The sequence below is a fragment of the Astatotilapia calliptera genome, chromosome 5 (genome assembly GCF_964374335.1).
Source record: "Astatotilapia calliptera chromosome 5, fAstCal68.1, whole genome shotgun sequence".
NCBI lineage: Eukaryota > Metazoa > Chordata > Actinopteri > Cichliformes > Cichlidae > Astatotilapia > Astatotilapia calliptera.
The window spans coordinates 12,135,301-12,712,016 of NC_137426.1; the positions used below are offsets into that span (position 1 = coordinate 12,135,301).

Here is a 576,716-nt window from a genome sequence, read left to right on the forward strand (position 1 = left end):
TGTAAATGCTCTTTTGCACAATATTATTACTAGATATATTATATATTATTATTTTTTTTGCACTAACTTGTCTTGTAGCACCTTGGTTCCTGGAGGAACGTTGTTTCGCCTCACTGTGTATTTTTAAACTGTATATGGTTGAAGTGACAATAAAGTTGAACTTGAACTTGAACTTGAACACTGCAACTGCTGGTGTTAAACCTCAAGGAACAAAGACCAGAAACCACAGTTTTCCCTTTCTTCCAATTGAATGTCATAGAGAAGGGAAGTGAGGAGTGAATGCTGTTTTGCTTTCATGGAAACCCTAACGATTCCAAACATAGGGCAGACGAAACCAAAATAAGGGTACAAAGCAAAGGCAGGTGCTGGAAAAAGATCTAATAGGCAAAAAAAGAAAATAATCTACAAAATGGCAAAGGGCAGAAAGCTTGTATCAGTATCAGGTGATAAGTACCCTCCATAGATTTCCAAGGATTAGTTCCAGATGAGTTGGACAGGTGAGAGGATGACAGCTCCGCCCAGGGGCAGAAACAGGGGGAAATGGAACTCTGTAGAAAATTACCAGCTGCTCACCTGGACCATGATACTGATAAATGGTAGTTTTTTCCAACAGTCTCACAAATTAAATTAAAACACAAGTAAACTGTATTTTTAAAGCTTTACACTAAATTGGCCAAGATACTGTGGATCTCCATTCTTTTCTTTCTTCCCAACAAATTATTCAATGAACTCTCACATATCTCAGTAATGAGGCTTACATTGGTGTTAGTTCTGTATTTTGATTTTTATGTAGGAATGGCACAAAACAAATGAAAAAGGCTTAATCTTAAGTGGCAGTACTTTTTCACCCTTTCAGTTCCTTAACCTACATAACAGACAATCGAGATGTGTTTTTGTCTTGGATTTGATTATTATTAAAGAGAACCTTCACAGACATTATTATTAAAGCAAACCCACCTGTGAGTTTGAACTTACGCTACAATTCAGAAAGAAATTTTAGTTTCCTCTTTTCCAGTGTTGACAGGTCAAAAATTACAATCCCTTTCATCATGTGTTTTAGAAGGGGCTTTATCAAGAATTTCATAAATTTTGTAGATTGAGCCTGCAGACTATGTTAGAACACTTGTAGAAATTTCTCTAGGTCTGTCAAAGGACAACCTGCCTTTTTCAGGCAAATGCTAGCTCGTGGGCTAATATGCTCATTGTGAAAAATGTCTTCACAAAACTAACAGAATTCCAGTCTCTTTTTCAAGCTCCTTAGACTATTAGGACTGGATGACTGAACCTGCACAGAACGTACGCGTAATTAAAAAGAAAAAAAAAAAACAAGATTCAGTGCATGATTATAAAACCCTTTTTTTTAATGTCCATTGCAGGCTGTTATAGAAATGTTGGCTTCTACAAATCTCATTTCTGGAAAAGTTGTTTGCTGAAAAAGGTAGATGGTTTAGTGAGATGCTGAAAAAGTAGCTCACACACACACAAGATCATACTCATTCCTGTGTGTGTGTGTGTGTGTGTGTGTTTGGGTGTATAACTAATATTCTTTTTAGTTATGACATCTTTAAGAAGGGGGACCGGAGGGTGTGTTCCAACTACAGGGGGATCACACTCCTCAGCCTCCCTGGGAAAGTCTATGCCAGGGTGCTGGAAAGGAGAGTTCGTCCGCTAGTCGAACCTCGGATACAGGAGGAACAATGCGGTTTTCGTCCTGGTCGCGGAACACTGGACCAGTTCTTTATCCTCTCGAGGATACTTGAGGGTGCATGGGAGTTTGCCCAACCAGTCTACATGTGTTTTGTGGACTTGGAGAAGGCATTCGACCGTGTCCCTCGGGGTGTCCTGTGGGAGGTGTTGCGGGAGTATGGGGTGTCTGGCCCATTGCTACGGGCCATTCGATCCCTATACAACCGTTGCAAGAGCTTGGTTCGCATTGCCGGCAATAAGTCGGACTCGTTCCCGGTGGGTGATGGGCTTCGCCAGGGCTGCCCTTTGTCTCCGGTTCTGTTCATAATTTTTATGGACAGGATTTCTAGGCACAGCCAAGTGGCGGAGGGCTTTCGCTTTGGTGGCCTCAGAATCTCATCTCTGATTTTTGCGGATGATGTGGTTCTGTTGGCTTCAGCACCTCCAAATCTGAGGCCATGGTTCTCAGCCGGAAAAGGGTGGAGTGCCCACTTCGGGTCGGGGATGAGTTCCTGCCCCAAGTGGAGGAGTTCAAGTATCTCGGGGTCTTGTTCGCGAGTGATGGGAGAAGGGAGCCGGAGATCGACAGACGGATTGGGGCTGCAGCTGCAGTAATGCAGACGCTGCACCGGTCCGTCGTGGTGAAGAGGGAGCTGAGTGTAAAAGCGAAGCTCTCAATTTACCGGTCGATCTATGTCCCTACCCTCACCTATGGCCATGAGCTGTGGGTAGTGACCGAAAGAACGAGATCGCGGATACAAGCGGCAGAAATGAGCTTCCTCCGAAGGGTGGCTGGCCTCTCCCTTAGAGATAGGGTGAGAAATTCGGCCATCCGGGAGGGGCTCAGAGTAGAGCAGCTGCTGCTCCACATCGAAAGGAGCCAGCTTAGGTGGTTCGGGCATCTGACAAGGATGCCCCCTGGGCGCCTCCTGGGTGAGGTGTTCCAGGCATGTCCCACCGGGAGGAGGCCCCGGGGCAGACCCAGGACACGCTGGAGAGATTATATCTCTCGGCTGGCCTGGGAACGCCTTGGTATTCCCCCGGATAAGCTGGAGGAGGTGGCTGGGGAGAGAGAGGTCTGGGCCTCTTTGCTTAGGCTGCTGCCCCCGCGACCCGGCCTCGGATAAAGCGGATGAAGATGGATGGATGGATGGATGGGTTATGACATCCATTAATTTGAAACTTCTATGCCTTTTTCAAAAATGACATTTATCTACATGAAATTTGTGTCCCAAGATTACTTATATTATGATTTGATGCTATATGAACATACTTGAACTGAATTATTAGTCACACTCTCCATTGCTTGTCAGTCCTTTATTAGCAAGTAATCTAATTCTACTGTATGCGTCCATCCATTTATTTTCTTATGCTTAACAAATTCTGGTTTGGGGAGGAGGTGGGGGTGGAGCCTTTCCCTGCAAGAAGCGGGGTACAACCTGGACAGGTCACCAGTCTGATGCATGGCTAATGCAGATACAATTATTCACACCTGCAGCCAATTTAGAATCACCATTTATTCCTACTTGAATGTCTTTGGATTGGGGGAGGAGTCTGGAATAGTTGGAGAAAACCTATGCCGACCCAGGAAGAACGCGCAAACTTGATTTGAACCCAGGACCTTCTTGATGTGAGGCACCAGCGCTAACCACTGGCTAACTATGCTGCACTGTGTGTTATGGGCTCTGAGGTTGGCTTACAAAAAGCTACTTATTGAAAATAAACAAACAAACAAACCAATCCCATCTCTGCCTGTGGAACATTTTGTCAGTGTGATGTGTGGAAAACCACTCAAGGTCATGTGTCTACTTTGTTAGTTCATGATGCTTTGCTAACTGAATTCACCAGTTAATGAAAGTACCCATGCTGTTTGTAATTGCACACAGTCCATTCTTCAAATTGAAGACAGAAGATGGAGCACATGTATTATTCTTGCTGATGTATGATGATTGCAGGTATTTAATCAACTGAATCAGAAAGACCTGCAGCTGCGAATGACATCACTAATATCAATCATGCTTTAATATATTCTGTCATCTGTCTTCTATTAAGTTTTGATGTGCATACAAATCTCTTATGTAAATCTGTAGTCAGTATCCATTAAATTACTCCCAAAGTTATAAGCATTGTTTCATAAAAACTGTGCAATTACGTATGTTTTTCAAACTGCTATATACATGTATGCTTTAAGTGCCTTTGCAAGATGACATAATTAAGTACCAGTAATTGGTATGCCATTTTTATTGCTGCTTTACACCATGGACAGTATTTCCACAGATAATTTTATAAAATATTCCTATTTATAAACTATTCCTAGAAGATCCCCAAGACTTCATGCAGAGGGAGAGTTTACAGATTTTTAGACACATCTTTAGTCCTTGATTTTTTTAAAATTTTATTTTAGTTTGCTGCAAGCAAGTTTACTAAAATATTATTCTGTAAACCTTAAACTAAGTACTGTTATATGATATTATATTATTTGGTCAACATCAAATTTGAATGTAGTCTAAGCCTGCACTTAAAGTCTTTTTAAATGTATTCTTTACTTGCTGTCACACCTGTGAACACCACTGGGGCTGCAGTTGAAATAATATAAACAAAAAATATCACATTCAAGAGTTAATTTAGAGGAATAACAATTAAAATCCATCAGACTCTCCAGTGTTTTAATGACAGAGCTATGACATTGATAAGTCTGTTAAATTACAGTTAAGACATTTACTAGCTTTCTCCTTTATTAATATATCTATTAATATGTTAGCTTTTTCCAATCTTACTGATTAATCTTAAAGCCCTTAAAGCACACATATATCCATGCACCACTTTTAATACTATACTAGTGTACGGCACTTTTCCTGTTACAGACATCCAAGCCACTGTGTGACTTTCAGCATTTATTATGTGTTTAGCCTCTTCATAGTTTTAATATTGTAATTTTCTCTCTTTGAAGTGAGTTAACCTCACCTACTCTTCATAATGCGTTGAATTTCTACTTAGAAAAATGTTCAAAGGGAAAGATGACTGAAAAAAGAATCAATTTTTCAGTGGGCAGGTAATAGAAACACCATCTTGGGAAATTGGATCCAGTGGCATTTTTCCTCTGTGGATTAAAAGTTTGAGGTAAAGTACAGGTGAGGAATTGCATCTCTGGATGGTTCCAGAAATCTTTCCCTTTACATGATAACGCCATGTAGAAGCTTTTTATTATTTCTACATTTGATGTACTGCATATAAACTGATGTTTTTGTGTGACAAACATGGTGATCAGTGATCCTGTAGACTTGATTGTGTGTTCTCGTTGACTGCCTCAAAGTCAATCTTTTGTCAGTGCTTTTTCTCTGTTTTGACATATTTTGTCAATAAATGTTAATAAATCTATTAAAAATATTTTTTGTGACAGCTGTAGCTTTTTGTAACAAAGTGAGGTTTCTTCATGTAGCTTTGCTAGTTGATATTTGCTAATTGCTATTCACCCTAATTTTAGGCTTGTGATCTTTCAGCAACTGAGAATCAGTTTGGTTTTCATTCATGTGCTCGAAAGTAGCATCACGAAAATTTCCTTTATTTACTGCAATGTTTTTCAATTACATCCACCCACTTTTTAAAAATCTCATAGGACAAACAAAGGATCTTTCTATTCAATATTTCAGTATTACTGAAAAAACTCTGCAAAACCTGCTTCACGGAAAACTGTGATGGCATTTCACACAGCAGTGTGCAAACTAACAACATTTCTTCTATGAACACTAAACAAAGTGCTTCTTCAAATTTATTATGTATTTAGTGGTGAACTTGCCATGTGAAACAAATGCAAATGGAGAAACTAACATATTCACTGCATGTTGATGAATATGAAAATCAAAAGAACAGGGAATTGTAATCATTTTAAAAACATATAGATCTTAATAATTGCTCTAAGTGTGATGACGTTTGTCCAAGGTTTTTAAGGAGAAAAAAGGTTACACACATATGCTTTCGTTATTATAGAAAGATACGATGTGATTACTACTTTTACTGACTGGCATCAGTCTGCTCCTCACTTGGAACCAATATTTAAGGTAAAACCAACAATTTTAATGGAAATGCAAAAAACCTTGTGGTCAGAAAGTCCTATAACTATGTATTTTCCTTAATAATTGTGATTAGATGATGACTTTTGCATGTCAGAAAAAATAACTAAATAAAACAACATGTGAAGTAGTACTAACTCAAATCTATCCAGACCTGTTATCAGTCCAATCTCCCCAACCTACTTGCTTAGAAGTCTTTCTGTATGAATTCTTTTGGGTTGCCCTGAAACTTACTCCATGTCTTTTGGAACCACATGATAAAGCAGGGAAATTGGAAAGAGAGGGAATCCAACTTTTTTTAATAAGTCCCTTTAATTCATCCTCTGTAAATTATTGAGAAAATTAATTGAAAACTAAAATAGAAGGTTGGTACTTTAAAAGTAAAATTAAATTGTGGGAATTAGACCCTGGGCTTTTATATCCTCTTGTGTTAAGAAAGATCTGTGGTATTACCAAAAATAATGGTAAGGTGGTGGGAAAGTTCACCCCTCGGATGCGCAGTGGGAAAAGAAAAGAATGATTAAATTGAAAAGTTTAAGTAGAATTTAAGCTGAATAAGCAATTCAATATCTGCTGCCCACTTATTTTTCCCCATGAAGTAAATTACCCCTTGTGCTAGGCAAGCAGTTCAGTCAATGAAAAGAGAGGCCGTCAGTGAAGACGATTGGTTTGCCTGTCTAGGAGTATTGTCTGTCAGCCTTCCCACCTGCCTCCTCACCTCTGTCCCAGTTCTACAAGACGCATTAATGCCAAGAAGGTTTTGAGTATGCGGTGTGTCCAGCGTTGCTCTTTTTTCACTTCATGACTCACTCAATCACTTGTTGGCCCAGCTACTACTACTGTGTTATTTCAATCTACCTTTCCGCCTTTACACACAAACCTGGTTGTGCACTGTGAGGACAGAGATTATCATTCTCCTGACAGCTGACCACTGTGTGTATGTGTGTGTGTGTGTGTGTGTGTGTGAGCGCGTGTGTGCACGTGTGTGCACGTGTGTGTGTGAGACAGAGAGTGCTTGTCTGTGTGCATGTGTTTATCTATATTTTCTACTTGCCTGACTGCAGGCCTATGTGTGCAGATTCTCATTGTGAGTTGCATGTGTCTATGTCACAAGGTTAATTGTGTATTTGTGTGTGTGTGTGTGTGTGTGTGAGGTTGGCAGTGTGAAAGTAAAGTCATCCAAGCAGCCTGACTCAAACAGGATCAACCACTAATCCTTTATCTGCTTAGCCATGGAGGTGTCAGTGTATGTGTGTGTGTGTGTTTGCGTTTACTTGAAAGATTCTGCCATCACACTATTTTTGTCTGTGAGTGTGTATGTATGTGCATTGAAGTGAAGCGCATGTGTGTGGGTGCGTATCATAATTAATGGCTATGGGGAGCTCAGAGAGAAGGAAAGAGTGAGAGGGAGGGAGTTGAAAAACATAAACACACTGCTGCCTCCCTTCTCTCTCTTCCAGAGTTACAGTCAGCAAGGCACTTAACTTCATAACAGTTTGAATAGAGCCTCTCTAAAAATCTGACATTTTACATTTGTCTTCACTGGTTTCATATATTTAGCCCAGAACATTTAGCTTTTTTATGTAATGTACAACTACTAAAACCATAATGGTAGCCCTTTCTATGATAGCTATTATTAGCTAATTATAGCTCATTATAGATATTATTGTGTTAATAGTGGAGAATTAAGGTGGAATAAAGAATGTTTTAATATCAAAACAACTAGTTATTACCTCTTAATTATCAAAATATTATTCAAGAAACAGCCATTAGGGTATTCTGTATAGACTGTGATAATAACTGAGTAATATTACATTGAAATGCATGTAGTTGGGTAATAATGGGCAAGAAACTGGGTAATCATTTAGAAAAAAACATATGAATGCAAAGCAAAACCAATTAGTAATAGTATGGCAATATAGTGGTCATGATATGATAACCTCTTAACAAAAAAATGTTAATATCTATGCATTAGACTTTTTATATTCTAAATTATTAATAACCTTATAATGATAAGTTAGTAATGATGGCTGCTTTAACATGTTATTATGTTGTGATTTAGAAACATGTGGCAGTTTATGTGTAATAACCAGGATTCACAGCTTCAATAAGCAGCTTATTCCTATAATATTCCTTAATAATAGACTGCTACAACAAACTTCACCACATTTCCAGGTAATAATTACACTTCATGAAGTATAACTTAGTAGGTTATCAATATGGACTCATATAGAATTGAAACACATAGTTTTGCATTTTGCAGCCTTGATTACATGCATCTATATCATGTTCACCATATATAATTTGCTAATAGTATCCTAATATGTTAACACACATCAACTAATATTACCTTATTATTTTGAGGTTTTTAACACAATTACTTGTATAAAAACTTTATTATGCAGATATTACCATTTTATTGCTAGCAAGCTGTCATATTGTAAGGCAAGGCAAGGCAAGTTTATTTGTATAGCACAATTCAACAACAAGGTGATTCAAAGTGCTTTACAGAGACATTAGAAACAAAAACAAATAAAAAGCATGATTTAAAATTGATTAAAACAAGCAAACAAACAAACTAACTAATTAACAAACAAACAAAACAGCATATAAAATCAAAATGGATGAAATCAGAACAATAGATAAAATCAGTAGTTAAAATGTTAGTTTTGAAATTTAAGCTTAAAAGTGTGGATTTGGTGCTTTATTCAAATGCAGCTGAGAATAGGTGAGTCTTCAACCTGGATTTAAATAAACTGAGTGTTTCAGCTGATCTGAGGCTTTCTGGGAGTTTGTTCCAGATATAAGGAGCATAAAAGCTGAATGCAGCTTCTCCGTGTTTGGTTCTGACTCTAGGAACTGATAAAAGACCAGATCCAGATGACCTGAGGGATCTGGAAGGTTCATACTGGGTCAGGAGGTCACTGATGTATTTTGGTCCTAAACCTTTCAGAGCTTTATAGGCCAGCATCAGAACTTTAAAGTCTATGCTCTGACGGACAGGCAGCCAGTGTAAAGACCTCAGAGCTGGACTGATGTGGTCCACTTTTTTGGTCTTAGTGAGGACTCGAGCAGCAGAGTTCTGAATGAGCTGTAGATGTGTGACTGATTTTTTAGGTAGACCTGTAAAGATGCTGTTACAGTAATCAAGCCTACTAAAGATGAATGCATGGACTAGTTTTTCCAGGTTCTGTTGAGACATCAGATCTTTTATCCTTGATATATTCTTGAGGTGATAGTAAGCTGATTTTGTTATTGTCTTAATGTGTTTTTCTAAGTTTAGGTCTGCATCCATCACTACACCAAAATTTCTCACCTGGTTTGTGGTTTTTAGGTGCATAGATTGAAGTTCTCTGGTGACCTGTAATTGTTTTTCTTTGCGCCAAAGACTATTACCTCAGTTTTGTTTTTGTTTAGCTGGAGAAAATTGTGGCACAACCAGTCATTGATTTCCTCAATGCACTTACCAAGAGCCTGTACAGGGCCTCGGTCTCCTGGTGACATTGTGATATATATTTGTGTGTCATCTGCATAGTTGTGGTAGTTTATTTTGTTGTTTGAAGTAGGACCTTCTTGCACTCCTCAGTTGTAAATTATAATTATGAAGTTTCTCTTTATAGATGTCATAATGAACCTGGAGGTTTGTTTTTCTCCATCTGCGCTCAGCTTTCCTACACTCTCTTTTTTCATTTTTCACTAGTGTGGAGTTTCTCCATGGAGACTTTTTCCTTCCAGAGATAACCTTCACCTTAATGGGAGCAATAGTGTCCATTACATTTAACATTTTTGCATTGAAGCTATTGACGAGCTTATTGACTGAACCTCTGGACAGGTCAGGTGTTAATGGGAAGACCTGGTTAAAGATCTCACTACTGTCTTCAGTTATACACCGTTTTGTGATCACTGCTGTTGATATATTTGTGTGGGCTGAGATTTTACTTTCAAAGAAAACACGGTAATGATCAGACAGGCCCACATCAGACACAGTAATGTGTGAAATGCTCAGGCCCTTGGAGGTCAGTAGGTCAAGAGTGTGTCTTCTATTATGTGTGGCCTCTATTACATGCTGAGTCAGTCCAAAGTTGCCCAGAGTGTTACTCAGGTCTTTAGTCCCTTTGTCCTGAGGGTTGTCCACATGGATGTTAAAATCCCCAACAATAATTACACAGTCGAAATCAACACAGATCACAGACAGCAGTTCACTGAGGTCATTAAAAAAGTCTGTGCAGTATTTGGGAGGCCTGTAAACATTAAGAAACACAACTTTGGATGGGCCCTTCAGCTGTAAAGCCACATATTCAAAAGACTGAAAACTTCCAGGAGATAGCTGCTTACATTGAAATGATTCATTAAATAAGACAGCAACCCCTCCTCCTCTCCTGCTCACCCTGGCCTCACTGATAAAACTGTAGTTAGGAGGGGTCGTCTCGATGACAACATCTCCACTGTTACTTTGGTCCAACCAAGTTTCAGTTAAAAACATAAAATCAAGGCTGTGCTCAGTGATTAAATCATTAATTAAAAATGTTTTCCCAGCTAAAGATCTAACGTTTAATGAAGCCAACTTAAGTGTTTTAGAGGTATTACTTGTCCCCTCGTGTTTGGGAGCAGTCTGTGGCACACAAGGTATGTTTACTATATTTAAAGATCTTTTAGAGTGCAGCTCTCTGTGTTTTGACCAGGCCATGTCTCCTTCTGTCACCTGAAAGTACAGAGATTTTAACCACTATGTATTACTGACATGCAACTTGTGGGGATAGGTTAATTGGATAATCCAAATTGCCACTAGGTGTGAATGTGCGAGTGAATGTGAGTGTGAATGGTTGTCTGTCCCTATGTGTTAGCCCTGCGACAGACTGGCAATCTGTCCAGGGTGTACCCCGCCTCTCGCCCTATGACAGCTGGGATAGGCTCCAGCGCCCCCCGCAACCCTGAAAAGGATAAGCGGAAGCAAATGGATGGATGGATGGATGTATTACTATGCTATTACTATTGATATGTGGTCTGTTATTATCCAGTTACATAAATTTCTAAGTTGTATTACACAACTATACCCATTGTTGACATGTCTCATGTATGATATAATTAAGTGGCATAATGTTCTGTTTTACAGCACATCTAGGCTCTCTTGTTATTTACACACACACACACACACACACACACACACACACACACACACACACACACACACACACACACACACACGTGCATGGTAAGGTGGCAAAACTATGAAGTGTGTGTGACCGTATGTGTGAGTGTGGAAGCAGGGATTAGTATTAGTGGAGAGGATTATCCAGTTGAAGGACTGCCTGCCTCAGTGCCTGCCTGTGTAGTAGCTTTACTCTCTCTCTGCATCTGTCTGTCTGTCTATCTGTCTGTCTCTTTCGCTTAGACACTCTGTGAACCTTGTTCTCCAATCTGTGTGTGTGTGTGTCCTCTCCTTGGCACTTCACTTTTGTGCAGCGTTCCCTCATTTTCCTCCTCGCTCCTGTTTACCTTCTTGTGTTTCTTTCCTTTTCCAATCTCCTCTGCTGTATTAATTTTGTCTCCTTCTCTTCTTCTTTGTAACACCTCTCTTCTATTTGTCCAACTTCACTTGGTTCTTTCTCACCCTTTTCTCTTCCCAAAACAACCACGGTTGCTCCTCCAGTTGCTCTCTCTTCTTCTATTTATCTTCCTTTCACAAAATCTTTGCTTCATCCTGTACTGCAGCTGCTTCTCAACATCAACTTTCTTCTACTTTCACCCACTCTTCTCTGTTCTATTTTTCAGCTTCATTGTTCTATTCTTTGCTTTTTGCACTTTCCTTCTAAATTTATTTTTCTATTTCTCTCTTCTCTTGTTTTTCTCTTCTGCTGTACTTTCTCTCTTTCTTTTAAACAGTTGTTTTTCTTGCATCCATCTCATCTCTTCTTTTTTGATTTCTAACACATTCTTTCCCACAGATCAGCAGGAAAACATGATTAAAAATACCATACATTATGTTATGCTAAAGCACCTACCAGCTTAGCTAATCACTTTTGAAAAATAGTGAGGATAATAAAATTTGCTGTATCCCATTCTTAATTCTCCCCCTCTGTACCGTGCTTTGCTGTCATAATAGCTTATGTAAAGTGCTGGCACAGGTCCCTCCGTGGTTAACAGGTTTAGACACCTTCTGATCCTCCTCTGGCTTAACTTCTGACATTGACACTTACTGTGTACTTCTCTACATAAGGGCTCTCAGTGGCAACTAAAAAGGATTCACCTCCCGTGACACACAAATACAGGAACAAATGCACGTTGAGTAGAGCTTCCGTTAAAACCACAGGAGAATATAATCCTGTCTGTTTCTATGTTGGTTTCACAGAGTTTTGGTTACCATTTGAAAGCATTTACTAGCTGAAGATAACAGAGTCCATTTCATCCTTGTGATCCGACCTCTACAACAGCCTGTGTGATTATGTGCGCTGTTAAAGACTCTGAGCAAAAAAGGAAAGCATTGCCAGTTTGCTCATTGTAAGTTTCTGGGACCTGTTTGCCAAAATGGAACAGCAAAATGAACAAACAAAATGGTAATGGACAAATCTGACCTAGCTGTCACAGACACTGTTTTAGAATGGAAAGCTGACAAGTACACTTTCTCCAGCAGCCAGAGATTTCTGGCAAAGGGCAGGTCACACCAAACACATCTGAAGTGGTTTCAGGCTCTGGATACCATTTGAATTGGTTACCTCCAAATATATACACATTGAAACCTTCAACAAAAAAAAAAATCTCAGCTAATGGAGCAAAGGAGTTGAATAGGCAGATTTTTAGTGATACTCACTGACTGTAGAGTCATTCATTCATTCATTCTCTGGCACGACAAGATTGCAGACAAGTTCATTAAGCCTTCTAAAGATAGAGAGTCTGGATTTAGTCTTGTTTTTCACTGCTCCCTGCCAAATCCCTTCTCTGGCAGGGTGACAATACTGTCCAATAATGAGCTTGCTGACATTCATTCCTTTGTCGGTTTTAAATAGGTAACATCAAGAAACCTTGTATCCTAGGTTTCATTATCATTTTTTAAAAGTTCCTTCCTCTTATAAGGTTTATAAAGTCCTACAGCATAACTTGTAAGGGACAGATTTAGCAAATTAATTAGCCGTACCTTCAGCCTAACTTTTTAACTTCAGGGTGGGAAAGGTGTTGTAGCAATAGAGATGACAGTAACCGACAGTAAATGTCTGCCAACTAAAGAGATCAACCTACAATGTGATGGCCTATGTTGGGCATCTTGATAATATGTTACAGATAGCTTTACAGATTAAGCAACTGTCTTAATAAGTGACATAATTGCAGCACATGTAAACACTTGTAATGTTGTGAAAGCATCACCTCATCCCCCATCACACTGAACACTGGTGCTCCACAGGGGTGTGTACTGAGCCCTCTCCTGTACTCACTCTACACCTACGACTGCACAGCCACTAACAGCTCCAACATCATTGTGAAGTTTGCGGACGACACTACAGTGGTGGGTCTTATCACCAACAGTGATGAGACAGCTTGCAGGGAGGAGGTCAGCGCCCTGACCCACTGGTGTCAAGACAACCATCTCACCCTCAACGTCGCAAAGACAAAGGAGTTGATAGTGGACTTCCGGAGGTGCAGAGAAGTACACACCCCCATCACCATCAACGGCGCTGCTGTGGAGAGAGTGAGCAGCTTCCGGTTCCTTGGAGTACATCTGGCTGAGGATCTTACATGGTCAGTACACACAAACAAAACAGTGAAGAAGGCGCAGCAGCGCCTCTTCTTTCTCAGGAGACTGAAAAGATTCGGCATGAGCCCCCGCATCCTCAGGACCTTCTATCACTGTGCCATTGAGAGCATCCTCACTGGATGCATCACCACCTGGTATGGCAACAGCACCGCCTACAACCGCAAAGCTCTCCAGCGAGTAGTGCGGTGCTCTGAACGGATAATTGGAGGTGAGCTTCCCTCCCTCCAAGACATCTACAGGAAGCGCTGCCTGAGGAAAGCGGGGAGGATCATCAAGGACTCCAGTCACCCCAGCCATAAACTGTTCAGACTACTTCTGCAGCATCCGGTCCCGTACCAGCAGACTGAGAGACAGCTTTTTCCATCAGGCCATCAGACTGCTGAACACGTCATAGACACCTCAGCTTCACTACTGGAACTTTAACATTATGCACTCCACACTGTATATAAATGCCACTTGTTTTGCACATATTCAACTCTGTATATTTTATATATTTTATTATTATTATTATTATTATTATTATTATTATTATTATTAATTTTTTTTTTAAATTTTTTTTTTAACTATTTAATTTGTAAAAATGTGCATACACACACACACCACACACACACACACACGTAGGAAAATATTTAGTATACACATCCAGAAATGCATACACTATTATATATTGTACATATATTTATTAGTTTCAGGTTGGCCATTCTTGTATTTTGCTCGTTTGTGTTGTTGTGTTTGCACATCTCTGTTGCTTGTGGGGCTCGCACACAAGAATTTCACTCGCATGTGCTGTGCCAGTGTGCCTGCACATGTGATGTGACAATAAAAGTGATTTGATTTGATTTGATTCGAAAGTGTGAACACAAACTTTTTATTAGGCTTTTTATTATAGTTGCCATTGTTTGAGTAGTTGGTTAATTCATTAACGCAGCTTGAATAAAATGATCTGAAACACCGTTTAAGCAGTTATTCAGTCTAATTTTTAATTTTAGGCTGCAGCACAGCAGAGTCCCTTGATGTCACTCGTACCAATTAAAAAGTGAAGATAATATTTATTCATGGTTTATTTCACAGTTAGAATTATAAATGTTATTCAAGACAAATCAAAAACAGAATACCTAAAGTTCCTCAGTGCATAACTAGAGACAGCTCAGGGTCATCTTTGCCAATTGTTTTCTGTTAGTTTCCTCGGAACATTACAGTCGAAGTCCAAGTTAACATGCTGATCTTGGGGGATGAATTTATAAATACACAACCCCAAAAATGCAGGAAAAACATGCTTTCGAGATTTGCTTACAGTACAATTCTGTGTACATAATTTCCTCAAGGACTATTTAAATATTCTGATTCTCACTCTTATAGTATATAGTGCTACCCACCAACAATAGCACTAATTCTGTGGCATGGATGGAAGAGCGCAGCTCTCATTACTACTTCTCAATACCCACTTCAAGGATGAAAAGAAAGTAACACAGTTCAAAACAATACAGCTGATTATTAATATGATTGGAAGCATTAATTATTTATAATTATATAATTATAGATTCAAGTGACACTAAGATTAGTGTCATCTATCGATCTATCGATCGATATATAGATAGCGATATATAGATATCTATATACTGTATAGATATCTATATATACGTATATACATGTATATGTATGTATATATATGTGTATATGTATGTATATATATGTGTGTGTGTGTGTGTGTGTGTGTGTGTGTGTGTGTGTGTGTATATATATATACATACATATATATATATATATATATACATATATATACAGTGGGGCAAAAAAGTATTTAGTCAGCCACCGATTGTGCAAGTTCCCCCACTTAAAATGATGACAGAGGTCAGTAATTTGCACCAGAGGTACACTTCAACTGTGAGAGACAGAATGTGAAAAAAAATCCATAAATTCACATGGTAGGATTTGTAAAGAATTTATTCGTAAATCAGGGTGGAAAATAAGTATTTGGTCACCTCAAACAAGGAAAATCTCTGGCTCTCACAGACCTGTAACGTCTTCTGTAAGAAGCTTTTCTGTCCCCCACTTGTTACCTGTATGAATGGCACCTGTTTGAACTCATCATCTGTATAAAAGACACCTGTCCACAGCCTCAAACAGTCAGACTCCAAACTCCGCCATGGCCAAGACCAAAGAGCTTTCGAAGGACACCAGGAAAAGTATTGTAGACCTGCACCAGACTGGGAAGAGTGAATCTACAATAGGCAAGCAGCTTGGTGTGAAAAAATCAACTGTGGGAGCAATCATCAGAAAATGGAAGACATACAAGATAATCTCCCTCGATCTGGGGCTCCACACAAGATCTCATCCCGTGGGGTCAAAATGATCATGAGAACGGTGAGCAAAGATCCCAGAACCACACGGGGGGACCTGGTGAATGACCTGCAGAGAGCTGGGACCAAAGTAACAAAGGTCACCATCAGTAACACACTACAACGGCAGGGAATCAAATCCCGCAGTGCCAGACGTGTTCCGCTGCTGAAGCCAGTGCATGTCCAGGCCCGTCTGAAGTTTGCCAGAGAGCACATGGATGATACAGCAGAGGATTGGGAGAATGTCATGTGGTCAGATGAAACCAAAGTAGAACTTTTTGGTATAAACTCAACTCGTCGTGTTTGGAGGAAGAAGAATACTGAGTTGCATCCCAAGAACACCATACCTACTGTGAAGCATGGGGGTGGAAACATCATGCTATGGGGCTGTTTTTCTGCCAAGGGGACAGGACGACTGATCCGTGTTAAGGACAGAATGAATGGGGCCATGTATCGTGAGATTTTGAGCCAAAACCTCCTTCCATCAGTGAGAACTTTGAAGATGAAACGAGGCTGGGTCTTCCAACATGACAATGATCCAAAACACACCGCCCGGGCAACAAAGGAGTGGCTCCGTAAGAAGCATTTGAAAGTCCTGGAGTGGCCTAGCCAGTCTCCAGACCTCAACCCCATAGAAAATCTGTGGCGGGAGTTGAAAGTCCGTGTTGCTCGGCGACAGCCCCAAAACATCACTGCTCTCGAGAAGATCTGCATGGAGGAATGGGCCAAAATACCAGCTACTGTGTGTGCAAACCTGGTAAAGACCTATAGTTAACGTTTGACCTCTGTTATTGCCAACAAAGGTTATGTTACAAAGTATTGAGTTGTATTTTTGTTATTGACCAAATACTTATTTTCCACCCTGATTTACGAATAAATTCTTTACAAATCCTACCATGTGGATTCATGGATTTTTTTTTCACATTCTGTCTCTCACAGTTGAAGTGTACCTCTGGTGCAAATTACTGACCTCTGTCATCGTTTTAAGTGGGGGAACTTGCACAATCGATGGCTGACTAAATACTTTTTTGCCCCACTGTATATATGTTAGAGATGGACCGATCCGATATTACGTATCGGTATCGGTCCGATACTGACCTAAATTACTGGATCGGATATCGGAGAAAAATAAAAAATGTAATCCGATCCATTAAATATCACGAAAGCACCTCACAAAACTTGCAACACGCCGTAACTCACCTCAGAACGTTAGCACGTCGGAGCAGTATGCATCACGTGATAGAGCGGCTGTGGCATGCGGGACCTGTCGGTGGTCTGGATAGCATTTGGAGCTTCGCTAGCAACCCGGCATTTCATCTCCGACAAAGTTATCCCCGAGAGAAGTAAAGCAAGTGTGTAAGTCCATCTCTGAATGTTTGTAAAGCATTCCTGCGTTAAGCTTAACAAACGACTGCCTCTTCTTGCTGCTACTTCAATCATGAAACTGCTTAACGATCAGCTGATCGGCTTTTCTGTCGGGAGTCCGTCTCTCTTGTTTGCTTTTGGCCCACTTTGCACCAGAAAGAGGAAACCAGCGGCTGAACAACAGCAGCACGTTTAAGCTCTATAAGCTGTTGTTAGAATTTATTTAATATTACTTTCTACTCGAGGATCTTTTTCTACGTAGCTGACGGCTGGTAACTGTGCAGGGGCGGATCTAGCAAAGTTTAGCCAGGGGGGCCGATAGGGCATTAACAGGGAAAAGGGGGCACAAAGACATACTTTTCTTTCTTATTCTCATTTAAAATGTCTAGCTTTTAATAAATAATTATCTGACAGCCAAAGTTTTAATTTGATGCAAAATGAATAGAAGTCCATTACTGTATATAGTAACTATTAAGTCTAATATATATATATATATATATATACCCTAGTAAGCTATAGTACTTTTTCCTTTGTGAAGGTACCATCTGTGCAGTCTGCAATTTTGTTGAAGAAAGATGTTGAATCTATTTAATATTTCTTGAAAAATAATTGATTTCTGTGCATTTTTTTTCCACACTGCATCAAATTAAGGTTGATTACGTCGATTAAGCATCATGAGGTGGAGCGTGAGGGGTGGTTCCCTATTTTTTATTTATTTATTTTTGTTGTTGCTGGGAGTTGGAACCCTATTAGTTAGGTTGCTTAATATTTATGCTAAGTACTCTTTAAAATACCAGAATAGGGAGGATGGTGTAGGTTTAAGTTTATTAGATTGATCAGTATTGCTGAACTATGAAATATTTTTTTTGGATACGGGTATAACAGAATAGCTTTAGTGTAGTTGTTGTTTTAAACTTGAGTATGAACTTATACAAAATGCAGCAAGATATTTAAAAAACAGTTTTGTTGATTAAAAAACACTATATCGGATTCATATCGGTATCGGCAGATATCCAAATTTATGATATCGGTATCGGACATAAAAAAGTGGTATCGTGCCATCTCTAATATATGTATATATACAGGAGGAGAATAGGAGAGAATAAACCAGCTGTTCTCCACAGAACCAGCAAAGGTGTACTCTCAGTGGCAAGGGAACAATAAGAGAACAGCACCACCAAGGCTGGAGACGGAGCAATACTGGAAGAGCATATGGGAGAAGGACGCAACCCATAACGACCTCAGCGACCTCCCTGAACAGGGTCCAGTAACCATCACAGTGGCAGATATCCAAGAAAGGGTCTCCAGTCTGAAGAGTTGGACAGCACCAGGGCCCGACATGGTTCACGCCTACTGGCTGAAGAAGCTGACTGCACTCCACGAGCGTCTGGCAGCACAAATGAACCAGCTGCTAGTTAACGAGAGACACCCGGAATGGCTAACCGAAGGTCGGACGGTTCTGATCCCCAAGGACCCCAAGAAGGGACCGGTCCCCTCCAACTACCGACCAATAACCTGCCTCAGTACTACATGGAAGCTCCTGTCAGGCATCATATCGGCTAAGATGAACAGGCACATGGGTCAATACATGAGCGGGACACAGAAAGGAGTTGGCAAGAATACCAGAGGCGCAAAACACCAGCTACTGGTAGACAGAACAATCAGCCGAGACTGCAAGACCAGACTGACCAACCTGTGCACTGCCTGGATTGATTACAAGAAGGCCTATGACTCAATGCCCCACACCTGGATCCTGGAATGCCTAGAATTGTACAAGATCAATGGGACCCTAAGAGCCTTCATCAGGAACTCAATGGGGATGTGGCGTACAACACTAGAGGCCAACTCCAAGCCCATAGCACAAGTCACCATCAAGTGCGGGATCTACCAAGGAGATGCTCTGTCCCCACTGCTGTTCTGCATAGGCCTGAACCCCCTCAGTGAGATCATTAACAAGACTGGCTATGGATATGGAACGGAGCAGTTGTCAGCCACCTCCTGTACATGGATGACATCAAGCTGCATGCCAAGAGTGAACGAGACATCGATTCACTGATCCACACTACCAGGCTATACAGCAATGACATTGGAATGTCGTTCGGACTGGAGAAGTGTAGTCGGATGGTAACAAAGAGAGGGAAGGTAGTCAGAACTGAGGGGATTGAACTACCAGAAGGCAACATTGCAGACATAGAGGACAGTTACAAGTACCTGGGGATCCCGCAGGCAAATGGGAACCATGAAGAGGCCGCTAGAAAAGCTGCAACCACCAAGTACCTGCAGAGGGTCAGGCAAGTCCTGAGGAGTCAGCTGAATGGTAAGAACAAGATCCGGGCCATCAACACGTACGCCCTGCCCGTGATCAGGTACCCTGCTGGGGTAATAGGCTGGCCAAAGGAGGAGATAGAAGCCACTGACATAAAGACAAGAAAGCTCCTTACCATGCATGGAGGGTTTCACCCCAAGTCCAGCACCCTGAGGCTGTAGGCTAAGCGGAAGGAAGGGGGCCGGGGACTGCACGGTATGTACCACCGGCAGATAGAGGAGGTGGCTGATATCCAGAAATCCTACCAGTGGCTGGACAAAGCAGGACTGAAAGACAGCACAGAGGCACTAATCATGGCAGCACAAGAACAAGCTCTGAGCACAAGATCCATAGAGGCTGGGGTCTATCACACCAGGCAAGACCCCAGGTGTAGGCTGTGTAAAGATGCCCCAGAGACAATCCAGCACATAACAGCAGGGTGCAAGATGCTAGCAGGCAAGGCATACATGGAACGCCATAACCAAGTGGCCGGCATAGTGTACAGGAACATCTGTGCCGAGTATAACCTGGAAGTCCCGAGGTCAAAATGGGAGATGCCCCCAAGGGTGGTGGAGAATGACCGAGCTAAGATCCTGTGGGACTTCCATATATAGACGGACAAAATGGTGGTGGCTAACCAACCGGACATAGTGGTGGTAGACAAACAGAAGAAGACGGCCGTAGTGATCGATGTAGCGGTTCCGAATGACAGCAATATCAGGAAGAAGGAACACGAGAAGCTGGAGAAATACCAAGGGCTCAGAGAAGAGCTCGAGAGGATGTGGAGGGTGAAGGTAACGGTGGTCCCCGTGGTAATCGGAGCACTAGGTGCGGTGACTCCCAAGCTAGGCGAGTGGCTCCAGCAGATCCCGGGAACAACATCGGAGATCTCTGTCCAGAAGAGCGCAGTCCTGGGAACAGCTAAGATACTGCGCAGGACCCTCAAGCTCCCAGGCCTCTGGTAGAGGACCCGAGCTTGAAGGATAAACCGCCCGCAGGGGCGTGCTGGGTGTTTTAAGTTATATATATATATACAGTGGGGCAAAAAAGTATTTAGTCAGCCACCGATTGTGCAAGTTCCCCCACCTAAAATGATGACAGAGGTCAGTAATTTGCACCAGAGGTACACTTCAACTGTGAGAGACAGAATGTGAAAAAAAAATCCATGAATCCACATGGTAGGATTTGTAAAGAATTTATTCGTAAATCAGGGTGGAAAATAAGTATTTGGTCAATAACAAAAATACAACTCAATACTTTGTAACATAACCTTTGTTGGCAATAACAGAGGTCAAACGTTTACTATAGGTCTTTACCAGGTTTGCACACACAGTAGCTGGTATTTTGGCCCATTCCTCCATGCAGATCTTCTCGAGAACAGTGATGTTTTGGGGCTGTCGCCGAGCAACACGGACTTTCAACTCCCGCCACAGATTTTCTATGGGGTTGAGGTCTGGAGACTGGCTAGGCCACTCCAGGACTTTCAAATGCTTCTTACGGAGCCACTCCTTTGTTGCCCGGGCGGTGTGTTTTGGATCATTGTCATGTTGGAAGACCCAGCCTCATTTCATCTTCAAAGTTCTCACTGATGGAAGGAGGTTTTGGCTCAAAATCTCACGATACATGGTCCCATTCATTCTGTCCTTAACACGGATCAGTCGTCCTGTCCCCTTGGCAGAAAAACAGCCCCATAGCATGATGTTTCCACCCCCATGCTTCACAGTAGGTATGGTGTTCTTGGGATGCAACTCAGTATTCTTCTTCCTCCAAACACGACGAGTTGAGTTTATACCAAAAAGTTCTACTTTGGTTTCATCTGACCACATGACATTCTCCCAATCCTCTGCTGTATCATCCATGTGCTCTCTGGCAAACTTCAGACGGGCCTGGACATGCACTGGCTTCAGCAGCGGAACACGTCTGGCACTGCGGGATTTGATTCCCTGCCGTTGTAGTGTGTTACTGATGGTGACCTTTGTTACTTTGGTCCCAGCTCTCTGCAGGTCATTCACCAGGTCCCCCCGTGTGGTTCTGGGATCTTTGCTCACCGTTCTCATGATCATTTTGACCCCACGGGATGAGATCTTGCGTGGAGCCCCAGATCGAGGGAGATTATCAGTGGTCTTGTATGTCTTCCATTTTCTGATGATTGCTCCCACAGTTGATTTTTTCACACCAAGCTGCTTGCCTATTGTAGATTCACTCTTCCCAGTCTGGTGCAGGTCTACAATACTTTTCCTGGTGTCCTTCGAAAGCTCTTTGGTCTTGGCCATGGCGGAGTTTGGAGTCTGACTGTTTGAGGCTGTGGACAGGTGTCTTTTATACAGATGATGAGTTCAAACAGGTGCCATTCATACAGGTAACGAGTGGGGGACAGAAAAGCTTCTTACAGAAGACGTTACAGGTCTGTGAGAGCCAGAGATTTTCCTTGTTTGAGGTGACCAAATACTTATTTTCCACCCTGATTTACGAATAAATTCTTTACAAATCCTACCATGTGGATTCATGGATTTTTTTTTCACATTCTGTCTCTCACAGTTGAAGTGTACCTCTGGTGCAAATTACTGACCTCTGTCATCATTTTAAGTGGGGGAACTTGCACAATCGGTGGCTGACTAAATACTTTTTTGCCCCACTGTATATATATATATATATATATATATATATACACACACACACATACACATATATACACATACACATATATGTATATATATATACACACATCAGCTTGTTAGTGTCGGTAATCGTGGTTGTAGGTATTGCCCGTAGTGCTGCATTAACATCATCTAGCAGACTTTCTGAGGGTACTTCACGTAATCTTGGTAACCGGCTACGGGGGATCCAGGTTTCAAGCTTGGCCATGATCCTATTTTTCAGGTCAGTTCCTCTCGCACTCAACGATCCTTCTCCTATCGCACTTGGGGCTATGTACCCAATCTCGGGTGGGGGTGATGATATCGCCCCCCTGACCTGGCGTCCTGACTCCTCCTTGCCGTAGCATTTGTGTTGTACCTCGTCAATCTCTAGCTGTGAGAGCAGTCCCTTCTTTCGAATGTTGGAACACTGAGCTACTAGTTGTTTCGCCGTCATTGTGGATGTTGGGTATCGAAGAATCCATAGGTCCCTCATCCTATTCATGTAGCCCCTTCCGCCGGGGTTACTTGCGTAGTAGCATTCCAACTACGCCCTGTTTTCGTCTCTTGCCCACCGATGCCTTCTTGTTCCAGTAGCCCACTTTTCGTCAGGGTGCCCTGGTTCCTCAACACCTGACGCGGACCTTGTTGATCCGGGCGATGTCCGAGCCGGCATGCCTTCATATCGTTGCACCCCTAATATATATATATATATATATATATTAGAGGTGCAACGATACACAAAATTCACGGTTCGGTTCGGTTCGATACTTTGGTGTCACGGTTCGATATTTTTTCGATACAAAAAAAAATGTTCATGCCTTTTTAATTTGTCATTTATTAAAATTATAAATATATATTTTAACACAAAAGTACAGTTTTTAAATTTAACCCTAACCCTTGTGCGTGTTGTTTTTTAGCTCGTCATATTGCAGCCACAGAAATTCTTTTGTCCATGAAACCATAAAGCTGCACTTTCTTTTTGCCTTATAGTCTGATTTGTCATAACTTCTCCGTTTTGTGGTAAGCTTTTCTTTGGCTGTCACTTCTTCACCCTGACCTGTCTTATTTGGCTCAGCAGAACTAAAATATATATCTGTCTGTGAAGGTTCTCAATCATCCAGGTCATCGTAGTGAAATATATATCCTGCCGCACTCACATAAGCTCAGCGATTCTCTGCGCGATCAACCTCTCACATGTTTAAGCTGCGGGAGATTTCACTTGTCATGTTTGCATAGTAAGCTAACAATTAATAAGACGATGTCAGAGGAATTGGTGCACAAATTATCATCACTCACAGATCAGTGCTGTCGCTCTCTATACACAGTTCGCGCGATTGCAAAGTGAAAGCAAAAAAACAAGCGCAAATTCAAACACGATTTCAATATGTCACATATTGACAGTGGCTCACCCAATGACATAATTACCCAGCTACATTTCTGAAAGAATGCAAAAGCATTGACATATATTTTTCCTTCCTACAATAGCCCGACAGGCAGGGGAGAGATAGCCCCGGGACGTCGGGCTAGCGATATTGCGAGCCCTGTATCTGATTGAGGAATCACTCATCTTTGGAAAAGAGAGTTTATTACAGAGAAATTTCTCTTTCCAAAATAAAAGCTATACTATCCGTTTCTTCTGGGCTATATTCTCAGCAGCATATTAAACATATCAGGTCTCCATAAGGAGAATCCTGTGCTAACAGCTGTCTAAATGACTCTGCTAAAGTTTGTAGCATGCATGCTTGTTTTTGTCTTTGCACTAGGATGATGTCGGTGTAAATGTGCAGTCATATTCGTTGTGTTCCCACTAGTGCTTTCAGGTTAATCTCGTTGAAATAACCTTAACGCCACAACACGGCAAATCTCCGTTAACGAGCTACCCTATACAGAGGGGCTAGACGGCCAACACGTTAACGAGCTAACTGCGCTAACATACTAGCTCCCACCCATGTAATTGAGCATTGCATGGCACATCCAACATACTGTTTTACTTTAGTCCATGACTCGCTTACCTTCAGGGTCATACGTCACATGAAAACCAAAATAATTCCAAACGCCAGATCTGAATGAGGGTGGGGAGGTCCACTTCTGTCTCGCTAGCTTGCCCTGCGCTCTTCCTTCTGACCATCCTGTCTGTGTTGAGTGCTCAGTGAATCTGCGTTCGACTACTCCGCCTAGGCTGCACTCTCGAGCCTAGGCGGAGTAGTCAAATGCAGATTCACTGAGAGCTCAACACAGACAGCATCGTCAGAAGGAAAGTTGATAAAATAAATTACAAATTTTGTATTGTTCTTTTTTTTTCTCCCCTTTGGTTTTCTTTCTTTCTCTCCCCCTCTTTCTTTCATTCTTTCCCCCTGTCCTATCCCACAGTCATGTCTGTCCCGTTTGCAACTGAAAATAAAATAAATTCATAATTATAATAAAGGTCAATCAAATGGACCAATATGATGATCCACTTAAAATAAATCCTCTTGGCATCTTTCTTGGCCTCAAGACAACAATTCTGATGGCTATAGATCCAAACGGGACACAAAAAAAAAAAAAAAAAAAAAATTGAAAAAAAAAAAATTTGAAAAAAATTGTATTGTTCGATACATATGCGTACCGAACCGAAAGCACTGTATCGAACGGTTCAATATCGATACGAATATCGTTGCACCCCTAATATATATGTATATATATATATATATATATATATATATATATACACATACATACATATACATATATACACATACATATACATATATACACATACATATATATATATATATATGTGTATGTGTATATATATATATATATATATATATATATATATATATATATATATATATATATATACATATACATATACACATATATATATATATATATATATATATATATATATATATATATATATATATATATATATATATATATATATGTGTGTGTGTGTGTGTGTGTGTGTGTGTGTGTGTGTGTGTGTGTGTGTGTGTGTGTGTGTATGTGTATGTATTAGGGGTGCAATGATACACAAAAAATGTTTAAGTTTTTTTTTATTTGTCATACATAATATATGTATGTGTGTATATATGTATATATACAAATTAGATGGAGGGAGCTGAGTTTCCTGAGTGTTCTGCTTTAATTACACTTCTGTGTAAGAGCTTCTTACTGACAGTAAGTCACAGATCACCAAAGGGATTGACTGGCCACATGAGGCTGTGGCATTGACTAAATAGGCTTAATGGGCTTGCTGCTATAGTGCTATAGGCTTCTGTATGGCTGAGTTGAGCTTATTTATTTACTCTCATACTGTCAAATGGAAGCAACACAAACACACTGTCTAGTAAACTAGTTCCAACTTTCCACTTTTAGTTTTCACTTTCACTTGCAATGGGCGGTCATTTACTTCTGGCTCTTACAGACACATTGTCAAACAGAGTGTGAGACACACACTCAACACCACAATATTCCAGGTTATTAGGGTAACAAGTGCAGCTATTTCTAAAGCTGATGACACCAGCACACATAATAAAAGTACTTATTCTTCACTCTACTGTAGGTCATCCCATGCACAAGCAATATGTGGGGTTGCATTTTGTGGGAAAGGATAGTCATCTCTGAGTTTTTTCTTTTCTGGACAGTGTTATTAGAAACTCTATACTGTGAACAAGCTAACGTAGTCATGTGCAATGTCACATCACATCAGGGTTCATAAGACAGTAAACACAAACTGGGTTCACTTACATCCCCATTATCAGCAGTTATTACTTATAGATGTAGTTGTAACTTGCAGTAAGTTAGTTTGTCCACCTGGTGAAGTAAACTCCAACATTAACTCTCACTGTAATATCTTTTGGTTTGCACAACTCCTGAAGATAATAATAATAGCTCATTCTTTAGCTTCTAAATGCTACCAGTTGCTAACTTTATCTGTGTGTAGTTTGGTACAGGGATTGTAATAATAACAGCCAGCCGTGATTAGCCAGTTTAAGTAAATTCATGAACAGATAATAGAAAAGAATCTATCCCATTTCTTGAATGAACATTTTTGAGATCACATCTTTTAAGGAAGCTGACTATACCCATTTTTATGCAGAATGCATTGACGTGTAACTTCTAAAAGAAGGCCTTCCTGCTCTGGCCATGTCACAGCAGGTCAATCTCATTAACCTCCAGCCACAGTGTTATGAGAGGTCAGTCCACATTCACCGGACATGAAACATGAATAAGATTCATCATATGGCCCTGATTCTTTCAGTATCTGCTACTGTTACTGTCTGTTTTGTACTTAGATTTCCTTTTAGACAGTTCTTAATTTAGCAATAAACTATTATAACTGTGTCCCAGCTTAGGGGTGATTTAGGAAAAATATAAAAGGACAGAGCTGAGTTAACAAAACCCTCTGACTATCTGACAAGAATTGAACGAATTAAATGTTAACTGTTGAGGTTTTTTAAATAATTACAGCATCCAATAATATAAAAATGAATAATCATTTTTCATATTATTGGATAGTGTAATTATTATGTAATTAATTCTATCTATCTATAGATAGATAGATAGCTATAACTTATGCTGGCTGTAGGACTTATAAGTAAGGCCTACAGGCCCCATGGGGTGTGTTCTGTGTTTCATGGCACTGTTTAAAATGATTTTTTTTTTTACATCACTTTAAATATACAAATATTAATACTTTGTAAGATTGCATCTTTGTAGGGTTTATTATGGCTTGTGTTTAAGAAAAAATGCATGTTAATAGAACAACCAGAAGAGGCAGGATTTAAGATTTGATTTGATAGTGGTTGGTGATGACGTAAAAAAAAGCAAAAACACAATGATTCAGCTAGCTACTAAGAAGCCAGTTTTTTTCTCTCTATTTTGGAGTCTTTACCAATTTTTTGTTTAAAGTAGGAATGCATGGGTACATTCAAATGTTTAGTGATGTACAATGTTATAGCTTCAAGATTGGATTGCATGTATGTTAGCACTCAGCAACAAAACAAATTTCCCACCTGTGGGACTAATAAAGGTCATCTTATCTTATCTTATTTGGAACAGTGTTTAAAAGGCAGTGCCTGCATTGAGCTATCAGCAAGTTTTGCTAGATTACTAGTTTACTGATTTAGGGCTGAATGCAGATACTACATATTAGAGGACAATAAGAGGGGTTTCAATGAAAAATCAGCACAGTGCTCCAGTGCTCATTTTGAAAATGATATTATGCCACGATTTTCATTTTCCTATTGTTGTTTGAGGACTTCTTTGCATCATTTTGGTGTTCTGCCTTCTTACTTTCCTATCCAATTTACAATACTGGTAGTGGTGAGATGCATGGCATTGACCTATGGTGGTAACAGGACAAAATATCCAGATAGTTACTGTTGAAAGTAAGTACTTACTGTTTTTTTTATTTTTATTTTATTTGCTTCTTTTAAGATAGTTAAAATGAACACTGAAATGACCATTTACACAATATGATATGAAACTGTGTTTATGGTATCTGATTATTTATTGAGTACAAATGAGCACAGATCCTTCTCAGAATACAAGTGGTTAGATGATTTGTATTCCAGTCCAAAAAATGTACTCATGAAGTGTTTCTCATGAAGTCTGTCTGACTGCAGAAATGCTCTTCTCTCCTGTTTTCACTTTGCTGGAATAAAATGATATTAAAAACAATCCTCGGAGGTTGTGTATATCATTGTTGACTTGTACTGAAACTGCATGTGAAACTAAAAATGAAATGGATCTGTGCAGTGCACTGAGCACTGATAGAGATGAAGAATAGCTCAATGACACAACAAGCAGCACCTGACCCCCATTAACCTCCGTCTATGTATATCATCCTCACTCTGAGTGAGTTGTTTGAAAGTCAAGCAAGAGCAGATCCATCTTCTTTTATATTTCAAATTAGATGGCTACTGCTTCTGAAAAGGAAATAAAAACATTGTTGTATTCATGTCCATGTAATGCTTATAAAACCTCATTGCTAATCTCTTATTATGACAAGCTAAGTCACATTTCACACAAGCCTTTTTATCTAAAGCAACTGTGTGGTGTTGTTACAGAAAAGTACAGCATAAGCACAAAGAATTATTTTCGTGATTTTAAATGGCATATTGTGTTTTTCATATGATTCAGGATCTCCATTTTCTAGTTTCGCTGACATTGTCAACTGTACTTCTGCGCTGAGTTGGAATATAAATGAAGATGTCTCTCCTTTTCTACAATTTCTTTTGTCTCATCTTTGTGTTCCAAAATGAATTAAATACATACACACACATGTAATGCTGTGAAGGTTTTCAGTCATCCAGGTCATCGTAGTCTAAGGAGCTTGGAAAGAAAAGTGTCTGGACTTCTTTGAGTTGCTTGAAGACGTTTCACCTCTCATCCAAGAAGCTTCTTCAGTTCTAAGGGTCAAATGGTGGAGAGTTTCCCCCCAAAGAGGGACAAAGGACCCCTGATGATCCTCTACCTAATCACATGAGCCAAGGTGTGAAAGTGGGTGTGGGTCACAATCAGCCAGGGTTTCGGGTGAGCTCATTGTGAAACCTGGCCCCACTCTATCATGTGATTTCCTGAGGTCAGATGGCCCAGGATGTGAGTTGGCGTTAAGGCCCACTTAACGCCCAAAGGACTCAATTTTGCCATTTCTCCGCAACAGTTGCCCATAGTGGACCTCATCTTAATCCATACGGATTAAGAAATTATCACAGACAGAAGCAGAGCAAATCAGGATGAAAGTCTCAGCCACCCTCTCCAGTGCCAAAGTCCCTCCGTCTAACCTCACTTTACAAGAAAAGAAGGCCGTCGCTTCCCTGAGCAAAGACCACAACATCACTATATTACCAGCTGATAAGGGAAGGTGCACCGTGGTCCTAAACACAACAGATTCGGACCATACCACTGAAAAGCTGCCTCTCCGTGAGCATGTGTCCTGACTTTAGGAACAATCAAAAGGCCAGTACCAAAGGACCTCAGGGGCCACGAGGGTTCATATAGTAAAAGCAAATGTGAGAGATAAGAAGGCCCAAGACCATTAAGACATTTAAAAACCAATAAAAGAACTTTAAAATCGATCCTGAAACACACGGGGAGCCAATGCAGCGATTCTAAAACCGGTGTAATGTAGTAAAGAAGTCCAGATGATTTTCTTTCCAAGCTCCTTAGACATGTAATGCTGTACAGTGTGTAATAAGGACATAGTTAATCCAGTTTCACACAAGTGAATCATGTTTTTCTTTGTGTCATAGTTTATTTAAATTTTTTATTTATTTATTTTATGCTGGTGTCCATTTCGCTATAACGTCCATATTCAGTTATTTCTTCCTTACTTTATTTAATTTTCCCTGTAATGATCTACTGTTGCTGCTGCTGAAAGCAGAATATAGTTTATATCAGTGTCAGTCATCTTGTCATTCTGTAATCTAGTTTATGTTGTGAATGTTCTATAAAAAAGTAGCTAAATAATCTGTAAAACTTTCTTTGTGGGAAGAGAATGACATTAAGAACTGAAAATTAAACCAGGGCAGTAGCAATTATGCAGGGTCAAGACAGGGTTTCCCTTTGAGTACGGTGAAACAGCTGATGCTCCAGATTAACACACTTTTAAATAGAGAAGGAGCCACCAATATGTTATTCATCTGGTGTAGTGATCCCCGCTTTCCACAGTAATCATGGCTAACTGGTCTCTGGACCGCAGGTGACACTAAGCTACCGGACTATTAATGGATTGGCTTCTCCAACTATGTCAACAGGGTCAAAGTACAAGCAAAAACACAAGCTGGACAGTTTTGTTTAAAGATTTCCACATTAAATGTTCACTATCACTGCTTTTTCTGCTGTTTTTTTAGATACCATGATTTGATTTAGTAGGTCGGCAGGTGTTAGGATCCCATTTAGAACAACATGCGTGCCACTTGGTTGATGGCCACTTAAAGGGATTGACCTTTCCAGCCATGTCAGACTGGTCAGCAAACAGATCCAATAGAGCTTGACCAAAGAGCCCAAGAGAGTTTTAGTGGCCAAACACTTGTTCTTAAATCACGTTGCTTCTGTTACTGACACAAAACCACCTGAATTTAATGATGAAACTTGATGAAAACATATGCATAATTACATATAAATGCATCATATTGCATGTAATCGCTTACTTCTATACATCATATGGTATGCACTTTTTTTCTAGATAGAAACACTGTGCTTAATGTGTTCCCACATACGTAATAAAGTCCAGTCATATTGTGTTTTTATGTTCAGTACAAGTTGTTGGTGTTTGTATTTATCTCTCTCTTTTTTTGCACAATATAATTGCAGCACTCCCTTTTTGTGGTATGACCTGAAAAAAATAAAAGCTAAAGACGAGTGAAAGGGGAAATTGAGGCACTAAGTAATCACTTTTGGCCCTACAACTGTTATTGAGTTGTTCTCTGTGTATGAGAGTGTGGGGATGTGTTTCTGACAGTAAGCATTTTTGCAGGTGTGTGTCTGTGTGTTCACTATTGAAAGAGGTTTTATAAAGGTGAGACATACAATATGTGTTTTCTTTTCCGCTTATAGAGGAGAAAAACTTAATAAAGTGAACTCACTTCATGGTTTAATAATTTATCTGCTGCGTAGACTGCTTCTTGCTGTACTGTGGGTTGTATTTACTGATATGTGGCCAGGTAATGCTAAAAGTGGTCAGCATTCATTTATCAAATGAGGATTATTTCCACAAACCTAATTCAGTTGTAAAATGATGATCCTCAGATGTCCCCTATAGATGGCTATAGGGGACATGAGGACTTCATTAATCAGCAGGACACAACATTTACTAGCAATCCAGTCTCATTTTGGAATTATTTACTTATGTGAGAGCAATAATGCCTTTAGCAAGCTATCTTGTCTTATGAGAAATACTACGACAAAAACCCTTTCTAAAAAGTGTGGTATACTTCAGCTTTATGCTAAGAAAAAACAAATGTGAAAACAATTTACATCACAGTGGTTGCTAAATGGCAGACAATTAAATGTAAATTCTTAAAGCCAGATCTATTGAAAGTACCACAGATTTAAAGTTCCTAAAAGTGAGCCCAATGAAATCCTTATAGTTTCTTGGAGTTAAATTTATCATGATGTTAAATGGGAATACTTATAGATACTTGGTAAAGGGCATAATTACTTTAGTGAAAATGAAACGCTCAAGAATGATTCCTCACTGTTGGCCACAGTCGCCTGTTTAGTGCAGTGTGTACAGTTAGGTCCATGTGTATTTGGACAATGACACATTTTTTTTAATTTTGACTCTGTTTACCAACACAGTAGGTTTTAAATCAAATAATCAAGATGTGATTGAAGTGCACACTTTCAATCTTTTTTAATTTATAGTGCCAATTTTTTCCAGTACTTAAACATAATTAGATCAAAGTTTTTTTTATGTGAATGAAAAACCAAATAAAAGTTATCAGAGTAAAGGCAAAAACTTGATAAGTGAACAAATCATCAAGCATTTTTGAAAACGGGAACCCATGAGCCAGCTTAGCAATAATAACTGTTACAATTTAAAAATATAATCTGAAAGCTTATCTGCTATTATATTGTTTTCTGGATAAGAGAGGCCCAACTCTTAGTACAGTTTGTGCCGACAGGACTGACAGGAAATTACATGCTTTTGCAGGCGAAAAGTGAAACTAAGCAGAGTGTTTGATCAAAACTTAAAGTGTATGTGATGTCTATATAAATGACTGGGCTTCCTGTTTTGTGCTTCAGACCTTGGGTTGTGTGTTGTGTGCTAAGGTCTCCATATCCAGGATATGTAAAATAAAGATAATTTTTAAAGTAAAAAGACCACTTTTGAGCCGTGTTTTCTTGGCCCTAAAGAATTCAAAAGAACCGTTTTTAACACTTGGTGCCGTGACCCGGATTCTTGTGCGGCTGAGGGGACATGTGGAAGACCAAAGAATTATAGTAGAATGCGGTTTTTGTGTTAAGATGCAACCTTTAGTAGAACCGGGTTCCTGGTATTCATTGATGTGACTGATAAAAGCAACAGGAGGAATTGTAAAGTGCGCAGGGCTATACTCTGTTCAGATTCTGCCAAATGCAGCAAAACTGATGGGACAGGGCTTCACAGTACAAATGGATAATGAGACAAAATCTCATGCAAAAGGTTTTGGCTCATTATTTAAAATAAAAAAATAAAAAATAAACAAAGGAAAAGAAATAGTATATGATACACTGACTTAGTCAGTTTTTGATAGAGCAATCTTTTCTGTTAATACATACAAAACTTAATCCAGAAAGACCCACAAACAAGCAACAGGAGGTGGCTGCAGTAAATGCATAGTAAAAAATCTCAAGTGATGTAAACTCCAGGCAGTCATTGATTGTGAAAAGTGTTCAATTACTTATTAAAAGACTCCTTTAAAATTATGTTACTTTGTTTGTACTTCGGAGTCTCTGAAATGTTTCTTTTTTTTATTTTTTTTAAAGGGCTGTATTTCAAAAACAGTTTTTGCTCTTCAATCGCATTTTGATGATTTTATCCACTGTGGTGTTGTTCAGAGGAAAAATTACAAAATATGTAATTGTCCGAAAACATATGGTGCTAACTGTGTTGCTCACTGCAGAGGCACTGGCCCGTTACAGCTTTGTTTCTAATTCAACTCAAAATTTCCCTGGCTCTAACGCAAACCCCAGACATGAGAGTGAGACTTGCTCTAAGGCAGCATAACTTGTAAATACACCTGGTAATTAAATTCTGGTCAAATGTTGACAGGCTCACAAAGTCCTCCTGAAAAACTGGGTCTTGGTCCCTTTCCAAGAACATTCTGGTGTGGTTAATTTGTGGTGTGAAAACAGAAAGTTTAAGGGAGTTGTCCTATTAAACCATGTTTTTTTTAAGATAAGTTTTACATTATTTATGTTCAATCATGCACACAAACATCCTAATCAATAAATTACTAGTCAGGTGAAATGACTTATGTAAGTGGTCTTGGTTCATTGATAAAATGCCAATGCAAACATCAGCTCACCAAAGGAGAGTACCATTACTCGAGGGTTTATCTTACATGTTAACAGTCCTAAATACTGTATGCCCCGTTCATTTACAGAATAAATTAGTCATTAAAATAAGTTAATCCACTCGTTAGCAGTGGGTTGCACTTTCGAAATTATGTAACAAAATAATTCATCAGCCCATAGTGTTTATCTTTAGCTGAGGTGATAAGTCGTCTTGGGCAAAACTAGCTACACATTTTCCAAGGCACTAAGTACTTGTTTGTTTACACCTTAAGAGTGCTCTCATCGGGATAGAGACCCTGATATAGTGCCTGAAATCCTCTGAAGTCTAGTCTTCCAGTTTGGGTGTTACAGCTCTTATTGATCCTGTTACCACTGGGACCACTTTGGACTTTCCTTCCAAATCTCCTTCAGTTGTACCTTCAGCTCCTGGTACTTCTCAGCTTTCTCTTGCTCCTTCTTCCAGAATTTCCTCTCTGCTGAGATTTCCAGGACTGGTTAAATATCATGTCACAGTGTCCAGTTTTTACTTGACACCAGCTTGTAAAGACCAACATTAAAAAAAAAATAAAAACAACCTACAAACTTACTTTCATTACACTACTTTTCGTACTGCCTCTAATAATACAATTTGTGCAGTGTGTCTGTCTGGAGCTTTTCATCGCAGGATGACAACTACTTACACAATTTTTTCAAAGAAATAATTTGGGTTGTTTTTCCGTCATGGTAGCAATTTTCTGATATTTACAGTGGCCTTTTACACACTCAATTATCATACAAAAGCCAGGATGCTGTTATGTTTCAGCACTCAGTACTTGTCTTCCTGGTACTTAATACTGGATGATGGCAAATCTATTTTCAGAAGTTAAGATTCTATATTTCAATAATTATACAGTACATTACAGTACTGTATAACATTAAAGTCCAAACATCATAATTTTATTTCTATATTACCCCTTTTTTGTCTTGAAGTTTCTGTGGTAGTAGAGTTTTATCGCCTTCCAGAAACGCTCATTCGTAGCTTTCAGCCTTTCTAAAATATGATGAGAAAACTCTATGAGATAGAAATGCTGGTCACACTATTTATAAACATTTAATTCAGACAAACCACAAATTCTATTGTTGTGCATTCGGTAGAGTGTTGTCAGAGGACACCTGTGACATCATCAGTCTTATTACCCTGTTTGCTGTGATGGAAACACAGACTTCATGACTCATCGTCATGATGTGTGTGTGTGTGTGTGTGTGTGTGTGTGTGTGTGTGCGCGCACTTGTCCACTTTTAATCTGAGGAGTAAGAAGCAAGTGTCCGTGTGTGTATACTGTGTCAGTGTCAGGACAGGACGTTTGTGTCATTAAGATTGTCCTCTATTAGGGGAACACGCTTTTAGTGAATGTGCCTGTGTGCATGTGTCATAAACTATGTCCTTAGCACAGTAGACTATGTGTGTGTGTGTGTGTGTGTGTGCTGCTTATTCTGTATCCATTCTCTGCCCAGTTAATTAATCAGATTCTTTGTTTTGTATCTGTTGTTGCATAAGTTGCATTTGGATACCTTCATGTTGGATAGGTATGTGTTTTTCTCTTGGTGTGTGTGTTTGCATGCATGATGCATGTAACTGCTTGTTCACCTTATTTGTTTCTGTATACATCTGTATGGATGTATGTATATGTGAATTCAGTATACATTTAGTTATATGAATAACTCCTGCAGGCAGCAGTAATAATGTCAGTTCAGCAATGGAAAAGAACTTCTGCTAATTTTGGATGTGGCATGTTTGTTAACAAACCAGTCTTATTACCTACATGTTTGTTCTACATGTGAATGGGAGACTTGTTGGAAAAACTATTTTTGGGGACACATCATGTATTCTATCTAATGAGTCTTACACCGAAGACTATCCCTGTCCTCATTAATTTGGGTGATTCTAACTACACAGTGTTAACGTTTCACTGAGGTTATGCAGTAAGAATAGCCTGTATAAAATGTGGTCGTAATGAGGTTTGTGGATTGTGACGGTGTAATGTTTGTCAAAAGCCTGTCAGTGAAGTCCTTTCACTGCAAAGACAATTATTTCCATCCCCGTTTCATTGTGGTAAGGGGAATAGGTAATATCAAAAATAACAATTACTATATTAGAGCTAAATGACAAGGGTAAATTTAAAAACTATAACAAACTATATAGTTTGTTTTAAGCCAAATAAAAAAAGTTGGCTTTTTGTGGGTTTGTATTTTTTTTTCCTTTCCTGTTTTCTTTTTCTTTTTTTTCAAATGTCAAATAATTTGTATCAACAAAGTAAAAATGGCTCTATTGCAAGGATTGTGGCTGGGCACAAAGTTATAAATACTATTTTGAAGAAAGATAGCCAACATGCAGAGTGGCAGATAAATGTGTATACCAACAGAGAGATACAGGCAGAGACATAAGTAAGAGACATGTCAGAGCCATTGGTATAGATGGATATAAAGTGCCAAAGCCAGCGATAGAGGGGATGATGGAGAGCAGTGGGTGTAGAGCCTCTTAGCCATCACCATGAAAGCAGCTTTTCCACTTGTTTGAGGTCCCAGGCACTGCTCTCTAAATAGCTAAACATCATCTGTGACATCAAGACACCGAGGGCAAGCATGTACTTAAATATCTAAAATTAGGGAATGGAAAAGGCATCTGTTTTTTGACTGTAGCACACAGATGCAGCCAATGTACAAGTACTTCTCAAAACCTGAACTCCTGCTGAACTTTACTGGATTTAATGAACGACTAAAAGGCATTTTTTTTCTTAGTTTTCTGACAATACCAGTTTATTATGTGTTTGTGTGTCTGTATTGGTAGGCTAAAGCAACTTAACGTTTGTCAAATGCTGCTGTTGAATGTAGCAGTTTTTTCCACTGGCAAAAATCATAGAAACTATGGGTAACACTAACCATTAAAAAAGGTTAAAAAAATTATTTATTTTAATTATTTCCATATTCTCACCTGTTCCATCCATTTCCAGTTTCTTATCAGCTTCTGCTTGCAATAAGCTGCTGGCTTCACAAGGTAGTCCAGACATACATCTATTCAGCTACATTCCAGCAGCTTCTATGAATCACAAGATTAACCTGAAATATAAGATGACATAAGAAATCTCTCCAGCATATCTATATTCCTGAAAGCCCTCCAAAGTCCAGGAAACATCATCATAACATTCCAGAAGCACCTCAGCTGGATCCTTTCAGCAGTACGCATCAATGCTTCTACTATGAGATTCTTTATCTTCTCTATTTATACGATCCACATACACCCCTAAAGAATTTTGGATCCTCGTTTCGGAATTGTTCGGCAACAAAACAAATCTCATTGTAAGTGCCTGTTCTAACAAAAATATACTGCTAAACTGAAAGCTTCACTCCAGCAAACATTGTTTTTTTTTACTAATACCAGAAACTGCAGCACTGATCCAACTGCTGACCTCATGTTGTAGCTGACACTCAGGTCTTGCTCACTTAGACCAGCAAGTTTCCAAGTAGGGAACACATGGGAGATGAACACACTGAACTGCAAACTGTTCCAGTGGGTACTGAATGGTATAAAATGAAGAGTTTCTCCAGAGGATCACATGACACAGAAAGAAGGGGATAATAATTTAAGACCTAATGAATGAAATGTTGATTATTTGCACCTTAAAAATCTACAAAATCTGGTTTCAGCCAGTAAAAGCTTGGAGTGCCTATAGCTTTGCATGCCCCAATATCTTTTTGTGCAAGATATTAAAACCCAAGTTACTCTCCAGTACATGCATTGGAGTGTGAATCTTAGATAGAAAGCACTTAAACATAGAAAACTACTCGTTTGAATGAATGTGAATGGGTGAATGAGGTATGTTTGAGTGCTCAAGTAGAAGAAAAGAACTACCGTAAATGTCGGGCTATAAGCCGCTACTTTTTGCACAAGCTTTGAACCCTGCGGCTTTTAGTCAGGTGCGGCTTTTCTATGGATTGTCTGTGATTTTTGTCATATCGTAAGACGATTTGTTTTGTGTGTTCCGCTGTTGTACGGCACTACGTTGCCTGGCGGAAGGATCGGGGTTCAAGAGTGGTATGTTAGTCACATGTCCGTCCGCCAGGCAACGTAGTGCCGTAAGAAGTAGCGCGAAAAACAAACTTCAAAGTAGCGCTACGCATTCAGCGGGAGGCGTGGATGATGAGCGGCGATAAACTTGCAAGTTATGCCCAAAAAGCAAGTTATGCCCAACTCCACCGGTGGATTCTGACAGCGTGGAAAAGTGTGAAAACATCCACGATCACCAACGGATTTTGAAGGGCTGGACTGCTGCATGATGGAGAGGAGGACACCGCCACGGCCCTTCTGAGGGTGTTCGACTCTGACACTGACAATGAGGATTTCTTTGGTTTTGAAAGTGACAACGAAGGAGAGAAGAAGAGTGGATGACGAAGCCATCCTGAGCCTGTTTGTATCCGACACTGGAGAAGAGGACTTTGGTGGTTTTAGTGCGCAGGAAGAAGAGAAAGATGGTGGTGAATGACTGACTTTTCTTCTTGTTAAAGCTGTGTCACTGCACCTGAGCCTAAAAGGTAGTCTGAATCTATTTTTCTGGTGTGCTGTAGGCTACTGTTATGTACTACATTTGCAAATATGTACCCATAACTTGTTTTTCAAAATATTAATAAAAGTGATGTCTCCAAACAGCCATCTCTTTCCTGACAATTCCCTTTGTGCATATTCTCTTACATATGATAAGTCAACATTGAAACACCTGCGGCTTTTGGTCAGGTGCGGCTAATGTATGTACAAAACAGGATTTTCCCCTGATTTTAGCTTGTGCGGCTAATATTTAGGTGCGCTTTGTAGTCCGGGAAATACGGTATATAAGAACCATTTAGCACTTAGCCAGAAGTTTAAACTAGACAAGAACTTTGAAACTATAAATTTCTACATCAAGCATACTTTGTGCTGTGCTGCAAACATAAACTGATGTTTCAAGGAGTCACCTGATGCGAAATACACTGTAGAGGCCATTTGTCCTCTCTGCTTCGATCTAATTTGCTCATGACAATCACACTAATGTATCTGCATTAATGTGCTGTTGATTTATTGCCATGCACCATTAACGCACAAAGGGGGACTTGTCCCAGTATGTCTACTGTACAGTGGCATCTAATGTTTCTAACCACATGTTGACCAGGAGAGAAAATTTTGCTCTTCTGCTGGTTATCACTTTGTTCCATGTTGTCCCATTATGCTTGTTTTAGGGCACAGTAATAAAAAGTTCAATGCAAAATGGGGAAGGAAATTCAGTGATTAATTAAGTGATTCCAGTTTCATTATCAATATCACGTATTAATTCCTTTCCCTATGAATTCGCTTATCAATTCTCATTGGCTCCTCTTTCATACTCATCATCATCGTTAAGCAGCATATCAAATACATTACATTCGTTCAAGTTAATTGGATAGTGTGTGGGCAAATCTTAGTGTTGGGTTTATTGCTCAAAAAAGGTAATGTGTTATACATTACTTGTTGCTGTTCTTAAAAATAATTCTATAATTCATTAAACAATTCATTACGTCACTTTTAGGTAATTTCTCCATAAAATAGCCTGAAATGTATTGTCTCACAATTACCATTTAACAATACAAACCTCAGGCTACAGCCCCCTACACACTGACACAAATATCTGCCCTAATGAGGACACACATATGATCTTTCCTTTAGTGTTTAGGTATGAGCACAAAGGCCACAGAAGAAAGCAAAGATGAAAGCCAGCATTAAGAAACTTCAAAAGGATTCTCACAGTGATTCTCCTGTAGATACATGAACAGGTGTGTCTCCAAGCATATGGGACGCTGTCTCAACCACTTCAATATTGGATATATTATTGTTATATATTTAATCCTTTGGATATAAATTTTCAAAGTATAGCCGACTAAAATATGTGTCTGTCCTGAGGCCTAGTGGAACTCAAATAGGTTTCAATTAGATTTAACTTACTGAAAGCTCTCATCACCTGCAACAGTCATAGCGAGCGTGCAAAATATATGCAGAGCAATGCATACTTCTCTTCACTCTAGTGTTTATTAACCAAGGTGCCTCCAGCAATTAGGCACATGTTTTGACATAACAGTACACAGCAAATTCAAAAGTGTTACATTTTTTGGTGTTAATAGTCTCCTTGCAAAAGTAGAGTTAATTTTACTCTAAGCAGAGTCACATTCTTTTAATGTAACTCTGAGGTGTAAAATGATAGTAGTTAAAATCGAGTGTTAAAAATGAGTGTTTCTCTGTCAAATCTGGAGGTGTTAAAATGGAAACATTAACTCTTGACCTCTTAACTCTGAACTCCTACAGGGGCTATGACACCAACAGAGTAAATTCACAGACTCCGCCCCCAGCACGGCTCCAATCGAAGCTGAAGTGAAGCCGTTTCAGAACATTTTGCTCTACATATTTGAGTTGTTTGCCATGCTTGGTAAGTCATTTTTTCAAAGATTGTTTCAATTGTTATTAGCTTTTACTTCTGTGGCTCTTTGGAGTTGAGACAAAGCTGTGTGAAAGGCATTAGCCATGTTGCTCGCTGATAGCATAATATTCTGTTTTAGCTAGCTGAAAGGTATTGTTTGCGGGCAAATACCACAGCCTTGAAAAAAAGCTTGCATGTGAATTTTCAGTCAAACTTTTGGTCAAATACACCTAAAACAATGTCTAGAATGTGAAATGTTGGTATAATGGTGCTACTTGAAGCCTGAAAACGATCGCCCATAAAAAAAACAAAACAAAAACGAGCAAACAGCAGTAGCAGACGTCCTGACTGGATTCTACGTTAGCATAGATCCCTCCAGAGTTTTGTGCACACGGTTTAGGTAAAAATGAAAAAGGTTGAGGTTTTACATTTAGTTCAGTATTACCTGTTGCCTGTGTCCTTGTCTTTTGGGAAAATACTTTACACAAGTAATGGCTCAAAGAGGATTCCTTTTTTTTTTTTACTGTGCTGCAATTGTTTACTGGATTATTTGTGCCATTAATTAGTGTCAACTAATTTTTATTCAATCTCTGCACAGGATATGCTTGTGAAGATGGAATATGGGGGAGAGCAGAAGTGCGTTGAAGTTCCACAAAGGGATGAATGAAGGACATGCATATTGTATTGAAGAAATAAGTGATGAGAATGCTGTTATTTGCATTTACCATGTCAGACCTTTTGATAAACAAAATTCTAATGAAAGTGAGAACATGTATACTGTTACATCTTTCAGAAAATGTTTTGAAATTGTGGTGCACAGTTCAGAATAAATGTTTTTCAAAAACCATTGCATCTTTTTAGTAAATGTTTATTTCCAAAAGAAATTTCTAGAAGTTCAGAACAGTAAAATTCCCGCTTTTTAGAATGAATTAGAAGATAACTCTTACGTAGTTAAACTAAAATACTCTTTGAGAGTTAATATATAAACTCTTAACACCAAGTGTTAAATTATCAACTCCAGACAGATTTGGTGTTTAACACTAAATCAGAGTTAACGTACCAACTCTCCAAAAAGAGTTAAATTAACACTCTCTGGTGTGGACCCATATAGACACTTTAATAGTGTTGAAATCAAATCCGACAGTGTTAATTTGGACATGCTGGATTTGCTGTGTACTCACCTGCTTCTTCAGATACATCTGAGGTTGGTGCAGTGTCAGGAGTGTGGAGATGGGAGTGGGGCAGCTACACCTGAGAGAGGTTCGATTTGTTTTGCCTGGCACCAGATTGTCAGATCAGTGATGTAGTATACATATAAAGGGTCTGCCTGCACCATTTACATGGCTAAAATAACACAAATGCATTATTTTCTGTTACAAATAAAGTAAGCTAACTAATACTTGGAAAGCAAGTAGTTTCTTTCATGTGGAATTTGCTATGAGTTTAATGTCTCTTTTCTTTTTTCAAGCCCAGATGTCCTTAAATAATCCTTACGCCTCTTGCACTCAGAGGAGCTAGCGCTGGCACCTGGACCAAACCAAATGATTAAATAAGGTGGGGGGAGATGGGTCAGAGGCTGACTGGATTTTATTCTTTGTTGCCAAAAACAAAACTAATGCTATAAAACAAACATGTTCATAAGCAAACAGTATTTTATGGTGATAGGTTAATAACTTAAAAATAAGAAAACAAGACAAACTGACTGTTCTCCTGTTCTGTAGGGCCCTTGGCAGTCATGGACTCACAGGCTTGTCATAATTTTTCTCCCTGCTATGGCATCCTTGAGCATGAACAGGTAGAAATGGAGGCTGCAGCTGCCTGTTGAAAGTCACGGTCTGGCAGCTAGGCTGGGGTCGGCATTCACTCAGCTTTAACATCACTCTGGGTTCTTGGCTAGCTTAGCGTTAGCATGCTGTCTGTGCAGGTGCTGGCAACGAGACGAAGGTCTGTTAGCAGCATAATGCAGCTGTTTCTGTCCTGGATTCAGTTTGCACTTTACCATCGTGCTCTCTTGCTTTTTGTGCAATAAAAATAAAAGTAATGTTGATACCCACACTGCAGACTGCACCGCTATTTTCCTCTTCCTGCACACAAGCTGAAATCAGCTTATTGTGGGGCAGGTGGAAGTGGAACCAACAGTGGAGTCTATAGGTAGGCAGGCGATCAATTCTAAGAAGCTACTGTGAACCGGTTCTCTACAAGAACAGGTTCTCGATTCTCAGATACTCAGATATCAGAAAGAGTGTAAATGATATTCAAAAGTGTAATTGGCCACATTTATTTTTGTCATCTTTATATTAAGAATTGCTAAAAATTGAATTTCTATATTTTAATATTATTACTTCTTGAAAATGACTGGTGCTGCATGCGCAAAAAGGGGAAAAAATGATGAACACAATCTTCTAAAAGATATTTTATAATTTCTGACTATTCATTTGAAGCTCCCACATAAACTCTAGTTCAAGGGGATGCATTTCGTTTGTGAATCTGTGCAGATTTTCGTTGCTATGTGTGAATGAGGTTTGTTTTATGTTGTTTGAGTGCTTGTTCATTTTGAAATGCACATGTAACTACATGCTCTCGCATTTGCATCAAACATCTGACTGTACACGTTTTGTAAGACTGAGTATGTATTTGTGTGTGTGCCACAGTGGGGAATTAAAATGATCCAACATTAGAGTGTTTCAGATCTATATCAAAGAGGGTCTGAAGGATTCAGATGTGCCCTTCAGCACTGAACACACACACAAACATGCACACTTTGTGAACTTGCTCATATCTCATGTTAATGTCTTTTTTCTTGTATCTCCCATGACATCAGATGTAAGAGACAACACTGTGCAGATAAGTATCACTTGAAAAAACACACACACACACACACACACACACACACACACACACACACACACACACACACACACACACACACACACACACACACAGCCCAGAAAAATGTTTTGGTGCTGCATGGCCCCATTAATGCTGTGTATGTGTGACTGTGTGTATGGATTTTGTGTATTTCTAAACATTTGTATGAAGATGAAGTCTTGAGTGTTCACCTCCATGAATGGGATTGGGTCATTTGTGTATTTCTTTGTGCATGTATGTATTCAAATCCTCATGTGTTTATCAAGTACCTGCCTGTGCTTGTGTGCGTGTGTGTGAGTGTGTGTGTCCTTTAACATTCTAGTGGCCCACATGAGCAATGCTGGGTGTGCGGCTACAGTCAGGTAGCTATAAATCACAGAGACAAACACTGGATTTTTGCGTTAGGAAAATGGCTTGTTCCTGCTGAAATGTCGGTGTGTTCACCTCCAGCCACATATCTCTGTCTGCAGCACAACCTACCAATGCCCTTGGGAGAAGACACACAAAAACACAGGCACATAGGCACAGACAACCTGGAACACCCAGGTACAAAATTCTCAGGGTGGATGATGATTTGCAAAGACGCTCTCCTAGATCAGGGAGAAGTTCATGAAGTGGGATGTTATATATTAATATGTGACTCTTTGTATAATTACTTTACATATATTCATTGTGATGTAGTTTAAAATACGTTGACAAGAAACACACTTGTGCTGTATAAAAGAAACTAACAGTAGGAATTAATGTTCTTAGACTGCCTCATGATGTGACCCATCAAGTCCTTACATCTATTTATCAAAAACACCACGTTCTTCTCAAGAGTCCCAGCTGGCATTAGCAGTCAAGGGATCTGATCAACAGATCCCTTGACTGCTAATTTACTCATGCTAATTTACTCATGCAACAATGGTATTAGACATGGAGCAGCAGATCAAAGGCGCAATACGAAAAAGCAACATGAAATTAAAAATTTTCCAGATCCGAATTTGCCGTGGAACGTGTTTACACATCAAACATGTTGCGTTTTTGCAACTGTGTCCTCAATAAAAGCACAGTGAAAACAATGAAGTTAACATCAAGTGATAATAAGGTGAAGTTTCTAAACAAGAAAGCATAAGTGCTGCAAATTCATATTCGTATGTTCACACGGATTTTACTCGTCTGGTGTGTTAAGACGTGTGTGTTAGTTTTGCACTTTATTTTAATGTGTTTCTTTCTTGGTTAGGTTCAGGGATAGATTGTGCTTTTTAAGCAATAATTTATGACATGCCCCTTCACAATATTAATCACAATATTAAATCTACATACCAAAAAATGAAGCTAGCCAGTGGGTTTAAATATGGTTTTAGAAGGCTTCCTTTACAGGTGTTCATTTATGAGAAGCTGGGAGAGACAAACCTGTATCAACAGCTTGTTGGGTCACTGCAAAGTAAGCTTTAGGTCAATCAATACTAAAATAAATCGAGGGAATAGCTAAAACTGGCATTTTGCATCTCTTCAAGATGTTTTGCTGCATTCTGGTGACTAGGGATGGGTATCGTTTAGGTTTTATCCGATACCGGTGCCAAACCGGTACTTTTGAAATGGTGCCGGTGCTTAAAAGGTGCTCAAACCGGTGCTTAAAGAATGGAGAACACAAACTTTGTCCAAAAACCTCTCATGTTCAGCTTTTTTTTTTTCTTTGTAAAAAGATAACAATGTTAGCCTTTTCTGCAGCTATGGGGCATATATGGTATCACTCTTGGCTGGAAGCAGTGCTTAAACAATGGAAAAAACACAAACTTTGTCCAAAAACCTCTCATGTTTAACTGTTTTCCACTTTTTCTTTGGTCATTTTAGCCTTTTTGGCCAGGGTGAAGGGAGTATCTGCCATCAAACAAGAAGACAGCTGCATGTAACTACGACGGTGTTTGCTAGTTCACCTTACCTGCATTAATTTAATAACGTGGTTAGCCTACTCAACGTAAATTATACACGAACAACATTAAGCTACTCACGCAGAGAAGAACGGCTGCTGCTGCATCATCATCCTCATCATTTCTGCTACACTGGCAGGGCTAGGGGCCAGGACTCTACTCTTCGGCTTTTTGGGGGATGTTGCTAACTCTGGATCCGATTACAGGCACCACACCCGCAGTAGATGCGCTCGGTGTGAGGTCTCGCAGCAAGCTATCAAATGCAGCGCATTTTTCGGCTTTTTTAAAAAAAAATACGCTATGCGTCGCCAGGTATTTCATCGGATTTGAGGTGTTACTTCCTTTGACAGTATCACAGTATCAGCTTAAAGCACTTGTTGCAGGCTGCTGAGTTTGCATATTTTTTGCACAATTTGAGTTTTTTGCATTTTTGAGTTTGAAAAAAAAGCACCGAAATAAAGCTCCGAAATGTGCGCTGCTTTTCGGTCTGGTTACTACCATTTATGTCAGAACTGGTGCCATCATGGCACCGGATACCGGTACCCATCCCTACTGGTGACATTTACTTCCAAACAAGTTGTTTTAACTGGAATAGACAGCAAATTAACAAAATACTATGGGAACCAACAGCACTGATAATAATATAGAGGTTATTCAACAAACACATATTTCACACAAAGTTGTTACTACACTATCTTTGGATTCAGGAATATCTCATACAAGCTGCAAAGCATGTCATAAATGTTGATCATAACATTAATATCACCTGCTGTTGTTTGATCATCTGAGACTCAAAGCCATCCATTACTTCTCACCCTCCTTTGCACCTTTTAAAGGTGTTTATTCCACCCTCGCTTCTACATTAAACGCTCACCAGCAAAGCCAAATTTAGAACAACCATTTACTCATGCAACAATGGTTAAAAAACAAAAACAAAACAGACGATCAAGTTGGTCTGGATTCATGATCAGATGGTGAAATCTAAAATTTTATTCATCACTTGTGTCATCATCAATTTTTGCATAAAACCAGGCCCACTGCTGCAGATGCATTCTGTATTGAAATGCAAAATATATATTATCATATAAATAAAAGTATATATATTAACATAATCACAAAAGACACTGATCTAATGGTGATACCATTAGATCTTCACATACAAGAAGTCTGTTATGTTAGTGGTTAACCATGCAGAGCAAAATATGTGATATGAGATGGGAAGTGAGTCCTCACTCAGCCTCCTTCTCTCTTCTCCTTCAGTGTCACACACACACACGCACACAGGACATAACAAAGTCAGCTGCAGACAGAGTACTGATGTAGACCTTCATGCTTTATAGCATACTGAACGGGTGTCTGGGAATTAGCAGGGCACTTGTTTGAGTGTGTATATTCACCGTGCAGGGATTGGCTCATTGATACTGTGATCTGTCACATCTTTACTTGGATTGCTTCTGACAAATGATCAATTTAGATAACGTACACTGAAATCATGTGTTGGTGCTTTATGGTTAGGATACTAAAGAGAAAGACTAGACTCCCTCAGGAACTATATGTTCTCATGTGTGTAAAAGCAGTATGGTAAGTTTATATTTGTGGGTCTGCCTGAATATATGAAAATGTCAGAAGTTGTCACAGCATTTTAAAGAGATGTGAGTTCCTGGCTAAGCCAACAAGTCATAAAATTGATTTTTCTGGGTGATCTAAGTACATACAAATGGATGATAATAGCCCAGTAAAAACACTGGTGTCTTGACTATTTGTGAGTGGGACACATTTTTTTCCATTATATGTACTTCTTCATCCTGCCAATTCCAGCAGCAAAGAAGTAGTATTATAACAGTATAAAACTACAGAAATGTGGGTGTACATAATTACATGCATACAGGGTTACAGGTGAATTGTTGTTTTCAGAAATAAGTGAATTAAATGAATTTGTTTACACGTACAGTTTTACATTACAATGGGAGCCAACTGGAGGTCATAGTCCGCATCCCTTTTCATTTAGTGCTGAGGCACTGAAAACGCCCTGCTAGTGCTGTGAGGATGTCCTTTCCACATCCTCCTCCCACATTACCAGTTATATCACTTGCACTCATCTAATACTACACAGGTGGTTTCATCATCTTCCTCTGATTCTTTAAAACGTTCACTCACACAGTCTAGTTGTTTTTTCATCACACCACTCAACTATCACACTGTGGTAAGGTCTTTGTTTTCTATAGTTTTGCTCTTTTCTTTCTACATGTCTTTCGTTTCCTTTTTTCTTTTGCTGTATTTTTCCTATGCTCGCTTCTTTTCTTCTTAACATATTTGTTCAGATGCCACTTTATTTTTGTTCACTTCTTCTTTCTCTCTATTTTAATTTATTAACGATCTTCCTTCAGTTTCTTTTTCCTGCTTTGTTTGACTTGCTCTGTATTTACTTTTTTGCCCTCTGCCTTGCTTTTTTCTTGCCTTCCTTAATGTCAGTCTACTTAACTTCCTTTTGTATCTTTTTTGTGCGCTGTCCTCTCTTTGTCTTGTTGACTACTTTCCGTTTTCTTCCTGTCTTTGCCTCTGCCTATTAGTCACTTTGTCTCTTTTTAACTTGATCTTTTTTCATTGCTTCATTGTCTGTCTTTGTATTCGTTTGGTCTCTTTTTTAACTTGTCTTCTTTCTCATTTGTCTCTTTCCAGCTTTTATTCTTTATTTTCTTTGCTTATTCTTTTTCTACCTGGCCGAGCATCTTCTCACTTTTCCTTTTCATGCCAGCACCCGACCCATGTATCTACCTGTCTGTCTGCCTTCTATCTGCCTGTTTTGCCTCCTACCTCCTCTCAGGCTGTGCTAGTTCATTTACTCTGCATGCTGCCTTGATGTGATTTCAATGCAAATAGCAAGTGAAACACAAATGGATCAGGTTCTTTGTGCAGAGAGACGCACGAAGAGAGAGATCTTAAGACTGAGTGAGCGCTAGGAAGCGAGTGACTTCCATTCTTCTGATTTCCCAAATGGAGAAGCATAACAATCTATCACTCCTGCAGAGAAAGTCTGTGTGTATAGATGGATGCCGTCTCTCCTGTAGTGAGCACAGCTGCAAATCACTGTCAATCACATAAAAATCCTGTCTCTGTTTTCTGTGAAACAACACTGGTGAATTTACATTTCTACATATTCTAACCCATTCATACATACGCACACATCATGCATGCACAAACACACACAGAGACCACCTGCATAGGAATTTCAGGCTATCTTCTTTGATGGTGGAAGTAATATCTGACTGGTAAATGGAGAGTCTCAGTTTTCATATCCTGAAAATGGGGCTCCCTGCTGTAATGACTTCACTCTAGCACACGTCACTATGTTCTCTTTTTATCTTTCTCTTTTTTCTTCTTCATGCGTCTCTTTGCTGTTTATTATTGTCTAGTAGGTGCATTCTGATTTGATGGCACTTCATTAGTTGTGACTGTCAAAAATGTATATTAATGATCAAAAATTGTTTATCATATAGGAAAAGTTAGATTGTCCAAATGTAAATCTGCAGATTCCCAGGCACTGGCACAGCTTCCAAGAGACCTGCCAGAGCGCCACATTTTCTGATCAGACACACAATGGTACTGAATTCTCACCTTTTTTCATTCAAATCCTCTTAAGTTAAAAATAAATCAGAGTGTAGTAGCTCTTAAAAACAGTCTTTACTGTCACATCTTCGACAACCTGTAGTCAAGAAAGACAATTTTGAAAGGAATAAATGGAACAGGAACAAAGACAACATATTTCAGATTAGCAGCATTTACAAACCTCATTTGGATATATTTAGGTGCAGAGAGTAGCTTGAGTTTTCTCTGTACACCTCTAAAAGCAGCACTTTTCTTCAATATTTAGATTTTTAAATCCATGCCAGTGAACTCAGTCAGAAATACTGCTTTGTATACAAGGTGATCTCAGAGGTTTTAAAAACCCTGAACTCAAACCTCAGTCAGTATAGGCTGTGGTTAAAGTGCCCTTAATTGGGACACCGAGTTTGTACTGGAGGTTCCCATCTATTGTGTATGAATTTAACAGATTCAAAGAATAAAATGTTCTTTCCACGTTTTGTCACTGAATATTGTCTGAACATTACTTTGTTGAAACATAAAAGCTATCATTTAATCCTGCCACAAGTAGTACCTGAAATAAAAGACATGGCAAATGAGATTTTTAAAGCAATTTACAAAGTATTATACTAGAATGCCATGCATGTCTCCAGGGAGAACTGGTGTTTTCAAGCACACCTGAAGTGCTGGCTTTGATTTTGAATTACCTACCATCTCCTCAGGCTCTGACTCTCACAGTGAATTGCATATTAGATGTCTTTAATTACAGGTATTTCTGTTGTTAATCTGTTTTCCCTCACTGTTTTTGCATTTCTTTGTAAAGTGTGTTTTTTCAGAATGAATGGTGTAAGGTTGAATGGGAAACAAGTGTGGAAATGAATTGACTGGACATTAGTGGATACCTAGGGAAAGTAATTTTGTGTGTTAAAGTCTGGAAAACGCACAAATGCCTTAAAACAAATTCCAACATGAAACAGTTGTCCTGCATTTAGCATTTACTAATCAGACTACCATTATGTGCAACAAAATCTTAAGTATCACAGCTGCTGAGCATATCAGAGAGTAAACATCTAGCTACGTACCAAAAGCAAAAGAGTTTAACAAGTGCTGCGGGCAGAGTGATGCACAGCCTGAAAGCACCAGCCTAAAGTGAACGCAAACAAAAGACCTCTAGACTTGCAAACAACTCCCCGCCACACTAATTTGCAGATCTGCCATAGCTTCTTTGCATTCCCTGGGCTTGGTACAAAATCTTCATCTTACCCTCTGTTCTTATTTTATTATTTCTACCCACATTTATTTTTCATGGTACCAAGGCAGGCATGATTAAAAAAATAATCATTTATTGTCAAGAAACTTGATTTCTGGTGAGTACATTGGATACACTCACCAGCCACACCTGCTCAACTGCTTGTTAATACAGATAACCAGGCATTCATGTGAAAGGAAATAACATGAAGACCTGCTGAAGTTAAAAGCAAACATCAGAGGGAGGAAAGGTGATTTAAGTGACCTTTAATCGGACATGTTTGTTGGAGTATTTCAGTTGATTCAGTAGGATTTTGCTACACAACCATCTCTGACGTTTACAGACAATAACTTGAAAAAGAGAAACTGCCCCATAAGTCACAGTTCTCTGGGTGTAAATGCCTTGTTGATGTCAGAGGTCAGAGGAGAATGGCAAATTGCATCACACTCAAAGGAAGGCAACAGCAACTCCAATGACCATTACACTATGTCCTTATATCCAAGATGTGCAGAAGAGCATCTCTGAACACACATGAGGAACCTTGAAGCAGATGGGCTACAAGTGCAGGAGTCTGTACCAGGATCCACTCTCTGTGAGCTAAGAGCAGGAAACGAAACCACATTTCACGTGAGTTCACTATTTGAAAAACATTGTCCAACCTGATGAGTCTCGATTTCTGTTAGGGTGTTAGGGTCAGACTTTGACATAAATAACATGAAAGCATGGATCCAGACCCATCCTGTCTTGTATCAGTGGTTTAGGATGTTGACGATGTGGGTGTATCTTCATTGCATTGTTTGGAACCTCAATTGAGCATTTAGTCACCACAGCTTACTTAAGTATAGGTGCTGACCATCTCCATCCCTTCGTGTCCATAGGGAACCCATCTTCTGATGGCTGCACACAGCAACATGACAGTGAGTTCACTATACTCTCCAAATACACCAGATCTCAAAACTATTAATAGAGCAGCTTTGGGATGTTGTGGAACAAGAGATTTCAATAAGGACTAATCATCTCTGGGGAAGGTTTCCACCACCATGTTGAATCTATGCCACAAAGAATAAAGGCAGTTCTGGGAATCCAGCTCAGCATAAGCAAGTGTAAATAATAATAGATAAATATGCCATGTATATTTAGTGTACCGTGTAAGTGTACATAGTGAGTGTATATATTTAGTTATAGCCACAAATGCTCAGCATGAGCTAACCTCTACAGTGTTTTTGTCTTACTACCTGCGCAGCTGTACTCAGTGTTACAGGGACTTACTTCAGATAGGTTAAACTCAGTCAAATCAAATCATAATGATACATAAAAATGAGGCTGGAGAGAACCAAGAGAAATATTTTCCTATTTTTAAGTATAAAAATCTGAACTTTGGTAAGTCAAACACCCGTGGATGAAATGAGCTCATACATTATGAATTAAAATCAAAATAGCAGTAGATACAGTTGCTGCACTCAGAACTGGCAGACATCATACCAATATATATTGTGAGTGCTATTACACTCACAATATGTGTGTGTGTGTGTGTGTGTGTGTGTGTGTGTGTGTGTGTGTGTACGCACGCACGCGCGAGCACACACACACACACACACACACACACACACACACACACACACACACACACACACACACACACACACACACACACTATTATTTCTTTTTGCTTCATAAATCCAGTTATGCTTTTCTTACAATTCTCTGTATAACTATCACTTACATTTTTGTCAGTTTGATTTATGCCATCCTTAGTGGGAGGCTATTGGTGCTCAGTAAAAACCACTATTAATAATTTAATCTTGGTATTGCTTGCTGCCTGCCGCTATTGCTCAGTGTGGTTTAGGTTGCATCTTTGTGCTATGGGGATGCTGAGCAGGCATAACAGGGCAGGCCTTTGTTATTAAATTTTTTAACCACAGACAAAAAGAAGAAACGATCAACAAATATCAGAATTGTATTAGTTTGTTTTGAAACCAGTGAATTTCAGCAAGCTCACAGATTTGCACAAAATCTTATTTTTGCTTTATAACATTATGACATTTATGTTTTTACTCTAAATATCTGTCCTTCCAAATAATTTTTGAAAATGTACTATTCAATATTTTTGCAAGGGACCCCTTACAGTGAGGAGGGGGCTATCATAGGGCCAGGGCGAGGTACACCGTGGACAAATCGCCAATCTAATGGAGGGCTTTGAGGTTTTTTTACTAGATGACAATGGCGCAACCTTTATAATGCGATTTTTGTTTTCTTTGTTTTAATTGGTATATGAAAGTAAAAATATGTACAAATATTTTATCCCATTTTATGCCAAATCTTGATCTTTCCCTTAATTTGTTTGCACTTTTTGTTTCAGTCACAACATTATCTGCATTCAACTTTTTCACTTTTGGTGACTAAATGCAAGTAGTTGCTGTGACCAATGCCAGTTGCACTGCAATTGAGCATGCACGGCAACTGCACATGTCACGTGGTGGGAGGCAACCTATCTTGGAATAACTGCAATCTGACTGACTGCAGTCACTTTTACACAGACTGGCCAAGGTTTACAAATAATCACTATTTAATTTATACATGCAGACACACACTGCAATCAATCATTTTGCAACGAGAGCAACTTGTCTGCAACATGTCTTCTTTTTACAGTAGGGGACTGGTCAGCTTGTTGCCAACTGGCTGTCGTTTGGTTATTTTTCTATATAAAATCAAAGTTGTCCAGCCCCTGGGTCATTTTACAGTTGAATCACCATCCTGCAGCAGCTCTGTAATTACTTGTGGAGGAATTTAATTCATTTATGTTTCAAAACTATGAGGTTCATTCAGGCATTGAGCCAACCATGATCTCTATACTTAAATATTCTATAAGGTTCAAGGTTCTCCATTCGCCACATGCATAGTTATAAAAGTATAACACACAGTGAAATGAAATGGGGGGGGGGGGGACAATATATATAACATATACATTAGGTGAATGTGCAGTGGTAGCATGTATGCAGCAAGCAGGTGAATTCTGTACATTAAGTGAATTAAATAAGAATAGACAATCTGAACATTTTACAAAATAAACAATATGAACATATTTATGTACATTGTGCTGGTGGGTTTGGAGTGTCTAGAAGAGAGTCCTGTCTCAGTCACTTATGGATGATGTGAGAGTCCCAGATCCCTCAGCTTTGTGAACCGTCTGCTGGGCACTATTGTGTTAAACACTGAACTGTAATCAACATTCTCCCATAGTTACCCTGTTTCTTGTCTGCGTGGGTGCAGGACGCGGGCGATGGCGTCCTCTGTGGATCTGTTGGGTCGGTAGGCGAACTGGAGCGGACCTGTGGTGTCTGGGAGACAGCTAATAAGGTTGGAGGGCGTTTATGATGAAAAGACAATTGGTACATATCTGGTATCAGTTTACCTAAATTTGTTTTCATTTTAAATGCAGTGATTATGAGCACTACATTCCAGCAAATGCAGAAACCATTGACAAGATTGAAAAATGAAAGGTAATCATGTAAGAAACTATTCCAGGAATAGCTTAAATAAGCAGAAAGAATACTGATGTTTGGTAGGATAAAGAATACTTGGACTGTTATCAGCTGGCTTGTTTCAAAGTGGTACCATACTGAAATGCCTTTTGATATTTGTGCTTCTCTTATCCAAAGCTGGTGATCATAGACAAGGATAGAAATGTATGTCAATTGGCAAATTGAGAATTTGAGGCCTAGCTTTCTTGTAAGTCCAGTACAGTGGCATATCACTCCTGACACCACATCAATCCCCGCACAGATTTTGTTTTATCTTGTGAACAAGCACCTGAGGAGCTCAACACACTATTTTCCTGCAGCACTGTTCTGGCTGTTGTGGAGTTTCTGCCAAAACAGTTTACTGAGTAGTCTAAAATAAACAGAACTGTTCAGTGATCAGCATTCCCAAGAATACCTTTCTAGGTGCTGATAAAAGTGGAAATTGTGCACTATGTCAGCACAATCAAAAGTGAACCATAGCACAAAATATTTCTACTTGTTTATTTTATGACAGGCATTTAAACACACACTTAATAAAACCTTTGGAAAAATACACAGTGTAAAGAGCTGAGTTTTTTTTAAATAGAACATTAGCTGTTGTGCATTGTGATTTATGTTATTTGTATAAAGTGTACACTTTCTAGCTACAATTTTATATTCTTACATTATGGCTTTATAATTTATTTATAGTTTTATCCAGTGATAAGAGATTAAATTAAGGATCCAAACCTCTGTACTGAGGAAAAATATTGGAGTTAACTCAAGCAAAACAACAAAAAACTAAATCCAGAAAGCAGAATCACCCAATATTCTGGTTCAGTAAGTGGGCAGGAATTAACACTCTTCCAAATACACACAATTACACACCCAGTCACTCCATCTTCACACTATGCATTCCAATTTCCATCCGTACTTAATAACGCTGTTATATATGCCGTGCTGTGGCTAACATCCTCTGATTTCTATCTCCTTCCTTCCATTTTCTTCCATTTATTCAGTGCAGGGTTACGGGGGGCTGGAGCGTATCCCAGCTGCCATACACCCTTGACAGACTGCCAGTCTGTCACAGGGATAACACAGAGAAACAGACAACCATTCAGAAACACCAGTTAACCTAACCCCACTAACTTCATGCCTTTTGACTGTGGGAGGACACGCGAGCACCTGGAAAAAACTCACATAGACATGGGGACAACATGCAGACTGGTAGATTTGAACCTGGGACCTTATTGTGAGGCAACAGTGCTAACCATCCCACCGCTATGCTGCCCTGATTTATATCTCACTAAATGAAAAATGGAACTCTGCACCTCAGTATTATGTGGCTTCATATACATGTAGATGGCTGCATGTGGGTGTGTATGGTGATCCATTTGCATGCATGCTGTTCTTCTCTGCTTATGTGTTGAGTACATCTCAGTGGTGGGTTTTTTTTTGAACCTGCAAATCTAAAACAAATCCTTTACTGCTCACACCCCCCGGCATGTCAGTACATACTCACTGAGCTAATTAATTTTATGTTTTTTCAATAGACACTTAACTATAAATGCTATGCTACTTCACAACAAGAAACCATTGTTAAAATTTGAGTGTCCAGATGATAGATTTCTCTCTAAAAATGAGTTGAATGCTAGTTTGGTTACCTTTTGGGGGGTGTCCAATTTCCAATTTTAAAATATGATATTTTAGTGTTATTAAAAAATAGTAATGACATGAGCAACCCTATTAATTTTGCATAATTGATTTTTTTTTTAAATTTTTTATTTTTTTTATTAGTTTTTCTGTTTTCACAAATAGTACATAATTACATAACATAATAAAGTGTACAATTCAAAACCGAAAATAAATAAATAAATAAAAAACAAACAAAAACAAAAAGACTGATAACTAAGCACAGAACACCAGCTCAGTTCCATCTAAAAATAAATAAATAAATAAAGAGAGAATACAATACAGTACAATACCTGTGGTCCCAGTATTACGTTGCAGTTTGAACACTCAAGAGAATCCTTGTAACATAATATTAGAAACATCAGGTTCCACATAGTTCATGTATGGTTCCCACACCTTAAAGAGTTGATCTGTTTTTGAGTGCAGTACACATGTAAGATATTCCAATGGTACTAGATCCAACACTCTTTGCCAACCTTTAATAGTTGGTGCTTTTTCATAAATCCATTGGAGTAGTATATTCTTCCTTGCCGCATAAGTGAGAACACAGTACAATCTCCTATTATTCTTGGATATTAATCGCTGGCTGGGGAGGCCCAGTATGAGAGACAGAGGGTCCATCTCCAATTCACAACCGAAAATCTTCTCCATTTCAGATAACACATTAGACCAATATTCTTGCAATTTCAAACATGACCAGAAGCTGTGAGTTAGGGTACCAATTTCTGTCTTACATTTGAGGCACATGGGTGAAAGGGTAGGATTATATTGAAGTCTGCGAAATATGGATATATCCATTCTGTGTATAATTTTTAACTGTATTGCTTTGGTACGATTACAAACTGATATTGATTTGGCATAACTCCAGACTTCATGACTCTCACTAAAGTTAGTACTATGTAAAATATAATGCCTTATCTGTAAGTAATGGAAAAGTCATGTTTGGGGAGAGAATATCTCTCAACCATTTGGTCTGAATAATTGATTTTTAATTAATAAATGATGATGCTGAGTGCTGAGGTGAGGAATATATGGCCTGGATAGACACAATATACTTGTTAATTAGACATTGATTTTTACTTCACCAAACAATGGAAACGATTCATTATTTATGGTCATTATCAGCACACAAATTCAAAATGGAAGAGGAAATTAAAAAGTGAATATATTAGTAAGGCCAAGGAGAATTTAAGACTAAAATGAGACAGAGAGAAAATGCATACCTGACAGATCTGGCATACCGAAACATGTAGCGAGGCTGCATTGGGAGCATCTGACAGAAGCCCCAGTCTACAAGATCCTCACTTTCTACCGCTGGCAGAACTTTGACAGCATTCTGAGGAAGCCAGAGGACATTGAGTCTTAGTGGACAGCAGCTCAGCAGTGGTCTGTTGAAAATGAAGGTTGGTGCCTCTTGTGGCCAGAACCAACAAACCAAATGGTGGGCACCAGAGATGGCTGTGGGTGGCTATAGCTCAGGAGGTAGAACAGGTCATGCACTGATTGGAAGGTTGGTTGGTTCTATCCTTCTCCCTTAAATATCCTTGGGCAAGATACTAACCCTATTGCTCTCCAATGCATCCATTGGAGTATGAATGTGGCATGTTGTATAAAGTGCATTCAATGCTATCTATCAGTCCATTCCAGTCACCAAACTGAAAAAGCTTTCAAGCTTTCAAGCTTGGCTGGCATGAGGCAGCTTAGAGATATCAAAAGGCTAAGCGGAACGTGGCCTTAGGAGTAACTAAACCAAAACTTGGGTATGGGAGGAGGTGGGTGAGGCCATCGAGCCTTTTGGTCAGCCTCAAGGCAATTCTGGCAAACCATCAAGTGACTCAAGGAGAAAAAGCAGTTCCTAATTCACACTGAATACAGTGGAGATGATGTGCTGCTTTTAGTGTTATAACTTGCTCTTTGCTTGACAAGAAAAACTGGAATGAGAGAGTATAAAGGGCATTCAAACTGCAGTTAATATGTATTTGTCAAATCACAAATTATATCATATATTTCAAATATTGATCAGCACTTTAAAAAGGCAAAACTGTAGTGCAACAGGCTGTTTTGTGGTAGCCTATATGTTGGCCTGAGGACCGTGCAAGGGCAAATAGTGTCTAGACCTTCCCAAATGACTGTGTGGAATTTACAAAATTTAATGCATCCTGTCACGCTCACCTGGAAATGGAGGGGAACAAATACCACACAGTCAGTGGGGACCTCTGAAGGGCAGTAGGCCGAAAAAGATTTGACATGGTCTTATAAATGGCAGTTCGGGTGCACCATTTGATATTGAGCAGACATTTCAAAGTTGCCTGAAAACAAGAAAACCTTTCCTTTTTCATTGCTTAATGGTTTACTTCATACATGTTTTGTGTTGTTGTCTTAAATGATCATTGTCATTGATACATAAACAAGCATACCACAGTAACTAATTTGCTACATGAAGAGGACTGCGACAATTTGGTAAGCTACTACATAAAACATCTTTAGAAAACAGACATGGACAGTGCAGTAGTAGATTAAACTTATATATCATGCTGCCTCGAGTTTATGGGAGAGACAGAATGCAATCAAGAGTAAAACATCCATATTCACCACAAAAACTGTCTTCTTTAATATCCACCCATCCATTCTCTTTCACTTATCAGGGTCATGGGGGGAGCTGGAGCCTATCCCAGCTACCATAGGGTGAAAGGTGGTATACACCTTGTGTGAGGCAACAGTGCTAACCACCTCACCACCATGCTTCCCATCTGACATATGAGATTTCTTCGACGATAATAATAATAATAATAATAATAATAATAATAATAATAATAATAATAATAATAATAATAATAATAATATTGTTAATTTAGAGTTTAACTAAAATGAAGATCATTTTCTAGCCTTCTTTTCCAACTAGCTACGGTCACTGATGACATCTAATTCAAAGTGTTAATCTATTGCTACAAGGCGCTGTCAGCACCTGCCCTGTAGCTCAAAAGTATTGACACAGCATAAAACAAATGTAAAGTCAAACTTAGTTACTTTGTAACATTTAAGTTAAAATTTTGAGTTAAAAGTTACACTGTGAAACTGCTTGGTTGTTCTCAACATTATGTTTTTGTGGTGAAACAAGTTTTCTGTTTCCATCTTTAACAGGAACTGTTACCTTTTTTGTCTGTGAAGGTTCTCAGTCATCCAGGTCATCGTAGTCAAAGGAGCTTGCAAAGAAAAGCGTCTGGACTTCTTTAAGTTGCTTGAAGACGTTTCACCTCTCATCCGAGAAGCTTCTTCAGTTCTAAGGTCAAATGGTGGAGAGTCCCAGATATAAACCTAGTGGGAGTATCCCCCCACAGAGGGACAAAAGGACCCCCTGATGATCCTCTAATCGCCTGAGCCAAGGTGTGAAACTGGGCGTGGGTCCCAATCAGCCAGAGTTTCGGGTGTGTTCATTGTGAAACCTGGCCCCACCTTATCATGCGAATTCCTGAGGTCAGATGGCCCAGGATGTGAGTGGGCGTTAAGGCGTCTGGGAAGGGATCTCAAAACTGGATTATAGATGGCAGAGAGTTGGTGTCGTAAACCCCCGCCTCTGTCCTTTCCTGGACTGCGCTGTGCACATTGAAGAGAACGGCAAACTCAACATCGAAGTTTACCGGAAGCCCACACACACGGACCAGTACCTCCTCTTTGACTCCCATCACCCTTTGGAACACAAACTTGGAGTAATCAGGACCCTACACCACCGGGCAGAACATGTTCCCTCTAAGCCTGAAGGGAAAAAGAAGGAACACACACATGTAAAGGAAGCACTCAAAACGTGCGGCTATCCTAAATGGGCGTTCTTAAAGTCAGCAAAGAGGCACAGAAAAGAAGACCAGACACCAGCGAGGGAGGATAAGAAGGACAGACGCAACAACATTGTCATCCCCTATGTAGCCGGTGTATCAGAAAAACACAGGAGAGTTTTCTCCAAGCATGACATCCCGGTGCATTTCAGACCCAGCAACACGCTCAGACAAAAACTGGTTCACCCGAAAGACAAAACGCCAAAACACAAACTTAACAATGTGGTGTATGCTGTACAGTGCAGCAAGGAATGCTCAGACCTCTACATTGGAGAGACCAAACAGCCACTTCACAAGCGCATGGCACAACACAGAAGAGCCACCTCCACAGGACAAGACTCAGCTGTCCATCTGCATCTTAAGGATAAAGGACACTCTTTCGAGGATGCCAATGTTCACATTTTGGACAGAGAGGACAGATGGTTTGAAAGAGGAGTGAAAGAAGCCATCTATGTCCACTTTGAGCGACCATCTTTGAACAGAGGCGGGGGTTTACGACACCAACTCTCTGCCATCTATAATCCAGTTTTGAGTTCCCTTCCCAGACGCCTTAACGCCCACTCAAATCCTGGGCCATCTGACCTCAGGAATTCGCATGATAAGGTGGGGCCAGGTTTCACAATGAACACACCCGAAACTCTGGCTGATTGAGACCCACACCCAGTTTCCCACCTTGGCTCAGGCGATTAGAGGATCATCAGGGGGTCCTTTTGTCCCTCTGTGGGGGGTCACTCCCACTAGGTTTATATCTGGGACTCTCCACCATTTGACCTTAGAACTGAAGAAGCTTCTCGGATGAGAGGTGAAACGTCTTCAAGCAACTTAAAGAAGTCCAGACGCTTTTCTTTGCAAGCTCCTTTGACTGTTACCTTTTTTCTTTTTCTTTTGCATATTTTGCAATAATGCTGTAGTGTGTTTTGTCGAAGGCTGTTAAAGTAGCTCCCTTTTTACTAAATCATCGTTTTAAGCTGGCGTTCAGCCTGGGCTTGTCACGTTGTTGAGCACTGGGGAAAATAAATGCATGTTACTGTATCACTGATATAATGATATGACTTTTTTATATCATATAAAAATGTATGCTTGTATTATCACAGATGATAGATTGCAGAGCCCTAGTTCAAACCCACACAAGAACTAGGTCAGTTTACCACTCAAGTACTCTCTGTGACAAATGTCCATTTAAAAATGTCCCACTATACGTGAGGGAACTATGACTTAGAAATCCACTATTGGAAGTGTAGTTATCCTTATATTTTTCTATTTCCCTACAGGCACTGACTGCTTTCCCGATTGGTGTTGTGGGTACTCTAAAAGCTACACCTGGCTCAAGGCCATATAGATACACACAACACGTGGCACACACTGTAAGGCGTATCCAGTGTTACTGAAAGGTCACTTAGTACCAGGGGTGAACTGGCAATCTCGCACTTGTGGGCTAATGGGTCAATGTTATTCTTTCTTTGTCAATATAATTAAAGAGGCTACAGGTGAGCTTGAAGAGTCACTGCGCACTGACCCTACAAGCACTGACAGCAACCCATTGGTTCAATCAAATCTCTCAACATAACACGCACACACACCACCACAACCACCCCCACCCACACACACACACACACACACACACACACTTTCCTCTGTACTCATGCACCTTGTAGAACAGAGTGTACTGTTGAAGTGGTTGATGAAAGGTGGAGCTGAAAAGCTAAGGGATAAAAAGAAAACGAAACTAGTCAACAGAAGTACCAGCAACAAGTAAAATAAAGCCTTTGCAGTCACAGGATCCTGCTGTTCCTTGCATTAGCCACGAAGAAAAGCGAGAGGAGGAACAGCAGTCCCAGCAAGAGAGTGTGAAAGAGATAAAAGAAGAAGCAATTAACATTGTAAAAAAATAGATGGAGGGATGAAATTAGGAAGGAAGAAATTCAAGGAAACCAAATGGCCCATAGTCTGCTAATAGCTAAGATTAGCTTTTAATTGTCACAAGCATCACCGCAATGCCACTAACATGTCCTAATCCAACAACAACTGTACCAAAATGATTAAAACTTGCTTCAATGTAAATCTATCTATACACACACACACACACACACACACACACACACACACACACACACACACACACACACACACACATATATGTGTATATATATATGTATATATGCCAGGGGTGATTTTTTTTGTCCCAGTCCAACCCTGCTTACTACCAAAAAGGCAATTCAGCCATGGGATGGGTAAACTCAGCGGACAAAGTGACAATACAGACTCCAAGAAATGAGGGCAGATTGATTGTGTGCTTGTCTGTATGTCTCTGCATCCACAAATGTATTTTTATTGTAAAAAGCTGCTACCTGAACAGTTTTTCTTAAAAAAACAAACACAAAAAGATGGCTAACAGAAGAATAGTCTGGTCTGTGCACAAATAGAAATGCTTATCTTCTTTATGGTGTCTGTCTGTCTCAGCCCAGGAAAGTACCAAAGCCATCAAAACGTGATTCTATAAATGGCTTGATAGTGACAGCTTCAGTGGTCAGACCACCATCAAAAACATCTTCTCAAACATTCTTACTCTTCACTCCTGATGTCAGTAATGTTCACAGTTTTTTTCCTCAGAAAATCTACAAAACTTCTGTGTGAATGTTTGACCGATTGATTTGAAATTTAGTTTAATTAGATAGCAGTTCTTTTTTGTTGTTGGTGTAGTCTCTTTAAGGATATCAGGGTGCTTTAAGGATCTTGTATGGTTAATCAGATGCAGTTGCACTTGAACATATCACAGAGATTGCTGTCACATATATTTTCTCTGCATGCGTTTCTCTCTCGCTGTCTCTCTGACACAGATGCATGTCTGCGCACATTGTAAATGCAAAAATAACGTCATACAAGCATAAGCATTAATATCAATGGTACCATCCCAGCTTTGGTCAGTATCATGGTCAACAACCAAAGCCAGAAGTGAGAACTGACATATTTATTTAAGCTTACTCTATAAACTCACACTGTTTTCTTCCAGCAGGCTACAAGAAAACAGAAAATAACCTTGATATAATATTATGTCTATTAGCGTGGAACAAAAACGAGAAGCTCGTTCCTCAGAAGGTCCTCAGAGACAGGATGAGGTCACCATATAAAAAAAACAAACAAAAAAACAAACAAACCCCACATTATTATAGCACCTAGATACAGTATAATCACACAGATATTACAGTACAAGTTCATATTTTCAACATACACTTGGTATCAGTGTTTCGCCCGTTAACAAAAACACATAGCAGCTCATCTGAACTTTATCGTTTCTACCAAAGTCCTTGGTGGCACTGCATCTCTTAAAAATCCTTTAAACAAAAATCTTACTCTTAAAAACACTCACTCGCGTGTTAAAGTCAGATTGTGTTTCAGTGTTTGTGGGCAGAGAGGTAAGACAGACAGCCCTTGAAACAGAAATCCTGTGACAGCAGAATGAGTGGACTGAACGGGATCTCATGACAGAAAAAGACACGCAAAGAAAGAGAATGCGAGGGAGGGAGAAATGAGACTGAATGCGAATCCTATCCTTTGCGGAGGATGCAGGCGATAGGACCCAGGGGGAACCTAGGAACTTAAAACTGCTTTATTGTAGTGAAGCTAGCGGGAATAAAACGAAGCCATTAAAGGAACTTTGACATCTAACCCTTAAAGTTAAAAGCATGTGTTTAATGACGGCGATAGAACAATAAGCAGTAGTGTGCGTGTATGCCTGCAACTTTTTTGCTTAGTGGTTATTTTATTCCAAAGTAAATACAAGCAAATTAACCACGCGGATACTTTAACGTTAAAGGACTCCATATTTAATCATTTTTCCAAACTAAAATAATCTATTGCCAAACGTCCCAAACTGTTCTCTATAGAATGACCACGGAGACGTATGTTGCCAGTGAGAGAGTGGACTAGATGTTTCCATTTAAGAAGTTCTTTAGGTTTAGAATGATCATAAATGCTTTTTTTTTTTTTTTTTTTTTTTTTAATATTTCCCCAATGCTGATACCCAAGATTACACCTGAGGAAAACCCAGTTTTATTGCACCTTTAGTGAACTCTGCTCCCCTTGTTCATGTTTTTCCCAGTTTGACCAGTTATTGGTTAATTTACAGCTCTTACTTCTTTCAAAACTCGGCCTTGATGGTAAATGGCAATGTCCTGTTTTAGTTTCCATTCAAACGCCACCCTGTTTTATTTTGAAACGTGTCACCGGACATTCAGCACGCGTTAATCCACTCCTCTTTACGCGGGTGCCTGGCACCCGGTGTAATGTGCACTCCTCTCCATTCCTCACCAACTCTAAGTCAGTCTGTCAGAGACCGTCTGAGCGCGCACACATACACAGAGCCCTTCATACAGTCTCTGGGGCACACGCGCGCACTGACGCGCACAGACACGTTGGCTCGCTCTGTCGGAACATAGAAGATAGGAGAGGAAAGGGAAGCGGAGAGCTCCCATTTATTTGCCCCCAACTTCCCTCTTTGCGTCTACTTGTGTCTTTCTGATTCTTCTTATCCACCAATGCAAGGATTTTATTACTCTTATTACTGCCACTGCTGTCCCGAACTAAGGGAAACAACTTTAAGGACCAGACGGGAGTATGTAAAATAATTCTTACTGCTGAACAAAACAAGAAGAAAAAGAAGGAAGAGATGGATAAACGGAGTAATTCTGGCGTTTGGCTGGCAGCTTTCTTCTACTTTGTACTTTGGGGACACACTGATGGACAATTCTTTCCAGGTAGTGAAGCAATTTATTCTTGTGTGTGTGTGTGTGTGTGTGTGTGTGTGTGTGTGTGTGTGTGTGTGTGTGTGTGTGTGTGTGTGTGTGTGTGTGTGTGTTTTAAATATTTTCAGATTCTTTGTGCATTGGTCGGCTTTGATTCAGTTTGAGTTGAATGTCACAGCGCTGAAGTTGCTCACATAGGGAGGACATGCAGGGTGATCTGAGCGCTTTGTGATTTCCAGGGCATTACAGATGCATATGTGGTACTGCTGGATAATGTGATAGTAAAGCAACTTTAAACTCAGCACGTTAGTCGCAGAATCTAAACCACTGTTCTGTATCCACACAGAAATCTTTGCATATGAGTAAGAATGTCCGAAAAAAGGAAACTGCAATAAATCCCTTGTTTAAGTAATTATTGAGATGTTTTTTTTTTTAATAATAGTGCCAGTTTGACTTATGATGGACACTCGTCTGAGTTTGCGTCAGCATATTCAGTTCAGCTTCACATGGCTCATCGGAGGTTTTGACAAAGTTTTGGAGCTTTAGGAGGTTTTGCTTTACGAAGCTTACTGTAAGGACGGGCTACATGTTGTTGACGGTAGAAATGTGTCTCATTTTCAGTTCAAATTATAGTCTACTTTGCTGAAATCACTTGGTTTTAGAAACGGGCAGAACAGTGCGCGCTTGACTCGGTCTGAGCGCAAAACAGTCAATTTACAGCGTCCCCACACTTCTTTACATAACCTAATGATCACAGATATTTTGACATGTACTCCGGCATGCATATAAACGCGCACCTGTACAGCGGTACCATATGAAAAAAAGTGCAAGTGTTATTTAGAAACAAAGTGAAGAATAACTGAAGTTTCCTTTTTAATCTTTGGGCAATGGACTAATTCTAACAGCAGTTCAGATAGCCGAGTAATACTCCGCTTCTCAAACGGCAAATATACCTGACAGTATATTACAGTAAACATACAGATACACAGTTTAATCTCTCGGAGTTTAAAGCTACGGAATCCTCTTGCTGTCCGCAACATCTCCCCTCCGCAGCCCACACTCAGCATCGCTCTGGCACTTGTTACGCACAGGCGAGGTATGGAGAGTTTTCGGAATCCTTTTGGTTTTAGGGATATAATCGAGTCAGTGGTGATTACGATTATCTTTTTTCAGAAGTGGAAGCTCCACAGTTAGATACAAAGACACGAGAGTCGAATTACAACAGCATCGTTATTACTCCCAAACATGGGATATATATCATTTCTTGATAAAACACATCCCGAATGAAAACCAAGAAGCCGTTTAGAAGAGATCAACATGCGATTCCGTAATGGAAACATTTAACGATTCTTCAAAAAAATATATAGTCAATATTTAAAATTATAATGCAAGCACTTTATGCCCTCTGCCTAGGGCTGTTTTGTATGCTCTTTGATCGTTGAATCTCACTTTTTAACGGTCATGATACAATATGAGACTTTCAAAAACGTCCGCTTGTGTCCTCTGCTCAAACTCAGGAAACTGAAGGTAGACGTGAGATGAAAAGAAAATCCGTTAAAGTCAGCGATGTTTCAGCGGACTGCAGCAGCAACCTGTCTACTCTGTGTTCTGCTCTCTCCAAGCATCTTCTGCTTGGTATTCATGACTTGTACGACTGCAAAAAGAGGCTACTTTGAAGGAAAGACTGGCTCTAAACACTGAGTCCTTCCTCGCTTTATCTTGCATTCTGTGTTGCAGAGGTGCAGAGCCGCGAGTAGCCTCTTTCCGTGCGTAATGGTGCAGCGGAGGTAACCTGTACTTTGTGCGTTACGATAAAGGAAGTACATAACTCGTCAAATGTGTGTTTATGTCTGAATTCAACTAAAAACTTAAAGCTTTGTGAGATATGAGTCTTCATTTCGACAGGCTAACATTAACAGACACGAGGAGAACAAAAGAAAACAGTTTTAAAGCCACATAAACAAAGGAAAGCCTATCCTTCATACAGATTTAAAGCAACTAATGAAACACAGGTGATCTCGTCATCAGGCTGTGATAAATGGACAAAAGGCTCAAAATGTTGCAGAGGCTGAAAATATTTTTAGATTTTTGTTTGTTTGTTCGTTTTTTCTAAAGAACGATTTGGAGTCTTTATAATATAAGAATGCATCATCATTCTGAATTGTTTCACTCACATTTTTCACTTTATTTGCAATTTATTTTATTAGTGCGTGTGTTCCTGTATATGTAACAGAAGAGAGCAAAGGGACAGTTTTTTTGCTTGTTGTTTGATACGTGCCGTTGGGGGGCGATATTGATACATCCTTGCTATCTGTCGGACAGATTCCCCTATCTCTCTCTCTCTCTCTCTCTCTCTCTCTCACACACACACACACACACACACACACACACACACACACACACACACACACACACACACACACACACACACGTTGGACCAGACTTTTTAAAATGATTGTTTTTTCTTTTTATTCCTCTTACAAAAAAATGTGAAACATATTCAGCTATAATGATAATAGACTGAAATCCAATGATGAAGAAATCAATTTCACCCCACGGCTGTCAGTCACTCTTAATGACATCTTGTAGAGGTTGTAATAACCCTCTAATCCATCCTCATATGGAAGCTGCATTTGTATTTGTCTGTTTGCGGACTTAGTTTTTCTGTGTTTATTTATTTCATACTTGTATTTTTTTTAAACATTCAGCTGTTCTAGTTGGCGTTTTGAAATTGGTTTAAGCTGAAGTTTAAGCTGAAGTCAGTGTATGACTTATTGATAAAGCATTAATAACTTACCTGCTTTCTCCTTACCTTTGCTTTTGTGATTTGGGTGAACTGATCCTTTAAAAAGAGGTTCATTTGTTCTTGTGTTTTGCAACAACATTATGTTCAAGAAAGCAGAGGCATGTGTTACTCAAGGCCGTCCTTTCATTTGGTGTGTGTGTGTGTGTGTGTGTTGGGTGCAGCTGTGCTCCTGATACATGTCTTTGAGCTCCAGTGCCCACTAATTGTTGAATATCCGGTTGAATCTGGAGGTGATGGGCACTGAGGTGTGTGTGTTTTCATGGAAACCAATTTACAATTTATATTCCACTTAATTAGATTTCTTTGGCAGCAAGGACAAAAGGGGGGAAAGTGAGAAAAAGAATGAAAGGAGAAAGGGAGCGACCGTGTACTTACTTACTCTTTCTCCTTGACTTGTTTGCCTGTTGTGTTGACATGATAAAGGGATATAGAGAAGTCTTTGGCTCTGATCAAATAAACATCTCTCAATTCCCCAATTAAAGAGCCATTTGTAAGATTAGTGTAGAGACTGCTATGTGCGTTTTGTAAATGAATGACACATGGAGACCTCTCATATAAGTGAAGTGGAGTAAAAATGTGCAGAGGTGAGGGGAAAAAGAGATTTACATGAGCAGAGGAAGGACGTGTAGAATGAACAATGATGAACTTAGGAGTAAAGAACACGAGAAGGTGCGGTGAAATGAGAAGGTCAAAGAACAATTTGGGAAGAGAATGGAGGAGATGTGTGGAAAGGGTGAACTTAGGAGGGGGAGGGGTAAGAGAGAGAAACTCAGGGTTAAGCGAGCAAAACAAAGGGGTGGGAGTGAGGAAAGAAGAAAGGGGGAGAAAGAGAGATGCAAGGGAAAATATGAGGAGGAGTAAGAAGGAGAGTACTCATCTAGATGGGGTGACGAATGAGGCAGCAGATGATATGACCATCCCTTCTTGCAATCTCATCCTTTTGCCTTTGCCTTCAAGCTGCTCTCTATGAATCTTCTCCATCTCCCCTTCTATTTTGAAAGGAAGTGGAGAAAGAAGAAAATGATGGAAATGAAAGAAAAGACAGAAAGAGTAAGAAGTAGATTAACATTCTGGACATGTAAAACAAAAGGTAGAGAAACTGAAGTTATAGAGGGGAGAGAAGAGCAGATGCCAAGAACAGGACTGGAGAAGGAAGAGACTGTGAGAGCAGAAGAGAGGACAAGAACAAAAAAAGAGAGGAGCTGTCTAGCTGAGATGTAGAGAGGCAAAGGAGTAAGGACGAGTGGTCGGAGGAAATGACAAAGTATCACAAGACTTCCAGAAAAAAAAAACTGCACTAAGTTGATTATGTCTCACTGTTATCGACTGTCTGAGTGGCTATAATTGTTTCCTTTGCTGTGTGTGTGTATGTGTCTTAAAGAACGACAGAGAGAGAGAGAGAGAGAGAGAGAGAGGGATTTATGACAGGATATCTGTCACCTCATGCCCCACTCTGTTTAGTATGCTGTCCATCCTCTGTGTGCGTGTGTGTCTCTGCCTAATCCACACCACTTATTCTATTGGCCCGACTAACTGACAGCCTAATAGCAGGGCATGTTGAGTGCTGGAGCATCGTGCATGTGTGTGTGTGTGTGTCGGAAATAGAAAGAGACGGACAGTTTGGTGTTGAATGAATGGTAGTGCATAGTGGAGCTGAAAGAGACCAAAGGTATAAAGAGTGAGAGCAGCCAGTCTCTCCATTCACTAATGTGCACTTAGAAAAAAGAAGGTGTTAATGCAAATGTGCATGTGGTGCAGTATTAGCGCGCAGTTACATCAGAAATTAATTTGTATACCCTTGGTGCTGAATGCCTGCTGATGCAGGGACCACTCACCACCCTTAGATGGCTTACCACCAATGCTGGCAATAGCCTGAATTGCCAGGCACCAATTAGCTGGAAGACCTATTCTAAGTGCTAACATAAGCTTTGGTTAATGCAAATACATTTTGTGAAATTTCAGCTGATTATAATCTCAGCTGCAGACAAGTTCAGAGGTGGAAAGACAAAATCATTTCCACAGTTTTCATTAACGTCGTGTAAAAGTCTCGTACATCTTCCATTTTTTAAAGTCTAGCGAGGAGTACATACAGTGTGATTGGGAAAAAAATAGTGGGAAAGTCATTTTTTCACCACAGATGTGGTCTGTCTTTTATGATTCTCCAATAAATTTCATTATTAGGATGTCTTTCAAGTTCACCATTTGTCTGAAAGCCCTTTCAACATTTGAGGCAATAATCACAAAGCACCTTCAGCACCATTATACCCCTAGTCACAAAAATGCAGATTATATTCCCTTCCTCTGCATGTTTTTACTGAAATGTAATTTTTCTGTAAGCTCATGGCCAATTATCAAAATTATTGCCTGAAAACATTAACAAAGTTACTCCCTTGTGGGAGGCAAACAACCATGAGTTCTCTGTTCTGGAAGATGGTAGCCAGGCTGACAGTTATCTGCGATGGGGATATTTGACAGTTCAAAGCTGAATGAGACACTATGAGCACTCAACGATGACATAGCTGTCAAATGCAACTCTAATGTAAGGACAAGAAAAATGTGTGTTTAATGGGCCTGAGGGCGAATTGCCTGGTGTGTCCACGGAGCCATCAGTGCACATAAAACTCATTCGTAACAAATGTACAGATTTAGCCATCAGAGATGCGGCCAGTTTTCCATTAGAACTACAGATAGCTTTATTAAATGGGCTGAAGATATTTGGTGTAGTGAAACCAAGAAGTCTTATAATATGCACAAACTGAGCATGAAACGGAGAAATTTTTTTTTTCCCACCTGCAGAGGATTTAGAGCATGACTCAGAGGGAGAAACATCTCTCACTTACTCTCAGAGAAAAGTAGAAAGCATGTATAAACATTTTAAAACAAAGAATTCCCTTTATAGTTGAGCATAAACATAAACAGTTAATGCCTTCCCTCATTAAAGTAAACTAAGAACATATGGTGTATATTTCAGTGTATTTTTGTGCACTACTTTTTGAGTACAAAAGTGAGATAGCAATACAAGCTGAAAAGTTAATATCATCCCAGGACATTGTGTTATTGTAAAGTACCGCATTGTTAAATCTGTAGTTTGAACATATGCCATTCAATTCAATTCAATTCAATTCAATTTAAATAGCGCCAAAACAACATCAACAAGAACAACAACAGTTGGCAAGATAACCCCAACAATCAAATGACCCCTTTTGAGCAAGTACTTGGTGACAGTGGGAAGGAAAAACTCCCTTTCAACAGGAAGAAGCCTTTGGCAAAACCAGGCTACACTTTTATCACAGCCAAAAGAATTCAGATTGATGATATTGTTGTATCTATAGAAAAAAAATATAATAAGGGACAGCAGTGTAATTTGTAAATGTAAAACAGGTTATAGCTATGTAATGATCGTATTATTGCAGCTCTAACTTAACACTTTTGCTGACTGACCAGTTGACCAGGCAACTTGTGCAAATTTATTTGTAGAAAAATAGTTTGAAGTTGCTTGCCTTGCTGTACATCTTTGTGTGCCACCCACAGGCCCTGTAGAATGTGGAAAGAGTATACAGTTTTTAGGCAAAAGAGTCATAATACATGGTATTTCTGCAGTATGTCAGCTCATTATTACTTGCTACAATAGTTCTGGTAAAGTTAAATGTGCTGTTAAGATTTCAAATCCAGAACTTAAAAGTTGGATAGCAAAAAGGTATTCTTATTAATATGGTGCCAACATTTTAAACCCACATTATAAACAATAAACAAATTTGGATACAGTGAAAAAAAAGAAGTTTACATTCATTTTATCTGTTTGGGACAAGTGTAGGTTGAGGTATGCAGTCATGTTGACTAAGTATATCATAAATCATGATTAAGAAATCTCACAACGATACTCTCATAATTATAATTACTTTTTGGGTACATGCCAGTTACACTGGAATGATTTTCTTTCCCTACCTGAGTACAGTAGAAAATATCATGACTGTGAGCTTTGAAAAGAGAAGAAAAGAGCATTCATTTCTGTGTTCATTAGTCACCTCAAAGCAGCAGAAGATACCACTAACACTTACCATACAGCCGTCTTTCAAGCAGTAATAGCCTAAATAAAATATATGCCTGGTGGACATTGAACTTTCATTATAACAAATTAAACCATTAATTACAGTTAATTCATGCATTACATAAATTATACAAGGTTACGTTTATAGCAGCCTATAAATTATACAGCCATCATAAGTGATACAACAGTGCATTCAGAAACCTTAACCTTAGAAGGGCATAATGGCATTCCTGATAGAATTCAGCAGCTGGATGGTAGCAGACATAAATGAGCTGGAAAATGTTTTTGTTTTTATCCTTTAGAGGCTGTTAACTTCGGCTTCAGGGCAGGATGGTGCAGATGTTCATCTTCCATGTCTTATTGCACTTTGACTTCACTTTCAGAAGGGAATGCATCAGTAAACATAGCTTTGTGGCACTTTTAAGCTTTCGGGAGTTAGGCGAAAAGAAAATGCAACTCTTAATAAAATTTTGAGTATGAGTGGTTCCTTAAATTTTCAGAAAGCTGGCCCCCTGCCAAAATCGCCTCCACTGTTCATTTGTGAAAGCAGTTTATGGCATGTTAATTAGTTTTAATAATTAAGCATTTTTTAGACACTGTGACACACATGTCATGAAAAAAAAACTTTGGTTTTGTCACCTTTTTGATGGGTCAGATTTAATTGACTGGTAATTTAAAGAATTATGCTTTAGAACACATGTTTCTTGCTGTAAAAGGTTACTTTTTCATCCAAACAATCATCTTTTCCTAATTTGAGGAGTTAGGAAAAGATGTTGGTTAGGCCTGCACCTGACCAACAGGTTTTGGTTGAAATTAATCCATGAATGAAGACAAAACTGAAGTGTTCTCTGACATGAGAACTGGACCTCAGTCTTCTGGTTGAAAGTCAGTAGCTTGCTGAAATATCTTTGACAGGGCTAATAATATAATAACCTCTTACTTTGAAATTATTGGTATGCACAGCACACAAAGTTTAATGAGCAACTACTAAATACACAGTTTTTATTTCTACTGAAACATCGTCTGTTGTACCAGAGCAGGAAATACCTCACAAAATAAGAAAAATTATGTATAAAATAGATTATTCAAACCTTGGATGAACATATCTCTATTTCAACAGTTTCATATAATTGCTGTCTTTATTGATAAAGATATAACAAATTAATCTGTATTTAAATATTCATTAGGTTTCAAAAGTTCTTGTATAGTAAGAATGTGATGTGAAAAATTTCAAAATAAAAGTTCTTTCCTGATTTTGCTCTCTTGGAGTTAAGATTGGTTTAATCTGACAAACCACAACTGTTTACAAGGAATAATTTTGGTCTTATTTAAAGCAACTGCCCAACTAAAATAAGAGCAATACTGAGCATTCAATTAAACTGGTTCTCTGAGGACTTCATAACTCTAGAACAGGGGTCTCGAACGCCAGTCCTTCAGGGGCAGTGTCCTGAAACTTTTCCATGTGTCCCTGTTGCAACACACCTGAATAAAATTAGTCTGTCATTAACAAGAGTATAGAACTTGACTGCATGCTGAAGTGGCAACCCCTAACCCTACTCAAGTAAATGTAAGTGTTTGGAAAAATGTACTTCTAACAGTACTTTTATTGCACCATGTTTATTCACTCATGAGCTGCTGTAACATGAATCAAATGGCTGATTTGCCACCTCAGCATGCAGTCAAGTTCTATACTCTTGCTAATGACCAATTCATTTTATGCAGGTGTGCTGCAACAGGGACACATGGAAAAGTTTGAGGTAACCAGCCCTCCAGGACTGGAGTTTGAGACCCCTGCTCTAGAATGACTTCCTTCTTTGCTTCCAATAGATAAAAGTTGTCCTTAACTACAACCAACCCAGGATTTTGTCTCTTTAATGTGAGGACACTGCTTTTGAGGTTTTGCCAAAATAACTGATGCTTGTGCGATATTCTCACCAATTTTTCTTAATTGGCGTGATGTTTCCTCCAGATTAGTTAAGCTTTTATGAAAAGGCTAGAGTGGCCATTTTCCTGCCATGGTACTCCAACTGGAGTAACTGCTGAAGATGAGGGCACATGTCTAAAATGGCAAAACAAACTTGGAGACAAATCAAGTCGTGATTGAGCTGATTAGAATGTTGGAGGTGTAAAACATACACGGTGCAGCGCATTAAAAACTTCCTTCCCTCTAATTAAAATAACTGCTGATTAATGCAAGAGGTCTTAACGATGCTTAACAAGGTTTTGCGGTAATTAATCCATATTTAATAGAAGATGTTAGGCGAGAGAGACTGCTTCGTCGGCTGAATCAACAAGCTTGGGGGTGTGGATGGCAAAAGGGAAATAAAGGAGGAAATGAGTCAAATAAGTGTGGGTAGCAGTTATAAAGACAGTTATTCAATTTAGCTGAAGGAGAGAGAAGAGAAAGAAAAGATATTAGATGACATCTGAGCATCTCACTGTATTCTCAGAGTGACTAAATTTAATTTATGTCAGACTGTGTGGGAGGTTTTACTCAGAAGATAGATACACAGATGTAGTCAGAGGCACTCTCAACTAGTCTATAAAACATTTCGTATAAAAATCTAAATAACCAAATCAAACTTTAAAGTTCAGGATAAAAGAGCCTTTGTAGAATAATTCCTGTTTATTACAACTCGGGTCTTGGTCTCTATTAGTAGTTATGGCCAGCTTTTCTATCATCATCCTTAACTGTATAAAAAAAAGAAGCAGGGCAGGAAACACAAGCGGTAGAAATAGAAAAAAACATATTAGGAAGAATAGATAACGGCATTCAATAAAAGTATTACCCGTATAGTGTATTCATGGTTTGAGTCACCTGATTCCTAGCCAATGACTGCGACAGGCTGTGGAGCTCTTTCAACTTTTGCTCTTGAGTCAGTGTCTTTATAGGAATGCATATAAATAACTGAATTCCACTTCTACCACTTTTTTATGCCATGCAAAAATGTTATTAGTTATTAGGTATAAAGTCAAGGTTAAAGCAATGTTCAAAATGTGGAATCATGATATGCCCTTACATGCTATTTATTCACGCTTTCATGATCTGTCTCTAACCTTGTTGTTGAATACTTTATTGAACACCAAAAAGAACTCTGGCAAATCAGCTTTAGCTGCAGTTTTGTGTTTGGTTTAGGGGTGAATGGCATGTCACTTAAACTAAAATGGTGAGCATGGCAAAACACATTTGCTAAAAATTTGCAGCTAATATTCTCTCTTTCATAACACTGATGTGGAGACTTCTGCTCAAAGGACCACTGTGCTTAAACACAGGCTCACAGGGGACACTACTAGATTCAGAAAACACCTTACTGTGCTTTAATAACAGCTTAGTAACAGGACAATGTGATTGTCCAACCTAGTCTATGGGTAACTTGTTATAGAGTCACAATGCTTAATCAATTGACACATATTTCTGGAAAATAATGCTACATTATTATATGTTCTTCAACATGAATTCCTAACATTATTTTATGCTCCTGAACACAACTCTTTATCAGTGCGCTCTCATTTGTATTGATTTGTGCCCATGTACACAAAATGAATGTTTTCCACTTTTGAGAGTGGTCGGAGGTGAAGCAAATCATTTACAAGTTCATACATATGAACGATTTTCCCATCTTATTGTTTCAGGTTAAGCAATAAAAAATGATTTGGTTAAGGTTATGTATTAAAAAAAACTACAGGGTCAGGAAAAGACCTTTATGGTAAATGGCCTGTATTTGTATAACACTTTACTCAGTCCCTAAGGACCCCAAAGCGCTTTACATTACATTCAGTCATTCACCCATTCACATTCACAAAATACTGCTCTGTCTTTTAAAGCTTAGTTTTCTTGGTTCTCATGGTGACATCTCGCTGCTTTCTCAAGAAAATATAGATGCTTCTGACATGACAGACACACAAATTCATGAGTCATTGTCATGAAAAATGTGAAAACTGGTGTCCTTGAGCAAGAAAGACTGCTTTTTTGTGATTATTTAAAATGTTGTTATGTGACTGGACTGGACTGTACATAGACTGAGGAAAGGCAGAAATAAAAAGAGATATTTCAGAAGAAGTGGTCAGAGATGATAAAAAACGAGATTCAAAGAAACTGAGACTGCAATTCAAAAGTCGAAAAGTATCTTTCTCATGGGGAGAAACTGCACAGAACTAACGGTAGAAAGACAGAAGAAAACTAATTATAAGGGAATATAAAGTTGGCAAAGAAGGAATAAATGAAGATTGACAAAGGTTTGGATAGAGAGGAATGGAGAGAGCGCTAGAGACAGATAAGAGCAAACATCATAATATTTGCCTGGCAGTTTGATTTCCCCTCTCATTATTTACACACGGAAACACACACACACACACACACACACACACACACACACACACACACACACACACACACACACACACACGCACACACAGACGAAGTACACAGGCTGCCCAATATACACACATGTTGTTTTTTTGACAGAACAGTCTGTAGGTGCCAACCATCTTCTAGTTGTTTACAGACTTTCATCTGTACACACTCTTTCACACAAACAGATACACATGTATAGTACACACAAATGCACACACTTGGCTAAAATACTGCCAAGTATACACAACTGTAATCCAGCATCTGCTCTCCTTTATTTATCACTTACTTTTAATCTTTCTCTTCATACTGCATTCTTTATGTGTGATTTTCTTTCTTTCTTTTTTAAACAATTCAGCCTCTTTCTTATTTTTCTCACTCCATATAAGCATCCTCCCATTCATTCATTCATTTTAGCCTCACTTCCACTGATTCGGCAGTCCATCTGCCTGTCAGTCTATCCACTTATGATTTCATCATTTCAGCAATCATCCATCTAACTGTCAGTCAAACCAAACCAAAGCGGTGCACGTGAAGCGAAAGGCAAAACACAGCGGTGTAAGTGTTCATGAGTTCAGTGTGAGCGTACGCGTCCAAAGGTGAGTGTGCGCTCAGATGAAATGCTGATTAATAGATAATTGCTTCTGTCATGGGTAGCTACAGAAAATGCTGCTTGGATAAGTGATACAGACGCACAGAGAGGAAGACAGACAGGAGAATGGACAGATAGACAGAAAACCATTTCCTCAGCCAAGAAGCATGGCAGCCACTGCTTTACCTGTCACTCACAGATAGAGGTTAGAGAAGTAGGGGCGATGGAAAGAAAGAGTAAAATACATAAGTGGGGGAGATCGAGAGGGTAAACGTGAAACCAATGAGGAGGAAGTGGAGGAAGCTGTGAGAGAAAGAGATTTGAGATGAGAGAAAACCGTTGAGGATAAAAAGCAGAAATGACAAATGGGAGAATGAGTGGGAGAAAAGAAGGAGAAATAAAGATTGTAGATTGCTGAGGAGGAGGTGCAGGAGGAGGGAAAAGGAAGAGATTAAAAAGTTTAACATGGACAGTGAGAAAACGCCTCATTGATAAACACTTTAATACATAAACGTGCTAGTGTTTTTACATGCCACCCTCATGCTTGAATAAGCTGAATAAGTGAACACCTCGCACTCAGACTGTTGGCTTACTTGTGGTAAAATGTTAAGAAGAGCCTTCAGCTTTCAGGCCCCTCTGCTGTGGAACCAGCTCCCAGTTTGGTTTCAGGAGACAGACACCTTCTCTACTTTTAAGATTAGGCTTAAATCTTTCCTTTTTGATAAAGCATATAGTTAAGGCTGGATCAGGTGACCCTACAATAGCCCTGGGCTGCAGGTAGTTTGATTTAATCATTAGTTATTAATCTCTGGCTCTCTTCCAGTGTGTTTTTTATCCTTTCTTGCTCCCCTCACCCACAACACAGCACAGCAGATGGCTGACCATTCCTGAGGTCTGGTTCTGCCAGAGGTTCTTTCCTGTTAAAAGGGAGCTTTTCTTTCCCACTGTTGCCAAAGAATTGCTCAAAGATCATTGTAGGGTATCTGCTTAACAATATAAAGCACTTTGAGGCAACTGCTGCTGTGATTTGGCACTATATACTGTGAATGAAACTGAATTGTTGCTTGTTGCGTAAATTGCAGTGACCTTTTCCATCAGGATAGAGTCTAAATCTAACCTTAGTGCATTTTTATACCATGTCAGCCTGTCTCTAAGCTGCCACTGCTGAACGCTGCCACATTTAAGTGCATATGTTTTCTGCTTTTTGTAAAGTCACGTAAGTATGAGCATTGTGGTCATTACTCAAAAAGTAATTTATTACAAACTGTTACTTTAAAAAAATGTATTCCATGAAGAAAATAATTTGCTACTCTTTAGATCACATTTCTATTAGGCTACATTTCTACACTGGAAATGTAGCCTAATGCCAATGTAACTGACAGCAAAGCTGGTTTTCCCAAAGAAAGCTTAATATAGAAATATACCGAGGTGCATCAATTAATGTTTGAAATCACTGATGATTAAGATGTCAAGTTAATCGGTCAATCATAATCTTGTTGTTTATTTAACTCTGAGGAGACAATTCAGGAAGTTGTAAGTTCTCTATAGGGTCATCTGTGCACCTTTAAATAGAACTGGAAAGAATTTTCTTCCAGGATGTTGTTCTTCCCATCTTCTCTTATCTAGAACACCCACAAATCCCAGTGGTCATATTTTGTATGAACGGAGCCATTATACAACAATTATGAAATAGAAGACTTTGTTTGAAACATAAATAACCTGTTTTTCTAACAGATGAAAATTTGATTGCTTGTGAAAAGCTATAGTGGCACAGAAAAACAAGCAGGAAAAAGGGGGCAGATATATAGGAAGACACATCAACACAAACAGAGTGATGATCTATATTTGATCTGCGCCTTTGTTCTTTGTACTATGTGAGGCAGTTCATGAAGTACGTCTTTGTTTCTAAACATGCTATAAATAAATTCACATCTACTCTGCCCGGTGGACAGTTAGAGAGCAAAAGGCATTTTAACTGTAAAGAACATAGAGCTTTTCTTGCATATTTTTAGATTAAAGCAGTAAAGTTTTTCCCAATAGATAGATGCAGAAAAAACTGAGAAAAAGAAGCAAACAGACAAACACACTAATAAATTCTTGACTTTATAAACGCTCTAGTTCTTCAGTGTTAAACTAGAACAACAAACTAGAGCTTCTTCCTTCCTTCCATGTAGTTTTTATTGTAGATTCTGAACAAAGACAAAAACCTTCAGCAATACAATATGTGTTTATTGCAAGAAAAGGAAATGACAGCTATTTGTCATGTTGTACTACAAGCTGGAAAGGAACTTTCATTACTGTGCAGCCCATTAAATGAATGGCAGAATTTTGAATTGTGATGAAGTGGTGAAAAGTAAGAATAGAGGTTTGTATTACAAACTGCTTTCTCTGCTTCCCACTACAAACTTTGAGACAGGAATAGGCTGCGGCGGGTTTTACTACTAGTTGAGGATAATTGCGGAGCAGATGTTGGATGAGATGAGACTTTGTTGATGACTACTGCTGAGTTATGAGTCATGACTAATTATGAATATACTTTAAGTCCTCCATGGTTGTATGCAATGAGATAATGGCCCATTAAAACACTCTTAACATGCATAGACCTGCATGAAACAGGTGCATGACCCATTTCAGCTTTACAAGTGTAGTTTAAAACAGTCTCATCATTTTAAAGCCCGCACTCAACTCCCCGTCTATAGCATCATCAACAGATTGTGACTCCTATTTGTAAAATATGTCATTCTCAGACTTAGAATTATCCCCTTAATTGTGCACAATACTCGGGGTATATTTAACAGCAGACGTTAAAATAAGTGTTAATGAGAAATTTTCCAGAAAAATAAGAGAAAGATCTGTATGTTAAAAAAGAAAACAAATCTAACCAGAGACTAATGTGCAAGCAAGAATAATTCAGTCCTGCCAGTTTGGGCATGAAATTTGAAAATATTTCAAATAGTAATTTTCTAGGATAATACCATGCATATTTTTATTGCTCAGCATGGCATAGCTGTCCATTTTGCAGCCTACCCACAACTAAGTGGTTTGTCAGTGAAGTAATAGTCAGTGGCATGGTATGATGAACCCAAGGTGATGGAGACATGTCATGCCCCCATTACTTGTGATTTTAGCACTTTGTCATTTTTAATTATGTTCATGTAACATTTTCTTTTGATGCAAATAGTAAATGCACATGTAATTATTTCCTATTCTGCCATTTCATAAACATTACTTTGTGTGAATTTGTGTGCAATGGTCAACTTACAGCGTACAATAATAAAACCACCACTGTATGAACATTATAAATGACTTCCATAACTTTTGTTACACTGCTGGAAAGCAGTAGAGGCTGTAGCTATCTGAGCAGCACAGTCTTATTCTATCAGGCTGTCAGTCTGTAGCCCAGAATAGCATGACTCACAAAGGAGCAACAAAACCCAAAGAAATGCAATACCAGCAGCAGCAGCAGCAGCCAACTGTGTCGACCGTGTCTGTACTTTAGAGCAGATATTAACTGTGCCATAAGAGCAGCCTTTTCCCCTTTCTACAGATTAGAGAGGGAAGAGATAACAAGAGAAAGAAGAAAAGAAGGTGATTAAAAAGAGAGCTTTATAGATACATTGAGTTGGGGTGGCAGGTAAAAAAAAAAATCAAATGACAGTGTAAGATGTAAAATGAGAGCGATGACAGGATTAAATGAAGATGACAGGGTAAGAGGCCAAAGAAGGGAAGTGATGGAGAGTATTTCGAGTGACAGATATGGGGTTTTTTTTAGTAAAAAAAAAAAAAGAAAAAAAAAAGAAACTATAACTAGTATTTGATTAATTAATGCAGTTTTCCCAAATCTGCCTTGTACCAGCGATGCATTCCTATTTATTTGCTCATTCAACTTGTTTCACTTTCACTACAGTCCAAAAGCATGATCTTAGCTCGCCTGTCAAAACTGTAATACCAAGCACACATGCCCATTTGTTTCTCAGAGGATCTCTTCATGTCTAGTGTTGACTGCTGTGAGGCAAAGAGAGCAAGAGCAGGGTAGGCTATGGGAGAAGATAAAAAGAGAGAAGAGGAAACTCAAAAGAACAGCAAAGAAAGGAGGGAACGATAGAGATAAAGAGAGTATATGATAAGAGGAAAGTGTTGGGTATTAAGAAATAGTAGTGAAAGTGTAAGCCATGGATGGTAATGAACTACCCTGTTGCTCAATAGACCACCAATCTTGGCACTGAGCCTGTGTGAGTGTGTGTGTGAGTGCGTGTGTGTGTGTGTCATTGGTAGGAGGAGGAGACAGCTCTGGGATAGTAACAACCCCCTTGTCTTATTCCTCTTGAGGTCCTATTAACCTTTACTCAACATTCGCAAGCACACACACACACACACACACACACACACACACACACACACACACACACACACACACACACACACACACACACACACTCTCTTCTTGACTATCCCACTCAGACACACACCCTCATGTTCTCTTTTGTTTCCCTGTGTCTCACACACACACGCATCATGTCCTTACTAAGGAGATTTAAGAGCTGGTTAATTGGTTGGCTGAGGCTAATTTTCTGCTGAAAGTTAATGCCACCGTCATGCATGGCTCCCTGTGGAGAGAGTCCGACTTGGCTGGCTTTGTGTGTATGTGTGTTTGTGCTTGTATATTATGTGACTGTATTTTTTTAGTTGTGTCCTCCACAAGGGTTGCTAACTGGCATATAAACTCTTATCAGCTCCTATCGAGTTCCCAAACAAAAAGTTGTTGTTGCACTAAGTGGTTGGACAAAAGTAATGTTTCCACTTACATTGCTCAGAGGAAGCAGTAGGGAGGCGTATATTTACTGGGGTGGATGTAATATTAGTCTGACGCAAAGGATCTAGTGCCAAAGACTTTATTTGGAAATGCATTAGGCTCAACCTGCTGGGTTTTTTTCCAAGTTTAAAATCCTCCATATCCACTGCAGCCTGTACAAAAATTATTGTGTATTGTGCCACCTGCCCCAACTTTCACCAGTTCACTGAAGATTTCTGTGACAGTGGGCTCCCATAATTCCACTTTCTCTTCCTTTCATGGTGTTTTAACATTTTTGTCAAATTGGAAACAAAAAACAAAAACAAAAAAAACATGTCTTTGCGGATCAGGTCAGTGTATCAGAGGTGGGATCAAACTCATCCATATCAACTGTCATTCTGTACCTCTTCATATAAAGAAAAAAATATCAAAGAAAGGAGATGATCCTATGAAATGACAGCGAGAGGAGAAATGTCCCTACTAAGTGTTATAATAATAATACATTGCATTTATATAGCGCTTTTCGAGGCCCTCAAAGCGCTTCACAATTCATTCACTCTCGCATTCACACACTGCCCTGGGGCAGACTGACAGAAGCGAGGCTGCCATATCACGCCATCGGCCCCTCTGACCACCACCAGTATACGGTAGGTGAAGTGTCTTGCCCAAGGACACAACAACCGAGACTGTCCGAGCCAGGGCTCGAACCGGAAACCTTCCGATTACAAGGCAAACTCCCAACTGTTGAGCCACGATTGCCACCAATGTCCAAGTGTTGTAGGAGAGTAACATGAAAATATCAAGAAGACTTCTACTTGGGTCAGAAAACGGCTTTGGTGATATTTTACAAATATAGATTCATCTTTTAAAAAAAAAAACATACACTCTCAGTTAACCACGAGGCACTGGCAAATACACAAGAGTACAGCGGAACAATGTACAAAAATAAGTTTGGAGGCAGATGAGAGAACCAAGATGCTTTTGTCAGATGACAGAAATGTAACAGCAGCGTCTTGGTTCTGTCACCAGAGTACTGAAAAGTCAGGCATTTTAAAAGGCACAGTGTTACAGATGAACCAACCACTACCAACCCATTAAACCCATGAATCCAGCCAAGAAGACCTATGGGTGGACACTCAGAGCTCCTCATTGGAACACTACATGCAAAAAAGTGAAATAAAACTAGGCTAAGTTCAATCAAAAGGCTGAGGCTGCAACATCTACATTTTCAGTAAACAGAATTAGATAAAACTGAACCATTACAACTACTTTCAACTGTAATTAAGGTCAAGCCTGTCCAATGTGCTGAGAATTTACATTTGATTTTTATTCTACCAACTCCTTTCAACTCTTACCAGGGAGATTATGTCCCAACACAAGGAGGAAACAAAAACATCAGAAAAGCTCTGGCCAGATAGCAGATTCAAACCCAGGACCTTCTCGCAGTGAGGCAACAACGTTAACTACAGTGATATTGTGCTTCCCTCAATCAGAACTACAGCTTTGGGATTCAGAGCTAAAGGTCAGCAGTCATGTGCAGCGCACACACACATACACACACAGAACAGAATATAATTAAAGACTGAACAGAAAGTCTTTCAATAAGTTCCCCATTGTTCCAGATATAACTCATCAGTTTAAGTTGAAGAATCCACACTTTTGAAGCCAAAATGCCATGAAACAGATAATTTTTTCCAACATTCATCAGGTTGTGTTTGTCCCAGTGGTAGTGCGCCTTCCTGTTGTAACATCCAGAAGAAATAGTCAGTGGGGACAAACTGAATTATGGCATATGCATCCATCCATTCCGCTGTCTTCCTACAAATAGGTTTTAAAAATGCTATTTTTTTTTTCAACAAATCACAATGCTGACCCATAAGCTATACCTACCACTGTTTCTTCAAAACAGGTAAACGTGGTAGAAGTATAAGGATGAAAGAATTACTAAGAGATATTCATTCCATACCATCTCTGGACTGGACTTTATTACTTGTAGTTTCACCTTGCAAAGACAGATGTCTTTGAAGTGCACATGCAGACCCTGATGTCCTTTTAGTACGGAATAAGTATCTTACGTAATGGCAAATGCAGAACGTTGTTAATCAGATGGAGGTAAACTATGCAAAAATGCAAATGCAATAAAAATGACATGCAAATGAGATATACCCTTAGTGAAAGACTGGACTGAATGTTTTGACTATTGTTTGTGTTAATGAAGTAATCAGACTGATGTGCTAAAGTGGAGACTAAAGTTAATTGAATTTTTTTGAAGATTTGATTGTGGCTATTATCAGGTGGCTTCTGACAGACAGAACTCACGAGAGTGCAAAGCACCGAGGTGACAAAGGCATAGTTACCGTGATAACATCTGCATACAATGAATATTTGTGAAGACATTTTTAATTTCCTGCTTTTTTGCTTTCTCTATCTTTGCTAAACCTTAGAACAATTAACTCGAAGAATTTCCCTCACTAACCCACTCTCTTTGTTTCTCGCAATGTTGAGTGTGGAAATATTGAATTCAACAGAATTCAAATAAACTACTATACTGCGGTCTTTGGCAAGGTTACAGGCAAGGACAGCAGTGGCTGTATGTTTGTAGATTCATGTGTCTACTTTAATGTGCCTTTGACATGTGAGTGTGTGTTTTTATATATAAAATCCTACAGGTGACTGTGTGTGTGTGTGTGTGTGTGTGTGTGTGTGTGTGTGTGTGTGTGTGTGTGTGTGTGTGTGTGTGTGTGTGTGCTTTCCCTCTGGAAAAAGAAAGAAGATCAGAGTGTGTAGTGATGAATAAAGCTGACACCAAGTCTAGAGGGTGTACCAGCGCCTGCCTGTGTGTGTTCATTCCATGACCTCCAGGCAGTGTGTAGGAACACAAGTTCAAAAACTATTTCCCCCTGAAGTCATGGATGTGTATTAAACATCCTCTACAAAATCAAATTTTAAAATTTGGTGTGTACTTGTCCTTTCCAGCAATTTGCTTTGAAACCCCAATGGTTTTTATTAAAACACATTTTTGATTTTCATTTTGTTTACTGACATGTGCTAAGGTTATATTTTGGGTTGTTAATAAATAAATAAATTGAATAAGGTTTGATCTCAGATTTTGGGTGAAAACAGAGAAGCAGGATGCCAGCATAACAGTGCTCATCTGTGAATGTTTATGTAAAGAGGGGGTCGGGTGGTGGTGGTGGGTGATAAATGGCTTTTGTTCACAGTTTCACACACTGGGAGTGATTGAGTGTATGTCTGTGTTTGTGCACGCTTTTCACTTAAAGCTGTAGGTCTGTGTGTGTGTGTGTGTGTGTGTGTGTGTGTGTGTGTGTGTGTGTGTGTGTGTGTGTGTGTGTGTGTGTGTGTGTGATTGGCAGCAGTAATTGGTGTCTGGTTGGGAGAGGAAAACAGTGAATGCATACAGTCATGGAATACTGATAGATGCTTTCTGGACTGAATATCAAAATGCACACACAAAAATATAAACACTGGACCCTTATACCAAAGAGTCAGCCAATAACATTGATGTATATATATGTTTTATGTGCTCTATATGTGCTTTTTCTTTGTTCTCCTTTCTCTGTGTTGCACTCAACATCATTAAGTGATTTTCTTTTCCTTTCTTTTTGATTCTCTAAAGTAAATGGGGGTTTGTCCGGGATATCCAAACGTGGTGGAAACGGTAAAGCTCTGGTCATTTTTAAGTCAAGCCAAGTTGAACTGCTTTTCAAAACAGTTTAACATACCTTTGTAGTTTAGATTGAACAGCGCTTGTACACACACAGGGTACACAGAGCTATATTAGAGATGCTTACCTTTCCTACTTATTATGCTTCACATCAACGTTTTAATCGATGTTAGATTTTAAAGAAGTATATTTTTACTACTTGATACTGTAATTGAGCTAAGGAAACACAAAGCAAAATTTAGGATACACAACATGCAGAACATTTAGAAACATTCACAATCCACATACAAATAAAAGCTACATTACATTGAAGTTATGTGAGGGACAGAATTACATTTCTAAATTCAGGTAGTGGAATTGCTTTGAGATGAAAATCTCAGCATTGTGCACGCTGAACATGTACAACTTTTATGTGGACCTCATGTTTAGCCTGTCTGAAAAGGGGAAAAAAAGCACAGTAGGACCATACTCATCCCTGCAAAGTCATTGTATCACACATTATCCCCTTTTTTGTTTGTTAAAGCTGATATTTTCTGAAGACTTATCATCAGTCATCTCTCTTGCCCTCTCTCTCTCTCTTAATTGCAATGTAGTTTGGCGGCAAAGAGCATGCAACAGCCAAAGCCAATTGTTAGCTTAGCTAGGCTGCATAAAGGTTAGATACTGCATTAGCATTTAGATGAGTGAGAGACTCTGAAAAAAGAGAGCAAGGGAGGAAAGGATAGATAGTAATTATACCTCGCTCTGTGGTTCATTTAAGTGATTGGTGGAAAGTGTGTGTGTGTGTGTGTGTGTGTGTAGAAATATGATAATTAATTTTCACACATACCTGCTTGTAATTTCTTTATGTGCTATGGCTCACCTGTGCGCACGTGTATGTGCTTGTGTGTTTGTGAGCATCCATTTCTCTCTGTATTAATTAGTAACATCAAGTAACTCTACCATTATAAATAAAGTATTGCTGATTACAGACATTTTTTTTTTTTTTTTTTTGTGGTTGAACTATGATTATCCACATAGGAAACTATAAAAAACATATGCATCAGCATATGCACTCTCACTGCAGGCTGTGAAATTCTGCAGTTTCTTTGAATTGCAGGAGTAGCAGAGATGTGAATACAATGGCCTTCATTTACTCAGAGTGTGTAAATTGTATGCACAAGCTTTTCATGCAGAAATCTTTACTTTATCAATATTTCTGAATGTGGATTTGGTCATACTTCTTCTTCATACGCCTCTTACCATGTGCATGAACAAATTGTTATAATGGGGCTGTAAATTACTACTACTACTTTTAATAAGGATAATAATAAAAATAATGGATACTTTATTGATCCCCATGGGGAAATTACTTGTTTTTCTCTGCATTTGACCCATTCACTCAGTGAAGCAGTGGGCAGCCCACTAAGCAGGCGCCCGGGGAGCAGTGTGTAGGGACGGTACCTTGCTCAGGGGTACCTCAGGGTAGCCGTTAAGTGGATTCGAACCGCCGACCTTCCGATCATGGGGCGACCACTTTACCTACTGAGCTATCCCTGAGCTATCCCTGCCCTGCCTAATATCACTAGTGCTACTACTACTGGTTATTGTTTACAGTTTTCAGCCTCAGTGTCGCTTTTTGGTTTTTGACCATCGTTCTGGTGAACCATATTTTACACTTCACTTGGAGATAAACATGTTATGTAATATCGAGGAATGGGAGCATTTAGATGTATGCAAATGACAAATTACACAATATTTTTGATCCCGAATCATCCTGATTTAGTAATGTACATGTGTGCAATAGTTACAACTAAATAGTTTTGTTAATCCAGTGAAAGCTTTGAAAACATGTTGTGTTTTTCCACAGAAAAAGAATTTTCACACACATACTAGTAAAGGAGAGCCGGTATTCTCTGGCTTTGGTGCCTTCAGTCACCAGATTCTCACACTGGTTTGGTTTAGGTGCCAAAACTACTTAGTTAGGTTTAAAAAAGGTTTGTGGTTTGTTGTGTCTCAGTGTTAACCCTGTGTAGACACTAAAGTATACTTAGATACAGACACTAATGGTGTGGCAGAAAAACAGTATTTGATACTCTGTGAATACTACCTGACTGTATCCACTTATGCCATACAGGTTGGACATTAAAAATAAAAAGAAATGGTACAACAAAAGTGTAACAAAATCTGACTATTGGAATGATTGCACAAATAGGAAACACACACACACACACACACAGATCCACAAATAGTTGATAATAAGGTGGTGTCAATAACACCTTGCAGCTACATGACATTTGCAATTAGGGGATTTGATGCACGTTTGTATTTGTGAGCGTGTCATTGAGAGTGCAGGTTAAAGGTTAATTCCCATTAATACAGACTGATAAACTAGACCTGACTTATTGATCGCTCTCTCTTTGCTTCTGGCTTCTACCTGTTCTGCTTCTCTCTTTCTGCGTTTCTCTCAACACCTCACAATACTCCTCCTCCTTTGTATCCTTTGTATCTTTCCTTTGTAGGAAAGAAACAAAAGAGTTATTAAGAGAAAAGGAAAATGAGAACAATGAAAATTTAAAGAGAAATAGCATGGATGTAACAGACTATCGGGTGATGGAAGTAGGGCTGGGAGAAAGAGATGATATAGGCCTGGATTTTAGATAGAGATAGGTGGCTGTCATCTCCCAGTAAGAAGGTTATTGTTTTAAGTTGACTGGATGGCTGAACATTTCAGTTACATAGGCTGTAAATTAAATGTGAGTGTGAATGGTTGTTTGTTTTTTATTTGTCCTTTACTAATGGACTAGTCTGGGTTGTACTCTGCCTAATGCCCTATGTTGGCCGGGACATACTCCACTCTCCCTGGAACCTGCAACCTCTTGAGGTGGATAAACAGTTAAGAAAATGAATGGATAGATTCAATGTGATTATAGTTAGTAAAAATGTATAGTGATACATTCATGTGCTTTCATGTTTTCAGCAAAAAATATTGCTGAAAACTCCCACTAGGTTTATATCTGGGACTCTCCACCATTTGACCTTAGAACTGAAGAAGCTTCTCGGATGAGAGGTGAAACGTCTTCAAGCAACTTAAAGAAGTCCAGACGCTTTTCTTTGCAAGCTCCTTTGACTACGATGACCTGGATGACTGAGAACCTTCACAGACAGCAAAAAATATTGTTTGTACATGCAGGCACTTTTTTGCATTCCTTTAGATACTTTAATGTGTATCTCTGTGTGACGGAAAGATAGATGTAATGCTGCCTACAGTATTTGCAGCTGGCAGTGTGTTGATGGATGACTGCTGTGCCCAGTTCACAGATGATAGATTTAACAGCCCTGATAGTTGAGCCCAATTATGTTGGTAGGGGGTTCTTAGGTTTGTGTGTGCCTGTGTGTGTGTTTGTCATATTGTATCAAATGAGCAAAGGTTAATGGAATGAATTATAAAAATGCGTGGTCAATTCTTTTCTGCTCTTGTTAAATACCTATTTAGTACAAGTGCATATCACAATTTGGCTGCTTAATCTTATTTATTTATGATTGTATTTTTTTCTACACTGTGTAAAATGTGACTTTTTGACATTGTGGGTTGTTTTTCTTCAAGAAGCCTGTGGTCAACGCAATGCTAGTTTACTTTAAATAAATGCGTAGTATTGTGTGTTTTAATGAAAATTAAACTAATTTGAATTTTGATATGATTTTTTTGTGACATAGAAATTTAGATACTTCTTTGATGTATTGTGGTACTATGTAATCAAGCTCTATTTCTGTCACACTCCACCTGATCTGCCAATATATTTACTGAACCCAAAAGCTAAAATAATAAACGTAGAGAATATTTGGCATTCCAGACAGAATATGTTGAGTGATTCAGTCAGCTGTGGTTTGTAAGTAGATAGTTCATTCCAAGTCACATACAGTTTTTTTTTCTCCTTGAAGGGCAAAGCAAGGTTTTTGTGAAATTTTTAATACCTAAATGTACAGTATATAGAAAAACATAAGAGCAGTTTGCTTTCCTGCCAAATACATTATAGAGGTTTATTGAATTTTTGTCAACACAACAGGGAAATGGAAGGACATAGAGAAAGATATGGAGGCAAGAAATGAGATACCTTTCTGATTTATTCCCGCATTATAGAAGCATAATTAATAGAACAGAGTAGATAATTGATGTATGAGGAACAAGATCAATTTAACAAGTTAAATATTAAAAGGATAACAAATCAACAAACCTTGGAGGCTTGGTTCAGAGATTAAAGTTTTTGTACTGCATTCTAAAATACCACTAACCTTACATGTCGTTAGAAACTTCCAAACACAAAAATAATCCATAAATTAAATAAAAGCCAAATAGACATTATGTAGTTTGTTCATTGTATTTGGATAAAGTAACACAATAAAAATGTATCTACATGTTCATGGGAAACAAAACACAAACGAGCAATTAAAAAAATCCAGGAAAATAAAAGTAATGATAAGGTGACTACTCTTCTTGCATGATTTTCTTTAAAGAAATTTATTAGGAAAACTATTTTTTGCTTAATTTTATTTTGAGTGCACAAAGATTTAACCAGTCCAATAGTAGTATAATATTACTCGTTCTAGCATAACACTAAAACAACAGTTAATAGTTAAGCTAATAAAAAAGGATGCTACTGAATCACAGCTGATAAAATTCTGAGGTTATAATGCTACACAGAGAACCACAAACCTCTTTTTAATACACTTGAATGACACAATACTGTAATAACTTTGAAATAATAAATTCATTTTGTCATTTTATAGTTAGAAACATGTTGTCTCCAAAAAAAAGATTTAAGATAAATGAGAAAAAAACACTGGAAGACACAATGCTATTCGTAACATCTTGTTAGCTTGTTAGCATAGTTGGATGCTAAACGTTAATGACTGTGAAGACATCTGCTAGAGGGAGGCCATGTTAGTCCATAGCCTTGAAAGGTGATAGTTTAATGGGGCTAAAGATCGGCTGTCAAGCACGTGCACACACACACAAACGTGCATTCACATCAACACACACATCTGTATAAATACACATGCATGCACTCGTCCCCTTTCTTATTCCAACTCAGTGACCATAAGGCTCTAAAATTGGAAGTCGAAATCTGTATGTGTCTGTTTGTTTGTGGATGTATGGTGGAAGGAGTTTGGGCTTTTTTCCCCTAAAATCTGCATCTTGTTTTCAAAGAAGTCAAAGGTTGATTGTTCGCATTCACATAATAAATCAAAATCATATTGATTAGTTTATTGCTTGAAGGAATTACACCTTCAAATTGTATTTGCGGTTCAACTTTTTTCCACACTTGCTTTGAAAAAATGTAATGCCTGTGTTTACTTGTGGGGGTGGTTTCAGTGAGTTGAAAGCCCGGTTCTTGTCCTCCTACCCCTTTTCAAACTCAAAGGAAGGGTTACTTTGCAAAAGCTTCTCAAGGCTTTGGTGCCTTTCTATCATTGATGGATAGTGGAAAATGCTGGCTTTGATTAGCAGCCCAATCATGTTACAGCTGCCCATTTATCCCCTTTTTGATCATTTGTTCTTAATTTATGCATTTCAAGCACCTCCCTTGAGAGACAAACATAGTTTTCTTTGATAAAGAAACTGGAACTTTAAAAATCACAGACTGACACAAGGTCGTTTTGTTTGCTCTCTCTTTCTTTTTTTCCCACAAGGCCTCATTTCTCATTTCTATTTCATGTTCTTTCACTAGATTGGAAATTATGGCACTTTTCTTTGTTCCAATAAGAGCATAACCTTATCTAAATCAGTCATGTGTAGATTATTTAAAGCCTCTTTTCAAAACCCACAAAACCTGGCAAGAGAATTGAATATACCGTGACCACGTTAGGCTCTGTGATGTAAATGTTTGTGGGGTGCAATGAGGAACTGGAACAGGAGATTCTTTAGGAGAACGAATGAAAATAGGCTAGATGGAGCTATCTATAACTTGAAATTTTCAGTTATGCATCTCAAAATTTTGAGTTTATAAGATACAATTTCAAGAAAATAACATGAAATTTTGGAGTAGGCATTTCAAGTTAATAATCTGAAATTTTGAGAAATTAACTAGAAAGTTCAAGTTAGTTCTGCCAGTCAGGAAGCTTTGTAAAGGTGTGTCATGTAACTGCTGAACTAACTCAAAATTTCAGATTATTAACTTGAAATTTTGACTTATTAGTTGGAAATTCTGAGTTAATGATGGCTTTCTTTTCAGTGCCAAAAACAAGCTTCTTCCACCTCCACCTCCTCTACTTCTTCTACCACCACCTCTTCCTCCTCCCCTGGACCCCCTTTTTTTCTTCCATATTTACTTTTTGTATATACTTAATCTACTGTACAGAAATCTTAAGCCATCCCTCTATTCTTCATATTTTCCTTCCAAGGACTTCCTGTTTTTAAAGTTTTTCTTCACACATTGGCAGCTTTGTACTGATTTTCAGTCCAACCCTTGTAGTTGACCATTTTTTTATTAAGCCACTTAACACTGACCTATTAGTCATTTAAGCACCAGGCACCTAACCTAAGGGATGGACCAGGGTAGGGTTGTGTCTACACATAGCAGATAACTTTGCTCACACACAGTTTGAACAAATGACAAAGCTTCTATAGGTTACACATTGCACATCCTCCATCTTGCGTGTTATGAAGTTCAAGCTTTTTTGTTACTATAAAAATGATAATGATGAATGAATTTTACAAATATTTGGAAAGAAAAAGGAGGTTAAGGCTCGTTTTTGTGCCGTAGAATGAGCAGCAGGAGAAAAAGAGAGATACTACAGCAGGAGACAAATGAACAGAGTGTGAAGAAAGACTGAAATTATCCTCTGGCTTTTACAAGTTGAGGTGTTTCTGTAGCACGAACCATTGACCTGACCAAGAGCCAAGCTGTCCTTCAGTATGTGTGTATGTGTACGTCCACGCATAGGTAGTGAGGCAGCCAGCACTGTGACAGGGAGGAGAGTGGGAGGATGTATCTGTCAAGAGTTCAGTGTGTTGTTTTTGTGTGTTCTGTATATGTGTGTATGTGTGAATGTGTTGACCACTGTTGAAAGCTGTCAAAGGGAGACAAGTTGAGGTGAGGAGAGGTCCCTGTGGTGTTTGTGTGTGTGTATTTGTACTGAAGGGAAAGTGATTCCATGCTCATGTGCTTAGGCCTGTTATGGGTGTTTTTGTGTGTGAATGTGTGTGTGTGAGGCCATGTCTACTGGGCTGTGCTGAAGCCCTGTTCCAGCCGACCACCCTGGTCCAGACCAACTGCCAATCATCTTGCCCCCCCACCCCTGCTTAACCCTCTACCACCTTGCCACACATGCACCAACATGAAGAACCCCCCCCCACCCCACACACACACACACACGCACACACACAAAACTAAAACTAGTTGCATCTCAGTATCATCCACGCATAGGAAGGTGTATACACACACTAGGTTTTCTTAAAATGTTTGCCTATAATTTACAACATTTGTTACCAGCTAGTTTCCTATTTACAGAAATTGCCTTTGTGACTGTATGTCTAGAAAGAAGAAAAGTGATAAGACATTTCTGAATGCTTTAACTATGAAGTCAGGTCACATACAGGTCTTGTTTGGAGTGTGTAGCTGCAAGTGATTAGCATCTCTGATGGAGAGACTCATTAATCACAGTCTTCATTCTGGCCACTGGCCTGCATTTTAGATAAAGGTGCGCACACAAGCTTGTCAATATAATGGCCCCATCTTGGCTTGTATTTCTTAGACCCAACTTTATACCTACACACAGGGGCATAATGAAAGGAATGAAGGAAGAGAGCAAAACTTCTTTTCTGACAAATTCAAGCACCAGCACTCTCAAGGCAAAAACAGCAGTTGGAAGGGATTGGCTCTTTGAAAAACTCTGGGGATGAGAGTTGCCCAGCAGGAGACTGACATGCTGGTTTTGTATTCAGCCACTGCTGAAATCCACACAGCAGAAAGCCTGCGAGGACCATCCCAGTTGAGGCAGTCATTGTTATTGAAATGCATCAGTTATTTCTTCAGAAGCCAATTGACGTATGTTTACATTTAAGTCAGAAAGCCCTTGGGATAATGATTGGCAGGGTCAGAGGAAAAGCAACTACAGTACCCTCAGAGAGACAAGGTCATTTTTCAGTCTATACCTAAAACCAAGAAAGTAGTCATTCTGATCCATCTTTAAGCATTTCCCAATCCCAGGTTTTGGTATTTGTTTTTAAATCCGTGTGACGCAAGATCAAACTGCTTTGTATCACATTGATAGACTGTCATTTACATGGAGCAATGTGACATTAATATTTTGTACTCATATAATATCTAAATCTGAATCTTAATTTTCCTGTGACAGGGAAACACATTTTCATTATTGTAGAAAAAGAGGCCCACTACATCCACATCAGTTCAATGTTAGTGCACCTGCTATGAAAAACTATTTTTGAGTGGTAGGTCCAGCTAGTTTTGTTGGACCAAGGTCATTTACAGGTTAGCTGGACTCTGATCGAGGTAAAAAAAAAACCATCACTATGTAACATTTCAGTCTGAAATAGGCCAATGGCAGGCTCTGGGGAGAATAAACACACAGGACAGTACACACTTTTAGAGACACAGCAATGCATCCACATATAAAATCAGGACAATGATGAAAAAGCAGAGGGGAGATGTCAGAGAGTTGTGCACCTGTGCATTACTATAAATACACACACACATAACAACACACATAGGAGCCCATGGGTATGCCTGTCCTTGCTCTCTTGTTGGGGTGAAAGGCTGACCTGGTTTCAAAAACATGACCCCAGGTAGTAAAAACTCACACAAAAACAAAAACACACAGTGACATTCAGACAACGAACACTGATTTATGCAGGTGCATGACCACAAATGATGACCTCACAGGCATTTGTATTTATATGTGCTTTCATGCACAATGTAGCTTTTCCCCCCTTTTTGTTGGAATACAGATTGTCGTTTTCATTTTATTCAAATTATAGGGTCTCCCCAGAGTGTGAGGCTATAAACAGATATCAGATATATGTCCCTATAAAATGAGTAAAACAAAATGGGTGTAAGTGTGTGTTTGTGTACTTGAAAGGAGCAAACTTGGCTAATTTTTCCAATAAATCCACTAACTGTAATCAATCTTTGTCATGGAGGGAGAAGGAATACATTCTGCATATAACTGTTTCACGTTAGTCTGCAGAGAGATTGAGTAAGCAAGATAGGTACTCAATATATGTGTGTCAATATTTTACCATGACCAGTCTTGCAGGTCAATGTGTGTGTGAGCATGTGTGTGTGGAGCTAATCTGCTTTTGATGAAAGAACAGGCCTCAGTTTAAACAGGTTAAACCCCAGGTTACCTGATGAAAAACTGGACAAGTGTGCGTATGTGTGTGTGTGTTTATCATTTCTACAATCAGTACTGCTATCACTATATTAACGGATTGATGTTTTGTAGGTTGACACAGATGAAAATAGGTGGAGATCCTGTAGTCAAAGATTCATATTCTGTATTTTTTTCTTACTTACTACAATAGTATACAGTTATGGTGAGATTTTTTTACAAACACATCATCATACACTCAAAAGTGTGCATACAGGGTCAAAAGGGTACATACACCCCCACTAATATTTGGTAAATGTCCCTTAGCAAGTTTGACCTCGACCAGATGCTTTTAGTAGTCATCAACATGCTTCTGGCATAGTTCTGGCTGGATATTGCTCTTCTTGGCAGAATTGGTAGACTTGGCATAAACTCAGCTTTTAAGCATAGTCCACAAATTTTGAACAGGCTTGATGACAGGGCATTTGGAACTCCATTATAAAAGTTTAACAGATCATTTTTAACCAACTGCAGATTCCAGGATCATCAGTTAAAACAACTCTAAGTACAAGTTATTAAATGTGTCCCCACTTTGCCAGGGTACCAAAGAAGACCCAAACTTTCACCGTCAGATAAAATAAAATGTAGGATGTTCAGAAAAAAAACCCAAGAACCAACAAGGCTCCAGCATGCTGTGAACTGGAAACTGCTGGAATACCAGCATTACTGTCCGCAATGAAATGAGTTTTACATCCTCATTGCCTGAGAGGATGCTGATCAAGAAAGCAGCTCCTGCTCCAAAATCAACACTTTCAAGCTCAACTGGAATTTGCAGCTGCCCACATGGATAAGCCAAATGTATTTTGGAGAAAAGTTTTATGGTCAGCCATGACAAGAACTTTTCTCCAGATATAAAAGTTCTCATCTTGTCCGGCCATAAGGCTTATCTCCAGAAGTCATTTTTAAGAGTTATGTATGATCTTTACATTTTAAGTAACTTACTACGTATGTGGCTGGTCTCTAGTCACACATAAAATGCAATTAGGTGGAACGGCATAGTCAGTCTCGGCCAGTGTATTCAGGATGGTGTGATGACTTTCACAAACCGGCGCCCACTCCAATTTCTTTTAATGGATTCATTCTGAATTTGAAATGCATTAATTTGTTGGAAGACACTAATCAATATATGTTTATGATTCTATCGTTTCTTTTCTGTTAAATTACCTCAAAAATGACTTAGTGTAACTTTAAAATGAATTCTGGATTTAATAGTGAGCCACTGAAGAGAAGCTAATATGAAATAAAGTGTCTGATTTTCCCCAACACTTTTCAAACTTAACTGTCCTGTTTTGCATAAAACAGATCTGTGGACATGCTTCATGGAAATCAGAAGGGGTCAGTGGGCACCAAAAACAAATGTATGCAGAATTTAATAGAAAGAAAAAATCGGGAACCGTAGGTAACGTTGTTGTGGAAATTGGTCTGAATCTACCATCGGTTACTCTAGATTTTGTCCAAGACAGGACAAAAGCTACTGACTGAGATAAAGAGGACCTACACAGCCTCTATCTGCCATTATGTGAGTTTCACAATTTGAAGTGGACTAAATGCTCAGTGATGGCTTAAAGCATTGCTAAGAGGAGCTTTCAGCATTCCAGCTAATTTAAATTAAGTATTAAGCCTGCCAGAGGTGTGAGTGAAGGGCCACTTCAACCTACACATTCCCCGTTATGAATATTTACAGGGATTAAACTGGCTTTTGCTCAAGGGTAAATCATGTGGAGTAGATGTGCTTTGTATTTGCCAGCCATGTGGTGTGTGTGTGTGGTGAGTGTTACTGTGAAGTGAAAACCTCGAACTCACGAGACATTAAAATTGTATCTTTTGTGTCTATGTGTAAGCATTAGAGCAGTTATTTTAATAATAAGTACAGGGCAGTTACGTTAATGGAAACCTTTAATACTTTTTCAAAGGGATGCGTTTGAGTTGGCATTGACATTCATGTATTTTTAATTATAGGCTCATAACAATTAAAATACAGTGGATATTTGTACCATACTGTTCTGTCTTCTGTTAAATTTCACCAACTGGCAGCGATGCATCAAAGGTCAAGCACAAAAGTGTTAACTAGAATGTATTTTTGTGTATACTAATCTTAATGGTGATCAGACATCCTTTGCCGAGCTCCAGTGTCTGCAAGCAGTTAAAACAACTGGCTTAAAAATAGATATGATCATGAATCACAAACTTAATTTTAGTTTGAAATGTCAAGGTCAGTCACACTATATATTTTTAATCATGCATAAGCAATATTTCCATAATAAATGTAGTTCTTAAATTATTGTGAATCTTAAGACCTGAGGGTCACGTGCTTTCTTTGAAAACCCTGAAATGGGTTTAGCAGTATTCACAAGTGACTTCCAGTTTGAACATAGAGTCATACACAGTAAGATGAATCTGACTGACTCAGTGTTATACGACTGGAAGTTGGAGGGATTATGTGCCAGGTGCTAGAAAGCAAGCTCATCGTGAGTAGTGGGCCAGAGAGGAATGGCAGGGTCTAAAAAAGACTGAAATCATTTGGTAAACACATCAAGAAATTGGAGGGAGACCACGACGGAGCAGATGTCCTTGTCTCAGTGATAATATGAATGTTGACGTTATTTTCAAATTCTTGGATGGGATGTTGATAAACTGACTGATTAGCTCAGCTCTTTCGTCTCCACCTTTCCTTCTGTCACAGCTTTTCTGCCTTATATGTTCGATAAATAATTACCACTTTGATGTTGTGGATTCTCTACTCTACAATATGAAGCGCCTTAAGGTTATTGTTATTGTTAATTGGTGCCAGTTAAAAAAAATGAATTGAACTGAATTCAAAATAGAAAGAGATGCTTCAAAATAAAATGAAAAAAAAAAGGCAGAAACGTAACACACAGCAACAATAAGAAAGTTCTGTTTACAGTTTAAAGTCAAAGGAGCTTGCAACGAAAAGCGTCTGTACTTCTTTAAGTTGCTTGAAGACGTTTCACCTCTCATCCGAGAAGCTTCTTCCTTTGACTACAATGACCTGGATGACTGAGAACCTTCACAGATATTTTACAGTTTAAAGCATCGAACCAAAGCTTGTTTTCAGACAGTCACAATCTATATTTCAAAAAAGAAAGAAAAGCTGGAAAAACAATGTCACCATCACTTCCCTTTTCTACTGTTTGATTTGACAAACAACAAAATGTTCTAATCATTTGCTAAGAAGTGGTGCAGACTCATCCTCTATGGCTCTTTACAATGTGTTTCTGAATACTGTAATTGCACCCACAATTTAGTTGTCATCAAGACATTTTTCCGTTTCTGTATTGGCGACTCTACATTAGATATTCTGAAAAAGTGACTTGATTGTGGCTCATAAATGTTACATGTTTCCCAAAGAAAATTGTAGCTTACAAACTTCAATGAGAATATGCTTGCAGTTAAACTCGTTCTTCGGCACAAACACGAGTTCAAATATGTGGCAGCATGAGCACCGTGTGACTGGCTGCATTTGCATTGAAAATGAGTGATCAGAGCAAGTTAGTTATACAAGTATTGCTTTTTTCATATTTATTTTGTTTACACGTCTTTCACTGTGTCAGAGACATGTGTCACAGTTTGTCAGATCCTTTCATGTTGGGTATAAAATGTCTGCTTCCTGTTTAGGAAGACATATATTTCCAAATCTCAGTCTGCTAATATTACTTGAACTGACGCATTCATAGCTTTGGTGTCCAACATCGACAAAAGTTCATAGCAAAATATGGCAAGTCTCCCTCTAACGCTTTACTAATATAAGCAGGAAATCCACTGAATTATGAATATTTACGGACTGCTTAGGCTCACAGTTCACTAATTAATCAAGATGTAACAAAACACATTGAGAAGTGTCAAAAATATTGAATGAACATAGTAAGACATTGCTTTGGTGAGATCTAAATTTCCAGAAACATATATGCAGGTGATCACCTGTCAACTAGTGGTCGCTAGAGAAAAATGTCTATTTCTCAACCAGTTAGTAAGTGGTTGTGAGGTAACCAGGAGCCGCTGTGAAATTGACTGCTAAACTAAAGTTTAGTAATAGCACCTTTCAAACACTATAGTCATTGTAAATGCTTTAAAGATAAAATTAAAACCAAAAATAAAAGAGTAAACAAGGAAAAAAAGACAGAAATAGTATTAATAACAGTAACAACAACAATAAAAAAAATGAAAACAACAGTAATAAAAATGATTGTACAGCTACTCCGTTAAATGAGCTTTTTTAAAAACAGCTAAGGTTGGAGACGATCTGTCCTCAATGGTTAGTTAGCGGTTAGTCCAACGATTGTCAGCATAGCAGCTAAATGCCTTTTACTCTTTTTAGATTCACATTTCTCTACTACAGTACTAACTGATCAGATTTCAGATTATACCTTAATTCATCAAGAATCCTATATATATTTTGGGTACAAGCCATTTAGCGAATTATAATGAGTAAATAATATTTTAAATTGAATCCTGTATTTTATTAGAAGCCACTGTAGGCAGCTGATAGGCTTTGTCTTCCTGGATTTTGTTAAAATTCTTGCAGCATCAAGATCTTTTTATGGAAGCAAATAAAAAGAGCATTGCAGTAGTCAACTCGAGAAATACAGCATGAATGAGCTTCTGTAGATTTTGCTGGGGCATGTATTCTCTCAGTTAAACTATATTTATGAGATGCCAAAAAAGCTGATTTAGTGATAGGCCTAATGTTGGCAGTGAAACTAAGGTCCAGGATAAAAGAATAATAAGACTACGAGATAAGAGAAACAACTTGCTCGAGGGAAGAAAGGAATGAGGTGAGTTGGCATTAAAAAAAGAGAGGTGTAGGACAGGGGTAAGTGGGGCAGTCGAGAAACCACGAGAATGATGAAACAGTAAGCGAGTGTAGTAGTAAGAAGAAAAATCAAAGAAAATGTGGGCAAAATATAATATAAAAGTAAAAAAAATGACAGGAGAGTAAAAAGAAGAGTAAAAAAAATACATGCAGAGAGAGAAAAGGGAAGTGACAGAGTAGTGAAAGAGTAGCAGAGGAACGCTGAAGTTGACAGGAGAAGAGGAGAGGAAGAAGAGAGGAGGACAGGGAGGGAGTTGGTCCACCCTGTAGTTTTGCCAGGAGGAGGGCTGGACCTGCTACCTCTCCTAATGAGCACCACAGAGAGTGTGTGAGAGAGTCTCCAGAGCTGGATTCAGGAGTGTGTGTTTGTGTGTGCACAGATATCAGTCTTTCTGTTGGCCTGCTTCTTTCTCTGTATGTGTTAGAGATGAGTGTGTGTGTATGAGGGCTTATCCTCATGGCCCTGTGTTTGTGTGTGCCCTTGAAAGGGCCAGTTGGAGCCGTACAGTCTCGTTAACTTTAAAGTTTGGGTAAAGGCAAGTGCAGACTTTTAAATGATCAAAACTGCATTAGTACCCATTCTGCATGACAGATTTTGCCCCCACGCTGTTGAACTATTGACATTACTAAAGGCACACAACTAATCGCAGTTGGAGGTGCACTGATGACAAGCAGTATGACCGCTGACCCTTGGTCAAATGACTTGTGAACCTCACTCTGAAACCTTGTTATTTAATAAAAAGAAACATCTGAAAGTTACTACTCTGATGCCCCATAAGGATTTCAGGGTATTCACAAACTGCCTACAGCACTCTCATATCTCCTGTCAAAGTGCTGCTTATTGTGATGACTCAGAATCTCTTCCTCTCTGTGGCTCTAAATTCCTCCAAAAACATGACAGAGTGTAAATGAGAGTATTAGGATTAAAATTCCTCTGTGCTGCGAGTGCATGTTTGCGACAAAGACATCGTGCACATGTGTGCACTTTTTTGCTTACAGTGAGTGTCAAAAAGCAGAGGAATATGCGTTTGTGCCTGTGCAACCATGAAAGTGAGTTTAAGAGTGAACAGGGTGGAGGTGGAAGTGGTTTATTAATGCAGCGCTCTGACAGCACTGTAATCCAGAGCAGGATTAGCATGCTAATAGCAACAGGACCACATCAGGAATTTCACAAACTCTACAGTACCCCTGTGGAGGTGTGTGTGACAGAGAGAGGCTTTGGGTTCCACTGAGAGTGAGTGTGACTATCACTGGGTACCATTGTCTCCTGTATGTGTGTCTTTTCTCCAAATGACTCAACTGTGACTCAGATTGTCTAACAATTTTAAAAGTTTAGAAATTTCTGACAATCTGTTATGTCAATGTCACATGCATGACATAAGTGGCTGAGTAACCCACATATGTCTGCTGACACAAAACCAACTGGATGTTTAACAATAATGATGCACTGCTTTGGTTATGGTGATTCAACCAATTGGAAAGTGGTGGAAAGCTCATCATTACATTTATGACTGTGACTCACAAGGTTGCTAATATCTGGCACAGTCAGATCCTCTTTACACCAAGGTTACTGAGAGGGTTATGAGTCAAGATCAGGTATGTTTCTCATTTATATGGATAAACATTGCTTTTTTTAAGCTCTTTTCTTTGATCTAAAAATACTGTAGGTATTACAGTACTTTATGTAATTCCACACAATTTTGTATCCTAGCAGCAACAAATACATTAAAGTCCCACTGAAGTCCTTTTCAAATCAGTAGTCTAAAGAGAACATTAGACCTGTCACTCCCTGACTAATACCAGATATCCAACTTGTTCTAGGCATGTACCAAAAGGGTTTCTTCCTGTCCCTTCCTTTCACAGTAAAAGTCCCTGACATATAGACTGGGACTGCTGTAACATAAAATGCTTTACAAAAGAAATTCACACATATATATGTAAATTCTAGGATTAAAATACAATTTAATCAATTTAAGATTCTTTTTTCTTATTAAAATAGTAAATATTTGTTGGTTCACAACGTCTGACATGTGCAACTAACTAAACAGAAAACTACATTTCTTTTAACAAATGAATTAGCTTGTTCTGTAAACAATTCCTGTGAAGCTGATTTTGTGGTACACAAGTGAGTGTCAATTTAAAAAAAATGGAAGGATTGTTGACATTTTTTAAAAAGAAATTTACATTTCATACTCTAACTTTAAGGGGAACCAGCGTTTCCCTTCAGAATAAATGTTGGTCAGATGTCAGAGGTGTGTTGAGGCTTGTGGTTGGTACTACTGCCCAGAATCCCTGTATCTGACAACATTCATGTAAGAAAGTGGATGCAGAGAGAGCTTTGGGTGAGTGTCCTGTACTTGGTTACCTTTAGGAAAAAGGGGTTAAAATAGGTTCTTTCATAATACTAACCCTGCATATTGAAAAAAAAAAATCATGCTTATGCTAGTACTTTTAAATTTGATGGCTAGGAGTCCTTTAAAAGTATCAATACATAACTGATTATTGCATCAAGCGGGTGCATCAAAAGAACCATTGAGCATGTCTGTGAAATCGCAGAGGCTTTGACAAAAATAGTCAAACCCTATTCCACACATTTGAGTATTCACAGCACCTATTTTAGCTTGATCTTAAATAGCCTAGACCATTTTTAAACCCAAAACAGAGATACCTTGGTTTTCATTCCATGCCAAAATAAGGTTACCTAGTTTCTACAAACCACCATGGCTCTGTCTCAAATGGGATTAAGAGAATTCAGCTCCTGGGTGACTCAGATGGCCTCCTTTCTAATAAACAGGCCTTGTTAATCTGTTGGGTCAAACCATGTTAAACTGAGAACAGACCTGGCTACTTTGGTTGCCAGTCAAGGGCCAAACAGGGTTAACTCAATTTCCAAGTGTGTATATCCATTTTGTTTGTGCTGTAAACATGTCTCTGTGTGTGTTGTGCTTACTTGACTTGGGTGAGGTTAAAGTGTGTTTTGGGAAGTGGAAGAAAATTACTGCAGCTTCATAAAGAACATAAATCAGACAATTTATGTCTATGTGTGAGACAAATAACTACTTATTTTGGTAACTTCTTGTTATCAGATTTAGATTGCTTGATTCAAACTGTCGTGAAGTGAATGGGTATGGGTGGACAATGCGGATATGGTTGTGGGTATATAAATGTAGTGAATAAAATCTCCTATATGCTCTGATGCTTCCACTTTGACTTTGGAGTTTCCCTTCTGTCCGGTCAAATTCAATACTGACACACAATACATGCAGACGCTGGCTTTTATGTGAGGGCCTTTTTTCATGTGTCATGTGTCGTGTGTGGTCATAAAGCTTGAAGTGTGTGTCTGTGGTTGTGTGTGATAGCCAGTGAAACAGATTGGTGGCGATGTTGCTTTCTGTGTTCTTTCATGCAGAACTTAAGGTTATGAGGCAGGTCTCTTATTGATTCATGTTGCAGACAATTAAAGTCACTATAGGCCCGTCAGGAAAACACTTCCTTTCTCTTAAGACTTTAACACACACGCACACACATGCACATAGACACTGCAAAGAAAGTATGATTGAAAGCAACAACCGTTGATAATCCTCTCACTTATCTGCTTTTCACTAGTTTGCTAAGTCATCTACTCCAGTGGTCCCCAACCCCCCGGCCTCGGACTGGTACCGGTCCGTGAGTCGTTTGGTACCAGGCCGCGAGAGTTGAGGCTCAGGTGTGAAATGTGTGGTTTTCAGGGTTTTTTATCGGTTTTCAGCATTATTTTGTTATCGTTTTTATCGTTAACTTGGTTTTCCTGGGTCTTTTCACGTGTGTTATGAATAAATCGTCTTTTTTTCGGTACCGGTACTAGTTTTATTTTGTTGTATTTATCCGTGACACCTTAAAGGCCGGTCCGTGAAAATATTGTCGGGCATAAACCGGTCCGTGGCGCAAAAAAGGTTGGGGACCGCTGATCTACTCGTTAACTTCTCTCAGTTACTAAATTTATCATTCATCCCTCGTTGCCTACTTCATCATTCACCATTGTTTTACTCACTCAAACATTTGCTTCCTCACTCATGTCCTCACCCTTTCACCAATTCAATTCCTCCCTCTCACATTTGTGTAATATGATACTTAGTTACTCTGTTGCCTGCTTGCTCATTGGCTCACTTGCCCAGCAGCCATTATGCAACTGATGTGCATGTGAGAACGCATATGTCTGAAAAGTTTGATTGGACAGTTAGCGGTGCTTAGTGTGATGTTTGATTGTCTCAGACTGATTCTCCCAATATCATCCAGAATTAATTTGTGAAAACAGCTTCACACACTCATATGTTTACTCCCTCATTTAATTATTTATGGTTACTCAGTTAACATGCTCATACACGTATTTACTTTCCCCTCAATTATTAACTTGCCTGTTTGTAAGTACCTCATTCATTTCCTGACTCTTTTATGCGTTGCTCATGATCTCGATCATTTGCTGTCATTCACTGAGTCTCCTGCTCCCTCAGAGTGGTTTGAGTATTCAATAATTGGCTTAAGCACCTGGCAAGGTACTGCATCTGTGCTATGCAGAGGTTTCCAGATCCATGTTTAAATGCTATTATTATCTGGCGCCAGTGTCAGGAATATGTAGAACAACCAGTCTGTTGGTTACACTTGTTTGTATTTCTGTTGTTGTCAGTCCTTCAGCTTAGCCGCTGCTCCAGAGGAGACAGAAGGTGGAAAATTCACCACAGCACTGCTTGTGCTCATGTTGTTAGCTCAGCTGTCTGTCTCTTTCCAGTTTAAGCCAATTTCCAACCAGTCAGTATTGTAGCTACAGACACTGACATTGCCGTCAGGTTACACGCTGTCGACTTTTTGGAGGACTGCATCCAAGCGCATCTCCGTAGCTCCTATGTTGGCATTAGTTCTACGTAATGCAGACACTAACAAAAATTTCACTGTTTACCTCTTATTTTTTTTGGTCTTTCACTGAACTCAAGAATGCAAAACATGAAAATACCAAAACAATTACATGAAATTCTTTGCATACACCAGTACCTGTTATCATTTGCATGTTACCAGATCATATCTTTAACACCTGCACTCCATCTGTTTTAGGGCTCTATGCTCGTTTCCTTTTCACTTACATTCTGCTCTCATACAAACACTGGAGATCCCTCCTAAAGACCTTTCAGAATCAACTACAACTTGTGACCTTTGGTCTACCAGTATTTTGGTACAAGTTTCAATTTTTTTCTTCTTTACAAATAAATTGGATTTAGCATAGGTTCACTAGGTTCACTGCTTCTTTCACTGGGCTGACTTTCGAACTCCAAGCTTTTCAATTCACAGAGCTACTGTATATAAACATACCAGTATCCTCCGTGTTTTAAATTACTTGACTCCTTTTTAATAAAGTACTTGTAAAAGTAGCACCCGTGTTTATAGTAAACATCCTTTCTCCCTTACCATTCCCTCGTCTCCAGACAAAACCGTTGATGTGACTCGGGCAAAATCCCAAAACGTTTCACTTTGCAACTTTGGCTTTTTTCTTTAAATCAAGTTTTGGTTGCATGAACAGAATTATTTCACCTCTGCCACCACCAAACACTTTGTCTCACACTCACACTTATAAATTGGAACACACACAGACTTCATATCCATCTGTTCCAGTTGTGTGTTACTCTAACAAATCTCTGCCTCCTTTCTCTTATTATCCAAGCGTATTCGGGTGGTAGTAATGGCATTTAGATATCCAGTGAGTTTGTTTGCCTTGGGGTGTGTGTGTGTCTTTGTGTGTGTGTGAAAGGAGACCATGGGAGCAAATAGCATATAATAGCATATGTTTTAAATGACTTAATGGGAATATTTAAAGCTCCTGGCATGTTAGCTGACAGTGGATTTAATTCAAGCTAACTAAGGGATGGGCGTGCGTGAGTAAAGTACACTCACTTTTATTCAGTGAAAGCCTACACATGCAGAGGCATACACACTCATATATTAAGCCATACCTGTGTTTTTCAGACTTTCCTGTTGGATACTTGTATGCCTGGAAATGTGAACTGAGCTCTAAACACACAAAGTACACCAAACTGGAAATATAGGAAAAATAAAAACCATATTAAATATATGTGTGTACAGTTTATACAGTACGTCCTTTGATTTCTTGTTCCTCGGTTATGTTTATGATTCATTTACAGTTTTTAGCTAGATCAAAACTACATTCAGTTTCTGTAGCCACCTCAGGTTACTGTTGAGATTTTAATTTGCATGCAACATCTCCCAGTGATATGGTGTAGAAGTACTGAGAAATGGAAATAATCAAGTTCAGCTTCACATAGTAGTTCATTACTATCCACTTTTGGTTTACTAAATGTTTTGCTCAGCACACAACAACTCACATATGAACACAGAGTAACATGACCTGGGTTTGCTCCAGCACACATACTTGAACATACAGTGATGCTCAGGATCAGTTGATGTTATCTAAGTGAGCAGTAAACAGACTCTTTAGAGTCTGACGCCTCTGGGTGCCCTCCTTTGGTTTGTGGCTTCATGGGTCCTGTCCAACTGCGTTAGCTTTTGCTGACATGAAAGGCTTTAATGGCTGCTATTGGTGCCTCTGGGGAATGAAAATTTCAACATAAGAAAGACAGGGAATTCTGTCTAAATAAGTGTTATCATTAGAAGATATGTTCCTGTGTCCGTAAGTGGATATTTTCAGGGCACCAACTTGCTCTTATGGGGATTTGCTTTGCTATATCCTCATGTTTACGAGCGTTTGTGGATGAAAGCTAGGTTGCTTGCGTAATGACCGTGTGTGTTTGTGTGTGTGTGTGTGTGCATCTATTATGTTGATATAGAGTTGATTTGATCTATGTAATCTAACCAAAAGGCTAAATGAGCTCAAGCAGAGAAATCACTTCTGCATGCATCTTTCCTCAATAACCTACTTCCTTATAAAACATAAATATTCATTAATATTGTTAAGTGACATTGTATCATTTTACAGCATACTTAGACGACACATATTACATTTGGGTAATTACATGCTATCGTGCACTTGTGTTGATAATACATTTTAAATGAATCAGGCCATATTCACTCTTTGATAAATTGTGGCCTAAAAATACAATCCCATTAGAAATAGACTGAAACCTTTGGGGAGGAAGTAATGCTGTAGTTCTGTTACCTGGATTCCATCTCTCAATAGGTTCTAAATTTATGAGTTTCCACAATTTGCTTTTACCTTTTGAAATGTGTTCACACTTGTCTCTTTAAACCTCATTTGTGCAAACCTTTAGCACTGTAATAAAGTAATTATCATTTTGATTATTAAGCTTTGGTGAGACTGTTTTGTTGACAGCCAAAAAAATTACATCTCAACTGCAGTGACAACAATAAGTCCTTGTAATTTCTCTGTTGCCTATTAATTTGTTGACAATAACTGCCGCTGATGAGTTGTAAAAAAAAAAAAAAAAATTAAAGCTTTCATTGGGATATTGGAGTTGTTAAATGCAAAACTGGAATTACTCAACTGAAAAACAAGTTTGCAAAACAGTTTCCAAATTCTGTTGCCAGAAAATCATAGGTTTGACTGCAAGGAGCTGGAGTTGATCTTCTTTTTTTTTTTTTATCTTGGTTAAATATTTTTCGCTGGCTGCCAGCAAGGTATAGCATGCAAATAAATGTGACACCATCCAAAAATGAGAGAACACTTACAAGGGAGGAATTAAGTGGCTAAAGTAAGACTGAGATCATTCTTTGTGGTTAAACCACAGCAGACTGAAAGACAAATGATGCTCTGGCACTGAAGACACCAAACCATCTGCTTAAAGACCAATCAGTCACATCAGCATTTAAAATCAGAAAACTTTGCAATAAAATAGTTTTCTCAGAGTCATTGGCATCGGTAAATTCTGTCACAAGAGGTAGCGATATGCAAAGTTGCAGTTATGAACTTTACGTTACAGTGCTCACCTTTGAGGGACGGTAGACAACATTTTTAAAAGTTGTAATGTTTGCTGGTTCTTTGTTTAGTTATTGTCCAGTTTGTTTGTCTTTATCTGTGCAAAATTTTTCACATCACTCTCCTCGCTGTTTACATTATGTTCAAAGCTGAACAAAGCTGAACTTTTTCTGCAAATTTACTGTCACATTGTGCTCTAGCTTAAAACATCCATCCAGCAGTTAGGAACAATCTCCGGTTTTCTCAGATTTGATGATGATGGGTCACTGTAACTGCTCCATACACAGCCATTGCATGCCCATTTCATAATAATGACATTAATTTAATCTATCAATGGGGAAATTACATTAAAAGTTGGCTATCGTCAGTCCCTGATATCATCATCCATCGGCACAACCCTAGCTACCTGGAAGACTTCGTTGTTTTTCCAAATGCATTTTTTAATTTTTTAATTTTTATTTTTAGGAACAAAATGTCAGTGAAGTAAACAGCACAGCATAGAGAAAGGGAACTATTATGACTCACTAACAAAAATGCATGAGATAAGATATTGAGTAGAGTCTGGGTACAATAAATGATACTGTAATAGCGCTATAATACTGAAAAACCTCTTTGATAGAACAATGACTTTATATCAGCCGCTTTTAAAAGCAGCATGCATCAATACACCAGCATTTACTGGAAACCCACAGGAGGAGTCTTGTGCTTTTACAGATACATTTAGAGAGCTGCAGATTGTTGGGTACATGTAGCTCAGTTTTCAATATGAGCCACCTTTCATGTATAGGCTACACTATTCACGAGAGTGTAAGTGAAACATGAATGCTTTTCCTGTTTCCTGCATTTTATTGTAATTCAGAAAAGTGGTTTATTTAATCGAGATGATGGAAACTAAGTTGTTTTCCATTATGCTATGACATAGAAGTTGACAATTTTAGGGAAACACGTTTGCTGACTAACAGAAAACTACAGAGTGCCAAAGAGCAGAGCAAACCAGTGCTGCCAAATTTAAACAATAAGGGAATCACAAACCCATTTTAAGGGAATTTTGATTAATAATCATATAACAGGCATCACATGGGGTGATTGTTCTCTGTGCATGTGTATCTTTATCTGTGCATGTATGCATAGGCTGCAGTATTATTAATTGATTATATATCCTTATATATCCTATACATTAATGCTAAACTTCATACACAAAGAGATTATGCTTGTTTTGGTGTCACACTAATTCACACGTTACCATATGCACAGACGCAAACAATAATGGCTGATGCATAAAAGCAATGACACATACATGAGCCCATACACGTACCATCCCGCCGCAACACATTCTCACCATCGCATCCACTTTCACACAAGAACACACACACGCCTATGCTTCAGATCACACTCGAGTAGCAGTGTTATGTTTTCATTATGGAAATGCATTTTATGACTGAGAACATGTGATTATGTTTGCGTGCAGAGAGGGGAGGAGTCGTGCTGAATTTCAAAACTAGATCAGGGGCATTGACACACACATACTGAATGTTTGGCTACTGCTGTGAGCCAATTCTCTCTCTCTTTCTCGTGCCCTGATTGTGGTCCTTAAAATTGCAGTTCTGATATTGAATATTGATAGATACCCCACAGCCCCCCTTTGCCTGTTTATCCCTCTGTTCTAATGAGTTCACTTTGATTTCTTTTCATTTCTAATGAGATCACTGAACAACGAGGGGGCGATAAAGGCTAATTATCTCTGTATTGATTAATTTATAACAGTTATTTTCATATCTGTGAGAAAAATAGTGTTTTCCTAGTTTTCACCCTTTGCTGGAGGTTATTTTTTTCAAACGGAATGCAGATGGATGAATTTTTTCCCCATGTTTTTCAAATTCATTTCCCAGTTGATGTAAGGCTTGCTTGAAGAAGCATAATCAAAACCATATCATATATTTTAGACCCTATTCAGAGGGTGTGTATTAAAGATATCAATATATGGATATATGGATATGCAATCTGCTGTGCATTTTAAACCTGTGCATGTTTTATGAGTAAACAATGCTCCAGCTCTCTGTATCCTATATCCTCAATAATAGGATTGTGGAAGTCTCACCTGCCTCATAGCTTGGAACTAGCCTTAATTCTCAACACCAAGTCTGTAGTGACGAGAAAAGGCAGAGCCACAGTCACAAGGTGTGACTCAGCCATTGTTTCTTAGTCTTTTTAAGAAAATGGACACTTGCTTGACACGTCAGCATTATCCACCGACTGTATGTAAAAGATGGATGTAAGATAAGACAAGATAAAACTTTATTAATCCCTCGGGTGGGTTCCTCTGGGAAATTCGGTTATGTAGCATCCAGGTCTGAAAAATGAAGCCAATGCAAAGCCCTTTAAACCTGAATTATTTGCAATTTATAACAGGTGATGATTTGCGGCAATTCCGTGATGATTTGTAACCAAATCATTAGGTTACAATAAAAAGGTAAGAATGCATAGACATCTAAAGGAGAACAGCCTAGCTCACTTGATCTGTAGCCTCAGTAAACACTGTGCAGATGAGTTTATATTGTAGTTTAAGGTCATTTTTTAAATTTAAAACAGTGCAAGCTTTAGGCCAGGTCTACCTACAACATAAACATGCAGTTTCCTAGTCAGATGTCCCCTTATTTGTCATGTCTGGACCAAAATGCTCACTTCAAAGCTAGCTTCAAGATAAGACTTCACAAGCCAGTGGGCGATGTACAGTTTAAGCTCTCATCACAACAGCTATGCTACAACACCACAGAAGGATTTTGCAGTTAAATGCTGCCAATATTCTACAAAGCATCAAAGCCATCTTGATTTGGCCTTGTTGGAATCTAAAAACATGTTTGATGAAGTTTAAACTGGCATTTATTTCCTCGGTGGATGACTGGGACAAAGAGGCAGACAAAAAAAGTAAGCATTAAATGATTTCGTGAATAAAGCAATGACGTTCTCCAATTTCAAATACTTCAAAACAAATTAAAACGGTTGTGTGTCAAAGCATATGTCTAATTAAGGGACTCTGTTGCAGATGTGTGTGTATGCAGTGCTTGAGGCTAAAAGAGAAGGCTAATGCAGTGGAAAATGTGTCTTAGCTGGGCCATGAAATAATGATGAGACACTGTGACTTAATCATGTTGACACACAGAGCTTTCTCTTCATGTGCCCCTCACTCACTCTCTCACTCTCTCTTGCAAAGGCATCCTCTCTCATAAAGTCTGTTTTCTTTCTTTCTCACTCCCCCTGTTCTCTTCACTTCCCTGATAAACTGTGACAGTGTCTGTCTGCACTGGCACTTTCAATTCACGCTGTTAACTTAATTGGTATTATATTGTTAACAGTACCAAGGGAGCTTATAAAGACCGTATTTGTCGTCGCATAAATAGGGAGAAGTTTCAATTATTAAGAATTTCATTAGATCAGACCCTACTGTTAATTCTGTTTATGGTCACCATTAGCTATTACATGATTGTTTTATAACCTCTTTCTACTCTTCAACTATCTCAGTACGAGTTCCCACAATATGGGATTCAAATTGCATTCATTTTAAAGCCTTCTTTGTTAAAGTAATGCAAAAATAATGATTCATCTCATGCCTTTTTTAGTAAACGGATGTAGTGCTGGATCTTACTTTTTTGCATTTGTGACAGTAATTGCTTAAGGCTTGCTGCTTCCTACAGTTGAAAGACTTTTAACTTTGGGCAAATTGACTTGCTACAACTATCAGCTGTTACCAACTCAAGGCTAAAACTGTAACAATTATAACAATTAAAGTTTTTTTGTTTAATTTTGGTCATTTTTTTTCTTACACATTACATTTCCATCTTTGACTATCATTTGCAGTTCTGAGGTTCAACCGCTGCTTCAGTGAATTCATCGTCATGTATAAATGCATGCATCTTTTTCTATTTCTTTGTAGGTGGCTGTACATTTGAGGAGTCATATAGCAGCTGTGGATACAGTGTTTCTCTGGGAACCAATGGTTTTACCTGGGAACAAGTCAACTCCTGGGAAAAGCCCACCATGGATCCTGCCCTACCTACTGGTAAGATTCTACATATGTCTCTCTGTATTGTAGTTCAAGTTTTTGTATGGTGTCTATAATGAGACCCATTATAATTATTGTCATGGTTATGGTTTTGATTTTTGTATCACAACCAAATTAAATTAAATCAAATCCTTTCTAGTCTTGGTCAGTTGTAGTTAACATTAGGTTGATAAAATCAAACATAAAAATCATGTACAATATTACGTGATTTTATAATAGATAAGGAATGATTACCATTTGCTACATTTTTATAACAGGACCGAAAGCATCATGTATGTAGCAGAAAAAATGTACTTTTTCTGGATTATAATTTATTTTCATATTTCTGCATTCATTAGAACAGGAAATGACTCTCTTTTATTTCTGTCTTATTTTGGTAAAGAAACAAAAAAAGTTAGTGTTCCTGTGACGTTTCAGAATTACACAAATGTAGCAATACTTATTTTTGTAAGGAGCCCACTATCAGTCATTTTAAAGGACAGTTTTTCATTTTAAGAATAAATCAATTTCACATATCTCTAACATTAAGTCATTGTTGTATATAGTTAAAAAAAAACAACAACAACAAACAAAAAGATCAATGGTAGATACTTCCAGAATTCTGTAGATGTTGTAGTGGTTTATTACCTGATTAAGTAATTGTTTTTACAGGGATTTGGAGGTCTTGGCTTACCCAGAACTACAGCGTTTAATTGTACAGACATTACTTTTAAAGTTGTAGGATAAACACTTTATTAGTCTCCTATTTGCATATGAATTTGTGGTAATTTTTTTCTCTATATATCTTCATCTCTCCTTCTGTCCTTCTGAGTTGGCAGAGTCAGTAGACATATCGTGACATGACCTCAGCTGGGTCACTTTCTACTTATCAAACGCCAAATGGCAATCAGACTGCATGTCTATCCATCTCGTTCTCTCACACAGTTCTGCCCTTATGCTCTCTTTATCTCGCCCACTGTCTCACTTTCTAACACGCCTGCTTTCCCACATGCTCTTTTTCACACACTCTCTCTTACATTTCTCTGTCTATAACTTGAGTCACCTTCTTCTTGTTGCCAAATTTACTTCTTTGACTGACAAGACTGTTTATCAAAAAATCTATTAGCAATGCAGCATTAAAATTCAAAGCTATTCAAATTATTTTAAATGCCAGTAAGGGCATTATTTTTCTCTTTCAAACCTTAATCCTTAATATGTTAATATCCAAATCAGACTGAAACACATTTTCTGTTCTGGGACTATGTTGTAGAGCTGGAAACTTATGAATCATGGTCTTTTATTGAGAAAATATACAACAGTGACAGAATTTTACTTATATTCACTTTATTCCATGTCACTTTGATGTAGATTCTAATGTTACTGTGGAGAAATAATGCTGTCAGATAGTGAGGATTTGAAATGGAAACCAGGTTTGACAAAGCAGAATATGTTTTTGTGTCCCTGCTAGCCAATAAAAAATAATGACTTACTGTAACAGCGATTAATATTATTACAGGAAAGTACATCCCTCTGTTTTGCTCCTTGCCATTTCCCCTCTGTAATTAATTACTATATAATTATCATATTGTAACCAATGGTCTTATTTCTCTCACCATCATTTATTATCTTATAGTCATGTCAATTATTGCCCCAATATATCATCATCATGTCTCCCTCCAATAATTCTCTGCCTCTGACATGTCAGTTTGGTGCAATAATAGGTCTTTCAGCCACTGCCTCTGCTCACCACAGTAAGATCTTGTACTGAAGACCTGATACGAGTGAATGGGCATGAAGGCTATGCCAGACATCTGGCTCTTAGTATGTATGTCTTATGTCAGTTATCTGTCTCATCTATCCTTGTGGGTGGTGGTTGTCACTGGTGATATCCATCATGGCCTATAAGCCATCCTCATCATAGACTTATCAGCTGCACACTTTGCCCTGATAGCTACAGATCTGATAAGCCAGGACAAGAACAAATTGTCTGTCAAGCTCTTTGTCTGTGTCTCATTTTTTTTCTCATTTTGTTAAGTCTTTTAATGCTTCTGCCCAGATGACTATACTACAATATCAGTATCTTGCTCTTTCAGGGCAAAGCTATCCCTGTTAAACTACTTTTATTAGTGGTAAATGAGACTTCTTAAACATTGGGTAAATATAAAATAGATGAGGTGTATAAATACATCATGTGTCAGGTCTAAAGATGTGGTTTTCGTCAGCTGCTCATCTGCTGTAGATAGTTTTTTTAGGCCTTACATTTTTGTCCTTTTATTGTCTTTCTATTTGGGTTTCCTAAATTTTCTATGGACACACTTCAAACCATTCCACAATACAAGAAGTTTCTTAGCTAATAGCTCTTAGGGTATTTTATATCTGTGAAGATGTGTTAACATTGGTATTTTTCATAGATTCAACTAAAGAGATGGGGACAGATTATGTGTTTGTGCACCAAGCTGCCACAAACAAAGTCTCAAAAGATACCATTTAAAATCTGTGCTCAGATTTTTGTTATTTTTAGACGTAATGCTGGCTCATCACTTGATTTAGGTGCTTTTTTTATGCTTAAACAATTGGTTTAACAAACAAACTACCAACAAAACATTCCTCTGATAAGGGTCAGGTATGATGACTCAACTAAAAATATGTGAACGAGCAGTCAATGTCCAAAGAAAAAAGCCCTCAGGAAGTCTGAAAACCTATTGCTCAAGACCAATTGACAAGATAGCAAAATGGAAACAAAATGTAAAAAAATGAGGGGTTGCTCAAAACCTTTGCACATTAATGTTCACACTTTAAAAATATCACTGTTTCCAAGCATTTGTCAAGTGTAGGTCTGTGAAGATCTTTTTTTCTTTACATTTGTTAATCACCTGTGGTTATACTTCAGTTAAACATGGATGGACGATTACTTTATGTTGAAATATCTGTATCATCTTTTAGGATTGTCCTAAAAAAATATCATCAAACTTGACATCATATTGAACTACATCTGTAAGAGTAATATCAGATCTAAAAGCGTGTGAAGGAGATGCTACTAAAACATCTTCACATGAATTTCATCAGTAGGTTATTAGATCAAAGCAGGCTATAGCTGGGATGTTAGTTGCAGGCCCTGATGCAACATAAAACTATTACAGCAACACACTTACATGTTCTGAAGTATTTTTGTAATCTCCATTGAGCAGTGGCAATAGATCTGACTGTGAAAAAAAACATGAAAGGAAAATGGACAATAAAAGTGAAAAAAAAGTCATAAGGATATTACCGCTGTGTTTTATTTAGCCCAGAAAAAAGCTGAAAACTCCACCAACTACAGGGCTGTGTCAAGGCAAGTGCATTCTGTGTGCCGGGTCTCTTTGCAATGAGTCAGTAGTGTCAATAATTTAGTCTGAAATGTTGAAAAAAAAGGTTGGTTTCACTGAGCTAAGATATGAAAAAAGACGTTCTTAAAACTATCAAATGTTTTTAAGAATATTTGAATTAACCTCGAACCGCATTTAACCATTTAAACCTCAAAAATAAGCTTAAATGTTTAAAATATTGTAAACCTACAAATGTGTATCTACTGTACATTCACAAAGGTGAGTGTCTAATGTGTTAGATGTTTTCTGCCAGTTTGGGGACAGCATGTAGCCTGCATGAATGCAGAAGCAAACAGCAAACCCTTGCTTTTGTCTCTTCTCCTCCATTATCAACGAAGTCATACATATAAGTCATATAATCCTCTTTCTCGCCTCACCTCCATAATATTGATGTGACTGATATGGTTGTCATAGAGCATAACCCACACTTGACAGTTTGTAGATATGACAAGATTGGATTGGCACCATCGCTCTCTCCATTTCTCTGTCTCCACCGCCATTTAGACATCTTTGTCATATAGTCCATAACCCTGACAGCTCATAGATCTCGTGGTAAGGCACGATTTGAATCAGCGCTTTAACGTCTTCTTTCATCATCTGTACTGACTTGGTGATGATATAATCCACACCTCTGACAACTTAGAGATGTGACGAGATTAGATGGCATGACTGTTTTTCCATCCCTGATAACATATACAAAGACCCAATGATCTAATCCTGAGAGTTCATGAAGTAAATGGTACAATGTATATGACATGTTTATGTATATCACTACAAAACAAAATCGATCCTACAAATATCAAAAACATACTCAGATTCCAGTCTTTGATTTTTTTCTGTACTTTGCACCTTTTATTTTTGATGACTCTTTAGAAGCATAAAACTCATTCATTTATTTACTATTATGCTATTTAATGTTTATTTGCTTGACTTATTGTTTTATTTAGATGGAAGTTTTGGCCAGTAGACTACACTTTGGAAGTATTAGTTGAGCTCTGGCTAGCATTTTTCATAATAATAATAATAATAATAATACATATAGGATAATAATTTTTTAAAAATGCCATTGCAGCAATTCTTTTTTCATTGTCCAAGTTTTGCAAACCTGCAAATCGCCGAAGGAAAACGTTTTTTTTCTGCTTTTTTTCTGTACCCGCTGCCTAGCTCCCCACTCACACTCATATCTCATACCTCTTATTACCTTCAAACCCTAGGCTCAGCGAGACAAACTTACACAAGCAGCAAACATCAAACATCAAAGCAAGTCAATGTTTTCAGCACCCGTCAACACGGCCACAATCTGAAATGTGAAAAATGATCAGAGGGAGAGCATGAAGGGGGGAGTTAAAGTAAGGAAGTGGAAGAGTAAAGATACGGAGACAGAAAAATACAACAAAAGGTGAGCGATTATAGATGGTGGGCAGCAATGTATTGATAAATAAAGACAGAGAAAAATTACCACCTTCATTATCAACATATACAAACCTAATAAAAAAAAATGTAAATTTATTCCTGCGTTATTGTATGTGTGAAGAAACAAAAATACATAAATCCAGATGGCAGCATTTCATTCATATAGATAGTAGGAAAAGTTAAATGTGGCAAAATGACTGAAATAATAAAACTAAAATGGAAATCAAGTGATTTTGGAGAGTGAGGATGGAGTGAATGTGAGGTAACGATTGACAGGAGGCTCAAAAGAACTCCACATAATGATGCAAAAACACACAAAAGAGAGTGATGAGGGCAGACAGGCATCTAGAAAAATATATGACAGTGACAGAAAGTAAAGGAAACCAAAAGAAAAATGACACAAAGAGTTGAGACTTCCTTAATGACTCTTACTCCACTGAGTCTTACTTTACTTACTGACTTATCTGCACGAAAAGGCAAATTGGGGAGCATGGAGAACTTTCAGTAGGTTACCATAAAACCACCTATTGTTTTAATTTGGACCTTTCTGTGCTGTAAAATAGTGTGAAGTAGACTTGACATATTTCTTACTGTCAGACACACAGAAACAAGAGATTTAAGGGGCCGAGGGGTTCAGGTGGAAATGGAAAGAGACTTAATTCTGTCACAGAGGAGGACCATTCAAAGAAGAATATATCCTTTGCTCTTGTTTTCTCTTTGAGTCTCTGTTCAGCACTTACAGAAACCCTCAGCCAGTGTGTGTGTGTTACACTTTTACAGTTGTCATGCATCTGGTATGTCTCATGTGTTTATGGCTGATATTGTCTCTGAAACCTTTATTTCTTAACTCTGGAAAGAGACAGTGTTCATAATAGCACCCAATTGGCTGTTGTTGTTGTGTTTGTGTGTGCTCTGTGTTTTTGAACCCAGATAACAACAGAAACATGTTCATTAATGATTTCAGCATTGACAGACAATGTCTTTCTAGCCTTTCTGTGAATGAGACAAAGTAGATGAAGATTTAATGAGCCCTGAAGGGAAATTGGGTTGTTGTTGCAGCTGAAATACAGATACGAATATTAAAGCAAGTGCAAGATAATACAGAGGGATTAAAAGAGAACAGAGCACGATTAGCATTATCAGAAAGATAAAAAATCTCTTCAAGACAGGTGTACAGTTAATAAGTATGAAACAGTATGTGGGCTTACTCTACACGGTGTTGAAGGTCCATAGAAAAAAAATAGTATGTCATAATAATATAATGAAGTTGCAACATGGAAAAAACAGGATAGTCACCTGTGAAAATCTGGATAGTTAACTCTAACAGTTACTATTATAGTTTCATATATGCTATATAAATATTGTTAGGGGTGTTGGATACTGGTTGCATGTACAGGAATGTTTGTTGTGCAATTGAACAAGGTTTACCAATGTTTATGGTTGTTTAGCATGGTCTTACAAGACCTATACCACCTGTGATGCGCACCTAACTAACCAGTCATAAACACTTGGAATACACTGGCTAATGGTTAGTTAATTAAATTTTCCTGCAAGTTCCTGTTATGTTATAACGCCATGATTTTTCAGTTCTAGTGCAATATGTGTACCTGCACCCAAGCAAATAAAAAACCTGTATTGGACAGACTCACACAGTTGCACAGTTCTGAAGGCTAAATAGATGCAGTCAATCATTCCAGCTAATTAAACCTCTGCTCTGGTTGAAGCACAGCTACCCCGTTAATTATATCACCAAAAATAGTCTGACCAGTTGCAGCAAACAAAGATGTACAGTATGTTGTCCAGACATCTGCAGCTCGAGGGAGATGTCAGTCAATATATACACGCCCCCACAGTCCTGAGAAGTGGTCTAATCAGGCACAAGTGAAAACACCTGTGTGGGGCAACCCATGCTGCACGACGACTATAAATGACAGCAAGCTGCAAGATTGAAATTGTATTTTCCAACTATATTATAGAGTCAAAAATGGCCAACATTGCCAAAAATCAACTTCATCCACATGCCAGCAAAGTGATCGTAGTCATTTGACGTGAGCTACCCGTTCTATTTTCTGCATGCAAGTGTTTGACTTTCACATAGCCCAGTCTTTACTAAGTCTTTTATGTTTTTGGTTTTACACACTGCTAATTTTCTATCCTTTGGCGCTTTACAGGGTTCCAAAAAGTTTGACAGCCAAATGAAATATGCTGCCTTTTTTATTCCTTCTTGAGGGTTTAGGTGATTTTAACAAAGGCTATCCAGAGTTTTGCTAACAGTGCCAGAGGTTTGTGCGAGTGTTTGAATGGGTGCCTTTTTGCTGGTGTACCCTGTCATTTGCAGCGTTGATGTTTGCAGTGACTGTCAATCCAGGGCCCAACCCGTGTTTCACAAAGCTTACAGCTCTGCCTGTCTTTGCTCTTTCTTTTCTTCTTTCTTTTTTCTTCCTCTATTCCTGGACCTTCTTTCTCTGCAATGCATTCATTCCTCCTGAGGCGTCTTTGTCCTAAATGTGGCTCTCGGTTTCTCTCAATCGTTTTTCTTTTTTTTTACAATTTGACAGCTTGACAGAAAAGTATGTTTGAACTGTCTCAAACTGTATTTTGACATGCGTGTGTATTTTAATCCTGCCGTGTCTGTCCTCTTGTCAGCGCTGCCTCTTATTTTGTTCTAAGAGCATCTGAAAACAAATGGGTGCTAATCAGAGAGTGCCTCACCACTCAGTAGTGACAAAAACTGAACACGCACACACACAAACACACACACATACACGTATTTAGTTAAAAACTAAAACAAGTACAGTCCACAAACAAAGACACTCACATGGTATAGTGTGCTTGAGTAAAGTAATGAGAGCATAAAACTGTGTGTGTGCGTGCACAGGCAGGCAAGGGAGTGTTTTTCAAGTGGCTGCTGATGGGTACAGAGGTTAAATATACCGTGAGCTTTTTTAGCCGCTAGTGGTGATTCGAGGGTCCTTGTTGGAGCCAGCTTGATTGCATTTCTGATTTGTGGGTGGGAAGGAAGAAGCAAAGTAGAGCTGAGAAAAGGACAGATGGCGCAAAAGCGACACAAGCAAACTGACAGACACTGCGCAAAGCCCCCAATTTTTTCTGTTACCTGAGAAAAAGCTGTTGCCACTGTTCATTTGCTTTGAACTTTAGTATAAAGAAGACAAACACCCAACTGGCACCTCTAGAATTACATGGACAGTTAGGTTTAAACAGTTGTTATATAGGTGAACCACTTTGTCCCATGTCATTTTAACTGCTACACAGAATTTTACATCAAACAGACTCTTGTTGTGGAAATAAAAGGGCTGCTAAAGGATTAATTTAAGAATTAATTCAATTCAATTGAATTTTATTTATATAGCGCCAAATCACAACAACAGTCGCCTCAAGGCGCTTTATGTTGTACAGTAGATCGTACAATGATAGATACAGAGAACAACCCAACAATCATATGACCCCCTATGAGCAAGCACTTTGGCGACAGTGGGAAGGAAAAACTCCCTTTTAACAGGAAGAAGCCTCCGGCAGAACCAGGCTCAGGGAGGGGCGGGGCCATCTGCTGCGACTGGTTGGGGTGAGAGAAGGAAGACAGGATAAAAGACATGCTGTGGAAGAGAGACAGAGATTAATAACAGATATGATTCAATGCAGAGAGGTCTATTAACACATAGTGAGTGAGAAAGGTGACTGGAAAGGAAAATCTCAATGGATCATGGGAATCCCTGGCAGCCTATGTCTATTGCAGCATAACTAAGGGAGGATTCAGGGTCGCCTGGTCCAGCCCTAACTATATGCTTTTGCAAAAAGGAAAGTTTTAAGCCTAATCTTGAAAGTAGAGATAGTGTCTGTCTCCCGAATCCAAACTGGAAGCTGGTTCCACAGAAGAGGGGCCTGAAAACTCAGTTGCCTCCCATTCTACTTTTAAAGACTCTAGGAACAACGAGTAAGCCTGCAGTGTGAGAGCGAAGTGCTCTAATAGGGTGATATGGTACTACAAGGCCATTAAGATAAGATGGGGCCTGATTATTTAAGACCTTGTATGTGAGGAATTATATACAATTATTACAGATGGCAGCAAGTGGGTAGTGTGATTGTGTTACATTATTTTCTAGTGTTATTGATTGTTATTGTTACTAAACAGCTGAATTCCCTTACAGTCATGATTGTTGTACTCGCAACAAGATCAGAAAAGTACTCGTGTGTTACATTCAGATAATGTTTTATTCACTACACAGTCATGGCAGGCCACACATAAATGTCCACACATAAATCTGGATGACAAATGTTCCAATTAGTGACTAACAACAAATTAAAATATTTTATTAAAAAGCAACTGCCCTAAGCAAAGAAAGCTTCAAATCGACATACATAATGTTGCCCACGTACAGCACTTGCTTCTGTGAGTGGAAAATAAATTAGATGAGAAAACAAATCAATATAAAGGAATTTTATTCACCGTTAATTTGATTGCAATGAAGTCTGACCTTGTAAATAATATTATATGTAATGATCTATGGGTTATGCACAGCTAACATATACATACACTTTCCCGGGTCAGAAACACACTCAAACACATCAGGGCAGCAAAACAAGAGGAGAGTGTAGCAGAAGTTTACACTCACAAGTCACTTTGTTAGGTACACCTTTTCCTCAGCTGGTTAGTTAACCAATCACAAGGTATCAACTCAATGCATTTAGCCATGAAGACATGGTCACGTCGACCTGCTGAAGTTCAAACTGAGCCTGAGAATGGGGATGAACGGTTTTTAAAGTAACTTTAAACGTAGCATGGTTGTTGGTGCCCTGTGGACTGGTCTGAGTAGTTCTGAATCTACTAACACTTTCATGCACAACCATCTTTATTTTTGACCATAGCAATGAGTTCACTGTACACCAAAGACTTCCAGAATTAAATTCAGTATGCACTTTGGGAACTGAAGATTTGTATCAAGGATGTTTAGCTTCCTAATGTGCAGCAACTGCTTGACGCTTTCATGTCAACATGGAAACAAATTTCTAGAAACTGGCTGAATTTTTGCCACAAAGAATGAAAGCAATAAGGAAGGCAAATTGGGGCGCAACTGAGTACTAGCAATGTACTTAATAAAGAGTTTATACATTCTCATATTTTTGGATAAGAAACAGGAATGTGACTGTCATTAAAAGTGATTATTTACATCTGATTCTGGCAGTCATTATATTCCTTAAGTCATCTAAAAAAAAAGAAAACTATGGAAGATAATTGCCCATTTTATAGCACAAGATTTGGTCTCCACCTTCAGATTTAGACCTTCAGCATAACCAGTGTGATCACATAACTAAAAGGAACACCTTTTTATAAAACTACGCTCTTCGGCAAGCTTTTTTCCTGGCTAAATACAGAGAAATAAAAAAAGTCTCCTTCACTTTAAAATGAGCAAGGGAATCGTGGCTTCCAGTGAAATGTCGCTCTGAGAGCTTTTTGGAGCTGTTGGTATCTTTCTGAGTAAAGCCATTAAAGCAGTGGTGTATATTCACAGAGAGCATGGAAGATGAAGATAGATGGATTATCTGACTGGTAAAATCCCTTTGTAACCCAGAGCAGATAGAGCAGTCGGTGACAGACATTGAACCATGAGATAAGAGAATAAGATGAAGGGAAGGAGAAGGATTGGATGATGAGTGAGCAATAGGGAGACCAACAGAGGGTACTAAATGAAAATCTGTCTGAACTGATATTACCTATACATAAGAAAAAACAGAACCAATAATAATCATAATAATATGTAAATTCATATGTAATTTATGTCATGATTCATAAGAATTGCACTTTGAAGCAAACTCAAACACAAACGCAGTTCACCGATTGACTTACAGGAAACAGCTGCCACAATTGCTCAGACTGTCAATAAACTTTGAAGCAGTCTCCAGCAATAATATTTATGAATCTCTCTGAATGGAAGACAGAGGGAAAGTGGGCAGGCAGGTGAGGGAGGTCAACAGCTCTCTAGAGCCCGAAGTGCTGAACGTGAAGATGACCAACTGTGCGAAATCTGAAAGTGGAGAAGAAAATGTGATGAGCACAAGAGGCGTTCACTCGGAAATAATCAAGAGAAAGTCTAACTAGTTGTCCATGAGACAGCCAAAGATTCGAACCCAACACGGTGGTTTTATGGGCTGGATGATGAGGTGAGAATAAATAGGTGCCGCTGCCAATCCCATGCCAGCTGTAGCAACACGCCCGAGGAAATCCCCCAAGGTGAGGGAATGCCAGCCATGAGAGAGGGCGCGAGGTAGAATGTGAAAGATGGTGAAGCCAGGCCAGGACCCCCAGGTGCCGTGCCAATTCTGTGTTTTATTACTCTTCACTTTCTGTGTTGAGAAAGTCTAATAGTTCTTTGCTCTTTCTTTCCAGTGGTTTACTATTGACCTCATTGGCACTTTCTTTGACCCTTTCCCAAACTTATACTTCCCACTAACCTTTCACTATGGAGAGTCAGTGCTCATGCAATCACACTACAGCAAAGGGCAAGTAAACAGTGACCCAGCCTTACAGCGAAATGAAAGTATCAAGATGTCCATAGAAACTTCTCAAACTACCTCTGCAGTTCAATCCACTCCTCAACTGTCCTTCTGTAGCCTTGGCATTTTACACACACAGATAAGCTGAGAGTGTATTCACCTACAGTGACTGAACCTCTGTCTTACTTTTCCTTTAGGCAAGTTTGAGTGTTTGTGATTACTTCTTTACACCCTTATTGCTCCTGAAAGAAAACACAATTGGCTTCTTCTCTTTTATTCAGACTTTATAAGCACTATGTTTGCCCTTTCTCTGGTTCTAGAATGAGATCCCTGGGAAGATAGAAATAATAATTTTTGTTTGCAGTCCATTCACGCTGGGGTGTCAGAGAATCTTGTCCATCATCTGTTCAAGTGATAGTCACTGCTTCAACAGTCACACATGACCTTTGCTGTTTTTCATTTCTTGCTTTGACTATCTGTCTTTTCAATACACACTTAAACACACTCATTCTGCAACACAATATGCATTTTCTGTATATATATTTTCCAAAGAAACCCAGTAAACAGCAGATTCAGTAACAAACACACTCACACACACATGCACTATTTATCAGGGGGAGCAATAAATGCCCATTTTTAAGACCAAGCCACCATATAAAAGCCTTGGATCACAGAAGTAATGAGTCCCTGTAGGCCAGTGATAACTCTGTGTTTATATGTGAGTGTGTGGGGGTGACTGTGTGTGGAAGGGGTAGCGAGAGAGAGTGGGGCAGACTGAATGGGACAAACACTAAAAGAAAGGCAATAATGTCTAAAAATGACAGACAAGGAAGGAAAAGAAGGTGATAACCAGAAGGAGAGAGAGAGAGGGGGGGAGAACACAAAGCACAAAGACATCATCGATGGCCTCTGTTTCATTTTCCATCTCTGCCAGCTCCATCTAATCTGAGCCCCTGATGTGTTTCTTCATTTGCAGTTAGTGGTTAAATTATATACCCTACACCCAGCTGTGGGCTCTATATTACTGTGCATGTGAGTCAAATGTGCCTTTCAGCACACTGATAGTGTGTGTTTGCGTGTGCCTACCTGTGTGTGTGTGTGTGTGTGTGTGTGTGTGTGTGTGTGTGTGTGTGTGTCTTTACAAGGCAGCACTCATGTGGGGTTATAAAAATATCCATAATATTCGCTGAGTGATTTTCTCCTTTAGGCGAATGAAGAGGAAATAAGCTCTTATAGGGAAATAGGTGTACATGTCCCATGCAGTGTACATAGAGAGAAAATTATTATCTCTCTTTGAACCTCATTTTTGTCCTCAGTAGTCGTGGAGTCTGAAAAAAACCCTGAACCAACTCCAGCCAACTGTAACTTCACGGCAGCAACCCCAATACACCTCCTGATGGTACAACAACTTCATCTGGAGCAGAAGTTGCCGGATGGCACTATTTCCCGCTTTGTTGCTAAAGTGTTAAAAGTAAAATATGCCCACTGTAATGCAAGTACTTTTTGTTCTGTCCATCATTTTTGCTTATATCCATCAATATATTTTCTTTGCTTTAATAAATTCTTTGCATGGTCTGATCATTGTATTGAAAGTCACTGTTTGCCAGATATTGCTACTATGAGAATAGAGTCTTTTTCTACCACGTCCTAGATCCTCAGAGGTGCTTACTGTTTAAAAAACAAATTAAAACAGACGCTTGACATAATAATTAATAAAACATATCACAAGTGTTTTCTAGAGTTATTCAGCTCAAAGTGAATTTGTGCCACCTGCACTCTGTATTTTGTAGAAAGAAGCAATTGATGATAGTACAAATTATGCTTACTGTATGCATAGGCCATGTTATGCTATGAGAGGAAGAGAGAGAGCATAACAGGAACACAACAAACTTGAGAAATACCAAGGGCTCAGTGGAGAGCTCGAGAAGATGTGGAGGGTGAAGGTAACGGTGGTCCCAGTGTAATCGGAGCACTAAGTGCGGAACAACATTGGAGATCTCTGTCCAGAAGAGCGCAGTCCTAGCAACAGTTAAGATACTGCACAGGACCCTCAAGCTCCCAGGCCTCTGGTAGAGGACCTGAGCTTGAAAGGGCTGCCCCTCTATGAGCTTGGTTTCTTCCTGTAGAGAGATTTTCCTTCCCACTGTCGCCAAGTGCTCACCCATAGGAGGTCGTTTGATTGTTAGGGTTTCATTTGTATTATTATTGGGTCTATACCTTAAAATATAAAGTACCTTGAGGCAACTGCTGTTGTGATTTGGTGCAAAATAAATAAAACCAAATTGAACTGAGTTTACTGTTCATTCAGACAACTGTTTTTTTCTACTCTGCCTTCTTCTCCAGTTCACCCGTCTTTCCAGTGTGTCATTTGTGCAATTGCTTTTGTAAAAGTCTTAGAAACAAATCAAAGATGAAACCAAGCCACATTTGTGATGGTTGTAGAAAAGATCTAAATGATTACAGGAGTTTTTACTTGAAGTATGCATTTGTTTTTGAAAAGCTGCTGTGGTAGATAAACAAGTATGGCTATTTTTCTTCTCATCAGTTTCAAAGAAATTGGATCTGGCCTAAACAACACTGTGCTATGTAACACTGCATTTCAATAATGAAATATGCAGTTCTGTTTATTCAGGTATTCCGGGCTGTATTTTGCAGACTGTGTTCATTCTCTGAACTTTAATGATGCATTTCAATAACACGGTCTTCAAACATGCAATAGATTTTTTTTAAACTCTTGTCAACAGCTGAATTGCAGAATGCATTGATTATGAGAGACAACTGGTGCATGAAATTCTTGTCAATAATTCAAATGTAACCACATCAATTACAGTACAAGTGTGTTCTCTGCAGTCAAATACTTTGAGACGGTTTAAGTTTCTTAAGGTCGTTTTCTTGTCAATTTCATGCACACTAAAAGCTTCAGAAATAATTATACATATGTGACAAACACAGACTGACTCATGTGCATTTGGACACATATGTGAGTACAAGCAAACATTTAAGCAGGAAAGTGTGAAAGTGACACTTATTCACATTGAATTGCAGGAACAATCTCACATATACGTGCAAATGCAATGTTGTTTTTTATTGACATATGTGGGGCAGTGGCAGTAAATATGGCATGAATAAATCATGTGACATTAATAATGTCACAACCTTGTTGTTGACATGATGGGTTTTAAATTCTACCTACCTACAGAAAATAACCTGACCATAATAACTACAGTCAGAACTACTACTTACCTGATCATTTTAGTGATCATTTGTCTAACCCTTTTTCCAGATTTTGCATATGTTGCTAATGTTTTTGTTAAAACCCAACACTGATTTCCTTCATCAGTGACCTTTATAACATTGTTTATCAAATGCTTACACTGGATATGACTTTAGCGGTTTATTTTAAAGATCTGTCAGATTAAATGCCATCTTGCTCCTGTTATAACGTGTTTTATTCATTCAATGTGAACAGCTTTGGCTAAAACGATCAAACCAACAAGTTAAGTCACTGAACTGCAAACACAAGCCGTTTCTATTTTGGAAATGGTTCCTATGATTAAATGGTGCTTAAATGGTGCTTCATTGGGACTACTTGCAATTAACTTGCAGGACTGAATAAAAGACCTTATTTTTAGTTTGAAAGCCTGACCCTTCTGTCTGTTGACTACTGACTGGCTGACACACCTGCAGCAAAGTTACTTCAAAGCCCTTTTCTGCTTCCTGTGAAGGGAATATCTCGTTTTCAATTCTTTTTTTTTTTTTTTGGTGCCCGTTTCTTCCCTCTTTATCCCTCTGAAACAGAATTTTCAGTCATACATCTTAGCTATGCTGCTCACAGTTGTACATATAAATCAAAATGCACTGCAGCTCAAAGAAAAACAAAGATCTACAGACTTACACTAAATAAATTCAAATATGTAATCACTTATGTATACATCACATACTGCATAGAGAGTCCAATGTATATGGATTAGATAAGTCCATATGAAGACAATAATGGTAATATATTAATGTGACATACCAAGCACGTCTTACACTGCACAAGCATAAGTAAAAAAAACAAACAAAAAACAACTAAATATTCAACAGAGACATAAATGGTCCATGTAGTTGTCGTAATGGAATCTTGTAGGGATAGAAATAGTAGTTGTGACATTTCTGAAGGTCATGGTGGGCAGACATTATCCGGACATTTCTTGGAATAGCTTTGCAATGAAATTGTCTCATTCTTCAGGATGATTACCCAGAACTGAAATCCTTGTTTATTTTATAAATGCACTTACTTTGCTACTCTCTGTGTCATTTCAAAAAATTTCCTACTCAATTTTGTGTTCCTTTGCCTTTGCAATTTTTCAGTATGCGTCATAATACATGGATGAAAATTCCACCTTGTCTTCTGCTCTTCTCTTGTGATGTCTACTCTCTTACCTGCCCCCACCCCACCCACACCATCACCCTCTCTGTGTGACTTCTCAGATTAGGCTTGAGAAGGCAAATAACCAATATGGGAAATGTGTGGAAATGCAGAGGTCATTAAAAAGCCAATTACCCACAGGTTCAGTGCTACAGAGAGGAAAGTGGGGAATAGCAGAGAGCAATCGTAAACCCAGTGATATATGGAAGCCAAATAGCTGTGTGTGTGTGTGTGTGTGTGTGTGTGTGTGTGTGTGTGTGTGTGTGTGTGTGTGTGTGTGTGTGTGTGTGTGTGTGTGTTGAAGGGTTCTCATTTGTGCACATGTAAGCTTGTTATAAAAGTCTGCTAATATGCAGAGGCACTTTATGTGTCTTTACATTTCACTGTTTCTTCTTGTTGATCAGTACTTAAGTATGCATGCCCCAAAAAGTAAATGTGTGTGCGTGCTTGTGTGTATTGCATGTATTTTTGTTTGCAAATCAATGTCCCTGTGTGATGCAGGTGTTTATTACACTGTCATACATCAGTATCGCAGGGAACAATATGAAACTTTATTATCATTTTTCACATTCACTTAACAGTCTGAGAGTCATGTATCACACACTCATATGCGCAGGGCTGTATTTTTGAAATAAAGCACACACACATACTTGTGCAATGAAAAGTACACACACACAGAGACACACACAGACACACACACACCTACTCACACGTACACACACACCTACTCACACGTACACACACACACACACACACACACACACACACACACACACACACACACACACACACTTTTGGGGGACTTGAGGTTGTAAGTTAGAGACCAGTATCTTTGTGCTCTCATCTTTTGTGATTGTACCATACCACACACACTAAATGCATTACATCTTAAAGACTTATGCTTCAGCAGGAAATCTACGTCATCACTTACAACATAGCGGGAAATGCATCGTAACCCTATCCTGTAACCTTCTACATAGCCAGACAATTACCACCCAAGAAACGTAACTACATGTCGGGTTAGCACAGCCCACAATCAGTGGGTCAGGGTAAAGAGGGGTTTCCAGTCATGTTTTAAAATACAATGTAGATTTCAGACAGGAGCATAAATTAGGTATTTTAGTGCAGCATGTGTTAGCACGACGAAATGGATATGCTGAGATGCAAACTCCTTCATCCTGTAGTCAAACTTAGACACAGAGAATAATCATATAATTATGCTTGTCATATATACACTGGATAACAGTAAAATAGCACTGAACTTCAATAATTTCATTAAACTTGAATAAAAAGGCCAGACTGAGTTTTGACTTGGAGATGAGTGAAATTACTTGAATGAATATAAATCTGCCGCTTATTCAGGTTTGAAAGGAAATTCATTTGGATTCAACAAATGATCTCAGATTTGCTTGATTTGGATTTTGGACCATTTATTGCTAAAATAGACACCTTTATCTATCAAACCACAGTGTGCCCAGGTAAAACCCCAATAAATACATTTGATAGCTGACAACCTATAATGTATAGAAAGACTAAACATGTAAAAGAACTGGACTTCATTAGTGGCACTACCTTTGATGAGTTAACAGTGTTAAAGTATCTTTGGGATTTTGCTGTTTTAAAACAGATGACAGGCTTATGTGACTTAATGTACACAAGAATTTAGTGCAGGTCTAATTTCAGTGAGTGAGAAAAATACTTTAACAGGAAGAGATTTAATTTCTTTCTACATTTTTTTAAGTGGTCAGCCTTTTTAAGCTATCATTTTCATCCATTGTGTCCTTCACGGAAAGCTTCAGTTTTCAGTATTTCTCATAAATTGCATCCTTTTTTTTCTTTTCTTCTTGATTTGTAAAAACACCTCAGGGTGGCACACATGATTTTTTGCTGTACTTTGCCTTGAGAGCTCACACGCATACATACAAACACATCTACACATGGATGGAAACATGGGATAAGAGCAAAACAGAAGCACATAAGCCAGCTTCCCTATCCATTGTCTGTGGTGTCAGTAGTCACATGTTCAATTTTCGATCTCCTATAGGTCAACACTCCCATCACCTGTTCAGCAAGGGCTTTTGGGATTTAGAGTTCCCTCAGGTCAACTCAAAATCCTTGCACAAGGTTTTACCATAGCTACTTTTGTGTGTGTGTGTGTGTGTGTGTGTGTGTGTGTGTGGGGGGGGGGGGGGGGGGGTGTTTGTGAGCAAGTATGAGAGAGAGCGAGAGACTGCATTGATTACGTAAATAGAGAGATTGCTCCAAAAGTCCTGATCAATAATGCCAATCTCCTGTCTTTACCACTTAATCAGGAAAGGATTAAATCACCTTCTCATTGGCCTGCAGGCACATGTATATGTATATGAGATGCCTTATTAATTTTCTACTTAATAGCTAAAAGCTCTGTGCCTCCACATTCTGAATATACATGTGTGGGTATGCATATTTCTACATTTGTCCAACTTTAATTTATAAGGGACAGCATTTTTGCATTAATTAAATAAATTAACTAAAATATGTTTTGTAACGCTCAGTTTCTTCTGAATCATTATTTCTATGATTAGCAGGTGCTTAATTAAGAAGTAAAGTCTTCCTGATTATTAAGGCAATAAAAAAAAAGGACTGAATAGATGCACACACCTCACCTGCCACACAGACATGGATTGATGTCAACACGTGAATATGTAGATGTGAGATTGTGTAAAAATTCAAAGATGCTTCAGAGACGCAGCTGCTAACAACACATTGTGATCCAGATAGTTTCACTTCATGCTTCTTTATCTCAATATACACCTGTGTAGTTACACCACCACAGTCCTCCTCACTGTTATCCAGCTGGCAAGCGTAAATAACAATAAAATATGCAGGGAAATTAACTTCAAATACAAATAAACTTCACTTTACCTAATACAAGAATAAAACAAGGGAACTTACACACAACACCTTATATAGAAAGCAAGCTGTATTTCAATCCAATCAAATTAAGTCATTAGCGTGGTATACCTCAAGCTATTCACATATTGTGGAATAAGGTACAAACCCAGTTCCAAAAAACGTTGGGATGCTATATTTGCGAATCTCATAAAGTCATCTTTTATTCACTATTGAAACATTACATTTGAACTGAGAATATGTCTGGATATTGCAAAAGTAAGTGATTCTGAAAAAAAAAAAAGAAACGGCTGGAGAAATACATTGGAACTGGAGCGTTTTGGCAGAACAACAGTAGCACAAATAGGTATTAAAAGAGCATCTTAGAACTACAGTGTTTCTCATGGATGGATAGAGGTTCACCAGTTTGCAAAAAACTACAAACTGTACAAACTGTGGAGCAATTTCAGAATAATGTTCCTCAACATAAAACTGTGAATATCTCAACATCTACAGTATATAATGTCATTAAAAGATTCAGAGAATCTGGCGAAATCTCTGTGTGCAAAGGACCGGGCTAAAAATCTGTATTGGATGTCTGTGTTCATAAGACCCTCAGGAGCCACTGCAGTAAAAACAGGTGAGATTCTGTCATGGACATCACTGAATTGGCTCTGGAGGAACTTCCAAAAATCATTATCTGTGAACAAAGTTCGCTGTCTCATTCACAAATGCAAGTTAAAGCTCTATCGTGCAAACAAGAAGCTATATATGAACACTATCTGAAAGGTAATTTCAAATGCAGCTAGACAAAATGGAAAACTGTTCTATGTTGAAATTTGAACTTCTTTTTGGAAAACATAGACGTCAGACTATAAAGAGAGGAAATTGCCTAAGGAACTGCAATATTGCACAACTGGAAAAAAACATCATCATTACTATAAGTTATATAAAGGTTGTAGAGCAATAAATGCTCCCATCCAGATATTGTCATTTTTAAGGAAGGCCTTGCACGTTTCAGCAAGACAATGCTAAAATACTGCATTTATTACAAAAGCATGGCTTTGTAATAAAAGAGTCCGAGTGCTAAACTGGCCTCAGAATCAGAATCAGAAAGGGTTTTATTGCCAAATGTTGAGCAGGTTTACAACATTAGGAAATTGCTGCGGTACTTGGTGCAAACATACTGTCATATGGCCTGCTTGCAGAGTTTGCACCAATGGCACATCATGAAATGAACATTATTTCAAAGACTGTTAAGCGCATACAATCCTTTATCATACAAGAGTGGGACAACAAATACACCATGTGGTATCTTCAGTTTCCAGATGTTTGTGGTAAACATGGCCCTGTCCTAACTCATCTAAGATGTATTGTGGCCATCAAAATCAACATGACATTTGTTTTTTTCTTTAAATGGTACATTTGAACAAAGTTTAAATTCTGGATGTGTTCTCTATGTTCTGTTTAGAATAAAATATATACTTTTCTTTATATTTTATGTAGCGCCCCAACTTTTGGGGGATTTGAGGTTGTAAGTTAGAGACCAGTATCTTTGTTCTCTCATCTTTTGTGATTGCACTATACCAGCTATATCCGCTGAATTTGATAGTTTTGTAGTGTTTTCTTAAACACACATAAAGGAAAGGACATAATTCTGCAGCTAAAATATACCATTGTTTAAGTTCTGATCACTATATTCAGTGACAATATAATAACAAGTCTTGTAAAGATACAGAAGAGCACAGTAGGTGTATAAAAAAAAGTTGGCAGAATGTTAAGATAAAGTACAAAAACAGCCACAGTAGCTTCCTGACAGACATTTCGAGGCCACATGTGGACATACGCTGTCTCACTACACCATCAAATCAAATCTCTATTGCTGGATTTCAAAAACTCAGTCAAAATTCCAAATGTATACCACACTCTTAGATATTAAAAGAACAGCAAGAGATATCTTGCTCAGAGCTCAGAGCTCGTCTTAATCCAAAAGATGACAGACACAAAACACCCGATAAGAAGAATGAAAGAGAGATTTAAGAGCTACACAGCATGCTTTGAGCAGAGACCCCAGGGAGCCATTTGAGCACATCGTACTGTGAACATCTTGCATCAACGTCATGTTTCAACAGGAAATCTGGGAATGTAACTGATCTATTAAAAAGCGATTTAGTCTGCGCCTCTCTCTGCTTTGTTGCGACTTTTATGTCTCAACCTCAAAACCCCATTGTTTTGTGAAAAAAAAAGTTTGTCATGGAGATTATGTAGATTGAAGTTCTTATCTTTCTTTATGGTACTGAGACTACTTTTTGCCCTTCTTGTTGAGGTGTAGACGACATGAAAATGACATGTTATTGCATCTAAAGGACATGCGTGACCCTATCTGTGCTATTTTACCAAGACTGATAGAACTGGCTGCCCTGGGAATCGTACAGTTACACTCCCAGGTTTTAGAAAGGCACACAATCTCAGCAAGCTCTTGTTTTCTTTTTGAGACAAAGTTGCCAGCATTTGCTTTGTCATCAGGATTTTTCCTGCTCCTTTTGCTTCTACGTATTGGTAAAGTGTCAACGTTGAGCTTTTGTGTTTTGTGCAAATGAAGAGAGCTAGCCAGCCGCAATGTAAACCAATGTAAAAGCATTATGGAAGCTATTTGTGAGGTCTGCGAAGAGTGACAAAATTCCCTAGGCACATACAAACAATTGTGCAAGTACACACACATTCAGACACACCACCTGCTCCATTTGCTATAATAGGTGTAAATGAATTAGATTTTGATGCTTTAAAAGCTTCTTTCGGCCTGGTGTTGAAAGTAAATGTCACTCTAATGGTGAGGCGTCTGTTTGTACAAGCCACTGATGATAGAGAGAGACAGAAAGACTGAAGCTGGGAGCTAGAAGAAAGGCGAATGGATTATAAGTGGATTTCAAAGAAGGTTACAGACAAGGATGGAGTGAAAAAGGTATAGAGGATAAAATGGTAGGAGCACATATTCACTTTTAGATGGATAAATGAGTTGTTTGCATTTATGGCTTAGCCCATTGCCCCAATAATGGCACTTCAATTATTGATTTGCCACTTACCAGATTACTGCAAGGATAAGAGACAGTGAGGAGAGATGTAAGGGTGGGGACAGAGCCATCGCTCATTCTCCAGCAAGGACACAAAGATTTCTAAAAAATTGCATAGAATCTACACTATGCAATCTAAAGTATGCTTCAACTTGCAGTGAATATCCACGTCAATATTTATGAACACAGACAACAGAACAACCCCTTGCAGCCTTTTAAAGACATGTGATTGAAAGATCAATAAATATTAAGACAGTGACAAATATGAGGATATATAAACAATGTTACAAAGACAAAAGGGAACAGTAACAAATGAGGAAAGCAGAGGCATAATTTTATAAGAAAATAACTGAATAAAAAAAAATACACTGAAGATTTGTATAAAGGTGAGGGGAAATAGCTGTAAAGTTATCCTGTTTGAAAGATCAATGAAGTCTGCATAAAGCTTATTTATGATGCTGCATCTGTGTACCATAGATGCACAGATGGTGCATATGCTAAAAAGTGAGTTGGACATGGAAAGGGACAACATCAGCAAACAGGAGCAAAGCTTAAAGTATCAAAAACAATATGAAAAGCATGGAGAGTGGCCACTTCTGCTCTTTAGCTGTGTCCCAAAACATAGGCTGCATCCTTCGGAGGACCCGGCCTTTGCGGCCTACGTGGGCCGGGTCCTTCGAAGACCAAGAAGGCCGGAAGTGCGAGGCTGTGAAATGGGACAGTCTAACCTTCAGATTTGCGTCACCGCTGTGTCGGTGGAGTTTAACAAACTCGGCCGTCTGCTCATTGCTATCTAAAATATAACAGGACACTGGCGTAAATTCTTGACCGTCAGTTTAATCAGTTTTCTGTTTGACATTTATTCAGCTGTGTGAAAATCCCGGAGGAACCCACCCGATGGATTAATAAAGTTTTATTGAATCTAATAATCTAATAACTTTGATCTCAGCCAAACCGATTTACTCCGGAAGCAATAAAACACCAAAAAAGGCCAAACAATTAAATTTTTAAGTTATCCGAGTGACTTATATATCGTGTTTAACCTGAATAGCGAAAGACGGCAGGGTCTGAAAACAATGAAGCCGGGAGTCCGCTGCTCTCGCAGAGTGACCATTGAACCCCCGGCTAGATATCGAGCGGGTGGGTAACAGACGTCTACGAAATCGTCGGAGCACTTTTGCAAATATGCGATGTCTTGATAAACCAAGCAGATATTTGAAGTTTACACAGCTACTTTCTTGCCTGAAAATATGTTTAAAAAAAGTTTATTTTGTGACCCAGAAAGAGTAATATTAAAACTTAGTAGCGGCCGCCAGTGTTGGAAACTGAAATTGGCTGGGCCGCGCTATGAATTCTGGGATATGGTGGGCCACCAAGGACACACCCGACCCACAAATGTGACAAATGTGTCCTTCAAATTCGGAGAAATGAAGGACACATTTGTCGGCCGCATTTGAAGGAGTCGACAAATTGGGACGGCCTTCGTCGCCTGGCTGTGACGCAATCGGCCTTCAAATGCGGCCTCCGAAGGATGCAGCCTACATTTTGGGACACAGCTTGAAATTGGCTTGGACAGCCTTCATCGTCTGGCTGTGACGTAATGCGGCCCCCGAACGATGCAGCCTACGTTTTGGGACACAGCTTTTGTATGTTGCCATGTCTCTATAGCTAGCAGAAGGACAAACGATAGCACAAGGAGGAGTCTGCCCACAGACAGTTTTTTGTGACACTGCCCCCAAGTGACAGTACACTACCACAACATATTGGTCCGCAAAATCTGTCCATTAGCCCTGCATTGAACCAATGCAAAAACATAGAAATACCTTAAGGAAATATTTGCAACCACTTTCAACTTAAAGATCAGTAAATCACAAAACCATCAAGAAGAAGACAAGATTCATGTCCTTTGTAGAACTTTATTTTTGCTCATAGTCTGGCTTGTTTTCATGAGGCGCTTACTTTTGTTTCCCTCGTTTATTCTTTTTGTTTTTACTTGCTGTTCAGTTAGGTTTGGACATAAAAACTTGGCTGGGTTTAGGAACAGAATATGGCTTGGCTTAGAATAATTTAAAAAGTTAACCTGGCATGTTGAAAGATAATGCTAAAATCTGTCCAGTGCATAGGATGCCAAGGTTTCCACCCGAGCGTAGGTGGGAGTGAGTTTGGACTCAGTTATTTCCATGCAGTATCATAATTCTGTGTTTGCAGTTGACAAGAAATTTAAACTTATATGCCTATTTTAAGTTGTTAAAATAATTAAATATATATCAGCCTTTTAAGAAGCAAATAAGCATGAAGAACTGGGGGATTTGAAGGGCAAATGAGGCTTAACCTAAAAGGTGATGCAAAGGCAAATGGCAGGGCCCGGTTGGGACATTGAAGCATTGAACATATGGGTTTGCCTCTTTGTATGTGTGTTCATAGTGTTTTCTTTAAGTGATAAACATAACAATAATGAAAATTATGCTATTTTATATTGTAGCATATTTTGTCATAACTATAAAGCCTGTCTACATCAAATATTATGTTTTTTTATTGTTTCTTTGCTCATTTCTTTTCTTCTTTCCAGTGTCTCTCACTCTCCATGCAGTCTTACTTAACTCTTAACTCACATATTAAAATACTGCTTTATCTCCCTCCTTACTTAGTTGAAAGGAGAAAGAGGAAACTACAATGATCGCAATGAATAAAGGGTTTCTCTCAGTTTAAAGCTGCTTTTAATGATATGCAGAATCTAACAAGTCTCTAGTAAATGATAACAAGTAAGAGTGTGGGAGGCTTGTGTTCTGAGTATTTTCCTTTGGGCCCCACAGACAACAGAGGTCGCAATTTGTCATTCTACATGTGAGATTGTTTCTTATTTTTAGCCAGCAGCCTACACGCTTCACAACCATTTTTATGCCCTTTTAAAGGAGTGACTCTCTTGTCACCCCTTGCAAACAGTGGAAAGTCAGTGACACATAGAAAGCATATTCTCTCACACATTTGATTTTTTTCTTTTACACATATGCAGTTTGGTGAACAGTGAAACATTGTCCTCTTTTTACACAAGCCAGTTTCTTGTTAAATAAGAGTTGCCCAATAATATCATCGAAGGAAAGTGCTCTACTTCTCTGAAACATGAACTATAATAAAACCTTTGACAATTACAAAACTGTAGCCATTTTATGCAGAAAAATACTGAAGTACTAAAAAAACCATTAAAGAATCTTCTACTGTACACTTGTCACTGTGGTGTATCTCTGTGAGAGTGCAGCAACCTGCATGTTAACTAGCCAGATTTTATTATTGCTGAGCTGTATGACTCACCTTTGATATTTATCTAAGAACCTCCTTGTGTCCCATGTTTTCTCCCTCACACTCATACACATATAGATCACCATATAGGAGCTGCCAAATTCTTAGACCCCACAATCTTAACATTTTGGCAGCTTTTGATTGTACATTGTACTGGAACTGTCGTTTCCCTACACAGGTAAATCATAATCTTTTATTTTATGCCATGACAGGCTGAACTACAAAAAAAGTAACATAAATAATTCAACAAATATGATGTTAAATATGTCAAATATAATTTGAGTCAATCAAATCTTAAGTTAAGCTCCTGTTAAATCAGAATATATCCTTAAAATGATCTTCTATGATATTTTCATACATTAGATACAAATTGTTTTGATTATTTTTTTATACCTGTCATTAATTCATAGACTTAAAATGGCTAACCAATCAGAGTTAATAATATCATTTTTTAGTGTAATTTAGTACAAATAACAATTTACCACTATATTAAAATAATATAATACTTCTCTTAGTGTTAAGTATCATTATTTACAATATTTTGAATGTGATCACATTACAGTGCAGATGCATAGCAGCACCAGGGGTTAAATACTTTGCTCAAAGGCACTTCAGCCGCTGACAGACACAGTCGCGGCGTCTGCTGCCCTTTGATGTAGACTGCTTTTGAAAAGTAAAAGTGAAATCTCAAACTCTCAGCAGTATTTGTGAAAACAGCTGGTCTCATGCGGCAATATGTGCTGGAACGTTTGTTGCACTGAGTTGACCCAGTTATTTTGATGTACGTGTAAGCGTTCGAGTGTGCTTATGTGTGCGTGTTGACACGGTAGACCGATTCATCAGTTTTTGTCACGTTAACAGATTGACCTCACACCTGGGAAACAATGTGTGAAATGATGGCTGTGTGCACTTGTTTTTGTGTGTCATAGTGTGTCTGTGTTTGCTATGACATTTGTGACCGAATGAAAACATCATTGTCGGTGTCTTAGCGATATTTCATTGTATCAAAATAGCTTTTTATAGGCGTCTGGGGCATCCATTTTGTTTGTGTTTTGTTTGGATGACATTGTTCCATATGTGTGAATATACAACGATAGGTGGATGCCGACCCAACTCTCTGGAGTGGGGCCTCAGGGGTTCTACTTCATTCCTCGGGTGCTCAATTAGATTGGGATAAAGTGTGTTTGGAAGCCAGGTCAACTCTTTGCGTCTAGTGCTTCGTGAGCAGTTTTTTCAGTGTTGTGGGACACACTGGTGCGTCACGTTTCTAACTAATATCCACAAGAAAGTCAGGACACAAGATTTCCCAGCAAAATGTAGTAAAATAATAAATTCGTTTAACCTGTGAAGGTCTTTAATATTGTGCCTTTTGTGTTTGTGGATACATTGTAACACTTCTGCTTCCTTCACACAGAGAGTTGTCATAGTGAGAGAAGTTTCTGGGTAACAGACATCACACGTATTGCTTGAGTGTCAGACTGACTCAAGTCTGCTTTAAAAAACAAACAAACAACAAAAAAAGCAGATAAACAAAAGTACCTGTGGAAGGAGCTTTACAGAGCATCAAAGGACAAAAAAAGGAGTATAGAGAGAGTGTGTTTATGTGTGAGTTTGTGTGAATAAGAAATGTAATCAGAGCCAGTTCGCTGTGGAAAGACCTGTTTAGAAACCCAGGCTAGATTAATTTTGCATGCACGCAGGCAGCGTACACACACAAACCGTCATTTAACTTCAGCAGTGAGACACACACCTCAGCTGTCAGGCAGGCCCACATCAAATTACCGTAACTTCAACAATATCAATACACACAGGCACACATAAACCATCACATTAACCATCATACTCTCAGACTTCCACAGTGCCGGAGTGGATTAGTTCCATTGAGTTGAAATGGATGAAATGTTTTGAGGCATCAGTCGTTTTCAGGCACCTCTGTATGTGTATTTGTGTTATTCAAGATCAGAATTCAGATAAGATTAAGGTTATGGTAATCTTCAAGGAATTAAAGTCAGTGACAGTAAACGTCAGTGTCCTTTGTGTATGGGTTTGCCCTGCCATTACAATCTATTGTCTTCACATCATTTCACTGCCTTTAAAATCAAGTATTTGAGTTATAAAGTATGAATTTCTCTCATGAAAATTATATTTGTGAATTGGAATCTTAGGAGGTGAAATCAAGCAAACAAATCTTTCTAATGGTTCTGTTAGGCTGCTAGAACTAGCTCTCACATTGTGACTGTACTTCAGTCAGCCAAGAGATAGCAAAGCCTTTCAATTTAGACTGTTAGGTCAAATTACACACCGAGCAGAAAGTGGGCAATCACTTTTAAAATAATTCTTTCTTTGCAGCTTCTTCAATCTGGGAAGCACTGCTGTGCCAGTACTGACTTTCAGTTTGTCCAGACACCATCACATTTGCCTCTTTCCTTCACATTACTGTTTCTTTTCTTCCTTTTTAGATAAAACATAGATATCATCTTCATATCTTGAGTCTGCATGAGTTTTCTTTTCCCCCACATTTGGGATGCGAATGTATGTGACCGGTCTTTAGCAGCATACATAAAAATGATTAGGTGAAGCGACAACGTCAACTCTGGCCACTATAGTAAAGATGGAGGGGCAACATATTAATTTCCTCAAACTACTTTAAATTCATTGAAGAGAAGGCATCAACTTGTTGGAATACGTAATTAAACACTAATTGATGCATATTTATGAGTACAATATTGTTTTTTTTCTTCTAAATAACCTAAAGAAATGACTCACTGTATTTTTAAGCTCCCATATTTCTTCGTACTTTGATTCAGAACATTTTCATACATGCACAAGAACTCACGTTAGAAATGCACAGTCACATCTGCTTGATTCAGTGTCTCTTCTTTCCCTTTTCTTGCCAGTATCCTAGTCACTTCAAACTCTCAGTCCACCTGATGGCAGTCAGCCAAATGGAGGAGGCCAACCCATAAAAGCTCCATCCTGCTCCATAAAGCACTGACTAAAACACACTTAAACAACGAGCCAACAGAGAAAATGTGTTTTACGTCTTAGTTCAGAACCCCAGGGTGTGGATACATTAAGACATTGATATACAGTTCTGGTGAATTAAAGACCCTGAGGTTTTTTTTTTTTTTTTTTGCTTTATCAAGCATCTGGCGAATGTCACACAAAGCTAGTCAACTGTGTCCCAGCGTTTTAGTATTTAGAAATTAATTGTGTGTTCAACAGAAATTAGCCTACAAAGTCATGTTGCAGCATGTTTCTGTCATTGCTACATTTACAGGATAAATCCATCAAGAAGATGTTTATTTGTGCAGCAAAAGTAATAGTGGTACGACAACTGGGTTGACCTTTTTTATGTGCTTAAACAAAAACAAAACAAGTCTAAATGAATAACCAAGTAATTCTCAGGGTTACAGCTGGTTTACTTTGTGGATATTTGTGCTGCAGCCTAAATGCAGTGGTACACATAACAAGATGTTAATGACACCTTGAAAATTATTTGAATGGTATGGAGCAAAGCAACCAAAAGAACCAGTTATCAGAAGTGGCAGATTAAGTCTGAATTCCGCATACCCTGGAAAATGTTTTTCACACAGTATTGACTTAGGGCTGTTTGATATAACGATATATATCGGATGACGATATAAAAATGTCTATCGTTTCTTTTTACGCTATCGTTTGTTTCGTGGTGTCGCAAAATAAACTGTTTATGGCAATATTTTTTCATCGTTTTGATGGTCACTGTAGTGGCTATATTAATTTCTTAACGTTCTCTCTTTCTCTTTCTCATATATTTTATATAACCACACTATGGAGGGACAAGCGCCTGTTTTTATGCGTTGTGGTTAGCAACAACGACGGTAACAGCATCGGGTGTCCGCTTGTTTATGTTCCACATAAACCTTTCACAATAAAGCTCAAGATCCTGTTGAGACTTTTCAAACTAAACTGAATCACGTGAAAGAGCAGATTATTTACGGATGAGAATTAAATGGCCTTTACAACTTATGTCTAAAAATGTATAGTTTCATGCATCGGTTAAAAAACTCGACTCCAGCTACAGTACATGACGCGCAGCTGGAAACACTTCCCGCAAGACGAGCTGCCCGAGATTCACAGAATTTACAGAAAATGTTACATTTTTGTGATTTATATCGTTATCGGGACGATAGAATTCTTATATCGGGATATGAGATTTTGGTCATATCGCACAGTCCTAATATTGACCAACTTTGTTAGGTTCAATGAAAGACTCATTATTGATAATGGAACAACAGCTATTTCATTAGTGTCATTTTTGTATTTTTGTTTCTGTAGGTTCGTTCATGGTGGTGAACGCTTCAGGCCGGGCATCAGGTCAGAAGGCTCACTTGTACATGCCCACCCTGAAGGAGAATGACACCCACTGCATCGACTTTCTTTACTCTCTATCCAGCCGGGATGGAGCCAGCCCAGGCACACTCAATGTCTATGTCAAGGTGTGTGTTCAGTGTGTGTGTGAATGACAGGGCGGGAGCGGGTAGATTGACATATGAAGGGCTTGATGAAACTTGAACATGTACACAAACAAACACACCTCTGTTCTCTGTTAGGAGGGATGAAGTTAGCCCTCCGGCACTAAATATCTATCTCTGTGTGTGTGTGTGTGTGTGTGTGTGTGTGTGTGTGTGTGTGTGTGTGTGTGTGTGTGTGTGTGTGTGTGTGTGTGGCTGTGTCTGTCTGTCTGTCTGTGTGTGTGTCTGAGAGAGAGAAAGTAAGAGAGAGAAAGGGAGAAAGAGAATAAGTGATAGGTAGGTAAACAGAAAGTCATCATCTATTCCCTTTTAGCAGGGATCAAGTTAGCTGTAGTATAGGCTGCTAGATAGCAGAGCTCTTGATTTTTATGTAGTTTGTGGACTTTTAGAAAGAAGGTATTATTTTCAGCTTGCTTCTATTAATGGACTCAAAAGCTGATTACGAATACCAACCATTAAAGTAAGCTAACAGTAAACATTAGGAGTAGCTGCCATGGGATAGAACAGTAGTAGGTATGGACTTGCAAGAATGAATTTTTTATGTTAAAGTACGAATGCACTCATGGGCACCTGAGTAGAATTAAGAAGAAGCTATGGATGGTGAATGGAGATATGAAAAGACAGAGTAAAGAGGGAAACTGGAGAAATATAAAGCTGTGTGGAAGGCATACAAAGAAAAGAAATGGCATGAAGACACTGATGAAGGTATGGAAACGAGTAAGGAAGGTGAAATGCTACAGCTTTATTATACAGAAGCATGGTGAAAAACCCATCAAAAAAATTTGAGGATTTGGCTTTGAAAACAGTTCATGAGTGAAACGACTTTATGAGTAATGTGTCTAAATGTGAAATAAAAATGGAACATCATTGTCAATAATGGTAGATACAGCTGATAAAGTTAGTAATCCTGGAAATTATGTGTTTTCCTTTATACAGCTCTACATATTCAGCTGTCTCCATACTATGACGTCTATAACTTCTATAGTTCTATGACTGCAGACGTTTGTGCAATTGATTCAGACACGGCTTAAAATGCAAAACTATTCACAGTAAAATGTAATATGTCAGGTTATAATGGGAAACAGCATGTTACTGTTGGATTCAGTAGTTTTCTTACTGCAGTTTGTTAGTTTTACCCTTTTCTTCGTTTTATCCACTAACTCTGCTTTAATTAAACCGTGCCTCTTTTTCTCTCCCTGCCTGCAGGTGAATGGAGGTGCTCAGGGTAACCCAGTGTGGAATGCCTCTGATACTGTCACTGAAGGTTGGGTGAAAGCTGAATTGGCTATTTCTACATTCTGGCCCAACTCCTATCAGGTACTACAAATGCACACAAGTCCTCTGGACATACTCTCACAGACATTGTTTAGGTACTGTACTGCTTAGATGCACATAAATAACAACAAATATGTCATCATCCAAAAACACGTGGATCTAACTGTAGGTTGAGCACAAAAGGTACATTTCATGACAGTCATTCTTTAATGACTTTCTCTGTTGTGTACGTGTGTGTGTGTGTGTATTGGTCGGTTTAAGGTACAGAGACATACCCTGCTGTGTTATTTTATGAGGCTCCACAAAAGCAACTCTGTTGTACCTAATGACTGAGCTGTGCTCAGTAAATGCAGGCACCCCTGTGTCTCACACAGATACAAGGCACAATGGTAATCAAAGTGAATTAAATGTCAGTGTGTCTCTGTGCATGTTTCCTTCCCTAATAAAGAGTCACCACCTGGGGGGGAAATAGCACTCAGTACAGTACAGAGTACTGGAGGCCACTGAGGGCAGAAACAAGTTTTAAAGACAATTTAGTTCCTCTTTTGAATTGTTTAACTGTTCTAGATCAATAATTTGTTTGTTATTGGAATATCATATCAACATAGAGTGCTAGATATTTGAATATTCAGATATTCCCCAGTGGGAATGCATCGAAAAATAAAATAAAAATTCTGACAAAATCTCACTAGAAAAATATTAGAGACACAAAACTGTAAATAGTGAACAACATGTATGCTTATCAGGGTCAAATCAGCACCAGCCTTTGTTTATATAGCGAAACAAATATGTGCAATCAATCAAAGTTGGGAATAGAAATCCCAATTTCACACAGTGACATGCTATTACACAAATCAAAATAATGTTGTAAATGCTTATAATTTCAAATTAAATTCAGTTTACCAACACTGTAAACAACATTGTCAAACTGTTGCTAATACAGCAAAGCTTTAGCAGTGACTGTGACTTTTAGAAACTTGATATGTATGCCAAAAGGGATTTATTTTTGAAGTAACAGAGGAGAGTAAAGACTTCCCAGAAGTCTTAAGTATTCAGAGTGAGTCGCAGCTGATACTGCTGAGAATCCTGACAAGTACAGCACAGAGGTGTGTGTGTGTGTGTAGCGTGCGTAGTGTGTATGAGTCTATATATGTGTGGGTCAGGAGTGCATGGCCCCTTGACAGCCCTGCTGACACCCTGTTCTCATCCTGAGAGTTTGCATAAACTCTGTTGGAAAATATAAGGGACTGTCCTGTTGGGAGAGTAAAATGAGAAAGACACAAAAGAGCAATTAAAAATAGGAAGGAAAAATAGAGGAAAATGCGAAAATATAGAGAAAATATGGGATGGTGGAAAAGTCTGAAAAGTACAACATAGATAAAGCGTGGAAGAAAACAGGAGGAAAAGTAGAGGAGGTTTAAATGAAGAAGAGAGGAAGAAGGCAGAGGAGAGGCAGCATATGTGCTTGGCATAAGGATGGAGACAGAAGGGATGAAGTGAAAAGAGGAATAGTTGCTGACTTTTAGTGGAAAACTCCCCTGGGGTTCCCATATGAGCTTCATAGGGATGTCAAGATGTTCCAGTTTGTGAAAGAAAGTTCTTATTTTTGAATTTCATTATAATGCTTGCATTTCTTTCATTCTTTCTTCCTTTCTTCTGTCTGGTCTAAGGTAATATTTGAAGCCGTTTCAGTCCAAGGCCACCCAGGTTTCATCGCCATTGATGACATACGAGTTCTGGCTCACCCATGCCGTAAGTGGGAGAGATTGTGAATGTGTTGTGATGGTTGACCCTGCACAACTGTAGCCCTGCTGAGCATCATCTGTTTTATAGATGTCGCACACTTACACACACAAAAACACAGCATAAAGGACAGATTGTGAGGGTCGCAGACAGATTGTAGAGAGCAAGGAAGAAGGTCCAGACCCAGGGTCTTCATCACTCAAATGTGACAAAAACACTTTGCTTCACAAAACTCTGGACTGCTTATTGCCACAGTCTGAGGTCTACTTACTGCGCCCTGCCTTCTCAGTATTCTGCAACTCCTGACATTCTCCTTCTGCTCCTATTAACTGTTTATGTTGTTTCAGGAATCAAAGTTTTACACTCAGTTTTACGTCTATTTTATAGATAGGAATCAAATCATACTTAGTCATCATATTAGAGCAGTATAGCTAAATTAATTGATAAATGATATTGCATTCATTTTGAAAGGATTATAAATGAAAATGAAAAGTATTTTATTTTTAATCACTCCACTAGTATTATCTTTGTATTTTATCTATGTTCGGTCTGTCCACCGTGGTTCTCTTGCTGATCCTCTCCTCAGCCCTTCTTTCTATCTGCCTTGTATCTTTCCTTTGAACAGCCGACGCAAAACAATCAGTTCACCTTTGCAAGCCACTAATCGTATTATTCAAAAAGAGAGCAAACATATTTACAGTGTAAGGAAAAACTAAAATCCAATTTAATTTTAAAAAGACTGAGGAAAAAGATGACTATAAAAATAATGAAAGATTTTCAAAAAAAGCAAATCTAAGTTTTTGCCCTTGTCATTTGCAACAAGCTGACCATTAATGTCAGGACAAATTATCATTGTTGAGTGATCGATGCATACTCTGTTAGTCTTATCTATGTCTGCAGACAGTCAAAATGAAATTAACCAGTCGCAGGCTGGTCTCAATGGCAGACCAAAGTCACCCAGCTGTCTGTCTCACTGACAGACCTTTGCATCTGTCTCATGGCCACAGAATTTCTCTGCCGTAGTCCAGACAATGTTAAGCTCTCCTAGAACTGAATTAGTATCGTTCATGGTTTCCCTGAAAGTGCTGTTTCTTGTTGCTAGCATGAATCTAGTGTGAACTCTTAAACTGTAACAGTAACACTTTGAGCAGCAAGCAATTTATTTTTTATTAGCATGTTAATTTTGGGTAATTGGGATATTGTTTATCATTTAAATAATTTATTTGTTTTTGCAGACTATATATGCATTTGATGACTTCAACAACATTGAATTCAACGTGTATAAAAAAAAGACCAAGAAGAATGGATTTATATTTATCCTGACTTTTACACATCTATATCATCAGCACATTGCTGTCTGTGTTGCAGGTAAAGCCCCACACTTTCTACGCCTGCAGAATGTGGAGGTAAATGTGGGTCAGAATGCTACTTTTCAGTGTACTGCTGGAGGGAAGTGGTCTCAGCATGATAAACTCTGGCTGCAGGTGAGTATGTTCACGTTAGTAAAACTGTGCATAAATGGATATATATACATATATGTTTGTTAAAAGGAGGGACAGAATACCACAAACCAAACCATATTTACCCAATTTACCCAACTTGGGGACACAAATATGAATATATAAAAAAAGTGTACTAACAGTATTACTAATCTCAACAACACTGCACATTTATAGACATCAGTACCTACAGTACGTACTGCTGTTTACACCTGGAACTTCTTCCTAGACTTTAATTTTAATGGACATATAGGATAAACGGGTATATATTTTTCAATAAACTAAAAGAAACTAAAAGAAAATTTAAACCATTGAAAGGCCAACATAACAGATAAAGTTATTATTCATATATTATTCTTAATTTTATTTTATAGTATTGTTTGGCGAACATCCCAAGTATTACCAGCTCTATTTCAGAATTGATTAAAACTCCTTGTTCTGCTTTGCACCAGTGATTCCATCCTTGCACGTGTGATTTGTTTATGCGCCTGAGTGTATATGCTGTGTGCAGCCATGCCTATGTACTCATTCTGCTTTACATCCATGTGCAGTGGCAAGCTTACATGTTTTCACTAAATGAGTATGTACTGCTGAGAATGCTCCAAAGGAGATCAGTGACCCTCCTCACCCAGGGGGTCTATATCTGAGAGTATGATACCACAATCATACGCAAAGCAAAAAAAATGACAGTAAACACTTGGAGTCTTTGTTGAAAACTCTCTGGTCTTTTCCACCATGCAGCAATGGAATGGTAAAGACACAGCCCTGATGGTGACCAGGGTGGTGAACCACAGACGTTTTTCTGCGACCGTTAGCGTTGGCGACACATCTCAGCGCAGCACAAGCCGCTACCGGTGTGTCATCCGATCAGACGGTGGATCTGGGGTGTCCAACTACGCTGACCTCATTGTTAAAGGTACGTTCATCTGTTTAACTTCTTTAAACTACAAAAACAAGATGATTTATCTTTCATTTAAAACCAGAGCATCGGAAAGGAATTTTGATGGATATAAGTAGAGCATTGTTCAACAAATCAGATCAGAAAGGATGCAGTAAAGTGGGACAGTTTCTTTAGAAAGTGAGAAACAAGCCTGGGTTGTGGTTGTGTAGTTGCGTGTGCATTTGGCTGTTGCTCATTAGGGATGTGAGAATGCTGAGGATAGAATACTGAATAGATTTGAGAATAGTGCCTAGAACTCACAATGAGCCCTCATTCACTCAGTTTCTGCCCGTCTTTGTCCATCTTTTAGTTCATTTTCTTCCCAGTATGTTGATTCTTATTCCCTCCCTTTCCCACAATCTTCAAAACTCATACTGCTAGTTTGTTTAGTTATTTTAAATATATATGAAAAAAAAGATTTTTTTATCCTCTGAATGTTCATAGTCACCTAATTAAAAGATGATTTTGTAATAGTTTATAATAGTTTCTTCTTGATTAGGTCAAAGGAAGAGTACAGCAGTACTTCAGCAGGACTGCAGATAAAAGTTGGATAGAAAACCTTTTGGGTCATCTGTTATCATATACAACTCACAGAACTACTCAAGATATCCACATCCCAAAAAGTTGATTCTGTTCACCTGAACGTAGCGTTTTCAGTGGGATGTGTACATCCACTGGGTGATGTGTCCACTGGCCTGTAGGTGTAAATAGACTGCGGAGTCGTGGCCTGACGAGTTAGCTCTTCTGTGTTGTGCCATCCACTTAAGCAGAGGTTGTTTGATGACAAAACGTTTCTCCCACTGAAAACACTATGTTCAGATGAACAGAATCAACTTTTGGGGATTTCCTTACCTGGATGATTAAGCAGGCATCAAGACAGAGATATCGAAATATTTCAAACCTATAAGAAATGTGTGATATGCACACAGGTGTGATGTAATGGGGTAGCTAAACATGCAATGTAAAATAGAGACAATTTAAACACTAGCATATCAACAATATAAAAGAAATGCAAGAACATGCAGAGAATACATCATGCTGCCAAACATAAAAAAACCTAATTGTCTCAGATAAGCTGAAACTATGCTTATAAAGCAAAAATAGAAGGTAATCATTAATCTGACTAATGCTAAAGAAAGTAGCAATGATTTGCTTACAAAACTGATTCTTTTTTCTGTCTCCTGCCTGCTTCTTCTTTTCTTCTTCAGTGTTTTGCTTTCATCTCTTCTCACCTCCTGTTTCCTCTGCCCCCGTAGTGTACTGTTCTGTGCTGTTCGACAAATCCTCTCACTGAGGACATTCAAATACTCTAATGCAATCTATCAACTCTGTGACAGGGTAAAAATATGAAGGAAAATCTGCCATTTAGCAAGTTATTCCCTCTCCCATGATTCTTGTGAACAACAGGAAATATGGTCCTGTCCTGCTGAGAAGGATATTGATGTACTGAGTAGGCTGGATAATATTGTTGTAAGGACTTTGATAGAATTATAGCATTGCAGCTATCTGTTGTTGTCAGACATAATTACATTCTTTTACCTCTCCCCATCTCCTTCTGTTGCACTGTGTTTTTAATTCTTTTTTTATAACGATCTTTGTCTCCACCTCCAACTTGTGGACTTCATGAAGTTCTGAATAAATAGGAAATAATCATTCATTTTTTTCAATGTTGACCTGATCGACGTAGCGCCTGCTAAAGGGCTTTCTGTCTCTCATGAAGTCTATAAAAGGGTTCAGTTAGTTATTGCTCAACATAGTGAATACTTGTATTTTAGCACTGATACTTAATTATATGTGAAGCAACACGGAAAAAGATGCGAACACCAAGCAATGTATGCTAATATGTTAGCCTATTGGCACTCTACGATTCTCTTAAGCTAGCTTTCTTGCAGCATGGCACACAACAAAAGTAACAGGTATTTTTTCCTGGCATTTATCCTTTAAGAAATAAAGTATAAGACCCCAAGCTCACAACTTTTATTCTCTTTTTAAGTGTCCTTGACCATGACACTGAAGCCCTATGTGTTCAGTCACTGTAGAGCTGAGTTTATGCTTGATCGCTTGACATTCTCCGGGGCTGCCTTTTGACAGCATCTTGTGTTGCATCCTGACCAAAGTTTATAACCAGGGAAAAGGGGTCCAAACACAAAGGAATGGTTTTCTGCAGTTATAGTGTAACATACCCTTCAGTCCATGGGTTCCACTATTTATCATATATAAATAGTATATATCTTGTGTTTATTTAAGAATAGAGTGCTCCCAGTGAAGCTTAAAGTAGATGTCTAGGATGCATTTCCCACAAACACACCTCTCTGCCCTAAAATATTTAGTGTGAAATATATATATATTTTTTATATGTATTAAATATATAATCGTGCGGCGCAAGGGGGATTGAACTGTGTTTGTTTTTAATGGAATTTGAATTGCATCACTGAAATCCGTTTCAGTGCAGAGGCGCTCCGGCCTAAATTATGTTCTCAATGCATATTTGGTTTGAATTATGCTGTTAACCTTATTTGGTGTGAAGGATGTTTTAATCTGAAGGGAGGCTGGAATGTGTAGCCTGTGTGTGTGTGTGAGTGTGCTGTTTTGATTAGATGATAGTCCAGGGACTGAAATTGTCATTACCATCTGTTAGCAGAACGCACAGACTGTACTCCTGAGAACATCCAAATGTGTGCGTATGCGTGCGTGTGTATTGCTTACCTTACTGAATGTGTCTGTGTGCATGCGTGTGTTTCTGTGTCTTACTCCTGTGTGTATGTGTTTGTGTTTGTAGCTCAGGTGCTGTCAGCCATGCATTGTGCCAGGGGAATAGCCCATGCCAACACAGTGAACGAGCGAGAACGGAAAAATTAAACACACGCACATGCATGAACACACCTCCCCGAAGCCCTGTGTGCACAGTGTGTGCTGCTAAATGTGTGTAAATGTGGCATTGTCCTTGATTCACACGTTAGTGTACTTGTGAGTTTTCTAATCTATTCATTCATGTGCTGTAGAAACATCCTGTGTGGCTTAATTTCTCTCTGGGCGTGTGTATCATCATGCCTTTTCATTTGTGTTTTCACATGTAAGGTATCGTAAGGTTTTCAAATTAATTTGTGCAGGTATGTGTGTGTTTGTGTCTTCTTCCAGGCTTTCTAAGTGAAATCAGGGTTAATTAGTGTGTTGTTCAGCCAGGTGTGACAACAGGAATCTGGAGAGACTCTTCTAATCTGACAGCACCCTGTGTGACTGTATGTCTGTCTCCCATACATGCTCATGCATGAATATTCATTTTGTGACACAATAATGCTGACCAGCTGAGCAGATGATTTCTTCCTTGTTGACTAAATTAGAAAAGACAGCTGAAATGAAATGTTCTGAATCAGCCGAGCTACTGCCTGGTGGAGGTAAATTTCTTTATTACTCAGTACAGTTAAACTCATTACAGCTAAACCTATTCCAGGATAAAATGACTGAACTGAGCAAAAATTGGCATGTGTAGCAACTTTCAAGTAACTCTTTTTGCGGTGTTTTGTTTGCAAAAAAATCGGACAATACTGGGGAAGATTTGGGTTCTATAATACTGCCAGAGCCAAAGAAAGACATTTTACCCACTGGTCTTCAGATTTTAACATTCATCTGAAGAACGTGGAGCAAAAGCAGACGGAAGTCAGGCTTTTTAAGTATAATGCACAGCTTTACACCTCTTCTGTCATCTTTCCATCATTCAGTGTCCATATTATTGTTTCACCTTACTTCTTTCTTATTCATGCCTCTGCCTGACGTCACACCTCTCTTGAAGTTAATATACGGCAAGGAAAACATGCAGTGACAGCCGTTAGTTGTCAACAGCACCTCCTCCTCCTCCACCTCCTCGCCTCTTTAAAAGCATTACATCTTTGCATTAAAGATAACCTAGTGTGGTTGTTCTTTTGTGTCATGTATATGTGGTTATAATGGTGCTTGCTCATATTAACACTAAAAATAAGTATATGTAAGTGGAAATGGTGATAAAGTCACTAACATATACTCCTCTAGAAGACAAAGGGGACTAGATGGGATTGGAAGAATAACTGGAAACTGTAAATGTAAAATGAATGCACTGTCTCCAATACACTAAGAAAAAATCCAGTTGCAGTTAAAAAAGCATGTCAACAAAATGACTGAAAGCATGCAACGCTTCCACACAAGCCAGGCACAAAGTTTCCCAAACAGACACTCACGGCTATAGAAAGTTTAGCAAAACACATACACACATCTACACCCACACACACACGCACACAGATGTTTTTCAATGCTCCTGTGCGTTTCTCATTTGTATTGCTCTTGTAGAACAGATGCAGTCAAAGCCCCAGGGCAACAAGGTCTCAACCATACCCCCGGCTGTACTTGTGTTTGGGTGTGTGTGTGTGTGTTAAAGAGTGAGCAAGCCTACATGCTGACATGTCTCAGGGAGTATGAATTTAGGCTGTATTTGAGTTGTGAATGTGGTGTATTGTGCATGGGCATGGGCATCAGTGTGTATGTGTGTACTGTTCTGTCTGTCATAGATAAGACTCAGTGGGGCGTAGCAGAGATCCAGGAGAGCCACTGACAGCCAGTGCCCTGTGGACACCATGCAGAGTGTGTGTAATGGTTATGTGTGCGAGTTCCCCAGGAATATGGCCACATTTTTCTAAGTCTCCCTCGGTGGTCATAAAGCTGATTGTAGTCCAAGAATTAGACCTAGCAGTGCCACTGCAATGTGTAAGGGTCTCTGAGTGTGTATGTGTGTGTCTGCATACTGTATATGTGTGTTTGTCCATAGAGCTTTCAGTCGCCCAAAGCACATTCCCAGCATCTTCTGTGTGTCTGTTCCTTGATAAGGAAATCAATAGGAGAGTGGACAGCTCAGCTGTATGTGTCAGATCTCTAGAAACTCACTGACGCTCTGAACCCCCACTGGGTGTGAACACAACACAACCTTCAATTTATAAAAATAACTGTTGGAAACTATGTTAGACTTCCAAGTGAGGAGTTTTATTCCAAAATGAGATGTCAAACATTTAAAAGGCAGACAAATGCGATGTCAAACATTCACACGAAAATCAATTTCCAAGTTTTCCAAGCAGTTGTTTGCAATAATATTTGCACAAATGATGCCATCTTCTTAAAGCCTTAACTTATCTACATGCACAGTTCATTCTGTAAACAAACCTGACATTCATTTTAGATGGTTTATGCCCTCAAGATATTAGGGAGGCTTTCATAGTTTGACATAGAACACAAGTGTCAGAACAACCAGCTGTAAATACTTATCAAAACAGCATTTCTGTGAAAAATACAACAAGGTAATGCGAATGTCATGACTGTGTTTTTCCACTGATAGTTTGTGAAAATGTGCATTAAATGTACATCAACATGAAATAAAAACACATCAAGAAAGTGAAAGATATTATTAGTTTTTTGCCCAGATAAATAAAATGAGGAAAAACTAAATAGAAATAAAACCCAATCACTGTGATTTATGAAGGTCTTATTATTTAGTCAAATTACCTTTAAGCAAGCATGGGAGGAAGTGTATCCAGTAATTCTGGAAAAGGGAAATCAAAATGTAATAGTTATCTCACCAGCTGTCATGGTAATGTGGCCAAATTTGTTTGTTTTTTTAAAGTCATTACCTGCAAAACCTTTACTCGTGTAATTTGATCTTTTTTTGGCATAAAAACTGATAGATTACTCGAACTTGGATTGCAGAAGAGCTGCACTGCACTGCTGCAGCTCAAGAAAATAAAAAATGGATAACAAATAAATAAAATGTTTATTAGTTTATCATAAGTTTTGTAAAGATGAGCTCCCCGAGGAGAGAGGAAGTGTAAAAAAAGTGTGCAAAGTTGTTTGTTTTGGCTACATCGGGGAGTATGTAGGTTTCTGTGTGTGTGTGCATGGAATAAGAAGGGAAGCTTAAGCCAGTGTACACTCCGCCTGCCTCTTTAACCAGGTTCTTAGGGCTTGCCTTAGGGTGTGTGTGTCTTTAAGTGTGCGTGTGTCTGTGTGTCTGTGCATGCGTTGTGTTGTGTTGTGTACACTGAGCAGTTTGTCATGTAATTGGTATTCCATGTCCATTTCTCTTTCATGTGCATCTCCTTCTCTCCTTGTGTGTGTGTGTGTGTGTGTGTGTGTGTGTGTGTGTGTGTGTGTGTGTGTGTGTGTGTGTGTGTGTGTGTGTGTGTGTGTGTGTGTGTGTGTGTGTGTTAGTACAAGAGAGTGGACACTTCACACAGAATTTCTGAAGAGAAATATAAGTAATGCATGAACAGGTACGGTGAATAACGGACGAGAAGGACTGCGGGTGAGAAAAGGAACGAATTGGACAGAGAGAGGAAGTAAGAAGAGGGTCAGCAAGGAGTGAGGGAAGCAGGCAGGAGAGGATGCAGTAAAGGTGAAAAGTTGAAATCAGAAACAGGACAGCACAGATGAATGAGTAAAAGAAAAATGTGTTTACAGCAGAGTTCAAAAGAACAAGGGAGAGGACCACAGAAAATGAGGTGAAAAGGGGGAAAAGTAAGAAGAAAGTTTGGGCGAATCAAAAGCAAGAAGATTTAATTTATCACTGCAATGATAACTGGAAAAAAAAACAGAAACGGTAAAAAAACAGAAGTGAGAAGCAAGGAGTAGGGAAGTCAAGCAGGTAGAAGTTGACTGTCATCTTTATGGACACTTTGACGGGACGTAATGTGGCGCAATCCCACAAATTCTAGTGAAAAAAGATTCAGGAGGCTGTGTCCGCACTCATGGTCATAATTACTATGAAAAAATAACACATACCACTGAATTGTTTCCCCGGTGACAGCATTATGTGAAACCTTGTCAGATACACTCCATACAACACGAAGACCCATCATAGTCTGTCAGACCAACCGCTGTGGTCTGAGAGGTACTGATAACACAATCTATCCTTATTTATTCCATTTCCATAGTTTAATATTTTTCTGCAAAAAGTTTCAACAGCATAAAGACAGCGTATGCAAATGTCGAAAATGCGCAATTATTACTTCTGTTGAAATTTAAGAAAGGCATAAAAACATTTGCATAGGGCATGTTCCTCTGTGTGTTTCATAATGCTCCAATGTTTGCAGTGGGTGAAAACAGACGTTTATACAGGTCTGCAAGACGGGGTTTGGCATTTTCTTGCTGAAATAGACTTCTGGATGGCACCGTGTCACTCCTAAACCCGTATATACCAGCAGCATCAATGTGGTTATCACCAGTATGTCATCCATGGCACTAACACTAACTTTTGCATCAGTCAGTCTCAAGTGAGCTTGAGCATATAAAGGCTGGCAACCTTTCTGGATCTTGTTTATAAATGTTTTATTGTTTGCACGATAGAGCTTTTAACCTCGCCATCTTATGTTCTAAGAGACTAATCCCTCTCTGGGACTTCTGCAGTTGGGAGCATCAATTTCAAAATTAGCTTATATTCTTAGAAAAACAGCCACATTTGATACATTTGTAAGACTGAGTGCAGGATTTTACATTGAAATGAATGTTCAAAACAACTAATCTAACATGTTTACATAGTATTGGTAATGGCAACATTAAACTACCTTAAAGATGGAAACACTGTTCTGTTCCCCGAACACCCCCAAGCTTTCCTCCTGGACCTGCTGCGCATTACATGACTACAACTTAATTTGATATGCATGTTATGATGTAAAATTGCTTTTCTCTATTTGATTTTATTACCATATTTGTACCAGGTAATGTCTTGGTATTTGGTTAAATAATTCCAAATAAGTTTGCCAATACTAAGTCCTGTTTACTATAATTTCACAGTAGTTTTACACTGCACTGCTATGACAATCATTGCTGACTACTTTAGCTACAGGAGCTGCTATCTGCAGAGGAAAAACAGCTTTTATCAAAAGTAAGTGAAAGCGAGTGGGGCTGTGCCAGGCAGTGGAAACAATGCTAAAACCAGGAGATACTGAGGACAATGGGAGGACAAGTCAGTGGACCGAGTTTACACCAAGTTGATGAGTGAGTCAGAAATTTTCCCTTCAGGTAGAATACATTCACAATAGTGAAAACCCATATTAAATTTGAAGCACACAGGCTGGGCCATCAGAATACAGACATGTATTCTAAATAAATAAAATCTTTGTCTCTTAAATGTTGTCCAACCTAAATGAGCAGAAAGGAAACATCATAGTTATGAATTAGATGCTTTTAGGTATGCCTCGGTCTAACAGGTTTGTTTATCTTGCTTGTTCAAAGATTTAAGACAGCACCATTTAAAAATGTGACATCCTTATGAACTTTCTTCTTTTTGGATTGCTGCCTTTTATAACAATGAATTATCTGATATCTTAGTTCACATGACAGGAGCAACAAACAGAGTCCCTTGATATTTCAGCTGCATAGTCTGATAACTGTCATCAGTAAACCCCTGCCTGTTGATCTTTAAATGATAAGGAAAATGAATTGGTGTCTTTGCAGTGTTCTTCAGCTCGCTTAAATTAGAGGTTAGAAGTGACACCAGCTCTTGTGAAATATCTCTGCAATTTGCATAATTACAGTGCTGTTTCAAAGAAAAAAAAGTGTTGGTTGACAAAATTACATCACTTTAAAGAGTGGTGCTCAGTGTTCTAGAAACACTGAACGATGAACCTGGAAATCAGAGATAGAGAAGTTTGAAATACTAAAAAACTATCCAATATAAATTTGTTCCACTCAAAAAGCTGCCATGTGGCAGTTATCATTAACACTTGGCAAATTCTGTTGATCTTATCATATCTGAATTATGCTATTCTGTGCGCATGTGAGTGTGTACGTGTGTCTTATCTTTGCCATGTGAGATGAACTGAGATGAAGTTCAAGGAGCTGCGAAATGGACCTGCAGTGTATTACTGATAAGACAACAATTTACAAGGAGATTAAGCAAAAAGTGAAAAAAAATCACTAATATGGGGAAAGAGAGAAAAGAAAATTGTCTTTTCAAACTTTCACATTGTTCAAAACATATCCTTTAACAACATATTCAGATTTTTGTAAATAAAAGACAACTCCAGCTTATTTAATAGCTACTTGATAAAGTTCATTTTTGGGGATTTTATTCTGCATGGATTATTAAAAGGAAAGAAAACCCATATAAACGGGCCAGATAGAGGGAGAGGAAGCAGTTCATGGACAAAAGAAAAGAAAAGTCTGTTATCATCTTGACTGTCATTACTCCTTCTTGCTCCACTGTTGAAATGGGAGAAAAACAGATTTTGGCAGAGTGACTGTCATTTTTGGTCATTTCAACAGATTTTTCCATCTTTTCCGCCACTGGGGTGATATATTTTCTCTCCTCTGGTGGGCTGAAGCCTAATATCACTCAGTCTTTCACCCACTGTACACACACACACGTTTGCAATCTTATAATCTTTCACTTTCCAAGAACGTGGCTGAGCAACATATATGTATATATATATATATATATATATATATATATATATATATATATATATATATATATATATATATATATATATATATACGTACGTGTTGAAATGGGAGGGCAGAAAGTGAGCACTTATGTCATTGTCATGCAGGTGCATATGCTGTTTCATGACTGTGGTGCATGCAAATGGAAACTTAATGTGTCTTTTTTTCCTACCTAGCTAAAAGGGTCAAGACCACTATAGACATGAAAAATGTCTACAGTTTTCTCCTTTTATGAAATGTTCACCTAAAGTTTCTCAAAGATTTTATTTTATTTTTTTGCTACCAGCGGGTGTGTCAAAAATTCATCTACTGAAAAATTCAATTTTGAGATTATTTTTCTGAATATCCATTAGTTAAAAGACTAGTAGGGCTAGTATATATGTGTAATCTTTTAATCTCTCTCTTAAAATTAGAAAATAGAAACTATGTAGGCTTTTGATTTTCTGAATACCAATTGGACATTTTGAGAAAGTCTAGTATAAATGACCTTGAGGTCTTAATAATGGAGAGAATCTATTATAGACAGAAAAATCTCTACAATGCAAACACACACACAGAAACAGCCAATGCTTTTTGGTGTGCACACTAATAAAAACTACAATAAGTAAAGCAGACTTAGCACACGCAAGGACATTTTTTTTTCCACTGTACAAAGAACATTACTTAAGGTCTTTTGTTTTTAGCTTATTTGTCTTGACACAGACACATCATGAGCCTTCTTTAAACACCATGCTGGGATTATAATACAGTGTAGTAAAAAGTAGATCCATATACTTTGTTCCCGCAGGGTGTAGTAACATGAGGCACGATGAGTCTTCAGACAACAAGACTCCAGAATACAAAAGATAAAACCTTTTGGGGCTGCGACTGCTGCAAAAACATAGACATAAATACTTACACAGTGGTCTTTATGGGCCCAGAGTTACGCGCTGTTTGCCCGCTGTATCCCAATTTCTGTTTGTTTTTACTACAGTAGGTATGTGGCTTCTGCAGAGGCATAACAGAGCTCTGCAGGAAGAGCTCAGTGGAAACGGCCTATTCTCTCCTCTTGTTTATATTCATATCTAACTTTCAGTAGATGAAAAGCATTTTTAACCATTTAGCATACAGTTTGTGGTGTTAGTGAAACATGTAGGAGAGAATCTGACTCATTATAACACCTGAAAAGCTGTTATTACAATTATTTGTTTACAGTTTCAGTGAGCTTTCTGCATTTTTCAAATATCAAGATTTGGTTATAAGATCAACTTTTTGGTAACTTAACCTGCAGGAAATAATAATAATAAAAAAAGATTCCGTCAGGTTAAATATACTGTTAGTTTCTCTATGTATTTTTGAGTCTTGTAGGCATTCAGAGTGCCTTAGACACGTTCTGTTTCCCGTATGAATGACAGAATTATTGTTGGCTGCTGCATTTTTTTTCTTTGTAATGCAATGTTTTATGTCTTGGGAGTTTTTTAAAAGGCTAAAACGATGAATGTGAAAAGCAAAGCAGATATGCAAATATAATTTGTGCAGGTTTAGAGAAGTCATTTAACTAACAAGAGCTACATTTGAAGTCTGTTGTAACACAATTTTAACAAGGGCCTGTCTGCCAATCATAAAAAAAACTCAATGTCAAATATTTCTTCAGAGTACTGATTGCACAAGAGTGATTTTCAGCTCGCTGGTGCAGCATTTGTCCTGCTACTTTTTTTAAGCATTGTTCACTCTCACCATTTTGGCAACATTCATTCATTGTGTTTCTTTCCTCACTTTCTCTCTTTTTTACTTTTCATTTAAATATATGATAAAATCTCTCACCAGTCGTGGTTTGCGGTTCTACCTATTTGCTCCCTGTCTCCCTTACTCTCAAAAAACCTTTCTGCTTTCTTCTGCCCTCCACTCGCCCTCCTATCACAGTTCATTAACATCACTGTTTGAATTCAAGTTTGAAGGCTGATTAGCGATCAGAATATGTTTGTAGTTTTTCTTATTCATTAGAGATCCCCGCATATGCTTGCAATACATAGTCTACATGTACTGAAATGCTTGTGTGTGCTTCTTACAAGTTATCGTGTTTGTATCTCCGGTTTATCATTCAGTTCCAGTTGCGGTATGTGTAAGTACAGTCATGTATTTGTTTGTATTTACATGCAGGCCCATGCTTTGATTTGTGTGGGTGCATTTGCATGCATATGTACAAGAGGTACTAGAGTCAATTTTTTATCAGCAAACGTCTGTGTCTGAGTTTCTGAAAATGTGTGTTCGCTCCATATCATCGTGGGTACCAGGTTGCATGTCACCGGGTGGCCTCTGTAACTCTCTGCTGCAAATGAGCTGGCAGAGGGAGAAATGGAGAGATGGTGGGTGAAAACAGAAGGAGCAGGGAGTGATTGATTGATTTTGCCTTTCTTCCAGTGGAGTAACATCAGGAGAAGTTGTTGAATATAAATGATGTTAATGAACAGTTAGGTCTGTGTTAAAGCACTTGTAGCAAAGGTCGACAAGCTTCTTTTAGAGGTAGTTGTCAGTGATTTGGCGTCTTTACCTTATTTAGTGCAATACTCCCAAAAATTTTCGCATTATTTGTCTAGCCTTTCAAGTAGATGTGACCATTTTCCTACTGTGAGTTACGCTTAAAAATGTTCTGGGAAAAGTAACATCCAGTTTTGTATGACTACTGCAACTGGACACAGCTGTAGTACCTTGAACGTTACCTATACTTCCTCAGTATATTTTCTAGCTAGAAAAAGCTTGTCCACATCATTGTTTTACATGACCTGTTGATAAAAAGGCAATATCCTAAAAACAGAACTGATAGATTAGTAAGAAAGCCAAGAGGAAATAAAACTAACTAGCCAGCAAGGGCAGCTTAAACTGACTGATGACTTCTCATTCTGGAGCCCATTTTTTTATCGTACTGAACTAACTAACCTAGAAACCAATTTTCACTGCACCATATGTTGTAATGCTGACATCAAGGGGCAGAGAGATAATGGTTGTGATCAGACAAAAATCAGACAGACTTTAGACACAGATAGTGTTTTTCTTGAAAAAATGTTGGGTGGCTGTTTCAGACCATTTGGTAACCAAAATTCAGGCAGTCAAATGACACTGGATGAGAAAAGGAAACATGCATTTGGTTACTTCATTACAATAATGTGATGACTGTTTCTTACTTTGCAAAAGATGGTTTGAATGGACCTCTATTGTTTGCAGAAACATCATCAATGGCACATTTTCCCCTTCATATTGAGACCAGTTTTGAGTGGGGGAAATGACATTTAAACTGTGTTCATTGGACAAAAGACTGTAACAAAACTCTTATGTATTTTTGGGGATTTATACAGTAGTGATGATTGGTTTTATTTCACTGTATCACTATTTTGTGAAGGAAAATATTATTATTTTTTTATCCCAAGAATCAAAGTTTCTGTTTGCCAAGAAGGGGAATATTTTGACAGAAGCACATGCATTCAAATACATGCAAAGCACACTAAACCTCTCTTAGGCATACACAGAGATGCTTATTGTCTGTCACTCTCTCCTACACTCACAAATGCACACACACACACAGACTCAGACACACACACTTAGCCTCCATATAGTTGAGATGGATGAGTATGCAGTAACTGACAGTTGATTCATCGGCCCCGCAGCCACCATACATATTCTAATGCAGCCTTGAGGAAAGTAAAAAACTTGGAGAGGGAAATCAGGACTTTTGCTTTTAGACTGCAGGAGTAAAGGGACCATTATTCTTACCCAGCATAACAGAGCTGTCAACTGACGAAGCACCTGCCATCGCAAAGAGATTCATTCTCAGAGACCACAAACTTCAATCTTTAAATGACTCTTTTAGTTGCAAGTGTTTTCAGAAGATCACTGTGTAGCGTAAGGAAGCTTCATTTTGAAAAGACCTTTAATTAGTTGGTCCTCTATTTGCACGTGTGTGTTTCTGAGCATCATTGCCTCCATCTTAATAATCATTGATCAACTTTCAAGCTGATCCATGTTTAGATGCCTCAACGATTCTGTATCACAACAAAGCTCCAGGAAACTGATTTTTATTTTTATTGTTTTACCTAAAAGAATATTACAGTGTGATTATGACTCACATTTTAAGGACACAAGAAGTTAATCCACACTTGGACAGCATTCTCTTGTTTCTAGTGCAGCTCAGGCACATCATATCCTTCCGTTAAAAAGTGGGTCATGACCGCTGTTCAAGGTGCTGATATAGAGGTCTTCTAAGAAGTGGGAGCTGCCCATACTAATTACCATAGTTCATAATGATGAACAGACTTCTCACCGGCACTGTCTGAGGGCCAGTAAAAAATACTCCATTTAATTCCCATGCCATTGTTTCCATCTGCTCCTGTTGCTCTTTAACTGAGCCAGTTGTTGAGTCACACTACTGTGCCTTCACATTTTGTTTTGAAAGTTAATATTACTATGTAATTTGTCTTTCTCAAATAATTAAATTTCCAGTAGATTGCATATACCTAATGTCTTCTTCCTGAAAACAGAAGATCATTTACGTGGTCTCATACTCACCATGTATTACACATTCATATGTGATAGTGGGGACTATGAAAAATCCCTTGTGGCATTGGTGTTTAGCAGCACTTTAGCACTTTATATGCTTTTAGTGAAAGTCGTTTTGTCAAATATTTAAATTTCCCCATTATATATAGTATTTTCCAAGTAAAGCAAATGGTCTGCTTTTAGTTAGACTTCTTTTCATAGGGTTAGAACTTTTCTTGCATGTGTCATTTCAGAGGTTACTTTCATTTTGAAAAGATATTGCCTATAAAATGTGAACTTGGTTTGGACAAGAAGAAAAAAAAAAGGAAAGAGCAATAAAACTTCATGCTTTTAGGCTTGACAGATGCCATTATTTCAAAGTAGCTGTCAGCAGTGTGTCAACAAAGTGATGGATTAATGCTACAAGTAAAGAATTTGACATCTCAAATGTCTCCTTTAGCTTTAATGGTATCTATTTTCACTGCAAAAGGTAAAGTGCACGTTAGCAGCAGAGTAATTCTTAAATATTACATTAAAAGTTGATGGATTTGTACACTTAAAGGTACAACATGTGTCTGTGAAAGGATGTGAGAAGTTGAGTCTCAGATAATGGATGGATGGATGGACCAAATAGTCTGTAGTTGCTACTGAAGTGTGAAAAAAGTACTTGCCTATATAATGAAAATATAAGTCTTAGATTGTTATTTCTGAAAATTACACCTCAAACCCAAAGAGAAGATTGGAGACATTCAGTTTTTTTTTGTACTAAATACTGGAACACAGCTGGAATTCTTGGCAGCAGTAAATCCTGTAATTCTGCATTACAAATGATAAGGCCACCCATATGGAAAAGAAATAGTAAAAACATATATGATTTACTCATGAAAGTGGCCATTTTCTCATTACTTTCATCTATTTTTTTAGTAAGTATACAGTACAAAACATACAAGTTTCATTATATAATTTTTCAAGGGATCTTATATGTGTTTTCACTCTTGTATGCTTTTCATACAAGTTTCATACAAGACAGATACAAACTTTATAAGATTTATATATATCTTTTCCATATGGGCAGCTGCAGATATAGTTAAAGTGAAAAGAAAGTGATGTATTTTTTTCCTGTTTGCTGTGTGACTTATCAGGGACTGTGTAATTTTTCAGGTTACAAAACCTTTTATTGATGTATTCAGAAGAATATTTATTGATTATTTTATTTTAAAAAAGAGAAAGATTTTACACTCAAATAAACATTTTTGTCTTTATTTCACAGCTCCACCCACTCCCATTGCACCTCCTGAGCTTCTTTCTGTTGGTGCTACTTACCTTTGGATCAAACCCAATGCCAACAGCATCATTGGTGATGGGCCAATAATCCTGAAGGAAGTGGAGTACCGGACCACTTCAGGGAACTGGGTAGAGACCCATGTGGTTGACTCCCCTACATATAAACTGTGGCATCTGGACCCAGATGTAGAATATGAGATCAAGGTCCTGCTTTCCAGACCTGGAGAGGGAGGAACAGGACCCCCAGGTCCACCACTGGTAACCAGGACCAAATGTGCGGGTAAGTAAGCACTTTTTTCTTTGTTATTGCTTTAATTATTTGTTTAATTATTTTCCCATTTATGTTGCCTTTTTACCTATTTCTCAATTATTTTTAAAAATTTAGATTTCATTTAGAAATCTCTCTTTGCAGTTGCTTGATCCTGTTTTGTCTTATTTCTGTTGGACAACTGTACTGTGATCCACTGATATACTCAGCTCATTAATCCATGGGTAGCACTAATATAATAAGAATGATTTACTATGGTCTGAATATGATGACAGCATGATTTGGAGCCAGAGAGGTAAAAAAGGCTGATGAGAAAGATAACAAAGAAGGAAAAAATGAGGAAAAAAGTGTTTCCTTTTACGTCTTCTTGGGAAGAGAACGCAAATCAAAGCTGATGATAATTGACATGTTAAGAAGAAGCCCCAGAGATGAAGAAATGTTGGAGTGCATAGTTTGCAGGGAAGAAGGTAGGAGAGGTTAGGTGGGGGCAATCATGGCCAATAATGAGTATCCCAGCGGGGGTGTAAGGACGCAATAAGTGGCAGTTCATTTGATAAAATGACAGCCCATCAGATCTCTGATGGCCTCTTATGTGTGTGTAGGTGTGTGTCAGTGTGTATGTGTTAAGTGTGTTCTTACTTAACAAGTAGGAAGCCATCATTCTCCATTCCAGCATTCCCTATGGACTTCTCTGTGTTTGCATTTTGCCATGCAACTAATTGTCTTTGTTCTATCTTGGCCTTTTGACCTTTTTTGTTGCTTTCACTGTACTACTTTAGTCTTCTGATTTTCTGACGCTATTCTTGCTTCCCACTCTCTTTCATTCTTAAATTCATTTTCCCACTTCTAACTTTTTTCTGTCCTTTTCATTTCCTTTTCTCTGCAATGTTTTCCACTCTTTTGTCCTGACTTCATTTCCTTCTTGTCTTCCTTTCTCCCATTTTAGAGTTTTTTCACCCTTTCTCCTTTTTCATCACTTGGGTTTTACTTTATGGTGTCATTTTTTTGAACTCTTCTTCCCTTCTGTCCTTTAATGTTTACTTCTTCTGTTTTTGACACTTTCCCCTTTTATTCACGCCTCCCCCTTTCTTCTCTGCCATGTCCTTCTTCCTTCTGCCATTCTGTCTCAGTTGTTTTTCTCAAGGGCTTCATTTTATGAGAATTAGAGAGAACAAGACAAAATGATGATGAAGAGTGAGAGGAGATCAAAAAGATGAAGGTGTTATTCTGTAAAGACAGTGGGCTCGATCTGGATCTAACCTTGCATTCAAAGAGGGGAGAGAGAGAGAAAGAGAAAATGCTTTAATAATGCTTCTACTTTTTTTTGATGGAATATACATAGCTAGTGTGTGTGCCTTGGGGCATTCGTTGTTTATGCTACAAGTTCTGTCAAAACTTTGGAGCATTAACTTGGCAGATGCTTAAATTTAATTGGAATGGGAATTTTGTGTATTTGCGGTTGCTGTGTTATGTGTGAGTGAGAACGTGTGAACTCTACTGTGTGCATATCTTTCTGTGTTTGTGTGTGTGAGTATGTCTGCATTGTGTACATGCTTGTGTGTCTACCACAATGTGTTTGTGTTTGTGCATTTGTGGTCTTCAGTCCACCCCATGTTTTTTCTTTTTTTCTTAACTCTGTGGTAATCAGCAGGTGAAAATTATGTGTTAACACTACAGTCTCTGTTTTGGTCTCTCTCCCTGCTTCCTTGCTTTATCTATCTCTCACTTTCAATCTCTCACTCTTACTTTCTGTCTCCCATATTGAAACACAAGTAGCTGGTGAGGCGCTGGGGTCTTATGGGCCCTACACATAAATGTTTTCTCATAAAGAACTCATTGTGCAAACCTGCTAGCTAAATAGCTTACTAGCTTGTAGAATATGAGCCTAACCAATTCTTTAAACGAGGCATAGACCTTACCTTCTATCCTTCTATCTACAGAGAAAATGCTTATTCAACGTATCATCCAGATTTTTTCAGGTTTGTGAATCCACAGCTACAATACTCAGTGATGATGCAGAGAGATGACTTTGCTAATATTAAATTACAGTTTGAAGAGTGCTTTTACAAATTGATATATACAGCAGATGCCAGTTTGCAGAATTACTAGTAAAAATGTTAACTCTTTCTTTTGCTTTTGGATGTTGTAATAAATAAAATTCTCTACCTATACCAGTTAGAAAATGCACAACAGACAATGTTTATGAACGTTTTTACACAGCCAGAGTGAAATTTACTCATCTATAGGGAGTGCAGAATTATTAGGCAAGTTGTATTTTTGAGGAATAATGTTATTATTGAACAACAACCATGTTCTAAATGAACCCAAAAAACTCATTAATATCAAAGCTGAATGTTTTTGGAAGTAGTTTTTAGTTTGTTTTTAGTTTTAGCTATTTTAGGGGGATATCTGTGTGTGCAGGTGACTATTACTGTGCATAATTATTAGGCAACTTAACAAAAAACAAATATATACCCATTTCAATTATTTATTTTTACCAGTGACACCAATATAACATCTCCACATTCACAAATATACATTTCTGACATTCAAAAACAAAACAAAAACAAATCAGCGACCAATATAGCCACCAATATAGCGACCAATATAGCCAAGGACACTCAAAAGCCTGCTATCCATGGATTCTGTCAGTGTTTTGATCTGTTCACCATCAACATTGCGTGCAGCAGCAACCACAGCCTCCCAGACACTGTTCAGAGAGGTGTACTGTTTTCCCTCCTTGTAAATCTCACATTTGATGATGGACCACTGCTTGAAGAAGGTGTCTTGGCAGTAGGACTGGGAGTTGAGCTTGACTCCATCCTCAACCCGAAAAGGCCCCACAAGCTCATCTTTGATGATACCAGCCCAAACCAGTACTCCACCTCCACCTTGCTGGCGTCTGAGTCGGACTGGAGCTGTCTGCCCTTTACCAATCCAGCCACGGGCCCATCCATCTGGCCCATCGAGACTCACTCTCATTTCATCAGTCCATAAAACCTTAGAAAAACCAGTCTTGAGATATTTCTTGGCCCGGTCTTGACGTTTCAGCTTGTGTGTCTTGTTCAGTGGTGGTCGTCTTTCAGCCTTTCTTACCTTGGCCATGTCTCTGAGTATTGCACACCTTGTGCTTTTGGGCACTCCAGTGATGTTGCAGCTCTGAAATATGGCCAAACTGGTGGCAAGTGGCATCTTGGCAGCTGCACGCTTGACTTTTCTCAGTTCATGGGCAGTTATTTTGCGCCTTGGTTTTTCCACACGCTTCTTGCGACCCTGTTGACTATTTTGAATGAAACGCTTGATTGTTCGATGATCACGCTTCAGAAGCTTTGCAATTTTGAGACTGCTGCATCCCTCTGCAAGATATCTCACTATTTTTGACTTTTCTGAGCCCGTCAAGTCCTTCTTTTGACCAATTTTGCCAAAGGAAAGGAAGTTGCCTAATAATTATGCACACCTGATATAGGGTGTTGATGTCATTAGACCACACCCCTTCTCATTACAGAGAAGCACATCACCTAATATGCTTAATTGGTAGTAGGCTTTCGAGCCTATACAGCTTGGAGTAAGACAACATGCATGAAGAAGATGATGTGGACAAAATACTCATTTGCCTAATAATTCTGCACTCCCTGTAGTGGAAGAACAATTAGAAACAGCATAAGTTGCAATGAAATACACCAAAATGAATCTTCTAATTTTAAAGTGAGTTTCACATGGTTGAAGTAGCGGCATAACAACAGCATTGCTGCAGCGGCTCCAGACATGCTCCCAATAGTATGGGACAAGTTTGACTATCGTATGGAGGAGGACACAAGTTTTGTGTAAAATTTTATTTTCAGAAGATATTTTAAAATTTACCACAAGCTTCTATGTCTATTACTTAAAAAAACAAAAAACTATGGCCTTTTGAATTCGGATGATTCTTTTTGATACACCCTGTTTTGTTCTCCTGTATTATCTTTTTTTCTAGCTGTTTATAGATTCTTATGTCACATGGCTATAAAATTAGTTCACATAGCTGCTCTAAATATGGGAGAAATAAATCTCCCTGAGGGACCAGGGGGCAAAGCAGTGAATGTTTACAATGTTTAAGTCCACCTATAATCTGGCTCTTTGAAATATCTTTGAAAAGAAAAAAATGAATGCATTAGTTTATGTTATAGTTCCTTATTTCATTCTAGGAACATATCACTCAGCAGTAAGAGTTGCTTGCGGATGTAATTATTTGGACAATAATGAGGTTCTGTGGCACAGAGGGATATAATATATGGACTTTGAAGTGAGTATTTGTTTTATTGACTTTTGTTGACAATAAGAACTGTAGAAAATGATTATTATTATTATTTTGCTTCTCTTTCCCTTTTAGCATCCTTTACAAATCCAGCTCTACACCTCTAATAGATCTGTATTCTTTCTTTGCCTTGGAGTAGAGCAGGGCAATATGGCCAAAAATATTTATCACGATATATATATTTGAAAATTTGCGATAACGATATAACCAACGATATAATTGATGCGAGACAAAATACAACTCCACAACATTACTAGCGCAAAAAGACAACCTTCCATTTATTTTCACTTAAACAAGAAGCTGGTTTTTATGTACATTAAAACCTTTATAAAAATGTAACAGTGCAAATGCAAATTCCTTGCTTAAAGTTTAACCAAAAGGCATTTCCAGTAGAAATGGGCTGACATATCCTGAGCATAACCATGTATAATATCCACTGAAGTTAAAAAGAGGTGCTTTGCAACATTAAACTGCAGTGTGCAGTACGTATTTTTCGGACCATAAGGTGCACGGGATTATAAGGCACATTAAGCGAAACAAAGCAGTCAGATAAATCAAACTTTATTAAACTCATTCTTCTTGCTTCCTCCACTTCTGTACCATTGATTCATTAATGTTGAATTCTCTGGCAGCTGCTCTATTCCCATGTTGTTGCAGTATATTAATGACTAACCTTGTATTGTGGATGGATTATCTCAGTTGTTCTCCTGACTGAAGTTTGGTCCGTTTACAGCATCCTGCCATGCGATTGCATTTGTCTCTAACTATCAGGAACTTTAACGTTAACTTTTATAAGTGGAAAAGTGTTAGTGTTCGTCCTCCAGCACTGTTTATGTTATGCTAACATAGCTGTGTCGCTAGCGATCAGGTAGCACATCATTATATACCAGCTAGCCCAACTTCAGTAACCCTACAAACGTCACTGCTGTTTAGTTTCCTGTCTTCATTTATGTTGGACGTGATAGCAGAGCTGTGCGTTTGAATTTTTCCAGAAATCTCTCAGTCAGAACATGCAATATCATGCTTAGGTAACTAGCGAAACTAGCGAGCTAACTTCCGCTAGCTTCCTGCTAACTTCTAACTCCGTTAAATGTAATAACTTTTGTTTTCATGGATGCTTGGAAGTTAAACTTCATAGTTTCACCTGGTTAAGCAGCAATGCTGATCGTTTTATTAAAGATGAAAGAATTGAGACAGTTTTTAACTCTCAGTGATGCTGCAGTGTTGTTTGACCTGAAGCATACGGAGTTTAGGACCCAGATTACTCCCAGATTTAAGAGCATCTTAGTCCCACAAATACGACAATAACGACCGCCGCTTGCATGTTCTGCAAAAAAATGTGCTTTGTCGTGTATCTGACGGACAAACACCAAACCAGTTCCACATCACGGAAGTTGCACCATTTTTACAAACCAATTCTGGTTCATCTGTTTCACTCAACAATCGGCCATGTGCGTATGAAAACAAAGGCACTGCGCATGCGCGTTTTACTCATTCTATCGCGATATTTCATTTTCCTATCGTTGCCTAACATTATACCGGTATTACCGTGAACGGTATAATATGGCCCAGCCCTACCTTGGAGTACATCATCACACAGGTTACCTGAATTTCCTGGTCTCTACTGTGTTTATTCTTGTGAACACAAAGAGACACCCTCAGCCCACCTATCGTCTACATACACACACATACACACCTGTCCTGTCTCAAACTTCCTGGTATGCACATCTAAAGCTCTCTGCCCTTTCGCAGACATGCCACATACACACTCTTCAAATTTTTATTTTGCTATTTTGCTCAAACAAAACTTCAGATTGAACAGAGGCTCAAATCTCAGAACAGTTTGTCTGTGTGTACTTGCAGTACATTTAGAAGTAGCCACTTGTTTTCAGCAGGTGTACAGCTGCGAGGTGAAAAGGGATAACTATTTCTCACGTAGGAATAAGATGAGGCACAAGAGGAATTGGAGACAGTGAGATAGGATTAGGTGGAAAAATGTTGCGTGTGAAATAAAAATAGCTGCAGTGAGACAGTGGCAAATCAACAAAGCAGGGGGGGGGACAACAGAAACTAGAAAATGTGCTAAAGGATGAGAAGAGAGGGTGAGAGTTAAAGAAAGAAAACAAGAAAAAAAGGATAATAAAAAAAAAAATGGAGCACAGAAGAAATGGAGAGGAGGAGAAGAAAGAGACAGAAGAAGGATGCAGTGTAAGGGAAAGAGAAGCCAGTGACGTGAAGTGAAATAGAACAGAGCCGGTGGTCACTCTTTTTGTGTTTGTGTGGAAAGCATAGTAGAAAGGAACATGTGTTTCTGGGCTAGTGGCGCAATGTTTAGCTGTCACAACCATTCATGGGGTGCTCCATGTGTGCTCATTTGTGTGTGTTGTGCGTGACAGGATTGAAACAGGCAGGCAGGACAGATGTTCAAGAACCTGCTGGCTGCTGGAATGCATGTGTGTGTTTGTCGCCACACCTCCTGTGTTCACCTTTCTCTTCTTGTTATCATCTACAGCCATTCAAATTAGGATTCACCAACAGACCTAATAATCACTTTCTTGGTAGAACCTGGGACCATTTCGTGGCCTTTGCGTTTTTTAATTCCACGTCATTTCCACTGTGTTTAATGGAGTATAGCCAAATTTTCAAACATGTATTTTTTTCCCATTTTATTTTAAAATTTCAGTCTGAGTTTTTTAAATGAGCTTAAATGGCTGAATAAAAGGCATACATCCACTATCGAACCTCGTGGCCGATTTCTGCCCCTTGAAACCCATTATAAACGCTATTTTTCACTGCAAATTAATTACGGTCAAAGGGATCGTCGATGTTTTTAAGTTTCATTTTCATTTTGGAGGAGGCCTTAGAGTTGTAATTTTTTTATTTGTCCACCGAGTGGCGCCCTTGCTTCACATTTGACCCCTGCTGGAAAACAGCGGGCTGCTTAGACAGACCTGCGGAAAATGAAGCCTGATTCCCGGCGTGCAGCAGCGGCTTCGCCCGCTGATCGGGCGGGACCATTTTCGGTCCCTAGGACCGTGAGAGGGTGCTTTTTTTTTTTTAGTCAACAGGAAATGACGTATTTGTTGTCACGTGGTATCGGACGTGTGTGCTGGAAAAAGCAGTCCCCGGTGATCGTGCCCCGGTCATCGTCGCGACTTACCCCGGGAAGATGCACTTTTTTCGGCCTAGAGGAGCAGCATTTGCCGCCTGGAGACCATTTTCTGGTCCTGAAAAAAAAAAAAAAGGCGATCGAAATGACTGTTGGTGCCAATCTTTAGTCCATCTAAAGGCCTAATTATAATAACAATTGAATATTACCTCAAATGGTTTTTTTGGAAAATATTCAAGTTTTATGTTTTTTGGGGCAAAAAAAGCAGTGCGCTCATGTGACGAAACTGGGATATAAAGGGTTAAAATCCGCGAAATGTAATTAAAACTTGACATGAATATTTCAAGGAGAAGTAGGTCTAAAAGATTGGCTAATTTAAAGTGGAATAAAATATTAATATATAAAATTTTTATAGCACTTTTTTGGGCGTGGTCGATTAGGACCGATAGTGTGTGCATTTTATGAAATGCGCTCCTGCAAAAAAAATAAAAGTGGATCGAAATGAATGTTGGTGCCAATCTTTGGTCCATCTAAAGGCCTAATTATAATAACAAACAAATATTACTTCAAATGTTTTTTTTGGAAAATATTTAGTTTTTTTGTTTTTTGGGGCTAAAAAAACAGGGCGCTCATGTAATAAAACTGGGATTTAAAGGGTTAAAACAATGAAAATATAATTAAAACTTGACATGGATATTTTAAGCAGAAGTAGTTTTAAAAGATTGACTAATTTAAAGTAGAAAAAAATATTGATATATAACATTTTTAGAGCACTTTTGGGGCGGGACAATTTTTGGTCCCGAGGTTCACGAAAGGATGGGATTTTGAGGTTCTACCAAGGTTAAAGTCATTCTCCTGGCATTTATTACACACCTTCAAGATCATGTCATTAAAATGATATATTTTAGATTTTCCCATCACCATTAAAATTCTTCCTTCATGGTTTCAAATGGCTTATGGGTGATTACACTTTTGTATTATTTGTGCAACCTCTCTACCTGCAGCCTGCCCCTCACTCTTCCTCTGCATCTCTAAATGGAGACACAGTGCTGGTCCACGCAACCCAGGTATTTAACTGGTAAATCAGAGGGCAATAGGAAAGGGTTTAGTTGAACTTTTAATTAAGAAGTAGATGTGGATTACAAAAAAGAGGTGCTATAGGAGATGAGTTGTTTAAGGATGTTTGGAGAGTATGTTGTGATTCTATGAACATTAAAGTCCTGGGATTGATTGGTGACCTGCTTGTTGTGTATCTTGCCTCTTCCCCTTTAAAAGCCGGGATAGTTAAAAACAAAGAGATTTGATCCCTGAAGCAACTGATCACTCCATAAATGCAGTAGATAATGTTATTCTGTTTCAGTTTTCAGTAAAATACCAAATGGGAATTATTAGAATGAAATAGGGTGAAGCTATTTATTCCACAGATGTTGCTACACAGATGGACTATTCCATAACAGTTATACCAGTGCAGATAAAGAAAACTGCTAACAATGAAAATACTAACTACCAATATTTCTCACATAAGCAAGTAGGAAAAGGAGCAGAATGGAGAAAAAACTGGAGGGCAACTTGAAAAACTGTCATAGACTCATAAAATTATGTCGAAGTTCCTGCAAAAACTACCCAAACATGACTCAGTAAAGTGACTCACTATTAACTGACAATCTGACAGGTTATGCCTGTTAAGTTAAGCCATATATAGGCGATGTCAGTGGAAAACAAAAGACTGTCAGACCAGAAACCTTAAATAATTCAGAAAAAAATGACAAGGCAAACACACACACGCGCACACAAATATATATACATACATATAATTTGGACCAACTGGCATCACATTTTAGCCCGATGGGTACCCTTTAGCTTCATTTCACCAGTCTTCATAGTTTCAGGGTCTAAACCCAATAAAACAGCAAGTGAAAATGAAAACAGAAAGCATGTGAAAGCATAACTAATTAAAAGTGAACAGCAAGTGAAAGTAAAAATAATGAGCGAGTTACAAAAAAGTAGACCAAATACAAAGACGAAGCTCCTTTTTATGCACACTTATGGCTCTTTCCAGTAAAAGCATTTCCTTTGTCCAACTAGTATTGCTTGAACTTGTGCATCATGGCACCAACAGCAAAGAGCACTGTCTGACATGCTAGCGACTTTGACAAAACTGCAGCGTTTGATACCCTGGGAAGGAGAACCGGCTGGGTTCAGTGAGGACATGGCCTTGATCATGATTGATTTCACTGTGCACTCTCCTCTACAACTTCTCCTCTCTTTCCTCTTTTTTTTCTTGGTCCTATTCCCCCATCTTCCTTATCATCATTCTTTATACATTTCAGGGCTTTCAAATGGTTCCTCAACTTTTTCCATTTGAATAATTTGTTTTTATGCCTATAAATATATACCTTTTTCAATAAACCAAACTCAGAAAAAGAGATGTTTCCTCACTCCTGCAATGCTCTCTATAAGTGTGTATGACCTTCATAGTTTTGTGCTCTTGATCTGATTTCAAAATGAGCCTCTATCATTTCATTTCATCCCTGTTGATCTTTCTTACTTAAGTCAGTGACACTGCTTAGCTGCAGAGAGCCTGTCAACACACACAAACACACTCCTGACATTTTCTCTTCCCCTTACTTGTCGTTCATCTTTGTATCTCTGTCCTTTTCCCTCTCCTTTATCCTTCCCTGATCCTCTGTCTTCTTGCCTCTACTCTTGCTTGAAATTCAAAGTTCCCAAGCATAAAATGTGAACATTGGCTGTGATCCTTGTCTCTATAAATATCAGCTTTTAACTTAAACATTACCTCTTCAAAGTGTAAGTGTATCCTCCTGTAGTCCCTTACTTATAAATTAATATTTTTTATGTGCGGCGATAATGTAAGTGTTGGCTAATTTGTTACCCAATAAAGACTTTTTATTCACCTACGGTCTTTAAATCTTCCCTTAGTATATTTTCTTTGCCTTTTACTCCCATACAATTTCCATTCCGCGTCTCTTCTTTATAGAAGGCAGGTGCTAATGTGAATGTTGGCTAATATGCAGCACTCTATAAAGACTCAATTCATCTGAGGTTATATACTGCATCTGAGCATCTTCTTTCCTTTCCCTCTCTTGGCCGTTTCTTATAAAGTAGATCTTTATGTGAAGGATGGTAATGTGAGTGTTGGCTAATGTGTTACTCCATAAAAATGGATTTTTAATTCACCTGCTGGGTATATACTGATTTGGCTGACACCACTGCTCTATCGTTTTGCCGAGCCAAGCAGTATAGATGCAGTTAAGGGAGTGCATCCGTTTTACATCAAACATTACCAGAATGAAACAGTTCAGGGCTCAGATTTTTGCAGGTGCACTGGTATTGAATCAAAGCCTGGATCCATATTTTTTGTGAAATAAGCACATTGTGCTGAAAAGGAAATGGAATGTCACAAATGTACGCTGCTCTTTTCAGCTACCGGTTGATGAGCTGTAGCCCTCAGTCAGAAGTGGATGTCATCAGAAGGTTCCTAGTGGCTGCCAAATCACTGGACATCTGCATGGAACTTTCAGCTAGTCTCCTCTCACCTACAAATTGAGCACTTTATGCTTCCACCCCCATTTGCTGAGCCCAGTCTTTCTTCTCTTATTACCCAAAGCGTTCAGATGTTGCCAAATCAGCCTCTGCAATACAGCTATAAAAGCTTATATTTTAAACTTTTTAGCAGTGTTCCTCTAATGACAGATAATACTCTTATGTATTATTATTCAGAAAAGCCACAGTGATGTTGAAGATGTGGCTTATAGTTTTTCTGTAGCGTTAACTCTCACCTCCAATGTTTAGTTCTGTGTGCTATCCCTGACTTGTTTTGCTTCTAATTAAGACAATTACCGTATTTTCCGGACTGAAAAGCGCACCTGAATATTAGCCGCACAAGCTAAAATCAGGGGAAAATCCTGTTTTGTACATACATTAGCCGCACCTGACTAAAAGCCGCAGGTGTTTCAATGTTGACTCATCATATGTAAGAGAATATGCACAAAGGGAACTGTCAGGAAAGAGATGGCTGTTTGGAGACACCCCCCTTTTATTAATATTTTGAAAAACAAGTTATGGGTACATATTTGCATAACTTTTTAGGTATATGTACAAGCACCGGTAATTACAAGTACGAAACATGTACTGTGCTTCATAAACGAGTAACAAATGTAGTACATAACAATAACCTACAGCACACCAGAAAAATAGATTCGGACTACCTTTTAGGCTCAGGTGCAGTGACACGGCTTTAACAAGAAGAAAAGTCAGTCATTCACCACCATCTTTCTCTTCTTCCGGCGCACTAAAACCACCAAAGTCCTCTTCTCCAGTGTCGGATACGAACAGGCTCAGGATGGCTACTTCATCCACTCTCAGCTTCTTTCCTTTGTTGTCACTTTCAAAACCAAACAAATCCTCGTTGTCAGTGTCAGAGTTGAACACCCTAAGAAGGGCCGTGGCGGTGTCCTCCTCTCCATCATGCAGCAGTCCAGCCCTTCGAAATCCGTTGGTGTTCGTGGATATTTTCACACTTTTCCACGCTGTCAGAATCCACTGGTGGAGTTGAGCATAACTTGCTTTTCGCAAGGTTATCGGCGCTCGTCATCCACGCCTCCCGCTGAACGCGTAGCGCTACTTTGAAGTTTGTTTTTCGCGCTACTTTGTACGGCACTACGTTGCCTGGCGGACGGACATGTGACCAACATACCACTCTTGAACCCCGATACTGTATGTCTGATCACATGCCCTTCCGCCAGGCAACGTAGTGCCGTACAACAGCGGAACAAACAAAACAAATCCTCATACAATATCACAAAAATCATGGACAATCCATAGAAAAGCCGCACCTGACAAAAAGCCGCAGGGTTCAAAGCTTGTGCAAAAAGTAGCGGCTTATAGCCTGACAATTATGGTACATCCTTTTTATTGGCAATTTATCCATGGCTTCCCCTTTAATTTTACTTCTAAAGCCATCAAAAACAACACGTATAGTATGCAGCCAGCCAGCCAGCCAGCCAATTCAGGTTCTTGGGGCGCTTGAGGTTTTTGCAGCTCTTACATGGTGAGAACCAGAATTTAGGGCTAACACAATGAGACAGACAACCATTCACATTCACACCTACGGGCAGAACATCCAAACTTCTGGTCAGATGGTGGAGGTTGGTTCGTAGGACCTTCCTTCTCTGAGACAATGGAGCTAACCATTTGAATTAATTTAACTAAGTCCTGATTTACTGGCAGACCGGGGTGGTGGTCCCCATCTTTAAGAAGGGGGACCGGAGGGTGTGTTCCAACTACAGGCGGATCACACTCCTCAGCCTCCCTGGGAAAGTCTATGCCAGGGTGCTGGAAAGGAGAGTTCGTCCGTTAGTCGAACCTCGGATACAGGAGGAACAATGCGGTTTTCGTCCTGGTCGCGGAACACTGGACCAGCTCTTTATCCTCTCCAGGATACTTGAGGGTGCATGGGAGTTTGCCCAACCAGTCTACATGTGTTTTGTGGACTTGGAGAAGGCATTCGACCGTGTCCCTCGGGGTGTCCTGTGGGAGGTGTTGCGGGAATATGGGGTGTCTGGCCCATTGCTACGGGCAATGGGCCAGACACCCCTATACAACCGTTGCAAGAGCTTGGTTCGCATTGCCGGCAATAAGTCGGACTCGTTCCCGGTGGGTGATGGGCTCCGCCAGGGCTGCCCTTTGTCTCCGGTTCTGTTCATAATTTTTATGGACAGAATTTCTAGGCGCAGCCAAGTGGCGGAGGGCTTTCGCTTTGGTGGCCTCAGAATCTCATCTCTGATTTTTGCAGATGATGTGGTTCTGTTGGCTTCATCGGGTGAGGGCCTCCAGCTCGCACTGGAACGGTTCGCAGCCGAGTGTGAAGCAGCGGGAATGAGGATCAGCACCTCCAAATCTGAGGCCATGGTTCTCAGCCGGAAAAGGGTGGAGTGCCCACTCCGGGTCGGGGATGAGTTCCTGCCCCAAGTGGAGGAGTTCAAGTATCTCGGGGTCTTGTTCGCGAGTGATGGGAGAAGGGAGCCGGAGATCGACAGACGGATTGGGGCTGCAGCTGCAGTAATGCGGACGCTGCACCGGTCCGTCGTGGTGAAGAGGGAGCTGAGTGTAAAAGCGAAGCTCTCAATTTACCGGTCGATCTACGTCCCTACCCTCACCTATGGCCACGAGCTGTGGGTAGTGACCGAAAGAACGAGATCGCGGATACAAGCGGCAGAAATGAGCTTCCTCCGAAGGGTGGCTGGCCTCTCCCTTAGAGATAGGGTGAGAAGTTCGGCCATCCGGGAGGGGCTCAGAGTAGAGCAGCTGCTGCTCCACATCGAAAGGAGCCAGCTGAGGTGGTTCGGGCATCTGACAAGGATGCCCCCTGGGCGCCTCCTGGGTGAGGTGTTCCAGGCATGTCCCACCGGGAGGAGGCCCCGGGGCAGACCCAGGACATGCTGGAGAGATTATATCTCTGCTGGCCTGGGAACGCCTTGGTGTTCCCCCGGATAAGCTGGAGGAGGTGGCTGGGGAGAGGGAGGTCTGGGCCTCTTTGCTTAGGCTGCTGTCCCCGCGACCCGGCCGGATAAAGCGGATGAAGATGGATGGATGGATGGATGGATGGAAGTCCTTGATTTATAATAATAATAATATTATTTCTCAACCACTCAACGTTCTAGCATTTCCCTTAGTTGTTAATATGATGGTATCACACAAATGTATTTTAATAAACAATAATATCTTTAGAAAAAGAGATGTTCTACGAGTATCACTATGTGTAAAGTGGTGTATTTGCCACTGTGTCAGTGTATAGCTGTATCATTAAAATTATATTGATGAATACAAGGCTGTTTATTGCTAAAAAATTATTTTTAACAAACACATCCATCCTGTGTGCTTTAAAACTTTGTAAGCCACAATGCCTCATTACCAAGTGTAAATGAGTTTGTAGGTGACATTTTTAAAATGTGCTTATGTAGAAAATTAGTATGACACTGGCATTTGAACTTTAATATTTGATTTCTGAAACTGCTGCAGTGAAACAAGTTAGTTTTGCTGTTTAGAAATCTGTGCTATTCTGATACCACATTGAAGACCAATTTATTAGACTGGTTTTCCAAGGCAAAATGCAAAGTCTGTTATCACAATAACACTGACATGTTGATTTTAGAGTTTGATGCAGTTGAATGTATTTACAGTGGACGGCAGGTGCTTTTGAAAGCAGACAGTCGACATATATTCCAAGTTTTAAAAATGTAACTGCCATTTTAATGAAACCGGTTTTCCCCTTGTCTTTATTCTCATTGCTCTGTCTTTATTTGGCCGATTCCAGACCTCGTAAATGCTCTCTGACAAAACGATAAAACAAGACTAACTTGAACCAGAACATGATTTTTTCATCACAGTGCTACTTGATATGAAGGGGCCTTTCATATGTCAAGGAACTTGTCTCCACCATGCTATGAGATATAGTAAACATGGTAGTACAAAGTGACTGTTCCACTGGCAGTGTCTGGTAGTCAAATGAAGGGTTTCCTGTGTTGTAGCACAGATGGAAGCCTCCTTTTTTATTAAGTATTGTAGAAATGAGCCAGTTCTTTCTTACAGTGCTTGCTCAGTAGGAAGCAAATCATAATTTGCCTCCTGCTACTTTTAGACATAATATAATATAATATAAAGATGAGGCTATTAAAAATAGAAGTGAACCCAGAAGCACATTTCTGTTTGTTATATTTCATGAAGATTGTCAATATTGTCATCGCTTGAGGCATGACTATGTTGTCACCTCAGGGAAGAAGTTAACCATTTAACCAACTCACACCAGGGCCTCGTTCTCTGGATCTCTTCGCTTTTGTAGTTTTTCCTTTTCTTATCATCCTACTTTATGTAAAATTCCCTGTTCATCTGTGTTTTTTTTCAGGCCCTTTAGGTTTCCATAATGGCTTATTTCTTTATTACTTAATCTTTGAATGCCTGTCATGTCCTTGTCAGTTCTCCCCTCCTGTCATTTAAGGTCAGCACACATTCATGCGCTGAAGCCGACAACCACCCACAGAGTGCCTTAGTGCCTTATACTTTCTTGTGAATTCCTCTTTTGAATTTCCTCTGATGTCTTGTCACCCTTTCAGCATAGTCTCTTTGTCACTGGTGTTACTGTTTTAATGCACTAAGTTGAAATCCTGCTTCCTTGAGTGCTCTTTTAAGCTAACTTAACCACGTCAGTTAGAATGACATGTACCACTTTTGTAGCATTCTCTCTCACTGAAACACATAGCATGGCTATTTCTTATGCTGGATTTAGCTTTCATAGCATTGGTTAAATCCAAATGGAAGCTTTTGACACCAACTCTCCATAAAATCATTTCCAGTATAAAATACCACGAAGAACACTTGCGGAAATGAGATTATCTCTAAACTTCTGCACAACGTTAAAAAAAAATCTATTATACCTTTAATATATCCAGTCCCACTGATATTACAGTAACTGGCTTAAACTGATGCATAAAAAACTCTACTAAATTAAAATCAAAATTACATTTTTTCTTAAAAATCATTAGACGTTAAATGACCTGACAAGCGCACTCTGCAGGGTAAATTGCTGCACATATCAGGAATGTCCCCTGAGCGGGGATGCTGCCTTTCATTTAGCCCACATTTCAATTAGGAAATAATAAGGCATAAGGATATTAAATTTAAATCAGTTGCTATATTAAATGTACTCCTTAAGTGCTTCACAGTTTACATCCAACCTGAAAACGTTTTAGAAAACTAACATTGTTTTTTTGGGGGGGGTTTGTATCCACGTGTGTTTTTAGCATGTGTGTCTCAGAGCACTCAAGGAAGAGATGATGCCTATCTATTGTATTTCCCACAAGCACATAGACTGTATTTCTTTATTCTTTGAAAGGATTTTTGTTTTTTATGTTCATGTACATGCATATCTTTGAGTCGTTCTTAACGCACATACACACAGTCACACAGGCAAATTATGTCCTGAGGTACATATAACATAATCCCATGAGGACATTATGAAGGCACAGCTGCATCTTCATAACTTGCAAGACTCTCTATTTAAGATAGAAAAGACTTCCATTGTTGGGTTTAGACTCCCTCGACAGTCTACTCCATCTGCCTCATCTGCCACATCTAATTTGATAATGGCTGAGAAATTTCAGAAATTATCCACTTACTGTGTTAATGCACTACATAGATAGATAGTCGTTTCCTAATTCCTTTAAATTTGCTGTTTCTCCTGGTTTCTGAAGGGGTTGTAATTGAGTCTTAAAGCAATCGAGGTTCAACATCTTGATCACTTGCTTTCAACTCACTGAGATGCCTCTGAGTATTGCATATACATCCTTTTTATACCAACGACATTTTTAAGGAAATGGGGAATACTAAGACACGTTGTGCAGTGTTTCGATATTTGTTTTAAAAACATATGTGCCCAAGACAATCTTTTCTCACTTGTAGCTGTTTGCAGTCACACAGGCTGATAAGGGAATAAAATCACACAGTAATATGTGTGCTGTGAAAATGTGTCATGATATAAAACATTTTATATCTTATTTTAAATATTATTAATCAGAAATGAATCTAAACCGAAATAGCTGAGCCTAAAAGGAGAAATGTATTTTATATTTAAAATGTTAATGTTGTGTTCATTGTACTCTTCCTACTGGAATATAAGAGTATCAGTTTGTGTGACTCTTTCTGTGCCTCAGTAATTTCTTCTTCTAATTAGTAAGAGTAATAGCACACGGGACAGACTATTAATCATCATCAAACTACGGACAATGCTCTTCTGCTCTTCTTGCACTTTCCCCAGCGGGTGTTTATTATTCTACAAACAGTCTATGGAAACAATGGACAATATTTGGTTTCATCGTATTGGAGCTGGAGTTGATTAACTATGACGTCAACTTTTAAAAACATTTAAAAACAGAGCACCTAACACTGATTTACAACAAACAAACACATAAGAAAACACTAAAAATCATACAGATGAGGTTCACCAGCTAGCTGTTATTATTCAATCAGGAACAGTGAAAGGGTCCATTATTCACTGATCTAAGTGGCATAATTGGTTCCAAAAATAACAGAAACGCAGAGAAATCTACCTAGATACTCTCACAACACTTTAAATCTTCCTAGTAACAGGCCTCTATTCTGAGGGTGTGTTACATGCTTGTCATGGTGGCGCAGAAGGGAGTAGAGGGGTGCGAAGTTTGTCTGTCTGACAGATGAAGCGAGAACTGCTTAAAAACCGGTGTCAGACGTGAGAACACGAAGGAAAAGTCATTATATTAAGTACAAGATACAGGCGTGCACGTGGCATTCGAATGAACACACAAAAACAAACCTGCAAACTTCATTTATACCTCCTAATGATGTGAACGTGTGGACACGTACACTCGCACACAGGTCTGCAGGTGATGCAGTGCACGAGACACACAAACGTTAATGTACAACACTTTTTTTTTCTTTTTTTTTTTGCTCTCACAGCAGTGTAGCGATTGTAATCAACACTTGAGAAAGCTGCAAGCAAGCAGGATGAGTAACACCAGGGGTGAGTGTGTGTGTGTGTGTGTGTTGGAGAGAAAGCTGTAAGTGAGAGAGTGTGCTGAATGCAGGGGAACAAAGAAGTTACCACAACACTTTCTTGAATGACAGAAAAATTACAAATACAAAATACAAAACAGACTTATGAATACCCACAATGCAGGTAGTCTCTTTTCCCATAATTCTGTTGGGTCCTTCAGTCGGGTCATGCATTCATGTTTACTGTGTTTCAGCTCTTTTCTATGATTACAAGATCTCTTAAAACAAAGCACCATGATTTCTGAGTAATAAGTAACCATCCAAGGCTGAGATGTACATAAAAACAAAAACAAAAAACTTATAATCATAGATGCAGTTCTACACAGGTGTGCGCACACACGAGCTTTCAGCACTAGTGTTAGACACACATACACACACACTAACATACAAGGCCAGTCCAGCAGAGTTTGAGGAGGAAGCCAGGCAAGCGCAAAAGAAATAGAGGCTCTTTATTAGAAGAAAATGTTTCCCATTTTGCCCGCAAATAAGTTGCTCACACACATAGATGCGCCCTTACACACACCCACACCCACACACACAATGCCGCAGGGCTGTCCTTTGTTGTGAAGCCATCAGGATCCAATTTCTCTTTCATTAAGTCTTGGTAGGAGGCAGTATACAGCCACTAGGTAGCTAGCCTTCTCCCTGCTACCACACACTAGCCTCCTCGCTCCACGTACACACAACACACATATAGAGAGTATAAATGCCCTTATCTTCCTCCAAACCAAAAATATTAATAAAGGCTTGTAACAACAAAGCAGGCACACATAAACACAACCACACGCTCGTGCAAGAATAATTTTCGTTAGAGCAAGATGAGAAGACGACTACAAGCACATACACGGTTGCAAAGTACACACATGAACAAGAGTTCAGTAATAAAATCTCTGGTTCGCTTGGAAGAGAAATAACAAGGTCTCAGCTGAGTGAAAGAGAGTCATCATTTGTAGCTTTAATTGTCCTGAGCAATTACCAAATGGGCACACCGGTACACACTCCTTCCTGCTGTAAGCACTTACTGCTGGTCCTTCTTTCTCCACGGGGTCAGATTGTACTAGATTTTGGTTGCAGGGAACATAACCAACCATTTTGGTGTGTTACAGTTCAGTGGGTGATGGATGATGAACTCTGGTTTAGTTGTAAGCATGATATAATAGACACGAGCACAACTCATGCAAAATAATAAAAGAACTCGAACACTGCATACATTTATGACACAAAGCAACTCTTACTTTTACTACGTTAACAATTGCTCGTTGGTGAGGAAGAGGTGGCTACGTGTGTGTGCGTGTGTGTCTGCGCCTGGTGTATCCAAAGGGCAGCCTAGATAAAATGCATTAAACGGAACAGGTCTGGCTTTAATTGGTGCTCTTTGGTAATTGGCCTGTTGGGGCTGATTTGCATTGTTTCCAGGGCAACAAGCTTGTTTCTCTATATCTAAGCACAGCAGGAGGGTCGGGGAAAGCGAGGGAAGAATAGAGATGTCGAGAGGTGGTGCAGAGAAAGAGAGGGGTCAGAGAGAAGGAGGGAGGAAAGAAGTTTTGTGGAAATTTCTTTTTCTCTGAGGAATTTCCACAGAATTAAAAGGACACAGCAGCAGTAGCTTTTTTTTTTCTAGAGAGGACGTTTTGAGCACATACCTTTACAATTGTTTGATGAGAATAGTGATACAGTTCTTTTGTACTTACTTCAAGTTAAAAATGTTATTCAGCACAGATATGTAGACAGAAAGTCTGCTACTGGATTCCTGTGCAAAAACGTCGAGTTTCTCAGTGTTTCTCTTTGTAACTAAACATTCAATCCTTCAAAGATACACAGCATTAACACACTATTACATTATTTATTAGATTCAATAAGGTAATTTTCCACAGCAGAAGAGTAAATGGGGTAAAGCAGATAAAGGGAAGGCTAGAGTGAGCATAAAGAGTGGAATAGAAGTGGAAAGGCATGCAACTGTGGAACAGATGACAGGGCAAAGAAGGCATGATAGTGCAGGACAGATAAAAGGACAGATAAATTGAGGACAATTTTACTCGTTTAGTGACCAGGGATGCTGGCAGCAGCTTCGATTTTCTGTGGCTCTCTTTATGGTTTCTTGTAGAAGCAGTGGAGGTGAACAGAGTGGATTAGAGCTGAAAGCTGCATTTTCTGACACAGGAAGTCAACAGCTCCACACTCTGAATTGGACAAGTGATGAAAAGTGGGCCAATTTTCATCACCTCACTCAGTGAGGCTGTTTAATTTTCTGTGTGTGTGACTGACTGTGTGTGGTCGAGTAACTAAAGTCAAATTTCTTTGAAAAACTTTCTCAGATAGATTGCCTCAAAATACATTACAAAGCAATCAGTGATGTTCTTCAGACGCTGATATAAACCAGCCCAGTGATTATAAAACAAAAAGAGACTTCAGAAAATCAGTTTTTCCAAGCCAAGATCATTAGCTAAAAATATCTTCATTCCATCGGCTATTTTTATTAGTTATGTATTTAGTTGCAACAGTCCAGATTTGGACTTCTTATGCAACCATATTTAAAATTAAAATACTAATTATTGAATGTTACCAGTCATTTCTTGAAATACCATTTGATTTATTCACTGTTGCTAATTTTCACTGGTTGGTTTCTCTTATTTACTCAAGCTAACGTTTGACAAACAACTAGATTATTTGTGTTAGGCTTCACTGGAGTACTAATTAGTTGAATTTTTCAAGTTTGGTGTTTTAAGGGCAGCTTGTTATAAAGCTCAGAGATGGGCTTATTTTACCTAAAAGTTTCCTGTAGTATAGTCAAATAAGAAAATGTGCTTGCATTCACCAATTTAACTTTATATTCAAATTGCAACAACGGCCCAGTCTTCTTTTCGTTATTGCACCGCAGCAGTTGTTATAATTTCTTCAGTCATTTCCTGGCCTCCTTGGGGAATTGAATCAAAGACTGTCCGATGGTCTGGAGCCTCTTCAGTGAAAGATCTTTGGCAGTTTTTAAAGCAGGGTTACGGGCTCTTTGCTGTTTGAGTGAATTGAACGTGAAAGAAACAATCTCCTTTCAAACTACAAAAGCAGAACTGTTGTGACAGAGAAGAGGGTCCACTTCAGAAGATTTTAAAGATCATCTGACAGGGGCGAAGCCTCACCAGGAGATCAAAGGGCAGTATGTGCTGTCTTTGACCCTTTACATCTTTGATCAGCTGTGCCAGGCTGTACTTTGATACTTTGATGACCATAGACGAAGTGGGTAAAGGTCTGTGTATATATGCATCTGCTGTTTATTCTTATTAGGTTTTTCTTTCTTGATGTCCGAGCATAAAGACACACTGAATGTAACAGCTTACAGCAAACATTTCTATTTTACTTAAATTTGAACACTATATTTAGTCTTTTCTCTCCGTTCTCAAGAGTAGCAACAGCTACAAAGATGACAAGTGAGCACACACCGACACCTATTTAACGGAAGTGGGAACAAAAAGCATCAGCATTGGTCATTCATAAAGCCCCCCCCCCCCCCCATGTTCCTGAGACATGACCTTTATCAAAAACAAGCTGATTGCAGCCATCTTGACATCGGCACATCACACTCATTAGCACCGCTACACAACAAATAACTGCTGAGAGGTTTCGAAAAAAAGAAGAAAAGATACAATCAAACAATGACGCTAACAATAATCAGATTGGCAGAGGCTTGAACATTTGTTTCTTGCAGCGGCAGGTCAAGGTGGTAATGAGTTGCTATGGTGATTGTGAGTTTGCCGGCTTGTTGATTGGTGCTTAATGATGCCCTACTTGATCATCTCATTGAGTGAGAGGAATCTGAGGAGGGTGTGCAGAGAGCGAAGAGAAGGGGAGCAATAAAAAGAGTGTGCAACAAAAAAACAAAAAACAGAAACAAGAGTGATTTAGATAGATAACAGAAAGGTGAGGCAAATAAAGAGACGATTAGATGAACAAATGAGGGTAGAGGAGGAACAGATGAAGAGAGAGGCCACTTGGTTTGTAGTGCCAAATTAAAAAAAAAAAACCAACTCATTAACTTTGCAGTGTTTCATTAACTTGTCAGTTAAACAATGGTTAAGGTTTATACTCATTTATCTCGCCAAGACTTGAGTATTTACAAAAACATAGCATACCTTGCCGTATGACTTAGCTATAGGGTGGTATGTACATATTGCACCTTCTACTCCAAACACTCCTTCTCACCTGATTTGATGCACGACATTCCCTCTGATCAGTGGTGGGAAATGATGCGCCCGGCAACATGATGTGATGTATTAGAGGTGTGACATCAGAAATCATCCAGTGGAACTGTTGGGATTAAATCATGCAGTTTATAGACGTGGCCTTCGAGCCATACTTCACATACACACAATTGTCCTTTATGACTTCTCATCTCCACAGTCAAGACCTTTGGTTCTGAGTTTGGAGACAGTTTGGGAACACATGCTGATGTTCATGTGTTGAAATGCAAAAAAAAAAGTGATATGAAAGAAACTTCCCTGCTTACTGCTCAATATTAGCAGTTTTTTCCCTACATTTTCCTATTGAAAACCCTTTGAGATAGGTTTGGACTGGATAAAGTTAGTTGTGTTCATTTTTCTCTTCTCTTCTCTTATCTTGTCTTGTCTAGAGGACAAACCCCTAATTGATCTATTCACAATCAAAGGTATACTATGTGGACAACGTACTCCAATAAGAACACTACTGTATACGTCCACCTACACATTGCACTTACAGGACCTGCTTGCCCATGGAGACCCATGCCATGAAGCTCTCAGCACACAGTTTTTGTGCCAATGAGGAACTCTGCAGTTATTGAGTCAGCAGAGTGTTGGAGACGTTCATACTCTATGCTCATCAGTTCTTGGTGACCCTGCTCTGTTACTGTGGTTCCTAAACACTTGCATTTTGCAATAATACTACTTATAGTAGATGGAATCTTGGTATCCAATCAGAGAACCACATTTAAATTTAGTGAGTTCTGAAGGAGGTCAGAATGACCAGTTTTATTCATTCATTGTTTTTTACATATATGGCAAGAGGACTGAAAACACCTCAATTAAAATATTAAGTGACGTGGCAAAATTCTTTTGTACATGTAGCGTGCCAGTAGGGCTGTTCGATATAACGATATATATCGGATGACGATATAAAAACGTCTATCGTTTCATTTTACGCTATCGTTTGTTTCGTGGTGTCGCAAAATAAACTGCTTACAGTAATATTTTTTCACCGTTTCGATGGTCACTGTAGTGGCTATATTAATTTCTTAAAGTTCTCTCTTTCTCTTATATTTAATATAACCACACTATGGACGTACAAGCGCCTGTTTTTATGCATTGTCGTTAGCAACAACGGTAAAACCATTGCGTGTCCGCTTGTTTATGTTCCACATAAACCTTTCACAATAAAGCTCAAGGTCCTGTTGAGACTTTTCAAAATAAACTGAATCACGTGAAATAGTATGCAGAGTGTTTACGGATGAGAAGAAATAAAGAGCTGTCAGGTGCTAAAAAATAAACCTTAGACTCAAACGTTAGAACAGGCTTTTCCTGGCAGCACGCCGTGTAATAAATACTCACAAAGAAAACGGCGGCCGTTACAACTTATGTCTAAAAATGTATAGTTTCATGCATCGGTTAAAACACTCGACTCCAGGTACACGACGCCCAGCTGGAAACACTTCACGCAAGTTGAGCTGCCCGAGATTCACAGAATTTACAGAAAATGTAAAATTTTTGTGATTTATATGGACGATAGATGTCTTATATCGGGATATGAGATTTTGGTCATATCGCACAGCCCTAGATGTCAGTATCAGTTTCTCTCTCGCTCGCTCTCATTTCCCATTATAAGTTCTCCCTTGGGCCACAACTTTAATGAAAAAGGAAAGAAAGGAATTTAGACTACATGAGCTCTGGTAAAGGGTTAAAGTATTACTGGAAAATTTCAAGTTCCTTTAATTTTGTGGTTCCCACATGCTAGGCAGTCTACATGATGCAGACAGCTATCTTTGAACCTCTATCTATCGCAGCAGCTGTGGCCAAGGTCACGCTGGGGAGTCCCAGCGGGGGTGCAGGTAGGTCGGTGAACAGAGCCAAAGAAGAGAGAAAAGTAATAGAAAAAGGAAAAGCAGACTGTGGGCTCTTTTTCTTTCCACAGTTGGAAATGCAGACAGAAACTCAAGCGATATGCAGAGTCAATACTCCCAGCTGAACACTCATTTATGATTAGTTATTTATATGTATTCAAGTATTCTGCGCACACAGGAGTTTTCTGAAGCTGTTTAGACAAGGGGATGATTTTATGGTAATTTTTAAGGCCGTCGTTTGTGATGCTATTGAACTGTTATACTGACAGGTGTTTCTAAGATTCATTTTGCTGTAATGAAAAGAATTAGGATGTCTAAACCTCTGAGTCTGAAATAATAAGCTCTAAGATGTCAGATTTTTATACATCTTCTTTTTTGCTTCATATTCTTTTTCTCTTTCTTACCCCTCCTGTGTCTCTCTGCCTCTCCCTCGCTTTGTCTCGTTCTTGCTTTCTCTCACTCCACCAAGTTTACTTTTTTTACAGTGTGATTTATCTCTATCAGTGTCAAACAAATTAACAATATTGCCAAAGTGGTTTGCAGTATATTACAATAAACTGAGAAGCACATCAAAATAATAGAGAAAAATGATTTGGCTGTGCATTCTTCCTTTCTCGAAAGCCCACTGCTTCAATATCTGGGCTAATAAATGTGCTCGCATGGGGTTTGCACACACACACCACCCACAACCACATTAAGGTGGAGGTGGCAGGCAGGAATTCATGCTGTCTGATCCCCTGTGAGAGCAGTCATTACTGCATGACAGTTTTCAGCAGAAGACACACAACCATTTGCTTTCTCGTTGAAGCTTGTAAACCAACAAAAATTCCAATTACACTCAAAACGCTAATATTTATACACACTTACGTAGTTGGTGCGTTCAGCAGCAGAATGCTGATTGCATTCTCAGCTTCCTTTTTCCCAAGAAAAGGACAAGTAATAATGGTCATAAAGTCGCCACTGAGGGCAGCTGTTCTTGTGCGGAGGTTAGAAGTTAGTGAATGTTGCAGCACTTACTTGTAGTAGTGCTGAGTGTCCTGGTTGAGAGACTGGATAGTGTGGAAGAACTTGAGTAGTCTGCATAGAACACTGACCTGTGGTTTGCAAACAAGCCAGTGTTTTTGTGTCAAGCTTTTAATGGACACACACAGACACACATAAACATATTGGCAGTTAGGCAAAGATGCATCTTTGCTAGGTGATACTGACCAGTTTCGCTAATGCACTTCATGCTTGACTGCCTCTGTCTATCTTTTTTAATTACTCTGAGCTTGTAGTTGAACACAAACGCACACACACATGCTCTCTCTCCCTTTCTCCAATCAAGTCAAAGTGAACGGAGCTCACTCACCAGAGCGAATAACAAGAGCCAATAGAGGACAGATTGTTTATGTGTGTGTGCGTGCCAGTGATCATCTTGTTGTGTAAAAATGTGTAGTATGTCATCCCACAAATGTCTATCTGTCTGTGTGCTTGTAGGTTTGGGTGTATATGTTGAGCTCATTAAGAGTACCCAGCAGACTTCACTGACCTCTCTGTTCTTTGTCCAGTTTCTAACTACTGATGAGAGCTGGAGGGGAAGGAGGAAGGCAGTAGAGGCGCATGCAAATTAGGGGGAAAAGAAACAAGAAGATGATTAGAGACTAAGATAAAGAATAGAGAGGAAGAGAGGATAGAAATTGATATAATAAGAAAACATAAAAGATAAAAATAGATGCGAGAAAACAGTGGCGGATGGTGGGATACAAAAGCATGATAATAATATTGCGGTATAAAGCATGAAAATGACACAGGAACTGAGGAAGGGTGAGGAAAAAAAGAGAGACTGAGGTGGAAAGAGCCAGAGAAACAATGAGGATAAAGCTGGATACACAGGGAAGGACTGACATTATTATTGCCTCATTGCTATTGCTGCTCTCTGTATCTGCTCATATTGTGTTTGCTTTGACTAGAAGTGCTTCTTTATTCCTCTTTGGTAAAGCACCTTTTCAAATGAACTGAAAGAAACCAGTGTGTTGTAGTATCTGCCCACAGAGTTCTTTGCCTGTCCCAAAGTCAATCTTGTGTTTCTGCTCCTATTTCTGATTTGTGAATGATAAATTGAGTCTGTCCTTTTCTTTCTGCGGCATGGCGATGGATGGGGGCCCGACATTTCGGCTGGGATAAAAGCCATGCTGATGAGAACTTTGTTGAGCCTTTATGAAAGCTGGCCTGCTGCTTCACGAAGGCGTTCAATCATATAAACACGCCATATTCATTTATCAGCCCTCACAACAGGGTTCAAAATTTGCATTTAGCATAGACCTCCTTCAAAATTGCCAGTCTTTCCGATTGAGATATAATCTCAAGAAAACCTTCATCAAGCCAACGTTTTCTGCATGTCAGAATGACAAGCATGTGTTTGTGCAAAGTTTCACGCATCATTATTTTCCCCCACCTTCTACCTCCTGCTTGTACATACCGTGACACATCAGCAGTAAATGTGATCGCACAGATACTACTGGGTATTTCTCCCAAAAGTATTAACATAATATTTGTTACATTCTGTCCCTTAACTTCTCCATGTCTTTCTTAAACACAAATTGGATTCAATAAATGTTACACTCCTGTCTGCGTTCCCAATAGAGGGTTCCATTTTAATGGGACACCGGTCAATACCCCCCCCATTACGCTCACAGACAAGACAAAAATCATTGACACTTAGCACTCATATGCACAAACAAAGACAAACACCCAGAAAGGGACAAAGAATTTAATGATTTGTGTAGCTTTGGTTTTAAAACCTACACACACACATATACACAGGTGTACATTGACAACTGCACTGCTGCAAGAGAGTCATTAACACAAAAACACAGTGGGTGCATGGCGAGATGCTCGCTCGATGTGCTTTCAGCGTCGTGGCATTTAGAAAGGGCCGTCTTGGCACATAGCCAAACAAATCACCCTCTTGTCTCGTCAATGTGAAGATGGACAAAGCGAAAACTGAATAACTCATTAACAGAAAAATGAAAACAACCCAGTAACTTTAACTTTGATGATACTTTTCAGTCTTTTTTTCTTCCAAACTATAGTCAGAGATTAAAAGATACGCATTACCGCTCTACCACAACAATTTGTCTGGTTTTGGTTTGTGTGTAAGTATCAAATGTCATCTTCAGGAAGGAAAGTCCAATCACATTAGCATTTTTTTGGTAGTTATCATTAAAATTGACTTCAATAATCAAAAGTTGCGATTTAAGAAGCGTTTTGCAGCCTTCATTACACTGACCAGCTGAGGAGTTCAGATAAGTTCTGTTATTTTTTCTGCTGTGTTTTGAGTCCTGCAAAGGGCCCTTTCCCTGACACTGTCCTGTCATGTGACAAGACATTATTAATTAACATGTGAGATAGACTTTGAGCTTGTATTAAAACATATTTAAGATCACAGTCTTAATTAAATTCCAATGTAAAGTAAATATTTTAGTGTTCACCTCCTTTCCCATTCCCAACTCTGAACCTTTTATTAAAATAATATGAGTTTTTTTTTTCATTTTCTTTAATAAAAAGGAAAAAATCTAAAACTTCACATCCAGATCTTTGCCTGTGACCTCTCTTTTTCCTGACATGACCTCACTGGTTCAATTTAAACTCATCACCTTTTCAGTTCTCGGTTTAAACCATTCTCCATATCAAATTTTCTACCTGCCTTTTACTGCGCTTACTTAAGTGGTTTGGTGTATTAACTATTTGCTTTCAAGTTCAAGTCTGTGCAGTCCTGTGACTACAATGATCTGAGCAAATAAGGACTCCATTCTGGCCTTATGCGTAATACCTGCTTTGTACACTCATTAGTGTTTGTTTGGGACTGAAATGGTCACTGCACGCAATGGTCTACAAAACTCTCACATAGCGTGTGCTGTATTGGTACTTGCCAATAATGTAAATCAGGTCAGACTAAAATGTGTTTGAAATAATGACAACAAATTACAGCTCAATCGCAGTGGCAGCCCCGGAGGCTGAAAAATGAAGTGCCAGTAAATGCAGTTCCTCTAATGACCACTTGTTCTGCCTTCAAAAGCAAATGACTTCCCCACAGGCCACTGGATTTTTGTCATTCTTCTTGGAATTGTTACCTGTAAGCTTTAACGTTTGGATAGGGGCTGCCTTGATTGACAGATGTGCTAAAACCGGCTGCTGAAGACTTCATTTCTGCAAATTTGAGTCATTGAATTGGATCTCTCTACCATATTGCTTAAAATTTGGAGCACTACTTTTAGTGAAATGATATTACAAATGGCGTTGTTGTGTAGCAAAGGTCATCCAGCAGATTTTGCTTCAGTTCGCTGAGTGAAATTGTGTTCTTTTATTAGTCTGTTAGCAGTAAATGTGTGTTTGTGGCATTTCAGTTTAGGAGAACGTCTTGCTACTGAACAAATGCGAGAATTAGCAAATATCTTAACACCCCATCCTCTGGGCTAATCACGGTCACTTCTGGATCCACTCGCCAAAATACTAAAAAAGAATCTTCAGAATGCCGAGTCCAAAACACGTGAGTGATGTCACTAGAGCTGTTCATATAATGATATATATATCGTTTCATTTTACGCTATCGTTTGTTTCGTGGTGTCGCAAGATAAACTGTTTACGGCAATATTTTTTCATCGTTTTGATGGTCACTGTAGTGGCTATATTAATTTCTTAAAGTTCTCTCTTTCTCTTATATTTTATATAACCACACTACAGACAGACAAGCGACTGTTTTCATGCATTGTTGTTAGCAACAACAAACCATCGCGTGTCCGCTTGTTTATTTTCCACATAAACCTTTCACAATAAAGCTCAAGGTCCTGTTGAGACTTTTCAAAATAAACGGAATCACGTGAAAGAGCAGATTATTTACGAATGAGAAGCAAAAAAGAGCCGCCAGGTGCTAAAAAAAAAAACAACCTTAGACTCAAACGTTAGAACAGGCTTTTCCCCGCAGCACGCCGTGTAATAAATACTCACAAAGAAAACGGCGGCCGTTACAACTTATGTCTAAAAATGTATAGTTTCATGCATCGGTTAAAACACTCGACTCCAGGTACACGACGCCCAGCTAGAAACACTTCACGCAAGTTGAGCTGCCCGAGATTCACAGAATTTACAGAAAATGTTAAATTTTTGTGATTTATATCGTTATCAGGACGATACATGTCTTATATCGGGATATGAGATTTTGGTCATATCGCACAGCCCTAGATGTCACAGTTTATATGATACAGGTGGTGATCAGGGATCAAGATCTGCAATACCAGATGTGGCTAGCATGGCATGGGACTGTTTGTAATGTAGTTCACTGTATATCCTGACATGTAATTGAATATTTTTCTCGGTATCTACCCCCAGCCACACACACCTTACAGGTTTCCAGGGCTGTCACAAGCTGTCCTGACTATATATTGGATAACTTGGAAAGGGGTTTGGCTTTTACTCCAGCAGTCTAGACATCTTCCTGAGAAAGGTCATTCAGATACTCCTATCATTAGCTGTGTGTATTTTTGTCATTGTAAAATAGCACATGATAAACTTTTTAAATTATATCCCCCCTCACTTTACACTCAAACGTCCCACCTCTCTAGTCCTCCTTTAAAACACAGCTCTAAAAGCCTGCAGGGGATCTTTCTTTAGTGATCAAGGGAAAGAATTTTTTAAAATAATAATAAAAAGAAGATCCATCTTCAAAGGGAAGTTACAACACACGACCCACTGGAGGTATCACCACAGTATCTCAAACTCTCCTGAGGAGTTGAAGTAAAAGACATTTTCTTTTATAATTTAATCTGATATAATTGGCTGAGTGACATTATTGTAACGAGTAGCTGTATTCATGCTTTTATTATAGGCCCCCGAGGATTTCCCAGCCTTTCCTCCTCTTTTTCCAGCCAAAATCAAATTAAAAAAAAAAATGATGGGAGGAGCTGTTGAACGTATTCATCTTACATTCAACAGCTACCCCCATCTCTCTGCTTCCATCTTTCTCTCTCCTTCCAGGTCACAGCCTATATCTCTCTGCTTGTCACTCTGTCATTCTCAGCCAATTACTTGCTGGCTTCAGGTGCTTAACCTCAGGCCTCACTATCAACTGGCTCATTATGTCGCTGCTTTAAATCTCTTTCTCGTCCCCTCTAGCTCATTCTGTCTTTTCCTCTGTATCACTTTCTTTGTTTTGGGTCTTTCCTTTTTCAGTCCCTTTATTTTTTGACTTCGCATTTCTCTCATTTAACTCGACTTATTTCATTTTGTTTATTTAGTGTCTTCCTATTAAATTTTCAGTTTTTTTCTTGCTCTTTCCATCTGTTCACAGTCTCTTTTTTTGGTCTCTTTCTCAGTCTCAGCACCCCTCCTTCTTATTCCTCTCTTTCTCCCTCCGCTCTCTGGCCCCCTCATTCTGCAAATTGCTACAACTCAATTGTCCCTTTCCTGGCTGTAGGCAGCAATGGTATTAATAAAGCGGGATTCGAAATAGATTTTCTTTCTGCTCCATTTTGAATTACATTACTGCGTAGTGTTGGCTCCGAGCATTCTTCTTCTTGTGGCTTTTGATATCATAATAATATACATTCATCCTGTATCTGTCCCGCTGAAGGATTACAATGCTTACAGTGAAAGATGCCGCAGTAGTGCTCATTCCACGGCTACCGTATCATATGATGCTTTTTGACTTCAAGAACATTTTGTTCTCATTTGTTCTCATCTTAAACCTCTTTATATTTGCTAAGAAAATGGGAGTGATTTATTGGAACATCTGTAAACATAAATGGAAATACAATATATAAGGCAAAAGCAGGTTTTGTCCAATTTGAGCACCTTTATTTTTCAACACAGCCTGAACTCTAGACATCCTTTATTGCAACTTGTTCTTCAGGAATAGTTCACCAGGCATCTTAAAACCCTTCTTTGAATGCTGGCTGCCTTTTGTTCCATTCTCTTTTAAGATGATTCCACACTGCTTCAATAATGTTGATGTCTGGACTCTGGGGAGACCAGTCCATGACTGGTTCCCCTTGCGTGTTCTTTTACTGTATTGGCTGTGTGTTCTGACAGTTCATGATTAGGATTCATTCATTCTATAAGACTTGGCGCCACTGATTTAAATGACTTTCGGGACACTTCTTCTTTTGTCCTCCACTTTTCCAGTTTCAGATTTTTTTAAGGACACACATCACACCAAGACCTCGAGTAAGTCTTGATCCGTAGCAGCAATATGTGTAGAAATGAGTGGTGGCTCAAGACTTTTTGAACAGTTGAGGTCACATTTGTTGTACATTTAAAGGTTAAAGACTTTAAAGACTTGAAAAAAGTCTTTCTTTGCTCAGCGGAGAATGGGATAAAATGGGGGATTGCACTGGTTCCTTGGTAGAAGTGTGCAACAATCCTGTATCAGTCATTTATGATTGTTTGCTAATTTTTCAGAAGTAGTAGGAAGCACAGAAAAGAGGACTTGGCAGCAACGAGGAGAACACAAACAGTTATTGATTTTCAGCATAAAACTGAAATGATGTTATCTTAAACTTAACTTTAACCTCTTATGTAACCATTTGCACCCGAATCCATCTTTAAAATTAATTGCGCTATTGAGTTATTTTTGACTTGTAATAGTTGCAGATGACTTTTGAGACATGAAAAGTTTCTTTATATCTTTTAAAAAGAAAATCTTTGTGAATTCGCTGTACTGCAAGTTTAATTCAGATATTATGAGTTATGGTTTAAATTTCAGTAGTTGGTTTCATGCAGGGAGGCGTAATTAAAATCCACTAAAAGGCATCTGCTACTAGTGAATTTAATCCAATTTATCAAAGACAAAGAGCTACAGGGTGTCATGTTGTCTGCTGCTGCTATTGTGTGTGCTCGGGTTGAGTTGGATCTGTCTTTATATATGTTTGAGTTTCCCCAGCATCTAAATTGTACATTAATTGTACCTGTGTAGAGTAATTTCCTTCACTGATTAGAGGGTCTGCTTAAGACAGTGCATGTGTCAGATGTCAGATGTTTTTTGAGCACCAGACTGAGTTTAAGATCATCAGATTACAGAAATTTTGGCAGGTCCATGTAAAAGAGCAGTTTATGGCTTAAGACATAATGGTTAAACTTAAAATTTAAGGGTTCAAAGGTATGTGGGATTAAATGCCCTCAGATGGTCATACAAATGTGTGTGTGTGTGTGTGTGTGTGTGTGTGTGTGTGTGTGTGTGTGTGTGTGTGTGTGTGTGTGTGTGTGTGTGTGTGTGTGTTGAGGCAATGAGCCAGTTTAATGTCATTCCTAAAGCTGGCATGATTAAGAGGTCGATAATTTTATGATGTGCTATTGAGGTACTTCACTGCTGAAATATTGCATACTTCATTTTTGCTTTTTATTAATGAGGTGAATCAAAGTATGTCCTTAAGTGCTTGGGTAAAGATGTTTCTGTGTGTGTGTGTGTGTGTGTGTGTGTGTGTGTGTGTGTGTCCGTATGAGTGGCCATATATGCTATTTATATGAATAGGTACTTTATTTTTGACAGCTCAGTAAACACTTCACACAAATGCACACAAAAAGAGGTGGGCTTTTGCTATATACTATAAAATGTACTATAATAAACAGCATTATTTTCATACACATGATTACACAGTACATACCGACACACACACGCACATGTTAGATTTGAGGAGGGTGAAAGCCTCCATGTTTTCTTCTGATCTTGTTTGTTTGCCTTAAGGGGTCATAGTAAAGCTTGGCTCTCTCACTGTGTGTGTGTGTGTGTGTGTGTGTGTGTGTGTGTGTGTGTGTGTGTGTGTGTGTGTGTGTGTGTGTGTGTACGTAGAGGTTAGGTTCTTATTTCATTGGTGTGAGGATGCAGATTAAAGGTGCAGCCTCTGCAACATATCCCTGGTCACAAATAATGCTGAAGCTATAAGAGCCTCAGGGGTGCTCCACTGTGTGCGTGTGCATGTGTGTGAGTGTGTGCATGCACATGTGAGTTTGTAGTGGTTTGAGGTGTTTAGAATCAGCTGTATTAATTGATTTTCTAGCCTTTGGCTAGTGTGCTCAACATGATATGTCATTTTGCTTCACCCACACTTTGACTGCACATAGAACACATGCATGTGAAGCATGGCACAGAAAAGTGTCCCTTCCATGCTTTTCTCAGTGGGAAGCTCTCTATGATTTTACTTTCACACTGACTCTTCTTTCACTCTCATTTGTCATTTTTTAACCTTTTAGGTGTGAATATAGAAGAGGATCAAAAACACAAAATGAAGTAAAAATTCAAACCGCATCGAAGGCATAAGAGGCCATAGAGAGAGTCAGAGACATACAGGTCCTTTCTAACAGCACATATACAAATACCAGCAGAAATCTTTAGGTCGTTCCAGCAAAGCCAATTAGTAAAAGCTTTTCTTTATGAAATATACAAAATTAATTGCAGTACCCATTTCAACTACAGTATAGCATCTTCTAGCATGACACAGTTGCTGTTTACTGGCTGTTTGTACTTTTAAGGAAATGTGTGTAGCCCATATGTGATGAAAATAAAAGATGTGTATGGTTTTCTTAGTCTGCACTGCCCCATCTTCATTTCTTCGGATGCCTGATTTTTGACTTTGGGGAACAAATTAATGTAGGAAGACTGATTAGAAGAAAGTACAGTAGAGCTGCAACAAGAACATGTTCCTTTAGAAGCTCAGAATTATACACTTTTTTGTAGTGAGCTGTGCTAAACTTCAAGCAGTCCTCCTCAACTCACTATCCAGAGACTTTGTACTGGAGGAATGTATACTTGCCAGTTTTTTCAATGCCAATATTGATATGTTAAATTACAATTGTTACACCTTATCACATAAAAGTTACTATAATCATAGAAGTTGGCATGGACAAGAACGTAAGTGTCTAACTAAATGTATTTAATAGAGGTACACAAACTTCAGATATAGAAGGAACTATATTTATTTGAATCAGGCATATGATTATACCTGAATGGTATGCCAAGTTTAAGTTTAAGATCAGCTGAAGTACCTGTTTAGCATTTCACTAGTCCTCACCCTACCTATAACTTGACTAAAGTTTGTTCTGCACCGTGATCTTTCCCTAACCTTTGTCATAGGGGATGCATAGTTTTGCATTTTTCATTACACATATTTCCCTTGGACCTTGAAGACAGCAGATTTCTGAATAAGAATTTTTATAACCAAGTGCAAAAGTGGTCGAACAAACAGGGAAGTGACTATAAAAAATATACAGAACGAAAAGCAGAAGTGGCAAATGGAAGAAAATCTTGGAGAAAAGATGAAAAAAGTTATTATTGATCGATTATAGATTCTATGCAGAAAAAAATAACTGGTCGAGGTACAACTAGGAGTAAACAGTTAATTAAAGGAAAATCCTCAAAAGGTGGAAAAGGAATGATACAAAAACAAAAGGAAAAGGAGAACAAGAGAGGAGGACAGGAAGCATGGGGGGCAGTAAGATTGATTTCCATTCCTTCTCTTCTTTTTCTCTCCTCTTCTCCCTGGAACGGCTCCCTAAAGTCTTTGGATTAATGGCTCTATTTCTGCTGCTCATTCATCAGATTCAGAAAGGCACTCCAAAACACAATGCCTCACTAGGCTCTTGCCTGAACTAGATATCTACCTGCCAAAACATCCAATGGGCCCTTAAGTACTTTCAAAGACAGGCAAAACAACTTTATCTCTACCTCCAGTTAAGTCAGCTGGGCATTAGCATTATCCATTGGCTTGCGTGCTTGTTAGTCCTTCTTGTGTAGATGATCACAGACAGTTCAGGCTGGGGTTGTAGAAAAGTCAAAGAAAAGTAAAAGTGCTAAACAGCTTGAGTTTGGTGATCCTGCATTTAACCTCTGGCATTATTGTAGGCTAGAACTGTCATGGGGACAAGCTTCTATTTGCATTTCACATATTCCAAGTTTCCACACTATCCAGTTTCCAGCACAGCTAAAAGAAATGAATTACAGCTGAATTGTCTCATTTTTGGACAGTCAACAACACCTTGAAATATAGTTTACTCAATATCAGCATCAGAGGACTTTTTGATAGTTGTTGTATTCAATGTATTTAAACTCTTCATTATGCAAGTCATATAGTAGATGTGTTATGATATGGGAGTCAAATTTTCTTTATAAAGTAGATGTATTTTTTTGTAGTGCTAAGCTACAAGAAAAATGCTAAAGGTAGCTTCTGTAGTCCTTTTAATATTAAGAACTACTTCTCTGGTCCACCATAGGGAAAGAGGCTCCATGTCTGGCTGCAACATGGCCCACTGTTTGGCCTTGTCACATTGTGTGCCAGCTGTGCCATCTACAATGCCCTTCCACAGTGTGTGATGGCTAACATGCCAACCCTTGACCAGCCCTGATTAATGAGGGTGGAAACATTGCCCAGTACAGGGTTTGTCTCCCTGTGGAGTGATACAATTGTTCTTCTTGCGTGTAACTGACCTCTATTTTTATCCCATATGTCAATTTGTGCTTTATTTTCCTCTTTCAGCGGTTACTGTACACATCTTTTTTTTTTGTCTTTATTTTTTTATTTATACTTTGGATTCTTAGTGATTCTTTTCATCCTGCATCACTATCATCCTTTGACACAGAGGTGATTTCAGAAACATCGACAAGAGATGCAAAGCCGATGTTAAAGAGAAGAATATATAAGTAGTGTGATTGTAAAGAAAGAGTGGAGAAGAGGGCAGAAGGAGAGAATAAATCAGATGGATGATGTGGCAAATCTGGCATTTGTCATGACCAAGGGCAGCCTGGGAGACACCATCATCAACTTAACGATGTAAACAAAGTAATAATTCAAATAAGCTCTCCTACTTGTTTCCTCCCAGTCTTCCCTGCATTCCTTCTCCACAACTTTACAGCACACGTCTTTACTTTGGTTTATAAAGAGAAGAAATAGAGCTGGATGATAATCTAAAGTAAAATTTGAGCATAATCACTGTATACAGCAGTAAAGAAAAACAAAATATATAATAAATATATAATACAATGTAAGATTTCATAAAGCAGTGAAGTGGTCACTGGTGGAATCTTTGATCTAATTTTCTGTTTCCATTCTATTACAATCTAATTCTCTCTCTTTTATAAATAGAAGTTAAGAATCTGTTTATCCGGGTCCAACTAGGAATGAGACGGATAATCTGAAAGATTAGTTCAGATCATACCAAACTGAAAGACTGCTGGATTAAGTGGTCAGGGCTGGTAGTTGGTGAGGGGGGATTTGTGGAGCTGTTTTTGGTTTGTTTTTTTAGCTGTTTCTGTGCTGTATTCTTGGTGCATTTAGAAACAATAGGCGTTGCAGTAAGGGAAGCTTTGATGTATTGCTTTTCTTGGGGAAACCTGATTACTTAATTCTCTCTGAATGAGTGAGTGATTATGCCTTTGAAATTGAGGAATTACATTGTGCGTTTCCTGTAGGTACGCTACTTGATCTGCTTAAGCACGCATATTTAAAGGTTAGTTCAAATGTGTTCTCTATAGAAAAGTTTAAATCTAAAACAGCATCTTTCTTTGTTTTGTCTCCAACTGGAGGCTACTTTTCAGAAAAGATTTTACTACCTAATCATTTCGAGGAAATTTTGTCTGTTGTTACTGTTTACATTGTTGCAGTCGTATATGGTTATATGGCATAGAGAACAATTCAGCAGTGGAAATGAATATTTAAATTACACTGCATGAGAAGAAAATTTTGAAAAAAATAAAAGTAAAGTAATGGGCACCTGTGATTTATAAACGGCACCCACAGCAGCATTTCAGTAACTAAAAACAGTGATGTCTTTGACAGAGCACCAGTTTGATATTGTGTAGTTACTTGATATTGAATGAAAAGTAGAAAGAGAGGAGAAAATTACAGACTGTTTTAGGCATTCTCGGTCTGAATGGATCATAAGACTGTTGTTTGAAAACAGCAAGTCATACAATTAAGTCCTTTGTTTCTTTCCATCATCTGAAACCACTCGTGTAATTCAGTAAGTTCTGGTTTCCCGGCACCCACATCTCCACTGATCTCACCTGAACCCCCAACACCAACGCCCTGGTAAAGCAGGCCCAACAGCGGCTGCACTTCCTCTGTGTCCTGGGGAAGAATATCCTGGACCTCTGATCGGGCCTCCGGTCAATCAGGTCCAACACCTCCAGGATCATAAACAGGTTCTTCCCCTGGGGCATTCACACTGTTAACAAACACTATCAACCCACACCCCTGCCCACCCCACCCCACCTATCTGAGCCATTGTCTGAGTTACCCCAATCACTCAGGCCACTCAGTCTTTCCCACTCAAGTCTTTGCACTGCTTCCAAGCAGTTTTCAGCTATTCTATAATGTGTGCCTTTCCCTTATTTTTGTATATATTTCTCCTGTTTTCCATTTATTCCTGCCGTCTACTATTTGTATTTTATTCTGACACAGTTGGTGAGGAGCACCTACAATTTAATTGTACATCTACAATGACAATAAAGGGCTATTATATTCTATGGCGCAAAAAACTGCTTGTTTGGGGCAATCTCATTAAAATGTGAGGGACAAGAAGACATTTAATTATCTAATATTGGCTAGCTGCGTGGAAACAGGGCAGTATTACCTTTGTTGGAAAAATATCTTAAGCATGAATCAGATCAAAACTTAATTTCAGGGCAAGTAAACATACCTTCATTTTAAAAGGCAGATCATTCGACCAGTGATGTGGTCACTGCACTGTGGAGCAGACTTAGGAAAAGTGTGTTTGCAGTCCTGTATGCTTCTAGCAGATGTCAGCAACCTGAGTGGCTGTTTGAATGAACAACTATCCAGGATTTTGATCAACCTGTTCCGCAAACAAAAGCTAATTATGTAGTATATTTGTCACTTAAATGTGTTCTATTTTAAATTTAGGCTTATTTGACCATAGAATGAGAAACTTCACGTAATGATAGAGATGAAGCCCAAGGATTAATTATACTTTTTGCATCTGCGACTCTGCCAGGTCCAAGTAAATATATGTAAATTCGTCATCACAGTCAGTATGGACATTTGTGTGTCTGACAATTTTTTGTGACTGTGCATACTTGTTTGTGGAGACTTTACATTATAAACCATGCACGCACCCCAGGTGATGGACATCAAAGAAGTAGAACAGGAAGGACTACTCGGCCATCACGCCTCCAGCTGTCCATGTCTGTAACAGACTATAATAAAAGCTTTAATCTTCCCACAGGGGTTGAGCGATTTACTCCATAGCTCATGATCATATTGGCGCCCTGTGGCATTGATGATAATGCACAATATCTGGCCGAAACACAAAAAAACAAAAACAAATATAGCACACAATAGCATGTGGGTGAGAGAGCAACACAGGTGGACAGATCAGCTGAACAATTAAAATACTTTTAAGTCATTACATTTACACAGCTCTGCACATAGCTTGGCTACTTCTGTTTTTATCTGTGTTCAAACTGGCTCACCTGTGTCTATTCTGCTCCCCACCATGCCCTCTCCATACATACAGAGTTCTTCACAGATCAGTTTGGGGGGAAAAAGGATGGAGATGGGATAAACATGTGTGTTTCTAAGTGGACAGTCATTGTGCTTTAGTTTAAAAATCATTCTCAGACAGCTTGTGACATGAAGCCATGAGGAGGCAGATTCAACTTATCATCAACCTCATAATAAAGATAATATTGATTTAATGCAGTGGAAAATAGGGAAATAAGGTGAGCATCACTGTTCACTTTTGATCTGACTTTGTCATCACACTACATTTCAAAACACATTTGAAGAAAATTCACATGAAATTTTGCCAAATGTCCTGCTGCTGACAAATAGACAAGTGATTATCACCTGTTGGGTAAAAAGCAAGTTATCTTTAAGTGGGCGGCCCTTGTATCCCAAATGCTGCACGTTGACCTGCAAATTTTTTTTTCTTCAATAAAATACAAATACAGCACGAGTAGCCCATCAGCCCATCTGCATTAGTCTCAGTCAGATGTAGCAAAGTCCCATTTTCTGCAGACAGTATGTGGGCTGTGTGAAAGCATATTGCCTGCTGTGCTGACCTGAAGATTGGGCTATAAGTTGGTTATATTACTTCCCCCTGCTGCTTTCTTGGCTGCCAAATGTCAGTCTGCCACAGTTTTATCCAGGAATAGTAGATTACTTCATAGGCTTTGGTCTTTTAAGTAGAAACAGAGACTCTTTAAACCATAAAGCATCCCAGGGAGCCTAAAGTCTCACCCAAAGTCACAAAAACAACAGTAATAAAACGTCATCAACAAGAAGTCCTGTAACATATGTTTCATGTCTAAGATGGTCTCTAAGATGGCTTATCCATGCTGCTGTGGTCTAATCTTGTCCCATTATACTAAGAAGCTTGTTTGAACAATCTTCTAATGCGCTCAGATGCATTCATGCAGTCGTTTGGTATCAGACCAAAGGTTATTACCTTAGCCTTCACTTTGATAGGCTTTTCTAAATTAAACAAGTAAGCAGAGTTTTAATAAGATGTTTTGTGGAAAAACCTGAAAAGTCAAAAAAAATATTTTTTTCTTCTTTTTTAAGTCTGACTCAATTACACTTAAGTATCCATTCTAATTTTCAAAAAGTAAAATGTTTTGACCTTACATCTTTAAAGTCTGAGGGTAAAATCCTTGGTTATAATAGTTAAGGATATTCAAATTCCAAAAATTCATTAGCTGTGTTTCTTTCTTCTGACAAGTATCTGAAATAATCAATTTGATTATTCATTATTTCTCCAATATGTGTATTTTTAGAGATAACCTCACCTAGAATAATGGTTTTCATTTTGATTGGAGAAATATGCTTAATAGCTTCACTAATTATACAGTGACCTGTTTTGGATGCCATCGTTAGCTGATAGAAACTAATTAGGCAGAAAGAAAGATTGGTTTGAACAAGCTTGTTAGTGTGCAGTCAGTTGTGAAAGACAAACCTGGGGATGAGAGCCCAACATATGGCTAGAACAAAACTGTGAGGGGATATGTTGTTGTGTGTAGCTGTTTTGCTGCATGGGTGTAGGTGGGCCAATTTGAGCTTGTTGCTTGTTGTTCGTGTAAGCTTGTGATTTTACACGTGTTTGTTTGAATATTTCTTTCACATTTTACAGGTTTGCCACGTTGTGCTTATGGAAGGTCTACAAGTAATTAATGCAAAAGTAATCAATTAAATGCCCTTTATAGTGACACTCTGGATGTGTGTGTGAGTGAGAGAGAGCGAGAGACTGAGTATCACATATGGCAAAGGAAGTAATGCAACTCCTAATGTCTGCAGATTAAGACTTGTGTCATTATACCCTGAATCTGAACTTTGTAATGTCGTAGCACTGCCTAGTGGTGAGGCAGAATGTCTGTTATTTAACAGATGAGAGGTGAGGACCTGTGAACCTTTTAAAAGCCTTTTATGGCCTGTCATAATTTCCTTGCCATTATTGTCAGTGAATAAATTGACTAACTGAATCTGGTAAATGCCAGAGCTTGCAAGCTTGATTTAAAAAAAAATACTTGGTTGAAATCAGCAGCATTGAGTTGACCTGCAAACTGTAGTTTAGAAGCCAACAAAATCTTCCAGGGAGTGTATTTTACCCCCTTTTTAAGTCAAATAGATGGAACTGTAGTACTATGGAATTAGTACCCATACACTCTTTCCTTGCTTGAGGCTGCTGTTCCTCCAGCTCACTCTAAGAACAAGCTATTGTTTCTGTCCATCTCTGTTTCATTCAGATCCAGTTCACGGTCCTCAAAATGTCAATGTGGTGGATGTCAGAGCCCGCCAGCTGACAGTACAATGGGAGACTTTTGGGTATGCTGTGACACGCTGCCACAGCTACAATCTGACGGTAAGCACAACCATTATTTATTCTCCACCTTTAGGGTATTATGTGGAATTAATAAGGACCGGGAGCAGAGTTTATGGAAAAAAAATCAACTGCCAGTTAACTTTATTATTTTTCATATCTTTCTGTTTTTTATGATAGTTTGATGATAGATGGGAAATGTGGGAACGAGAGCAGGGGAATGCATGTTGTAACTGGCCGAAAGCTGACCTGAGGACTTGTCACAGTTTTTGTCCATGCTTTGGATAGAACATTCTTTCAAGAGATATGACCTTATCTAATGTTTTGATGATTGCGGTGGAAAGTGGTGTCAAACACAGGACGTCCCAGAGGCGATTCGCACATTACTCACGGAATCACTCAGTAGCTCCTTTTCCCCTATGGATAGCCGTCCTGATAGAGACCACATAGAAATAAATGTTTTACCATTGAAACATTTACATTGACATTGATTTACATTGACCCTTCCCCTAGTAGACTCAAACTGTGAGTCTCCAGATCCTCTTATTGTATGCTACAAAGATCAGACCCCTGAGTCTAAGGAGCTTGGGAAGAAAAGCGTCTGGACTTCTTGAAGTTGCTTGAAGATGTTTCACCTCTCATCCGAGAAGCTTCCTCAGTTCTAGGGTCAAATGGTGGAGAGTCCCAGATTTAAGCCCTGTGAAGGTACCTCCTAATGGAGCCCCTAATGATCCTCTACCTAATCACATGAGCCAAGGTGTGAAAACGGGTGTAGGTCACAATCAGCCAAGGTTTCGGGTGAGCTTAACATTTGCTAATGTGAACACGATGACTACGATGACCTGGATGACCTGGATGACTGAGAACCTTCACAGACATCAGACTCCTGACTTTTTTTTACTATATTGTTATCATTTTATTAATATTTCCCAAGCATATTACATGAGGGCAGCTCTGGATTTGTCACTATTATTGTTAACCAAAAAGCAAAATCTCCCATGTTTCTTCTTGTGCTTTCCAGGTGCAGTACCAGTACGTGTTCAACCAGCAGGAGTTTGTAGCTGAAGAATTAATCCAAACATCATCACATTACACTTTGAGGGGACTGAGGCCATTTGTGACCGTTAGGCTGCGGCTTGTCCTGGCCAACCCTGAGGGCAGCAAGGAGAGTGAAGAGATAGTCAAACAGACGGAGGAGGATGGTGAGTGAAAGCCCCGATTGGAAAAATGTATAAGCATGTTTATTAGCATACTTTATAATGTAATATTGAGCCAACATATTACCAGACAGCAGGGCTGGACGGGGACAAGAAATGGGCACTGGCATTTAACCAGGTTGGTACAGTTGTTGTTGGGTTATTTCTTAGTTGCACTGCAGCATGTGACATTAATTAAAAGCAGCATGAATAAAAGTTAGAAATTAGCAACGGCTCATGGTCATAGCCATTCATTTTACCTGAATGGTGCTAGCAGCAGCAACCTCCTGTGTCTGTGAGGCCTGCTTACTACTTGTTGTTGGTACTACTGTTCATGGTGCAATTTGACACATTTTGCTGCATTCATTGTAGTTTCTTTTTATTGTTTTCTCTCAGCTTTCCAGCTCCACCTTCTCGCCCCTTCTTCCTGACAAAATGTTTTCTACATGGTGCATGAGTGCACAGCAAATGTAGGGGAGTGGCCTGTCGCATTAAGAGATGGGACAATCCAGTGTCAGTAATGAAAATGAACGAATGGGCTGCTGTCAGTTCTTGTACAGCCAGTACGAAGCCTATTGGTCCAAAAGTGCGTTAGCCTGCCGGGAAAGTGTTCGGTGTGCTAGATTACCAGTCCAGGCCTGAAGTCAGCTATTCCTGGGACAAATCCTCTGACTTTGTCCTGGGAGAAATAAGCATGATTTTATTTCAAGGAAAATTTGAACCTTAAGTTAGATAAATGGTTGACAATAGGTCTGTTAATAGGACAGCCTATTAACAGGAAGAGACCAGGTGCATTCTGTAAAGACAAATAAAACATGATCCCAGATTGTTTGTTTCCCAGGTTATAAATCGCAAATGTAAAACAGTTGTTTCAAACAAAAGTTATTAATGTGGCTGCTTATAATAAGACTCACAAACGTCACACAGAATTTTTATATCAGCAATAATCAGAAAGTAAAGTAATCCATGAGACTGCATTAAGGAAACAGAACAACAATTACAAATAAAGTAAAAATACACTCACACAGGTTTGATCTTTGCCATGTTCAAATTACACAATAAACATGGATGTCTTAGCAGTAGACTTTTGAACAGGATTTTTTTTTATAGTACATACTTTGGAGCCTAAAAGCATCCATTATTTGGTAGGAGTTATTTCTAAACAACCACATTTTAAACTTGTTCCTTCCTTTTCTTTCTAGAGGGCTCCATGTTCTACTAATTCAGAACATAGTGTATACCCTCGCCATAGCTAGTAATAATTCATTGATGCTTCACATTTCTCTCAACAACATGCCTGCGATAAAGTGGAATAGCATTAGAGCAGTGCCTGATAAGCAGGATAAAAACATTGTTCTAATGATCCCAAATCTCTTATCTCTTTCCCGCCCTCCTCAGGGCTCACTGTTCTTCTCCTGATCTCATAACTAATATTCTCTGAATTTAGCTTCTGGGGAACATCACATCTCAGTCTGAAATTCCTACCTTTGCTAGACGAGCACACGGATAATATAAGTTGCCTGAACCCTTAAAATAAAAAAAACTAACATGACTGGGGAGTACCAATGGCTTCGAGGGGGTAGGGGAAAAAGGCTTAATTGTTTTGTTCTTAATTGTTTTTTATTTAACCATCGTTAATCTCCTGGTTGTAATTCAGTAATTAGGGAACAGAACAGCAATTGTTCACATGGAGGCTAATTACTGTTTGTATGGTAATAGCTTTATAGAGCTGGGGCTCCTGTGAGTGAAGCTTTTGCTCTCTCACATGCACATGCATAAACATATATGGTTTTCCATTTTTTTATTGTGCTCATACTATAAAATGGAAATAAACTTGAGCCTGTGTTTGGGGATTTGCAATTAAGACATGAAATTACTTTTCGCTTACTCACAAGGACCATGCTCTCCTAGTTTGTGAAAGTAATCTCAGGATAAGAGCAATTTTAATAATGCCCTCTTTAATTGTTTTACCTTTCAGATTATAGCATATTAACATGCACATACACACAGTCTATCAAATCATATTAAGTCATGAATGTTTTAGCTTTAGCTCACTGTGAGGAGACCACCACTATTAGGCTGACACACCTATTAGTGTAGAAAAAGAAAAACAGTTTCTTACTGTCGTGCTGCTAAGAAGATAAAGGTTTTTCATGTTTACTCTCTTTGATTATATTTGGCTTGAATACTGATTTTCTCATAAACTGGCTGGACTACCATTTATAAGCACTTTGCAAAATGTGCCTTTCTAACCTAAAGTTGTCTACAAATTATAATAACAATTACAGAAGAAGCAACAACAAGACTGCTGAGGCAACTTGTGAAACTTTCTTTAAAAATAGCTAATATGACATTGCTACCTTTCAAAGAGAGTTACGATCCAGTATTGTATATGCTATTTGATAAGCATTGCTTATCAAAGCCATTGCTCCTTGATAAAAGGATCGGCAGAAAGAGGTTCTGTACAATGACCGGAGTAATGAAGTAATACTAATGTTTTCCATCATCTCACTTAACAAGAATGATGCCTATAACTACAGCCACTGTACACAAGATGTAAATCACTTCTTAAAATTCTCTATATAGATAAAACTATTAAAAGCTACATAAGACTAAAGCAGATAAAAATTAGGACCTTGCCTTTCACTGTCAAACAGAGGCAGGTTCCCACTACATCACATCATGCCAGGGCAGTAACTTAATCACTACTATGTTTGTGTTCCTCAAGCTCGGTTCCTAAAGTGCCTGTTGTTTTTGACCACCTCACATCGGGACTTCTAATCCATATTCAGTCCTGTTGGCTGTGGCCTCTATCAATCTGGTGTTTAGGGAGCGTTCACGTGTTTCCATGATCAGAGTTTCTGTGTCATTTTGCTTTTGCTTTTCTAGTTCCTGGTTAGTTTTCTTAATGTCCGTTACTTTCTTAGGTACTTGTAACTGTCCTGCATGTCCACTAACCTGCCCTCCGGAAACCTAATGACCTACAGATGAAGGACTCAACTGGCTGAGTTGTAGCTTGTCTTGTAGTCAATTCAGGTGGTCCTCAGATTGACTCCCTGGTCTTAAGAGAGGTATATTACTGTATCAACTAGTAGCTGGTACTTTGACCCTCTGGTGCTGTTTCCAGTTTCTTTCTTAGCTGTGCTTGCCTACTGGTTACTGTGATGCCCAGGAGAAAAAAAAACATGTTGTAAAGAGGGAAGAATTCTGTTGACCCTTGCCTTTCTGGTATATCTCTTTGGCCTGGTGGCCAGAGACGTGATCCTTTGTTTGGCACTCTCTATAGCATCACTTATGGAAATCTTGTTGTTCTTGTTAAGTGGATCTGTGAGTCTGCATGGGTCCCCCTTGGGTCCCAGTGACATAATGCTGTCATAATGCTCTTCGGCTCCTCTCTTAATGTTCTAATGTCTTTGCAGGATTCCTTGATTTCAGTGTCCAGATGTCTTCTATATGGGGAGCTGTTTGTGCACACATTCTTGATCTTTATACCCCGGTGTTTCTTGGATTACTGTGACAGTGGTAGTTATTACTCATTGATTTCTGTAATATTAGTAGAAGGGCTTGTGAGTAGAGCTCTGTTAATATCTCTAAGCATCTCTTATGGACTTTGTTTGTAAGTGTATTCGTGGGTGTGTGGCTGTCTTTAGTATAGCCATAATTTTCATCCTCAACTCAGTAATGCATAGGAGTCAAAGGCGATCATAGAAGGCATTTGGGCATCATATTATGGCGGCTCTGACATCCACCACATTTACAGTTTGAGGACTGTGAACTGGATCTGAATGAAAGAGAGATGGACAGAAACAATATGTTGTTTTTAGAGTGAGGAAGAGTGTATGGGTACTAATTCTATAGTACTACAGTTATAATGATAATAATAATGGATTGCATTTATATAGCGCTTTTCGGGACCCCTCAAAGCGCTTTACAATACCGCTATTCATTCACTCTCACATTCATACACTGGTGAAGGCAAGCTACAGTTGTAGCCACAGCTGCCCTGGGGCAGACTGACAGAGGCGAGGCTGCCATATCGCGCCATCGGCCCCTCTGGCCAACACCAGTAGGCAGTAGGTGAAGTGTCTTGCCCAAGGACACAACGACCGAGACTGTCTGAGCTGGGGCTCGAACCGGCAACCTTCCGATTACAAGAGGAACACCCAACTCTTGAGCCAGGATCACCCCTGACAGTTCCATCTATTCGGGTGTTGTGCCAATGACTACACGACAAACGGGTAATAAATATGGTAACCTTAAATCCCTTTGTTTATATGTGCACAAATATCCAAACCACTGTTAAAGAGAAAGATCTCCTCACACAGACTATAATGACAGCAATTGAGATGACATCATCCTGTTACCATCACAGTACGGTTCTTGTTTAAGATCAGAGTAGAAGGAAAAAAAGATAGCAGCTCTGTTTTTTGTTTGTTTTCTTCAGAGCTTCACTTTTCAGGAAGGCAGTTTATCGGAGCACGTTTAAAGTTGTAGAAGTGCATTTACATTAATGTGCTTTTAATCATTCTTATACTTTTATTTGATGTAAAAGTCAAATTTTCTAATCCTACAGGACAAAATCTTTACATGACAATAGAACGAGTATTTTGGCATAATCGTATTTACCATTATTGACAACTTTAGATCAGGTTAAAAAATTAACGAGACGCTACTGTGTATATAAAATGTTAACGGAATCATTTAACATTTAATATTCCATAGATTAGATGCATACAGTGGAGGAAATATTGATTTGATTCCCTGCTAAGTTTGTTTACCTCCAAAGGATTGAACTGATTTTAATTTTATGCCGGTTTGTTCTTAAAAGAAATGTATTAATTCAGTTCAGATTATCATGCATGAAATAAATCTCTGCATTTCATCCCTGGCTCTCATTTGTTTTGGCCTTTTTATTACATAACAGACCTGATTGTTTATATGGCAATAATGACTTTTAGTCATTGTTAGTGTCTGGGTTTGTAGCTGCTATTTTGAAGTAAGAGCAAATAAAAAAAAAAAAATTTCGGTCATTATTCTGCTTCTTTCCTCTAAAATGAAACTACCATAAAAACAGAGTTAAATAAAGAGTTAATTTCTTTGTAAGTGAGAAAACTTCAGGATGGAATCAAATAATTATTTTTCCCACTGTATACATAGGAATAGGAATTTTCACATGGATAAAACATTGGCTTTAATGAAGGGGATTATTTGTGGTCTGATTGCCAAAAAGAAGTTTTTCAAATGATTCAAATCTTGCCCTTGTACTTTCTGAGTGGTTTCTAATTATAACTGCAAATATGTATCTGTCCTAAATCCTTGTATCACAATGAAAACTGAATCCTGCACTACTGCTAGTAAACCTTGCTTGTTTGCCATTTGTCAAGATGAGTTTATTTGTTCCCCTGGAAGCTAAGCATCTGTGTTGAACAACATGTAAAAAAACACACTACATAACACTAAATAATTCCCCCCCCCCCCCTGCAAGAAAAAAAATGTAGTTGTTTATGTTAAAAACAAAAAGAAAGCACTGTTATGGAAAATATAGCTCAAAGTGAATAATGACTACAAGAGTATTTACTTCACTCTTACATAGTTATAGTTGAGATAATCACAAAATCACTTAGAGGGATTTTTAAAATTAGTTTTTTCTTGCAAACAGCTGCTACAAGATGAAACACTGACAAAGATTAAAAGTCAAAATTTTCATATAAACAATCAGGTCTGTTGCATAATAAAGGGCGCAAGACAAATGAAAGCCAGGGATAAAATGCAGAGATTTATTTCATGCCAATAAAGATAATTTGAGCCAAACTTAGAAAGCAAGAGAGGGTTAAGAGACAAAAAATGTGAATACAAAAGAAAGATTGAGAGAGATGGCAAGACAGGGGCACACACAGAAGAGAGGGCTGCTGGCGTAATAAAGCAGGCCATTCATCTTGCAGCATGATGGGACTTAATCAAGTTATGATTAATGTGTTACAGCTGCCATTATCTTTTCAATGAAGTCTGTATTCTTCTGTCCAAGCCCCCGAGGTACACAGGAACACACAAACACATGCAAACCACAGCAGATACGGGGGTTTGTCATGTGAGTCATGCACACACTGGAAAGCAGCATACACAGATGTCATGGTACACACTGTGAGTAACAGAAGGCTCCTCACGTGCATTCACACACACAGTTGTGTTTTCATATCTTTGTGGGGACATCTAATTGACATAACGCTTTCCATAGTCGCTTACCCCTAACAAAAACCATCAAAAATGAATGCCTGACCCTGACCCAAACCTAACTGTAACTTTGACACTAAAACTACATTTTGAGTTTCCAAAAATTCCTTCAAACCTGTGGGGATGGGGATTTTGTCTTCATAAAGGCTGTTGGTCCCCACAAGTATAGTGAACTTTCAATTGTGGTCCCCACACAGATATGCAAATCTGGTATACACACGTGCACATACACAGACCGCAGAGACAACACACAGAAGTACCACACAAACATCCAACGATTTTCAGGTAGACACTGTGCATCATAAAAGATGAGAGTGCACACACAGACACAGAAGTGAGTGATAAGGTGTTGAATAAAAATGGCAGCAATTAATTGCATTTCTTTGTTAGGGTAATTTGATATGCTCCACAGGCTGGGCCCTTAATCAACACCTCAGAATTACTAATCAAAATATTCCTGTCAGACTTGTCTGATAGTTTACTAGTCTGTGTGCTTTCTGTTGTGCATCTCAGTAGCTGTGAGTCAGAATACTTTGTGAATGAATTTTAGTGAAAAAATAGTTTCCAATAATCTTTGTTATTTTTCCATGTGCCATTGTTGTGCTCTGATCTTTGGGGGTTTTTAAGGTATAAAACATTAACTCTGAGGTTTGGAGTCATGAGCCATAATTTTTAATGTAACCGATAAATGGTCATACTTTTGTTACATTATCCTCTAACCTGTTATTTTCTCATATAAGAAATAATAACACAAATATCTGTATTTAATAACCTATAGGTGTGAGCAGCTGTGTTGCAATAAATTTCATTTATTGCAACACAGCCACCCTTTCATTTAAGTATATTTTTAGGAAATGTTTTGTAGGAAATGTAGGAAATTCTTTTAATCTTCTAACAGCCAAAAAGGGGCCAAAACAACAAAATAACTTTAATATTTTTAAATATTGGGCATTGAAATGTGGATAAGTGTGGAGTTTTTAAATATAACCCTTTCAACCTCAGAAGGACTGGTCTTTGTTGTGTTTGTCATGTCACTGTTTTATGGCTTTAAAAATAGCAGAAAAGGTTGGAAACTTCCCATACTGTGGGTTTTCCTTAAACTGTTGGATGTTATAGAGAGAGATGGATAATGGCAGCCAATTCTCAAGTGTAAAAGAACTAGCTGTGGCACATCCATCTTTGTTAGATTCAATTTGTGGCTGTAAATGGCGGAACTTTGCAGAATTTTTTTTCCAAAATGCTTTTTTTCAGTTGAGGGGCATCAGACTGAGGCAACTGTAAAAGAGTCCTGCAGTTGTCAGACTCATTTCTGCCTTACCGCACAGGCATTTACCCAACACTGCTATTCACAATGACTTACAGTGAGTCCAAAACCAACACAAGCTTAACTTTTATGTAAGCCAACATTATGTTCATCCAAGATCAATCAGAATTAAGGTCAACATACAATAAATGATCAGAATCAGATTCAGAATACTTTAATAATCCCTAAGAAAACGTTGTAGTGTCAGTTGCTCCAAGACCATAAGAACAGTAACAGACTGGACTAAAATAAATAATACAATATATTACAAAGTTACAAAATTTAAGAAATGACTCTAATATATACAAAAAGCTCAATTATAAATATCCAGAATATTACAAATATATATGACATTTTACTCTAAACTGTAAAACTCTACTCATATATGTACGTAAATAGTAAGTAGCCATGAAGTAAAAATGAAAGGTGGAAAGAAAAATCTGAAGTTAAAGGCCTTATCCTGTCCTTGACCTAAACAAAAGCAGGACTTGGCAGCAAAGCTTACTGATTTATGTTTTGGGAACTAGCTTCCTAAAATGAGACTAGAGAAAGAGATTAAAGTCTCCAAACCAAGAGTAACAAGTATGCACACAGACACAAATGCACACATAGAAGCACACATGAATTCTTGCACATTGCAGTTGGTTGTCCCTTCTGGCACACTGTCTCTTTCTTCTTATCATTTAGAGCAATTCACACCCCTCAGTGTATGTACGTGCAACTGTGTGTAAGTATTGTGTTCAAGGGTCTAGTGCATGTGTCTGTGTGTAACTGCGTGTTTCTGCTTTTATGTGAATTGGTGAGTTCGACTGTTTGACAGCTTCACTCCCAGATGAGATGTCTGACACCTCTTCTCTGTCTGTGTACCTCCATGAAGACATGTGAAAGCCTGCCTCATCCTGAAAACCCCACTGATACACTCACACTCTTGTTACTAGGTAGATTTTAATGAGTCAACTGTCTTTGTACACAAGTAGTCCTGTCTGCGCTTTCCTGTACAGACAGGATCCTCATTGCTCAGTATCTTTTGACCCCACAGTTTATAATTTGATTAACAACCTTTTACACCGATAACCATTCACTTCACTCCAACTCATTGGATTTGAAATGCAGTGTACTCAAGCTGTTCGGAAACACAGTTTTTATTTTTCAAAAAAAAAACTGCAGTCCATAATAAAATATTTGTGATCAGTGATCAGATTTAGTCCATCAGTTATTCAAATATTCCATTGGCAGAATTTCTTAATTCACAACACAATCATTAAACAGTTTTGATTAATTAAAAACTAAAGCATTGAGGACATTGCTTTATAATAGACTAACAGATAGTAAACTAATTCACCTTGAGATTAATAAATCCAGAAGAAATCACATCTTCTGAGCAAGTGTCAATACAGTCAACTGATCTTAGTTGAACTTAAGGGTTGAAAGTAAAGATGTGTTCATCACAATCAAAGAACAGGATGGATACCAAATGTCTGGAAGAAGAGATCATTTACTGTAAAATATCCTTAAATGATAAATACACAAAATGCGCGTCTTGCTGAACTTTGAATCAAATCATTAACACAGATAAAAGTTTCTCCCTTACTAGAGACAGTTGGTCCATTGACATTGAATTGGTAATTGACTTTGTAAGCTAATAAAATTTTATGTTTGAGGCTTTTCATTCCAGTGAGTTTGATTTGGATGTAGCGTTCCCAGCAGTGAGCCAGAAAATCTGCCCATAGCCCAAGAAAATCTCAGTGGCTGCTGTCTTTTTTTTAATCTCAGCAGTTGTTCCATTATTCACTGACTACAGGGTGCTTCAAGATGTATCTCTACATGACATTATTACAGCTTGTCTGTCTCCCATTCATCTTAGGATGACACTGGGTTCATTTTACAAATTACCGCTGAGCTGCACAATAATATGGCAATACCTAAAAGTCGTAGGTTGTCGTTAAACTTTCAATATGCGTAGTTGATGTTGAACTGCTAATTAAGACACATTTCTCAGGAAATCACATTACGTATGACGTTATGTCCTCATTTTCATGTGATAAAATATCAATATCCGCTGGACGAGACTATATCTATGTTAAAAGAATAATTCTTTTAAAATAAGAATTCTTTTAACATAGACTGGTATTGCTGCATGTCAGCAAAATATTTCATTCTTTCACACTATAAGAAGTATTGTGAAATATCCTATCATACCTAATAGTTGCAAATGTCCTCCATTTATCAAGTTTTCCAGATCAAACAGTGTTTCTCACACTGCCTCAAAGGGAGAAAAAAGCCTATAATTAAATTTCAGGTAATTGAATATTTTTACCTTCTGAGACATTTGAAACTTTTGGACTCAAGAAATTTAATTAAATCATGAGAAGCTGAACTGTAATTTAGTGTAATTTAATATACCTCTCTTTACTTCTGATTCTGATTCCATAGTTCTTTTTACTCCCTCCCTTTAATATTTAGAGTCACTGAACCCGAGATGTGCTATTTAGTCATTACATTGCACATCGGCCTTTTTGCTTATGTCTATCTCAATTTGTGTTTTTCAACTGGTACTCTGTATTCGAGTGCTAACTGCTCTTTTGGGGATTATTAGAAATGGACTCAATGATTGTGTGGATTCATTTTCTGGAAAGTTGACTTTCTTTACAACCTAAGACATTTTAGTGAGATTGACAATTAGATGGTAATGTCAGAAAACAATGAACATTTTTATTTTATTGTAATATTGTAATATAATTACTATAAATACATTTCATACTTCTAAAATAGTTTATAATCTCTGCTGTAATACCTATACTTTATTAATACTTTTGTCACATACATATGTTTGTGAACCAGTTATTTGAATATAATTTTATGTACATTCTTCAGATATGAGTACATATTTGTGTTGTAATGTATTATTATACTTTATGTACTTGGTGTCTTTTCAGTTCCTGGATCAGTGCCTATGGAATCTCTGCAGAATACGCCATATGAAGAAAAGATCTTCATGCAGTGGAAAGCTCCCAACGAGACCAATGGAATCATCAAATTGTATGAGGTCAGTGAAAGACTTCAAAGAACATCAATGGGAGTTATAAAAATGAGCAGATGCACGGGTAGATAGATTGAAGGAAGGACGAAAGCAAGGGAGGGAGGAAGGAAACATCCAGTTGCTTACAAAACATCAAACACAAAAAATAACAAATACAGATGTAATTGGGCACACCACAGTAATATTGTAACAGAATTATGGAAAGGTGAAAAACTTGTAGTGATGTAACAGTTTCAAATTATTCTAACCACTGTGCATAGTGTATACTGAAGTACAAGGTACTGCACAAAAGTACCCCAAAAGAAGAGTAAATGTGTAGGGATCGGTGGCTTAGTGCTGGTTTGCAGAGTCCTGCTGAAATACCACTATATGTCTTTCCCTGTCTCCTATATTAAGATGCTTTAATGATTAAACGTATGAAACACAGCAATTAGTAAAAAAGCAATTCTTTTTTTTAATGCATGACAACATTTTCTAGAGTATCGGATCTTTACAAAAATCATGCAGGCACGTTCTGAGTCTGTGGTTGTGCTTTTGTGTTTTATAGTGACAGAGGGGTGCATGATTGTGCATTAGGCAAACTTGTCAGTACGTATTTGTTCATTTGCCTTTAAACTTATATGAACTTCAGTGACACTCCAGTCTAAATACAAAGGGTTTAATGTCTTTGGACTGTGGGAGGAAGCTGGTGTACCTGGAACGTTCTAACTCCGCAAATGGATTCAAAACCAGGACTTTATTGCTACAAGGCAATGGTACTAACCATCACACCTGTGCCTTGTGCATTCTTCTGCTCCCAAGTGCCATATAGGAGAAAAAAATGCAATAATTAAAAAAAAACTTTTTAGCCGGATGTCTTGTTTGTTTTTCATTCATATGGTCTTATTTTTAAAACTAGGTGATACAGGGAAACACAAGAACAGTGTTTTCTCTCTAACCACTGACAGTTCATATTTATATCAAATATAGTTTCATCCACGAATAATTGACATATATGACCATAAATTCAGGATTAAATGTAAATCATAAAGGGAAAGTAGAAAGTCTAAGTCGCAAGACAAAGTGGGAGAAAGACTTATTCTTTGACAGTCTTTTATACAGTGGTTGGAACTGAGTGAGATAGGTGTGCGTGCGTGCGTGTGTGTGTGTGTGTGTGTGTGTGTGTGTGTGTGTGTGTGTGTGTGTGTGTGTGTGTACGTTTATTTGGGTTGAAGTTGAGTCCTCTATCTAATGAATTATTGACCCGTTCTTGGTCTGTTGTCTGCCTCTTATATCACTGCATCAAGGAGCTACCTCACATCAAGACCTGGAAGGGCGCTTGTGTGCGCGTCTGAAAGAGGGAGAGAATGAGCTACCAAGGAAAGAGATGTTGCTTTAAAAAAGACCAACTAGTCTCCACATGTGTGTATTAAGTGTATGAGGACTTTAAAGTGTATAATCCATAAACTGTGAATAAAGGATAGATGTAACGACTGTTACATAGCCCGCCAATTAGTGAAGGTCCACATTTAAATGACTGATCCACGTGTGTTCAGACCAGTGTCAGTCTTTTAAAAATATATATTTAGAAGAGATGTGGGATAATACTGACTGAGAAACTGAGAAAAGTATAGCCTGACTTATTGTCTCCTTAACTATAATTAATAAAGACTATAAATCCATCAGAAAAGGTAGTTATTTCATCCATAAATCTAGTAACCAGGAGCTTTGTTCTGCCACAGACAACAACACTGGCTTTTGTCTTTATAACCTATACAGAATTTATTTTCACAGATAGTTAAAAAAAATTTTCACTAAAAAAGGTAGAATATTTGCTGTGCAAATTAGAAAGTCATCTTTCAAGCTGCATCCAGAACAGCTTAATTTTTGTAGTTAGTTGTAAAATCTGTAAATATTAAGCACACACTAAACAGATGTTACAGTTATAAAGCTGGGTTGCTGTAGGTTAGATTAGTAACTAACGTATTGTATATTTTAGCTGTAGATTATTCCTCTTGTCTTGCAGATTTACACATCTTGTAACACAGAAGGCAAATCTTATTTTGAGAGCATCTTCCAAAGATATAATTATCCCTATTTTCTCTCAAACCCCTTATATTTACTACCATCAATCTCCAGTCTCTTCTCTCATTCTACACCTCTAAAAGACCCCTTAGTACCATGTCTGACACTTCCATTAGACCTCAACCCAGAGCCTGAAAAAACAAAACAAAACAAAAATGTCCTCAGTCTATGAACCTCCTTGGGACCATCATCAGTTTCACCTTGTTTGATATTAATGAAATCAACACCAATCTAAGCTCTCTGCCCTCTCTGCCTGGTAGAGGCGGCACGACTCAGCATCATCTGTTAAACATATCAGAGCCTCAACATAATGCGCTGCTATTAGAGATAATTACTATAATTGCAGCTATTGACAGGATTAAAGGCATCATCTGCAACATCTAAAGGGCCTCTTGTTGTGTCCTATTCTGTTCTGTTGTCTCTTGTGTGTTCCTTTTTTCCCCTCTGCGTCCTTTTCAGGATAGAAACCAGATGAATTACACCTAGGACAAAGAGGGGATTGAGGAGTATGGAGAAAAACTGGGGGGTGGGCTCAGGGTAGCTTTGTGGAGGTGGGAAATGGTGCAGAGAGATAAGGAGAATGGGAAGAAGGAAGGCAGAAGTGTGAGAGAGAGATAAAGCATTCAGTGAGCAAGTTGAAATCTGACCAGAAGACATAGTTCTTACCATACAGCAAGATTACAGAAATTAATCAGTGTGCAAATATGATCACTCCATCTCTTGTATCTATTACCGTAATTGCAGCTAATTACAGGATTAAAGGACACATCTGGGTAAGATCTAAAGGGATCCCCCACTCCTCCCCCACTCTCTCTGGTGCTCCATTCATTTGAGAAAATGAGAATAATGTCTGGAGAAAAAGGGATGCAAAAAGAAGTGTAATGTTTGGTTGCAGGTGAGGTAGGAAAGGCAAAAATGAAACAGCATATAATTTATTAATATATATTGCTCAAAAAAAGAGAAGATGACATACAATCAAGTGAAAAAAAAGTTTTTACAGGATTAATTCAAAAACCCTTAAAAAACTCTGTACACCCTGTGATTCAGTAGCTTATAGAACCATCTTCCTCTTTAGCAGCAATAACCAACTAAGAAGTAGTTGGTGTGAGGTACTTTTTAATAAAGGTTGTTGTTGTTGCTAATCATTTTATCAAATGCATTTGATTACCAGCAATTGGCTGCAATCATCATCAGTAAAGATGTACATAGTTTTTCACAGGACTACAAAAAGTCCTAATACAAGGTATTATCCTAATCTTCTTAGATTAGTATGGTGCATTTAATTAGCTCTTAATCTGACTATGGTGCTTGTATTAGCTGATATTTATCCCCAGTAAGAGTACAAATTTTCATCAGTCTTTCCAACCATCCCCATGCACTAAGCACAAGAAAAATCCAGTTAATTGCTTATATGTAACCTCCTTTTTTCTAAAATAAAAAAATCAATAAGCAATTTTTGAGCAAGTCGTTTATTTAAGGTCTTTTCTTCTCCTCCTTGGACGTTTACAGTGAGTTCAAAGCTGAAATATTTATTTTATTTTATTTTTTAACATTAATATTCTGGAATTTGCATGGTAAATTTTAATTGGTACTCAGTTTGGTCGGTAGATGTCAGGCAGTTAGATTTTTTTCTGCAATTAGGTTAAATGTTGGAGTCGTGAATATTGGCTTAAAACTGTTAATTTGAGAACTCTTGATGGATTTTTATTTTTAATGTTCTGCTGGGCATGGAAAAAGGCCAACTTAAATACCTTTGAAAAAGAAAGCCAGTGAACAACTAAAGGCTTCCACTGGTTTATATGAATCTATATTTTCCCTGCAACTTTACCAGGCCTCTGTGAGACCTCAGATAATACACAGTTATTGATGGTTACTGAACTGAGCAGAGGTGCACTCAAAAACACACTTGCACACACACAGATCATGGCCCTGTCAATCCCTTCTTTGATTGCCTCATCAGACCATTCAAGCATCACTGGTCCTCTCTGCTAGTCCTCACCTCCCTGCTGGTCTCTGCAGAGTTATTTCTGAACCCCTGCTTGTTAAACAGATGCTGGTGCTAACATTGATTAGAATCAAGCAGAGTAGCAAATCATGGTTTGACCAACTAGCAAGTGAGAGCATTTTATATTTAGGTCTAATATGAAATGGAATATATATATATTCCATCAGTAGTGAAGAAACAGTTTGTGTTTCAGAATTATAACCTCCTAGAAAATGCTTCAGGTATATGGATAATAAAAGTTAATATGGTTCCATTTCATTTTCTTAAAATTAATGTCAAGCATTAATTGAAAAGCTACTAATTAATAAATTTAATTAGTCCTTAACAGCAGAAACTGTAGATCAGAAATCAGTCATTATGCATTCTTTTAAAGGCAACAATAACTGTATCATGACTGCCCAACTCCATGCAATGATGCATTTCAGGTCTGACCCACATTCCCAAAATCCATCTGCAAGATTGGGGTAAGAATATGAGTGTTTCCTGACAAACCTCTGAGTTGTTTAATCCAACACACCGAAGAAATTGGTGACTAGTATGGTATGTAGTTATTCTTGTCTGGTCCTGTGTGCAAATAACTTTACCTTCCAACTCTCTGCGGATAGAGGTTTTAATCAATCACAGAAATAAATACTGGCAACCAGTCTGGCATTTAATTCAGTTAGTTACTCTGTTCCAAGCTGTGGATTTCTCTAGACACAGCTGACCATGTAGTACAGTAACATTCTCTCCCCATATTGCTGTTTTCTGAACAAAGAAATGATTCCTTCTCATTAGGAGAACATCAGTTGCATAGCATAATCTTGGTATTCGTTCTCTCTACTATTTACTGAGGAACAGAAGTGGCTCACCTCACCTACATAACCTCAAAATTCTAATGGTGCAAGCAAGGTTATTATCGCATGATTGAAATTGAAAACTAATACTTGAGCCATGCTATAGTCATGCTACAGGTTGGGAAAACTAGCTTCTAAAAGAGGCCTTTAATTCCTTTCAGATAATTAATAAACTGATTATTGACCAGTTGATGCCATATCAATAAGTGCATGTAAATTCTCCATTGGTGTTATCCTCCCCAGTATCGCACCAAAGCATGTGACAGATCTGCCACTCCCCTATGATGTCAGTGTTGTGTTTTTTCCTCAAACAAGTTTAAAAAAATGGACGTAATACAAACAATGGATGTAATATACTTAACAATTAAACACATGGCAAAGACCCAAGTCTCCTGTAAAAGTCCAACAAACCCCATGACCTTTAAGTACGGGTTTTATATTAATTCAGCAAACTTTCATGCGTATTGTTGAAGCCACCACCCTCAGTTATTGAAGCGAGAGTGGCCTCCCACTGACCCACCAAAGTCTTCATAGAGGGTATCTACCTGGAGTATCTAATGAGTTATAATAGCTATTTCTGCTTAACGTTAATAATATTCAAAGCAGCCTATAAATGAATTCAAGAAAGAAATGAGTGTTCTGACATAAATGACTAAATTCTGAAAAGCATATACAAAATTACAGATTTTGTATAAGAAATACAAAAGCAAAAATCTGTTCATTTTGCAGCAAAATTCATTGAAGTCATAGTTGCCTAGTAATTCTAGACTTTGAGTTATGACTTATGCCATAGAGCATTTAATATAGGAGATGAAAAGACAGGTTAAGGGAAACTGTTCACACACATAAATGCCCCAGGGCTGCCTTGCATTCTTCTTTTTTCCACACGATCTGAAGTATTTCAGAAGGCGAGAAGTATGGGAAGGAAGGGAGAAAGAAAAATGACAAATAAATTGAACAAGCATGCAGATCTTTAATTCCCCCCCCCCCCCCCCCACACACACACACACACTTTCACAGTGTAAACAGAGCCAGAATCAAGACATAAATGCTAAAGAAGCAATCTCATCTAAGCCATTAACTTCTATCCATCTTGTGTTTTACCCTTCTCTTTTCTCTCTCTCTCTGTGTATTGTTTTTCTTTTTTGTCAATAATGGGCTATATTTAGTGTAGCTTGAAAGTCCTTAAGCTGATGACCCCATTTACTCTGTCACACTGCCTGTCTGGCCTGTAGGGGTATGGCCTAGTATCACTTACACCTTTGTCAGTCTATGTGCCCTTCACTACACTGCATGCAGCCTCTTTTCTTTTGCATGTGTGTGTGTTTGAAATATTTATTATTTTTATGATTTTACTTTATCATGGTGATATCCACACCATAACACTATATTATAAAAACAATTCACTAACAATAGAATCTCTTTTTGATTTTTAACATTTTACAATATGCTACGAGAACATATATCCCAATTTGTCACAGTTTTTCAACTGCATATTCATGCCCTCAAACTTTAACTTTGTCGGTATCTGATTTATCCTGTAAGATAAAGTTATCTCACTAAAAGCTGCCATAAATGTTGCAATGATGGAATCAGACATATCGGTCTGCAACTGAATGGGGTCATCTTTGCAATTAAAAGCAATCTATTTATGATAATAGAGCAATTTACTGTATTATCAGATAAATGTGCTGTCTACATAGACAGAAATGCACATTTAACCATTGTTTTTCTGTCCAGCAACCTTCCTGCACTAACCAGAACACAACCAGCTTGTAGCCACTTGAGTCAAATGCCCTTGAGTTAAGACTCATTCTGACTGATGTCAACATATTGGCAGGTCTTTTTATTTATAGATTAGATAGCAATTATTCGCAAACCTCACTCTCTCTGGGAGTGATTGCAGTTTGCCCAAATCAGACTCTGACTGTTTGCATCAGTTTGAATTCTGTTGTGCAACCTATGCAATTACTTTGTGATCAAAAGTGATTGTGAGCATGCAACACCCTCAGGCTCTGAGCAAACTTTTAGTCACCACAATATACAAGAATATGAAACAGAACCCCCACAATCACTAAGCCACTGCTTTTATTTTATTTATTTATTTTTTGGTTCATACACGAAGGTTATTGTCCTATAATTACTCATGTGAGTATTTTTACACTAGGTGTGTGTTCGGTGTTGGATTGTTTTTTGGTTGAACTGAGTTAATATGTGTTTGTTTGGCTAATGTTATCTCAAGATGGTGTTACATGAAATGAGCCCTATAATTGATAGTATTCTCAAAGCATTTAAATTATTTTATTATTATGATATTTCATGTCCTTGTATCAATACAATATCCCCATGCAAAATATTGCAATATTATCCTGTACTATCCATGAAAATAAGCAACTTGAACTTTTGCACTGATAACTAATTCGTATATAACAGCAGTATAGGAGAGTTTTCTGGTTTAACTCTTTTTTTTTTTTAGTAACTAAAAATCCATGTTTTGTTTATTGAAAGACTTGAGTTTTCACTTTTAGAAAAGTGGGTTTTTTTTGTTTTGTTTTTTAAATTTAAATCTATCTATTCAGGATAGTCAGCATCAGTTTGAACTGCAGTGTTCTGAAGAAGTGCTACATTAAAAATGTAGGGGTCATTGAGCTCCAAAGCCAGTGGAATAATTTTATCATCATGTCAAAACAATATGTCTAGTAAAAAATGAACCAAGAAACTTTAGCATTAAAACTAACTGAGCAAAAAACACATTAACGTCAGGCAACACAGTAAGCCTATCTAAGCGTACCATGCAGGCCTTGTTGCTACACAACTACTCCTTTAATACTTGCACACTTCCAAGATAAATGAAAGTAAATGTCCCAAAACCAAAGTCTAAGTAATTATAAGTAAAACAGTAAACTTTGTTGGAAGTAGAGAAAAACTTTAGATAAAACCAAAAAAAATAAATCCTGTTAGGCTTTGAGTGAGGTTATTGGCAACGCAATGAAGCAATGTTGTGTGCTATTTTCAACTTTGGGGAATTTTTTTTCATGTTTATATGCCCCTAAATAATACAATTACAGGTGTTGGTGATAACGTGTAATTACAATAATTAAGGTTGTCGTGATATACCAGGACTTTTGATAACCAATAAATTTATATTACATTCAATGTTAAAATACTATAAACAATCCACCCACAGCACAGACTGTTTATCATGGCTCTCTTTTTTCCAGCAACTCCACTTGAGCCTCAGCTTATCAACACATTTTATGGCATCAATTATCTGTTGCTGCTGTAACTTCTGTCATACATTGGGAGATGGGTGGATTGGATAGGTTGGATGGGTTGTTGTCCCACAATAGCCTACCCAAGTTAGACAAGAGTCACTGACACGAATGAAGTTAAGCACTATAGACTGTTCATTTTATTACTCTTTTCTTTCTGTTATTTGCTGCCACTCCTCCCCTTTTTGTCTCCTTTCCAAGGATTTAACATGAAAACCCGTAATACTAAACTACTGTGTTCTGTGTTAAAAAATTTTCTTTGCATAATTAAGGATAATTTTAATTGAGCAAAAAACCATTTTAATTGTTTCAACTATATAACAAAAAGATTCAGAAAAAATGTGTTACAACAGAAATAGGTGTGATTCCAAAATTAATTCTGTATATATTTTAATTAATTCAGTTATGTCACACTAAGTTAATTAAAAAGTTGAAAAAAGTAAATTAAGTAAAGTATAATTGAACCTTTTATTTAAAAAAAATATAATATGTTATAGAGAGCACAGTTCTTTTTTTGCACTTTTAAGCTGTCTCAAATGATTTGTGTCAGACTCGCTCCACAATGTTGACCTCAGGGCATTTGCAACCATACCATCTGCTGCCAAACTCTTTGTTCTTCCAATTGATAACAGTGGTTCTTTGGGATCTTGTATTCTCTATGTTTGTATTTTGCATGTTATCACAATAAGATGCTACAGTTTAACATCTTACGATTATAAACAATAAAAAAAAATACATCACAAAAATAAATGTGAAATAAAGGAGTATCAGTAAATGTAGATCTATAAAAATGTACTGAAACTGTGAAGTAAGATCACTTTAATCTGTCTCCCTGTAGTCAAAAAGAAGAGGATTATATATTTAGTCGCAGTAATACAAACACACACAGGCATACTGTCTCATACACACACACAGGCCTTGCACAAGGGGGTAATAGTCAGAGAGGATTATCCATCCCCCATCGCTACGCAGGATTAGATGCAACCTTCTAATCTCTCAAGCATTACGACTTCCTGATGTACAGCCAATGAGGGCTACAGTCCCATTTCTCTAGCCAATCACATGCTCCTCAAGAACCCCACAAGTCAACTCAAACCAGCTCCTCAGTTGGCAATTACAAGTGTTTTGGCTCCCGTACTTATGAAAATTTTATTCTCACTTTTTAATATTTTACTTATTTTTTCTCACATATTAGCTCAGCTGTGCACACCTTTGCTATAAATGTAATGTTTTATGAATGTTACTGTAGGCAGTGTTTACTAAAAATTCACAGTGATCACATTTAATAATTTTAACAAAGATAGTCTGTATTTTTAAATTAAGTTCATATTTGGATGGACCTGAACTGCGAGGTGTAACAACCAATAGCTGTCCAAATCTAATGGGGAAATCTAATGGGGAAAATTGCCAGACTTTAGAAGCAGTTGCAAGATAAAGTGACTGATAAATGAATCCAGAATTGAAATTGGTATTTTTGCGTTATATTATACCAGACAGTGTTGTGTAAGACAGTGTACAAGAATTTGCCATGTTGTTGATGTAAATAAATTTGTTAATTTTATCAGACAGTTTGTACTTTTGTAGACCAAATATGGTGACATAGGCTACCACACAGCTATCAGGTGGGCAAAGGACTTACACCTTTGAGTATAGGGCTAAAAGCAGGACGTTTTTTGTGACGCTCTCAGATGCAGAATGGATGGAAGATCTTGCATTTGCTGTTGATGTGACTGCATTAATGAATGAACCACATCCCAAACTGCAACTGTCAAAGGTCTGTTTGCACATGAAATGTAAAGCCTGGTGAAAACATTCATGAGACAGTGGCAGTTTCTTTAAAGCCAAATGTGAGGTCACATTTTTACTGACCTGCCAACACTCAACATGTTAGTTCTCTTTGGATCTAAATTGATATATAAACAAACATTCTCAGTGATGTAATATGCCAAATCCAGACACAGATTCCCTCTCAGTGATGATCATGTCTATTGTACATTTCATTACCTAATTGTAATTACAAGTAGCATTTTATAAAGAGACAAAATTAAAACTGAACAGATTTGAGGTCAGCTTGGAACAACCCAATGTGTCAAAAACATGATTTTAGTTCAGTTTATCCACACACTTAGTTTCTCATGTGACCCCTTGGGGAAATTAATTGCCCTCCTTCGATCCAAAAGAAGAAAAACTAAACTTGAAAAAAAATGATGAGCTTATCACTAGTCTGTTTTTCACAGTTAAACTTCTGGTGTTTAAAAAAAAAAAATAGCACAGCACACAACACATTTCACACTTCAGTCATAAATCACTGTCAATCTGTGGTGAATATCGTGTCAGCAAATGATTTTTAATGTAGGAATGAGAGCAGAAAAAGCGTTTGTTGTCTACATTAACATCTAGAGGGAGAGTGCTCGCTCTGTCACTTATCTTATCTCGGCTGGCGGGAAGTTGCTGTGTGGCTGTCAAACAGGCATTAGTGGGATGCCGATTCAGGCCGTTTCCTGTCAAACTGTCACCACTGGCTGATTTTAATGCTCCATCTCTGATTGCTTCTTCTAGAGTGAACAGAATTCTGCTCTTTGATACTTTTGTGGAGCTGGTAGTATTGATTTTCATGTGAACTTTTGGTCGACAAATGAGAGGATAAAAGAACATTTCAAGGCTCTTGTATCCTGTCATGTGTTAAATTATATACTCCCAGAACTTTTCACTCTTGCCTTCTGCCTCTTGACTGATTGAGCAACCCGATTAAGCCATCCAGACCTTTTTAGTGATTAACAGTTCAGGTCATTTAATGTTTTATTTTTGTCTACTGTTTATCTCTCATATAGTTCTCGGTAAGACCTGCTAGATGGAAGATTTATCAAGCTATATTTTGCCCTCAGCTTGGTCTATTCCACTTATCTTTCTCTCTCTCACTTGTGTTATCAAGAGCCAGTGACAAAAATAGAGATAACACAGCTAGGAAATATTATCGGACTATTGTCTGTAGCTATTTCTATCTCCAGTTAGCTTATCTATTTGGGCACAATTGAAAAATAGGACAAGGAAAACAGCAAACATCTCATTCCCATTTGTGTTTTTTATTCATGCATACATATTAGGATGTGTTCATCCCTCTGTGTGCAGGCATTCATTTGTGGATTATATAAGTCTTTGAATTTGTACATCTTTGTGTGTGTGTGTGTGTGTGTGTGTGTGTGTGTGTGTGTGTGTGTGTGTGTGTGTGTGTGTGTGTGTGTGTGTGTGTGTGTGTGTGTGTATCTTTGTATTAGCATTTGTATTGCTTCTGTGTGTGTAGTGACCCAGAATGTCTTGACAATATAAAGTCATGAGCTGGAGATGAAGGTCCCAAATGAAAACTTCAAAAAGCAGAGATGCTGAATCTTAAAACAATAGGTGCTGCCTAACTCTCAGACTGACGCAGGGTGTGTCAAGTTACACACTAAGGAGACGACGTAAAGAATTTTTTAAAAAAGTGTTAATCAATTACAACCATAGGGAAATCTACTAATTGTTTTCTTGTTATAACTTCACATTGAGAAGGTGTATAGCTTGGAAGAGTTTTTGAAGGCTTTACTATTTCGGCAAACCTCTTTGAATTTTAGAGATCAAACGCCAAGTGTGGGATAGATTTGTTTTTAAACTAAAACATATTTTTTCCTTTCTTCATTCATTCTTAACAGATTTTAAAATTATACTGAATTTCCACACAAACCATTAGACACTGTTACTTAACGTTCAAGCATCAGCTAACGGAATGAGGCACCTGAATACGCTTTTTTTGTGACCTGCATGAACTGCAGGAGTAAGGTCACTGACTAAGGTTTTAGACAGTATCTTGGAAATTAATGTTTCAGATTATAATTAAGTGAATGGAAACTGTTTGTTGCATGTATGTTAAGTTATCTTAAAAGTCAAAATTATGGTTCAGTCATTGATCGGTAGGGCTTCATAGATTGGGTCCAAGCAAGGAAGAGTTGTGATTCACTTCAGTCATTGTCCTTTAAGGTCCAAGCCCACAGAAAGCTGTATTGCCTTTGTTCTCTTTGTTATCTGAGTTAACACTCTGCACTAACATGCTCTGCTGTGACTAACTTCAACCTTTTAACTTGGTTAGTGGTAGGTACCAGCTAACGGTGGATCTTCTGCGGGATGTCGCCTTGTTGCGAACAGAATTTATTTTGGTGTGTCTATTTGCAGAGCAAACGGCCTCTGCCAGTAAAGTCAGAGCAGTAAAGAGCAGTCTTCTCACCTCAGAAGTGAGAGCGGAAAAGAAACCCGGAACAATGGCCAGCTGTGATTTTGTCAAGCTGGTAAAAGGTGTCACTTTACAGATGCAGGAGGTGGCCTTTCACCTCCTAGGGCCACAAGGTAGTATTTATAGCAGACAAATAAATGGAGCCATTGCCTTCGTCATAGCTCCTACGAGCGACAGAAAAGAATCAGCAAATGGCAAGAACAGGTGCATTGCGTGCCATCAAAATGTTTGTTAATGTGTAAAGCTGCAGTGTAGATAAAACAGAGTTTTACTGCTGCAATCCATGGATCTGTATAAATAAGTCCTAACAAAGCAGTGGAGGGGGGGAGGTAGATCTAGGCTTACCAGTTTAGAAGAAACCAGAAATGTTCAAGTGAATTGTTCATGACTATATCAAAAAGGGAAAAAAAGAAATGAAATACTTAAAGGATACAAGGTTTATTTATGTATACAAAATGCTTGTAGCAGAGATGTGAAAATCCATTAAAGTAAATAAACCGGAGCAGAAAGAGCAAATACCTCACATAGTCTGTTCTTAATTCAACAGGACAGAGAACACTGACTCTAAGATGGTGAAGAATGAAGACACTGCATGTTCTCTAATAAAAAAAAAACAGGAGCACAGAGAACAAGAATGGAAAATAGCAAAACTCAATAGAAATAGCATTCTAGATTACACAAAGGCTCTTCAATAAACGTCCTTTATTTTCATAAACCTTGGCCGTGATTCCAAAAGCTGCAGCGAGGCATCATACACCCACAGTGTGTTTGTAATAGGCTTGACTTCTGGGTGGAAGTTATGACTTTTAGTATTCACAAGCATTTGTCTTCTGTGTTTGTTTGGACAAAATAAATACAGTATTATGTTACCATGCAGTGCACAGACACACAAACACCTGCACAAATCTAAAATTACAGGGAGTGATTTCAATATAAGATGCTCTTTTAAATGGTTTTAGACAAGTTGGTGACAAGTTGTAAAAAAAAAACTTTTTACTTTGTGATATAAACGTAATATCAAATGTTAAAAACTCATAAATAAATATTTAAAGCATACAATCTTTAGCTACAATTAATAAGCAGTTTAAAAAGAGTGTTTCCCACTTTAGAGTATTAAGATGGGTATTTATAAATAAAAAGCCATACTGCTCCTTATGACTACAGATTACAATGTTATTCTCAAATTATTAGCACCCAGAGGGACATTTGCTAATGCGCCGCTTGGGTAAAGAGCTGTGGTAATCTCTTACAAGTAGTAAACACGAGCACATAGATCTGGATGAATTCAAACTTTGGCTAACAATTGCCAGTTATTGCTATGTAAGTGATTAGCTAGCAACCTAAAACAGCTCAACTGACCAACTTTAAGCAGCGGGTATGAAGTGTATGAGCTTGATTGGGATGTCTAACCTGAGCGTATGACTTAGTGGAATAATGATAACAAGCGTTTCCTTGAACTGACTAAATTGAGGCAGTTATATTACCAGCCAATCCCATTTGCATCGGAGCCATTCAAGTTTACCAGAGCTTGCCGTGCTGCGATTAATTCACAATTCTCTTGCATACAATGCATTGCGTTTTGGTAAATGTAGCATAGTAAGCCCACAGCTTCGAACATTCTGCTCTGACTGTATAGCACAGAATGTAAATGCACAGTAATTTCAATGTTAATCTGTTTACACTGGTAGCTTCATCAGTATTTGGGGTTAGTTAGGAATTTGAAAAGGTCACAAAGAATAAATCTTTCAGAAATCCTGATAGCAGAACTATAGTTATCAATATTTCTATGTTGATCAGTCTGGAACTGATACCAATGTAAAACCCACCCCTATTTATATGTTCCTGTTCTATTTTCCTCACCTTTCACTTTTCCCTTCTCCTGTTCCTTTGATCATTTCCTTCCATTTCTACTTCATCATCTATTTACCATTCTCACTTTCTCCTTTCCTACCCACTAATTCAATCACGCACTAACTCACACATATGTCTGCCTTCCCTCTGGTAAGTTATCCCTCAAAGACACACACTCTATTACCCAAGATGCACTGCCCCGCTGCGCGCCTGCCTTTTCATTGGCCAATAAAACAACCTGAGCTTTATAGCTCTACCAATTCCAAGTACATCAACTATAAAGGGAGAAAGAGAGAGAGAGAGAGAGAGAGAAGAAAGATGAGGAAAAACAAGGAAATTGTGAAGAAAAGGGAGGAAGAGAAAAAGAAAAGAGTGGCTAAAAAGAGGAAATACCCTGTAAAGGGTAGAAGACGGAGAGAAAGCAAGAGTCTACTGCTCAATATGGAAAGAAATGTGAGTGGGTAAGATGAGAGAAAAAGAGAGACGGAGCATAAAGCCTATAAAAATATAGAGAGCCATTCATGACTTATAAAATAACAGCCATCGATGTGCAAACCAAAACTGCAGCGTAGATGAAAGAGATGATATTTTATTGTTCCAGCCCCCAAGTCCCAGCCTGTATAAATAGCTATTGATTCACCATGTTTTATTCAGCCAGCCAGGCGAACTTTCAGGCCTGGGAGACGTCAGCCGGTTGTTGAAGGCAAAGCTGCTGCTCTGTCTAGGCTTTTTCTGCTGCGTTTTAGACTGTTATCTTCTATTGGCTAAAGGTTTTGTCCCAGGTTCCTCAATCTGAGAGGCACTTTAGTCATCTGTCTGGTTTGTAGCAGGGGAGTAATGTGTCGGGAAAGTGGAGGAGAAAACTTCTTATCATTTTACCATCTCAGGTCACTGGCAATAAAACTGACGAAAAAACAAAAAAAGAAGGAAGACTGGTAGAAGCATTGTTTGTGGCTTTAGGCTCTTATTTCAACTTTGGTGGGTTTTGAGGTAGTTCGATTTTAGCCAGAAAAGAGCAGCGGCCTCCAAATATCTAGACAAGGTAGAGTTTCAGTCTCGCATTAAATTCACAATAGAAGCAAAGAGCTACTGAACATAATGGGAACATTCATTCATGTCAGACCTTCTGATCTCTTTTCTAACTATTGCTATCCATAGGAACAGCTTTTCACTAGGGGACAGTGGCAATCCCAATGCATCAAATAATGCAGACAAATGAGCTCAAACTAATTATGAATCTTTTTTTCTGCTTATTAATAACATGAATGTACTGTAGCTTCTGCACCATCATATATCCGAGTCTGGGGCAGCCATTCTATTTTCTCACATATTTACATGGGCTGTGTCCCAATTCAGGGTCTGCACGCTTGAAGTACGCAATTCAAGTGCGGTTACGTCAACGCCACGTGCCGACGGCTGTCCCAATTCGAAGTGTGCTTCAAATGCATACTCCAAATGTGCCGTCAATTTCCCCAAATATTAAGCGTGGTCCGGTGCACGCTTCGTGGCCCCATATATCCCACAATTCATAGCGCGGCGGTGGGTGTGGAGAATTTTGCCGCAAAATACGGCAGAAGGGAGCGGCCGAAGAGTTTTTTTTTTTCCAAACTTTATTGAACTTATAAAACAAACAGTCAGTCATTCCAGTTCAGTTTGTACAGTAGACATACAAGGCAAATAAGAGTAACAATATACAGTACAATGAAATAAGAAGGATAAATAAAGGATAAAAAAAGAAAAAAAGGGGGGGGGAATGTGACAGACTTCATAACAACTTTGTACTTGAAAGTTGTGACAGCTCATTCGTTAAACATTTCTGAATGAATTTCAATCAATGATAAACCTTTTTTATTGGAAGTTAATTTAAGAGAGTTTAAGTAATATTCAATTTCAGTCAAAAACAAATTAAATGATGGGGTTGAGTTTTGAAATTTACATTTATGTATGTGGAATTTCCCTAATAAGATGGAGCGGCCGAAGAGTGAACTGTCAAAAGTACTGAATATGACGTCACTTATCTATGTGCGAATGTTTAATAATTAAAGTCGGTCATATATCCACAAACAAGCTGAAAGTCAGTGATATATATATATATATATATATATATATATATATATATATATATATAGTTATTTACTAACTAATCTTAAATGACTGTTCAGCACAGAAATGAAGCCCAACAATCATATTTTACAGTCCCGTGGTCTCAGCCTCAGATACTCAACTAATCAAAGTGATGTCATGACAAAAATGAATGACCAACAAAACATTTTTCTCCTTCATTTCTGTCAAACAATGCTGTATATAACCTGTCTTGTGATTATTATCATGGTTGGCAGGCAACTTGAACAGCGCGACGAAGCATATACAGTCCCATTTCACAAGCCTCTCACTTCCGCACGTCTCGTACTTATAGTACGCACCGTACGTAGTACGCGTAGTGCGCGTACTTCAAGCGTGCAGACCCTGAATTGGGACACAGCCATGGTCTCCCTTACTTTCCTTTCTTCTGCTCTGTCCTGTCGTATGTCCTCACTCTTTGCATTTGTATTTGCTCCAGCACATCCATCCAAAGTCACGTATTCACACATCAGTACTACAGCCTGGGGCCTAGTTGAAGTGATGCACCCAGCTATCAATGCCTTTGATTTGACTGTTAATGGGCTGACGTGGACCACCCAACGTCCATGGTTTTGAATTCCTGAATTCGTCCTCCAACAAATGTGCTATTTCACTCTAACACACTCCCATGCACACTCGAAGCTACCCATTTTCCCTTTGTGTCTATCCACATCACTTGTTTCTTTTCATGTCCTTGCTTTCTTTTCCTTATTCATTCTTGTTCAGTCTTGTTTTTATCTTCCTCTTTATCACCGTTATTATTTTCCTCGTCTTCTTTTTTACTCACTCCCACTAATCTGCTTTGAGTGTATATCAATGCAGTATTCTCATTTTAAATTGAGAGTAATGGTGCTAAAGATTATCAATACATTAAATTAAAACCCTTCCTGGAATCCATAATCATCACTGTTTGATTGCGCAAATGTGTTTGTGTCTAAATTAGCCTATCATCTATTCATTGCATTTCTGTTCCAAAACTTTATGCTGTTTTCAGTTTGTTTGTCCACCTTTTTCTTTCTTTTCCACCTTACCTTATAACCCCTTTGTGTCATTCTGTGCTGTTCATTCTGAAATATGACATATTGTCTTTAGTCCTGAATGCAAACTGGAGAGGTCATAGTCATGTTGTTCCTCCAGAACAGTTCTGTTGTTTTTTCCCCCTGTCTCCCTCAAAATGTTTTTATTCTTACTCAGTTATTTCTGTGTATTATGCATCTCTTAAGGATCTTTCTCCTTGTTAGTTAATGTATTTGGTAACTTTTCAGTTGATGTGAGTCATTTAGACATTTAGTGATGTGATCTTTCTAGGTGAGGTAGCTCTGCAAGTTGGCAAAAGACTTATGGCTCACTCGTTTTGTTGTTTCTGTCTCTCTGGTTCAGTCTCCTGCTCTACCTGCCTCTTTGTTTTCACTTTCACACTTTATCCAGTACGTTTTTTCACACTTTGTGGCTAAAGGACAAACAGATATGTACTCGGACAAGCACTTACACACAACCACAAAGTGCTGAAATGTGTTTGGAGTTGATTTGCTTTTAATGTGTTTTTTCCCACCACTCAATAATCTTTTGTACTGACTGTCATTCACAATGACAGCTGTCCTCCTGTGTTTTATCGTGCGTGTTTGTGTGTGCCCATGTGTGCAGTCATTGATGGTTTCACAGTGTGGAAACTTGCCAGTAGCAACACCACGACAGACATTGACAGTTCTTTTAACAGAAGAACTATTTTAGTGTTTCTGCCAGTTTAATGGTTACGGGTCAATTTGCTCAATTTGTTCCAGTCTCAAAGTGGAGATCGTGGAGAGACACACAGACCTATTGTAAAGAGCCATCATCTCTTGAACTCCAAAAATTGATTTGTACTGCATTTAGCAGACAATTTAATAACTGATGATTGATTTACTGGATCTTTTAGATGTGTCAGTGGAGGTGTTTGGAAGACGGTGACTCCGAATTTAAAGCTTACTTTCTTTTGTTTTGTTTTTTGTTTTTTTCTGATTTGAAGATTAAAAAATAGAAGAAAGAAAATCAGTCTATTTTGATATTCTTTACAGGTTGAAATTACTGTTTATACCATAACATATTTTACCCTCTAAGACTGCACTTAAGCTGGCATTTTTGAAATTGAATCAAATCAAATGAAATGTCTAATGGGAAAATTGAACATTCATGTTGACAAAAGAAAGATCACTGATTGCAGTTCCCCTCAGGCCATGCAGCATTTATAGCATTTTTCATTTTATTGGTTGGTTGTACAGCCAACTGTACACCAGCTGTACATCAGTGAATCCAAAGGATGCTGTTGCATGCCTGCGTGTACAATTAGATGAACGCATAAATGTGTTCTTTTTAAATTTTGAAGCATTATTCAACCGAACCAAACTACTTATGGATAAAAAAACGAAAACAGATATTATTGATTGAAATCAAGCATTACAAAAATTGGTTTAAACAAATTGATATCTAAAACCTCAAGTGCAACGTTAAACCAAACCTGCTTGTTCCTTCCTTTAAAAAATAAATAAATAAAAGATATTTCAGTCATGTTAAAATTAAATGAGCTATCACTTGTTTATTTAAATTGCGTGAGTGAAACAAATGTAAACAGATGAATAAATAAAGCTGAATTATGTAAGTGCATTTAAATGTAAAATTTTCCCATCTACCTCTAGATTACCTATAAGGCACTGAGCTCCTTGGACCCCAGTGCTGATCTGACAACCCAGCGGGGACAAGTTTTCAAGCAGAGGAATGAGACCCACCATCTGTTTGTTGGGCTGTACCCAGGAACCACCTACTTCTTCACCCTTAAAGCATCTACCAACAAGGGCTTTGGTCCGCCTGTCACTACCCGCATAACCACCAAGATTGCAGGTAAACAATACTGTTAGGTGTTATTTGCTTCTTAAAACATTAATACCACATACAGACAGTAAAAGCATGTTTATTAGACAGCCTGTGTGCTGACATGTCAGTCAGTTGCACTATAAATAAGCGTTTTAATTTGTGTCTCTCTTTGTCTGAATGACCATTTGGTTGTTCTCCCATCTGGCTTTGTATCCCCCTGTTTGTGTCACCAGCCTTGGTCCACAGAAAATGTCAGTCGCTGCACAAAAAAAGGAAAAACAATCAACTTTTGTGGCAAGAATTGTGAAGTGCCCTCATATGTTAATACAGCTCTTTATTCTTGAATGAGAGAACATTATCATTTCAACTGTTTAGAGAAGGCTATGCTGTGATGCCCAAATGACAGAATGACTGATGCTAAATAAAACCCTTCAGCTCATTCTTTGTTATCTAAATCTCTCTGTGTGCCTTTCTGATTTCACATTTTGCCTTTTTTTTCCAACAATTCTCCTGTAAGCCCTTTACAAATCTTTTACTGGATTGTCTCTCCTTTGTGGTTTGTTTAGCTAGTTAGACCTCATTGAGGCAGTTGTGACCTTTGAAAAAACAAAAGAAAACAGAAAGGAGACACTCCCTGTAAGTTTGTGCTAAACCGATAAACTCTTATGGTTACAAGTCAACTTTATAGAGAAGGAACTCTGAATAAGTATCGCATTACTGAGAATAATTTTAATTTAGGAATGAATACAAAAGCTGCAGAGTAAAATATGAACATTTAGAAATATAAACCACTCGGTATTTCACTGAAAGCTTGTCACTTCCACATTTGTCAGTCTCATTACATAGTTGACTAGCATACATAGATCTTGTGCTTTCACTTTGTTTCAAAAGAGGCTCTGTATTCAAACCACTTCACTTATCTGTATTCAGTCCTGGAGTCTGTTAAGTGCCACAACAAGTGTCCACTCTTTTACTAAAAAAAGCAGTGTGGTTTATAAAAAATGTGGCCTGAAATTGTTTTCTGTTAACGACACTATTCAACTTAGTTCAATTCCATTCGGTTTTATTGATATAGCGCCAAATCACAACAGCAGTTGCTTTAAGCTCTTTATATTGTATAGTAAAAACCCTACAATAATACAACCCAACAATAATACAGTAAACTACAATATACGCTACCATGTGTTGACAGTATACACGTCACTTCTATTCCCTATAATATAAAAAACAAAACAAAATGTGGGTTTGTGGCTTAAAGTCAAATGCGAATATACCACTGAATCCTTGTCACAGTGCTGCTGTACACGATGAAGTCCTGACTGATCTAGAAGATGAATGCGTAATGTGTTAACAGTATGTTTTAAGTGTTGTCCTATCTGTCAACACCTACAGTGATTTTTAGTGTGACCTTTCCACCGAGCCTCTGTTCTTCCATCATCCTTTCAAAACTTAACAACACATTGCCAAGAGGAACAAAAAGGAAATGTGGTGCCTCCACACATAACAGATGTGTATTCTTTCAAATGTCACGCCATCACCAATCTTTATTATCTCGTTCAGGAGCTACATGATGTAGAGATTTAAATTAAATGCTGCAGACACATAGAGATGGATGGACAGAGTGGCGGGGGTAGGATTCATGCTAATAACCTGAATGCCATACCAATCAGGGAAAAAAGTGTTGATGTTCTACTCAGACATTTATATGCTGCACCTCCAGTATGAGGGCATGACAGATGTGAAATTAAAATTTGAGTGTAATAGAATAGCTGTGAAGCCCTCGGCGGTGAAGCTTACATCTACTTCTTCTTTACCTTTATACATCCTGATAATGTCATTCTGGTTGAGATATACTGTGATGTTAAAAAAACAGAACATTTCATAGCAATTTAGCATTTACATGTTTTAAATCAGGGATTCGACATACACATGGGAGGGTGCGTTTTTTCTTCCATTGTTGACTCAGAGGAAACATAGCTGGCTTTGCCATATGCCCGTCCGTCTTTGTCAGTGACGAAGAAGTAGACCTCAAAGGTTGGGTTTTTTTAGACTTCTTTTTTTATTCAAGTTACATTTAATAGTTACATTAACCCTTTAAAGGCGAGACCATAAAAAAAATGTATTTGTATACTACCACAAAGGTACTAGAATGCCTTTCTGGTAATATCTTGCAAAGCACTGTTGGTGTGCATGTAAGTCAAGAAACATATTGTATTTCTGTGATTTTATACCTTTACAAACCCTTTGTACAGAGTTACTTTTGGGATTGGTTTTGGGATGTATCGCTATTTCTAAAACATGTGTCATTAGAAGGAGGATGATTGTTGGTCAGCTAGCATGTTCACTTGTTTCAAATTGCAGTCAAACCCTTTTGAGATATTGGTTTCTTGTTCAATAGGGCACAGTCTCTCGTACAGACAATCCATCAGTCTGAGATGCATAGGTCAAAGATATATCCAAACAGGGATATATCTTCTTTGCTAGGGTCTTGTACATGTGTATGAGCATGCTACAAAGATCAGTGTCTCCAATATGTTCACTGCAGGCATGAATGAGTCAAGGGCAAAGGTCATCTGTCTTTGTGTGGGCATCATTATTCCAATGTTCGATAGTCGAAAGAGGATTGATCGCACAGGCATCAGATTGCATGGCCTTGCCCCATAAAGTTAGATGCTCCGTCTATTATTTATTAAACAGGAAGAAAAACCCAAAAATGACAAATCATGCACTGTCACAATGCTTGTAACATCTCGGTATACAAATATATGTCAGTATAGTAGAATTACACATCCTTGTACTTTTTTCTTGACATTTATCATATTTACAGTTTTTAAAAGATCTCATATTTTATTCATCATGTGTAAGAACTGTACCTCCTATGTGCTGGCTCTGGGCGTGAATCGTTGATGGGCAAAGCACATGTATCTTTATGTGGACCTCTTTGCTCCATTGTTTGACAGTCCAAAGAGACATGATCCCACAGGCATCAGATTGCATGATTGCTTTGGCCTTGTCACATAAAGTTTTACAGTCCAAAACAAAAACCATGTACTGTTACAATTCATGTAAAATGTCAGTATACTAATGTATAGTATGCTAAAGTTACCAGAATTCACGTACAATGCTAATAAATCTGCATATTTTGTTCTAGACATTTACTATATTTATACTTGTGAAATTGTTTTAGCCTTAATTTCATCTGATAGATAAATAAAAGTGTTATATAAACACCAATGATCAGAAAAGTTTTCATTTGTTTTGTAACGAGACATTTTGAGTTGCATTAGCTTCAGGTCACAACTTTTACCACGAAGGGACAAATCAGCCATGTTTTTAGAAAATTATTTAAACCTTATAAAACTGTCTTATTTTGAACTTGTCATGTTACTTAATTATTTTCATTAAAGGCTTCCTGGAGGGCAGCTAATTAAAAAGGTCTTTCATTTCAAGACAGATTAACATCCGGTGGGTTTTTTTCTGAGAATAACAAAACTATGACATGGCTCAAACAGGTTAACTTAATTTCAGTGTCTTTTTAAGAAAGGTATAAGGACTCAAAATGTGCTCTACCAAATGACTGACCACAACCCAGAGCTTTTTAAATTATGCTGGCCAATAAAATTGTCCATGTACGGTAACCTGTTTTAAAATTTAAATTTGTTAAACCTTTTCAGCCCCCATGATGCCAGAGTATGAGTCAGAGTCTCCACTTAATGAGACCGAGACAACCATCACTATCCTGCTGAAACCTGCCCAGTCCCGCGGAGCACCTATCAGGTAATTTCTTAACATTCCTTAACAAAATTTTAGTTTCTTTTTCATAGAGTTTCTTTTACTATCCTCTGCTGTCCTACTCACATTTTTCCTCCCAGCATCCCATCTACCTCCTTTTCATTACCCCCCCTACTTTTTTCCATCCATGTTCTTTTGGTCTTCCTTCAGGGCCCTTGTAGAGCCATTGCAGTTACTCACACATATAAGTCTAATTTGTATGCAAAGGAATTCAGAGAATGATTTTTTTTTTAAAAATTTGTCAGTGAAACATTTTGCCATTACTCATTTTGCTTTTTGTAACTTTTTGGCTATTCACTAGTGGAATTGCAACTTCTACTGGACATTGCAGGCCCAAGTGTCTGATACTTTAGCTGGTTACTTGAAACTTTGCTTTAATTTAAGGTTTCAGCCATCAAATTCTTAACATAAGGAAATGGAAATTTGGATTTTATTGAGCATATTGTACAGAAAACACCGTATTCATAGTCGTATACATAGATATTGATGGTGTTATTAATTTATACCATACATGTGAAAACAAGGACTAAACAGTATAAAAGAAAAAAGCCTCAGCATAAACTAACACTTGGAGTGGGTTTTTAGCTTGGCTCACAAAGTGTGTCTGTACTTTGCTGACACTACCAGTTTTGGTTAACTAAAAGACACATTTAACACAAAATGTAATTAATGCTAATTCTTAGTTTTATCAACATTCAACAAAAAGTCAAACAGGACAAACAGCACCCACATGTCTCTTAAGGCCCCGGATAAACAGGCCTTGTGACCAGTCAGTGGCAACCATGAGACACAAGGGAAAAAGTGTGTAATCTGGTGGCTGCAAGTTGCTAACTGTCAGTGAAATTGACTATATGAGCCTCATTCAGACAGGCCAGTGGCACCTGCTGATCACTAAGGAAGAGTGAATGCTGCAGTGGTTGCTGGAGGTTGCTGACAGTCACTGGTCATTGGTTGCAAAGAGGTATCCAATCAAAAATCTTTTGATTGCTTTGGTCTCTAGCAGGTTGCCATAGTCAGCAGCAGATTGTGCGGCTTGTCTAGCAACCGGAGAAATCACAACGTTTGTGGTGCAAGAACATCTTTGCAAATGACTTCTCCAATAAATAGATTGTATTTGCATGTTCTGTAAAATCCCTTAGAATGCTTTTATCAGGCACACACAGGTTTTATTTTCCCAGTCACCAGTCCACTGTATTCACTTCAAAACAAAGCAGCGAGTGAAGGCACCCAGCTAATTTATTTCTTTTCCTTTTCTCATTTTTTCAGCCAGCATGTTTTTAATTAAAAGTTCACTTTGAACATGTGATCTCATCCATTTAATTGGTGCAGGGGAGAACATTATTCTCGCTCGCCTTTAGGGAAATAGAGCTTCGACAATGCTGTGTGGAGAATATATATCACTTCAATTTAGACTTTGGGAAATGGATTTGTGAAATGTGAGTGTAGGTCAGTGGTTTAGCATTAATTTTTGTAAATCCCTTATCATATCTCATCATTAATCACCCGCAGATGGCAAATATATCTCATGTTGAATTAGGCCGCACCCTCATCGCTACCATCTTCATGTGTTTATCAACTAGAGAAAAGCCCATTAATGTGTTTGCTTATTATGTGTGTTTGGTGCAAGTATTACATATTTTAAGTGCCAACAGATGTACGTGTGGAAGCAGGAAAAAAAGGCATCTGTTTGTTAATGTGCACACAAACGTTTTTGCTGCAATTGTTTTCTTATTCATCCTGCAGATCAGAGCATCTGAAATTTAGGAGGTTAGATAAGATTTTTTTTTTCTCGAAAAGGCTCTGTAAAGCGAAGCAGCTGTTGAGACACACACTCATAAGACACACACATCAGGCTGCATGCTCAGGTGCCTACAAGTTCACTTTCACATAAATGCACACAAACGGAAACCATTGTAAATGTTTACAGTGACTGTCAGTGCAGATATGCACCAGTTGATTAAAATCCAGTGCTTAATATTGTGTAGGTCTCCTTCATGCTGCTAAAACAGCTGCTGGGCCTGTCATGGAATCTCTGAGGTTGTCCTGTGGTATATGACAGTAGCACATTACAGATTATTTGAGCCCAGCGGGTTAAGATTTAGACTTCTATGGATCTGGCTTGTTCTCGGGCATCCTGAGTCTCGAGGTTGGCTAAGCATCATGGATTCTGTTACATTCCTTCAACATGTCTTGATGAGATTTTGCAAAGTGAACAGTGCATTGTCCTGCTGTGCAAAACCACTGACATTGGTGGGTGGTGTTGCCATGATAGAGTGGCTTGGCTGGAAGGAATATTACTTCAGTGTGACACAAAATGACATCCACATAATATAGTTGCTCCAAAACAGGAACATGAAGAAAATAACTCTCAAAAATCTCTCAGTTTTACTTGCCAATATATTCATACATACATGCTCCATTCATCAGAGTGCATGACAAAAAACATGTCTGCAAGCCTCAGCAAAACACTTTCTAGAAGTATACAGTACCAGTGGAAGGTCTGAACAAACTTTTCATTGGTACTGATGAGATATATTTATTTCAAGCCTTAACTGTAAACTTCAACTTTAAAGCTTAAAACCAAGTTTTAACAGTGACAGTAACAGCTGTCTATTTGAGGAAAAAAAACAAACAAAAAACCCCCAAAGAACACACATACACACACAGTGATTTCTTCACTTTTCGAATTCACTCGCTTTATGTTGCCTAATAATCACACAGCCATCCACCAGTCTCAGAAAATCCCCTTACTCTAAATGTTCAAGCTGTAAAGGTGTAACATCTCACAAACAGAGTAAAGGTACAATAACACACGTACACACACCTATGGATATGTATTCAAAGACATGGATAGTTACAACAGAAGCACACACACATATAAGGGCTCCCAAGCGCTCGACACAGACCCACACATACACAATTCCCTATCCGCTCCTTGTGCTAGGCCCCTGCTTCATCCCTTGTGCAGTCTCTGAAAGCCATTAGTTTGAAATGGATATTTTACCAGAAAGGCAGAAACAGCAAAGAGAGTGACAGTAAGGGAGAGAGAGAGGGACTCATCTTTGGTCATCAGCAATTATCTTTTATGAAAGCTGCCAAACGGGAACAGGGGATAATTGGCCGCGGCCCCCTTCACAGAAACATACATTTCCCTAATTGCGTATAATTGTGAAGTGAGTTCTTGGCGTGGAGGACGGAGGTAATTGCGGAGGGCCGCTGCGTTTGTCCTGACCGCTAAAGGAGCCCTCAGCCATTCATGAAGCCTCTCAGAGTGTAATGGAAACACACATACACATGAAAGCAGCTCCACTGCACAAAGATAGATGTTCATTCAAGTATATAAACACCCCACTACACATGTGTTAAAATACACACAAGCACAAGCACACCTGCCAAAGCACATACAGGTAAATGCGCACCTGTTAGAGAGCATGCACACACACACGTGCTATTGATGTACACATAAAGAATATAAGGCAAGAGGAGACACGTTTGGACTTTGAAAAAGATCCATTCATTTCTACCCTCACCGTTCTCTTATACACACACACACACACACACACACACACACACACACACACACACACACACACACACACACACACACACACACACGTATTTTCTTCCTTTAAGCTGTACTGGGGTGCTGAATCAGCACAGGAAATGATTTGCCAGGAACTTTGTTTGAAGTTTAGCTTCTAAAGTATATCTGTCGTTCAGAAATAAGTGACCCTTATAACAAATTATACGCCTTTTTAATGGTTAGTTTGGGATTTTGTGAATTTTTTTCCCCCTCATAGCAGACCTCGGGCCTCTTCTGCTAATGCTTTCATTGTAATAATGAATTTAAAGCACTCTGTGAGCTACAGGGGATAGTAAAGTTGAAGTAGAGTTGTCAGTTTTATGTGTTATGTCCCTATTTCAAAACAAAGTCTGTCTCTACTGTACTAACTGGACAAATAACAGTTGAAATATTGTCAGTTTATTGTGATTAATTTTTTATTCTTTTCAAAAACTCTGGCTGTTGTCGTTGCCACGTAAACCATCTCCTCATAAGTATTGCTTTAGCTAGTGATAAGTAGATTTGTTCCTGTTTCAGTAAACAACATAAGACACTACTTTTAAAGACATCATTTATTTTTCCAGCTCCTACCAGCTTGTTGTGAAGGAGGTGCGCAAGTCCAAGACCCGCCGTGCCGCTTCTGAAGCCCCCGAGTGTTTTTCTGTCCCAGTGAGCTTCCGCAATGCCTCCATCTTGGACTCACCCTATTACATTGCTGCTGAATTACCACCGTCCAGCCTCACGGTGGTACAGCCCTTCACTGTGGGGGACAACAAGAGCTATGGTGGTTTCTGGAACCCTCCGCTGTCACCTGCCAAGAGCTACAGCATCTACTACCAGGCAATGAGCAGAGCCAATGGGGTGAGTCTCAACTCTCCAGAAGTACCCATTGTAACAGGAAGTGGCATGTTCATATTTCCCATTTGGCCATATTAGATTTTATTTAAAAGTAATTAGACAAATTAGATTAGTTTACATTGTGGGTTTATTGTCATGTCATTAATAACGGGAATAATAGTGACTTTTGAGGCGCACAACACATGGTGTAACACATTTGATATGAAGCTTTACCAGGATTATCTTATTTTTATTTGTCATAAAAAATAATTTTAAAAAAACAGCAACTTTAAAACCATTCTTTGGCAAGCAAAAGCAAAAGTAAAAACAAAAATATTATTTCTCCATCTCAGCAGATTATTTAAAAAAAGGGCCAACAATTCTGTTCCTAAGTCATTAATGTGACAGCAAGTGATTGAAGTTAGAATACATTATGTTATGGGCGTCTTGCGTGACTTCTCAAGCCTGTAGTTTAATATACTGAAGGTTATGTGTTTGCTTATCAGAATAAATAAATAATTAATATAAAAGAACACAATTACAACTCCCTCTGGGAATCCCCACTCCTAGCATTCAGCTGTTGATGTCTGTTTGCTGCCCTTTTTGTCTGGTAATTATACTGTCTGCGAATACAACAACACCTCGCCCACCTCCCACCACCCGTGTCCTTCTCATAACTCATTCACAACTTCAACTTGGCTTTTGAATTTCCATAATACTCTGAACTCCTGTGGGGGTTATTTTAATTTTCCAACGCCGTAACCACGGTAACTCAGTTTGGAGAGCGAAGCCGGGTGAGCTGGCTGACTGTTGTGATGTAATATCCTCCTCCAGAAAGCAGATTTCCCACAATGCAGTCATATGGAGAAAGGCTGTGTGCAAGCGGGTGTGTGTAGGGGGGGAATTCTTGCATGACTGAACAAGTGTGACTGTGAGCAGATGAGTATTCATTTAAAAGTGTAAATACTCGCTCGTGTGCCCCACTTTTGTGTATCGTGTGTGCTTTGCACACCTGTATGTACAGACCCCAAATCCAGTCAAATCAGAGTTCCTTATTTGATTGGATTTCAGTCAATCCAATCAGTTTCAGGTTTGTTTAGATGATGAATTGGGGCATTGTGTGGGTGCTTAGTGGTTAAAACGGAAATAAAAATGCAAGCGCACCTGTGTAGTCGCCTTAAACAAGATGATTTGATAAGGAAATCAGGCATAGAAATAGACACGTGTTCATAAAGCATGATTTTTTTGTTTTTTACCTGATTATACTTCTCTTTTAAATTTCAAGTGATTGCAACAACCAGGGTGGTCTATCGATTTTACTTTCCCAGACAGAAAAATGTCAGATAAATGTTAAATAAGTAAGATTTAAAATGATGGACTTTACTGCAGTCTGATCAAACCATTTGAATTACATGTCAAAAGGAAAAGTCAGTCGTTATTACTACATTACTACATACACTATATAATACATGAGTCGACTTTTGTTGTGATTTGGCATCATACAATTAAAAATTAATTGAATTAAAACATTTTAATTTCAGGCACAAATCTTTGATATTTTGTGACTGCATTGCTGTGCAACAGTCTCTTTTTAACTAACCAGGGTTACATACAGTATATTTCAGGGATCTGAGGTGAGTAAAATCAAGGAGTCAAAACCTCCAAAGATAATTATTAATGTGGATAATAGTGAAATCCTAAAGTGGCAAGAGTAATCATATTGTTCCACAACATACATTACATATAGGACACAGGACTCCTGAACACGGTGAATGAAAATAGGTTGAACACAACTGGACTTTTTGAAGGGCACATCACCTTTCTCACACACCCACGCACACAGGGTCATGTGCAGACAGACATCACACACACACACAAAAATCCAGGTCTTGAGTCAGTTGTTATTTTTTTTGGAGCCATGCTTGCTACTCAGATCTAGCCAGCAGATTCACTGTGGACATTTTCATCCGCTCTGAAATGACTGCAGAGCCACATTGGTGCAGAAAGAAGACAGTCAGTATTTATTTAATGTATTCTGTACATTAGTAATAATATGTGAAAGTGATAGTTTGTCAATCAAGGATTTAAGTTGTCTGTAGTCCTCACAAAGTCCTGTGATTTGTTTAATTTCTTTGCTGTCAGTCATTTCGTAGTGTAGGTGTCACTTTTTTTCTGCAGCAGTAGATGTCTCATATTGGAAAGAAACTCCTCATTTACATTTTAGAGGACTTGGCTCATTTGTCGTAGTTTGATCCCATGGATGAAAGTCTGTTTCTCATTCTCTGCCTGCCTTGGATAATCCTACTACTTTTTTCTCCCCCTCTGAGCTCCACCTGTCTATCAAGGAGAATGTCTATCCGCAATCGTTTTCCTTCTTTTTTTTCTACCATATCTCTTGAGGACATTTAGAAGAAATTGTTCTCTCAATCCACCCACTCTCCATCTCTTCATTGCTCACTGCTGTTTTTTTTCTCTTTCATCTAATAAAAACAATCAAATTCTTTTTTTAATCTTCTTCCTCCCTTTCCTAAATTCTCTCCATCTCCATCTGACTTCCTCTATGCTTATGACAAATGTTTTCTCTGATTTAACCCTTCATGCTCATCTGTTGCTCACCCCCTTATCCCCACTGCTTTTCCTCCTTCTCTTCAGCAACCACCTGTTTCCCTGCTTTCTTTTGGGCTTGATTCTCCCAGAGGTAACATCAGTCTGATGCCAGTCTCTCATCTCCTGTCACTGTGCCAGTTAGCTCTGCACACTAAAGCTACTAGGCAATCTCGACGTCTCCATGTTGTGCGTTGCCACACGAGCACACGCGTCGCCCACCCACCCATACACACACACAAGAATAAATGCCTAGGGCAATAAGTAAGAGAAGTAAGAGCAAGAGTGGTTTGGGAGTAGGGAAAGAGAGAGAATTGTGGGAGGGGTAATAGCAATCTAAAAAGAGTAAAAGAGACATTAAACAAGATATAATACTAGAGGCAAAGATGGAAGTCAATAAAGATAAAAACTGATATGAGCGGAACTGTCATGAGTTTGGTTACTGGAAAAAAATACTTTTGACCCAGTGTGTTCATTAGCATTTAACCAAAACCACAATCTATACTTAACCAAGTTTTCTTTTTAAAGATGTACACAAGCAGAAACGAGAATGTGAGCACGGTTATCCATTTTGATCACCTCCCTGTGACCCAAATGAAATCCTTAAGTGGGGTATTTTATTAATTGAGTATGCACGTTGCCTCTGAGCAAATAACAACCAACAATATATTAAAGTTTCTAGTTGCAAATGAAAAGTAACTAAAGAGATTAAGGAGAGGTTTAGAAAGGTTGAAAGATCACACCTAGTGTTGTTAATTTTTTAATATAGAAGCAGGACAAAAGTCTGAAAAAAGATTAAATGTGTCTGAAAGATAATATACACAGAGCTACCTGAAGTAATAGGTTTAAAGAAGGGCGACTGAGAAAGGTCTAACCAAGATTTACTTGTCAACATACATAAAATGATCCGTGGATAAAATGGATAAAAAACAGGATGGGAAATTTGGAAGAAATTCATGGGAGGACAAAAGGAGGTGAAGGATTTTGGAGATTCTGGAGTCAGGGAAGGTGGAAGTATTTGAAGAAAATGGTAAAGGAGGAGGAAGTAGAATGCAAGGAGAAATGGGGTGGGAAATGGCACAAAACAAAAGGAAAGTGTGACAAACATGGAAAAACATGCCCTTCTGCAGTGTGAGAAATGCAGCCAGACACCTTTCTTGACAAGTAAAAAGCCTCAGGGGTTGGCCAAGATGCTCTGACAATCAACGTCACACACGCACACGCACCAAGCAAGCCTCAGAGTGCAGTTTTTGGAGAGTGTAGGAGAGAGACAGAGGAAGATTTTACCAACTGACAGTCAGTGTCAATCAAGATGCACTCAGATGACTCAGAAATCCCTAAATGCATTTTTTCTGTGTGCTGGTGTATGACTAAGGCTCACACACTTTCGTACGTTTGGCTTGTGGGTAAGTGTGTAGGAATTTTTGCACGTACATATGTCTAAGTTTGCATTTGTGATAGACTTATTAAGATTCTATTCATTAAACAGCCATTTTTCAAATTAAACAATGGAAGCATATACTGTGCATGAGCAGTTCATGCCCATGCGTTTGCCTGCTCATCTGAGTATCAAGAGTTTTTGGTAAAAGAATGAGCTTCAGGAAAAAGAAAAAGAAACAAAGTGTCAAAGACAGGGTAACATTTTTTTTTTTTTTTAAAGTTGTTACCCTGGCTACATGGGGTTGCCTGGGAACTCCAACAGCTAATCACAGTATCCAGAAGTCACAGAAAAAACATACATGATTGAAAATCCTACCAGTCGGTTAGAACACTGAGCCAACCAACTGTGATTGAATTGGGGAAAAAAGGAGAGGAAAAGACTGGCAAAGATGGAACGATAGATGGATGGAGAGAGAGCTCACCCACACAGCAGCTGCATCTCTCTTGCACTTTTAGTATTCCTGTCAGGCTCTACAACGTTAACTACTACACACAGAAATGAATGCTGTGTTCCATTGTAAACACCTCAACCCCCTTCTGGTCTCCAAATGCTCTGTATAGAGTCAGGGCAATAAATCCTTATATTTATTAGCTTCGCTTCTTATAACCCCCTGAGGCTTAGTCCATTAGCATGAGCCAAGTGGAGGCCGTGTTTCTGTTCACAGTGACTGTGAATCCAAAACAACCACGCCTCTAAATGGACCATAAATGGGTACAATAGGGTCAGTTTATAAAGAAACACAATTCATTGGTCCTCATGAAACTGATCGTATTCCAACTGTGTCCATTCATATGATACATTTCACTCTTAGAGGAGTAGGCATATGAAAGAAAGTATTTTGAAACATTTGTTACTTTTTAGGCCTAATCAGACAGTTAAAAAAACGATGTTTGAAACCCCCAGGATGTCACCCATTGACTTTTGAAGCCTTAGAAGTAGCGTTTTTGGATGGTTATTTCTTATGCTTCGTCTAATGCTTTTACTGCCCCTTGTCTGCGGACCCAAGGTGCAAACTCTTGGGAACCAGTCTGGACTGTGCGTACCTCAGGTTATAGCAGAAGTGATTCCTATATCCTGTTAGTTCCCTTACATATAAATCCTTCTAAAGTGCAAGGCAATAGGTATGTGTAGGTTCTCACATATGTCCTTGTAAGTTGCAAACCTTCAAAAACATAATAACTCATATGCCAAGCAAATAAAGGGGTCACACAATACTAGAATCTTGGTAGTCAGTAGCAGTACTACTAATATATTTTTGTGGTGTAATTACAGTATCATAGAAATGAGCAGCATTGAGCTCTTTTTTTGAGGAGCCATGTTAATGTGTTACAAGTACAAAGTTATGTTACCTTTGTGAATATTTTATGTTGAGCATTGCTGCGACGCAGCTGTAAATTCAGTATTCATTATATTCTGTATAAATGAAATTATGTTTTGACAAGTTTAGTGTCCCATATCATGAATCAAAATATCTTCAAAAACAAGTCTCGTTTTGTTTTCCCCCACTGAGGAATTTGTTCAGTCTCTAGTAGATACAGCATCCATTTTTTTTAGAAATAGCAAGTGGCATGATTTTTGTCATTAGCACACATGTATTGGCCTGGTGAAATCCCTTTTTTAGTCTTACGAATCAGTTTTTCTTGCCCTCTATTTTACATATTAACTGAAGAGTACATTAATTGCTCTTGAAAGCCATGTGTGTACATATGACTCTTATCATACATTCACTCTCAGTTTTCTACAGGTTCCTTCAGTCAAATTATGCACAGAGACAAATGAGGGAAACGGATAAATAAGACAACAAAGCAGTTGAACAGCCAGGGATTGAGAGAGTCATTATTCAGACAGACAGATGGACAGATGGAAAGCAGACAGAGATTTAGTAGAAGCAGGTGTGTTTGAAGATGCTCATAGGATCTATCATTTGCTTGCATGTATACTTTCATAAATCTTTGTAAACATGACAATAAAATGAACAATATAAGTTAATGGTGTTAAATCCTCAAATACCAAACTGTAGTTTGAATAGAGCTGGACTTACTTTTGGCCCCTGACCACATAATTAAATCTAAAAAGCCAATCTAGTGGAATATATAAATGATGTTTTTGAGTAGGGGTCAGATGAGGTGCAGGCTGCTACCATTTGTTCTCTTATGTTTAACTTTGTTATGTTATGTTTTGGAGTGTTTATGAATTAAAACTTGTCACATTCAGTGCGGTGGGCTTTTTGTTTGCTTTTGAACTCCACTGCTAAGAGCAACCTTGAAGAAAGAGTTTTTCTTCTGTATTTAAGCACAGAAATTAGCTTAACTTTAGGCTTTGCAAAGCATCTCTTCTTCTTAAATTATTTTGTTTCTTCCTACAGGAAGACCGTTTACAGTAATCTAAGTAAGACCCAAAATGGCACAATTAAAATGAAAATGAGTGTACAGAAGCATGTACATTAGGACTGATTTTAATGCTGAGGTAACACATTTCCGTGTTGGTAGCTGCTGTAGTCTTTATATTTGATGAAGACAAATGGGCCAAAACATGAAAGAGGCCAAGTGGGTGAGATAGGTGCACGCACTGATGACAGCACATCATAAAAGAAAGAAAAGAGGAAAAGGCACGGGCAGCAAAGGAATTCTGTTGTCATCTGGCTCAAGAGCTATGACAAATAATGGGAGAGACATAATTTGGACAAAAGTTTACAAAAGGCAATTAATTAATTAATGTGGTGTTTTGTAGTGTAAAACCTAACAAACCAAAATGGCCAAGCCCAAGCCAAACAAACAAATATCAAGTTTCACATTACTATAGTTAGTTGGATTTTTCCCCATAATAAAAAGTGTCCCATTAAAACGACTGTGTACAACTGAAAGTCTGCTGATTATCACACGTTTCTCGTTAGTGCCCTAGCTCCTTATCTATCCTACCTTTCTTTGTATCATGCATGACTGACTCCCTTTACTTCCACCATCCCAGTTTTTTTGCCAGTTTATTTCCCCGCTCTGTTTTTCCCTGACTTGGATGGTTTGATTTGAATATCTACCTTGTTTGTCTTCCTTTTTATTGCTATTAATTCTTGTGTGTGCTGGTACCCAATGTTGTACTTTTGCCCTGTTCATTTAAGCAAGAATTAACTGATAGAATCTCACAGATCATATCCAAGTCCTTACTGGCTGTCACTGTATCAAACACTGAATATAAGCATCTTACTATCTCTCAAACCCTCTGCCCACTCCAGTGCAAGCACTACTGCACACAGTTCCGCTGCATATAGACTTAAATAATGGATGTTCTTCTACTTATGCCCATCTTATGGGAATGATGACTGCCCCTGATGACTCTGTGAGTCTGTTGACCCATTTATGAGATCAAAATATTAATCTGCAGCTTTATTCCAGTTCTTAATATTCAACAACAATAGGCTTCTGTAACCCGAGGACTGATGTAAGAAAGTCAAACCTGAGACAGACAACTCTTAAATGCTCAAGCAAGACTAGCCAGGTGCTCCCAGTTACACTAATTAACTCCACCTACTAGGAACCTAGAAGACAACACAGAGGGGCAAAGGGGAAAATACAGTAGGCCCTGGCCAAAGCTTAGGGCCATCACAATGCTGAGAAAAATGAGTGTTTAATACCAATGAAGGTACTTTTGTACTTTTTTCACTTATTTATATATGATGTGTGGAAAACCATTCGAATCAACACCAAGAATTGTACAGCATATTGATCCTGGTATGATTGATGTGTCAATCATGTGTGTTTGGACAAAATGAGAAGCCAGTGGCATGGTTTTGTGATCTTACTGATGATTAAGACCAATGATTACGTGGTGTATGCAATATATGCACTGTCAGGCAAGTGGTTACTGTATGCAGTCAACCCATATATTAAAGAGGGTACCTTGTTTTAGTCTGTTAACTATGATTTAAATACATTTTTTAAAACTGTTGTGGACAAATTTCCAAAGCATGATTCCTGATTGATTTTCTGGTTCCTGTTTCAGATTTAACACTTTTCTTTGTCAGTTGTTTCAACGTTTTCTAAAAGTTTTCTAAAACATGGTGCTGAGTTTGCAATTCAAGATATACTGCAGCCTCTGGACATCAGCTGATCTCAATGCCTGCCAATGTCATCGGATGGCTGATACATGCGGCATTTATGTTGTTTTAGCTTGACCACAATTGCTGTGTATCTGGAGGCCAGTTTACAGCCCAACTATAGCTCAGCTTTTCTTTTTCAAGCTTTGTCTGACTTAATGTCTCTGTCTCTGCAATCATTGTTGTCTGCTCTGTTTTTGGGGGTGGGTGTAGCTCAGGAGGTAGAGTAGGTTGTCTACTAATTGGAAGGTGGGTGGTTTGATCCTTGTATAAAGCACTTTGAGTGCTCAGTTGTATAGTATAAAAGTGCTAAATAAGAACCAGTCCATTGATCATTCTGTACAGAATAGAGCTAGTGCCAATGATTTTTCAATACTGCAACAAACGAAACTTGACTTATGCCTTGGAGAATACTCAGAAAAAAGTCAGATTTCAAAGGGTTTTCCACCATTTTCCTATGTGTTCAACAAAGCCTTACCCTCATGATTCAAAACACTAGTATCTGAAAAATTAACTGTATATTTTACCACAAGGTAATTAGTTAACCTGTCTGTCTCTCTCCACAGGAAACCAAAATCAACTGTGTCCGCTTGGCTAACAAAGGTATGAGCAGCCTTCCATTGATAGTCAACATGCACATTAATTATGATAAGATATTTGTAATTTTAATTTGAAATTTGTTAGTAGTTCATTTTAAAGAAAAAATGGTGCGAATACACAACCCCCTAGAATTGTGCTGTGCTACAAGTGTATCAGCCAAGATGAGAAGATTGCACACTATTCTGGAAAAGGTGAACTCACAACCATCAGCCCGGGCAAACCTATACCACATCCACGTTATCTTGCATGATTTTGTCGCATAGCATTCTCTCTCCATCTCTTCTATCCTTATAGCCCTTTTCACACTCACCTTTTCTGTGACTTTCCTCCATCATGCTATTCTTTTTGCATCTCACACCACATCCATGTTGGTCATCAATGTTCAATGTTCAAATTGTATTCGCAGTATAAAGGGTATAAAGTGGAACATTGGGGCCATTATAATACCAATTGACCACCTTCATTAAACCCAGTGAATGAAGGCTAAAGTGTTAGCTCCAAAACCCATTTCATCTTCTTCTGTTTTGCTTTCCCCATGTCTCCCATTTTTATTTGCTGCTCATCTCTGGCAAATACACCCATTTATGTGCCAGGCAATATGCTTTAAAAGCTTTTCAGCTTGCTATTGATTTTTTCTCTCACCTCGTCTCCTTTATCTGTTTTAGTTTTTCATCTGCATCAGGCATTGATTTGATTTTTCCACATCTCCTTTGTCTGTTTCTGTATCTCTAACTCTCTTATTATTTTTTTGTCTACATAAAACATTTATTGCTCTTTTATGAACATTCTTATCTTTTTTACCATTCTTTTTTTTTAATCCATTTTCATTTTTTTCTTTTCTTTTTTGAGTGAGATGTACTCTGGTAGGATGTCTACAGTGTCTAAACACTGCGCTCTGTCTGTCTGCATGTATGTGTGCTTGGAAAAAGACATGCTTTTAACTTTGTGGCCGTCTTTCATATATTTAAAAATAATACAAATCTATTTTGAGTATGTGAAATTATATGTAATCCAAAAAAAAAAAAGATTTTTATACATGAAGTATCATTAATATGCTGTTATTTGGTGTTCTGAGGCAATGCAGATGGCTGATTTTGCAAATAATTATGATTATGTTTGCTGCATTACCTAATATCCAATATATGTGCACTTATCATGCACTATTGCATATTTACAATAAGTACGTGACATCACTTGCTTTCTTTCTGTTGTTTCTGAACTGCAAAAAATAAAATTGTGAGGCCTTAATCTACCACATTGTGAGCTATTAAGCATTTAAAGGTAACAAAGCAATAATAGCTCAAGTGACTTTTGAGAACAAAAGGAGGGACAACTAGAGCCGCATACCTGCCTCAGTTTTACTCTTCCAAAACAAATATTCTACCATTAAACTTTTAGTAGTTTTACAGTATTTGTATTAGAATGCTGTATAAAGGAAAGTATTAACTAGAGTCAGATGCCAAAATTGGTCTCTCCACCAACTTTCCCATGCCACAAAGTTCATAATTTATTTTCTTTTAACCATCACTTTGTTTCTTCCGTCTTACATTTCCCACTCCCCTGTTTTTATTAACCCTTCAAACCAGGCTAACAGACATAACAAGCTCCAGTGATAACCGCCAACACCATATCTGCATTCACTGACAACTACTTTGTAATAAACATCCTCACCAGCATCACCTCTTTCTGGCCTTTTCCTGGTAATGGGCCAGTCAAGATGCTCATTGAGGGTTATTTCCTAGAAATAAGACCAGTCATATCCCAGCTGAGTGGTATTGATCTCATGGTTCTAGTGCTATCTCTCACCACTGCAGTTTCTCTCCTCCAAGACAGATTGTGCAATTGAAAACCAGGGAGATCTAAAACTTGATGAATTGAAGAAAGACAACTATACATCTTTTTTTCTTAGACTTTTTCTTCTTTCTTTTCCTTTTTTGTTGTTGTTTGTTTTCTCTCTTCCCTTTCTTTCTCATGCTTTCCGGCGGGGACGTGCGACCCTTGGCCTTAGTGGTAATAGGTAGGGGACAAATAACAACGCCGTACATTCTAGTCATCCCAAGCGAAGGTGATTATTGCTTTATAGGCAGAATATTTTCTTCCCAATGTTATGTCACAGTACAACCATAAACACGACGCAAACACTGTTTCATTTTGGTTGTCCCCTGCCCTACACCCTCCCTTTTTTCTTCCCTTTGTTAATTTTTTGGCGTTACCTTTCCTTCTCATCACCATCTTAATACATTTGTTTGCATGTCTGCTCTGCTTCAAGCGTTGCTGGCTGTGCTTGAACGTCCTCTCTGTCTTGCATGCACACATACACACACATTTTTCACACACACACTTAAGTGAAACCATGCTGCTTTTGTGCATGGTCAGTAGCGCAGCTGTTGCACCATTACGCTGATTGTAGGCTTTGTTTTTTTTTTAATCTTTTATTCTTTAATAAAGTATAGTTTAATATTAAAAAGAAAACTGACTAGACTATGAATAAATACATTTTTTCCCCTGTTCCCCCAACTTTATTAACAATGCATATACTATTCTGAAAGTATAGTTTCCATTTTTGCAAGTATGATTATCTGATTGAAAAAAGGGATGGTAACAATTTTCATTTGATAATCTTTGACCGTTGTCTCATCCACAATATCCACCTCTTTGCTTATTCTAAAGCCTTCGTATAAAGGTCCATGACATTTGTTGTATAATATCAAATCAGTGAAGATGCTTAATTCAGTTGTACTACATGCTCAAACACCTAGCAGAGTACTAAAAATGTTGAATAATAACAACTAAGTGGTCAAAACATCAATTAATATGCAAAAGCCACCAAACAGAGCATGGTGTGGTTTCAGCAGAACCATTATGTTAATTTATGTCTCATATGATTTGTATCCTTGTATTTGGAAAGAAAAGAAATTCATTTCTGAATTTGTCAACCATGTCAAGTTTTGGAGCTTTGCCACCAAGGCTGAATAAATTTGTGTAATTCTTTAGTGAGAGATCCAGCCTTTGAATGTGACACAATTACTGTATATTAACTTCTGAAAAAGAAGATATCTCCTATTAGTTAGTTATTATTAGACACTGGAAGAATTATAGTTCAGTAATGTGTTTTGTCAGCTGTTTACTGCTATTAGTGTGTTTAGTGCAGTGAACAACCTTAAATCGACAGAGCTGGTTACTGTGGAATATTTAAGTAAATTTTCAATGACAAACACAAAATAATAATAATAATAATAATACCAGCACAGTTCTTTGAAATCCAATCATCCATCTGTAATAAATACACAGCAGCTAAACATTGTTTATTAAATTGTGTCAAAACCATAGCAATTCTAATCCTCTTAGTATTTGTTTTTCCAATTCAGAGATGTGACAGTAGAATATGAATGTCATTGAGTGATACAACAGTCAAAATGTTGACTTTAACAATGTGGACACAACAGGGAAGCAGTCAGCAAAAAGCATTATTATAAACTGCTGTCACAGTTATTTGTCAAGACTATGAGTTTATTGCACAAGAATACCATAACACTTATTGTCCTGGGGGAAATTCAGTTTGCAAGCTCTCGCAGAAAGAATTATGCATATCATGCACAAGTCTGAAACTATAAACAAATAAAACTCTCAATTGAATAAAAACTGATTATATTTATATGAATGCAGAAGATCTCTGGGTACATTAAAAACCACATCGTTTTAAAACGGAACTTACTTTTGCAATGTAGCAATTCATGTATTATATTTAATATCATATTCAGAGGACCATTTAGGCAGACATCCTAAATTGAAAAAGTGGTGCATAAAATGCAGCTTTTTCTCTTTCTTTGTACTCCACTTAGTAGAAGTCACACTTTATTAATCTATCCTGCTTGAGAAATGCTAAACGACTCGACTTATTTATCTAAAGCTGAGTCTATATGGAACGTAAAATTTGTCCACTTATTATAATCCTTATACTCACAAACCTTTTTTTAAGTAGTAATAATATAACATACTTGAAATTACTTACTTGCGTCTTCCAGAAAGAATACTCTGCAGTCTCTCTTCATGTGTACAAATAAACTCTCACTTAAAGCTGTATTTGTTCAGTTGCTTTGGCAAATACATAAGAGACCACTGTGATAAACTGTCAATATGGCTGAGAACAAATCAGTTAAATAAATAAAATAAACAATTCCCTGACTTCATATGCAGCCCACCACGTGAAGCAGATAAATACCATTGCTACTCTGTGCATGCATGTCTCTCAGACATGGTTGTGGATTGCATCATTCACGTCACATATTAGTAATGCAGAACTAAAAGACAGCCTGCAATTTGAAAAAAGCTTTTGTACCTCTTAGCCAAAACACTGTTGTTTTTGTTTTTTCTCTTTTTTTTTTGTAAAATAGAAATTAATTTCCAAATCATACGTTTTTGCTTACCGAGGGCAAAATAAACCAGAAGGTATACATTGCTAGGTGGGACTTTTACACTGGCAGGGTTTGAATGCCCAGCATGTTCTCAGCTACCATGGCTCATAGGAGCATCAAACCCACCCCTTGTCATTCACACATTGGTATTATATGTCAGTTTTAATTCCCATTCCCATTAGTCCTGAGGTCGATTATAATTGGTGGTGTTCAGAGTCGTGTTGTAACTCACACAGACACTGTGCAATACTGACGCAACATGTGGCTTGCTATCTGAGTATGTGTGTGCATGTGTTTGTGTGGTATGGGTGTGCATGAGAACACTGTAAAAGTAACATTTTGAGGGAGTCGTGTCTGAATTATACTTGTCGTTGAACCCAACTACCTCAGACAAACAAACATACTTTTATTTGTAACTGCTGCTGTTTTTCCATCATTGCCAAGTGCTTACTTGTTGCTGCTTCGTCAGTCAGTTTTCTGTCTGAATTTGCAACACATTGAGTCAGAATGTTTAAAAAAAACTCTCATAAGGAGCATTTGTAGGTAAGTATCTAGGGATGATGTGACATTTATGGCACAATACCATAAGGAATGGATGAAGTTCTTTTCAGGCTGCACAGTGAGCGTGCAGGCTTCAACTGCATTTAGACCTGGCAGAAACAAAAAATGGGGTGGGTGGATAGTGGACTTTTTTTGTCAAGAAAAAAAAAAGGCCTGGAGGAACATGAAACACTGAGAAAGAGACATGACAAAAGTCAGAGACTGACTCTAAAGATTTTTTCCCTCTTCTTACTGTAGCATTGTGCATGCGGACAGGTGTACTTGCTTACCTCTTCACCAGAAAGACATTGTTGTGAATTGTTGTATTATGCTAAATCCGCCCTTCTGTCTCTGGCTTGAATTTTCCACCTGCTCCAGTGAGTTTTCACCTGCCCCTGCATAAATCTTAGAAGGCTCTTTGGAAAGATGTCATCAGCATCAGGGGAGGGAGACAGTAAAAGTAGAGAGAGGAACAGAGTGGAAAGGAAGGGAGAACAAAATACGCAATGCCGAGAACTGCAAGATCTTCCATAGAGCTGCAGACCAAGGGCAGCTGATGGTCATTTTATAGTTTTTCCATTTCTGATGAGTTACACCAAGACCAAGCTTCTTGCTGATGGTCTTGTTGGCCATTCTAGCCTTGTGCCAGGTCTCTTTTGGAAATTAGATTTTTACTCTCAGTGAGATTTTTTCCAAGATTAAATAAAAGATTAATAATCGTGTATGTCTACAATCTTGCCCCTGATGTCCTTAAACAGGTCTTTGTTCTTGCCCATGGTGATCAGGTGAGGTTTGAATGGAAGAAAAATATTGGTGTGATTTATACAAATAAGGAGTTGAGATCAGGAGTAAGAGTGACAGATTGACTGGTTTGCTATCTGTGTGACACATAGGCACATAGGAGCCAGAATTCTGACTGGGTCATAGGGGATGAAATAGTTATTTCACTCTGTGACACGTAGATCAATTTAAAAAAAAAAGAAAAAAGTTTTTTTTCTCAATTTTTGCTTTATTGCTTTGCAAGTCACTGAGAATGAGCTAGTGTTACGTGATTTATCACTTTTTTAAAATTCTAATTTAATTTGTTTTCTTTTAACAAGCTTGAAGGATCAGGTTCTTGAAAGAATTTTTTTTTTCTTTGTACCTGTAAGATTTCAGCAACTGCATCTGACATGAAAATCACTTCAGCCTTTACCTTGGCACACATTAATCTAATGTCTTCTATTACTAGAAGATGTATTATCTTCTATTCTGCCAAATCAAACATGTGGTGATACTTCAGCTGGCCACCACAGCAAGTAGCACCACATGTTTGATTTGGCAGTTTTACGCTTGTCTACAGCTGGAATCAAACTTGCAACCTTTCACTTGTCAATCAAATGTGTAAACCGTTACAATATAGAACCACAATAAATCGTACATAGAGCACATGACCTGTCTCACAAAGATGTCATAAATCATAAGTCCAGAAATACACACATGCATACAATCACTCAGAACGTGATTTAAGTATTTAGTAAACAGTATCCTGCTTTATTTAACATCAGTGGAAACTGGCGTATGTGTGTGTGTGTGTCTGTAAGACAGAGCTAATGGCCAATCACTACCATTGTTAATGTTCACAGAGACAGCTATCTTAACCGAGGTACCATTGGGCCACAGATACATTCAGTATATACATACACAAAACTGGACAGAGACACATTTCCAAAGTAATGCAGGTAGATCCATTCACGCAGAGGTAACTTGTTACATATGCAGATATAGTTACATATACACAAACATGGACCTAAATGTTCAGAAACGCAGCAAAAGGCAGATTTAAAAGTATACATGCAAACACTGACATGGAGCGCTGTGGTAGCATAGTTCAGATTAGTAATCCTGTTAAACGTACTCAGCCATGGTAACACTAATCCACAGAGGATAAGCCCTGCAGCTGCTGACAAAACAGTACCGGAAAACTAAACCTTCAGGTCATTTAAGATATTTTTGCATTTATACATGCACCAGTAAAGCCTACATACTGTAACACCCTGCATCACCTATATATATTTTTTTAATCAAACAAAAATATTGCAGCAAATTCCCATTATACTCTGTTCAACTTTCCATTTAAGCGTGTTAGACAACCGATATCCTATAACGTGAACAAGTAAGTCAAACTCAGTGCACATGCACAGTGATCCATGCCACTCAAACACACAAAGAAAAGTACATTTGTGAAGACACACAAAATACACCCACCTTCAAACAGTGATCTGCACCTGACACACATACACACATCCACGCTGAAAAGAACCATTTAATATGCCATTCAGGGGTGCAGGAGTGCGTTGGAAGCTAGGAGAATCAATCTTCTCTCCATTTGGATGAGATTATGTTTTTAATATCTCAGGTTTTACTCGTAATTCCTCCCTGATAATTTTATCATGTTCTCCAAGTAGGGGAAATAAAAAAAGGGGAGAAATGGTATAAATGGGGGGAAAAAAACACCCTCAAAAAACATTATACCCAGTTGCACGTGTGCACACTTACACATCCTATGTGCATTCAGGAACACAAGATATTCAAGGGATTAATGCCTTTTGGAAGTAATCAGTATCATCACCAACCCAGTGTTGTCACAATTACAGTGGCAAACATTGAAGCGGTTCCCTTTAATGTTTTCTGTCTTTACTCCATTCTGCGTTAATACAGAAGTCAACTTTTATAAATTAAAATATTCCATGACATCCTTTTATTTTTTTATATTTTATCCCGAGCCAATTATTTATTTTCGCTCAAGTTCATATTTAAAGTTTTTGTGAAGTAATTCTCACCCTGTAGATATTTTTAGGAATTTCTGACAGTATTTGACAGTATAGGTGCATATATTTAGTTCTGCACTATAGTTTATATATTTTAGCATAGCTTCTGTTGAGGAAAACATTGAATCATATTTTTCCAGTACTTCAACATTTTGGTGCACAGTTGCACCAAAATGTTCAGTTCATTCTTCTTTTCTAATTGAATGTTCTTCCAATTAAAAGGTTTGTTGTTTCCAATAGCTTTTAAGATATATCACTTTTGCAGCAATTTACCCTATATACACGATCTAAAGTATTTATGCTTTGTGTTAGTGTTACCACAGTAACCCCTTTCCAAACCTTACAATATAGTCCTGACAACCTATTATTGTGAAAACTAGGTGGTGTGAATTCAGGCACCTAGACAGCCATCCAGCTACTGGTAGAACAGTTGGATCTTTCTTTCTGATATTCCATGTCTTTCTGTTGAGTTAACATTACATAATAATAACAAAAAATTACTGTGGCCATCGCCATGTAGGCTCAATTCAGTCCATTCTCTATGAGACCACAGATGAGTGATTTAATGTTGTAAATATTCAGGTTGCAGACATAAGTATATGTGAGAATTTCCAGATTTCTTTCTTTCTTTTGTTTCTTTTTTGAGGTAGTGCACATTTTAGGATACTCATTAATAGAAAGTTACAGTTTGTGAAAAGATGAGGACATTCACACACTATGACACGATGCAAAGCTCTTCACTGTTCCAACTCTCTTTTTTAGCAACCTGGTATCTGCCAAGAAAATAATACCTACACCACCTGCCAGTACCTGTGGCAAGAAAGCAAGATGGATGCATCTATTTTATGTACTTACAGGCCACCTGTTACCTTAAACTGACAATACAGAAATAAATGAGGCCATAGTCTGCTCCATATTGTATTTGCACCAGTTGGAAATTAGTCTTATTTTGCTGTTCCAATTTGCTTCATCTCAACTTTTACCCTCATGTAATGGACAAAGTCACATTAGATCACTTCTTCTATGCCCTGGTCAGAACTCTGTTTAAGTGTGCCTGATTGACTCCCAAACTGGCCAATCACAATGTTAAATGGAGCTGAACTCATCACCAGATGGGGTCCTCTCCTGTTACATCATGAACTGTTGAACCCAATCATCACATGGGCTGGTGAAGTGTGAACAAATGGGGTCACACTGAAATGTGTCAGGTGATACATATTGTGGATCACTCAGGGGGGAAATTGAGGTTTGATACACCTGTGGGGTGATTACCAGGGCACAGACTACAGGGAAATGTGTGAACTCGTCTCTTGCATGATCGCTCAAGACTTTGGTTTAACTATAACGTGCTTGACAGACACAGAAAAGTTGAACCTTGAACTCTTAAGCCTTTGCTGTTTACAGGGCTATAAGCTATTCGATAGTGTACCATGAACACTATTTTCTGATGTTGTTCATTCGATATAAAAGAGTAAGTAAGATAAAAATAAATAAATAAATAAAAATATTGAACGATCCCAACAAAGATTTAAAAACGTTAAAAAATTACTACATTGTATTATTACTAAAAGCAATTTCAAGTAAAACGTCCTTGCAAAGTCCCTTAGTTCTTAAAAGCACCTTTCCAATATCTGGAAAAGCACCTTTTCTTTTTAGAACCACTATCCTCTGTACAGTGATTGCTTGGGGTGGCACAAGTGTAAAAATAATCACAGGTCCATGTCTTTTAAAATTACACTTTGCATTTTGTGCCTTTATGATTTTTCTGTTTCTCTAGGAAGAAAAAAAGTCAAAAATCTAGTATATAAGATTAAAAATGTTAAGAGGAAGCAAAAACAAAAAGAAAGGAATATAAAAAAAATTGTCTTTCTTTTTAGGGGGACACTATTGTCTCTGGAAGGGCATGTTATTCTTTGCCCAAGATGCTTTAATTTCCTAAATAACTGTTGTTTATGTCAGCAGTATTAGCTTGTTGCATAAACCACCCCAGTATTGTAACTCAGAGTTGCATCTTGGAGTGGGGGCGGTATTACACATGATGTACTAGGGGTTAGCATGCTAACACTGGTGTAGATCGAACACAATTCAGTCTTGACATGTTGTATTTATAAGACCTTCAAAATCTCTTCATTTTTTTTCTTCATAAAACAGATCTGCCGATATGGGGTACAAGTTTTGAAAACTCAAAGTGTTCAAAAAGCAGAACATAATAATGTGTTATTAAACTTACACAAAGAAATCTTTTTAGCAATAAATTGTCAGAGAATAACTGATGCATTCTTCTTTTTTTTTTCTTCAAAGATGATACAGCTACACGACAGGTAGACTGTCAATGATTGAGCTATAAAGACTGAGAATATGTTGTCATTGAAGGCATTCGGGGTTTTTAAAAGAACATCTCCTCACCACGGCAATTGAGGACTGCAGCAGCTATTACTGAGTGTGCCAAGGTTAGGTGCTTAAGCCGTTAGCTCAGTGCATTCCACTGCCAACCTTGTGTTGTTATTGCAGAGGGGGCGAAGATGAGAGAGACGGGGGATTAAACTGAACTCCTACGCAGCAGTATTACTTTATTAATCGGCTGTCTTTGTCTATCAAGGTTATAACAAGAATCTGTTTGGCATATGTCTCCACGAGGACAGGGGCATTCATGTGCACGATCACAAGCTTGGGGATTCTTGTCTTTGTCTTTCCAGTGTATTTTTTATTATGAACTGTCAGTTTTTAAGTAATACATTTTACCAGTCCTTTGTTTTATGTCTGATTTTACCTTTTGACATTCAGTCTGTTGAAAGTTATTGACAGTTACCTTTTGGTTTCTATACAAAATATCCTAGGAACTTATCTTTGACTTTTATAATTTTTAGCAACCAGTTACCAGTTGAGAAAAGCACTGACAATGAGAGTGCATTTGTGTCACTGTCTTAAAGGACAGACCAAAAACACTAAGCAGTTTTTTTTATTTTATTTTATTTTTTAGATATTTCTGTGGTTCAGCACAGACGGTATTTGAAAACATTTTACAAAATAAATTCTAGATATAAATTTCATATATATGAATGAAACATCAGAAGAAATTTTCTTTATATGCCTTTAACACACTTCATTGGCCTCTCTGTGACCTTCTGTGACATCAGTGTTGATCAGATTCAGTGGTATTATCATTAATGGAAACTATGGCTAAGCTGTAACTCATATTACATACCATTCTTTTATTATAAAAATAATATATTTTATTTGGCTTCACACAATGAGAGCAGCGCTTTATATATTTGAATATGTTTTCTTGTTTAGTAAAATCAACAATATACACAAACCATTTATCCCCCTTCCCCAAGTTTCCCCATTTGTTTCCCCATAATTTGCCAAATTATTTAATCCTTACGTAACTCAAAGTGATGCACATCCAGTCTGTACTGTGTTTTCTATGTACATTTCTGGACCATGAACCTGGATGTCGTTTACTGACTTACACATTTGTGCATTGTCCTTTGACTGTTTTTGTCCTTTGAAATGAAGTCAGTAATGGTTTAAGAAAAACAATTTTCTTTAAAACGTTATTCCACTATTCTTCACCTATATTTTAGGGGTGCAACGATATTCGTATCGATATTGAACCGTTCGATACAGTGCTTTCGGTTCGGTAGCATATGTATCGAACAATACAACATTTGTAATTTATTTTATCAACTTTCCTTCTGACGATGCTGTCTGTGTTGAGCGCTCAGTGAATCTGTGTTCGACTACTCCGCCTAGGCTGCACTGTCGAGCGCAGATCCACTGAGCGCTCAACACAGACAGCATAGTCAGGAGGAAGAGCGCAGGGCAAGCTAGCGAGACAGAAGTTAAGCTCTCCTTGCAAGATGGACCTCCCCCACCCTCATTCAGATCTGGCGTTTGGAATTATTTTGGTTTTCATGTGACGTATGACCCTGAAGGTAAGCGAGTCATGGACTAAAGTAAAACAGTATGTTGGATGTGCCATGCAATGCTCAATTACATTGGTGTGAACTAGTGTGTTAGCACAGTTAGCTCGTTAACGTGTTGGCCGTCTAGCCCCATGCACGGGGCGATCGGCGGTAGCTCGTTAACGGAGATTTGCCGTGTTGTGGCGTTAAGGTCATTTCAACGAGATTAACCTGAAAGCACTAGTGGGAACACAACGAATAAGACTGCACATTTACGCCGACATCATCCTAGTGCAAAGACAAAAACAACAAGCATGCTACTAACTTTAGCCGAGTCATTTAGACAGCTGTTAGCACATGATTCTCCTTATGCTGCTGAGAATATAGCCCAGAAGAAGCGGATAGTATAGCTTTTATTTTGGAAAGAGACATTTCTCTGTAATAAACTCTCTTTTCCAAAGATGAGTGATTCCTCAATCAGATACAGGGCTTGCAAAATCGCTAGCCCGACGTCCCGGAGCTAGCGATCTTTCCATTCGGGCTACAAAAATCTCTCTGCCCTGCCCGTCGGGCTATTGTAGGAAAAATATATGTCAATGCTTTTGCATTTTTTCAGAAATGTAGCTGGGTAATTATGTCATTGGCATCGGTGAGCCACTGTCAATATGTGACATATTGAAATCGCGTTTGAATTTGCGCTTGTTTTTTTGCTTTCACTTTGCAATGACAGCACTGATCTGTGAGTGATGATAATTTGTGCACCAATTCCTCTGACATCGTCTTATCAATCGTTAGCTTACTATGCAAACATGACAAGTGAAATCTCCCGCAGCAAGCTTAAACATGTGAGAGGTTGATCGCTCAGAGAATTGCTGAGCTTATGTGAGTCCGTGTGTAAAAGTAGCAGTATATATATTTTAGTTCTGCTGAGCCAAATAAGACAGGTCAGGGTGAAGAAGTGACAGCCAAAGAAAAGCTTACCACAAAACGGAGAAGTTATGACAAATCAGACTATAAGGCAAAAAGAAAGTGCAGCTTTATGGTTTCATGGACAAAAGAATTTCTGTGGCTGCAATATGACGAGCTAAATAACCAGGGGTTCACATAAGTGGCCCGCAGGTGCGCATTCGCTGTCAAAATAAAAAACGCGCACAAGGGTTAGGGTTAAATTTAAATACTGTACTTTTGAGTTAAAATATATATTTATAATTTTAATAAATGACAAATTAAAAAGGTATGAACATTTTTTTGTATCGAAAAAATATCGAACCGTGACACCAAAGTATCGAACCGAACCGAACCGTGAATTTTGTGTATCGTTGCACCCCTACTATATTTCCCTTTATTCTTTGGCTTTATATATTTACCTGTAAGAGGCATTACTAAATTTAAAACTGCATTACATTTGAAAGAGACTGTCAAACACTCAGAAAGGGTAGTAAATTTGAGAGTAATTAGTTATTGATTATTAACAGTTCATGAAGCACCACTTTTTTGCCAATGAAATGCTTTCTTCATCCACTGTTTGTCATCTTCATTACACTGTGTATGGTTGTATGCCATTGTTTATCACTTATTACTTTTTAAGAACACAAAGCCTTTTAACAGTTATCACTCAAAGTATGTCTAATCATTTTGTTCTAAAATGAAATATAAACATTTGTGAAAATAATGTTTGCTTTCAAAATGACATACTGAAAATTCACACATTTTAGTGTGAGCTTTGTCATTACAAATTCTTGTCTAATATTGTCAAATAATGCTAAATTTCAAATTTCTCCTTTAAATTTTCATTTTTGAACAAAAATGATCACATTTCATCCAATGCCTATTACTTTTTTGTTTTTGTGTTTTGTTACCATGATTTTATGGGTTATATTCTCTTTTAATGTGGATGCAGTGTTAAGAATTTATCTTCACCTTGGGATACAGTGTTTCCAGTATTCCTTCATTGCCAACATATATATGTTTTGTCTTTGAGCATATGTATGACTGTGTACACATTTTATATCTAGATATATGGGTCCATCAATAAAGATGTCTTTGTATACATATAGATCTAGTAGTGGTCAGAGGTTTACATACACTCATCATGAGGCAAAACCACTCAAGAGCATAATGCTATCACCACCTTGCATGACAACTGGTAAAGTGTTATTAGGGTTGAAAGCCTCCAAAAAATACCTCTTTCATTATTGACAACAGTGCAATCTTATCTGACAAAAAATGTTTCTCCAGAAGACAATTGGCTTGTTTGTGTTGGCTACAAATTTCAATTGAGCTTGAATGTCTCAATTTTTGAACAGGGGCTTATTTCTTGGTCAACAGTCTCTCAGTCCATCCAACAGAGTGACTAGCTTCACTGTGGGTTGTGACATCTGAGCAGTTTTTCATGGCTGGTTTGAACCTTGATTCCTGTGCTGTTTCTGAACATCTTAACTGATTTCCAAGACAGCTGTGTCTTTTTCTGCACCTTGGCAAAGTAGTGGCACATCTAAATAACTTTTTCTTCCATATAGATGCTTAAACTGGTGAACTTATTATCTGCAGTTATTTAGAAATTGCTCCAAGGGACCTTAAAGAAAACATTAAAGCTATACAAACATGAGGAAAATTTAAAAAATGAACAGTTCAAAGAATAATAGCCCCAAATGATTAATCGACGACTCATGATGAGTTTGTGTAAACTTCTGACCACAATGGTGTGAGTGAATGTGTGTGCCTGCAAAACCTGCTCACCGTATTGAACTTCCAATGCTGTATGCAAATGAATATGTCCATCCGCACATTAGCATTTCTGTGTGAATGTATATGCCAAGCAAATATGTTTAAGGTTCCCTACCAATGTGACTATCTGCATACCTGTTTGTTTGTGTGTGCATATGTGTGCTTTTAGGTGCATCAACGCAGGACTCTGATGCTATGGAGCCAGAGAAACAGGTGGACAGCACAGTTAAAATGGCTGGCGTGATTGCTGGGATTCTTATGTTCATCATCATCCTTCTTGGAGTTGTTCTCACCTTCAAACGCAGGTAGGTATTGAACTAACCAACAGGACAGAGTAGCAGCTTAAAGGTATTAAATGTAGCATTTTCACAATGAGTCATTATTAACACATTTTTTTGTAACTTCAGTGCCATTATCTTAACCCTTAGACAAGGCAGTGTGTAGTTTGTTTTATACTAGTAAGTAGCACTGCAGTTTTATGTTTATAGTAATGCACCTTTAATGCAAATTAGTAAACTAAAAGAAAGCGAGGTTAATGCATAGGCTGTATTCTTAAGTTTCAAGTGTCCTCATTAGCATATATACGCAGGTGGATAGTTTTAAGTGTGCAGGGAGTGACAGATTAATTTGACCCTAATGATCTATCAAGAAAAAAATATGTTCAGTTAAAGAGATTTGACCACATTTAGAAATAAAACTGAATCAGAATTTACAATGTTTTTTTCCCCTTTAGGTTTTGTTTCTTGCAGCAACAACAAAAAAAGTCTAAGATTTAAAATTTTTAACAAACATTTCAGGTTAAAAACATATCCGCAAAACCTACAGATTTATAGACATTTCTTCTGGCGATATAAAAGGTCAAAATTTTGTATTAAACCTGGCGACATATTTAATCTTATAATCCTTAAAGACAAATAAATGAGAATTATACTATTCCCCAGAGACTTATATATATACACTCAACAAAAATATAAACGCAACACCTTTGTTACTGCTCCCATTCCCCATGGGATGGACGTAGAGACCTAAAATTCATTCCAAATACACAATATAACCATCCCTCCCAAACAGTGGTCACAAATCAGTCCAAATGTGTGGTAGTGGGCACATCTGCTATATTGAGATAATCCATCCCACCTCACAGGTGTGCCACATCAGGATGCTGATCTGACATCATGAGTAGTGCACAGGTGTACCTCAGACTGCCCACAACAAAAGGCCACCCTGGAATGTGCAGTTTTGTCTCACAGCAAAATGCCACAGATGCCACAAGCAATGAGGGAGCGTGCAATTGGCATGCTGACAGCAGGAATGTCAACCAGATCTGTCGCCCGTGCATTGAATGTTCATTTCTCAACCATAAGCCGTCTCCACGGGCGTTTCAGAGAATATGGCAGCACATCCAACCGGCCTCACAACCGCAGACCTCGTGTAACCACACCAGCCCAGGACCTCCACATCCAGCAGGTTCACCTCCAAGATCGTCTGAGACCAGCCACCCAGACAGCTGCTGGAACAATTGGTTTGCACAACCAAACAATTTCTGCACAAACTGTCAGAAACCGTCTCAGGGACGCTCAACTGCATGCCCGTCGTCCTCATCGGGGTCTTGACCTGACTCCAGCTCGTCGCCGTAACAGACTTGTGTGGGCAAATGCTCACATTCGATGGCGTCTGGCACGTTGGAGAGGTGTGCGCTTCACGGATGAATCATGTATTCACATTGTTCAGGGCAGATGGCAGCTGAGAATGTCCCAGTTCTTGCATGGCCAGCATACTCACCGGACATGTCACCCATTGAGCATGTTCGGGATGTGCTTGACCGGCGTATACGACAGCATGTACCAGTTCCCACGACTATCCAACAACCTCGCACAGCCATTGAAGTGGAGTGGACCAACATTCCACAGGCCACAATTGATAATCTGATAGACTCCATGCGACGATGTGTTGCACTGCATGAGGCAAATGGTGGTCACACCAGATACTGACCGGTTCTGGGTCCCCAGACCCCCAATAGCGCAAAAAACTGCACATTCCAGGGTGGCCTTTTGTTGTGGGCAGTCTGAGGTACACCTGTGCACTACTCATGATGTCAGATCAGCATCCTGATGTGGCACACCTGTGAGGTGGGATGGGTTATCTCAATATAGCAGATGTGCCCACTACCACACATTTGGACTGATTTGTGACCACTGTTTGGGAGGGATGGTTATATTGTGTATCTGGAATGAATTTTAGGTCTCTACGTCCATCCCATGGGGAATGGGAGCAGTAACAAAGGTGTTGCGTTTATATTTTTGTTGAGTGTATATAAAACTGTATTATATAACCCATTTAGCAGATATAAAAAGCTTTCTGTATCGTTGTTTACTTGCACACTGGCTTGCACCATCACCAGCCTTTCTTTCTGTTACTTTCTCTAGTTTTCTATACTGTTCCATCAATTATCCCATTCCTCTCTAACCTTCATATCCTTCATATTGCTTTTACATTTGTGATTTTTGTGTCACAGGTTGTTTTTTATTTTCCCAAAAAGTTGGTTTTGCTTTAAAACATACATTAACTTGGCAGCAAAATTAGAGAAAAAACTAAATAGTGTGAGGATTATTTTCTGTTACCAGTCAAATTAGAAAATAATGACACACTTGCAAATGCATTCCAGTAACCACTTTATAGTGCGTTAAGAGATCAGTAATTATCAGTATTTATTATAAACTGCGTACACTTCAAAACTAAACGCTGCACGGGAGTGTGATGAAATACATTTAGACAATATGTTCACTTGGTCCTTCTGTTTTAGACATTAAAAACTGAGATTTTCTTTTTTTCTTTACAAAACGTAATACTGTGTTTGGAAGGAATATATAGCTACTGGAGATTGTTTGATGCTTTACAAATCTGTACTGTCTCCATTCCTAAAATAAAAAGTTGTGTTTTAATATCGACCAAACATCCACTAAAATGAAATACCATAGCACTGAACAAGGTCAGGTTCTCAGGTAGATTACTTGCTTGTGTAAAACTAAAATTATTTGTTGTCTGTGAAGCTTCTCAGCCATCCAGGTCATAGTAGTCTAAGGAGCTTGGAATTAAAAGAGCCTGGACTTCTTTGACTTTCTTGAAGACACTTCACCTCTAGCTTCTTCAGATCTAAGAGCAATCGATGGAGAGTCCCAGATTTTTAAGCCCTATTGGGAATGTTCCTAAGAGGGTCGTGGAAGACCATCTTTGAACAGAGGGGCTGTCTTACAACACCAGCTGTCTGCAATCTATAATTCAGTTTTGAGATCCCGTCCCAGATGCCTCAGTGCTCACTCATATCTAGGGTCATTTGATCTCAGTAAGTCACATGATATGGTGGGGCATGGTCTCAAAATGAGTTCACCTAAAACCTTGGCTGATAGTGACCCACACCCATTTTCACACTTTGGCTCGTGTGATTAGGTAGAGGATCAATAGGGGGTCCATGACCCTCTTGGGGACACTCCCATAGGGCTTAAAATCTGGGATTCTCCATCAATTGTGCTTAGAACTGAAGAAGCTTCTCGGATCAGAGGTGAAACATCTTCAAGGAAACTTAAAGAAGTCCAGGTGTTTTTCTTTCCAAGCTCCTTAGACTAAAAACATTAGTTAGCAAAAAGCTTGAATCAAGCACAATGTCATGTAAAATCATACTGTTCCACAGAGAGAGAGAGAGAAAAAGGACAAAATATTGTCTAAATGCAACAAGGATGCTCTCAACTTGCATTTGCTAAATTAAAGAATTGTTCATAACCTGTTACTATTGAACAGCTGTTGAATTTTGAACATTAAGCTTGATGAACAGATAAAAATGCCCTGAGGGAAAACTGGCAGATACCTTATTGCTAGTCAAATATAACGTTGTAACCATTTTAAGCAAGCAAAAGAGTACTCAGGCAAAAATATAAAGTCAGGCAGGGCACTGGGTCAGTTTGAAACGCTAATTAGAGGCTAACCCAGGCTAACAGAAAATATACCAAATAAGAGGATTACAAATCCAGTAGAGCCAAAGGAGGATAATACATTATATAACAAAAAAGGTAAAGGTGGAGAAATCAGAAGAAGGCACAAATGGGGAATATAGAAGTTAAACAAAATAAAAGTGGGAAAGGATGAGAGTAACAGAAGGAAGGGACAAATGTATAAGATTGGAAGGAATATGGTAATTGAAAACCAGGCAGCACTGGTTAACCCTGGGGTCAAGTGGATATGCTAATGAGATGCTAACCAGACTGGGGGGGGTGGGGGGCATAATATACATAAAAAGCCAATTAGAGGGCAAACATTGCAACAGTAGATATAGACAAAAAAAGCAATGACACTGTAGAGAAAAAGATAGAGAAAAGAAGGAGCAGTTGGGATGCTTCTCGTGAACCGGAGCTGACCGAGGCCATCAGTCAGAATTAAAGGGCACATATATGTCAAATGAAATCATGGAGTACATATCAAGATAGGAAAAACGTGAGAAAAGGGAAATTATTAAATTGTACCAAGACATAGTGGGGAGTCATGGAGACACAAGAAAGAAAAACAATCGATAACATGAGTCCAACTGAATGGATTCAGACAGTGATGGTTTTACCATATATCTGGGATCATCTATATTTTACACTGCATACTTCAGCCAGTCCCAGTGGCAGATTTTTTTTAAACAGAAAGTGTTTTACATGCCTTTTAAACCTCATAAATTACTCTGCACCAAAACTTTGTTGGGAAGTACGCTCATAGCTGTCCAATTAATCTTTTAGACCACTTTTACATGTGTTCCAAATGGACTTTATTTTCTGAAGAAAGCCAGGACATGTTGCTGATAATGTATGTGAAAGTGAATAACACTGAACAAGGCTGAAGGCTTAATGGGGATTCAGTGTTTCTACAGCCAGGTAGCCCTGAGGGCTCAAAGAACCAGCACCAGAAGACACACTTTTCATAGAAAGGTTAAGAGGAGAATCAATGAATAATTAATGTTGCAGAAGCTCCCTGTACACCGGCTGATTTCTGTTTGTAATGCCAGAGAAGCAGACCTAAACAAAGTAATTGAGAAAAGGTGACATCTTTGGAACTGCAAATTGATGGAAAATATGTTAAACTTATTTCACCCCTTTTTTCCTTTTATCCAAGCTATTTCAAATTCTGGCTCAATAACTGCCTTTTGTGATTGTATTTTATCTGAAGCTTTCATACGCCTTTCATGCCCACAACAACTTTAAAAGGAGGTGTGAATTAAATTCTCATTCTAAATAAAAACTAATTATATAAACATCTAAAAAGAAGGAACACAGAAGTGAGTTTAGTCAGGCAAACAAGCAAATTTACTGAAGTTATTAACCCTTGTCTGTTTCATGGTTTTACCACGGTGTATAACTTTAAGTAAATACTATACACATATGTAGAAGTGCACAAACTCTAAGTTAAAGTCATATATGCAATTGTTTCTGTCTGTTTGTCTAAAAAAAAACCTACTACTGGAGCTTTGTTTATGCATCCATTACACAGAAAGAAAATCTGAAATCCTAGAGATGAGATGTTTTTATAGAATCCTCATACAGTGGGGCAAAAAAGTATTTAGTCAGCCACCGATTGTGCAAGTTCCCCCACTTAAAATGATGACAGAGGTCAGTAATTTGCACCAATGGTACACTTCAACTGTGAGAGACAGAATGTGAAAAAAAATCCATGAATTCACATGGTAGGATTTGTAAAGAATTTATTCGTAAATTAGGGTGGAAAATAAGTATTTAGTCACCTCAAACAAGGAAAATCTCTGGCTCTCAGAGACCTGTAACGTCTTCTGTAAGAAGCTTTTCTGTCCCCCACTCGTTACCTGTATGAATGGCACCTCTTTGAACTCATCATCTGTATAAAAGACACCTGTCCACAGCCTCAAACAGTCAGACTCCAAACTCCGCCATGGCCAAGACCAAAGAGCTTTCGAAGGACACCAGGAAAAGTATTGTAGACCTGCACCAGACTGGGAAGAGTGAATCTACAATAGGCAAGCAGCTTGGTGTGAAAAAATCAACTGTGGGAGCAATCATCAGAAAATGGAAGACATACAAGACCACTGATAATCTCCCACGATCTGGGGCTCCACGCAAGATCTCATCCCGTGGGGTCAAAATGATCATGAGAACGGTGAGCAAAGATCCCAGAACCACACGGGGGGACCTGGTGAATGACCTGCAGAGAGCTGGGACCAAAGTAACAAAGGTCACCATCAGTAACACACTACCACGGCAGGGAATCAAATCCCGCAGTGCCAGACGTGTTCCGCTGCTGAAGCCAGTGCATGTCCAGGCCCGTCTGAAGTTTGCCAGAGAGCACATGGATGATACAGCAGAGGATTGGGAGAATGTCATGTGGTCAGATGAAACCAAAGTAGAACTTTTTGGTATAAACTCAACTCGTCGTGTTTGGAGGAAGAAGAATACTGAGTTGCATCCCAAGAACACCATACCTACTGTGAAGCATGGGGGTGGAAACATCATGCTATGGGGCTGTTTTTCTGCCAATGGACAGGACGACTGATCCGTGTTAAGGACAGAATGAATGGGGCCATGTATCGTGAGATTTTGAGCCAAAACCTCCTTCCATCAGTGAGAACTTTGAAGATGAAACAAGGCTGGGTCTTCCAACATGACAATGATCCAAAACACACCACCCGGGCAACAAAGGAGTGGCTCCGTAAGAAGCATTTGAAAGTCCTGGAGTGGCCTAGCTAGTCTCCAGACCTCAACCCCATAGAAAATCTGTGGCGGGAGTTGAAAGTCCGTGTTGCTCGGCGACAGCCCCAAAACATCACTGCTCTCGAGAAGATCTGCATGGAGGAATGGGCCAAAATACCAGCTACTGTGTGTGCAAACCTGGTAAAGACCTATAGTAAACGTTTGACCTCTGTTATTGCCAACAAAGGTTATGTTACAAAGTATTGAGTTGTATTTTTGTTATTGACCAAATACTTATTTTCCACCCTGATTTACGAATAAATTCTTTACAAATCCTACCATGTGGATTCATGGATTTTTTTTTTCACATTCTGTCTCTCACAGTTGAAGTGTACCTCTGGTGCAAATTACTGACCTCTGTCATCATTTTAAGTGGGGGAACTTGCACAATCGGTGGCTGACTAAATACTTTTTTGCCCCACTGTATTTGACTACACACCCACTGCCCAAACACAGCAAAATGACATAAAAATATGACACACAATAGGTGTTTGATGGGGTATCTACACACAGTAACCCTACTACTCACTTCTACATAATCATAAGTGATTAAGTTTAGTTTTGTATTAGTCTGTACATTGTGTTGCTTCTATATATCTGAATGCAAAATACCAGTATTGCACAATTTTCCTGTGATTGTGATGATGGTGATAACGATAATCATTTGCTTTGTTAGTTCAAAAAAAGCACCAAAAGAACAACTACAAACAATAGTTTTGATCAAGTTTATGTTAAATACAGATCTTTTTACAAAGTCCATGAAGTGTCCTTACAGAGTTTTTTATTTCCCCTTAAAAAAAGGCTAATACCTTTTTGGTACTTAAAAAACGAGGTTATTTGAATCCACTTTAATAGGGCTGAAGCAATGCCGTGAATTGTTATGATGTTAGTTTGGCCAAAGCTTTTCAGTGTTATGTGCACTGGTGAAGGCTAGCACAATGGTACACTTCAAGATGTAAAAAAAAATAAAATAAAATCACAATTTACAGCCCAATGATTTTTGAATCCTGTGAATGTTAAAAATGCATGGAGAGTGTTCATGGTACCACTGACACACTTAAACATAAAAGCTGTGTCAATTTGACAAACAAGTGTTTGAAGACCAAACACATAATTTCAGTAGGAAGGATAGAACTTCCCAGGAGTTTAAGGAGTGTAAAAGTAGTAGGTACACAGGAATTGGCACAGAGTTCACAGGGACGCGACCTTGAAATTTAAATGGTGTAGACTGAAAGCTGCTTTCAGACTGAAGTTTTTATTTGTTCTAGGCTTGTATCGGAGCCATACCTTATGCTTAACAACAATGTATTGCACCTGCAAACTTATTCACATTTGCCTTAATGAAGTTATTGACTCACACTCTTAGTCTTGTGGTGACTCACTCTTGAGAGAGATCGTAAACCTAGTCTGGGTTTACTGCACAACTTTCTAAATGGCTAGCAGTGCAGTACTCATCTCCCGAAATGTAGGGGTCTTGAAAAGCTCTCAAGATTAATTGCTACCAAACAATTTGAAGAATCACATCTGCAGGCTGGAGCTTTTTACTTTCTCATAGAGGAATTTGGGCTCTGATCCTCAACTTTGATTTGAAAAGTGACTTTTTTATATTGTATTCAGTGAAGTTTGACATTTTAGATTTTCACCAATGGTGATGATGGTCCAAAATGGTCCAAAAAGCAAATGGTTAAACTAGATCTTCTTAGCAAAAATAAACTTCATATACTATGCTTCATATATTCAATGAACTTCTCACTTCTCGTAATATCACAAAATGTATCTTCTGAAAGAGTTAATGTAACTTTGCTTGTCACTATGCACTATACAATATTAACAATTTAATAATAATTGGTAGTTTCTTAATAAAAAATACAGTGAGTCACAGGAATGTAAGCTAGAGCTAGTTCACATATTTGCCTCCTATTTGACCATATATACAAGACAAATAAGGTGCTTCAAAGAGTCCCAGCCCTATTATGTTAGTTCTGAACTTTGGTGTCAAATGCTTAGCATAAATTGAAAAAGTAATGAATGTGAGGGAATGAAAGGAATGCATTACAAATGATTAAAAAAAACAAACAAACAGATGTCTTGCTCAACTCATCCTCTTTGAATCAAGTCTCACGCCCTTTTATGTTTCTCTCTATCTTCCTGCTTCCTGTCTTTGGCTCCACCCCTTCCTGTCCCGTCCTGTACCTGCCTTGCCCTTGCTCCGATAGAGAGATTCACACATGGAGAACTCTGAGCGTGGGGTATTGTATGTTTGCTTCTAGACATGACCACATCCACTCCGCACTGTTCTTCAATGTGATTTTCACCTCAGCATTTAGTAGTTTCCAAATACATCTTGTCACTGTCATTGAATATTAAGTTGCTGAGAATTATTCTTCTCATATTTGACAAACTCATTAGCTATAACACCTACAAAAAATCTCATTAATGATATAATTGAACGTTCCTCCATATATTTCTTGAAAGACTTTCCAGTTGTCCATCTTTCACCTTGAATTGGGATAACCTAAAAATCAGATGTACCTTTTGGGGGAAAACAAACAAACAAACCAAACAAAAAAGCTTGGGATACATGGTGTGTACCTTTCAATATAATAAGTGTGCAGACAGTGTGTAATCACCTTGGTTCTGAATCTTAGTATTGGTGAAAAGGACCATAGAATGTTCTGGCCTAAGCAACATGTAAAGGCATTTGGGGGTCACATATTCGTTTTCTTTCATACAATGAAAATCTAACGCCTAATATTTTAATCACTGTGGTATGCAATTTCCTCTCAGCAGTTTTACCACTGAGACTTAAAACGCCTCTGATTGCCTTTTTACTGCCCGATTTATGCCACTAAATAGATGAAATTTAGATTTTAATGTTACTTTGCAAGTTCCATTGTTAGACATTAGAAGTCATTTAGGCAGTTGTTGGCACCCTACCTGTAATAGTATCATTAGTCTGTATACTTATCTCTCTTCCTTGCTGACTGAAAGTCTAACTTGGGGAATACGTTTTAGCAAAGTTTTAGTAGCAAACTGAAGTGTGAATGGAATTTTTTAATGGCTGCTTTGGCTGTTACTATTAGCTAGGTAGAAAAGTTAAGTTAATCTAAGATGCTTTTGGAAAACTTTCTAACATATTTTGTCACTTTGTCAGTACTTTAATTTATTTAATGTGAACATTTACACATTGTTGCACACCATCTGTCCTTTTTGGTACTTTATTGTCCTGTCAAAAGTGCACATCTAAAACTATTATAATTTCTGAGGACGTTCAATGCATCAAAGTATACTTATCATTTCCTCTGATATGAGATTTATCTGCCCAACACTCTACCAGTCATTTGCTTTGACAAACTGATAAACATTGTTAACTGTTTCATTATTTGCAAGAAATCTGCAGTTAATTTTCCATCAACAGAATTTCAGACAGAGAAAAAAAAATCTTCCCACATTATGGTGCTTTCTACATTGATAGCAGGTTGGTGTAATTAATTATATGTAGGTATAATGCAGTAATGCAGGAATCAAGCCAGCCTGCCCTAAAATTAGCTAAAAAAGTTAAATAATTAATCAAACTTTAGGAGAGAAATTATGTTTTTGGCTTCAACAAAAACATAGGTGGGTGATTAGGATTTGTGGTATGTCTTGCCGAATGAAATGCGATGCTTCACAAATATCTCCACCTACACTGTTCTGGGCTCAAAGACAATCCATTCTGTTACTGTCATGGTAGTTATCTGTTTCTCAAATAAATCCCCTTCCTGCATCTTAAGGTTATATATGGATAACCCTATATACATATAACATAAAATTAAACTATTGATTAGACAACCTGGGTTATATTTAGTGCAGTGCTACAATGACTTTGCAATAAAGTACAGTTTTTTCTTTTTACCTTAGATTAAATATTTCATTTAGTATTCTGGGGGATTGTAAAGTATTTAGAGTCAAAAATTACTTACCAAAGATTTTTTGGCCAAAGACAAGTAGTAGCATATAAAGATTAAATTGCCAGTGGCTTGAACTTGGAATTCTATAACATAGTTCTTCATATATTTAAAGCCGACCCAAATCTGGTAATTTTAGGAAGTTTATTGACATTGATGCAGTGCTAGATGTTAAAGGTTGTGACAGTCCTTGTGGATGGTGCACAGTCGCTCAGAGAAAGTAGGAACTTTGCCAAAACTGTTGGTTTATTTTCTTGAAACTTTTAGATTAATCATAATCCTGATTTAGCAGTTGTAATCATTGCGCAAAGAGCAGCAGTTCATTTTTTTATTAAAAAAATGCGGAAATTAATTAATTTTGTGATTAGTACTGTTGACCTGCAGCAAAGAGTTCTTTGATTTGAAATCTCCTTTCCGTTTGCTTGACCTTTATGCATAGCTGTACAGGTTTTTTTCCCCCATGTTTTCTGGTTTCCTCTGACATTCAAAACATACATATTAAGTTAACCGGTATGTCCGAATTGGCCTTAGGTGTGGATGTGAGATAGATATAGTGCTAAATGAATGTGTGTGAGGAAAAGAGCTTTTGTATTAATTCCTTTAGAAAATTGTGAGGATGCCAAGATTAACAGTTGTTTGGTAAAAAAAAAAAAACACAATATAAATGATGACTCTCAACTTTGAGACAACAAAAGGACACATCTTCTTTCTAGATTGTATATGACACCCTGGGGTTCTCATCTATAACAAGAGGAATGAGGCGATTAGAAACTGGTGTCAGCCAAGGGAATGGACTCAGGCTGAATCCACTGCAAATGGCAGGCTCTTGTGAAGCCAAGTGGTGTGTGTGTGTGTGTGTGTTTGTGTCTGTACCCGTGTATGCAAGTGCGTACACACATGCAATACATTGGTGGACTGAAACTCTGTCTCTAAACTAGAAGATGTACAAAAACACACAGAGAAACATTAAGAAGCACACAAATTTGAAAGTACCGAATTCTTTCATGCTAAACTTGGACGTATCAGTAGATAAATTGGAGGTGTTAACACAGACACACTTACACACACATGCACTCACAACAGAGCTGGACTTGACCCCTATTCTGCAGATGTGACACATGGTTGAATAATGGACTCTGCAGCTTGCTGAGATAAATGCTTGATGGTCCACTTACAGCACATTTAAAATTGGTGATGACAAACCATTTACACACTCACACAAATGTACAAACTCATACTGTGTGATCACCACGGATATTCTGTGGCTAATTTACTAGTTGTTTAAATAAGAGAAAAAGAATCAGAGTAGTCGACTGGCCTAAAAGCTGAAAACACATAATCTAATAGACAAGGTTAAACATAGGCCATGCAAATACTGTGTGTGTATTCTACTGCCATATGAAACAGTTATTTGCATTTCTCGATAATCAAATCGTAGTTGGCATAGCATTGCACAGAAAGAATTTCGGTTTAGTTTTCGAGTGTGGGTGATATGAGCAGTGTTTCTATGTTTGTGTGGTCTCATACTGTTTTATGCAACCAAAGCCATAATGATCAAATCTATAGATAAAAACTACAGAACTTGTGTGTGGACATGCAGTCTTTAAAAGGCTTCCTTTTCCACCCTTCATTTGTCAAATAACTTATTTATTTTGACATTTATGCATGCATATGTAAGTACTTTTCTCTTGTCATTTTTTCCACTATGTCTCAGTGTTGTTGTGTGTCCATATGCGTATTCCATCGTAGCGTCCTCCTTCCGTACATGTCAAGTAAGCGGTGTTCTGTCAAACCTCAAATTAACTTGGCTGTAGATGTGAACACTCTGAAGAGATTTCACTTTCATTGATACCCTGTGTTTCTTAACTTTCTGTCCTTCAAACACGGAATTTACTTTCATAGTCGCATATTAAAAGGTTTAACTAACATGCTTTTACTGCTACACACGGAGACCTTAGGTGTAACTTGTTAACAAAAAGTTCAGATTTTTCCCCATTTCTCATCCAAGCTAGTCTCTTCTCATTCTCTCTCTGCCCCATTTAATCAGTCTCAAACACGGTACCCTGAATAACTTGGTTGAGTGTTTTTTCTACACTATATTAATATTTATGACCAGTTTTAACGACTATGACTTTTACAGCTGGGCTCCCAGTGCTCTGCATTTTATTAATATCATAAGGACAATGTCAGCAGAGCTCTTAAAGAGGGTTATGGGTGTGACTATGTGCACATAGTCACTTGTTCAGCTATCTTAATGAGGACCAGTATTTGTTTATGGCCATTTCAGTGAGGACATTTGGACCTTTTTCCACATTTTTGCAAAGCTCTGCTTAAGGACAGTTCTTTGTTTGGGGAATGACATTAGAATTAGGTGTAGATATTGATTTGTGGTTTGATGTAATACCAGTTTCATCAACATTTGTCTCAGTTGCACTAATGTTTCCACAACAAAGCTATGAAGCGCTGGTTTAAAACAAACTACATTTCTTTTCAAAGGCTCTGGCAGATTTATTCTATCTTCATGTAAAAATATGTGTAAGCATTGAGTAAAACATTATTTTGCCTCACCCCGTTGCCTTACAATAGTGTTGCTGTGTGCACCCAGAACTCAAAAATAACTCTTCTGTTACAAATGATTTTTCATTCCATCTCTGCTGCCTTCGCTATATCTACTATACTTTTTTACTGCCCTTAAATATAGCAAAATAGCCCTTCCAGGCTGGTAACTGTTATTATATCTGGCTAGCTAACCCATTTTATCCAACCATGCCATTTTATAAATGTGTTATTAGTGTTAGAAATATATTTTTTTCGGGGGGAGGGGTAGGAAGTACTATAGAGTCTCTATGCTTCTCTTGTTAGTCTTTTTTTGTCTTATTTATTTATTTAGTTTATCATTCACATTATTATCAGAAGATGGAAAAACAGAAGCAGAAGGAGAAGAATAGAACAATAAAACAGACAGAATGAGAACAAAAAAAGGGGGCTGGATGAAAAAAGTGAAGGAGTATAAAGTATAGAAGTCATTTACTAAAAACATCAAGCCTGTAAAAAGTTAATACAGTTAATAACATTTCGCTTTTCACATGTATATCAGCCCTACTAACGGCCAGTAACTTCTCTGTCACATGAAAAGCTATAGTAGGTATTTTGTCAGCATTTACAAAATTCATATTATGTAAGTAATTAAGATGGCATATCAGATAGATTGACTGATTGAAGCAGTCTGCAGTAGTTGTGTAAGGTGTGCTCCTCTGTGAAGTGGAATGGAAGTATTGATCCTTCTGAACTGTGCTTGACTTTCCCGTGCTATAACAACTCAGTCTGATGAAGTATGAGTGTGTATGTTTGTGTGTGTTGTGTGTCCAGACATATTATGAAATCCCAATCTCTGGCCACTCATAGATGAAGGATGTATGCTGGGGGGCAAAGTTACCAACAAACCATTGAGGAAGTAGCAGAACAAGCACACACACGTACACACACACACACACACACACACTGATACACATGTCATATTAGTCAAGTACAGTGCAGTGGAATAAACCTGTGGCTTTATTATCAAAAACAGGATAAAGGAGAAGGAAAAATGTAAAAGGTTAAAGATTTTCTTGGCTTAGCTTTAACATGTTGGTCCTTATAATATTAATTTGATTTTTATTATTACTTTCACTAGTCTTGCAATTCATTAAATTTCAGACATAATTAGTACGTTTTCTGTGATTAACGATTTTAAACACAATCCAGAGTAAAATTATGGCCTTGTACAGATATTATTGCTACAAACCACACTCATTCAACCTTTACCTCCTTGCTTCTGTGTGTTACTCTTCCAGCTTCCATCCTCTCCCTTTGGGTTTGTTTTGTCACTTCTCATTCGATCTATCTCATTTACTTACCTGCCAAATGGTGATGGAGGCATCAGTGGTGTATTTATATTTACTTTTCTCTTCACCTGTAAACCAAAATTAAGTATTCATGCCGTATTGAAAAACCTACAGGTTAAAAAATATATTTCAGGGCAAGCCATTCAGTTATATATAACATAATGACAGCATAGACCATGAAATACCCCTGAGTCCCTGTTAAATTAATGGAGACCAGAGCCCATTGCTAGCACATTAGCATATGCTACATTGAATAAAAGTTGTAGGTCATTAATGCTTTAACATTTAAAAATACATCTAATTAAGTACTGGACATGCATCTGTTTTTGTTTACTGTAGAATGTGTACTACAACACAAAATGAATGTACTTCTTTCTGAAGTACCATGCTTCTTCTTTCAACTACCCACAAATCATACACCTTGGTCAGATTCTAATATTGCTCAGTAGTTCCTTAACAGGAGTTGTCGAAAGTCCAATGCGACTATTTCAAATCCTATTAATAGAATGATTTGTATATTGAAACTTTTTTGTTTTATTTCTTTCATCTAATTTTCAAATTTTATGAAGAAAAAGTCATTCAGTTAATAATTTGATAGTGTGGGTGAAAGTTAAAGTTTTAACATCAGGGTACAAGACTGAATGATGGATTAATAAATGTGTTTTTATCTTCTAAAGTTAATGACCTGGTAAAGCTCTTATGAAAAAAGTATAATTTTTTGGGTGAGTGAAGTAATCATTTCACAAGTCATAGATCTTCTTATCCAATTTATTTGATTGACTGCTGGCCGGTTCACAGCTGACTTACAATGAAGCTTTTTTTTAACCAAATATATCTTTGGACATCACTCTAGAATATTCCTTGGATGTTCTGTTATGCCTCAGCATGAACTTTTTCTTGAGATTTTGCGAAGGCAAAATATATTAATCCAACATGCAGTAGAGAAAAATTAATTAAATTCATCAGCAACTAGATGTACTAATATATACTTCATAGCAAAAAATTAGGGGTGCAACGATATTCATATCGATATTGAACCGTTCGATACAGTGCTTTCGGTTCGGTACGCATATGTATCGAACAATACAACATTTGTAATTTATTTTATCAATTTTCCTTCTGACGATGCTGTCTGTGTTGAGCGCTCAGTGAATCTGTGTTCGACTACTCCGCCTAGGCTGCACTGTCGAGCGCAGATCCACTGAGCGCTCAACACAGACAGCATAGTCAGAAGGAAGAGCGCAGGGCAAGCTAGCGAGACAGAAGTTAAGCTCTACTTGCAACAGGCAAATTGAACCTCATTCAGATCTGGCGTTCGGAATTATTTTGGTTTTCATGTGACGTATGACCCTGAAGGTAAGCGAGTCATGGACTAAAGTAAAACAGTATGTTGGATGTGCCATGCAATGCTCAATTACATTGGTGTGAACTAGTGTGTTAGCGCAGTTAGCTCGTTAACGTGTTGGCCGTCTAGCCCCATGCACGGAGCGATCGGCGGTAGCTCGTTAACGGAGATTTGCCGCGTTGTGGTGTTAAGGTCATTTCAACGAGATTAACCTGAAAGCACTAGTGGGAACACAACGAATATGACTGCACATTTACGCCGACATCATCCTAGTGCAAAGACAAGTGGAAGCAGGCAAAAAAAAGCAAGCATGCTACTAACTTTAGCCGAGTCATTTAGACAGCTGTTAGCACATGATTCTCCTTATGCTGCTGAGAATATAGCCCAGAAGAAGCGGATAGTATAGCTTTTATTTTGGAAAGAGCCATTTCTCTGTAATAAACTCTCTTTTCCAAAGATGAGTGATTCCTCAATCAGATACAGGGCTCGCAATATCGCTAGCCCGACGTCCTGGAGCTAGCGATTTTTTTCAGTCGGGCTACCAAAATCTTTCTCTTCCCTGCCCGTCGGGCTGTTGTAGGAAAAATATATGTCAATGCTTTTGCATTCTTTCAGAAATGTAGCTGGGTAATTATGTCATTGGCATCGGTGAGCCACTGTCAATATGTGACATATTGAAGTCGCGTTTGAATTTGCGCTTGTTTTTTTGCTTTCACTTTGCAATCGTGCGAACTGTGTATAGAGAGCGACAGCACTGATCTGTGAGTGATGATAATTTGTGCACCAATTCCTCTGACATCGTCTTATTAATCGTTAGCTTACTATGCAAACATGACAAGTGAAATCTCCCGCAGCTTACACATGTGAGAGGTTGATCGCGCAGAGAATCGCTGAGCTTATGTGAGTGAGCGTGTAAAAGCATTTCAGTTCTGCTGAGCCAAATAAGACAGGTCAGGGTGAAGAAGTGACAGCCAAAGAAAAGCTTACCACAAAACGGAGAAGTTATGACAAATCAGACTATAAGGCAAAAAGAAAGTGCAGCTTTATGGTTTCATGGACAAAAGAATTTCTGTGGCTGCAATATGACGAGCTATATAACCAGGGCTGCACAGAAGTGGTCCGCAGGTGCGCATTCGCTGTCAAAATAAAAAACACGCACAAGGGTTAGGGTTAAATTTAAAAACTGTACTTTTGAGTTAAAATATATATTTATAATTTTAATAAATGACAAATTAAAAATGCATGAACATTTTTTTGTATCGAAAAAATATCGAACCGTGACACCAAAGTATCGAACCGAACCGAACCGTGAATTTTGTGTATCGTTGCACCCCTACAAAAAATAACCCATTCAGCATCTGTAAAAACAAAGTTAAATGACAACAAATGTTTTCAGATGAGGACACATAGAAAAGCAAATTTAGGATTCAGACAGGCAGGTTGTACAGGTAGGTTGGGGAAAACAGTTGAAAGAAAAACAGGTAGTTTATCAATTTAAAATAAATACAGTCAGAATTACATTTTCATTTAACTCATGAACTAATCCAATGTGTTTGTCCTTCTTCTGGGTTTTGCTCTGTTGTCATCATCGGCCTCACCTCACCATGCTTCAGAAGACATGCTTATTCCTACTCTTATTACCTGTAAGTAGAGATTTCACATCAGAAAAATTCCTTTCTCAGTCCAATACTCTTTTTTTTATCGCTACCTTTTGAGTTGTTACATTTTTGTCCTTTTTCATGTATACTGTTAAAGTATTTAATTATCAAAACAATTAAATCCTCTATGCCATCACAGCTTTCAGAAAAATGGTTATAGTAGAATCAATCTTTCTTATTTATTTATTTTTAAGAGCCAGCTTGTCATTTGCACTGCATGATAAAATGTCTACTTTATTACCTGCCAAAGACAAATTCTTATTTGATGGTTGGTACACAAACACTGCAGCGTGCAGTCACAATAATGTTATTTGGCTTGAACATAAGTCTAGAGCAAGATAAAAGCAGGCACTTGGTAGCTTGCCAATAAAATTGCTCAACACAGGAGAGATACAACATTGTTTGCAGTGTTATGCTGCCATATTAGAAATACTGACCCTCTTTAGCTGCTAGGAAAAACAAATGTTTGGTAAAATGTATTCATTCATTTAATCTTTACTACATGTGACATAAACTGCATGTGACATATTAGAAAAGAATTGGGGAAAGTGTGTAATATCAATATTAAGTTCACTTAAAGGAGATATATACATATTAACCTCAATTTACTGCGTATGTACATTTTGCATAGTAACTGCCCTCAAATAGCTTTGCTATTAAATATTAGTCTTAAGTCTAATACTTCTGACCATTCTGCTTTACATTCACAAGTTATATTCACCTGCTATACTGACTAACCAAATGTAATAGTGTAATTAATGTAATAGTAACACTATACAAAATATGTACTCCTTATACAGGGAGTGCAGAATTATTAGGCAAATGAGTATTTTGTCCACATCATCCTCTTCATGCATGTTGTCTTACCCCAAGCTTTATAGGCTCGAAAGCCTACTACCAATTAAGCATATTAGGTGATGTGCATCTCTGTAATGAGAAGGGGTGTGGTCTAATGACATCAACACCCTATATCAAGTGTGCATAATTATTAGGCAACTTCCTTTCCTTTGGCAAAATGGGTCAAAAGAAGGACTTGACAGGCTCAGAAAAGTAAAAAATAATGAGATATCATGCAGAGGGATGCAGCAGTCTCAAAATTGCAAAGCTTCTGAAGCGTGATCATCGAACAATCAAGCCTTTCATTCAAAATAGTCAACAGGGTCGCAAGAAGCGTGTGGAAAAACCAAGGTGCAAAATAACTGCCCATGAACTGAGAACAGTCAAGCGTGCAGCTGCCAAGATGCCACTTGCCACCAGTTTGGCCATATTTCAGAGCTGCAACATCACTGGAGTGCCCAAAAGCACAAGGTGTGCAATACTCAGAGACATGGCCAAGGTAAGAAAGGCTGAAAGACGACCACCACTGAACAAGACACACAAGCTGAAACGTCAAGACTGGGCCAAGAAATATCTCAAGACTGATTTTTCTAAGGTTTTATGGACTGATGAAATGAGAGTGAGTCTTGATGGGCCAGATGGATGGGCCCGTGGCTGGATTGGTAAAGGGCAGAGAGCTCCAGTCCGACTCAGACGCCAGCAAGGTGGAGTACTGGTTTGGACTGGTATCATCAAAGATGAGCTTGTGGGGCCTTTTCGGGTTGAGGATGGAGTCAAGCTCAACTCCCAGTCCTACTGCCAGTTTCTGGAAGACACCTTCTTCAAGCAGTGGTACAGGAAGAAGTCCGCATCCTTCAAGAAAAACATGATTTTCATGCAGGACAATGCTCCATCACACGCGTCCAAGTACTCCACAGCGTGGCTGGCAAGAAAGGGTATAAAAGAAGAAAAACTAATGACATGGCCTCCTTGTTCACCTGATTTGAACCCCCTTGAGAACCTGTGATCCATCATCAAATGTGAGATTTACAAGGAGGGAAAACAGTACACCTCTCTGAACAGTGTCTGGGAGGCTGTGGTTGCTGCTGCACGCAATGTTGATGGTGAACAGATCAAAACACTGACAGAATCCATGGATGGCAGGCTTTTGAGTGTCCTTGCAAAGAAAGGTGGCTATATTGGTCGCTGATTTGTTTTTGTTTTGTTTTTAAATGTCAGAAATGTATATTTGTGAATGTGGAGATGTTATATTGGTTTCACTGGTAAAAATAAATAATTGAAATGGGTATATATTTGTTTTTTGTTAAGTTGCCTAATAATTATGCACAGTAATAGTCACCTGCACACACAGATATCCCCCTAAAATAGCTAAAACTAAAAACAAACTAAAAACTACTTCCAAAAACATTCAGCTTTGATATTAATGAGTTTTTTGGGTTCATTGAGAACATGGTTGTTGTTCAATAATAACATTATTCCTCAGAAATACAACTTGCCTAATAATTCTGCACTCCCCTGTATAATCAACAATGAGAAGAAGTCTTTTGATATTTTTGGGTGGCTGAACTAACTAGAGCGTGAGTTTTGCAGTGAGGGTAAATTTCAGCCAAACTTCATCTGCATTGTTTTCACGGTCCGTCTCTTAAAGTGTTTTCATCCTAAAAGGTCAATGTAATTCACTATTATCTTCTCTACCAAGTGGCTATTTCCTTATTAACTAGTTCTAATGAGGCACTATTATAGCTGTCTGTTCATACACGCAGAAACACGTACAGGCGTGCACACACACACACACCAGTATACCTGCACAGTCACATGCACGGTGTTGCCCCGAGCTCCTGCACAAATCCTTGCTGAGAATTTTTAAAACTCTTCACTTCTGCAGCTGTCTTCAAAGCATTTGAAAATTTCCTCCAGATCTCCAGCAGGCTCCTTACTGAGTAGAAAAGTCATCATATACCAACACTTCTTTTTAAAACAGCCCCCCTGAGGCTTGTTGACCCACTGGAAATTGCTTTTTTATAATATGAAACTGGCACAATTAGAAAGACAGCAGCCATCACTGTGGTTTTCCTGCTTTTGCACACTCGTGACAGTGTTTAATTTGTCTCGGCATAGAAAAAATGAGCATGACCTGCCATGCTGAATCTCATATAAATATGTCAGTGGAGACACAAGCAGACATCTTAAGAATAATCCTTGTAACAATAGTCAAAATCATACACCAACACACCACAATAACAGCCTTGGACAAATGTACAGCTCACACACAGACTGACAGAGTAAGCTTGAACTCAAGGAATGTCCTTAGATGACAGTTTGGATTATTACACATAGACACAAATGCATGAAGATCTTGATTTATATGAAATATTTGAATTTGATAAAAGTCTCTCTCAAACCAACCTAATATAGTTCTTGTCATTTTTATTATGACTATAACTATCAGTATCTCTAAAGACCAAAACTCCATAATTGAAATACAATTATAAGCAGAAAAGATATGATGGAAACTAGGGGTGGGCGGTATAAACGGTATATGGTAGAAACGATATGAATTTGGCCAACGGTAGACATTTTGACTATACCGCTCTACTGCGATAGCTCGTGTTGATGGTGTCATCAAGCTGCGCCTGTTTTGGTCAAAAGCATCGCAGCAGCTGCAAGCAATATCATCTGCAAATTATGCCAGACGACAGTAATAGCAAAGAGACAAAGCATGTTTTGGAATATGAGGAAAGCCAGAAACTGTGCTTCATCCACTTCCGTAACATTGATTCGTTAATGTTGAATTCTGTCGCAGCTGCTCTGTTCCCATGTTGTTGCAGTATATTAATGACTAACCTCGTATTGTGGATGGATTATCTCAGTTGTTCTCCTGACTGAAGTTTGGTCCGTTCACAGCATCCTGCCATGCGGTTGCATTTGTCCCTAACCATCAGGAACCCTCCCGTAGAGTTTGATCGAGTGGAAAAAAGTTAGCGTTCATCCTCCAGCTTCACTGTTTATGTTATGTTAACATCACGTAGCACATCATTATATATCAACTAGCCCAACTTCAGTAACCCTAAAAAAGTCACTGCTGTTTAATTTTCTGTCTTCCTTTATGTTGGAAGTGACAGCAGAGCTGTATGTTTACATTTTTTCAGAAATCTCTCTCATGTTCAGGTGGAAACTAGCGAGCTAACTTCCTGCTAACTTCCAACTCCATTAGATTCAATAAATTCTGTTTTCATGGATGCCTGGGTGTTAAACTTAACTGGTAAAGTAGCAACTAGGGATGCACCGATACCACTTTTTTGGAAACGAGTACGAGTACGAGTACTTGCATTTCAGTACTCGCCGATACCGATACCGAGTACTTAATAAAAAGATGATTTAAATTTGCAGGTAACAGCTTTAGTCCTATAATTGAACAAAAAACAAACAAACAAGGGACTAGTTTGGAATTAAGAACATTTATTTAAAATGAAAAGCATGTTGTATGCAACACATTACAGAATAAATAATTATAAAAAAACAAAATTTAATTTTAAATTTGTTCGTCTGTTTCTCTGTTTAGAAGTCTCACTAGCACAGTCACAGCTGGGATGACATCAGAGGCTAGTGCGTTGTAGCTGCTCACTTTTTTTAGTTAGTTCCTCAAAGGGGGTGAGGATGGCAACAGTCGTCTCCATAAGAGCCCATTGGTGAGCGGTGAGATAGTCAGTGAGTTCGTGCACTCGCTTTTGCTCAATGAGGGACTGGAGCATGTAATACGTGCTGTTCCAGCGCGTCTGTACATCCTGCTGCAGTCTCTTTATTGGCTGGTTGAGCTGTCCCTGAATGTCCTCGAGGCGGGAGTAGGCTAAGGCGGAATGTTTAAAATGCCCAACTATTTTCCGTCCCACTGCTATAGCATCAGCTATGCTCCTCTGTGCTAATAAGCGTGGGTAAACTCTTTGTACTTGTTGTTGTGTTGGGATTTTAGGTGCTTGATTAAATTGCTTGTGTTAAATGCGCTACCTTTAGAGCCTCCTCTGGACAATTTCGCTGAGGACAATTTGCAGTCCGCCTTTGTTTTCGCGTAATCGTTCACTTTAAAATAGTTCCACACAGCTGATATGTCTCGCTTCGCTTTCTCCCCGCTCTGAGCTGCAGCCGGGGCCTGGGGGCGGGCACTCGGCGCCTGTGATTAACCCCTTACATGCCGCTCAAACATAGACAGGTCTCAGACCGTGGTATCGGTCCTTGGTATCAGGGGACTTTTAACGAGTACGAGTACTTTAGAAAATGTGGTATCGAGGCCGATACCCGATACCGGTATCGGTGCATCCCTAGTAGCAACGCTGATGAATTTATTAAAGATGAAAGAATTTAGACAGTTTTTAACTCTCAGTGATGCTGCAGTGTTTGTTTGACTTTGGGACCTGAAGCAGACAGAGTTTTGGACCTAGATTACTTCACGAGGCTCCTGACTACGATAGCCGTAATGCTCCGACAAGCCATCAAGTGGTGCAGCTTCGTACCTTACCAAAGTTGCACTAAACCATTTTTTGACAGATTTTGAGCCCCATGTAGTCAGGGTCAGGTCAGTAAGAACAACCAGAATTCATACATAAGGCGCACCGGATTATAAGGTGCACTGTCGATTTTTGAGAAAATTAAAGGCCTTATAGTGTGTAAAATACGGTATACAGAAGAAAAGAATATAACGTGATATATATCGTTACGACACATGCTTCAAATTATACCACGATATGGATTCGAGGCCATATACCCCAGCCCTAATGGAAACATACAAATAAACATAACATGACAACTAAATATGTAGAAAATGTGAAATTAATAATTAAGAAGCTGAAAATACACATACATTTTTTCCCACTTTTAAAAATTGGTTGTAATGCACAGCCAGTCTCACCCATATATACATAGATGCACAGTTATAGCCCAAGGAGGTTTACTGTTAGATGAGAAGGGGATTTAAATTTGCACAAGACTCCTGCAATCCTGTAGTGTGTGTTTGTGTGTTTTGGTTCACTCTGTCTTTTCAACCTCTATCTCTCTCTTCACCTCTCTTTATATCCCTCAATCTCTCCCTCCCTTGTTGGGTCTGTCTCTAAATCCTGTGATACGCAGATGAAAGTTTGTTTGGGCTTCGCCTGCAGCCTCCTCTGGAGCTACTGCTGTCATCCTGAAGTGACTGACTGCCTGTCTGACTTCAGCACTGGCTGGGGATGGCTCGAGGATATTTGAGCTATCTAGTTGCCAACCAAATGGCTGACGCCATTCTAGCCATAATACAGAAGTTCTCACTCAACAAAAGAAACAAATGGCCTCTCCCATGTTTGACTGGACGCCTTGAGGTTGCCGTGATCACTTGCCAAGCTTCAACTAAAATGAATGCAATTCTCTTGGCATGAGTTTGTATCAACAAGCCATACTTGCTGCCATGAAATAAATTCAGTTCAGAGTTTGCTTTCTGAAAATTGAAGAATCAATCATTTCCACAAAAACTTGAATAAGAATGGACAAGGTGATTTTAAAATTTTTTGGCCATTATCTTTCTATATGTCAGCAATCTCCTCCATGGAGTCAAAACAGTAACTCTGCTACTGAAATATAGACATGGATGTCTAAAAGGTGAAGGAAGGAAGGAAACAGCTGTACTGCATTACCATTTTGATGTCAAATTAATGATCCTACTTATCTTGAAAACAATATACTGGTAAATGGACTGATTCTTAGATCTTAGAGCATTACTACTGTCCTGGAGCACTCAGAGTGCTTTATACAAATTGCCACATTCACCCATTTACACAAGCATTTTACACGCATTCATACTCCGATGGATGCATCGAAGAGCAACTTGGGGCTAGTATCTTGCCCAAGGATATTTGGCATGCACAGTGGGGGAGCCAGGGATCAAACCACACACCTTCCTATCAGTACATGACCTGCTCTACCTCCTGAGCTTCAGATAAACTTTAACTCCCTGGATAGCAACTTTTGTATTTTATTATATTATTTGGTAATGAATTTTACATATACAGCATTTTGGAAATGGACCCATCAAGTGCTCAGGTTAATACATCAAATAAGAAAGAATAAAATTTTTTCCTGACCATATCTACTGATGCATTGATTCACCTCATTTCATCTCATCTCATGTCTCTCTATTATAATGTATCTTTTCTCACACTCATACACAAAAAAAGACATTTCTGCCAAAAATCTCTCATTATCAACCTACCAAACAGCCTACAATTAATGTCGCTCTGGCCACAAAGAAGTCCATGATTTTTGCCGTGGTTGCACCCGGCAGGGTAACCTTAGTACTTAATGAACTGCCGCCGTGACATTCATTAAAGAAGGATTAAGTCGTGCTCAGTGCCACTTAGAATATGCAAGGAATTTGTCATTTAAATGAGTCCATTATTGGTATGAATGTGTGCTAGGTCGAGGTTTGGTGAAAGAGCGGGGAGGAGAGTGGGGAAGCCTTTCACACACTACAAGTTGCAGGTTTTTGTCTTTTGCTTTTACTTCTTCCACTCTATGCCTGCTTTTGCTGCATTGTTTCTACTTCTGTCACTTTCTTCATCTGCCACCTCTATTTCCTAATGAAAGGAAAAATTATTTTCCTTTCATTTTTCTCCTCAACTTCCCGTTTTTTATTTTTTTCTCCTTCTCTTCAGTTTTTTTAATTTGACTTTCCTTTCTTTGCTCTCCTCTTCCTCTTCCTCTTCATCTCTGCCCACTTTTCTGTCAAAGTGCAGTCAGATAGTCAGGAATAGGCCACTCTAAGCTCCAATCACACAGGAGGTTTTGAGGTTCTGTCGCCTATAAATTGGTGTGGAGCATAGCAAGGTTGAACCTGGGGTTGATGGAAGGAAATGATTATGGGAGAAACTTTGTAAGGTCATTCCTTCTTGTCTCTTGTAGTTTTCCTGAAAATGTTCTTTCTAACATCGTTCATCTCACTCTTTCTTTGTTTTTATGTTGTTGTTTTTTATTTATTGCCTCTTTATTGATGAGCTGTTTCATTTGTCTTCCTCCTTTCTCATGTTCACTTTTCACATCTGCTCTGTCTCTGTCTTATCATCTGTCTTTGATTTTTACTTATGTCTTTTCTCGCCCTGGCTTAAGTGCTTAAGGGCAACTACAGCTCATCATCTGATCCCAGGCTTTTAAACACACACACACACACACACACACACACACACACACACACACACACACACACACACACACACACACACACACACACACACACACACATAGCAAAATTGGTGTGGCCTGGATCTTGCCCACACAATGTGCTTACACATGGCCCACATACTGTCAGCCGGTGATCGGCTGTGATCAGCTGATCACGGGGCCGGGGTTAAAAGAGAGACGCCACCCACCTGTTCGCCGCTCAGACATCAGTATCTTCGTGTCAGGAGCTCCGAAACTCTGCCGACGTCAGTCTCCGCCTGATTCAGCAACTGTGAGTTACAATCCCTTTCAATCCTTTTTCTCTTCCCGGCTCCGCTCGCTCTCTGTCTGTAACGACCGTTCCGAAGCCACGCTTCGTGCACTGGTCATTACTAGAATAACTGCGTGTCTGCTCCAAACCCACCGCTAGCCTTCGCCGCGCTTGGGTCTAGCCAGCACGCCACATGGGCACGCCGAATTACTGTGTGTAATCCGCCCGGCCGTGACACATACTGCAAAGAATGGCCCTTTGGTGGCCCAGATCTGGTTTGCCAGATGTGGCCCATACATGGGCCAGCACAAGGCCAGTTGCAGACACACTGGTGGTCCTGTGCTGGCCCATGTGTGGACCGTCATTCTTTGCGGTATGTGGGCCATGTGTAAGTTGGGTGCAGCCACGGGCCAGTTGTAGACACACTGCTGGCCCTGTGCTGAGCCAGAACAGTTTCAACTCTGGCCCCAGATGTCAGCCTAATGTGTACCTTAATCAAGCCATGTAATAACAACATGTGCCAGAACATGCAAAAGTAACATGACGAAACTCAGTGAATGGACTGACTCTTTTATAGCGCTTTTCTAGTCTCCCAGATTACTTAAAGTGCTCTATACAATATGCCACATTCACACACTTTCTCTAAATTGAGTGCTTCCTAACTACATTCATACACATTCACACTCTTGACATGCAGACTGGAGGAGCCAGGGATCAAACTACTAGCCTTCTGATCAGTAGTTGACCTGCTCTGTCTCCTGAGCTACAGCCACCCACTGGCAAAGATGAGTAAACCGTCACTAGGTTTTGGATAAAGTGTACATTCACAAACCTGTCAAACCTGCATTTGAAACATTGGCTACCATAGCAGTATAGTATTGAAACATGGCATTTGGGTCTTCTAACTAAAATAGGAAAATAGGAACATAAATAGTGCCATCATTGCCAGACCTGGCCCACATCTGGCTGACATATACTCTGCCATGACACCAGTCAGTCAGAAGTGCCAGCTTGATGCCAGATCCGGGCCAGACCTGTTATCTATGGGCCTGGGCCACATGAACCAAACCACAATCGAGCCAGATATGGCATGCCATCGCATAAACAGTGTCATCTATGCCAGGCCTGGCCCATATCTGGATGACATACGTCTTATCATGCCAGAAGTCAGCCAGCAGTACTGGCTTGATACCAGATCCGGGCCAGACCTGCCTGCTATGTGGACACACACACACACACACACACACACACACACACACACACACACACACACACACACACACTATAATGGGTTTACTGCTTTAATTTCATATCTCTACATATCTCTCTCAGTCACAAACAAACATTATTGTTAGTATTATTCTGTCAGCCAATGGAATCATGGGGATCAAAAGGGATCTTGCTTTCGCTTTTGACCTCACACTTATTGCTTCCTGACCCTTAGTGGGCTTAACAAGTGCAACACACACACACAACATTTTCTTTTTAAATTCATGTTTTCTAGATGCTGTTTAGCCAAGAAACAGATTCAGTGTGTCCTTTGGATGTTTATTGACTTTTTTGTGGAGTACATAGTTTTAATTTCATGTCTCACTAACAACATATAGTAGTGAAACAATCCTGTAGCAAGTAAGTGTTAAGAGACTCACGATTATTCAATATAGGTATGAGTGACATTGTGTTTTCTCTATTTGCCTTTTAGAGTGACTGTGCAAGACACTGCAGGTTTTCCAGAGACACGTGTAAGCAGGCGTATTAGGCGGATTCGTGATAAGTCACTTAGGAACACACCCACTCACTGCCCAGTGTACACCAACAGTCCAATACAACAGACACATGTAACACTTAGACACAGCCAAAAACACTGAATGTCCAGCACCTGCAGTGCATACACAGATATCAAGGAGATCAAGTGTTTACTCATAGAAACAACAACACACATACACATCGAACTATTATAACCATTTCTTGTACACAGCCCACTGTATACCATTCGTGACTAGATGTCAGATACTTAAAGTAAGCAGAAAGTTGTGTTGGTGGATTCTGGAGGAGGCTTTTCTCCTCAAAAACTCAGAGAAAGAAGTATGACGAATTTTATAGGACAAATCTGCAAAATGTATTTATATTTACTCTATTTTGAAATACATATTAATGATAGGGTTTGTTGATCATTTGCAAACTAAGGTGCCAATTAGAAAACACTGAGAAATATATGAGGGGAAATGTATGAAGAGGGAAAGTAATGGCTCATGATCTGAAGCATACAATATCATCTGACAGCCATGCTGGAAGCAATGACATGGCATGGAGTCATTTCTGCTGTCTTTTTAAGACACTATTGGAAAAAAGAATATGCTAAAAAAAAAAAGTATCCTTTTTAGGATCTAAAATCAAACAGTGTGGTAAGTCTGTGGTTCAGGTGGTAGACTTGGTCGTCCAGTAATTACAGGGTGGGGTGTATGATCCCTGGTCCCTCTTCATGGCAAAGTGTCCTTGGATATGACTCCTGACTGCAGGTGAACACCTCATGTAGCAGCTTCTTCAGTAAGTATTTGACGTGAGTAGTTTAATAAATATCACACTCTGTAAGTGTTTTTGCAAGATTAAATGGTTCTTTTACGATTAATTAATTAGTAGATCACTTGGGCCTATTATTTCAAAGTAAATTCCATTAAATGGTGGTTTAAAGCGCATCCACAAGGTTATTTTTTATATCAAAAGAATATAAAAAGGTATACTTCTACATTAAAGGGCTGCTATTCTGCTGAGCCTATTGGCATCCAAGTTCTATTATCATCCAAATCAAGCAGGTAATAAAGACCTGGCTACTCTCCCATGAATAGACTGTTCTCAGTTTATACAGATTGACCCATGTACCATTTAGTTATTCAATTTAATTATAAGTACTTCCAGTAATATACAGTGCATTAATTGAAATGCACAATGAGCATTTAACATCAACAAAATGCACTTGTTTGTTTTTTGTTTTAAAAAACGGTATTATTGTTTTACTTCATGTGAACCGATTGTTCATGGGCATTTAAAGGCAAATGCTTGCAAAATGTAACATATACTGCGAAATACATATTTTCTGATTTTATAATTTAATGTTCTGTAGCTTTTGGTATCCAATTATTCCGATAGTGAAGCTCTTGTCTTTTAAATCCAGGCAAAATGAGACTACATGTTTTTAGCCTTTTTCACGCTTTAAAATTTGACAAGCCTTGTGGGCCCCTAATGACACACAAAGTCTGGCGAGTGGTCAGGATTTGGACACATCTGTCTAGTCAAGGTGATGTCCAAGCCCAGAGTTTCCTCATATCGAGATGAGTCAAACTGCAAAGCTTATTTAAGTCACACTGTCGAATTGTTCTGTATCTAGAGGACAATATGTCACATTGATATTTAAAAGTAGCACGTTAATTATCACTTCTGTGTTTGTCGGTCATTTTTTGAAAACAGGTTTAGAAGATAAACGTAATGGACTGGCATTCATATCACTTTTCTTGTCTTACTGACTAGTCAAAACATTTAGGCAATAAGCCTAAATGTTTATATAGGCTTATATAAACATTATATACTTTACTTTTACTTTATTTATATAGCAAATTTAATAACAACAAAATGTTGGCCAAAGTACTGTAAAAAGATGATAAAACCAATTACACAGTAACAAATAACATCAATAACAAATATCTGGTAACAGGTGACCAAGTGGATAGATAGGTAACTCTCATGCGATGTTGAAAGCTAATGAGTGAAAATGTGTTTTAAGATGGGATTTGAAAAGACTGACAGTTGGGGCCTTGCTAATCTGGAGAGGTAAATAATTCCACATTTTCAGTGCCACAACCACAAATGCCCGGTCACCTCTGTGAACCAGCCTCGACTTAGAAGTGGCCAAGAGCAAGAGGTCACTTGATCTTAGAGTTCTAGGGTGCATATAAGACTGCAGTAAGTCAGACAGATATTCTGGAGCCTGACTGTTCTGCGATTTATAAGTCATCAAGAAAATTTTGTATTTAATTCTGTATTTAATTTTGTATTAAATTTTATATAGTGCTTTATTCTGTGAATTTAAGCAGTTTTTGGACTGTGGCAGTAAGCCGGCATAACAGGAGGAAACCCACACAACAAACTCCACACAACAAGGTCCAAGCTTGGGTTCAAACCAGAAACCTTCTTGCTTTGAGGTTACAGTACTAACCACTATATTATCGCGCCCTCCTCCTTGTATAGAATATGATAGTAAAAATATGCTTTGTCTTGATATTTCCGTTAGTTCTGGTGAATCTATTGGACAATGTCAGATTGTAATGGTTTTCTGTCTCTTCTACCATCTGGTCTCTCAGCTGAAGGTTCAGGCAAAACTCAAAATAGTCTATGCAAAATGGCCAACAGATGGGCGTTGTGGCAGATAAGTGGAAAAAATATCAAAGGATACATTCACACTCAAGGGGCATCTCATCAGCAGTCACTGCATAACTACCCTTACCATTATATATAGTCAGTTTAGAAGCCCCACATGTTCTGGAAGTACTGAATGTCAGCCTCTCCATATTGAATCATATCACCTGTATTTTCCCCCTTGCTGTAGTAATATAAGAGGGGACAAAATAACAGCTTACCCTGTAATTTCTAAGGCTTTTCTATACATACATAGGCCATTTTTAAAAAATACTTTTTTATGCAGTTTGCTCATTTTTCAACAGGAAACAGCCCCTTAGAATGATGATATGGAGAAACTTTTTTTTATTGTTGGTAAAACACACCTTTTAAAAAGATGATGCAAATGCACATGTTTACTTCCTGATTGGGTTTAACTACTCATTATACATCATCAAAATCATATTCCTTGTCATTTTGACATAAAGTAAAAAGTAAAATATATGTTTCATATAATATTTGCTGTGAAATGTGTCTCTGCCTACACTATTGCGCACAGAACTCACTGTTCATTCTTATATTGCCATTTATTCTCTTTTGTTTCAAGTCACTGCATATAATAAAGAAAATGTTCTCTTTTCTTAGTGTTCTCACCATAACTCATCTTCCAAAGAGTATTGTTGTTCCGTAAAGAATATTTCTTTGTATATGTGCCTTTGTGTTTACGCGCTGCATGTGGATGTAAGGAATTGCATGCATTTCTGTATGTGAATAATTCATCTTTGTGTATCCTTGTTTTTATGTTTTTGAACCTCTATAGAAAGTTGGCAAAAAAGCAGAAGGAAACTGCTAGCAGCTCCACTCAGCAGAGGGAGATGGGTCCAGTCACCACAGCTGATAAGAGCACCACTAAAGTCAGCACCTTACACAAAGATGACCCCTTTTCCACCTCCAACCAGGACCTCAATGGGTTCAGTAAGTCAAAATGCTCTGCAGTTCTAGCCCTAAGGTGCATCCAGAAGATATCAGCTGTAAATGGCACCATAATGTTTTTGTTTTGTTTTTTTTACAAGAAAATATAATACTACATTGTCCTTTCCACATTGTATTCTTTCTGGAAAGTGTTAAGAAAAAATAACAAAAACCCCACAGATTTAATTAATTTGCTGTTTCTCTGAAAGTTAACTTTCAAGTTTCTTTTCCCCTTGTCACTCCCTAAAATATGCATATGCTAGGACTCTGTACCATTAATCATTTTGTCACATTCATTTATTCAAATAGTGGACATTTCATTTTTATAATAAAACTCTCCATATGGCCGTCTTTCACCCATAGTGTGTTGTGCTGCTTCACTAGCCTCCATCGTACATAGTGCTGTTTTAACAATTTTCAGCTGAGCTCTCTATTTTTTCCCTTTATGTGGTGCTTTATACAAGTACAATATAAGTGTGCATATCCTCTTTCACAGCATATTCCACACATTTCAACTAGGCCTTGATTTGTTGGGGAGTAGTCCCAGCTTTTTGTAAAACTGTGTGTGATTCTGATGTAATTAGACAAGACCTCTCAGGAGGGCATTTTCACTTGAAAATGTCATGCTGGCCTTTTGGGAGTGCTTGACCACTGAAAGCCAGGGATGGTGAAGAGGGACTAAGTACCAAGCTAATGCTGGACGTAATTGCCTGCACTCTTTTTCTAACTGTCCGTGCTGCAGTTTTGACGTAAAATAATGTTTTTGTACTGAAAATACTTAAAGCAGACCACTTTTATCTGGAGCGTAGAACCTATATATACTGTAAAATTAGCAATTAGTTGCAATTAGTTTTTGCATTTGCAACATATAGAAAAAGGAGCTAACCTTCAACTTGACATTTAATGTTTTATCAGCCATAAGTCCACAAGTCTTTGGACAATGACAATGATTTTTTTTTTTGTAATTTTGCCAGTTCACTGACACCTTAAAACAATTCATCAGATGTCATTGAAGGGCAGCTTTAATTCAAGGGATTAAACACATGCCTTGGATTAATTGTTTAAGAATTGCAGCCATTCGTACACAGTCTCACTTTTTCAAAGTCTCAAAAGTAATTTGACAATTGACTTAAATGTTTTTATGGCCAGGTGAGGCTTGTTCCCTGATTACTTTATAACAAGTTAAGATATATAATATATAAGAGAAAGAGAAAAATATATTAAAAAAAAAACTTTTACAGTTGATTCCAACTTTTTAACTTGTGTTACACCCCGGCCTAGGCAACCGGCGTGCAACGTATGAAAATAAAAATAAGAAAAAGACACACGAGAAAAAAACTAAAGCTCTTCACCAAATTCCCAAACGGAAGTGTCTCAAAACGAAAGTATTGACAAAACCCATTTACAACAGACTATTTATTTACACCAAAACACCAAACTATTTACAACACGGGGGAGATCGCGACCATGACACACTGAAACACAAGGCTTAAATACATAGAAGGGGCAATCAGGAAAATGGACAACAAGAGGGAAACACAGCTGGGGCAAATTAGAACTGACGAGACAGGGAAAATGTAAACTAAACACACTAAGATAACAACAGACCTTCAAAGTAAAACAGGAAACACATGACAGTCACGCAAAAACAAAACACTGACAACACCGAAACGTAACATTTCCCCCCACCCAAAAATCAAACATGTAACCCCAAGTGAAATGTTTGATCAAAAGCGGATGAAGGCTGGTGGAGGCTGGAGCGGTCCCACGGACCCTCCAGCGAAGACGGATGAAGGCTGGAGCGGTCCCACGGACCCTCCAGCGAAGGCAGACGAAGGCTGGAGCGGTGCCTCGGACCCTCCAGCGAAGACGGACGAAGCTGATGAAGGCTGGAGCGGTCCCACTGACCCTCCAGCAGACGACGAAGGCTGGAGCGGTCCCTCGGACCCTCCAGCGAAGGCAGATGAAGACTGGAGCGGTCCCTCGGACCCTCCAGCGAAGGCGAATGAAGGCTGGAGCGGTCCCTCGGACCCTCCAGCGAAGGCAGACGAAGGCTGGAGCGGTGCCTCGGACCCTCCAGCGAAGACAAACGAAGGCTGAAGCGGTCCCTCCAACGGACCCTCCAGCGAAGACGGACGAAGCTGATGAAGGCTGGAGCGGTCCCACCGACCCTCCAGCAGACGACGAAGGCTGGAGCGGTCCCACGGACCCTCCAGCGAAGGCGGATGAAGGCTGGAGCGGTCCCTCGGACGCTCCAGCGAAGGCGGATGAGCAGCCCACCAGCTGCACACACGGACACGCAGCCCACCAGCTGCAGAAGGCTGGAGCGGTCCCTCGGATCCTCCAGCGAAGACAAACGAAGGCTGGAGCGGTCCCCGGACCCTCCAGCGAAGGCGGATGAAGGCTGGACCGGCCCTCGGACCCTCCAGCGAAGACAGACGGCTGAAGCGGTCCCACCGACCCTCCAGCGAAGGCGGATGAAGGCTGGGGCGGTCCCACGGACCCTCCAGCAGACGACGAAGGCTGGAGCGGTCCCTCGGACCCTCCAGCGAAGGCGGATGAAGGCTGGAGCGGTCCCACGGACCCTCCAGCGACGACAAAGGCTGGGGCGGTCCCCGGACCCCCCAGCGAAGGCAATCCCGGACGAGCCCCCATATGTTACACCCCGGCCTAGGCAACCGGGGTGCAACGCAGGAAAATAAAAATAAGGCAAAAACACACGAGAAAAAAACTAAAGCTCTCCACCAAAATCCCAAAACGAAGGTGTCTCAAACGAAAATATTAACAAACCCATTCACAACTATTTACAACAGACTATTTATTTACAACAAGACGTCAAACTATTTACAACGGGGGGAAGATCGCGACCATGACACACTGAAACACAAGGCTTAAATACATAGAAGGGGCAATCAGGAAAATGGACAACAAGAGGGAAACACAGCTGGGGCAAATTAGAACTGACGAGACAGGGAAAATGTAAACTAAACACACTAAGATAACAACAGACCTTCAAAGTAAAACAGGAAACACATGACAGTCACGCAAAAACAAAACACTGACAACACCGAAACGTAACACTTGCATTTAGTAGCTGTTTCAGTATAATGTCCAAAGAGATGTTGATGCAAATGAAGAAGCCCATCATTAGAGTGAAAAACCCAATAACAGAGTAGAATCATACCAACCCAATGCATAGCACAATATCTGGTGGGTGGAGGCATGCTGTGGTATGTATGGGTGTCACTGGAACCGTGTTATTAGTATTCATTGATAATCTAACTGGTGATGAAAGTAGCACGATGAATTCTAAAGTCTACGTACATGGCTATACTCTGCTCAGATTCAGCCAAATGCTGAAAAAGCGATCGGAGAGCACCTCAGTGTAAACAGATAATGACCTAAACCATAATGCAAATACAACCAAAGATTTTCTCAAGGAAGAGAAATGGGATACTGAGTGGCCTGGAAACTGAAGGCAAAAAAGACCCATAAAAAAGCAGCATCTGATGGTGGATGCACTAAAGACCAATCGGAGAATCTCAAAGGCAGAAATAGCATTTGGTAATGTCTATCTGGCAGTCATTGCACAGAGTCAATAAATACAAAGAAATTTGTTATTAAACAAAAACTTATGGACCAAACTGTAATTCCCTTTCTTCAATTAGAAACAACTACCCCAGGTCTATAAATGCAATTTTTCAGTAAATGTGAAATGAAGATTTGGATATGTAAAAGAGACTTGACTTTGCCCATTGTGAGCTTTGGAAAAATGGTACAAAACTTTGTCAAGGTTACACGTATAAAAATATGACTCAATTCTCTTTTTTGTTGTGTGCTTACAGTGTCTTGTGAATATTTGAAAAAGAAATAAAGAAATTGGAAACACACACACACACACACCCACACACACACACCATAGTCACCAATTCAAGCTCAGTCTTAATGAGACAGAGAAAAATGCTGACACAAGATAGGGGACCCAATAATATTTGCGGAAATGGACCCTCACAGGGCAAATAACCTTTTTGTGTTATTGTGTTTTCACCCAGTCACCAGCTTACTTCACAGGACATTGCTGCCAAAGCAGATTTCTTTTTGTATGCAGGTACACTCCTCACTGTATTAAAGTTGAGCTTCTTTCTCCGGCACATTAGCATACAGTGCCGGTACACATGAGACGTGAGGGATTTTATCATAGAAGAGGAGAAAATATGTTGTGTGGGGGTATTAGGAGAGGAGAGCAGAGGGAAGAGACTAGGGAATAGGCAGAGGAAAGAGGACAATGGAGAGAGAAGACGAAACTTAAATAATCAGCAGTAGAGAAATTGGGCCATTGTATCAGAAAACGTTACACAAACAGAGTATCATAGTTTGAATAACAATTAGGCGGGACGGGTGAATGGATGTTTGGTGGTGTGTGTGTGTGTGTATTCCTTTTTATTTGGGAAGAGAGAATATCATACATTGGTTATAGAATCTGTTCTTGGTGTTTCACAAGGACTTTCATTATTACATAGTAATCTGGTTATCAGCAATATTCCTAAAGTAAGAGACGATTCCTGAAACCACCTTACCCATTTGAAACCGCAAAATGACAGCAGAGGTTTTTGTTGTTGTTGTTGTTGTTGTGTTTAAAAAAAAACTTTGTGGAGTTCTTCTTGTGTCTCTGTAGGTTTGCTATCCCAGGTTTCTTCCATAGTCCAAAGACATGCCATTAGTGGGCTCAGGTGATTCTAAATATCCTCTAGGTGTGTATGTGAGTGTGAATGTTTGTCTGTCTCTTTGTGTGAGCCCAGACCCTGCCTCTCGCTCTACTCACTCCGGCCCCCTGGAAGATGGATGGAATCTGACACTAGCACTAATTACAAATATAATATATAACTACTATATGCTTAAGTAAACAATACAAATGGAATGTATGTGGAAAACCAAATCAAAATCAGAGAAACTGCAACAAAGTAGAGATTAAAAAAAAAAAAAAAGGCATGAGAGAGGAAAAGATGGAAAACAAATGCACATTATCTTATGATCTGCTCAGTGAACATAAAAGGAACCTTTTCACTTTAGACCATCAAAATTCACAGATAGTAAAAAACAAACACATAAGTGATTTCTATGCTAACATGTAAACATGTAAATGAGCCAAGAACAGTTACCTTCAAGTGGGCGTAAACATGTGCATCCATATGCATACAGGTCTTAAGAGATAAATATGTGTAGGTTAGCTCTGTCATATAATGTGGATTATTGAACAGGCTAGGTAGCATATAATATGAAACTGTCAGTTTCCCAGCACTCCCCTTAGGTTTTGTCTTATTGTATTTGTTTATGTGGGCCTCTGTATCCCAGATATCATTTATTTATAGACCCCTAGAGCTATGTGTATATGTGAGAGGTAAAGTGTATGTGCAAGGACTTATAGCTTTTAGTCACTGTTTAATAAACCAAGTCCGTCAGTCACATTTATTACCAATGACATATCTCCTAAATTACTTTCAGCTTTGGTACATTGACCTTATTGCCATGGTGGCCAGTTTGAACTGGCAATAGCAATTTAGACTAACCACCTTGATGAGACAGAATGTTACAGAACTTCAGTAAACTAAAACTCAGTAAACTAAAAAAGTACACTGTAATGCTTTTGTTCCATCTGTATCTCCGATAACCATAAAAGTGACGATAGATGCAAGCTTAAGTCACTTCAACAAATGCTCATGGTTGTTGTTTTGTTCTGGAGTCCTACTTTCAGCTAATTTATCATTTCAAGGGCATTAAATACTGAAGTTTTGTCAGTGCTGCTGGCATCTCACATAAAGGCATAAAATGTTTGGCACTGGGCTGTTATGCACTGGATTTAAGGGTATACTGAGACAGATCTGTCACTCTCATTTGGAGTTAAACTGTGTGTCCAGAGCTCACCGTTCATTTTTCTGTGTATTTCTAGGAGACATATGTAATTGTCAACTAATAAGTGACAAATTACATGAATAATATTGTTACTTTCCAAGGGATGTGTGAAAGTAACAAAACGTGTCCAGGTTGAAAAAAAAATGAGACAGGGAGGCAAAATTGTTAAATTAAAGGCTTTTATTAATTTCTATTACTAATTAAACTAAAAGAGACAGAGAAGTGGCTGTCACCTTTAAAAAAAAAAGAAGAAAAAACCCCCCAGGAGTTGTTCACTAAACTGAAAAGAAAAGCCAAAAGCTAAATGACCAAAACACACTGCTTTCAACAAAGCAGGAATACACAGCCACCGCAGATACAGCTCACAATCTGTAAAACCAACAAGGATCTAGACCAGGGGTGGGGAAACTCGAGGCCTCAAGGGCCGGTGTCCCGCAGGTTTTAGATGTGTCCTTGATCCAACACAGCTGATTTATATGGCTAAATGATGTCCTCAGCATCTGTTGAAGTTCTTCAGAGACCTGGTAATGAACTAATTGGTTGATTCAGGTGTGTTGACCAGGTTGATATCTAAAATCTGCAGGACACTGGCCCTTGAGGCCTGGAGCTTCCCACCCCTGCTCTAGACCTTACCGTTATCTCTCACCTTAAGTACTCTCTTAATTGCTGATTAGAGTCAGCTCTACAAAAAGGGTGGCACCTAAGGCAGGAAGGGTCAAATTAGCACATGCAAGTACTGTGTTTACAATTTGCCTGACTTCTCATCAATGACCTCTTTAAAAATGTTGTTTTAATCAAAACTGACATATCATTGGTATGGTATTATAAATCCTACAGAATGCTTATATTGTGTTTTCTAAAACAAATTGTGATCTTCCTATCCATTGGTCTTTTTCGGTTTCGTTTTTACACCAGATTTTAGTGCACAATTGTTGGAATATAAGCCCTGTTATCCTCAAAATTCAATATAATGGTGCCATTAGTTTTATTGAGTTGCCCCCTGAACTGCTGAATATAGCATACTGATCTGTCTTTATGTAGGTGTTTTTTTTAGATTTCATGTCCTATGATATTTTGTTTTTCCTTTTCTTTTCTTATCAAACCTGACCCTCTTATTTTTCAACCTCCTGATTCCTGTACCTCTTCTCTTTCTCATGTTGCATGTTTCACTTTCTTACTCTTATGCTTGTTTCATTTAAAACTTTCACTGTACAACTTTTCATTTTATATATATTTTTCCTCTTTCCTGTCTACATTTACTTCTCCTTGTCCACCCTAACCACCTCCTTTCTCTCTCGCATCCTCCTTTTTCACCTTCCTCCGTTTTTATTGTTTTGAATCCTTTTTTTCACCTTCTTTTCACCTTTCTGTCTCCTTCCCAGCTTCTCCTTCTCCCTGCTCCTTCTCAGTGCAAGGAAGCAAGATGCTGCAGAGCAAATCCCTGCTGAATTCCTACTACTCAGGTACACACACATCCTCACACACTATCTGTCTTTTAATTTTACATTGAATTCCTCTTCATAACTGAACACTTTTTTTTTCATTTATGACTGTGAATATCTTTGCAGTGTCCAAAGAGCCAGTTCCAGCCACAACTTCTATAGGTAAGAATTTGGATTTCTATGAGTTTCCTTTCTCAAGGCATAAATCTGATGTACTAATGTTTGCAATACACAATTTATTGCTAATTGCACTGATACATGAAGCAGAAAAAATGCATGTCTTATTTTTTGTGCTTGATCTTGAAATGAACTTGAGTCCCCTCGTACTCACACGCTAGGAGAAATGTGTCCACACACAATCACATCATTTACACAAGGACAGAATGAAATTGCAAAACCATTTTCCTGTACCTTCTTTCTGTTTTTTTCTCTTCATTTCCTCCCTCTCTTCCCTTCTGTTGGCCAGATTGACACATTCTTTGCCAAGAAGGTTGGCTCAAGCCACTGCCAAAGTGTGACGTCTGTGTATAGCTTGTCTTTGCATAAGTGAACTATTTCACACAGTCTCACACATTCTGCACATGCAAAGGATTTTACAGGAAAGTTTGTTTTATGTGATTATAGTTATCAGTCAGCTCCTAGCTCATCCTCTTCTTGCCACACCTCCTCTCGCCAGTGTTCGCGTTTTTCTCCAAATGTTCTGCTTCCACTTTCCGCTCTTTCTTTTGATTGTGGAGTTTCTCCGTTCTTTTTCACTGTTTCTATTTTTCATTTTTCACAGTGCTGTCCAAAAGCTTCCCCCATTTCTTTATAGTTTGCTAGGTACAGTAGATTGCAAATGGGTGCAGTGATTTATTGAAATGTCCGAAGATAAACATATACATGCCAAAACCAATTCTGTACAATTTTTAATAAAGAAGTCGCTTAAAAGTCAGTATTTGGCATAAGCACCTTTATTCCACCACAAAGGCAAGCCTTCTTCTAATTTCGCAAAGTAGTCTTAAAGAGTAGACTTCTTGAAGGGTTTTGTTTTGTTTTGTGTTTTTTTGTCTGCCTTGTGATCCAATCTATGTCAAGATGGTCCCACAATTCTTCCATATTAGTGAAGTCTGGGTTCTGGGGAAGCCAATCTATGACTGATGTTGTTCCATTATATGCCTTTCTATCACCCCAAAACCTTTTGCCACTTTTGAGCCCAGTTTTTGTGTAATTTGCCATTGACACCCACCATTCCATTGAGACCATTTCTGATGAGGCTTCAGCAAACTGTAGATTGATCAAGGATGATGTCAGTTCTTTGATTGCCGAGGCTGGGGGTCAAACCCCCACCCTCATTTCTTAAGGACATGAGTTTCAGATACATCTGTGTAGACAGTTTTTATGCCTATCGTAAAATCACTGTCATAAACACCCATTTTTGAGTTGTTCCTGCCCTAAAAAAACTCACCAAAGTAGACAGTTGTAGAAAAATACAACTTTTATTCTATAGCAGTGATCCAACTTTAATATATTTGAGCTTCTTTTCTGCAGTTCATGCAGTTGGTACAGAGGTTTCTGTGCCATTTGCTGATGAACATCAAGGCATGATGAAGCAGAATGCAAAGAAATGCTTGAGCGATTTGTGCAATGGCACAAATTTGCTGTCATACATCTTCATGCTATGACATTAGTGTTTTATGGAACCATCTGTTCTTACTACAGTTCGAAAATCAAGGAATGTAAAATGAAACTTTGATCATTACTCAAAGAAAAATCCGCTACAATTAATACACAAAATATAGAAAAAAAATAGATTTCATCCAGTGAAAAAATAAATAGCAGAACTTACATATTTTTAAGGTCTAAGAAATGGAAAAAAAAAAAAGGTTTCCTGGATTTTATAAAGTTTTATCTCTTCCTGCATAAATGTCATCTGTAGTCATCATATAGCAGCAGTCTAGGTGTTGGTTGCACATCATCCTAAGCATAACAATTTAGGTTATTATCATCAACATCATTATCCAAGGTAACAAGGCAGAGTGTAGAAGAGAAAAAAGAGGAAAGAGAGAGGAATAGGAAATACAGATGTTAAAAATGGAAATAAACCAAACAAAATGCAATAATAATAACCTCAATGTATCTATACATTGTAAGCATAGTGGTCAGAAGACTTCCATCATTTTACTAACTTTCTAAGATAGTTTTAAATATATTTAAAATGGCAGTGTTTTCATTATTTTCAGTCTGTAATACCCTAACTTAACTTAAAGAAATCCACATACTTTTGATGTCTTCTATCAACCATAAATTTAAAGTACAAACCAAGCAGCCTCTGTTGCAAGACAGGAAAACAATGTGAAATGTACGCTTGAACCAACCTGGCCAAGCAGACAACAAATAGTACATATCAATCGCTGAAAGACTGAATGTTAAAATACCCTTTTAATAATTGTCCTCTAGTCATACATTATCATTTTAACACTTTAATTTCTAATGAGTCCAAGAGTTCTTTTTTTCTAGGTGACTTCTAAAGGCAGCTGAACTTCAATCTATAATAAATGGATAAAAATCATATTACTTCAAAAGTAAGATTCCCACATTTAAATACATTTCAATGCCATTCAGGCTTTTCAAAATGGATAATAGTAGCAGGAGCCTCAATGACGCTAGTGAGGATCATTTTTCAATAGCTTTCAGGAAGAGCTGAGATAGGTGCAAAGAGAGAAAGAGAAAGTTATTAAGAAGACAGTAAAAGAGACATACAGATTGAAGGATCAAAGGGAAGTAAAAGGAGCTTGAATAAATCCACTATGCAAAGAAAAGCTTTTTTTCTTTCTTTTCTTTTTTTTTTTTGCTGTGTTTTGTTTTTTTCTGGGGCAGCAGGAGGGCATGTGTGTTTAGACTCAGGCGTTTTTTTGGCTCCGCAAAGGGTATTCCATAGAAATGCACACACAACCTTGCTGTTTTTCTCCCTAAGTTTTTGTTGCAGAATATAGACAAAAATGCAAATATATAGATCAAGACTCAAGAACACATGACAAAGTTACAAATACACAGAGTACACACTCACAAATATCCATATGCACATACACCCAGCACAGTGTTAACACTGATGTGACATAAATCCTGTGGATCAGTACAAAGCCACAGCGGCATAGTGTGCATTTTATGTGCAAACACGTTTGTCTAAAAATCAATTTGTCAGACACTGATGTATGTTAAGAGGTTACGCAACACTGTTCTCTGTCAGTTCACAAAGGAAGTGTCAGCCTTTTATACCCTGCCAAGGACAATCCTTTGCTGCTGTTAACACAGAAGTCGTGTTTTTTTATGGATCAGGAGCTTTCTGCGGTTAATTAGGTACACACAGTTGCACAAATACTATGACAAACACAGACGCATAGGAGCTCGAGAAAAAGACAATAAAAATCTGTATTTTAAATTCCCCTCTGCATATTCCTGCTTGCCTTTAAAAACCTTAAAGTTGGGGAAACTCAAATCAACAGAAGGTTACAGCTTCAAAATTTCAAGGCTTTGACTAAATTTGACTGAAGGCAGAACTGCATTAAAAGGGATCATTTGTTCAGTATATTAATTTGCTCCCTAAATCATGATCAGGGTCCACTTTTTTTATGTGATCAGTGTTATCAGTACAGCACAGCCTTAGTGGTTAAAAGATGACCAGAGGACACCTTTTTGGCCCTGGTAGAAGTAGCACATTACTATAGGTAACTGTAAATATGTCAGGTTTTGGGGTATTTTTATTAGTACCTTTTCTACTCTTACTATATATGTGTGTGTATATATATATATATATATATGTGTGTATATATATATATATATATATATATATATGTGTGTGTATATATATATATATATGTGTGTGTGTGTGTGTATATATATATATATATGTGTGTGTGTGTATATATATATATATATGTGTGTGTGTGTATATATATATATATATATATATATACACACTACTGCTAAAACATTTGCTAATAAGGACACGATATAAGTTGCAGGCGATCCAAGTGCCAGTGTCCTATGACAACCATTATTGGTTAAAAAGTTTTACATGCATGTAAGTGCATGCATGGGATCTATAGGATTATAATTGTTTTAATTGATATCTAATTAATTCCATGGTCAAATAGCTGAGGGTTAATTCCTTTTTGAGACTGATTTTTGACTATAAGACTGATTGAAATGGACTGGTATCATCTGCATCCTTTGTTGTAGTATATATCTCTGTTTTTGACTGAATTCATAAGTGGAACACTATTACTAATAATACTTTCAAGATCCATACTTTATGGCGTTTAAGTTTAGAGCTAGGTTCTTCCATTTTAATGAACAATTTAAAGTCCCTTAAAAAGCTGCTGTGATTGAAAAGGGCCAATACATACGAGTGAAGGATATCTTTGTTCAAAAAAATGATACACAGGAAAAGTGATGAAAAGATTTTGAGCAAACTAACATAATGAAAAGATGAGAATCCTTGATTTTTTTTCAGTGCATATTTTACTGAAAGAAACGATTCAGTCCAAAGACCTTGTTGACGTGACATTTTCCAAAAAAATATTTTGCAGTGCAAGTAAGTAGAGCACTTAACAGCAACTGTGCTGCTGGCACAATGAAAGTTGATGATCGTCCAGAGTTACCACCTGTGCAAAGAGCACATATTTTCTATCTACAGCCCTGCTCGTATTGGAAATATCTCTTCTTTTTTTTTTCCAACCATATTACTGAGGGCCAATTATTTTCCCAGTCCAGTTCAGCATAGCATCAGGCTGCATGTAAGGTGATTATGGCTAATGGTAGTCATTTTGTTTGGCCATAATGTGGCACTGCTGGGTAATTGAAGGTGAGTGCAGGGTTGAGAGAAGGCTTTTCTAAACCTTATGCTCTTAAGGCAGATTGAACCTCTGTGCTCTTTTTCAGCCACATCTTGACTGCCTGCTTACACAGCTTATATTCAAGTCTACTGGTCTCTCAGACATACTTCCTTTTGACTGAGGAGCCACAGCTAAACCCAGCATACCAGACCTTTTCGGCAGTTAGTTGGCTCAGTTTGCTTTAATGACTGGGATCCTTTTCAGTTTTTTATTTTCTTCATTCAGTAAGGCTTAGTGTGAAAGGGTATAGGAACATACTAAAAATACCAATATAAAAAAAAAATGGTTTCAGATGAAAATGCAATGAGCAAATGAAAATGCATTGTAGGAATATCTCCAGGATTTATTTTATTTTATTTATTTTTCTTGGCATTCTGAAGAAACTAGGTTGAGGTGTCTGGAGCCCTTATCCTTATCAGGATCAGGGGGTACATCATGGACAGGTCACCAATGATGGTACATGTCTAACACAGATACAGACAACCATTCGCACTCACATTCACAGCTATGGGCAATTTATAGTCACCAATAACCTAACCCCACTAATTGCATGTCTGGACTGTGGGAGGAAACTGGAGTACCTGGAGAGAATCCACGCAAACATGTGGAGAACGTGCAAACTCCACAGAGAAAGGGCCTAGTGAGATTAAATCTGTATTTTTTTCTTATATTAACAAAACCCCCAACAAACCTCTTTGCTACCATATTGCATTTTCAGATTCGTAGGTTGGATTCAAGAATGTGTTGGCTTATTATTTTTAGTAATAATATTATTAGTAGTAGTGGTTTCTTATATCAGGAGTAACTGACAAACATGTGATTTTTGACAGCTTTGAAATGGAGACATTTAGCTAGTATAACTCACATATTATTAGCTTTAATTTTTATTTCAATGCATCAGGCAAAAGTCATCAATACTAACAAACTGAATAACAGTACACAGCAAACTGGCAAACAAGGATCTGAAGTTGATGCTCCTTTTTCTGGAAAGAGAAGTAGGAGAAGCTTTCTGGCCACCTGTTTCTTTCTCTCTCAGTTGCTAACTTGCTAAGATAAGACTCAATTTTTGTTAAATAAGAAATTCTCATGAAGCAAAATATTCTGTGTGCTGACTTCACAGATCACAGTTTAAGTAACTCATGTACAAACAAACACCCACCCACACACAGTTATCTCTGTTTGACTATGGTGTCTCTATGTTACAAAGAGGCAGGCTTTCGTGCACATACACACACAGTTATGAGGAGTTTGTGAATAAGTGATTTCTGGCCTTGTGTCATGAGAAGGGAGGTGAAATGAGGTAAACCGCTGGGATACTGTCTAGACCAGATGATCTCTGTGACCCGCAGTAGATATACATTCTGCTGGTGCTCTTTCTCTTCCGTCATTTATCGCCCTTTATTTCCCTTTCCTTCTCCATTTTTGTTTTTTTGTCATTCTTTTCATCTCTTCTTTTCTGGATTTCAAAGTCTTCTAAGCTGATTTTGTAATCACAATCAGCGAACTGCACTTTAATTAATGACATGATGCTTATATAAGAAATATATTCAATTTTTTTCTCCCCTGTCATTTTTATCCTTTGTCGCTCATCACTCAGACCCACTAAGGCTTTAAAAAAGTATGCATCCACGCACTTGGCATGTCATAAGGTGAAAGACATGGAAATACTGCCAGTCCATCACAGGGCTAACATACAGAGGCAGGCAACCACATACTCTCGCATGCATGCCAAGAGCCAGTTTGGAAGGAGGACTGTGGCAGGAGGAAACCTGCACAGGGTGTTACACCCCGGCCTAGGCAACCGGAGTGCAACATGAAAAAAGTAAAAATAAAGAAAAAAAAAAAAACACACACACAAAAAACCCCCACTAAAGCTCACCACCAAAATCCCAAAACGAAAGTATCGACAAATCTATTTACAACAAACTATTTATTTACAACAAAACACCAAACTATTTACAACACGGGGGAGCTCGCGACCATGACACACTGAAACACAGGGTTTAAATACCTAGAGGGAGCAATCAGGAAAATGGACAACAAGAGGGAAACACATCTGGGGCAACTCAGAACTGACGAGACAGGGAAACGTAATCTGAAAAGACTAAGATAACACAGACTTTCAAAGTAAAACAGGAAACACATAACAGTCACGCCAAAAACAACACACTGACAACACCGAAACGTAACAGTTCCCCCCACCCAAAAATCAAACATTTAACACCAAGTGAAAAGTTTGATCCAGACAGACGAAGCCGACGAAGGCTGGAGCGGTCCCTCGGACCCTCCAGCGAAGGCGGATGAAGGCTGGAGCGGTCCCACGGACCCTCCAGCGAAGGCGGATGAAGGCTGGAGCGGTCCCACGGACCCTCCAGCGACGACAAAGGCTGGGGCGGTCCCCGGACCCCCCAGCGAAGGCAATCCCGGACGAGCCCCCATATGTTACACCCCAACAAACTATTTATTTACAACAAAACACCAAACTATTTACAACACGGGGGAGCTCGCGACCATGACACACTGAAACACAGGGTTTAAATACCTAGAGGGAGCAATCAGGAAAATGGACAACAAGAGGGAAACACAGCTGGGGCAACTCAGAACTGACGAGACAGGGAAACGTAAACTGAAAAGACTAAGATAACACAGACTTTCAAAGTAAAACAGGAAACGCATAACAGTCACGCCAAAAACAACACACTGACAACACCGAAACGTAACAAGGGGCACATGTAAACTACATAACAACAGTGCTAACCCCTCTGTCATCAGAATCAGAAAGGGTTTTATTGCCAAATGTTGAGCAGGTTTACAACATTAGGAAATTGCTGTGGTGCGTAGTGCAAACATACTGTCATAAACGCTTAAATAGATATAAAAATAAAAATAAGAATAAGAATTAAAAGTGCTAAGTAGATAGATATATACATGAGTGCAGGTGGTGATCAATGCCAAACATGGTTTGAAAACTGCTATTCACAAACGCTGTCCATCTAATCTGACTGAGCTGGAGCTGTTTTGCAAAGAAGAATGGGCAAGAATTTCAGTCTCTAGATGTGCAAAGCTGGTAGAGACAGACCCTAAAAGACTGGCAGCTGTAATTGCAGCAAAAGGTGGTTCTACAAAGTATTGACTCAGAGGGCTGAATAATTACGCACATCCCACTTTTCAGTTATTTATTTGTAAAAAATGTTTGGAATCATGTATGATTTTCGTTCCACTTCTCACGTCTACACCACTTTGTGTTAGTCTTTCACGTGGAATTCCAATAAAATTGATTCATGTTTGTGGCTTTAATGTGACAAAATGTGGAAAAGTTCAAGTGAGCCGAATACTTTTGCAAGCCACTGTATGTGTACCCTCTTCCCTTCAAGGCCAATTTTACTATACATCGTTTGTTGACTGGCAGACATATTAGGGCTCAAGGGATCTCTTTATTTCTTTTCATTTTCCACTCTTTCATCCGCTGATTGCTGTCTGCATTTCTATCATTTTTTTTGCTTTCCATTTCATCCCTCCTCCCCTGGACAGCTCAGTTGCACTTGTATTTTCCATCTTTTATGTTAACGGCTTACTGTTCTTCTGCCGGCTATAATGTGTTTCAAATATCTGAGCAATTTTTCATCCATACCGAAGAGAATTTCACTGGCCAGGCTGTGCAGCAGTGAAATAGAGTTGAACTTGACCTTGTGCTTCATTGAAAGAAATAAAGAGGAAGAGAACTAAAGAGATAAACTTACCAGCCACAGCTTTCTCGCTTTTTTAAAATGCTCGCTGCTAAGATTTCTGTCTCCAAACTGCATGAGAGTGTTTCCAGCTCTTGAACTTTAGTGCTGTAATGTTTGCAGAATGTGTTATTTGCATTTTAAGAACCTGTGCATTTACAAAGACATGCCTGATATAACAGATGTTTCTTCATGCTAGGATGTGTAGCTAGAAGAAAACGATTGAATCATGGTAGGCATATTTAAAATGAAATGCTGTATTTAATGAATGTAAAATGAGTTGCATCATTACGTTGTAACGCGGAACAGTGGACTACGATAGGGATAGAATAAAGCAAGAATGGCATGTCTGCTACTTATTTCCAACTACAAATGTCCAAGTAGAAAATAATGGTTATATTTTATAGTGTGTATTGTTTAGCATAATTTCAATTTCCGTTTGAATAATAGTTTGCCTACTCTAATTACAGTGACTGTGCCTGTGTTGGCCGATGCATGCCCAGTGAATAAAAGCAGAATTAGATTTTTTATTTCTCTGTAAATACAGATATTCGGTTGCTGCTAATAAAGCCACTTCTTTCATATTACTTGGAAAAAAATATTGTGGATGACAGTCATTTTTGTGAGGCCAAACCACGGGCATACAAAAAATCCTAACTGACTGTGAGATATAATTTAAAGCAATCTAAATTTATAATATGCAGTATATAATGAACATAGTGGTGGTCATGCCTGTGATATTTAATTGCACATACTGTAACAAAAAGGCCAAGCTTTTAATCCTGGAAGACTACAGAGCTAAATGGGAACATTTTGCCTCTCTTTGAAAAAGGGTATACAATATAGATTTAAAGGCAGAAAGATGGGCACACTAGTTTTGAAGATGGAGTTAAGTGCTAACACAGTGATACTTTGACTCGAAGTCATCCATAACTGAGTCTTAATAAAGTCACAGGGTGGGAGGAGGGAACTTTATATAGCACACTGCCAAGCATGAAGGACTGCATTAACATACACACTCACCGACAGCATAAACGGCCTTCACACACACGCATTCACACACACCTCACTCAAATCAATCCCTCTCTCTCACACTGTCAACACACACTAGCTGTGCACACCCAGCTCCGTCCTTATATCTGTCTGTCACACACATACAACCTTGTGCCTGTGGGGTCAATAAATCTCCCCATTAGCATTGAGATGTCTTCATCATAGTCAGTGTTGTGGAGCTACTGCTATGACTCTATTTCATGCCTGGCTTAATGCATATTTGACCTTGGTGAGTTTAACATGTACGCACACGTGCATGCGCCTACAGACGCGCACGCATGCACACACACACACACACATGCAAAACAGCGAGTACTGAAAGGTACATACACATCCATTTACAGTATATAAAATTAAAATTATTTTGTCCTGAGCACACATACCCAAATACGACCTTGTGAAAGACCTGCCCAGCAGCTTCAGTCTTCATTATTTAGTTTCTGGAAAACCTTAAAACTATTATTAAATTTAAAGTGAAACATTAACATGCACATAGTTATTTCAAGAAAACATATTCAAAACATGGCCATAAAAAACACAACGGAACACAGCCGACAAATCATTAAGTGCAAAAGATTCGTAAGGTGGGACTGAAGACAGCTATGAAGAGGGGAAAGGCAGTTGGTATAGATGACATACCTGTGGAGGCACAGAGATGTCTAGGAAAGAAGGCAGTGACTGTTTTGCCTGTCTGAAATAGAGATGTGGTGTTTTATTTGATAGTGTTGATAGAGAAATACAGAGAAAGTCAGATGGAGTTGCACTGTGTCTTTGAGGATCTAGAGAAAGTATATGATAGGGAAGAGAGGAACTGTGAGGAAGTGAGCAATGGCAGAGTATGTGAGGGTCGTGCAGGACACGTATGAGGACAGCAAGACAGTGGTGAGGTGTGTGGTTGGAGTAACAGATAGGTGTAAGGTGGGGGTGGGATAACATGGCTCTGCTCTGAGTCCCTTCTTGTTTGCTACGGTAATGGACAAGTTGACAGATGAGGTCAGGAAAGAGTCTTCATGGACTTTGATGTTTGCAGATGACACTGTGGTCTGTAATTAGAGTAGGGCACAGGTGGAAAAGGGTGGAGGTATGCACCTACGAAGAGGAATGAAATAGGGCTGGGCAAAACAATTATTTTCCTAATTGATGAATCTAGCGAATAATTTTTCAGTCCAATTCTATTTTGATTTGATTATCGATTATCTCCCCATTATTTGACTTGTATAGCAATTTCACATTTACTAACTTATGTATCTCAATGAAAAACACAAATTTCTTCATTTGAATACCTTTTAATAAAAACATTGCAAAATAAAGTTGTAGTAGTAGTACAATCTTATATTAGAGATAGCATTTAACAAGAAATGAAATGTGCAAACATATATAAAATTAGAAAAATTAAAAGCATCCATCCATCTTCATCCGCTTTATCCGAGGCCAGGTCGCGGGGGCAGCAGCCTAAGCAAAGAGGCCCAGACCTCCCTCTCCCCAGCCACCTCCTCCAGCTTATCCGGGGGAATACCAAGGCATTCCCAGGCCAGCCGAGAGATATAATCTCTCCAGCGCGAACCAAGCTCTTGCAACGGTTGTATAGGGATCGAATGGCCCGTAGCAATGGGCCAGACACCCCATACTCCCGCAACACCTCCCACAGGACACCCCGAGGGACACGGTCGAATGCCTTCTCCAAGTCCACAAAACACATGTAGACTGGTTGGGCAAACTCCCATGCACCCTCAAGTATCCTCGAGAGGATAAAGAGCTGGTCCAGTGTTTCGCGACCAGGACGAAAACCGCATTGTTCCTCCTGTATCCGAGGTTCGACTAGCGGATGAACTCTTCTTTCCAGCACCCTGGCATAGACTTTCCCAGGGAGGCTGAGGAGTGTGATCCCCCTGTAGTTGGAACAAACCCTCCGATCCCCCTTCTTAAAGATGGGGACCACCACCCCGGTCTGCCAGTCCACAGGTACTGCCCCTGATCTCCACGCAACATTGCAGAGGCGTGTCAACCAGGACAGCCCTACAACGTCCAGAGCCTTCAGGAACTCGGGGCGGACCTCATCAACACCAGGGGCTCTGCCACCAAGGAGTTGTTTAACTGCCTCAGTGACCTCGTCCCCGGAAATTGGCGGGTCATTCCCCTCATCCCCAGACTCTGCTTCCTCCTCGGAAGACGTGTCAGTGGGATTAAGGATGTCCTCGAAGTATTCCTTCCACCGCCTGACAATTTTCTCAGTCGACGTCAGCAGCGCTCTGCCAGCACTATACAATGTGCAGGTAGAGCACCGCTTTCCCCTCCTGAGACGCCTGACGGTTTGCCAGAATCTCTTCGAGGCAGTCCGAAAGTCTTTTTCCATGGCCTCTCCAAACTCCTCCCACACCCGAGTTTTTGCTTCAGCCACTGCCCGAGCCGCATTCCGCTTGGCCTGTCGATACCTGTCGGCTGCCTCCGGAGTCCCACAGGCTAACCAAGCCCGATAGGACTCCTTCTTCAGCCTGGTGGCTCCCTTCACCTCTGGTGTCCACCATTTGGTTCGGGGATTACCACCACGGCAGGCACCAACCACCTTGCGGCCGCAGCTCAATGCAGCAGCTTCGGCAATGGAGTGGCTGAACATGGTCCATTCGGACTCAATGTCCCCAGTCTCCCTCGGAATGCTGTTGAAGCTCTGCCGGAGGTGTGCGTTGAAGATCTCTCGGACTGGGGCCTCTGCTAGACGTTCCCAGCACACCCTCACTACGCTTTTAGGTGCACCAGGTCTGTCCAGCGTCCTCCCCCGCCACCTGATCCAACTCACCACCAGGTGGTGATCAGTTGACAGCTCAGCCCCTCTCTTTACCCGAGTGTCCAGAACATATGGTCGCAGGTCTGGTGATACGATTACAAAATCGATCATCGACCTACGGCCTAGAGTGTCCTGGTGCCACGTGCACTTATGGACACTTTTATGTTCGAACAGGGTGTTCGTTATGGCCAAATTGTGATTAGCACAGAAGTCCAATAACAAAGCACCGCTCGGGTTCAGATCAGGGAGGCCGTTCCTCCCAATCACGCCCCTCCAGGTCTCGCTGTCGTTACCCACGTGAGCATTGAAGTCTCCCAGCAGGACAACAGAGTCTCCACCTTCCACCTTCCTGCACCCCCCCCCCCCCCCCCCCACCAGGGACTCTAAGAAGGCTGGGTACTCCGAACTGCCACTCGGCGCATAAGCGCAGATGACAGTCAGGACCCATTCCCCGACCCTAGGGCGCAGGGAACAAACCCTCTCGTCCACCGGGAAAAACCCCAACGTACCGGCAGCAAGCCGAGGAGATATTAGAATATCCACCCCAGCCCGCCGCCTCTCACCAGGGGCAACTCCAGACTGAGACAGAGTCCAGCCCCTCTCCAGGAGACTGGTTCCAGAGCCCGAGCCATGCATAGAGGTGAGCCCGACTATTTCTAGCCGGTACCTCTCAACCTCACGCACTAACTCAGGCTCCTTCCCCACCAGAGAGGTGACATTCCATGTCCCTATTGCCAGTCCGCCAGGGCCTCCGCTCCTGGCCGCCACCCGGCACACAATGCACCCAACCCCTATGGCGCCTCCTGCGGGTGGTGGGCCTGCGGGAGGATGGGCCCATGTCTCCTGTTCGGGCTGTGCTCCTCTTCGGGCTGTGCCCGGCTGGGCCCCATGGACTAAGGCCCGGCCACCAGACGCTCGCCCTCGGGTACCCTCCCCGGGCCTGGCTCCAGGGCGGGGCCCCGGTAACCCTATCCCGGACAGGGTAAACTGTTCCCTCGATATTCTTTTCATAAGGGTCTTCTGAATCGCTCTTTGTCTGGTCCCTCACCCAGGACCAATTTGCCATGGGAGACCCTACCAGGGGGCAAAAGTCCCCAGACAACATAGCCCCTGGGATCCCTGGGACACACAAACCCCTCCACCACGATAAGGTAGCGATTCAAGGAGGAGCAAAACATTTAAAATAATTAGCAGCAATGGTGTCTTTAAACAAACAAAATGTAACATTCACTTTGCTTTCTGAAAAAAAGTGCTCTTCATTCACAAACAAAATCCATTTTGTTGCAGTTTTTCACGTTTGTTTTGTGTTGCCGCTACTCGCTGCCGCCATGTCTGTTTTGAAAGTGACGACGCATCGACGCACATTTTTTTACGTCGACGTATTTTACGTGTCGACGTAATCGATTACATTGACGCGTCGTCCCAGCCCTAGAATGAAAGTCAATAGAAGGAAAGAGCAAGAAAGAATATATGTGTGTGAATGGGAAAGAGACGAGTGGAAATGTGCACATGCAAAAAATAAAGTCAAGGCAAATGAGTGTCAATACTTGGGGTCAACCGTCCAAAGCAACTGACAAGAGAGGTGAAGAAGGTTGCTAGGCAGGATGGAGTAGGTAGAGAGGTTATTTGGGGTTATTTTGGGGTTGAGAGTGAAAGTGAAGTTTTACAAGATGGTAGAGAGACACGTAATCATTTATGGTTTTGGGACAGTGGCACTAATAGAGTTGAAAACTTAGTATATCAGACCGAGATGGGTTGTACATGTGCAGAGAAGGGAAAGTGGATATAATGAAGAAAAATGTTGCATATGGAGCTGCCAGGTAGGACAAGAAGAGCAAGGCTTCAAAGCAGGCTGCTGGTTGTAGAGGATATGCAGAGGGCTGGTGTGACAGAGAGGATGGTAGGGATAGGATGATGGAGGAAGATGAGCTGCTGTGTTGACCCCTAAAGGGAGCAGCCAGAAAAAGAAGAGTCATGCCGTTTCACATTACAACCCACAAAAGTGAGACAGAACAGTTGAGACTGAAAGTATCGGCATATAAGCCATGTTACCCCATCACTCAACAAAATGTTTATTTATTAAAGCTATGGTGAGAAGATATCACAGCTCAGATAATCTGACACAGACGTCACACAACAAATTCAGTTTCTTTCTTCTCTTTTTTTATACTGTCCTTTACTCCTCTCACTATTGCTTTTTACTCAGTATACATGCAACCCCAATTCCAAAAAATCAGGACAGTGGGAAACATAAATCGAGATGTGTTGTTACCATCAAATTTACAATGAGCAAGTACTTTTCACGAAATAGTAAAATGCCACAGTTGAAACATCTGATACGTTTTGTGTATTTATGAAATTTGCTGATTTTTACGTTCTGTTTTTATTCAACCATCCAAACGTTTCCTGAGTTGGGTTTGCAGATAGTCTTCTCTCTTTGCTCCCTCTTTTGGTGTCTTTCTGTTTTGTCCATTTGTAAATTTTCCCTTAGAGAAAATATCACGTTTTACTTGGTTGGCTGAGGTGCAAAAGGTGACTTGTACAGCTCTAAAAAGAGGAAGTAACTGCTGAAAACAAATAAAGGTTCTATTAAGTAGTCACACCGGAGCATTCTGCTTGTTTATTCTAGTGAAAAATGAATACAACAGCTATGTTTTAGGTTCCCACATCCTTGCAGATGTATTATGCCCAACCTGAAAATATAAATTGTTTGTTTTTTTGTTCGAGTCACAGCTCAGTCCCCTGAACTCTCATTTATCCCTCCACCTGTGCTCACTATTAGACACCACACATTCATCCAATGAATTCTGTCATTACCCCTAATGAGAACAGATGTTTAATTTAAGTGTCCTAGCATTCTGTTCACCAATTAGGGATAAGTTACTTAACACCTTTACTTCATAACATGTCACTTAAAGGAGGAATGATTGTTTTTTTAAGTGTCTACATATGGTACAGGGCAGAATGTCTGTACTTGGTGTAAATGTTGCTAATATCTCTGCCCGTCTCACTTCCATCTATGGCTCTCTCTCTCTAACAGATAGTAGCCAGCCTTCCCTTTCCCAGCCCTCTTTGACCCTGCAGAGTTTTCCCTATGGAGGATGCGAGTCGGTGGAGATCTCCTACCAGAGTGGTATGTGGACTGTTTTAAATAGTCCCTCAGTTAGGTGGTCCCTTTCTTTGTTTGGAGGTATAACATTGACATATCAGGTAAATACAGAAAAAAAATGTTTTCACAGCCACCTACATATTTGACAATTTGTAAAACGTACTATATATCTCAGATTTGAAAAAGAAAAAAGGAGGAAAAAACATTGCAGTCATGTAGTCGTCTAAGAGTTAAAGAGTTCTGTGTGTTCTGTTTAGTTTTTTTGAGTAAGTTTTTGTTCATTGAGCAAATTTAGGGTAATTTAGAGAATGGATCGGAATTTCTCAGAATCAGAATGAATGAACTTCATAAAGAGGGAAATGCAATTTGGTAGAACAAGTTTCAGGATCCTTGCATTAATCCATTCATCCACCCACCCACTCACCTTCCCACGTACTTGTTATTCATCTTTGTGTTTATGCACTCATTTTTCTCTCTCTCTGTAAAACGTTTCTGTTCCTGCAGGTCAGTTCCAAGCAGGCCAGTTTCAACCAGCTATTCGAGTAGCAGACCTCCTCCAACACATCACCCAGATGAAATGTGGCCAAGGCTATGGTTTTAAGGAGGAATATGAGGTGAACACACATACGCACAGGAACTTACTGAGAGTGACAGTAATGCTTCTAGTAGTAATAATGTCAAAGGTCATAGCTATAGCTTAGCAGTAGCAGTTTAGCAGTAAATTGGAAATATGAGTGGCCTCATTTGCAAAAGTAGTCTGAAATGTTCTCTCACTGTTGTTGCTGCCAAGTTGTGTGACAACTGTGTGTTGGTCTTTTTTTTGTTCCTGAATAAGAGTGTGAGATTGAATTTAGTTTAATGCAAAGGCAAGTTATCAATTATTAACTCTTCATCTCATCAATATTTGAAAATTGAACAAGCAGACGCTGTAGTAAACTTTTTTCTTTGCATTTGCTGCTGCTTTTCTTTTTAATTAGTTTTTTCTGTTTTTTTTACTTAGCGAAAACCAATGCCTAATCTTTTCTCTTACATTTTCAGCAAGTTTTTCTTTAGTTTTCTTTTACTCAAACTATCAGTCTTTCCTTTATTGCTCTGCTTTGAAATACCATCCATGCTTTAATTTTTAGCATTTTCTTTCACTTCTGTTCCTCACTTTTTGCCATCAATTCTCTTTTAATGACATTCTGTTGTGCGGTCTCTTCATACACGAGTGGAGCATTATCTGTCTGTCTCTGCCGACTGTTTGTTTAGAGCACAGTTTATCACATATAGACATTTTCATAATCATTCTTTGTCACTGGCGCTCTGCCATACCCTCATTTTACTCCCAAATCCAGATTCTCAGATTTCATTCATTTATTCCACTACCAATCTATTCTTCCTTACTGTCTTTATTTTATTTTCCCTTCATTTGCCTCATCTCTGTCACTAGAAATAAATCTTTGAAAAGGCATGAGAGAGACTCTATTTTTCCTCTATCTCCTTCAACCTCCCACTCTCATAAGAATGAATATTTTCTATTACTGACTCTGCTTGCGTGTTGAAAATTGTCCCTCCGTGATACCGTACGTTATATTTTCATTTGCTTCCTGTCATTTTGGTTTAAACCCACTGATACGTTTCAGGGGAGAGCAAATGTGATTTATTGTTGAATGTGTGTATGCCTCTGTGTGTGTGCATTAGAGCGAGAGAGAGGGAGAGAGAGAAAAAGAGCTGATAGCTACCAGGTCTATCTATTTAATCTCAGAGATTAAAAGGAGACACTAGACAGCATAGAGGGCCCCACCTCTAACTTTTTCAGTCATTTCATCAGATTTTGAGGTAGTTTTAAAAGACAATGTACCATTTAATGTATGTTTCATGTTATTTAAATGTCACAACAACTTTAGTCCTGTCAATCCTATGGTTAATCAAAACTTATATATAAGTAACGTCAACACCCTCTTCTATCATTCCCTGTCCTTTCACCCGCAACCGTATAGTGTCTATAGCAAATTGAGTTTTCTAGAGGAAGCTACTAAACCCAGACAATTTCTCTCCAGCTGTCTCCAGTATTTTGGGTGTGCGTGTGTTTGTGTGTGTGTCCGTGTACGCGTGTGTCTTCATCTGTCACCGCAACCCATATGGAGCTTTCCTGTCCTTGTCTCTGCATGCGGTGTGACCTCCATTGTTGAAACCCATTAACCCCACTAACACCAACAGAAGCCACACTGTCAACATTTAGCTCCTCACTGGGATTACACCTTTTACTTCTAAAGTAATATTCCACATTGTTTGACACCTCATAGGGTGGACGAGTTAAGTAGCCATTATATCATTACCCTTCATGTGATGCAGTCCAAAAATATATAGTGCCCCTATTTCGGTGGAGAGTTTTTGGATGATGCAGATCAAAAGTGTAAATAATTAATTCCACCGTAATTATATTGTAAATGGAATATTTTATTTAATTGAACTCTTACTGCAGAAAAACCTAAAGCACCCACTCAGCAGTGCAAAGAGACTGTGTATGTGGTCCACCCACTCAGTGATTTTATACAAAATGCTAATAATCCCAATCAGCAATATAATTCAAATAAGAAGAGTCTGATTAAAACTGTGTTATGTTTTCAGGTCAAGAAAATACAGCCAACCCACACCTCATGCAAATGTTCTCTCTCTCTTACACAGGCACACACGCACAATCTCACTCTCTTGCTCTCACATGGTATCACACATGGAGCTTCTAACTAACATTAGGACGACACAATTTTCTGTCTTTTTGGTAAATAAACATGAACTATGCAACAGTGGAAAGTCCTACTTACAGTCCACACACACACGCATGCACAGACACACATATTGGACTCAGACGCATATGCCACTTGAAACAATCCATTTTCTGCTTGACTGAGCAACAAGTTTAGGTGTTTGTCTTTCTGTCACAATGTGTTTGTATTGTCTAGTTTGTGTGTGTGTGTGTGTGTGTGTGTGTGTGTGTGTGTGTGTGTGTGTGTGTGTGTGTGTGTGTGCATGTCTGTGTATATAGGTCATAACGCTGTTCAAAAGTGAATGCTGTTGTCTGTTCTTAAGCTGTTAATGGACTAAAAAAGGACTGTCCTCTTGTCCCTGTAGTGAGAATGTGTGTTTGTGTGTCCATATGAATGAGCAGTACTAAAATAGTTCAGTGTCCATATGGCAGCCTTTGGGAGTTGGGGTTTGGTTGCTTAATGCAAACTTGAGAGTGATCTTATACATGTGCACGCACAGACACAGGCACACACACACACATTTTCAATAAATCATAGTACACATTCACACATACAAATATTTCAACGAATCTGTGCATAGACAAATGAGTAATGAGAATGCACAAATGCAATGACAAGCACACCCACACACACATACACATTTTGTCCTTGCCATGTTTGTAAGGTTTGTCACATAGGCCAGTATCACAGCAGGGAGTAAGAACAATCTGTCTTCTCTCCTCCAGCAAAGGGCTGAAAGGATAATGTCTTTCAGACCAAAGCAGCAGAACAATGAACTCAAAGTTTTTGTCTTTTTCAGCTTTTCTTCTATTTACCTGTGCATTTTAATTTCAAATATTTAAAAAAAAAATCCAAAAACAAATAAAAAAAACATCTTCCCTCTTCTGTAAAGTTGAAGCTTGCTGGTAGTTGCCTTTTTTAATTCAGTGTAGGAATTTAAGCAGATTACCCCTGCCAGTAAAGCTGGAATGAGGTTATGTTTTCAATCCTGTCTGTTGGTCTGTTGATTAGATATCTCATATTTAGCTGAAATTTGGCAGAACAGTTACCTGGCTAAAGTAGTGATCCAGTTGGGATGGATAAATCTGGTATTATGCCATTAGAAAATATCTAACCAGAAGTTCTGTGGAAAGTCTAACTTTTTACATCCAGGTTGACAAATAATAATCACTGCCTTTATCCTTTTTTTCTGTGAGAGTGTAGTTATGTTTAAGCCACGGACTGTTGATTGTCTTTTCATTCATATTCATATTCATTTTACTGTTTCAACTTCTGCCAGCCCATGTGTCAGTATACAAGCTCTAGGCATCAGACCATATGTGCTTGCATATTTCTGTGTGTTCATACTCGAATATGAAACTATTTGTGTGTGTGTGTGTGTGTGTGTGTGTGTGTCTGTCTGTCTGTCTGCACATGCATGTGGACATGTGTATGTTTAGGCCCTGGCAGAGGGACAGACAGCACCCTGGGAAACAGCCAAGAAGGATGAGAACCGCAACAAGAATCGCTATGGCAACATCATCGCTTGTGAGTACTGCAATGACAGGAATGAATACTCCTGCAGTACTTTTTGCTGAATGTGGCTGTGTTACGCATTTAGTAAAGTTTGAACTGTAATCTGGCCTTGTGAGGTTTAGTGTGGTTTATTTTAGTCTTTATTTGATACTGCTTATTTTAATCTATTTATTTTAGCCATTTTTACCTTGGTGTTTGTTTTGACTGACTAATTTGGTTTGAATATTGGCTTAAATATGTAACCGTCTCTTCAGTTGGATTTTTCTACAGTACAAATATGTTTCTCCGTTAACTGTCCAGCCTGAAGCTTCACATTAGTTTGGTGTGCTGTGTTTCATTTGTAACCACAGGATTTCATTTATGAACCATTTGGTAAAATACAAATATCAAGCATTCAACCTTGCAGCTCCACCTCACACACCTTGCTCACACTCATACATGTGTCCTTCAGTGCATTTCAGAGCAGATCTCTGCTACTTGCGCACTTGTAAAGTGTATAATAATAATAATAATAATAATAATAATAATAATAATCATCATCATCATAATCATAATCATAATCATAATAAATTCTGCATGATGGCATTTTGGTTTCGATTTGTTTAATAAGCAAGCATATGTCTTGCTTTTTTTTTTGCATTCCATCAATTTTTCTCTCTGCTCGCCCACCAGAACCCTCTCTGTGGTATAAGAGCACCTGATTTATAAATTAAGCCCTGAGTAATAATATGAATTCTATGAAATCAGATTAAAAAAAGTACACACTGCTGTACACACAGCACCACAGTGACTTGTGACAGAGAGTTTTACAATACCAATTACAATACCAGTTAGATACCAGTAAATATAAATACATGGTGATGAAGGAGACTATTGTTAATATTTATATTTCCCAGAACTTCATAAGTCATATTTTCAGGGGTAACTTGCAGAGGAGCCAGATTTCTATGGGCCCCCTGTAGTTCCCACTTTGGGAAGTGGTCTCCTGTGATTGCTTTTGGATTGGCTCATATGCACGCATTAAACAAAAATAGAAACAAAACATCTGAACAAATAGTTGTCTCTGTGAAACTAATTGCATTGAGTGTGCTTGATGTATTAAAGCATTGCCACAAAATTCTCTTCCCTCTATGGCTGCTGTGAGGTTCTGTTTGTAGCTGAAATGCATCATCATCAAAACTGTTTGAATAACATCAATAGCAAGTTTTCATTATATTTAAAATTATTAGGAAGACAAACAGGTACAAAAATATGCTGCAGCATGAAGGAGGACACTCTCCTTTAGCTGCAGAACTCAAGTCCATATTTATGGGGCTCCATATGCCCTTAAAGTGTCCTTTACCTTTTTTGAAATTCAATTCAGTTTTATTTTCATTGTGCCAACTCACAACAACAGTCATCTCATGGAGCTTTATATTTTAAAGACGCTACAATAATATAAAGAAACCTCAACAATCAGAAAATCAGACCTATGAACAAGTATTCCTCACTCCACCAAACTTTGGGTATGTCATCGATGGAATGGATGATAATGGATGGAATTATCTGGTGACTTGGTTTTGAACTGGGCTTTGAAAGATGTCCACTTGGGACAACACACTGACCAGACCACTTTTAAGAAATGCTACTTATGATACGCTACTGCAATTATACTGAAACATTGATCTCTGACAGCAGAACCATTTAAATTAATGGGGGAATGAAGACAAAAACAAAAAACTCAAGACTGCATGTTAATATAGGACTTCAACTTTATTTTTTTTATTTTTTTTTCAGCATCTGCTTCGCCAAAAAAAAAAAAAGACTTGGAAAAAAAAGATGGTTTTTTTGTGTAAACCAATATCAGATTTATCAGTCACATACTTAGAGTTTCTCTGGTCAGGCAGAACAATCTTCTTGGATTCTTAGCATGTCTTTTTTAAACTCAACATTTATGATAGCTTTTTTATTTTTTTATTATATTTTTTTGGTCACCTTTGTCAGTGTCTGGATGCGACATAGCTTGATTATAAATGAAAGCGCTTGCTAGCCTTGCAACATTTATGCCTTTCTAACACTATTAAGATCAATCTCTTGGAAGAAGGCAGTGTTACACTGGCACTTTCACCATTTTAAAATATATGATATTGTAAGCATGTCCCTTATTTTACTTGTGTCATTTTGTTTTGTTCAGAATTTCCAAATAACACAACATGAAACCATTGCAAGTGCTGCTATCTTGTTATCATTGCAATAATAAAGCGAAAGGATAATAAACTCACTATTGGTGCTTTTCTTTTGTTGGATGCTCTTGCTCATGTATGCTAAATTATTGGGGAAAGGCTTATAATCTTTAAAAGAAAAAAAATTAATTTAGAATTTTGATTTTAAGTTTATGCAGAAAGAAAACCATCTTTTGGCATATCGCCCCCCCCCCCCCCCCCCCCTTTTTTTTTTTTTAATAACACAATATCAAAGTCGACTAAAACTCATATCCCTGTCTTTGGTAAGTCTGATACACATGTAAAAAATAACTCTGAATTTGCAGAGGGATTTATTTCAATCCTTGATGATCAAAGCCACCAGCCCCTATTTTATTCAGAGAGAAGGGTTTTTTTTCTTAACATTTATTTTGGAGCGTAGACAGAGTGCTGTAATGATATTCAGATTGGGGACCATACGATATGTAACGTAAATGTGATTGTGTTTGGTCATTAGAGTTAGCATGTGAATGTGTGTGCATGAATGATGTTTCTCTGATTGGATGTTCTGTAGAGGAGTGTTTGTGTGCTTGCTGGTTAAATTGTACATTGCAACCTCAGATCTCTATTAGGTTTGAACAAGAGAAGCATATTGTTTGGCTAAAGTTTTAATAAGCTCCTTATGGGTGTGTATCTACATGTTTTAGCATGTGTAGCTTTGCCTTACCCACATGGCCAGTATGATCCAGAAGATTATTTTTGAAAATCTAAGTGTGTGTGTGTGTGTGTGTGTGTGTGTGTGTGTGTGTGTGTGTGTGTGTGTGTGTGTGTGTGTGTGTGTGTGTGTGTGTGTGTTGGCCACTTAGATCAGTGTGCACGTACATATCTCATTACAGGGGTTTAGATGTCAAGGCAAAGACACTGTTGTAACCTGAAGGCTTTAAAATGAAACACTGTGCTGAAATGAAATAGCCTGTCAAGGACTTGATAGCCAACAGGAATTATGATAAATTTGCTATTAGTATAAATCCTTTAATTACAAGGACCTAGTAATGGAAACTGTCCATCTTGCTTTCTGTGATTATACAAAGGCTCATTTTCTTGGGAAAATGTTTCAAAAGGCCGTAGGGGAAATGACTTTTTTCTGTATCTTTATGAGAACAAGGAATGTGTTGAGAGACAGAATAACTGGCTAACGATCAAACTTTAAAAACGAGTAAAAGGTTCTTCCATCATTTTAAACTTTGACTTGCCTTCTGAAACCAATTATTTGCATTTTGCTTTGAAGCTCACAAGTTTAACAAAGTTCATAAACACATATAGTTCTGCTTGTTGGACTTAAATTTGAATCCATTCAAGCTTAAACATAGTTTATATTACACATGATGCTGAGACCACAAGACAGCTTTTTAGCACAGTTGTGCAGCGCTGCATCCCATTCACCACTCCAAACTCAATCAGCAATCAGTTTTCAGTGAAGCCCTATAAGTGGCAGCAGGAAGGGGTTTATGTTAAGACTCACCAAATTAGGAGTTCAAGTGACATCTATGTTTATCAGTTAACATCTGATCTCATTGTCTCAGAGGTCGTTTCGGTGTCATCACGGTGACAGCATCTCTAACCCAAACAAATGCCCATTGAACCTTCACAGATCACTGTGAATGGAGCCTAAGTTTGTGGTCTGGCTTTGTGAGATTTAAGCCAACATTCTAGTTCTAAGCTTTTAAATCTCTTCTGAGGCAGCTGTGATAATTGTTCCATCCTTGTGAGGACGTTTCCTTATGTGTGACTTCTCAGCAGCACTCTCTCTCCTTTCCACATACACACACTAATGCGTACTTTTACCACCTCTTTTTTCCTCTCTCGTTCTCTCTCTGGAACAGTTTGGAAAGGGCTGATTCGAGTTGAAGTGTTAACACACTCTTCCTCCGGCCATCTGCCAACGCAAACGGTTGATGCCATGTTTGAAATCCCTTCAGCACACTAAATAAATGTTAATCTACCAGCCTCCTGTCCTCCTATCTACTCAACACTTTCCCTCCTCTCCCCACTTGTTCTCATAACTTCCTTTCCTCAACACTCGGTTTTTGCAATTCCTTTTTCTCTCTTCCCAATCCCTTTTCATCTGTCTTCTACAATCTCATTTTTCCTTTCTTCCCTTTTCTCACCAATCAACCTCTTTTCACCTCCTTGTTCTTCATTTTACTTTTTCTTTACTCCTTTCCCTCCGTCTATCACCTCCCACTGCACTTTTCTCGACATGTCGTCTCCTTTCACCTCACCCTTTCTCCCTTTTTTGGAAATTTTAACCATATTTTTATCTCCAATTTAAATTCACTTCCCCTTTTCTCTCCCTTCTCTCTTCAATCCAGTCATGTTTTTCTCATTTCATCTTTTTTCACCTTTCCTTTCTTCCTCTCTTTTTCCGTGATTCTATCCAATCTGTTCACCCTCTCTGATCAACATTGACAGTTTATGGGTTGAGGCAAGGCGCAGTAGTGTTTCCTCATTATAGGCATCTGTCTGCTTCTATTTCCTCCTCCCTCCTTTGCATCCTTCTCCTCCGCTTTGCTTCTTTTTCCTTTCTTTTCCCTCTTAGCTCTCAGTTCTACCCATATGGTCATTCATAATTCAACAGAGGCCTTTCTTTAAACTAAAATGCATATGTGCAAAAAGGAGTTGTGTGTACTAGTGCATTATGCAGTGCAGCCTTGCACAGCTTCATTAACAGACCTTAAAATAAAGAGTTATATTTTTTTAAGCTTTTTGCAACTTTCAGACAAACCTTTAGAGGCTATTTGATGATCAGAATGTGGTTTTAGGGTTAAGGTTAGTTTACAGTTAGGATTAGGCATTTAGCTGTGATAGTGGAGCTTATGGTAAGAGTCTAAGGAATGCATAATATCATTGAGCATCCTTCCTTTGTTTTGAGGTCTTTGTGTTCTCTAAGAGAAAAAATAAGGAAAGCAGGAGGTGATGCATTCTCAAGTCTGTTGTACGGCAAAGGCCATGATAGATTTCCTTTTGACTGCTATTATTAGTCTTCATGCACACTCCTGCATCATATTTGGAGTGTTTATTTCTCCTCTGTATGGCATTTTGCCAGGCAGTTTGTGCTTGTGTATTCCCTGGATTACATTTAAAGGTAATTTTAGTACATTTTAATGAATTGATTTTGCTACAAATGTTACTGTTTATAAATCTTGGTCTGTCTAGGTTTTCACACTGCTTCATAATTTAAAATTAATCTCACTGCCTGACAAAAAAAAAAAAATAGTGTTGTACATTAAACTGATTAGTTAAGTTAGACAGTCCCAGGAGGGAAATGTATTGGTGTTTCCACAAGAGTTGAGTTCGAGCATTAGAAATGCCACCATTGCTATAAACTCAGAGAAATATAGAGTCAGGTATCTGTGGATTCAGTTTATATTTTGCAAGACAGCCTCTCAGTATTTTACCTGACTGCTGAGAAAATGTATTTTCTCACCAACTGCATCGAATCAATAACGAAGTCAGAAGTCAGTGTGGTGTTTCTTTAATATATTTCAGAAACCATCTGTTTAACCTACACATCAATGATCATTGATTTGCTTATTGATTTCTTCATATTGCTTTTTGCATCACTGGGAATTCTGTATTATAAACCTCAAAAACGAAAACCAGTTTGACGCAAAAAACAAAACTGAATAAAACAAAAACCTGTTGCTGTAATAAGTCATTTAACTTTATAGAGAGTTTACTCAGTGTGTAATACTGAGTAAGAACTCTCTAACAGTTTGTAATATACAAATATAGACGTACACACACATCTATACTCTCTTTGTTCAGCTCCTTCTGCACTTCGTTTTCCCCAAGAGGATTGCTGAAAATAAAACATTTTTTAGGTAACTCATTAGTGATATGTGTTCTGTTGGAAGCAGATTTCTGTGTTGTATCTGTCTCATTTTTTTTGTACCAGGAAACTTTATTTTCCCAGTTCTTTCTCTTCTCAACTACATTCATGTTTTTTTCCTGAATCTCATTATTTCCATTTTATGTTTATTGTGAAAAAGACAAAAAGGCACAGTTTAGCTCCTTAACTTTGAAAACTGACTCAAGTTACATCTAAAAGCTTTGTGACTCTGTTTCCTCACTGTAGACAAAATGCTTAAAAATTTTAAATTGCCAAAGTGAGAATGTGCCACTCCATAGTCTGTCATTTTTTTCCTTTTATCTTCCTTCATCCGACTTCCTTTTTCTATTTTTTTCCCCACATTTTGGTCTTTTTTTCCCCCTCTTCCTGTCTTCTCTTTCTTTCTGAAATGTAACTGATTCTCCCCTCTGTCGCTAACTACTTGTCTAAACTTAATCTATTCGTGTTGCATCAGTCATTCTATCCTACCTCAGCCTTTCTCACATTTTCTTTCATTTCGTTTAACCTAACCTCACTACTTCTTGTTCTTGTCTTTTGAATCTCTTTCTGACTCCTTCTGTTCACTAATGTATTGTCCGTAAGGTGAATAAGAATCATTTCACAGGCTGGTAGTCTTTTCCAAGACACTGTTACTATGCACAGACACCCTTCACCTGGTTTTACACCTCCAAGCATCACTGGCATAATCAGGATCCCCTCCTGCATCATGTTGCTTCTCATTACAGCAGAGGTGACGTAAGTGTGTGTGTGTATGAAAGGGAAAATGAATGCAAGAGAAGATAAGGGCATTGTGTGTACGGGGTTCTGCGCGGAGAAAAAAACAAAGTGAACAGGCAAAGAAGGTTTTAAAAACAAGCACAACTGTGTATGTGTGTGAGAGAGAGTGACTGTGTGCGTGTTAGTTTTATATGCAGCTGTACACAGTGTTTCTCCCCTCTTCCTATCCTCTCTGGCTCAGATTCGCAACACGTCTGTTGAGCTGCTCTGAACTCAGAACGCCAACAACTCCTCTGAAGTGTTTGACCAAAGAACCACAACAAATATTAGCATCCTCCAAGCTGTCACAAATACTCACACACACACACACAGTTATACAAATAAACACACGCTCTGAACAAATGAGAGAGAGTCCCACACCTGCAGTCTATACACACGCACACGCATGCACGCACACATATATATTACTCAGGTTTGTACAGATCACAGCAGTCTGGTTTGTGCTTGATTGCTTGTAGCAGTGCAGTACTGCTGCAGTATTATTCCACCCACAGACGTACAGTAAGATTTGTGTTTTTCAGAAACTCTTTCTTTTCTCACGATGAGCATTCTTAGTTCAAAAGTAACCTGTGATGTTTTTAAAAAAGTCATATTTAGAAACAGATGTTAGAATATATGATGGAATAGACCTAAACAACTTTAAATAAATTCACTAATAATAACAATAATGGATTGCATTTATATAGCGCTTTTCGGGGCCCTCAAAGCGCTTTACAATTCCACTATTCATTCACTCTCACATTCACACACTGGTGGAGGCAGCTACAGTTGTAGCCACAGCTGCCCTGGGGCAGACTGACAGAAGCGAGGCTGCCATATCGTGCCATCGGCCCCTCTGGCCAACACCAGTAGGCGGCAGGTGAAGTGTCTTGCCCAAGGACACAACGACCGAGACTGTCCGAGCCGGGGCTCGAACGGCAACCTTCCGGTTACAAGACGAACTGTCAACTCTTTGAGCCACGAGTGCGGTCCTTTACAAAGTTCTTTACAGTAGCCAGTGTTAACCACTGGTGTTAATGTGCTACTTAAAACCAGCTTCAGCTTATCCCAGAGCTACCAAAGAATGAAATGGTTTGCAACTCCCACCAGGAGGGATGCGCACAAATAACGTTAATAATTAGTCTGATTTTTAATGCCAGCGGCAGTATTATTGACACTGTTGAAGGTGATTGCTATTAATCATTGTTCCTCTTCAGACACAGTGGGGGGTAAGAATGACATGGTAATCACAAAACATGTAGAAATGTGATGCCGATTTTTAATGATTGCTGTTTATCCCCCAAAATCATCAGGTAGTGGAAAGAGATGCTGAAGTAATGGTTTCACCAATGATTGTATTTTTAATTAGAAGGTGGAGGATTATGAGTGATTATATTTCATCATTCCAAAACGTCAGGGGGTTGGCAGTTTGATACTCGTTGATAGCTAACAACGATGAGCTGTGATCATTGACAGTGTGTGATAATTGATTGTTGATGAATGAATCAGATTTAATGAGATGTGCTGCTGTCTAGACAGCCATACAAGTGCATCTCACAAAATTGTTAAACTTGGTAAACTTTCATATTTTCTATATTTACTACTTGTAAAGTGAAATATTTCAAACCTTTATTGTTGATCGTTTATGGTGTATAGAAAATCATAAAAACAGTTCCACAAATGATCAAATATTTCATTTCAGGTTTTAGTAAATTTGCTAAGCAAAAATTGTAAATACCATTTATCTCTTGGTTTCCTTCAGCACACATAACCATAATCATGGGGAAGACTGCTGACTTGACAGCTGTTCAGATGATGATCATTGGCACCCTCCACAGAGGGTCATTGTTTAAATGGGTGGCGTGAGTGTTGTATCAAAGCATATTAAACTGGAATGAACTGGAACTGGAATGGAAAAGTGTGGCAGGAAAAACTGTACAAGCATCAGGGATGATCACTGCCTTGAGAGGTTTATAGGAAAAGTTGTTTTTTTTAAAGAACTTGAGAGAATCAAACAAGGATTGGACAGAGGCTGGTGTCAGTGCATCAAGAGCCACGATACACTGATGTCTTCAGGGATTAATCTACAACTGCTGCATTCCTAATATCAAGTCACACCTGAACCAGAGACTACATCAGAAGTGTCTTTCCTGGGCAAAGGAGAAAATGAAATATTCAGTTGTCCAAAGTCCTCTTTTCAGATTAAGGTAAAATTTGCATTTCTTTTTTTCTTTTGAAATCAATGTCCTAGAGTTTGGAGCATGAGTGGAGTGGCATAGAATCCAAAGTGTTTGAAATCTACTGTGAGGTTACAGTTTTACATTTTGTGCTGATTTGGGGTGCCATGTCATGTGCTGGTGTTGGTGGCAGTTGGTCCACCTGCTTTTATTAAGCCCAAAATCAGTGGAGCCATCTACCAGGCATGTTTCAATCTGCTGACAAGCCTTATGTAGCTGTTGATTAGTGCCAAAGCTACTACCAGAAGAGGAAGGAACACATTGGGTGAAAAGGGGTGATTCAGGGAGGAGTTGAGACAGGCTGTGGGTGGTAGGGAAGAGTTAGTTACCAGATGACTGGGAAAGTACAGCTGTACTGCTGAGTAAAAGTTTGGTTATCATCTGGCCAGAGGGAAGAGTGTTGGAATGAGGCCATATAGGAAAGTATTCAAAAGAACATGTTAGAAAAGAAAACGCGGGATAGTCGGGGAGATTAAAAAAGTAGTCTGAGTAAATGGAAACTAGGCTTTCAGCAAAGAGAGAGGTCACAAAGGAAAAGACTTACAGTGTTTTGTAAGGCTAGATATCAAGGAAGGAGAAACAGACTTGTAAAGTTGGCAAGGCAGAGAGATGTGCACTAGATAAGAGTGATTAAGGACAGAAATGGAAATGTGCTAACAAGTGAAGGGAGCATGCTGAGAAGATGGAGTACTTTGAGCATCTGATGAATGAAGAAAATATGAGAGGACAGATGGAGGAAAGTTAGTGATTCAGGGAGTGCGGTGCATTAGTAGGGAGAACGTGAGAGAAGTTGAGAAAAGAATGAAGACTGGAACGGTGGTTGATCCAGATGACATTGCTGTGGAGGTATAGAGATGTCTAGGGGGGGGACTGCATTTGGCTTTTTGACCAGATTGTTTAACACAATCTCTTACTCGAGAGAGGATGCCTGAGGAATGGAAAAAAAGTGTACTGGTGGCAATTTTCAAGAACAAGGCTCATGTGCCGAGCTGCAGTAACTATGGTGGGATGTAGTTGATTAGCCATACCATGAAGCTATGAGAAAGAGTTGTAGGTAGGTAGAGGTGACAGTTAGTGAGCAGCAGTACGCCTTGAGAAAGTGAGAAAGCACTACAGGTATCGATCGGAATGACAGATGGGTTAAGGTGTGAATGGGATTACATTAGGGACCAGCTCTGATCAGATCCCCCTGTTGTTTGCCATGATGATGGGCAAGGTGACAGATGAGGTCAGGCTGGAGTCTCTGTGGATGACAATATTTGCAGATGACACTGTAATCTATAACAAGAGTAAGGAGCAGGTGGAAGTCTGAAGAAGATGGAGGTATGCATTGGAGAGAAGAGGAATGAAAGTATAAGCAACACGGAATAAATGGGTGGGAATGAGAAGGAGAAAGGTGGAAATGCAAGGAGCAGAGGTAGTGAAGGTGAGTTTAAATTAGGTCAATTGTCCAAAGGGATGAACAGTACACAAAGAGAGGTGATGAAAAGAGCCAGGGGTGGTGGAGTGGGTGGAAATGAGTGTCAGGGGTGATTTGTTATGGAAAGATAGCAATGAGAGTAAAAGGGAAGGTTTAGAAGATGGTAGTGAGACCTGATGGACGGCTTGGAGATGGTGCCACTTACAAAAAAGATGGTAAGCTGAGCTTGAGATGGAAAATTGCAGAAGTTAAGATTTTCATTGGGAGTGACCAGGATGAACAGGATCATTGGCACCATTCAGTTTCAGTGGTTTCAAGATGATGTTTGAGAGACTTGTTTGCGTATATGCAGAGGAGAGAGCGTGAATATACTGGACATAGAGCTATGCCAGGCATGAGGAAAAGAGGGCGACCGCAGAGAAGATTCATGCATGTAGTGAAGGAAGACTTGCAAAAGAGTCTGTCTGTGTTTGTGTGTATACACATCCAGCATGCATTGCAGAAAACATGACTCTCAGGGAGCAGTTTAAACATACCAGCCAATCTTAAAGCAGCCTTGAAGGGAAGTTGGAGAATCAAATCTTCAGGTATGGTTCTTAAATTTTAAAATGTATTTATTTATTTTTAATAGCAGAGATGCAGAACTTAAGAAATTGCCAAATACTAAATTCTCTAAATTAAAATATACAGTGTTTGATTTCTTGCTAGCTTATTTACTGAACTAGCTAAACCGTTATTGACTGGTGCAATTTTTATGTTTCCCATGGACAACATGGTTGCAAGATATATTTCTTCCACATCTGACGTATCATCTGTTGTATCACTCTTTATTGAACCATGTCCAACTTTAAAGCTGATTTTCCTTCCTCCATCGTTCTCTCCTCTATCTTTTTTGCACCTGACAGCCTTCAAACAGCTGGAAACAGCATCTCAAGGCTTGTGTTTGTGTGTATTTGTGTAAGTCGACAGCATTCTGTGTTGTTTGACACATCAGCTGCAGGGAGCTCTGGTCTTAATAGGCTATTACACACTATAATACCCCCCAACACACTCACACACTTTTCCATCCATGCTGAGGTACACACATGCATAAGTTGCTGACAGTGGAACAAATACATAATTTAAGCACAAAAAAGCCTATTGAAATTTGCTTTTCAAAATGCTCATGCACAAACCTGTCAGGATACATCCCAAAACAATTTACCAGAACATAGAACATTTAAGGAAGAAAAGGGAGACGGATGTTCACACACTTAGAAGCTGCTCAGTCTCTCTCTAACCCATATACACACTTACACTCAATCACACATGCTATTAAATTCCCTAATGCCTTGAGCCGGTCTGACAGCGGAGTGTATTCCGTGAGTGAGTTGAGCTCCATAGGGAGTTAACTGATTAAGTATATCTGTGACAGACACAATCCCTGCTTAGTAGCTACTGAAAAGAGCAGGAGGAAGAGAAGAGAGGAAAGGGAAGGGAAGGAAGGAGAGGACAGAAGAGTAAAACATCTTGTTCAGCAGTTTCAACTTGCTACTGTGAGCATGTTTGTATTTTTCTCAGTTCAATATGTTAAAGAGGACATAATTCCTAACAGGTTTCCCTGTTTTCAACTGTGTAATTAACAAGTAACTTGTTGTGTTAAAGTGTTAGACTTTGTTTTAAACCATTTGTTTGATTTGCTTTTTATGAAAATGTAATATCACTAAATAATCTTAAGGCTTCTCTTTAATTCTCTTTTAAGTATTTGAGTGTCAAACAGGTAAAGCAATTACAGGAAGTAGAAGAATCAAAGGGAAAAGGGGATATTTTTTATAAAGAGGTTATGGAATGTAGCATACGTTTCCATGCTTTCATGCTTCTTGTCTGTAATAGTGCCACTTTATCTCTCCAGCATTGAAAAATATAACCTAATGGGCATACTGAAGCGTAACGCTCTTTATTCTCAAACAGCAAGATCTTTTATATTTTTTAGCTGTCTTCAGGCAGCTGGAGAGACACTGGAATATTAAAGAGCCAGTATAGAGGCTTTTACTAACTCATATGCTCAAATGACCGTAATGTAATATCTGCCGGAGGTGAATAAAGTTTTGTTCAATATGAATAACTCAGTAATTACTATGTTGTCCTGTCTTTAAAACAAAAACAAACCCACAAGAAAGAAGAGTCTCATCTGTTTTAACTGAATTAATTTTCCCAAATTAATCACACAGCTATTCAGTCCAAGATTGTGCGTTTTGATTGGCATTTAATTAAATTGTAATTTTGAACCAAATTATATCATGGTCAAATTATGTGTGATGCCTTGTTTCAGAGTTAGTGAAGGTAAAAAACAAACAAACATAAAAAACTCACTTATTGGATACAAATACCAGAAGCAAATGTTCCATTCTTTTGTACAATGCAATGTTCTCAGGGTTATCTGTGAGAGCTGCTGTTTTAAAACACAAAAGAGCTTTGAAAGTTTAAATAAAATATCTTCATAAGCGATGATGTGTGATCTTGATATGTGTTTATTCTAGTTTCCAAATGTGCTCCAGGTTAGACCATGCAAAGCAGAGGTACTGTTTTCAGTGGTGGGTGGCCTTATATAACCTGAATAATTTTTTTTGCCTCATCAAGCCTGAACAATTTAGGGTGGTCACTGGCCTTTTAAAGCAATAAAAGGGCAATATATTCATGAAACTGGAAAATAATGACTTCATAGATTATCCCCTGCTGATATTTGCAGTATATTTCATGGGTCTTACTTTTGGTGGTAAGTAATAAAAAAATGCATCTTGACCTTTGATTTATAGAAGAGAGCAAAAAACAGCTGCTTGTGTTTGCTGTGGTACAATAGCAGTCATTAGGGCTGGTGGCTCCTGCTCATTTTATTTGTGTACAGCCCTCATGTGCAGTGCATACCATCTGATGTCTCCAAATTACAGGTCTCTCCTGCCCTGGTAAATTTGCTAGAGATAAAAAAAAACAAGAAGTCTATATTGTTTGGCCTTTTCCTTACCCCCTCAAGTTAACAAGTCCTCCCCAACAAAACTTTGGCAGTGGCTGCTGGAATAATGGCAAGATTTTGAAAATAGAAGACAGAAATGAGACAGAGAATGGAACCAAACTAAAAGCAGAGAGTAGAGAGAAGATGAGAAGAGAGGAAAGTAGAGAGGGGAGTTGCAAGGTTATGAAGATAGGGCGACTCAGCAGAAGAGTGGAGCTCATTAATGAGTAATGGGTTCGTGACACTTTGCCCTTGGACACCACAGTGTCTGATGGCTTTGTTGTTACTCCAGTGCTACAGACACCAACATGAGGCTGAGTGCACATATCTTCTCTATATTTTATGTCTCCATCCATATCTGGATGTAAGTTACAAAGACTTGATCAACTACACATTTTTATATTGGGGTTAAGACTTTGTATAATACTGGATTTAGTATTAGGTTCTTATTGCCTGAGTTGCCTGAGCGTGAGGTTTTAATTTTACAGTTAAAGTTCACATATTTTTCACAATTTCATTATTTTATTTTGCGCATCTAAAGCTTCTGTCATTCTAGTAGTGTACATTAACACCATCATCCTTCTGTCTGAAAACTTTTACCTCCTTCAGAAAAGCACAGTCTGGTCTGATGCTAGAAGTGCTGCCTTAGAGGTGTCAATTGCTTACAAAATCTGGAGTTCACCCACAAAAGTATCGCTATGTGATAGAGGCATTCTTATTTGAGAACAATAGCAAATTAGCCACTAGTTGGTTATTATGCTAGCATAATAGAAATTAATGTAGATTTGGTAAAGAAGCGAAGCCTAAATTATAAACAGGGCATTTCATCTAATAAAATGTGTTGTTGTTGGGTGAAAATGACTTCCTTCGCCTAGTTGATGGGTTTTATAATTGTGCAAACCTTTTACGTGAATGAAAAGAGAAAAAACTACAAATATCTGTAATATCTGTGCCTGCAAATGTAATCATTGAAGTGTGTATTTGAGGTTGGCTTGGTTCTAACAAAAGACTTTCTTTTGCTTTCAGAATCAGTTGCTCCTGCATGTATGCGCACACAGTATATATCATACTAACAAAAAGATGTCTACAGTTCTCTTTCTCCCACTCACTCACTCATACACTCAATGATACACACCCCATCAGCCTTTTCAAGCCTGTGCCCCATGTCCACATCTGTAGCGTTTTCAAGCCAGTACCTCCTGCTATTTGAGCCCAATTAGAAGCTCCCCTCCCCGTGCAGGCTAGTGGGAAGGGCCCCTCCCTTCTTTCCTCCAGCCTCATATCAGTGGCTTCTGTGTTATGACAGCCTCTGACACTAGCCCTGCGTAATTACTGCTGCCTGAAGCAGCAAGATGGCATGGGGAATGAGAGAGAGGGGGGGGGAGGAGAGACAGGTAGCTGAAAGAAGACCATGGAGGGGGAGGAGAGGAGGAGGTAGACAGAAATGGACAGGATCAGCAGAGAAAAGGAATAGAAATCGAAGAGGCAGATGAGAAACGGAGTAAAAGACGGAGAAGAGAAGGAAGAAAAAGACAGAGAGGGAACGAGCAGACGGCTGGCAGACTACCTCCTGTTGTGTTTGTTTTTACATGCTGTGTATTTTTGTGTGTGCACATGTGTGTGTTTGACTGAGTGACTGAGAGAGTGAGAGAGTTGAGAGCGTGAGTGTGAGTGCGCTGATAGCTGATGACAGAATCTTGTACCAGCAGAGTGGCGTCATGCTGCCATCATTGTTGCTGCCCAGCCAGAGCTGCAACATTACTCTGATAGCAGTTATACAAATAATTCTCCTCAAGATGATCCTAAAAGTGATAATCAAGGTGTTATATGTTGTTATTCTAAGAATTTGTACTGTATTCTGTGCTTTAACTCACCTGACCGTGTGGATGAATAGTCTGCAGTTGAGGCTTGTCATACTTGCACTGGCTGTTTTAATGCAGTCCTGGGGTAATCCCTACTGACGGTCATGACCTTTCTATGCAGTCGTCTTTTCATATTAAGTGATCGTGAAACCCTTGGTTCTGTAATTTGGCCAAGAGATGCAACAGAATTCTGGGATAACCCCGAGTGCAGCATTTTGTAGATGTTTACACAAGATGTCACTTAGTTTATTAAGTTTATGTTGTTCAGTCACCACATGTTATACGCACAGGCTAAATAGTACATATAAACTTCACAGTCTAATGTACAATATAATCAATGAACAGGCTCAGTCTAAAGCAATGTTTACGTACGCCGAGCCCACATTCTTCTCCCTAATTTCTGGAAAAAAAAATACAAAATAAATAACAAATCAGCAAAAGCATGTACAGTCAAAGATGTCTTTGCTTTTATACTTACATTTATTTTCATTTTTACTCTTCTGCACTGAAACAAATGTCTGCAAGAGTCTACATGAAAGGTTTAAACTCCAAAGTTTCAGCTTCTGAACATTACTGAGACTGCACTAAGCTTACAGATAAACAGCTTATCACAGATGTAAAGGTTGGCCAGCAACTGATTCCATTTGAGAGCTAAGAACTTGAGCTAAATACATCTACACCATGGTCTGGCTATTAAAAGCACCATTTTTGAGAGATGTTTTACCAAAAAAATGTGCTTGGAGTAACATAGCTCATCTGCACATTTGAGCCTTATAATAAAGCCTATTAAGTATGAATCACATACTTAATAGGCTGTGTGACCATTCTGCAAAGGGCCATTTGTGATGGGTTTTTTTTTTTTGGTACTTGAACCTTGAATCACCATTAAAATTATCGAATGATTTTGTTCCATGTAAAAATTATATAAAATGACTGTCCATGTGATGTCAAATTTTCTATTCTACTCTGTGACAAAATAAACAAAATAAGGTGTTAGGTGATAGATATGAGCTATGACACATTTTAGTTGCTGAAATATTAACGTTTTTCTCAAATTCAGCATACAGACTGCATATTTTTTACATTTTGGAGACCGTAGAGAATTATTTACAGCAATGATTAATGAAACAATGAAATATTAAAAACTTTGATGGTGTAGGCTCAAACCTGGACATGGACACGTATGTTAAGCAGTGTTTCTGAGAACTTGTCTCTCTCTGTTTGACCTGCAATAGATTGGCCACTTGCCGAATCAGAGATGGGTTTGGCTCATTCGAATTGTAATTGAATAGGAATTTAAGAAAAATGTACGGATCTTTATTTTCCTGTTTTTTTTTTTTTCTTTTGTCGGAACCACTAGAAATGTCCTAGCTCTCACTGAAGATTTGGACCCATTTTATGGTCTTTATCAACAAATGGTGTTTGTTACCTTCTTAATATAAAAAGTAGTTAAAAAAAATCATATCACCTTTAACGTCATCTAAATAAATAGTACACTCTTATGCTTTCCAGGATATTGTTCAGCTGCTTGGCAACATCCTTATTATAGAAAATCCAAATACATGCTGTATGTTCTAAATGATTTTGCTTGTTAAAAAAAGTTAACGGTCTCTGCAATTTTATCCTACTTCTGAGTATGTTTACTCCGCTGAAGGCCTCATTTTGTGCCAGCTATGAATGGAAATGAATTCACACATCAATTCTAAGATAGTCATCAAAACAAAAAAAATGTTAACGCCTTTTTAACATAATGATTGCTCCCATGCAACTCTATAAACCCAGAGAAAATGGTTTCCATTGAATGCATGAGTCATCAACCACACAGTAGATCTGCTAACATAAAAGCTCTGTTTCTGAAGCAGTTTAACAATTTACAATTTGAATTAACAACTCAATTCAAAATGAGTAAAAAATAAATCCTGCAGAAATACTAGAAGTTTAATTCATGGTTTCAGTTGTTACGTTGTTCCATCCCAAGCATTCTCAATTGCTACCACAGTTCAGAGGTCTAGGCTGCTCAACAACCAAAGATGTGCGTCCTTTTATACTAGGATGATGACCAGGATGACAGAAATATTTATGAGATGCCATTTCAGAGACTGAAAGGTAACAACATTCCACATTTCTCCTAGCCTCTTATGTTATTTATCTTTATCTTATACTTGCCAACTACACGTGACATAATTTTTACCTCTCTTCTGCTCTTGTCTTCTTGTTTTCTTTGTAATATCTCACATTTACCGACCTGCTCTTTTCCATTTAGTCTGTATTCGCTTTCTTTCTTTCTTTTTCAAAAAATTAAAAACTTTCAAGAAGCAGTGCAATCATTCTTATTTGTCCCCATCATCTGCAATTACCTGCTGTTGCTATGTTACAACTAAGTTTAAAAAGAAAAAAAATCACTGCCTCCCATTACACTTAATAACTCATATGTGTCCCAATGCTATAGATAGTTATTATACAGCCAAGAACAAAATAATTGACACTCAAAAAGAAAAAGAAAAAAAAATTCATCATGGTGACATGGATAATGAGGGTGAACAGTGAGTGAGGTGAGAGGTTCTGCTGTTATGATTATTACAGATAATCTGAGATTCAAAGATATATTAAAATTCTTATAGATTGTAAAAATAGTCTTGTGATTATCAATTTATTTATTTATAATTTTATTTATTATTATTAGGTTTTTGGGACTTATAGGTCTGGTGTGTTGAACCTTCACTCTAACTTCATAAACTCCTTGAGATGTAACAACTTGTGTTTGTATATGTGCTTGTGCTATTTGAATATGTGATACTTCTCTACCTGGATTTATTTTAACTCTTTTTAAAACTGTGCCATCTCTGGACACTTACTGTCATTGTCCAAAAAAATGGACATACCTGCAGAAAACAGGAGATGCTGACATGCTAAAGAAGCAGGAAGAACAAAGTTCCATTCTAACAACCGTGACTGAGAGAGAAGAGGAGATATAAGTCTCATGGGACACAAAAACAGATACGCTAATAGTAAGGAATTGGAAATAAAAATGTCCTATCAGCAGCCACCCATGGACTAATCCATGGGTGGCTGCTGATGGGATGAAAGTTGGAAATTGATCTGTGCGAGGGCGTCTGATGTTGAAAAACCCAAAACATCTCATGACTTCAGAAACATCACTGGAGATGCATCCCAGCGAGAGCAACAAAGATGTATCTTACACACATTACATGTGAGAAATTGCCAAAGAAATGACTCTGGATCCCACTGTTACCATTAGCGATCTTCAGACAGTCGTGGATAAAATCCAAGCGGTTATAGAAAAAGAGGACGGATTGCGGCTTTTATTGACAAATGGTGCCTACTGGGTCATATTACTATGAAGAAGTACTGTTGCTGCTTGCACTTTGAACTATTAGCTTTGGATTATGTCCACAATTTCTCTTGATTTTGCTATTCCAGCAACTATTTCAAAGCAGAAGAGAAGTCCAAAGCCATCTTTTTTTCTCATTCGGTGATCACATGTCACTGTTTGCAAATGGTACAGTAGACATTTCATTTGAACAATTTGTTCAACAGCTTTTACAGCTAAAAGGAATCATTGCATAGTACCCGAAAAAGCCTGTGAGACAAACAAATCTGTGTTGCTTGTCATTTGGTAGTAAATGCAATAGCATTTGCTGACAGAGGCAGCAAGTAATGGAAACAGAATTTGTCCCATCATCCTGACTTATGCAAATGATATTTGTCATAAATCTGCACTGGGGAGTTATGCACAAAATGTTACTTTAATACTTTTATGTGTTTGCTTCTGTCATACCCATTCAGATCATCTGAATGGAACTGCTCTGAGACCAAATGAACTAAAGTGGGGGAAAAAAACATTTGAAATGAAGTGTCGAAATAAAACTATACCAAGGGAACTGAGGATGTTTGGTGTTTCTGGGTGACACAATTTAACTTTTTAACTTTAACTATCTTGCTTAGTCAAGATTAACTAAAGGTTATCTACTCAGGTAAAAGATGCCAATGCTGACTATTAACAGGAGACAGGACTTGATCCATCAACAATTACAAAGAACAGGCAACAGCAGCAGGAAAAGTGCACTTACATTTGTTGTTTGGACTCATAACCTTGGGCCTGGTTAGCTAGTTCCCCCTCCAGTCAGTTAGTTTTTCCGATCTGTGGGTAAATGTAACTTTAGGCCTGTTGTATTTTTGTGCTATCTGATCCCACAGACGATCACACCAGAGTCCGACTGCAGTTGCTGGATGGAGACCCCCACTCTGACTACATCAATGCCAATTATATTGACGTGAGTGTTTACACAACTACACTCGAACACACACACATGCACATATACACTGTAGTGATGATCCAAACAATGAGTCTTGTGTAGGAAACCCTCTACTGTATTTACAACTTCATCATATGCCAACTGTAGTATTTGCTCCTGTTGGTAGCTGCTTACATCACTTGGTTGAAACTTGAGAGACGTCTAACTTGGAAAGCACACCCTTTGCCTCACAAATAGTTATTATTTTATGTGAGTTTCACTGACATGTCCTCACAGGTTGTAATAGTCTCTTTCTGCATGGATGCCCTGAATATCAAATAGTATGGATGTCAGTCAGTCAGTCAATAGTATGGATGATGTCATATTCTCAGTTTCAAATCAGATGCAGACACCTGCCTCTGCACACAAACAATATTGCTTTAAATTTGTACCAGTGAATCAGGTCCTTAGTTAAGGTTACCACAGCAGATAAAACCATCAGTGTTGTTTTTTTCCCCCCTTTGGACTCCATTCCTTCACCAACGGGCACATAAAAAAAATTAAAAGGGGGAAAACATACCCCCCTCCTTGTTTACCCTTTCCTCCTTTAATTACATCAGTCATTCCATCACCTCCCACTGTGTGTCCCTCTTATTACCTTTCCTTATCCATCCATCCATCGTTCGTTTTTACTCCCTTCCTCTCTCCCCTGCAGGTATTGTGCTTCACTTATTGATTTAATCTCCTGCTCACAGCTTACTGTTGTAATGGTAGTCTTAATAAATCTGGTACAAAATCAGTCTCACAGACTAGATTGTTTCTTAAGAAGAAAAGAAAAGAATTGAAAAAGTAAAACACATCCCCCCGTGAAGATAACGTCATGCTCACAAAGTGATTCTAATGGCAAAGTGAAAATGATAAATGCTTTTATCTCAACAAGGTTATCCATCTTATAGGGAATCGTGATGGGACAAGAGAGAGAAATAATCGCTGGTTGGAGACCGGTGTCTTTTTATCCAACAGAGGGAAAATTTAGTGACTGGGAAAAAATGAAGGATAAAACATGGAAAAAACTGAACGTGAAGACAAGACAGAGAAGGAGAGTGAGAGATGATGAATGAATGAGAAGATGACTAACAACGAGGACAAATGAAGTGAAGAAAAGGCAACACAATTGGGAAAAACTGAATGAAAGAATAGGGCAGGAATGTTTTAGTATATTTTGGTTAAAAATGCAAAATGTAACACTTTATCTAACTTTGGGGAGTGAAAAGGAAAACAGCCGAAATAGCGGGAGATGGGTGAAGACTGATTCCCTGGAAAAAATAGTGAGTAGGAATGAGAATTCTTGAAAAACAATGTGCTAAAAATAGAGGAAATTTAGATGTTGGATAGGAAAAATAAAGAATATAAAGAGAAAAATGGATATGACAAAAGTGTGGCGATACATATTTTTTTATTGCTTCCTTTTTTCTGTCTCGCAGGGGTACCATAGACCCAGACATTACATCGCCACACAAGGTAATTAAACTGACGTGATAAGTGTGTGTGAGAAGCACTAATGCGTGCTTCCACATTTGTGTAGATACGAATGTGTGCATGTGATCCTATTTGTGTGCGTGTGTGTGTATGCGTGTAGGACCCACCTGGTAAATGTCGTCCTCTCGGACTGGAAGGCTATTACCACAACCTCCTAAATCTAAACTGCCGTATAAAACCCCCCTGACAAATTTAAGACCCCATTACCTCAAACCCCCAAACTACTATCTGGGATTGATGGTGTTCAAATACATGTGTGTGTCTGTATGGGTGTGTTTGTGCAAGTCTGTACTACCAGTGCTGACATTTTTACGTGGCATTGGAATGAACATATGCTTATTTACACACCTATGTCTGTATGCTTGTTTGTGTGTATCAAAATGTTTACACTGTGTGTGTTTGTGTGTTTGTCTGTCAGGGCCCATGCAAGAGACGGTGAGGGATTTCTGGAGAATGGTGTGGCAGGAGAATTCGGCCTCTATCGTCATGGTTACAAACCTTGTGGAAGTGGGAAGGGTGAGTTTATCATCCAAGCAGCTCCAAAAATGTGTGTATTAGAAGTAAATAAAGTATATGTATATCTCTGTGTGTGTCTATATGTATATATGTATGATCTAGTTATATGTGCTGTTGTTTTACCTGGAGCTTTAGTTTTCCTCCAGTCACACTACTGAATTACTTTGCGATGCCGTCTAGTAAATTCTAATCAGTATCATCTCTGCCTCTTGATGCTCATGGGGAGATAATCAACACCACGTAAGGCATATTTTAAAACACAATGACAATAAAAACGATCTTTTCCAGGTGAAGTGTGTTCGTTACTGGCCTGATGAGACAGAGGTGTACGGAGACATCAAGGTGACCCTCATAGAGACTGAACCACTGGCGGAATATGTCATACGGACGTTCACTGTTCAAAAGGTAAACAAGTAAACTTTATATTTAATGGCAAGAGTATATTTTTAATTCTTTATTCTATAATTCAGGAATCAAGTATGCCATGGTCAATTCCACTGAGAATGTAGTGAAAATGAAAACAATAGTTGTTAAAAAAGTGAGAATTATTCCACATTCAGGACTTCAAATACCAGTTCTACCAGCAGCTTTAATTGGAAATATGAAGATTTAACTTTCCTGCTCTGAAAAAGGCAAAAGCTGTTGATGTCTTTGTCATAGTATTTATCCTGCATTTTAACATTGAGTCATGATGTCACACCAATTTTCTTTGCCCCACAAGGCCTGTGATGGGATTTGAACCCACTCATGCTCTCTAGCAGCATATTTACACCCTATCTTAGCTTGTATTGCTTCCATATTTTGTAAAGCCCAGACCTAGATTACCATTACAGCCAATATGTGATTGGGGATTTATGGCGAGTGAGCTCTGTTACTTGTTTGCTTCTCACTGTTTAAGAGGAATCTTGAAAGCATAATCTTGGCACTTGTAATCAGGCAGGAGGGATTTGAGAGGAGAATAGATGATCGACGAATGTAGTTTCATTGTTGTGATGTTGTTCTCCAGGGCTCTGCACACTGAATGCAAAAACTGCAGAAATGCACATTACAACAAGACACAGGCTGTGATCCAAAATCCTTTATCTTTCGAGCGACTTTCAGTCTTGTTTTTTTATTCTCAGTCTCTGTTTGCCTGTTCCATTGTTTTTCCTTTTCTCCTCCATTTTACTTTCTACCTCTTTTTGCTTGTTTGAGTATAGAAAGTATTTACAACACTCAAATCTTGCTTATATAAATATTTTACTTGGGAGTCAAGGGACAGAGGTTGATCTTTAGGTCCGTTACCATTTTAATACTATTTATTTTTTAGAATAGGTACCTATCTTCTACAGTTATTACACATTATAATACATGTTCCTGACTACTCTTGTGTGTTTTCCATTCGTTTTTCTTCTTTTTATACCTCAGTGTCATTTTTCCTCTATCCTCTATTTCCTTCCCCCCTCAGTCGTGCAAAATCAGCTTATAAAGACAAGTCTTGAAGTGTTTGCTGTCAGCTCATTTAGCAAGCCATTAATCCATACCACCTCTGAGTGCGTGCGCGTGCGCGTTAAAATTCAAAGGAAAGCTGATCTCTAAACGCCTGTCGTTTGACAGTATGCATAAATACTTACAAACACGCATCAGACACTTGCTAATTCAAATTCTCCATCTTTAAAATTCAGTGGGTTTTTTCCACTGTGTGTGAGTGTGAAAAACAAAGAGAAAGCAAGACAGAGGGTATGTGGGTTCTGTGTAGCAACTAAATAGCCTCAGTTGCAGTGAATAATGAGAATAAGAGCTTAATGAAAAGGTTTATTAATGGCACATCCAAAGAGATTAACTGAGCACTGAGGAATAGAGGGTGACTAAGTAAGACTAAAAGAAAATGTGTGCAAATGTGTGCGTGTGAGTGGGAGAGAAAAAGAGCTAAAGATGCAGGATGACAAAAGGTAGCTCATCTTTGAATGTCAGAATGATAGCAGCTGTGAGAGAAAGAAGCAGCATATGTGAGTATAAAACTTTCTTAAGTAGCATTCATTTCATGTGTTGATGTTTTATGTGAAGTTCAAAATTTTGCTATAAGTGAAGTGGACTGTAAAGTAGTTTTACTGTCTCTGTTCTTAACTGTGCAGCCTTGACGTTAGCAAGAAAGTTTCCAGAGGTAGTCACAGCTGCAGCTGGAATGAAAGAGTACTACAGATAGTACTGTATGTACACACGTCGATTTTTTATTTTATTTTATTTATTTTTTATTAGTTTTTTCAAGCCAACAAGGGCTTGTTCGCCAATGTGCTAACACCCAAAATATGATTAATGACACTCATGTCAGGAGACTGCAGTAAACTGAAGGCTACAGTAGAGGCCAAACTCAACAGGACAAAACATTGCTTTGAAGACCAGCATACACATATCAGACAGGACATATGAGTCATTTTTCAACTGAAACTATAGTCCAGTGTAATGAATTGTAGGCAGTTGACATCTGTGTAGCAGCCGTTCAGAGTGAAAACAGCAGTTTGACAAAAAAATCAAGGGTAGCAAGGGCTTGTACTGGTCTGCGAGATTAAACACAGTCCAGACATGTTGGAGTAGTACAACAAAGTGTTCTTCCTCAAATGAATGAGAAGATGCTTCTCAAGTGGCTCTCGACAATCAATATTTTGCCCAGAATGTTTTTTTCCAGCTTCTGCGTAGCTTAGCTGAGAAAAACGGAACGGCACTTCAAATCTGCCAAATAAATTAAATCCATTCTTATTTCTTCCCTATCAGTTATGGTACTTTTTGATCATTTGCCATCCTGTATAACATTAATCAATTTCCAAGTTTTTTTTCATGAAAAATAACCCAGTATTTGTAATTAATTTAATTCGAACTTTTTTCTCACCGGTATTTTGTTGTTACAGTACTGTACAAAAGTCACTCCTTATTTCTTGAATTTTGCTTTCAAGGGATCAGACCTTGTCATTTTTAAAGTGTCTTGAGCAATAGTTCTCTAGACTTTTCTCAGGCCAGTGCTGTGTCTACACATATTGTTCTTACTACAAGCCTGTTACAACAACATTTCTTGAGTTAAAAAATTCAAAGGAAGACACAACTTGACAGGCATTTGGCAGGTATTTTGCACCAACAAGGTGATTTCCAAAGACCTGTTAGCTGAAAATTTGAGGAAACTGTTCAAGCATAGGACAAACCGGAAGGCCTAAAAACAATCTTCAGTAGATCAAAAGCATCTGAAAGTCATGTCCTTAAGAAATGGGAAAATAGGAGAAATACAGAAGCTTTTAGTTGATTCATTTTCTGTTCGCCAGGGACAAAAGCCATTCAGGGGAGAAAGGGGTATTACACAAGAACGGAAAGTTTCACTTTCAGTTTGCAGTGAATGTCTACGACCGTCTGGAAAACACAGTGGGGGCTCTGTCAGAGTTTGGGAGTGCGTTTTAGCCAGTTGTGTTGGAGATTTTATCAAAACTGAATTATCTGATAAAGTATCCGATTTTAATTTAGAATACAATACTATCACTCTATACAATAGAGTATATGGAAAGCATCTGATTGGCACCAGCTTCATATTTCAGCATGATAACCATCCCAAACACACAGTCAATGCAGTCAATGCTTACCAGGACAGAAGAACAGATAATGAAACATTATCAGTCATAGACTAGCCTTCCCAGACCTCAACATTATTGAATCAGCGCAGAATAATCTTGACAGAGAATGGAACAAACAGCAGCCAACATCCAAAGAAGAGCTTTGGAATGTTCTTTAAGAAGACTGGAAAACTATTCCTGAACACTACGTCAAGAAATTATTAGAAGCATGCCTAAACGAGTTCAGAAAACGGTGGATATACTGAATACTGACTCTCAAACTTGTTAGAATTATATTAAATCTGTTTTTCCTTATATACTAGCAAAATATAAAGAAATGATGGCTGAATCAAGACATTTCCACAGTACTGGTATGTCGCCATGACATTTAACCTCAACTTTTGAGGCTAAACATACAGTCTCTTTTTTATTTTCTATGGAGGGTTTGAAGTGCTGGACTCATATTTAAGTGATTATAAGGAGGACATGACAGCATAAGGGATTGTTGTGGACAACAAATTCCAGTGTCAGGATGAACTCCCCCTTACGGTGATTCTAGGCTGTTCCAGACACCAAAACAAATTCTAACAATAAAAGATATGTAAGGATTGTTGATGTCAAATAAACCTTTCTAAAATGTTGTCACACAGATTTATATATGTGTTTCTTACAGAGCAGAGGATTTGCAAAGTATAAACTTGCTAAGACAAGTAACGTGAGTACCAGTGAAACTGAGACTGGATTTAAAACGCATTTGAAAATGAGGGATAATTTCAATCCATTAAAACATTTATTTTTTATGTATCTATTGCAAGTGAGGGTTAGCCAACAAACAATTCCGGTAAGAGAAAAGGAGGGGGAATCTGCATATACGTGAATAACAGCTGGTGTACAAACACAGTGATCATAGACCGTCACTGTTCTCCGGACATAGAATATCTGACTGTCAAATGCAGGCCCATCTATCTTCCACGGGAGTTCACTGTTGTGGTAATAACAACTGTTTACATACCGCCAGATGCAAATACTAACATGGCACTAGCGCTTTTGCACACGAACATCAACAATAAACTCAATAAATATCCTGACGCAGTGCACATTATAGCGGGTGATTTTAATCAGGTGGATTTAAAAACAGCTATCCCTAATTTCCACCAGCATGTGAAGTGTGCCACGAGAGGGGCTAACACCTTAGATAAAGTCTATTCCAACATCAAGAAGGGCTACAGGGCAAGACCCTTACCACATCTGGGCCAATCTGACCATTTATCCCTGCTCCTAATTCCTGCATATGCCCCAATCAGGAAAACTGCGTCGACCATCACTAAAACTATAACAACATGGCCAGAGGGCGCTTCTCAACAGCTACAGGACTGCTTTGACAGAACCAACTGGAATATCTTCCAACATCAAGACCTGGAAATGTTCACAAACAGTGTCCTCTGTTACATCAAACACTGTATAGACACTGTCACAGTAGACAAGCAGATCCGGGTTTACACCAACCAAAAGCCATGGATGACCCGGGAAGTCCAGCAGCTGTTAAAAGAGAGGAACAGCGCCTTCAGGTCCGGAAGCAGGGAGAGCTACAGCAGGGCTAGAGCCAACCTGAAAAAAGGCATTAAGAAGGCCAAGGCGGACTATAGGAAGAAGATCGAGAACCACCTGGAGAGTAAGAACAGCCGGCTGGTGTGGCAGGGTGTCCAGCAGCTGACAAACTACAAGTCCAAATCAGGTATGGCTGAAGGTGACCCAGCATTGGCGGAGGAGCTGAACATCTTCTTCACACGCTTTGAGGTCACTGCACCCTATGCCTCAGAGGAACAGCTACACCATACAGCCCACAGCAGCAGTACCATCATCACTCTGGAGGAGCATGAAGTGAGGCGCACCCTGCGGGCTGTTAACCCGAGGAAGGCAGCCGGCCCAGATGGCGTACCAGGACGTGTGCTGAGAGACTGCGCAGACCAGCTTGCCTATATTTTCACCAGGATTTTTAACCAATCCCTTGAACAGTCAAACGTCCCACCCTGCCTCAAGACCTCCACCATAATACCCTTGCCCAAGAAACCTCATATCTCTAGCCTAAATGACTATAGACCAGTGGCACTAACCCCGGTGGTGATGAAGTGCTTTGAGAAACTTGTGCGTTACCACATCACAGCAGCCCTACCCAGCAGCCTTGACCCACACCAGTTTGCCTACAGAGCAAACCGATCGACAGAGGACGCCATAGCAACAGCACTCAATGTAGCATTAACACATCTGGAGAGGCAAGGAAGCTATGTGCGTATGCTCTTTGTGGATTATAGCTCGGCATTTAACACCATTCTTCCATACAAACTGGACGCCAAGCTAAAAGACCTAGGGCTTCCTCACAGCACCTGTAAGTGGATCAATAGCTTCCTCACCGACCGCAGACAGAGAGTGAGAGTGGGATGTTACACATCTCCAGCCCTAAATCTAAGCACTGGGTCGCCACAGGGCTGCGTGCTTAGTCCACTGCTCTACTCGCTTTATACACACGACTGCACCCCCGCCCACCAGAGCAACGCCATTGTAAAGTTCGCAGATGACACTACTGTGGTGGGGCTCATATCTGGGGGAGATGAGTCTGCCTACAGAGATGAGGTGGAGCGGCTGTCTTCATGGTGCAAGGATAACAACCTTCTCCTAAACACGAAAAAGACCAAAGAACTCATAATTGACTACAGAAGACACAAGACAGAAATCCAACCACTAATCATCAGCGACGACTGTGTGGAGAGGGTGGCAGACTTCCGCTTCTTGGGAGTCAGCATAGAGGGAAACCTATCCTGGAGTGTGAATACCTCTGAGCTACTGAAAAAGACACAACAGAGACTGTACTTTCTGAGAGTGCTTAGGAAGAACAACATCACACAGAGACTGCTGGTGTCTTTCTACAGAGCCTCCATCGAAAGCATACTAACGTACTGCATAGGCATATGGTACGCTAGCTGCACAGTGGCTCAGAGGAAAGCACTCCAGGGAGTAATCAACGCTGCCCAAAGGACAATCGGCTGCCCTCTCCTCAAACTGAAAGACCTACACAGTTCCCGCTGCCTCAAAAGAGCCCATAACATCATAAAGGACACCTCACACCCTGGACACTCCATGTTCGAACTGCTGCCTTCAGGTAAACGGTATAGAACAACACACACAAGGACTAACAGACTCAAACACAGTTTCTACCCAATTGCAATATCATGTCTCAATGCTACTAAAAGTAGATGACTTTCATTGCCCCTGTTGTCATTTGTGCCCTTGATGTTGGAATGCTTTCAGACATGTTTTGTTGGATGCGCTAACAAATTGATTGAGTGATTGATTGTTTGAGTGATATATCAACTAGGTCGTATGTTGAGTGTCTGTATGGGGCCTTAGGCCTGGATTGCTTGGGTGTATCTACGGTATGAGAATACTGTATTTTATATGTATTTCTATCTTTTATATCCTATCATTATAGTTTTTAAGTATTTAATTATAGTTTTTAAGTATTTATCTTTTGTGATGTTGCACTGACCAGAGACATCTTTCAATTTCATTGTACCTGTGACAATGACAATAAAGAATATTCATTCATTCATTCATAGAGGAATAGGGAGAGCTTTTAAAGTGTTCTGAGTTCCTCATCACCAATTTCCAACATTTCAATACCAGTGTTTTATTTTTGTTTTCTTTTACCCGTCTCTGTGTCTCTAGCTCTGTTGGACTGTTGTCTATTGATTTAGAGAAGTAATTTTAACATTACAGGAGTGCAAATCAATGGAAAGTCCAGTTATCAAATCGCCTTGCGGTCTTCAGTTTTTTTCCTTCTTTCTCACTTCAAGTCTCTGTCACATACGTCGCGTGTCCATGTTTCTCTCCTTGATCTTTTCCTTCCTCCTTTTTTCATCATATTTTTCCCCACTCCTTCCTCAGCCCACCACTTCCTACTCTCTTCCTTAACCTCTGCTCTTTCCCACTCAGTCTCAGGTTCTGAACACCAACCCCACTTCCTATGTTACCCGTGCTTCTTGGGTTATTATCAGATAGTCTGTCACAACAAATAATTCAATACAACCTTGTATATTACAGAGCCAGAATGGAAGACGCAGTTTCATTTCAACTCTATTCTTAGAGAGTAACTGAACTGGGGAGGACGTGACTGAGCCCCGTTTAGTTTAGAATAATATAATAGAATCGATCGGTTTGAATTATTAGAGCAGAAGAGTGCAGTATTATAGAAAAAAAACTGAACTGATGGAAGCTGAAGAAAGGATTTAAAAAATACATTTCTATATCCAGTGAGGAGAGATTCAGTTGAACCACCAGGATATGCAGGTCAGACCTCAAAATAGGAAACTTGAGGCAAGATCCCTCTTAGCCTTCTGATTGCCTCGTGCAGGTGGCATACACTTTCAAAGTTATACACTGTCAGAATACATTATGCCTTCAGAGGAGTCCTGAAGCTTTAGTATAAGGTGTGTGATTCCTTGGAATCATATTCCTAAATTAAAAAACAAAAAAACTTTTCACTCGAATTCATATTGATGAAAGAATTGCCGTGTTGGCTCTGTAACAATGACACAAAGGTTTCATTTCCAATAACCCCTGACTGTAGGATTCCAATGTGTTCTTTGTCATCAGATGATAACATTTCAAAAGAAATGGGCGGAAAAGAGAAAAATGTATAATGCTATTCCGAATTGTTCGGATAGGATTGGCTTCTGTGGATGTGGCCTTACTTTTTGCTTAATACGCAGTTTTCTTTCATAACTCAATATTGGAGACGATATATAGAGTCATAACAGATTTTTTTGACTTCCAGCCCTCAAATGCAGCCTGTCTGGGGATCCAGACTTAAAGTAATTCTGTTTCTTTATCTGATAAGCATGAACCTACTGCACACCACAGTCCTGAGACTGTATGTCCATGTTTCAAGGAAGCAATGTTATGTGAGACTTCACTGCTATCTATTAAGTATCATATGTCATTGTTAGCATCCTAATACTCCAATTGTAAGATGAGGAGATATTCTGTAGCTTATGTGTTTCTGGAAAGCACATCATGAAAATGTCAGGATCCTGTCACACACATGTTTTGTCATTTTGTTATTTTGTAATCTACACTTTTATATAGCAGATTGTTTCTCTTTATATCTAAGAAGTGGATTTTCCAAATTATGTTTTATCTTAATCCTTTTTATAAGCAACGGTATCTTGTTTATACATTTGAAACTTATTTGGTCTGTCATGCAGCAAAACTTTTCTCAGAAACAAATGTTGTTTAATTAAAACACATTCCATATTTAAATGTTTTCTGTTATCGCTGAGCACTTCATACAATAACAAGCAGTCGGATAATTGCTAGATATTCAAAATCTCCTTGTAAATTGGGCAGCTGAACTGAACCGTGGCATTTCTTCCTGCAAGTCTTTCCCAAAAGGGCCATCATGAGATTTGTGAAATCAATTAATCTTTTTGTAGAGCGAGATGGCCTTCAGTTTCCTCAAATCTCCCCTGTAAATTAGGCAAATGAGCCACAATAAGTCTTCCTGCCTCTCATTCCCCGAAGTGGCCCAAAGTGCCATCTTGACATCCACGATGAGATTGATTTATTTTTCATCTGAAGAGGCATCAAGGCCCCCATATTCCTGAAATCCCTGCTGTAAATTAGGGTCCTGAACCATGATATGTCTTCTTGTCAGTCTTCCCCAAAAGAGCAATGAAACAGTTTGTAAGATTCAGCCATTTGTCATCATCAAGAGGCAAAATGGCCAACACTTTTCATGAAGAGACAGACTCTTTTCGTGAAACTGCCATTATGAAATATGCTACTTAGCATAACATCTCCCTCTGTGCATGTTTTTCAGAAGGGCCATCATGAGATCCGTGAACTCCGTCAGTTTCATTTCACCAGCTGGCCCGACCACGGCGTTCCGTGTTACGCCACAGGACTGCTTGGCTTCATACGACAGGTCAAGTTCCTCAACCCTCCAGATGCCGGACCCATAGTGGTACACTGCAGGTAAGTGTACTTACATAGAGGACACAGAGGTTTTGTACTGAAGATAAACTTAATTCCCTGGCGCTGCTGGTCAGTGGCTGCACGGGCAAGACAAGGACAAACAAACAGCCATTCAGATGCATAGCTCACATTTCTTGCTTATCACAGGGGAAGGCTCTGGGTAAACAGTAATGATCAAATGACTACTGGTATTTCTGTTACAAAATCATCTTTATAAACCTTGGATTGTTTTACAGCATTGGCCTAATTGTGATTTGGCAGATCTGAAAATATCCATGTTTTATTTTTGTGGTCTTATGAGTCATTTTAAAAGGCTTCTGACTAAACAATCAGTTTGGATAGTTCGTCAGAAGCCCCAAAATATAAGACTTTATCTCAACCTAAATCTAAGAAGCAGTTCTTTCTACAGGCTTTTCTTCCAGTACTTTTTAAAAAAAACTTTTTTATGGGTTCCCCTTTTCCTTGTCAATTAAGACAATAGGGCAAGGTATGATTACTGTTGTAATCTCTCAAACACGTCACCCCTTCTTTTCCGTAGCTTAGATCAATAGTGCTAACTTTTAGAAAGTGAATAAAAAGTTTTAGGTTAAAAAAGAATTTCATCTCCTATCTTCTTTCACCCATACACCGCCATGAAGAGTAGGAGGGGGAAAAAGTGATAGTATTAGGATCCCCATGGTGATACTATATTTAACCTCAATGTTCTGTTCTTTATGGGATGTAACAGTTCACTTCTGGAGCCAGGTGCTCAGCTGGCACAGGCATTAAAAGGTCAGCATTCTGACAAGCTATGAAAAAAAGGTTTTGAGTAGATTCCTCATCTTGTCTCAAGCATTGAAATTTAATTATTCATTTCATGGCCCACCTTGATACAACACATAGCTTTAGAGTTTTATTCCCACAAAGGGAATAAAATGACTAACCTTGCCATGGTTAGTGCTTAATGGAATCAAAGGACCATCATACTATATAGCACTTTTTCTAATCTCGCAGACCTCACAGAGTGCTTTAGACTACAAGTCACATTTAATCATGCATCCATACAGTGATTTATTCTTTGCACTTTAGCTATCACACATAGCTGCCCAATTTAGAATGACCAGTTAACCTAAACATGCATGTCTTTGGACTGTGGGAACAAGCTGGAGTACCAGGAGGAAACTCAGAAGATGCAGACTCCACACAGAAAGTCCTATACAGTCACCATTGTGATTCAGAGATGAATGGGTACAATTTAACCAGAAATTGTATGTGGAGTACAATATAGATTTTTTTTTTTTTTTTGCTGGAATGAAAGATGCTTTTGTTCAGTTAACTAAAACTAACCATTTGGATAAGTCTTTGGAGCTTCCCACTAACAAACAGCAAACCTGGTTGCTTGGCAGTCCCTTGCCAAATTAGCCATTAGACAGTAAACTGATGCATGAATATTGCTTTATCTGTATATACTCAAGTTGCCATCTTTTTAGCAAATACTATAAATCAGCGTGTCTAAGGTTTGGGAAAGATGTGTGTTACAACTAAAAAAACACTTGGGATTATTAATAATGGAAAAGTCAAAAGAGACACACACTCAAAGAACAAAATTGGACACACAAACAGAGAATGAAAAAAAAACTGGATGGACAAATGAGGCGAGCAGACACATAAAAGACAGCCAGTAAAAGTATGTGGACAGACAGGCAGGAAGTTATGGCAGTCACTTCCAATTTCCGGGGGCACTCTGATGCTATTGGCCTGTGTCATGAGGCTTTCAAACACGCACAAGCACACACACATAGAGGCCCAGCAGTATTCTAGTCTCAACATTAATCACAGAGGTTGACAGGTAATCTGCCGAGGCGCCCCCTCCTCTTCTCTCTTCAACTTTCTATCTTTCCGTCCCTCACATCTTATCTCTCTCTCTCTCTCTCTCTCTCTCTCTCTCTCTCTCTTTCTTTCTTTACTGTTTCTTCTCTTGCACGCTCTCTCGCTCTCTCTCTTTTAGCTGTCTCTGAAAACTGTCAGCGGAATTGTAAATTGAAAGATGGGTTTTTCCCCTCCCTCTACACCTCATTCTCTCAGTTTCCGCTACATCCCTCCATCCGTGCCTCCTTTCCTCCCTTGATATCTCCCCCGTGACGGCCACTTCTATCACTCCCAGTCGCTAAACTCGTCCAACCATTCCTTTTCCATCCCTCTTCCCCTCGCTCTTTCAGTCCATCCATCTGTTGGTTTGCTTGTCTGTCCATATCTTGCCTCCAGGCATTGGTGTTCAGAATGTGTCGCCTCAACACCTGACATGGGCTACTAAAGTCTCCACATACTTGTGCTTGTCAGTTAGAAAGTAAAAGAGAGCAATAGAGAAAGACTCTGCCTTCATACTAAACTCCATTAACATTGCTGAGATTGCAAAGTTAATAGGTTTTTCTGAGTTACAAAACTCAGAGGTTTCACAGTGTATTTCTAAAACATAGTAATAAGATATAGGATACCTAATTTTAATTTTATCAGCCATTTAAGTGAGCATTTACTGATCTGATAAGAACACAATAGCCCAGAGTATTCATTCATTGGAAACAACTTAGAGTATTTTTTATTTATTTTACTATTTATTTTACTTTTCTTCTGAAAAGAGTTTAAAACATCAATTTATTACAATTACTGGCAATTATATACAATTAATATAGGCATAGGCTCCAGCCTATTCCACTATTGGATTAGTGGAAGAAAATGGATCTTTCTCATACTAATATCATCCTGTACTACTACATATAAATATGCTTTTTTTACCTGGCTGATGCTAATTTCCATCTTGAGGTGAGAGAACTCAGAATTTAAGGTGAGGTTCTGAGTGTGTTATACCTGCTGGAACAGACCCCAGGTGTGGCTTAGCTTAGACTCTGTGAAGTCACTGTATCTAGCAAAGAAATTAATCCACCATGCCATATTTTTTTTCATTTGTCTTTATAATTGACTTGATAACAGTTGTATTTACTAAACTACAAGATACTCCCCCACCCCCCCCCCCCCCCCCCCCCCTCCAGTTTGTCAGTGTTCTTAGGGACACATTTACAGAGAAAAGAAAATTAGCATAATGCTGCAATAAAATTAAAAAAAGAACTTTGACGCGGAGCGGAAAGTTGTGCAGGTGAATTAATATCAGTGCAGCAATTTATAAACACAGATGGACTCATTTCTTTAAAAAAAAAAAAGATCACAGCAACCTATCAAGACTAATGAGATGCCTGGGATGGGAGACTGCTAACTTCACAAACGTACAGCACAGAAACACTTTATAACTTTAACACCTTACGTTTTAGCATACATTTCGCTGCCAAAACAAAAGAGATATTCAGACCAGGGAGAGAAGCAGGAAGACAAAATGATATTCTCTGATACAAGGGCAAAATCTTCAGTCAGATTCTGACCTCACTCAGGGAGTGCTCAGTAAAACTGGGAAGCCGTTCTCTGGATGACTCCAGACAGCTCAGACAGAGTGCGGGATTCATCTTTTCCACTGCATAAATCTGTGTGTAACAGCCCATCACCAATTTTTGTGCCGTGAAAGGGAAGCTCCTACAAATACCTATGCAATATGGCTGCCCAGAGATCTGACTGCATCGTTTAAAAAAAACAAAAGAAAAAGAAAAACACTACAAATTATTAGAAATAAGTCTGTATGTTAGTTGCATTACCCAAAATGTCAGTGTTGAAGGGTTAAAAGTGATTGGTCTTACTGAAGGATATGAACAGGTCTCTGTTGTAAATGAGACATTGTGTCTCAGTGGGACTATCTGTATAAATAAAGGTTAAGAATAAAACAATTAAGTTGTTCATTATTACAATTTTGTTAGATTGAGAGTATCATGTTTGTTTATGATTGTCTCCAGTGCCGGTGCAGGGAGAACAGGCTGTTTCATTGCAGTGGACATCATGTTAGACATGGCGGAGAATGAAGGCGTGGTGGACATTTTCAACTGCATCCGAGAACTAAGGTCACAACGAGTCAACATGGTTCAGACAGAGGTAAGTGTAATTATGGAAAATAGATATAAATCATAGGCAAAATATCAATGACCATGACAATTTGCATATTAATGATCAAGCAACTGACCTCACAGCCCATTGTTCATTCAGTGCGCTGGTTTCAGTTATTGTGCAAATGTACTGTTTATAAGATTGGGGAAACCTGCAGTCAGCTGAGACTGAAGAAGTCACTTGGATGAGTGACGAAACATTGAAGATGCTACGTCCACATGAACAGAATCAACCTTTTGGGGCATAGGCAAAATAATATCTAAACACAGATGATGTTGAGTCTAGTTGGTCAAAACAAGTGGGTGTTCAGGTACGGCAGGCTGCTGGCTTAGACAATCATGAAAAGTTATGCATTATGGATTTTTAATTTTTCAAATAAAGTGTGGAGATTTTTGGTTCATGTTAAAATAAATCACCAGCACCTATTGTAATTATTACTGACTTGAGTTCTACAGAGGCTTTCCATCAAATTTTGATGAGCACATACTGGATACATTAACAAAGCATCTAGATACATTGCACTGAAGAAAAAACAACATTAACGTTTATTCCCTTTCAGTACCATACGTCATTTTGACTGCAGTTGTAAGTTTGAGATGTAGCATCGCAAAAAGTAAGACAGTATGGAGTATCCCAGGACTTCTAGCAGTCATCTATGATTTAATGCAGTTAGATTATTATATATTGAACATTAAACATTAAACATTCCCTAAATATCAGATGAAAACTAGTACAAAAACTCACACAGATATGGTATGCACCCAAACAAACACAAATTCAGACATAGACAATTTTAGGAGAGTTTTGTGTCAATATGTGTATGCAATAGCTGGTAAGGAATATCAGAGATGAGATGTGACACCCCAGTCAAATGGATTGTATTAATTTATTATTTCTATAACAGATGACACGGGAGAGATTTGGTATATTGTCTGGTACTAGGGTAGTCACAACTATACAACAAGTTAAGATTTGAAGTGGCCAAGCATAAATCAGCACTGTTCAGTATTCCCAAAATACGGATGATGTTTCCTAAAACGTTCTGTCTTTGCTAGCTGGGTACTTGGGTTACTATCCTTTACATGGTGTCGTAATTTGTTCTAATTTAGTACTATCAAACGTTTTAAAGAGTCTGCATTTTCAAATGTTGGGTATTCCATTTTGGAACAGCAGCGTTCATTTCTTTTCTAAAGCTACCTTAAGCCGACCTAATCCGTTCCGCCTCTGCATTCCATTTGTGTTACTGATGAAAACCTTGCATATCCAAAAAGTCAACTTTTCCAGGAATAAAGAAAAACAGCCTCATTTTCAGACTGACAGCTCAAGCTCAGAGTATGAAATTGACTTTTGAATGGGTTTTAGAAGTGCCAGGTTCAGAAAAGTTACCTAGGGCATCACGTTGAGTGTTTTCAAATGACAGCAGTGGTATAAAAGCTAGTTTTGTGTATGTGTGTCTGTCTGTGCACATTCACGTGTGTTTTTATGCCTCTTGATACCAAGTTAAATGCATCCTGCCCTGTCTTTTGAATATGTGTGGGAGCAATTTGTGTCAGTGTTGAAGCTGCTTGATGCTATTATAATCCTGCTCCACACAACACAAAGCAATTAATCTTTTAAAAGGCACAGGGGAAAGAAGAGTGTGCGTAAATGTTTCAGTGAGTATGTGACGTGCATGTGTGTATACATGTGTTTTTGCGCGCAAATGTGTCTGTGCATGTCACTGGCATAGGTAATGGCCAGGAGAGGTCATTTCAGTGATGCTTTTAAAGCCTCTTCTCTGCTCCAAGGGCAACAATTAACATTCAACAGAGAGAGACCGAGAGATAAAGCGAGAAGCAAATTGAAAAAGCGAGAGGCAGCAGACAAACACAAGTGTGAGAGGAAACGAGCAACAGAGAAATAAAAACAGAGCCAACCCCAGATAAAAATGCACCGATAGGGGGACAGAAAGAGAGATAGAGGTAAATTAGCATGCACGGTGGCTGCTGTAGCTCATGGTAGCTGATGCATTTAGCGCAAGCTAGTGATTTGGAAGACAAAGAACATACTTGAGCCAGACCACAGAGGCACCACTAGCAAAGCACTGTGCCCTTTTAAATCACTTTCAGGCTCCCACAAAAGCACAAGCATGCAAATAATATTCATACACAAAGCAAACAAAAGTTGTGTTCACATTGGAATGTTTGAGTTTGTTGTCAGCTTGAAAAGACTTAATGCAGCTTTGCCCGACTGCATCATCTATTCCAGAGCTGTCATTGCTTACAGCTACTGTGAGGCACTGTGGTCCAGTCCAAGGGCTACAGGCAGGTTCAGTGCTGTTTGCTTGCATAAGCCAGTTTTGTATTTCAGTGAAAGAAATTTTGACTCCAGAACTCATTTTGCTTTGGTGCAGGAGCAGTATGTGTTTGTTCACGATGCCATCTTGGAAGCATGTCTGTGTGGAAACACAGCCATACCAGTGTGTGAGTTCAGAGCCATTTACTACAACATCAGCAGGTTGGACCCACAGACCAACTCCAGCCAGATCAAAGATGAGTTCCAGGTGAGCACGCACATTCACACCCGTTTGTCTTTTGTCATTTTTGGGAACACTCGCCACACGTGCATTTGAACAACACCCTAGCTGATAATGTGAATGTGTGGGTTCAAGTTAGATTGAAGGTTCAAATCATTGCTTTTCTGCCCGTCAGACTCTAAACATAGTGACCCCTAGAGTTCGTCCAGAGGACTGCAGTGTGGGTTTGCTACCCAGAAACCACGACAAGAACCGCAGTATGGATGTTCTACCAGCAGACCGATGCCTTCCTTTTCTGATTTCTGTGGATGGAGAGAGCTCCAATTACATTAATGCTGCATTAATGGATGTAAGTTTTTGTTTAAATGTCTGATTATGTATGTGTAAGCTTATCATACTTTGTATTGTGCTTTTTGATTGTTATTCGTTTCACCATTCTAGAGCCACAAACAGCCAGCGGCCTTCATAGTTACTCAGCATCCTTTGCCCAACACCATGGGTGACTTCTGGAGGTTGGTGTTTGACTACAACTGCTCCTCCATTGTAATGCTCAATGAAATGGATGCAGCACAGGTACAGGTACACACACAAAAAAATTCTACAAACATGTTCTGTACTTATTTTTGTCTAACTAACAAAAATACACTAGACATCAGCACCTGAAACTGACTGTACTATCAGATAGCCTGATGAATGTATCAGAGTTGATTTTTTTATTTACTCTATCACTTGTCTCTCCCATTTATTTCTATTTATTGCCATTTGTAACTGATTTGTAACATGGGCTACAGCAAGGATTCTTAGCTCATGGATCTGGCCAAGAAGTAAAACCTGTCCCACTTACTGGAAAGAAATGTCATGTGAATGTACTTGTTCTAACTGGTGGACTTCATTTTCTCCAACCCATTCTTATTTTCTGCATTTTGTCTTTTTCTTCCAACCTTTGTGTTTGTTTTCTAAAGTTATGTATGCAGTACTGGCCAGAAAAAAATTCATGTTGCTACGGCCCTATTCAAGTGGAGTTCATATCTGCAGACATCGACGAGGATATCATCAACCGAATCTTCAGGATCTGCAACATGGCTAGGGTACTAAACGTTTACATATTTAATACAGTACTTCTTTTATTTTATAGTTAAGTTATAAAAAATTTTATGAGATTAGATGTTTTGCATGTAGAACATCTAAACAGCTTCAGTTTGTCTTTAGTCGGTGTCCTGGAACACACTTTGATAATTTCTCTTTTTTTGTCTTCTCTTCTCCTCCTTGACAGTTTTCAAATTACGAGTTCATGGCTAGATTTTGTGGCGCATTGCTTAATTCAAAGTCATGGAGCGCCTTTGTGTTTTAAGGCCTCTTCTTAATAAAATATGTGTTGTGGATTTCAAGGGACTCTATTATTTGACAAATGAAGCACTACTTTCCTGACACTTACTAGGAATACAAAATGTGTTTAAAGTTCAAGTAAAAGCAATAGATAGTGAAACAGTATACCGTGGAACACACCATAACAATACAGCAAAGACATTTTTTCATTGCATGCGACCTTTACTACGCAGTAGGCAGTTGGCAAAAGGATATGCAGCAAGGCTACCTGAGTCCTGGTTTGGTGACTACATAGAAAAAATGATAGTGATGTTGAATGTGGTAGAATAATGACAGTTGTTTTCTTTTTAACTCTACCTTTTTATCCTCCTCTTCCTTTTCTTGTCTTCTCCAACCTCTATGCACCTCTGTTCCCCTTTCACTTCTATTTCTCCTTTTCTTTTCCTTCCTATCTTCCTGCCTCTTCTTGTTACCCTCTTTTCATCTCATTTTCTAACTCATCCATGACCGCTCAACTCTAGTGGTGCCTTATCATCTGCATGTTCCTATGTATAGCACTTGGAGAACTCCCCGCTACCCTGCTATCTATATTCTCTCTCTCTTTCTCTCAAACACATCAGCGGTCTAGTGTGAAATGGCTCATATCATTGCCATAACAGCACATCCCACACTGCGAGTGCAGCTCCAGCCTAGCCGAGTCTCTATCGCCAATCACTTAGCCATCAAATGAGCAGAGAACAGTGAAAAAGTGGAAGGGAGAAAATGTTCGCAAGAAATACATGACAATACAAAGAAATAGGGGGAACAGACAAGTAGAATGAAGACACATAAATGCAGGGTGCAGAAAATATTTTAGATTAGTGTTAATTGGTATAAGAGACTGGGTAATTTAGAGAAAGATGGACGTAGAGTAAAGGAGAGATGGAAGGGGAGAAAGTACATGGCAGGTGTACTGAAAAGACAAGGAAGGAAAAGTGGTATAAAAAATGATACTGCTGAATTTGTTTGGTTTGTGTGTAAATGTCAATGTGCATATGCATTTGTGACAAACATCAGTAAATCAGTCTGACAGTGATGGTGGATTTTGGTATTTTACTTGGTGCATGCCACTTGCCTTGGGCTAGACGACTGAAAATGTGCCATGTCTGCCATGAAATTGAATTAAACATAACAAGCTAAGGTCTTTGTTGAATCCAAGCCTATTTCTTTTGAAAAGACATTTGTTCAAAACCAGGAACTAATTGGAGCACAAAAGCCTGATTACATACAAAATGTGTTTTATGTATCAGTTTAACAAAATACTTACTTGGGTGGCATGAATGGCAGTGTCTCACTGGAATAAGGTCCTGGGTTTGGATCCAACGACTCGTTTTGTGTCCTTCTCTCTGTATTGGTATTATGACTAGCAACCTGTGCAGGGTATGCTGCTTTTTGCCCTTTGCCCAGTGGGATAGGCTCTAGCCTCCTCATAGTCTGTAACCAAAAAAGTGGCTAAGAAAATGAATGGATGGATAATATTACCAAATAAGACCACAACTGAAAAACCAACTCTGTATTTGTTATAGTTGACCAGCTTTTCATCCAACTTTCCATATCATTTAAGCACAAACAGACCTGTTAGATGCAGATATATTTTCTAAAGTGAGCCAATGGGTTTCATTGGCCAACTTTGGTCTTAATTCTGAAAAACGGTAGCTTTAGCAATATCGCTGTGCATGAAATTGAAATGGTTCCATGGAATTACAGCATGATGTTGATTGTTGTGATAACAGCTATGTCAGCAGTGATCAAAACCCTAATCTTCACGTTTCTCTTCTTAGCCACAAGATGGTTACCGCCTGGTGCAGCACTTCCAGTTTATTGGCTGGCCAGCCTACAGGGACACACCTCTCTCCAAGCGCTCCATCCTGCAGTTGGTCAGGAGATTGGCTAAGTGGCAGGAACAATATGACGGAGGAGACGGGAGGACTGTGGTACACTGCCTGTAAGTATAGTCACACAGACACATGCAGACACAAATAATAGAAAACGTGATGAAATAGTAGACTGGAACAGTCACTGCTCAGTGAGATAACAGATCAACATAAATGGCAAGACAAATCTTCCCTTAGAGTGTATGTTTGTGACAGACAGAGAGGGAAGATGATTATAAAGTAAGCTGTGCACTTCTATAAAAGAACACATACACACTTTTAAGACAGATATTCACACACAAAAACACACTTTTTGTAGTTTTTGTACATGTTGAGTACCATTTCATGCTTTATGTTGTTCCACTTATCTGTCAAATATACACATGCCTCAGACTCAGCATTAACCTTGTGCTTGAAAGCCATATATATTCACTATTGATGTCAAAACGTCTGAAATGTCGGTTCATAAATGCTGTGAGACTTGTTATGAATTATCTTCGTTAAATATAAATGAGGCTCATGGCTTAAAAAGCCTGGAATGTGTCAAGTTTTAAAGAGGTCATCATTCATCTCTATTGTTATGTTTGGCTGTGCTGATGCATTATGGATCACCCACACGTCTGCTTGTGCATGCTACATTCAGATGTCCAGGTTTATTCAGTGTTTGGTACGGTGCTACTACTACTTCTGTTTGTACCAAATATATTTTAAACAACACTACACAATGTTTATTATACTACATAGATGAATGTGTGTTGGTATAGAAGTATAAAAACATAGCTCAGCTCGATACGAATTCACCCTATTTGAGCAGAGCAAATGAAGCTGATAATGAGGGAAGGAAACAGAAGCTGTAAAATCTATAGAAGAGAGAACTGCTAACAGTAACGTGTGTACACAGACACTGCCTATCTGTGGTGCTCATCCAATCAGCTCTCTGTGTAACAGCTCATTGGACCAATGAGGTATTGATGTGGGGTTTTTTGTTTTTGTTTTTTTAACAGTTTTTTGCTTATTAGCCTTTTCTTTCTTCACGTAACATAAAAAGAGGCAGACGTAAAAAAGAATAATTTTCATATCCTAGTTCTGAACTAAATTTACAGATTGTAAGTTATTTTTGAACATTTAAAAATAAATGTCCGTTGTAAAATAATCTGTCACTGTCAAATATTTTGTAAAGCTCTCAGTACATGGCTATGACTGTCATCCTTTTTCTGCCTGAAAGCCTAAATGGTTTAAGGCTGAAGCTTGTAACAGTCTACACTGCTACGGAACAATGTGCAATTCAGCTATTAGCCCTTATATGGAGAATAAAAGTTTAATAACTGGTGTCATATATGTTAGTAATCACATGCTTTGACCTTCATTTCAAATAACCCTGTCACCTATAGATATAGATATGATATTAATTTGAGTAAACTCTGTCAATCACTATAAATTAAATGCTCAAACTGGTATTTTAAAACACATTCTATTTAAATCTGCAACACGTTTAATTTCTGTGAAATTAAAACACTAGCAGATAAATTAAGATAGGAAGACCATTTGGGGACTAAATTCTTTAGTTATGCTCAAATCCAGTAAATGTGAGCGACAGAGATGTAAGCTGTCTCTGCTTCTGGCTGAAGACAGCTACACTGGCTAATCAACCCCAGCTATTGATTTCACAGACTCAGTAATACTAGCGATAAGTAGAAACATGATGGTTCCATCAGTAGATAGTGAAAATTGATTATTTTTCTGCTCTTCACTTGTCCTGAAGGTTGGAATTTGATGCGTCTTTAATACTGAGCACATGTCTTACTTTCAACAAGTCACACTGGGAGGAGCTTTTAGAAAATAGTGAGGAGTAGCACACTTAATTCAGCAATCTGCGTTTGCTGTATTTATCTCGAGTTATATAGATATATATTTTAGATAAAGCGAAGTAATAAAGATAAGGTGCCTCTTTCTAACAAATTACTCATATTCAGCATGCAGCAGTTCATATCTAGACTAATGTGATTTCAAGTATGCCACAATTCATTTAAATCACATAGGAATTTATCTCATACAAACCACTTAACCACCAACCACTGACTGTCAGATCCTTTTCGCAGTAGATTTAGTTGTAATGTTTTGGATTTTGGTTTTGGCCGCTTTAAATATTTCACCTGAAACTGTGGATGAAGTAAACGCTAAAAGTAACCAATAAACAGGGGATGGCATCTAAACAATTTGGACTCCAATATATTAAAATGATTTTTTCAAAGCTCAAATCACATACCATACACAAAGGCGAACAAGCAAATATCAACCATTTATAAATACCTTTAAAAGAAGTGCTAACCCACCCACTATAGTAACCCATCTCTTCAGAGAAACTGGATGCACAGCTACTGCAGGTCACTTTCTTCCTAATATGTTCATCAATTCAGTTTGTTTTAAACTTTATGAAGATGTAGTTTGCCTGTTGCCAAAGAGTGACGCTACAATTTTAAACTTGTAGTTTGGAAAAATTTAAAATTAAAACATCTATGGGAAAAATTAATGCTTGTTGGTGTTTGTTAGTCAAAATGAGTATTTTCCTTGCCCCCTGATTGCCCAGACTTTGGGCAATTTAATTAAAACAAAAGTAAAATTTTCTAATTGCCTAGGGTTAGAGTTGTAGTTAGCCATCACTGATGATGGCTTATCACCTTAGGGAGTTGGACCATCACAGTTATAGTCAATACTATTATTATTATTATTATTATTATTATTATTATTATTATTATTATTATTATTATTATTATTATTATTATTATCATTATTATTATTATTATTATTATTATGACACCCCTCTTCTCATCTATCATATCAAATTTAGTGCAGTGTTATATTAACCAAGAGTGATGAGCCAAAATAGTGTTTTATCCATTTACTGATCTGAACACTAGCATTAGTCTAGAAACAAATTACAGCAAATATTCTTTTTAAATCAGCCATATTCACACAAGGCTCCTGTAGTCTAGCTAACACAATATAAGGTGACTGCAGTTGAAGTGGCTTTTTAATTTTGTTTGACGTCAGAGATGAACCACTTTTCAAATCTGGTATGTTTCTATGAAGATGTAAAGGTTACTCACTTTCCTTGACTGTTACTGCTACTTGAGTCCTGACAAGTCTGAAAAGTTTCATTTTCTGGTTGTTGTTCAGTACTTCATAATGTTCATGTATTTTAGCCCTAAGATGTATTTGACAGGACTAATGTAAAATGTATTTGCTTTCATTTTTTCACCATTACTCTAGAAATTAGTTTCTGACACTGAAGCAACTGTCTGAAATTTTAATCTAACATGAAATCAAGAAGTGCATGAGCAATACTTTTGCTTTTTAGTTGACTAATAACTAATGAAATTCAAACTAATGGGTGTATGTATGAAAAGGAAGAATTGCAAGCTTGCAGTCTGATATTATTGTATAAGTGGTTCTGAGACAGCAACAAAAACTTTCCATATTTATTTTTAACCTTCTGAAGTGCTTCTAAAAAGCTTAGATTATAGACTTTCTATAAAAAATTCAGTCACTATCACTAACAAAGGTATTCCGAGTAGACTGCAAGCTGTAGCCGCCTTGGCATTCCTAATGCAGAATAGGTAGGCAGTGGATGATTTTTCTGATGGCTGTCACTCCACCTCGCAGTACCTAAATGTTTTATTCAGTCTCAATACTGAAGGAATTCAGCTGGAACCAAGTGAGATGGGAAAGTCTGGAGCTGTTTTCATGGTGGGTGGTCTGACTTTTCACTGGCAGAGCACTGACTGCTGATTGGGGCATATAGCCAGTAAACACACAATATTTAAATATATATATATATATATATATATATATATATATATATATATATATATATATATATATATATATATATATATATATATATGTATACATAAATATGTTTGTGTTGCTGGATCACTTTATACAGATGGCCCTTTGTCATCTATATAAAATGTTCATAAAGGCTTTTATTATTATTTTGATTTAAGTCAAACACATTTGTTCAAATTTCTAAAATCCATTAGTGGCCTCTTTCTGCATACAGTGGCAGGTTTCTTTGTACTGAATTCTCGCTCTGTCACTTGCTGTCACTCTCTGTCCCTTAAAGCCTTTTTTCTCAACTCACATTGTCATACTTGTCACTTTTAATGCTAAAGAAACATCTAATATCTCCAACTTGGCTTTCAGGATCCTATTTACTCTCTACAGTGACTTGTTTTTCTGAGAGCTAATTAAACATTGTTTAGCTTTGTAAATCTGCTTTTTTCCACATTCTGTCATCTATACAGGCTACAAGAAGGAATATAACAACATATATCACCAAACCTAATAATTTTTCCTTATATCCCCTTAAAATGTTACAGGTTACTAAACAGAAACCATTCGTTAAATACGTCACAACAAGCAAACTAATTTAACCTCTATAGCCTGTTTTATAAGCTTTATTAAATTTCCAACTAGTGTTTAGGGTCCATACAATTTCAGGACATTATCCAATGACTGTCCTGGATAAGCAGTTAGGAGAATACCCCACAAAACTTTTCTAATATTCTCTCTACACCTGTATCTTTCCTTCATCTCATTCCATCCTGCTTTCTTTTTGACCTCACTATGATTTTCTTGACCTCCAGCTATGTTTCCAAAATGGTGATGATGTTTAATACTGAAGAGCCTCTGTCTCCCTTTCTCTCTTCATTTCTTGGTTCTACTCCTTTGTTCCTCCTCCTTTACAGAACTGGTGGTGGACGTTCTGGAACTTTCTGTGCCATCTGCAGCATCAATGAGATGATCCAGCAGCAGAATATTGTAGATGTTTTCCACACTGTTAAAACCCTGAGGAACAACAAGACCAACATGGTGGAGACTATGGTAAGAAATCACAATACATACGTTTTTGTCTCTGTGGTAGCAAACATGCAAGTATTCTCACACTACCAAAAATTTGTATTCACATACAGACAGGTCACAGCTGTTTCAGTGCTTTTCTCATCTCCTTTGTAAAGAATTTCTCAATTTGTTACTCACACCCATGAACACCTGCTCACAGATGCAAGGTAAATGGATTATAACAGGCAATGTTCAGTATTTGCCAAAGCTTTAGTCCTTTAGTGGTATAAGTGAAGATTTAATTGTGATTGGCTATGTTTTTTGGGGTTTTATTTGTTTTTTTTGTCACCATAAAGCAAAGATGTGGGTAAAAAGTGCTGGTGACCCTAAACTTTTTAAAAACTGGCTTTAAATTCCTAAAGGAGAAAAAGGTAAAACTGAGATGTCTTTGAGGTGATACCTCATGGTGTCATGGTGTTCTGGAGTGGCATAATATTCAGAGATATGTCAGAGAGTTGCCTATGGCACCCATATGATCTAGCTCCTCCAATCATGTGATTACCCAAAACATATTTAATGTATGAGAAGAATGAACCAGTCGGACAACTTGAGCAGGAAGAAAAAAGTTGTACAGAAGTCTTATTTACAGCTATGAAATTTGCAATGTTTTTATGATTTCTTTCTTTTTTATTGCCCAATTACCCCATCGATTCCCTTGGATTACTGTTTAAGAATAGCATTTATGTAAATAGTACCGGAAATGTTCAAATGTTTTTAGTTTGTTATCAGCAGCTACTTAATCTTGGTAGTAAGCAGAACAGCTTCGCACAAAGTGTTTTACCATTCAGTGAAATTAACAACAAATAATGTAAAGAATTCAAATAAGTATGGATTTATTTGACTCTTTGTTTTTTGTCAGTCAAAGATTAAAAGTGTTTCATTGTTCTTAATTCTTTGCCAAACATCCCAAACCATGAAACCATCTGGACATCGCACGTCATCACAGCTAGAGAATGATGACAGAATTGTTCATAAAGATGTGGCATTGGATTAGTTCACCCACATACTGCAGGCCAGCCAATCCAATCCTTTGCTGTCTGGCTGAGGCCAATATTATCTGCTATGCTGATAATGTTATGATTCTCAGTTCATGAATTATGACTCATTTTCATTGGTAAATATATGGAAATTGTGTTACTGTGTTCTATACTCGTCATCGTCGGTTGCATATTATGTTGTGAATTATATGTCACGAAATTTCATTTTTTGGTTTTGATTACAGTGCTCCAGTACTTTTTTTTTTATTTATAAATAAGTCAATATTTAGTAAATAGTTATGAGCGTAGAGTTTGGTTTTATTATACATGTTTGAAGTTTAAAGCCAAGCTGGGAGTGCAGCTATACATTTATATTGAGAGTTTGAGGGAAACAAAGCCAAATTTCAAGAATTTTCTGACTTAGCTTTGCTCGTTGTTTTATTTCTACACAGGAACAGTATAAATTCTGCTATGAAGTGGCTCTGGAAGCGCTCAACTCCTTCTGATTGGGTGTGGGCTAAACATCTCTATTCCCAATCGGCCATTTGTCGATGCCTGCCATTCTCAACGCAACACTGGGAAACACGGAGGGCAATACTGCTTTGTGTTGACCTGAATCCGACTGACTGAGCGTGCCTGTGTGTGTGGGTGTGTGCACGCACGTGTATGTGCTTGTATTTGAGTGCATATGCACGTGGCTGTGTGTGAAGAGAGGGCATGCTTGCATATTTGAGGAAGTCTTTATCTATATGCGTGCCTGCAACAACACACACAACAAACCTGTACAGAAGAGGGAAAAGGCAACAAACATGCACACTGGTGATTTTAATGTCTGTTTGCTTCAGCAAGACTGGGGACTTTATATGCTTGTACAAAGAAAAAAAAATATGGTAAACAAAAGACAAATGTTTAAAAGACGCACCACTTTTACTCCTCTATTTCTCTGTCCTCTCTGCTGGGCTGTGATGTGACTATTGTACAGTATTTCCTTTTTAGATATATTCTACGCCTTGAATGTTGTCTCCCTCTGAAGGCTGGATGCCCACTGGAAGATTTTTTTTGGTAACTCTCAAAGGGAACAGAAATGTACGTTTTTTTTTTGACCATGACTCACTCAGCTTAGTTAACTCTTTTTTTTCCCTTCAAATTACATGCTGATTCCCTTTTGCCAAGTTAAAAGTTCGTTTGAATTATACTCGTAATTCTGTAATTGGCCTGAAAAGAAAATATGTTAGCATGGTTGTATCTTTTTTATAGTTTTATTTTCACGGAGTTCAAATGTCAGAAAAACACAAGAACAAAAAAATATATATAACCTACAATAAGTGGAGTCAGGGACACTGTGAAAAAAAATAACAGTAGAAAAAAAGGAAAAAAAGAAACCTGCCTTAGATTTAAGGCCAAGTCATGTCTCTGTTCTAGCTTTTTTTCACTGGGACAGTGGTGGTTTCATAAATGCTTTTGGAAGGCTTAAAAAAGACAAAATTAAAATCTTATTGTGTGCATCCACCCTTGCTGTAAATAGGATAAGACAACCACAATCAAACAAACAAACAAACAGGCAAACATCAGCAACTGGTACGTTACAAATTAATGTGATTTCAAAACACTATAACTCTAAAAAGTTAATGTCACTGTGTTACCATACCACAGACCGTCTCCACAGAAATGTCAAAAAAGCCGACATATTGTTCGCATATTGCACATTTAGCTAATGCCGCCGCATTCAGAATAACTTTTATAAAATTTGACTTTTTTATTATTTATTTATTGTGACACTTTTGGTACAGAATATGAAACAACCAGATAATACTTTGTCTCTAATATGATAACAGCACTACTATAATTTATTGAAAATGAGTCCCCAAATTCCCCATAAAGAAGTCAAAAATGTCCCCCCTCTAAAAACTACATAAACTATAACTTGCACTTTTGCATGTTTGTCCATTTTGGAACATTTAGACTTGGAATTCCTGACATTGAACAGCCTGGGGTAAATTCAAAACTGAAATCAGTGTTTGGTCATTTTATAGCAATTTGCTTAAATGTGAAATTGTTCAATAACTGAGTGTAGCTTACAGACGAATTAATCTACTTTAGTGTTGATGACTTGATTTTAACCTGGTCTACAGTGTTGTGAGTAGTCATTGATATTGGGCCACTATTTGGGTCTAAAAAATAATCATTCAAATGATAAGAAATGAGTTAAACCTGCTGAGATTAAGAAAGGATTTAAGAATCCTTGATACTTAGAGCAGACTGGTAAAGAGTTCAGTAATTCTATGTATAATTCTACCTATAATAAATATCCAAGCTAAGGGATTGGGCCCATGTTTCCCCTATAACCTATGATTTAAAAAGAACATCACAAAACAAAGAGACAGGCCACATTTACATTTCTTTTATAATTAACGAATGCTTTACGTCAAGCCCGCTGAAATATACAGATATTAAAAATACATTTGAGAAAATCACTAACAGGAAATGATTTCAGTTAGTGTTTGACCCCAGGTTGAAAGGCAGTTAACATGGCTAATAGTTTAGATGCCTCTGCACCTTAAAGAACGTGTGGGAGTGTGGGAATTAATGAGAATTATGCATGGCATTGACCTCAGCTTCTCATTATCTCCTACTCATCTGGTCAGACTCTTCTATGCTATCCCATTTTCCCCTTATCCCAAAAGACTAAACCAGAATCTCATGTTATAGATACACCACCTGTATTTATATGAACAGCCTCTGAAATGTGTTGAATCTAAAGGTGATACTATTTTCAGATCTGTTTTACCTCTCTCTAAAACACTGTCATTCTAATAAAAAGGACCAGACTGATGGCTTAATTTTCAAACACTCAAAAAATCAGACTACTGAAGTGAATTATCTTAAATCCCAATGCATTAAAAATACATAATTGTCACCAATTACCTGATTTACTTTTTTCCCATGCGAGAAAGTACGAACATTTTTAGATGCATTAGATTTTTTAGAATGATTTCATATAAAGTTCAGCTTCTGATGAACTTTTCTTTTGTTAGGAAACATTTCAGTGCTTATGGCAAGAGCTGACATACTTGTAGTTAAATGTTGTAGCAAACTATTCAATCTGTGCTTGCGTTGATTTATTTTTATTCTTATTTTTCGCTGGAGTCCAGTCAGGCTCGTTAATGGACCTATCAAAATAGTGAGAGTGCTGTATTGAAGACAATGTGAATGCTGGATATCTTGATCCTTTTGTTCACTGATGCTTTATTTTATTGACTTGAATCATGGCCCTTCATATGTATTATATATTTTTTAACGTTCTTTTAGATTATTTTTGTCTTGAATTTGTACATTTCTTTTGTATAATTATTATTCTGATGATTATTTGTCTAGCAAAGTGCTGTTTAGATCTGGTGATGCCATTACCATTGGTTGTTTAGTTGTTTGAAATGTGGTTAACATGAAATAAAGGGACCAAAATGTTGAATGTGATGTCGTCTCTGTCTTCACAGCCTCTAATTTTGATGTATGAAATAATTACGCTAAAGCTGTCAGAGACATTCTTAATGTTTGAGGGACTTCACTTCACTAGATCATTTTCTCTCTCTTCCTAGGTGATCAGTCAATTTGGCAAGTAGGAACTAACCGTTTTTAACTGTCAAAAGAATTAAGGATATTAAACCTACCAATTTTTAAATTTCCACCTTTAAAGTCCATATTGTGATGCTTATTTCTGATAAATTATAAAACACAGCCAATATCCACAAACAGGGACTAGATGCATAAAACCTTGTGCATAATCAAAAGCAGACTTTGAGGTTAGAAATTTGTTTAAATCTCTGTTTGGCATAAAAACAAAAACCTGCCTATGCCTATGAGTGATTGACAAAACAGAAAGAAAGAGCAAAAAACAGGAAATAAAATATATGAGTAAATGTAAAAGTCACCCTATAACATCTATAAAGGATCTGACCTTGAGGTCTCCACTGTTTCATCTCATACATGCCACAAGCTCTCACTGTGACCCCAGAACTGAGGCTGATGGAAAAGTAAGAAAAACCACAGGTCTTTACTGGCTGTTCCCCCCCCTCTTTCTAATCAATCAGATTCAGTGATGAACGGAGCTCCAAGCCAACAGCCTCATCCTTTATTTAGCTAGTTGATTCCCAAGGAGCTCATAAATATGCATGAGCTTGAGATTAGCATAGGCACCAAGGACAGGGCCTGTACCTTGGCATTATGACGATCAATCAGAAACACTAAGGGGCTCCTCAGAGGGAAGCTGTCTGTCAGCTTGGCTTTGGGCTGAGGTGATGTATGCACACACACATAAAAACGGTACGCTCAAAGCATACATAACACACACATAAGTCTGCATGCATCTACACACACCCAGGAAGAGCAACACAAACAGAAACAAACACAAAGCATATGCACACCTAAAGGGAGAAGCAAAGCACAAAATGCACACACAGTCTCTCACAAACACACAAACATGGATACATAATCAGTGTTAATGTCTATTATTAATCTGATGTTCCTTACACCCTTAGTCTCTCTTCTGATTCATATTTTTTAAACTCCTTTTCAGAACAGACTTCATAATGAGGTTGAAAATTGGCCCATTTCATTTGCTCTCACAGAAATGTCATTATCTGCGGGAAGAAGGAGGGGTGTTGTTGGCACAGTATGTTGGTACAGTAATATACTGTTCTTCCATTCTGTGTGTGTGTGTGTGTGTGTGTGTGTGTGTGTGTGTGTGTGTGTGTGTGTGCATATATCCCCTTTGTTTACCGTGGTCAACACTGCTGTATTTATTCTGTGTATGTAATACAACTAGTGACAGCTGTGGTAAGATTCCCTTTAGGCTTTTAACATGCTTAAATTATTTCTCTGTGCTGAATGCTAGAGTCTTATTCATTCCAACATAAATTTCAGTGCAAATATTTCTTTCCTCGATAGGTTTAGACTTGTTCGGCACATGGCAAGCACTTTGACGATTTTTCTGAACATAACTTTTGTTCTTTTTTTAACAGTGCAATGACACAGAAACTATGCTGGCAGGAGCTCATCCAATAAAAAGTTTGTAAAATGTCTCAACAAACTCCAAAGTAGCATACTGCTCCCTCCCTTTTCTCATTATGCTCAAGCACAAATGCAAAACGTGTGTCTTTCCACTCCAGTAAGTGTACTGGTGAATGAGAGACACTACATGACTGAACAGCCAATTGGGAAAATGACACTCGCATCTCCATCTATCCATCCCTCCATCCATCCATCCTTATCCGGGTACAGGTCGCGGGGACAGCAGTCTTAGCAGAGAAGCCCAGACTTCCCTCACCCCAGCCACGTCCTTCAGCTCATCCTGGGGGTCAAAATGACATTCCTAAGCCAGCCAAGAAATATAATCTCTCCAGTGATTCCTGGGTTTGCCCTGGGGCCTTTTTCCCCTGGGCATATCAAAAATCCTGAAAAACAAATTACATAAATATTATAAATTGATTTACGTCACTGAGTGAAATAAGTATTGATCTTCTACAACCTACCCAGAATTGTGACTGCGTGGCACACAGATTATAATCAGTTAGTTTTAGATACTCCTGATCTTAACTTGTCATGTGTATAAAACACACGTTTGAGCCTGGTTCTGTCGGACGTGCCAGTGGTGTGCTGAATGAACAAAATATATCGCCGACTGGAAAAATTTATAGATAAACATAAACTACTCACCGAGAGTCAGTACGGATAAAGATCAAGCAGATCGACATCTTTGGCACTATTAGATTCAATAGAATACATCACAATTCCATAGACAAAAAGCAATATGTAGCTGGGTTATACATAGACTTGAGGCATTTGACACTATAGATCATGATATATTAATAAGAGAACTGGAACGTTATGGTGTCAGAGGGGTAGTTTTAAATTGGGTCTGGAGTTATTTAAGTGACAGGAAGCAGTTTGTGAAATTAAATGGTGGTTGCTCCTTATGTATGGACATTGCTTGTGGTCAGTTTTGGGTCCAAGGGTCAGTTTTGGGTCCAAAATTCTTCAACTTATACATTCATGACGTATGCTTTTCGTACATCTCCAACACCACACGAACCATACTTCTCTCCACTACAACATGTGATCTTATCAATATGGCATACTGTTGTAGAAAACGTGGGGTAGCTACTCTGTGTTAGTACTTTTTGTATGAGTGTCATTTTCCACAAAAGCTCTGATCCCAGCACAAACATTTGGCTCATTTACCATTTCTTTCCTCTGTATAAAGTGAGCGATTGTTCCATTCTCTTTGCTAGTGGGAAGCTAACGAGATGCTAAGTCATGCATGACTTAAGGTGCAATCTATCAGCTCCACACTTGTTCACTTCTGCTGGATTTCTGTGAAACACAACCCAAAATGAAGACGTTTGGGAAATCTTTTTTTCTGTGAAACAAAATAGGTCAATTCTGAGACTGTCACAATACGTCTGTAAAGGTTCAACCTTTAAAATGCTGGTTTTCATTTGTAGATTTATATTATGCTGCTGATCACTACATTTGACGAATAGAGTATGCTTACAAATGAAGGGAAAGGGTTAAGCTGAAACACTGATTTAATTGTTCAAATCTATTAAGTAGGCTCATGTTACAAAAGCTTGTAAGTTTTCTTTTAATGCAGCCCCAAGATTTACAAATAGACTAATAATTTTTTTAAATAATCATCACACAAACGCAAATTATGGTAAATATTTAGGGGTAATGCTGTTTACTTAGTGTATTACCTATTGGTTAAATTTCATGTGTTTTCCTCACGCTGTATCCTCCTACGTTGCTTGCTGCAGGGAGTGTTATTTTCATACATCATTTAACAATATTTTTATGGAATTTTAAAGCACAACGTACCCACTAATCTTAAATTTAAAACTGAGTTCCTCTCATCTTATGCTCCTCACAGACATCCTCTTATTTTCGAGGCTGTTGACTGAACTGCACATGGATTGTTACTATGTACCTACAACATTGTAATGCTGTCAATATGTGATTGATGAGTTGACTTTCATCTTGAATTCGAGGTCTTTATAAAAATTGTTAAATATGTGTTTATGAATTAGAACCATCTTTATACATTATACCATTTTCAGAGACTCAAAACTAAACAGAGAATACTTTGGCAAGCAGTTTCATGGCAATGCGAGTCCTGTACCCACGTTATTTCATGCCAAATGAAGCATACACAATAACCAAAGCTTAAGTAAAGTGTTTTGCTTTCTTTGTTATTTTAAATACGCTGCCCAAATATGCCATTATTAGGCTGAAAAAAAAAGAATAAATAAATAAATGATAACCTTATCAGAGCAAAAGCAAAAAACTTTAACAGTGTTCATGTTCCCAATCGGATTCTTTATAAAGAAAGAATGCACTGACCAGCTCAGTAATGTTAAAAGGCCATAAAGACCATAGAAGACAGCTACAGTGAATGATGACAGGTAATTTGACTGAACTTTTTGGGTGCCTAACACAATGAGGGTGTCTAGGTCAGTGGGTTCAGGATCATGTGTTTGCTGTTGTGTATGATCCTAACGCCTTAACCTTGTAACTTTCATTTTATACTGGGATGGTTTGAAGCCAGAACAAATTGGAAGTGGCTTAGCAACTAAAACTTTGCAACCATCGTTCTTACCTCAAAAATGGGCTTAAAGCCTCCGGGGTCTTATCATGACTAGGGGGAGGCAGACGCAGTAGACTGACATGGAGTTCAACGCTGCATCTGCAATAGTCGAAGTCCAGTCTGTTATGAAGAACAGGGAGTTGAGCCTAAAGGCAAAACTGTCAATTTACTGGTCTCCCTGTATTTCTACTGTCACCTCAGGTCATGAGCTGTGGGTTGTGATGAAAAGAATAAGATCTAGGGTATATTCCATGAGCTTCCTTTGACGGACATATGAACTCACTTTCAAATTTTAGGTTTAGATTTTAGGAAAACAAAGTAAAGTTTTATTCATCTGAGATGCCTTCTGGTCACCAGGTGAGGTGTTCTAGGAATTACCAGCTACTTATGCCCAGAGCATAACTAAATCAGACTTAGCACACCCTGCAGAGATCATGTGTGATATCTGACTTGTGAATGACCTCGGAAGATGAGCTAGAAGATATTTCAGCGAAGAGGGACATTTGAACAGCTCTGCTTAGCTGTCAGTTTTGCTTGGACAGGAGCAAATAGTAGAGGATGGATGTCATTCTGAATAGTCTATTTTTTATCTGCTGTCATTAACAGCAACAACAACAATAATAATAATAATAATAATAGTTTGAATTTATGCATTTCAATTTTTTTGACAAATAAAAAGCAAACAAACAAAACTTAAATTTACCAAAACAAGACATTAACAAAGGTCAATAAAAATGATCTATGAAGAAGATCAAATAAAATGAAATATAATATAATAAAATAGAATTATTTGCTACTCAAGACAGCAATTGAGTTCCACTCCCCTCTGAAATTTAATGAAGGACACAGCACATAATTGGATGTAATGAATTTGAAGTGGAGGCAACGTTTCTGCTGACTAGCCTCTAAAAATTACAAAGGCAGTTAAAAAGAAAGGAGGTAAGGGCAGCTATGGAAAAGAGAGTAATGGGGGATTAGAGAGGATTATGTAGTAGAGTAGTAGAGCACCGTACTTGATTATTGAACAGAGACATAGTAAAATTATACAGGAAATTACTACTTCACTAAGATAAGATGCTATTCAGTCATGTTTACCATAACACTGACTGGGAAAGGAAATTAACTGAACTTGAGTAAAAAAAACCAAACACATAAAAAAATAAAATCAAATCTAACATTTTCTTAAATTGTCATGGGAAATTTGTGTGGCAGGCAGGGAGTGGAGCCAAATGTGGGACTCCACAGACAAACATGAATGCAAAGCACAGTTTTATTGGCTGGCAAATGGCAGATTTTAACAAAATATAAGGCAGAGCAGAGCTGGAGCAAACTGACTAAAAATTAACATTGACAGAACATGAGGGGAGATCACAACAAGGGAAGAAGGAAACTAAGGGCTTAAGCACACACATGAGGTAACAAGGGAGATGGAACACAGTACAAAACACAGGTGAACTAAATCTGACTAACGAGACAGATAAAGCAAAACTGATCATAACAAAATAAAGCAGGAAGTAGCACACACTGCAACACAGAATAAGACATGTGAACTTGACACTGGGACTGGGGAACAACAGACATGGAGACAGGGAGAGAAAAGGATGACACACAGAGATGAAACTAAGATAAACACACAAAGGCACTGAAGACAGAAACAAAGAGATGAAATGAGGACACACTGGACACGAAAGAAGAACTAAAATAAAACAAGAAATCAAGACCAATAAATAAGAAACTCAGAGGTACTAGAACATAACATCTTCGGAAACTAGAACCCAAATTATCTAATAGCTTTCCAAGAAATACACAAGTCCAGAATAAAACTCTAAATACTGGGACCATGATATAAATGCTAATGTCATTTCATTTCTTTTCTTTTTTTAAAGCAAAAATGCTTTGTTTATCATGATCATATGTAAATAACAGTAATTAAATGTTTAAACACACGCAAGCAGCCACACACACATTCATGTGACATAATGCTTTCCTCTAGCCACTTAAGTGGCAGTTGGTCATGTATAGTGGCATGCCAATTTTCTGTCCTCACAAAGTTGTGTAAACATGTACACACGGACACACACACACACACACACACACACACACACACACACACAAAGCTTCCTTTTTACATTTTGATATAAAATTGGGTTTATTAATATTCTTTTGCAAAGTGCACCTGACTGTTTTAGGTACTTTGTGAATCATTTTTATCTGACTTTAAATTTGCTTTGCCTTTTTGCTGCCACTAGCCATCCAGAAAAAAACATGAGCTTGTTAATGGAATAACAATAATTAAATAGCAAACCAGCATCTGATGCTTTGACTACACACTCTAATGACACTGGAACTGAAAAAAGAACAAAAAAAAAAAAAAGACATAGTGGTCAAGGGTATCTATTTTTGTACCCCACATCATGCCAATTAATTAAAACAGAAATGAACTCAAAATGACCTTAAGGTTTGCTTTGTGTGTGTGTGTGTGTGTGTGTGTGTGTGTGTGTGCGTGCATGCACATTTATGAAATGCTGTAGTCTCTCTTTGGTAAGACAACACAAGACAATAATATCGATATGTCAATAATATCTACAAAGTTTTCCTTAAAGATTTTTTTTACCTGTTGAAAAAAATAACATTGCAGAGAATTTTTACTTACCACGTCATGATATATGTTCAAGTACTTCACACGTGTGCAAAAAGGTTCTCCCCCATAAAACAACATATGTTTATGCAGGCTGTAATTAAGACTTACAGTGTGTAAAACCTCCCCACTTGATTCTTTAAAAAGTGGACTGTTGAACTTGGAATCTTACGATGTGAGAATGTGATGCAGTTTATCAGAGAACAGCGTGATTTTTAGGACACTGGCATAATGTTAGCTTAAAATAACCTGATGTTGTTTAGTTGGCTCATTGTCAGCTGTCTGGAGAAGGGACTGTTGCATTTCTATGTTATTTGCCATCAATCAAAATCAAGATGAAAATCAATTACATGTATGGATTACAATAACGTGTTAACGTTACTGTAATCCGATTACTTTTTTCAAGCAACGAGTAAAGTTAGGGTTAACTTTTGCAAAAGACGTAATTGGATAACTGTTGCTTTCCCTTAAGCACGTTTAGTTACTGAGTTACTAAACTGTGATTTTGCTTGTGAGAGTGTCTCATGAGCGTGTGACGTCCGTGGCAGCAACACATGTGTGTAGATTAACAACGTATAATATGGAGTGCAAGAGAGAGTACGACCATGCAGCATTTAAAGCTTGGAAGTACTGACATTACGTTGAGTTTGATTTCGCAAAAAGTGGCAAAACATTAACTCTGCGTGGGAGGAAAACTTCATTTGACAGTGAAAAATGTCATTTCAAATCTTAGCAAGCACCTGGCACGCTGCCACAGGAATGTGGAGAGAAACCCCCGGACCCCCCATGGCATGGGCTCAAAGGTCTATTGCTTTATTAGGTATTCAGGTTGTGTATCATGTTTTTAAAAAGTAACCAAGTAATAAGCAACTAATTACTTTTGAAAATAAATAATCAGTAAAGTAACTGGATTACTTTCTTGGAGAAGTAACTAATTACTATTTTCAAGTAACTTGACCAACACTGGTAACAAATATAGTAACAAATACATAGCAAAAGGTGGAGTAAGCACTTTACAGTTAGTAATTGTATATACATTTATGTAGAGATCTATTAGTCTAGTGTTACTTTAGACATCTGGACAAGAGCCAATAAAGAGATGCAAATATGGGGGAGATATGGTCTGACTTTCAAGTCCCTGTTAGTATTCTTCCTGCAGCATTCTGGATCAAATGAAAACTTTCCAAGAGTTTTTAGGATAACTAGATAATAATGAATTACATTAGTTCAACCTAGAAGTAATAAATGCTTGAACACATTTTTGAGCATCAGCCATGAGGTGCCAGTGCCATTTACAAAGAAGAGGATAACTGCTGCCACCCAGCTCAGCTAGTTTCATAAATATAATAAGAGCCAGCAGGTGAGTCTGCAAATAATCAATTAAATGTGATCATTTTCTAATCTCAACCTAATGGTTCATTGCCCTCCTCCATCCTTGCTTTGAGACTGAGGGTCCAGAGGGTCCACTTTGCAATTACTTCCTTAAGACTCTTTCTTCATTTTCTTATCTGTCAGAATGCATCACTTTAAAATTGTGTGCAATGAATGTGCATGCACACATCAACTAATACTTTCACATACTTTAATCTTGGATAGAAAAGGACGGTTCTAGTTGCCAATGGCACATTGGTTTAAAGGTCAGTAGTTGAAAGACCATATATTTTGTAATGTAAATTCATAGAAAAATGTATCTGTTGACAAGTCTAAAGGTCAAAGTGCTTTTTTATATAGCACAATTAAGACAACAGAATAAGAGACAAGCAAGAAAACTTTCTATAATGAACAAACAAAGACAGTGCAAAAGGAGGGGAGATGGACAAGTATCCAGGGTAATATAATTGTCCTTTTTCATTGTTGCTTCTATAGAAAAAGGAGACATAAGCAGTTTTCACAAATTGACTGCACAACTGATTTACACATTACCTGGGGAAACTGCATAGGAAAATGCAAACATTCACATGATTATGATATGACAGTCTTCACCCTACCAATTTCCTATTACTGTTTATAGAAAACAGACAGCAAGCAAGTGGGTGTCATGTGTCCTGTGTCCTGCATGCTCTATGCAGGGGCTACTCTTAGTAGTAGTTCCAACGAACTGCCATGTTCACGTTATTTATGTTATTTGTATCTTTAAGCATTATCCTGAAGTCATAGGTCAAACCATGCCCACAGAAATATTTCCTTGCACAAGAAAAGAAGTACAAAGATATTTTGCACGGGTTACATATTTTTTAGAGGGATTGTAGAAGTAGCTGAAAATAAAATACAATTGGCCTATAACTTTGGGTTTGGGTAAACATTAAATTCAATTTCTATAGGGCCAGTTCATAGCAATAGTTGCCTTATGGCACAATGGCTAGTACAGGCTAATCAACAGGGTTTCACTCATTTGTAGTATTCGTCAACTAGTGTAGTAACATGTTAATGCTATTAATACAGGGTCTCTTAAATGCATTTTTACCAGATTTCAACAATTTTTTTTGTATTTGATCTTTTGCTTTTTTGAAAGTCGCATTATGTAGATTTTGACTTCCCGACTCTGCTCTCAGTCTACGTGAGAGCTCTTATTGAAAGTGTTGAAATGCATTAAAAGTTCTTAAAACTGTTAGGGTCGTTGACCCAGTGTTTTGTGTTTTTGGTTCTTTGAATTTGTTATTTCATTATATTCTAGCTTTGCTTTACGGGTTTTAGGATGGTTCTTAGTTAAGGTTCTCTGTGTGGGGTTTGGTTAGAGTTTTAGTGTTCTGGTTTTCTGTCTGTGTTCCATAGTTGCTGTCTCCCCTGTCTGCTGTATCCCCATATCCAGTCAGTGTCTGTGTCTGCCTTGGTCCCACGTCTCTGTTCCCTTTGTTATAGTGCCTGCCTGTGAGTCTGTGTTATGTTTCCTGTTTTACTTTGAAAGTCCATGTCTGATGTTAATGTGTCTGGTTTTGCTTCCCCTTGTCTCGTTAGGCCTGATTTGCCCCAGCTGTGTTTCCCTCCTGTTACCCATTCCCTGATTGCTCCCTCTATGTATTTAAGCCCTGTGTTTCTTTATGTCTGTGTCGTGATCTACTCTCATTTATGCTGTGTGTTCTGTCTGCCTGGTCATGTAAGTTTATTTGGATTTTTGTTACTTTTTGCCATCCAGCAATAAAAGCTGAGTTTTGAGCTGTTTCCCGCCTCAGAGTGTCTGTACTTTGGGTCCTTCTATTTCCACTCCTGCCTGCACACAGCCTTAACCTGACAGAAACCCTGCTAAGGAGAGCTGTGCATGTACAAAACTGTTCATATAGCGTAGCTCTAGCGATAATACGTTATCTCGAATATTTCTCCTGGTTAAAAAAAACAAAAAAAAACACACACTTTAGCTGCAAGATGACTCCTAATCCTGTTTTGCATTTAAAAAACAGTGCAGATTTTGATTCAGTATGAAAACACACATCAGACTGACTGTGCTGCATGCTAAATTTTTTGTTATTCACCGTGCAAAACACAGTTCATTTCAGGAGACCACACAGAATCCCTGTCTCAATTTTGATTGCAAATTTTAGCATCTCACTTCTATGGCACTTTTAAACAAGAAAAAAAATGATACAATGACAGTTCTTTCTTATTTTTAACTTTCCATTCAATCATGGTATACTATATCAACATGGTGTTTAATTAATAAATTGAATTTGTAGATTTTATTTGACGACTCAAGAATCACATTAAACTTAATAGGCTTCAGCCCAAATCCTTAATATGTGTAATATGAACAAAGCTTGAGGAAGTAACTATAGTAAGTATACTAGCACTAATTGAGTTGTAGTGTAACTGCGGGTGTAGTGAATAGTGGTTGTGCTATCATCAGTCAAATTGTATCTACTCTCTAGTTATCTGCATTGTTAGAGTCTGACAGCAATAATGATTATTATTCAGGCAAAACGTCTGAAAATGAAGTTCCGTGACAGGGCTTTGGGCAGAGTTCATTGACTCCTATTACGGCGCTCAGTATCACAGAGCACATAGAGCCAGAGTTATTCAGTGTCAGAGAACTGACAGTGAAGCCATTGTGTGGTGTATATGTGTGTGTGTGTGACTGACTTGAACACTAATTTCAGAGTGCTTACTTGGGCTTGCCAAGCTTAACAGAGCATATTAGCCTATAGAGGAATCTTTCTGTGGTAATTGTGGCTTTGGAAGACTATGTGTGTCTATCTGTGTGTGTTTTCAAGCATCAGAACGGGTCTGAGTAGGTAGAAGTTATGAAAGAAAGAGAACAATTGGAAAGAAAGAAACTGCATTAAAACAACATGTATATGATAAGAAAAATACAACCTGGCTGAAAATATGGTTTTGCAGCAAAACTCTGTCACTACAATATGCCGGCTTAACCAGGAATCATTCCCTTATATGAAAGATTTTTTTTCTTTTTTTTTTTTTTAACAGTACAGCTTTCAAATTATTCATTTGCTGCACTGTTGTCAGGAGTTCACTCAGGGGAACAGAATTGTCCTTCAAGATGTCAAAGCTCAGTTGCTTATTTCCATGTCTCATTTCTCTATCTCTTCATTAATAGACATACAGTGCGTTTTCAGTTTGATAGTGTAGCGAGGTTTGCATAAAGTGATCGGAATGTCATTAGTCACTTATCATTCACTTAAGAGATACAGTGGGGCAAAAAAGTATTTAGTCAGCCACCGATTGTGCAAGTTCCCCCACCTAAAATGATGACAGAGGTCAGTAATTTGCACCAGAGGTACACTTCAACTGTGAGAGACAGAATGTGAAAAAAAAATCCATGAATCCACATGGTAGGATTTGTAAAGAATTTATTTGTAAATCAGGGTGGAAAATAAGTATTTGGTCAATAACAAAAATACAACTCAATACTTTGTAACATAACCTTTGTTGGCAATAACAGAGGTCAAACGTTTACTATAGGTCTTTACCAGGTTTGCACACACAGTAGCTGGTATTTTGGCCCATTCCTCCATGCAGATCTTCTCGAGACCAGTGATGTTTTGGGGCTGTCGCCGAGCAACATGGACTTTCAAATCCCGCCACAGATTTTCTATGAGGTTGAGGTCTGGAGACTGGCTAGGCCACTCCAGGACTTTCAAATGCTTCTTACGGAGCCACTCCTTTGTTGCCCGGGCGGTGTGTTTTGGATCAAATCAGTATTCTTCGTCCTCCAAACACGACGAGTTGAGTTTATACCAAAAAGTTCTACTTTGGTTTCATCTGACCACATGACATTCTCCCAATCCTCTGCTGTATCATCCATGTGCTCTCTGGCAAACTTCAGACGGGCCTGGACATGCACTGGCTTCAGCAGCGGAACACGTCTGGCACTGCGGGATTTGATTCCCTGCCGTTGTAGTGTGTTACTGATGGTGACCTTTGTTACTTTGGTCCCAGCTCTCTGCAGGTCATTCACCAGGTCCCCCCGTGTGGTTCTGGGATCTTTGCTCACCGTTCTCATGATCATTTTGACCCCACGGGATGAGATCTTGCGTGGAGCCCCAGATCGAGGGAGATTATCAGTGGTCTTGTATGTCTTCCATTTTCTGATGATTGCTCCCACAGTTGATTTTTTCACACCAAGCTGCTTGCCTATTGTAGATTCACTCTTCCCAGTCTGGTGCAGGTCTACAATACTTTTCCTGGTGTCCTTCGAAAGCTCTTTGGTCTTGGCCATGGCAGAGTTTGGAGTCTGACTGTTTGAGGCTGTGGACAGGTGTCTTTTATACAGATGATGAGTTCAAACAGGTGCCATTCATACAGGTAACGAGTGGGGGACAGAAAAGCTTCTTACAGAAGACGTTACAGGTCTGTGAGAGCCAGAGATTTTCCTTGTTTGAGGTGACCAAATACTTATTTTCCACCCTGATTTACGAATAAATTCTTTACAAATCCTACCATGTGGATTCATGGATTTTTTTTTTCACATTCTGTCTCTCACAGTTGAAGTGTACCTCTGGTGCAAATTACTGACCTCTGTCATCATTTTAAGTGGGGGAACTTGCACAATCGGTGGCTGACTAAATACTTTTTTGCCCCACTGTATAGGAGACCAACGGTTTTAATTATACCAGGATACTATGATCCTATAATCCCCTTGGCTTGCTGCCTGTACGTTGGGGTTTCCCCCAGTGGATGAGAGGGTTTGTTCCCTGCGCCTGTGGGTTGGGGAAGGGGCCCTGACTGTCGTCTGCGCTTATGCGGCAAGTGGCGGTTCAGAGTACCCAGCCTTCTTAGAGTCCCTGGGTGGGGTGCTGGAGGGTGCTCCGCCTGGGGACTGTTGTCCTGCTGGGAGACTTCAATGTTCATGTGGGCAATGACAGTAAGACCTGGAGGGGCGTGACTGGGAGGAACAGCCTCCTGGATCTGAACATGAGAGGTGTTTTGTTGTCTGACTTCTGTGCAAACCACAGTCTGGCCATAACGAACACCACGTTCGAACATAAGAGTGTCCATAAGTACGCGTGGCAACAGGACGCTCTAGGCCGCAGGTCGATGATCAGTTTTGTAATTGCTTCACCAGACCTGCAGCCATAAATTCTGGACACTCGGGTAAAGAGAGGGGCTGAGCTGTCAGCTGATCACCACCTGGTGGGGAGTTGGATCAGGTGGCGGGGGAGGACGCTGAACAGACCTGGTTTTCCTAAAAGTATAAGGAGGGTGCACTTGGAACACCTGGCAGAGGCCCCAGTCCACCAGATCTTCAACACACACCTCTGGCAGAGCTTCAACAGCATTCCGAGGGAGACTGAGGACATTGAGTCCGAATTGACCATGTTCAGCACCTCCATTGCTCAAGGTGGTTGGTGCCTGTCGTGGTTGTAACCCCCAAACCAGACATGGGAATTGAAGATATAGCATGCTAGTGCACCCTAACAAGACTTTTGTGTACAGCAGGTCTGTCTAGCATCTTACAGGGACATTGACCACATGAGTATTAAAGTCCCTAATGGACTCCCCAGATGGAGCACTCTCCAGCACTCCACCCCGTTCCTCCAAGAAGGTTGACTACTCTGAACTGTCGTTTAGCACACACAGAAATGACCATTTCTGTATACTGTAAACTGTTCTATCGCTATTCATTGACAATGAGTTCACTCACTCATATAAACACACACACACACACACACACACACACACACACACACACACACACACACACACACACACACACACACACAAAAGAAAAGAAGGCAGAAAGTGTATACTGACTGTAGAGCAATGAATGCGTTATAGGGAACCAAACATCAGAGGGCCTGTTAATGCACCATGGAGCATTTTGTCTCCTTAAACGACTTGAAGAATGCCAGACAAAATGACACTGACTTGCTTCAAAAGCAGCAAGAGAAAAGATGCACAGCGCTGCTATCACTTTAGAGAGAATTTTTTATCAGACAATCCTAATCTAATGCTCTGCACTTGTTTGAAATCTTCACTCTAGACAGCAACTCTTTCTGATGAAGCTGGATTTGAGAGAGGCATGGGAATGAGACAGACAATAAAGAAAAGAAATTTGCAGAAGCTTATTTTCTTTGGCTGAGTGCCTCCATATTTAATGGCAATCTGTGTGTAAAAATAATGAATACGTAGCAGGATGACAAGCTGCAAGACAGGTAGATTCTGATATGATTAACATATCAAGAGTTAATTTGGATATGCAATAGCTAACTGTGCATTTAGATTTAAGCTTTTTCAAACTTTTTTCTTTGTTTTTATTGCTTGTTGAATAATGCAACAACATTTTACATATAGTTTGATCTTATCACTCTACTCATCACTGAAGCCAGGAGTTGAAATAATGCACATGCATGTACATATGATTTGAAAATAACTGAGATTTCAAACATAGGACCATATATCCATACAGTTTTGAGAAAAATAATCTGTATGGATATTTTTGGATGCACAGTTTTCAACAGAAATTTTTTGCCTCTGGCCCTTGACTACACATAGCACAAGCTGCAACTACTTTGCATCAAAGCTGCACCCTTAATGAATACCTTCCTGCATCCCAGCATACTTTTGAACTATGTTGTTCTTGTTCAGTTCTAAAAAATATAAAATCTCCAGTTCATCTGGAGAGACAGTTGGTGTTAGAGATGGCACGATACCACTTTTTTATGTCTGATACCGATATCATAAATTTGGATATCTGCCGATACCGATATGAATCCGATATAGTGTTTTTTAATCAACAAAACTGTTTTTTAAATATCTTGCTGCATTTTGTATAAGTTCATACTCAAGTTTAAAACAACAACTACACTAAAGCTATTCTGTTATACCTGTATGCAAAAAAAAATATTTCATAGTTCAGCAATACTGATCAATCTAATAAACTTAAACCTACATCATCCTCCCTATTCTGGTATTTTAAAGAGTACTTAGCATAAATATTAAGCAACCTAACTAATAGGGTTCCAACTCCCAGCAACAACAAAAATAAATAAATAAAAAATAGGGAACCACCCCTCACGCGCCACCTCATGATGCTTAATCGACGTAATCAACCTTAATTTGATGCAGTGTGAAAAAAAATGGACAGAAATCAATTATTTTTCAAGAAATATTAAATAGATTCAACATCTTTCTTCAACAAAATTGCAGACTGCACAGATGGTACCTTCCCAAAGGAAAAAGTACTATAGCTTACTAGGGTATGTATATTAGACTTAATAGTTACTATATACAGTAATTGACTTCTATTCATTTTACATCAAATTAAAACTTTGGGTGTCAGATAATTATTTATTAAAAGCTAGACATTTTAAATGAGAATAAGAAAGAAAAGTATGTCTTTGTGCCCCCTTTTCCCTGTTAATGCCCTATCGGCCCCCCTGGCTAAACTTTGCTAGATCCGCCCCTGCACAGTTACCAGCGTCAGCTACGTAGAAAAAGATCCTGGTGTAGGAAGTAATATTAAATAAATTCTAACAACAGATTATCAAGCTTAAACGTGCTGCTGTTGTTCAGCCGCTGGTTTCCTCTTTCTGGTGCAAAGTGGGCCAAAAGCAAACTAGAGACACGGACTCGCAACAGAAAAGCCGATCAGCTGATCGTTAAGCAGTTTCATGATTGAAGTAGCAGCAAGAAGAGGCAGTCGCTTGTTAAGCTTAACGCAGGAATGCTTTACAAACATTCAGAGATGGACTTACACACTTGCTTTACTTCTCTCGGGATAACTTTGTCGGAGATGAAATGCCGGGTTGCTAGCGAAGCTCCAAATGCTATCCAGACCACTGACAGGTCCCGCATGCCACAGCCGCTCTATCACGTGATGCATACTGCTCCGACGTGCTAACGTTCTGAGGTGAGTTACGGCGTGTTGCAAGTTTTGTGAGGTGCTTTCGTGATATTTAATGGATCGGATTACATTTTTTATTTTTCTCCGATATCCGATCCAGTAATTTAGGTCAGTATCGGACCGATACCGATACGTAATATCGGATCGGTCCATCTCTAGTTGGTGTGCAGGCTTTTAAGCCAATAATCTTTTGGTTTCCAATTCAAAACAATCAGCAACAAATGTCATTCTTGTCATGTTAATGAATTGTAGGATATTGAAAAAGCAAATACCAAACATAGTTGTTTGATGTAGTTTATAGGAGACACATATACATGTATTGATAGCCTGTAACAAGCCTTCTTGATCAAAACAGGTGATGCTAATTTTGCTTCCAAAATCAACAATTTTGTGCGGACAAAAAATATGAATAAATCGTAAGGACTGAAGATGTTATAGACAAAAAGAGAGATAAAAGTGTGAGCAGTGATGCCAATTTGACAACATCAAAAACAGTTTACTTCACAGAAGGCTAGCTGGGGACAAAGATATGAAAAAAAGACAGAAAACAAGGAGAAAACACTGAGTGGTTGCAGTGTAACAACCTCCCTTCTTCAAATGACAGACAGAGAGGCAATTACAAAATAAACTAGAGACTGGACCAATGCAGAAAGGCAAAGAAAAAGGGTCTCTCACTGTCAGAACAGAACAAGTTTGTCTACTTCCGTAAATAGACAAACTGATTGGGAGACATGTCAGTTTAATAAAACACAATAAACCACCTGCCAATATGTATCAAGGGGAGGGAGTAGTGAGAAGCTCAATATTCTGAAAAAGTTTGCAAATCCTGGTGGAGATGGGTGAGACTGGAGGAAGCTTTGCAATATTTATCTCCAAATTCACATCAGTTTAATCCAGAATGCATCAATGAAATTTTTAATATGTAGATGTTTATGGTGTTACTTTTTTGTTCCCTACCTTTTTGTTCCTTTTGTTTTCATTTTTTTGTGTTTTGGTTTTATTTAAACGGTTTTGTTTGTTTATTTATTAAGAAGATAATAGCGAAGGAAGCAATTCCTATTTTTGATTAATAGCTGTTTGGGAATCATCTTGGTGCAAAAATACTTTTGTGTTTTTGCAACAGGCTGCTAGTAACAAAGCACTTAAGGATACAATTTAAAATGGGTTCTTTGCTAACTTGTCTGTTATGTGTGGAAACAACACTGGTTCATCCCTTGAATTAGGTGCTTTTTTTTATAATTGAATGTCAGTGTTATGTTAGTGTTAAGAGGCTTATCAAACCAACAAACTGACAAAATTATTTTGAAACTGTTCAGGTACAAGTACGTGTGAAAATAATAAATGAGGATCCAATCGCAGGCAGTCGTGAAGATGCGAAGGTGGTTTATTGAACACGAAATAAGGACAAACAGCAAATGGAGCTCGAACTAAACTATACTGGGAAAAAACTAAACTAGAAACCAGAACATGAACACGAAGCAGGGCGAGCAGAGGCAGACGATGGTAGACAGCAGGGTGAACACACGAGCGAGACACGGTGGTTACACAGACGGACCAGCAACTACAATGACGGAGGACACGACTTAAATACACACAGAGAAACACGGGAATTACACACAGGTGGTGGACACAACTGGGAACAATCAGTAAGATGAGACAGAGGTAAAACTGAACACACTCACATGAGACGCAGACCTTCACAATAAAACATCACACGCAGGCTCGACATCGAGAGACAGACAGGAAATGACATATGAAACTAAACCCACATCTTAAACCCAGATAAACAGAAACATGGAACTCTAATAATAGACATCATAATCATCACCATAACACGACAAGAGAACAAGAAAACAATCCCTGATGCAAACTTAAATCAAAACACAATAAACTCAAAATACTGGGTCCCACGGACCCAGAACCGTGACAGTACCCCCCCTCTAAGGGCTGGCTCCCGACAGCCCCAAACAAAAAAGCACAAAGCACCAGGCCAGGGTGGGCGGAGGGGGTCCAGGACGGAAGAACAGAAACCAAGCAAAAAGCAAGGAGCCAGAGTCCACGAAAAGTCCAGGGGACCGACCGTGCACACGGCGACGGGCAAACAGTTCCGGAGGCCGACCGTGCACACGGCCACGGCGGCGACGGGCAAACAGTTCCGGAGGCCGACCGTGCACACGGCCACAGCGGCCACTGAGCAGTTCCGGAAGTCGGCCGCGATGCCAGCGGCGGCGACAAACTCCTTCCGGAGGCCGTCCCCGAAGGCCATGATGCCAACTTAGCGGCCTGGAAAACGGCTGGCAGAGGCGAGGCGGAACAGGTCGAGCTGGCTCTGACGGCGGTGTGGCAACCGCAGGACTAGGCGAGGCCGGGACAGACGAAGACGAAGGCGGAGCTGAGGCCGGGCCAGGCGTGGATGAAGACACCGAGGCCGGACCAGGCGTGGAGGGACGGCTGCGGAACCTGACGGCAGCGGGACGGCTGCAGGTGATGATGCTGCAGGCGATGATGTAAAAGTCGCGGGGGACGATTCAGCAGGTGACGGCTGAACCAATTTCCCCGAACCATCAGCGGGTGTGAGGATGTGCTGGCTGGGTCCTCCAGGACCCTCAGCTAACGAGGCGTGGTGCTGGGTGGGCTCCTCGGACCCTCCAGCAGACGAGGCTTGAGGCTGGACGGGCTCCTCGGGCCCTCCAGCAGACGTGGCTTGAGGCTGGATAAAATATAAAATAAATAAAATATAATTATTAACTGGCAAATGCAAACAAAACCACATATCCCCCATATTAGCAACTCTATACTGGTTGCCACTCAGTTTTTGAATTGACTTTAAAATGTGAACGTTATTTGTTTTTAAGGTATTGTGTGGGTTTGGACCTTCTTACCTCTCTGATATTTTAAGTTTGATCGTTCCCTATAGATTACTGAGGTCTGTTGAGCAAATGGTCCTAGCTGTCCCAAAGTCCAGATTAAAGCAGAGAGGGGATTGGGCCTTTGCAATCGCTGCTTTGAAACTGTGGAACAAACTGTCACTTCACATCAGGACCTCCCCAACAGAGACACTTTTAAAACCCATTTGAAAACCCATTTTCTTTCTCTATGACCTTTAAATCAGAATGAGTTCAGAGCACTCCTTTTTTGTGTTGTTTTTACTCAGGTTATCCCAATGTGTGTTTCCATTCTTAAACTGTCATTTTATCCTATGTTTTATGTTATTTGGTTAGCTATACAAAATTTTGGTCAACCGCTGTTGTTTTTAAGTGTGCTATAGAAATAAACTTAACATGATGGTCATAACTGGGCAAGAAACTCATACAGTAAAACAAAATGTTACAAAATGTTACAAAAGTAACTATATAATTATTATTTAACTTAATGTAACTTTAACTTTTCCTGACCCAATTTATCATACGCAGTTTGCAAAAACGATTTTTTTATTGCCTTCTTCTGCAGACTTGCGTGCATTCAAAATGACACAAACAGTCAGATAACCTTATGTCGTCAGTACAAACAAAGTTTTAACAGAGAGGTACCTTCTAACTAAGCCCACTCCCAAACTGCACAGGTTTACTGTCTGAAAAAAACAGTAGACTGCTCTGCAGCTCTGGAGTAGCGATGGATTGGTTTACTGACAGGCTGACCATTACAGCATCAGCACTGACCACTTTTACCAAGCAAACACCTTGAAGCTACTTTTCCCAAGAGGTTAACCACTGCACCTTCAGCACATACCATAATTTGGGAACAGCACACTGTATCTTGGGGTCTCTTGTCTCTTGCTGACTTTTGGTATTGTAAGTGCACTGTATAAACCCTGAGCTTCAGCTAATAAATATCCTTGGTCATTTATAGGTAGCCAGTAAAATAAAAACAAGCTAAGCAATGTGAAAAACAACATGCAATGCAATTAATTTTGTCTGTGATTTATAAACACATTTAAAAACTGCATTCCCAAGAGAAAATTAATGTTTTTCAATATCCCCGTAATATTGTAAAAACACCACTCTTCCTGTACCCAAACCTGCTACTGAATTTGTTTTCTAATTGCACTGTGTGTGCAATCTGCATGTGTGTGTGGTAGCAACTAAGTCTCCATGATATAAACCCTTAAAACCTTAAATGATATCATCGAGAGCTGGTTTAAGGTTGGGATATGTCCACTGAAAGTGATGAAAACACTATGAGTGTGTGTGCATCAATCGACATGTGGGTCTCCTGGCTGTAATGTGTTAGCTTGACACTTGGAAGACCTGATCAAATTGTTGAGGCTGATTGCCAGCAATCATATCTCTGCTTACTTTCTCCCTCTGTGCCCCCCTCACACAAACGCGAATGCTTTCACACATGCTGTTCTGTCTCAGTGGGCTCATCATCTTCTATCTCTTGTTTCTCTCTCTCTAACTTCTGTGGACTGTCTTACTCTTTATTGCCCAGACCAGTGCAACCCTGTGTCTCTCACTCCTGGTCTACCACTTTTTCACATTCACACAAGCACATACGCGCACATAATGGTGTTCATTTCACAGCACATTGCCGCCATTATTTGCCATTTCTACCGATGGCCGTAATCATGAAGACTGAGATGAGTATATGGTGAAATCATTCCCTCTCCAGTCAGATCAGCCTGCCCTCATTCTGTCTTTCTCTATGTCGCATTATCCACAATGTATGTTTCTTGTATGCTCGTAAATGAGTTTGTATGTGGATGCATTTCATTTTTGAAGTCATGCAACTTTTAGTCAGTGTAATAATTTCATTTGTTGTGTACTTGTGAAGTATTATGTTTTACATGTAAGTGATAAAGGAAATGTACTCTGTGTAAGCATACCAGGACTACAGCAATCTGGCTTCAGAATAATTATCCCATTTTTTCAGGTGCCCTACAGCTTCTTTTTGAGAAGCCATGGGTGGGATCTATTATAGCTGTTATAATAGCTGTATTAAATAACAGGAGTTTATTTTTGTTTGCCAATGTCAAAATGTTGGGAGAAAAAGAAAGTGCAACACATTTCATGGTACATAAGGGTAGGAGAAGGAAAGGAGGACAAGACAGCGTTTGTAAAAATAAATAAATAAATAAATAAATAAATCCATCAGAGATTAGATGAGGAAAGAAAAAGTCAACCAAATGAGACATCATCAGTCAAAGATATCGTGATAGATGTGATGAACAAGGTGAGAAAAAAATGGAATATTCACAGAACGAGCAGAGAGAGTTATACAAAATCAAGAGCAAAGGAGAGGAACGTGAATACAAGAAAGAGGGTAGAGGAGGTACACAAGGAGGAACAATAGGACCGCAAAAAGACCCCCTTTTATAAAACCATGTTTAGGTGGAATAGAGGGATTCTTCCCTTGGGCTTTCTTGCTGTGTTATTGTAGGACTAAATAGAGATACAATTTTCAAGGAGAGACAATTTTCTCTCCAATGCTCTTTGCTCCATGTGAAGGTTGCTGTAATTTAGCTCTTTGCCTGGGGAGGAACATGGTGCCACAGCTAGGTCATCAGAAAGCATCAGTTCACCAAAATGCCAAGGAGATTATTTCTCTTTTTTAAGTAGACGGCCAGGAGAGATATAAAAGAAGTTGTTAGTATGAGGGGAAAAAAGAGAAAAGAGGTGACAAAAGCAGGAAGAGAGAAGGGTTGTGGAAATAAGATAAGAAACAGTTAAATGATAAAAAAAAAAAGTCAGAAGTAAACATGAGGTACAAAACCAGGTAGACCTTAGTGGATGAGGCAAGTGAGCATGAGAGGACAAGAGTCAGAAGTAGAAACTTAAGCACAGATAAGACAAAGGAAAGAGAGAAAAGAGAGATGATTGAAATGGGGTGTGGTTTCAGGAGCAGAAAGAAGAAATAAGTCTTTACCAAACAGGTGTAATTTGCAGGAATACGGTTTTAGTCTGATCTTCAATATTCCTTCTGCTGTCTACCCATCCATGCTCCTAGACTACTTGTCTCCCTACGCTTTCCTTTTTTTTGATCTTTCCTCTTTTCCCTCAGCCCCAACTTGATTGATAGATGTCTGTTCTTCCCTGAGACTGGTTCTGCTGGAGATTTCTCTTTGTTAAAATAAAGTTCTTCCTCACCACTGTCACCACTTGCTCGTAGAGGATCGTCTGATTGTTGGGGATTCCCTTCTAATATTGGAGTCTTTTTTAGTATAAATCCACCTAAGGTGATTGCCTTTATTGCACTTCCTTGAAGTTAGGGCCCTGCAAGTATTAAAGATGGCCCTAACTGTATAACTCTCATGATCTAATTTAACCGCACCTTTCATTTATCCTGTGTGAGGAATGTGTGTTTGTATAGTGGAGTGGTGGAAAACACTGGAAAACTGCTGTATGTAACATCAACTACTAACTAACATACACAGACTCAAAAAGCTATGAAATGGTTCCTTTGCTTTTTATTTATTGTTATTGCCATCTAAGTAGTCAGCTAACCTTTAGATAGATAGGCACAGGCCAATAACAACACTAATCTAAATCATCTATTTCATTAAAGAAATAATTACAAATTTAAGAATTTAAGAATAGTGTCTATTCAGAAAGCGACTAATGGGGATCCAATCAACCAGTGCATAAAGATACAGATGCTGATTGAAACCAGTGTCTGTTAAAATTTAAATTTACTTTTAAAAAGAAAACTAAAGTTATTGAAAAACATTATTAACATTCAGTAAAATAGAATGTTGCACTCATAACTTTAAATACATGTTTTGGCTAACACAAAAAGGTTAACTTTTACTGGCCATGACTGACACTTATTAAAAAGCAGATTTTTCAGTATCCCTCCATTAGATTAGCAGGCATGCAGAATAACACAAATACACATATAACCTTGGATCCTCTGTACAAATAAAGTGCTGGCCAAATACTACAATCCAGGAGTGGCATACCACTGTTCCACTTTTATTGAGTGGCTTTCCAGGTGACCATTGCAGTGTCAGTCAGCACTGACTACCTTTTGAAAGTGGTGAATGCTGACCTGGCAAAACTTTTTGAATAAAATCCCTCCTATGAAAGATTTAGTAGAAGTCCAGAAAAAACTACAACTTCAGTAACATGATGGGCCAACTACAATAGTTTTATTGGTGTGTGTATTTAGGTTCTGTGTTTTACAGTAAAGATGCAGCTGTAGAAGGATGGAGGGTGTCCGTCAGGGAACTGGAACAGAGCAGCATCATTATAATTCTAGGTATATGGCTGACTTATCACCTTCTGGTCCCCTGCCTTGTGCTTTGTGGCCCATACTAATGCACACACACCCACACACATTTCCTCAGCAGCATCACACTGGGTGGGAACATGACCCCTGATCCTACTGCATGAATCACAACACACAACGAGTACACAAATATGCTAATATATGTATAACCCTGCACATATGCACATATGTCACTACACCAATGATAACTCAGTTCTACAATGGTGAGCTCTGTCTCTCTCTCTCACACACACACACACACACACACACACACACACACACACACACACACACACACACACACACACACACACAGAATTTACTTTTGACTTTGTGCTGATTTCCGGATGCTGGCCACCCTCTGGTTGCTTGGTGGTAGGTCACACATGCCCATACACAGATGCAGTGTTATCGTCTTTTACTCACATTTGGCTCTTTTGTGCAACACTTTCTCTTCCTGCAACATGAAACTACACACATTAGTTCCTCCATATACTGATGTGAGTACTCTCAGACACATGTCTGGGGAATGACAATATGGTAGACCTCTGCTGTCCTTGGTGAGGTTCGTCTATACAGCTCTCATTGAAAGAAAAATAAGACCACTGAATAGACTGCTGAATACCCAGTAGGATTGGCAAGTTCTCAGGTATTTCCAAAGTGTGGAAGGTTTAATTCAGCAGCAGCGCGCTGTTGTGCTGACATTTTATCACACTTCTGATATCACCCAGATTGTCCACTCTATTTGTAAGCCTGAGTTTTTGAAAATTGACTTCTACATAAGGATGAACAAATGGGAAGTTCAAACATACCAGTCCAATCAGAAAGAAATGATAGGATAGTAGGACAGTGCACGATTTTTTTGTCTCAGATGTCTCATATTTTTAAAGTTTATGTTTGCACAAGATGCATTCTTACACTGGGTAAGAAAAAAAGAGAAAAAAGTTAATAAGTGCAAAAAACACATTGCATTTGCATCTGTAAACACTCATTAGAAGCATGTTGGATCCCTGAGTTGGCGAAGTGAAAAACCCTGTGGGAAAGCCTTTTTTGTAGATAACCTAACAACCAGGATAACAAGTCATGTGTCAAAACCAGACCCAGCACAGCTCAGTACTGTTCAGTTTTGTAAAATAATATAGATGATGTCTTACGAATTATGCATTTTAAAAATTTTCTGCCATTACAACTGTCACTGCTTGGTAAGTTGGGTTTTGCAGAGATGGAACACTTTTCGTTGAAGCTCTGCCCCATGCAGGAAATGTATTGCTTGGTGTAAGTGATGTTTTGAGAATTGTTTGCCTTTTGATTACACTTTTAACGTCTTAAATGCTGCTCTCAGTCAATAACCTGGAACTGCTCAGCTGAAGAGCTTTCTGTCAAGAGGGGGTGGGCTGCTGATTGCATTTTAATGTTGGACAAAAATATAGTGATGGAGGCATTATGTGTCAGTCTTATCTATATGGTAACGAGCAGTGTTGAAAAAACATTGATATTCTGAACACAGCTCACTTTGTAACCTCTGATTATATGGCTCAGTCTGTTAAGGAGGCCTTTCCAGTTGTTTTTCCATCTGACTGCAATCAACCAACACTCAGACAAGTTTGCACCCACACAAATTCACATATACACACACACACAGATCCAGGTTTTAACTGAAACAACAAATATAACAAGATACAAAACTTGATGCACGTACACTAGCCTGTGCCTGCATGCACTGGAAAGGTAAATTGCAAATACACAAACATGTATAGTTAGGTCCATACGTTTTTGGACCCAAAAGATCTTTCTTTTTGCAACACAGCATCATTATATAATCAATTTCTTGAAAAAGTACAAGCAAGCAGAACACTTTATGCAACCCACATTTTTATTATTCTGAAGTTGTTTTTTTAATGGTTTACTGGAGTCTGAAAAGCTGCCAAAACAAAAATATTATTAAAAATGCAGGATGTGTACCTATTTGTTCCGAGTTTGTTTTTACAGAACTAGACTTTTTACACAGTTCATCCGATGTCTATATGGACATCTTAGTATTTTAACTTAAGAATGCAGTGTTTGCTCTATGTAACTGACTTATAGTGATATAAATTGCATGGACAAAATATTTATTTATAAAGTAACGCTCTGTGTTACTTTACAAAACACAAACTGTGATATTTTAAAGTAAGGTATAAATATCCACCCATAAACATCTTTTGCACATACTGATGCACTGGCAAGAACTTGTAGCTCAATGAACTGACTCAGTGGTAGCAAAATACAACCTAATTTTCTCAGGAACTTGTTTAATTTCAGCTGTTGTTATCTAAATTAATGTAAAAATTATTATATTTTCAGTTTTTAACAACAGCCGTTTTCTGCTCCAGCATTGATTGGTACAGGCTTTCAATTTAACTGTGACTTGTTAAAAAATTTAGCATCACACCCTTATGAGCCCCCCCCCCCCAAAAGCATAATTTTGGAAATACAGTTATATAAACTAATAAACATCGATTTGTTTTAGCTTCCTAGAATATATTTTTTTAACTTCAGAATGACTGAAACAGCAGTTATCCTAATAGATAAATTCCCATTCAACAGTTTTCCAAACAATAACACTTTTTTTTGGTATAAGTTCCAGAAGATTGTGCGCAATGCAAACTTAGCATATTTATATGTGTTGGGGATTACTGACTCCATATTTACTGTGACCATGACTAAAAATGCTGCCACCTTACCAGCACTAATGGATTATCTGATTGCCTATATTTTTGACGGTGTGACTACTATGAAAATGACCAAGCAATTTGGTGAATCTAGCTGTTAAAACCAGATGAAAGTCTAAATACTTACTGACATAGTGAAGGACACTAGAGACGTGATGTTATTCTTCACCCAGGGATATCTGTCTTTTCCATTAAAAAGGAAATTTAAAAATATGTTATTATAACCAAGATTATTACACACTTCTTTTTATCCTTTTGTTGTATGACGTCTTGAGCTGTATTGTAGGAGTTGTCAGTATCTTGCTCACAAAAACTAAGCAAAAGTAACAAATAAGATAACAATGTAAGTTTTCTGGAAAAATATGTGATCTGCAAGAGAGCATTACAAGGAGAACATACTGAGGTCTCTCAGATACAGAGAGACCTCACCAAAAACACCGTATTATGTAGAATACTTCCACAGGCAACAGTCTCTGCTAACTTTGATTATCATGCTCTTTTTATTTATGTACTATTTATTTACTGGTCATATGTCGTTCTGCATATATAGCAATAATATTAAATAATATTAATCAACCTACAGTCAGTGCCCATATTGATCCTAGGACAGGATGTTGCAGGTGGATTGAAAACAGGCTGAAAGGGAAGAACAACAAGTGTCATAACTAATAGTACAGGCCAGACTCAAATGTAGGACCAAATTCTGTGAGTTTATTCACAGTGCAAGTAAGACAAGGAGCTATTTACAAAATCTTGAGGCTGGGAAATGTCATTAGTGAATCCAAGAGACCCCAGCTCCAATCACTCAAGGGTCCAAAACAGAATCTTTCACACCAGAAAAAAATCAGACTTTTGCACAGAGGAAAGAACAGGTAAGGAGATGGCGAGGAAAACTGAGGCAAACTTGCAAAATGAGACTGGTTTCACTAATGCAGTTTGTTCAGTGCTCAGGTCGACTGAAGGATCTCTCTCAGCATAAGTATTGGTGGGTTGATCAGCAGATGACAAACAGATGAGCCTGATAACTTCAGGTGTACAGAAATGGAGGGCGGGAAACCCTGAGGGAGTATCCTGTGGATGCCTATGGATTCAGGGGCAAGAGTTAGCAATACACACACACACGTCCGCGATTGTAATGCATTTGATGATGAGGGTCAGTGGCCTTTCAGATCTTCACTGAGGCAAAAGGGAAATGAATACAGCAAGAGGGGGGAATGTGAAAAAAGAAATAAAATGAATTCTAGAGTAAAAACAAAAGTTTAAGAAGGTAAAAGATAGATTGCCTCTCCCTCTATTATATATGTATATATATATGTGTGTGTGTGTGTGTGTGTGTGTGTGTGTGTGTGTGTGTGTGTGTGTGTGTGTGTGTGTGTGTGTGTAATAATCTGTCATTGGTTGCATCACTTCAGTGACAGACCGGTGACCTGCCCAGGGTGTACTCCAGCTCTTGCCCTATGGTGCTCAAACCGCCGAAGAAGTTGATATTGGTTTTGATAGAAAGGTGTCAGTATACACATTGCATCAGTTTGTTGCATATAGGGATGCATAGCTGTACCAGTCAGACTGCCAATGCTGACCCGTGTCGATAAACGAAAGCACCAACATACGCAGGTGAGACTATGGTCCATGGAGCAATGGACGGAGGTACCGTGGCCTGATGAGTCACATTTTATGTTACACTACATGGATGACTGGGGACATTGGTGTCGGTTATCTGGGGAACATCAGACTTCAGTATGCACTATGGGAAGAAGCCACACCAATATAGGCAGTGTAATGATTTGGGCAATGTTCTGCTGGGAAACCTTGGGTCCTGCCAAAGTAACATGTAACATCTCATTAGCATTGTGGCAGACTATGTACACAATTTCATGGAAACTGTATTTTGATGCCTGTGGCCTCTTTCTTCAGGATAATGTGTCCTGCCACAAAGCAAAACTAATTCAGGAATGGTTTAAAGAGGACAACAATGAATTTGAGGTGTTAACTTGGCCTTCAAACTTCCCAGATCTCAATCCAATCTAGCATTTGTGGAATGTGTTGGAGAAAAATGGAAGCCTCACCTCACAGCTTACAGGACTTAAAAGATCTGTTGGTAACAGCTTGGTGCTCAGCTTGAGGGGTCTATGGGAGTACATGCCTTGATGGGTCATGGCTGTTTTGAAGACATGTAACATAACTGGTTAAAATACTTTTTCTTTCTTGCACTTTATAATGACATGAAATAACATCACATATTATCCTATCTTCTTCTGTAATGTTTTATTGTAGTTCAGAAATTATTTTAACCTTCCTGCCTTCTTGGGACCTTTTTGTGCCACTGCTATGTGTTAAATGGCTGCCATTTCCACTGTGTTCAGTGGAATATAACCAAACTTGCCACAGGATAGTTTTTACCTGTCAATGTTAATATTCCAGTGTGAATTCCTTAAATCAGCCTAAAATGGCTGAGCAGCAGAAATCCCCACACCCATCACCCTGGGGACCATTTTCTGCCCATTGACTTCCATTATAAACGCTATTTTTCAACCCCAAATTATCATCATATGATTTTATTTTTTCTTCTTTTCTTGGATGTCAATGAAGACTCAGGGCCTTGAAGTTTTAATTTTTAAATTGCAAAAAAAATGCAAAAAAAATAATGGCAGATCAAAATGTATGTTGGTGCCAATCTTTGGTCCATCTAAAGGCCTACTTATAATGACAATCACATATTACTTCAACTGGTTTTTTGTGGAAATATTTAGTTTCGTTTTTTGGTTTTTGGGGCTTATAACACAGGGCGCTCATGTAATAACACTGGGATTTGAAGGGTTAAAACAACGAAAATATAATTAAAACTTTACATGAATATTTCAGGGAGAAGTAGTTTTACAAGGTTGGCTAATTTAAAGTGGAATAAAATATGGATATATGGTCTTTTTATGGCGTGGCTGAGAATGGTCCCTAGGGTGATGGGTGTGAGTTTTTTAAAGGATGGCAGGAGGGTTAAATACCTTCACGTATATGAAAAACAGCTTGAGGAAGAGCCCATGTGTTGAACCAACTTACAAATCTACCTGTAGGTGAATTCTAAATGTTCATGTTTCTATGACTGTGGTGATTGCTTTGAAATCTCTGGTTTTCATCTTTGCATTTTGCTGTTAGGTTTGTGTCCGTACATAAACACTAAAAGAAAGATTCTATGTCTGTCCTAATCAGGATAACGATTTGTGTTGTGCGTATCTGTACCCTATTAGTCTATATTACCTGGTAATTATGAGACAGTGTGTTTCAGGTAATTTTGCAGAGTTGTGAAAAAGTAATGCAACATTTTGCATTACTTTTAAGAAAATTAATGAGTAATGTGTAATACAGTACTTTTCTGTAGTAATGACGCCAACACGGCCTATGCCAAACACCAAGTCACGATGGCTCAAAGCAGTTGGTTTTAGTCTTTGTGGCTGATTGGTCTAGATCTCTGACCCTCTACTGTCTGCAGATGACAGTGTGCAGATCAAACAGATTGTCTTTGTGATGGACCCCTTTGAAAAACTGCAGCTGAAAGAATATTAAAAAACCATGGATGAGATATCAGGCACCAGCCAGATACCTGCCTGTAAGTGTGTATGCATGTGTGTGTGCTGGGATGTGAAGAGCTCCTTTAAAAAATAGATGAAAAGTGCTGACATTGCCAGTCATTCTGGCTTTCTGCACTCTTCTACACATACTTAAATATGCAATGCAGACACACAGTCACATAGACTGCTCTCTCCATCTTCTAGCTGTTGTTGCTTGATGTTCAGTCATATCAGTTCATGACTCTCACTGTGTCCTGTCTAATCCTGTCTATCATTCACATACTTTATAAACTTTTGTTCTCACCCACAAATATTACAAACACTGGTGAAAATGTTGTTAATGCAACACTTTTGCATATTTTCCTCTTTCTCTCTCTCACACACACAAAAATACACATTGATTAGAATCTGATCAGAGCTGTGCTAATCATTTTTCTGGTTTACTGAATATATTCTGAGGAGGTACAGACAGAGAGGAGCTTATCATCTTATACCACCAAAGCTTATTTAGTCACAGTATTCACTACTGGGCATTAGACAAGTGTCAGTTATTTATTTATTTTTAATGTCCTCATTTAAACTTGGAAAAAGGTACTAATGCCACTAATGTTAACTATTATTGAACATTAAATTTCATAATTTCAACACATACACCTGTTTTTGTACACAAAGGGCAAACAAAGGCTGGTAATGAATTAGCCTTACGGATAAAATTGCTGACTTGATAGAATAGATCTGATTCATATGTATCCTGGTGGAATTAGAACATTAGAAAGGAAATAAAAAAGCTCTCACAAAGTGCATTATTTACTATTACACATAATTACCATGTGAACACTGCTAATGGTAACAAAGCACAGGAGCCAATGTCATAACATGTTGCAAACATATCAAAAAATAAGCTCAAAGTTAGCCTAATATTTTAGCATGCTAACAAAGCTTTGTTTGTACTCTTCCAACTAAAAGATAATACTTATAAATTGCATCATTGTTTACAACATGTAAATGTGTAAAATGCAATGAATAGTGTTGGTTACAGTGATTTAAGTGTGGAATTGTTCTATTCTGATTACTTGCAGCTGTCATGGATACAGTTCAATATAGCTTAGCTTTGTTGCACAGCACTTGCTAAGCCATATATTATTCAAAAACAGAGTTACATCACCAATATTGTCTTTTTTTTTTCTTTTTTTTTTTTTGCCGCCTGTCCCGTTTGGCTCTTTTGCCATCAGAATTGTTGTCTAAAGGCAAAGAAAGATGCCCAACGGATTTACTTTACCAAATTGACCATCCCAGCCTTGCCATAATGGTCCATTTGATTCACCTTTTATTGTTTATTTTATTTTCACTTACTGAACATGGGACAGACTTGACTGGGGGAAAGAAGGGGAGAAAGAAAGAGGGAAAGAGAAACAGCTGAGAAGAGGGACGGGGGAGAAGGGCAAAAACCAAAAACCAACAGAACGGGCAGAGAAAGAAAAAAAAGAAGAAAAAAAGAAAAAAAATGCATATATCAATCACCTGGATCACCTGCTGAGAAAGAAAAAAGAAAACAAGCAGAAGAGAACAAGAGTAATAGAATAAACAACATCACAATGATATATGGGAATATGACAGTAAATACTAAATATTAAACATTATTGTGCAGCACATAAGATCAACAGAACACAGTGTGCTTTGAGGTAGGAGCCAAAAAGGGTGTAGTTTGTGGGTGTGATCACCCGTGTGTACACCTGTGAGCATGGACGCGCTTGTTTTTTTGTTTTTTTTTAAAGGTTCCTTCATGTAATGATCTGCTAGAGGGTGTGGGGGGGCCACAGCCCCGTCCTCCAGGGCATGAAGCAGGTATGGAGGAGATCAAAACTCCAGACATCCAGAGGCCCCCAGAACATAAGAGACCAAGGAAGACCAACAGAGGGGCAGCCGCGCCACTGTCCCAGAAAGAGCTGAGGAGAGTCCCAGATGAGCAGAAGCCAGGGGGAGTTGCAGTGACGCGCCCGTGAGCTCCGCCGGCAGCCAGCCTGAGGGACCGAGCCCCAGGCCGAGAGGCCGGGGGCACCCCACCTCCGAAGTGGCCCGAGCGAGCCCCAGGCTCCAGGCCCCGATAAGCGGCCGCCAAGGAGTGAGCCGGTGTGTACCTGGACGCCCATCCCCGGACACAAAGAACCACCAACGCACCGACGTCTGAGGGAGTCCGCCACTGGCAGGGGAAGTGGTGGTGGGGGGAGATAGGCCTCCATACCTTGGAGGGCCTAAGATGTCCCCAGAGAGGTGGCGCCTGACACCCAACCTGACATATAGACACAGACATACAGGCACACACAGATACAAACATCCATTCCCACCCTCATGCTCTCATATACACTTACTCCACACTCAACCAACGTGGAGACAGACATAAAGAGACGCTGTACACACGATCACACTCCCCAAGCGTACTCTAAGCCCTGGGTCTAGGTACCCTTGCCCCTGGAGGGGGGGGAACTGCACCCAGACCCAGGTGGTGTTACCCTTTTCCCTGCGGTGGGGGGAGGCAGACCGCCCCGACTCCGCAGCAGCAGGGAGGCCCCACACTCCAGACCGCAGTCGGACGGCCAACTCCTCCTCCTAGCCCCCCCGCTCCAGCAGGTCGCAGAGAATGGGGGTGAGAGAAGACTCCAAACCTCCCTCCACCCGCTCATTGTAGTGTTGATGCATGTGTGTTCTAAGGTGCATTTAAAACCCAGGAGGGCATGGAGCTACCTGCCATCACCAATATTGTCATATCAGCAACTCCAGGCAGTCAGCTCAGACAAGAAATGTAACAACAGCAGCAATTTACAGTTATACAGGCTATACAAGTATGCCTATATTCACCATCTACAGGGATCAGCTGCAGCAGGCTGATCATGTGCACAGACAATAAACAATTAATGCTACGCTTTCATAACTGATAAATTTCTTTCTTTTTTTTAATGCAGGCACACACACAAAAAGCTTCAGACACAATATTTACTGGGAATAGCAACACATTCACTGTTTGATGTGCATAACACATACCATGCACAAGACAGTCACCGAGTATGGAATGTGCTGAATAACATAAGATGATAGGTATTTGGATGTGTTATAAGCTTGATAAATTGCTTTTCCAGCAACATTGTCATTAATGTTAGAAAAGAGGACTTTTATTATCTAAAGAGTAACCAGTTAACCCAGCAGATGCAATATATTATTGTTTAACACTTGCTGGAAATTAGTCTCTCAGTCAATGTTTCATCTTAGAAACATTTTTAGGTTAATTTCTTTTTTAAGAAGCAGTTGGTTTTTGATGTGTTGGTGTACACACCAACAACAGTTAAAAGAGTAGCATATGGCAGATGTCACTGTGATGAATGAGTTGTGGACAGACCTTTGGCCAGTGTCATTTCTGGTAGGTAAGGGCTTTTCTTCATCTAATACACTGACTTCTCTTTTTTTAATCCTACCTTCCTTACAGTCACAGCTCTTCTGCACATTACTCCTCATAATCTCATTTTCTAAGTGTATTTTTTCCCTTGATGTCTTTTTTCTGACTTATAGCCCATACTCCAGTGTGATTCTCTCTTATAGTATGTCATCTCTTTTCCTGCTAGAGCTGGGATTTTCTTTTCCGCTGCTTTGCAGAGATTTAATCAATTCCTCAGTTGCTGTGACTTCCATGCGATGCCAGGCCAGCTAATTTAAATGTGAAGCATTTAAAATGTCAATTACAAGCTAATTAAATTAATGGCACAATGTGATTTAGCCATTTCACTCCTCTCGCCCTGAGCGATGGATAAATTGTCTCAGCTCAGGAGTGGAAAAGGGCTAAGTGTTTAATACAGCTGCGGCTTTACTTGCATAAACATGTGCACACACACAAAGAGAACCCATGTGACCTATTGGGAAATTGGTTTTAGAGAGGAGAGGAGAGGAGAGGAGAGGAGAGGAAAGGAGAGAAGAGGAAAGGAGAGTAGAGTAGAGAAAGAGAAATGCAGATGAAAAATGAAGAGAAAAAAGGGATGAAAAAGGGTGTTGAATTTAACAAGATAAAAAGAATTTTAATTTGATTTGATAACAAATTGAAAAATCTGTTAAATAAAAAGGAAAAAGTGGGAAATAAAAGATCAATAGAAGAGAATGAAAATGAAAAGAGAAAGGCAGAATGGGAAGAAATAAAAATCTTTTTAAGAAGTACCGATCACATAGAGAGAATCAAAAGAGGGCAGCCTTTTGTGAGTACAAGAAAATAATTATTACAATATAATGTTTTAAATTTGCTTAGATCAGAGGAATAGGGAAGGATTTGTCTGTGTTTCAGTTTGGCTTAGCTGTAGGCTTGCGAGTGTGTGTATTTGTTTAGAGGGAGAGGAATTTATTGACACTGGGGGTCTGCCTGTCATAAAAGGAGACAGGAAGCTACAGTTGGGGGATGCTGATGCTGATGCTTGTACCTTTAATAAAAACTCATAATTGTTATAAACTTAGAAGTAGGTTTGCAGGAGACTCTCCACCTTAAATGTAAATGTAAATGTAAGACAATAAGAGGCCAATGGCCCAGTGGATGCAGAGTGGGGGTCTCAGTGTTTGTAATATGTTAACTCTGTTTTGTATGTTGTCTAAAGGAATTTGGTGTAGCTTGGGTGAGGAGATTACTTTTATGACCGGCAGGAAGTCACGTACACAGAGACACACACACAGTGCTTTGACTGTTACGACGCACCCACACCTACATGCACACTCACTCACGTGCACTCACATAGACACACGGGTATGCGCACACACAGGCACTCACGTGTTCGTGCATATACACACACAGACACAGAGTTTGCAGCACAACATGGGGGTTTTATGATGGGGTCGCTTCTATAAAGCTGACTGTAACAAACAAAGGAGTGGAAGATTTGCAGAGGGACACCGGCCTTGGACATCTCCCCTTCTAGAAGATGCATGCTTAAATGAAGATGAATAAAGGTTTTGTGAAAATGACTACTGAGTCCGGTGCCGTCTCTGAGGAATAAAAAAAGAACCGGGGTGAAACTGATTTCTTAACAGTTTACATGCTGGAAGTATTCACATTATGTTGAAATTGTGGCTGAAAAGGACAAGAACAACATCATGATCATAGTAATTATCATTGTCTTTCAGCTGCAAAGAGAGCTATTTCAGATTTGAAGAAGTACCTGCGAGCTATGAACAACTCCACAACAATGACAATGAGGCCCATTGAGGAGTAGAATGGCAGTAATCTTGAAATGTAAGAAGCACTTTGCTTTCAGACTCCTGGCTTACTTGTGGTTTCTGGAGTTTCCAAAAGTAGAACGCTAATCAGAGGCTTCAGCTATCAGACTCCTGGCCTGAGAAACCAGGTTCTGGCTTAAGCATATAATTGGTGTGTAAAGTAGTAGATACTTTTGACTCTTAATCCTTTTTTTTTTTTTGCCAATAATGCATATCATTAACTTTTTCTTCTCTCTCACCCATTATGTTCTGTCGACTGATCGTCCTCCCCAGTCCTGCTAGAAGTTTTCTTTTTCGTTTTCTTTCTTTCTTTCTTTTTTTAACTTTACAGTTTACAGAGGTTTTCTTTTCCTTCTGGACTGTCAAAATAAATAAAAAGAGGAAATTCAGCAATTCCCTATGATCTCAGTACGGTGTTTACCATTTGAATGAACATCCCTGAGATACTGTTGCAATGAATTTTATTACGCTGATTTTGGTCAAGCTAAGATAAGTGACTTTGGTGCTACTGCTAGCACAACAGTTAGCCTTTAGTTCTGTTAAAGTCATTAATGGCAGCATGGTGGTGTTGTAGCCAGCACCATTGTGTCACAGCAGAAAGGTCAATGGCTTAAATCTGCTGGCTGGGGGTCAATCTGTCTGGAGTTTGCATCTTTTCCCCATGTCTGTGTGGGTTATCTCCATGTACTCTGACTTCCTCCCAAAGACAGGCACCTTCAGTTTATTAGCGATTCTAAATTTGCTATGAGTCTGAATGGTTGTCTATCTCTCTGTGTTAGCCCTGCAATAGATTGCTGGCCTGTTCATAGCATACCGCACCTCTCCTCTTGTGACAGATGGGATTGGCTCTAGCCCAACTGTGACCCTGAATGGGATAAGTGAAAGAAAAGAAATGGATGGGATAGAAAGTTAACATAGAGTTTTACAATATTGTTGCTCCTTATGCAGTCCAAGAGATGCTACAGTAGGCCACATTCCATCTGGACAAGGAAATGCAAGGAGTTTTAATTTTTGGTACCACAAAAGTACTCTAACAAGTAACTTTTTATGGTAGTTATCACTGTAATGGTTCAAGTTACTTTTAAAAATAACATCACCCAGCACTGTAGAAGAGGAACTAAGGACTAACGATTTAAAGAAATAGAATAGATGGAAAGGGAGATAGGGGGCAAAAGAAAAAAAAGAGGGGTAAAAGAAAAGAGGAAAAAGAAGAACTGTGAACAGATGCAAAAGAGGAAGAAGAGACACAAAAACAACAGCACTTTCAAGCAGGTGAGAAGGAATGTAGAGAAATGGGAGAGCAAAAGGACAGAGGAGCACAGTGTGAGCTTGTGGTAAATGGAGTATTGATTCAGAGGAGATGAGATTTTCAGAGTAAACACATAACCAAACTCTGTGCTCTGATGTGGGCAGACTACACTCACTGGAGACTTACAGTCAATGTAGAAAACATTACCAACGCCACTCTCATATGGGGCTACTCCACTTCTGCACACACATTTCAATTGTATTGAGGCTCAAAAATATTTTTTAATTTGCTCCTACTCTATAGCTTCAGCTCTCCTGTGTGAGTGCTATGAAGGATGGGCTGAGAGACTAAATTAAACAATATGTTTCAGTATCTAAAGCACTAAAAAATACACAAAAAATGACATTAAAAACAGTCCCTTATCTGGTGATGACCTGCCACCTCACAATTTTGAGGGTAGGGTCACTATTTACAGGTTTTTATAACAATATTCAAAGGCCAATTAAGAGAGAGAGAGAGAGAGAGAGAGAGAGAGAGAGAGAGAGAGAGAGAGAGAGAGAGAGAGAGAGAGAGAGAGTTCAAATTGGGGATGGACACAAGAGAGAAACCACAATAACAACACTGGTCCGGCCGGGTTGAGTCAAACGATGATTTTAATGCACACACGCGTGGGAGATGGACACTGTATGCAGACAGCCTCAGATCTCAAAATGGTGGAGCATTGCTCAAACTCTTATAGCCTCTGGTGCCTCCACCTTATCATAAAAAGCCTAAACACTCACATGCTTTTCTCTCACACGGCGCCTAAGCTACAACCTTGGCTCCCTGTTTATCTGCTCCTGCTGAGATGGGGCAGAAAACTCCAGTATACTCTCCCTTCTAATCAGACAAACAAGGCGATGACTTTCTGCGAACAGTATTTCTTATAACTCAGCAGTATAATGCATCATAAAACAATATCATTCATTCACAATAAATCAGCAGTCTAATGTAATGCAAATCAGTTTAACAAATGCAACAGTTATCAGCTTCTTCTACTTCAGGAGAATAATGCAAACTAAAACTACATAATAATTCACAATCTTTAATTAGGGGTATAACATGGCATAAAATAATATTATAATCTAACAATTCCCCCTGATGAGGTCATTAGAATAATGACCTCACCAACACCCTTCAAGTCAGTGTGGCCGGGTTCACTTCTTCTCACTCCGGAGGTCCTTTGTCCCCCTGATGGGCGAACCATATGTGAGATGACCTCTGTGTTTGCGCAGTTCAGATGCAAGAAAAACTATTATTCCAACAATAGCAGGTACAGATGACACTCCCCAGTTCTCCCACAGCTTTATTTGGTGCTACCTTATACCCTTCAGACGTACTCAGACTAGAACCTCTGTCCAAGGAGCTTTTAACCTTTATTTTATTGCTGCAGCTACCAGTGTCGTCCAGTTGGGTGATCCTCTGCTCTTCTTTCTTCAACCTCAGGGGTTAGACAACCCTTCAGTCGTGGCACAGATCAGGGGATTATTCTGCCCCGGTTTCAAACAACGATCTGTGCATCCTCGGTTCCTGTGTGTCCTCCAGAAAAGACCAGGATCGCGTCCCCCTTTTGCCCAAGAGCCTCTCGAACCTCGTTGGTCTGGTGTTCCCGGATTTCCGCCAACCCCTTCATGGTCATTGCTGCGTTTATGGGATCCATCCTTTCGAGGTGACTACCCGGAGCCCAAACGCCATCACCCTTGGACCCAGTTAGTGTCTCGGCAGTCACCGTATCTATCTCTGCTGCCAAGGATCCTCGCATATCTGTGACCTCGTCTGGTGTCTGTTCCTTTTCTCTGTGAGAGACAAAAAACCAAAACACCTCTCTTCCTAACCCTAATAATCTAATGTTGTTATCTACTGACCTTCTAGTGATTCAGAATTGGTTTAAAACATTCAAAATGTTTCAGGGACCTATTCTAATCATATCCTATGTGTGTGTAAGCATGTTTGCATTTAGCCCTCTGCACTCAAGGCGTTTCCTACACTTTATCAGTCCGGACAGTCACGCCGAACGAAGCTTCTGACCTTCAAAAGGCCGAGTGCCAACTCATTATAAGCACATTTGCAAGGTGTGTCTGAAAATTATTGAAACCACTCTTTTTAACAAAAGGCAAATAAATTAACGAATCTTCTAAACGCTATCCAGTTCATTTCAATGATTGATGCTTAAACGCTTTGTTTTTTACCTTTGTTTACCTGTGGGCGGAAATAAATCATTTGTTCTCTGTCACCTCGCTTCCGGGTTGGTTTCTGCACCTGTGTCCATCCCTGTTCCCTCGTGCCGCTGGGCCGTGACAAATGCTTTTTAAACTTCCTACTTTTTAAACTTTACTACCTTTAAAGAAATTCAATTTTTTAAAATACTTTACTCATTATTATTTTACATTTTAACATTGATGTCAGTGTCTTTAATATGTCAACACATTTTAATAAATGACAGTTTTACCCTGGTTGCAAACAAATAAGTTGAATAATTGAAATAAATAAACTAGTTAGAGAAAAACTGGAAAATGTAAAATAAAAAAAGAAACCACATGTACTCAATAAATGAATAGGCATGGACATAATAACTCAGTTTTTAAAACCTTACAATGTAACTACAGCTCAGCCCATGCAGCAGTATATTAATAACTAACCTCATATTGTGGATGGATTATCTCAGTTGTTCTCCCAACTGAGGTTTGGTCCTTTTACAGCAGCCTGCCATGTGATTGCATTTCTCCCAAACCTTCGGGAACCCTCACGTTAACTTTTAATGAGTGGAAAAAAGTTAGCATTCATCCTCCAGCTTCACTGTTTATATTATGCTAACATCAAGTAGCACATCATTATATACCAGCCAGCCCAACTTCAGTAACTCTACAAATGTCACTGCTGTTTACTTTCCTGTCTTCATTTATGTCAGAAATGATAGCAGAGCTGTACGTCTTAATTTGTTTCGGAAATCCCTCAGTCAGAACATGGTATATAATATTTAGATGGAAACTAGCGAGCTAACTTAAATTTCATAAATTCGGTTTTCGTGGATGCCTGCATGTTAAACTTAATTGTTACACCTGGTAGAGCAGCAACGCTGATCATTTTATTACAGATGAAAGGATTTAGACAGTTTTTAACTCTCAGTGATGCCGCAGTGATCGTGTGACTTGCAGCGGAGTTTGGGCCCAGGCACAGCTAATGAGGTCAGACTTAACCTCCTAGGACCTGGCGTCCATATATGTGGACATCACATTTTGGGTTATTTAGATCAAAATACTCAATTTTGCTCTACAAGGGCCTGATATCCACGTACGAGGACATTATATTGCTACTGTTCTATTGAAATTTTAAACGAATATCCTCATATGTGGCTCTCATTTTTCTTAGAAACAAAAAATAGGTAAAAAAAATAAATAAATCTGGCAATTCTTTGTTTTTACATTCATCAGGTCCCAATATGCCCAAATATCAAAGAGAAATTAAAAATGCATGTCGTGGAAGTGTTCGGGGATTAGAGAGCCTTTTGTGATGGATAACAAGGGAAGTTTAAAAAAATGGACAACGGTTCCAGACAGTAGATGCCCTTTTTTTGGTTGTCTTCACCAGTGCGAAATGTTCCTACCCATCTCATGGAAATGCTTGCTTCAAGCATGATGCAAAGAATTTTTGAAGTGATCAACAATAACGGTGAAAAAGTTTTCTGTTTTGGTGGGGTTTACGGGTTTTTTGGGGTTTTTTTTGGAGGTTTGGTCCTAAACTTTTGATCAGCTATAAAGCAGCCTGTTTCAATGTAAGCATTGTTTTCAATAAATTGCATGCTCAAAGAAATGTTTTGTCTCACTCACATTTCTTCTTGTTGTATGCTAAGGCTCTACTTGAAACCTTGCTAAGATCCAACCATGCAAAATAGGTTTTTTTTTTGCCATTTTTCAAGGGGTCTTCAACTTTTGATCTGGACTGTCTTTTGTGCATTTAAATATAGTTATTGTCATCTCACAAAATAAAGACTGTGTATTGTTATTTTTCCATGACAACACTTAGCATGTGACATTTGCTCTCAGTATGCGCAAAGGCCTTATCTGATATTATTTAACTAAGCCAAATAGTCCACCATTGCACTTTAGACATCTTACTTAATGATGAAGCTTCTAACGTTTTTATTTTCTAATGACTTTGTTTGTTTGTTTGTTTTGAATAACACAACATGTAATTTGCTTGATTGCTTAAACAATGTATGGTTTTTCCTGGCACTCAGTGTTGGGAAGGCAAAACACTGCAGTGATCAATATACAAAAATAATTAAGTGAAACAGTAGCTGTATGATCAAAATGAGGTATGGCCTTTGGCAGATGGATAATTATCAGAAGCTATAATCGCTGGAGAAAGGGAGTTTTTATCAACATTCCTCAATAAATAAATAAATACATTCTAAAAATTTATCAGTAACTGTAAAACCTCGATATAATATGAACTTGCACCCAAACAAGCTAACTTCTGCATTTTTGAAACATACATATATTTTTGAAACAAATGGACATATATACTTAGATTACATACATAATTTAATAAAGTCCATGTAATTGTAACTAAATGATTTTATTAATGAACGTATTTTGTTCATACTAGATGGGCTTAAATCGTGCCAATCTATTGGATTTTTTTCTCTTTTTCTTTCCCCCAAAGAACAGAAAGAAAAAAATATTTTTTTAGGTTTATTTATAAAGATATTTTAAAGAATGAAGGCAGAATTAAGGTACATCTGAGCCAGTTGTTTTCAGGGACATGTAAGTAGTTAAACAATGTCACCTGTGTGCAAACCATGTTAGGCCAGTAATAGCTGAGGTCAGAGGTTTTCAAATTCAATAGGTAATTGAAAAATAATTGGGATTTCAATGACCATTTAAAATACTGTGTTAATTAGTGGACAAAAAAATTATGTTAATAGTCACAAAAATTGCTATCTTTAATTATCTAAAACATTTGCTTTTGCAGATTTTCTTTTTAACCTTCAGTAAAAGATTTTAATTTCAATTTTATAACTATGAAAGATCAGGATATGGAAAGTTTGGGCTATGAGTAGGTGACCAGTTATACAGCACACACTACATTTGATTTTACCATAGTTAAAAGCATGCTAATATATGATGAGAAAGATTAAACATGTATAAAAAGCAGACTTTTTTGTAACGGAAATGAAAAACTGTATTTTTCCACAAAATGGACAGTACAATATTGGATGGCAATACAACAAACCAAATAGGAACAAAAACAGGTTCCAGTGGAACAAATACACTAATGGTTCTTACACTTGACTTAGTACCTCTGGGGTGCCATTGACAAAAGGAGCTATAACATTCCTTTTTTTAAAAGTCTCTTTTGTCTAGATCTCCCACCAAAGTACTCCCAAACCATGACCATACGATGCTAAAAGCAGTTGGCATCTTTTTAATTTATTCTGTTTATATTAATCTGTCCGTGATTCAATTTTTCAGTCTTTCTCTGTCCATTGTGTCTTTTCTTATGCTTTGCTCTAAGTCACAGATATTTTTCTTCTTCTCTTCCAGGTCAGCTTCCAGGACTCTATGCTTAACTATCGACCATACTACCTTTGTTGTAACCCTTAGTATGTCTGTATATGAACACAGATATTTAACTGAAATTGTTAATATTTATAATGAATGTCGTCATGAAATGGAATTCTAAATATTTCTCATCAGTTTATTGTTCCTTTAATTTAACAAAAGTGTTTTCTGTATAAAAATTGTTTTTAGTATTGTTCCTCTCCCTAATGGCTACAAACAATTCTGGTTTTAGGTAATTCTCCTCTTGTTTGTTGATGTGTGTTCATCATTCCTGTCACCATGAACAGGAATTGAAGTCATTAATGAATTCAAACATAAAAATTGAAATCACACGATGAAAGAAAACTAATGCTGACTGCTACCGCACGAAGTTTGAGTAAGGACTATATATTGTCTTCTGCTTCCCAAGAACAGAATATTTGAATGTAGACCTAGGTTCATATCTGCACAGACCAAAATTCAGAACTTAATTTAAATACTGGTACACAACAGCAACAAGTTGCTTGACATATCTAAGTGTATGATCTGGGTTTAAATTTTAAAAGAGATTAGTGTTTGTGTCTGAGATGAAACAGAAACAGAAAGATCCGCACGTCAAACACTGAATTTCCATCTCATGTGAGTGCACAGTACATATATGCTTTAAACACACATCAAAAATACACATATACTGTATGCAAACTCATTCTCATCAGATGAACTCATCTACATGAACACATGGAGACAAACATACCTTGTGGCTTTACACTGATGCTCTCACACTAACACATAACATAAAGAAAAATGTGTGTGACAAATAACATATCTTTTCAAGCCAAAGACAAGACAGTAATTACCACCATTTTCAATCATTCTGTTTTCAGTATTCAGCTGCTGCTGTTCCCTTATCACACTGAAACACTGTGATTCCCCAACACCACCAGCAGAAGCAATCGTATACTAAAGCACCAGCCAGTGACACATGCAAACAAAAATGAAGCTTCATCTCTGAAAAATATTAGAGAAATGTCTCCATTCTAAATGAGTTAAGCTGAGGATTTGGCATGTGTTTAATGTGTTTACAGGACTAATTCTGACAAATTGACAGTTAGTATGTTTTATTTTTTTAATGGAAATTACTGCTCCTAATAGTGGGTTTTATGTGTGTATTTAGTTTGTTATATTTATTTATTTATTTTTTACAATTATTTTGTCTAGAGCTCACTTTGTTTTTCTGAGGATGAATTCCCCAACCACTGTTTTCTTATAGCGTTTACTATCAAAACATATATCATATATAGTCATTATCCTTTTCTGGGAGTCTGAGTATATTTTTCCAATAAAGAGATAATACATAATACAGTGACAGTAGTCTCGTTCTCAACATAAAGTTTACTGTAAAAGGTTACTTGTTAGAGTACTTTTGTGATAATCCAATATGCAAAAGAACACATCTGGTGCACCTATTCTGTCAAGGAATTAAGATATAATAGTAGTAATACAGGATAAATGCCAAGAATTTATTTTGCATATATATTAGGTGGTACGTTATTAGGCCATCTCTCCTGTTTTAAAGATGGCCAACACTGTTTAACATTATAGTGCCATCTCTGTCCAAAATCGGATCATATTGATGCACACAAAGGAGTGTCTCTTGTCCTTTAGATGTAACTGTATAGTTGATTCTTGACCTGAGGAGCTGACTCTCTTAAGACCTTGTACCAGTGAAATTGTTCTTTTTTGTCCATTACATACAGATCTGTGCAGTCCTTGCAGTGCTGGATTGCATATACAATAGTGGCTTTCCATTAGGACAAGCAAAGCAAGCAGTTCTTGCCCTGTCAAATCTAAAACTACACATAGATTAAAATGTTAGCTTTCATATTAGAAACAAGAGGACATGAGATAAGAGATACTGTATGTGGTCCTCAGCAAATGCAAACATAGGGTTTATAGTGATGCTATGCGAATATGATGCTTGACATTAAAAAATATAAAGTATTTAAAATGGGCTCAGTCTTAAACATGTGCAGCAGTAACAACAATCCGTTTGACACTGATGGACAATATTTTTTCTGCAGAACAATCATTCCTGTACAGCTTTATGTCTAATGAGATGATTTCATGGTATTTTATTGCTTCTTTTCCTAAAGTAATGGTTTGAAAAATTCCTCCACCACTTGTCATTTTCAATTTATAGCAAATACATTTTGATAATATAGTAGATATATTTAACTATAGAAGTAATAATATTTTACATTTTCTTTCAGTCTGAAAGCTGAAAACCTTTCATCTAATCCAAAAGAAAAGAGCAAGAAATAACAGGAACTTTAGTCATGAAGTTAACAATCTGTCCCATTCTTACATAGGATAAGCGCATAGGTTACTTCAGCAACACCAAGGTGGTTGACTACAGAATTCATTCCCTTTTTAAGAAAAGCACCTTTATAACATCTGACCTACTCAAATCACTCTTAAAGAGATACATATATAATTGTTTAATCTGGCCTTCTTTTTGTTCAGTACAACCCCTATGGCGTCTTTTGACTGTGGACTTTGGCAGTGAGAAGTCTTCCCAGTTTTAGAAACAAAATAGACATATGAACTAAGATTAACTTTTATCAGAATGAAGAGAACAGAAAAGTATAGAGCAGGAAAGGAACAGCTGATTATCCAAAGGATACCATATCACCTGCTGTAATTCACAATACACCTTAAGGGAAAATGCCCTATTGTGCTGAAGCAACCCATGACTTTCTCAAAAAAAAAAGGGAAAATAGGATATTCTTTATTATATTTTTTTGGTCTCAACCCAATAGAGAATGAAGACATCAGACAAATGATTTTCACTAAAACCCTTTTCATTGTATTAAAAATTGCCCTCATATTTAGAATGGTTACTTTATACAATTACTTTTGAATCTCTGAAGATGAGGTATCATATCTAAAAATGTCTGAAATTCCAAAACTGTCAATGCAGTACTTTTGTTAACCCCCTTAAATTAAAGCTGAAACAGCACTTCAATAGCATCTTGTTTGATTTCAAATACACCACTGATATACAGAGGCAGAATTACCACAAAAAAAGGTGTAACTGTCCAAATTTGTCAGTGGAACTAACTGTATTATCTCAATAGAGCACTTCAGTCTCAGTTACCAGGCTTACTTGTTGTTCCTAGAGTGTAGAACGCAAGCCTCCTTATGGCCTTCAGCTATCAGGCTTCTTTCCTGTAGAACCATTTCCCAGTGTGGGTTCAGAGAAACAGACACCCTCTTTTAAAATGAGGCCTAAAATTTTCCCCTTTTTTTTATAAAGCTTATAGTTCAGGCTAAATAAGAAGACTGCTGAGGGACTTCACATGATGCACTGAGCACTTCTTTTTTACCCCTGTCTGTTCATATACCGCTATATGTCAGTATTTTTGTTTTCTGTCTTGCATAGTTTGCATTTTGTCCTTCATCTCTCCATGTTTGCTGTTTTTATCTTCTCTTCTCCTCATTCTCCAACTGGACACAGTAGTTTGAGCCTGATTATGTCAGAGGTCTCTTGCCAAAAGAAAGTTCTTCATTTCCATCACTGCCTAGGTTCTTGCTAAGGAGAGTGGTAAGGTGACTGTTGTTGCGAATTGGTAATATATAAATAAAACTGAATTTAACATATCAAATTATACTGTTTTCATGCCAGCTGGAATAGCAGGAGCAGAAAGAAAAAATGTGTACACATGTACAAATAAAGATCACTATGATAATTATTAATAATAATTAATATTAATATTATTAATATTGATTTTATTATAAATTACATTCCATCTCTCTTGCCTTCTCATTAAATTACATCTCCAACAGCAATTTCTTACTGTGAGGGTAACCAATAAAATATTTGATTCAGTGGAAACATATAACAGTGCTCACCCAGGAGAAAGAGAGCAAAACATACAGCCACTTCTCTGCTAATTTCTGACCTTTTGTTTGCCAATACAAAGCCCTTGTAGTTTCATTATTTAAATAAATAGTGATAATGATCAGTAATTGCTGTTTCCTTGTACCCTGGAGCCTAATGCTAATCAGCCAGGCAGCAGCTAATGAGGCTAAGACAGTCCCACCAGTAAACAATGTGTTGATTTAAGAGAACATACACCCCAAACCACAACTGAGTCATCTAAGTTCAGTCCCATTGTTTATTTCTCGTAAGTTGGAAAGTTAAAAAGGTCACCCATGGAAACAAACTGGAAGTGATTAAAATTATCTCTAAATACATTGTTATTTATGACTGAGAAACTTTTTCAATACCATATCACGGCACATTTTTCTCTCACAATGTCTCACAATGTCTATTCATTTTATCTCATATTTACTCAATGAAAATACAACTCCAGTGTCCTTTCAGTACTCATTCTTTTAGCACTCATCTCCTGTTCTACACCTCTCATATTTTCCAATGCATTAGTCTAAATAAATAAATCCTTCTTACTACCTTAAAATTGCATTAAATGTGTACTATTCTAGCATAACTGATGGTAACATGCATCCCTATTACACAGTTTTGTGTGCATTAGGATTCAAAATAGTGAGGAAACAATTAGTGCTGCTGTTAGTTTACCTAAAAAACTGTGGATTTTGGACTTGTTTGTTAAACTTTTGGCATAAATGAAAATTAATTCTATAAACATTGCTATCTCACTCATATATCATTACAGCATTTTTGCCACATTGATATCAATTTACTATCATTATGTCAATTTTCAGTTACTGAATTATTGATGCACATGCTTTCTAAATACCACTGATATTTACTTAAAAATAAGTTTGATCTATAAGTTCATATGTCAACTTCAACTGCCAATGTTTAAATTATTTCCACTAAATATCTAACAGCCTGTGAAGGTCTGGCTCCTGTGATCATTTTCTATTTGTGTGTATGCTTTCAGGTACACAAGTCTGTATATTTACATGCATGCACCATAAAGTGTGTGTGTGTGTGTGTGTGTGTGTGTGTGTGTGTTGCTGTGATTTATTTCCTGTTTAATCACGTTTGGCAGAGCAGACTGAGCTTAAGCTCAGCGACAAAGTGTATTTATGGTGTGTGTGTGTGCACGCCTGTCTCAGAGAGAGTATTTATAGGTCTGGTCCAATCTGTGTTCTATCCAGCTGCAGTAAAGAGATAGTTGTTTTAAACCACCTATAGCATCTCTCTCTTTCTCAAACATGTGGACACACACAAACACACACACACACACACACACACACACACACACACACACACACACACACACCTGTGTATACAAAGAAAAATGTTCAGATGTTCTGATAGAATTTCAATAGAAACAGATTCCTGAAAAGCAATGTAATGTAACAACTGCCACTGATAGTAATAAAAAATGTTTTTACAAAAAATCAACCAAGGTATAAAGAATGCACATCTGAATGCAGAAAACCACACTGGATTCTCTCTAGGAAAAGGAAAACTGAGGCTACAATTTGCAAGGGTTCACCGATATATATGTTTATATATATGTATATATTAGGGGTGCAACGATACTCGTATCGATATTGAACCGTTCGATACAGTGCTTTCGGTTTGGTACGCATATGTATCAAACAATACAAAATTTTTAATTTACTTTAACAACTTTTCTTCTGACGATGCTGTCTGTGTTGAGAGCTCAGTGGATCTGCGTTCGACTACTCCGCCTAGGCTGCACTGTCGAGCGCAGATCCACTAAGGGCAGCGCAAGCTAGCAAGACAGAAGCTAAGCTCGTTGCAACATGGCAAATTGAACCTCCCCCACCCTCATTCAGATCTGGCCTTTGGAACTATTTTGGTCTTCATGTGAAGTATGACCCTGAAGGTAAGCGCGTCATGGACAAAAGTAAAACAGTATGTCGGATGTGCCACGCAATGCTCAATTACATGGGTGGGAACTACTGCGTTAGCGCAGTTTGCTCGTTAACGTGTTGACGCCGTCCAGCCCCACGCATATTTTGGAAAGAGCCATTTCTCTGTAATAAACTCTCCTTTCCAAAGATGAGTGATTTCTCGATCAGATAGACTTATTTTTTTATTACTTTGTTGTTTCAGCAACATTAAATATAAAAACTGTACTTTTGAGTTAAAATATATATTTATTATTTTAATAAATGACAAATTAAAAAAGCATAAACTTTTTTTGTATCGAAAAAATATTGAACCGTGTCACCAAAGTATCGAACCGAACCGTGAATTTTGTGTATCGTTGCACCCCTAATATATATATATATATATATATTAGGGGTGCAACGATATTCGTATCGATATTGAACCGTTCGATACAGTGCTTTCGGTTCGGTACGCATATGTATCGAACAATACAACATTTGTAATTTATTTTATCAACTTTCCTTCTGACGATGCTGTCTGTGTTGAGCGCTCAGTGAATCTGCGTTCGACTACTCCACCTAGGCTGCACTGTCGAGTGCAGATCCACTGAGCGCTCCACACAGACAGCATAGTCAGAAGGAAGAGCGCAGGGCAAGCTAGCAAGACAGAAGCTAAGCTCTCCTTGCAACATGGCAAATTGAACCTCCCCCACCCTCATTCAGATCTGGCGTTTGGAATTATTTTGGTTTTCATGTGACGTATGACCCTGAAGGTAAGCGAGTCATGGACTAAAGTAAAACAGTATGTTGGATGTGCCATGCAATGCTCAATTACATGGGTGGGAGCTAGTGTGTTAGCGCAGTTAGCTCGTTAACGTGTTGGCCGTCTAGCCCCATGCACGGGGCGATCGGCGGTAACTCGTTAACGGAGATTTGCCGCGTTGTGGTGTTAAGGTCATTTCAACAAGATTAACCTGAAAGCACTAGTGGGAACACAACGAATATGACTGCACATTTACGCCGACATCATCCTAGTGCAAAGACAAAAACAACAAGCATGCTACTAACTTTAGCCGAGTCATTTAGACAGCTGTTAGCACATGATTCTCCTTATGCTGCTGAGAATATAGCCCAGAAGAAGCGGATAGTATAGCTTTTATTTTGGAAAGAGACATTTCTCTGTAATAAACTCTCTTTTCCAAAGATGAGTGATTCCTCAATCAGATACAGGGCTTGCAATATCGCTAGCCCGACGTCCTGGGGCTAGCGATTTTTCCAGTCGGGCTACCAAAATCTATCTCTTCCCTGCCCGTCGGGCTATTGTAGGAAGGAAAAATATATGTCAATGCTTTTGCATTCTTTCAGAAATGTAGCTGGGTAATTATGTCATTGGTATCGGTGAGCCACTGTCAATATGTGACATATTGAAATCGCGTTTGAATTTGCGCTTGTTTTTTTTGCTTTCACTTTGCAATCGTGCGAACTGTGTATAGAGAGCGACAGCACTGATCTGTGAGTGATGATAATTTGTGCACCAATTCCTCTGACATCGTCTTATCAATCGTTAGCTTACTATGCAAACATGACAAGTGAAATCTCCCGCAGCAAGCTTAAACATGTGAGAGGTTGATCGCGCAGAGAATCGCTGAGCTTATGTGAGTCCGTGTGTAAAAGTAGCAGTATATATATTTTAGTTCTGCTGAGCCAAATAAGACAGGTCAGGGTGAAGAAGTGACAGCCAAAGAAAAGCTTACCACAAAACGGAGAAGTTATGACAAATCAGACTATAAGGTAAAAAGAAAGTGCAGCTTTATGGTTTCATGGACAAAATAATTTCTGTGGCTGCAATATGATGAGCTATATAACCAGGGCTGCACATAAGTGGTCCGCAGGTGCGCATTCGCTGTCAAAATAAAAAACACGCACAAGGGTTAGGGTTAAATTTAAAAACTGTACTTTTGAGTTAAAATATATATTTATAATTTTAATAAATGACAAATTAAAAAGGCATGAACATTTTTTTGTATCGAAAAAATATCGAACCGTGACACCAAAGTATCGAACCGAACTGTGAATTTTGTGTATCGTTGCATCCCTAATATATATATATATATATTCTCTTCTGCCTCTCTTTCTGTCTCACTCACTCCATCACACTAACTGAGCGTTACCCACCATGATCCTTCAATTACAATCACTAATCAAAGGAATTCATAATAAAACCAAACCTGCGCATGAGTATTTCCAGCCTTCATTTACGATTAGCAGACTTCATTAAGCTACAAGGTGTTGTCAGCGCTTTGCTCCTCGTTAGCAGCAGATGCATCTCCCTAGTTAGCTGGCAACACATCTGAGTGCACGAGTGTGTATGTGTGTGTGTGTGTGTCCATGTGTTCATTAATTTATACATGCTTCTTTGTGTGTAGTTAGCTGGCTAATTCAGCATGAAGCCTGCAAGGCCTTGGGAATCTGCATACTGTCATTGTAAGAGTCCAGATTATAAAAGCTAAAGAGAATGTGAAGCAAGGTGGGGATAAATAGAGAAGAGGTAGACAAGAAAGACTGAAGTAAAAAGAGGAGACAAATGAGGAGGAGTGTGAGGGAAAGAGGAAGGAAAGAAGCAGATGAAAAGGGAACATGATAAAGAAGGTTAGTGTCATAGCAAAAGGGTGAAAAGGAAATGAGGAGAGAAGAGGGAGGCAAAGGATGACAACAAAGGATAACAAAAGAGATCAAAAGGGTGAAGATGAAGAAAGAAGGGAACAAAGAAAAATAGAAGGGAAGAATAGAAAAAGACAAACTAGGGAGAAGATGAGGATGAGGCAAGGGTGCAGACACATTTATACAGGTTGGGAGATGTGAAAAGAACAAAAGATAGAGCTAAAAGGGACATAAGGAAGGAGATAAACAGAGACAAGATAATGAGAGGAGTTAGGAGATTTGCTCTCTTGGTCCTCTATGTCTTCCCTTTGTTGCTCTTCCTGTACAGGTCAAAGACTTAAAATTCTTTAAAATATCTTGAATTTAGTGAACCATGTGATACTAGTTTCCCTGTTCTTGATTCTCTCTTCATGAGTAGCAGGACAGAAAACTCCTTCTAAACTTTATTCCACCCTTTCTTTGTCTTTACTTCTCTCAAGGTAGGCTCCTTTTCTTTTCTAACATTCTCAATTTTCTCATCTTGTTTGTTTGGCAGCTCTTTTCTGTCTTTTTTCATATCTCATCTTTCCTGCATGAGTTCCTTTGTAAGTATCACTATCATTGCTTCCATGCTTTCTTTTGTGGCCCTTCTGTTTTTCCTCTTTTCATGTTGCTTCATTTCCTTTCTGGGAGGAGCAGAAAGCAGGAGGTATTCAAGGAATCCATTATTTCTCTGTTTTATAGTAAGCCTTTCCCCCTTCTGCTTCTGCTTTGGTTTGATCTTTGCTTCTCCTCAAGATACTTGGAGACAGGCAGGACTTTTTGTGTCTGTCTCTATTCCCATGTGAGGGTGATTTTTTAGGGTTGTCAGTGCTTGTAAAAATCAATTATGTAGGATCTTTTGACTAAAAAGGAAGAATTTCAAATATATTATGTTGAAATGTAAAAAAAAACAAAAACAAAAAAAACTTAAATAAAATGGTAATAAGTTGCTTATTGGTGTATTCCTTTAATAGTGCCAAGTTTTTGGCATACCAAATAATATTTCATTTTTAATAACCTCAAAATAAAAAGCTTATTTCATATTATAATGTCAGCGTTAGAACTGGGCCATGTTACCTTGAAATTAAATAGATATTTCGGGGCCGATATTTTCGGGGATAGCGGGGCGACCGTGGCTCAGGGGGTTGGAAAGCGCATCTGTAACCGGAAGGTCGCTGGTTCGATCCCCGGGCTCTCTGTCCTGGTCGTTGTGTCCTTGGGACACTCTACCCTCCTGCCTACTGGTGATGGCCAGAGGGGCCGATGGCGTGATATGGCAGCCTCGCTTCTGTCAGTGGCTACAACTGTAGCTTGCCTCCACCAGTGTGTGAATGAATAGTGGCATTGTAAAGCGCTTTGGGTGCCTTGAAAAGCACTATATAAATCCAATCCATTATTATTATTTCTTTTTTAACACTGTCCATCAGTAACAAATGTAAAATTTTACAAAATGTAAAAATAAAAAAATAAGGTTTATTTAAACACACATCCAGTATCTGCTTCTTACCCCTTATTATTAATTAAATTTCAGTCATAAACGTTTATGTACTTTTATACTATTAACGAATCACAAGAGGGCAATGTAAGCAGTGCTAGCATAAGTAGCTTTATTTTCTTGCATTGATTTCTGGGCAGCACTGCTCCAACTGTGAAGTTATGTCTCTGTTTTACATATAATAGAGCATGCATGCAACCATATTTTCATCTTCTAAGCTGTGTCACCAGATATGATCTGTCTAGCTTTGATTCGAGCATTAGCATTGAGTGCAGCCACAGCTAGTGACAGATAACTGAGAAATCTAGTATTTAACTAACTAACTAACTATCTAACCCTGCACAAAAAACAGTTTGCAAATAAAATCACAAGTCAGATTAATGACACGTGCACACTAGCCAATTTTGTTTTTACTGCAGCTTACATGTTATTGAATCAGACTACACAAGCTTGTGTTTTGCATACAATATCCCCATTTCTCTAAAAAAAGAGAAACTTTTACCTCAAGGTTAAGTAGAGAAAGCAATGCTAGAGCCTAAACTACTGGTTTCCTAAATATCGTGTTCCCAGCTACTTTGGTAACCTTAAAAATGTTTGGAGAAGTTAGGATATCAAAGTTCATGTGAAAGAAGACAGAGAAAAAAGCAGTGACAAAATCCAGCAAGCATGGAAGCCCTTTTAGCATGAATGATAAAAATAAGACAAGACAATATCAGTTCAGATAAGGTCAGCAATATGCTTAAATAAAAAGGGTTAAAGACTTTAGCTTTAACCTAATAATAATTTATTAGTAGTAGTATTAGTCATAGTAGTAGTAATAGTAGTCATAGTATTCAACTTGGATCGTCTGAGATTCAGTTTTAAAGTAGTACAAATAAAATTAGGTATGAAAATATTATTCAAACGCTGATTTGTGTGTCGAACATTTGTACACACTGTTGGTCTTCTTTTTAAATTCCAGGCTCCCTAAAATTTTACAGTAAATTTCAGTCATGAATCTTTACGTAACATCTATAACAGTGTTCATGATAGCTCCTTAATATACCCAACAAGCTGCTTGGCAGCAGCTCGCGTATGCAGAATGTCTTTTTCTTTAAGCAGCAACACCACAAATTTCATCCCAGTAAATCAGACATGTAAACAAAACCGTTTTTTTTTTCATAACTGATTTTCGGAGGCAAAACAAAAGAGCCAACAAAACTCTTTAAGCAGCAGGATTTTGTCTTCCCTGAGGGGGGTACTTTGAACAGAGCTCAGATGAATTGGGCGAGCTTATGTTCTCATTAAAATAATTGGTAGAACAGGCAACTCGCTCGCACGCTGCTCTAAAGAGTGATTTATCTAAAGGCTGTCAACTCAACTGAAGAGGAGAAGAGGAAGTCTGCAGGGATGCACTGGCAAGTGAGTGTGTATGTGCATTAGTAGGAATGTGTATATGCATCCATACAGCGCATTTTGTGCGGGTGTGTATGTTTGTAGTTTCTATTTTCTTTAAATTATTGGTTTATCTTTTAAATAATTCTTCAGTATTCTTTACAATATGCAGTATGTATACAGTTTATTCTTTGTGTGCATGTATGAGAATGCAGGGTGCATCTTATACATGAATGTTCCCAGTGTTTGAACCAAGCATCCACCAGCTGTTTGAAATTACAGATTTGTTATTACTTCTTTTCTTCTCTTTCCTTCCTAATTTCTCATTTCTCACAAATTGTATTCATTCTCTGCGATCCCCACCTGGCTTATCAGCTACTGAAACACATTTCTTCACATTTATCATCAGATCCTTCATTTCTTTGTCTTACAGAGTATGTCAGCATTATTGCCATTGATCAGATCTCGAGAAATCAGAATGAGACCTGCTGCATTTACAGAGGGAATTGTGAGATGCAGCACCACCTGGCAAACCTCAAATGTACTATATAATCAAATGTAATAATTTCAAGCTTGTGTCCTAGTGTAAGTTTTTAACATAAAAACAATAAAAAAAGAAAAAAAGAATAAAATATTCTACACCCAAGTCCAAGTTCTACTAAAATTCTTTAGTGAAATTATTTGTCAGCAATCTGAAAAAAATATTTTAACTAAAATATGTATTTAACGTACTGAAAAAGTAATTCTGGGGCAAACAACAGAAAGTAGACAAAAGCACAAAAAACCCAGAAACAAATTAAGAAATAAAAAGATATTTGAAGTAAAAGAGTATTTGTGACAAGAAAGCGCTAACAACGCTAAAGGCATTTTGGACAGCTGTTTGTATTAAACGTCATTTGCCTTTCATGAAGGCAAATGACTTTTATCTGCGTGTATTTAGATTCCATAATTTTATTTCTAAAACTGCTATTTTCAGAAGTTTTACCATCTATTATGTCAATATTACACATCAGTAATGATTAATTACTGATGTGTAATTTACCTCATCTTGTCCTTCCATTTCGACAGCCTTATGTATCATTTACTTTTTTGGTTTATATCAAACTATTTTACATTTCACTTCTTACCCTTAAATTACAGTATTCCGTTAATCTCTCCTTCATTCCATCAATTGTTGCTCCACCTAACTACATTTCCACATTTCTACTTATCTTGTTTGATTAATGCAATACAGAAAAAAAATTTTCTGCAGTATGTCAAATGTGTGAACACATTAGCAAATATCCTGTGTTTGTAAACACATGTAAGGTTAACATTACACTTCACAGATAAAGAAGTGAGATTAATTGTCAGTTGTTAAAATGTTAGAATGTTAATTGTTATAATGTATCTGTTACAATCTGATTGTTCAGTCTGATGTCACTAGCTGTGTCTGGACCTAAACTCCGCTGCAGGTCCATATATCAAACGATAACTATGGCATTACTGAGAGTTGAAAAACTGTCTAAAGTCTTTCATCTTTAATAAAATGATCAGCGTTCTGCTCTACCAGGTGTAACAATTGAGTTTAACATCCAGGCATCCATGAAAACGGAATTTATGACATTTAACAGAGTTAGAAGTTAGCAGGAAGTTAGCTAGCTAGCTTCTATCTAAATACAATATAGCATGTCCTGACTGCGGGGTTTTGGAAACAAATTAAAACGTACAGCTCTGTTATCACTTCCAACATAAATGAAGACAGGAAACTAAACAGCAGTGACGTTTGTAGGGTTACTGAAGTTTGGCTAGCTGGTATATAATGATGTGCTACGTGACCGCTAGCGACACAGCTATGTTAGCATAATATAAACAAGGTAACTTTTTTTCCACTCGATAAAAGTTAACTTGAGTGTTCTCGGTGGTCAGGAACAAATGTAATCGCATGGCAGGATGCTGTAAAACATAGGTGTCAAACTATGGCTTCGCGGGCCAAATTTGGCCTGCAGCCTACTTACATTTGGCCCGCGAAGCCATACAAGATTACTATCAGAGCTGGCCTACTGGTATTATACAGCTAATATATATATTGTTTAGTATTAAGCTTTGCTTGTTCCATATTCAGTTTTTCAGCAAGACGTGTTTGAGTCCATAAGAAAAGATTCATTCTTATATCTGGAGGAATAAATATATTTCAATAAATATTAACGTTAGCCCGCGACTTTGTTCCAGTTTTGAATTTTGGCCCACTGTGTATTTGAGTTTGACACCCCTGCTGTAAAAGGACCAAACTTCAGCCAGGAGAACAACTGAGATAATCCATCCACTATACGAGGTTAGTCATTCATATACTGCTGCATGGGCTGGGCTGTAGCTACATCCTAAGGTTTTAAAAACTGAGCTTAAATAAATGATTAGCGGTAATAAAAGCCGAGGGAGGTCAACAGTGATCACTGACTGTTTTAGGAGCTTTTTGAGATCAAATAGAAGAAAATACACAACATTAAACATGTTAACAACACAAAAGCCATATTAAACACAGACTTTAGGCCCGGAAGTAGGATTCGTCGCGTCATCACTGAACAACCGGATAACCCAATAATCCTTTCCACAAGAGAAGAATCTAGAACCAACCACAATCAACATATTGTCTACTGACAACAACAAAGTAAATATTTATACAGTGGGGCAAAAAAGTATTTAGTCAGCCACCGATTGTGCAAGTTCCCCCACCTAAAATGATGACAGAGGTCAGTAATTTGCACCAGAGGTACACTTCAACTGTGAGAGACAGAATGTGAACAAAAAAATCCATGAATTCACATGGTAGGATTTGTAAAGAATTTATTCGTAAATCAGGGTGGATAATAAGTATTTGGTCAATAACAAAAATACAACTCAATACTTTGTAACATAACCTTTGTTGGCAATAACAGAGGTCAAACGTTTACTATAGGTCTTTACCAGGTTTGCACACACAGTAGCTGGTATTTTGGCCCATTCCTCCATGCAGATCTTCTCGAGAGCAGTGATGTTTTGGGGCTGTCGCCGAGCAACACGGACTTTCAACTCCCGCCACAGATTTTCTATGGGGTTGAGGTCTGGAGACTGGCTAGGCCACTCCAGGACTTTCAAATGCTTCTTACGGAGCCACTCCTTTGTTGCCCGGGCGGTGTGTTTTGGATCATTGTCATGTTGGAAGACCCAGCCTCGTTTCATCTTCAAAGTTCTCACTGATGGAAGGAGGTTTTGGCTCAAAATCTCACGATACATGGCCCCATTCATTCTGTCCTTAACACGGATCAGTCGTCCTGTCCCCTTGGCAGAAAAACAGCCCCATAGCATGATGTTTCCACCCCCATGCTTCACAATAGGTATGGTGTTCTTGGGATGCAACTCAGTATTCTTCTTCCTCCAAACACGACGAGTTGAGTTTATACCAAAAAGTTCTACTTTGGTTTCATCTGACCACATGACATTCTCCCAATCCTCTGCTGTATCATCCATGTGCTCTCTGGCAAACTTCAGACGGGCCTGGACATGCACTGGCTTCAGCAGCGGAACACGTCTGGCACTGCGGGATTTGATTCCCTGCCGTTGTAGTGTGTTACTGATGGTGACCTTTGTTACTTTGGTCCCAGCTCTCTGCAGGTCATTCACCAGGTCCCCCCGTGTGGTTCTGGGATCTTTGCTCACCGTTCTCATGATCATTTTGACCCCACGGGATGAGATCTTGCGTGGAGCCCCAGATCGTGGGAGATTATCAGTGGTCTTGTATGTCTTCCATTTTCTGATGATTGCTCCCACAGTTGATTTTTTCACACCAAGCTGCTTGCCTATTGTAGATTCACGCTTCCCAGTCTGGTGCAGGTCTACAATACTTTTCCTGGTGTCCTTCGAAAGCTCTTTGGTCTTGGCCATGGCGGAGTTTGGAGTCTGACTGTTTGAGGCTGTGGACAGGTGTCTTTTATACAGATGATGAGTTCAAACAGGTGCCATTCATACAGGTAACGAGTGGGGGACAGAAAAGCTTCTTACAGAAGACGTTACAGGTCTGTGAGAGCCAGAGATTTTCCTTGTTTGAGGTGACCAAATACTTATTTTCCACCCTAATTTACGAATAAATTGTTTACAAATCCTACCATGTGAATTCATGGATTTTTTTTTCACATTCTGTCTCTCACAGTTGAAGTGTACCTCTGGTGCAAATTACTGACCTCTGTCATCATTTTAAGTGGGGGAACTTGCACAATCGGTGGCTGACTAAATACTTTTTTGCCCCACTGTACATGTACAGCCTCAAAGTCAGTAAAGACTTAAGTGGAACAAATAGCATTTTTGAAATGTATATGACTGTCAGAATAAATAAAACAGAAAATGTTTGAGGTTTAACTACGAAAAGAATGAGGTTTTACGGCAAACAGCAAATTAGTCGAAAAAAATTTGAATGTTTGGATAAAATGCCATTCAGCTTTTATGAGGCTCAGTGATTTCATTTTTATTTTTTCTTTAAAGATGCAACACCAATGATCTGTTTGTTTATATAATTTGTTTCCTCTTGAAAAAATTTTTGTAATAATGTCTGCTTTATTAAAAACACATTCAATATCATAATGAGAATTTTCCTTTTTTTTTGTTACTACAGAAAGCACTGAAATACAAATGCACACAAAGGAAAACAAAAGTAGAAGTTTAATCTTCTTTCACTACTTCAGAATGCTTTTGTATAATTTTTGTATTTTTGTTTTCGTTTAGTCACTGTTGACTCAACAGTGTTGAGTCAGAAACTCTGTACTGACAATCTGTAAGACTGTTTAAGCCTGGGAAAGTCTTTTAACAGATTTTTCTGAGATAGAACTGAGTTGCTTCAACTTAAGATGAAAGCATTTGCTAGCTTTTTAGCAAACAAGATTTCATTACATTTTCAGTTGTTTAAATGAAAGAGTGCATATACCACTGCTTGGTAAGCAAGAACCTAGTAATGTTCATAGCATTTTCTTTTCTTTTAATAATTTACGTTCTTCTTCATAGTGATTAAATTATTTTTAACTTCTTTTTTTTTTTACTGTAATCTATTCACAGTGTTGGGTAGTAACGGAAAGCATGTACCGGCATTACGTATTTAAAATACAAAATATGAGTAACTGTATTCTGTTACTATTTAAAAAGGTGATATTCAGAATACAGTTACTTTGTTGAAATAAATGGATTACACACCCGTCCTTTCCTGTTCCACATATTAGGCTATGACCTCTCCTTTATTGGTAATTCCACATCAGTGGCAACCCAAACAAAACATGCATGAAGAGGCTCTAATGCATATGTCTCAATCTCGCGGCCCATGTCACCTCTACTTGCGGCCCGCATAATGTGAAGAAATATCTTTAAAAAAAAATTTTTTTTAATTATTTAATATGAAGGCAATAGGCAGAGTGTTATAGGCATAGCCCTAAAGAATGTAGACTCATGGGCAGTGTAGTCTGTGCTGCAGGAAGAATGGACTGCCATACCCATTATGGTATGGCAGTCTACTTGGTATTGGTAATATGAGTAGCCTTCAGTAATAGTAATAAATCACACAGCAATAGAAAATTTATGTAGTTGTAAAAAGCATGATAATATATTAAGTAATCCAAAGTATTCCGTTACGTTACTGGATACGTTACAAAATACATTTAGGGGCATGTATTGTGTAATCTGTAGTGGAATACATTTTAAAAGTAACCTTCCCAACACTGCCTATTCATGAAAAATTAAATGATGGAATGATGGATATCTATAGATGTTTCATAAAGAATTATAGTCACTAGCCATATTAATACCTCAGTGAAGCTATCCTTTGGGACACTGGTTCATCTTAAAAGAAAATGCTCTATTAGTTTTCTTTCATTACTCTATTGACACCATTAGAACAAAGGCAGCCGAACTCCCTCAAAGTGCCCATTTGACATGCCATTAATCCAGGTCCAGTTATTACCTTCACTTGTATCTCTACATAAATATGATTTATCTCTATCTCTAGCAATCTATATATATGCTATAGGCAGCAACTTGCAGCAGTTGCACAATTTCCACTAGCACCCTGTTGGCCAGCAACACTGGGGGTAGTTGTTATTACTTGACTTCCCACTCAAAAATCACATTCTTTATGATCCCTATGTTTGATTTGACCAAGACTTTACCATTTTACACTGGATACTCTTCCTGAAACAACCCTCCCAATTTTTATGGGCTTCGGAATGGCACTAGTAGTAATGGCTGGGCTTCATTTTCATGTACTATATGTGAACTGTAACTCCAAGATGCGCCTACGAAGGCAAGTCTTGCTTATTGACAGCACAAAATTTAAAGATGGCAAAACCGAATTAATTCTGATTTAAGTTCAAGGGGAATTTAAATAATCTAAAGTGTATAGTGTTTGGTGTTACATAAAGTCACTTTATACTATCACGAGTAAAGGCACAGTAGATTTTTAGGGCATGACATTGCAGGTTTTAAAGAATTAAAAAGATTAATAAAAATAAAGATCTGAGAACCCCCCGCCTCTCTATTTTCTTTGCAAATGGCCATAAATAAACATGGCAGCTAACCAAAGTGTTTGTTGGTACAGGCCCACTGGGAGCCTGTCTTCAAAGCACTGGCCTGGTTTTCTTCTCTTCAATGAAAATTTCAATTTGTGGCTCTTTTCCAAAAGCCAGGCAGAGTTTAAGTGAAAAACATTTACTTGAAGTGTAGTGCACCACTTACTAGGTAACATGAGACCAACAAACACCATTTCCCAAACGACCACTTTTAAAAAGCCAAACAAGGACACACAAAAACTAGCAGAAAAGCAGCAACCTGCACAGCACTGACAACACGATGTGTTCAGTGATCCTTAATCTGTGTTTTACCTGCAGAATTTCTGCACATCCAGTGACTATGTGTTCTCATACTGAATTACCATTACAACAAGTAGTCTAAGGAGCTTGGAAAGAAAAGCGTCTGGACTTCTTTAAGTTGCTTGAAGACGTTTCACCTCTCATCCGAGAAGCTTCTTCAGGTCTAAGGTCAAATGGTGGGGAGTCCCAGATTTAAGACCTATGGAAGTGTCCCCCCAAGAGGGACAATGGAGCCCCTAATAATCCTCTACCTAATCACACGAGCCAAGGTGTGAAGACAGGTGTAGGTCACAATCAGCCAAGGTTTCGGGTGAGCTCATTGTGAAACCTAACTCCACACTGTAAAAAAAAATCTGTCAAATTTACGGTAAAATACCGGCAGCTGTGGTTGCCAGGAATATACCGTGTAAAAAATGTGGAATCTGTAAAAGACAATACGGTATACTGGTTTTGTAACCCTAATTTTTAAGGTAGACAACGTATTATTTTACCAAAATCATGATAGAAAAAACCAAATATATTTGTCAATTATACAGCAATTTAATGTAAAAAATGCAACTTTCCATAGCTTTTTACAGATATTTGCAGTAAAAAAAAGTAATAATATAATAATATTTACAGTAATTTGTTGTTAATTTAACAGTAATAGGATAGACCCTATTATTGTAAATAACTGTAAAAATAACAGAAATATGTTAAACCTTATTAAAACCTTTGACAGTAAAAAACACAGTGAAATTGTATAACAAATTACAGCATTTTATTTTGACCAGATACATTTTACGGTAAATTCCTGGCAACCACAGCTGCCGGTATTTTACCGCTAAAAATACAGTACAATATGAGGAACATAAATGGTTTACCGTACATTTTACATTTGCAACCGCTAAATATAGAAAAATCTAAAGATGCTCATATACAACCAAGGTAGAGAATATTACTGATAAACAATGAGAAAATTTGACATACCATTTGAAAACAGACTAAACATATTATTTTCTCTATTCCTACAAAACAGCATAGATCTTGAGAATACAGCATGTGTCCATATATATGGCTGGTAATCCATGGAGGAATGAATAAACATGAAACAAAATATTACCTGCCCCTGACCTATCAACAGTAATGAGTCACTGGGTCCTGCCTTGGTGAAGGAAAGGACTCGGTGGAGTTTCTAATGCGCATGGTGTTGAAGATACAAGCTCTGCAGGAGTACTTCAATGTCCATCAGGAGTTCACTTTGGACTGGCAGGATCCCCTCTGCAGCAAAAAAAATGGACAAAGTTTGATCAGTGCTTGAGCAAAATGCACAGAAATGAACAAAACGTGCTGCCAAAACCAGATCTAATGATAAATGATTTCTTAAGTGTAAAATATACAGTTCTTAAAGGATAGCTATTGTCAAAATGCAACCTGGGCTGTTTTTTTCAGTTTTTTTTTTTTACTGTAAACGAGACAAACATATATCTAAAAGCATAATTATGACAAACAAGCCGTTTTTGAGATTGACCGTGATTTTGTTTTGTGGTCAATAGCCAGTGAATGGGAATACTAGGGGGCCGGGGCATAAATTTGAGCACATCAAAATCGATACAGTAAAAAAAAAAAAAAAAAAAAAACAGCCCAGGTTGCGTTTTGGCAATAGTTATACTTTAAATCTACTTATGTAAAAGTTATACATAGACAACGCAGCCCTAATCACAATCATAATTTGTTGAAAAACGTATTTAAGTTTCGTATTGATTTATCATAGAACTTGAAGTTAATGGCTGAATGCATGGTGATGAGACCTAACATTCAATCTACATTTTATAGCGTATGAAACTGCTCACCTGGACATGAACCTGAGCTCGGCTGATTAAGATTAGTGTCTCCTGTCCATCTTTCTTTAGCAAAACTTGAATAATACCACTGCTTACCTCTTATTGAATCTTTGGGTGCAGACTTAATTGAAGAGCCTCGTATAAACAGGCAGGGTGTGATGTTTAGGGAAACCAAAGAATACAGCCGCCATCATTTCTGCCAGAAGACTCATTGGGTGCAACGAAGCTTTCATTGTGGACTGGCTAGATACCTTCTGCATTCAGAAGGAAAACAAGAAGGGCATACACCATAAACAATAATAACTGACAAAAATAATGAGACAAGAAATTAAAGTAACAAAATAAGTGCAAATCAAGTTTCCCTGTGTTACAGTGTAGCTGAATGTTTTTCAACAATTTGATTTACGGTAAAACACATACCAAATATTTCCAGCCAAGGTTTGTTTCAATCTTCAGCATTTTTTTCCTGCCATTGTCTTGAAACTGTTTCATCTGTCTCTCTCATTTGATGCTGTTTACAAAAACAAAACAGCAATATTGTAAAGGGAAAAAGGAAAATTAATTTAATGGAAAAAAAAAAGATTATGACCTGAAATCTCACCATTTCCTGAGAGTCACAGGTCCTTTGAGTATCCTTATGGTTTCTGCTCAAATTCAGTGTCTGAAAAGGGCAGGAACAAAACAAACCTTTTTAATCATAATAAAGATAAAATAAGATTTAGAGACAGACGACAAAGAAATGTGTAAAATATCTTCTTGAATCTGTTTACTTTACTAACCTTGAAAGAGACTCTTGGGTCTTAGCTGTGCCACCACCCTTAAACCTTAAAACAGATGGAGACGATATGCTGGCCTGGCTTGAAATTTCCATATTTGGTGCTGTAAAACAATATCACAAACAATAGATTAATTGTACTTTTTGGACCTTGGCCAAAGCATAATAGAAAAAACAGAAAGTCCTTCATGGCTATTGTGCAATGAAATCATAATACTTACTGGTTTGTTTCTCAGATGTCTCCACTCCTAATGATTGTAGTGCCTCCAGTACAATTTCAAGGATTGAGGCAGACAGGTCCGGCAGCACCTTAGTAATGGAACTCCTTATGCTGCCCCCCATTTCCAAGATGTCTGATAAAAGAATGTGAATAAAGGTCAATTTACACCAAGTGGTACCTTTGGTCTTAAAATATGAAGCTGATCTTGCTTGATACTACACTTTTATACAGTGTTTCGTAAGTACCAAACTAACAGCACCATTATTGTGACAGCACACTGTGTTTCAGTGGAACCATTTGGTACCCATACTTCATGTAAGATGTTAATGGATAGAAATCAATTAAGTCAATGGGTTTTGACCAAAAAAATCATTTTATTTAAAACAGCTTACTATCACTTATGTCACACAGAACATCAGCAGGAGGCTCAGTAGAGGGCTCTTCTGATTTCTGCCACAGATCAGACTCTAGCAGACATCTCAAAGTCTCTCTTAAAGGCACATAATAGGCAAACCTATCTTTTCTGTTTTCATCTCTCCCTAAAAATATTTTCTTTGGTTCCGCATAGTTGAAGGCTTTTTTAAAGATCTGAGCTCTGGAGTGCACTGTCCTCAATGGCCCGGTATGACATGCAGAAAAAAGATCATAGCTTTTGACAGACTCACAGACTTTGTTGATGTCCTCCTCTGATAATGATGTGTCATCTTTTAACAGTGATGCAAGTTTACCCAAACTGTATGTCTGTCCCATGCATGTTCTGCATTTCCTCTACAATGTTCTGTATGGTTGAAGCAGGCAGTAGAAACTGACCCTGCAATTTTAAGTAGAATAGTGAAACGTTTCTCAGAAAAAGATCACAGAATTCAGGGGGCATTTCCATGTTATCTTCATGTGTAATAGACTGTGCAGCAGGCTCGGAAATCAAGGGTACAAAGTCATCTGATGTGGTTGGAACAGATGATGATTGACATGCAGACTCTCTATATAAATCACCAATGCTGCTGTCTGAAAACTCTGTGTTTACGTGACATGTGAGCAGTAAAAGATGATTTAACTCTAAAGGTATTTGTGCATCCTCTTACTGGACAAGTGACCACTAGTGATGGGTCGTTCGCGAACGAAATGGCTCTTAGAGCCGGCTCTTTGACGTGAACGACGAGAGCCGGCTCCTTATCGCGAGCCGTGACGGCTCGTGGTTTTTTTTTTTTTCTCTCAGCCTCTGTCTCGCACTTTTTTCCGCTTCACTCTGCACGCGAGCCTTGTGCTTTACGCTGGGCAGAGGGGGGAGGGGCGGTAGTTACACTCAGTAGCACAGGAACAGAGCCAGAGAGAGAGAAAGAGAGCCAGGGACAACAACGTCACATTAGAAAGGTATAGTAATCATCCACAACTATTTTCGGTTGCAGATGATAAAGGATTCAGAAAGTGCGGATTCATGCGGGCCCATATGACAGAATGTGCATGTTCTTTTTGTTTTCATATTATAATTTATATTTAATTGTGTTTTGCAGTGTTTTGTGTTGTTTTCACTTTAAATTTGTAAAAGGAAACAGCTGAAAATTTAAATAGTTAAAAGTTGAAATGTGAATAGTTGATTTTTGTATTATATGATTTATTTATTACATTTTATGTGGCGTGAATAAATAAAAGTATATTTACAGTGGTCCCTAGAGACAAAGCACATACAAACTTCAAATCACGTACGAACTCTGAAGCATGTACAAACTCCAAAACACGTAAAAACTCCAAAACACGTAAAAACACGTACAAACTCCGAAGCACGTAAAAACTCAAAACACTTACAAAAGACAACAGAAGTGCTCCAGGATGCTGGGCGCAGTGTTTAGCTTTTGTTATCTTGTGGCTACACAATCCAGCAAGTACCCAACGACCGGATTTGGTGTGTGATAGTAACAGGTAGATGAACTTTTTTTTAAATTATTTGAATATATTTGAGTGCCTGTGTATAAATACACAAACAATACACACATGCTTTCAATTGTGTAATTTAAGTGATCTAGTAGCTCTGCTTTGGAAGTTCAGTTCATGCTAGAAATGTGTTTTGGAGTTTGTACGTGTTTTCAGAATCAATCAGAATCAGAATACTTTATTGATCCCTGGGGGAAATTATTTTTTGTTACAGTGCTCCATTTTAAACCAACATTAAGACAAGACAGACAATACACTAAGAATAGTACAATATATACATATATATACATACATACATAAGTCACTCATAAATAAATAGTCGGAAAAGAAACGTGTAGTTGTAGCAGTAAACAGTGTGTTAAGTGGATGCGTTGTACAGGGAGATGGCCACAGGCAGGAAAGATTTCCTGTGTCGTTCAGTGGTGCTTTTCGGTAATCTCAGTCTCTCACTGAACGTGCTCCTGTGACTGACCAGCATGTCATGGAGAGGGTGGGAGGTGTTATCCAACATTGTCTTTATCTTGGACAGCATCCGCCTCTCCGACACCACCTTGAGGGTGTCCAGCTCCATCCCCACAACATTGCTGGCCTTACGGATTAGTTTATTAAGTCTGTTGGCATCTGCGACCCTCAGCCTGCTCCCCCAGCATGCAACAGCATAGAGGATTTTGTCTCTAGGGGCCACCGCATATATTTATATATAAACATATATAAATAAAACCACTTTTTTACGTTAGTAATTCCTTTTGTGCATAATTTTATATTATTGTGAATAATAAATTAATTAAAGCAACAAAACAACCTGAAGAGCCGGTTCGGAGCCGAAAGAGCCGGCTCTTTTTAGTGAGCCGAGCCGAAAGAGCCGGCTCTCTAAAAAGAGCCGGAAATCCCATCACTAGTGACCACGTGTCCTTCCACAATATGGCTCTTCAGATGAGCTATTAACTCTTTAGAGTTCTGACACTGACGTTCACACATCGCCATTGCACATGTAAACGAAGAAACCACCACCACACCAGTGACATGGGTGGGGGCAGTGTCTTCGGTAAAAATGAGCCTTAAACGCGCCATACCTGGTGTATGTCTGCTTGCAGCCTGCTTCAATACACCGAAAGAAACAACGTGGCTCATTCCGATGCAGTTTACAATGAAGCACGTAGCCCCTTGATGACTGAACTACCTTACCACAGAAATTACACGTTAACATAACTCCATGTACTTTGGTAATTCCTCCCTAGCGAATTAAGCACGCCATATACAGAAACTAATCCAGAGCAATGCTTCCCTCGCAACAGTAATGCTAACTCAACTCACAAATGCTAACTAAATTCACAACCTCACTCATAAAAAACGAACTGCTAAAATTATCTATAAACGCTGGGCTGGTGGATTTTTATAACAGAGATAACTTGAAGTTGCATGTACTCACCTCACCTCGAACTAATTGTAAGCTGCCAGGATGTCTACAAATTCCGAAGATGCTGTGGTCCAAGCAGCAATAAATGGCGCTAATATACGAGTTCAAAACTGTGTCCGTTAGCGAAGCCAACTTGAGTCTCCTGCATGAAAAAAAGAGCGGTTGGCACACAGCTCAGCAGCGCGCCGCGCTATTGGTCATTTTCAGGTGACGTCATCCCGCAATGTAACGTCGCTCTTTGTTTCTTTAGGAGGTTCGAATTTGATCAGAAGTCACGTCTGCAGACCGCTGCAGCCACGTCTTACCTTGCTTCCCCTTTTTTTGGTGAAATGGTTCGCTCATACTGCACAATGTTGCTACCAGATTTTTTTTCTCTGCAATTCGAACGTAAAACGTCTGTACACAGTTTACCAGCAGTTTAGCTACCAATCAACAGCGATCACACAAATTCAAAATTTAAGGCCGACCCACTTAAGGTGGTCTGATAATATGGCATGAAACACAACAACATAAAGTTGTTTTAAAATAATAATTAAAAAAGATTATTGAAATCAATTTTATTCACAACCATAAACTTTATTTTTAACATCTTCTGCAGGCCTAACTTTTAATCTGTATATCAGTATCTGAATTTTAAAATAAAAAAATATTATCAGTTTTATTGTCTTTCACTGCTGATATTTGCTAATGGTATGTACTGGTTGTATTATTACGGTGGACCCTAATTTTTTAACATCTTGTTTCTGTAAAAATGAATGTTTTTGTTTGCTTAAAAATCTACAGCTTTATACTGTGAATTCCAATGTGCACAACCCCAAAAGATGTAGTTTTACTCAAATAATACCGTAAAATCTAAGTTTTTCAGACATTTTCAACATTACAATATGTAATTGTAAAATGTATGCATATTTATTTGTTTTCACAGAAAATATTTATAATTTCAACATTTTATTACAGTAAAAAACAAAGTTTTATCCAGTCTCACAATTAACGGTTATTCAATCTATTTAATACAGTAAAAGGAAGTTTTTGATTTTACGCTCCATTACCGTTGGAATTTGACGGTGTTTTGCTGTATATTTTACTGACTTTTTTTACAGTGCACCCTATCATGTGATTTCCTGAGGTCAGATGGCCCAGGATGTGAGTGGGCGTTAAGACGTCTGGGAAGCGGTCTCAGTCCTGGATTATAGATGGCAGACATTTGGTGTTGTAAGCCACCGCCTCTGTTCAAAGATGGTCATTCACAGTGGACATCGATGGCTTCTTTCACTCCTCTTTCAAACCATCTGTCCTCTCTGTCCAAAATGTGAACATTGGCATCCTTGAAAGAGTGACCTTTGACCTTGAGATGCAGATGGACCACCGAGTCTTGTCCTGTGGAGGTGGCTCTTCTATGTTATGCCATGCGTTTATGAAGTGGCTGTATGGTCTCTCCAATGTAGAGGTCTGGGCATTCCTTGCTATACTGTACAGCATACACTACATTGAGATGACAATGTTTTTGCGTTTGTCTTTCTGATCCTCCCTAGTTGATGTCTGAGCTCACCCGAAATCTTGGCTGATTGTGACCTACACCTGTCTTCACACCTTCATTAGGGGGTCCATTGTCCCTCTTGGTGCGTTACTCCCAGAGGGCTTAAATCTGGGACTCTCTACCATTTGACTCTAGAACTGAAGAAGCTTCTCGGATGAGAGGTGAAACGTCTTCAAGCAACTTAAAAAAGTCCAGACGTTTTTTTCTTTCCAAGCTCCTTAGACTACGATGACCTGGATGACTGAGAACCTTCACAGACATTACAACAAGTAGAGATGGACAAAACCTTAAAGTATGTCTAGTCGGAAAACTAGAAGAAGTTGATGCATTCTGTTGGTAATTCATTTTGTTTTGATTCTACTCTCTCAGTGAATAACATATATTAACTATACAGGTATCATAATTTTCACTCATAATTACATCCCATGCTGACACAGTCAAGAAATGCGGATATGACCAAGCCCAGTATATTGAATTTCACAGTACCGTTAGCTTGCCATTTAAATACTGTGTGTGTAATATTTATTATTTAATAAATGACACTCAACGCAAAAACTGTTGGATTGCATTCATTCTGTCCAATGATCTCCATTTAAATGATGTACAAACAAGAGCCATGAGGCATCTCTGTCAACAACAATAAGTATCTTAAAAACATGATGACTCATCACTTCAATCTTGACCTTTATCTCCTTATGCACAGTTTGTATTCAAGCCTTTTCAGCACAACATGTGGGAGTAGGTGGGGGTGGGGTAAACAATAGCAGGGATTGTCTCGTGTGTCATTTGAAAAAAACAAAATAAAACAAACAAAAAACCAGAAAAAAAAACACCAGCAGAATCCCCATAAGGGTATGCAGTGACATTTACAACCACAACCTCCTGAATAATTTTAGCTGAGCTCATTGCACTGGGATTCACTTTAAAACCCAGGCATGGGATCAACTGAGTATTAAGAGAAAGACAAAGTAAACTGCAAAGTGGATAAATATGCAAACAAAGAAAGAGTAAACTGAGGAGAGAAAAGGGGGCAAAGAGAGATAGAGAAAGTGAAAATCCTCCACTTAGCATTGTTTAAAGTGCGTCAAAAACCTTATGACCATCTAATCTTTTAAGCGTGTGGCTATTGTCTGGCTATCATCTAAAGAGGATGGTGTAATCTCCCCCTCCTTTTTTACTCCATACTGTTCCTTTGGAATGCCACAAAGGAGCTTAGTCTAAGCAGTTAAAAAGGCCGCTCTAAGCTGTAAAGTGTGTTTCTAGTATCCATTCTGTGATGTCGTTAGAGGGATATTGTGTCACTGAAGCCTCCGTCCACCACTCTAAGGGACATCTGACCCAAAAACATTCCTTTTGTGTTAAGCTGTATTTAAAGTCATCTGTTGGGGCTGGTGGGAGTAAGCATCATTATTTATGTACTGTTGGGTTTGTGTGTGTGTGTGTGTGTGTGCAGGACTGTACGGTTGTCTTTAAGCTATTCTGAAAGATTTAGTTTCATTTATTTATCTACTTTAAAAATAAGCAGAAAAAGTATATCATATCAGTTTATTTGCATATGTATGTGAGAAGCTTAGTACTAAAACCATCTCATTTGTAATCTCATAATGCTTTTGTAACAAGCATTATGGCATATATCAGAAGATTCAAAATTCAGAGATGCAGCATGCAGTCAGGTTGTCGTAGTGTTACACCCTTAGTGCAAAATTAACAGTATAAAGTGCAAAAAAACAGACTCAGTGTTTGTATTTAACCCTCCCAAGGCAGGCGTTGCAGATTTGCAACAGTTACTAACAAAACTAACAACCTGATTACCCCACATACATATTTTGTGATTTTTTTTTACTCAGAAGTACCACTGCAGGACTTGGTTGTGCATTAGCAACAAAAAGTTTAATTTGAGCCTGAGAGGGTTAAAATAGACATAACACAATATAGTTTAAACAAACTTTACAGTAGTACAAAAATACTTTAATAGTACCAGTAGCTGTCAAACAGTAGGCAGAATGATAACTAACCCAATGTAAATGTAAAATGTATGTAGCATACATCATTATAAGAATGTAAAGTGCCTTGCTGTGCTGAGCAGGAGAGGAATAAACAATCCATAGGAGAGTTATGAGGGGTCTGCAACAATGCTGCACATACATACAAATAAATAAAAAGATATTATAATGAACCTATGTGACATTAAGGGCCCTTAATTATTCTGTGTAGTCCAAATGGCTAACTAAATATTTAAATACTGTCCTCCACATACAATAATTATTATTACTCTTTAGTGACAAATTTGTTCACCAGTGACAGGGCAAAACTGCCTTTGAAAGTCTGCCAAAATAAATAGGCCTAATCTCTTGGGCAAAGTGGGACATTAGCAAACACTACTGGTTTGCTGTAATTTAGCATAATACATCACACCCTGAGTGAAATGGATAACTTGTAGAAAAAACACATACCTATCTCACCCCTTCAGGAGACCTTCAGTAATGAGTGTCCTTTGATTTTATTATGCCATTGCTCTTTCTCTTCACCTCGGTTCTACTCATTTTATTCTTGTGAGACAGGAGGGATATCAGGGAAGAAAAACAAGTGAGGGGGCTGGGTAAGATAAAGAGACATAAAGGAGACTGGCAGAAAGAGAGGGAGGACTTGCAGTAGTGAGTGTTTTTGAATATTGGAGCAACTTAAGTTGTAAATAAGTTGGTGGAGAAAAGCATCAGCACTAGCATGGCATTAACAGTATAATTATTTTACTGTATTCAGCAATGGATAAAAACATATGCAGAATGCACAAGTTTTAACCCTACACGCTACCACCTAAGGGCACAGGGTTATAAAGTGGTTGCATCTAACCCGTGAAGACTATTCAAATCGAACCCAAATCATCAACACTCCACTATCATGTTTCATAGTTGATACGAGTTGTTTGTGTAGATTTCTTGTATTTGTTTTTCACTTGTGGCACTGTGCATTATGGCTAGAAATTTTGGTCTCGCCTGTCCAATAAGCATTGTTAAAGATGCAGCTTTTATGCAATTCCCCAGTACTTGTTGGTCCCAGAACCACATTTTTTACATCATATTGACTTAAGTAGGGGTGAGCTATATCATACCGTTCACAGTAATACCGGTGTAATTTTGGGCAACAATAGGAAAATTAAATATCGCGATAGAATATGGGTAAAACGCGCATGCGCAGTGCCTATGTTTACATACGCACATGGCGGTGATGCAGAATGAGAAGAGTGAAAGTGGATCGTTAAATTGAAACCAGAATTTGTTTGTAAAAATGCTGCAACTTGAGTGGTGTGGAACTGGTTTAGCTTTCGTCTGTCAGATACACAACAAAGCACTATTTTTGGTAGAGCATGCTAGAGCACGGCCACAGGTATATAAAATCAACCACCTAGTCATGCAGTCTACCTGTACAAACATTTGTGAAGGAAAGTGTCATTCTAAAGAGATCACTGAATTTGAGCGTACTACTCTAACACATTGCCACCATTGCAACACGTGAGTTCTTGAAAAATCTTCACTGTAGATATTCCACAATTAACTGTAAGTGGTATTATCATAAAGTGGAAACATTTAGGAACTAAATGGGTACAGCAACAGATGTGTTTTGTAAGTGGCCAACAAATGCTGAGATGCACAGTGATTCTAAAAAGACACACAAACAGACTGAAATCACCAGATTTTCTGATGTTGTGACATAAAACCAGGAACTCTGCTTGTTGTTTATCCAAAACTTTAAAGATGGTTAGAAAAGTGAACTGATAAGTGTTATACAGAACCTATAGACCTGACGTAAGAAAGTGATCTTGTCACTCAGAAACCGCAGAGGATTACCTTTTAAGAAGTAAGGCACAAGCGTACAACAAAGACACACTCTGAGCAGATTGAGGAGGGATCTATGCATAAACCACTGAGCATTTCCTTTCTATTTTAATGCTTCCATCAGACATGATGCAATATATGTGCAATGCTCAAGTGAATGTAATAAGTAGTCCCTTAATGACTGACGGCCATACCTGATGACTAAGATTTCACACAGTGTGAATTTTTTCTTTAAAGACCATATCCGACCATATTAATGTTAATCTTGGGAATTCTAATGAGTTTGAATATGCCCAGAAAGATAAAATTTTAGTAAATGAATAATTAGTAAATGGTTGTTAATCGAGAGAAAAAAGAACCAAATCTTGCCAAACCCTTTAAAAACTACACCAGGCAAAAAAACAAATTAAGGCTTAGGTTGCAAAAAGAAAGAAATGAGAAGAACTGATGACAAATATCTGTAAAAAGTATATTTTCTGTGCACTTCATTAACAAGTAAAAAGAAGCAGATTTAAAGAATAATACATGTTACCAGTGCACATTTTTCTTTGTTATGCCAATGACATAGACCTAGATTACACACTAATGTTTGAAGACATGCCAAGGAATAGTGAAGGTACAAAGAAGCCCAATTTTCATTCACACACATACGTGCACACTCAAACAGAAATTTTTGGCATTTATTCATTTTGGCTTGGATCCTCTTAGAGGGAGAAAAGCCAAACCTTTCATCTCAGTCAACATTTGCTATTTTAGAAGTCAGCTATTTGCATACTGGTTGCATGCATGTGAATATGCGTTTGTGTGCTAGAAAGCATATTGTGTCAGGAGGTTTAAAGAGAATGATATTCTGGGTGGAAAAGTTAATCCCAAACTCAAAAGCATTAGTCACAGTCTTTGCTTTTTACCAAGAGATGCACATGCAAAATGTATTGCTCAGGTGACTGTTGGTTGCCCTCTCCTGATCATCTCAGTGGTATTTTAACAATGCTATAATGTGACAGGAACAACTTGCTCTCTCTCTCTCTCTCTCTCTCTCTCTCTCTCTCTCTCTCTCTCTCTATATATATATATATATATATATATATATATATATATATATATATCAGTGATCTCGCTTTCTGTATAATATATAGTATGTAATAAAGTCAGAATCTCTGGTTTATGTTTAACAAAAATAGTACCAACAAACAAACAGGTGCAGATCATGCAAATTATTTAGTTCCCATTGATATTTTGAGAGGTATTCATACAACACAGTGCCCAAGCCTTGTTATTTAGCTAGTTTTTGTTGTTAATATATTGTTATATTTGTTGGTTTAAGTCCTGGGTTTTCCACTGCTTTAAAAATGTCCACATACAAGTCACAATTGCAAAATAAAAAATAATAACCTCGTTAATGGGGCTCGGGCTAATGCAGACACTCACACAGAATAAAGATTCACACACAGTATTGGCTGATGCTGGGTGAAAATAATTATTTTGTTTCTTTGATAATTGTACCATCAGATTGCCTGTTTGAAATCCACTGATCTGCAATTGGTATTAAGTCATGGGTTTGCGTTTGTAAGTACAAAAATGTCAGTGGGTGTGTGTTTATTTGCGAGTCCATGTTGAGTTATCAGTTGGCCTGGCAGTGCTGCAGGCTAACAGATAAGAAAGCATTCCTTCATTCTCTTTCCTTTTAAACTCACTGTTCCACACTGCTGTTACCCCTGTATAGGTGTGAAAATGGATTTTGTAGGTGATAACCTGGTTGAAAAATAGTTGAACTATAATAACAACATGTCATAAAAATGGCAAACATATTTCAGCTGTTTTCATGAGGTAATGATTTGTTTGTTTTTTTTCTTTGATTGGTAAGTGATCTTTGAATTTTCTTCTTTTGGGATCCACAATCCCTTATCACACCTCCACTGGTCAGCAATTTCCCCCCTTCTCCCTGTCATGTTCTCCAGAGGTGCCAGCGGAGCAGAGCAGAAGTTGAGCGTGTTGCCTTAATTACATCCTCTATTTCTTTCAGGCTTGGCTCTCTCAGATTGAACATTATTGTTGGAGGGGCTGGGTTGATGAGGGCTCTGTTGGGTTTAAGCTCCTGTTCTGAGTGTCTAATCGAAATAAATAAAATACAAATTAAATTTTCACAATTGTTACAAATACAAATCATTACTGAAATTAAAATTGGAATATAATAATCTCACATTAATAACCAGACACCAAAGCATGTAACTTACATGTTTACACCATGAGGAATGACCCACGGAAGGGATTAAAAAAAAGAGTCAACAACTGTCAACTAATGCCAATATCATTAACATAACTGCAGTTTCCATCACTCCAGCAAAGCATAATGTAAGGGTGGAAAAGTCTGGTACAATAATGGTTTGGACCTTCCAAAATGGCTTCACAAATTCAGGTGAATAATGCAGTAAATCTTTTAAAATCACACTCAAACAAATGTCTAAATCAAAGCAGTCTCAATTCTGTACTTTCTACCATGTGCCAGTGATTGGAAGGCCCAAAATAATGACCTCCAGCTCAGAGCAGTTTCACTTCACCCCACTTCTCTCTACATATGAGTGGTCAATAATCACCCACTTCCTCTCAAGGCCTACAATAAGCAGGCGGCAACATCAATTAGCCCCCTTTTAGTGCAGATGCCATTGGGGACACTAACAATAGCAAGTGCTGGGAGATTAGTGCTTTTGCAGCTTAGCTTTCTCAGTCAATCCTATTGGGAAGCTACTAACTCAATGCTAAAAGGCAGAAAGCCCCAGATGGCTGATCATATAAGGGTGAAGCGAACCCCCATTACAGTAATCCAAATGCTGAGACCATTGTGGTCAGGCAGTGAAGGGCATGCTATTAGAGACAGTTTAGGAAGAAAAAAAGAAAAGAAAAACTTGGGAGTTAAATTGAAAAAATAATTAGAAGACAAGAAAATGGATGGGAGAAGATCACAGAATAATGGATAGGGGACAGATAAAGGATCTCTGCGTGTTAGAGATGCACAAAAATGCAACGAATCTATAATTTTACTCCAGGGGTCACAATCTGTAGAATTTTATTTTTTTTTAATTCAATGCAAATTTTCTAATACCCAAATTTCAATGCGTAGAGAAATTTTAACTCTCTACATTTATTCATTCGTCTTTTTCCATTCTCTGAGTTTATAGACCACTTTGCATCAAATTATTATTATTATTATTATTATTATTATTATTATACATTTTTAATCTCTGGCTCCTTTCTCTTCGTCCTGGTGAGGAGCTGGCCTCTGCTCCAATCTGGAGTTGCCCCTCAGTCAGAGGTGGCTGGCTAACCCTAACCCTGCACGTTGGGGTTTCCCCAGCGGATGAGAGCGTTACCTCCCTGCATCAGGGAATGGGTTCTGGCCATTGCTGTGCCTATGCACAGTACTCAGCCTTCTTGGATTCACTGGGTACAATGCTTAATTGTGCAACTCCTTTGTCCTACTGGGCGCTTCAGTTCTCACATGGTCAATAACAGTGAGATCTGTAATGGCACAATTGGGAAGAATGGCCTGCCTGATTTGAACCTGAGAGGTGTTAGTTATTGGACTTCTTTGCAAATCACAGTTTGTCCATAATGGACACCATGTTTGAGCAAAAGTTTGTTCATAAGTGCATGTGGCACTAGGACACTCTCGGTCGCAGGTTGATGATCAGTTCATCATTCTGAGGCCATTTATCTTAGACATTAGGGCCTTAGAGAGGAGCTGAGCTGTCAACTGATTACCACCTGGTGGTTACTTGGATCAGGTGGTGTAGGGTAAGATGCTGGACTGGCCTGGCATGCCTATATACCAATACAAAATGTATTGTGAGCCTGTGCTCGGGATACCTAGCAGAGGCCCCAGTAGGTGAGATCTTCGACTCTCACTTCTGGCAGAACGTCTACAGCATTCCCAGAGAGGCTGGTGTTAGGTTTATATGGTTGATTGTCATTTATGCTTAGAAATATTTACTCATATATGCTTAGAGTTTTATAATCAATCACATGTTGATAGAGGTTTGATCCTTAGCAGTCTGTAAAGACTCTGTGTGTCTTCCAGAGTGTTCTGGCATACACACTCACATCCTGGGGTCACGAGGAGAGGTCGTACCTTCTTTTATTGTTTTATGGTATAGCAAACACAAGTATATCTGTTTTAATATTGCTTTTGTTTAGATGAACTGCCAGACTTCCAGACCAGCAGGTTTAGGGAAGTCGTTTATGGGGTCACATACACGCACACACACACACACATACCTACACACACACACAGGTAGTACTCTTTGTTCATGTGTATACCTATGTAAGACGTCATGTGTTAATGAGCCTATGCATATTCATGTAACCTCAATAAAAGAGCAGTGTTACGAGGGAGCAGACGTGAGCGACTGGGGTCAAGCGAAGGAACGGCGCTTGTCGTGGTTCTCTCCCTCATATATGGGTAACACAAAGAACTTTGCCTGCTTGGTGTTCAATGCTCTTGCTGTGTAGTAGAATTGTCTTGAACGTTCCAGCGAATAGGTTTATGCTACGAACCTATCAGCTGGGGACACTGAGCCTGTTGAGCGTGCATTGTGAGAATTAGCATCTCCAATTTTGAGGTCATGGGCCTCAGCCAGAGTATATGGAGTTCCCACTCTGCTACCCGGAGTGGAGGGGTTTAAGTATCTCGAGGTCTTGCTCATAAGTGAGGAGAGAGGAAAGTGGGAGATAGACAGATTGGACCAACAAATGCAGTGATGTGGACATTGTATCGATCTGATGTGTGAGTGGACTATTAATTTACCTCACCAATGGTCAGCTTTAGGTAGTGACCAAAAGGATGGGACTGTGGATAAAAGCAAAAGAAAACAGCTGTCTTTGAAGGGTTTCTGGCTTAGAGGTATTGTTAGGAGATCAGTCATTCAAGTGGGGCTCAGAGTAGAGCGGTTTTTCCACACTGACAGGTGGTTCATCCATCCGACAAGGATGGTGCCTCCTGTAAGGTGTTCCAGGTCTGTCCTACTGTCCTACCCAGGGTAGACCGAGATTTTATCTCTCAGCTGCCAAAAATTGTTACTTAAGTTTCTTTAGCCAACTGGGACTAATGTTAAAATTATTATAAATAATATTAAAAAGAGAGATGACAAGAATATGGATTGGCAGAGCTATGGAAAAGAGGAAGTAACAGATGACTTCACAGCTGATCAATCAATCCTTTTTTTCTGTTACAGAAATCTCAAAGACATAAAGTGACAGAATCCTGTTTGCTTTGTTACCTCTTTTTTTTTTTTTTTTTTCGCCTGTCCCATTTGGTTCTTTAGCCATCAGAATTGTTGTCTGAAGACCAACAAGGATACCCAATGGATTTACATTGCCAAATGGATCATCGTGGCATTGCCGTATTGGTCCATTTGGTCGATCTTTGTTTTTATTATTTATTATATTTTATTTTCAGATGTTACAGACGGGACAGACATGAGTGAGGGATAGGAAAGGGAGAAAGATAGAGGAAGGAAAGGAAAAACAGAAGGGGAGAGGGACAGTGAGAAAGGGGGGGAGAAAAAAAATAAAAATCTCCTGGATCACCTGTTGAGAGAAGAATAGAAAACAAACAAAAAAAGACAAAAAAAAAAACAAAGCAACATACTAAACACAACACCATCGCATTAATCTAGCTAGGTGTAAACAGCAGTAAATACTAAATATTCAATGTTGTTATGCAGCACGCAGGACAGATGTGCTTCGAAGTAGCAGCCAAGAAAGGTGTAATTTGGGTCTACGAGCAGTGAACACCCGTGTGCATACCTGTGTGGATCAGCGCGCTTGTATTCCAAAGGTTTCTCCATGTAACGATCTGCTAGGGAGTGTGGGGGGGCCACAGCCCCGTCCTCCAGGGTGTGAAGCAGGTATGGAGGAGATCAAAACTCCAGACATCCAGAGGCCCCCCAACACAAGAGACCATGGAAGACCAACAGAGGGGCAGCCGCGCCACTGTTCCAGTAAGAGCTGAGGAGAGTCCCAGATGAGGGTTCACTCAGCAGCCGCGGAGCAGAAGCCAGGGGGAGTTGCAGTGACGCGCCCATGAGCTCCGCCGGCCGCCAGCTGTGCCTGAGTGACCGAGCCCCAGGCCGAGAGGCCGGGGGCACCCCACCCCCGAAGGGGCCCGAGCGAGCCCCAGGCTCCAGGCCCCGATAAGCGGCCGCCAAGGAGTGAGCCGGTGTGTACCTGGACGCCCATCCCCAGACACAAAGAACCACCAACGCACCGACACCTGAGGGAGTCCGCCACCGGCAGGGGAAGTGGTGGTAGGTGGAGATAGACCTCCAAACCTTGGAGGGCCTGAGGTGTCCCCAGAGAGGTGGCGTCTGATACCCAGCCTGACATATGGACACAGACATACAGGCACACACAGACACAAACATCCATTCCCCCCCTCATGCTCTCATATGCACTCACTCCACACTCAACCAACGTGGAGACAGACATAAAGAGACGCTGTACACACGATCACACTCCCCAAGCGTACTCTACAAACCGGGTCTAGGTACCCTTGCCCCTGGAGTGGGGAACTGCACCCAGATCCAGGTGGTGTTACCCTTTTCCCTGCGGTGGGGAGAGGCAGACCACCCCGACTCCGTAGCAGCAGGGAGGCCCCACACTCCAGACCGCAGTCGGACGGCCAACTCCACCTAGCCCTCCCGCTCCAGCAGGCCGCAGAGAATGGGGGTGGGAGAAGACTCCAAACCTCCCTCCACCCGCTCATTGTAGTGTTGATGCATGTGTGTTCTAAGGTGCAATTAAAACCCAGGAGGGCATGGAGCTACCTGCCAAGGAGCAGCAGGTAAGCGCATAGTCCCTCCTGATAGCCCTCAATGTCTAAGTGTATTTAAAATTGAGAGGTGGGCAACGACGCCAGGGGTGAGGTGTACACCCTGATGGTAATTTGGACTCCGTGATTGTGCCCACCCCCAAGATCCTATATGTATGTGTAATGAGAGTGTGAATAATGTGAATGTCTAAGTTGTGGGATAAATGCTTTGTTACCTCTTAAAACAAAACTAGCGTGTGCTGTGATGCATCTGTATGAAACGGATACAGTGTAAACAAGAAATGCATTAATTAGAAGAAACCTGAATATCCATTTCAAATTATTTTTTGTGTGTGATCTAAGAGTCTTTATATGTATGAAGGTGATCATATCTACCAATAGGCCTCCCCTTCATTCAGGTTGAACTAAACCACTCAATATAGTGTGACTAACGCAGAATGTAGGGAAGAAAAGAGAAAATGGCGCTTCTCTTGTCAGGATAAAAATGTACGTTCCACCAATTAGATGCAGACAGATGTGAACAATCACTGAGACGAATCACAGAAAATCTGCCCTGTGAGCTCTTTCACTTACCACACACACACACACACACACACACACACACACACACACACACACATACACACTTTATCTCTCTCTGACTATTTAATTCATACACAAACTCGATTTATCTTTGGGGTGATCACGGCTCAAGAGTTGGGAGTTCACCTTGTAATCGGAAGATTGCTGGTTCGAGCCCCAGCTTGGACAGTCTCGGTCATTGTGTCCTTGGGCAAGACACTTCACCCGTTGCCTACTGGTGATGGTCAGAGGGCCCGGTGGCGCCAGTGTCCGGCAGCCTCGCCTCTGTCAGTGCGCCCCAGGGTGGCTGTGGCTACAATGTAGCTTGCCATCACCAGTGTGTGAATGGGTGGATGACTGGTTGTGTAAAGCGCTTTGGGGTCCTTAGGGACTAGAAAAGCGCTATATAAATACAGGCCATTTACCATTTATATTTACCTCGATTTCTCTTAGTCACAGAATCTCTTCGTTTTGCTTCATTTAGGTGGTTTGGAGACTATAATAGTATAAACTCAAAGTTTAACTGCTCTGTTCCCATCTGTTCCTAGATATATATATATACCAAAACCACATATGAAAAAGCAAAATACACATATCTATATGTACCTCTTGTTCCTAATAAAGTTTGTAGTTGTGCTCCACTTCCAATAAGACGAAAAGAGCTCATGCCATGTACAGAGTTACCCTTGCCATTCGCACACACATGCCTTGTAATTGGGATGGAATTAGTAAGGGGAAGTAGTAACGCAATTAAATTCTAATTTTAAATACTCTAGAAACTAAAAGTTAACCTGCAGTCCAGGCTCATAAGCCAGTATGAGGTCTTTAAGATAGGATGGACCCTGATTAGTCAAGATCTTGTATGTAATGGGAAGGATTTTAAATTTGATTCTAGAATGAGCAGGAAATGAGGCCAATGAAGAGAAGCCACTATAAGAGAAATATGCTTTCTCTTTTTAATCCCTGTCAGTATACTTGCTGCAGCATTGTGACTCAACTGAAGGCTTTTCAGGGACTTTTTCAGGACATCCTGATAATAGTGAATTACAGTAGTCCAGCATATGTAATAAATGCATGAACTAGTTTTTCAGCATCACTCTGAGACGGGATGTTTCTAATTTAGGAGATATTGTGCAAATGGAAAAAAAAGAAGCCCTAGATATTTGTTTAATTTGCAGACTGAAGGACATATCCTAGTCAAAAACGACTTCAAATTTCCTCAGTGTTACTGAAGCATCTGGTTAGATACCATATTTCTAAGAATCTTAGGGCCGGAAAAAATAGTTTCAGTTTTACCTGAATTTAGATGCCGAAAATAAGTCTTTAAGACATTCCAGCAGTTTATCTAATTGGTGTGTGTTATTGGCTTCATGGATAGATAAAGCTGTGTGCTATTCCTTCTAATGATACTGCCTAGTGGGAGCATGTATAATGTAAACAGAATTGGTCCTAGCACTGAACCCTGTGGAACTCCACAATTAACGTTAGTGTGTGAAGAGGACTCTCCATTTACATGAACAAATTATACTCTGCTAGATAGATATGATTCAAACCAATGCAGCAAAGTGCCTTCAATTCCTATGGTATGCTCTAATTGCTGTAATAAAATACTGTGGTCAACAGTATGGCATGTTGCACTTAGGTCTAGCAAGACAAGCACAGAGATGAGTCCACTGTCAGAGGCCATAAGAAGATCATTTATAACTGTTACTAAAACAGTTTCTGTACTGTGATGAGAAGATATCTGGTGTACAACTACTCTTTCAAAAAAAATTTCTGAGATAAAAGGAAGGTTGGAGATTGGCTTATAATTAGCCAAGACAACCTGGGTCAAGGAATGGCTATTTAAGTAACAGCTTAAGTGCTGCCTGTGGTGGGCAACCCATTAATGGAGATAGGTTGGTCACATTTAAGAATGAGTCATTCATTAATGGTAGGACTTCTTTGAGAAGTCTTATTGGAAGGAGGCCTAAAAAATGTTGATGGTTTAGAAGAAGTAATTATTAGTTAACTCAGAAAGATCAATAGGAGAAGAAGTGTTTAAGAATGTTCAGCAAATTTTATTATTATATAAAGATAATTTGTGAACATGTCAAATGTAGTTTTTAAACTATTACTTGCCAAAAATGGCATCCCCTATCTTTGTCTATGACAAGGATGCATGTGAATGAGACAGGTACTGTATGTAAAAAACAAAAAAAAAGAGGACTTAAGCTTTTTTTGTGGCACTGCATATCTTGAACAAATTAGGTATTATTACACAAAATTAATGTTGCATATATAATAAAAAATTTAATATATTTTGCAATATAGATGCCTCCTTTTTTAAAGCTGTTTTCTGCAGACAGTCACCTTAAATAGAACTATAACTATAGTTGACAGAGAAATAGGAAAAAAAACACAACACACAATTGAAAAGGACATTCTATTACATCCAGGATAAAAAGCGGTGAGTGTTAGCTAGTTAGGAACCTTGATCTGTTTGTAATATTTTCAAAGGCCTTGGTTTTGAGTCGACTTTGACTGACAGTGCAAATCACTGACAAGACGACTGAGACATGTTCATCTTGTCTTTTATCCTCTCTGGTCTTTTATGAGTGATATATTCCCTGTATTATCTGTGCTGTTCTTTCGGCTGTCTCTTTTAATCTCTGCTTTCTCCCTGCTACTTTCTCACCATTTTTAAACACTCATATCTTTTTGTCTCTTGATCACATTCCAACATTCGGTCAATTTCACTTCCTTTTTCTTTAAACTACAAAATATTTTGTAACATTATCGTTGTCTTATTTACATACAGAAAACAGAAATGGCAACTATTTCAAGTATAGTTGTCCTAGCAATAACAAACCATGGTGTTGTAGAAAAGGAAGACGATTCGACACACCGTTCTGTGTTTATTTGTCAGTTATTATTTGGTGAAAACACTGTTTGCTGTTCTTTCAGGTAAGGCTTTTCAGCTGGACTCCAGCACACACACCTCCCTCTGGGCTCCGGCTTCACAACGTATAAGGGAGAAACCTCATTAGTTAATTATGTGCACCTGTCCCACCAACCTCCCTGGCACTGCCCCTTGAAAACACTGCAGCTGAGCCAAGGACCCCACTTCCGCCGCAGGTGTTTATATACTTATCATGATCAATATAACTATCTGTGTTATTTTCTGTAAATCATCTTTTTTTTTAAAGTAACAGATTTTTTTTAAGTTCAACTACTTTATATTAGATGAACTTAAATGCACATTTCAAATTGCACTTAAGGGAACATTTTAAAGCTTGACAGAGAGACAGAGGGCATATTGATGGAATGCTTCAGGAGTTGGCACAAAAGCCGTTGTTGTTATTATGCTGATGATTACAAAGCCATATTTTGAGTTTTCAGTGAGAAATATTAAAAAAGAGATAAGTAGTTGTGGTATGTGGTTTAGTCAGAGTAAGTACAACCTTGATATTAGAGATGGACCGATCCGATATTACGTATCGGTATCGGTCCGATACTGACCTAAATTACTGGATCGGATATCGGAGAAAAATAAAAAATGTAATCCGATCCATTAAATATCACGAAAGCACCTCACAAAACTTGCAACACGCCGTAACTCACCTCAGAACGTTAGCACGTCGGAGCAGTATGCATCACGTGATAGAGCGGCTGTGGCATGCGGGACCTGTAGGTGGTCTGGATAGCATTTGGAGCTTCGCTAGCAACCCGGCATTTCATCTCCGACAAAGTTATCCCCGAGAGAAGTAAAGCAAGTGTGTAAGTCCATCTCTGAATGTTTGTAAAGCATTCCTGCGTTAAGCTTAACAAACGATATATGGAGCGACTGCCTCTTCTTGCTGCTACTTCAATCATGAAACTGCTTAACGATCAGCTGATCAGCTTTTTTGTCGCGAGTCCGTGTCTCTAGTTTGCTTTTGGCCCACTTTGCACCAGAAAGAGGAAACCAGCGGCTGAACAACAGAAGCACGTTTAAGCTTGATCAGCTGTTGTTAGAATGTATTTAATATTACTTTCTACTCGAGGATCTTTTTCTACGTAGCTGACGCTGGTAACTGTGCAGGGGCGGATCTAGCAAAGTTTAGCCAGGGGGGCTGATAGGGCATTAACAGGGAAAAGGGGGCACAAAGACATACTTTTCTTTCTTATTCTCATTTAAAATGTCAAGCTTTTAATAAATAATTATCTGACACCCAAAGTTTTAATTTGATGCAAAATGAATAGAAGTCCATTACTGTATATAGTAACTATTAAGTCTAATATATATACCCTAGTAAGCTATAGTACTTTTTCCTTTGGGAAGGTACCATCTGTGCAGTCTGCAATTTTGTTGAAGAAAGATGTTGAATCTATTTAATATTTCTTGAAAAATAATTGATTTCTGTGCATTTTTTTCACACTGCATCAAATTAAGGTTGATTACGTCGATTAAGCATCATGAGGTGGAGCGTTAGGGGTGGTTCCCTATTTTTTATTTATTTATTTTTGTTGTTGCTGGGAGTTGGAACCCTATTAGTTAGGTTGCTTAATATTTATGCTAAGTACTCTTTAAAATACCAGAATAGGGAGGATGGTGTAGGTTTAAGTTTATTAGATTGATCAGTATTGCTGAACTATGAAACATTTTTTTTGCATACAGGTATAACAGAATAGCTTTAGTGTAGTTGTTGTTTTAAACTTGAGTATGAACTTATACAAAATGCAGCAAGATATTTAAAAAACAGTTTTGTTGATTAAAAAACACTATATCGGATTCATATCGGTATCGACAGATATCCAAATTTATGATATCGGTATCGGTATCAGACATAAAAAAGTGGTATCGTGCCATCTCTACTTGGTATAAAATAAAAGTGTCCGCGTGCGTGTGTGTGTGTAGGTGTGTGTGTGAGAGAGAGAGAGGGAGCAACAAAGAGAGAGAGAAAGCAGAATATGTTATCAGTGTTGACAGGTGAAGCTGAAATGGAGATGCATTTATTTTGAAAGTATCAGTTCTGCAATACCAAATTTCAGTGGTCTAAAAATTATCTCAAAATTAAAATGAGTCCTAGGCAAGGTTATTATACTAAAACTAGATATGAAAAAATATTATAGTTAAGTAAAATAAAAATAAAATTAATTAATTAAAATGATTTTAGAAAACAGAGGACGTAGTCTTATTTTTAGTGTTTGTCAGTTTGGTAAAAACTTTATTACAACGTGCCTGATGAATCATTGATGGAAATATTTATTAATACTCTACAAGGCTGTGAGTCAACTGATTTCAAAAAGTTCTGTGCATTTATTGTAATAACTTTACTAATTTTTCTTAACTCTTACTTTGGCAATATTGTTTTTAGAAATTATTATGCCAGTAAAGCACCTTTATATTTGACTTTGAGAGACAGAAACAGAGAGAGATAGAAAGAGAGATATTAGTAAGCATATGTAGTTTTCTACCTCACTGCTTTCTCATTAAGCATTAAGAACCCATTCCACACTTGCAAAAAGTCCTCAGGGTAGACATGCACACAGCACACACACGCACACACTGGGAAAAATGGTTTTACACATGCTCACAGGGGGATTCAAAGGCAAACATCCACAATGAAATTCAGACAAAGGCATATACATACATGCTGAAAATTGACATTGTGATATGTTTTTTGCACATAAAAAGAACGAAAGGGCAATTGTCATGCAGCAAGTGAGGAAGGAAGAGAAAGTAAAAGGGAAAAGGGAAAAGATCTATTCCTGTGTTGTCTCAGCGGGAGGACCCCAAAGTAGAAACTCATTAACTACTCTCCCTCTCCGAGAGCAATATTACAATTGGCGTGACTAAAAAGGCAAACAATTTAAATTGTTAATGCCCAGCAATCAGCCAGAAGGAGGAGTAGGGTGGGAGGGTGAACAAATAATGAGAGGAAGGAAGGGATAGAGACGTGTTCTATTGGGGAAAAAAACTGATCAGCAAGAAGACTATTTACAGGAATTTTTTATATTGCATATGTGGTACAAAACTATTATTTCCTCATAGTCTAAGGAGCTTGGAACCACGATGACCTGGATGACTGAGAACCTTTACAGACATATTTCCTCATACTTTTAGTAAAAATAAAAACATCAACAACAACAAGAAAAAAAAATCCTGGCAACTGCTTGACAAGCTATTGCATTCATAAACTTGGATCTCTACAATACCTGCCTGCTTTTTGGAGTGACGACAATACCCGATCAGCCTTTTACGTCTGAGGGGGGAAAAGGAAACAAAGTTAAATTGTGCATTGCACTCACATCAGCATATGAGCCTTTCTCATATCAAAGACCCCAGAACATTTTTGGTAGTTTTAGGTCATAATGTTGTGAGAGGGTATAATTTAATCCAAACCACAATATACAATCAAAATTACAAACTTCAATCAAAGGTAAAAAACAAGTGAAAGTGAAATTAATGAGCGAGTGAAAAAAAAGGAAACTACGTGCAAAACACAATGTTCCCAAACGGGACTTTACAGCTTCACAACTGAGAAAATTATGATCACCTTTTACAGTGACCAGCCAACTTCACACCTATGTACCAATCATTCTGTTTAGTCTACATCCAGATATACCACTTCTGTCAAGGTTGGGTGTTTTTGCTAGCATATATCATAAACTCACCCCACAAAAAACAACAAACAAAACAAAAGAAATAAATCCCCAAAAAGCATAGCAGTCATAGGGAGACGTCTTCAAAAAACTTAAAGTCACTCCAGTCACTTTCTTTTCAAGCCCCTTAAACCAGCATAACCTGGATGACCGAGAACTTACACAGACATAATTATGTTGCACAAGCTTGTTATCGCTAGAGAGGCTAGACAATTCTCACATATGCAAACAATAAACAATCATAATATTTCTCTTTTAGCTTTGATAGCTGTCATTTTTAAATGAAAGATAACAACCTTAAAAGCATATTAAAATTGATAAATATTTTCTTAATTTAATCTAATATATTCTTGCATAAATTAGGTCAGATCCAGCATAATTTGGAGTGTTTGGATCCACAGCAAACTGAAATAATGGGGAAACCTTAAAGCCTACTAATTTTGGCATCAAAGTCCAAAGTTCATGTATTCATTGTAAACTTCAAGTCAACATGTTTACGTAACACATGAACTTCCTTTTTTGGTGTATGTAAGAGTTTTGTTTGGTTTTTGTTTTCACTAATGAATAAATTAAAGCATGCAAAATGGAAATTCAGACCTGTCACCTTGTAAACCCTGGGCTTACGGCATTAACTAGAAATTACATGCTCATTTTTTAAAGGACGTACTTCAAGTCCTGAGAAATCACAATTCCACCAGCCACAGGAGCCTTGGTTTTCATTTTTTATAAAAGTCCTCAAGGGTATCCTTCAATTACACTGCAGTACTTGGTCCACTCCTAGGTCTTCTATCCTCAGAAATGATTCATACAGCTAGAAAATACTTATTTTACAAGCATTATTCCAGAGCTTTGTATTAAAACTCCCCTGAAAGGCCTACAATGGCTGTGTTCAGAGCTTGCAGAGACAATCGTGGAGTGAAAGAAGGTCATGTTGGTAGGAAGACAGAAAACCCTCTACATTCTCCACACTAGAGAGGGGAAATAAATAATTGGTTTTCTGACTCATGGAATGAAATTTCAAGTTGGGGGAAGAAAAGGGAAACTGAGCATATTGTCAATCATTTTTTCGTCTTCAGAAAGGAAGTAATGAGTTAAAACACACAAACACACACACACATGCAAAATGACAAATGAAGGAGTTGCAGTCAAATTATATTGGTATCTATAATTCAACAGTCTGGGAGGAAGTATTTTTTAAATTTTGAACCAAGAACAGAGGAAATTGGTGAGATAATGAAGGATTATTCTTAATGTGTTTCAAGAGTGTTGTAGTACTTTTTTTTTTTTCTTGCCTTGGGAACCATTTTAGAATCAGGATAGTAAATACATATTTCAGTCATAGCAAAACTTATTTGAAGATTTTATACCTTCCCCCTCTCACACCCAAAATGACCTAATAATCACAAGAGAAGAGACATTCAGTTTCTGTATTCATTATATTTCTGCCAGATTCTTTCATCACTCCTGTAAATCGTGACCCCCTTACACATCCTAAGACCCTTAATTAGATGCTGGAAGAAAGGCAGCAAAAACAGATACAGAGCTAGATAGATGTTACAAAGACTTTATTTGATGTAAGGAATTCAAAGAGAAGTCTTGGAGGACAATGCTGAGAAGTGTGAAGTGACAAATGAAGACTACAGAAGAGGCAGCATAAGCAGAGGACAGAAACTCAGGAAGTGTGGCTGTGTGCATGTTCACTTGGTATGAGAAAACATTAGCGATACTTAAGCATACAAATACAAGAAAGAGGTTGCAACAGCACAGCAATACAAATAATATAAAACAAAGACCTTTTTCAGAAAATCCACCCAACCATCCATTTATTCTGATTTGCAACAGTAGTCTCACAGAGGAGCCCAGATACATCCCTCTCCTCAGCCACCTCCTCCAGCTTATCCAGGGGAACACTGAGGTATTCCTAGGCCAGCCGTGAGATGGAATCGCTCCATTGTGTCATGAATCTTCCCTAGAGCCTCTTCCCAGTGTGAAGTGCCCAGAAAACCTCACCCAAGTGGCATCCTTGTCAGATGGTCAAACCACCTCAACAGGCTTCTTTAAATATGGATTCTTTCAATATGAAGGACAGGTCAGCCTCCCTACAGAGAAAGCTAATTTCCACTGCTTGTATCCCATTCTTTTGGTTACTATCCAAAGCTAGTAGGTGAACGTAGTATGGAATTCTGTCTATAAATATTATGGAAAGACTTTGTGACAAAGTGCACCCCTGGCAGAGTCCAATACCCACCAAGAATAAGTGTGACTTATTGCCAGCAGGGTGGACCAAGCTCTTACAGTGGCTGTGCAGGGGAATGCCCAGATGTATATGCATTTGACCAGTATGGTTAAATGCATATACAGTGGGGCAAAAAAGTATTTAGTCAGCCACCGATTGTGCAAGTTCCCCCACCTAAAATGATGACAGAGGTCAGTAATTTGCACCAGAGGTACACTTCAACTGTGAGAGACAGAATGTGAAAAAAAAAAAAAAATCCATGAATCCACATGGTAGGATTTGTAAAGAATTTATTCGTAAATCAGGGTGGAAAATAAGTATTTGGTCAATAACAAAAATACAACTCAATACTTTGTAAAATAACCTTTGTTGGCAATAACAGAGGTCAAACATTTACTATAGGTCTTTACCAGGTTTGCACACACAGTAGCTGGTATTTTGGCCCATTCCTCCTGCGGGATTTGATTCCCTGCCGTTGTAGTGTGTTACTGATGGTGACCTTTGTTACTTTGGTCCCAGCTCTCTGCAGGTCATTCACCAGATGAGATCTTGCATGGAGCCCCAGATCGAGGGAGATTATCAGTGGTCTTGTATGTCTTCCATTTTCTGATGATTGCTCCCACAGTTGATTTTTTCACACCAAGCTGCTTGCCTATTGTAGATTCACTCTTCCCAGTCTGGTGCAGGTCTACAATACTTTTCCTGGTGTCCTTCAAAAGCTCTTTGGTCTTGGCCATGGCGGAGTTTGGAGTCTGATTGTTTGAGGCTGTGGACAGGTGTCTTTTATACAGATGATGAGTTCAAACAGGTGCCATTCATACAGGTAACGAGTGGGGGACAGTGAAGCTTCTTACAGAAGACGTTACAGGTCTGTGAGAGCCAGAGATTTTCCTTGTTTGAGGTGACCAAATACTTATTTTCCACCCTGATTTACGAATAAATTCTTTACAAATCCTACCATGTGGATTCATGGATTTTTTTTTCACATTCTGTCTCTCACAGTTGAAGTGTACCTCTGGTGCAAATTACTGACCTCTGTCATCATTTTAGGTGGGGGAATTTGCACAATCGGTGGCTGACTAAATACTTTTTTGCCCCACTGTACATCTGGTCAAATACAAAAAGTAAGCCAGTAAGAATCATCAGTGATTGAAAGTATTTTACTTGTTTGTTTGCAATTTGCCAAGTAGAGGACTTCTAATGATGTATTCATTTAGCACTATGGCCTTACTTAATAAGTGCTCATCACTTCATGGTCATGATTTACTAAGAAAAAAACATAAATTGGTTTTATTCTAAGATCCCTCATCATAATTTAATTGATTTATTTTTCTTACAGTGATTCTGTGTTTTACTATATATTTGGACTTCTATGTTTTGGCATATCCATAATACTGTGACTGGTGAGCTGAAAAAGGGTGACAATATTTCACAAGGCTGAACATGGCCTACTAGAAAGTTATACAATAATGTGTTTTTATTGCAATTTATTGTCAGATACATTTGAAATTTAAAATAGCTTTATGTTGAATTGGTAAGATAATTCTGGAGTTGCAGAAACAATTTGGGACCTTAAAGATATCCTTATTTTAGTCCCCATTTAGTAAGTTAAAAAAAGCATCTTGTATTGACCTTGTATATCTTGTAAGCTTGAGTGACTGAGTTAACTTTCCTTTGACTGGTGACCTTAACTGATTGATTGACAAATTCAGAAACAAGTGAATTAAAAAAAAAATACGCTAGACAACTAAAAGGAAAAAATATGTATCAGCCAAAGCATAATGGGACTTTAAGGAAGGACAGAGTTGGGGTGAGGTGGGTAAGGGGATCCAATCATTGCTGGATTGATTTTTCTTTTTTTTTTACAAAACAGAGAGAAACAATTATGGGCCTGAAAGCAACGCAGGGAGTCTGGTGTTAAAAGATGTTTAGAGAAACAGCAATGTGCTATCGATCTAGGCTCATTCCTACACATTGGTAAACACTTTGCATTAAAAGGTGCTAAATGGCTCTTGCTCACACTGGAGTGTTGCCTTGTGGGTAGATAATAATGGACACAACAATGTTAAGAAACTATCTCGTGGAACATGGCACTGAAAGGACAATCAGTGGCCTAAATGGACTGTTTGTAATTAAACAGAGGTAGAAAGAGGTAACAGTGGAGAGAGAGAGAGAGAGAGAGAGAGAGAGAGAGAGAGAGAGAGAGAGATAGAGAGAGAGAGATCAGGGATTAAAAACAAAGTTAATACAGACATCAGATCTATTCTATTTTCCATTTTTCCTCAATATTTTTGCATTTCGGAGACTAAAAACATTTCAGGATTTGTTGGATTCTTCTCTCTTTTGGCTCCTTTGATGTTTTTCAACAACCATCATTTTTCTGTTCATACTTTCTGTAGCCTGCTTCCCCTCCCCTCTTATTTCTCAACTTTTAACACTGCATTTTTTCCTGTTCATTTCATGCTCCCCATTAGTTGACTCATCCGAGACCTGTTTTGACTCTATAAATATGCTACAGTTGCTAGTGTTGTTCCTAAAAACTGAGCTCATAGGATCAACAGTAAAGAACATATCTGTCTGTTGCAATTAGACTTACATTGTTTGGATACGATCACAGGGTCATATTCCATATCCTTACCTTGGCGCTGTGGTCATTTGCCTTTCCAGTTTCTTCTCCATCAGCTCCTAGCTTTCTTTTTCTGTCAGTCTCATTGTGCCTTGTATTTTCTCCATTCCCAAAGCTGAATTTGAAATGACTGACTGGGGTTATTACTTTTAGCATTTTTTGTATGTGCCAGCTGAAAAGTGGTGGGTTCAGTGATTTTTTAAATGAATATTCAAATCAATTCATTTTTATTTATATCACAACAGTCAGCTCGAGGCATTTTATACTGTATCACAAAGTGGTAAAATACTGACCACAGATTCTGTTTAATTCATGAGAACACAAGAACACATGCCTCATGGCGCTTTGTACTGTAAGGTACAGACCCTACAATAAAACAGAGAAAACCCCAACATTCAGATGACCCTCTATAAGCAAGTACTTGGCAAAAGTGTAAGTAGACAACAAGAAGAAATCTTCAGCAGAACCAGGCTCAGGGAGGGACAGCTATCTGCCACAATAGACTGGGGGTGAAGGGAGGAAGACAGGACAAATACACACTGTGGAAGAGAGCGGGACAATACATACATAGTCAGTGTAAAGAAATGTCACTGAGTGCATCATGGGAAGCTCTCAGAACCCTTTTTATGTGTAACTAAGGGAAGATTCAGGGTCTCCTAATCCAGCCCTAACTATAAGTTTTTAGGCCTAAAAGCTGAAGGCCTTGCCTTCCATTGTACTTTTAAATATCCTACGAACTACAAGTTGAGAGTGAAGTGCTCTGTTGGGGTGATATGGTATTATGATGTCAAATTATTCAAAACCTTGTATATGAGAACAATTTCAGATTTCATTGTGGATTTAACAGGGTTCAAATGAAGAGGAGCCAATATAGGAAAAATGTGCTTTTTCTCTGTATGTGGTGCATGTGTGTCTGTGAAGGTCGAGGGGTGTGTGCAGAGGGTGTTTGGGGTATCGGGCTAACGGAGAGTGACTGGGGTTCAAGCGGCAGGAACAACGCTCGTCTCAGGCATCTCCCTCGTGCACGAGATCACACAAAGAGTTCTGCCTGGTGTCCAATGCTTTTTGCCACTGTGGTAGAATTGTCTCTGATTGTTCCAGCGAGGGGTTTGTGTTAGACAGACCCATCAACTCACTTTCATTGAACAGAAGAGATGTTAAGAGACAGAGAAATACCAAAATAGTAAGACAAATGCGAGCAGGAGTCGCAAAGGAGGAAAACTCAAAGACAAGCAAGAACTAAAAGTGAAAGAGAGGAGAATGTCAGGAAAGAGAATTGGATTGTAAGGGCTAATTAAACTCTTTCCTTACCTGTGCTTCACTTCATTTCTCAGTCCTTGTCATCTACCCTAAACCACACTTTTCCCCATGTCATCTTTCTGTCTTGCCAATATGCACCTAGTGAGCAGCCTTCAATAAATGAGCTGGATATTGGAACACAATTATGCCACACATGTTGGGTTCCAGGAGTCAACTCTAGGTTTGATCTTTTGGGCAGTCACAAAATTACTAGATTCACTATACTTGAAAACAAAAAACTTATCTAAGAAACTCTTATTTCCCAAGACTGCCACTTTGTCATTAACAAATATTAATGAAAATTAATTAGAATGTCTTGTTATTGTTTAGGAAAATAAGACGTTGGGCAAGTTGGATATGGTTAAATTATGTTTTGGGACCTCCAACAATACATATGATCTTTGCTGAAGCCTAATTCCTTGTTTCTGTACACATACTTAGTCAATAAAGTTGATTCAGATAGTTAACAGTAAAGCCCTTTACACACCAGACACATAAAATCCATGCAAATATTTTCTGCGTTAAAAATATTTTTACGATTCACCTATTTTTAATGCAGTCATTCATGCCGACCACATAATTTCTCTGGACGAATTTGCAGCATTTATTATTTATAAACGAGTTTGATTTTTCTGATCCAAATAAACAGATATGACCAATCACAGTACTGCATTTGGCAACAAGTGTGCTTATAGCTCAAAATAGGCACCCGTACTGAATATACATGGATATGGTAAAAGTAAAATATTACCCCAGACACATAGCTAGACACTCCTCCAGGTCATTCAGCTTTCTGAAATGATTTCTCTGTCTCTTCAGATTTGCTGCCAACTCTGCCAACAAGAGCTCAAACTGTACCACTCATATCCTGAAATATGTCGATATACAGCTTAAAACTTCTGGATCAAGCCACAAAATTTTCCCTGTTGCTGCCTTCTCTTGAGAATTGCATGAACCTAAAATCTCACTTTGTTTCCTTTTCTTATTTGGAACCATCAGAACCAGCTCATCATTGCTTGACATCAAGTTAATTTTTTCCTCAGAGGATGTTTTTTTGAGGACAAATTTTCAAAAAAAAAAAAAAAAATGTGGAAGTTGGAATGGCTGCCCATTGCCTCTGGTTCTCTAGGACTCTTGCCCTGTGGCCTTGGGTGTCCCATCTGGGGCCTTCCTTCTTCTCCTCCTGGGATGGATGCACAGATGTTACTCAGATGTGTGGCCTTAGGTCTTCAGTACTCTTGGGTATCTGCAGATGGCCCGAATCACCTGGGTCTGCCTTTGGCTCCGGGGGGGTGTTATTGCGCTTCCCACCATCATCAAGTACATGTTGTGACAAAGACACATACACTCTTTCTCTCTCTCTCTCTCTCTCTCTCTCACACACACACACACACACACACACACACACACACACACACACACACACACACACACACACACACACACACACACACACACCACAGTAAGATTGTTCCAGGTGCTGTATGTTTTGGTTTTTCTTGCAGGTGCAGTAGTTGGTGATACACTGCACATTTCTATTTGTGCTCTATCCTTTTATTATATTTTCTGCTCTTCCCTTTCCCCCTGCCTGACAGCTTAGACATTGTCATGCTATACTGCATATAATGTCTGCAGTGTGTAACTGAAAAATAAAACACAAATAGAAATGAATGAATAAACAGACAAAACTCATGAACAAGTGGAACCTATACAGAATTTGTAGAGCTGATCTTGGAAAAGCAAAAAGTGTTTGGCACAACAGTGCATTCAGATCATAGTTCTGATTGCATAAAAGAAAAAGTTGGTAAAGCAAACCAGTGGTGTGTAATGGCCTTGATGTTTGGCAAACAAAAAAAGAAAACCAAAAAAAAGACAACTACTTTCCTATGGGTGACTTCTAATCTCGACTGAAGAGTTATACTTCATCTTACAAATTTTTTAAGTGTCCACATCTATCCCTCTCATTTCTGGCTCCCCTCTTTTCTACAGTTCTGCTCCCTGTCTCCTCAGATCTTTTTCAAGCTTATTACTTTCTAAATCACGTGCCCTTTTCTCTCCATCTCCTCTTCTGTTTTTGTAATGTTTTCTTTTTATTTCTCCTTCATTCTCCTTGTCCTCTTATTTCCTCTGGCACCTCCAGTGTCCCTCAACACCGTGTGAACCAATCAGAGTTTGTTCATTTGCACAGCAATCTTGGCTGAACCAATGACAGTCTGCATTAGACTGGGCCAAGAATTTGAACTTCCCAAGAGGTGCTTGTGGCAACGGGCAGGTTCAAGGTTATGAGAATTGTGCGTACGCACATACATACACACACAGACAGACACACCCTTAAGCATGAGATGCAGGATACTCTGGGTTTGTGACCAAATAAACTAGCAAATTTCATTTGAGGGAGAGTGGCTGAAAGGATGGGAGAGAAAAAGACAGGGTATCCCACGGTGGAGGACGTCCGGTATATTTGTTCGTATCTTGAGAAGGAGATGGACAGTGAAGTGGTGTATTATTCCCACCTAGTGAGAACATCCAAATGCATACATCTGTTCAACCAGTGTGCTTTAAAATAAGCTGGTTTTTAAATGTCATTGCATATTCATCCACAAGTCTGAATTTGGAATCAATGAATACTAAAGTTTCACTTTAGGATTACAGAGTAAAAAGGACTTAAAGATTAATTAAAATTTTGTTTTTGCTTTCATCATATAGTTATAACTATAGTCCAAATGACTATATGTCATTTGGACAAATACAGGAAATCTTTGACATCTCATACGATATCTATCTACAATACATCAACAGCAACACCACAGATTGCCATCTCTTATTTTTTGCCATTTTAAAATTGGTTTGTTGATTTCAAAATCGTCTTCTTTGCATGATTATTACCATAAAAATATCGATAATGTTTTTTAATAAAATTATATTAACTGATATAACAAATCAATTTCTCAAATAACGGATAAATACGTATACCTTGTCTCATCTGAATCAGGTAACTCGACACTGACTGACTGATACACTGAAGCTTAACAAAATCACATAGCATAGCAGACGCTGCACAGTCAGAAATGATGAATAGATCATTTTGTAGATTGATGATTACACTTCAAAAGATCTCAGTTGTATTGCTCATTTAGATATATTCTCTATATATTAACCCTAAACAATGTCAAAAGTCTTTGAAGACATGGATTTTTAACTTCTCTATGTATCTGTGGGTTAAAATTTGTCTCCCTTTGTATCTTTGCAGCCTAAAAGCCATTGTAATTTGTCGTAGGCTTACTTTTACTCCAAATTGCACTTTACTGCCTGACCAAGCCGTTTCCTGTGTTTGTCAGAACTTTAAAATAACTGAACATAGAACTTTTCTACACCATTTTACTCTCATTGCCTTTGATAAATTCATTTCCAATGTTTTTTTTCTATTAATAATAGAAAAAGGTTTCAAAAAGTCTCACTTAACACTCTCAATGCTATTTTCCCCATTCAACTTTTCCATTAGAGAAGAAAGCATGACATGACTGTAAATGGGGAAAGCATTACAAAGATAATTTATTCCCCAAGTCAGTCTTTAAGATAGATGTCTGACTGCTGATCCAGAAGCTTTCCATTTCATTTTAAATACATTATGTAAATGGCACAAGCTCATCAGAAGCTGTTTTAGTTGAAAAAGATAGACTATCTGTGGGTGAAAATAATGTCATGTTTGTTTTTTAAATGGACTGAACTACTTTTAAGTGAACATGTTTGCCTTAAAACTGTGTCAATAAAATATAAAATAGAATTTATATTGATCGTGTTAACACTGGATATTAGCAAGTGGGTAACATTTTCTTCTACTGGACTAAGGGCAGAGGAGATACCACATTTTTTTATCTTCTAGTACAAATTGATATTGCATCATATTCCCTCCTGCACATTTAGGGATTTATGAATATGTATATTTCATTAATTTATTTTGCATTAAGATGATTTAATATAATGCTAGAAATATTTTTTGGACATAAAATCATAATGGTTGTGTTTTTTGCATTCTGTAGCTAGCTGTGATCAGTTCACGTAAACCATTTTAATGTAAAATTATTACCGTTAATCTTTGTTCCTAAGATATTTTTTATATTTTTTATTTAAGAGACTTTTTTTACGGTAGCCTTATGATAATCACAAAGTGGTAAAATACTGACCACACTTTATTTTAATTTATAAGAACTTCAAGACACTTTATACGATCAGTTAAAAACCGTACAATAACACAGAGAAAACCCCAACAATCATAGGAGAGTGCTCACTCTCCTATGAGTGAGCAATTAATGAGAGTGGGGAGATAAAATTGCCTAACAGGAACAAAGGGACCTTATTAAAACAAAAACGTTTTTAATAAGGTCTCCAAACAGCCAAACCAAAATGATTACAAATAGACATGGAAGAGATATATATAAATCTTATAAAGTTTGTATCTGTCTTGTGTGAAACTTGTATGAAAAGTATAAAAGAGTGAAAACAGATATAAGATCCCTAGAAAAAATATATAAATGAAACTTGTATGTTTTGGATACTTACAAAAACAATATATGAAAGTGGCCACTTTCATGAGTAAATCATATAAGTCTTATATGATTCACTACATAAAGTAGGCCATATTTGATGCAAGTCTTTTATAAGTTTTTTCTATTTCTTTTCCATATAGGTAGCCATTCACTGATGCAACAATGGGATACAATAAAAGCTGGTGATGGAGGAGAATGCTGACGCTGAGAATGAGGGACCATACTCCACCTTCTCTAGCTTTATTTGCATGCAGGTTAGCCTCTACAATTCATCAGCACCGGGGATTAATCGGAGAGGAGAGATCAGGTTAATAGGAATGAGAGAAAAAACAATCACTGGATGGCGATAAAACAACTGGTTTCTGAAGTTTCTTATAACATTTGTTGGGTTTCCCTCTATTCTATTGTGAATATGACCAATAAGACTAAATGTGAATTGCTTGCATGCTATAACATTTTTAGCCACGCTTTCAAGCAGCAGTTTTTTCAAACTGAAATAATGGGGTCCCAGTAGAATGCCATGTTAGGATTTGATATGGCTTTTAATGTGAGCCATATATATTACTCACTATGTTCTCCAACTGTAATTCACACTGATAAACCCTTTGTATAACAAAGTATTTTTTTTTATTTTGTTTACTTGGCTCAAGTTGTACACATTAGTTTGCATGGCACCAGGGCTGTTTCATTGCTACTTCAAACATCAATCAGTTACCATTACCATAGCCAGGCACTCATATTTACCCAATTGCTCTGCAGTTATTCAAACTGACACAGTCCATATGAGTGACTGATTGAGGGTGTCCTTCATATTTTTTACCTTGTCATTTTGTGAAGAGAAAATCTCTAAACCCGGCTGTCTCATTAGTGGAGACTGTAATCAATCTGAGAGCAGAAAGAGTATGAGTTTTCTGAGAAAAAAAGTCAAACAATCAATGGGATGGAAACAAGTTTTGAAACCAATTTTTCATGTTGTTCATGTTTTTTTTGTCTGTGTTTTGTTTTTAAAAGAACAGTTTCATCCAGTCAGCGTTGCTAAATACAGCTGCATAGATTCTTATCTACCTGTGTTCCCTTTTACTGCCCTGAATTATAACATTTTGGAACAAGTCAAGGTATAACACCGTGGGATGAATACACTGTGTCATGTCAGATCAGTGGTAGATATATAAATCATCTTGTTGGAATTAAATAATTTGCAGTGCCTCAATAATGCTATGCTTTTTATTAATAATAAGTGTTGTAAAGTTATATAGTGCAGTATTAAGTGGACACAGCCCTGAAAAATAAAGGCATGAGACCTTGTGTCCCTGGTTGAGTAGAAAGCTGAAGACTCTCGCTCATGCTTGCCTGGGAAAATGCAGATAAGGGGGGACCATCTCTAGTGGAAAGTTACTGAGACACTGTTGTTTAGACTATTGTGGCTCAAGAGTTAGCAGTTCGTCTTGTAATCAGAAGGTTGCCGGTTTGAGCCCCGGCTCCGACAGTCTCGGTCGTTGTGTCTTTGGGCAAGACACTTCACCCGTTTCCTACTGGTGGTGGTCAGAGGGCCCGGTGGTGCCAGTGTCTGGCAGCCTCGCCTCTGTCAGTGCGCCCCAGAGCAATTGTGGCTACAATGTAGCTGCCATCACCAGTGTGTGAATAACTGAATGCAGTGTAAAGCGCTTTGGGGTCCTTAGGGACTAAGTAAAGCGCTATACAAATTCAGGCCATTTACCATTAGAATGAGAGAGCATCTCTAATAAAACTGTTAGGGGCACACCACCATTTTGAGATCGGCGGCAACGTGTCATGCAGGACGCATCTCCCTTCTAGAAGTAATGAGAAAGAGAAATAAAGTGTTAAATGGTCAACTGAGCAGTGTTTTGTCTTCCATCGAATGCCTCTGAGGAATCAAAAGAACTCGGTGAAGTGTTGATATTTACAATCTCTTATGGAACATGATTTGGAATTAATCTAAACTTAATGCATGCAGTTACCAGCTCCATTGAATGGTTACAGTCTTGTAAGACTTAAAAGTATGGAGCAGCAAATGCTTTTCTGCCAACAGCTCTTATTAAAGACCATTTCTATATTCATATTATGAACGTCTTGTGGTTTTCTTTTTATTTATACCATAGCTCATGCTATCCGAGGCAGAAATAAAGCTTCAAGGATCCCTAAATATTTCTTGTCAGTGAATTATTAACCTTTTTCTATTGCAGTAAAGAAATAAGAGCTGTTTTTTTTTAAAATAAAGTTAGGTTTAAAGTTAAAGTAAAAAAGCAAGAACATATATTGCCAATATTTGAGACAGTAACGAAGATGGATGAGAGACTTCTAACATTAAAGGTCATGTCAGTTCTTGAAAATGACCAAAGACTTGATGTTTGAGTCCTGAACTCCATCACAGGTGAAGACATTTTTCTTTTCTTCTACTATTACTAAAAGTCTTGTCTGTTTAGATCTTCATCCTAGACACAAAAACACATTTGATTTTCTTAAAAATGCTGTAACTTGGTCAATTACAACTCACCTGAATCCACTTACTCAAAATTGACAGTTTATCAGAATCTCTGATGGCAGAATTACCCGTACATCTGAGGGCTCTCCCCAAAGGGCACCAAAAAAGTTAGACAACTCTGAGCAGTGGTTATAAAGGTTTATGCTGGCAATATGTCAATATGAGAAATATTCCACAAAACTGTGCATGTTTGCAAAGTCAGAAATAAAGCCATTCATACTTTTCCACTGTACTGCTGTATTTGAAGTTTTGAAGTGTGTTTGAGGTTTCTGAGTGACTGAGTCTCCTTGGAGTGAAGCTTTTCTGGGTTACAGACAATGAGGGATTACGTTTCCCTGGTGCCAAGATGTTAAAATCCTAGTTATTATTAATAAACCCCCGAGACCCATGGGATATCTCCAACCCCCCCACCTGCCTGTTCTTCTATAATTGACTCATTAATTGACTCATTTAAAGCTGTCTAATTATTTAATCAATTAAATTCAATTTAGCTGATTGCACACTTCCCGTTTAGCGTCACGTATGGTCTTGATAAGGAAAGTGATGGAGGTTGAGAAGGAGAGCAGAAAAACTGATGAATAAATGTGTTTCTTGGTAATAACCACTAATGCATGGGCTAATTACTGAGGTAAATTGATCATTTTGTCTTAATTGATTTAAGCTTGTTAAAAGGGCACTGCGCCAGTTTCGTTGGCGTGCCGTAAGCGATTTATCTGGATGACAGTAATTTGAGGTGAATGCTCTCGTTTCTTCTCTTTCTCTGCCATTACTAGGAATCCAAGACGTTCATCATAGCTAATGGGCAAGGACAGCATTGTATATTAAAACTGTAATAGAAAGAACTCTAGAAAGAAATGTGACTACTTGGTTTTCCGACTGCAAGACAATACTTTATTAATATTTAATACATTTATTAAATGTATTAAATAGTTTTTAAAGTCATGTCATGTTGTCAGCCAGTTAGGTCTTGTTAACTGGTCTCAGAAAAATGCAGTTTTAGGGAATTCAGTTCATAAGACTAGCTACCAAGCTTTCTATAAAATGAGAAGACAAGGAAGACTAAGAAGAAGAGGCACAAGATGAAAAAGAAAGAGGGAGAACAAACAAAAAAGGTTATCACCCCAGCAGAAAATTCTGTAATTTTAGAAACTATGTGCATGGAATCTGGTATGTATAAGATTTGAACTAATTTATTATGAAACAAATAACAAAAGAAATGAAACTACTTTAAACTCCTGCTGACAGTTCAAAACAGAACCTAAGCAAAAATATCACTCACTTTACAATGACATAGTACAAATACAACAACAACTGCACGTCTGCAAAGTTCATATGAATCGTGCTGAGGTGAAACTTAATGAACAAAGTGTCATCTTTGCCTTCAGTGAAAGCCCTGAAAAGGCCCTTCAGGCAAAGCTGGAGGATTTGTTCCACATCTACTTTGAAATTCAAGACAGCAGGTCCTGTAAAAAGCTATTTTAGAGAGCACTTAGGATTAGATTGGCCCTATGGTGGGAGTCAACCTATTTCCTCACAAAGGAAAGGGGCAGGAAAGTGCTGTTTTCAAAAGTTTCCGGGAACCTTTTTTCTCTGACTACAGCATTTGGTCCAGATTCTCTGCCAGATTGCCATCCTTCCATTTAGCTTTACCATTTATTTCCAGAAATTGATCTTTGGGGGCAAATGTGTGATACACAGAAGAGAGAGAGAAGGATCACACGTTTTCACAGTGAAGATGATGACACTGTGTGTGTGTGTGTGTGTGTGTGTGTGTGTGTGTGTGTGTGTGTGTGTGTGTGTGTGTGTGTGTGTGTGTAGCTTTCTGCCCATCCAGCCATAGAATGTCAGATACAGAAGAAGATATAGCTCGGTGGGGGATAGCTGCTACCTAATGTGTGTGTGTGTGTGTGTGTGTGTGTGTGTGTGTGTGTGTGTGTGTGTGTGGTATAGAATATTGCACTGCAGGGGACAAGCCGTAACTTCAGTATCTATCTTTAAATCCTTTTCGAGTCTCTACACACACAAAAACCCCACTCCCCCCACACACCAACATGCACTCCTTTTAAACTTTCATAGTCTTTGCTGAAAGACTGAAACTTCGCCCTGGACTTTAAAACTTTCCAGGTAAAGTTTTTAAATCAGAAAGTTGTATTGAATTTCATAGTGTTTTTAAATTAATTAATTAATGTTATTTTGGCAATTTGAAACATTACTTCATCCTGAGATAATCTGTGAGACCCAAAATGACACAGATGACACATGACATACAACACTGAAGACACAGGCCATTTCTTAATTTCACTGTACACATCAATTTAAAAAGAAGATGCAAATACATATTTGCCCACAAAATTTATGGAATAATTACTGTTGTTAAAAAGAAACTTTTTAAAAAGAGGCGTAACTTCTACTGTCACCTCCTGTATGGTCCTCAGTGTACTAAAAAGTGTCTTTTTGCCCATTTAAAAAAATATTTCTAATAACATGAAATGAAGCAAATCACATTTTTTCTGATATTTATATATGTAAATCCTGGGCTACACTCCAGAATGTTCAAGTAATCAGGCCAATGTTTCCTCCTATGTTTCCTCAGCAAGTCCCTGAGGTTTTCTTTCTTTATTAAACTTTAATAAAGCTAAAAAAAAAACAAAAAACAAAGATCTGTGAATTGAATATTGTCAAATGTTAACCGGATGTTTATCATTTACTGGTTTCACTGAAAAAAACCCAACTAAAAATAAAATCAGCCTTTATTTTAAAGTGAATTTCCTGGTCATTTCCTCAGCCTCACTAACTTACACACCTTTACCGGTGGAGCTGTGCACTTGCACATTCAGTCTCATGAGAGCAACACAGCACACATATACAAGTTCAATCATCCAACATGACGGGTTCCAGAAGGAAACACACACTCCAAATCCCCCCAGGACTGAGCCTGCGGCTATACAACCCAGAGGCAACAGCTGATTTTGATTCAACTCCTCTTTATTTAAATCCTCAGAGATTCTTACCTGCATCTCTGCTGGAAACAGAAAGGCTTCGTCTTCACTACAAAGACTTCACTGCAAAGAGCTTGTGGAAGAACTAGAGTGAATAATCCAATATGTAGTATGCTGTGGATGCATCTATCTATCTATCTATCTATCTATCTATCTATCTATCTATCTATCTATCTATCTATCTATCTATCTATCTATCTATCTATCTATCTATCTATCTATCTATATATATATATATATATATATATATATATCTATATATATATATATATATATATATATATGAACATAGAGGTGTGAACCCCTCTGTGACTCATCTTATGTGCCAGTAGCACAGCTCAGTCTTGCTCAAGGGCAGTGCTTCAAGACAAAGGGTGTTGGATACTGTATTTTTTTGGGGGGGGCAAAGTTTTAAAAAATTTTTGACCTTAAAGTTGACCATTTCTGTTATACTTCTCTGGCCCTGCTTGAAATTTTTATACTATGTATCTGAACAATTTATTTTGTAAATGTCAGTTTATTAAAACTATGACTAGGAATAATCATTATTTCCATGTTACATTTGTTTACATCATTATTATGATGGCCAAGATGCCATACTTTGCAAAAAAACATTTTACCTAAATTTTCTAAAGGGTGTATTTTCACTTTGCGGAAAACTTTAGCACACCATTCCTGAGATAGTAAGGGCAGAGAGTATTTGATGGTTTGCTGCTTACTTAACTAATACCTGATTCCAAAGTGAGCCACAACATCTCAACAACACAATATAATTGAAGTTGAAATTAATTCCCCCCCCCCCTCCCCCCCAACCAATTAAATGAGCATGTTGTCCTTACTTTATTTCAAAAAGATTTGGAAGAAATGAACACGATATTTTGATATATTGATCAATATATTAATCACTGCATTTGGTGATTAGACTCTGATGACCGGTCATGGGAGAACAGAATCCTAGTGGTGTTAGGGTTGAAGATGAAAGTGGTAAAATTGAAGATTGAGGCTTGGATAGAGCCCTGAGTGACTTGGATTAGGTGGATTATTGCAGTGTCTTTTTATTATTGTAGGGTTTTTACTTTACAATATAAACCACCTTGAGGCGACTGCTGTTGTGATTTGGCAATAAAACTGAACTGAATTGAAAATTAAGGTGGTGATCTGAAAGCGAGAATGATGGAGATCACTGAGATTTACCAATGTGGTGTTGGAAGGATGAAAGAGGTTTTGGAACCAGCTTGGTTCCACTCCTGTGCACCTGGCCTGGGCCGAAAGTGAGGACAAACAGACTTTGGATGTGCCTCTCTGTATGTGCTGCATACGTGGAGGAAGCTTTACATTCATTCATTAAAGTTATTGCAAACCAGCTTATTGAGAAAAAAAAAATTCTGCCATCCATGGTCATCAGCCTGATCAGATTTGGAGAAAAGCAGAAGGAGAACACCCAGACTGAACTGAGTCTGAAATTCAAAGTCTGGGGCATAAGTAAGCAGGGTGCCCAGTGGTGCTCCAGGTGGAACAAGAGATAAATTCCTGTCTGCCTACTGACAGAATGAGTAGCTTCTAGCTTTATAGAACAGACCAAGTTACGCAAGTGCTGAACTGAGAAATGTAGAGGACAGATTGGAGATAGCTTTGTGATATTGATAAAACAGAATTTTGCTTTATTTGAGATTGAGATCCCATATCAGTGGTAACTTTTAGCTCTGCTCTGGGTAAACTGAGCAGATGATGTCTCAAAAAATGCCAAAGCCAACCAGAAATTCACCATTTGGTAGGTCTCTGAATAGGCATGGATAGGAGTACTTGAGGACATACTAAGCTGGCATTAGCAGTGACCTTCTTGTCGCATTTCAGGGAAGGCAGCAGAAAACGAATTAAATTAATGTATTTAGCTTGAAGAAGCTTAGAGCGTAGGCTAATAGAGAAACTGTGGCTGCTTGAATGTAGTGGTGGCCCACTACAAAAGGTGTAAGAAGCGAATGCCAAAAAGAACCGCTGTGAGGATGAGCATGCAAGATCAGAAGGCCCAGGGAGCATTGCCTGATGAGCGGGAGAGATCACAGTCAAGTGCGTGCATTTTGCATTTTCCAGCTCTTGCAGGCAAGAGGCTTGTCACATATTTGTTGCTGGTAGATGGGCTTGGGAATTCCAGATTCCATGGAGATTTTATGCTTTTCCAAGGGGAAGGAATTCTGGTTGGCAGATTTCCTGGTTCTTGTGAATGTTTGTTTTGGGATGCACAGAATTGGCAAGAATGGGGTTTCGAGGAGATGGACAGACTAGCCTCTTGTACTAAGTCATGTCTGATGCAGCTTCCAGCTCTTGTAATTCCTCTGCTCTCAGGGCTGCATTGATGTTGGATACAGAAGAAAGGTGCAGAGTGGAGGTCTGATTGGATGGGATGTGAAATCTCCGTCTCGTAAAGTGGCACTCAGGAGAGGAGCCAAACGACTCTCGCTGAACTTGGACGGGGACAGCGTTGAGCATGTCACATGCAGTGTTAGACATGATCAAACAGGTAAGCGTTAACACGGGAAACAAAAAAAATGAAGATACCATTGCACGAATGAGAGTCTGAAAGGGAGAATGATACAGAGCACTGAGATTTAAACCAATCAGAATGGAGGCTGACTGATCAAAGAAGGCAGGCAAGAAGATGATTGCGCTAGTGCAGCGGTTCCCAAACTTTTTTTGCGAGGCCCCCCTTTGTTTTACAAGATAAATGTTCATGCCCCCCCCACATAAACAACTGTGAGATACTGTTTGTCCGTGATTTGAACCGGGGGAACAAATCGTGGCAGGAATGACCTGATGTTATTTGTATCGCGCTGTAACTTTACTGTATATAGAGCTAACATCTCCAAAATGTCAGGAGTAGTTAGTCATTACACGTGTTTGTGAACTAAAAATCAAGAATGTGGGATACTGTTTGTCTGTGATTTGAACAGCCCAGCGCTGCTCCCGATGAAGGGAAAACCAATTCTGCAGGGGAGATCTACCTCGGTATTTGTGCAGGTGAAACCAAAGGGAAGATTTGCTTCACCAGATTTTCTAGTCTTTGGCTTAGAATGAAGTTGGTTTGGAAACATATTCAGCAATGCTTCATCTCCTGCTTTACGTTTGTGTGGGCGCCCGTGCTAGCAGTGTCCAAGTGGGGTTTTTTTCTCCCTTTTTCATACCGCGCCCCCCCTGAAATGGCTATGCGCCCCTCTAGGGGGCGGGACCCACACTTTGGGAAGCTCTGCACTAGTGTAAAGATGTGGAAGGTGGTAGTGATATACAAAACAGACTAGCTAAACACCCAGGAAAGCAGGCAGGTGAGTGACTATAGATCTTCTTTATTTAACTTATTTGTAAGCTTCATGAAAATACAGTGATGAATCAAAAGTAGCCTTGAACACCAAGCAAGATCATTGATATGACAACATGGTTCAGTGACATGAAGGTGAATAAATTAAATTGGATACTGTAAAGCGAGTGAATTGATTCTAGGTCTATAAAATCCTGAACTTAATTTACATCAGCATGTTCCTGTCAAAGGTAATTGTTTGGAAACAGCAGTAGTGTAAATGCAGCCTCCGTACAAGATGCCCGAATTCCACCTGCCAATTAGATTCTACCCAGTCTGATCAAAGAACATGAATGAAATATTTATTACAAGGTTGTACAAAAAAAGAGGCTGAACTGAGAGCCAAGCCCAGAAAATCAAATGATCAAAGAGATAGAGGAAGACAGGCCAAGAAAGAAAGAGGGCAGATAAAGGTTAAAAAAGAGAGAATATTTTTTTTTTTTTAATAATGTAGATATTTTTCACAAAAGAAACCAGTTCAGAAAAGATGGACCAAAACCAGAAAGGAAAAAAAGAGCACCAAAGCAAGAAAAAAAAACAGGAAAGGAGGAAGAGAAATAACATGGTGGGTCATCACAAAGGAATTAAAGGTGTGGGAGCAAATACAGTGTTAAAGACAAATGTAGCACTGACATAGAGTAAATCCAGTGTAATTGCTGGAGTTGAAAGAGTACTTACAGAGACAAATATGGGACAGATTTATTGAGACAATGCCATATGCCTGTTATATCAATACATAAAAAAATGTGTTAGTATGTTCTTAGTTAAGCGTCAACTAAATACTAGTATTACTGATAGCCAGAAATGTGATGACGTTGCCATTAGAAGTTTGTGTTAAGCTTACAACTTTGAGCCGTCCGGCTATGCCACCTTCACACCAGTTCTGATAACATCTTCCACTGGCATTCCACATAAATAAAAGCTCCTAGCAGAAAATTTTTTTCAGTGTTAAATTTGACACAATTTGCAGTAATTTGTCTGCTGCAAACTTCAGTGCATGATATTTGTAGGATTCACTTTAATACTCTCCTCCCAAAATTTCAAGCTTTGAAAGCAATTCTCATAAAACAAAAAAAGTACAGAACCATTGTAAATATCTTTTAGTTTTTAGTAGATATCTTTCAGAATTGACCCTTTTAGTAAACCCTGAAAGTATTTTTTTTAAAAGGCAAAATAGAATTTTGGATTGGCATGAACCAGAAGTTAATACAAATTCAGAAAAATATACAAACGGGCAACCAAAATGTAATTGTATAGTGGTTTTTACAAACGAGAGACACAAAGTGCTACACAAAGCAAATACACAGCTTACATGAGAGGATTTATGCATATTGCTTACACAAATGCACAAAATGCTCCATAGTTTGGGGCAGGCCCAGTCTTGCACATGCATGTGCATATCTCTCCTGCATAAGTTAGTCAACCTGCATGTGCACACATGGCGACATACACATGCAGAGCCTATAGGTTCTGCTGGGGCTGAGAGGTAGCTCCTGACAGAGTTCACATCTAGTTCAGGTGATGTATCAGAGTAATTACACACACACATGCAGAGCTCATATGATACATCTAAGTGATGAGGTGTACCACCGGGCACTGGAGGATGATTCTTTTTTTCCCCCCCATCTCATCCCACATCCCTTGCTTGCCATCTCTCTGTATTTCACACACACCAAGTTCACTTGCTGCAACAGTGTAATGACTTCAACCTCAGGTGGGAGTCGTACACAAACAACACACACACAAATAGAGATCAAGTAAAGTTAGATTTATTATGACTTTGCTGTGTTTGCTCTCCCCCTCTCGTACACATACACACAACACGCATATTCATTTCAAATATGGGTATAATTACTCCTTGCTTTTCTCTCATTGGTCACAGGTGTTGGCTCCAAATGAGCGAAAATGAAACCCATTAATCGTTGCTGGAGGCGAAGCTGAAAGAGAGTGATTAGCAGCAACACAGTCGGCGCACTGCAACAGAAAAGTCACTGCAGGTAGGAGATGGATGGATGAAAGAAAAATATAGTTGGAAAGGCAGACAGAGGGACTTATCCAAGCAGTTGGGCTGATAAAAATGTCTGAAGGACTACTGAAGACTGAAGGATGTGTTAAAATACTGGTTGCACTGTAAAACACATATTTTATTGAAAAAAAAAGATGGGTAATATTTGGTATAGCAAGCCCATAAAAAAGAAAAAAAGAGACTCTCAGATGCTTACTAACAATTATTTAAGAACAGTTCAGTGGCTTATGGCGAAGTTTAAAAATGTATTTTTTTAACTTCTGCAAAAATACTTTTGACTTCTGCAGGATGTAATTATAAGCAATAGGAGTTTTTCACCTGGCATTAGAAGGTTGGAAAACAGCTGGCAGGACACTGGCATCCTGTGCTTTATTCCCTGCTGTGTCAGTATCACACGTCCACTCCACTTACCACCCTCCTTCATCATTAAGCAACCATCACCAAGGTGACACTGTGAAGTTGTCACTGCCATACCCTTGGAGACTGTCAGTACAGTAACACACTGCTGTATATGCCATTCCAAAAAGCCAAGCTGCATAAAATGATGAGACACACACACACACACACACACACACACACACACACACACACACACACACACACACACACACACACACAAAAGTCTTTCAGACATCAAATATTTATCTTTGATTTTCTAGTGATGGTAGGATGGCGCACTGGCATCAGGCCCAAATTCTCCAAAGTTGATGAGTGCTGCAGAGGCTTTAATTCTGCTTGTGTCAACAACAGATATCTCTGTCTATGTTTAAATCTTTCCTAGTGTGTATGTGCGTATTTAAGAGAGTGTAACTGATTGAGTGATAGAGAAGACAGATGCTATTTGCCAGTCTATCAGTCAACAGTAACAGATCAGCTCTCTCTTTATGGGGCACTGCTGAGGCTACACAAGCACGTTAGCAATATGGCAGTGGTCCTGACCCTACTTATTAAATACAAGTCATAAAATGTACGTTTATTGCTAAATGCACTCTTCAGTATAAGGAATGAAGTGGATCATCTATGTTTGTTTTACATATATAACATAGAAACCATCTTCTGACACTTCAGAATGCAAATGATCTGATTGCATGTAACAATAATAATTATAAGAAGAATAATACATTTACTAAAAGTAATGCAGGAGATCACTGTTAGTGTTACAATTCCTTTTAAACAAGTTTAGGCAACTGCACAAAGTTATAATCTCCAGGGTCAAACTATTTAACCCTGAAGAATAAAAGAAGTCACAATTACCGGAACAACTCCTTTACTAAGTCGACTTGAAATATTATAAGGCAGTAAAACTGGCAAAAGGAACATTAAGTTAGACGTATGTGTTACAAAATCTTAATTGCACAAAATTGTGTTTAAATTGTTCCACTATATGGCTCACTGTTTACTGGGCAATTTTATCTGCCACTTGGGTGATAAATCTCCTGGGAAATTAATGGAGGTAACTGAAATGGTGCACACTGAAAAAAAGTGACTGAGGAAAACCTACTAAACAAAAAGACCAGTTTTCAAAGAAGGTGGGGGGAGCTCTTGGACTTCAGAGATTTAAAAGTGACATTGGGGGGGGGGGGGGGGGGGGGGAATCAATATTATTTTACTAGGATAAATAAGTAACAAAACATTCCTATTTATTAGCTTTATCAAAACAAGTATTAAGAGATGACCAATTGAAGCTTTCCTCAAGTTAACGTTAAAATCTAGCCCCCACGGTAATATATCTAAACTTGAAATATAACTGAAATAAATGACTTTATATACTACTGCAATTAGCAATAATGGGCAATATAACCGGCTTCTTTCCCCCCTTAAACTGTACAACAACACAGATAACATAAAACCTGTAAATGACAACAACAACAAAATCTAACACAAGCAACTTTCTCTTAAAGTAGGAAATGTGCATTTGTTCAGTACAGCCTTCAGTGTATTTAAGAGAGAATGAGAGATAAAGAAATTAACACCTGCCTATCCACCTCACTCATTTGAATTGATCATTAAATATGAAACAGTGTTGATACCAATAAACAAATATTCAGTCCTAGCCAGTTAGATTCATTTGGAATCCTTTTCCTAAATCATCCAAATTCACCAGTATAACATGACATGTCTTAACAGTGAAATAATTCATTTGCATTCTGTTTTGCCTAAAACTCATTTATCAAAATACAACAAAGGTCAGATTTACTACTGATATGCTACAAAAACATAGAGCAGTTATTAGGTATAAAGTTTGAAAACCAGAAAGCAGTAATTTCATTTTGAAACAAGTGGTTAATTCAAGCCTTGCTTGCAGGTCGGAAACTAACTCTACTTTAGTGTATTACCTTCAAGCCCCAAACAATTTTCTTACTTTGACCTACCTGCTACCGAGCTGACCTCTTTTGTTGCTTTCAGTGACTCTCTGATGCTTCTCTAGTGGTGGAAAGACTTTATGTAGAAACATGTAAGATTGCTGGGTCTTTCTGAAGAAGAAGGAGAAGAACAGGATGATCATGAACAGACATGGATGTTCATATTTTCATGAGTTCCATTCCAATACCATTTCCTGGATTTAATCAGACATGTGATTAACTTAACCAATCAGAAGCGAGAATAGCACTACTAAATTAAAGGCAAAGTAGGCAAAAGCCATAAGGTTTGGCATTTACTTGAATTAAATATACATTTAAATAAGTAAGGTGAGCACAATAAATTTGAACTCTGTGTATACAGTACTTCCGAGTACTGCAGAATCCATGTTATTCAATGTATTTATATACTTTGCTTTTTACCATAAATGATAAGTAAAAGTTATCACACATCTGCAACTATTGATGGTTGACCCCTCCACTATTTAAAGTTTGTACTGTTCATGAAATAATTTTCAGTTATTACAGGAAAATGTGCTCCTAAATAGCTCAAATGTGTATCATTATTATATCTCTGCTACATTACATATATATGCCAGTCAGCCATCAATCACAATCTTCAATATCAATATCAATATCAGTCAAATTTAAAGCGTTCCAAAATGTAAAAGAAAGATGAGATATTGCTTACATTTACACTGTGTTGACAGATAAACTTTGGAAGACAGATGGACTTGACACAAGGATAAAAAGTTATGAAAGAGCCCCCTATTGTTGCCAGGGAGTAAATAGGCCAAGAGAAAAACATTGTTTGATATTTGCCCTGTCAATATGGCTTCTGCTTGAAATCCGCACAGGCAAAGCAGGAGACATTCAGCTCTAATGCTCCAATGGGATTGGAGGAAACAAAGTATACCAGGAAGAGCTCGTGCTGTGCCGGTGATGACAGGTAGCTATGAGACGATGGTGAACATTTTTACTATGGTAAACCAGGTCAGTTACTTCTAAAACATGTAAGCCAGCACATACAAAAACAGTAGACAATAACATGGTGAGTTAGAGGTACTGGTTAGTTGAGTTTGCTCAAGCCTTTTGTCACAAACTGACATAATCTTCAGGAACAAAAGACTAAAAGGGTCAAAATCAGTATAAATCCCAAACTACCCTGCAATATCTTACTAGCATTTTAGCACATATGCGTACATAGGCAAGGAAGACGGAACAAAAGACACACTGTAGAGATTAATAATAACTGATTAAATCCAGAGTGGTGTATGAGCACACAGAGAGTGAAAGGAGGTGAGTGAAAAAGAAATACTCTTGAAATACTCATAGAAACCTCCCAGCAGTCAAAGTCTATTGGAGAGTAACTAAGGCAGGATTGAAGGTTGATCTAGCCCTAACTATACACTATAACTATAAAACAAAAAACAAAACAAAAAAACCTTTAAGCCTAATCTTAAAAGTAGTGAGTGTATCTGTCTCCCGAATCCAAATTGGGAGCTGAAGAGGGGCCATTCTACTTTTAAATACCCTAGGAACAACAAATAACCCTGCAGTCTGATAGTGAAGTACTCGATTGGGGTGATCTTTAAGACAAGATGGGTCCTCATTATTCAAGAGTTTGTATGTGAGGAGAAGGATTTTAAATTAAATTCTTGATTTAAAAGGGAACCAAAGAGGAGAAGGCAATATAAAACTCTCTCTTTCTAGTCCCTGTCAATACTTTTGCTGTGGCAGTTTAGATCAACTGAAGGCTTTTCAGGGAGTTTTTTTTAGGACAGCCCGATAATGATTAATTACAATAGTCAGTCAGTCTAGAAGTTTTAAATGCATGAACTAGTTTTTCAGCATCTCATCTAAGTCAGGACATTCTTGGGTGCAGGACATTCTAATTCTAGAGATATGTTGAAATGCAAGATAGCAGTACTACATTTGTTAAATATGCACACTGAAGGACATATCTTGGTCCCCGTGTTTATGTCTATTTAAGGTGACATTTCCAGATGTTCACTTTAGAAAAGGCAAAGTCTCATGCAAATAGTAGCCTAAAGATAAAAAAGATTTTTAAATCAAAACACAAAGACCTCATCAACATGCAAATTCTTCAAAATGGCTTGACATATTGATAAATGCTCAAAAGGCTGTGAAAATAGCTTATCAAAACTTTGGGCAACAGCTCTAAGAACACATTTAAGAAAGTACAAAGCTCCAAAAGGTTAATAGAATTCCTAAAATCCTTGCTAAAATATAAATAAATAAATTGAAGTAAATGAATGAAAATAAAAACTTGAGTTTGTTAAAGAAAGCCACTGGGGTGTGGCACAACGCACTGACGAACCCCCTGGATCCTCAGTGTGTGCCGTCAAAGGATGTAACATACTGACAAAGGCTTTAACAGCTTGACATAAGTGTGGCAGTGTAAGCTGTCTATTCAAACAGCAGTATGTTATATCTCATATTTTGGACTTAGATTTGGATTGTATATATATATATATATATATATATATATATTAGGGGTGCAACAATACTCGTATTGGTATTGAACCGTTCATACAGTGCTTTCGGTTCGGTACGCATATGTATCGAACAATACAAAATTTTCAATCTAGTTAATCAACTTTTCTTCTTACGATGCTGTCTGTGTTGAGAGCTCAGTGGATCCTGATATGTTTAATATGCTGCTGAGAATATACCCCAGAAGAAGTGTATAGTATAGCTTTTATTTTGGAAAGAGCCATTTCTCTGTAATAAACTCTCTTTTCCAAAGATGAGTGATTTCTCGATCAGATAGATTTATTTTTCTTTAAATTATTTAAAAACTGTACTTTTGAGTTAAAATATATATTTATAATTTTAATAAATGACAAATTAAAAAGGCATGAACATTTTTTTGTATCGAAAAAATATCGAACCGTGACACCAAAATATCGAACCGAACCAAATTTTGTGTATCATTGCACCCCTAATATATATATATATATATATATATATATATATATATATATATATATATATTTGATCTGTTATTGTATATTTTACACATGTTTGTATGGGATATTGTATTTGTTTTAAATGTTATATACCTATGTGGTATGTGACTTTTGTTGCTATGATGCCAGGTCTCTCTTGGAAATGAGATTTTTAATCTCAATGAGATTTTTTACCTGGATAAATAAAGGATTAAAAATAAAAATATGTATAAATAAATGCCTGGGAGATTTAGATACTTAAATATATAAATCCAAATCAGTAAAAAGTGCATGGATGAAGGAGATGCTTAGAGATACTTACTTTAGGCTATGTCATCTCACCTCTTGTTAAGATGATCAGTCATGTCTATATGGAGTGATGCAGCTAAACTCATGAAACTGTTTTCATCTGCCTTGTATACCTGCTCCCTGTTTAAAAATTTATGCTGATTAGCACAGCCAGATCCCCCTGCTGGGAATGTAATCACAAATATTCCACATCTCCATATTATCAAGTTAGCGTTCAGTGGTTAGTGTTCTTCACACAGCTCTCTGAAAGTTTTAACTTAATTCTTAAGTAGGGAAACAAGAATTACCCCTGTTTACATTCTAGTTTCTCCTTCATCTCTTGTCATCTCATTTTTACATCCTGGCCCCTAGCCCTGCCAGTGTAGCAGAAATGATGACGAATGATGATGGCAGCAGCAGCCGTTCTTCTCTGCGCGAGTGGCTTAATGTTGTTCGTGTGTAATTTACGTTGAGTAGGCTAACCACGTTATTAAATTAATGCATGTAAGGTGAACTAGCAAACACCGTCGTAGTTACATGCGTCTGTCTTCTTGTTTGATGGCAGATACTCCCTTCACCCTGGCCAAAAAGGCTAAAATGACCAAAGAAAAAGTGGAAAACAGTTAAACATGAGAGGTTTTTGGACAAAGTTGGTGTTTTTTCCATTGTTTAAGCACTGCTTCCAGCCAAGAGTGATACCATAAATCCCCTATAGCTGCAGAAAAGGCTAACATTGTTATCTTTTTACAAAAAAACAGCTGAACATGAGAGGTTTTTGGACCAATTTTGTGTTCTCAATTCTTTAAGCACCGGTTCGAGCACCGTTTAAGCACAGGCACCGTTTCAAAAGTACCGGTTTGGTACTGGTATCGGATAAAACCTAAACAATACCCAACCCTATTCACAAGCAACTTCTCTTTGTTTTAATTCTTAAATCTGAGTAAGTTTAAACTTGTCTCCTTTCTTTCTCATGTGATACTCTCTAGAGTTAACCTTCTAAAACCCGAACTCTTCCACAGCATGCATTTTTAATTTGTCTTTGATATTTGGGCATATTGGGGATGAATGTAAAAACAAAGAATTACCAGAATTTTTTTTTTTACCTTATTTTTGTTATTAAGAAAAATGAGAGCCACATATGAGGATATTCATTTAAAATTTTGATAGAACAGTAGCAGTATAATGTCCTCGTAAGTGGATATCAGGCCCTTGTAGAGCAAAATTGAATATTTTGGTCTAAATAACCCAAAATATGATGTCCACGTATGTGGATGCCAGGTCCTAGGAGGTTAAGGAAAAAACCCAAACCTGCTCCTTTCACAAACATTATCTAGACGTAAATACACCAAATTTCTTCCAGGAGACGTTGTAATTGTGCTGCCTTACAGCCTATAATTTGTGGAGAATTATTCTGTTTTGTCCTTTAAGTGGCATGCTGCATCTCTCTAGGGCCTTGGATGTGATAATAGCTGTCACTTAATAACTATCGTTTTTCTCTTTGGTTGGGTTTATTTTGACAAACGGTGCATCTGAAAGATGCAAACAGATGTGACCTTAAACAAGCTTTCGGCAGATTCGAGCAATCAATTAGGTTTGAAGAGAAAAGTTATTCATGCATATTTTAAAAAGAATGGGATTAAAAGCATCTCTTGTTTTCATTTTAAAGACACTACATACATATATGGGGCACTCGGGGAAAAATACATTATATACCTACTTACATAATATATTTACGTTTAACTTGGTTTGTGTTAAAACTAGTATTTATGGCAATACTTGGGATCCTAGCATTATGTATGTGCCATGTATGAAGACCCTTTGTGGATCACCACCTCAAAGTGGTGAAAGGGTTTTGTGACCCAGTGTATCTGGGCAATTCACCCCCTGACAGGGTGTCACAAGGGCAATTGGTCCTGGGAAATGTTCCAGACTAAGAATGATTCAGCACAAGATTTAGGAACAAGTTAATCTGCCCAGGACAGGGCCTTAAAAAACTAAGCCAAGCCTAAAAAATGTTCATGTGTCAATCTTCCCACGAGCGCAGAATCTGCATGATGGGCTCTAGGGGCAGTCAACTGGTTACTGTAGATGGAGTATCTGAGCCTGAGCTAGTGCTTTGTTCTAGTACCTGTCCAACTCTAGCGAGGGCTTGGTTCAAATTAAGTCAAATTAATTCCTGGTCAGATATTCAGAATCTACAAGGGCTGCCCTTTCTCAGTTAATCTACCCCATCAATCTGGTTATGGACAGAATTTCTAGGTTTGGGCATCGAGGCCAAGAGATAGTGGGGTCTGGGTTCAGTTCTGTTCTGTTGGATAAAGCCAACAGCTTGGAGAGGCAGGATAAAACTGAGTGTGAAATGGCACATTATGTTTCAAAAACACTGATAATATCATACCTGAAAATCACTAGCAACCTTACCACAATATTGATGGGATGATCTGGTGATCAATGAGACAAAAGCCGATCGTATTATAATAGCTGTTGAGTAATCAATTAATTGGCTGTATGTGTGCCACCAAGGACTTACAAACACAGGGGGATTCAGAAAGAGTAAAAAAGAGAGATGAGCAGGGCACAAAAAGATAAAAATGGTCAGCTTTGAAGGACAGAAGGAACCATATCATGCTGGGATTAGAGCATCTCCAAGTCTCCAAGCTTTGTGGCCATAAAGGGGTAGAGTGCCCACTTCAGCTTGGGCAAGAGTTACTGCCCCAAGCGGAGGAATTCAAGTATCTTGGAGTTTTGTTCACCAGTGAAGTGAGAGATTGACAGACTTATTGGTGCAGCATTGGCAGTGATGCAGACGCTGATTGATCTGCAGTGGTGAAGAGAGATTTGAGCATGAAAGCATAGCTGTCGATTTACTGGTTGATCTACATTACTATTCTCACCTATGGTCACAAGCTGTGGGTAGTGACCGAAAAAATAACATCACTGAAGCATGACGGCAGTTAGCAGGTTTCTCTGTTCAGCCAGGCTTTCTACTTCAGGCTTTCATCAGATGAGTCTACTTCCACACAAAATGAGTGCAGCCTACTCCATCAGAATTGTTATCAGGTGATTATCATCATAAAATCTATAAAAGACATTAAAAAACAAACATTAATATGCAACATTGCTGCAAATAAGACAAGAAAAAATACTACAGGAAATCATTAAGCTTGAAATTTTAAAATTGCTGCACATCAATGCTAAATGGACTGGTTCTTATATAACACTTTTCAACTCAACCCGAGCCCTCATTAAGCAAACACTTTATTTAGGGTTGGGTTTTTTGCCCAGCGATTTTCGGAATGCAGACTCGAACAGCCAGGGATCAAACCACAAACCTACCAATTAGTAGATCTACCTCCTGAGCTACAGCCACCCCCACTCTTCTATTCACGACAGCTGTTGTGATCTACATGATGATCATGTATGTGTCCTGTTCATTTCTAGTGCAGTATTTCTTCCAATAAGCTGCAGTTATGACATTCACACATACAACAGTTAATAGAACAAAATGTGCTGGAACACACAGAATTTTTCCATGAATAGTTTAAAATTATTTTGTGGATTAGAATGCACATAGACTCTCGGGCCCCTTTGGAGGTGGGGTGCCCCCGGCCTCTCGGCCTGGGGCTCGGTCACTCAGGCACAGCTGGGGGCCGGCGGAGCTCACGGGCGCGTCACTGCAACTCCCCCTGACTTCTGCTCCGCGGCTGCTGGGCGAGCCCTCATCTGGGACTCTCCTCAGCTCTTACTGGAACAGTGGCGCGGCTGCCCCTCTGTTGGTCTTCCATGGTCTCTTGTGTTCTGGGGGCCTCTGGATGTCTGGAGTTTTGATCTCCTCCATACCCGCTTCACACCCTGGAGGACGGGGCTGTGGCCCCCCCACACTCCCTAGCAGATCATTACATGGAGAAACCTTTGGAATGCAAGCATGCTGATCCACACAGGTATGCACACATGTGCGCTGTCTATCTTGCGTGCTGCACAATATCGTTTATTATTTAGTAAATATTGATATCTATGACTAGCTAGTTTATTGTGATGGTGCTTTGTTTTCTCTATTATTATGTTACTCTTTGTTGTTTGCTGTCTCCTCTGTTTGTTTTTTTTGTTTGTTTTTTTTTTTCTCCATACAGGTGACCCAGGAGTTCTTTTTTTTTTTTCTCTCTCTTCCCCCCCCCTTCTCACCGTCTCTTCTCCCCTTTGGTTTTCTTTCTTTCTCTCCCCCTCTTTCTCTCATTCATTCCCCCTGTCCTATTTATTAAAAAAAAAAAAAAAAAAAAAAAAAAGAATGCACATAGACTGTTTGTGTGACCCAGTGTGCTATAGTTTGATGACCAACTCCCTTCCAACTGTGAGTCTTTGAGGAAAGACCAATGAATATTTAAACATCTAATATAATTTACGCTTGCTTACTCACACCCACAAATGATAGGGTACATCGATACTGACTTAGGTCATTACACTAACAAGAACCCCAATATAGTGAGTAATTTATAATGCATGTATGTGTGTCTGTGCTCATGCATGTCTGTGTCTGTTTCTGTGTGAGAACAGGTGACAGCTAAGGTCACTGCACAAGATTTGATATATGCAGTCTGCTGAAAAATGACAAAAGTAATTCATTGCCTATATCCGTAACACACACACACACACACACACACACACACACACACACACACACACACACACACACACCTACAAACACAGACACAGAAAATCAAGCCTTACACTGTCATGTTTTTATCATTAAAAGATGACCAGAAAAATACAAACACACAGTTGTACTTAATATTTGATGAACATGAACTGGAACCGCTGACAAAAGAACAACTCACAGAATTCCCACAAATAGTCATTGTGCAGAATTCAACAAAACATTCAAGAAAATCAACAAAGTTCAAGACATTTAATGATCCAATTCATTTTACCGGGATCACCGTATGTTCATTTAATGGATATTATGCTGGAAAATAAATACACAGGACAATCAGATGATGGAATTTCTGACACAAATTTAAATATAGAGTAAATTACAAACATAACTTTGGATGAGTAATATATCTACCACTTTCCTTAACAATTACTTTTTTCAGATTATGCAGTAGATTTTAAAGTGAAGTAAAATAGTAAGAAAGTACAGATTTTTTTTTTTTTTTTTTTAGTGTCAAATTTTGTTTTTTATAATTTATTTTTAATTCCGCACTCACATGCACACTCACACACTTACACATACAGACACTCTTGGTAATGAGAACTAGATGAAAAACTATTTCTCCACTGTCCTCTATGCTTGGGTGCAAATAGGATAAACACAGACTTAACCACAACCCTCAGAGGATCCTGATGACCTTTACTAACTTTACAGAGCTGTGTGTGTGTGTGTGTGTGTGTGTGTGTGTGTGTGTGTGTGTGTGTGTGTGTGTGTGTGTGTGAAACATAAAATGTCACAAAACAGCATACAGGAAATAATAAAGACGAACAGGAAGAACAAATAAGAAAGTAACTATTTTTGTTTAGAACTTAGTAGTGTATTACAGGCACACATGCAATGTACATGCAGTGACACATCCTCTTGGACTGTCAAATATACGTTTCACAATATCAAAAAGGTCAAACTAAGAAACATGCTTTTCTAAAGACTAGCTGCTAACGCTAGTAGCTACTAATGCTAGTAGCTAGTTTCAGGCTACATGCTTCACATGACAACCTAGTTTTCAATACATAGTATATATACATTTTTCCCTTATAATGTATGAAAAACAGATCAATCTGTTTTTCCGAAAACCCAAGAAATTCCCCAAATTCTGTTCGCTAATGAAGCTCCTGCTTTACTGTAACCACATACCCACATGAAACTGACAAGAACATCCAGCACAGATATCACTAATGTGCAGATGGATCAGTTTTTCTTTTAGATGAAAACAACAACAAAAGCAATGAGTAAACTGTTTTGAACCACTTCACAAGTTCAGGAATACAAATATGTATTTGCAACGTTTTTCAGTTGTAGTAAGCGATGAGAATTTTTTGGGTGTGGCAGGACAATCACAGCCAAGTAATCATTTATCTTTTCTGGTGTATGTGTGTTTGTGTGTGTCCACTCTGCCAACCTTGAGCTGAGGAATGACTCCATAATCATTGCTCTGCTCTGCACCCATCTAGCCTGCAAGCATTAGTTATTACGTGCTCACACATGAGAACCATAAGTCAGAAATTCACATTAGTAATTACACACACACACATTTTAGTTCCCTGCTCTCTACAGCAATCTATAATATGCAGAGACAGACCAACACACACACATACCTCTATTTTGCTCTCACCACATGCACCAACTAATCATAATTCAGATACACACACAGTCACTGGCATCCAATATATTACTACTGCTATGGTCTCAGCTGTAATGTGTCACTCAGCTATGCCCAGATGACCGTTTTATGCTAAGTGCATGTATGTATGAGCGCACATGTCCATGTGGGGTGGTATTTGACCCTGTCATGTTGCAGTGCTAAAGGTTAAACTGATTAGGCAGTGACTGATTGTGTCTCTCCTGATCAATTTGAACTTAATGATAGATGAGTCAACATTGTGATACCTCACCGATGGTCAACTGGCTATTACTGCATGCAGTGTAAGCTATACATTTATTGTTTCCAGTGACTGGTGAATTGCCCCAGTTCCATTTAAGGAATATACACAAGCTTTCATATATAAGCAGTATGCTGAGCAGCTTGGAATTCATGTAATGATTCTGGGATGGACTACCCCCTCTGGACAGCAAGGAATATCTAACTAGTACCTGTCAGGTAATCACAGCCATGTATGACAGGCAGTCGCTCAATCAGATACATTTATGACAGCTTATTTAAACCAGACACCCACTCATGCCCTGTGGCTGCGCATCTTATGTGTATATGTGTGTGTGTGTGTGTCTGTGTGTAAAAGAGAGAGAGAGAGAAAGAGAGAGAGAGAAAGAGAAGCTGTGGAACATGTGTGTATGGGTTTCATTAATAGTTTTGATGTTATGGGTGTATTTACACCCCACCAAACACATATAACAGACGCTTAGAGATACACAACCAGTTGCTGGTAAATTTACATGAGAATATTTTAAAATATGTTTTTGCCAAAAAAACAAAAAAAAAAACCTAAACAAAACCAGTTTCAAACACCTTTCAAGCTATGTACTCTTGCCAAACAAATGGATTTAACAGCAGCATCCACTGTGGCAAGGCTTGTTACAGCAGTCTTTTATGTGTGTGCAGACCTTAGCTTTTATTTTCTCTTGGATGTAGGTCCATGTAACATTTTGTGTGTAAATGTTTTGAGACCAGCATGAACTTTAAACACTCTGTCCTTCTTATGCTTCTGATGATTTTTTTTTTTTTTGTCTGTTTGTTTATTTGTTTTCATTTTATTCAGCAGTTGACTTTCTAAAATTAAATACTATGACCAAATGGAGTTGGTTATTGAATCTTGTCTGCAAGTTTTTCTGGACAGTGAACCAAGCCAGGACCTAAATTGGGCATGGCATGTTTTCTACTTAATGGCATATCACTGATATTAGATATGTTACAAAAACTTTAATGAGATATCTAGATATTTTTTCATTCAAAGAATAAACTTTCTGGACTCAGAAAGGCCTCTATTGGATAGTTGGAGTGCCTTGTTTTGGCTGCATGATTCCTAATTAGCATTTCGTTATTAACACATGGTTAAACACGTTTTGAAATTGTGTAATTATTAATATTTTTGTCGATATACGCAGCAGTATGCAATCAAAGTGTCCATAATCTCGTGTCCTCTGTATGTTTTCACTGCCTAATGGATTCAAAAAAGCATTTAAATTCACCGTGTATAACTGTAGACGCTTTCTGGGAGAAAAAAAAAGATTGAAGCACAAGAGAAAGGAGAGAGTGTCAAGCTAATAGTGACAGTGACTGGTATCATTTTTAATTTTTATGGATCATTCATTTGAAGACCTTAATGAATGTCCCAGTGTTGTCAACATCCATTTGATGTAATTACTTCTTCAATGCACTCAAAAATGAGTATTTTTAATGGCTGATTTTAATGACTTCTGTAATTAACACAAGCAGGTGTATTTCTGAAGAAATAGCGCAATTTTACTCAAACGATGCTCATTTGAGCTTTTTTCTTCTTCTCTACTTGCCTTTGTTTTGTCCTCTCTATTAATAACTTTAAATCATTTCTGTCTCCATTTCTGTCTCTCTCCCTGCCTCCCACTCTCTCCCACTCCTCTCTCTGCCTCACTCTCTCTGCCACTCCTTCTCTTTCTTGCAGCATGTCTTGCAGGCTTTTCATAAGTCTGTCTGTCGATCTGTCAACCAGTCACACTTTTGTGTGACAATGAATTGTCCAGTGAGACTAGTTGGTGACAGCTTCCACCACAGTGCAGTGCCGTACCAAACAGGCAGGGTGACTGCAAGGCGTTTGTGGAAGCGTGTGTGTGTGTGTGTGACTGAGAAATGCTGTGCATCATCTGAAAGGCTGAGCATGAGAATAATTGTGTGACAATACATGTTTTGTGTTTGCGCTTATAAACAGCATGTGAGATTAAGTTGTTTTCCAGTGGCAGTGTTCGCATTAATGCAAAAACAAAATATTGCAGAACTGCCAGTGTGTAAAATGTCAAACACTGTGTCCATTAGTGTACATTCCTGCTATATAACAAAATGGGTCACAGGCTGAGCTTTATATCAGGTATTTTCTCATATGACAGCAATACTGGCATGTTTTAATGAACCTGGCTCCAGAGAGAGACTAAATCTGGATCCTGCACTGGTAACCTCAAAGTGATAATCCTCATGATCCTTTTTATTCCTGTCTTTCTTTCTCTTTTGGGGGGGCTGGGCAGGCGTTTTTTTCTGGCTTCCACGTGTGCTGCTAAGTGCTCATTACTGTTTTACTCTGGTTTCATTGCAGTATATTTATCAGATTTATCAGAAATCATCTGTCAATGAAAGATTGCATGTAGTACAGTTAACCTATAACTTTACTTTGAATTATGGCTCTTGCTGTTTTTCTTTCTTTTATATTTTTATATCAGTCCAATTCTTGTGTAATAAGATAACATAAAAACAGCTAATATCTAGTATGTTTCAGTCCCAATTATTTGCTTTTCGAACGAATGGTCTTTACATTACATGTACGTTGAGTTTTTGACTATTTGATTTTACGTCCACGACATTAATAAATTATAACAATGAAAACTAAAGAAGCGAGAAGTATTGTGGTCATGTAGCATAGGAACACAAAGTGGATGGGCTAACAGTTTGCTTGAAATCACTACAGGATTGTTAAGTAACCAACAATCATTAATATGGAGGTATGAGCTGACATGTACATACAGTATGTGGAAAGACAGAAGTCACTAAGTGCAGAAGCAGGACCTCCTCACAGAACAGAGTAGGCACCACTGACAATGAACATGGCATTGACTAAGTCAGAAAAAGCCTGGAATTGAAGAGCTTGGTTGGAGGTGGATTTGCAAAACAGCTTGCAAAGGCCGCAGCCACTGTATGCAGGCTGAAGCACCTTAAATAGCGTAGAGTATCAGTTGATTTTATATATATATATATATATATATATAAAATTCAAAGATTAAGACTTTTCTATACGTATCCATTCAACAATAAAAAAAACAAATACACACAAAAAAAACCTGCCACAATTTCCTCCTTCTCTACTGATGTTCTTCTTGGGATGCAGAAAGTCCACCAGGAGTTTCTGCATGCATTATCATATAGTGCATGTTTATAGTAGGCTGAGTAAATCTACATTCACCACACTCTGTTACATCTGCAACAGATTCAGGCAGTGGAAATAAGTTCTCAAATGTGAAATGAATGAACTGTTGTGGAATTAAAAGATAACACATTCAGCACATTAAGCATTGCGAAGGCATAAGCTGATCTTCACAGAACCGACAAGATATTTACTTAAAATGTTCCATATATTCATTTTGGATTTGAAAGTAAAACCACCGCCTCTAAGTCATCATTTCTTATTTCCACATTACAGAAAATCCACACCATAAAAGGTACATTTTGCTTGATAAATCATTGTGATTTTCCTTCCTTTCCTCTATATTTAAACAGAGATAGTCCAGTACCCATGTTTGGGTAGCATCATTTTTTCCAATTTTTGCTCATTATGTCATTATAAGAAATTTGGATGTTCTCCCCATGCCTGCATGGGTTCATTCTGGATACTCTGGCTTGATCCCACAGGGGACATAGGCTAAGTGGTGATTCTAAATTGTCTGTAGGTGTTAATGTGAGCATGGTTGTCTGTGTCAACCCTGTGACAGACTGGTAACTTGTCCAAACAGTGCCATAGCTGGGATAGGATCCAGCTCCCCTGTGACCCTGAAATGGACAGTGTTGGTCAAGTTACTTGAAAAAAGTAATCAGTAACTAATTACCAAAGAAGTAATCCCGTTACTTTACTGATTACTTATTTTCAAAAGTAATTAATTACTTAGTTACTTAGTTACTTTTTAAAAACACGATCTACAACCTGAATAGGTGATAAAGCGATAGATCTTTCAGCCCAGTTCTACTTTTTCTACATAATCCATCATACAAGATGTAATCAAATGGAAAGGTCCCCTTTTAAAACTTGTTTTATTAGTTTTAACCTTTTAACTTTATGCATCAAGCAAAAATTTCATTATATGCAACATTCTCTGACTGGAAGAAATTTGTTTAATATTTAAACCTATTTTCTGCACATTGCAGCACATAAAATTTAATATTTTTTGTGTTTACACTCACTCTTTCAAATAGATGCAAGTAAAACACAGCAGAAAATAAATAACATCAAAGACTAGCGGTCCTTTTGCTCTATTTTCACCTGTAAAGCAGGAATAGGGTAGGCGGAGGTTTACTCTGGTGCAGGTGTGCCACAGCGGTCAGTGGAAGAATCCGCGAGTTCCTCTGTGAGTTTCCAATTATGTCATAGCGCACTCGGTGCTTGCTCGGAAGTTTAGGGGTTTTTCTTTGGTGTAAAAAGAAGTTTTCTTCCCACACACAATGGACACTAATGTTTTTGTCACTTTTTATGGACTCAAACTCAAAGTAAGGTCAGTACTTCCACGCTTTAAACGCCGCATGCTCATACTCTCTCCCGCACTCAATATATTATCCATTATTGATCAGCACACAGCTGTTGTCACCAAGGTCGCACTCGCTTACATCACTGTCATGAGATGTTCTTGCAAAAAAATCACGGTTTTAGTAACGCAGTAGTGCAGCGTTACTGCCCATCCCTGGAAATGGATAAGCGTAATTAAATGGACTGATGTCAAATCACAACAAATTGGAAATGAAACCCTTTTAATACAACAGAAGTGCCTGCTCTTTGCTTTAATTCAAGGGTTGAACTCATATTTTGAGTTGCCTAGTTACCATAAAGTCTGACTCTCAGTCCATGGTCTATGCTAACATCCCATACTGACATCTGTGCTGTCTTATTCATTATACAGTCACTAAGGAAAATATAAATACAAAGCATGATGTGCATCGAGAAAATAGTTCAGCTTAGCCAATTACAGTCGTAGTTTAAATTTGTCTTGAGGTAATTGTGAGTCTGAAAAGTTCTGCTTGATGGACAGATTAAATGTGTTTATGGGTTTTGGGATGAAACTATCCCTGAGCCAGTGATTTAGTCAGTGCATGAAAAGCTCTGTAGAATTTGCTGGATGGCAGAAGTTCAAATAGATTGTGGCATGGGTGTGTAGTGTCCTTGCAGTTGGAGACTTTCCTGAGGCAGTGACTGCTGTAAACATCTTGTAGGGTTCAAAGTTGCAACCTAGTGATCTTCTGGACTCTTGACACAACCCACTGTAAAGTTTTCTGATTAGCTACTGTCCAGCTGAAATACCAAACATAAATATAATATATTAAAACTCTCTGTTTAGTACAGAAGGAATAGTTCAGCAGCACCTGTTGGGGATGCCAGCTTTTCTCAGTATTCTTAGAAAAAAAAAAACAGCCATAGCCGTGTCTTTTCCACCAGTGCCATGTGCCAGTTTTAGCTGTTCAGAAATACTTTTAATCAGAATCAGAGAAACTTTATTAATCCCAGAGGGAAATTGAATTGTCATAGTAACAAATATAAAACAAACAAAGTTTTAAACTGACCAATTTCTATGTGCCACTATGTAAGAGGAATGATGGAACAGCAGCATTAATTAAATCTATACAACTTGTATGACACTTTCTAGGTTCCTCAAAATGATACCTATCAATCATTTAATGTCTTGGTACAAAAAAGAAGAATGACCAGGAAGAAAGTTTGGAAAAAGACATGCAAACAGAAAAGAAAGAACAAAATCCAAGGAAGCTGGAGGAAGCATGGTAAGCTCTCCTTCTCCCTCCTCTCTGTCTCCTTATTTTCCCATCTCTTCATCGAGGGAACATGGCAAGCTGTCCCCATGTAAGTAGCATTAGGAAGCAGATAACTTGCTGCAATCTGTCACTCCTCTCATTACTGTCTACCTCCAGCGCTCTGAGAAAGTGGGTTTGCAGGAAGGCGAAAAGAGGACGATTGAAAAGGCATGAAAAAAGAGGAAGAAAGTCAATGAAAACGTGTGAAGAAAAGGGGAAGAGGAGAGGATGAGATAAAGGGAATGTGGGAAAAGAGAAAGCAAGCGAAGAAATGGAGCTGAAAACAAAGGAGGGAGGAGAGAAACAAGGAGAAAAGGTTAACCTCATCATCTTTAAAGATTTATGATCTCTAATTTTCCTTCATTATTTCTCAAAGTTTATGTTTTTAAGTTCTTCTCTTTCTCTGAATCCCTATTTTGTCTTACATCTCCAACATTATCCTACTTATTGTATTCCCCCATTTCTTAATTTCACCTACCCTATGTATATATGTCATTCCTCTCACCATTTCCACTTTAGCATCACTTCCCGATGTTTTTCCTCCCCCCTCTCTAGTTTTCTTCCCTATTAGATGCCTAATCCCTCTCTTTTTCCTCCTTTCACCCAACCTCCTCCTCCATCCACTCCAGTCAAAACCAGTTTGTGTGTATTCCAACAGAAAGTACCGGACTGAGTCTGGTGTATTCCCTTATCAGTCTGAGCCGTAGCTGAGTGTGTGCCATCCAGCCGCTCTGTGCTGGCTTTCAACACTTAGCAGATGCCAGCGCAGAAAACTTATAGCTTGATGTAACAATGCTGGCACCTATTGGTAATGGTAAACACAGCAACCTTTATGCACACAGAATAAAGTGAAAGGGAAATCAACCTGAAAAAAAAAATTCTGTGATGGGTTTTGAATCAAAGAAGAGTACTGTAAATCTGATGCACTATAATGATGATTTTTCATTTTTTAGGAATTTGGTCTCCTTGACAAATCATTTCTATATGTTTTGACTTTTATCAAAAATAACTATACATAAAATAAATAAACAAATAAAATAAAAAGTAAGTTAATTGAGCCTTACTTTTCTGGGATTTGATCTTTCATATGATCATCTCTTGCTAGAATCACTGGCTTCAGCTTCCAGAGTATAAGAAAGAAAAAAGGAAGGTTTAGAAAGCTGTTTCTTCTTTGAATGATATACGTACTTCTACTTAACTAATTAACAGTTCATTCCAAAATCCAAACATAATCATTGCCTTCGGCGTATTTCACCTGAGCACTAAACAAATGAAAAAATGACAAAGAAAAAAAGGGCTAATTCACATTTCCCTTTAGTTAACCAAGGGTGAAAATAAACATACTTGTCGTGGAAGAAGGGTCATTTAAGTGACTTTGAATGTGTCATGGTTGCTGGACTGACTGGTCTGAATAATCGAGAATCTACTAAAGATCTACTGAGATTTTCCAACACCAAAGGAAAAAATAGAAAGGGCAGCAGTTCTCTCATGAACATACTTTGATGATGTCAAAGGTCAGATGAGAATGGCCAGACTGCTTAAAGCTAGTATAGTGTAACTCAAAAAAACACTTTTTACAACCAAGGTCAAATTCAAATTCTAATTTTATTTGTCACATACACAGTCATACACAGTATGATATGCAGTGCAATGCTTAGACAACTGCTCGTGACCTAAAAAAAAAAAAAGACTATGAATAGGATAGGAAATAAATATGAAAATTAAAATGAAGGGTAAATTTAACTAGGAAGGAATAAAATAAAATATAAAAATTAAAGTTAAAAATAAAAATAAAATAACTGTACAACAACAAATTAAAATGAAGGGTAAATTTAACTAGGAAAGAATAAAATAAAATATAAAAAGTTAAAGTTAAAAATACAATAACTGTACAACAAAATACACAATACACAAATACACAATATAGAAATATATAAGAATATATGAAGAAATATAGAACAATAACAGCAGCTGTACAAGTACTAAATGGTAACGAAGAAATATAATGTCCAGGGTTGTGCAATCCACATGTGTAAGTGTCTTGTGCAGTGCAAATATGCTTAAAGTGATTTATTTAAGTGACTTGTGATAGAGTGATTCGATTTGATGACCACGCAGTGTAGTTGTGCAGTGGCCACTAGTGTAAACAAATGTCCAGAATGTCCAGTGTGTGTGTAAAAACCATATGTGTGGGTCAGTATCCCACACATATGGGGAAGAAGCTCCTCCTCAGTCTCTCTGTGTTGGTCTTCAGGCAGCAGAATCGCTTTCCTGACCTCAACAGAGAGAACAGTCCATTGTTGGGATGGCTTAATGTACGCAGAAAAGCATCTGTCATGATTTGGGTGAGTATCCAGTGTTTTTTAATGCTGGCTCAGCTTCTCTGCATCCACCCAACTGGAGCAGAGCCCTGGTGCCACACCTAGACCTCACCACCTGTTCTTCATCTCTGGCAATCACCAGGATGGTACTTAAAACCAGTGTCACTCCCACTTCCCCGACCAGATTTTAACCATCCTCTCCCTTGGTTTTCAGTTCCCATGTCAAAGATTCCCCCACCACGTATCCATGCATTGCCATTGTTTATTCTGTAAACTTGTGAGATCTTATTGCGACTCTGTATTGTGTCTGCACTTGGTACCACTCCCACTTACCAGTCTCCTGGCTTTGTTAATTTGTCTTTGTTAACCAAGGCTTTCTGCTTAAAAAGGTGAATTTTATACATCACTTGATTCTTTTTCGGCATAAAATGGTTCATCCTGTCACGGTGCGGCATGGCACACCGTGGAAGGAGTGGGGAAGGAGGACCCAGGCGCGGTGCTCTACGTATAGACAGTGTTTATTTACAGAGGGTGATATCAAACAACAATAAATCCCCGTGTTTCTCCCCAGACTCCCGTGTCGTGTCCTCCAAGTGCTCTCTGCTCCCGTGTCTGCACTCCCGGTGCTCGCTGCTCCTTAAGCCTTCCACGCTCCTCCTGCGGGAAACAATAGCGGCAGCAGTCAGGACACTGAACAATGGCAGGCATACACTACACGACCAAAACCTAAACTGGGTAACTAACGTGGAGTCCCAAGCAATGATCCCGCGTCGGTGGGAGCTCCAAGACTCTCTTAAGTAGCTCCCCCGACGAGGCCTGATCAGCAGCAGGTGTGTGGCTTCGGGTGTGGCCAGTCCCCTTGCAGGGCCACACCCTCCAGGCCTGACGCCGCCTATAAACAAGTGCTCAGCCACCCACACACACATATACACAAGCACAGGGAAGGGGGAGCAACACCAAAATACACAGCAATAATAATAATAATAATATAATACATGACTGCTCAGGGATCCTGGGTCGCCCAGTCCCAGGACCCTGACAGAGCCAGCCTTGTCCAGTTTGAAATGTTCTCTGAGGAACACATCTTTTTAGATCACAGTTTAGTATCAGATTAGGACCAGTAAAAAAGCATTAAAACATTTCTACAATTCTGCACCAAGTGTATAAATATAAATTGTCTGTACAATGGATTATACCATTTGTGTGACTGTAACTTTACATGGAGCATCAATTGGTGATATTGATCAATATGTATTGCTTAAGCAGATGATCTATATTGAACATCTTATTTTGAACCAAAACTACAGGTCCAATTCTGGTTGTATATTCATCACAAGCTGCTATGTTGTATAAGTTGCTAAAAGAGATGTACCTTTATGGCATTGAAAACTTTGACCTTCTCCTAGATATACCTCCCAAACCCATTAGTTTTGCTTTGCAGTCCACCCCTCAGGGAATTTATTCAAGCTATTTTGGTATCTTATTAAAAAACATTTTCAATCCAAGAGTCCAACAATTTTGAGCCTGGATGATGGTGTTCATACCCATTTACAAATGGAGTGGGGTGCTTTAATATAATGGGTTGTCAGCGCAGGTTTTTGTGTGAAATGTTTTAACTTCATCTAAATATGCAGACAAATTAGACAAGCAATAAACTGCAATAAAACAACAGAGAGAGGAGAGTAGAAATCCAGGAGGCAGAGGTCAATATTACAAGCCGCTTCTGCAAGGGTTTCTTTTTAAATTCTTTCTCACTTCGTGTGCTTTGAAAGAAGGAAAAAAACACCACTACCGCACAAACAATACGGATACAGAAGGAAAAGCAGTAAGCAGCCTGAGGTGTAAGTTTTTTGTTATGAAAAGAACAGAAAACTCAGAATTAAAGATCAAAATCTAGAGCAAGACAGTGCAAGATTAGACTTTTGATTACTTTGGTGACCCCCACCTACATGCCCCTGTTCCCTACTTTGATAACCCTGCCTCCTCCACCTACTTCTCCTTTTGTGTCTTTGGTTTTCATTGTTGTGAAGCCCTTGCACATCAGTTCCAACTGGATCACATATGAGAGAGGGGATCGGGAAGTATAGAGGAGAGGTAGCATGTTTCTTTCTGCAACTCTTGTTGCCTTTGTGTCATGCCAGCTTGCTCATGTCGGCTGTCATGTCTCTCATCTGACACAGAAGCTTGATGCGTCTTATTACCACTCATAAACAGAACACAAGCAGAACTGATAAGAAGGGAAGAGGCAGTTGTCTGTGTACCTGTCCCCGTACATGTGTTTGCAATCTATTTTCATGAATCAAGTTGAGGAGAGAAAGAAAGTTGGAATGTGCCTTGACTATTGTTCTGAGTATGCCAATGGAGTTTTGGCATTCTGGTTATCATACAGTAGGTGATTAGAAAAGAAATATTAGCGTCAACTGTAAGTGGCAGTTGTAGCCAAGAACATCTGTTCATGTTCATGATCATTTTCGTATTCCATTCTGCATCCTGCACTGTTACAATCCTGAAGTGGATATAAAGCCTCAAATAATAATAATAATAATAATAATAATAATAATAAATTTATCACAGATCGTACTTAGATAGCTTGACCTCCTTACAAACCACAACATATACCACATTCGAAGATAAGTGACATGTTGTCCATAAAAGCAGAATCACTAAATGCTAATACACAGCAACATAAGAAATAAGAAAAGTGTTACTGTTACACTGAAAACCAACAGCCAATAAAAAGTGCACACATTCATGCAAGATGGACTAAATTACAAACATACATTGAAGAATGGAATAAAATAAAGAAGGAAATACATTTGACAAATGAAGGGGATGTAATAAAGATCAAGGGAATAATAGAAATTGCCTGCAAAAAATGGAGCAAAAAAGAAAGGGAAACAGTGGCGTAATGATGAAAGAAAAGGAGAAAATTGGAAAAGGAACAAATGGAGGAGATAAAGATTAAATATTAAAGGGAAAAACAAAAGCAAATCAGATAACTGAAGCAAGGTATAAAAGAAAAAAAAAGAAAAATAGCAAAAGCGACGAGTAAGAGAAAAAAGAAAATGTTTTGGCCACAAGCACCAGAGTTCTAAATCTTCCTAAGGGAGTCATGAATGTTTGTATTAATGGAATTGCATCCAGGGTTGTATGGCATTGCACTGGTTAGCAATGTTGCATTACAGCAAAAGCATCCTGGGTCCCTTTCGGGGCATACTTTGCTTTGTCAGTGGGCTGGCTATAGCTCAGGAGGTAGAACAGGCCATTTACTAATCAGAAGGTTTGTGGTTTGATCCCTGACTTTTCCAGTCTGTGTAGGATAGATGGATGGATGGCAGCACATTAAATAGTTAGATAAAGATAAACACTGTAGGAATGCTAGGTTAAATGAGTCATTATTTTCTAAGAACCAGTGATGTCTGTAGCAAATTTTATTCCAAACCTGAATCTGAATTTTGAAGAGATGCTTCAATCTCAGACTGAGATAGCTCAGACAAAGTTTTTAAAATATGGAGAAAATATTAGAAAAAGGGAAAGCACAAAAAAGCAAGATGTAATAAGCTGATTAAGAAGAACACTGTAATAGTATTAATCACAAGAAAACAAGAACAGGTGTGGAAATGTAAGAAATAACAGGGAACTTCAACTGTAAACTCATCCAGAAACTCCAGAGTTAGGTCTCACTATCAAATATTAACGGTGATATTTAATATTTAATGGTGAAAATCAGAAAAGCTTCGTACACGCACTCACAGACACAGGCACCCGTACACTTTCTTCTAATGCATATGCTCCACATTTTCAGGGTTATACACCTAATTCTTCATTATAGCTGAATTTTTTTGAAGAAACCACACAAAATAATTCAAATGATTCAGGCCATATTACTAACACCAGAGCAGAGATGTGCTGAAATAATCGAGATTCAGCTGTAAATTACACCTAACAATGTTTATGCGGCTAAAGATATAAGCTATTCCTAGTTTACAATAACATAGCCACCTTTGTTCCCAGCTACTGTTACTATTTATTTAAAAAGCATATATATACTATATACATATAATTTTATCCGTTTATTATTATACTCCATTCATAACATACGTGGAATGCTAAATGAAACATTGAGTTATACGAGTCTATAAGACATACCATGGCTGGAATCTGATCCAGTGTCACTGCCAGCCATCGCAGAGGTGTCTGTATGCACAAACTCATTAACCAGTCTTTCAGGATGTGAAGAGTACCTCTGCTCAAGAGACTTGTCATCTGCAAAGATTCCATCCTCACTAGAAATCGGTGCCTAATCTCGTCAGAAACCTGATGGCAGAAGCATATCGCAGAGCTGCATGCAGAACTGGATAGAGTGGGACATGTAAGGACGGTGGGTATGTGAAATAGAGATTAAAAAAAAATACACCTTGCAATGAAATGCTCTTACGCCTTCTTTCCCATGTATCTGCATTCTATCCAAAATGATTAGGATTTTGAGACTACTGCCATCAGAAAACAAAGGAGAAACTGGCATATGAAGAGACTTTTTGAAATGCGTACTGTAGTTAGAAAATGTTTTAATTTTGATTCAGTTATGAATGTCCAAACCTTCAGCACACATGCAGTTGCTTTTTCAAGCAGTGAAATATGATTTATGTTATAATCCCTAAGAATTCAATTATGGGCAGGATTTTGAGCAAAAAAGAATTTGTCCCTGTATGTAGTAGCAGACATACTTTGAATTTGGATTATGTTCCCACGCACAAGGAAAGCAGTGAGAAACAGCACATTTAATGACGTGATGTGAAAACTAGTAGACTAACTCTAGGGTTGCAATCTTGAAGCCACAAGTTCCTGTGAAAAGCTGTCAGTATACAGTACAATAAATACTCATGCAGGTTTACATTTCTACTTAAATAGCCAATGGCAGCTTGAGTCCTGTCCCCATTGATCAATACATATAGCAGGGACTTAAAATGGATAATATAATGAAACAATTACATAAAGGAGATACTGATATAACATAGCAGTTTCCAACCCTCGATAAGTGTTTAGAAGTGATAATCCCAACTTCTATAGCTCAGAAAGCAAAATGTTTCCAGTTACATGAGATTACTCATTACTTGAGATCATTTTCAGCTGTGCAAAAATATGATGTCTTCTTTATTGTAGTTTTTGTTTCATAAAGTACAGGATTTTCAATGGATGAAATATCTGGACTTTAGTCTTTGTTGTTTTGTTTCTTGTTGCTGAGCGTTCACTCATATTTCCAGATGTTAAATAGTGTCCCTGAGCCCATTTTCACTAGATGTCCGTTATTATTGCGTACCCCTAGTTGAAATGGCCCAAGGATCACATCCATTCAATCTTATTTTTCAATCTTGTCCCTGCCCTGCAGAGATTTTGCAATAATTATTTTAATGATAGATATATATCTTTTAATGATATATATATCTACTGTAGATGCTGAAGTCTATAAACAAACATAGTCATTCACAAAGCTATTTACTTTGTGAATAACGGGGTGGACAAATAATCCAACAATGTTGTCGTAATGTGTGTGGATGCATACTCAAACACAGACTCAGAGTACAGGATTGATGTAGAAAAAGTAAAACTTTATTTAGGCACAGAAGTTGCCCCAACAGCAGCAGATCACAAAGTCCAAGTATCTAAACAGAAAATATGACAGGGACTTTAATAGGAACATGATGGGAGGGCAATGGGACAACTTCAGATGGTACAGCACAGAAAAGAACAATACCAGGGGAACACAGCTGAAACTAATCACAGAAAACAGGACAAGGAAAGTAAAACTATATACAAAGCACAAAAGAGAAAGTGATACCAAAGTAAAACTTTTTTTTTGATGTATAGGATTTAAACAATTTCCCAATCATTGCAATGTTTTTATTAACATCTGTAAAGAGGTCCAGAGAGGTATAAATAGGTTTCTTCAACCTTCCTGGATCAACTTTCCTTTCAGTTTCTTCTCCAACCCTTCAGTTCCTTTCCTTCCATTTCTTTAAACTTTTCTCTTCTCAACCCCATCATCCCCCACTGACACTGCCTTTTCATATCCTTGCTGATTTTGTTTAGTTCTCTTTTCTAGCTTCCTTTTTTCCTCCCAAACTTCCTCTCATTTCTTCTTATCCCAATCCATCCCCTTTCCTCCACAGATTTTCTGCCACCGGAGACCACAGAAGCTAATCCCAAAAAGCTGTTTTGCATTGCAGGAAAGAAGCAGCAGGCCTCCTCCTCAAAACCGACACACAACCACCAGCCTCACAGCATCTCTTCTTTTTTCTTCACTACTGTTTGATTACATGCTTCTTTCTCATTAAATGCACAAATAAAAAAACACACAAATTCTTTAAATGCTTTAAATTTTTGAAGAGCTGTTTTAGTATAGACCACTGATTTTAATAAAGCCACTCCTTGCGATGTCAAGCATATAGGAACGAGTGGTTGGAGAAGAAAACTCAAGGCAAGAGCTATAATGGACACTTATAATAAATAGATAATGCTTTCCAGTTCTAGTTGCCCATTCTTCTCAATTCTCTAAGGATCCCTTATTCTATTTTAACTGCAACAGCCCAGTTGCAAATTTGCCCATTTTCTTTACAAAATTATCAGCAGCAGACAAAAGAAAGCAAAATCCAATTTTTGGATTATCTTAAATTTGATGCATTAATAAACTCTTAAAATGAAATATTAAGAGTTTACTTAAAGTGACCAAACCTGCCTCTGATTCTGGAGATGGAAATAAAAAGAAATTCTGCCAGAAGAGATTAATTATTATGTATGATGGCTTGTGGAAAACTCTTTGGTGTCACAGTGAAATTTGCTGGATACTTTTTCTCATGCTGATTTAATGTTGTCAAGCGGCATATTCAAACCAAAAGTGCTCTATTTTCCATAGGCTAACCATTTAACAATTAACCCAAAAGCTAACCAAGTAATTTTCTGGTTTCTAAACCTAATCATTGTATCACAGCAGAACATTTGCGCCAAGCAAAAGTGACTGATGAAAAATTGTCATAGAATATAAAGAATTAGCATTTATGAGAAAGGGTTGCAACAATTTTACTTCATGGAGAAGCCAAGACTGCCAAGATGTTGGGCTCCTAGTAAGTCAATTCAATTTAATTCAATTCGGTATATATAAAAGAAGAAGAAAGAAAACTTTACTGGTCCCCATGGGGAAATTCCTCTCTGCATTTAACCCACTCACTCAGTGAAGCAGTGGGCAGCCATTGGGCGCCTGAGGAGCAGTGTGTAGAGACGGTACCTTACTCAGGGATACCTCAGGGTAGCCATTCAGTGGGTTCAAACTACCGACCTTCTGATCATGGGGCCACCACTGTACCTACTGTGCTATCCCTGTCCCTGTATAGCACCAAATCACAACAACAATCAACTCAAAGTGCCTCATATTGTAACGTAAAGCCTCTAAAACATTACAAAAAATAACCCAACAATTACACCACCTTTGTGAGCAGGCACTTGGTGACAGTGGGAAGGAAAAACTCTACTTTAATAGGAAGATAACTCCAGCAGAACCAGGGTCAGGGAGGGGCAGCCATCTGCTGCTACTGGTTGGGGGAGAGGGGAAGAAGACAGAACAAAAGACACAGAGTTAGAGATTAATATTAGCTAATGATTAAAGAGAGAGTGCAGAGATTTAAAAAAATTTAAGTGCAGAAGAAACACTCATGGGAGTCCTCATGGGAGGCGTCCAGCAGCCAAGGCCTATTGCAGTGTGACTAAGGGAGGGTTCAGGGTCACCTAACCCAGTCCTAACTATAAGTGTTGTCAAAAAGGAAAGTTTTACGCCCAATTAGAGATGGCTCCAAACTGGGAGCTGGTTCCACAGAAGAGGGCCCTAAAAGCTGATGGCTTTTCTATTTAAGGCCATTCTATTTTAACTACTCTAGAGACCACAAGGAAGCCTGAGAGTGAAGTACTCTATTAGGGTCTTATAGTACTGTGAGGTCTTTAAGATAAGATGGGGCCTGATTATTCAAGATATTTCTTCCTGCTTTATTTTTTTTAGTCAGTTTACACTGTTGGCATTTTTACTTCTTTTCTTTATTAGTTTTCTCTCCTTCATGATTGCTCAACCAATATTAGTGTCACTTGTTTCCATTTCAACCATCACTCTCAGTGAAAATGACTCCACTTGTTCACTTCTACTTGTCATATTGCACTGTTCCTCCGACAGTAAAGCCACCCAGGCCTTTCTTATATTCCTAGTCTTCTTTGTTTTGCTCATGTTTTTCTTGTTTTTATCCCTTGCGTGTTTATTTCTTTGTATGTGACCATCAGGGTGTTTTATGGACCTTGACTTTGGCCTACTTCTCATTGGAACTGTTTATCATCACTGTTCTCCGTGTATGACTATCACCGGTTTTTAGTAGCAAAGGCTGAATTATGGTCTTTTATGTGTATCTTGTGTTTGAATTCTCTTCCTTCACTGACTGTCATAATAACACTTTGACATGGAGAGACACACATTTCTAGAGAGTTTCAACAACGATTGTAAATATATCCAGGAACATTAAAGATCAACAGGAACAAACCTTGATACATCTTTGTGAGCCCTGAGCAGTAAGAAAAGGGCAAGCACTCCTCACTAAAATATCGCACCCTCTCTGTGGTGAATATGCCTCAAAATCTTTACCTTCTAACTCTTTTGAACAAAACCAGGTGATATGAGATGTGTGTTGCTTATAAATTATGGTGCTTTGATTCTTGTGGTTATTGTTATCATTTTTTTTGAGATAACGTAAATAACATCTGTGTAATAGTGATGCATGCTAACTTAACCATGACACATGCTAACACTAAGTTAGCGAAGAACCCAGAGTGGTGTTAAAGCAGAGTAAATTCATTTAAACGCACGTTGTCTTTGATATGCTGCTTATCGATGGTGGTGGCTCCCAAAGCGGACCCAATGAGAATTAACAAGAAACTGAATTGATAAGTGATGCTGATCATGGAATCTGAATCATTAGACGCTCATCAATTCTGATCCCTCTGATCTGACAGAACAGCATTTTATTCCCTGGCACAAGAAAATAATGAAATTGGGAGGGTGTAAAAGATACAGGAAACAAGAAATTAAGCAAATATTAGTAGGATGAGGAGGGACAATAAATAAATATAATTAAATAAATAAGGAGATGATAATAAAAGTTAAGATCAGGTAGAAGAAGTAATGATGAGGGGGAAAAAAAGTAGAAATACAGACAGTGAGAAAATCAGAAGGGAAAAAAATGAGACAAGAATAATCATGTGAGAGATGTGATCAGGTAAATTAAGGAATAGTGATGCTAGGTAGGAGAAAAAAAACAAATAAGATGGACAAAGGATAAAAAAAATTGGCAGAGATGAGATCTGGGCGATCTTGGCTCAAAGAGTTGGCAGTTCATCATGTAACCGGAAGGTTGCCGGTTCGAGCCCCGGCTCGGACAGTCTTGGTTGTTGTGTCCTTGGGCAAGACACTTCACCTACCGCCTACTGGTGAAGGCCAGAGGGGCTGGTGGTGCGATATGGCAGCCTCGCCTCTGTCAGTCTGCCCCAGGGCAGCTGTGGCTACAACTGTAGTTTGCCTCCACCAGTGTGTATGAATGAATAGTGGAATTGTACAGTGCTTTGAGGGCCCCGAAAAGCACTTTATAAATGTGATTATTATTATCTGGGGAGAAGAAAAGAAGAAGGAACTAGAGAAAGTCTGAGGAGAAATGAAGAGTAGGGAGGCATGAGAAGAAGCAGAGGAGATACAGGAGGACTGAAGGAGAGTGTATGGCAAATACAATGGATTTGGATGGCAGAGTTAGAGACCTCCAAATCCCCTAAAGAAAACAAAACACAGTGAGGCTGAGAAAGACAGAGCCCTGCATGAGGGGAGATAGAGGTAAACCACAGTGGATTCCACTCGCAGCCAGAACCAGCCTACATTTTCTGCACTCTTCTGGCCCCCAAACCAACAACATATCCAATATTGCTTCCAAAAGCACACACCATGCAGCCACTGTGCAATCCAAATTCCAAAGGCATGTAATTATAAGAGTTAAATTGGGAGCAGGAACTGTTGCACGTTGTACAGGCGGGTACTTATTTCAAAATGCCAAATTGCCTCATGTTGTAAAGCTGCAAAACAGATTTTTGCAGAGCTCATTTCCATTACTGCTTGTGAAATCCAAGAAGACAAACACATTGAGTATATTTCAGCTTATAATTCAATGTTATTATGAGCTTAAGGATAATTTTGGTTTATTTCAGTCTGGCACAACACATAAGCGTGGCTACTGTGTCAATATGGGTCGTGCTTTGCACTTACTAATTCAAATATAAATAAAAGGACCCCCCTAAAACAACATATGCAAGCAGCAGAAGCTTCACAAAATTTATTTCATTTATTGTTTTAGAAATGTTCACAATGGACTGCAAAGAGCGTTTTTGTTATATTAAGGTCAGCCTGCATACTCTTTACATGTAGCTCTAAAATCTCTAAATGTTTTTCTCAGTCTTATTGTTTCACAGCTTATCTTTGGCAGACATTATTTTTTGATTCACCTGATTTTGTTGAGCTGCAACACTCTCACTTGATACCCATGTTGATACTGTTACAAATTCATTTGTTGTAATTACACAGCTGGAATCGGTCCCCCATCTCTGACATCTATTTTTTTCCCTCTCTGCAGCAGATTTTTAATCCTCACTGCAGACAACAGTGGCAGCAGGAACACTTTCACTTGTGTGAAACAGTCTATTAATTGAAAGCTACATATATTGCATTTTCTTGTTGTTTAAAAAAAAAAAGTGGAAAAAACATTCATACACACATGTCATCAAGACAATGCTAACCTACATATTGCATCTATTACAACAGCATGGCTTCAGAGTAGATGAATGTGGGTGCTGAACTGGCTTGCCCATGGTATAGCCTTTCACTAATTGAAAACACTCGGCATATCATAAAACTAAAAATATGACAAAGAACCAAGACTGTTGTGGAGCTAGAACCCTATATAAAACAAAAATAAGATATTTCTCTTCTAAAAGTCCAGCAACTGATCGTCTCATTTCCCAAAACATTTATAAAATGAACTTTATGTGTAAGCTCAACAAGGGCCATTGCAGCAGGCTTTACATCACTTCCACTTTCCCACACTGTCAAGCTCATTGCTGACATCACTTGTCTAGTCCAGTCATCTTTCTCCCTGCTTTTCTGCCTCAACTTTGTGTGCTTCAAATCTCACAGCACATCTGTTATTCTCCCTTGCAGACACCTTTGTGCAACCCACCTCCTCCCCATCTCCACCTCTCCCATGTTACTCTCCTTCATTTCCTTATTGAACTGTTGTTAAAAAGAAGGGATGCTAAAATTAATGGTAAACATGGCCCTGTCCCAACTTTATTTGATAATTTTTTGTGCTGCCATCAAATTCAAAATGACCTTTTTTTTGGTTTTTTTCTTAAAATAATACATTCAGACCAACACGGTGATATGGTGGTTAGTGCTGTTGCCTTAGAGCAAAAAGGTAGTAGCAAGAACGGATTTGAATCCACACAATTTTCTGTGTGGTGTTTACATGTTCTCCCCAAGTCTGCGTGGGTTCTCTTCATGAACAAGGCTTCTTCAGTCCAAAGACATGCAGTTAGTGGGGTTAGATTAATTCAGTGGTTCCCAAACTTTTTTTGCTAGGCCCCTCTTTGTTTTACAAGAAAATCGTTGCATGCACCCCCTCCCGCACAAACACATCCTCCAACCACACACACCCATATTTTGTTTTCAAACTCCATTGGAGTTTATTCCACACCTCAAACCTTTTGTAAACAAATACAACTGCAATAAATTACAGGTTGCAATTAAATAAACCACTCGCTTTAAAAAAAAACAACAAAAAAAACAGAAAAACAAACCATCTTTAATTATTTTTTGGAGATTATGTATCGGAATTTTAGGAGCAACCATGCCTCCAAACACGCTCCTTCCGGTTGTCATCTATATAGGTTCCCCCAGTTCTTCAAGCTGTTCATTCTCGTTTACGTGCCCCACCCTCCCTCCCTCCTTGTTTTAAATTCTTTAACTTCTTGACTCCTATTTAGTACATGGGGATCTGCCAGGCCCGGGAGCCGTTGCCAGTCCCCTTCGAGGCCTTCCCCAAACCACAGCTCAATTCATGTCCAAGCATTCACCTTTACCTACTAAAATGCTATCAAACCTAAAAAAAAAAATTTGGGGGGGGGGAGGTTCAACACTGCTATCAGTACATTTTTCAAAAAATGTCTCTCTGTGCAAAATGGGTGTAAAAACATAAACAACTGTGGGATACTGTGGCAGGATCAGTGTTGTACCAAGATAGGTGTTGCAAGCATTCGCTGGGCACAGAGTGCAGATCCAGTTTACTCCACCTCCATTACAGTTACAATTAGACGTGGAAGGAGTGATGTTTTAGTTTTGTGAAAAAGTGAAAAATAAGTGTTGTTACATTTCCATTCAGTTTGAGGGTTACAACGGAAAATTGGCATGACAGCTGTTGTGCAGGTGAAGAACAAAGGCAAGATATGCTTCATCATATGTTCTAGTCTTTGGCTTGGAAGCATATCTGGCGATGCTTCAACCGCTGCTTTCCATTTGTGTGGGAGCCCGTGAAAAAACCTGTCCATTATGCTAGCAGTGTCCACTTTGGGAACACTGGATCAATTAATGATTCTAAATTGCCCGTAAGTGTGAGTCTAAATGGTTTTCTTTATCTCTGTGTTAACCCTGCAACAGGCTGGCTAGCTGTCCAGAGTGTACCCCTGCCACTTGGATATGGAAACAGGATAGACCGATGGATGAATTATACATTCCCTTAAGGTAAAAACTTGATATGCTTCCTATATCTTATTGTAGGGTTACCTACCATTTGGGAATTCAGATTGTAAACACAATGACATGGTAAAGTGGGTTAATTGTAATGCTAACTTACCAAGATGTTATATTTTTCGTTATATTATGGGTGTCAGCTGATTCAAGCTAAGCCTATCCCAGCTGCAACTTGAAGGAGGATTAATCAGTAAGAGCAACTGAAAACACCAGCCTAGACAGATAGATAGATCTATATAAGTATGCATATAAATTAGCATAAGATTTTTAATCAAGAGACATGTAAACATTACTTATAAAGTCATACTTTAAAAAAAAGTGCAATCTAGAGGTGGAAATATGTTAATGCTCTACACAGATATACACATGCATGAACACTCACTAATACACACTTGGCTTACAGCAAATCTCATACATATGAAGGAGTTTTGGCATGAGCAGCCCTGTGGGAAAATGTTAGCTCCTTATGCCCATGTCTCATTCTGATCCCCCAGAGTGCAGAAACAACTAACTGGTAGCAGTACATACAGAGATGCATGTGTGCATGCAAAGAGAGTGAGGGAGAGAAAACAACAACAGCAGACAGAGAACAGTAAGAGAGGAGTACAATCCTTAAGATGACCTAATGCCTAATTTCTACATGTCTTGGTGTTTTGATGGGTCAGCACCCATCATCCTTTTTCTGGTAGGGTTTACATCAACACTAGTAACAGGTTTTCAGACAATATCTTGCAGTGGAAGTACTGTGGAAAAGTAGTGCCTGGCCAACCATTACCTCGAGGGCCACCCTTTCACTCTCAGGTCATGCCCCACTGCAGTGACTCCAACATATGAAGGATGCCAACACCCGGATCACCCATTGCTATCTGACTCTCCAGCCTTTTAAGGTCAAGGTGTTCCACAGGCCCAATGCGCAGATGGTTGTGCAGGGCTCTAGAGTGCGACCAATTTGGTCGCAAATGTGACCAAATTTTTCAGTGGTGCGACTAAAAATAAATATTTGGTCGCACCTGTGCGACCAACTGTTCGGGTAACAAAAAAAAAAATCTCTGCAACTCTCTGTGTGGTCAACAACAGACACACATTATGCCCCTATTGTGGACTAAACCAATCAGAGGTAGTGCAGGTGGAAGAGAGAGGTGAGTAGCTTGAATAAAGCGATATCAATTCATTAACGGATTCCACACAAAGACCTAAACACAGAGCGGACCCGACACATCAGAATCAGCTTCGTCTTTCTCGGCTTTCTCACCCGACGGCCCGAACACGGACACGCTGTCGGAGCTTAGCGATTCTGATGCGTCGGGTCCACTCTGTGTTTACGTCTTTTTTGCGCTGATTCTGAGCTGCAGGTTTTGTCTCTCTCCAACCAAAATTTGCCGAGCCAGCAGCAAAAGAAGCAGCAAACTGCGCTTCACATTTGATCAATGTCGTCATGAATTCCCTCTGACTTTTGCTGTTTTGCTTCCACCACGATAAAAATCACACTTCCTGCACAGCTCTCTCTCTCTCTGTACTTCAGGAACAGTTTCCCGTCTCAAATCTCTGTTTTCTGCATTATTCATTCTCTTATTACCCACCAGTCTACCGTTGTTTACAGCGCTTTTTCTTTTTTCACTTAAATGACCTCGACAAGAAAGCCTAATTTCTGCTGTTCAATACTGAAGAAATTTAAACTTCTTAGAATTATGCAAAATTTCAGAATATTGCAGAATATTTTTAAGGTTATTTGCTATAAAAAGCCAGACCAGGAAAATCTCCTTCATGTTTTCCTGTGTTTTATTCTCAGTTACTTTAAAACAAAGGCATCTGCTGTGATGTTCACAATTCTGATGAAGTCTCATGTGTATCAGTACTGATAAATGATCAGAATTATAATATTTCTGACTGTCTGAGGCTAAATTGAATGAAATCAGGACTTTGAGAACCGGAATCGAATGGATTATAGAAATCAGTGATGATACCCAGCCCTAGTGAGCAGTCTAGGCCTGAGAGAAGTGGATGTAGCTGTGGGTAATAAGAAAAGATGAAAAGAACTATTGATAACTTTTTTGTTAAGTTAAGGCCTGATCTGTCTGAAATTCATAGCCAGTGCTCTGACATGGTGCCATCAATATTTGAATGCTGAAAAAGCACAGTGTATCCAGAAAACACATTATATGCTGCAAGAAATCCACTGCCCAAGTGTCCCCTCTCCCCACGGCCTTTCAGCAGCAGACAGCAGCAAACAGGTCGTCAGAGGAGGCCAAGATGATGATTAAGTTTAACATTTTCTACAATATTGACTGTATGGACTTCCATACAGTGCAAGTGCACATGTAAAACTGCGGTGTTAAGCAATGCGGTTGAAAAATTTGAGTGCGCCTAACTTTTGTGCCGGTACACCTACATTTTTAAAGTTAGGCGTACCGGTGCGCCCATGTCAAAAAGTTAGTCTAGAGCCCTGTTGTGGCTGATTTCCTCTCCTCGGGTGCCAGGGGTGTGATTTGCGGCTCAGCTGCAGGGGAGCAGTGGGTTCAGGGTATGGTGTAAGGTGAGGCTGACCCACAAAGCTGACCTCCATCATCTAATCCCACATTCCCTATTTGAGTAGCCGTGTGTGATATCCATCCATCCATCCATCCATCCATCCATCCATCTTCTTCCGCTTTATCCAGGGCCGGGTTGCGGGGGCAGCAGCCTGAGCAGAGAAGCCCAGACCTCCCTCTCCCCAGCCACCGCCTCTAGCTTATCCGGGGGAACACCAAGGTGTTCCCAGGCCAGCCGAGAGCTATAATCTCTGGAACACCTCACCCAGGGGGCATCCTTGTCAGATGCCCGAACCACCTCAGCTGGCTCCTTTCGATATGGAGGAGCAGCGGCTCTACTCTGAGCCCCTCCTGGATGGCTGAACTTCTCACCCTATCTCTAAGGGAGAATCCAGCCACCCTTCAGAGGAAGCTAATTTCCGCCACTTGTATCCGTGATCTCGTTCTTTCGGTCACTACCCACAGCTCGTGGATATAGGTGAGGGTAGGGACGTAGATCGACCGGTAAATTGAGAGCTTCGCTTTTACACTCAGCTCTCTCTTCATCATGACGGACCGTTGCAGGGTGCGCATCACTGCGGCCGCAGCACCAATCCGTCTGTCGATCTCCAGTTCCCTTCTCCTATTACCTATCGCGAACAAGACCTTGAGATACTTAAACTCCTCCACTTGGGGCAGGAACTCGTACCCGACCCGGTGTGTGATATAACAATATAAAATATGACGCAAAAAATTATTAAATATGAAACTGCATAGACATGTCTTCCAGAATGTGACATAGGCTGTTCTATGATATTAACAGAACACTGTAGCAATTGTTCTTTTAACAAAAGCCTTGTTTTAAGATTGATAACACTATCTATAAATGCTCATTCCAACAACAAAGAAATATTATGCATTAACCTGAGTTGGTGATAAAATAATTATTGTGGGTGATTTTAACATCCATGTAGATGCTAAAAATGACAGCCTCAACATGGCATTTAATCTGTTATTAGACTCAACTGACTTCGCAGAAAATGTAAAAGAACCCACCCACCACTTTAATCACACTCTACGTAGATCTTGTTTTAACATATGGCATAGAAACATAAAACTTTCCTTTTTGCTAAAGCATATAGTTAGGGCTGGACCAGGTGACCCTGAATCCTCCCTTAGCTATGCTGCAATAGGTGTAGGCTGCCGGGGATTCCCATGAAGCATTGAGTTTTTCCTTTCCAGTCACCTTTCTCACTCACTATGTGTTAACAGACCTCTCTGCATTGAATCATATCTGTTATTAACATCTGTCTCTCTTCCACAGCATGTCTTTATCCTGTCTTCCTTCTCTCACCCCAACCGGTCGCAGCAGATGGCCGCCCCTCCCTGAGCCTGGTTCTGCCGGAGGTTTCTTCCTGTTAAAATGGAGTTTTTCCTTCCCACTGTCGCCAAAGTGCTTGCTCATAGGGGGTCATATGATGTTGGGTTTTTCTCTGTATCTATGAAGCGCCTTGAGGCAACTTTTGTTGTGATTTGGCGCTATATAAATAAAATTGAATTGAATTGAATTGAGCAGGCAAACGTCTCATGCGGAGCAGGGCAAACCCAGTGTTTTAATCTCTACTAACCTCAAGAGACTATTCCATGTCCCTAAACTGTTATATAAAAAACATCTTTTAACACTGAGACAACAGTATAGAGACTACTGCTGTTGCAGTGTGGAATATTAAAGAAAGCCATCGCTTTCACTGGTGGGTGAGGCAACTGCAAACACTTAATCATGGAGTCCCAAAGAGGGTTAAAAAGATTCTCAGGCAAGTAGAGGAGGACAAAGAAAATTTCTTAGCAAATACTTCTGGAGAGAGAAAAATGACCTTAGTTTAAATTAAAATGCAACGTTAAATTGCTTCATATGCCTTCCCTAAACAACATAAGTTACTTTAAAGGGAAAAAAGTTGCCATAATGCGATTATGCCCGTACAACATCAGCAACACAAGTAAACATAGGAATAACTCCTCATCCTGAATTAATTATATTACTGAAAGTGGTAAAGGTGAGGGGCACAAACTTTGCTGTCTTCTGCCTTTTTACTAAGCTAATTATGTCCATGTAGCACAAATACACAGTAAGCAAAGTTACACATACTCATACGCACTTGTGCACAGAAGCCTAACATCTTTTCCACCCGGCATGCCATTCCAGAGTTAGAGAAACAAATCTTGTGGAGATGTTTTTCTTTACTTGTGTTTTTACAGATGTTACTCACACAACACACATCTTCATCTGTGTGTCTGTGTGTGCAAACAGCACTTCTTGCTGGCAGTGTTTCTCAGGGTCAGAGCAGCAGTATACTGTGACCTCTAACCTCTCTGTCTCTCTGTAAATCATAACAGCTCTCAGCCACCATATAATGAGAACTACATGCACACACATTTACAGCTGACCCCATTCATTATATGTGATTCCCACAAGCTGTACAATTACACACAGAGAAGCACGCACTCACATAAATTGCACTGTCCACCTTAGAAATCTAAGTTTTCTGAATTTTCACTTTTTTCGTTGTTTATTTACTTTTTTCCAAGTTTCAATTTAAACAAATATCTGATTTTTTCTATCTGACTGCAGAGTAGTGTATGATAACATAGTGAGGGAAAAAAGATGAGTGAAGAAGAAACACTCCATGTGTAATATTAAAAGTAGAGTGGGTGTCTATCTCCCGAATCCAATCTGGTTGGTAAGAGAAGCATAATGTAAACAGAATAAGTTCTAGCACAGAACCCTGTGGAACTCCATAATTAACATGAGAATATGAGGAATACGCCACATTTACACAGTATGAATAAATTGTTGTCATGTAGATAGATATGATTTAAACCACTGCAGCATAGTACCTTCAGTGCCTATTCCATGCTCTAATGTCTGTAATATATTGGAAGCAATTATTGAAAAACATCCAAAGACTATAAACTGAACTTTGGTTTCTCCTTGCGTTTTTTTCTTCCAAGCAATGTTTCTGTCTTTGTTTTGTCTCCCAGCTGAATATGTCAAAACTCTCAGTGTTCCACTGTCTTCTTCTTCCAAAAACAAGCTTACCATTCACTGTGCTAATTAGAGTGTTCAGTCTCAGTGTCTCTACCCCATACCTCTACACTGCTGAATGGGAGATATTTGTTTTAAATAATGGATGAGCAAAAGTGAAGGACGTGTGTGTGTGTGTGTGTGTGTGTGTGTGTGTGTGTGTGTGTGTGTGTGTGTGTGTGTGTGTGTGTGTGTGTGTGTGTGTGTGTGTGTGTGTGTGGAGGGTGTGGGGGATTCTAGTATGTGTAATTATAAAGTATTCTGATTCTGATCTCTCATATTTTTGTTATTCAACTGCTCTTCAAAGTACTGCTTCCACCTTCTCAACATGTTGTTTTCACTTGTGTTTATATTTTTCTCTATTAATAGTTCGCTTTCTCCACAATCACCATAACCTGCTGCACATCCTTTCAAGCTTGACCTCTCTGTCTAGCCAATTAAAGCAAGTCTTTTTGTCAGTCCTTAGTGCCTCAAATTCAACTCGTCATAACCGTTTTCTTTCCTCTTCCTTTGTAGTACACCTAACTTTCCAGTAGTCCTATCTACTATCTTTATCTCCCGTGCTATTGCATTTTTTCTTTGTCACCATCTTTAAATACTTTTCTGTACTTGCTCATTCCACCACCAAGTGACCTACCCTTCATTCCTCTTTCCAAAGGATTAACCAAATACCTCCTTGATAGTTTCCTTCACTTCTTTAGTTGTACTTTCTCAGTCATCTAACTTCCCTACCTCCCCTGCCCTAGCCTTCTAATGTCTGTAACTTCCACCATTCTCTACTTCATCCAACTTACTCCATAATTCATCTTTCTCTTCTGACATCCAACATCGGGTGTATAAGCAGTGACAACATTAAACATCACCCCATTCAATTTCCAGCTCCAAACTTCAAATCCACCTTTGATGCTGCCATACTTGCTTCTCTTCCACCTGGTCTTCCACTTTCCTTCTCTCAATCATTTCAGTCAGCTTTCTTAATTTACCAGTCATAGTTCCTACACTATAAGTCCACGAATTCCCCCTCTCCTCTTTGTCTTTGACTAACAGTAGCACAGTTTCCACTACCACCCTGAGGGACAATGTTGATGTTAACCTGAGCCCTGACCCAGTTATTAGAGAAATCTTACTGGTTATCTGCATGTTTGATTTGGAAAATTTTCAATGCAATATGCCCTCCCTGATGCAACCCTTCCCCATTTATCAGGCTTTGGAACTGGCACTAGGCACACTACAAGGAGTTCACTGGATTGTGGACTTTCAATGCTGGTTTTAATCAAACTCCAAAACTAACCCATAATTATAATTCAACAGAAAAAAAGAACTCGGAATGTTAGCATAATTAGAAACAAACAATAAGAAAACTTAGTCTAACAATAGTAATTCAAACTAGACCACTATAAAAACTGTGAAAAGCAAACTAACCAGAAAACCAACAAAATTTATAAGACATAGCCCAGCTGTCATGGGACAAGACACAGCCTACACCCTGGATATGTCACCAGTCTTTCACAGAACTAACATGCATAACCATTCAGACTCATATTCACACCAGTTAACCTAACCTAAATGTCTTTCAACTGTAGGAGGAAGCTGGAGCATCCAGAACATAGCAGAGAAACACTGGCCATTAAATATAGATAAAGTAATTCCACAGATCAAAACAGAGAAACAAGCTTAGGCCAAAAACTGTATTGGAGACGAGAGAGAGACAAATCTCTTGAAAACTTGCGTGGTTAAATTCACATTACGGTATGTCCTCTTCTGCCTGGATTCAAAGTCCCAGAAAAGATTTCTGCAAGTCAATATTTGTGTGGATGCCACAGTAGCTGCAAACTGGGTTTATAATATTTGCTTTAATTTTCCCGTTTCTTGATTATGTTTTCCACTTTAACATTGATTGCAGCTTTTTGCAACTCTCGCTGCAACCTCAGATGTGTGAGCTTGTGCACCGCAGTGCACATAATGTCATTCTGTATATGATGTGGGAAACACATACTCACATAAACTTACACAAAACCTTTTACAAATGTTTAAGCAAACACACGCACACATACACATGCACAAGGCTGTCTGAAAGCTGATGAGGAGGTGACTTTAGTTTGACTGTTCTGTCTGGATCTGGAAGGACATACTGTCATACCCAATGATACACATGTGTATACACACACTGTCTCTTAGTGTGCCTTGGCAAACTGAAAAGTGTCAACCCTGAATGCCAGTAACAAAGACGCATGTTGTTCATTTCATTTTAAAATGTACTATACTTAATACATTAATGTTAGATGACCAAAAAGAAAAACTCTGAGTCAATATTAATTTTAGACAAGGGATGACTTATTTGTTGCAAGGCAAATTACATCCATTATAATTAATGTAATCTCTGAATACTTTGGGACTGATATATTTCTTATAAACTCATTAAATTACATTCATTGTGTGGTGCAGCATGGAAAGTATTGAAAATACTGAATAGAATGTGATAAGGCACTGCCATGTCACTTTTTTGGATAGTGATTGTTAGATAAAAGCATTGGGAATAGAAATTATTTAAATTATTTAACTAAATAAGAAGAAATGAAGAACAGCTCATGGTATGTATTGAGCTGTCATCACACTATGTCCAAAGTGCCACAAATGGAGAAAAATAACAATAACAGAAAAGGTTTAACATTCTTTTATTCATTCTCAATATAATACTGAGTTTTAAAAACACATACTGTGCTTTCACCAGTCTGTCCAACCATTCATTCAATCATTCTATGTGTTAATGTAATGTTTTATACCTTGTCTCTCACTTAGTGCAGTGGGTCATTTCATATTGTTAATGTCGTATTGTTTGTTTGGTTATTTTATTTATTTATTTATTTATTTTTAAAGATTGGTTTTAAAAAAACAAAACGTGGTTTGACTGAATCTTTCAGGTCTTCTATGGTGTTCAATTTGTGATGACTTTTGGAGTCTGGCTTATTCAAAGACTTTAAAAGACTCTTCTTTAACTTATAGTTTAAGCAAGCTTGAATTTCTTTCTGTTCAGTCTCACTTTTATCACCTTTTCTCTCTCTTTTCATCATTCACTCAATCTCATGACTTTTTATGGATGTATCCTTCTCTGCATCCCCATCATAAACAAACTTACCTCTTTGTGTTTGTTCTTCTCCCTCTACTCCCCTAATCCCTGTATCATCCATTCTCCTCTTCCTGTCTGACCTCTTGTCAGTCAGCTATTTCCTCAGCCAGCTGGCTTGTCAGCACTAATGAAAATCTTTTACACTTTAATAACCAGGAATAATGAGGCACCCTACCACTCACAATGTGTGTGCATGTGTTTGTGTGCGTTCCTGTAAAATTCAACTATGTTGATATTTGCATTATCTGTATGTTTATGTTTATGTTGACAAGGTGATTATATATGTTCTTTTGAGGGGCAACGTCCCAGGTTGCATGATGTTTTCTCTGGAAAACATTTCAAAGCATGCTTATAATTTAGGTTTTAAGTTTGTATTCCTGTCTGTCTAGGACCCAAGGATCTGTTATTTTTGAGAGTAACCTGTGAGTAACCTGTGAGTAACCTATGATCTTATAATAATGCACATGGTTTTATAAAGGGTTAAAAGGGGAATCTCCACAAAGAACTTTTAAATGCAGGATATTGGAGTAAAGCAATTTAGAAAAAGAATAGTAAATTCTATCTTTTCATTATCAGCACCATCTCTAAAACACAGTGCAGACTCTGTCATGGTTGGGGGTAGTTTTACCAGTGTTCGGGATCATGTCTAAATTGATGAACTAATTAATGAAAACAGAAAAGTACAGTCAGATTATACAAACTTCCGGTGTATATCTGGATAGAAAAACATAAAATGGAACACTATTAGTCATGGTCTCAACATCATTGATTACTTAAATAAATTGAAAGAAGAAAGCTTCCCTAAGAGAGTTCAGGCTGTTGAAGAATAAAGGCAGTCATACTAAATACAGATATTCAAGGTTATTACAATTCCAATTTTTGGAATTTACCTATTTCCATGTTTTCCTAGCAAAAACTGACCTCAGTCTGTAATCCTGAAATCCTGAGCTGGTATCACTGCCAACAGATGACAAATGTAACATAGGATATGCACTTTAACTTGTTTAGATTGACTGAAATTGCTCCACATTTGCAAGCTGATTTGCAATCCACGCCCACCCCAGTTCCTTATGAGTGTCACGTTGCATGTGTTATCACTGATAGCTACTTTCTTTGTTTTGCTGTTCTGTCTCTCTCTGGTTTTCCATGTAAGCACACTCCAGGATGAAGAACGGGACAACCTATTGTTGGATCCTGGTTTAAACTCCATATGATTTTTGTGGTGCTATCATAACCATAAATAGAACTCCCATGATTTGTTAAACATTCAGTATTAGGTGGGATTGCAAAGGTATTTTGGGTCATGAGCTCAAGAGAATGAGTCATGCTGAACTGAATCAGCTTCTAGTTTAGATCAGATGGAATAAATGTGAGTTTCAGTGTCCTAAGGATGCACTGTCATTTTTGAAATACTCTAACTTTTAAGCCAAAACTGCACTTTGTCCTTAAGAAAACATATCATTAAATTGCAAGTATTTACCTCTAAACGTGCTAAAATAAGATACTGAGCATACACATTATAGCTGGTAAGCATAATGACAACCACTGTTAAAACACACAGATATACAGACAAGCACCACTGTCCATTATTGCTTTAGGCTTTAAACATGTTGCTGAACAATCCAACAGAAGAGTTTGTCACTGGAATTTATTTATTATTATATTCAAGACTCTAAGGAAATTAACCAACTATAAACTTCAATTTTACAACTTGTTTCTTGACTCATCACAGGGTTTGAGTGACAAAGATATTGAGTCTACAGATACAGGTCATTAATGTTCAGCCATACACACAACACATTTTTCATGAAAAATAGCATTTTGTAAAAGTTTCCACCCTTTGGTTTTTCAGTCAGGGTTGCTTACATACTGTTGTAGCCTTGGGCTGAAAGGGGCTGAGAGATAAAAGCAAGTTGGAAAGGGAAAATTTAAAAAAAGACTCAAGGAGAAAATTAGATGGTGCTCATTGTATTGTTAATGGGCTTGTAAAGTTTCCATTAAACTAGATATTGTAAAGTGTGATTATTCCATGTTTGGTTTTTTTTAATTAGAAATTTCTGGGCCCTCAGACCCTAAATGATAATTAATTACTTTTGCTGAGTTCTCAACAGAAACACAGCTTTATGCCCTGTATCCACCATTGTTAATGGATGTGCACCACCACACATGTACACTGGTCATAGGCCTCACAAATATAATAGACATAAATTTGTCTTTCTACCCTGCAAATACCCACATAAGCTTAGACTTTGTGGGGAAATTTGGCGCAATCGACAAGTGTTTGTAGGAGTAACAAAAACATGAAACCCACAAGGCCATATGAGTGTGTGTGTATTGTACAAATTGTTGAGAAGTGTCCGATCACTGTCAGAGGTCTTTCTCCATCCTGCCTGTTAGGCTTTCAGGCTGGCATGGACATAAAAACACATGCACATTGCCAGCCAAGGTTCTGTCAGACAATGTATGTATTCAATAGTCACAAGGCACCGAGCCAGGTGGGCACCAACCTTTGCATCCTCCAGACTGCCTGGATGATGTCTACACTGCAAGAATCAGGTACAGGAGGGAAAGAAGGAAAAAGGCACAGATGGAAAGCTTAAACTGCTCGAACAGGTGTTATTGGTGAAAGTTTACGTGCATGCGTGTGTGTATGTGTGTATGGTTATAGACAAACAATTACTACAGTCTACAGAGATATAAGTAACAACATATCTACATGTACAGGGGTTTACATGGAAGAACATGGAATAGAGACAGTAAAAAATCAAATCCCTAAACTATAGCATAAGATGAGAAGTTATTTGCTGGAAGTCTGTCTTTGTGAAAAAGAAAGAATGAAATAAAATGAAGCTGGAGGCAAAAATCTCAAAACAGGCAAAAAGCCACAGAGAAGGAATGTAATGAGGAAACAATGGAAAACCAAGAAAATAAAACAGACAATGTGGCAGGCAATAAAGGGAAGCAGGGTAGTATAGTATAGTATAGTATAGTATAAACAGTATATAATGGGGTGATTGATTACATAACTGAAGACAGTTTATAGTAGCCGAGGAGGCAACCCGAAAACACGGCAAAGTGTGCATTGGACACATCGCTCCAAACATGCAGAAGTTGCAGTAAGTTGCAGTTACAGGAGAGGGAGACATTTTATTTTAAGCCAGCAGGAAAATAATCACAGAAAAGCGTTTAAACAGACATTATGGACACATTTACATGTTGGGTTGGAAGAGGGGTGGATGATGACAGAAGAAGGAAATTAAAGAAACACTGTGTTTATGGCTGAGTCCCTCAATCAATACAATGTGTTTTTTGTATACATATTTTTTTTACATGCATATGAAATATGCCTAGTCAGTCACTGGTCAGTCCATTTTTCTAAAAGTGAAAAGACCAAACTTATTTTGGTATCATTGGGTATGACAGTATGTCCTTCCAGATCCAGACAGAACAGTCAAACTAAAGTCACCTCACCTCCAAGAGCCTGTTTGGCCTTATTGCTACATTATTGGACATCATGCATTATTAATGCATTAACTTTTTTGTCACATGAGAGCAATTGTATAATGGTGTTAGGGGACTATTTATTTAATTAACATATATAATCTCCAGTGGTCACTCCACCAGACACACATTACACAAGCACTAACAACAAGTTTTGTTTTACAAAAATCAGCTCATTATTTCAGCTGGTTGAGCATATGTATTGATGGCTTAAATTTTGTTTTGTTTTTACACACAAAATGTAATCATTTGACCGCACATATCTACTCCGAATGACAGTGTCTCAGTGGCCTCAATGTAGATCCTGGTGGATCAGTGAGTCAATGTCTAGCTCACTCCTGGCATACAGCTTACTAAAAAAAAAATCTCCCTCTCACCCCACCCGGTGGGATTTGGTATGTTTATTTTCCTTAACCTGTAAGTTGCCAGCGACAAAAGCTTCATTTTAAGGCCAGCTTTGCTTCCCAAGTCCTGAATTCTGGGTCCTAATCCTGCTTGTCGCATGGCTTTTCAGTACACAAGTATAACCCATAACATTCGTCCACATGTTCAGGTCCCAGTGCACATGTTGCCAACACCAATGCAAGTGGGCCTGCCAGTGAAGGGCAGATATGATAGGCATCCTTTCAGTCCAGTCTGTTCCAGATTGTCTGTCTATGTCAGTGCAGGTGCTGGTAATCAGCTGCAGAAGCTGAAAATAAGAGTCAACAGCAGAAGCTGTTTGGCCTTGGCAGAGGAGATTAGTGCAACCTACATGCTCAACTTTGCTACTCAACTAACAAATACATTTTCATTACAAATGTGGCACCACTTAAGAAGAAATGAACAGTCTCTCCCACAGAATAAGATTTATTGCCAAGATGCATCTTTACAACAAATAGATAATTGACCAAACATAAATTTCCTTATCTTTCCTAGTTTTTTGTGCTAATTACATTTCCTCTTTTAATCTAAATAGATGGCTGCCTACAAGCTCCCGAAAGCTCTTGAAAGATTCCAGCTCAGCTCCTTTGCTTTACATATTTCGTGCTAGATGCATTTTCTTTTCAGTACACTTTTACAAGAGCCAGCATAATCTGGACCTCCTTGTGTGTTTCATTCTCTAACTCTGTCATTCCTAACACTGTGACACACAGAAGAGGATATATACAATTAACCTCCTACTCATTCATATTTGGTGTAACATAATTCCTTTTGGTACACCTACATCACCCTTTGAGATTATTAAAGGATCACACAATATCACATTTGGGTTCAGTGCCCAGAATAAATATTATTTGCATTTACTTCATGTTTACAAAAAAAGCTGATGGGAGCCAAAAATGTATTTATAGAACAAAAAAAAAACACATGCACATTGCCAGAGAATTTAGTTATTCTCTTGTCTAAATACAGGGTGGGCAATAAGTTTGATGTGTCACATGGCCCTCTTCCTATTGAAAAAACAAAAGTTGTATCCAAGATGTCCGACTTCTAAATGGCCACCATGGTCACCACCCATCTTGAGGAGTTTGCCCCTTCACATATACTAATGTGACTTTAATATCACCAACCATTCCCATTTTTTTACGGTGTATCCATATAAATGGCCCACCCTGTAGAATTAAGCTTCTCGGAAAGAATGTGAAAAAGAGAATGTGTCCTCGTCACACCTAAGCGTAGATAACGCACATGAATGACACAACAGACACACAAATGCCCGAAACCTTACAAAGCCTTGCAATATCCAAGCAAGTTTCAGGGTGTTTCTGTGAAAGCTGTTCTGATCTGTCCTTCTTTTCCAGCACCTCTGGCAGGAACACCTGCCATACTACATTCAGGTCCATCAAAAAGGTACACACATATACACTAGTGGAGATACACACATTTCCCTTCAGACATGGTCACAAGGCTGAGTCAGTCGTTTACCTTGAAGTTTTACAGCACATGCTGTTTCAAAGAGACTGAGGTAGGTGTTCATTAATAGCGAGACTGTGGAGGCATGTTGCAAGAACAAACATGTTTTTAATATATTTTAAGATTTTAATTCTAATTACAGTTGTAAAACATTACAAATTTACTTGCTGTTACTCCCAGGGAAAAGACCATAAGCTTATTGCTATGCAGTGCAGTCTACAGTAACAATCAAGCTTATTCCTGTGCTGCCATGATTAGTGTCTCTGTGCTGTCTTGCAATCTAGCTTTGTCCAGCCTCAGCCACTAGTAGAATTTGGCTCCTGGCTCTGATGGTTCCCATCCTTACTGCTCTTCCTTCTCAGGTTTCTGATGCCTGAGCTATTCGCTGAGCACATGATCGGTTGTGGCCATCTTCCTGATATATATACATCTTATCTTGTTTAAAACTATTAAGCTTCAAACCTAATAAACTTTACCTATCGTTGTTTGACCTGTGACTTAGTGATTCTGTCCATGTAAACAATACTAAAAACTTCATTTTAAAACATCTCAATAATGTTTGGGTACTTAATATCAGCTTCTCAGCTTCAGTTTTATGTGAGATCACACTGTATGCCCAAAATGAAAAACCTAGCACAAACATCATTCTATTATATTGTAAGACAATTAAACTCAGTTTTTGCTTCAGCTAATTACAAAGTATTAACTGCTGACAAATATGAAAAGCTGTCCCTACTGCTGTGTGCTTTTGTGTGAACCTGCAGTTCAGAGAGGAAACATAACAAATTTGAGCAACAACAGGAGGCCTGTCAGTAATTGTGTGTTTATGTTTTATATGAAAGCTCAGTGTGATGCAAATGTGTGGGAATACATGCATTTGTGTAAATAGAACATGCTGTGTCAGACAGAAAATAACTTTTTATTGTGTGTGTGGATGTGTGTGCGTTACAATGGATATGTGAGGTCATGCCCAGCTTGAAGCCAACATGTTTTGAACCCACATGTCAAAAGCTTTCATACTGCACTACTGGATGGGGTGTGTCCTGTGTTGTTAGTACTACACTACAATACATAGACACATGCTAGGCAAATGCAAAGTATATTGGTGCGTTGTAAATAGCTGGGGTATTTACACTATATCTTGCTTTTTGGGTGCCTTTTTTCAAGAGTGACAGTGTAGAGACACAGAAAAGTGAAGGGAGAGAGAAAGACAGGCAGTACACCGGCCATATGGCATTTGTTCACCCGCTCATCCCAGTGAGCCAAACCGATGCCCTAGCTTGCTTTGCAAAAAGAATTGGAACTGCACTAATTGGGGGCAGACACAGAATTAAGGGAGGTTTAAGGGAGGGGGTACTGATCAAGCATAATTCTGGGTGACGTGAATAATACTGATTATCTGCATAGCCATAGTCAGGGTGCACATGCTGACCCCTATCTACCACCAAAAGCACCAACAATGGGCTGTGAGTATTAGAACTAGACCACGGAGCAGTGAGAGAAGTTGGCATGGACTGAAGAATCATATTTTCCTAATATAATGTCTTATATAATGACTTTTAAAGAAGTAAGTCAAATCAATCGATTGAAGCCCAGAGGCAGGTGAATCCCCACAGTCCTCGGGGTATCAGCACCCCGATCGAAGTTCATTGTTGTACCGACCCTTATGGCGTTATTTTTGTGCCACTATTCTGAGCGCACGTAAAAAAAAATTGCAGGTGCAAGTGTTGCATTTTGAGGAGAAATTTATTTTGAGCTTACAAAAGCTGAATTTGAGTGAACAAAATTCATTGCTGCGTGCAAAAAACGTATTTCAGTGTTTGCGCTTATCCATATACACACACAATAGCACCCCCTCTCACTCAGTTTTTTCATGCGCTTGCTCGCAATGTGTTGCTTGCGCTCACAACATTCTCTGCTTCGTACGCTCAACTCTCTGTACATCGTTATAAGTGTGCCACAAAACCAACCAATCACAGACTTGGTTTCAAAAATTCTGATTGGCTCTTACGGTCTCCAATCAGCTCACTAGCTACTGCTTTCCGGACACCGGAAACACTGTCCACTCAGCCTCGCTTCTTGCAGATAGAGGGATTTTTGATTTACTCTGCAGCTAAAGAAGAGATGGCAGAATCAAACAATGGCTCCAATAATACTACACCACAGTATCAGGTGAGTTTAATTTTTTTTGTGTGAATTTAGTAATTTGCTGTCCTTTCTGTTTAATATGCTGTGAAATTGTAGTTACAGATGCAGCTGTAGAGTTTAAGCTAGCCTTATGGGTAATTACCAGCGTAGTTGTCTTACTGAGGCAGTGTATCGTAATCATGTTTTTTAGGGTAATGGTGCAGTTGAGTCAGCAGTAAGAAATCTGGTGTCTTTGCTGCTTAACAACATATCCACAAATCCTTCAGGGAGGCCAACAGAGAGTGGGCAGCCGGAGCCTAGAAATCTGACTATCCAGCAAGAGATGACAAGGTTTTTGCTTTTTTTGTGTGTTTTTTTTATTTTAACTTTTTGCAATCTTTTCTGTTAAAGTTATTTGGTTTGTGGATTTATCAACATTGATTTTTAAATTAAAATGTGCTATTAAGGACTGATGTCATATTTAATAACTTTATTAAACAATAACCCTTATGTTATGCAACACTGCATTTTTTAAACTCATGCATTTTCATCCCACAGGTCATTTCCAGGATATTTCAAATCACACTTGAGCCGTGGTAAAAAGAGATGTTTAACATCTACTAAGCAGCTTGTTAAGGCAGGCAGTAAGACCACAGGCCTCAGTTTTTATTTGCTGTCAAAAAACACATCCTACACACCTTTGCCAGCTGAGGAGCTTGAACTCCTACAAGCTGGCATGGGGAGACAAACAGTGTCTCTTCCAGAAGATGGTGACTAGGGCTGCTCAATTAATCGAATTTTAATCACGATTACGATCTGGGCTTTCAACGATCATTAAAAATGACTGAGCCGATTATTAGCCCCTCCCTAATTTATCCGCGACACCTTAAAGGCCGGTCCGTGAAAATATTGTCGGGCATAAACTGGTCCGTGGCACAAAAAAGGTTGGAGACCGCTGATTAAGAGGACCCGAGGGAAGCTCGGAAAGCTAAGCAGAAGTTATTTGGAGAGTGACTGCCGTTGGTTGAAAAGAGAGTTTAAAAAAAAAAAAAAACTTCAGTGGTGTTGCACACTATTTTATATTATTTTTTTAAAGTCATTGTTAACCCTTTAAAGCCGGTCAGAGCAGCACGCTCCGTTTTGCGTAACTATTTTTAAATCCCTGTAGAACCTGAACCGTGTAAGCTAGCGCAATAATTTGTTTTGCATATGAAACCGGAGGAGTTGTACTTACATCTGATGCCATCAGCTTGTCCTCGGTCACGGTTTCGTTCCACATATAGCTTTGCAAAAATTGCATAAAAAGCGCTTGCAGGAACAAAAACATAATATTCCAGAAACACGCTTTGCCGTTCCTATCAGCTGTTCGTAACACTTCCCACAGTGAAATGATGCACATGCTGTTTTCTTTGCAAATTTGCATCATAGGATTGTTTTTTGTTTTTCCTGCAGTATATAAAAATTGCTGTATCTCCAAAATAAAACTATGAAGACACTCAAAATAAATTTCCTGTGGTGGGAAACTATTTTTTGCAACTTTATTGTATTTAAAGTTTTGAGGGATAAACCTCTTAAATTTCTCCAAGTAGAAATATATGTAAACAAAACAAAAGCGATTTTCAATTTTTTTTGTAGTTTATTGCACTTTTTTGCAATTTATGTAATTACTATGGACTTAATGCATACATATTAAAATATGGGCTATAACAGTTGTATTGATGTATAGCAACTTGAAATGCTCCCACAAATGGCACTACAGCATGTAAAAAAAATAATATAAGCTCTGGTGGACTTGGTTCTATAGTAGGTCTTAAAGGGTTAAATAAATATCGTCAAATAATCGTGATCTGAATTTCAGTGAAAATAATCGTGATTATCATTTTTGCCATAATCGAGCAGCCCTAATGGTGACCATGCAGAGGTAAGTTTGTGTAGTCAGTATTAAAATCAGTCATTGGCAGACGCATTTAGCCTGAATCATATGCCACAGTCCATTTAGTGTTCCATTCTGCTTAACTGTGTTTTTAACTAAGATTTCTAGACTTCTGGAAGAAACCTTTCCAAAAATGGAATATCTTTGTGGAGGATGGCTCTTACATAAGGCAACAGGTTTGTTGTTAATTCAGTTTTTATGTATTTTTTTGGCATTCTTGCGTGCTCATACTGCATTATGATTATGTAGTTGATACTTTTGCTGCTTGATTGTTTATGCTATTTTTCTGTCAATAAAGGTGGCAGTGGTCGACGAAAGCTCACTGTAATTCCACCTGAAACAGAAGGATATTCTGTCAAAACACTGAAAGCTGTGTCAGGAGGTGGCAAATCCACTTTTTACATAGTACCTCCTCAGGAAACATTAGACACATCTCCTCTACCTCCCGACTCACAGCACTTTTCAAAGATGCCAAAGAAGATATGTTACCAGTGTAATGAAGTTATGCCTCTGCAGATGCTTGCAGGACACATCAATATGTGCAAAGGAAAATTCTCTCCTGATGAGACTGATGATGAGGTGAGACAATTTTGATGAAATCAAAATGAGCAATTTTGATTAAATAATATAGTATCACAATTACTGTTTTTTGATTCAGCAGGAATCGGAGTTATGCATTGTGAAAAGCAAATGCAAGGTAAACCTAGCACATTACTAAAAACCATAGTAACTACAATGAATTTTGTATCGGTAATGATCTTTTTCCCACTATGCCTAACATGTACCCATTTTTGGAATTGTAGGTTATTTGTCCAATATGCACTAAGGATTTTCCTGAAGATGAGATCACAGTCCATGCGAGTCTGTGTGGGGATAGGTAATCTTTTTTCAGCCGTTTATGAAAAGATGTTAATCAGTAACAGTCCACACAAACATATGTATTTTTTATTTTTATTTTTTTAAACTTTGTTTTGTCATCAGCTTTCAATGCATGGTGCCTGAAGAAAATGACCAAACTACAGGGACACCAGCTCAAACTTCAGTATGCACAACAGACAGGTACTTTTTGCTCTATTATAGTTCATATACACACTATTATGCAGAACCATTTGTTAAAATTATGTGTAAGATCTTTTACACAATACCTGGGGTTTAATTTCATATAAAACATTTTATGATCACACTACTTTAAATTATTGTTAAAGGTTGTTGCACAGAACATGCTGCAATAATTTCTAATCACGTTTAATATGGTAGCCTCTTTTAATCTAAAGATGATTATTTTTCTTTGAGAGCTTAGGATGTTTTCTACCCTGTTTTTGTTAAGCGTGGAAGATGTATTGCGTTGCCTTGAACAACAAGTCGACACCACAACAGAATTTAAGTTGTGTGTGGACAGAGAAGACCTTCCAGACAGAGGCATTCTCCAGTGGCAGAGAAAAAAAGCTGCATCTCCCACCAGTGTTCTTAGGGTGGCTTTCATTGGAAAGGCAGGCGTGGATACAGGAGCACTTAGGAAAGAGTTTTTGAGTGGTGAGTTGCCTATTACCTGTTTTGTCCTAGTGTCAATAAATAATGGATAACTTAAAAATGCGGATATTTTTTGTATGAAAGACATGATTTCAGGTATTGAAAGCAGATTCTTTGAAGGACTTGAGAACAAGGGCAAAAACCCGAAGTATTCTCTGACCGATCTTGATAATGAAAACTTCAGATTGGTTACATACGAGCTTTGTGTATTACATTTAATACGCATCCGATATTTTTGTAAATGTTACCTGAAAATGAATTATAATCATTTGTCTACACAGAACTGTTGGTGAAATAATTGCAGTCAGCCTCGCCCAAGGAGGCCCATCTCCTGCCTTTTTCAAAGAATGGTGCTACAATTTCCTCTGCTCAGGAGAGGTTGATTTCAGCTGTCTGTCTAAGGAGGATGTTGCAGATGTGGAATCTTCCCTGCTCATCCGCAAAGTGAGCACCTGGTTTAGCTCTGGCACATGATATATTATGAGTATGGTGTTTTTAAACACTTTTAACCTTCTGTATTTCCTCTTTCACATTATACATTTCCAGGTTGAAGATGCAGCAGACATACAGTCTCTGATGATGTGGGCTGATGAAATTGTCAGCTGTGGATACACAAACCAGATAAAGATGGATAGTAAGGAAAGCATGATCCGGTAAGGGAGAAAAAATCAGAGAGATCATTAACCCCCCCCCCCCATCCCCAACTAGTTTTTCATTTTGTTTTTTTTTTGTTTGTTTTTTTTAAGTGCTATTGTCTTACACTCTACAACAAGACTGATTCCAATGCTACAGCAGCTCCGAAAGGGCATGGAACTGTATGGTCTTGTGAACCTGATGGCTGTAAATCCTGAAGCTTGCCACAGTTTGTTTGTTCCTGGGAAAATCCTCAAAGTAAGTATTAACATAGCAGCTTCAGTCTGATCCAAAGACAGTCCACTTATCTGTACTGTAGTTATCCTGTATTTATTTATTAGTTTTGAATGAACAATATATCTATAATATAATCTACTTTATTTCCTTATTTACAGCCAGACGCTGATTTCATTATGATGAGCTGCCAACCACATTTCAGTGAAAAAAGGGACATCTAGGGAGAGAACTGAGAGGAAGATCATAAATTTTTTGCAAGATTTCTTGCAGGAGATTGAAGTATCAGGTACTATATAGTATTAGCTGTATATACCTATAGTATTGTATATATACTGTATGCATCTGTTAAATATTTTTGCTTTAACATGCAGGGCACTAGAAAGTATTCTTAGTTGTTAATTTAAAACATTGTAATCCAGATTGCTTTTTATTTAGAAAAGACTTCAGAAACATTTTCAAACATCACAGATGGAAACACAGGCGGTGCAGGTGGTGAAAAATCAGAGTCTCTTGCTGTCCACCATGTGCTCCAGTGGATGACCGGCCAGTCCCATGTTCCCATCCTTCCTGATGAAAAGAGACATTTCAAAATAACATGCAAGTTTGACCATGAATGTAAGGAGCGGCTGGGAGATCACTCCATTTGTTACCCAGTTGTGAGTGCATGCACTTGTACTGTGACTTTTCCAGTGCAGCATCTGGACACTTACACAGTGTTTAAAACCATAATGAGTGCAGCAGTTAAATATGGTGGTGGATTCCACAGAGTTTAACACATTGTTGTCTTGTAATTTGGAAACTAAATGAGTAAAAATGTTTGTAAACATTAGCTGTTAAGATGTTCGTAGCCGTTTCATGAAAATGACAAGACTTCAAAACTTTGTGTAGGGTCCTACGTTGATAGATAATAAGCAAGTGCTTTGTTTGCTTGTCTACTTGTAATCTGAATGTTTTAGCAAAGAAATCCAGTATTTGAGAACTTAAAAGAACGTTGACTTTCACGTCCATGTTAAGTGTCACTGTTGGTTTGACACCTGTAGCAAGAATTGTATGTACAGGTCACGACCGTGTGACTCAGAATGTTCCAAGGGATTAATAGTTCTCTGAAGCCCCTCCAGGGTTTCCTCATCCAGTGGGCATTCAACTTCAGGAACCACAACTGTGCTGTTAGATTCTTCTTGCAGTACAGCACTCTCCCAGTCAATGCCTGGATCCCGAAGCTCCTTCAAATCCACAAACATATATAATGGTCATTATTCCAGAATAGGTACTTTTGGGAGGAATGTTATTTTGTGTAAGCGTTCTTTCCATTAAAATACAACAATTTAAAAAGAATGCCTTTGTCTTCATGTTCTTCTTACTGTAATTTAGATTAGTGGTAATTGATAAGCAAGAATGTATAAAATCACCAGAAGCATCTCCCAGATGTGCTGCAAGTGTTTTAATTTGTTAATTTCAGAAGAGAAGAGTTAACTGCTAACTAAAATTTTGAAATTCAACATTTAAATAAAAAAAAAATTAAAAAAAACACAGATTATGAGCTGGTACCTCAAGTCTCTCGCCCTCGTCCAGCTCTTGTAGATGTCCCATACACCAGAGCTGTTCAGGAGTGAGACCACCTTCTGTCCTGAGGGGATGATTATTCCATCCTCCAACAAAGGTGACAAGATCTGCTCGGAGTCGAGGGACAAAGATGTAGTGGACACCAAAAAGCTGAATGACATCTGAAATGTCAAGCAGGCCATCCTCCTCGAGTGAGTGAAGAATATCATGGTACTTGCTAGTGACTGCAATCCAGAAATCACGCCAAAGTCGTTCTACTCTGTAAATACATTTGAATTTGGATTTCAGGTATTTCATGCTTCAAATCAATATCAGAACTGCTACAACAATCTACCCATGCAGTCAATAATAATATAAAAAACATCAAAAGACTAACCTCTGATTGTGGACACTCTTTCCAGATATGAAACTCGCTCTCCCTGTTCCTCTTGTGGCAAACATGAAATGTGCAATGTCCAGGTTTTCTACTCCTTGATCTGCCCTAACCCTATGATAAAAATACATTTTTAAGGAATTTTTAAAGTTTTCTTTAATGATACTTGTTGCTAGCATATAAATTAAATCAGGGCATAAAACCTTGATGGCAAGCCGTGAAGCTGGGCTGATCTCAGGAAAAATGAGAATGCAGTTTTTGCCCTGTTGTTAGTTGCTGCATCCAAGTACAGGACCTGCAGTGAAAACAAATGGAAAATTAAAGATCTGGTTTCAGATCATGTATAGTTTTTCAGTTAATAATGCAGTTTCATAATAAGTGTTCAAGGAATATTGTACGGTTCTATGTTCATAACCATAATTCAAAGCTTGAGTAGTCTATACATCAATATTGGTAGTACTTATCAAAAAATGAAAATGGCCTTTTAGTTTAACCTTTTTTGGTAAAGAACTGATTAGAAATTTAAAAAAAATAATAATTGCAAATCGTCCACTATGTTGGCTTGCTGAATAATTGATGTTCATAAAAAAACAACCTAATAAAGCTCTCATTTCAAAACTACCAAATATTCTACATAACAGTTACACTTTTACCTTCCTTGAGTAGCCATCCACTCCACCAAAGATCACAACATTGTACCTGTTTCAGAGGGAAAACAATCTCGATAAGGCTTGATTTGCAGAACATGTAAGACATTGAAAATACATTTTTCAGTATGCACACTTGCCACTGACTTAAACTGGACACTTGTCAGGTGTGCTGAAAATAATACCAACATTTTTATATGTTTATAAGTTCAATGAGACTAAATATTTTAGTTCTCTTGTCATGATTTTTTTTTAAGTTTTCTGGAGCACTTAACATATTATGTGTTGATAGGCTTGTTATCATGGAAAATATCGATATACAAAGTGTAAATAACTGCTCAAGAAAATTTACAATTACCAATATTGCTGGTTTTGTTACACATCCTGTATTCCTTTTACTTAATATTACTCTATCAAGTGCTTTTTAAAATATTATAAATACACTGAAAGACCTATCAGATAAGGTTGATTAAAGCAGATTTAAAGTATAACGTGCATCTTTCTGCCCAACTTGTGTTAAAGCTATATAAGTGGGTATTTTACCTTATTAGCTTGTGATTTGTGTCTATGTGGACCAGGGAGAGAGGGCCTCGCACCGAGTAGCTTCTTCGCACAACACAGCCTAGTTCTGTGATCCGTTTGAAGATCCCTACAGCATCAACTCGATGCATGGAGGCCATCATTCTCCACCACTGAACACGGAGACCCATAGAAACCAAATGTCCTTGAACCATTCGATAGCCAGCATTTGGCATCTGATTTTTGATAGCCGATATGATGTTGTCCAGCTCTTGGTCATTCATTGTGCTGTATGTTCCTCTCACAGACAAGTCAAATTCTTGCATCCTCCTGTAGATTGTTCTTCTTGAAACACCAAGACATTTAGCAATGCAGCTGACTGGCAGCTGAATGTCCAACAAATTCTTGAGTCTTTCTCTCTCTAGTACGATTTTGGGGTGTAATCTCTGACAGACCGCCTATTTGCTGAGAGAAAGATTCAAACAGAACAAGCTCATGACGAGTCAAGAACTCCAAATAATCCAGATTTAGTGGTTGTTGGTTTAAAGCAGCTTCCAGTTTAGAGAGGAGTCTATGCATCATTTGCTGTCTCAGTATGTCCTGTTAAAAGCAGCAAGGAACATGGACAAGTACAATGAAATGATGTATCTCAGACAAAAATAAACAACCCATAAAACAAACTACATGAGGTACATCATTTTTCAAGTTTGCATAGTTTGCAAATTAGCTAACGTCAGTTATCAAGCGAATAATAATTAACAAAATGATTTTATATTACTTACATGTGGCCGGGACATGCTCTTTTCGTGCTGCTATTCAGTATTCGACGACATAAAAAAGAGCTACTCAAGTATAATTTGGAAAAATTAGTCAGTTGGCATGGTTGTATGATGCAACTACATTCTACTACACCAACAATAGTCTTAAAAAATAATATATTTTAAAATAAAATGATTAAAGATATTATCCACAAATTGGGGTTTAAGAGATTTTAGCTGGATTTAGCTACATTTCGGACAGTGTTTCCGGAAAGCAGTAGCTAGCGAGCTGATTGGAGACCGTAAGAGCCAATCAGAATTTTTGAAACCAAGTCTGTGATTGGTTGGTTTTGTGGCACACTTATAACGGTGTACAGAGAGTTGAGCGTACGAAGCAGAGAATGTTGTGAGCGCAAGCAACACATTGCGAGCAAGCGCAAATGAAAAAACTGAGCGAGAGGGGGTGCTATTGTGTGTGTATATGGATAAGCGCAAACACTGAAATACGTTTTTTTGCACGCAGCAATGAATTTTGTTCACTCAAATTCAGCTTTTGTAAGCTCAAAATAAATTTCTCCTCAAAATGCAACACTTGCACCTGCAATTTTTTTTTACGTGCGCTCAGAATAGTGGCACAAAAATAACGCCATAGGACCCTCCTATAGTCTCCAGATTGGAACTCAGTCCAATCCAGCCAGTAGCAGTTCCCAGTCTAGAGCTTAGCCAGCCACACCCAATATTAGATTCTAGCTCAGGGCCCAAGCCGAGGACAAGCCCCTCAACCTGGGCCTGCTGAAAGTTGCCAGGGACTGGCAAATGCAAGTGAACTTGGATCAGAGGCAAATTTTTCCCACAGAGATTGTAACAACTACTCTGCGACCAGACCTCATCCTTTGGTCTAACTCTCAAAAACTCGCGTACATCATTGAGCTGACGGTACCATGGGAGGAAGCAATGGATGAAGCATTTGAGCGTAAGAAGCTGCGGTATGCCAACTTGGCAGCTGAGGCAGAGGACAGAGGCTGGAAGATCAAGGTGCGCCTGTGGAAGTGGGGTGCAGGGGCTTTGTTGTCAGTACAAGAGCAAAACTGCTTAGAGAGATTGGGATCAGAAGACAGGCGCAACAGCAGGCTATAAGAGAATTAGCTAACACTGCTGAGAGGTCACTGTGGCTAAAGAGGGCTGACATCACTTGGGCAGCTAAGGCGACTTGCTAACCGCGAGACACACGCCCAGGATTGATCAACCCGTTGTGGGCCTGCCTCAGCAGGGGGCATCAAAAGGGTAAAACAAAACATTAGAAATTTTGCTGGTTGACTGATACAGTTGTCTCAGGGCCTCCTGGGGACTGTGCAGTTAACCTCATGGTAGTGAAACCAAAAGGAGGAATGAAAGATGTTACACCCTAGCCTAAGCAACTGGCGTGCAACGCAGGAAAATAAAAATAAGGAAAAAACACACGACAAAAAAAACCCACTAAGGCTCTCCACCAAATTCCCAAAACGGAAGTGTCTCAAAACGAAAGTATTGACCAACCCATTCACAACTATTTACAACAGACTATTTATTTACAACAAGACGTCAAACTATTTACAACGGGGGGAAGATCGCGACCATGACATACTGAAACACGAGGCTTAAATACATAGAAGGAGCAATCAGGGAATGGACCACAGGAGGGAAACACAGCTGGGGCAAATTAGAACTGACGAGACAGGGAAAATGTAAACTGAACACACTAAGATAACACAGACTTTCAAAGTAAAGCAGGAAATACATAAGTCATGCAAAAACAAAACACTGACACACCGAAACGTAACAAAGAAAAGAAAAGGAAAATGTTCCGCTCTTCTTCCCTCTGCACTTCTTCCCTTTTCAGGGAGGTATTGGGGAGGTAGAGCATACAGCCCGATCGTGAAGGAAGGTGTGGAAAGCCAGATCAGGCACCCCCCTTCAACTTGTCCCAAATTTTAATATGATGATCTAGATCAGATCTCTAATCCCTAATCCTAACCAAGGAAGAAATAATGGCAGAATAATGGGTAAAAGACCGAAAGTTGAGGCACACAATGATGTGTGCCGCTGATAAAGTTTGTGGGCTGGGTTTCCTCATAACAGCCATCCCTCAAGATTTTCTCCATTTAAAGCAATGCATTATCAGGTATTGTAACATCTAGTCCTTTTACTGAAACGTATAGTCTGTAATTTACTATCTACATAGTTTAATCTGATGACATGAAAGTTCTGCATCTGGAAAGTGACTTTTTTCAGTCAATTTAGGACTTTAACTTGAAATCCAACTCCAGTCTTCCAATATTATTACATTGTTTGGTCAATCGACCTATCATCCTACTGGAAAGTCAAATACATAGCCCAATCTATGTTTTATTTTGCAGACAAGAAAAAGCAGGATATGTTAATTTAATTTACCTTCTGAGTATACTCAGAAGGTAAATTAACATGAAAAAACAGAGATAAACAATAAAAAAAAAATGTAAATGCAAATAAAGCAATGGCAAATAAGGAAAATCCAATTTTAAATGCAAATGACACAACTAAGCAAATACAAACACATATAAACAGAACATGAAAAAATGATCTTCCCATTTAAAAACATACACAAACACAAAATCTAGGTATCCCACCTGCTGTGTCAGAGAAATTATATCTTAGAAGAGGAGGCGTGCTCACTGGTGTGTGTTCATGTTCACTCAACATTCCACCTATCCATCTATCAGCCCACGCTTTAATGCATTCCTTTAATGATCTGTGAAGACAAGGATTGTCAGGAGGAGGGGAAGAGAAAGGAAGGTTGATGTAGATGATAACCCTTATTAAGGGGCTCATTCCTTTAAAGTCCTGCAAAATAACCTCTTTTTTTTTTTTAAAGAAAAAAGAAAAAGAAAAAAAAAGAATAAAATGTAAAAATAAATTCAAACTCCACTTTCAGTATTAAAAGAAATCTCTTATACGGATTGATGTTTTTAGTAAACTCAATTTTAATCTTGTAAAATGTGAAAATTGGCTTGGTGTAGGCAGTGAAGAATAATGTCTTCAATTTGTCTCTAAATTCTCTATAAAATAAAACATTTTGGCAAAATGCAGTAGAATCAATTTTTTCCACAATGGAATTATTCTCTTGTGGTACCTCAAACTTAAAAAGCTGACAGATGAAAGAGTTAGATAGATCTAGGACACATACACAGAAAAGGGTAATTAACAGGTCATTACCAGGAATGCTGCATTTGTTAGGATGCCCGGGTCGTTGACCCAGGGTTTTTGAGTTTATTATATTATTTATAATTTCTAGTCTTTGGGTTTTTGTCTTATGGTTTGTCTCTGTGTAATCCTTAGTTGCTGTCTCCCCTGTCCGCTATATCCCCGTGTCCAGTCAGTGTCTGTGTCTGCCCTGGTCCCACGTCTCTGTTCCCTCTGTTGTAGTGCCTGCATGTGAGTCTGTGTCTTTTGTTCAGTCTGTGTTATGTGTTTCCTGTTTTCTTTGAAAGTCCATGTCTCATGTTAATGTGTCTGGTTTTGCTTCCTTTGTCTCGTTAGGCCTGATTTGCCCCAGCTGTGTCTCCCTCCTGTTGCCCATTCCCTGATTGCTCCCTCTGTGTATTTAAGCCCTGTGTTTCAGTTTGTCAGTGTCGTGATCTACTCTTATCTACCCTCACTTATGCTGTGTGTTTTGTTTTTTCCCTGCCTGTGTTATTGTTTGTACTTTGGAGGTTTGTTACTTTGAGTTCAGCATTAAAGCTGTTTTGAGTTACTTTCTGTCTCCGGAGTCTGCACTTTGGGTCCTTTTCCTGCCTGCACACAGCCGTCACATAACAGCATTATAGAAAGGCAGGTTTAGTGACAAGGTTAATGTCATCATTAACAGTGTGCTGTTGATCTCTGTAGCTGTATACAGTGATACCACTTTTTATGACTTTGTATATCTTCTTTATTAATGTAATTTATTTAAAGATTTGATTCATAGATACATTAAACTTAATTTTAATGTTTGAGCGTGTGTGTGTGTGTTTGCGCACGCGCTTGCATGCATAAAATCGCACCACAGTACACATGCATACTCTTAAGCTGTCAAAACTCTTAAGTTTACAAGTCATTAGCCACGTGTCATCAGACAGTTTGGCTGAATAGGCCACTGACATAATTTACATTTCAATCCATCTTTATTTTGCACAAACACATGCTGAGTATCAGGACTGTTAAATAGTTGACAAATAACAGAGCTGTGGAATCAGTTTAGACAGCAGGGTAAATAAGGAATGCTGGATAAAATGATTTCTGCTGTGTTTGAGATTGTGCAGTGAATGTATTATTTTGTATTCTTGTTTGTTACTATCTCACTATTTACGTTTTCTTTTCATTTTTATGGTTTCTTTCCCACTTTCCTTTTTTGGTGTCTAACATATGTGCGTGGTACACTTTATTCTATATGCTGTCCAGTTACTAATGTTGTAAGATCCTGCTGTTGTTGCAGATTTAGTTGTAGTGAAGACATCAAACCTTACAGACTACAAAATTGTAATCTAAAAAAAAAAATTCTAACAGTTTGTGTGTTTTTGTTTGTTTTTATATTAAACCCAATTAATGCATTTGAGTACTCAGTTTTTGTTTTGTTGTAACAATAATGTTATTTAGTTACTTTTCAGATAAGAAGATTTATAATCTAATCCTTACTTTGTACTACGGTGATTGTTAAAAACTGTCTGTCTGCTACTAAGGAGCTGCGCTTTATATTCGGAAGAAGCACATGCAAGCAATATCCAAATCTATAGCACTTATGGCCTGCTGAGGAGGGGATAGATGCTATGGCTCACTTTTAGCCGCACTAAAGCTTTCACTCCAGAGAAAATGAACAAGATTGGATAAGATCCAAAATCAGCCTGCTATGCAATGCAGTTAAATTGGTACATGCAGAGGTAAATGCACAGTCAAATACTGTCACTTGGTACGGAGTTGAGAGGACCAAATGCATGATGCAGAAACATTGGAATCAAATCAAAAGGATAATTTGTTCCAAAATAAAACAAAAAACCAAACAAGAAGAACCCACAATGAAATCAGGGCCACACATCAGGGAACATCAACAGATAGCTTGAGACATGGGAGACAAAACTATAAAAGCTTTTAGAACTGACTACAGAAGACAAGTAGGTGTGGAACAAAATGTGGATTTAATTAATTAAGAACAGGTGAAAATAATTGGGTAATCTGGGGAATGCAGACAGGAAGTACAACAAACACAGTGGATGAAAGAAACTAACCTTGAAATTAAAACATGAAAAAAACCCACAAAAACAAGATGTCGCGTTAACATGAAAAAAGCAGACAGGGAAATGTGCTAAAAGACACAGGTGCCAGAAGGAGGAATCAGTATGAAAATACTGCAGGACAAATGAACTCACAACAAGACTGAAGGCCAATAAAACACAAATTGCATGAAGCGCAAAGTAACGTGTTGGATGCAATGGTGTAAAACAAGCCGCCACTGGAGCAGTGGAGATGTGATCTCTGGCTTGACAAATCACGCTTTTCAGTCTGGCAATCTGATGGAAGGGTTAGAGGGGGTCTGGGGGAAGGGTTTGAGTTTGGCAGTTGCCAGTAGAATGGTACTATGGTATTTGTCTGATTACATTGTGACAAGTGCAGAGTTTGGTGGAGGGGGGGTTATTGTAAGGGAGTGTTTTTCAGGAGTTGGACTCACTCTCTTAGTTTCAGTGAAAGGAACTCTTAATGTTTTGCATAAAAGACATGCAATGAATGCATCACTTGTATGAAAAAACACTTCAAAAAAGCTTATTTTGCCCTTTCTGCTTCATTAGTACAAACACCTGTCCAGATTAAAATACAATTTTTACTTCATCATATTTGCATATTCTCCATTATGCATAACCTTGTAATTCTAATGAAAAGACAAAATCTGTCACTGACAGTCAGCAAATATAAAGTATGAATCATGCATCTGAATCCTGTTCAAATTATAACGGGGGGGGGGGGGGGGGGGTGACTTAACGTAATGGAAGTGTTTTACACATTGTGGGTAAATGCAAAACTGATTCCTCACATTATCACACATTAGTCCTGCTCCTTCCTTGAAAATTTTCCATAACCTCATCTCTGCATCTAAAAATTTCTCTCCAGCTTTCCACTTCCCTTTGATTTTTCATTCTGTATCCCCATATCAAATGTTCTTTCTTCTTGTCCTTCTTTTCCTCTAAACCACCTTGTTGACTGCATTTCCTCCTGTTCACCTTCTTCCTGTTTTCAGCACATTCTTCTCTCTGCTCTTTTTTTTTTTCTTCCCCACAATTTCACAATCCTCCAATATGAATGAGTAACCTGGATTCAGTTCTCATCCTCAGGCTACTCTCTGGGATGGTATTTATTTGTCAAAACTGGAGCACACACATAAATACAGCAGCTGAGTATGCACACCGCAGCTTTTGATTTTGCAGTTCCAACACAATATCATGCACAGAGAGGTGCCCCGAATGCAGAAAAAAATATTCCTTTTCCTCATTTTTTTGTGCACTATTATTGTGGAAAATAACTTAGACAGTAAGCACTCGAGTGAACCACTAGCCCTGCAAACGAGGGGACTGAAATAGAAGTTTAAAAGGTTACAGAACCAGTGGAACCAAACACGTAACTTCTGGCAGGTTGATTTAGGGCTGAATTAGTATACATCGGCTACTTGCTGATGAGGCAAAATAGTGTGGATTGTATTACATTTGAGATATGAAATTTTATCGTCCTTACAGCATTGCATTGTGACACACTTTAGCAATATGTCTTGTTTTACCACTCAGAGCGAGGAATACTTAAAATCAGTTGTCTTTAAAGATTACATTTCAAGTAAAGAAAAACAGGGACACAACAACATATGTGAAATGGATCGATTAGGTCCCAATAGTTTTACAATATGTTGTTGCTGCTATTTAAGAAAAGGCGATCTAGTAAGTAAGATCCAGTTTTCGCAGTCATTGTCTAATCTAGAGAAGATTTGAGATAGCTCTTTGGCCGTTACCTTTTCAAAGTAGATGGAATGTCTTCTAACCCCTGTGATTTGGTCTACCTAAACAATCTATACAAAAGCTATACAGCTACTGTACACCAAGCCGTACGATTACAACCATTATCAGGTCAAGGAAATTCAAAAGCACCATCCACCTAAACAGTGTTGTAGACTAGCAGGATTCTCCCCCAGCAGGAAAATACACTTGGCACAATGGAGCATTGTTTAGGAAGTTATCAAGGAACACGGCATAGAGCCCAAGCCATTGATCTGGCCTCTACACTTTTCAGATTCCAACCCAAACAATCAACTGAGGAACCATCTCAAAACCCACAGAAACCACTCTAAAACATGGCATTCCCAGTGGTCTCATGGATAATCTGATATCGTCGTGTTGGTGTTGTTCCCAGATCATCATGAAAATGTTGTTCCAGGTTCAACATTGCAAGTGACCAATCACATTGTTGTGACGTTATTCTTTTTGCGTGCCACGCCATTCGTGCATTTATGAAATTCCAATGTTGCAAGGACAATATTAATTCTGCTTACCGTTTATTAAAGGGTTAGGGTCAGGATTAAGGTCTGTTGATCGGCGGACAGAGGCGGTTTCTCGCAGCTTAAGTACAGTTTTTTGTTTTACAGGTAACAGCTGATTTGAATCAAGACACAAAGCATGTCATGTTAGTGCAGTTATATGTTATAAAAAAATTTTTTATAGCATATATTTAGAATGCCTTTTAGGATTTGTATCGTCTTCAAGCGGTTTCAGTGTTCAAGAACCATGACACAAACCTGGATAAGCAGTGAAAAATGCATGGGTAGTATCTTCAAGTCTTTATGGTAACGACTTTTACCAAAGACCTTACAAAATGTGCAGGATGGAAGTTCGACCAAACAAACAAATACTATTTGTCTTCTTAAGGATTCCTCAAGACATGTATGAATGAAAAAAAATAATAAAGGACAAGCATGGAAGACAGCAAGAGGAGAAAAATTGAGAGCATTCCTTTACGACATTTTTCTTTTGCCAGCCCACAGTGAAGACAAATGGAGAAAGAAACTGAAACGAATCATTCTCCCTGCAAGAACCTGCAGCAAAGTGTATTGGAGAGAGCAAGCAACAGAAAGAATGATTCAGAGAGAGACTATTATTCATGTTTTTATCCATACACTCTCAAAGGGAGGAATTGAAAACCAGGAGGGGGGAACGTTGATAGGAAGATGCAATTCCTCCTACTCTCATTATCTTGGCAGGACCATTAGGGCAGTTAAAAAAAAAAGCTGACAAGTCATAGTTTAAATCCTTTGAACAACCAGTGTGTAAGTGTACAAGTGTACAAAAACTGAACACCTAACATGTTAGTGCTGGGTGTGTTGTTAATCAGTTTTGGATAAACATGGCACTATGATCTGTTCATGGTTTAGGTACAGGATATATATTTAGTTTTTACAGCCATAACTGAATGCTGACCTCAAATGTCTCAAATCAACAAACTGACCTTTAATTTCAAACTGTAGAGTGTTCTAAACCAGTGGTTCTCAAACTGTGGTTGGTGGGCTCCCTCTAGTGGTACGCGGGAAGTCTCCAAAATTTTTTTAAGATAAACTATTCCATGTTCTGATTGAGGGATTTTTGAAAAATTTAAACGTACCGCTCTGTTATCACTTCCAACATAAATGAAGACAGGAAACTAAACAGTAGTGACGTTTGTAGGGTTACAGAAGTTGGGCTAGCTGGTACATAATGATGTGCTAGCTGTAGCTAACTACACAGCTAAGGTTAACATAATATAAACACAATAGCACAGTGAAGCTGTAGGATGAAAGCTCAGTTTTTAAAACATCGTAAGGTTTTAAAAACTGAGATTTAAAATAAACAGTTGTAATACAAACCAAGGCCAACAGTGATCACTGCCTTTTTTAGGGGCTTGTTCATGTTAAATAGAACAAGATACAAAGCATTAAAACATATTAAAAACACAACAGCCTTGATAAACGCAGAGTAGTTTTGACCCAGAAGCAGGATTCATACATCATCACTTAAAGACCGGATATCCCACCTGCTGTGAATGTTTTAATGCAGTACAGTTGTTATTATTATTATCACTTGCCACATCTTGTTTATGACAGTTGACTAGACTATTGTAATGTTATTACTTTCTAAACATTACTTTACTAAAATGTTTATTTTATATGCAGGTTGAAGTCTGTTTAAGTTCATTTTCAGCATGAAAGTAGGATATAGCCTATATCAAATATTCATAGTCCAGGCAGCCACTGCTGTTTAAGTAGAAAGGCTTTAAGAAAATTTTCATGCACTAAAGAGGGTGTAAATTAAGCGGCATTTACAGAGTAAGGGGAGGTGGAACAGATAAAAATACATGAGCAGAGGAGGAAGAAATGAATTAAATAATACTATATACAGAGGGCAAAACAGGAAGCCAGAAGGAGAGTAGGGATTCAGCAAAAAAGAAGAGCTGTAGATGAGAAGACAACAAGATGAGATAATGTGTAAGACACATATTTTTTAGTGATATTTTCTTTAAAATAAAGTGCTCAGAGACTTAGTTGAACAAAATAAATGTTTTGATTTAAAAAGAATCAGAATATGAGAGAGAAGTGAGAATAGCAGAAAGAAGAGTTAAAAGCAAGAGGCAGGGAAGCAGGTTGTCGTTAAGCTCTACTTTGACAGTTCTATTATGAAGAAAGATGAGCAGTAGAAAAGTGGAATTTGAGCAAATCACTCTTTTCTTTTCCTATCCACTTCTCTCTCACACTTTTCTCCATCTCCTCTTCCTTCTCTTTCTTTATTTCTCTCTTCTACTAAGCTCTCTTTTCTTAGTCTTTTTCACCATCTCTATTGCTCCCATGTGCTGATCTCCTAAACGAAAAAGTTCTATGTTCTTCACCTTATGCTTGACTACATTTTATCTTTCAATTACCAGTAATCCTTCTCGTCACTCACCCTTTCTATTTTTGTTTGTTTGTTTGTTTGTTTCTCCAGTCAGTATTGAAATATGAGAAGTTAAGTGACACTTTTCCAAAGAATCAAGAAGATACTGCAAACAAATCCATCGCCTGTTGTACTGATTGGAAGTGCCAGTCTGTGTAGTGTATACGTGATTCCCCTAACAATAAAACCTCCTAAGAAATCTGCAGTGTTCTACCTCTTGCTTATTTGCTTTTGTAATTTTAAACACCAACTTCTCTCCCCTCTTTGAGTCATTTACTCGTTTGTTTTCAATCAGTTTTAAAGTTTCAATCTCCTTGTGTTTCAGTGACTCTTAAGCTGCTTTTTGGGGGGATAATTTCTCTGTTCAAATCCAGTTCTTCAGTGTTTCGCACTGTTCTTTGATCTTGTACTTGATAAGACTAAGTACTTGTACTTGACCAAGCTATTTTATAACTCATGGCTTACTTCATAGTTTAACTGTTAACCTGTTTTACATTGAATGGATAATGATCTACCACATAAACATTATGCATGTGGATTTATTTTTTCTCTTTTTGTACTGCTTTTGGAAATATGATAAGCAACCATTAAAAAATAACTTCAGACTCCACACTAGACCATTATTTAGAGTTATTCTAAAAATATAATCATTGGGATGTTTATTCCTGCAGTTTTACAAAATAAACTTTGAAAGCATACAATCAAAGCAAAGCCAAACAGGGGCAACACTGTTTTCCATTCAGTGGACAGATTTATTATTTATTTCTCTCAGGTAAACCCCAAATTCATGTGGTGCTACTATAAGTGGTGAAGCAATTTTCAAGACCATTTATTAGACTAAAAATGTAAAAGTGTGTTGATACAACTTTTAAATGCCTAACCTTTTTGTTTTTAGCAGTAAAGCCAGATAACTAATATTATTCAGTGACTGGGAAGTTTAAAGTGAGTTTTATCTTTGGTTATGTATAATTTCTGATATTTTCTGCATCTTGATATTGACTCAAAATACTGATGAAAATATCATCAATAATATTAAGAATGATGAATGATTTGTAAAGTCCATAAGCAGCTTGACGGTAAAAATACAATAAGACCTTAGAGACCTTCAGACGCGTTTATGCTGAGTAAAATTTCCATACTGCCATAGCTGATGCGTGAAAGCACCATTTTGTGTAATGGGGAGACACAGGTGGCATCTGACAAACCTGTACTGTGCTATGCCCTGGGATGAGAGCACATTGTGTGGTCAGTAAACCTTTGGGTGCTTACACATAGCAATCCACTTTAATAAACGTCCTTCTGTTTTCTCTCACCATGCTTTCCTCTTTTCCTTTGTCTTTCAAAGTCTTTTGTTCTCTGTATCCATATCACTTTATATTTTTTAATTCTGCCATACCTTCTCCATTTTTTGCAAATGAACTATCCATTTCCTTACCTCTCACCAAAGGCATCTTGTGTCTCCAGGTAGTATCTTTTATCTTCAACTGTCTGCATCTTTCTTAGATTAAACTGACTTATAGACAGACTTTTTTCTTGTAGTGTACCACACAACAAACATACTGTTATAATCCGAGTGAGTGTCTGGTATGTTTCTGTCTCGAGTTCAGTCGCTCACTATGCTCTTTCCCCAACAATGTCACCAAAATCTTCTACTTGGTAGGACTGCTGAGGGAGAAAGCGCATGCATGGGCTGAAGCATATTTGTGTTTTCATCCTATCACTCTGCCGTCATTCACTGGGCTCACACCGCCAAGTTCAGCTTGTCCTAGGTCACAGTTTCCTTCCACATATAGCTTTGCAAAAACTGCATAAAAAGCACTTGCAGCAACAAAAACACAATATTCCAGAAACATGCTTTGCCGATCAGATCAGCTGTTTGTAACACTTCCTACATCCATCAGCACGAACTATTGCATGTCCGCCATGACCTGCCCGAAACCGGAAGTGATGTCATTTTGCGGAAATTTTTACCATCAGGGCCTTATGAGCCTATCTGGTCGTTAAGTGATGACGTGACGAATCCTACTTCCGGGCCTAAAGTAGTCTGCGTTTAATATGGCTTTTGTGTTGTTAACATGTTTAATGTTTTGTATTTTCTTCTATTTAATCTCAAAAATCACTGTTGACCTCCCTCGGCTTTTATTACCGCTGATCATTTATTTAAGCTCAGTTTTTAAAACCTTAGGATGTAACTACAGCCCAGCCCATGCAGCAGTATATGAATGACTAACCTCGTATTGTGGATGGATTATCTCAGTTGTTCTCCTGGCTGAAGTTTGGTCCTTTTATAGCATCCTGCCATGCGATTACATTTGTTCCTGACCACCGAGAACACTCACGTTAACTTTTATCGAGTGGAAAAAAAGTTAGCGTGTTTACATTATGCTGAATGTTAAACTCAATTGTTACACCTGGTAGAGCAGAACGCTGATCATTTTATTAAGGATGAAAGACTTTAGACAGTTTTTCAACTCTCAGTAATGCCATAGTGATCGTTTGATGTATGGACCTGCAGCGGAGTTTAGGCCCAGACACGGCTAGTGACACATGTTAAAAAAACAAAAACGATTTTTTGAAGTTTATGTAATTACTATGCACTTAATGCAGACATATTATTAAAATTTGGGTTATAATGGTTGTATTGATGTATATCAACTTGAAATGCTCCCAAAAATGGCACTACAACATGTAAAAATATAATATAAGCTCTGGCGGACTTGGTTCTATGGTAGGTCTTAAAGGGTTAAGGAACAAAATTGATGGAATAATGAATGCAAAAAATTGAAGTTAGATTTCCATGCACAATAAAAGGCTAATACCTGGAAAGTATCTAATTAGCAATTGAATCATGTTTCATCATGCCAGTTATCTCAAACACGCTGCCGATATAATCAAAGCATACGTGGATAGAAAAATACACAATGAAACGCTATCAGTCATGGATTGGTCTACCCAGAGTTCAGACCTTAACATTATTGAGGTACTCTGGAAAAGAAAGCCGACATTTAAAGAAAAACTTTGGAATATCTTCAAGACATCTAGAGAAGTATTACTGCAGACTTCTTAAAGAACTCAAAAGAAAACTTGCCTAAGAGTTTTCAGGTTATGTTGAAGAAGGACAAGTTATTTTGTTGTATCATAACTTTTACAACATCTAGAAGAAGACGCAAACTCACCCTCACATGGGAGGAAATTGGTTTGGATTTTGAGGAGCAACCCAGGACCTACCAAGACTAAAGGAAACTGCTGAAACAGCAGTGTCACTGTCAACAGTGAAGGGAGTTTCACATTACCATGGACTAAAGAAGTTTCTGACACTTTCAAACTGAGACTAGCCACAATGACAAAAGGCATCTTTGGAAGAGTAAAGGTGAGGCTTTCAAACCTAAGAGCACTGTACCAACTGTCAAGCGCTGTGGTAGTAGTAGCATCATGCTGTGAGGCTGGTCAGTGATACCAGTACGTTCCACAATGAGGATGGAATGATGTATTTAGAGTTCAAATTAAAAGTCATAAATTACCTTAACATTCATGGCCGTGATGAGTGTATGTCAAGTTCTGACCACAATTTAATTTCCCATTTACCTACTAAAAGATAAAGAAATAAGGGTTGGTTCAAGAATTTTGCACAAGATGTATATTGGTCTTTTGCAACCTTAATAGGAGCTACGAGAAGTAACTTAAAGTTCAATCTGTCTCACTCCTGCTAGTTAGTTATGGGAACCCTCTTGTGTATAATTTATGTGTAATGCAAAAGTATCTGTAAGGAAGTTCACTGCCTGAAGTAGATTGCCTAAAATTCTATGAAATATAGAGTTAACTGAAGAGGGCAAGGACAAACTATAGCACCACCCCAAAAGTTAGCACAATAGTTTTACATCACTAAATGGATATTCTAATTCATTTTAGTGTGCGACATCACTAAATGGTGTACATTCAGATCATATAAGAATAAAAGAAATACCTTTAATATACCTATTAATATAATTTTAAAATGCAAGGTAAGCACTCCATAAATGTACGAAGATAACTGATGGGATGTGGAGGGTGTATAATAAAGGCCAACTTAGATAATTACAAGGTAGGAATCCAAACTATTGCAGCTTTTTACTGCAGGTGTCTTTGTGAAGGCTCTGGGGTGTGCATATCTGTGTGTGTGTGTGTGTGTGTGTGTGTGTGTGTGTGTGTGTGTGTGTGTGTGTGTGTGTGTGTGTGCATTCAGACAAATCTGACATTCTTGTCTCCTGCTAAATGAAGGTTGAAAATGAATGAATGTTGTTGATCTTGAAATACTGCCATGATTGATGATGATCATTACTCTTTTTATGTATGCACTCTTTTTATGTTGTAGATTTAAGAGTTAAGTTTGGGGCTAAGTGAAGATACATAGCAAATCATAAAGCACATCTAAAGAATATTACCCTGCTTATCTTCAGTAGTAGCATCACAACACAGTCTCTGAAACATTTTATAAACTCCCCAACCTCTGAGTGTGCCCTTGTTCTATAGTAATGCAGAGAGGAACTCAATAATTTCAGGAACTGATTAGAGAAAGATTTGCGTAATTAATTTGTCCCATTGAACAACATGTGAAAATGGCTGCAGTCCTTACTCCAATCCACTATTTAATTAAAAGCCCTCAGCGTCATTCATCTGACACAATAGTATTGCATTTGTGTGGAAAGCGAGCGTATTTGATGAAATAGCAGAGGAAGGGAGGTAGAAAACACTCATCCTCAAATTAGACTTTGCATCATTAGCCTTTGAGGATTAACTCTTTTGCCATGCCCCCCCCCCCCCCCACCACCACCACCACCACCACCAGATCATTTAAATATTTATTACCTTGTAAATACCTCTATAACATCCAACTGCAGATAGGAAAGAAAAGGCATTGATTGGTTTGGTGAGAAATGAGTATGAACAAAGCTCTAGAGGCAACGTGATTATATGTACAAATTTAATCATGAAATTGCACTGGGGATGAATCAGCTAATGCAAGAAACTGAATCTAAACATTCCATAGCAGTTCCTAGAAGCCAAACACATCAGTGACTTCAGACAAAACATGCAAAGACTAAATATGACAGAAGGGTTAAGAAGATAAGATAACACAAGCTAATATCAGATAAGCCAGTGATAGACTTTTTGCATTGTTAAGTATGTGTGTAATCTGTTTGGGTGTGAGTAAAGTAAATTTCTTCATGAAAAGGTGAATGCGCGGTGAAAACTCTCCTCGTTGTGTCTGTTTCTTTCACCTAGCTGAGATCCAAATACAATGTAAGCCAGACATCCAAATATCATGATCACACATCAAAATGATAATCAAAATTCTATGTGCATTTACAGATAAGCTACCTGGAAGTAGTATATATTATATTTGTCTTTGTTTGATATCAGTCAGAATGTGGATGACCAGAAAACAGAATAAGAACCCAGCCTTCTTAGGAGTAATGTCACATATTCCAGTGTAAACAAATCAATGCATAAAAAAATAGAAGCTTCTGTTTACGCATTCATTTATATTCAGCACTGAAAATGATTTCCCAAGTTCATAGGCAATCACAAAATATGTTGTTGTTTTTTTTCTTCTCAGCACAGAGACAAAGTTAAACATTAGTTCAGGCCAATTCAAGATCAGTTCGCAATCCTCAGAGATTAGGTGATCTAAATGCTAGGAAGCATGAGATGATGAGATATGAGATAAATCTCATATAGGGCACATTTTTAGCCTACCAACATTTGCTGTGCATCCACAAGATGCTTTACAACTAACCTTTAACCCAGTACCTCCTTTCATTCATGTCCTTGCTATTTCTCTCATAGCTTCAGTCTTTACATATGCACAGAGAAGGGTGCTCACTTCAATAACAAAGCCAGGGTTTTTAAGTATATTAAAGTAAAAAGGACACAAAAAGTGCCATCTATGTGTGTTAAAGCACTAAGAGCTACTTGAAGACTTCTTCTTCTAATGAAGACAGGTGGTATATTTCAAAGGTAATCAGGACGTCCACTGTGGGTGAAATGCAGCAAGAAGTTTACCTGGTGAGCAGCTACAGAAACACAACATTTGTAAGTTAAAACATACCAGTATAAGAGTGGCATCTTTATGCTCACTATTATAATTCTAATTATTATTAAGGGTGGAGTGCCCACTCAGGGTCAGGGACAAGTTGTTGCCCCAAGTGGGTGAGTTTAAGTATCTCGGGGTCTTGTTCACAAGTGACAGGAGAAGGGTGCCGGAGATCGACAGACGGATTGGTGCTGTGGCTGCAGTGATACGGACGCTGTACCGGTCTGCCGTGGTGAAGAGAGAGCTGAGTGTAAAAGCGAAGCTCTCAATTTACCCATCGATCTATGTCCCTACCCTCACCTATGGTCATGAGCTGTGGATAATGACTGAAAGAACAAGATCGCGGATACAAGCAGCAGAAATGAGCTTCCTAAAAAGGGTGGATGGCCTCTCTCTTAGAGATAGGGTGGGAAGTTCAGCTATCCGGGAGGGGCTCAGAGTAGAGCTGCTGCTCCTCCACATCGAAAGGAGTCAGTTGGATATTTAGTGATGAGTCAAACAAAATCCCATCCTAGATATAAATGTTGGGGACCCTTAAGTTACATATGTATACATTCATTTAACTTCACACATTCATAACACCACATTTCCTGGGTGATGATGAAATGAACATAATATATAGGAAAAGCAAAAATAACTTGGATTTATAATATTTTTTTTTTATACAGAGGCACGGTGGTTAGCACTGTTTCCTAACTGGAAACTCTAAATTGCCCATAGGTGTAAATGTGGGAGTGAATGTGAGTGCTGATGGCTGTCTGTGTCTATGGCTGTACCCTGCCTCTAAGACAGCTGGGATAGGCTCCACGAATGAATGGATGGATGGATGTTAATAACAATAAAGTATGTGTGATGGTGCCATGTAACTTTCCTTCAGATTGGCCCACACAATCATTATAGTAAAATGAAATATGTAACTGGGGTGCTATTAATTCAAATTCAAATTCAAATTTTATTTGTCACGTACACAGTCATACACAGTACGATATGTAGTGAAATGCTTGGACAACTGCTCGTGACCTAAAGAAAACAAAAAAGGAAAGGCTATGAATAAGATAGGAAATAAATATGAAAAATTAAAAAGGGTAAATTTAACTAGGAAGGAATAGAATATAAATTAAGGTTAAAAATGAAATAACTGTACAACACAAATTAGAATGAAGGGTAAATTTAACTGGGAAGAATAAGATAAAGATAAATATATAAATTAAAGTTGAAAATAAAATAACTGTACAACAAAATACACAATACACAATATAGAACTATATAAGAATGTATGAAGAAATCTAAATATAAATAAATATATACACAATAACAGCAGCTGTACAAGTATTAACCGGAAATGAAGAATATAGTGACCAGTGTTGTGCAAAACCAAAGTCCAGAAAGTCCAGTGTGTGTGTAAGAACTGTATGTGTGGGTCAGTACTGTGTGGTGGTGTGATTGAGAGACCGTATCGCCTGCGGGAAGAAGCTCCTCCTCAGTCTCTCTGTGTTAGTCTTCAGGGAGCGGAATCGCTTTCCTGACCTCAACAGAGAGAACAGTCTGTTGTTGGGATGGCTGAGGTCCTTCACGATCTTCCTGGCCTTGGTCCAGCACCGCCTGCTGTAGATTGAGTGCAGGTCAGGGAGCTCGGAGTGGATGGTGCGCTCAGCTGACCGCACAACCCTCTGTAGAGCTCGTCTGTCCTGCATGGTGCTGTTCCCGAACCAGGTTAAGATGTTTCCCGCCAGGATGCTCTCTATGGTGCACGAGTAAAAGTTCCTGAGCACCTTGGAGGGCAGTTGGAAGTCTCTCAAGCGTCTGAGGTGGTAGAGACGCTGTCGGGCCTTTTTCACCACGGTGTTGATGTGACAGGACCATGACAGGTCCTGCGTGATGTGAACTCCGAGGTATTTGAAGCTGTCCACTCTCTCCACTGGGCACTCGTTGATGATGGGGGTCTGGTAGTTCCTCTCCTGCTTAGTGCTGAAGTCCACTATCAGCTCCTTTGTCTTACTATTTGTCTTATTATTTACATTACGCACACAACCTGGCACATGACTGTCCAGAAGAGAAAACTTTTGGTGAGACAAACTCTAGGTTTTATGCTCTGTAATGTCAGGATGTAATGTCCTGTTATTTAGTTAACAGAATAATTAATTCTCAAAGATCATTTCTGAGTCCAAAACCATAATGAATGAAACGTTCAGTGCAAATGACCCAATCCATCTTTTGCCTTAAGTGTGTTTAGAAATGTGGAAAAATCATCAAAATGATTTAAATATTTAACAAAGCAATTAATTGTAGAGTACAGTATACATTTGAAGGCAATGGTAATAGACAAATACAGCCAAAAAAAACCCTCATGTGTATCTGACATCGACCAGTTAGCTGGGTGCCTAATTCTTCTTTTATTACTCTTCCAACTTTCCTTTCCTGCACCTCTTTTCCCTTTCCCCCTGCTAACCCTCGCATTGAATCCTATTTTGCTCCTCTTTGTTTCCTTGCCTATCTAATCCATCCTACTTTCCACTAACTCCACTCTCTGCACAAGACATCTTAGAAAAAAATATCTGCTTATTTCTCAGAAGGCCTTGAAAGTTTCAGTGCACAAGATTAAAGAAAATGATCCCATGAAAATCTAACAAACAATCTGTGTGTGTGTGTGTGTGTGTGTGTGTGTGTGTGTGTGTGTGTGTGTATACTTCTGAGAGTGATTGCTTACTATTCAGATATGTAAGTATATAGACTTGGCCTAGACAGTAGGCAGTTTTTATGCCCAGACACATCTCTAGATGTGCAGACACTCACAAATGCACAGACTGTATCAAAGGATCAATGGCCAAGGCTACTGTATGTATAATATATAAAACATCAGTTAACAAAGGACAGTTTCAGGCAACCCAACAGAATATAGAAGAGAGTTGGTCTGCAGTCATGGAGATCATGATCATTACCTTGTGACAAGATATAGAGATTATTACACCTGTCTTTCATGTGGTGTCCATGTTCATATCTGTTCATGTATTTAAGCTACATTTAATAATAGAAACATATTTTGGTTTGTTGTCTGTTTTTACTCTTTTGCTAAAGAGGCAATGGATTGTAGGACAAAAATGCCAAAAATTGTATCACAATGTCTATTTAGTTGTTTTTCTAGTGTATTAGATTATATTCCAGTTTACACTTTCTGAACCTTTCATCCAGGTTTGGTGACCCTTTGTTTTTTATCCGTCCTTCAGTATTACTCTTGTCCTAAAGCCTTTTAAAGTTTATTGTAGGTCTAATTTTTACCAAAATATTCAACATACTGAATATCAACTCTGCACTCATAGATTGTTGCTTCTCCACTGTTCATGCATGAAAAGAAGCCTGCATTTAATGGTCTCGTAATGCCATCTAGTGGAGACTTAGTCACACAGGATGCCAAACAGAAACAACACTGATAACACCAGAGAATAACTAGATTCACATGATAAAATAGCCATAATTTATTTCCCCTCAACTTTCTTTCAGCAATTAGTTTTGAAATCTTCATGGCTAATGAAGATGGCAAATTAGAGCTGGGCGATATGAGATTTTTTCATATCACGATATGTTTTTTTCATTTCAGGCAATAACGATATCTATCACGATATAAGCCAAATAACTATATTTGTAAGATTTAAATGTGCCGTTGCTCACAAGTAAAATGTGAAATAATCAGCAGCTTGTTTTTATTTAAATATTTATTTCCCATAATAAGTTCAACAGGGTAGATGTACTTAAGGAACATGAGACTTTTTCAGATAAATAAAGGCAAATATTGCAAACTACACAAAAGGCAGCCACTAAAGCGTTTAAGTTTCAAAATAGAACAAACGAAACAGACTAAATTGTCAATTCCACTTAGAAACAAAATATTAATTCTAAAAATAAATCTTAGTTTGTTTTACAGAAGAACAGACAAAACTGACTAACTTTTGTCAATATCAAATAAACTGAGAACTAAAAGGAAATTCTCAATCTCTCCTTGTTGTATAGCTTAGCTTTTCAAACAGTTTTAACAGTTACTTTAGTCTGACAAAAGCCGAATGACGAATTAGCGCTTCCAGTCAGAGACTGAGGCTACGTCCACACGTACACGGGTATTTTTGAAAACGGAGATTTTCCGTTTTCGTTTTAAAAAATAATCCCGTCCACACATAAAGGCAGAAATGAAGAAAAACGCTGCTAGGAACATGCCAAAGCAGCAGGTGGAGCTAGATTCCTAACCGTGCAGAAATGTTGGCCAATCAGAAGTCTAGAAGCCTCGGTGGGAAAAAGTAAACAAAGCTGCGGCATAGAAGCAGAACCGAGTCGTATGTGTGGAGGGACAGTAACTGTGTGTATATGTAAGCATTTAAACACTGCAGAGAGTAGAATTAACAGTAACAGTATTGTAGAAATTCATTTCACCGAAACAATAACGTGGCGCACAGTGTGACGCATGCACCAGTTTATTGTATTTCCAGACTTGCTTTCGGCACATTTACAGTGCACGCTACTCTGTTTTTGTCAGACTTGAAATAGCCGAAATACCTTCACACTACGGAACTTCTATGGCTCTTCCGTTCGACAATCTCTCCGGCATTGCAACCATCATCTGTTTTCTCTTCGGTCACGCTCGGTTGATTTTTCTAGTCGGCACACTCATGTCCTCCATTATGCGCTGGCTCCATTACCCGCTGGCTGCTTCCCAAACAAACACACGTGCGGCTTGGCACTTGTGCTGTACCTAACAAGTCACGTGACGTGACGCTGCGGCTGTGATTGGTTCGGCTCTGCGCTACTTAATTTGGATTGGCTGACCTTTTTTTTTTTTTTTTTTTTTTTTGAGGACAAGAGCGGCGAGGTCTATCGCGATAGCTTAATTTCTCTATCGAGTAAAAGTTATATCGCGATACATATCGTTATCGTTCTATCGCCCAGCTCTATGGCAAATATTAAAAAAAAACAACATGTACATCTGAAAACAAAATTCAACTTTGATTAATTAGAAACACATTTTATTCAAAGAACCTAAACTTTATGCACACATCCACAACCTATATCAATAATTTATTTGTTTGTTTCTTTCATGACAGAGTTTAAAGTTGCATTTTTGGCTGTAATCTTAGGAAACTTGCACTAGGAAGATCACCATTCACCACTGACATTTAATCTATATTTAATTTAGGCTTGCCCTTGCTTAGAGATTTCTTGAAGTCCACTGCTGCATATGTTGAAATCCTCCTTAGTTGTACTTCAAAAAATAATAATCTACTGTCACTAATTTTAAGTTTTATTGAAAATAACATGACTGTAATTTTTTTAAAACTATGTTATGCCAAGGCAAAGTCTCAAGGCTGGACTCAAATGCTGGACACACATTAAAAGTTCAACAGGTTTACTGTAGGAAATGAAGGAAAACATGTTGATTAAACGGGTGTGGAGTGTTTGGGAATGAGGGGCAGGATGGGAACTCTACAGATCTTTTTCTCTACTAGACTAGAAGCATCTGTGCAGAGGGGGAAAAGGTGGGTCCAAGTTCTAATACTGATCCAAACAACAAGGCAAAACCACAGAACAAGACAAGGCTAACCACACTATCACAGTTCAGTTGTCTGGCATTATATGAGATATTTCTTCAGTGTTAAACAGCAGACAGGAAATGCCAATTGCACATAGATGAGTTAACTGCTAACAGCTTCCAAGTGTGTAAGTCAGGAGGGCGGGGCCTCCTTCAGGAAATCCACATGTGAAACAGGCAAGCAGAGTTAATCCACTCACACTGACAGAGAGAAAACCAAGGAAGACAAATGGATAGAAAACAGTAGGTTGGTACAGGAGGACAAGAGGAACATTAGAGTCAAAAGGGAGAATAATTGAGGGATGCTCACTGGCTAGTGATTGACAAATTATTGAGGTCACCTGATACAAGACGTGAGAGGAGGTTGAGGCAGCTGGGAAGGGGTCTGGATTGCACGTGGCAGACAGTTGTTGTCGTAGGCCATGCCCTCTGTTCAAAGTTGGTTGTTCACAGTGGGCATAGATGGTCTCGTTTACTCCTTTTTCAAACAATCAGTCTCTTCGGTTCAAAATGGGAAGGTTGGCATCATCGAAAGAATGACCTTTATCCTTTAGGTGGAGATGCGCCATGCATTTAGAAACTTAGTATGCCTCAAACCGATACCATGACTTCATCAGGCAACCTTAATAATGTGCAAAACTGTGCAATGCTTTAACAATGAAATTGTGTTTTTATATGAGGGAAATATACATAAGAGACCACTATACATTAGATCCCTGATGTAATTCTGTCCCCACCTTGAACCCATTGCACCTTTTCTTGAACATTATATTACTTGGATTATATTACATTATAAAAATAATAAGATGCATTACTCATTTCTACAGTAAGAGGTATATTTACACACATACAATATCCAATAAATGATGTTGTCTGCAATGCACCAGAGACAGATGATACGCACCATAAACACTGCAATAGTCCATCAACAAATTCAAAACACTGAATAGAATTATATCAACAGAAATGCTAGGAATTTGTTTTTAGATTAACAACGAACAGCCTTTAAATTAAGCACCACATAAAGTGTTTTAAATCAAATTATAATATTTTTGTTTAAACTGGCTGTTGCCAACAGGATTTATGAAGGGTTTTCGATTAAAATAAAGACATAATATCTTCAGCAAACATGATATTTAGGAAACGTGTTCATTGAGTGGGACAGTAGCCAGGTGGATTCTCTGCAACAACACAATGTGAATATCTTGATCCAGTGAGGAAATACTGCCCCACAAACATGAAAAAGTACATTGAAGTGGGTGGGCTACAGGAGCAGAGGAATACATCAGTTTCCACTCTGTCTGTGAAGGTTCTAAGTCATCCAGGTCATCGTAGTCAAAGGAGCTTGCAAAGAAAAGCGTCTGGACTTCTTTAAGTTGCTTGAAGACGTTTCACGCCCAGTTTCCCACCTTGGCTCAGGCGATTAGAGGATCATCAGGGGGTCCTTTTGTCCCTCTGTGGGGGGTCACTCCCACTAGGTTTATATCTGGGACTCTCCACCATTTGACCTTAGAACTGAAGAAGCTTCTCGGATGAGAGGTGAAACGTCTTCAAGCAACTTAAAGAAGTCCAGACGCTTTTCTTTGCAAGCTCCTTTGATCAGTTTCCACTCCTGTCAGCAAAGAACAGAAACAATTTGAACTGGTTCATCCAAAACTGGAGTAAGATTAGAAATCATTACCTGGTCTAATAAGTCTGGGTTTGAACTGTGAAATTTGAAACATAAGGTCCAATTTTGGTGTGCGCACAACCAGGGGCAGAGCGTGGGGGTGGCTTACTGGGCTTAAGCCCGGGTTGTTTTGTCAGAAGCCCGGGGTCTTTTGGAGTGTAATTTTTTCATAGTTAGATGTCTGGCTGACAACTGTTTAAAACACAAAGTACACACATATTCGAAGCACATAGTGTACACTGTCGGAATTTACGACTGTGCGTGAATCCCCCCTGATATTGGTATGATCCGAGCTCAGGCACTAAGCGACTGAGCGAGAGGGCGGGGCAGCTGCTGCCTGTGAGTGCGCTGTTGGAGAAACGGAGCCAGCCCAGTGTTGCCAACTTAGCGACTTTGTCGCTATATTTAGCGAGTTTTCAGAAAAAAAGACGTGAAAGAGCGTATGGCTTTTACTCTCAACAAGCAGCGGGTGCTGTAACGCAGTCAGTTCTTCTTTTACTCTTATGCTGTTTTGTGGATCACAAGGTTTAAAACTACTTATAAACACACGCACACAAAGTAACTCCACCAGAGTGCCTATTTTGGGTCACTTTTGCCGGTCCAATCCCGGGTAAAGGAGCAGGGTTGGAATTGTGACATTAAAAAAACAATAATTGCTAAAAGAAATTTAATTTGTAGTTCTAAATAAACTCTAAATGCATTTAGGACGTTTTTTACTCACTTTATGTCTCTTCCACGATGTTATTTCTCTCTCCAACAACATAGGTTACAATTAGATTAGCATGACCAATTATGCAAATTAGGCGATGATGTCATTTAGCGACTTCTAGCGACTTTTAGGACAACCAATAGCGATTTTCCTTACTGAGGAGTTGGCAATACTGAGCCAGCCATACTAAGGAGAGCTTAAGTTTGACCAGGTACCAAAGCAAATCATTCGTACCGTACAAATAATGTAAATATGACGGTGTATCACGAAAGATTGATATCAAACTGATCACTTGACCAATATTACGTTACTTGCTCTTCAAGTGAATCAACAAATGGCGAAATGAAAAGCCGAACAAATGCTATTTTTTTAGAGAGTCTTAGCTTACGTGTGTTTATTTCATATTTTCAGTTCTTACCCTCCCCGACTAAATCGGTTTCAGTTATGTACTGAAATATAAGAATGGACATTAGAGGCTTCTTTCAAAGAAAAAACTCAGGTAAATGTTATTTTATATATTATGCTGTGTATGTTGTTCAGTATATTTCTATGCAAAACAAGAGGGATTTCAGTACACAGCAGGATATTCACATTTGTGACCAGATATTTACACTTTAGGGAGAAAACATAAAATATTTTTACTGTACAACATCAATTTAGAGTAAACTTTTGTTTTAGATAAATATTGAAATATCTTTTGAATTAGTTAAATGTCAGAATAAAGAGAGACAGAGCTGTCTATTTTTTATCACTTTGATCAAATTTAGGAGTACATATACACTAAGTTTATTGTTAATTAATAAGAAAACTCCAGACGATTCCATTCTGAGCTGAAAAAGCTTCTGATAGGTTAGTAGAGTCCATGTGAGTAAATTGGTGGCACACCTGTGGATGCATATAAGGCAAAACACAGAGCCTGTTTCTTTGAAATGGGAAAATCAAGAGATGTCAACCAAAACACCAGAAAAAGAACTGTGGAGCTCCATAAGTGTGGCTCAATTTTGAATACAATTTGGTGCCATTTGCAATTAAGAAATACAGATAGTTTCTCGCTTTACTCTTAAAGTTAACAAATATGTTTTTTATATTTATCAATCTAAAAAAAATAAACATTTAGTCTGATTTGATGTTACAATTAAAAAAGTGTTTTTATCTGAAGAGTTTGTAAATATCTGGTTTCAACTGTATATTTGATGATTGTCAGCACAAAGAGGGAGAGAGAGGAGCAGAGAGGGAGATGCAGAATGAGGAAAGAACAGAGATGGAACAAGAGCAGGTGAGACACACATGTTAGTCAAATGGTGGTTTGCCAAAAGTATCACCGTATCATAGGTCCTCATGTATCTCATACCTAGTGTTTCTTTTTAGGTTTGCTATTTTTCAAATTCTACATTTATTAAGTTATGCAGGCTTGTTTGCACAACAAGGCTAAATAATTATATAAACTTTTCTCAATCTAAATATTGTACTTTGACAGAATTAAAAAACAAGTGTAGTGCAGGTCTATGATGATTTTTAGTGCTACTATCATCTAGTTCTGATTCTGGTTCTGTCTTGGTTAAGTCCTCAGTAGTCCTGATTTTGAACTGTTGTAGTCCTGTTTTAATTCCGGATCAGTTCTGGGTCTGGTTGAATTGGGGTTTAGTCCTCGTGTCTTGATGCAGCCCCGACTTTGTTCTGCCTTGCTGCTTAATTAAAAAACTAGTTTAAGGTGTCCTGCATATGTGATATATGAAGTCATTCTTTTTTTAACAAAACTCAAAACAGAGCCAATTAATCTTTCAGTCATTTCTTTTTAACACTGGGAAAAAAATCACTTTACAGTACTGGTTTTAAACATTGTTTCTCACCCCTTTATTTCATGACAAAACAATGACTCTTGGATAGACTGAAGTTTATTTAACTCCCTTTATTGTCTAATCATCTGACACATGGTACAACATACAAACAAGACAGCAACCTCCACCAATCGTACATTCAATACATGTATCAAAAAAAATTAAGATGACTAGCTAAATAGTAAACAAAATTTGGACAAGAATGAGCCTTTTTAATTTCATGTACTAGTTTTAGGAAATTTGCTGATGGGAAAGTTATGAAATCATACTATAACTTTTAAGAGTTCAGCAATTTTAAAATCCAAAATTCATGTACCATCTGTTTGATTATACTTTGATTGTATAGTCCTACTAGCATAATTTAACCTCAGTTAATGTCAATAGAAATATTAAACCTGACAAAAACAACCTGCAAATCATCAGAGAAGCATCATTCTCAGTCAATGTTTTACAAAATATACCATTTCTTAGTAAAAAAATAAAACACTTGGATGCACACCTATGTCCAAAACAATACAATCAAGGTGAGATGAACTTACAACAGATACTGATACTTCTTTTTAAGAATAAAGACGCTCTTAAAAAAAACTGAATACAGTGGTCCCTCGCTATAACGTGGTTTGCAGATTTATTTTATTTTTTTAACAGCACATTGACAATGGTCTACAGCCAGGACGCAGAACACAATCAATCTTGTGCCGTGTTATATAAATTATATGCACTATGCCTGTACAGAATGCGTTCAGCTTGTCAAATTTACACAAATTGTCGATCGCTTAGAGTGTGACTCTGAAGTGCTGTACAGTATGTTTGTAAGTTTTCTCCCCAACAAACACAACAATGCTGACCAAACGTTTGGTACCGTCAAAGTCAATCACGGGTGCCTTAGGTTTCATTATATAATACTGGACTCATTTTTCTACGAAGGTTTGAATTTTGAGAGAGTTTAAACGAGAGAAAAGTGTATAAATGTTCATGCCTGTCTGAGAAAAGTGTATGAAGTGTGCTGTGAGGGGTTTTACAGACTTAAAACATCTATAATAATTGTAAAAAATAAAGTTGGCTACTTCACGGATTTCACCTATCACAGGTTATATTTAGAACATATCTCCCGCGATAAACGAGGGACCACTGTACTTCAAAATGAGATGGTAGTTAAAATATAATTTTGATGACATATGCTGGATGACATGAATAAAAATATGAACTACACACTGATGTTAGAGGATGGGTTGCTGTAAATTATTGTATTATTGTAACAACAGTTTGTTCATAACTGTCAATAATACTGTGCTAATAATAAACATCAACGTGAAAAATTGGTGAGTCAGTGTTTATTGATCATGCCCATTTCATCTTTTTAGTCTTTGGTTATAAAATATATACTTAAATAATATCTTCTTGCTCTGTTAAGGTATCTACTCATTTTTAAGTGCTGTAAGCTCAAATAAATACATTGGGAAGAAAGAAAAATACATTGGAAGTTAGGAATTTACTGGTCCCAGGCTTGGTTTATGCAAACGAATCAGATAAGACAATTACCCATATACCAAAAATGGTGTCTTAATAGATCCTAACCCCAAAGCAATGCTGTCAAAAAATAAAGTGAAAGTAATAAATAAATTAAAATCAAACCAAAAAAAAGTTAGCAGCATACGTTAAGGATCCTGCAGGTGGCTTAAACACATTCTGGAATAAAAATGATCAGACTAGTAACTCACCCCTCCCCCCCAAAATTGCAAGGTTTATTTGGATTAAAACCAGTGCTAAAAACATGTCTTGAAAATACTGCAGGAGAAAAAAAAATACACTTGTTGAGCATTTCCTTTTATTTTTTCTCCCAAATTAATTACTTGGGACTTTATTTGCATTCTGACATATTTTCAGCTATCATCTATCACTACATTTCAATCACAGTTTCATTTCTGCATTTTATCTGTGACTTGATTTCTTAGGCCACTGTATGTTGAAACTCTATCAAGTTTAAAGCAGAAAATTAACCAAGATTTGACTAACTTGGACTAGGCTGTGACCAGGTATGGTTCATCTTCAGCACTGATCATCAATCAAAGTAATAATTCTGCACAAAAACAGCATCAAAGCCTCTGTAAACAGGAGGAAAGTTGTAAATGAGAGCTTTGTCCTCCTCATCAGGACTGGGGTAATGATGGTGGTTTTTCATGGCTGGAGGAGAAAAAGGAGGAAAGAAAAGACAACACAAAGTAGTGGAGTAGTTTAATAATACAGCAAAAAGGCTACTCTCTTTATAAAAAGTGCTGAATGACTGTTATGCATCAGCAATGACTTAAACATAAATGAACCATTTGCTGCATTAATTCACAAATTCCAAAATGTCTTACCACAACAAACATCTCAAATTTAATCACCAAGTTAAAAATGTCAGTGTTTTGCTCTGCATCAGAACTACTGTTTCTAGGCAATAACAGTGTTTGTTGAATGTACTTTTTTTTTATATTAAAAAAATATATATTTTTAAACACACAATATGATCAAATGCAATTTCAGTGATGGGATCTAGAAAATCAAATGATTAAAGTTTTAATTTTGAGAGGTATAAAACAAAATATACTGCTCAAAAAAACAAAACAAAGGACACTTTTTAAAATCAGTATTGCATCAAACTACCGACTACCATTTTTGATTTGCTGCAATGAAATTTCGGACTAGCATGCCGCATCATTTTTCACTTTTTTCTGTGTGAGAATTCACCCGTTTATAAATTGATAATTTTAATTTCCATCAAACAATGTAACATCCTTTAATTCCTAACACACGCCATATCAGTATAGCTATTAAACATTTTTCCCCTATTGAGATCTGACATGTTTTCAAAGTTTCTTTAATTTTTGCAGCAGTGCATAAAAGTGGCTGTAAATCGTAAACATGTTTGGGGATCCTCTCAAATTAAAGCCAAATGTCTGTGCTTCAGTGTTATCGTGGGATTACCTTGGCCTCCAGTAACACTGTGAGGAATTTTGGAGTCATTTTTAACCCTTTACAGCCGATCGGAGCGGGCACGCTCTGTTTTGCGTAACTATTTTTAAATCCCGGTAGCTCTGCAACCAAGTAAGCTAGCGCAATAATTTTTTTTGCATATGAAACTGGAGGAGTTGTACTTACATCTGATGCCATCAGCTTGTCCTAGGTCACAGTTTCCTTCCACATATAGCTTTGCAAAAACTGCATAAAAATCACTTGCAGCAACAAAACATGATATTCCAGAAACAGGCTTCGCCGATCCATCAGCTGTTTGTAACACTTCCTACGTCCATCAGCGCGAACTATCACATGACCGCATGACCTGCCCGAAACCAGAAGTGACGTCATTTTGCGGAAATGTAGTTTTTTACGATCGGGGCCTTATGAGCTTGTGTTTTACTTGTTATGTGTTTTAAAAAGTTATGTTTGAGTTTATGACTTTCTGTGTCGTTTCTGGGATGCTTAGGACTCATATTGCACTGCTGGAAATAGTTTATTTTGATGCATATGCTGTTATTTTGCAAAGTTGCACTATAATATTTATTTTCGTTTTTCCTGCAGTATATAAAAATTGGTGTATTTCAAAAAGAAAACTATGAAGACACTCAAAATAAATTTCCTGTGGTGGGAAACTAGTTTGTGTAACTTTTTTGTATTTACAGTTTTGAGGGATAAGCCTCTTAAATTTCTCTAACTAGAAATATATGTTAAAAAAACAAAAACGATTTTCAATTTTTTTGTAGTTTATTGCACTTTTTTGCAATTTATGTAATTACTATGCACCTAATGCAGACATATTATTAAAGTTTGGGCTATAATGGTTGTATTGATGTATAGCAACTTGAAATGCTCCCAAAAATGGCTCCACAGCATGTAAAAATATAATATAAGCTCTGGCAAACTTGGTTCTATGGTAGGTCTTAAAGGGTTAAACAGGATACATCCTTCAATGCAAACATTAAGAAATATGTGGGACTGCTTTCTTCCATTTGCGCAATATCTCTAAAATTAGAAACATCCTATCGCAGAGAAAAACTTGTTCATGCATTTGCTACTTTCAAGCTGGACTACTGTAATTCTTTATTATCAGGATGTCATGAAAACTCCCTGAAAAGCCTTCAGTTAATCAAAATGCTGCAGCGAGAGTACTGACAGGGATTGGCAAGAGAACATATTTCTCTTAGATTGGCTTCTCTTCGCTGGCTCCCTGTTAAAATCCTTCTTCTCACATACAAGGTCTTGTATAATCATGCCCCATCTTATCTTAAAGACCTTATAGTACAATATCCCCCCAGTAAAGCACTTCCCTCTCAGTCTGCAGGCTTACTTATGGTTCCTAGGATATTTAAAAGCAGAATGGAAGGTACAGCCTTCAGCTTTCAGGCCCCTCTTCTGTCTCAACCAGCTCCCAGCTTGAATTTGGGAGATAGACACCCTCTCTACTTTTAAGATTAGGGTTAAAACTTTCTTTTTTGACAACGCTTATAGTTAGCGCTGGATGAGGTGACCCTGAAGCTACCCTTAGTTGTGCTGCAATAAGACCTAGGCTTGATGCACAGAGCATTTCTCCTTCTCTCACCCCTTTTTCATTCACCATGTGTTTATACACCACTCTGCATTTAATTATTAGTTATTATTATTATTCTCTGGCTTTCTTCCAAAGCATGTTTTTTTGTCTTGTCTCCCTCCACTCACCCCCAACGGTGTGGCAGATGACTGCGCCTAGTTCTGCCAGTGGTTTCTTCCTGTTAAAAGGGGAGTTTTTCCTTCCCGCTGTTGCCAAAGTGCTTGCTCATAGGGGGGGTTGTCTGATTGTTAGGTTTCTCTCCATTATTGTCTTTACCTTACAATATTACAGCAAGTTCCTTGGGGAAACTCTAGTTGTGATTTTGTGCTGTATACTTTAAATAAAATTGAATTGAATCAAATCCTGATTAAATCCTGATTATTTCATTTTCAAGTCTACTATAGTGATGTGTAGAGGCCAAATTATTAAAAACAAAATACGTGATTGTCCTAATATCTACAGGCTGGACTTGGATTGGACAGACTTTGTGTTACCTTCAGAAACAAAGAAGCTGGCAGTGTAGAAGCTGGCCCTTACAGCGGAAACAGAATGAATCATTCCTGGCTTATCTACCCACTCAAAAGGACTTTTCTCTGGATGCCATTGCACAGCATAAAATGGGTAATGGTTGGCTGAAAACAAGAGACATTATTAATATTGTTATTTCAAATCATTGTCATCAGCACAAACTTTTAAAAAAATAGGTTCATCAACACAAAATATGTCACAGCAAATTTAATTCCAATGTTGTTTCCCTAAAAACAAGTTATGGCAGTGGTTCCCCAGCTTTTTTTGCTAGCTAGGCCCCCCTGTTTTACAAGAATATCTGCCCACCCCACAGCTCTGCGCCCCCCCACTTTGGAAACCACTGAATCATGGAGTGATCAATTATATTTAAAACAAGAAAAATATGAGTGACTGTCATCAGAGAGTTTTCCTGTTGGACTGATCCAAGGTTTCGAGTTGTACAGTGGTGCTGCCATCTGGTGGATAGTTATGCCAAATTTCATGCTGACCTCAAATTCAGATAATTTTTTTTGTGTGTTTAAGACAGCAGAATAGAATCCATTATGTAATGAATGGCATGGAAACTACAGGGTAGTTAATACATGTTACCTTCCATAGTAGAGATGAATTCTTTCTTTCCATCACTGTTAGTGGACAGGATCTTGTAAAACCTCCTGAGTTTGGCATTTCGACTGTAATTCTGTAAATGGAATGGTAAATGATAAATGGATTTGTTCTTATATAGTGCTTTTCTACTCTGAGCACTCAAAGCGCTGTATACAACTTGCCTCATTCACACAACCATTTTTTTTTTAAATATCCTTTCTACGCAAGTGCTTTCCATCTAACATTCACATGCATTCATACTTAAGTGAATGCATCAGAGAGCAACTTGGAGTTAGTATCTTGCCCAAGGATATGTGGCACGCAAACTGGAGCAGACGTGGAGGTTAGTAGGTGACCTGCTCTACCACCTGAGGTACAGCCACCCTAAGTGGTTCAAAAACACCAATTATATATTAATAGATGCATTTCATAATAAAATAATGTTTTTTTTAATATTTTATCATTCACAATCTACTGTTTGAATATTTTACTGTATACAGTAACCATTTACTTTCTCCCGTTTGGCTACAGCAGGCAATGAGGTGTGTTTAGGGTGACTTTGTTAATTTGAGTTTCGATGAAACTGCCATATACAGGCATTTGTTTCTACACCTTTATTTTGTTTGGGTTTACTGTGATAACCATCATGCAACATGTTTACAATAATACAGTTAAGTTATTTAATTTCACTTAATGTGTGTTAAAATCTAAGTAGTATTATCTTTTATGTTTAAGAAACGGTGATGTTGCTGAATTGCTTTTGTTTGGTTAGTTCTCACGATGATGACGACGCTGAGTGATCCTGTCACTGAACGCTGAATAAATCATCTGTAAACAAGAACTTGTCCGTGTGGTGGCTGACAGGAGCAACAATATCTGTCCACTTTTAGACTTGTTGAAAGACAAATGTGGAGCCTCATTCTGGACCTTCTGCAGACCTTTCATGTGCGTGTTTGCAATTTATTTCTAACAACACCAAAATTTGAGATACAAGCCAATAATTTATTTGGTCAAAAGAAGCGCAATTAGAGCACATGTTCAATCTCCATTTATATAAATTATATGTACAATGTGGAAGATGATAATTTTCTTAACGGCACACATTCATGGAAGAAAAGCTTACATTTCAGCTCCTTTGTTGCTGAGGTGCACTGTAATGTTAGTATGCTAAAGTAGAAAACTAAACATAGTTTATGCTTATGTTTACTTTCCACCCATAAGTACTTCACCAGAAATTTGTAGTAATATCCAATTTCCCTGGGTAATTTTGGACAGTTTTCAGGACAGTTTTCAAAGGTGTTTCAGGTGTTTCTTGGTTTAAGTACGATGGTACTTATGAGACTGTATTTTAAAAGAAAACCCCCCCCAAAAAAAACAAAAAAACAAAAACAAAAAAAAACAAGGAAAAAAAACAGATCCCTTGCAACCTGTTCTACTTCCATTAACAGATTGGTATATAATAAACATTTTAAAAGTTTCAGAAAAAATAAATAAAACAAAAACTTCACCTATGACAGGAAGAAAAGAAAAAAAAGAAGAAGCAGAAATTACCTGCATGGACAGACTCCAACTGTGGAAGTTTGCAGTGATGTTTTCACTAGCCAAAGACCGCAGCAAATCTTTGGGAAAATTCCGGAATAATCGGCTAGATGGGGCCACTGGCGGATGGATACAGATTTGTGTCACAGAGAATGACAAGGAGTATATTTTCATGGAATAAATATATAAAAATATGCTAATTTGAATGACTCTGAAAGAATGTAAGCCAACTTGTATCTAACCTGACAAAATAACCAAATGGAATAACAGAAAGTAACAGAAAAACCTGATGTGAGTGTCAGAGGTAGAGCCACAGCCTTAGTATCAGTAAGCGTGAGGAGGTTTTTGTTGGCAGTCAGGACAGTGAGCTGCTGGAAGCCCTGGCAGGTTCCCCAAATAGGGAAGTAGTCTCCAGCATCATTGCCCTGCAGGACCAAGGAGTGAATAAAGACAAGGTACCAATACATGAAGGCAATGGCCATTATTTTTAAGCCTAAGTCTTTAGATAGCTCTAAAGATTTAGATATATAAAAAAATCTCAGGGTCGTCAGTCCTGATAGACAGTTAAACAAATCAAAACCCATACCTTCAGAGCCAAGTTGTAAAAGATCTTGGCAGCTCGACTGAACTGTGACGTCTGAAGATCTACATCTCCACCTGGCAACAACAACCTGAGGAGCCACAATTTAGACAAATAAGCTAGGAGGTGCTTCAATGGAATTATGTCTACCTTTTCAAATTTGTGTAAAAGCAATAAGTACAATGCCTTCAAGTGTAACTCTTAATATCTCATGTGTTAAAATTACAACCAGTAAGCATATAGAAATGTTAAAGCCAGACATTATAGATACTAGAACAAAGGTCTGAATAACTTCTAACGAAACTGGATGGATGCAACTGATGTGCAGCAGTGAGAAAAAATTTATGGTGTGCAGTTAAATCATGCCTTTTGAACATACAGCTAAGCTTCATATTTCTGTCTATTTCATTAGAATATACTTTTCATTCACCAAATCACATGCCAATAGAAAACGAGTCATTATCATGAAAACTAACTTGAGGTTCAGTGACTGTCAGGTTTGCCAACAACCTGTTCTCTAGCATGCTTAGACTCTCTAACCTACATATGATGTGTGTAACAAGGGAAAGATCCCCACAGCGCAGCTGATGTGTGTGTACTTGTTAAGGCACAGCACATGTGGTGGTCTAATAACATGAATTGACATTGTAGCGATTAAAGCACTATGTGCCTGTAGCGTCTTTGGTTAACCTTGAGTGTAATATCTTTCTAAGCGGCCTGGAGTCAGAAAGATATTCTCTCCACTCAGAGAAACTTGGTTACAAGGTAATCAACCAATCTACAACCTAAGCCTTGACCACCCTCTGAAGCTTATGAGCCAATCCAATAACCTATGTTGCTGCAATATAACATAAAGAAAGCTTGCAGTACAAATTAAGTGTAAATAAAGACAATATCTGTTTAAGACCTATGATTACACCTTATTCGAACTACAACAAAATGCGTTCAGTATGAAAGACAACGGTCAACTTACCCGTTTATTGAGTTAAATATCTTGGCGTACTCTTCTTCTGTGCGATTGATTCTGTTAAAAAAAGAAGAAAAAAAAAGAAAACAAGCAAATGTAAGAAGTAAAATCCTTGCCTATGAAGGAAAATCAAATTAGTTATTAATCACATTTGAGGAACACTACTCTTATGAGACAAGTCATTTTGTCAGGTTTAAAATTATAGATTTAAAAAAAAAACAAAAAAAAAAAACAAAAAAAAAAAAAACACCACACACACACACACACACACACACACACACACACACACAAAAAGCAAACCTGAAAAATAAAGAAACGTTAGAGAAGAATCTCCAATCCCAATTCACTCCATAAACATTTGAAGAATTACACAGAGTGTTACACAGAGTCTAGAATTTTGCCTGTACATACCATGATGATAGATTTTAAATTAAATACTCAAGATAAAAACACAACACAGACTTTTTGGCTTAAATGCCTAGGAATTATAGCTATATTTATATATCCTGATCAGGCATAACATTAAGACCAACTGTGTAATTGTGTTGCCCCCCCCTTTTGCTGTCAAAAGAGCCTAGACTCAACGAAGCATGGACTCAACTCCTGAAGGTGTGCTATATCTGGCACCAAGATGTTAGTAACAAGTCCTGTTAAGTCCTGTAAGTTGGAGGCTGGGGCTCCCTGGATTGGATTTGTTTGTCTAGTTTGTCCCACAGCTGCTTTATTGAATTTAGATGTGGGGAATTTGAAGACCCGGTCAGTATCTCAAAGTCATTGTTGTGCTCCTCAAACCATTCCTGAACCATTTTTGTTTCGTGACAGTGCGCATTATCTTGGTGAAAAAGTTAATAGCTATCAGGGAATACAGTTTCCATCAAAGGGTCTACATGGTCTGTAACAATCCAAATTTATTTATAAAGCACTTTAAAATACTTAGCACAGGACCAAAGGGCTGTACAGTAAATAACTTAAACAATGCAATGTTAACAATGCTTAGGTAGTTGGTATGTTCCCAAGTAGCATCCACATGGACCCAAGATTTCCCAGCAGAATATCACCCAAAGCATCACACTGCCTCGGCCAGCTTGTTTAATATGCTTTTGGGCCTTTCATTGACACGTAAGCGGTATTTTGGATCACTGAAAACTGAGATTCTTAAAAACTCCTGCCAGGGTGGAGTTTTCAAAAAGTCACTTTTTGCATTTATCTGTGGACGAGGAAAACGGAGACTTAGTCACGCAACGTCAAATGTGTGCGCCTTTTTTGACGACATGCTGTGCACCACATTATTATTTATGTGAGATGCATTTCTACAATGGCAGATAAAGACAAAAATACTGTTGCTGTTACTATCTGTAGTTTTTACAGGCTTACATATACACACGCAATTTTTTGAAACTGCACGTGTGGACGGGTTTTTATTTAATTTTTTTAACGAAAATGGAAAATCTCTCTTTTTCAAAAATACCCATGTACGGGTGGACGCAGCCTTAAATAACAGAAAACAAAACCATCTTTATGGTGTAATTATTTTACATGTAGTTATTTTTCTTTTTTTAACTGTGTAAGAATATTCAACGTGCCTGTCTGTGCAAAATGAGTTTAAAAACAAACAACTGTGGGATACTGTTTGTCCGTGATTTATACACGGGGAACAATTTGTGGCAGGATCAGCCTGACATTATTTGTATCCCACTGTAACTTTACTGTATAAAGAGCTAACATCTCCAATATTTCAGGAGTAGTTAATCATTACAACAAGTGTTTGTGAACTAAGAATCATGAATGTGGGATACTGTTTGTCCGTGAAACACGGATACCTACCTTGGCACCACCGTTGTGCAGCTGAAGCCAAAGGCAAGATATGCTTCATCATATTTTCTAGTCTTTGGCTTGAAAGGAAGTTGGTTTGGAAGCATATTTGGCGGTGCTTCATCTTCTGCTTTGTGTTTGTGTGGGAACCCTGTCAAAAACCTGTGCATTACACTAGCAGTGTCCAAGCATTCTTTTTTCATTTTTTTTTTATCCATACCATGCCCCCCACTTCGGGAATCACTGCCCTAGCAGGTGCCATAATGAAGAGATAATCAATCTTATTTACTTATGTTAGTGGTCATAATATTATGTCTGATTGGTATGTAGTCTACAACCAAGAGATGCTTTCATAAAAGTAAGTACAGAGTGTTTAAAACATGGTGCAAACCACTGGTTACACCGAAGAACGGAAAGGCCAGGTGAGAAAACATTAAAAAAAAAAAAAAAAGTTTGGCCATGTTCTGCACTACAATTCTTTAAACAGATATTCTCTCTCTTTGCAAAATATTGCAAAAGCAACCCAGATGTATCATGAGGCAAAAAAACTGGGATACTCTTCAATGACCTGGTCAGTCACCTGTCAGCCCAACAGAGCATACCTTTAAGTTACTGCAGACAAACTCAAGGCAGAGAGAGCCACCAATTCCTCTGACATCGTCTTATTAATCGTTAGCTTACTATGCAAACATGACAAGTGAAATCTCCCGCAGCAAGCTTAAACGTGTGAGAGGTTGATCGCAGAGAATCGCTGAGCTTATGTGAGTGCGTGTGTAAAAGCAGCAGGATATATATTTGACTACGATGACCTGGATGACTGAGAACCTTCACAGACAGATATATATTTTTATATATATAAGACCAAGAGCCAAATAAGACAGGTCAGGGTGAAGAAGTGACAGCCAAAGAAAAGCTTAACACAAAACGGAGAAGTTATGGCAAATCAGACTATAAGGCAAAAAGAAAGTGCAGCTTTATGGTTTCATGGACAAAAGAATTTCTGTGGCTGCGATATGACGAGCTAAATAACCAGGGCTGCACATAAGTGGTCCGCAGGTGCGCATTCGCTGTCAAAATAAAAAACACGCACAAGGGTTAGGGTTAAATTTAAAAACTGTACTTTTGAGTTAAAATATATATTTATAATTTTAATAAATGACAAATTAAAAGGGCATGAACATTTTTTTTGTATCGAAAAAATATCGAACCGTGACACCAAAGTATCGAACCGAACCGTGAATTTCGTGTATCGTTGCACCCCTAAAAAAAATATATATATATATATATATATATATATATATATATATATATATATATATATATATATATATATATATATATATATATATAGCCTGCTAGCACGCGTGCCACTAATACCATAGACACAATAATTAATATTTTGTATTACTTCTACCACCCCATTTAAAGGAATCTTGTCTTTTGGCATGATGTCGTTCGCATTCCAAAGGTACCACCATTTCAATTTTGATTAACAGCTAAGTCATGAACATTCATGATGTGTTATAATCCAAACAAGGTGGAATATCGTTATCAGTAAAAACAAAAGTATGATGAGGTACTAAACATATGATGTGCACTAAGTGGCATGTGGCTCAAACAGTACTGAGATTATTGCAATGAATTGAGTCAGAGCCAATTTCTTAATCACCCGAAACATTTGTTTTGTACAGACAATTAGTCAGAAAAAAAAACACTTATTAAAAAACATATACAATTAAATGACTACTGTGTAAAACAATAAGTTGTCTGGTCGAGTAATGAATTTTCGTTTTGTATGCAAATCATATGTGAATTGTATGAGTGCTTCAAGGGGTGCTGAAAGAGACAGAGTAAATGCATATAAGAAATACACAGCAAACACATAGAGGTCATGAAGGGACCTGATGACCACAGGTTGGTCTAGGTGCACACAAGTATTATTAAGGATAATTTCCTTAAACTCATCTAACTTTCTTACCGAATAGGTACAACCCTGGCCCCAGCAGCCTCTAGGTATTTGACATAGGAGGCAGCTATGTAAGAAGACCCACGAGCAAACTGGTCCCATGGAAGGTTTTCCTGTGCCAACACACCTAGCAAGAACATAAGACACATGATATAGCAGATATTACGAGAAAGAACTCAAACAGTTAAAGTGAAAATGTTGTTTAACCATGGTTAAAGTTAAAAAGTTCACTGAAAAGGACAGATTTAGACAGGACTGTCATACTAAAAATGCCTAAAAAATTAAAATAAAACAACCCACCAAGGAGTCACTTTTCCTAATTTCTTTTCTGTGTACATAGTTGAAAGTGAACAAAGTAACAAATTTTGCATAGTATGATTTTTCATTCTGGGCTATCCTTTTTAAAAGAACACACTTTGAGTATTGTAAAATTAGATTAATATGGCCTTTATCAAAAACAACCAATTCAGTTACTAATGAAGTGAGATAATCTAATGAGTAAGCAGAACAATACTATTAAACTATAAATTAAAAGAAGAAAAGAGAGAAGCTAAGGGGTGGAAGTGAAAGCAGTGGGAGCAGCAGTCAACAGTTCGTTGAGACCTCAAATTCATTTCTTTTTGGGCACAGATATTCAAATGCCCCTGTGAACGCCAGCTGTTGGTTATCTTCTTTATCTGAACATCGCTCAAATTTATCTGTGAATCGTGATATGATTTTATTCTTTCAAATGTAGCCAAAGCTGAAGTTATTGTTAGACTTAAAATCTTGTGTCTATCCAGCTACTTCCTCTAATTGAAATCTCAGTTGAATTGGATTTAGCAATGAAACAGGTTGGGTGCATTACAGCAAAATTAGGTTCTCCGGCAAAGTGCAACATTAAAACTTGTTGATCCAATACATAGCATAGCCTCAATTAAAGGACAGGTCAAAAATACGTCCCAAGTGGGGTTAAAAGCAATAGGTTAAATATAATCTATTTTCTTATCGTTATTGATAGCATTAACACCATTAAACTTAAGAGTGAACAACATATAATGAAAATGTGACTTGCACTGATTTTTTCCCCAAATATTGGACCATGGCAATAAACACAAAGCAGACATCTTGAGAAGACAACCAAAAGTCTATGATCAAAAACATAATATCTCAATATAACAGCGCGTAAACCAATCCACAGGGAAGACATCCCCTTCCTCACTCACCCCCCAATCCGTGTAACACACCTTTTCTCGAACGTTCCAGACGAGAATTACATAAGACCCTTCAACTATCCACGTGTATAAACGACTTCTACGGGGACCAGTACTTACTAAATACAACCGTTCATGTGACCAAATCTTACCGATAATTGGTCGGTAATTGAGCTGCTGGCGGGTTCTTCCTACAGCACACAGAGCGGGTGAGCACCAGAGGAAGGCGGTCAGCACCGCGAAGATTGCTGCAGCTGTTCGAGGCATTCAAAACACCGCGCACAATTCCTAAAACAAAACCGCTGGAGGGGGCAATCAATGTCAGCTGGATTGCAGGCTGGAAATGAAAGATTACAAAAGTTTGTTGCTGTTTTGCCTGTTAAAATAACAAACAGCTGACAAAAAGGTTAAAGCGTTCATTAAAATGAGCAAAATTACAATGAAGCAATCCCAGAAATGATGCCGTCCTCCGGGTGCTGATGCTGTGCTCCAGGAGGTCGTCCGGCTTCTCTCGCAGTCCTCCTACTTTCCT

The 576,716-nt window shown here is 38.5% G+C and overlaps 3 protein-coding genes and 4 long non-coding RNA genes across 18 annotated transcripts in view; 3 read left to right on the forward strand and 4 right to left on the reverse strand.

The window, feature by feature from the left end:
* The first annotated feature begins 39,464 nt into the window (after positions 1-39,464).
* LOC145428858 (uncharacterized) lies at positions 39,465-40,445 on the forward strand. The gene is made up of 2 exons (XR_013909194.1): positions 39,465-39,607; positions 40,197-40,445. It is a non-coding gene; the product is annotated as an uncharacterized LOC145428858 (long non-coding RNA).
* Positions 40,446-61,674: 21,229 nt separating this feature from the next.
* ptprt (protein tyrosine phosphatase receptor type T) lies at positions 61,675-371,893 on the forward strand. Of its 8 annotated transcripts, none has more exons than XM_026167283.2 (37): positions 61,675-62,989; positions 109,319-109,444; positions 138,682-138,842; positions 140,085-140,195; positions 141,824-141,905; positions 143,265-143,380; positions 144,137-144,311; positions 159,574-159,867; positions 200,675-200,790; positions 201,770-201,950; positions 212,415-212,524; positions 231,601-231,802; positions 235,450-235,552; positions 239,714-239,990; positions 248,668-248,704; positions 250,710-250,766; positions 263,271-263,406; positions 272,067-272,099; positions 294,184-294,338; positions 301,628-301,708; positions 301,814-301,849; positions 317,165-317,257; positions 317,738-317,847; positions 321,423-321,510; positions 341,074-341,150; positions 342,596-342,632; positions 343,069-343,166; positions 343,455-343,571; positions 352,614-352,768; positions 356,641-356,776; positions 359,181-359,330; positions 359,479-359,652; positions 359,745-359,876; positions 360,266-360,391; positions 362,450-362,613; positions 367,294-367,429; positions 368,877-371,893. In XM_026167283.2, the coding sequence occupies exons 1-37, from the start codon at positions 62,902-62,904 to the stop codon at positions 368,928-368,930; spliced, it is 4,524 nt and encodes a 1,507-aa protein (XP_026023068.1). In that variant the 5' UTR covers positions 61,675-62,901; the 3' UTR covers positions 368,931-371,893. The 8 variants fall into 8 exon arrangements, with proteins under 8 accessions (XP_026023068.1, XP_080157822.1, XP_080157823.1 ...); XM_080301696.1 differs by lacking the exon at positions 272,067-272,099 and adding an exon at positions 280,643-280,672; XM_080301697.1 differs by lacking the exon at positions 272,067-272,099 and adding an exon at positions 280,646-280,672.
* A 60,586-nt stretch (positions 371,894-432,479) lies between these two features.
* LOC145428859 (uncharacterized) lies at positions 432,480-435,730 on the reverse strand. The gene is made up of 6 exons (XR_013909195.1): positions 434,635-435,730; positions 434,418-434,517; positions 434,240-434,299; positions 434,059-434,149; positions 433,735-433,892; positions 432,480-433,075 (listed from the first exon to the last, which is right to left on the reverse strand). It is a non-coding gene; the product is annotated as an uncharacterized LOC145428859 (long non-coding RNA).
* A 64,074-nt stretch (positions 435,731-499,804) lies between these two features.
* LOC145428860 (uncharacterized) lies at positions 499,805-500,325 on the reverse strand. Its single transcript, XR_013909196.1, has 2 exons — positions 500,047-500,325; positions 499,805-499,959 (listed from the first exon to the last, which is right to left on the reverse strand). It is a non-coding gene; the product is annotated as an uncharacterized LOC145428860 (long non-coding RNA).
* A 27,905-nt stretch (positions 500,326-528,230) lies between these two features.
* On the forward strand, positions 528,231-534,078 carry LOC113021659 (uncharacterized). Of its 4 annotated transcripts, XM_080301703.1 has the most exons (11): positions 528,233-530,334; positions 530,447-530,522; positions 530,645-530,925; positions 531,005-531,043; positions 531,150-531,223; positions 531,328-531,405; positions 531,674-531,879; positions 532,250-532,320; positions 532,423-532,529; positions 532,623-533,032; positions 533,182-534,078. In XM_080301703.1, exons 2-10 carry the CDS (start codon positions 530,480-530,482, stop codon positions 532,795-532,797), a joined length of 1,074 nt encoding a protein of 357 aa, XP_080157829.1. In that variant the 5' UTR covers positions 528,233-530,334; positions 530,447-530,479; the 3' UTR covers positions 532,798-533,032; positions 533,182-534,078. The 4 variants fall into 4 exon arrangements, with proteins under 4 accessions (XP_080157827.1, XP_080157828.1, XP_080157830.1 ...); XM_080301701.1 differs by having other exon boundaries at positions 528,231-530,522; XM_080301702.1 differs by having other exon boundaries at positions 528,231-530,522; positions 533,215-534,078.
* Positions 533,832-535,384, reverse strand: LOC145428861 (uncharacterized). Its single transcript, XR_013909197.1, has 4 exons — positions 535,336-535,384; positions 534,886-534,977; positions 534,295-534,796; positions 533,832-533,969 (listed from the first exon to the last, which is right to left on the reverse strand). It is a non-coding gene; the product is annotated as an uncharacterized LOC145428861 (long non-coding RNA).
* Positions 535,385-562,503: 27,119 nt separating this feature from the next.
* The window catches only part of LOC113022169 (gamma-glutamyl hydrolase), a 14,307-nt gene continuing 94 nt past the window's right edge, over positions 562,504-576,716 (reverse strand). Inside the window, exons 1-10 of one of the 2 annotated variants that reach the window (XM_026167297.2) lie at positions 576,623-576,716; positions 576,337-576,486; positions 575,004-575,118; positions 571,220-571,270; positions 570,253-570,337; positions 569,953-570,091; positions 569,679-569,785; positions 568,131-568,221; positions 567,509-567,646; positions 562,504-564,631 (exon numbers count right to left, since the gene is read on the reverse strand). The exon at positions 576,623-576,716 is cut by the window's right edge and continues 94 nt beyond it. In XM_026167297.2, coding sequence (XP_026023082.1) covers positions 564,510-564,631; positions 567,509-567,646; positions 568,131-568,221; positions 569,679-569,785; positions 569,953-570,091; positions 570,253-570,337; positions 571,220-571,270; positions 575,004-575,118; positions 576,337-576,451 — 963 coding nt within the window. In that variant the 5' untranslated portion in view covers positions 576,452-576,486; positions 576,623-576,716 and the 3' untranslated portion in view covers positions 562,504-564,509. Of the gene's footprint in view, positions 564,632-567,508; positions 567,647-568,130; positions 568,222-569,678; positions 569,786-569,952; positions 570,092-570,252; positions 570,338-571,219; positions 571,271-575,003; positions 575,119-576,336; positions 576,522-576,622 lie in introns of both variants that reach the window. The other variant, XM_026167296.2, reaches the window with a different exon arrangement.

Excerpts from the sequence above, each read along its gene's own strand:
- ptprt (XM_026167283.2), top strand. The coding sequence starts at position 62,902 with ATGGATAAACGGAGTAATTCTGGCGTTTGGCTGGCAGCTTTCTTCTAC. Across the intron at positions 212,525-231,600 it reads GAATCATCAAATTGTATGAG|ATTACCTATAAGGCACTGAG; the intron begins GTCAGTGAAAGA and ends ATCTACCTCTAG. Across the intron at positions 272,100-294,183 it reads TGGAGAACTCTGAGCGTGGG|AAAGTTGGCAAAAAAGCAGA; the intron begins GTATTGTATGTT and ends GAACCTCTATAG.
- LOC113021659 (XM_080301701.1), top strand. The coding sequence starts at position 530,480 with ATGGAATATCTTTGTGGAGGATGGCTCTTACATAAGGCAACAG. Across the intron at positions 531,044-531,149 it reads TTGTGAAAAGCAAATGCAAG|GTTATTTGTCCAATATGCAC; the intron begins GTAAACCTAGCA and ends TTGGAATTGTAG. Across the intron at positions 531,880-532,249 it reads TAGGAAAGAGTTTTTGAGTG|GAGAGGTTGATTTCAGCTGT; the intron begins GTGAGTTGCCTA and ends TCCTCTGCTCAG.